Source organism: Candoia aspera, chromosome 6, assembly GCF_035149785.1.
Source record: "Candoia aspera isolate rCanAsp1 chromosome 6, rCanAsp1.hap2, whole genome shotgun sequence".
Lineage (NCBI taxonomy): Eukaryota > Metazoa > Chordata > Lepidosauria > Squamata > Boidae > Candoia > Candoia aspera.
Window position 1 is genome coordinate 38214454 of NC_086158.1, and position 416682 is coordinate 38631135.

The following is a 416682-nucleotide window of genomic DNA, read 5'->3' on the forward strand; positions in this document are numbered from 1 at the left end:
GGGTGACATGGACTCTGTGGGATTTTAAACACCACCTCCATAAAAATGGGACCTGGAAGCTTTTTCAGGCAGGAAGCAGTGAGAAGTGGAGGCAGAATATGGCAGAGAAAAGCTCTCACACTTTTTTCCTCTACCAGTCTTAATAAAATGGCTATTACTGCCCGTTTTCTGAGGACATGGCTATGAGGCACTCCTACACTCAAGAGACAGTACAGTAATGTTGCCTTCAAGCAGGCTGGGGTCATACATGATTACCCATGGTTTACTCGCAAATTACTTCAAAGTGGTAAGCTAGTTTATGGGTCGGTGTAGCACAGAAGCTTTGCTTTCATATCCTCTTAGTGAGGCCTGCAGCATAAAGTCACTCTGACTTTTTGGAGCAATGACTTCAAAAGGATGCCAGATGATAACGAACCCTTGTGTCTTACTATAGAAGAAAAGAGTGCCAAGTGGCATACAGTCCTAGATTTTCTTTAGGAAACTCACTAGGAAGTGTCGCCGAAGAATGCGACACGGCGAATCTTGAAGAAACTTGCCTGCCTGCCACGCACTCCACCGCTGCTTCGCGAGTCAAATCCTTAGCTTTCCCCGTTGGATCTTCATAGCGCTTTAAGAGAAAGCTGATCCTTCTGACCCCGCCCCTAAGCTCCCCGGCCGCCTCCTTCAGATCCCATCCCAATTGGCTGACTAGGACATGAATATGTATGTCCTGACCTGTGTGAATGAGGCGCTGTGCCCTCCCTCACCGCCGCACAGAGAGGCGTAGGGAGCGCGTGGGACCTCGCTGAGCAGTTGCTCTTCTTGTCGCTCGCCGGCCGTGTCTCGCGGCTCTGGAGCCGGCGTGGTCCTGCCGCAGAGCCCAGGGAGCTCCTCGCCTCTTCGGTGCCGCTGCCACCGTCTTCCTCCTGCCAGGCACGCTGCTTCTCAGCCGGCCCCGTCTCCACGCTCCTGCTTGCGACGCCTGCCGAGGAGATGCGGGGCCTGTCCGGATGGATGGTGCTGCTGGTGCTCGGCAGCTGGTTCCGTCTGCGAGCGAAGGGCGCCGTGCCGCTGGCTGGCTTTTACCCCTTCGGGCCGGCGCAGGGGGATGCGGCCACCCCTCAGCAAGACGACGGCGGTTCTGGGCTCCGGCCCATCGCCGTCAAGTTCCCCTTCTTCGGCGCGACTCACACTGCACTCTACGTGAGTAGTCGTCCCGTCGGTGCTAAGGAAAGTGCGGGCACCGCACGCGCGGGACTTTGCTCATCTCTACGGTTCTTTAATGAAAAGTACTGTAGTATGCTTAGTGTGGAGTAGTAATGCATTGACTACATGCATCACCCCTAGCCCGGGGTCGTCCTTTCTAAAACATGTTTTTAGTTCTGAATATTTACTACCTGCCATGCTTGTCTTTGGGGAACTTGTTCCCATGATGTGGCACCTGCCAACCAGGTTGCACTACTATGTCAGATATTTGCTTAATGCTCCAAGATGCTCTGTCTTCAGAGCATTGGGGCCCAATCCTAAGTGTCCTTATAAATAGATATACCTGAATGCAACAGATCTTACTATTAAGTATAGTGCTTCGGACCTCAGCCTTCGAACCACTGAACTGGGCCCAAAGCAAAGTCAGATCTTAATTTGCTTCCTAAAGGTTAGGGCTGGAGGCTGACAATAAAGTTTAAATATCATATTTAAACTGTGCACCTCTTCTCCAAGCTCATCTCCCACCGAAGAGGGTGCTAGAAAGATAATGGGGTCTTATGAAAGGCTATCTTCCCTGATTTGCTGATTAATGATCATGAAAGGTATAGTATAACACACTGGAAAAGAAAACAAGTTAGGGAAGCTGCTGAATTCACACACAATCATGCTTATCAGCAGCTAGTATTTTGACTAACATTTTTTAAGACTGCTCAGCCCAGCTAGGTGGTGACACATAGCTGAATTTGGCTGATCTTGAAAAACTGAGTTGGGCCAAGTCTGGTTAGTACTTGGGTGGGAGATCAGTAGGAAATCTTAGGGCTGAAAGTTGAACTGGGATTTTTCTATTTTTTTTAAAAAAAAGTCCTGGGAAAAGACAATGGGAAACCTCTTCTATAATGATACCAAGAAAATTACACAGATGTGTCCATGAAGCCACCAATACTCAAGCTTGACTTGAGGGAGACTTTGTATGTATCGGATGACTTGGACAGAAAGGTGGTTTCACTTAATATGACTGTCATTTAATATGACAACCTACCTACAAGGTATATAGTAAACATTTACTGTATAATGAATTGTTCATAGTAAGGTTCTCTTTTGATAGAATGTGTCGGACAGCACTAAAAAAAGCCAGCAATGGTTGCAGGGAGGGGAGAGACAAACAGGAAAAGCTGGCTTCAGGTCATATTTTGTATTGGGCAGTGCTCATCCTAGAGGGCAATATGTTTTGTTTTAATGTAACTTATTTCGGTAACCCAGTTTGAAAATCTACTCTTTGAATGATTTCATTTTTGGTGTTCTAGATTAAGACACATGAAGATTCTTTGCTCCTAAGGGAGGTCACTGCTCTAGATCTAGTCTGACATATTAAAACAACTCCTAGAACCTGTTTTTTCCTTTGCTCTTATGGGCGTTTTCTAATCAGGAGACTAACCAAAAGGGTTAGAATGTAATGGTTGTAAATAAAAAACTGGTCAACCTGGTCCCCTCCAGATATTTTGGAAAGCATCTCTAATCAGCTGAGATGTTATAGTTAGAACTGGTGAGAGTTGTGGTCCAAAACTTGTAGAGGACACCAGCTTGGCCCAGGCTAGGCAAGGTGATGCTACAGAATCATTAGGGAGTATTTTAGCTTTGTTTTTCTAAGAGATAACAAGAGAGGCAACATATTTGTCGTCTTGGCATCTTAGATATTTGTCATGTTGTCATGCCTTTTCAGCCATCCAATAATTGTGGAAATTAAACTAGAATTCCTCTTCTTCCCATACTTCAAAACAGATTTGCAGAATCTTAATGAATAGATGTACTACTGACTGCCTTGTAAACAATATAGTTGACAACAGGAGGTTGTGCAATCAACAAAAATCAATTGAAATCATAGCTAACCAAATAATGGGCACAGCTTAGTATTTAGGTTGATTTCTACAAATTGGCATCCTTCAAATGTGTTGGAATGTTGCTGGGTGGAATTTGTAGCCCCTATACAAATAGAAAGCTACTTTAAACTTTGAGATTATTAGGAATAGAATGTGAACTAATGCATCCTTCACACTAACCTTGTTTTCTAAAATCATTTAGTATTAATCATCATCAGATAGAAAGGCTATGATAGTCAATGATCTAATCCAGCCTGCTGGTAACAACAGTACTATGGTTTATTTAGTACCTTCCTATAGTCAAAACATTTCACAAACAACCCAGAAGATGATGTTCATAACTTGGCCTGGGACATGGGTACACCTGGTCATGCAAGGAGCCATGCCCCAAAAAGCAGTTGGTAAGTCCAGGACTAAAATTGAATTCGATTTTATTCCTTTTAAATATAAATTAATTGCAATACAATGTAGTTAATATGATCTCCAGACAGATATTAAAACATTTTGCCTTTTTTTAAAAAAGTGAATACACCTTTTGGAGGTCTGCAGGAGCTGCATTTATGGCTGTATGTTACCTGGGGCCTCTGGTGCATAATCTAATCACAATATCATACAGAATACAGTGCAACAATATTATTATTCCCATAATGCAGATCTGGAACAACAGGGTGAAATAGAGGGGAGGAAGAAACAGTGGCTGGTAAGATTACCACTGTTTCTTCCTCCCCTTTATTTCACCCTGTTATTCCAGATCTGAGATTTGAATGGAGACTCCCAGCTTTTTATTTAGGTCTTCTGCCATCTTCTTCCAGGAAAATGGGTATTCAGCTACAGTGATTTAGATCCCAAGATAGATTGAATTTAAAGAAGTTCACAGAAAGAATGTTTTATGATTCCTGTATTCTCCTTTTCCCTTCATTATTCCCCACCCCACTTTGTTGAAAGACAGACCATGTAATCAGAAGCTTTTTGAGGCTTATGGAAGGATGGATGTGGGAAAGAAAATAATCCTTCCGTAAATGTCCTTAATGTAACTTATCCTACGATCAGTATCTCCAGGATCCATTGGTTCTTATGCTTCAGATTTATGGCTTTTAAATCAAAGGCTGGTATTGGCCTCTACAATCTCCCTGAAAACTCTTGAAGGATAGGGGATCCCTACCCCTATTCCGTAAGAACTCCAGAACTCCAGTCTCTAGTGTTAGAAATAAATAGCTTTGCCTGCCTGCTAAGATTTTTGTCTCTGCCTTTTTTTGTTGTAAAGTCATTTATATTATTCCAAAACCATCTGGATTTACTTGGGGACAGTCAAACAGTCTAATTTAATTTAAGGCATCAAAGCTGTAACAGGATGTTGAGAATCGGAGTGTCTTTGCTGTATTAGGCAATTACACTCTGCAGCCAAGGCGGCATAATGGCCCAAATATTTTGGGTTCAAGGAAAATCATAACATAGTCTTTCCAAATTCTTCTGCTGTCCAGATTCATGGGCTGATGTAACTTGAGATTCTGTAAATTTGGAGATGTTTTGCACTCAGTGTGATACCTTAGGATTGTCACTTTCTCTGCTTTTTCCTCATTGAAACTGGTTCCAATTGTACTTATAATACTTCCTTTTTTAGGAACTTGTACCCCTTTTGAGCTCCTTTTCCCATTAGTTTCTTCTGCCATGGAATGCTACTTATTGCTCTGGGAATATTAGAATTTAGTTTCTTGAAGTCTAAGACACTGTACACATTTGTCTGTACTAAGCTTAACATTCCTTAACATTAAGTATTCCATCATTACATGATCACATCCACCAATGTTCCTGCTATTTCCACCACCTAAGTAAGCCATCCCTGATTTTCATATCAGTGCTTCCCTATTTGGGTAGGATCAAATCAAGGATAGTTAATCTTATTGTCTTCATTGTCTGTTTTCTTTTACCTGCCACATGGTAGGAAATAGGAAATTCTTTTGTGGTGCTGATCAAGCAAAACTTAATTTCCTGGACAAAATAATGAATGTTAACATTACCTCTGCTGAATCTGTTACTGCAGCAATAGCTGAGTAGCCTCAAGAGATGTCTCTCGCTTTGTCAGGAAACAGGTCAGTGAAAGAGATTCCTTTGGAGAAGTCAACCCAAAACCTCAGCTCTTGGGTTCATTATGATGCTTTACATTTGTCAGTCTGCCAACAGATACTGTTTTTGTCTTGATTTTGTGATATGTGCCATAATCACATATAACAAGCAAATTTATTTATTTCTTGTTGTATTTGCATGTACATACAGCAGGAAGTATCCCCATCAATGACACCTATCAGGGGTACATGAAATTTGCATGCATTTAAAAGTCTACAAGAAATGCATTGTTCATTCATTCTCCTACATGGAACTAATAAGTGTATTCAAAATATATTTTTGTAATGCTCTATTCACAGTTGTAGCATTGTAAAATGTACTGAAATGCAGTATCCTCAGGCCATTGTGGATTACCAACTTGTTGGCATTTCCTTTATAAATATGTTACTTATAAGGATAATTTTTGAAAAAGCTCCTGCTTGAACGATGGTTTCAACTAGAAACTTTCTCAATTGACCCTCTTCTTATGCTCATTAAAACATGGCAACATATTGAGTATTTGTATTGTAAGGTTGGTTCAGAAATAGCTTATACTCTTATATGAGGCTGATGTTCAATTAATTTTGGGTGCCAAACAGGAATGTTTGGTCTTGTCCTTAGCCCTTGTGCTGAATCTTTGGAAGACAGCATGAGACCATGAACAAACTAAGGCACTTTTTCTAGTCCTCTCCCTACTCAAAACCAGAGATGAGTGATAGAGAAATGCTGACATACTCTGACAGGTGACTGGCAGTTAAGTCAGCAAGTACAGAAGCACCCATGGCCGAGAAAGGCATAGGAGCATCCCTCTTTTTCATTCTGTAATGAGAGAGAGGAAGTAATTTCCTGAGAGCAATGGTTTATTTTGCTTGATCCATTTTGGTTTCAGCTTCTCTGATCTCTGTTGTAGTGGTTTTGGGGTAGCATTGCGAGTAGATCAAGCAGAATAAACCAGCACATAAAGGGGGAAAAGTTGTTATCACTGATTGTTCTAGATAACCCCTTACTAATTTGAATTTGGCAATTCCAAAGAGCTGCTGCTTATCTCAATTTTCCAAACAGTTTCAGAGCTTTATCTGTAATATTCCACCTATATGTGGGCATTCCCAAAGATGATAGCATTATTAGTTTGCTTCAGGAGTCCTGATAATGCACCACATATTCATTTTAAAAAACGTAGAGATGGAAGCATCCAAGAAGGGAGGAGGAGAAGTTATAAATAAAGCACTCTTTCCCTTCTCAGAGTCTTAGTATTTTAAGATGGTAGAATTATTTGCTAGAATAACTGTAGATAAGAGCTTATGATTTTTAAATATTTTCCTACATTAAAAAATTCAGTTGCAGTTGGGAAGCTACCTGTTCCATGGTTTTAAAATGTGGCAGAGCATTCAGAAGTTTCATCACCTTTATCTATAATCTGAAATGGAACTACATTTTATAATTTCAGTTTTCCACCAGATTCTTTACTAAGATTTCCAAAATTCAGAGATGAGTGGACAGCCTTTAGATAACCAAAACACCAACAGACTTGGGGGGCCCCAGGGGTTGCAAAAGGACCAAAAAAAAAAAAGCAGGAAGCAGTTTGATTCTAAATTGATAGCTGGCACACTGACTATTACCAAGGAAGAGCTCATTAATAGTATTCATAGGGGTCACACAAATTCATTGATTTTTTTTTAGGAGGTCACAGCACCATGGAATTTGAGACGCTCTGGTTTAATGCAATATGTAAACCCTGTCATTCCTTCTACTAAGAATGTACGTCATTGCTTTGCACACAATTTGGGAAAAACTGCCCCACTCAAACTGGTTAAAAAGTTTTTTGTAAGATAATAAAGCAAGTTCAATAAATAGCTGTTTTCAGCTACCAATTCTTCAGCAGGACTCTTAGACGAAGCTTTATCATTTAGCAGATTCTACACAGAAGAGCTAGTAAAAGGATTAGAGTAATTGCCCCAAATCAGGTGTTCTTTGAAGTGTTGGAACTATAACCCCAAAATTGCATGCTGAGAGTTATGGACTAGATGTATCTGGATAACATCTGGTTGAGGACATCTGGGTTAGGATGTCAGAACTGGACCCAAAGAAGAGTTGAGCTCAAATGCATAAACAGCAGGTGTTAAGTTATGAGGTTGGAATTTTAAACTAAGATGGGGAAATGCAACTTCAAATCTATACTTGTATGTGATGCTTATTGGGTGATCTTGAGAGAGTGGCTTTTTCAAATCCTAACCTATCTTGCAGGGGGTGGTGGGGATAAAGCGCAGAAACTCCTTGGAGGCAAAGTGGGATTGGAAAGCAATTAAGTAAACACAATGCATGCCCAAATGCATACTCTAGGAGAATTAAGATACTACAGTTTGGTTCTGGCAACTTGAGGAGAAATTTAAAAAATGGGGCACTTTTTTTCAAGTTTTTCAAGTTAGCATTATTTTGTAGATCCTGTCATAAAGCACGTATCATTGTCACTAACCTTGGGAAAACGTGATTGAATCATATCAAAAGGTGGGAAGAAGAAAGTCACTGGTTTAGTATTTGATCTGGGAAGCAAATATATGTATTGATCGAGATGGTTATATTTAATTTGAATATAATTAGCACACATCTCAATATAATTGAAGAAAAACTTGGTCCAGAGTATGGAGTTCAGTCTGGAAAAATGTTGCCCAGCTGAAAGGAAGTTGAAAAAGAGCAGTGATGATAATGAATCTGCAGGGTGACCTAAAGAGAGACCACAGGAATGGTTCTGCTTCTCTTTAGAGACAGTGTGTCATGAGTAAGGATGGCGAGCGGGGGGCTCCCATCCAGACTGTTAAGCGCATGCGTAGCACTGAGGAATTGGGCAGCCATTCAAAGAGACACAGATCGGGACCGCCTTAACCTTTGGGGTTTATATGGATGGGTTTTTCCCACGCTTCTTCAGTTTGTTAGGATTTCTGTTATGTACAAGCAATAAAACATTAGAGACCAGTTCCTTGTCTCAGTGTGGTTCCTGGCTGTTAGGACACAGTGGTTCAGAGGATTAGTTGGGTGGCAGGCAGAAGGATGGATTAATTTGTCTCTTACATGTTAAGAAAATGTCACAAGAAAGGTAAAGATGTTTTGAGAAGGTTAAGAGACACACTGACTTTACATAAAGGGAGGTTGTAATAAAATACTGTGAATATCTTTGGAATCTCTTTTCCTGAGGAGCTCAAGAAAAATATGGCCATTCTGCATTTCCCTCACAAAGGGGGGGACACCATCCTCATTTTATTCATAAAATTCTCAGATTTTTATGGGCTATACTTGACCCAAAGAAATCCATTAAATTTCATAATCAAGTAGGCATTTGAATGTTTGTTTTCCATAGCCTGTGGTTCTTATGAGGTTGAGAAACTATTTCTGGATTATATCACTCTAGATTGGCAGGATTTTAAAAATTAACTGTTCCTGCATTTAAGTAAAGAAAATTATTTCTGCACTGAAAACTAGCATGGCAAGGAGAAAGCTGAGCTAGAACTTTCCACTGTAACATCTAATTCTCTAGGAGTATGGAATTTTTCTCTTTTCCTCTCCTCAGGCTGGATTCCCTTACTGTGCTAAACTAAGAATTGTTTAACCATAGATTACTGAATTGACTGATTCTCACAATATACTAAGCCATAAACTCTGGTTGATTAATTGCTTTGTGAAGTAGTTCTCAATCGTTCCTTTCATGTGGATCATTATATTTGCATTGCAAGCTTTTGAGAAACTTATTTTTGTTTGTTTTTCCTATATTGGTACTACATTTAGGTATAAGTATAGGACACTATAAATAAAACTATTGCTACTTCTACTAATTTCACATAAACTGGTGTTCAGCTGCACAGCATCTGCAGGCATCACAGCTTACTTGACCCTGTGATAGCATTCATAGGATCCTTGAATTAAATAAAAACCCTTTTTTAAAAATTGTGAAAATATCATAATTTTAAATAGAGAAACTTCCAGATCAAAAAGGTGGAGACATCATGAACTTTTATTATTATAAAAGGACATCAAACTGCAGTCTTATCAGGAGCTACAGAGTTTCTTCCAAATCAACTTAACTTCTGATGTTTCTTTATTCACAGTATGCTATGAAAGGGATTATGAGGGGATTGTTTATCTCTCTGGCATCTAATAGAAAGAAAGCAATGCAGAAATGGAAGGACACATCCTTAAATGACCTGAAATAACTAATTTGGGTTTCTCATTACCTAAAATCTTAATATTTCAGTTGTTAAGTTACTTAGTTACTAAGACTTAGACCAGACTTTTAGCAGTATGGATAGAATTCATTATAGTTTACCATTTCATTTTATGATTCAGTCTGTACTGTGTTCGCCATGGTTCCTGACATTTATATTCTGTTTAGAGTTTAACGGTGATTTTCAGGTTTTTAAAAAATAATATATACTTAATTATCTACAATCAACTAATGATGTACTAAAAAAATAAATTTCTATGATATGTAAATCCCTTGGGGTTTTTTTTTGCACCTGTATCTTATACTTCTACCCCTTTGTTGTTGTTCTTTCTTTCTGTGTATATTTGGGGGGGTTTGTATATTTTTTTCTTAAAATGTTCAATAAAATATATTTAAAAGAGACCAGTTAGAGGCTTCTCTGCCTCCCTGCTACACTCTAGTGGTGTCGGGATTTTTGCAGCTCTGATACAGTGCGTATTCTATAGCATTTTGTCTAAAGCTCGCTGGGAGAAACTCACAGCTGGAAGTAATTCAGGATTGCTTGCAAATCTGTGCAGTTGTCACTCACCTTGGGAATAAAGCTCTCCAGAACAGCAGCTCCAAAACTTGTGGGCAGGACAGGCTTCATGCACAGTTTAGGAATGGCAGGGATTGTACAACATCTGGTAGAAAGCTCTCTGTACATCTATGGTGTAGCAGCCTACATAACCTTGAATCCTGGCTACCCAACAATTTTTTAAAAAATCATAATAGTCACCTGAATCTTTCAAGGTTTTGAGAGAATATCTAAATTTTGCAAGATCTCAAGGAAGATTGCCAAAATCTTGAGAAATAGTCTTATCTGCCAACATGTTGGTATTGAAAAAAACATTTTTATGTGATGCCTGCACCACGGTCTAACTTCAGTACCCTTGTGTTCCCAAACCACACATTGAGATCCATTGGCATAATGAAAATGTAGTCTACATTTCTAGGTATCTAATCTACGGTCATAATTTGACTATGTGCCAGTGAAGATGTAGAATGGTGTTTTCTCTTTCCCAACACAGCCTCTTTGGATTCTAGGATGCTTTCACATTCCCTTTTTCATTAGGGTTCCATATGCAGATGCAAATTAGCAGTCTGTTAAAACTTTGAAGCACTGGGCTCAAAATATTCACAGATTAGTGTAATGTGATGAGAGCCAGTTTGGTGTAATGGTTAAGGCACTGGGCTAGAAACCAGGAGACTGGAAGTTCTAGTCCCGCCTTAGGCACAAAGCCAACTGGGTGACCCTCAGCCAGTCACTCTGTCTTAGCCCTAGGAGGGAGGCAATGGCAAACCACTTCTGAAAAACCTGCCAAGAAAACTGCAGGGACTTGTCCAGGCAGTCACCAGAAGTCAAGACTGACTCAAAGGCACCAAAAACAAAACAAACAACAAAAAAGAGTATAATGTGATACTAGTGCTGTGTTCCAGGTTGCATGGATTCCTATGCATTAATATTTGTCACTCTATTTTTAAAATCTCAGTTGCCTCTCATGCAGCCAAATCCTATTCTTACAGAGACCCAAATGATTGATTTGCTTGCACGCTTGCTTGATTTTTTTCCCCTAAAAGCTAATTTCCATCACTCAGGTGTATACATTCTGCAGAGGGGCTAAAGGTGACACAGTCTCCCCCCACTCCTGCCATTCCTTTTTAAAATGCCATTGGTTCTCATAGAGCTTGAGAACTCTTTATTTGGGAAATTCAGAAATCCACCACCACCCCATTTCTCTCATCTTATGTCTTTGTTTCACTAATTTGATCCTTTTGTTTTCCTGATGCAGCTTTTTGCAGCCTAGTGCCCCAGAGATGTGCTGTAATTGAACTTTCATAATTCACAGCTAGATATCATACCAATCTGCTGGTTGAAAGAGTTGAATTCCAAAACATCTAGAGAGCAGTGTTCAGAACAGTGGCCCCAATATGTTGAGATGAAAGTTTTGTACCTTCCAAAACTATTGTGTGATACTTTTATAATCCATCTGAGAACCTGCCCACCATTTTTTTTCTTTGTGGAGAACCAATGCTGAGGTTGTATATTCTTTTTCTCTTTCACTGCTTCTTTTGTCAGAGATTTCTTTTTCCAAGAAAAAGATAAAAGAGTAAGATTGCACATCCTTCTTGCATCACTCAGTTCAACCCTGCCCCATCTAGATTACACTGGCTCAGCTCAAAATTTACATAGAATAGTTGTCAAATGCTCCTATTCTTTGTAACAGAGCCAGATTTTTAGTGGCTTGCCTTTGGCTGTGCTGTAAAAGGCAACATCAAGTGCAGCGGCAAAGATGAATCAGGCTAAGAAATCTTGTGCTAAATAGATTTTTGTGGAGTCATGGTAAAGTCTTTTCTTCCTCATGGAACATGAAAGCATCTCTCTGAGGGGCCCTCCTTCCTATGCTGTAGCCGTGCAGGCCTCACAGCTAGTCCCAACACCCAATTACAGCTGTTGTCCTTTTTCACAAGAGACAATGAAACAACTCCTTCAATACTGTCATGCATGTATCCTATAACTATGGTACCTCAGACTACTTCTGCTTGTGTTCAGTGCAAGGTGGGATGGAGTGGTGTCCCCTTAAAAAAAAATGCTTGCAATATGTGGAAGGAATTAATATAAAATTTAAATCCTTATATTTCCCAAATCCAAACTCTTTTGGCCCCACATTATAGATTATAGGCAGAAATTATAAGTATTATGGGGTGGTGGTTGTTGTTTTTGAGTACTCATCAGAGTAGAAAAGCAGAACGTACATTGAATAAATGTTTGCGCAGGGACTGTATCTTAGTAATAGTTCATCTGCTTTGTATAAAAATGCATAAAACATATAGCATAACGCTTCATAAAGCATAATCATCATCATCATCTACAATAAAGTAAAAGATTATTCTCCAAATGCTCTCTTGAAAAGCTCTCTTTTAAACAGTTTCTGCAGTGCCATCAGGATGGGTGCCAGTTTAACTTCATGAGGGAAACTATTCCATAAAATAGGGACCATCACCAAAAACACTGCTTTGTGCCTACTTCCCTCACCCATTGAAGTGGGGAACTACTAATAGGGTTCTCCTAGGAAGAATGTATTAGGTGGATTGATTCAGGTTTGACAAGTCCGTCTAGAGAATCTGGGAGCCAACACATGTAGAAGTTTATAGGTTAAAACTAGCACTATGAATTGCACCACAGTCTACTGGAAGCCAGTGCAGGGATCGTAGCACAGATGCTACAGGCCAACAACAGGTCTCATTCACCAAAAGATGGACTGCTGTATTTTGCACCAACTACAATCTCTGAGTGGTATTAAAAGGCACAATAGGGTGCATTGCACTAGTCTAGCCATGTGGTGATAAGGGTATGAGTTGCTATAGTTAGGTCCTCTTGCTCCAGATAGGGCTACAACTGGTGCATCAGTGAAAGCTGGGCTAAGGCCCCCATGGTCAGTTCATCTACCTGCCCATCCATCAGTAGCTGTGAGTCCAGGAGGTCCCCAAGTCATTGACCTGCTCTTTCAGGGGGAGTGTCTTCCTGTCCAGGGTTAACACTGGAACTGATGGCCTTTCTGAACAAACATTATTTCTACCTTGTCAGGATTCAACACCAACAGCCTCCAGACATCAGGACCACCATTTTATTTTATTAATCTAATAAAGTGACTCTGGGCAGCATACCATAGCATCTCCAGTCCAGTCTAAGGTTAAGATATATAATTAAGTTATCACCAGTGTATTGATGATACTCATCCCAAACTGATGGATATCTCTCCTAGCAGTTTCAAGTACATTTTTAAAGGTAGAGGGAGACAACCAAGCTATAGGCATCCTTGTTGATCAGACACACAGTCTCAGTGTACAATCCATAGGCCTCCATCCTTGGCCACTTCATTGCCCCAGCTTCAGTCTCTTAATCACCCATCTAGAAATGGCAGCTGCCATTTTATCTCCTTAGCTCCCTTTGGCTGTAGTTAGGAGAATCCAGCAACCTCTGCTGCCGTTTTCACCCTGCCATCACAGTCTGAAGCCAAATCTTCTAAAGATGAGATTCCTTCAGACCCTGCTTTCCTTTGGCCCAATCTCATTTTGCCATCAAAATCTGCTTCTCCTTTTCTACTTTATTCACAGCAATCCTACATCCAGGATTATCCACTCCTTCCACTATCCCACCATCTTTCCCAACTACCACCATAACATCTTTACTCCTTCTATCCACCAGTCCAACTGTTCTTCTAGAATCTAACCAGATCACTGCCACAAAACAACAGAATCTCTAAGAGGCATGTGTAAATAGCTTGTGCCATCACAGTTAGTGTAATTGCAGGCGAACTGAACCTCTTGTAAGGAGATTGACTTAAGTTTGTGGCTAGCTGGGTTTTGCATGTTATTGGAAAAGAACCCTTGTATTTCAGAGTCTTCCTGTCCTGCAAAAGCTGCTTGACTCTGCCTACCTCTTCCATCCATAGAGGCATGGATTCCTGCAAAGGATCTTATTGTTCATTCTACCTTCATAACTTCAGCTTATGCTTGCATTTAGGACTTTCTCCAAGCTGAAGGCTGACCCATGTTTGAACAGCCTGTCAGGGGCCATGCTTTTTATGCAGTGGGGCTACATAAAAAGATTTAAAAAGTAGGTGAGGTGCCTATAAAATAAATGGTAACATTATTTTAAATGTATTTCATCAATTTAAATTTCAGCATGCATATAGTGTTCTCTATCCTTTTACATCTTTATATTAAAGAAACAAATCATTTCTCCCTGTGTGTGTGTCTCACACACACAGGGAGAAATGATGTCTCACACACACACACACAAACACAGGTTTCATGTAAAACAGCTAGGCTCAGTGTGGAAGTGTGTTGGGCTACAGCATCTGGGGGGAATAGAGAGGTCTGCGTGTGTGTCTGGTAGTCAGCAGCATCTACTGTATAGGACCACAGGTGCCTCCAGACCACAGGTTATAACAGGTTATAATCCAGTTAACACATTAGGCCCATTTATTTATTAATTTCCCCTTACAGTATTTATTTAATTTTCCATTCAAAAGTTATGATTCAGCACAACTTTGAGAGGGCTTTGGGGGCTGCAGTCAAGGCCTGGGGGGCCATGTGAGGCCAGAAACTTGTCAATTCCGCACCCCTGTTCTAATTATTTTTAGTTGTTGTTTTTTTTAGCAATTCTAAAAGCTATAGTGCATGGGAGAATAAAAGCCTACCATAGTCATGGGAAATGCTACCCTGCTTTTTCCATTTTTAAGTTAAGAGGGATTACCTAAAAATATACACTGATGGCACCTGGTACTTATGACGTTTCATAATTTCATTTGTTTGACATGTGCAAGCAGATAACTGGCTGTTTTAAGAGTTCCACAGTCTGGGAGATTCTTGATTCCTATGCCATTACAAGGTAGAGTAAGCATATCTTTAACTTGTAGATGAAAAGGAGACAAATCATCAAAATTTTGGAAAAGCTGAAATTTGTTCGGTCTAGCCTCTTGTATCTCAGAACTTTATCAGAATACCAGATTAACAAGTGATGCTGAACAGACTAGAAACAAGGGGTACTGTGCAAAGCCATTTCTCCTGCTGCAGAAGGTGAATATTCTTCTCCCATTTTCACTAGTATTAAGAACAGAAAGTTTAAGCTTTAGCTTCCATTTGCGTATGATTTCAGACCTGACCCCTCTGGTCTGCATTACATATGTTCTCCTTAGCAATGTTTTATTTGGCAGCAATCACACGGGGATGACTTGAGGGAAGTAAGACGCACTAAAATGAAATAGTTTGATGCATGTCTCCTTTGGGAAGTGAGGGGTGTAACTTTAAAGGAGGATTTTTTTTACCTCATTAACATACTGAACTCTGGCTTCCACTGACAGCTGTAGTGGGAGTAGCTAAGTAGAAGGTTGGCCGAGGCTCCCTTTCCACACACGCATCAAAAGCAGATGTATATGGAAACTTGCCTGGATTTTTCTGATGGGCACTGTTGATGGCCTTGCATTGTGCTCTAAAAGGCAGAATTGATGGTACAAGTGAGAGACCAGAGGAGCCAATGTATGATCTGAGATGGCCAGTGTCTCTCTCCACTCTCAAACTTGCTACTTAGGTTCTGTACAACAATGATTATTGTGCAATGGGAGTAAGATAGAAAAATCCTTCCTGGCATGTCTTCTAGCTTCCCTGGAAAGTGCTTCTGAGATAAAACATGCCATCCTGGAAGATCTGCTTTCCCAGTCCTGCAAATTGGCAGAAAGAAGAAAGATGACTCAGGACTGACTCCAAATGTGGCAGGAGCATTAAGGTTTTAATGGTAAACTCTTGAAGCTCCAGTTTCTTCCACTGTGATAGGTATAAATGAGCTACCCTCTATGGAAGTATGTACATGTAGAGGTATAAAAGGAGATAAGTGATTGCTATAATCATTATGTACAGGAATCTGTCTTCCTAGAATAAATAAATCTATTCTGGGTTCTCTGCTCTGGAACAATAAAAAAAGTCTTGACTTTCTGTATATTTTTAGATATTTCTCAAGTGCTATCATATCCCCACATTAACCTCTTCTTCTCAAGGATAAACACTTCCAGTTCCTTCAATCTATCTTCAGAGATTTTGTTTATAATCCCCTTGTCATTCACACTGCCCTTTTCTGAACCTGTTCCAAATTATCTAAATTAATTTTAAAGTATGCTTCTAGAATTGGACAGAATATTGGAAGTGGGGATCCGATCAGTGCAGAATATTACAATGAATTTCCTTTTTTTTTCTTGCCATCATATCCTATAACTGATTCATATTTGGCCTGTAACCAACTAGTATTTCAAGACTGTTTTACAACTAATGTTACCAAGTCAGGTATTCCCCATCCTTCACCTATGTTGGGGAGAGAATTCCACTAAGCGTCGTGTCCCTGGGGTTAAAAAAATATCAGTCCTTGTGGTGCACTATTTACCCGTTTATTTACAGAAAAATGTGCAAAGAACAATAACACGCATAGCACTCTAGAAGTTGTTGGTATATAAAGGATACAAATTCCATAGAGAAACCAATGTCCATAATCCAATAAACATAGTCCAGTGTACAGTAAATCCAATATCCAAATACAGCAGTTAAATTGTCAAACCGGCAGAGTAACAGGAAGACTTTTCACAAATGAGGGAGAGAATGCCTATGCTTTGCTTCCATATTTATGTGGCTGCTAGCCAATCAAATGTCACCTTTCATCAGCCTGCTCTGTCATTGTCTTGTGACTGTCTTGTGCTGGACATTGCATCAGACATTGCTGGACATTGCATCAGACCATTAGACAGCACTTTTTCTCTGCCTTGCATTCTTACATTTCCCAGACTGGTTTGCCATGGAAATAACATCCCTGACAACCTATATTTCCTAAAGAAGTAACTTTGCATTGTCTTTATTAAATATGGTTATGTTGGTTGGTTGGGTCCAAGCGATGGTAAATACATCCTTGAGGGAGGGGGTGTTCCCGGTCCCCTTTAAGGAGGCACTGGTGCGCCCCCTCCTCAAGATGCCATCTCTGGACCCAACTGTGCTGGACAATTTTCGTCCAGTCTCCCACCTCCCCTTTTTAGGGAAGGTGGTTGAGAAGGTGGTGGTGTTACAACTCCAGAGGGTCCTGGAGGAAAGGGATTATCTGGACCCCTTTCAGTCAGGTTTCAGGCCAGGATATGGGACAGAAATGGCATTGGTCGCACTTATGATCTCTGGTGGGAGCAGGATGGAGGCAGTGCATCCATCCTTGCTCTCCTTGACCTCTCAGCGGCTTTCAATACCATCAGCCATGGTATCCTTTTGGGACGGCTCAGGGAGTTGGGAGTGGGCGGTGTAGTTCTGTGCTGGTTCACCTCCTTCCTCCAGGGCCGGTCTCAGTCGGTGGTGATAGGAGAGGAGAGATCTGACCCTCGACCCCTCCATTGTGGGGTGCCGCAGGGTTCGGTTCTCTCTCCTCTCTTGTTTAACATCTACATGAAACCACTGGGTGAGATCATCCGTCACCACGGGTTGAGGTATCATCAGTAAGCTGATGATACCCAATTATACATCCCTATCACGGGTGAGGTAAGTGATGCAGTGACTGCCCTTTCTCAGTGCCTGGGGGCTGTGGGGGTCTGGATGGGGAACAACAGGCTTCAGCTGAACCCTGGTAAGACGGAGTGGCTGTGGGTTGATGGGGCTTCAACTTCCAGGAAACTGTCATCTTTAGTTCTGGATGGGGTGGCACTGCCTCAGACTGACTCAGTGCGTAATCTGGGGGTTCTCCTGGACTCACGACTCCTGCTCAAAGAGCAGGTGGCAGTCGTGGCCAGGAGGGCCTTTGCGCAACTTCGGGTTGTGCACCATTTACGCCCGTTCCTGAATCATGAAGCCCTCCGAACAGTCACTCACGGCTCGCACCCTAGTGTCCCTCCCACCGGCCTGGATTTTACATTTCTCTTGGATTTTATTTATTTATTGGGTTTTATTATAATTGTTGTATGTGATTTTAATGTTTATGTTTTATGTGGAATTTTATTGTAAACCGCCCAGAGTCCCTCTTCTGGGGGAGATGGGCGGTGGCTAAATATGAGAAATAAATAAATAAATAAATATTATGTTCAGCTTATTTTTCTACCTGATTTTTATGGCCAATTTTTAGCAGCATGATTTTTCTCCCCCCCGCCCCCCAAAAATAAAAGTAGGATGGGCAATGATAAGCTCCAGGAGGCAGTCAACTCCCAGTTCCACCCCAAAAATGTCCCAAAATCATACTATTCAAGGTAGCCAAGTTTGCCATCAAATTTTAGCAGTATAATTTTGCGCTGTTTTTAATGAATGGGTGGCTTCTAACCTAGAGGCCTACTATTCCAAATCTCAGCCTTAAAAGCCTCAAAACATACTGTCAAAACATGGCATAGGCCTGGTTACTTGAGGGACTGTCTGTCTCCCATAGTCTGTCTCCCTGGCCAATCTGATCTGGCAGGGTTGGTGTCTTCCTGGTTCCTTCGATTAAACCAATGTGTCCCAAACTTTTTCCTTCATTACCCAAAACTGCTTATCAAAAAGATGTTTTTACCCAATGTAGGTAAAACACTCTAAATCAGTGTGATGGGTTCGTGTGTCGTTAAGGTAAAGGTAAAGGTTTCCCTTGATGTTAAGTCCAGTCGTGTCCGACTCTAGGGGGCGGTGCTCATCTCCATTTCAAAACCGAAGAGCCGGCGTTTGTCCGTAGACACTTCCGTGGTCATGTGGCCGGCATGACTAAACGGAACGCCAATACTTGCCTGCCGAAGCAGTACCTATTTATCTACTGACATTTGCATGTTTTTGAACTGCTAGGTTGGCAGGAGCTGGGACTAGCAACGGGTGCTCACCCCGTCACGCGGATTCGAACCGCCGACGTTCCGATCGGCAAGCTCAGCAGCTCAGTGGTTTAACCCGCAGTGCCACCGTGCCCCTTTTGTGTGTCGTTACCCAAAGAAAAACCACTTCTACCCAATTTTGGGTCATTTACCCAGGATTCAGAAGCACTGGATTACACAGTGCCATCTATCAGGACTCCAGAAGCATGCCTTCTCAGTAGCAGCGCCTGGCCTCTGGAATGGGGTTCGCCCCCACTCCAAGTTTCCAACAGCCTCCACCCCACGGGTATTTTGAAGGGCCGTGAAGACCTGGCCCTTCACCCAGGCCTTTGACAAGGATGCTTGATGCCCTTCTTCTTTTCCTTGTTCCCATCTAGGTTAGTTATCTTTGCCATCTTTGCTCTTTTTTGTTTTATGTTGTTTTCTTGTTTTTTTTTTAAATTGTAAACCAGCCAGAGTCTCTGGGCGTTGGGCAGCAAATAAATAAATCAGCAATGCAACAACAAAAAGGCTATTTATGGCTACAGTGACCATACATCCTATATTATAAATGACAGTCCCTTATTTCAGAAAGCTGTCCTTTAGATTTATTTAATTTAATTACTTATTTTCTTGGTATTGCTCTTGAATTTTCCTTTGTAAAGCAAAGTTATAAACATAAACAATTGTTTTTTAATCCTTTTGAACCTTTCAGATTTGCCCCTTTTTCAGGTTTGTCCTTTTATTTTTTCCAAGAAAATACGTATGGTCACTGTATTTATGCCTCTTCTGGAAATGTCACTACATTACTGGACAGCTTTCTGTGGCCCTTCCACTGATGGGGGAGTTAATTGTGGCCTCCAACCCACAGAAATTTCCCATTCCTGATTTCATATAATGGCATGTGTGAACCCAGCATTTGTGGCTTATAAATAATGGGTTATTTATTTATTTAAAAGATTTATATGGCCACCCAACTCAAACAGCTGCAAATTAAAATCACTAACTATATTGCCTAGTGCATTATGTATCCAGATAGTGGCTTAGCATATGTTAACCTAACCTCAGTCTGAGCATTCCCCCCCAAAAATGTAATAGTATTTGGTTTGTTACTTTTCTACTAAAAACCCTTGGAATCTTGTGGGAGAATTTCATATGGATTCTGTATTTCATTTGTTTGTGCTATTGAAGCAATTGTTTGGTGTGTGTTTTTTTAACGTCAGCCACTAGAGAAGGGCACCATATGTTTCCCAACGTGGTAAATTGATGTTTACTCTCTTTTTCATTTATCTTTCCCCCACCCCATTGTGAGCATTAATAAGCTGCAGGGTTCACCCAGAAGATTGTACTGTTCTTTGCACCACTTCTTTTCATGAAGCTTGGGAATATTCTGTTTTTACCCCTGAAGCCATTGGTCTGGATGTGACCAAAGCTCATCTGGAATAAGTAAAGAGGTACATTCACTTGTGGAATTGTAACTTTTCCAGATAGAGAAAGCTTATAGCTCTCAATGGAGGAGGCTTATTGCTCTGTAACAATACTAGCTGCCATTTTGCTGAGATGGATTTTGTTTCTTGCATGAGTTACATGGGTGGTGCCTGGATTGGCCTGTGTATTGCTGGATCTCTTTTCTAGAAGTTCGGCTTGACTTGGCTTGAGAATATTTTTCCCTCTATGACGTTTCTGGGTTTAATTTAGATTCTCTCTCAGCACACACGCACATGCGTACACACACATTGTTCTGCTTTTATAGGTTGTATTTATCATTCTCCTGGTTAGTTTCTTTACAGATTCTGAAAAGAGTTTCTGCATGAAGGCACCATCCATGGCACATGTAATCAGCAGGTGGTTCTCTGGAGTCCTGACAAATGGCAATGATTAGAAATGGGGGCTTCTCTAGGGAAAGCCTGTGACCCCATTCCTGATGTGGTTTCTTGGAATATGTACAAAGTGTGGATTTTGTGATTCATATACCTCTACTTTGTGCATTCATGGAATGCATCTGCATTTAATTTGAAAGTGCATTTTTAGCTAAATGCATGGACTTTCAGAAATGGTTATTTATAAACTAGAAATCACATCTTAAAAGCTTTGTTTAAAATTGTATACTGCTATTCAGCCCGTTCTAATAGAACATAAATGATAAGACCATCCACTACGCAACTTTCTCTGAGTCTCACTTTAGAGGCAATTATATTGTGGCCTGGAATATGTGTGTTGTTGACTCAGTAGGGAATGCAGATATCTTTGAAAGTAAGGTTTATACTGGGCAAGGGAAGAGAAATAAATCTGAGGCTTTATATCATGTTCAGTTCTTCACTAGCATCTTATATTAATTTCTATGAACAAGTGAAGTTGTTGAGTGACATAGGTTAATATTCTGACAGCATATAGGGTTGTGACAGGGTTCACACATTGTGCTAAGACATAGTTCTAACCAAAGTTTATTGAATACATCACAACTGGATAAGTTTATTCAACACATTAAGTCATAAATCATCCACAGATCAATGGTTAGATTCATATAGAACTCTAAGCCACAAACAAACAATCTTATTGGCTTAACACACTGAATCCATTCTGCACATCAAGAAACTCATGGGATTATAAATGAGAACATAGTAAACTTTAGTGATCCTGGTTTGGATTCCCGAACCTATGCATTAAAATAAGTATTTATTATTTGCTTGTATTTTTTTCTTTATATCCAGACTTTCTTCCAAGTTCTCAGGGCAGTTTACACGGGGAATCTCCCTCTCTTTTACTCCCACAAAGTATCTCCGTAGGGTAGATTGGGCTGAGAGTGAGTAACAGGTCCAAAGTCATACAGTGAGTTTCTGTAGCTAAGGCTAGATTTGAACCTGGATCTTTCCAGCCCTAATCCAGCACTTTAATCACTATATCCAGTAGTTATAATTGGGAAATTGATCTTGGTTTGCCATTTGAAGTTGTCAAGAATGAAGAAGTATTGTTGACTTGGTTTCACTTCTGTGTTATGACTGTATATTATGAAAGTAGTCTCTCAGATTCTCCAAAGTGTATACATTTTCTAAGATATCTGCACATCCCTATTGAGAATTCATGAATATATTAAGGATACATTTATTTGATATGAAGTGGCAAAACTCTTTTCTGTGCTATATTTTACACAGTAAGATATATGAGAGAACTTTAACAGCTTTTAACATGCAAAGTAAACATTACTAAACCATACACTTAACTATTGCTTGTTAGAAGTAAATAGCTGGATTTACTTCCATGTAAATATGCTCAAGCTTGCAGTGACTGCTTGCCATGATCCCTTGTTTATTCTATAGATATGGTGATAGCATCTAAATAACCTGAGTTGCTTTGAAAATCCAAACTAGTTTGAGGCAGCTATTCAAAAAAAATCTTGGCTTCTGCTTCGTCCCATATTTCTTTAATAATAGGAAGAATGTTCCCATGTGGACATTAAAAGGTTACTAAGAATTTATGAAACAGTAATCTTATTCCCCTTAGTCATGGCAATAACTCAACATATGTTTACACAGAAGGGTTTGCCTCATGCAAAATGCTGACCTGGGGGGTTACTATACCAAATTCTTCAGGAATATGTTGGGTAAGCAATGGACTTAATGTCCACAGCATGTATAAGTTTTGTTTTGTTGTGTTGTGTTGCATTTTGTTCACCCGCCCCAAGCTAGGAAGCAAGATGACAACAAATAGCAATATGTTAAAAGTATATTGGTCTTGAAATCTTTGTTAGAAAAAGTGTGTAGCATAGGGTTCCATCTGGGTAACAATGTCAAGAGGGCTCACAAGCAGAATTAATTTCCTGAAATTATTTTGTAATTTATTCTCTGGTAGAATAAAGATCTATTGTATTAAGTAGACCTTTGGTTATGTACTGTGAAGTTCCTTATTTTTAGCTATCTGAATTCAGGGCCCATTTATACTGCAGAAGCTATGTTGGGTTCAAAGAATTGCTAAAAAAGGCTGGCACTGTGAATATTTCTCAGTAGAACCCAATGGAAATCACTTAAGAAAACTTCTGATGATTCAGACTTCCAGGGAAGAAATGGCAAACTGAAAACAGCTCCACTAAAAGCAGAGCCGACAACTGCAGCAGAATGAAGAACTGGCAAGTAGACCGACTCTTTGTAATTCCTCTTTGGACAAGGAGAGGACTTGAGATTGCACACAAGAGCTCCAGATAGTTGCTCCTCATAAGGAAACCACAAGACAGCAGTCTCTGGTAGATTTAAAGCTCTGGGAGACAAGGGAATAACCATCTTGCTGAAACTGCAGTTGGTGCCATCAGAAAGAACACTGGATTCGCATATTTCTTTTTTTAATGACTTTTGGATGTTGCTTGTTAACTGCTTTCCAGCTATTAGGAACCTTTGGATTGACAAGTTTTACAGCACCAGGTAAGTTTCCTTCAATCCTTAGCGAAAGAAGTTTTAAATACAATTTTTTTCTTTTGGAATAAACAGCAAAAGGGTGATCAGAACTTTGATTCTGAAAAGTTACAAATGGACTAAAGGTACAGATGGACTTGAAATAAGGTTATGGAATTAATCATAAGAATCCTTCCCATAGGAAAATGCTTTTGTTTTGAATTCTCTTTAAAAAAAACATGATAGGATAAGACTGTGAAGGATGGACTCTAGAGGGAACCAGAAGGAACTAAAGATTACAATTAAAGGATAAAAACACTTAAATTTGACTTGCTGATACAGAATGAAGCAAAATATTTTAACATTGGACATACTGAAGGATATTTTTGAACAATGGACTGAGAAGTTAATTTTAAGAGTGACTGCCTCTATAGTTGGCTTATTGATCAAGGTTAAAATAGATATGTTGTTATCTCTGCTAACCCTTAATGGACTTTTGCTGACATCAGGACTGAAATGACGAGGCTTTACGGATTTGTTTATAGATAAGAGATGGGATATGGGAAGAAGAGATCATTTGGGGTATTTTAAGAGAAGGTGATAAGTTACTAAAATCGTTTATACTTATTGTGATGAAGGGGAAGTCATTTCTTTATATATTTCTTTTCTTTTTCTTTATTATTTTTCTTTTTTCTTTTTCATTCTTTTTTCTTTTCTGCACTTTCTATTTTTTTCTTTTCTGCACTTTCTATTTTTTTCTTTTCTGCACTTTCCATTTTTTCTTTTTCTTTTAATGTTTTTAGTTTCTATTAGTTTTTATTTTTTAATTGTAATTTTTAATAAAATTACTATTTAAAAAAGAAAACTTCTGATGATTCAGTTCAATTAGTTTATTGATTAGTTATTTTACTATATCAAGAAGCTATAAAAATAATATAAAGAAGAATGACATACCCATAATATATTGTTACCCCCGCAATTAACCCCAATCTGTTTTAAGTGGTCCATCGTCTTCTGGATGGCCAAGAAAATTTGGTTGCCAATATAATGTCTTCTCCTGTTTATCCTCACAGCACAGAGATCTTGCTTTCCCTCCATTCTCCTTTTTTTTTTCTTTTTTTTTACTGAAAATACTGTATCTCTGTAGGCTTGGTATTTCCTTAACTGATTGATTAAATATTATCAGATTGTCAAATATTATTTAGACTAAGAAAACAGAGCAATGCTAAATATTCTAAAAGACCTACAACCTAAATACATTTGAGGCAGACTTAGATCTGTCTTTCTATCTTTATTTTTAAATTACTATCAGATGGAACGATACTCTGCCATTTACATAATAATATTCTTGACTGCAGCCAAATAATAAGTCATTAGCTGACAGTAGATGACCACAGTCATTTGATGGGAATCCTAATCTTATATAAAAGGTAAGAAAGAAGAGTATTAACATTCCCTTCTGATTCCCATTATTTAGAACAAAAAGGGAATGCTGAGACAAAATAACTAACCCCCATGTAATCCTCTGCGCTATCCTGTGTCAAGCCTTTGGTTTAACTTACTGCAAATGCTACTAAGGAGGGGAGCAAGTAGGGGGATGTGTGCAAGGAATAGGTAGGTATTTAGCCTTCCTTCAAATAAAGCAAAGATCATGATGAGCCTATTGTGTACAAGGAGGCTGTTAATCCTGACTTCATAGGCCAGTCTTCACAGATTACATGCCTTCAAGATGCGTGGCCCAATTCTCTGCAATGATCTTATTGGCTGGAGATTCTTGGAAATAGAAGTCCACCGATCTCAGGATGAGGACAGCTGCTACTGACAGAAAAAGCTGTAGGATGTAGAGTGAGATTTGAATATTCTAGTTTGGAAGTGGAGAGTTGGGATGATAAAAGATGGGTGGGTGCCAATGAGAAAACTGCTAAAAAGTCTATAGAATTGGAAATGTCTTTTGTAATGCATTCAATTTAACTTATTTTTAGTAGAAGTTCTCTGGAGTAAATTATTCTTAGGTCCTTAATGGTGCATATTAGGCAGAATTCCAGAGAGGAACAATTTAAATTCCATATACAAACATATAAAAGTATATTTGATTGGGATGTTAAAAGCATAGTGTCTGATTATAGATAACATGCTACATTCGTAGTGGTATTGTTGAAGCTGTTTTATGTACTTTGCAAGATGTAGAGAGGCATAGCTGCAATGGGCAGTAATCAGCAAAGAAACCAGGCACCATTAGGGCATTGCGGGGTCAGTTAAACAGACAAATGATACATGGAATAATAAGGTCAAAAAACTCTGCTTTCCTTGAAAACGGATCTTCTTCTTCAGCTAAATCCCTGCCCACTGTTCACCCTCCACCCTTCTGCCCACCACTAATTCTTTCTCTAATACAAACAACAAAAGTCTATTGGCTGTTGGTCCTTGTAGAATTTGTTTCCAGCTGTAAATCTGAAGTGCCAGTCTGAAAGTGGATTAATCCTAGAGGGATGTTAATTTTTAAAGGCGTAGAGTGTTGTTCTAAATCTGCCCAGTTAATGTCCTTGAACAATGCCAGAAATTATATTGGGCTTTTTCTGTGCCAGTTATTTTCCTTGGGTCAAGTAGACTTCTTCTTGCAGCATTTGATAAAGTCTGGCATGATTTTCTAGGCAAATGAGGTTTTGTCTCAAACATCTATCTCTTCTTTTTCTTCTTCATCAGACCAAGTCAAGTCCATACTCTGGCACAATGAAAAATATTGTTTTGTTTTTATATGTTCCTATGCAGCCTAGTTATAGTTTCATCTATAATATTGTTTGGCATCCAAAGCCAATTAGTGGTTTGTGAGGAGAAAAATACATCACTCACTGGCAGTTCTGAGTAAATATGCAAAGGATCATAGACTTTATCAAATAATCAATTAGCTTAACAGATTAACCTTTAAAAACCCAATTATTTCAAGTAAAGTTTGTGTCCAATTAACTAGGCAGTATGTTTTCTCTCATATAAATGTGATGTTCACAAGTGACTAAAAACAATGTTTCTGGCTTCAGAGCTTGTTATTTCACCCAGCTTTTCCTCAGTCTCATGCCTTGCTAAAGTGATGAGATTGTAATTCCCAGCCAAGACACTCTTTGACAATGTTTCAGGGAATTCTGAGAGCTCAAATCCCTGAACACATCTGAAAAGAGCCATGCCTGTACTGTATTCAAGTTTTGTTTTAAAATCCGTTCAGTTGTGTCTGATTCTTGGAGGCTGCCTGAACAAATCCCTGCAGTTTTCTTGGCAAGGTTTTGCAGAAGTGGTTTGCCATTGTCTGCTTCCTAGGGCTGAGAGAAAGTGACTGGCCCAAGGTCACCCAGCTGGCTTTGTGCCTAAGGCAAGACTAGAACTCACAGTCTCCCAGTTTCTAACCTGATGCCTTAACCACTACACAAAACTGGCTCAAGCAACTGTACAAGTTTAATCATAATTGTTTAAAACTCTTTTAACTAAGAAAGTTTTTTTTTCTAATAGGTTGATAGTTGTAATAGGTGATCGTGTGAAGGCTGCAACTGACTCTGACTGCTTCTGTTGGTTATATGAATTCTTTGTTTGAGACCTATATCTTCCAAAGTAAAAGGCACACACTCCTAATATTGCCTGGTTAATCTGTGTCTTTCATCTGTTTTACATCTACATAGGGTTTGGATCCTACCTTTACTTTGCCCTGTTCAATCTCACAATGATGACATTCTCAGGCTTTACTGAGATTCCAAGCCCATGACTGGTCACTTTGCGCACACACAGCATTTTTTGACTACTGAGTTTGCTTACCAGAGTGAAACAACCTCCTCCCCCAACAAATGTCGCACCTGCATCTCAGACCACATTCCTTCTATGCACAAAGGCTCAGCTTCTTTCCCCAGCAGAATTTTTTCCTGCTATTTTATGCACAGGCTAGAGTTCAGAGGTTTTGTGGTTTCTTCTCATTCCAGAGAATTGAGTGATCTTTGTGTACGCATGGAACATGAAAGAGTCACCAAGTCAGAGGGGGCTTCCTAGAGGGCAATGGCCTAACTTGGGCTGCTTTATCCTATAAAGGCACTACTTGCAAAATATTAACATGTAAGACATTGGTGTTCACTGAATAACACCTTGCTTTTGTCTCGTACAAATATCCTTTTCATTGTTAGTGGGTCTTCATTGCTTGATTAGTACAACAAACATATACCATGGTATGCTTGAATTACCACATCTTTAACCAAAACAGCAATATGTGAGGCAGTGCCAAAAGCAATCCAAACTAGTAATACTGTAAATTGGACTTCAATGGATATCCTGAAATTCAAAAGGTACCCTCTCCAGCCTTTGCGGTAAGGCAAAACTCCATCCACTCCAATTTTCCACAAGTCCCATGTGACTGATTACAGTCATGCTATTAAAGCTATTAGGAAGATAACTAGATCAGACATAGTAAGTCATTGGTCTTATTTTTTTCATCCCTAAGTACCTAACCAGCATTTCATATAGATTTCTGTACTAACCACTGCCCGAAGTTGCACAAGACAGAGGCAAGCTGGCAGCTGCTCCCACAGGCTTAGAGGTCTAACAACAGAGAATATTATCTAGTGCTGCTAGATGAAAAACCTTCTACTTACCATACCCTGTGGTTGGGCCTTCAAGCTTGTGTGTAGATCTGCCTGCCTGCCTGCCAGACTCTCCTTCTCACAATGGAGGTTGCATGTATATAATTTCAGTTTAATGGACCATTTGTGGAGAAGGGGCTTCTGTTATATATGAATGTCCATTGCAACCAAATTTACATCATTTGTATAATTATGTAATTGATATTTGACATTTGTATCAGTTTTGCAGATGATATAGATTGACACAAATAACAATCATTGATATAATTAGGCACCTAATGTAATTTAATTCAAATGACATTCAGTTTATCAGCTGCCTGGACTACTTTGGACACAATGGATTTTGCCCATTGTTTGGAAGTGAAGTCTGAAGTGAATTTTTGTCCATTGTATCCAAAATCCACTGAATAGGGATCCAAAGAATCAAGGTTTTACTCTATTTGTATATGGCCTCCAAAAAATTCTCTCCAAAGCGTGAGGTTCTTGGTTGGTGGAAGAAAGATTGCTTCTGCTCTACTTGATGTAGGAAGTTATCTAGCATGAAGAACAGGAAACTTCATTCCTGCTGGAAGAACTCTTTTCAGCCCAATTATGATAGTCAGATAATTGGGACATGAGCAAAATCCATATAATATGACCCAGCCTATGAACCCTGGAAAATAACATAGTACAGACTGTACCACTTACTTCTGTAGACCTGAATGCTTCTCTGTATCAGCAACTATCTGCCCATCGGCAACTATCTGCCCCAACTAATTAGGGCAGGGTTTCTCAACATTTGACCTTGCAGGAGCCCTTGGAATATTTCTCAGGCCTCAGGGAACCCCTGCACATTCAGGCTCTAATATAGTCCAGAAGTTACATTATTAGATTCATTTCATGTGTAGGCCTGTATATACAGGTAGTCCTTGCTTAACAACCACAATTGGGACCGGAATTTTGGTTGCTAAGCACATCAATTGAGCACCAGATCTACTACTGTGGACAAGAGGACCACAGAAGAAATGGAGTAGCCTTCATAATTAATAGTAAAGTGGCTAAAGCAGTGCTTGGATACAACCCAAAAAACGATAGAACGATCTCAATTCGAATTCAGGGCAAGCCATCTAACATCACAGTGATCCAAATATACGGCCCAACCACAGATGCTGAAGAAGCTGAAGTAGAGCAGTTCTATGAGGATCTGCAGCACCTACTGGACGCCACGCCTAAAAGAGATGTTATTTTCATCACAGGAGACTGGAATGCTAAGGTGGGCAGTCAAATGACTCCTGGAATTACAAGTAAGCATGGCCTGGGAGAACAAAACGAAGCAGGGCGTAGGCTAATAGAATTTTGCCAAGACAACTCACTCTGCATAACAAACACTCTCTTCCAGCAACCTAAGAGACGGCTTTATACATGGACTTCACCAGATGGACAACACCAAAATCAGACTGACTACATCCTTTGCAGCCAAAGGTGGCGGACATCTATACAATTGGTAAAAACAAGACCCGGAGCTGACTGTAGTTCAGATCACGAACTTCTTATTGCACAATTTAGGATCAGGCTAAAGAGATTAGGGAAGACCCACAGATCAGCTAGATATGAGCTCACTAATATTCCTAAGGAATATGCAGTGGAGGTGAAGAATAGATTTAAGGGACTGGACTTGGTAGATAGGGTCCCGGAAGAACTATGGACAGAGGTTCGCAACATTGTTCAGGAGGCGGCAACAAAATACATCCCAAAGAAAGAGAAAACCAAGAAGGCAAAATGGCTGTCTGCTGAGACACTAGACGTAGCCCAAGAAAGAAGGAAAGCAAAAGGCAACAGTGATAGGGGGAGATATGCCCAATTAAATGCAAAATTCTAGAGGTTAGCCAGAAGAGAAAAGGAATTATTTTTAAACAAGCAATGTGTGGAAGTGGAAGAAGACAATAGAATAGGAAGGACAAGATACCTCTTCCAGAAAATTAGTAACATTGGAGGTAAATTCCAGGCAAAAATGGGTATGATCAAAAACAAAGATGGCAAGGACCTAACAGAAGAAAAGATCAAGAAAAGGTGGCAAGAATATACAGAAGACCTGTATAGGAAGGATAACAGTATCAGGGATAGCTTTGATGGTGTGGTCAGTGAGTTAGAGCCAGACAGAACACCTATTTCTGTTTTATTGACTATTCTAAAGCCTTTGACTGTGTGGATCATAACAAATTGTGGCAAGCTCTTAGCAGTATAAGGATACCAAGTCATCTTGTCTGCCTCCTGAGGAATCTGTATAACGACCAAGTAGCAACAGTCAGAACAGACCACGGAACAACGGACTGGTTTAAGATTGGGAAAGGAGTACGGCAGGGCTGTATACTCTCACCCTACCTATTCAACTTGTATGCAGAACACATTATGCGACATGCTGGGCTTGAGGAATCCAAGGCTGGAGTTAAAATCGCTGGAAGAAACATTAACAATCTCAGATATGCAGATGATACCACTTTGATGGCTGAAAGCGAAGAGGAACTGAGGAGCCTTATGATGAAGGTGAAAGAAGGAAGTACAAAAGCTGGCTTGCAGCTAAACCTCAGAAAAACCAAGATTATGGCAACCAGTTTGATTGATAACTGGCAAATAGAGGGAGAAAACGTAGAGGCAGTGAAAGACTTTGTATTTCTAGGTGCAAAGATTACTGCAGATGCTGACTGCAGTCAGGAAATCAGAAGACGTTTAATTCTTGGGAGAAGAGCAATGACAAATCTTGATAAAATAGTTAAGAGCAGAGACATCACACTGACAACAAAGTTCCACATAGTTAAAGCAATGGTGTTCCCCATAGTAACATATGGCTGAGAGAGCTAGACCATAGGGAAGGCTGAGTGAAGGAAGGTAGATGCTTTTGAACTGTGGTGTTGGAGGAAAATTCTGAGAGTGCCTTGGACTGCAAGAAGATCAAACCAGTCCATCCTCCAGGAAATAAAGCCAGACTGCTCACTTGAGGGAATGATATTAAAGGCCAAACTGAAATACTTTGGCCACATAATGAGAAGACAGGACACCCTGGAGAAGATGCTGATGCTAGGGAGAGTGGAAGGCAAAAGGAAGAGGGGCTGACCAAGGGCAAGATGGATGGATGATATTCTAGAGGTGACGGACTCATCCTTGGGGGAGCTGGGGGTGTTGATGACTGACAGGAAGCTCTGGCGTGGGCTGGTCCATGAAGTCACGAAAAGTCAGAAGCAACTGAACAAATAAATAAACAACAACAAAAAAAGCAAAGCAGTCATTAAGTGAATCTGACCTGATTTTACAACCTATTTTGCAGTGGTCATTAAGCAAATCACTGTGGGCATTAAGCAAACCATGTGGTTGTTAAGCGAATCATGTGAGTCCCCAGTAGTTTTGCTTGCCAGAAGCTGGCCAGGAAGGTCGAAAATGGCAATCACATGACCATGGGACATTGTGATGGTCATGAATGTGAACTGGTTGTCAAGCACCCAAATTGTGATCACATGACCATGGGGGAATGCTGTGATGGTTGTAAGTGTGGAAACTAGTCATAAGTCAGTTTTTTTCAGCACCGTTGTAAGTCTGAACCATCACTAAACAAATGGTTGTTAAACAAGGACTACTTCTATGCATTAAAAATGTTCTTAAACTAAAAATAAAGAATGAAACTTACCTCTTTAATGTGAAGTTGCTAGAATTTGAAATACATTTTTAAATAAATCATGATCTCCCAGGGAACCTCTTGTGACCCTTCACGGAACCCTGGTTGAGAAATGCTGGATTAGGGAATATGATGGCATTTCAGTCTTCTCGCTAATATGTTATTTCTGTACATGTAGAGAGTGTTTTCTGTAGAGGAAAAACATAACGGTTTGTAGGACAGCATAAGATAGACTAAAATTTTGATGGCATAAGATAGACTAAAATTCACTTCATTGATGTGTCTTCCATAATGTGATTTTTCTAAATGAGTTATTTTAATTCCTTTACAAGGAATCATATTTGTGATAATTGATACATTGCCATAATATAATTCTTTTACTTCTTTCTCTGTTGCTGAAATTGCTATTGCTAAAAATCTAGTAAATAATATTCAACAACAGCAATAAGTATCAATGGGATGAAACTGTGTAGAATAGTAAGAAGTGAAAGTGCGTGTCAAAACAGAAACATCTCTGGCCGCAAGGGGTTAGCTTCTAAATGGGTGGTGTGGTTTGCCCCTTGATTTCATGGGTCTGCTTGTGTGTTCACCCCAGCAATGCTGCTTTGACCGAAGAGTCTCACCTGTCTTCAAAAATTGCTGTTTGTCTCTGAGCACCTTCAAAATATACTTTTCTGCCTTTTTAAATCATGGGAGGAAATGCAGAGTTTGAGTGCATTCAAAGGTGAGACTGGCCCAAATGAACTGCACCTTGTTTGTTCAGATCACTGTGGCTGCTGCAGTTTTCTCAGCTGTTCCTTCTTCCTCTGGCCCATCTCCGGCAGGAGAACAGGGCATGGTTTGTTCTGCCTGCCTTCTTAGATCCTTGGGTGATGGCTTTCCAGCCCTATTATGCAGTGAGCAAGTGGAGAGTGTGGTAAGAGGAATCTCTGAAGGCAGAAGCAGATCTCTGGCTATTTGTATGCACACTTTTGGGGGCGGGGGTCTAAAAGCCTGGAGAATGGCATGCTTGTATTTCAAAGGTATGTTAGAAGGAGCACATATTTAATTTCAAGACATAGTTTCTATAACAAATATTGAGGCTTGTATTGCAGTGTACATCCTTCCTGGATTTTTATGTGGTTTCTGCTGTCTTTCTGGTGGAAGGTCAAGTAAGACAAGGGGGGTTGTTTTATTCCTAGTCTCTGATGGCTGAGACTATGTTTCTTAATCAAGTCTAACTTGTGTTTTTTTCTGCCTAGGTAAACAACAATGGAATCATCTCCTTTTTGAAAGAGGTATCTCAGTTCACCCCTGTGGCTTTCCCCATCTCCAATGACCGGCGCGTTGTTGCTGCATTCTGGGCTGATGTTGATAACCGGCGTTCAGGGCAAGTGTATTACCGGGAAACCACAGATCAAGCTGTTTTGGAGAGAGCCACTAAGGATATCTCACAGTATTTCCCAGAATTCCCAGAGTTCTCAGCCCAGTGGGTATTCATAGCAACTTGGAACAAGGTCACCTTCTTTGGAGGAAACTTGTTTTCTCCAGTAAGTATCAGGACCAGAATATTGATTGATTGGTCATAAGAATAAGAAGTTTTTTTTCTCCCAGAGTATATATGACCATGATTAAGCTTGGGCAGAACAGAAAGTGTAGTAAGTTGTTGACTTACCAGCGGAGTAATCTGTATTTCAGACACCTATCTTTCCTACAGTCTGAGAGATCAGAAGATAAAATACAATACTCATTGCATTTACAGAAGAAAGAAAAAAATACAAATTAAAACATTCTAAAAAAGGAATCAGGGCACACAAGGTAGCAGAACAATAAAAAGGTTCAATATCCTTACCATGAATCAGTGCTTAAAAATGCATCTCAGACTTCTGCCTCTCTTGTAACCAAGCAGCTCTTCAGGACTCAAATGGGCTCAAGAAGTGTTGATTGAGACCTTCCTGAGAAGGTTTTACTCTGGTATTAACTAATACTGCAACTTTCTGGACATTGCTTACTGCCTTAGTACTCTCTGTGTGTGGTTTTTTGTTTTTTGTTTGTTTTTTGTAGGTAAATACCTTCCAGATAGTCCTCATCACTGATGGCCTGCTTTCCTTCACTATCTTCAACTATGAGTCAATCACCTGGACCACTGGCATGCATGCCAGCAGCGGAGGAAATTTAGCAGGCCTGGGAGGCATAGCAGCCCAGGTAGACTACATAATCACATTCAAGCAAGTCTTCTTTTTAGTACATGGCGTACATTCTTGGAGGTAGCTGAGGATGATGATGATGATGATGATCTTGATATGACCATAAAATACCAAGATAATCCTCGGCCCCAACTTCTTATATAATAAACCTATTTTTATCCATCCCTTCGGAGCTAAGACTATATAGGACTTTATTATAGGAAACTGCAGCTCTTTACTTTGGCCAGTGCTTCTGAGTTCCTCCCCTTCATTAGCACTGACTTTTTAAAACAACCATCCAGCAATGACTGTAACAAGTACAGCTGTCCCCTGGCATTTATATTTCATCCTGATGTGTTGCTTGCTTTCTTTTAATGGGTGGCTGTTCAGATGTGTGGATTTACCATTAATTGATCTATGCTTGGCCAGCTACTGGCACTCATCTGAGTTGTCTCCAGTAAGCAGGAAATTGCAGGTGTAAAGGAAATTAATCTGTTTTCAGTCCCAGAAATTCAGGAGTGTAGACTTTTATGATTGTAAACAGAGCAGTAACCACATGCTTTGGATACTGTACAGTGCTTCAGGAACACCCTGCCCTGGCTCAGCCAAAGAGGGAGAGAGAGGAAGTTGAAAAGTTTTTCACCAGGCACTGGCTTTTGATCAAATTTGTGAGAACTTGCTGCTGTAACTCACAAGACGATGGAGTGGCTCGGCACAAGCACCTCGCAGCTCAGCATGGCAGAGGCTGCTGCTTGGCTTGAGATAGAAGAGCTGTGCTCATTTTGTGGAAAGCAGCAAGAGAGTCCAAGATTCTCTTGGATTCACCCTGTGCAGATGAATGGGGATGAAAATAGGCTCAGTATTTTGTGTGCTTTCCAGCTGGTGAGTCATGGATGTGTGGGGATTGCTGGGGCCAAAAGCCATTTGGGAGAAGAGTTGCAATAAGTAGACCATCTGAACTCCCTCGTTCCCTCCCACCTCCTTTTTTCCTTTTAATGCTGACAGTTTAGCATGTGTTGTAGCCAAAGTCTTTAATCACAGATGACATTCAAAACAGTAGGGGATGGCTTCTAGCTATCGGCTGCTTATTTTCTAATGGTCTATCCTGAAGCAGCTGGAACTGGGGTCCAAATAAATGGTTGCCCTAGAGAAGAAATGCTTGTCTCAACATATCCTTGCAAGTAAGCCTCCAGATGTTAGTGGCCCACAAAAATGTTTGCTAATTGTGAACCAGTTTAGTCATTTATGGACTGATGACTGTAGAATTGCCAAGACAGAATTCTTCTCCCAGGATTGCAGGCTCCTAGCTTACAAGGAGACTCAGAAAGCTACATTCTGGTTATATTTATTACACTCATCCCATTTTTCCCTTTGGAAATCAAAGTGATATATGCTGGGTTTCCATGAGGTCTTCCATCTAGGCGTTGACAAGACCAAGAACCTCTAAGTTCATGCAACATGTTTCATCAGAATCTAGCCCTGGGAATTGAATGTTTAAAAAATCCAGAAACTGAAGATAATCTAGGAACAGATGAAGCTCCCATATATCAAATGAGATCATTGATCCCTCTTGCTGAGTTTTGTTAACACTGGCAGTAGCACTTCGGGATTCCAGACCAGAGCCCTTCCCAGCCCAATCGGTAGATTCAGGGGACCCTCCATATACAAAACGTGTGATCTACCACTGAGCTACATGACTTCTCCTTGGAAGAAATTTGTCAAAGGAAAACTTTTAGAAGAGCAAACTATTATCTCCATTAAGGGATCAGAGGAGTTTTATTGCTTGGGTTGCTAATGTCTCCTGTGCAAAACAGTAGCTATTTAGATGGGAAGCAGTAAATATGAAGCAACATTCAGGGAAATTGGATGCTTCCCTTCCTTATGTTCTTGCAGTCCATTCCTCTGCAGGGCACTGGGCATGGTGGAAGAGAGAAGTCCCTTGCATTTCCCCACAGCTGCCCTGCTTTCCCCAGCGAGAGGTTTCAGTCTCTGCCCTTGTCTTCCTAGGCAGGTTTCAATGCCGGTGATGGAAAACGGTATTTTAACATCCCCGGATCCCGCACTGATGACATTGTCGATGTGGAGATGACGACAAATGTGGGTATCCCCGGGCGCTGGGTATTCAGAATCGATGATGCCCAGGTGCAAGTGGGGGGCTGCAACAACACAAGTAAGAGGACAGCAGTTAGGTTTATTTAATGAAACCAATTCTTCCAGCCCTTCTCTTTGTCCCTGTGAAAATTCTAGTTCTGTGAAAGGCAGCAGCCATGCAATAGGAGCAGTTTGTGGGGGCACATGAACTTCTGAATACTCTGCTAAGTTGTTACATGAATGCAGTCTAATAAATGTGGTTAGCTAGACATGGGATGCACTGATGCAGAACCTCTGTGCAAGTTATAAATTTTGGGGTTATGGCTCTGCTACTCAGACTGAATCCCTTGGTGGCTGTAGATCTCTTCTGGTTGATTAACAGCTCTTTAATTATTTCTGAAGATGAAACAAGTGAAATTAAGACATAAATAGAATACATCTGAGAAAAGCAGGACTCACATGAAAGGAAGACAACCCTGAAATTAAGATGATTCTACCTTTCCCCACAAAAGGCAGAATGAGAGAACAAACTCATCTGTCTCTTTACTGTGTTCTCAGCTAATCCTAAATGATTCTCTTATTTTAACACTGCATTATTTGGGAGGTGGGGGGAAGCTAGTTTCTTTTTAGTCAATACTCTGTTTATTTGTTACACTTCATGCTGTGGCATTCATCTCAACCATGAGCTAAAAGTGGCATCTATAGTGCTTTCTTCTCCTGCTATGCTGAGAGAGAGCAATTGGCAACAAATTACCTAGTGAACTTCATGGTGATTAGAACCCAAGTCTTCTCATTAGTCATTACATCCCAAAGCTATTAGTGTGTAGAAAAAGACTTAAGACTCTTAACCTGTAAATTAATTTCATATAGAGATTACAAGCATAAATCCATAATGCTTTCTTAAGTTAATTCAATCATGTTTGGTGGGACTCAGGCCCAGATGTATACCAGCTTTCCCCAATCTGATGTCCCAAATCTCATATGACTGCAGCTCTCAGATTATCCAGCAAGTTTAATTAGCCTTCCTAGATAGCTGGAATTCTGGAAATTGCAATCCCAGCGCTCCAGGAAGGTGCCAAATGGATGTATTAGATTGCATCCCAGGTTTAATTGCAAACTTTTATTATGTGGGGCTCTGAGGTCCCTAGTAGATACGTTTGCAAATCTGTATGGGAAGTAAAATTAAACCTCCCCTAGGGATTGGCAAAGACCATCACTTAGAGCTATCCATCATGCCAGGTCTTACTCTCCTATATTCCTGAAGTTTGTTCAAAAATTGAAACTTCCCAGCATTCCGTGGCCATTAGTTTTGTATCGTCTGCATGATTTCCAAATAAAAACATGCATTCAGACTTGGCTCCTTAGAGTTAGATGAATTCTCTTCTGACTCTTCATCCATAATTTAAATTTATCTGGCCATCCTGTGTTATATACTTCTCTGGAGCTCCCTAGGCTATCATTCCTTCTTTCTTCTCCCACCCCCTGATTTCCAAGCTCAGCAGTTCTAGAGATTTAGTAGCTGATTTTTCCTGCCTCTCTTTTTTCCTTGAAGACATACTTCAATTAAAAAGTATAACACTGTTGGCAAAATTCTTTGATAATGGAATTTTGTTGGTACTGATGCAGTTCTTAACTCTTGGGATTGTCATAAAAATGTTGCAGTATAACAAAAGGCAAAGAGATGCCAGGTAGAAGCATGAAGATTATAGAATTGATCAAAACTATTTTTCTGTAAAGATGATTTAATAAGATTCTTACTAAATTTTCACTTTATAAAAGACTGAACATTGATCTGTCAAGGATATTAATTTCATAATCTTGAGTTTCTGTCTAGTATAAGTCCTAGACAGATCAATAAAACTACTGACATGGACAACTGGGGCAGGGGCAGCAGTGGCAACCAACTTTCTGTATTTAAACTAATTTTTAAATAATACGTCTATTTATTGTAAATTCCAATTCAATTTAAATGTGGATGAAGTACATCACATTGTGTGGTTTTAAAACAAATGTGACGCTTCTGTACATTGGTCACCTGAGTTAAATATAGAGAATAAGCCACAAGGACAAAGGAAGTTGGATTGATCTGCTGCTCTTGTTGCTGCACTAACAGCTCTCTGACCGTTCTACCAGCTACTAAATAGGGGGTTTATTTCTTTATGCAGCTTCAGTGTGTTTGACACTTCGCCCTTGCTTGAATGGAGGAAAATGTATTGAGGACTGCATCACAGGGAATCCTTCATATACTTGCTCTTGTCTCGCTGGCTTCACTGGAAAACGATGCCAAATTGGTGAGTCTTGTTTGTCTGTTGTGCACAGTTGTACGGAAGAGCTGCATACAACTGAACAACTGAATTAGACCCCACATAGCTATTTGGTTTATTCCACATGGCAATCTATAGATTTTTCCCCCCCTAGGGACAGGGGAATTGAATATCTGAGCATATCCTAATCCATAACATCTCTCATTTTCTCTTCCAGATGTGGATGAGTGCGCTTCCAATCCATGTCGTAATAAAGCATCTTGTATCAGTGGCATCAACAGCTTCAGCTGTTGGTGTCCACCAGGATTTAAAGGAGCTACATGTGAAATTGGTGAGAAATACTGTGTAAGAGCAGAGACAAAATCCAATAACAAATCTAAGCAGAAAGTGTGATTATGATTTTACTATTGATAGTATTTAGCATTAATTTTTTTATTGTGTTTTAAAAAATTTTTGAGTGCTTGTTTGAGCAGAAAATCAGGTTAATTAGACACAAACAAAGATAGAGCTGTAGCAGAACTTCGTTGCAATTACTTTAATTTTAGGAAAGAATATGCTTTACTGACATGGTATCTCCAGAGGTGTTGGATTACCCTTCCCAGAATTCCCAGTGCCCCAGATAAGGTACTTGGGCATGGCTACCTTGGAACTTGGAATTTCCCTTCCATATAATATATCATTACAATCTACTTAACTTCCATTAAACAAGGAACAATGCTAATGGCTGGTCTATGTGCATATTCAGAAGCTGGGAGATTCTATAGTTTATATGGTTTTGTCAATGGAACAGCAATATCTTAATGTCCTAATTTAATTCTTTCTTTTGCTGAAATATAATAGAGGAGTCTCCATGTGAATCCAAAGAATGCCAGAATGGTGGAGAGTGCCAAATAGCAAACAGAACAGCTGTCTGCCTTTGCCAGTCAGGTTATACTGGAGAAGATTGTGAAATAGGTGGGCTAAAAATAAGTATTTGTAGTTGATGTAATCACCTTTTAATCCCCTGTTCTTCTGGTGGCAACTGCATTGTTTATTTCTATGCTATGTGAACAAGTATTTCCATTTATTTAATCAGTTAATTACCTATTTATGAATAACAGCTCTTATAGTCCTTGTGCAGTATGGTTTTATACATAATGAAGACTGCAGTCTCTTTTCAGACTTAATATTTTTGTTCTCTTTCTTTTCTCTGCAGAAATAAATGAATGTGAGTCCAGCCCATGTCTGAATGGTGGGCATTGTATGGACCTTGTGAACAACTTTACTTGTGTCTGTGCAACACCTTTTACTGGACAGCGCTGTGAAATAGGTGCTCTGATTTCATAACTGCGTGGTGGCATCCTTCTTCCCACAAAGTCAATCTCTCTTCTTCTTTCTCTTTCTTTGCTACTTTCAGCCCCTCAGCTTAGACCCATCCTTGTATGTGTTACATCCAGTTATTCAGCTGCATTGAGCTATACTGAGGCTCCCTCCTGTTCTTCATTCTAGATCCTTCAGCCTGTGAGGGCAGGAACTGCAGGAACCGGCAGATGTGCAACTATATCCGCCCAGGGCGCTATGTCTGCACATGCTCACCAGGCTACTATGGGAACAACTGCCAATATGGTGAGTATATTTGTCTCCAAAGGGGAAAAGTGTAGTTCAGCTGTGCCCCTGAACATCTGCTCATGTAGAATGCTCTCCACTAATTTATTTAATCCAATGACTGGTTGTGTTTGACATTCAAGTTGTTCAGCTTCTTTACTCTGGGAAATAGCAGTTGTGTTCCATCATCCAACTTCTCCTGCTTATTCATTAAACAGTATTGCTCAAGGATAGAGAGCTTGTTTTGATCAGAGGGTCAAGCTGACTGGGGCTAAGTGACTATCAGCAGTGGTTAATCCACTCAAAATGTACTTGCTTGGATCCATGCTTAGACTGAACTAGTCACTTTACTTAAACTTTGCATAAAAGAATTCATTGCCCTTACCTCCAGCTCCTAGTTTTTAATGAAGCATTGAAGTAGCCTTAAATGACATCAGTACAACGTGAGCTATTTTAAGATCTCATTGTCTATGGAAGTGTGTATTGGAGACGAGTCTCCCTATGTATGCTTACTGTACATCACTCCTGATGTTCATAGTCCTCTTTGAACTTGTGTTATTTGATCATTTTAAAAAGAATTTTTATCAGGACTGAGAAACCTGTCATCCTCCAGATGTTACTGAGCTACCAGCAGTCCTTGCCACCGTGGCTGGTGGTAAAGAACACTGGCATCCAGACTATAACTTTCTTATTTCAGCGCTTAAAAGCTTAAAAATATATAATTCCAATTAACATTACACTAGAAAGCATTTAGGTACAAAACCATTAAAACACCATCAATCAATCAAATATATAAAAGGGCAAAATATTTAAAACAGAACAATTAAACCATACTAAGTAGTTGAGTGCTATGATCTGGTTATGACAACTGAGAAGGTTACTTCTGGGGGAAAAATGGCAAACTGAGGACGGCTCTGTGAAAAGCAGAGCCAATGACCACGACAGAATGAAGAGCCAGCGAGTAGACTGGCTCTTCGTAATTCCTCTCTGGACAAGGAAAGGACTTGAGATCACCCACAAGTGCTCCTCATGAGGAGACTGCAAGACAGTGGTCTCAGCTGGGTTTAGAGCTCTGGGAGATGAGGGAATAGCCATCTTGCTCAAACCGCAGTTGGAGTCTTTGAAAGGACATTGGGTTTGCATACTTCCTTTTTTAATCACTTTTGGAAATTACTTGTTAACTGCTTTTTAGCTATTAGGAACCTTTGGATCAACATGTTTTGCAGCACAGGGTGAGTTTCCTTCAATCTTTAGCAAAATAATTTTTAAATACAAGTTTAAGGACTTAATTTTTTTTTCTGGAATAAAAAGCAAAAGGGTGATAAAAACTTTGATATTAGAAAGTTACAAATTTGAAATAAGATTTTGGAATTAATTATAAAGAATCCTTCCTGTGGGAAAATGCTTTTGTTTTGAATTCTTTAAAAAAAACCATAATAAGGTAAGACTTTAAAAATTGGACACTAGAAGGATCTAAAGATTACAATTAAAGGAGAACACCACTCAAATTCAACTTACTAATATAGAATGAAGCAAAATATTTTAGCACTGGACATATTAAAGGATTTTTTTGGACAATGGACTCAGAAGTTAATTTTAGGAGTGTCTGCCTCTATAGATAAACTGTGTTTAAAAGGTGCTATGGAAGAGGAACAAGTATTACCTGACATGATTGAGACTGATCTGAAAGTGGATTTAAAAATGATAGGCTACAAGAATGACGTGGAAAAAGATATTACACTGGACATACAAAAGAAACCGGCTGATGTCTTAATAATTAAAAGGGATATAAACATAACAAACCAAGAGAGTGACCTGGATAATCTTCTTATATTAGATTTACAAAAGAGACTTTTTAAAGCTTTGAAGAATTTTGTGGGAAGGGACAAAGGAAAAAATGAAAAGAAATCAAGTTCTAGGACAATAGAACCTGATAGAAATCAAGTTCTATTTGAAGGAACTGAAGATCACAATTGTTAAAAGTAAAAGGAAGGAATATGAAGTTGGTTTATTTGATCAACGTTCAAATAGATAAGTTGTTATCTCTGCTAACCTTAAATGGACTTTTGCTGACATCAGGACTGAAATGGACTGAAATGATGAGGTTTTATGGATTTGTTTATACATAAGAGATGGGATATAGGAAGAAGAGATCATTTGTTGTATTTTAAGAGAAGGTGATAAGTTACTAAAATTATTTATACTTGTTATGATGAAGGGGGAAGTCACTTCTGTATATATTTCTTTTTCTTTACTATATTCTTGTTTTTTTTCAATTTTTTTCTCTCTCTCTCTTTTCTGTGCCTTCTATTTTTTCAAGCCCCAATACATAACATTCCAAATAACAACTTATCCCAAACACACATTCCATATCTCTACTTCCACATTTCACTAGTATAAAGTAATCCCAGTATTCTAATATAGACAAAGAGCTAAATTAACATAACAGAGAGAAATAATTTATCCTTTAAAAAAACAAAATCTCCAAACGTCTATGTTGAATAAACAGTTAAATATAAAACCAGTTTAAGAATTATTAAGGTTACATAAAACAACTATAGAGGAAAAAAACTTTTATATCATATTCAGTGTAGGCAAATCCAGTACACTCCATTTTCTATTTAAGATATCAATAAATCCAGAAAGAGCCACTCAGAATAACAACATATCCCACTTTATCCCTAATCAAATCAACTTTATAGCCTTTTTTCCTTCTATACAAAGCAGTCTTTCTCTGTAATCCATTCAAATGATTGCTGATCCTTGTTACAAATTTCTTTAGCACTTTAAACAGTCTCTTTTGTAAATCCAACAAAGAGAAATTATTCCAACTGTTCTTTGTGATTAACATTTTTAGTTCCTTCTTAATTTTTAGAACCTCTTCCATTTTTCTGTCTGTATCTGGTGGCAGATTCTTATTCAAAATTTCATTCATATTTTCCTCAAGTAAAGTTTGCTGCATATCTTGTTCTGTAACACTTTCATTTGGGAACAAAATGTTTTCAAGAAGACAAAACACAGCTATTTCCTGATGCAGTTCTTCAAAAATGTCTCTAAACGCCATTACAACTTATAACTCCAATCTCAAAAACAATTTTTTTCCCACACGCATATGTTTATTTTTATTTCTTCCAACTTCCGGGGAAGATGGCGGACTGATGACAGCACCACTGACAATGCTGATATTTGCAGCATTTTACAAGGGAGCCTCTCTGGATCAAAGAGAGAGACATGAGATTGCCCAAGCTGTTTGTCCTTACAGTTGCTCCTTTTCCTCACGAAGAGGAAAGACAGCAATCTCAAGTGGGGGGGAAATCGGGAGACGGGGGAATTCACCATATTTGCTCAAGCTGCAAATGGAGCTTCCCAAAGACACTAAGTTCGTGCACTTCCCTTGCTAATTTTATTTATTTAATTTATTTATTCAATTTCTATAGCTGCTGTTCTCAGCAAGTGACTCAGAGCAGCTTACAACAATAAAAACTATAAAACAATTAAAACAATTTCAATTAAAACAATTAAATTACAGAATAAATATACATGGCCACCAAGTAAGCAGTGCATAGATGTTAATATAACCAAGAAACAGGACCATTCACACATTCGGGGCCCCAGACCTGGGTACATAACCAGGTCTTCACAGCCTTACGAAAAGCCAACAGGGTCGGGGACATTCTAATCTCTGTAGGGAGGATATTCCAGAGGGCAGGCACTACGCCTGAGAAGGCACACCTTCTAGCCCCCCCGGGACCCGCAGCATGCCCAACCTACCAGATCGAATTGGATGGGCAGAAACAACTGGGAGAAGACAGTATCCCAGTCCCAAGCCATGAAGGGCTTTAAAGGCGACAACCAGCACCTTGAATTGCACCCGGAAGCACACTGGCAACCAATGCAGCTCAGGTAGCAGTGGTGTTATGTGAGTTGAATACCCGACTCCATTTTCTACCCATGCAGCTGCATTCTGCACCAGCTGAAGCTTCCGAATGCTCTTCAAGGGCAGCCCTGTGTAGAGCGCATTGTTTTTGGAAAATGCCTCTTAATGAGTTAAGGAAGTTAGACACCTGCAGAGTGACACGGCTGGAAACACTGGGTGAGTGTAGCTCTTTCATCCTCAATATAAGAATATGAAGATCTACTTTTATAATTTTTAAGAACTTAAACAGCAGAAAATAAGACAAGATTTTGTCTTACTTTCTGCTGTTTAAGGCTACAGAAACTTTTAAGGGCTTAGAAAACATTGGCATTTTGGACTTTGAATATTAAGACTTTGAAATTAAGTTTTATTTTTTTATTTTGTATTCATTTTTATTGTTAAAAATTGTAATCTTTAATAAAGTTACAATTAAAACAACAACAAAAGGTCTTATCTTTTTCCCAGCCAGCCATATCTCCAACCGTAGCAGAATACAGGGAAAGTCAGTAATAATACAGTAATAATAATCACTGCAGAAGCTGGTTCATAGATTGTGATTGAAACTCCATTTAGGAATTATTCTGTTGATTACGTTTGTGAAAATAAAATTCTTGGCATCAAACTAGATTCATTTCAGATATTTTTAGCATTGTGGCTGAATTGTTTGAGGTGGTCCTTTTCTAAGAAGATAGAATCAGCCTCTTGGGCAGTAGTTTCCATCCATTATCTTGTCCACAGTAAAGCATAAAGTCCTCTGTGCTTACTCTGCATGTGTCTTCTGTATAGACATCAAGAGAAGTGGGTCTGATTGATTGATTGATTTTTTAAGCAGTCCAACTCCCAGCAACTCTGGGTGGTTCACAGATAATAACACAGAGAACAAGAAAATAATACAGTAATAAAAATAAAGACAAAAATATGGCACAAACCAGGCAACTACCAAGCAAGCCCACTTACCCAGAAGGGGACTCCAATCACTCTTGCCAAAAGCTTGGGTGAAGAGCGAGGCCTTCAAGGCTGTCCAAAATACCAGCGGGGGGGGGGGGGCATCTGAATCTCAAGGGGAACCTCATTCCAGGAGGCAGATGCTGCAGCAGAGAAGGTACATTTATAGGATCATGATAGATGGCATTGTTTAATCAAAGGAACATGGAGCACATCAATCCTGCCAGATTGAATCAGCTGGGCAGATACTATGAGAGATAGGTGGTCCCTCAAGTAACCAGGCCCTATGTCATATAGGGCTTTATAGGTAAAGACTAGCTCAAATATCTGATACTAAGGTGTTCTCATTTTCTTTTTTTATGCTACAGAAATGTAGCTCTCTCTATATGTGATCATGATTCCTTCACTGATGTTTTATAGGTGGTCCCAGAATGTCTAATGCCTGTAGCTCCAACCCATGCCAGAATGAGGGCACATGCCTTGAAAGCAGTCAAGGTTATATGTGTGAATGTGCAGAGGGATACACAGGCACTGATTGCAGTGATAGTAAGTATTGGAGTCAAACACACTAAACAATATATTTGTGTTCTCCATGAGCTTCATGCATGTGTACATTTATTTCCAGATTAGCCATGGGGAGCTGCAGTCTGGGTGGGCAGTGCACAGAGAACAAATGATTTTTCATTTGTTTTCTTTTCCAAAGTGATTCTGTCTGAGCTGGTTTTAGCTCTGTGGAAAAATTACTACCATCTTCTCCAACCACATTAAATTTCCAGTTGTTTTAGATTTATCAATACTAACAATAAGATTCTGTTAAGAACTTGCAAAGGATGACATTGACATAACTTAGCAAAATAAAAACAGGATTGATGTGGGCATTTGCATGGGAGATAGTGACACCACCTCAAAGTTAGATGTGTGGCACAGTAACTACTATTTTAAGTGTGTGTCATGGCCATCATACCTCCTTGCCTGAACTCTATGCTCACAGTTTTCAGAATAAAGAGGTTTGTAATGTTTTTCCAGTGTCAAATTTATTTCAAAAGATTTGCAAATTTGTGGTGTTAATCATTTCAAAATGGGAATTAAAAGCCAAATGTGAGAACAGCATAAAACCAGAAGAAACCCTGATCTTCGTACATTCCGTGTACTGCAAGCATTTAGAGCAGTGTTTCTCAATATGAGCAACTTTAAGACCTGTGGACTTCAAATCCCAGTAGTTGAAATTCACAAGTCTTGGAGTCCCTGAGATTGAGAAACACTGATTTAAAGGATTCCAGCAAGTTTTGGTAGCCAGACCTGGCACAGGGGACAGGGCAGTGATGAAAGGCTGTCTGTATGAAGTGATTAACACCACACATTTACAAATCTTTTGAAATAAAATTTACACTGGAAAAACATTACAAACCTCTTTATTCTGAAAATTGTGAGCATGTAGTTCAAGCAAGGAATTAATGATGGCCATGACACATACTTAAAACAGTAGTTAGGCAGGATTGCAACTTTTCACTGATGTTGTATTTGGGGGGAATTTGAGGTTTTTCTTTAACTATGTAAAGTCTATTTTAAGCCTTAAACTTTTTTTCCCCTGCATTTCTGCCTAAAAATGTTAGAAAATTGTTCACTGATTCTCAACAATGGCAATATTAAAATCGATGGTGCAGTTCGAGGGAACTCTGGATGATGTAAATAAGGGCTTTCAGCACCACACAGGGCTGCCTGTCATTGTTACACTAAGAACAGAATTGGCTCCCATCAATGTGTTGTTAAGCTTTAATATGCTAATACTTCTAGGCGACTTTAATGTATATTACCCCTTGCCATTTTTTTTCTTCAGTTTCTGGAGAATTACTGTTTCCTTCATCTTCCCACTGTATCTCCTGTTCACCCCATTTATCCCCATTAAGCTTTCCCCACTCTTAAACTTACAGGCAGTTAATACTGGCTCCTATCATCCTCTAGGAAAAGAATAGGAATATTGTTTAAGGTACCATCTTCAAAAAAAAAAAAGCAATAAGGCTCATTAGAGTTGTTGAACCAAGGACAGATATCACCACAAGGGAGCATTTAATAGGTGAAGTGTGATGACTCCAGCAGGGAGCACAGCTGGTTTGTAATTTGCCATTGCCTAGGTATTAATTAAGGAAAATAACTGATGTTACAAGAAAAGGAAGCAAAAGTTCTTCACCACAACATTTGTAGCCAAACCGGATTCTGATCTTTCCTCACAAGAGGCTGAACCATGCTGCTTTGGTTACGGAATGGGTGTATATTAATGAAGGTCTCAGATTTGCCGGCTCAGATAAGACTAATTAGTCCTGCTCAACGTTCCCTCTCCCTCTCTCCTTTGACTTTTTGCAGAACTCTCAGAAGACTGTGAGTGTCGAAATGGAGGAAAGTGTCTGGATGGAAATGTCACCATGTGCCATTGTCCACCTGGATATTTTGGACTTCTCTGTGAATTTGGTAAGAGAAAGGTTTTCTGATCTATGCAAATCTTTTATTACCTTCTTTAAATTCTTGCTGCATGTGTGATAAAATGATGTAGTATATTGTGATACCTCAAAGCGTAACCCATTTATTTTTATGCTAATTTGCAACTAGCAAGTCTTTAAGGTGTCACCAGACTCTGTTCTTTCTGCTGTGAAAGATTTTCTCTCTAAAAACTTACAATATAATATGATGCAATATTATTATTATTGTTATTAGATGTTTTAAATCTTGCATACACACACACACACACAGTTTGGCCTGAAATTATCTAACTTTGTGGTTAATTACATTTATATCCTTAACTTCCTACCATGGCATACAAGGTAGCATGCATGATTTCTCTACACAGAAGCATGCATACACACTCCTATTTTATCCATATATCCATAGTGGATTTGACTATGGATGGCCTGGTTCAAGGTCACCTAATTTTCTTCATTAATGAATCAGGACCTATGGCTCTTCAGTACCTCACCACTCAAATAACAAGACTGCACTGGATCCGAAAGCAAGTAGTATACTAGTTGCCCATTTAAATTCTATTATTTGCCTTTTTTAGTGATCTTGCATGTCTTCATGTTGATCCCACCTCATCTGTTTGCCACAGCTTCTTAACTGTTTTGCCTAAAATTATGACTGACATTTCCATTTTATAAACATGGGCAGATAAACTGTTTTATATAACTGGCCAACTAATATTTTGATTCCTTCAGAGCCCCTCCCTGGCATATGATTGCTGAAAGCACCAAGAACCAAGCTAACAGTCCAGATTTTTGTTGGGCACTAGTAATGATCTGAATCTGTATCTGTAACTGATACCCTCCAGGTAGTTGGAGATCACATCAAGCCAGTGATTGACAGTCTGACCAGGCCGATGGGTTAGTTTAGGGAAGACAGGCTTACAGTATATACCATGCAGCATTGTTCCTTCTTTTGTGTGTCCTATATCTTCTAGTTTTGTAAGTAAACTAGATGATTTTCTGTCTGCTGGATAATTGATCCTGCTGACTATGTAATGGGTAACATTTCTCATCATTATAAAGCTCATCTGTACAGTACTCAGCTGTGTAATAGTGAAGCACCCTGTATGTGCTCTTTTCCTACTGCAGAAGTGACTACTACACCTTGCAATATGAACACCCAGTGCCCTGATGGGGGTTACTGTATGGAGTATGGTGGCAGTTACCTTTGCGTGTGCCATACAGATTATGGCACTAACCACAGTAAGTAAGAAAAGGGGATTAGAGGGTGCTCTGACTGTGAGGACCATGATGGGGGAAAGGAGAATTTCATGTAATGATGCCAACCCAGAATTACCCTGCTTAGTGAAGATTAAGGGGTAGGTTTAAAAGTGAAGGAGGGAGAAATGCAATCTTGGGAAATGCAATATAATTCACACCATGTTTGGTTTGAATACAAGGGACATGCAGGTGACATGGTAGCATGGGAAAATAATGTGCAAGCAACTTGTGCCATCTTTGTTGCTGTTTATGCTTCTCATGCAAGTTATAAAATTGGTGAAAATATCAGGTGGGCTGTTAAGTATGGGGTTTGTAAATAGTATGAAGGACAATCTGCTATATCTTTCTGCATTCTAAAAAAAATTCCTCCTCTGAAACTGGCATTTACTTATATCAGTGAGGGATTTCCTTTACAGTGCATATTAACATCAGAATAGAGGTTTTTTTAGCCATGCAGTTAGGGAAGAAAGAGTTAATTTTCCTCTCCTGCTGGTTGTAGTTCTGACAATGATTAGCCATCACTCCCTAGAGTACTGCAAAACATCCAACCACACCTCCAACTTGACCCTGTGTATATTTAAGATGATGTCAAAATGCTGTTCCTGTGTCTGCAACCCCAAACTTGGATTTCTTTTTCTTGTATGGATGCATGGCTTAGAATATCCCTGGGCATCTGAATTCAAAGAGATGTGTCCTCTTTTTCCATGTCATTTAATTGAGCACCTTTCCATGGGGCAGGTGGGTTTTTCATTTAGCATCAGCCCATGTGAGGCCATGTCTGCTTTTGCAGCTGAGCCACCCTCTCCATGTGACTCAGAGCCCTGCCTGAATGGTGGATCTTGCGATGCTCATGAAGACTCCTACACCTGTGACTGTCCCCGAGGCTTCACTGGAAAATATTGTGAGAAAGGTACTTGCCAATCCTGAGGTAGTTGAACAGAATCTACATTCCCAATCCTGCTTTGATGAGAGACAACTCCCCCACTTCCCCAGAACAGGATTGGGTGAGAAATTGGTTGCAGAGATTGTTTTTTTCTCTCTCATATGACTGAACCAGTGCACGGTTCATCCTGTGGCCAGCCAGATTCGGGTGAGACCACTGAAGACGTATTCTGCCTTTAGAACATCCGTTATAGGATCCTCTGTGTTTCTGTACCAAAAAGCACCCAGTGCATTGGCCATTGGAAAGTATTACATCTTGGGACGTGGTGTGTCTTAACACCTAATCTAAGAAGGAAATATCTAGGGAGTGTTCAATTGGATGAGGAAAAGCATGGTTTTATGAGGCAATCTGTATGGGAAGAGGGAAAGATAATTTGGAGCATGCATGGGCACATGCAGAGTACTGTTGGCAACTCCTTAAATCAAACACTTTTTTTCCTGGGATCAGCAGGCAGCCACACAAGACGCCACTGCTTCTTTAAGGAGCTGCTGACAGTTATTATCCATGGGGACTTTTCCTCTTTGCATCTGGATTGCTGTGCAGCCTTTGTTTCCTATTTATCCTTTTTATGTCACTAGTAGTGACTTTTTCCAGTAATCGTTGTTCACAGTGTTATAAAAAGCAAAACGTGGTTGTGAAACGTGGCATACAAATTTAAAAAAAGAAGTTGAAAAAGATCTTTGAATTGAGGGCCCACAATGTTTAGGCGTTAAACTACTGTAGTTCCAAGCTATTATAACACAATTTTTATTGTTTGTCTCCTTTAACTGTATTAGTTGCACTACAAAGGTAGATTATATAGAGCCCAAAAGATCAAATCAAAAGTACATTTAGTGCAGCATTCCTAGCACTTACGCTTTTAGGAACAGTCTGGGGCATGGAGGAATTCTCCTGGTTTTTCACCTGCTGTTAGTTGTATTTTAGCTCTCATTTTGAGGTCCATTAATAAAAGACTAATTTAAAAGTTTAATTTAATTTAATATTAATTTGTTTTAAATTTAATTAATTTAATTTAATAATAGACTGACTTAAAACAGACTGATGGACAGTGATGGACAAATTCCTTTTCAAAGTCATCTAACTGAGGGGCAATTTCCATAGTGGTTTGGTTCTGTGCATAATAGAAAGGCATAACCTAGTTTGTTTTGGATTTAGCATGATGTACAACAGTGGTTTCTTTCTTGGCAGCAAACCTCAATTTGAGGGAATGGTTTACTGTTGGGTAATGAATCCTTTCTAGTTTTAACTATTGTTAGCCATTGTATCTGAAGCCAGATTTGTGGCTTATTTAAGGCTTGTGCTTGTACTCAGCTCAAAATGTGGATATTGCCAAAATAAATAAAGGAAAAACAATACCAGGTATTGGTCAAATAATTCATTATTTGTTTGCCAGCAAGTCTAATGCCAATTTAACAAACCATTCTTAAAACACAGCTTGGCTAAGCAATATTTGTGAATAATATTATACGTAGCAGAAATTGATTTTGGTGAAGTATTTGGTTTTCTATCTTGAATTTATTCATAATCCATATCTGTGGATTGGCTGCTGAAAGTAGGAATCAGTTTAATGTGACAAATGGACTAGACAAGCAGTGAACAGACTACTCCTTTCATCCCATTTATATGGTGTGGAAGGTTTATTTTCAAAGGATATATAGCGAGTATTGTTACTTTTCTCTTGCCAGCAAGACCCAAATTGTGCAGCTCTGGACCCTGCCGCAATGGAGGGACCTGTAAGGAATCAGATGGGGAATACCACTGCACCTGTCCCTACCGCTTTACAGGGAAGCACTGTGAGATAGGTACTCGATGGCATGCCATTGTCCCTTTGAAAATGTTTTGGAATTGTACACTATATAACTTATATCTTTTGTTCTCGTAGGTAAACCTGATCCTTGTACCTCAGGGCCTTGTCATAATGGGGGCACCTGCTTCCATTATATTGGCAAGTACAAATGTGACTGCCTCCCTGGATACACTGGACGGCACTGTGAGATAGGTATTGGAATAGGAGGGATCTTTGTCCACTGGAGCATAATTGTGAACCAAGAGATTTTACCTGTAGCCTTTGGCCTGGACGAGAGGTTTGGGGTTGGTTTCTTTCACTCATTAAGCAGCAGGTGTTTTCTGCCCCTAAGAATAAACCCCAAAGAATAAACCTAAACCTAAATACTTGGCATTAGTATTTAAAATAATTACCAACTCTCTCCCATGAGAAGATATTTTTAAATGGGCATTTATTGTGAATTTTAGAAAAATGTGACACGCCTTTGATAACAATTTATCTCTTCTTAATCAAGAGGTTAGTGTATGTTCCTCCAGCTGTTGCTAAACTATAGCTCCCAACATCCTTCACCTTTGGCTTCTAGGAGTTCAAATTCCACATTGGAAAGACCACACAGTCTCCATCTGTATCCTAATCCCCTGAAAGTTTCATAAAAATAAAAGCACACATGAAAAAGGGAGGGAAAGGTCATGTTCAAAAGCTGCTTTAGCTTTCTTGTTGCTTGTGTAAAACTGCAAAGGTATAGGCTAATAACTCATACTTACTGTATGTGATAAACTTCTTTAGTAACTTCTTCTGATAAAGTAATGACATCTGTACAGAAGAGAGGAAAGATATAGAACAAGTTGATGCTTGGCTAATGTAAATCTGTATTCACCTCTTAATATGTTTTTAAGGTAGGGTAATCTGTGGGCCTTAATCTTTTGAATCTTACATCTGTCAAACAACCAGGGTCCTACTTCAAAACAAAAAGTTCACTTTTTCCAAGAAGGAAATAAATATGCTATATAGACATTCTGTTATATTGATTCTTTCATCATCAATGTCATGATCATTATCATCATCATGAAAGCAGCACAGGAAGGTTTCAGCCATGTACACACTTTTTGGGCCATGAGTCCCATTTAACTCAGCTGGATTTAAGTTCTGAGTAGGCTTCAGCTGGAACTTGATTGGCACTCCAAGACTCTCCCCACCTTACATGTGTTTGCCAGAAAATAACTTGACAGACTTTTGCTTGAACGGGGTGGAGAGTGAAAAGGAGATGTTAGATCTACCCCATAAGTGCCCAGTGACAGATGTCATCATACTTCCAAGACTGAAAAAGGGAGTAATGCTGGATACACCAAGGTACCAGCACTACCACTTTCTTTGACTTTTCCCGCTCCACCTGGACACTGGCTCTTAGTTTCCTTGATCACCTTGCATGGGTAGTGAGTGCTTGCTCACCCTGGCAGGCTCAGTTGTCACCTCTGGCTCCTGGAGACAGAGCCTAGGAAGGAGGTGGCTGGTGGACCAAATAGTTCAGACAAAGGAAGCAAAGTGGATGGAGAGCGAAAACAGAGCTAGTTCAACTGCTGTTGCCTGGCCTGAACAGCTGCAGTGTATGAACAGAAAGACTACAAGGAGGTTCATATATGTTGGGAAGCACAACTTGCAGGGGAGTTTATGAGCTTGCCCTGTGTTCCACCTAGACTGCTTCTGTGTACTATCAATAGCACACATACCACTGGTTAAGAAACACTGGTTTAAATAATGGGTCAGTATATCCATAATAACTTGGTGAATGCACATAACCAGAATATTGTTTATTCTGCAGCTTACTTCTTCCAAAAAGGGGCTACTTTCTGCACAGATAATTAACATCAGCTTGTTGAATCCCCAAGGTTATAATATCAATTTAGATTCCAGGAAATTTTAAATTACTGCTTTGCTTTGCAAATTTGAGCAAAGACTAAGCTATATTAATGATTAAGGTGTTGGACTGAGACTGAGAGACCCAAATGCAAATCTCCACTTGATCATGGGGCATTGGGTGATTTAACCCAGCACTTCATAGTATCTTTGTAGTGGGAGAGAGTAAGGGGAGCCTCACCATGTACTGCATATTGAGCTGTCAGAGAAAAGGGAGATATAAATGAAATAATAACAAAAATTACATAAAGAGTACGTATTTGGCTGCAGTCTTTTGTGATATCTCCAATGGACATATGATACAGCCCCTTCTCTTTTGGGGGAGATGAGCAGTAATAAAATTTGAATAATAAAAATTAATAAATAAAATAAATATTATTGGAAAGGGTCAGACTCATGCCTCTTTACCAGACAGCCCCTCCCTTCCCTGTTTTCATGCCCTGAGATGCCCAGGCAAATCTAATGTGAGTGTTCCATGTCTTTTCTTGCACTGAGAAAATGTTTCAACAGCTAGAGCCTCCATCTAGCCTCCAATTCCACCATTAGTGAGATTGCATTAGTAATCACTTATGTTAAGGTCCTGCATAGATATTTTTGTAAGCTCTGTTTTGAATAGGGAATGGAACAGTGTACCATGTTGGAATGGAATCTGTTTTACAGCTCCTTCTCCTTGTTTCCTGCATCCATGTAAAAATGGGGCCACTTGTGAGGATCTTGGCAACAGCTATGTCTGCATATGCTCTGCAGGTTACACAGGAAGACACTGCCAATCAGGTAACATTAGAAAAGCATAATACACCCTAGAGAAGAGAAGTTTCCTCATTGGAAAAGATAATAATTGTCACCATGAGACAGTTGCCAAGAAAGAGGGCAGTGCCTACATTTTTATTAAACAAAGCACTGGATTTCTTTTTTGAATAAAAATCAGCAGTGTTCTAGAATATTCTAGTTCACACTTTTTTTTTTTTTTTTCACGGGGGGAAAGTGTTTAGGGACTGGCAGCCCAGCCAGGCTAAGGCATGCTGGAATTCACAGCCCAGAGCTTTGCAAAGAATTTGCTTTTCCCTCAGAGACCAGAGAACTAGAGTTTGTATCCATATTGATTAAAAGTTGTGCCAAATCTTGCATTCATAACATTCTTTAAATAAGCATGCAGGTATGGTTGCATTCTTTTGGATGCCAGTAGCTGAAAGCCTTCCTGATGGCAAGCTACAATAAGATACCTTTTCTAAAATAACTCTGCACTCACGCATGAATGTGCCTTTATATTTACAGATGGTCACCCACGAGGCTCCTCGCTGTGAGGCCTCTATTTATGCAACTCAAAGGCTATAATGGCATCCATTGCTTTCTAGTCTTTCTCCTGCTACAGACCTCACTGTCTTTCTCTCTGTGTGTCTCTCTCTATTTTTTTTTAACTTTAGAAATTGACTGCAGTATTCCCAGTGAAGTGAAGCATGCTCAGGTAGCATTTAACTCCACTAAGATGGGCTCCTTGGCAATATATCACTGTGCTCTTGGTTATATTCTGAGTTCCCAAAACAACCCTCGCCTTTGTATGGCACAAGGTGTCTGGAGTGACCCACCAGAGTGTAATGGTAATTTAATTCAGAGTGTGTATGTGTGTGTGAAAGAGAGAGAGAGAGAGAAAGAACAGTTCTCTCTCAACTTCAAACAACCATTTCTCTTGACTTCCATGTTTCAGCACAACCATACTACTCTGTAACAATTAAATTGAACATATTAATCTTGGGAGAATGATTGAATGAAATCAGTCCTCCTTTTGATTTCTATAAATATTCTTTTGTTATTCTAAAAAAAAAGCTTGGAGACTGCTGTACTTCTAACTACCCTAATTCAGTAACCTCCAGATTCATTGGACTAATGATTAGTCTGGCTAGGGATTAAGAGGACTGAAGTCTAGAACGTCTGGAGAGTCCTGGATTGGAGAATCTATTAGTTAATAATTGGTGGGAGAATAAAAGGTCATATCATTATCTGTAGCATCAGGGTTACCTCAAACTTGCAGGTGTTTTGAAAGCTGGTATCTTGATTTATTTCCATGTCTGTCAATATATGATATACATGTATGAATATACATATATGAAATAGCTTCCTTGCATTAAAAATGATTGCCTTGCCAATTCTGTACCTCAAGATGAAGGTAGAGAAATGAAAGACTTTTCAGTATAGAACTTTCTTCTCATGCATCTCCCCAATTTTGTACCTGCTTTTTACTGTTAAAATGTAATATCCTAAATATGGGAGACTTGTTATAAAGTTGCTAGGACAGGAGGTTATCAAGGACCAGGAGCAGGCAATGTGGTACTCTACATTTTTTTGGACTAGAGCTCCCCCAGCCTGTTGCCATGAGCCATGCTGGCCAGGTCTGATGAGAGTTAAAGTCCAAATTGTTTGCAGAGTATCAGTTTGTGTACTCCCGTTTTAGGCAGTTTACTCTGGACAATGCTAATGATTTCAGTCCTGCATTATGTCCAGCAACATAGCACATGTGAACTCAAGAAAATTATTGTGTGGATAATTCTTGACAGAAGAATAAGAAGTAAGAAAATGCTGATATGGCTGCAAGACATAAAGATTGAATGGGTAGGGTTTATTGTGAAGGAGAAGCAACTTCCTTCATCATCCTGTGCACATAATAGGAAACTTCTGTTATCTACTGTAACTACTGGCACCTACAGGTTACTGGTGTAATATCCTTAATTTTCAAGAATCATTAAACTATGTAAAGCAAAATTTCTGGGCTTGCCACTGTATGAGGCACAGCTTTGTGTTTATAAGAATGCCTCTACCTTAGAAGCTGTTTAGTCTAAATTTCTTAAAGCCACACTTTGTGTCCCTCATTCAAATGCCCTTGTTCAGTTAGAGCATGGCTGCATTTCTTTGGGGCTGGCCTGACACTTTGCCATCTCAGTTTTGGGCTGAAGCAGGGGTTTTTTTTTGGGGGGGGCGTGAATGGGTGGGTGGTTTTTTGGTTCTCCACATCCTACTGAATAGGTTTTCCTCATCCCCGAAGAAACAATTTGACTCCAATCTGGTATACTATGGCTTCTCACTCCTGGCAGTATTGTTGCTTGGCCCAGATAAATTGAATTTAAACAGAGAATTTGGGATTTAGACCTACAAAATGATAGGGTTAAAATCATGCACCCTTATTATGGAGTAATTGCAGATTCTTCATGGACAATTTCTAGTTACCTCTATAACATCTTACATGCTCCACATAGGGGATTTTTTAAAATCTTGGCTCAAAATGGCGTACTACCTAATATACTAATCTCCTGTACAATAACCATATGTGTGTTTACTCTGATTCAGAGGTTGAATCAGTAACCCATGTATTGTTACACTGCCCATTGTACCACCCATGATGTCTGGCACTCATTAACCTGATTGTCAGAAATTTTAGTTGTATCTCTGATCAAGAAATTACAATCTTCCTTCCGCAAGATTATAAAGGTTGTCAGGTTTCTAGCAGTGGCTGTGGCTTGCAGAAGTCAGTATCTTCTTTTCATTATTAATTGTTTCAGGTTTAGTTTTTCTGTATTTTAAATGTCATACCTGTGTTTTATTGGTGTAGGGCAAGGGAGGGGCGGAGGGAGGCATCAACCACATTTCCATAAGAAGCTTCCGCTCACTGTTATCTACACATAATAACCAACACTGATTCCTCCCCATAGTAAAACATTGCTAGTAAAATTGCCAAAGAGAGGTAATTCTTCTTAAAGAAGGGATGAAGCATTCACTCCCTATTGTGTGTGCTTCAAGTATACTAAAACATCAGATCTGTCACAGAACTTAGGAAGCTTCCTTCTACAGTGACACTGTATTTACAGATATAAGATCCATAATTTACTGTGGTCACTTGTACTGACTTGTAGCAGTTCTCCAGTATTTTGGATGGCATATTTCCTACTTCTACTTTGGGGTGTCAGGGTTTGAATCTAGAAACTTTTGCATATAAAGCATGGCTCTTCCCATCCCTATGAAATGTGTTTTGGGGAGAAGGGCAGACACTGCAATTGTTTTCTCCTTTTTGTCTATTTAGCTGCCCCTCTCAGAAATCAAAATTCCCTGTGTTCTGATGGTTGGAAGGGTTGTTTTTAAAATGCACAATTTCTGATGTTCTAGCTAATGATACCCCTATATCTCTCTACTTATGGTTTCGGAATCAGGAATGTAGCAGTTTCTTTCCAGATGCTTTCTAGACATCAGATTTTCCATTGCAGATGGGTGATGGCTGCTTCTTCTACCCTCTCTTACAGAAATTGATGAGTGCAGATCTCAACCCTGTCTGAATGGGGGGTTGTGCAAAGATCTAATTGCCAATTTCCTTTGCTTGTGCAAAGCTGGTTATACAGGAAACAACTGTGAGTTGGGTAAGAGAACATGAAAATATGTTTGCCAGGAAATTGTTTAATGTCATAGTTTATTAGTACAATATATTGCTCATTGGGTCACAACTCTATAATGCTTTGGAGTCTCGTTGCATATACGATCTCAAATGTAGGGGTACCGCATATGGGGTGCCAAAATCAAAATGACCACTAGGAGATGACAGAGAGATTCACAAAACCCTGAACCTTTCCTACCATCTCATCCAATTTTTGCAGCCCATATGTGGGAGCCATACCTGAAAGCTTTCCACATAACAGCATACCACAGAAAACATGTGGTAACAACTTGACAAAAGGCTATGAAGAATGGGCAAAATAAAAATTTGTATGGAAGTTCTTAGGAAATTTTTATTAGTTTGTCTATCACATCCCACTGCAATCAAAAGGCTCTTGGCATTTTCCATGCAAAAAATTAATCAAAACATCCACAGAACAATTCAGAGTAAACATTTTAAAATTGACATCTAAAATCATTACCCAATAAATCATCCACAACAATCACAAAAACAAAAAGGCAGAAAAAACAAAAAATGAAAGAATAGGAGATGATCCCACCACACACTGAACTGAAACACTCTCCTAAAAGGCTCAAACCTCTGTTTAAAAGTCACCGGGGTGGGGGTGGCGAGTTAGTCTGATTTTCCTTAGGAGACTATTCTGAATACCAGGACTGCCACTGAAAAGCAGCATCTCTTGGCTTTAGTTCCCTGTCAACACCAGCACTTTTAAGTTATACTCAGAAACCAACCAACAATTAGTGCAGGGTTCAGCAGTATTGATGTTATATGTTCCCAATATTGGGTACCAGTTAACACACAGTCCACTACCTTCTGGTCCAGCTGTAGTTTCTGAGTGGTTATTGAAGGGAGCCCTATTTATAGCACATTGTAGTAGTCTGAGGGTGTAATTTGCTGTAGCCAGGTCTTCCTGCACTAGGTAAGACCACATTGGGTGCACCAGCTGAAACTGGACAAAGGCCCTTCTAGTCACAGCTTCCACTTACTTTTGAAGCAGAGCCATGAGTCCAGAAGGGCTCCTAAATTGCAAAAAGCAAAACCAGAGTGTCATTTATGACTGTGGAAGAATGTCTGCCTCATATGCCTTGTCCTTAAGTGTCTGTAACCATAATACAACCATGTCTTGACAACTTCAGTTCCCCACTTTGCCTCACAATGTTGTTCTTGTCATGTTCCCAGTCTATGAATGAGACTTCCTTAAGTTGCCATAAATTGTACTGGTATAAAGGTATTATTTTTCCCTGTATCCTTACAATGTCCAATGTGTAATCAGAGGTTGTTTTGAGAATGTTGGGAGGTGTGAGTACATCTCCTCCCTCTGGTTACTAGTCAGTCTTCATGGCAGACATTTCTCTCCCAGCATTTGCTTCCCTCCTTTAGTATTGTGTTTCTTGCTTTTTGGAGACTCCTAGGAATTCTGTTGTTACAATTATTTGTCAGTGCAAAGTTGCAATTAAGTAGGCTGTACTCACATTTTTGGAGATGTCTATCATCCTAAAGATGTCTATCATCCTAAAGCATATCCTCAGCTACAGCAAAGAGAAGTATCTGTCTGAGCCACTTCCAAGTGTTCTGTGTCTCTTGTGGGCTTTTTACACCTCACTGCCCTGGCAAGGATCTTGCATGTCTCTGTCAAGGTCATCTTCCTTACTCCCTACAGTGTAGTATTAATTATAAAGCACCTTTGGCAAACTTTTATATATGTTGAGTTTCACATTGTCCTGCTCTCCCTTTACTTGCACAAATAATCGTTAATTCTTGTTTATTTTTGCACTATCCAGTCCTTAGTGACAATTCATCGCAATTCTAAAACTTTGCAGAGCTGCTATGACTATAAAGTATGAAAGTTATTTTGCAACTTTGCAGAAGTAAAACTCTTTTATCACAGTAGGGTTTAATTGAAATGGAAGGTAAGACAATTCACTTTAGACTTCATGAAAAAATTTTCCATGGATGTCCAATGCTGCTGGTTTTCTGGCACATCATATCACTGGGTTGATCAACTCAGTGTAATTTTTAATTTTTCTTTCACATCTGCAGAAATTAATGAATGTCAGTCTAGTCCATGCAAAAATGGTGGAATCTGCAAAGACCAGCCAGGATCATTTATCTGTCATTGTTCTGAAGGCTTCATTGGAACACAGTGTGAAATGGGTAAATAATGAATGAATGGATATTGTTCTTAGAATGTTACTTAATAACAATGGAAGATAAACACCTTTATGTTTTTTGATCTGTCATTCTTATGTTTTATTCAGTATAAATGTTAATTTAACCATTACAGTAAAAAATCATAGTTACTTAAAGAGATTATTCCTTCTGACATTGGAAAGCAGGGTTTTTCTCCTATAACCAGTTCAGCTGCTGTAGGTTGTATAAGCCTTGTAGCCCATCTGCGTACAGCAGCATAAATTAGAACATATCATTGCTTCTATTCTTAGAAAAAGCTATTTGGAGATTAAGAGACTTTATACTTTCTGATAGAGATTTTAGATGGCATGAAGTCATCTAATCATCTCTCTGAGGATGATGGTCATCTGCAGTGACTAGCTATGTTGAGCCAGCTGTGATGTATTCCTATTATTTTCAGACTTTTTATACATCTCTCCTGTCATGAGGCCATTCATTATAGACAGTCAGATTGTCATTTCAGATAGTCATCTGAGTATCAGATAGTCACCTGATGTATTTCTTAATGAAATTGAAAACCCCTGAAAAGGTTCCTAAAAACCAAATATGAAATTGCAGAGTCACCTGGGCCCTATAAGTACCTTTGTCCTTGGGCTTTCTTGAATAGAAAGAGCTATTCATCTGACATGAATATCCCCCACCAATTTCATGCTTAGTAAGGAGATTATCTGGATCCAGGCAGGGTGGGTTTTCAGTTTATTCACTGCACTGCAGCAGGATCTTTGCAAGGGGCTATCCACCAGAAGAAGAGTCATCTTCTTAATTCCATGTGACACCTCCTACAGATATCTGAGTGAGTGTATTTATGCTCCCCAGAAGTGGATGCCTGTAAATCAAACCCGTGTCGGAATCGAGGAAGTTGTGAAAATCACAGTGGTTCTTACCTGTGTGTCTGCCCAGAGGGCTTCTTTGGCTACCATTGTGAGTCAGGTAAGGTAACATGAAATGCAGGGGCCTTCGTAAACTCAAAGGTTCTTACTAACTTTCCAAGAAAGTAAATGGAATGGATAAATACAGGATCATTTTAATGAAGAAGTTCAATCTTCCCTTGACAAACATTTTTACTTTCATCTGTATGAACTGTGGTTCTCAAGGGATTGTTTTGCTCTTCTTTCCTAGTTAGTGATCCCTGTTTCTTCAACCCATGTGGAAATAGAGGCTACTGTCTACCCAGTAATGAATCTCACATCTGCACCTGCAAAGTGGGCTACACTGGCAGGAATTGTGAGAAAGGTAATTAAACTAAAAAGCTGAATCTACTATTAGTCATACTCATACTAGAAAGTAGTAATTGTATGAATTAAATACTTTTTTCTCCTCCTCTTTTCTTCACTTGGGATGAACAAAATCTCCTTCCTAGCTTCATCTCAACAATTTCATTTGCTGGATGGAATTTCATTAGGAAAGCGTCACCAATTTTAGTATAGATGCTGTAATTGTAAAAACATCTTCTCATAATGTTTTTATAGATTCTTCTGAGGTAGCTGAATTATATGAACTTCCTTTCCCAGTTTTCCTTCCAGGTATATTGTAATGTTGGCCAAGGTATTATGGGGATGAAAACCTTTATATTGGGAGGGCACGGTGATGTTTGGTGAGGGGTGTTAAAAAAGTCAAAATGGTCACAGCAGCACAAAGACCCATCCCTTTGTATATACATGTGATGCTGATGTGCATACAAAACGACTGGGACTTTGATTGCATTGCTGCAACTGCTATTGTGACTTTTTATACACACATACCAGATGCTCCTAGAATGGCAGTAAATTGAAGCAGTCTGTTATAAAATATAACAAATGGCTGTTCCCAATCTTGGGTGCCTCCAATATGGCTAGGAATTGTGGAAGTTGTCATCTGAAAGGTACCAGGCAGTGGAAAGCTAAACTACTATGTAACTGCTGCCAGTGGGAGAACATATTTGATCATGGAGAGGGGAGGAAAAGAATTACATCATTTAAATGAGTTATATATTCTTCATTCTTTTTGTTGGCACTGACACCACGAAGAGCTGCTGCCACCAATGTCATTAAAGGTGGAAAAAGTGGAGGAGAATGGGTTGTCAATCTCTTGGCGCCCGCCCAAGGACCAGGCCGCCAAGCATATGATTGATGGCTACGCCGTGACGTACGTATCCTTCGACGGCTCTTACCGCTGGACTGATTATGTGGACCGAAGTCGTGCTGCCCACCATTTGCGGGCACTAGCCTCCGGCAAAGCCTACAATATTTCTGTCTTTTCAGTCAAACGCAAATCGAATAACAAGAATGATATCAGCAGGCCCATCATGCTCGTCACTCGTACTAGTGAGTAGCTCCTTTAGAGGAATAGAGTTGTGGGTACAGAAATGCCTGGCTGCAGTAGCTAGGATGCCATGTAAGCAGCAGTCAAGGATCCTCAAAGCATATTGCAAGATCCTTAGCATACGTAACAGCCTTCCAGAACCTGGCTATTCTCCCTGTGTCTTAGAGCTCCATAATCTACAACTAGCATGGACAAAGGGCACTTGGTTGGGGAAAACTGAAAATTAAGAATAGTGGAGTGCCATGTCTTTGGTTCATAGTAGAAATTTCCTCTATACCAGTCTAGCATCAGTAAATTTAGACATGCTGCTTATCACAAGAATGCTGATCTATAACTAGTGGGAAATGAACCAAGCAACATGGGAACAAAACGAAAAATGCTGCATTAGTCTTCTCTTGTTCTCCAAATATTTATTCTCTTATAGCCATAATCTGTAAAAGTCAAATTTGCAGCAAATAATTTGCAGTGGAAGTTAACAAAACTATTATTTCATCAGCCCCCCAAATTGTAAATATTTTTTCTATATGTGTACTGATATAATTTAGGCTGGATTAGTCCAGGCTGTGTTTTCAGACAGTGCTTAAAATGCTCCCCGCAAGGATTCAACTGGCTGCTTCTTGCTAGCTTGTGATAGGTTTCTTTAATTGTAATTTAAAAAATTAAGAGAAAAGACCTTGAATTATCATGCTTGATAACTTATTAGTGTCCTTTGGATACAGAAAGTAAATTAATTTTGATTATTAATTTAAAAGTTATAGAATGCATGGAGGATCTATTTACAAAGCTTATATGTGCTTCACTGTTTCATATTTGTCTTTGACAGTGATATTTGGGATTATTTTTTTCAAAGAAGAGTCCTGGACGAATAGCACTGGGACTGGGGGAGAGAATTCCAGATAATATTAATGAGTAGAATTCCATATAATAATAGAGAATAGAATGGTTTAAAGTGTTTTTAATTGGGAAGACAAAATAGATGTGAGCAAAATGACAAATGCCCTTTAAGAGAATCTGCTATTTTCCCCTCTTCCATCCTGGTCTTTAGCAATATAATGTTTCAGGATAAATTAAGTGCAGTTGAAAGACAGCATACTGATGAAAGAAAAACATATCATACCCTTATAAAACAAGAGCACAGGTGAAGCAGTAGACAGTGAAAGGCCCTAGGCAATGCTGCTGAACTTGATATTCTTTCTTTAGTCTAGGAAAACAAGAGGAAAGTATTTCTTTCTCAAGGATATGAACTGATAAATTCTGAAAAGAACTACTCTGAGGGATGACTGATTGTATTTGTTATTATTTTGCAATGGTATTATTACTAATGTTCACAATTAAAGACTCTTGCTGTGACCTCTTCTTCTAAGAATTTGTTGCCGCCTGCAGTCTGGGGTAGAACGCCTTGATATTGAACACATGTGACACTTAATTAACTCTTGCAGGACCATGCATATGTTTCTTAAAATGTTGAAGGAGCTGGGAGCTTAAGAGAGAAGACAAATGTCATTCTGCAGTATTATTTCCTCTAAAAATACTTTCACCCTCAAACAGCTCTGTTGGAATTGGATTGAGCTCTAATGACAGTTAATGTGGGCAAGTCTTTATTTGCATTGTTCATAATCTCACTAACTTGTATCGATCTTTTACTTAAAACATTTTACAGGCAAAGGCTTTTTCAAGTGTTATCTGTGCTGCTTTATAGCCATAATGATACAGATTTTTTTCTGATCTACACTACACTGATCTACACTTTGCTACTCCAAAAAGCAGAGTATGAACCAGTTGGATCAGTAAAGTTGCTATACCAATGAAATATTTGGGTGATGTTTATGGGTGATAGAGCTAAAGTTTGACTATTTTTCTGTAGGCGTTTGACTTCTGCTGGAATATGAATGCATAAAACGTATGAAAGTCCCATGCCAGTTAGTGCATTTGTTCTGGGAACTTCCCTGCTAATGTCAGTTACAGACCCATAGCACTAAATTAACTCTGCAGAAAGTTGCTGAATTGATGGCACTATAGTTCATGGATTTAAGCTTTCTGTGCTCTTATGCTCTTGGCTGATCAATGAGAGCAGCTTTCCCCATTGGTCCCCTCCAGAAGTTTGGAAATTACAATTCTCAGAAAGTCAGGAATACTAGTCCCAATGCATAGCACCAGGTTGGGGGCAGTAGAACTAGAGCATGTTTTTTAAAAGAATAATTGTATGTATTCATGAAGTATCTTGCTGCTGGTCTCAAGTACAAGCCCCAACCTGAGGTTTTCCTGAAAATGTGTATAAACTGTGGGTTCATCCTTTCTATGCTACTCACTTTAACTTTTTCACTAAGCATCTTTTGATGAGAGGCTGAAAGACCTAGCCAAGAGAACCTTGAATTTCTTGGCTCTAGTAGACTTTAGTGAATATGAGGCATGAATGATTTTTCCCATGTGCAGGACCTCTGGAGCCCTGTGAAGTATAGGAGGGGTCTTACTACTGAATCTTTTGGCCGTGATGAAATGGATGGAGTCCTTGGAGCTGTGAGTTCAGCCATCTGTGTTTTAGATCCAGGATCCTCCTGGTTGATTAAGGTCTCCCAGGAGGTAAACTGTGGCTGAATCAATGCAATGGTGAATGCTTCTCTGCAGGGGGAGGGGAGGGTGATTCCACCTGCCTTGAAAGAGGCAGTTGTCTATCACCTCTTTTGTCCAGTCTTCAGCCTTCCCTTTTTAGGGAAGGTAGTTGAGAAGGTGGTTGGCCTTCAACTCCAGAGGGAAGGAGGAAGCAGATTAACTGGAACTCTTTCAATCGAAGTTCAGGACTGATTATAGTTCTAAAACAGCATAGATCATACTTGTCTATGACTTTTGGCTGACTCACATGGAGGTAGTGCATCCATCCTGATCCTCTTTGATCTCTCAGTGGTCTTCAGTACCATCCATCATGGTATCCTTCTGGGCCAATTCAGAAGTGGGGGGTAGATATTGAGCCCCAGACCCCTGCTTTATGGGATGTCTCAGTGCTTCACTGTCTCCCCACTCCTTTTTAACATCTACGTGAAACTGCTGGGTCAGGTCATCTGTTGACACAGGTTATTTATCTATTTAGTTTTACCAGGTGATGCCATCAAGGTTCTTGCCCAATGCCTGGAGACTCTGGGAGTTTGAATGGGGGAGATAGGCAGACATATAAATCAAATAAATAAATACTTGATAATTGACTGTGTCACAGCCTCTTGAGGGAGACCCTTTACTATAGAATAAAATGCCTTCTCTCCAGTATAGTCGCAAGATGCCATGTAGTGTACTCCCAGAAAGGGAGGGTGCGTTCTGTTGCAGAAGTCCTGTCAAAATCCCAGAGCAACCTTTGTCTTCTGTAGAAAACTACTGAAATAGGAAGGAGGCTTCTGGTAGGACTGTACTTCTTGGGAAAGATCAAGTGGGTGTGTTGTCAATTACAGTGAGTTGTAACAACCTCTTGCACTTCCCTTCTCTCATCCTAACAGGACCTCACCCAGTAGAAGGATTTGAAATAGCCAATGTGACTGCCACTACCATTACTGTGCAATGGGCTCTTCATAAGCTCAAACATGCCACAGTCAGCAAGGTGCGCCTCTCCATACGGCAGCCAGAGGATGTGGAGGATCGTGCTGTAGAATTAAACAATACTGTGACCAAATACACATTTTGGTGAGCAAGAAGTGAAAGATGTACTGGGATGGAAGAAGGGAGTTGATGGTGAATAAACAAATGTAGTCCAGAGAGGATTTTTTGTGATTTAGTTAATCAACTGGCTTGATTGAGCAGCAAAGATTAGGCCTGTGCAAATCATTTAATTAGCAAAGCACCTCTCTCGATCCACTCCTCAAAGCCCCAGAGTAGCAACTTGAAAATTGGCATAGCTGTTTTAAAGACCTCCTGAGCTTATTGGGGCATTATCAGATTGTTTCCATAGGCCTAGCCAAGGTTAGAGATTAAGCAGTTGTATTTCTTGCTTAGATATTTTTTCTGCAGTTTAGGAACTACAGTGTATGAACTCTTTATCAAGAAAGTATCTCTAAAATTAGCTGTAGAATTCCATAATAGAGATGCCCAAGAAAAAGACAGATCAACAAGACCAAGCTGCAAAAAAAATTAGGACAATTTCAGTGGACACCCTAATCCTATCTAAATCTACCTTTATTTATTTCCATCAAATTAAATATGAAAACTTCTCAAATTATAAAGACAATTGAAGCATGGACGTGGCAGAAAGTTGGAATTGGCATTGATTCAGGTATTTATTTTATATTCAACAGTGTGTGCATATGTCTGGGTAGTTTATCTAAGTTTCTAACTCATCAGTGGTCAATAAGGAATAGCATGTTTTTAATTCCAAAATTGTACCATCTGATTGAGATTTATTCATCATATCTAATTCTCCTTCCATTAGGGACCTTCAACCAGGACAGAAGTATCTTATCCACATGTGGACCTTGAGTGGCCTTAGTAGTGATGATCGTCCCACAGAGAGCTTTGCTACAGCTCCATTCTACGTCTGGACCCGTGAGTTTGACTGAACATTTCCTGCTTGCTTCTTGCTTCTTGCTTTGCCATCTTTGTTATTTATAAACCAATTAAAATAACAGAGCAAAACCAGTACTCCTACAGTAATTTAACTGTTTGTAGTGCCCTTGCTGGTACCATGGGAGAGTATCTGACCAATCTTTCCTCTGATTCTGATTTGGATGATCATTTATTTATAAGGAAGGAAGGAAAGAGATGTATTTTTTCATCTCTAGTACCTGAGGAGGCATTTCTTTTCCTTGTCCTTACATGTAAAAAACTGAACAAACTTTTGTCCTATACTGTTTCTTCTCCTCATAGTCACACACTATATTTATACAGACAGCATGCTGTAGTTTAATAGATGGCATTAGCTCCATAGTACTGCTGAAAAGAAAACAACTCCTAATTGCTGAAGTCACAATTTGAAAAACATTGAACTCTGTTCTGCATGCAACTTCCTCCAAAGTTAGAGTCTGAAAACTAAAGAAAAGAGTGACTTATCTTGCAGATCAATGGTACTCAGCTGGAATGAACCCTTACCATTCAGTGTCCTGATTTCCTGCTTTATTTTACATCATCAAATTAGATGATGCAGAAGGATTGTTCAGATATTTCTTGCCTCCACAATTCCATCTGGAGTGAGTTAAAAATCTGTCTCTAGCTTAAACTATTTTGAATGTTGCTCCTCCTCTATTCTTCTGGTTATGAAGAGCAACAACTAAATAAATGCAGTGCTTTTCATAGTGCATGTGTAACACTTTCTTTCCTATGAATGGAATGAAGTTGGGGGAGGGAAGAGGATACAATGCAAGAGAGGGCACAAATGTAATAGAATCCCGGGAGCCTGCTAACTAATGTAATTCCAGAAGCTGCTTGCTCATTTGGGAAAGCAAGAGAAGCAAGCATAGTGCTAATCTTGAGGGTTTCCCCCATTTTCACAACTATTTATTTGATAGGCAGCTGAAAAGAATTCCAGTCAAATTTCCTTCTTCTCTCTGAACAGGACCTCTTTCTCCTAGAAACCTCACTGCATCCAGAGTTGCGGCCACCTCTGTCCAGATGGCATGGGAACAACCCCTTGTGGGCACAGTGGAAGGTTATATCATCAATGTCAGTACCAGCCAGAGTGTAAAGAGCCGCTATGTCCCCAATGGAAAACTGTCTTCCTATACAGTGCGTGATCTGAACCCAGGTCAAAGGTATCGCTTATCTGTGATGGCTGTTCAAAATACTGATCAAGGACAAGTGATGAGTGAGCCTGCCCATCTTTATATTACAGCCTGTAAGTGTAGATCACACATTATTCTCCATACTGCTGTTGTTTTCCTTCCTCATTAAGGATGAGGAAGGTAATCTTAGAGGTAGAAGTATGCTTGTATCTGTCTACTGTATATCCTTCATGCATTCAATGATCACCCACTTCTATTCTCTGTGATAAAAGCAAGATGAATTTTCTTTAGCAAAAGCTGAGAATCGGTGTTTGCATCCTGCTTCCTTGGGTGTGTGAATGAACAGGAAAAGCTCAGATATCTTGCTTATCCTTTTGATTTAAAGCAAAATCATCCAGATTCTAAAGAAGCAGAACAGTTGTTGGAAATCAATTACTGAATATCTCATTTTTTAAAAACAAGTAATTGGGAGGGAAATGGAATAAATCTGGTTCTGATTGCAGCTCCGAGGAAAGTTAACACATCTGTCCAACACCATTTTTCTGATGAGGAATGCCTCCCTTGCTGAATCTGTTCTATTCTGGGAGGCAGATTTTTATTGGGAAAATGGCCTAAAAAGTAAAGGTTTAACTCTACCATCTGCACAACATCACAGTTACAATAAAATTCACCAGCATACTTTCCTTGAATTTCCTTTTTCTAAGATACTGGTAGACTCGGCCGAAGAGGAGACAGTTCTTGGGGTACCCAGATTCTTACCCAGCTTTTTACAGTACATTGCATTCACCCAGTTCTGTAATCATGTCTTATATTTAGTACAGAAAGATAGCACCTCTGAAGGACGCTGGAGCCAAACTGGGCATCCACGGGTGCTGAGAAACAGAGTGCCCCCAGCTTTCCTGCCAGAATTGCATGTGCTTGCTGATCACACTGTCCCCGAGGAACCCTCACTGGCACCCAGGTAAAGAATGAAGCTCGGTTACCAAACAAAATAAATACAGATGCATGAGGTGCTCAGTCTGAGCACGTCATTTCAGCTTTGCAAACGGGAATGTCCTAGTATTTCTCTTTTAAAAGATTTACAGAACTAGTGGATGGCAGAGGGAGGATCACCACTAAAATCAGCAGCTCCTCAAGTCGATCTGTCACTATGAGAACACGTATGTGCTGTTCACCCTCCCTCCTTGGGTTTCTGCTCTCTAACATAGCACAAGCTTTCTGATTTAAAAAAAGTTATTCTTGACTGCTTCTTCTAGAACCAGAGGCTCCCATGAAAGTTGAAGAAAATATGGAGGAATCAGCCAGTCAGGTCAAACTGGCATTGCAACTGTCAGAACCTGAGAGTACCAAGAGAGAAAGTATGTTTGAAGTGAGGAGATAGAGATGATCCAAGATTACCCCTTGCGTCTCCAGTCTTAAATAATGTTTGATCATCTAAAAATAGCCAGAATATCTCACTCTTTCCTTTGCATTATCAGGTGAGAGGCAGAATTGTTCCATAAACTTCTGCAAAAATGGTGGGACCTGTGTTGCTGGCTTAGAGTCTTACAGTTGTGACTGTACTCCTGGATTCAAAGGCAGATTATGTGAACTAGGTGAGTTAAGAGGAACGTGTGCTTTTCTGAACTTTTCTGCCACATGGTACTAAGAGAGAGAGAAAGAAAAGAAAAGAGGGTAATAGGAAACTGCCTGGACAATCAGAATCAATGCAGGTGTTGCTTCTCTTTTTAAAAGGGATGAAAAATTTACACACAGAATTAGAAATGGTGTTTAGCAGTGCAGGATAAAAATAGCACAGAAATTTGTTCACAGGCTGGAAGGATATCCTTCAGAGTTGAGTTATAAATCTGCAGTGGGAAATAGGGGAAGAGATTGATATATAGGCTATAGGAAATACATACTACAGTATTGACAAAACTCACTCTGGACCAAGGAAGACATGTGGACATACCCCCCATAGTAAATGTAATGTTCATCTGGCTTTGGGAGCTGATAAATCCATAATGTAGGCAACTAACCCTTGCAAAGTATTGTTCATATGTCAGTCTGTAATATGGCTTCTTTTCTTCCATGAACTGGAAAAAAAAAGATTATTTATTCTTGGAAGAGGAAGTAAGTCTTGTAGGAATGTTTATCATATGAGATTGTAATGCTCACATGAGTAAACCTCTCCTCTCTCTCTGAATATATGCTCCTGAGAATCTGACTACATGATTGCTACAAATGCATAAAAGAAAAACTCAGTGGCTTAAAAAACCCACTGTCTTTGGAAGGTGAATTTTCAGGGAGAAATATGTGAATATGTGTATGCATGTGCGTGCCTGCACTTTCCATATTGTTCTGGTTCAGAAAGTATTTATTTTGTAAGCTGTATTTTATTATTAAATCTATTTCTGGTCTATAAATGAACATTAAAAACCATACAAGGGGAATACCAGTGTGGGGAACGATTTGAAAAGTAATAGTAGATATCGAAAAGATGAAGCAAGATTTGCACATTGACTTACAACAAATCTTGTCTCTTCTCTAACAATTATTCCCCAACTCTGCCCTTCCCTTTGTGTTTTCATAATTGTTTATACATCTGTTTAATTAAATTGTACCACCAAGAGTAGTCTAGAGAAGGGGTTTATATTTAAACTAGATATAATAAACATCAAGCAATATATACCCTTAGAGTAAGTCACAGTGAATTAAGGAGGATACTGTGAAGACTATGCAAGTGTTCCAGTCTGATGCAGGTTGAAATTACTCCTATTTTTACAAAAAGTAGTTGTTGCCCATATCTTGGTACCCTACAGACACCTTCTTTGCTGGAAAAAAATAGACACAGCTACTGGTTTTCATAATTAAGACACATAGATATATGGATAGAAATTGAACAAAGAGTGAATTGCTGCAGGCTTGCTTTATGGAGCGGAGTTGCCATTTCAGTATGAAATTAGCACTTGTGGAAATAGGAAATATGTCTGCATAGCATGATGTGTTTTTGTAATTGTGTATTTGTGGGTAGAACTATAACTGGCGGAGAGGTTGATGTTCTCATTGACTAAGGTAGTGCATAATTATGATGCTGAGCTTTATTTATTAAAATGTCTAACCTACTTTTTCATTCCTAAAACTATCCTATAGCAAAGTAAAATTCACTATAACCAAACAAAAAATTACAGTAAGGTAAAGCAGAATTAAAACAAAAATAAGGCTGTGGAAAGCACCAAAATTCTTTTGTTTTGAGAAGCAGATGTCACTAACATGCTTTACAAAAGCTGTTCTTCTCTTGTTGGCTACAGGAGTTATGAGCTGACCCTACACAACCCCCCTTGGTGCAGCATATTTTATTATCTGAGAACAAACTGCATCAACATAATTATCAAATTGTATTGTGTCTCTTCTATAATTGGTATATTTCCCTTCCCCTCTTCCAATCTCTTTGAAGACACTTATTTCCCACATAAGAACAGTTTAAATTTCTTGGCACTGCTCTAAATCAATTTGCCCTGATTTGTACAAAGAAAATTAGATCCAAATATTTATCTCTATTTATTGAAATGTCCTCAGTACACAATTTTTTCCCCTTCAGCTTGTAAAAAAGTGCCCCAATCTTGTACTCGGCTTTACTCCGAAACAAAATCTTTTCCAGTCTGGGAAGGAGGTATCTGCCATTATCTGTAAGTACTGTCTTGACCATATTTTTTTCTTCAAGTATCAAACTTCAAATTTCAGCGTGCTGTCCATGATACTGTCTGCTTTTTATTCCAAGCTGCCAGTTCATTTTTTCCCAATTTTTCCAGAGGAGGCTGGCGGGGGGAAGATGTCTTTTTAACTGAATTAAGGCTGTTTTAGATTTATACAACAAATATCATTTGTTTTCTGCCTTAGATGGCAAGATACAGGTAGTCTTCACTTAATGACCACAACTGAGCCCAGATTTTCGACTGTAAGTCATAACAGTTGTTAAGTGAGTCCAGACTCATTTTTACAACCTTTTTTAACCACGGTTGTTAAGCAAGTCACAGCGGTCATTAAGTGACTCAAGATAGGGGCTTGTGGCTTCCTTCGATTATTAAGTGAACGTGCGGTTGTTAAGCAAACCAGGAGTTACTTTGCAGTACAGGGGGGTGGGGACAGAGTGTGATAGTCATGTTTTCCACCAAAACATGACTATGGAAATGCTTCTGTGGCTAGAGTAATATTATTTTCAGTTAATATTACTGTTATTTTCAGCTAATGTTACTGGTTATTACTTACTGTAAAGTCTTCATTGGAATCTTTGTTCTACAGTACAGTACTAAACAGGTTTAAAGGTACTGTACAGTACTGTAACTTTTCTTTCCTGCTGTAGTTAACTCTGCTGCTTTTGTTACTGTACAGTACTGTATATAAATCTGATTTTTATAAAACAACTGTTTTAAAAACAGTAAACCAGCATACAGTATTGTTAAATGTAATTAAAATTTAGACAGGCAGAGGACGGAACATGCATGCCACCATACAAATCTCTACTTAAGTTAAACAAAAACTGGGACAAAATTAAAGGCAAGTATAAGTCAATGCAGTACTGTATGGAAAAAGTACATCATTCCTGTACAGCAAGGCACACACAAAGTTCCCTTTGCCGGCTGCTAAATCACAGGAAGTAGTGCAGCCACATGACCAGGCCTGCTGCCTCAGAAATCCAGTGTGTAGGCCTGGAGGACTTCCTGGTACCAAACAGCAGTCATGTGACCTAAAATGGCCACCACCTCCAGGATGGCCGAATCCAGGTCACATGAGGGTCATAATTTCAGGCCCCAGTCGGAAATCTACTTTTGGGGTACCATAACAACTTCGAATGGCCTTTAAGTGGCCAGTCAGTAAGTGATGACTACCTGTACTGTCACCAACTTTCACCAGTTGCACCACCAAGAATTGGCAGTATGGATTTGGGGAGACTGCAGGTTGCCTAACTCTGCTGAGGGTTTTGGGGAATTGTGGATAATGTCTTTCTGCCAGTGGCCTGGGATTTTTGTTTATTAAGACATTGGGGGATCTTTAAGGCCCCTCTTGCGAAGTAAGAGATCCAAGAGATTTAAGCTCTGGGGTTTAACTCACAACCCACACTATACCTCTTTATGGTTAACTTTCCCATCATTCATTCTTTGATGTGTTTGTTTTTATATCAGATACAAGAGGGTCTACAAAGTGCACCAGGACATTTGCTATAAGGAGAGCTGTGAGAGTACTGTAACAAATAAGGCACTCAGCAGGTAAAACAAATGTATTAGTTTTTACAATAAGCCTTCATTTGGGGAGAAATCCTAAGGATGCCTAACCTCCAATTTCTCATAATACTGATTACAGTATTTAACAGTATAGTGGACACCATACAATGTGGATGTTAATTTCTGGGGAGTTCAGCCAATTTGGATATTGTAAATATGTGATGACTTAACAGAGATCCTGAATATTAAGGATCTTAATATCTTAAAGAGTCAATATTACTTGCTCTTTCTTTTTTCCTGCTTTTGCCAAACACACTGTTGGAATTAAGCAGCATCAGAATAATGAAGTCCTTAGAAGTAAACTCTATGTTGCAGTATAAGAGAAATTATCATATATTAAAACTTCTCTTATTTCAGAAAACAAATCAACAGGCACTGAAACCACAGTAAGTATTTTTATTGGGCAGTGGATGGGAATGAGCGTTCCATTAACTGATACACTAGATAAATCATGGAGTTTAGACACTTGGTGTATCAGTGAGTTCCTTGGACGGGAAGTGTCCTGATACCTGATCCTTGCAGTGGGCTCATTTTATAATTCCCCATAGCTTAAACAATGGGTAATGCATCACTGATGAGCAAATATTTACATCCTCTTTTTAAGGAACCTCTAAAATATTGATAGTCTGCCAAACATCAGAAGAAAACTATAGCTACATTCACTGAATGCCACAAAACATTTTGTGAATGGAATTAGCAAGACATGCAAATAATGCCTGACTTTTTAATTGCAAATACATGATCGACACCTCTAGTATTAAAAAATCAGGCATAACAATTAGAAAATTCATGAGAAGATAGCCAGTATTTATATAAAATTCATACACACACACACAAATCCGTTCAATCATGTCTGATTCTCAGAGACTGCCTGGACAAGTCCTGCAGTTTTCTTGGCAAGGGTTTTTTTTTTCCCTCCCAGAAGTGGTTTGCCTTTGCCTCCTTCCTAGGGCTGAGAGAGTTACTGGCCCAAGGTCACCCAGCTGGCTTTGTGCCCGAGGTGGGACTAGAACTCATGGTCTCCTGGTTTCTAGCCTGATGCCTTACCACTACACCAAACTGGCTCTCTATAATAATATTATATATTACATTTATATTTCTGTATCTTACAGGGCTAAGCAAAGCTTTCAAAAGAGATTCTTCATAACACATAGGAATGTGTCTTTTCGAATAATTAGAGCAGCCAGATTATTTTCAAGATTCATGCAGTTACTTTGGAAGTTGCTCCTAGCTGCATGCATGTACATGTGGAGACAGCCAGTAACACCTTCAAAGTAGCCATGTGAGCCTTGCAAATGATACATCAGTTTTAACTGTTTGAAAATAGGTGCTTTGTATGTGTTCTCGTATGTTGCAATGCACCTTTTTCAAGGTTTTACTCAGCCACAGTATGCCTCACCTTTTTTATATAATGATGTTATATCTGCTTTTTCTTTCTGCTTCCCTATAAAGAAATGAAATGTCAGGGCTTATTTGATAATGGCTGATGGAAAATAGTTTCTCATTTTAAGGTTCTGTCTTAATCCTTAAATGGAAGAGGAAGATTCCCTCCATTAATTCTTCTACTGATGAGTGCCAGAGTTATACCAACAGAATTCCTCACCATGATCCTACTTGCTTTTGGAGTACCAAGGAACTGCTCACTACAGGAACTTTGAATTACACTGATTTGCTACAGATTTTAATTGTAACATGAATAGAGAACAAATCCATTTATTACTTTGCAATCAAAATACTAATATTTTGGCATGAAATTGAGAATTATTACATCAGTATCTGCATAACTGAACAATCTAGATTGTCTTCAGCTCCACTTCATCCCAAGGATACAACAGCTTCATCATTTCAGTTAACTGGATTTTTTTTAGAGGGGGGGTGGGATTTAGCTAGCAAGAACAATGGAGCTTCTCCCTTTGTCTTGTTCAAGAGATGTTCACCAAATAGCACTTTCTCTTCTGCAAGATTATAACAACTCACTTTCATTTTCAGCTTCTTTTCATCATAGGATCTAATTTCTTTATACAAGTTGAGTAAAAGTCCTTTTGCAAGCTACTTGCAGAACAATCTTCAAGTTTACTAGTAATTGAGATTAGGACGTATAATCTGATTTGTAGACTGCCTTAAACAAACATGAGTCCTGGAAAAAAGTGTTCTCTCTATAACCAAAAAGCAAATCTTAATTGCCTCAGAAATTGATTCTCAAACACAATCGTCTAAAAACACACAAACACGCCCTTGATTTTTTTCTTTTTGTACCTTGTTTGCAAAATTAGCTGCTAACGAAAAATTATCCAATTTTCCATCCAGCTTTTCTCAATGCCTTACTATTGCTAACAAATTCCTAGCATTTCAGAAGAATAGTGAAGAAAAAACTGGCAGCGGCAGCAATAGGAGACTCTAGCTTCCTTTGAAAAATCAAACTGACTTTTAGTTGTTCAGTCTCTGAATGCCGTTTATGAAGGTTTTTATGCCTTCATAAAGAAAGTTACTGAAAACCTTAATTTTTAATAGGTAAAGTATCTCCTTTGATATTCTTAGACAAAATTGTGATGCCAATGGAGAAAAAAGGCTTCCACCCACATTTCCTGGTGTTTATTTTGCAAAATACTAGGATGACTAGCCTTCTAGCCTTTGAGAGTTGTGTGACTAGTTAAAAAATAAGGTTGTGTTAATAGACATATACTGTATATTTTATAAAGCAATACAACCAGAGAGTCATAGTTTTAAATTACTATTCTGGCAGGTATTTGATTATTGCAGAAAAGGCACGCCTGTTCCCTGAAACGTAATTCATGGCAAATTTTAAGAGCTGTAAATATTGTTTATTTAGCATAGAGGAGCACATTGCAAAGGGGATATTTTTCTAATTGGAAAGACAATAATCCTTGCTATTGCCAGAAATAGCACAAAGTGGTTCCAAAGTTCCTTCATCCTAGATGTGATCAAGAGATGCTTAGCTGCATTCCTATGTACTGTTATTTACATATGCCGTGAGGAATGGATGATACTGTCTAAATAATGTGATTTTTTTTTCCCCTGGTGGGGTATACAGCATTTCTCAGTACATCGTACTAAAGAGGATGAGAAGAAAGATAGTAACTTTTGGAATAAGACTGCTGAAAAGAAGTGCATTTTCTCATAATTTAGAACATCTGGTAGCCTTTCTGTGCAAAAAAGGTAGAAACTTGCAGTTCCCATTTAGAAGAATATTTTTTTAAAGAGCAAAATTAGGAAAGGATTTTTTTCTTAAACAGAAGTGACTCAACTTGAATTAGTTTGGAATGGCACAACACTATAGGGCCACAGACTGCATTAGAAAAAATGTAAAATTATAATTTCTGAAAACCCAATATTCTTCTGCCACAGTCAATTAATGTAGCCATCAGAAATACTGCATGTTCATTTACATTACCTGGTTGAACCGGTGTATTGTTCCTTCTACTTCTGATGTTTAGATGGCTGCACAGGGCACTGTGCCCTACAATAACACAACCTGCACATGAGAGCCAGCACTAGGCTTAGGGGAATTACTGCATAAAAACTTAAGGTTGTGGCAGAATCTGGAAAAAGTAAACAAACAAATGATAACTGAGCATGGTCAGCAGAAAATGTGTGGTGATCGTTGGGAAGACTATGTGAAGAGGAAGAAAGGAGTAAAATCCCTGGAATTTTGAACTATATCAGCACTACAATTACGCTACATAATTGACTTACAGGAACCATCTCACCATTAAAACTAGAACATTAAAGCTTCCAAGAACAAAGAGGATGAAGAATGGGTAGTAACATGATCACCAAATATTACATTTTTCAAAATCCAAAGTAAACTTTTAAAACAGTATCTGCAGATGACAAAGGCCATGAAAGATCTTTATTGCCTGTTTTTTTGTCTGTCACAGTTTTCCCCAGAGACTGTCTTAAGGCAGAAGAGGACTTTTATCAATCCAGTACTCTGTAGTCAGATCAAGGTATATGTAATGTACCAATAAACTAAAAAGATTTTATTTTATTATTTATTTATTTTCTATCCCATCTTTATTATTTTTATAAATAACTCAAGGCAGCGAACATACCTAATACTCCTTCCTCCTCCTGTTTTCCCCACAACAGCAACCCTGTGAGGTGAGTTGGGCTGAGAGAAAGTGACTGGACCAAAGTCACCCAGCTGCCTTTCATGCCTAAGGCGAGACTAGAAATCACAGACTCCTGGTTACTAGCCCAGAACCTTAACCACTAGACCAAACTGGCTCTTAAACTGGCTCTTAAAGTTACTTTGTTTTTCATTTTAGATTAAATACATAATTTATTTAAAAGTCATTTTGCTTCCTTTAAGAATGAGATGATTCCTGGAATTAGTTATAAAACTAGCATTTTTAAAAACACACAACTTCTGCCCAAATAAGGAACTTTATCTAATATTATTTTATCTTTATCTGATTTTATCTTTATCTATCTTTATCTGATATTATGAATTTGATTTCACAACCTGCCCATTTTTCTTAATAACCCATTTAAAAAATATTCACAAATATTAGAATTCTCTATTATCAGAAGTATCCATCAGCTCCCTCTTCCTTTAGAAAAAAAGTTTTATAAGTATATTATTTATAAAATGAAGTACTCCCACTTCTTATTTATTCTATAAAACTATACATGTGCAGATGTTCTAAGCAAATTAGTAGTAGTAATAGTAATAGAGAAAAAAATAGGAAGAACATTAATTCCCCTTATACAGTTACTAGGGATTAATTCCAAATTTCATCATTTCTTGGAGCCACCTCATCGTCATTTCGTGTTCATTCCCTAAGAAAGCTGACTGAATAGTTGAGCAGCTTCTACTCGTACCAGACAGTTGAAACTTTTAATTGCTGAATTATTCAGAATCAGCCCATTCATCATTCTCTGAATCTGATAATGCTTCCATTGCTTCTTCCTGTTTCCTCCTCTGCTCTTCTTCGCAGACCAGCAACTTTTTAAAGATCTCGTACTCTTCCGCTGAGGAGCAGGCTATTTCAGTCACAAAATCCTGTTCAGAAGCTCTGATAATACTTTTCAGTTTGGGATTGACAACTTGAGTCTGTCCTTTCTTATCAGGAGTTTGGTAGCGTCCCAAGCGCTCCAAAAAAATTATTCGTTTGTTTATTTCGGCCAGTGGTGCTTGGAAGAAACCAGACTGCACTATTTCTCCATGTTTAATTCCCATCCTGAAATAGGCAAACTAAAAAACAGAGATTATTAAGCAAAAGAATAAACATTTAACATTCTACTGCAAATAATGTATGTCTAAGACACAGTCCAGCACAATGTACACATAATTGTGACTATTAGTTTCAAGAGGCTTGTGCCCTTAATACATATGGGCACAATTTGCAGCCTGCAAGAAAAATCTGGTGAAATTTCCTACATCCCATCTATACTAAACTCTAAAGAGGAGACTCTGACATGTTTCTTTAGGCAGGCAAGGTATGTATACAAGAACATGACACTTGGGGGATATTTTCACTCACATACTTTTATTTTAAATCTGAGAATCAATTGGGCTGTGAAGGAATAGGGACTGCTATACAGTATGTCTTAAAATTCAACATTAAAAATTACAAATAATGCTAATAATTAATTTTAATCCCTCAACTACTTCTTAAAATCTTTGTGACCTTCCTGCAGAGATAGACATCCTGATTTCCAACAAATGATCTGCATTATGGTCCCCACAATCACTTCCCATTAGTAATAGCTGGTGCTGATGGGAATTGAAATCTAAGTAACCAATCCCTACGATGGTAGATTATGGATCAAAGAGTGAGAGGAATGCTTTATTAGTTAATTGCTAGGTTCCTTTATCTGCACTTTTCTACTATTCCTTAGTATTCCTTACTATTTTCTCTATTTTGCCTCTCTACAGGAAAATCAAGCAGATGACTAGCCTACCAACACCCAGGGCATTAGAGTGTTTAAAGATGGAAAAGGATTTGGAGATTTTAATACAAAAAAATGGTTATGAAAATAGACATGTAGGCAGAATAAGCCATCCATGGGAAATTGGCTTATTGTGAAACTTCACAGAATCAACAAATCAGAGTCGGAAGCAATCTGAGAACTCATATGATCCAACCCCCTTCTCAGTGGAGGATCTGCTAAAACATTTTAGGCAGATGGTAATCTAGTCTCTGTTTGAAGATCTTCAATAGAGAGAAATATTCCACTTCATGAGCAACTAGTTCCACTAATATAAGGTCTGACCAAGGCAGAGTAGAGTGGGACAATTACTTCCTGTGATCTGGACTTTTTGATTTGTGTATCATTTTCAGTAATTATTACAATAAAAAGGCATAACAATGGAAGGTTTGTGATTTAAAAAAAAATTGACAGCAGGAGGAAAATATAGTTAAAGATCAGTGAAATCAAAACATTAGGACACAAGCTTCTCTGAAATAAGATATGAGGCCAAGGTCTTCATAATTGTATCTTGAAAAGCAAGTAATATCATAAGGTAGATTAAAAAGTCAGATATCTCCCAGGATCCATATAATAGATTTTAACAAGCAAGAAACAAAATGCATAGAAACAAAGTTTTCCAACAATTATATTATTAGAGGCAGTATTTGAGGGGGTGAGAAATGCAGCTTTTTAAAAAATCACATTCTGAAAGCCTAGGAGATATATGAAATTGCTTAAAGCAAATTTTTGATATCTAACATCTGATAATAGAAACTGTTAAAATCTCAGGCAATTGCTCAAGTTCAGCAATGGAAAAGTGTACCACACTGTGTGGAATCTGACTTTAGATAATCACATCAAAAAGGTTTTCTGAAAATATATAATACCTGGAACTTGTATTCCACATCATTTAAGTCTTCTAGTAGCAGTTGTGGACATGTTCGTAGAATTTTTGATACCTGTGCCATTGTGAAGAGACACTTTTCCTTAAGGAAAAGCTCTAGGGCTTTGATTTTCTTGTGTGGCAATGTAAAGATACTTGGAAAATGAACTGCCACATGGTTAAGGCTTCCTGTTAAAACAAGAGGAAACAGATAAGATAGCCGCCCAGAGTCGTCATTAAACAAGATTGGGCAGTGGATAGATTAAATAAATAAAATAAAATAAAATAAATAAGATAGTATTGGCTAAAATCCTCTATTCTTTCCCATGTATTCCTAGTAATATTGTATTAAGGGCAAACTAGTATGTTTTTAAGATATGATAATTTTTCCCAAGGTGTTTCTCAAAATGCCTAAGCATGTTCTCTCTAAATAATGTGTTTTGACTGTTTCCAAGTCTACTATTACATGTGGTACATTAGTCCCCAAGGAGAGATATAAAATATAAATAAATAAATAAATAAATTTACTGCCCTTCAGTGCAAAAACATTTCCACACTGGCCATTGCTTGCATTTCCTTATTTATTTAGTATAAATGTTCTGCAAATATATATAAAAATATTATACACATAAATATATATACATATATATACTGTGTGTGTGTGTGTGTCAGTACAAACAACCAAAAAATGGGCTGTCCTTGATTATCCCATTAAAAGAAAAAAAAGCCTGAATGAGAATGGCTTGAAACATGAATGATGCTTTTTCTACTTAATTTTAAACAGATTTTACTGAGCAAACATTTTGAAGATTCAATTCGTTATTTTAGTGACTTGATTACCTTTCCCTTTTTTATAACACATGCCATGATAGGCATTTGAAAAAGTTAATAATTTTACTCTGACTTTTCAAATAAAACCAGTAAACAAATTGGATTCACCAAATATCCTTTTTCCCCTCTGGCCCCTGGATACTGCCCCCAATCTTTGCACCACTGAATTTCAGCAACGTAATTTCAAAAAACAGTAAAAATAGCAAAAGTTTTAAGCATAACAGAAGCTTAAAGCACTTATTTTGTTCAACCCAACCCCAGCATCTCCCCCCAGAACTGTGTGCATATATATAGTAAAATTATCCACTTTTTGTCCAGTGATAGCACTACTGTATGCCCTTCAGTCCTTTGAGACCCTCATCATAACCCCCAAATGTTTCTTCTAGCAGCAAAAAGGTTACCTATGCTGAAATAAAAGATGTTGGGTGAAATATTCTAATACTCTCTTTTGGCAAGCAACTCACAGCCATATATAAGAAACTCAGTATAAATTAAGGAATTGATCTAGAAGCATATATTTCTGAAGAATATCAAATGACTGTATGTATGAATGATTAACTGAATATGCACACTTCCCTAAATATAAGAGACTGAAAAACTGAATGTATTGTTGACAAAATCTAAACAAATTAAAACTGAATACAGGTAGTCCTTGCTTAATGACCACAATTAAGACTGGAATTTCAGCTGCTAAGCAAAGCATTAAGCAAATCTGACCCAATTTTATGACTGTTTTTGCAAATCAATCATTAAGCAAATCACATGGTCATTAAGCAGATCATGAGGTTCCCCATTGATTTTACTTGCCAGAAGCCAGCCAGGAAGGTCAAAAATGGCAATCATGTGACCACAGGATACTGCGACAGCCATAAATGCGAACCGGTTGCCAAACACCCAAATCGTGATTACATGACCATGGGGGACACTGTGATGGTCGTGTGAGCACCAGTTCTAAGTTGGTTTTTTCAGCACCGTTGTAAGTCTGAACTGCCACTAAACAAATGGTCATTAAGTGAGAACTACCTGTAATCCACTCGATTCACTGCATAAATTCAGCAACTGCACAGCACAGGGACAGCATTACCTGCATCTAAGCCAAGTCTCCTCAGAAGATCAGCACGTTCCTTCAAATGTTTTGGTGACATCTGCAGCAGTTCAGGTTTTTTTTCTAGTGTCTTCAGTATTGTGTTAGTGCTTAAACCCAATAGGAGTAACTCTGAAATTGCAGTCAACTTTGACTGAAATGGTACATCCAGCTGCAAGCTGAATAGCTGTGTTATCTGAGTAGGACTGAATCCCAGGTTAACATATGAATTTGTGTCCTCCCCTAGCTTCAAATGGCCCATATCAGTTGCTGTTACTTTTTCTGCTGGTGTAGTAATTAAAGTTTCTTGGGGCTTTCGAGAGCATTCATAGTTAGACCTATGAGGTGGCAAGCCTGTTTTGCTTTGCACAAAAGACCTGGTAGCAATCAATCTGCAATCTAGGTGTTGAGACCACCAAAAGGCAACGGGTAATACATTGAGAGAAGGTAAATGGATACAGTCATAGGCAAGGGGGGAAAAACTGTGCTTCTGAAAGACCTACAAAAATAGATTAGAAAAGCAAACATATTATACATAATTGTATTTTAAAGGAAAGAACAAGCATAGTTGCCAGCAGATCAAGAAGCTTGCCTAAACTAAACTGAAACCACTGTCACAGCCAGATAAATTATGACTTAAGAGACAATCTGGTTTACACATTATTTAAAAAAAAAACTAAATTCTCCCACTTGGATTTTATATTTATTTATTATTTTAGTATTTTGGATGTTGACTTTATATGTTGAGGTTTTAAAAGGATAATTTTATTGTAAACCGCCCAGAGTCCCCCTCTTTGGGGGGAGATGGGCAGTAATAGAAATTTGAATAAAGAATGAATGAATGAATGCATGCATGCATGCATGCATGCTAAAATACAGTGGCCCCATTTTAGCCAAGTCTAGCATGTTGTGTGAACACAACCTACAGTGGCCAAAGAATATATGTAAATATAAAAGCTCAAGTCCTCTAATATATACTTCAAGCTGAATAAGAATTTTAAACTATGTTTGCTCTGTTAAAAAAGAATAATTTCAGACTAAATCTGCAATTCTGTGTACATTTACACAAGAAACATTTTGCTTTGAATTTGTAAATATGTGTATGTATATACAGGGTGTACCAAAATTTAATCTCCATAGACAATGTATTATATAAATTCCATTAAATGTTTGAACTGGTTGCCAATTTCTTCTAAACACTACACACACACACACACACCCATACATACATATGTGTAAATATACTTTTTAATATACTTAAAATCTCCACACATTGTCACAGCCAAATAAATTATAACTTAAGTGACAATCTGGTTTACACATTATTTAAAAATCCCTGTTTAGCACCAACCTTTCCCTTCTTCCCTTTATGGAAGCCATCCTCCTCTGCCCCTAACCAAGTACCCAGTGGATGAAGTTGTAGTCAGCAGGGCGGAAAGCATTAGAATGGAAATTAGAGAGCCTTGAGCATGCTTCCCTCCCACCCATCCATAAAAAGGAAACAGCATTATCCGACCGATATGTAAGGTTGAAGGATTACTTGAAGCACTCATACGACTGAAAGGACCTGAGTGAACGCTACTCAGGGCATGTAGCTGCTCTGATCAAGACAGGGACGAGGGGAAACGGGAGTGAACAAACCACAATGTCTGATTATCTCAGCGGGACTATAGGCAGAGAAGACGTCTTCAGCGTCGGTTTCCTGCCACAACGGGGTCAACACAAAAGCCGAGTGGGATCTTAAATCGTGCTAAGCGATTATTGTCCGATGGGCCACAACTGGCTTGATTCATGTATATCACTGTCGAAAACCATGGTTTACAAATTACAGTTTTTGCGTTCACACAAGAAACGGAGAGCTGTATGTAAACTCACCAAGTACCTTTTCCTGCGTCTGCCTATAACCCATGAAAATATAGTAGCAATTCGCGTTTCTGATAGTGCGAAGCATACTCACACGCCAACAGCGGGTTCCCAATTTCATACTCCGCATCTCTCAGCTTTCGGTGCTGTGATAAGAGAAAACGTAAGCGGAAGGTGTTCATGTGAACACTTTCCTTCCGAAACGGAAGCTGGAAAAAACGTTCTGTAGGGCAACCGAAAGGCGATGGAAATACCTTGAGGTGGTTGTTGAAGGCAAATTGGAAAATGCGAATAGCTCCATTATCTTCCCCGAGAGCACTTAACGGTGTATCACACGTGACATTTATAAATGGTCCCACTTGAGTAAAAGTCCGATTCTTATGGATGCACAGGGTTTTTATGTAGGATCTACCCGAACGGATCATTACATCTCCACAGAACGAGTCGTAACGGTCACTCTTTTTGACACTACAGCAGAAAAATTACAAATCGTGTTTTGTGCTACAGTTCCTTATAGATACTTCAATTTTAGTTGGAAGCAACAGTCGTAGATCAACATCCATCTGCATAAACCAGCCAGTATGATCACAGAACTGTTTTGATATTACCATAGCACAAAAATGCACAGAAATGATGATGCCTCAGATCCAATTTTACACTAAAGGAGTTTTTAAAAATCATAGGATTTATGACTGTTATGGCAGACAAATGTGACCTGTAAGACTCCATGAATATCTATAGCAGGGTTTCTCAACCTCAGCAACTTTAAGATGTGTGGACTTCAACCTCCAGAATTCCCCAGCCTGATGTATAGCTTGGATCCACATTTTTGGGGACCATGGCAACACCAAAAAGCATCAGCACATCTCTAAGCATTTCAGTATGCAGGGAAAACGTTAATAATGGACTAGGATCAGAGAAACCTAGGTTCAAATGTCCAATCATGTACGTCATTGGGATGGTTCCTATTTTTTTTAGAATGGGATGAAGGTAAATTAAATTGGGACTTCATAGTATCTTGAATCAATTTATCCCCATTTACATAATTTGTAAAACTTTTGATGTATGTTATGCTGAGTTTTATTTACCTGTCTTTTTTATTCAGGTATTTCTGATTTAACCTTTTTGATTCTGATCCTTATAACTTCCTAAATTCTGTCTCTATTAAGATTTGTGGATCTTTCATTAAATGTGCCTAATCAATTTTAAACTGAAACCAGTATCAATATAAAAGTGATACTAATCATTTATGTGACATTTGAAATGAGTTTGAATGTCCTATTCTAAAGTTCAAAATGTGGTTATCAATAGATTTTTTTCAAATATTGTACGTCTTAAAGAATGTTAAAATGATTACAATTTTTTTGTGAATTAATTTGGAAGTATGAAACGATAATAGCTAATTTATGATTGGGATTTGTCCTCCCATTACTACATTTTGGTCTAAAATGTAATATAATTTTGTGATAGTTACCTGTTAAGAATGTGCATGTGTTTCTAGGCTTTATTCATGGAACATATCAACTTATTAAAATTTATATTCTTTTAATGGTTGTTGTAAAGAGAATTACTGTACAGGATTAACAGACCTATACTTGTTTGTGTACAGTCTACAGATACTCTTTGCCAACATTTGAATTTTTCAATTGCTTTATTCTTGAGCTAGTTAGTATGTAAAATAATCAGTGTTCCCCCTTTTCTTTTTAAAATGTATATTTCTAATTTTTATTTAATAAATTGGGCTGTGCTGTTTTATAGGATTTCATTATGCTTAATTGAAATTATAATTTAAAAATAAAGTGTATTGGATGACTTGGGATACTTTCTTTGTCCAGCAAGCTCTCAGTCTATCCTTCCTCACAGGTTGTTGTGATGATAAAATGTTTGTTGTTAGAAGAATCATGCTCTCATACCTGAATTAATAAGTACACTGAACAGGAAAAAAAAATATATCCTGGGTGAAAAATGTTATTCCATATTCTTTAAGCAGGTCTACAGAAACGAAGAATCCGTTTTCAGTGTTTTATCTCTTTCAAAGGGAAACAGACATATAACAGCAATACTGATGGACATAAAAATGAATAAACATCTTAAAAAGTGTAGCAGGCAGTCTATCAAATTCTGTCAACTGAAAATATTTACACATTTTAACCAGAGCATTTTGATGTCATTCTCCTCAAAGAATGTCCCTCCTGACACTTTCCCTGTTTTGATCAAATGATGCTAGAGATGACATCCCTAACAAATCTAGTTACGATATTCCTGACTCTCCTTTAGTTGGCAGGCTCATGAACGTAACTTTTGATCAATAACTTCACTGAGTGATTTTGGATAAGTCATTCTCAGTTGAATCGATTTTATAAAAGTAAGTTGGTATTGGAAAGGGAGAGAGAAAGGAGTCAAGTATTAAACCTTGAGCTCCCTGAAAAACAGCAGGATAAAAATAGTACAGTATATATCCCTATTTTTTTCCTGTAAATAATGGGAAAGGTGCAGAGCAAAAAAAAAAAGGATGAACGGCACAAAAGAGAACAAGACTGGACTACTGCTCTTCATGAAAAGAAACTAATGTGAGACATGCATTAAAATACTACTGTATATTTTGTTCATTTCAGCAAATGATTTAACACAATTAAGTTTAAAGTTACAGCAAATATAATTCATATTCTATAGAGTTCTCATAGTCAAAAATACAGTGTATATTGAAAATTCAAGACACAAGATAGATCTGATTATTATGGTTGTACAAAACAAGTGAATGAGGTGCTTCACAAAATACGTTAGCTAAAAGCACCTCTTTTCCTTGAAGCATTAAAGTAGCCAGCTCCTCTGGAATGTTCATAAGGTTATTTTGAAGGTAATTTTGGATTTTCTGTGCATGCATGAATGAATGTTTCCATTAGAACTGCCGGCAAAACAACTATCCATGTACATACATGTGAAGATAACCAGGAACAGCCTTTGAAAGAAAACAGGTACCAGTTGCAAAGCACCTTTTTCACATGTCTGCACAGCCCTATTTGTGATTTAGTTTATCCTACAAATCTAGGCTTTATGCCCAAGTGGGACAGCTTCTAGCAAGGCCTTCTCTTGGATTAGTTTTCAATTGCATCCTTCTGTAATAATGTCATTGTATGCATTTCTTTAGCAAACTGGCTAACATGGAATCATGTCAAAAATTCTGTGCAGTAAACACTGTCCCCATACTACTATGAAACACATACCAGGATAGAGAGAACAGTGGACATCAAGGGACAGAATACATTAAATAGATTATTGATTTGGCAGTAGTTGTTGCAAGCTATTGATGTCCTATTCTGTACTACATACATACATACACACACATTCCTAGCAGAACACTTCCAAATATTTTCTCCTCTGTGTAGATTGGGCAATAGCTTCCTTCACAAGAAGGAGAGGAAGGCACAACCTTGTAATATAACCAAAATAGCATTGAAAATGTGTTCCACTGAAGCAACCTTTAAACTGAACCCTAGTAAAGTAAAATTCAAACTGTCAGTAGTATTAAGGATAGTTGTACTACTGAAGGAAATACTCCTTAGGAGAATTACAGCCAAATACAGATGTTCATCTATCTAGTTATGAAGCAATACAATCAATAAAGAGAAGTAATTATTTGCCATGCTAAACTAATTTGAAAAAATGCATTGTTCCTAAACAGTTAAAAAAATAACTATAAAATGTTCAATTGCCAATTTATAATCCAAGGAATCTATATAAAATATCTTTTTTAAAGGAAAATGAATTGGCCAAGTCAATTGAACTTTCTGGTGACTATTTCTTTCAGCACAACCAAGGTTTTTAAGCAAAACTCACTGTCAGAAATGTCTGGCTAGGGTCCTTTGTTGGAAAATGGTCCTTTTTTTTTCTTGTCTTGATATGTAAGAAAATATTGACCTCCCATTTAAACCTAATATGTGCAAAATGTTTCCTCTATTGTGGGAGGATTTCTCTAAAGCAAGAACATCCACAAAGCCAAAACACAGGATATTATAAACTCATATTGATTATCCCTTCGGTTATGTATCAGATAAAATTTATAAGATGATCTCTACTGGGAAGCTAAAATATGTGGCCATCAGAAACTTTACCCTTTTACCAGGAGAGCCATCAGGTAATTCACTTAAAGAAAATCTCAAATGATGTCCTTATGTTCCAATGTATGATGTTTCTTATGTTTCAGTAAGAAAAATGTGAAAGATACTGCTTCTTGTTTTCTTTCGAGGAAAATCAAACGTATGTGGCATTTTTAAAAAACTAAAAAGATGAAGATCAATGCTATCTTTCTGCAGTCTAAGCAAAGGTTCTGTTATGATTGGTAATTACAAACAAATTATCATTAATGGAAAACAGATAACCAAAATGAACTAATGGAAATACAGACTGTGGTTGCCTATCCACTATGGAGATTTACTGTCTAGTCTTTCTCCAAAACTACTGAATGTCCATTTGCTGGTACCATTTTTACAATGTCAGTGGATGAAAAGTCAAATATGCAGATTTAAATTGTGCAGTTGAGCCCTAGATGTTATGTTATATATCTGTCATCCTAACTTGACTGTAATTACACTGGAGTTTTGTAATTAGGCACTATGAAAACTAAATCCCTATATGTGGAAATTAAAGAATCATATCAGACGCGCTCACAGGAGGCATAGAGAACTTGTAATTTTGCTGCTTCACCTCATGTAGCCATTATGCTCATCACATTGGTGTCCTTGTGGCATTTTTTTCAGTTCCCAGGGAAGAGCAAGAGTGTGTCCAAAGTTAAGATTTCAGTTATTCTGGCACTGGGAAGAGGTTGATGGCTCTTGTTCTGCAGAAGAGATCATTCCAGCTAGCTGGGAATTTGCCAGCTCATGCTTATTGACCTCATCATTTAAACTCTGCATACTCTCCAGGCTCGGGATTGCCCAGATACCACCGTGACTGCAGCCAGTGGAGTAAATTTTGAAACTGTTGTTTTCTAAAAATAAAATATTAACATTAATAAACATGGAATTGCAGATACTATTAACCAGCCATTGCATACTTTAGTGTAATTCTGTATATATAACCGAAGTGTCTCTGAACAGAACAAGACGTACTGATGAGCAAAACACGAACAAATCTGTACTGCAGAGAAATTTATTTCAAACACATCCCTTGTGTGCTGAGGCCTTGAACCAACTGTGTCAAATGGAAAATATTCCTTTTATAGAATTCTTTGTAGATCTTATTCATCTGAGTATTCATGGTAAGCTAGGAATGCTGCTTTCAGAATTCTATCTCATACCTGGTTTGCCACAAGTAAATACTTTCTCCCACGCATAGTTCATCAAGTTTACAGGTTGTATCACCCAAGGATCCCCTATGACCGTTTCTAGAGTTGTCCGATCCTGTGGAAAAGGCTTCAAGAGCCCAGACAGGAGACCCATCAGATCTGAGAAAAGAAAGGAGGAACAACATCAGTAACTTTTCTATTAGCGTTCAGCTTGCCTTTCAGTTATTCTGCTTTCATTGAATATGGTTATAAGATGAATAATTTTTACAAATTGAAATCCAGCACATTTCAAAGATTCTATATTCCTTATCACCTTTCCCAGCTTCATTTTTAATTACTTTCTTCTCTGAAGATGGCTTCTATTCAGTAGTGAAAACTACTGCAATAGAGTCAAGCTTTCAGGATTATCTGCTTTGGATAAGGCATACTGTACCCATGCACATGCTGTATAATTTCCAAAGACTTCTTGTTTTAAGATATTGCAATTCATTATTTGACCCAAAGGTCACATGAGAATAAAACAATGCAGGCCAAAAGCCACGCAAATTAGTACCACGGGAATGGCATGTGTTCATAATAGAAACCACAGTGGATTTTTTTTCCTCACAGGAAAGTCAGCTATGGCATGGAAATTCAGAACAAAGGATTAGCAGGGAAATTAGAGTTAAATGCCTTTTATCTTACACTTTTTATATATTCCACATCATCCTCCTGAAGCTATCTATAGGAAGAGGTCAGCAAGCCTTTGTGACACATGACAGTTTGCAAAGTGTAATTAGAACCTGACAGTCTCAAGAAAATGTAGTAATTAAGGTAAAGGTAAAGGTTTCCCTTGACGTAAAGTCCAGTCGTGTCCGACTCTAGGGGGTGGTGCTCATCTCCGTTTCAAAGCCTTGGAGCCGGCGTTGTCCATAGGACACTTCCGGGTCATGTGGCCAGCATGACTCACGGAACGCCGTTAGTAATTACGTAGTAATTACATTGATCTATTTATATATACACACACACCTTTACTTTATGCCACCTCCTCCAGAGTTTCTAGGCAGCTCACATTTCAGATAAATCATAAGTATGTATTAAAATACACAATATAAAATACATCATGAGTCACCTAATCCTGAGCAGTCGGCCCCCAATTAAGTGACACCAGCCAAAAGCTTGTTGGAAGAGAATGCTTTTCATTTCTTTCCAAAATGTTAGCAAGAAAGTGGCCATTCTAACCGTGGCAATCTATTCCAGAGCAAGGGGGCTGCTGCCAAGGGGGTTTATTTCCAAGCACACTCTCTCCTAACATCTCAGAGAGTCAGATTTCTATTCTATCATCTCAGCCAGGTCAAAATGGGCAGGCAGATTCTATTGAGATCAGACAGTTCTAAAGGTAACAAGAACCCAAGTCATAATCAGCCCCTTGAATTGGATCTAAATGCCAAATGACAAGAGTGCACCTCCTGTGGTATTGGTGTTACTCTGCTATACGGGAGCTGACCAATCAGGAAGTGGCAGCTGATTTTTTTTAATCAGAGATTGCTTCCAAATCTCCATATAGAAAGACTTAGGCCTGACCATGCAAAAGCAAGCTAATGCAAATAATAATAGATACAGAACATCAGGAACTTGTCTGTTGGTAGGTGTTCAACCCTTCAGTTTCATCCTGACTGGGTATCTGGGACAGACTGAAATAGCTAAATAGAAGATGAGCTATGATGCTGACAAAATTTAATGTTTTACCTTCTGCTGTCTTGGAAAGGAAATGTAAGAAAATTCCTTATAATGAACAGCCTGGCCCATGTAGTATGAGTAATATTGAGACCATTGCTCATTTTTTTCTGTACTGTCCCTCCTGCAGGGATGGATATTTATGCATGCTATTTTACACTGCTATTAACGAATTGTCCAGGGCAGCCAGGCTCATTTTATCTTTGGTATTTACCATCTGATAGAAGTAATACATCTCCTCCAGTGTCTCTAAATACTGCTAAATTACTTGCAGATATAAAAAGGGGATAAATGCTTAATTGTCTGCAAAAGTACAGAATCTGTGCCCTGGTATTTTATACTTATTAGATGTTCAGATATTAGATATTATAGTTTACACGTTATATCTTATTCCTACAAATGTTTGTGGAAATAGCATGGGTCCTCCACTCCATAATGAAGTGCCTAAAAACACAATCCTTTCCTCCTTCACTAACAGCAACTGCAACTGCCCACTCAAGGAGTATCAGAACCACTGAAGAGCAGTGCTTCAATCTAACTATCATAGGCAATCCAAAAACATGACTGATGGCACTGAACACTGCTTAGAGATTAAGAAGAACAAAGAGGAATGCACTCCATCCATCTAAAACTAACAAGTCATCCACAAGGATGACCAATGCTATTTCCATCCCATGCGCAGACTGGAAAGGATCAAGATAATCCACTTCATCCAAGGCCCTCTGTAACACTAACCTGATGTCTCCAATGGAAGTTCTAGAAACCTCTGGGAGCACTACTTCTTGAAATGTATGGCAGGTACAGGTTAAGCAGCAAGGATTCCCTCCTCTCATGAATAATAAAGACCCAATGTACCGATAAGAAAAGTGCAGTATATCAACAATTAACAGCTCAGAGAAACAGACATGGAAAGACAAAAGTTTGCTCATGGAGAAGTCGTACCTAACAAAATCAATAAATTATCAATTCCATTGGCAAAGTTCAGGGTTCTAGTAATATAGAAGTTCTAATTAAAAACCTAGGCATCATTACAGCTCCAAAATGCCTATGTTTTTTGGACATGCCAGATGGAGGGCCAGTCTTTCTATAAACTGTATTGCACAAAAAACCTAGCTGAAAAACTATTTTATTTTTCCTTGGTTTATAATTTGAAAACACCTTAGTGAACTACCTACCAATTGACACACTGTAAGGAGGTCGCAGTACAGCATCCATTGTTTCTTCAAGCTCACAAAAAGGATTTTCTCCAAAGACTATGGTGTAAAGGGTGATACCTAGTGACCACATTTCCAGTTCTGGTCCTGAGTATCTATAGAGAATTAAATAGTTAAGCTCATTGGGTTTACAGACAAAATCATGCAAAATAGAAATGCAAACTAAAGAAATCTATACTTAAAAAGTAGTACTCAGAAACAAAAATGTATCCAGAGATACAAGTAGTCCTCGCTTAACAACCATTCATTTAGTGACAGTTCTGACTTATGACCGATTTACGACCTGCCCTCACCCTTACAGCCATCACAGCATGATCACGTCCCCGTGGTCACATGATCACGATTCAGGCGTTTGGCAACCGGTTTGCATTTATGACCACTGTAATGTCCCACGGCCATGAGATTGCCATTTTCAACCTTCCTAGCCAGCTTCTGGCAAGCAAAATCAATGGGTAACCGGATGATTCACTTAACGACCATGTGGTTCGCTTAACATTTGTGGTGATTCACTTAACAACCACTGCAAAAAAGTTCATAAAATTGGGTCTGATTTGCTTAATGACTGCTTTGCTTAGCAACAAAATTTCAATCCTAATTGTGTTCATTAAGCGAGGACTACCTGTAATTCATTCTTCCGACCAAACAACATGTTGTTCTGTCCTTACTGGTATTTTTTCCCTGAAGCTTTCTATATTACTGAGAAGAGATCTGGTTGGGGGAATGGATTATGTATATTTCCCAATAGAGAGGGAGGCCTCAAAATTAGAGAGAAATGTTATATTTCAATAATCATATTTTAATTTAATAGGCACGCTGGGTATAACCAAGAAATCACAAATTTTCATGTTCTTCAGACCAGGAAATTATAATTAACAGCATCAGAATAAACCAATATATTAAACACATTTTAAATCATGGATTAATATTTGCTATAATTTCCCAGTTTGACCAAACCTGAACATCATAAAAATTTCCTAGATTTTTACTCAGCTTGCTACATACACAGCCCAAAAGTACAGTCATAGTTTTATTGATTCTAAATATGATAAAACTCTTCCATGGTCTTTCTCTACATGATTTTTGGAGTTATTGTACAGTCTCCCCCCTAAACCAGACTAATGTACTGCTGTTGAAACATAAACTTTATTTCAAAATCATACATACGGATTGCCTGACAGCACTTCTGGAGAGCAATACTCAATTGTCCCACAAAAAGTATAGAACATTTTGCCAGGTTCCAGATAAGCAGCTGAGCCAAAGTCTATTAGCTTGATAGTGAAATCTTGAGCAATTATGATGTTCTCATCTTTTATGTCTCTGTGAAGAATGTTCCTACAGCGAAGATAGTTCACTGCAGATACAAGCTGATGCACAAATAGGATGAGATCAGAATGGCACCCGTTCCAGATAATACACTCACAAATTGAATGAATGAATGAATAAATAAATAAATATTTCACTATTTGTAGCCAAACAAATAATTACATGTCCTGCTTAAAATCTTATTATTAGCTTTTTGCCTTGAAAAAGGCATGTTATTAAGAGAATATACAAATCCACATTTCATTTTAATCCTGCTTCTATAGTGATTATAACTCAAAATGTCATTGCTGTATTATATATTACTAGAAGCATTATTTCATAGTCTTTATTTTGTTTGCTAAAATGTTCGTTAAAACAATTCCATGAGGAAGATGAGCTGTTTGAGACCATCAGAACTTATAATGATCATATTCAGAGTTCTGTGACTTTGGCTATACACCCATTCATTTATTGTTAATAGATCTTTTTATCCCATCTTTTTTATATATTTTGTTCAACTCAAGACAATGAACATACCTAATACAATGAACATACCTAATACTCTTATTTTCCGCACAACAACAACACTGTGAGGTGGGTTGGGATGAGAGAGAGCAGCTGGCCCAAAGTTACCCAGCTGGCTTTCATGCCCAAGGGAGGCCTACAACTCCTGATCTCTAGGCCAGCACCTTAACCACTACACCCAACTGGTTCTCTCTTCCCTGGTATTAAATATTTTAAGATACGTACTGTAATCCACAAACGCAGACCTCATTATATCTGTTCTGCCCATAGGCGGAAAAATATTAAATGAGAGCAATTACTGCCTCTGGTTTTGGCCTAGGTAGCCTTAGGTCTAAAAGCAAGCAAGAATAGGAAATAGCATTTTTGCTTAGTTCTACCTATGGAGAAAAGTACACAACAGAAGTTAGTTCTTTACCCAAGAGAGAGACTACTGGGTCCTAGATAAAGAGGTTGTAGCAAATAGATAGCAAGAGTAGCAACAAATATCTTCTTATGCTATATTTGAAAAAAAAAAAAAAAAAGCTTCAACTCCCCCGCCCAATTTATATATACGTTTCTTGCTCTTTCATCTAATCTTTTTTTCCTTGTCAATATGACACCTAGATCATAATCTGTCAACAGCATTATGGATAACTAAGGTACAAAATTACAGATTTCCTAGATACGACTTTTATTCTAATGTTACCACCTTCTCTTATTATGAGTCATTCAGCAATACTATAATTAAGCATAGTACATTAGCACAGATATATTCCTGATTCCAAAAAAACATCCTATAATATTTACAGAAAAACTTACTGCAGGATGTCATAGTGAAACATTTTTTTGTTCAAATTTGATATGCAAATATATATAGCGTTCACCTTGAGCATTCATTCCTTTAGTTTTCCACGAATAAGGTTACAAGTCAGAGCAAATTCAGAATATACTCTGGAATACTGAACAGACCAAAAGACACATATACAAGAAATAACATTTTGTGATGTTGCTTTATAGAGTAAAATATCACAGATTCCTCAGATCAAGACTAGGACTGCTTAACCCCTTTGCCTCTGCCTCAATTTAGATTCAAACCTGCAATCTGTGCCTGGATAATTTTTTTTCACCATTTTATCAGCTTTTACTGCAGATTTTACTTTAACTAAATCTCACCTGCCGGAATATGTAACTCGCCAAAGGTTCATCCAAATCAGGTTGGTTATCAATGAATGTGAATAGATCTAGACCGGTCCCATGCTTCTCCATCACTAGCTGAAAGAACTGCTGGTTCTCAAATATATCTAGTACCTAGTGTCAGAGAATGTAGTGTGAACAATTTTCAAAACAACTCCACAAATTTTGTATCCCACTGGACCCTTCTGACTTCAAAAGGAATAAACAAGCTACTTTTATTTATTTACTAGATATTTATTTATTTGTTGGACTGATACCCTGCTGTACTCAATAAACTCAGCAGCTTACAATGAATACAGTAAAATGACAATTTAAATAATCACACAGAATGCCAATGTAAGTGATAATAAATAAGAGAGTGAAATAATAAAAGTGGCATAAGAAACTAAGTTACAAGATCATGAAAATGCTAAGCAGGCTAGGGTGTATCAGACACATGGATAGGAGTTTTTCTCATTGATCTGGAGAGGAATATTATGATTTTATTCTAGAGTTAACAGTATAATTTTCAAACGTTTTCATCTCAAAATTATGGGAGAGTGCAGCTCTATACCTTATGCTGTCTACTCCTTAGAGAAAAAAGTTCAGATATTTCCATCTTACATTTTAGGCAAACTACTATAAAATGACCTTAGTAACCTTAGGTCTTAGCGACTACCAACCTTAGTAGTCACAGTTTAAAGATAAACCAAATCAAGAACAAATAACAGAAGTGATGGTAGAGCCAATACTTGAGTTTCCACGTATGGCAATTTGCTGTATTCCAACAGTATCTTCCATTGAGACCAAACAAAATGGTTTCAGGTACACTAGTGCAAACATAAAAGGGGCTTAATTCCTGAAACTATATTTTATATATCTGCTTAAAGGATCTACTATACCTTGATAATATTGGGATGCTGAAGTTTTCTCAGAATAGCAATCTCCTGAGTAACTGTTCCTAGCTCAGGATCCTCTACCCAGCAGTAATCTAATACCCTTCCTTTCCAAATGAACTTCACTACAACCTGTGAATGAAAAAATGCAAAGGAATAATTAGACAAAATTTAGATGGGAGGGAGTAGGAAGAAGCTTAATTTACGTTTTTTAATCTATATCTATTAATATAAAAATAAAGCAAATGTAAAAAAATATTTTATGTTTAAGCTGCACAATGGCAGCTCAAACATCATATGTTTTATATTTACTCTTTTGCTTAAAGAACTCTAAACTTTTCTTCTGTGAGTAGCACTGTGAGAATCTCATTCATATCATGATGGCATCGGAAGGGCACTTGTACTTGCATTTCTTCTTCCTCTCAATGATTTAGTGACTTAGCAGAAATTGTCAGCTGAATTTGACTGCCTTTTGTTAAAAAGATAAACAATACTATATGAGTAGGAATTTACTATTTCATGTTTCTACTTCACAATTTAGACACATTGAATATTTAGGTTGAAATCAGTGTTTCCCAATCTTGGCAACTTCCTGATGTGTAGCCTTCAGTACCCAGAATTCCCTAGCCAACATGGCCATTGCTGAGAATTCTGGGCATTGAAGTCCATAGATAAATTGCCAAGGTTGGGAAACACTGCTTTAAATCAATGTAAGATTCATCACCTGAGATTCTGCAGACACTGCAGCTTATGAGTTCTAGCACTTAATACATTATTAAACTCAGTGATCCAAATACTAATGCAGTCACTCTTGATATTGTGCTTCCTCTTTAGCCCAAATATGTGCTATACCATATACTATTCCTAAAGCCTAGGAACTACAACTGATATTTGTACTTTGGACATTTTAGACAAGTATAAGAAAACTGAAGATGCCACATATTTCTAAAGAGCTACCCTTCTGAATATTTCCCAATATTGCTCACCTTTCTTTTCAAGGTAAGATATTGCTTTCATAAATATAATTATTTCTACTTCTTTTTAAAAAATATGCTGTTTGTTCAAATTGCAAAAGTTTTATGTTCTTTTAATTTCATTTTGGATTTTTATGTTATTGGTTTCCAATCCCCACAGATACACTACTTCAATCAGACAGCATTTATTATTCTTTTTCATTTTTCTTTTTAATGAGTCTGCAATGGAAGCTTTTCGGGCTATCTGAGGTCCAAGCTTAGGTTGCAAATAACATGCTCAGAAGTGATACTAATCCAGGGCATTATTGGAAAGAGACAGAAAAAATAAATCAGTTCTGCTCACAGAGAAATGCATTCAAATCTGCAGAGTTTATGGGGGGAAAACTTTTCTTCTATGAGTAGCACTGTGTAGTTGCTACTTAAAGCATATCTTTATACAACCATCAGAATCAAATACCATAATTATCAGATTATCCCATATGCAAAGTTCCAGAATATATCTGGTTGATCACTGTGTAACAAAAAATGCTGGGCTAATTATACCTTGGATCTGATTAGTATGGCTCCCAAAGTTCATCACTAGAATCAGATTCACAAGAGTGGCTCATGAAGACAGTTATCCTTTTTAGAATGAAGAAAAGTGATCCCTCTTAGCATACACTTAGCCTAAGAATTTCTTTCCATGAAGCTCTCAGTCATTTCATACATAAAGTTTCTCCTACCTTCCACTCAAAAAGTAAAGAATAGAATGGACTAATTAAAAAAGAAAAGGCTTTTTACTGTTATTATTAAACAATTTGGAATCATAAATCTCTTGCTCTACTCTAAGTAGATGAGATTCATCCACCACTACTTATCTCCTAAAGAGGAAAATACTGTTTTCCATCCTAGAGAATGTTTCAATCAGAACAGGTCAAATTACGTGTCTGCCTGTTGGCTAATGCTCTAAAATAAAAACAAAACAAAGGACGATACTTTTTCTTCTTTCTGCAGACAAAATACAGGTAGGCCTCGCTTAACGGCCACTTGTTCAGCAACCATTCAAAGTTATGATAGTGATGGAAAAATAACCTTACAACCAATTTATGACTATTTACAACCTTTGCAGCATCCCTCAGTCACATGATCGCCATTAACAGTCAGTATGTGTCCTTTGTCTGACCTGTTGTTTTTTGCCCCCTTGCAGAGCAGAGAGATTGGAGAAGGGATTAGAAGAAAGTAAGCATCACACAATGGGGAATACACATTGAAAGCAATGTGCTGGCGCTGGTAGCTGCAAGCATGCTCAGCAAACAGTCGGTGTATTCCCCATTATGTGCCTGTTTACTCTCTTCTAATCCCTTCATCTCCAATCTCTCTACTTTTTCTCCTCCCACCACCCCAGCCTCTCTCAAAGTGGAGAGATCTCCAGGGGGATGATGTCCAAAACTGAGGCGTTGCCTTCTACCCAGGGACCCACCTCCTGGGCTGGCCAGAAGGGCTTCCTCGTGGCCTCTTCGCAATCCCCTCCTTTCAGTCAAACTTTTCGTCGCAGCAAAGCAGCCACGCTGCAAGGGCTCCATCCTGCCCCACCAAAACAGAAAAAACTGCCGGAGTCCTGAGCTGGCACGACCTAAGCCAGCCAGCCAACCCAACCACAAGCGCCTCCCTTTTGCATGCTGGGGTGGAGACGTGGAATGTCAAATGGGGCCAGGATGGTGCCCTTTTTGGTTCCTTTGGATCCAGGGACAGCTGGGAGGAGAGGCGCAGGAGCTGACAGGTGTTTTTCCAAGGCAGACATCCAGTCTCCCCCATGGCCAAGCAGAAGTAAAGGTCCTGGACAGGAGCAACGGATGGGGGAAGCTGCCTCACCACTCTGCTCCACTTGGGGACTGCATGCAACAGGGCCCTCAGCAAAGCCCCATCCTTCATCGCTTCCCCCCCCCCGCCTTTCAGCACCCATATTAGGCTAGGGGTACATCCCTCTGCAATATGCATGACTGGAAGCCCCCCTTTCCAAACGCAATGTCCCCAACTAGGTCTGCAAAGCAAGAGAGGAAAAACCTGTGCTCCTCTCTCTCCACTGCCCCTCCAATGCCCAAGCTGCTCTGGAGCTTCCCTGCCCTCCTGCCCCTTCCATGTGCCAATCACAGCCCCTCTTCTCCCCTCAACCCCCAAAAAGAAGGGCCCCATCAAGTGATTTTTGTGGGCAATTTCTCCTCTGCCCACCCCCTTGCAGAGCAGAGAGATTGCAGATGAAGGGATTAGAAGAGAGTAAGCAGGCACACAATGGGGAATACACCAACTGTTTGCCAAGCGCACTCGCAGCTGCCGGTGCCTGCACATTGCTTTCAATGTGTATTCCCCATTCCCTTCTTCTCCAATCTCTTCGCTCTGCAAAGGGGGGAAAAAAAGAAAAACCAGTCAAGCACAAGGCAATGCATACCGACTGTAATGGCAACCATGTGACTGAGGGACAGTGCAAAGGTTGTAAATGGCCATAAAATTATTTTTTCAGTACTGTCATAACTTCAGTCGTTGAACAAGTGGTTGGTAAGCAAGGACTACCTGTATTCATCCAGAATATAAAAGTTATTTCTTAATAATGCATAGCACACATAAAACAGAAAGCATAATGACAAGCAGCTAATAGTAACATGACTAATTTTAAGTAAATAAGTGTTTTTTTACCTCTTCCTGATTCATTTTACATCTTGCTGTCCAGACAAACCCAAAAGCTCCTTTCCCAATGAAAGTGACAGTATCATATTTCTTTCCATAGCCTCCCTCACAAGCTTTCAGTCTTTCTAATTCTTCAGCTCTCCGTGAATTCTCAAATAAGGGTGTGTTTTTGATTAGCTGCAGCAAAAAAGAATTGATGCACATTATAACATTTTAGTGAACTAATTAATGTATATAAACAAAAGAAGAGGAAAGGAAGGAAATAACATGGGAAATATATTAAAAACAGGTAAATATTCAATTTGTAGCTGTCCTCAAATTACCCTGTTGATTTCCATTGGGCTATTTCTGTATTTGAAGTCACTAATTAATTTTGAATAAATTCAGTATTAATCTAAACCCAAGAAGATGCTCATGAGAATTAGCCTAAAGCAGGGCATAACTCTAATAAATAAATAAGGAATGTAGATGCTTTTTAAAAACCATCCAAAGATTAACCAAACTCGCTCAAATTTTACCAGATGTACTTGTAACCAGGTACCTAGTAATCCTGCAAATTTGGCAGTTCCAGTTATTAGTTAAAGTGGCAACACCCTGTATCTGTCAAAATTGCCATCAAATTCTGGCTGCTCTTTGTTAGAAAGATTTCTTACTAATTGCTCAGAACAGCCAAGAAATGCCTAGAATATTGATGAAATTAGTGTCCTGAGCGCATCTTCTTCCACTCAGGTAAGAATTATAGGTACATAAATATACATATATTGGGGAGGGGTGCAGGGAGAGAGAATTGAAAATGGGGGGGGGGGTGAATACAATCAGTGGATCTTATACAGATAATGGGAAGAGAGAGCTAATTTTGAATTCAGTACTGTAAGGCACTTTTGAGGGTTGCAACTGTGGGAATCTGATGCGAACAAAGGATATATAGCATTCCAGGAAGGTTAGACTGCCTGCATCTACTATGCAGAATGGTATCTTTGCAAATGAACCAGAACATTACATAAATGCTCTGAGTTCCCTATGATTTTTCCTTCCAAAGGGAACTAAATTCATCCCCAAAAATCAGTAGATAGGGAAGTGGAAATACATGATAATATATCTGCTGCAGCAGACAACTTCTCTGAAACTTTTCTAAGAAGAAAATTGTGTTGTGTTCTCGTTTTAAAGCAAAAGTAGTTGGCATTGATCCTTTGACAACATCGCCAGGGCTGGTGGCCAGATCTCAAGAGACCATTGTGTTCTATAGCCGTGAGGGCGCTCCTGCAGCCATTATAACATACCTCACTTACAGAAAGGCTGTCTTCAACTTGCTGAGATACTGAACAGCTAAAAATTGCAGTTTGCTTTAGTTTTTTTCAAACAAATAAATTAATCCTCCAAACAAAAACTTGGGACCAGAGCCTAATAAGAAGATCTTAACAGTTTAACAGATGTGATAGTTAATTGGATTATCAGTGGATTGAAGGAAGTTAAGCAATCACTGTCACATTAAGCAGGGAGAATTCCCGGGTTTCCACTGCCATCTGGTGGCCTGAATTTCATCTTTTTAAATGCTCTTATTTTGGTCAAAACCCAGAGTGGTCAAATTAAAAACACTGCCCTCTTACTGCAGTGCACTCCCATTCAGATTTATCTTAAGTGGAAAGTAGAGGATCCTTACATGACTGCAGTTGTTGTTTTATTGCTTACCATGGTACCAGTGGCATACATGTACATATCATTAGAAGGGTAACGACCTAATGCTATACATAACAGTGGAATCCTTGGTGGTTTCTGAGCTTGGTTGTCTGCTTGCAGACATTTTGTTGCCCGAAACATCTTCAGTGCTAGAAGGGTTGTACCAACTCAGACAAACAATCAAGCAGTAAAGAGCAGCCTAATCAAGGAACTACAAGGAGAGAACACCACCTCCACCAACAGTGTCAGGGGAAGCTACTGTATATAAACAGGGCAAACCCCACTCCCTTCTAGCACTGAAGATGTTGCCTAGTCGGGCAAAGAAACGTCTGCAAGCAAACAACCAAGCTCAGAGAGCACCAAGGACTCCACAGTTCAACCCTGAGCTACAGATATTCTCTTCTATTGGTTCTATACATAACAGTCAGGACAGTTTGCTTTTTGCTATTTACAACACAAAAGGCTACTTTGCTGGTCAATTCACTTTTTTGTCCACAGACTCAAACATGGCTCATTTTCCATTAGAACAATGAATAGAGCAAGAAAAACTCTTTAAAAAAAAAAGAAAGAAAAATTGTCAATAGAGGAGCAGGAGATTTTTAGGAGCCATAAGCTAAGAATTAGAGTGTAAAGGGAGCAGCTAAAATAACTGAGATCTATTCTGGGCAATGCCAGGGAAGGTCTTTCAGCACGACTACTAGCATTAAAATGTAGTCACAAGGTCTCTTCCCTTTCTAGGATATAGGAGGGAATAACTTCTTATTGGATGATTTCATCCCACCTAGTTGAGAATAAGGATCAGCAGCTTTATTTCTACTATAGGGTAAACAAGGACTCATTGTAATGAACTAGTGTTCCTTTTTATTTCCTGCATGATGAGTGTTTTTGGCCAGAAGCAATAATTTTGTCATTGAATTTACTAATCACAAGCATCATCTGCCTGCCAAAATCAGCAGATGTAGGGAATAGTATTACCTGCCATTCATGTCTTAAGATGCAGCAAATATTATATCTGTCGCATTTTATTTGCATTTGTTAGAAGGCTGGAGCAGCTCCCCTGTGAGGGTACCCTACAGTAATTTGGATTATTTAGCTTGGAAAAAAAGGAAGAGAAAGGAAAATATAACAGGGTGTATAAAATCATTTGCAGCACTGATGATGTAGAAAGAGGCTTTTTATGATTCTTAAAATACCAGAATTCAAAGACATTCATTAAAACTAAATGCAAAGAAATTCAGGACCAGCAAAAGGAGGTATTTAAATATTTGTTTGTTCTGTGAGGTAGATTGGGCTGAGACAGAATGACTGACCTAAAGTCATCCATTGAATTTTCATGGCTAAGCTGGTCTTGAACTTGGGTTTTTCCCAGACATAATTCAAAAACCTTAACCACTTTGTATATTCGTTTAGTCGCTTCCGACTCTTCGTGACTTCATGGACCAGCCCACGCCAGAACTTCCTGTCGGTCAACACCCCCAGCTCCCCCAGGGACGAGTCCGTCACCTCTAGAATATCATCCATCCACCTTGCCCTTGGTCGGCCCCTCTTCCTTTTGCCCTCCACTCTCCCTAGCATCAGCATCTTCTCCAGGGTGTCCTGTCTTCTCATTATGTGGCCAAAGCATTTCAGTTTGGCCTTTAATATCATTCCCTCAAGTGAGCAGTCTGGCTTTATTTCCTGGAGGATGGACTGGTTTGATCTTCTTGCAGTCCAAGGCACTCTCAGAATTTTCCTCCAACACCACAGTTCAAAAGCATCTATCTTCCTTCTCTCAGTCTTCCTTATGGTCCAGCTCTTGCAGCCATATGTTACTACAGGGAACACCATTGCTTTAACTATGCGGACCTTTGTTGTCAGTGTGATGTCTCTGCTCTTAACTATTTTATCGAGATTTGTCATTGCTCTTCTCCCAAGGATTAAGCGTCTTCTGATTTCCTGACTGCAGTCAGCATCTGCAGTAATCTTTGCACCTAGAAATACAAAGTCTTTCACTGCTTCTACGTTTTCTCCCTCTATTTGCCAGTTATCAATCAAGCTGGTTGCCATAATCTTGGTTTTTCTGAGGTTTAGCTGCAAGCCAGCTTTTGCACTTCCTTCTTTCACCTTCATCATAAGGCTCCTCAGTTCCTCTTCGCTTTCAGCCATCAAAGTGGTATCATCTGCATATCTGAGATTGTTAATATTACTTCCAGCGATTTTAACTCCAGCCTTGGATTCCTCAAGCCCAGCATGTCGCATGATGTGTTCTGCGTACAAGTTGAATAGGTAGGGTGAGAGTATACACCCCTGCCATACTCCTTTCCCAATCTTAAACCAGTCCGTTGTTCCGTGGTCTGTTCTTACTGTTGCTACTTGGTCGTTATACAGATTCTTCAGGAGGCGTACAAGACGACTTGGTATCCCCATACTGCTAAGAACTTGCCACAATTTGTTATGGTCCACACAGTCAAAGGCTTTAGAATAGTCAATAAAACAGAAATAGATGTTTTTCTGAAACTCCCTGGCTTTTCCCATTATCCAGCGGATATTGGCAATTTGGTCCCTAGTTCCTCTGCCTTTTCTAAACCCAGCTTGTACATCTGGCAATTCTCGCTCCATGAATTGCTATCTTCTGTTAGATCCTTGCCATCTTTGTTTTTGATCATACCCATTTTTGCCTGGAATTTACCTCCAATGTTACTAATTTTCTGGAAGAGGTCTCTTGTCCTTCCTATCCTATTGTCTTCTTCCACTTCCGCGCATTGTTTGTTTAAAAATAATTCCTTATCTCTTCTGGCTAGCCTATGGAATTTTGCATTTAATTGGGCATATCTCCCCCTATCACTGTTGCCTTTTGCTTTCCTTCTTTCTTGGGCTACTTCTAGTGTCTCAGCAGACAGCCATTTTGCCTTCTTGGTTTTCTCTTTCTTTGGGATGTATTTTGTTGCCGCCTCCTGAACAATGTTGCAAACTTCTGTCCATAGTTCTTCCGGGACCCTATCTACTAAGTCCAGTCCCTTAAATCTATTCTTCACCTCCACTGCATATTCCTTAGGAATATTAGTGAGCTCATATCTAGCTGATCTGTGGGTCTTCCCTAATCTCTTTAGTCTGATCCTAAATTGTGCAATAAGAAGTTCGTGATCGGAACTACAGTCAGCTCCAGGTCTTGTTTTTACCGACTGTATAGATGCTGCCACCTTTGGCTGCAAAGGATGTAGTCGATCTGATTTCGGTGTTGTCCATCTGGTGAAGTCCATGTATAAAGCCGTCTCTTAGGTTGTTGGAAGAGAGTGTTTGTTATGCAGAGTGAGTTGTCTTGGCAGAATTCTATCAACCTATGTCCTGCTTCGTTTTGTTCTCCCAGGCCATGCTTACTTGTAATTCCAGGAGTCATTTGACTGCCCACCTTAGCATTCCAGTCTCCCGTGATGAAAATAACATCTCTTTTAGGCGTGTTGTCCAGTAGGTGCTGCAGATCCTTATAGAACTGCTCTACTTCAGCTTCTTCAGCATCTGTGGTTGGGGCTTATATTTGTATCACTGTGATGTTAGATGGCTTGCCCTGAATTTGAATTGAGATCATTCTATCATTTTTTGGGTTGTATCCAAGCACTGCTTTAGCCACTTTACTATTAATTATGAAGGCTACTCCATTTCTTCTGTGGTCCTCTTGTCCACAGTAGTAGATCTGGTGGTCATTTGATGTGAAGTGGCCCATTCCAGTCTATTTCAGTTCACTGACGTCCAAGATGTCTATCTTCAATCTTGACAGCTCATCAATAACCACATCCAATTTGCCCTGGCTCATAGATCTTACGTTCCAGGTTCCAATGGTGTGTTCATCCTTAGAACATCGGATTTGCCGTTCACCACCAGCACCGTCGGCCGCTAGCCGTCCTTTCAGCTTTGAGTTAGCTGTGTCATCTCCTCTGGGGCTAGTTGAACTCATCCTCTGTTCCTCCCCAGTAGCATTTTGACCATCTTCCGACTTGGGGGTCTCATCTTCCGATGGTATACTGACATATCTCTGGTTGTACTGATCCATTTAGTTTTCACGGCAAGAATACTGGGGTGGGTTGCCATTACCTTCCCCAGGGATCGCATTTAGTCTGACCTCTCTGTCATGACCTTCCCATCTTGGGTGGCCCTTCACGGTTTAGCTCATGGCATCATTGAGGTGCTCAAGCTCCAGCACCACGACAAGGTAACGATCCAGTAAAAAAGAAAAAAAATACACCGTGGAATTTGTTTCCAGCAGTCGTAATGGCAGCCAATTTGGATGGTTTTAAAAGAGTAATGAACAGGTTCATGGAGGATCAGGCTATCACTGGCTATTAATATTAATTGTTTACTACCAATTGAATCATAGGCAGCATGTTTTAAATACTGATTTTTGGGAAGTGGCAGTGGACGAGGGTAATAATCCTTCAGTCGTTTCCCAAATGCATCCAGTTGTGATACAGAAGACTGAACTAGATAAGCCAATAGCCTGATCCAACAGGACTCTTACGTTACCATATTCATTTTTGCATTCTTTTAAAGAGGGGCAATTATTCCTTAAAATTATAGTGCACTTTACTTTTTTAAAAAATATAAAATATGTTAAACAATTAAAAAGGGAACATACAGTATTGGGTGGGAAATTTTGCAAAATGCTAGGCCCTTTTGATGAGTTTAAGCTTTTGCACTGAAAAAAAGCAGGAAATAATTCACATGACAGATAAAAGGATAGAACATAGGCTACAGCAGTTGACCATGTTAATATCAGTAACACCCTATCAGCTACTATTTGCTCACAATTATTGTAACCCAGTAGACCAGTGTTTCTCAGCCTCGGCAACTTTAAGATATGTGGACTTCAACTCCCAGAATTCCCCATCCAGCTGGGAGTTAAAGTCTACACATCTTAAAGTTGCCGAGGTTGAGAAACACTGCAACAGACAATGTCTATGATGTAGATAGGAACCAGTATACTTACTTCTGCCAAACTAATGGCTGAGACTTCATCTAGGGTTTCGCAGGAACTGGCCAAGCTAGAAAGAAGTAATTGTGTCTTTGCTGCTGCTTGTTTCTGGCTTTGGAAAAGGTCTCTCATAACCCAAATACAAAAAAGAGCAGCAGGATCATGCAATTCCACACGCTTCACTTCAAAGTGTATGCCTGCAAAATTATTAACCAAGATAAAAATATTAACCAACACATAAAATGAGATCAAGAAAAGAAGTACAATACCTATCCCAGAGTGAGATTATGAAGCCCATAAATATATTGTGGATTAAGGTTTTAATACTTCAGCTAACCTCTTTAATTCAGAAATGTATAAACAGAACCAATATGGGTAAACTAAGAACAAATTGAACAATGAAAAAAAAGCTTTATTACTGGCCTTTTTTCACTAGAGGAGTATGGAAAATTTCCAGTAGAATTTTAAGTGGTATGTTAATGAAATTCATACCTAACAATATCATTCTTAAACAATTTATGTCAGAACACTATGGCTTTGATCAGCCTTTTTGAGTACTGCATCCTCCAGAATTGCTGGGCCAGTAACTGCCAGAATTCTCAATGCATGTTGGAGACTACCTGGCAGGAAGAGCTGACTACGACTTTCAAAGTATCTTGAGATTAGCTTCATTCTTTGAATCAAGACCTTTGATAACTAACCAGCCCAAAACATTAAAGCTTAAGCATAAATTTCTTCAATGAAAAATAAGGCAAAACTGGAATTTTGCCTAAAAGATTAGGCAGATAGCTGAATTCTTCCAAAAGTTTTCTCCAACAACATCCCCCAGTTTCCCCACCCCCCAGGATCTTGAGTTTTCAAAAAGCTATAAAGACCTGACTGTTTTAGCATGCACAGGCCCTTGATATGTTACTTTGTTCCTACTGACAAAAGAAAAACTATAGCTGAATTGTTGTTAACTGTAGTTAGGGTTTTTAGATAACATCTTTTTATGTATTGTTCTTAATTCAACTGCAGTATCTGGTAGGTATGGCACTCAAAGTATGCTATAACTGGAGTGGTCTACTACCAACCAAGAGAGATTAATAAAATCAGATTAACATTCAGTTTGGTTAGTGTATCCATAGATTTTTCCTTGGCATTCAATACCCATCACATTCATAAAACTCCCATTTCCTGTAACTTTCTAAACAATATTTATTAAAAGATCAGAGGGAGAGCAGTAACTACTGCTTCCAACTTACTGAGTCGGGAACCATCTCGATGATAGCAGTTACCAGAATAGCTGCCTTCCAGTATCTCAGTGTTCAAAACAGTTGCTGAAGAAAGCACATTTTCTAGTTTTACAGGAGTTGATGTTACTTGTGTCATGTGCTGCTGCTTTAATGTCAAAAAGTCTTCTTGAGATCGAACATTGTTTTTTAGTGAATTAATTTCTAGAATATCCGTCAAAGTCTCTGCAGCACTTTCAAGTTCTGAAGTACAAAGTATAGAGAAATCATTGTCAAAGTACTGAGAAGGTTTATTAGAGAACAAGTTCTTTTGACTGCCTGCTGGAGAGCTACCATTCAAGAGAAGCTCCAATTGATCACTTGCAATATTATTTGCCTGGTCCAGGGACTGGACAAGATCTTCCGCATCTAACAAGGAAAGTTTAATTGGTCCAAAGGCAGCACATGAGTCAGATCTCACCTCTTCATTAATCCTCAGGTTCATCAGTCCACAGCAAACAGAATTGACCTTGCCACCCACTTTCTCACCTCCCATAATTACAGAGGCATCATAAAGGTTTGATGATCCTGTGTGTACAGGAAGACTATTGCTCCTTTTTGCAGGCAGAAAAGCTGAAGAATCATTAGTTGAACTTTCTAAGGAATTATTCTCAAAAGTTAAGCTGATGGTACTACTCATTAGAGTTCTATGTGGAATTTCATGGCTTTGCCTTGGGTTAGATGCTATGTTGTCTGTTGGCTCATCCATTCTTGGTGTTCCAAATGACCCATTCACAGCTTCACAAGGCACATTTGTCTCAAGTTCTAATTCAGCTTTTAATAAACTTTTATCAAATATCTCACCGCCCAGGAGACAACCTTTTATTCCCCTACCTATAGTGGAAGGTTGGTACTTCATAATTTCTTGTGGTGAAGTAGAATTGTGTATATCCAGATTGTCATTTTCTTCCTGAATTAGGTCACAAGTACTTCTGGAAAGGTGACTATTTAGTTTAGTTCTATCGTCTAATACATTTGATTCTGAATGAGACTGTTTTAGAGAATGTAATTCATACTGCTGACAAGTGGTAGATTTCCTAGTCTCTTTTTCAGTACCATCTTCATAATGTAGATTTTCAGAAGATAGGGCTTTATTAGTAGCTAGCACATTCTTGCTATGCATTTGGTTTCTGTGTAAAAAAAAAAACAAAGATTGTTTTTGTTATGTTTAAGAACACAGTATCTTTCTCACCATGTTCTCCACTCCTCCATAATTTAATACAGTTTAATATTTGTATTCCTTATTTAGAATGCAAGGACAGTGTATAAATGCATTAATAAAACTATTCACATAGCACAATTAAATAAAACAATGACATTGAAAACAATGCCGTGATTACTAAGAGCCAACCTGACTTTGTTAAAAAGGGATCACGTGAAACAAATCTTGTCTCCTTTGATAAAGTAACTACTCTAGTGACAAGAGAAATGCTGTGGATGTAATCTACTTTATTTCAGCAAAGTTTCTGAAAAGGTTTCATGGGGCATTCTCACTGACAAGCTGTTAAAGTGTAGTTTGCATAGCACTACAGTAAGTGTAGCTAACTGTACTCCGAGAGTTAGCATTAATAGCTCAACACTGTATTGGAAAATAATAACCAATGGGGGGTTGCGGAGATCTGTTTTAGGACCAGTATTATTCAATTCAAGTATCATTTTTATTAATGACCTAGAAGATAGGATTGATGGGTTGATTATCAAATTTGTAAATGACACAAAATTGGGAGACCTGACCAACACCCAGGATGACAGAAGGAGATTGCAATATAATCTGGAAAGGTTGCAAGAGTGGGCTGGGAAACGCTACATCTGAAAAGGACTGGAATGTGGTCATTGGCAAGCTCAACATGATTCAGCTGTGTGAGACAGCAGCTAGATGGGTGAACATAGTTTTGGACTGCATTAGAAGAAGCATCCTTCAGCAAAGGATCGTTACCTTATCATGGTGCTGGAGCCTGAGCACCTCAATGACACCATGAGCTAAACCATGAAGGGCCACCCAAGATGGGAAGGTAATGACAGAGAGGTCAGACTAAATGCGATCCCTGGGGAAGGTAATGACAATCCACCCCAGTATTCTTGCCATGAAAACTAAATGGATCAGTACAACCAGAGATATGTCAGTATACCATCGGAAGATGAGACCCCCAGGTCGGAAGATGGTCAAAATGCTACTGGGGAGGAACAGAGGATGAGTTCAACTAGCCCCAGAGGAGATGACACAGCTAACTTAAAGACGAAAGGACGGCTAGCGGCCGACGGTGCTGGTGGTGAACGGCGAATCCGATGTTCTAAGGATCAACACACCATTGGAACCTGGAACGTAAGATCTATGAGCCAGGGCAAATTGGATGTGGTTACTGGTGAGATGTCAAGATTAAAGATAGACATTTTGGGCGTCAGTGAACTGAAATGGACTGGAATGGGCCACTTCACATCAAATGACCACCAGATCTACTACTGTGGACAAGAGGACCACAGAAGAAATGGAGTAGCCTTCATAATTAACAGTAAAGTGGCTAAAGCAGTGCTTGGATACAATCCAAAAAATGATAGAATGATCTCAATTCGAATTCAGGGCAAGCCATCTAACATCATAGTGATCCAAATATATGCCCCAACCACAGATGCTGAAGAAGCTGAAATAGGGCAGTTCTATGAGGATCTGCAGCACTTACTGGACAATATGCCTAAAAGAGACATTGTTTTCATCACAGGAGACTGGAATGCTAAGGTGGGCAGTCAGATGACACCTGGAATTACAGGTAAGCATGGCCTGGGAGAACAAAATGAAGCAGGACATAGGTTGATAGAATTCTGCCAAGACAACTCACTCTGCATAACAAACACTCTCTTCCAGCAACCTAAGAGACGGCTTTATACATGGACTTCACCAGATGGACAACACCTAAATCAGATTGACTACATCCTTTGCAGCCAAAGGTGGCAGCATCTATACAGTCAGTAAAAACAAGACCTGGAGCTGACTGTAGTTCCGATCACGAACTTCTTATTGCACAATTTAGGATCAGACTAAAGAGATTAGGGAAGACCCACAGATCAGCTAGATATGAGCTCACTAATATTCCTAAGGAATATGCAGTGGAGGTGAAGAATAGATTTAAGGGACTGGACTTAGTAGATAGGGTCCCGGAAGAACTATGGACAGAAATTCGCAACATTGTTCAGGAGGCAGCAACAAAATACATCCCAAAGAAAGAGAAAACCAAGAAGGCAAAATGGCTGTCTGCTGAGACACTAGAAGTAGCCCAAGAAAGAAGGAAAGCAAAAGGCAGCAGTGATAGGGGGAGATATGCCCAAAATTCCATAGGCTAGCCAGAAGAGATAAGGAATTATTTTTAAACAAGCAATGCGCAGAAGTGGAAGGAGACAATAGAATAGGAAGGACAAGAGACCTCTTCCAGAAAATTAGAAACATCGGAGGTAAATTCCATGCAAAAATGGGTATGATCAAAAACAGATGGCAAGGGCCTAACAGAAGAAAAAGAGATAAAGAAAAGGTGGCAAAAATATACGGAAGATCTGTATAGGAAGGATAGTAATATTGGGGATAGCTTTGACGGTGTGGTCAGTGAGCTAGAGCCAGACATCCTGAAGAGTGAGGTTGAATGGGCCTTGAGAAGCATTGCTAATAACAAGGCAGCAGGAGACTATGGTATCCCAGCTGAACTGTTTAAAATCTTGCAAGATGATGCTGTCAAGGTAATGCATGCCATATGCCAGCAAATTTGGAAAACACAAGAATGGCTATCAGATTGGAAAAAATCAACTTATATCCCCATACCAAAAAAGGGAAACACTAAGGAATGTTCAAACTATCAAACAGTGGCACTTATTTCACATGCCAGTAAGGTAATGCTCAAGATCCTGCAAGGTAGACTTCAGCAATTCATGGAGCGAGAATTGCCAGATGTACAAGCTGGGTTTAGAAAAGGCAGAGGAATTAGGGACCAAATTGCCAATATCCGCTGGATAATGGAAAAAGCCAGGGAGTTTCAGAAAAACATCTATTTCTGTTTTATTGTCTATTCTAAAGCCTTTGACTGTGTGGACCATAACAAATTGTGGCAGGTTCTTAGCGGTATTGGGATACCAAGTCATCTTGTCTGCCTCCTGAGGAATCCGTATAACGACCAAGTAGCAACAGTAAGAACAGACCACGGAACAACGGACTGGTTTAAGATTGGGAAAGGAGTATGGCAGGGGTGTATACTCTCACCCTACCTATTCAACTTGTACACAGAACACATCATGCGATGTGCTGGGCTTGAGGAATCCAAGGCTGGAGTTAAAATCACTGGAAGAAACATCAACAATCTCAGATAAGCAGATGATACCACTTTGATGGCTGAAAGCAAAGAGGAACTGAGGAGCCTTATGATGAAGGTGAAAGAAGGAAGTGCAAAAGCTGGCTTGCAGCTAAACCTCACAAAAACCAAGATTATGGCAACCAGCTTGATTGATAACTGGCAAATAGAGGGAGAAAACGTAGAAGCAGTGAAAGACTTTGTATTTCTAGGTGCAAAGATTACTGCAGATGCTGACTGCAGTCAGGAAATCAGAAGACGCTTAATCCTTGGGAGAAGAGCAATGACAAATCTTGATAAAATAGTTAAGAGCAGAGACATCACACTGACAACAAAGGTCCGCATAGTTAAAGCAATGGTGTTCCCTGTAGTAACATATGGCTGCAAGAGCTGGACCATAAGGAAGGCTGAGAAAAGGAAGATCAATGCTTTTGAACTGTGGTGCTGGAGGAAAATTCTGAGAGTGCCTTGGACTGCAAGAAGATCAAACCAGTCCATCCTCCAGGAAATAAAGCCAGACTGCTCACTTGAGGGAATGATATTAAAGGCCAAACTGAAATGCTTTGGCCACATAATGAGAAGACAGGATACCCTGGAGAAGATGCTGATGCTAGGGAAAGTGGAAGGCAAAAGGAAGAGGGGCCGACCAAGGGCAAGATGGATAGATGATATTCTAGAGGTGATGGACTCGTCCCTGGGGGAGCTGGGGGTGTTGACGACCGACAGGAAGCTCTGGCGTGGGCTGGTCCATGAAGTGACGAAGAGTCGGAAGCGACTGAACGAATAATCAACAAAACAACAGAAGAAGCATCATATCAAAGACACAAAGTCATTATTCCTCTCTGCTCAGCAGCGGTGAAGCCACACCTGGAGTATTATGTATGATTTATTTATTATTTTTTAAAATGCTGCCCAACTTCCAGTGACTGGCAGTTCAGGGATATAAACACATGAACAGTAAAATAATACGATAAAAACAAAGAACAAAAGATGGCACAAACCAGACAAGAACCAAAGAAAACGCACAGTGGCAGAGAAGGCCTGCTTCCAGGGTCCCAATAAATGACATTGTTTAATTAAAGGAACCTGGAGTGCACCAACCCTGCCAGATGGAATTGGCTGGGCAGATATTAAGGGAAATAGTAATTTCAAGTAACCAAGAGGCCCTAGTCTTTACAGGTAACCACCAGCACCTTGAATAACACCTGGAAGCAAACTGTCAACCAGTACAGCTCATGGAGCAGAGGTTTCATATGGGCATACCAAGGCATGCCCACCACTGCCCACACCGCTGCATTCTGAACCAACTGAAGCTTCTGGGTTGTCTTCAAGGGCAGCCCTATGTAGAGCATGTTGCAGTAGTCAAGCTGCAAGGTGGCCAGGGCATAACTGACTGTCTGAAGGGCTTATCAGTCTAGGAGAGGGCACAACTGGCACACTAGATGAAGCTGGGCAAAGGCCTCCCTGGCCACAGCTGCCACCTGCTCATTGAGAAGGAGCTGTGAGTTCAAGAAGACCCCAGATTGTGCACCACTCTTGAATAAGGAAGTGCTACCCCATCCAAGGTTAAAGGTGGAACATCCCCGGATCTGGGTGGCCCAAACACCCACAGCCACTTGGTCTTGGTAGGATTAAGTCAGAGACATTTCCTTCCCATTGAAACCTGCATAGCCTACAGGCACTGGGACAGAACCTTGATAGCTTCACTCGGCTAGCCCAGAGTCAAAAGATGTAATTGGGTGTCATCAGCATACTGATCATACTGAACTCCAAACCAGCAGATGACCTCACCCAGTGTTTTAATATGTTGAAGGGGTGTGGGGGGAGAGGGTAGAACCCTGCAGCATCCCACAAAGAAGGAGCCTAGGGAGCAATCTCCCCCCCCCCCCCAACCAACACAGACTGAAACTGGCCCTGGAGAAGGGAAGAGTGCTCCCTATCCCCAGCCCACGGAGCCGGCTCAGGAGACTATAGTCAAAGGTACTGAATGCTGCTGAGAGACCAAGGAACACAAGGTTAAATACACCACTTCTATACTAGCTCTGCCACAGGTCATCTATAAGTATGACAGCCTGCTTAGTACTAAACCCCAACCTGAAATGTGATTGAAATGGGTCTAGATCAGGCCTGCACAACATACCACCTCCTACTTTAGGACAGTCCACAGTCTTTTTTTTTTAATTTGTTATGTTGTGCTTTTCGCAATTTTATCTTTGTGGTGTTTTCAGATTTTCCTGAGATGCCTGTTTTAGCCACAGTTGTTTGTAACTGATTGCTTCTCTAATTTTTTAATTTGATTTTTAAGTACATCACTGTAAAGGTTATTAACCTTAAGATACACAAAAGTCTTAGAAATCAACTGAATTACTTTATGACTGACAAATTAATGTTTCAGTTACCTCCACTAAAAGTTGTTGAGATAATAAGAGATTGAAAACCCATGTAAATGAAATTTCATTTGCCAACAGTTTCACCCAACCTGTTACAATTATTCACTGATTCAGATTCCTATTTAGAAGCAAATCTAACTCAAATAAACAGGATGTAGATTAACTACAGAGATGTTTATTTATAATGAAAACTATACAATCCTGATTCTAAACACATCTATTTAAAGAAGTCCCATTGGTTCCTAACCATACACAAATGTTCAGTTTAGAAAGTAATCAAAATCTATTGACATTACTGGAACATTTCTGTGCAGAATTTCTCAATCAAAACTCTCTGGCCACTCAACTACTTTTGTAAAGATGGTAGAATAGAGGTGGGTGTGGAAAAGACCTAAAACATTTTTTCTAGTTGCAGCTGAAACATTTGCTTCTTTAGATTTATTCATTGTTGGGTGCATGTTCCATCTGTTGTCCTATCAGATGGAATAGCACAACATTAAAGCATTAATCATTAATGTAAAAAAGACATCACAAGGAAATTCATTAATTTTATTAAACCTACAGCATTGTTTATCTAGTTTCCAATGAGGTAAAACAAATACTGAATCACAGAAGCTAAATTTACATTAAAAATCATGGGTAACTGCACACATTACAGGCCTGATACCATTAATATTCCAAGAGAATTATGACAAACCTACTTTTAAAGCAACTGTAGAGATAGCAGGGAAAGGACTGAGGTGCAGCTTGGAGGACAATTTAAAGCAAAAAACAAAATTTGGGAAAGAGTTCAAAACTTCCTATCCAGTTATCATTCTTAGTGCAGGGGTGAGGCCAATTGCTCTAATGTATATACAGTATCTGTACATCAGGTGCAATTAGTCTGTTTGCCTTTTAAGAAAATTCTTTTCAAATGAGTTAAAGTGAAGTATATGGTGCTGCTCCATCCAAGTGAAATACAACATGAGAGGTTTTAACAAACTGTCATATGCTTCAAAATATTCTCATGCATGAAACTATCCATTCACTGGTGCAGATGCCTCTAGAGTAAAAGGAATACATAAGGCAGAGTACCTTTCCTCTCCAGCTGATAGTTCTGCTTCATTACTTTTGCTGTAATGATGAGCTGGCACCTTACAATTTTGTCCTTTTTAAATTACATTTGACCTTGGCAGGATCTTTATCTTGTGGTTTAGTTCTACCTTTTAAAATACATGGCTCTGAATAAAACAATTTTGGACAATGTGTTTCACACTGCAAAAAAGTGGTGGGTTTTATCTTCAGTTTCAATGCACCCTCTATTGTGTATTCCCAGAAAACTAAACTTCATTACAGCCTTGTACCATTGCTGCTAGACATACAGCTTTTCTGGTAAAATTAAAGTCACGACTTACATTAATTAAAGAGACAGAATCTTCCACTCCTTCCATCTCATGATATAACATCAGCAGCAACAACAGAACATACTGCATATGAAACCTACCTATTTAGTGATGTAGACAGTAGAGCACAGGACCCATTTCCCAAACTTTCCAGCTGGATTTCCTTCTTAGTTGGGAGCTCTGCTCCATCCCTCCCTAATTCCTGTTGTTCCTTCAGATCTGGCAAAGTCATGTCCCCAACAAACAATGAGCTGGTGACTGTATGGAAAGAAAACAGTGTGTGCAACAATCCTTTCAGCAAGATATGCCCTGAGGGGTTCTAATGCCACTTTACATATGAAATATGGCTATATGGCTCTTTATAGCATTTTTATACTGTACTGAAGATATCATTTTTTGAAGAAAGAATGATGCATGATTATAACCTTGCAAATTTGGCAGGTATCTATAACATCTACATCTCTAACATTGATGCAACCCTCAAATATCTACATTATAATTAGCTAGTTACAGATGTGTCCTTTTAACTGAAAAAGTATATATAATAGTAAATCCAAGAAAACAATAAATGAATAGTCCATAATTAATAGGGGCAAGTAATTCTATTATTGTCACTTAGTCAATAAGAATAGGAAATGCTGCTGAAAATATATTAATGGGTAGGAAATGCAAATGACTGCAGATCTGTAAAAAACTAGCATGGATATCTTTGAAGATTTCCTTGGGAGAAGTTGCTTGCCTGGTGAATTTTAACATCTTTTAATACAAACAGTGCTTCTTCCTTTGCTTTCTTTCCATTCCCACTACATGTAGCTTTTCCTCCTTTTCTTTCTCTAGCTTGGATTTTTTTTATCTTTTTGTTATTATTGCTGGAAAAGGGAGAATGATGTTTGCCAATGATAGTGGGTTATATTTATGAGGCAGAATAGTTAATATATTCAAATGGGAGAAATCATTTAATTTTATAAATGGATGCTTAGCTTTGATATGCATCAGTAGCTATTAATTATTATCAATATTTTTGTTCCAGCTTTGCCTTTTGGAACGTGGATTTTGGAAGGTATATATGCACAATATAGGCACATATTTTAGGGAATAGAAAATCTACAAGATTGGTTTCAGCAGGAATTCTCAACTTTAGATCCACAAAGCGGGGAAGTTGAGAACTGCACAAGATTTTTGTGTTTCTATTTTTTTTCCCCATCTACTCTTCCTTTTGTGGCAGAATTGTCTAAAATTCATGGTCATTTTCCTTTCAGGGTACATATGGTAGTTTTGTAAATTGATATCACCTTTGGAACTGAGATAAAATATACTTACTGAAGCACAAAAAGACAATGTTAGTACGGATTTTTACATTTATTTTATTACTTTAATTTACATGCCAGTCAGTTTTCAGAGACTCTGGGTAGCTTATATTATTAATGCATTGATTAAAAACAAAAACCAATAAAATAATAATGAATCAATCAATCCAATGCACCATATTTGAGGGTAGCTTGATCTTACTTGTTCCCAAATGCCTTTATGAAGAGACATGTTTTTACAGTTCTTTAAAAGTATAGAAACGGGGGTAGTCTGGAAATTCAAGGGTAAGAATGAATAATGACAATAAATTAAAAGCAATATTTCCAGATAAATTAGCTCAAACAGGTCTTTCTAATTAAATATGGGTCTCTGTTAATAGAGGTATCTGTCAATTCAAACTGTTTATTTTACTTGGGACTGAAAGTGAAGGCTCCCTTGAAGAAAGGACAAGTACAATAAACTATAGCTATGTTCTGGGTTCTTTTTTAAAACAATGTGAGATTTTGAATCTATTAACCATGAGAAAGTAAACTAATTTTATCTTCAATCAGGAAGACTTCCAAGAATTACCAAAAAAAAAAAACCCAGTGTTGATAGTGACAAAGCTGAACACTTACAGTATTTTTAATGCAATTTAAATTTGAAGAGGAAGTTTGAAAGCTATTCAAACGCATGCATTCCAACTTGGTTAAATAATTTCCCAAGAAAATCTTATTTTTAAGCCCAATAAGGTAGCTATGCATGTTGCCTAAAACCTCTTCCAATTTAAATAAAGATTCATGGAGGAAATGTAGGTTTAGAAATGTTGAAGCTATGTGGTAGATGAGCTGATTTATATTTGTTTACCTTACAGCTAAAACTCTGAAAACTAGTAAATGTAAAACCAGCATTACTTTATGTCAACTTTTTCTAATTAAGTCCAGATATACAATTCCCAGAATTCCTAGCACTGGACATGCTGACTAGGAATTCTATGAGTTATAGTTCTAACACTCCTGCATATAAAGTAGTAAATGTACTACTTTACAGTATATTTACAAGATTCTGGATTCTCAGGTAAAAAAAATATATCCTTCACATTTTTCCATAATTCATTGTCAATTTAAACACTGATTATTAAAGTGGCAACAGCAGTTAGATTAACACTGTCTTGGGACTAAAAGGGATGAATTCCCAGTATTCATGATGGGGGAGGGAAAGGGAAGGTTGGTTTATCACTATCCTCAGATGAACACCTATATTCCCACAGGATGGAAGCTTCTCCCTCATTGCTCTCTGCAGTCTGGTTTTGGGGATGTAAATTTTAAAAAAATCCTTCTTTGTAATCTATGTAATGATGCTGAACCATATATTTTCCATCAGAATTGTCTTTTAATGCAGCTAGAGCTTATTTATAAGCACCCTGCACGATATAAAGATATACTCTGATTCTAGACAGCCAGTTTGGTGTAGTGGTTAAGACACCAGGTTAGAAACTGGGAGACTGTGAGTTCTAGTCCCGCACAAAGCCAGCTGGGTGACCTTGGGCCAGTCATCTTCTGTCAGCCCTAGGAAGGAAGCAATGGCAAACCACTGCTGAAAAACCTTGCCAAGAAAACTGCAGGGATTTGTCCAGGCAGTCTCCAAGAATTGGACAAGATTGAACAGCTAAAAAAAAAAAAAAAACTTTGATTCTAATAGTGAGGCCAGTTCCCAATATCAAGGGTGCAATTACAAGTCAGCCTCTATATGAAAAAAAATTTTTTTTTTTATTTTTATAAATGGATATGCCTCAGAGAAGTAAAAACAAAAGCTAGGAGGCTGAATTGGGTTTATTCATGTTTAGATTAGATGACCTGAAGTCAATAGAACTTAGCCATGACTAACTTAAATCCCACTGCTTTTAATTAGTATATTCTGAATATCAACCTTACATCATTATAAAATCAAATGCCCATCACAATCCATTAAAAACAAAACATCAGTTTGGGTGTCCAATTTACCCTTATGGATAAACTTTACCTTTCCCAATAGCACAGCCATCCCTCTGCATTCCTTTAAAGTTATCAAAGGAATTCATGTTTTCTGCATTCACACAACTTTCTCTAGATTGTGGGAGTTGCAAAGAGGAGTCAGTCTTATCCATGTTCTTGTAAAAACCAGGAATCAAGAATGTGATATTCTACAATTGAAAATGAGAAATTATAAAATTTATCCCTTTCCCCTTATTGTGTGGCAATTAATAGTAACTTTTTTTGAATTTAAAAAAAGATGTACATAAAGAAATAATACTATTGTAAAATGTAGCTTGTTGCTGGAAACTTAAAAGTGAAGTTTTCCCATCCTTTGATTGAAATAAATGAAATATTTCTGGTAATTAATTAACAATATCCTGGTACCAAGATCAGTCTTTCTTAATCCTGAATACCTATAGCTGTTGTCGTCTCTGGCCATGGCTGTAATCAAAAATTTGAGTACCCCAGAATGTGAAAGGCTGCTCTAGATTAAAGGCCTGTCCAAATCTCCAACATTTAGCAGCACTAATCAGCTTTCCCAATTTGATGGCCATCAAATGGATTGGACTCTAATTCCTGGAAATTCCAAACAGCATGGGATTGGGTAATGGATAACCTGAGACTAGAAATCTGGTAATTGAAGCTGAATACATTTTTGAGAAAGGACATAATTCTAGGAAAGACTGGACTATACAAAGTCTTTTTCTGTAGAGAATTATAATAAGATTTTTACCTTGCCTAATAGTTCTTTCTTCTCATAACCAAATAGCATTAGGGAAAATGTATTGTTAATTCCATAAATTGTGCCATCTGCCTGAATGGTTACTAGTCCGCTGATAGTGGTGAACACCCAGATGGTAGCACAGAAGCAACAATTTATTGGTAAAGATGTGCTATTTTCCAAAGCATCACCATCCATGGCTGGTCGAGGATCATCTGATACTGAAATAACTTCATCAACAGGAAGATTTACTTTCAGTTTCAAGCTGAGAGGGAATGTTGTTCCTTCCCTTGCTCTGCCAACAGATCTCTGAATTTTGATACTCTGAAAGAAGAAAGCTATAATCACATGATAATGCAAATCTAAGCTACTAAAATTTTCACTGACAAAGACTAGAAAATCAAGAGTAAAGGTTTCAAATTACTATCATATAGTTGGAGTTAACCACAAGTATCATTCTATGTAAAAAAATATTATTCATTGATTTCAGACAATTGTAATAAACTTAATGGTACCTTTGGAATTTTTCTCCCAGGTGCAGGAAGTTGGATAGAAGGAATCAAATCTTTTATATAGTGACCAACGACATCTTCTGATGATGAATATCCATGAAGGTGAGCAAAAAGGGGATCACAGGAAGTAATCTCTCCCTTAATTTGAGAGTTCAACATAACTTATGTTATAAATGCTAGGCATTCAGTTCTAAAGCACTGATTTTATAGCAGTATTAAAGTGGCCATAATACACACATAATGGGCAATAATAATAATCTTAGCTGTTGATTCAGGGAACAAAGCCTAGGAAAAAAATCACTGTAAGACAGATGAACTTCCACGCTGAGTCTATATCCTGCATTGTCTAATTTTTTACAGTAATTTTATTTAAAGTATTTATATTATGCCTTTCTATAAGGGGGCAACAATAACATTTAAAGAAAAAAGGCTAATTCACTTCCATGAATCACAGACTATTCTTTGCAACCCCTTTACATCTACAAACATCAAGATAGCTTTATAGCTATCAAATCATTTACTTAAAGAATTCCAGTTCCACTGTATTATTTCAAGAACAATGTTGTTCGTGTACAATTACAAAAGAAAACAACCAAGGAGCATTCATGTTTCTTTTCTTTGATAAAGTTGGCTAACATTAGGTTTGACATCCATGACAAGAAGCAAACATGTTTCTGTAATTGCCATACAATTTACATTATTTTGCTGGTTTACTCACATTGCTTTTGAAGAAAACAGAAGCAGAGAGTCTTTCCACAGGCTCCAAAACAACAACACAGTACTGACTGCAATGTGTTTTAATTTTTCTTGTCCATATAGAGACAGGAATCTTCTCATTATTTTGGGAAATAACATCTACCTGTTAATAAAATACACTGTTAAGATTTCTAAATTGCAAATGTAGACAGACAGCCTGGAAACACTGTCTTTTAGAATGAGTTTCTATATTTCATCCTTTTTTAATGATAATGAATAAATGCATTGATATTTGTGAGTATGAATTTTCATTAATTATATCAAAATTACTTTAGGTTTTATCAAAATAGTTTTACCTCCAGATGACTCCACCATAATTAAATTCATACAGAATTTTGCCATGATTACCCAAGAATTTCAGATGCTTGATTTATGAAATTTATATTCTGTAGATGATTTAAGACATACTATCCTGCAAGGAATTTTATCATAATTTTGCATATTTGCATAGCAGTTTTTGAGTATTTTAAGATACATAGTATCTCAATAATTATCACTACAGATCTACGAATTAAGTTCATCAGTAATATTATCCCTCTTAAAATTTGTCAGAGAAGCAAGTGTTAATGCAAATTAAAAGAGGTCAGGTGCAAGCAGGAACAATTAGGAACATTCAGATTAGATCTTCAACTCTTTCAAAGTTTAAGAATAATTTGTATAGAATCCAGGGGAATTTACTTCTCAGTAAGCTTGTGCAGGATTGAACAGCAATATTTTAGGCATATTAGCTGGCATAAAATAGGGCAGAGACTTCCAAATTGACCAGCCGGTTTCTATTATATCTTTTACTGCATACAGTACACAAGTCATAGAGAGTAATTCCTCTTACTGCTAAAAGCTTATGCAATAAGTGTGTCCTTTAAGGTGCCACAAGAATCTTTATTGACTTTGTAGGACACAGTTCACATCCTACATTTCTGTTTAAGTAATATATCAAAGCAAAAGTAACTACTGTATGTATGTGTATGTGAAGTTCTCAATAGAGTAGCCAGCTTTTTAACTGGCATGGTAGCACTATCTTTAAAAGCAATTTGGTCTGCTATAGAATAACTAGGGAATTTAGTGTTGCACTGTGAAATGCATAGAAACACAACAGGCCAATTTTGTCTGATTGTCATCAGTAGTTTGAAAAGGATTAAAAAGGTCTGTTTTTCTTATGAACTACTCATGCTTCGTTATCAAAATAGACTACATTTTTTGAAAACAATAATTTAATATAGCTAATTCTGAGGCTATTTATCTATATACTACTAAAACTCTGTCTGTTTGATACTTTGTAACCTTTATCTAGGTGAAACAGAGCATCATAGGGCAACAATTTTTGAACCAAAATACCTCAAATGGGCTAACTTACAGAAAGTGTCCAAAATCTGGGACCCATGACTCCCATGGAATAGAAATTTGGCAAATTTTATAAAACATTTTATGACATAACACAAAATGTCATAAAACATTTCCTGTGGTCACCTCCTGATATTTGACTGGGCTAAACAGTTTCAAGGCATCTCTCCCTGAATTTATAAGACCTTTTCTAATGAAGGTCAGTACATTAGAAGCTCTACCATTGTTGAAGGCACTGAGGTATCTGATAAGGAAATATCTCTGAAACGATAACCCAATGGGTCACAGGTTGTCTAGTATTTGTTAAAAGCCTAGATGAATATTAATCACAAATAGACATATCTGCTCCTGAATTAGCCTATTTGAGGTCTGGTAATAGTTAAATTTCAGTATCACATTGCACATAAATACAGTACATGATCTCATATGTAGATTTAAACACATTCTGACCTTTCTACCACTGCACAGAAATACTAAACAAAAGCAAATTATCTTTACTACATACCTTATGTAATTATAAACTAAATACGTTGTTTTACTTCTGCTATTACAGCTTTAGAAGTTTAAATAATTTATAAATAATTTATAAATACTTCCTCAATCTGAACAAAGACAAACCTATATTGAAAGAAATAGGATTCCCATAGATCCCTAGGCAGTTCTTCTGTGACAGGAAAGTAATTTAAAATACAAGACTGAAATACTGATAAACATATTTCTGCTATAAGACATTTAATTGAAGAATCACACACCACTGTTCCAGGAACTACTGGTCCATGTTCTTCAACATCAGTATGTTCCTCTTTCAGAGCTTCCATAATATCCCAATTGGATTTTGAAATCATTTGAGATAATTTCTGGCCAATCATTTCCTGAGTACTATATCCCAGAATCTTGCAGGCTTTATCATTTGCAACTAGAATCTAAAAAAGAACAAGACAGCTCAGTAAATCTCTTCTGCTGGACTTTGAAGTTATTCATAGTTGAGCTTTCTTCTTATTTGGATGGGAGACCACCAAGGAATACTAGTGCTATAGATTAGTTTGAGAAATTGCAAAACAATTCCAGAAGATAATGGCAAATTATTTCCATGTTTTGTGAAGAAAACTAAACAGATGTGTCTTTATAGTTGATAGGAGTCAAATTGATTTGAAGACTTCTTGACTTGATTCTATAGCAAGTGATAGGCACAAACAAAAAGCTAGTGTCCTGGGATTGAATTTCAATGTGTTCTAATAGCACACAAGTATTTATATGTATGTATGTATATGTATATATATTCCAAAGACTCATTAAAAAAATGTGATACTAAATATATCATGAGCATCTGTAATTGTTTTTTTTTAAATAGCAACCACATTTTAGTTTAGACTGTTGCATCAGCCTTCTTTTAGTTTATGGTTTGTTTAGTTTATGGTCCAGTGTTTCATGTGAATTGGGCTGAATAAATCACTGTTAACTATGAATAATCAATATAACCTAAATATTTTCTAGACAGAGCACAAGGTAGATCACAAGGTGAACTTCAGTAATTATTGCTTAATCATTTACACTCCGTTTGGGTTCATTCATCACACTAAATCTGGTTTGTTTATTGAACAAATAATAACTGTCTGGATTTGTTCAATACATTAAGCCCAAGTCAATTATATTGTTGCATAGCATAATATGTGAACCAAGTCACTGCCTTTTTTTAGCCTCCTCTATTTTGCTCAGATGGTTTATTTATAAAGTTAAAAGTCAGTACCTCATTAACAATGTTTACAAAAACATGTCTTCAGTAGGTGCTACAAGCTTAAATAACCAGCAAATGCTAACAAATGAGTAATCAGAAAACTACAATTTTATGGGTGTTAAATCCAGGCAGTAGTCTCTTGTTAAAAGAATACTTAATTGGCTCTTAACAATGAAGTGGCATGCCAAGTACAGTTATTACCAAAATAAATCCAGCCCCATTTTGGTTTTCAGTTTTCATACAGAGCCAGCTACAGCTGCTACCAGTGAAGACTCTGTGACACCACTTACCCCAAAACACCTATTAGACAAGGAATAAAAAATGACATGGATCCTATTCCATTTTCAAAATGGACTTGTAACAGATCCTCTTTTCCAAAATTAAAAGTTAATAAATGAAATCTTCTCTAGCCGTGCTTTTCCAGAGAGAACTTTCTAAAGTCTTGTCTAATGTTTGTGGGATTATACTTAATACACTTAGAAAAAAAATGATCCTTGGTATATAGTATCTTGTATATCAAAGAAATCTACAAGATTGACAAAGCATCCTTTGGAAAGTATGAAATAAGAGCTGAGGTTTTCTGCCTCTAAGCAGGATAATTAAATTAATATTGTACAATGAGGCCATAAAAGATGTGTTCTTGTTTTAATATTTTCCCACAAATTTTATCCCAATAAAAATTATTCAAATAACTGATTGCAATATATTCTGTAAATACAAGAGAATTTCATATCCAGTGAACCTTTATATACACACCGGCGGCATGCTATAAATGGAAATGCCAATATTATGCAAAATCCATTTAGTACCTCAGTGGTTCTGACATCCACAGTGAAGATGGCTTTGTTAGGGTTACGGATACTACTTGGCAGTGCCTGAATGGATTCTCCCAAAGCCAAGGCATTTAAGAGAGAACAAGAAGAGGTGCTACATATTGAACAACAAAGGGAAGCAGTTTCCAAATGATCCCAAGAGCTATGAAGTTTGCTGGTACAGATATTCCGAGCAGCTAATGAAGATAAGCAATAGGAATTCCATCCATTTTCTAAGAACAAAAAGGAAAAAAAAGCATAGAAGAAGAAATACTGGAATTAAAGCTTTCAAGACAACCAGTTAATTCTGCAAAGTACCAACAAGTTATTAAAGATACATTGATGGGACAACACAAAATTGGCCAGACATACACTAAGTAGAAACAGTTTAAGAAATTTTTGCCTCACTTACTAACTTAGAGAGGCAAAATTCACAAGGCTGCCAAAAAGTACAATGTACCTGTCAATAATATCAATTGTTACATGAAGGTATTTTACATGTGCAGAGAAAAAAAACTGAACAGTAATAACAAGATGCCGTAAGTGTAGTTAGCAAAGGTTGGCACCTACCAAGAGATCCCAGCAAGTCTATAAACACATTTATTACTCAAAGATAATTGTGATCTATTTATACCCAATTTCTTATATTCTCTGTATTTCCCATTCCTTTGAAGTGCTTTAGACAAGGCAATTAATGCATAACTGAACTGTACTACTATTCATGGAGGTTTAGAAGGAATCCAGAAGACTGTCATCTATTTATAATCCTCCAGTCTTTTCTTCTCCACTCTGTTATTTTCTTTCTTCAGAAAATCCGCTAAGAAAGAATGTCTTCTGTTGAGTAGTTACTACTCTCCTTAATTAACAAATGCATTATATTCCTTGCCAGGCAAGGTAATCACCTGACAAAGATGTTTTCTTCCTACAGAGCCTTGAAAGCCAGCTCTTCCTTTTCTTATTTGTCCAGGGAAAAGATTTGCTCAGGTCTTCACAGATCCCAGGATCAGTCACAGTGGCAGATGAGCCTGAAATGATTTCTTTAGAAACAATAAACTCCTTAGCTGCCTCCTTAGAAACAATAAACTCCTTAGCTGCCATGGTTGTAGATGAACTGGAGAAGTTCTTCACAGAAACTCCAGGCTCTGAAACAAAACAGCATGTTAGATCTAGGACTGAACATATCCTTTCAAATCAGCAGGATTCTGAGATATTAATAAAAAGGAGACAAGCAGTAGAGTTAAATTGTCAAATAGCAAGCAAATATGGTGCTTCTGAGACCACTTTGCAGGAAAAGGAAGTGAGAAAAATAGCTAAGTACAACAGAATAAAAATCCACAGGAAAAGAAGAATTAAGATACGCTTAGAGATGTCATTCATTAGATTTTTTAAAAAAAATTTATCCTACCTTTATTATTTTTATAAATAACTCAAGGCAGGGAACATATCTAATACTCCTTCCTCCTCCTATTTTCTCCACAACATTTAAAAATTTTAAAATGTCAGAGGACAAAGAAGGCATGTGCTCTGGTTACTACCAACTAAACATAAAATTCATTACTAATTTTGAATTGATTTTCTAAGCTGTTTGGCATTTCCTAGCCAGGAATGTGTAGTGGGGCATGGACCTCAAGGGTGGTTAGTCTGGAAGAGATGGAGGAACAGAGAAACAAAGGGAAAGCATCACGACTGGACTCTACTAACCTGACAGTGTAACACAGTGAAGCCCCCGAGTACCAATTGGACACCTTCCGTCACTAAAACGCCAACGCAACTGGAACTGCTTTCAAGTGAAACAGGTGGTTAGTCACACCAGGAGGCTCCCCGACAAGCGCAGTGGATGGGAGCGTGTCTCCTGTTACGGCTACTGGTGGCTACTAAACTAAGAAGGATTAGCTCGCTACACATGCTCAGAGGGTTCCTTTCATTTTATCATACGAGGTCGTCTTTGATGCTGAAAACAAACCCTAGAAGAGCTTTCCACCCGAGTCATCGGAAAGTCTCTACCCCTTCGAAATAACATACCCAACTGTCTGCCCGACCGGAGATGTGTAGAGCTCGAACCAAGTAGGCGGAGAATGACTACGCAGTTGCATCGGGAGCCAAAGAAACCCGAAGGAACAAGAAACCGACAGTTCGATAATCCAACCACTTTTGAGGGGTGGAGCTTCCCCAACGTTCAAAGACAAAAAGATCCCGCGCAAATTGTTGCTAGGGTCACGCCAAACAGGTTCTCTTTGGTAGGGCAAGGAGGAAACTCATCCACTAAATCCTGCCCGCAAATTTCATCTCTTACCCAGGAAAGGGGGGGGCGGTGTTCTTAACTATCCTTAGAGGTTGGTTTTTAACCTGTTGCAGTGTAAATAACAGTCTTGTGACATTTTATAGTCTAAAAAATTCTAGCATAAACTATCCTGGACCCTAATCCACTTCCTCTAATCAACTTCATCAGATTTTTTCCTAAGGAATCATTTCAAACTTTTCAAAATCTTACATGAATTTTCTAGCCTTTCCAAGACCCCAGATGTAATTGAGAAATTTTAACCAGAACTTTTCTTCCATTAATAAATACTTCAAAAGAGCAAAGGCTTCCATAAAAAAAAAAAAAAGCCTCCTAGTCAAACTCATCTCCTGGTGATTTTGTGGGCACATCATACAGTTTTCTTGGCAATAGTAAGCAAGTAGCTTGCCATTACCTTCTTCCAGGAAGTTTTTTGTCTTCCAAATTTAGCCTACAGCCCTGTACCTGATTATCTTTCATCCAAATACACACTAGGCCCAACACTGCTTAGTTTTGAACTCAGCAAAGTGAATAAAGTATTATCAGCTGGCAAAAAATGCTCCAGTGTGAAATTCCAGGGAACCACTTCCAGAAAACATTACAGTAGCTGGATCAAATGTCTGATTTAATACAAGGCAGCTTCTATGTTTCTATTAATCCAGTACTGAATCATACTGGAACTTCTGATGCAGTGGAAAGACTGATTAGTATTATTTTGTTGAATTGAATCTTAATTATTTAAAAATCCAGATAAATTAATTTTTGTACATAATATGACATGGCTATTTTTTTGTTTTTTCCTTTTTTGCATAGAAAAAATACATTTTTAAAAAGTATTAAAAACAAATTTAAATGCATGTAAGAATTAGTTACAGATTGTCACACATTTCCAATGTTTATTTTTATATATTATTCAAAACATACCTTAATGTTCATAAATGGATTGCTTGATTAAAACCTCAGAAACAGCACAGATTTGCAATAAGGGTTTATATCGTCTAGCCAAATGGTTTTTTTGATAAAATACAGGGGTGGTTTTCCATTGCCTTCTCCTGTGCAGTATGAAATGATGCCTTTGCTGTTGTCACTCAAGAGATCATCTGCTTCAAGCATTTTCCTGTATTCTTGTTGCCCAGTACAGGAGCCTCTTGCTTTAGCTGAGCAGTTGGGATGCTTTCACCTCTACTGGGATTACTGTATATACTTGTAGGATACACTTCCATGGTTCTTCATTCATTCCTCCCAGGAACACCCTCTTGCCACAATGAGGCTGCACAGCAGGGCTGAAGGACCAGGTTGGGGACAGATCATCCTGGAGAAAATCTATCTCTGCTGTTGTGATGAGTCCCACCAACCTGAGGAGTCCCACCAACTTGAAGGCACATAATCATCACCAATCAATAAGGGTTTGAAAACAAATAAACTCCCATTTTTCCACCATACTGGAAACCAGGCATTTTCTCTATATCTTACCCTAACCCTTACTGATATGTATTTCAAGATGCTTCTTTTCCATTTCACACTCCAGCTAAAATTCCCCCTTCAAATGGGGCTAGCACAGTCATAAAGGCTGATTTGTAAGCTGCCTTTGGTAGCTGTCATATCAGAGTGACTGTCATATCAAAAGCAAAATGCAACTTTTGGATTTTAAGTTCTTTCCTACATGATTAAATTAACTCCTTCATCAAGATGATCTGCCTTCCCCAGCATGTAGAAAACCATTGTACTTATTTATTAGCTTTTCACCACTGACAGTACAGTCCTACCACTAGTTTCATACATCACACTAATTCATTATGTGATTATTTTATTTTTGCTCAGTGTGTTATGGAAATTGTACTTAGCCAATTGTGACTTTACTACAAAACATGAAATCAGTCATAATGTCTAGACTAGGGAAAGGGATCTATTGTTGTAGTATCATTTTTTTTTAGATTTTTTATCCTGACTTTATTATTTTTATAAATAACTCAAGGCGGGGAACATACCTAATACTCCTTCCTCCTCCTATTTTCTCCACAACAACAATGCTAAAAAGGTAAATACTCAAGTCAAACACAAGTTCTGATAACTACATGATCATGTCCATATAGTTTTTGGGCTGAGGTGTTTTGCCGTTGCCTTCTTCCAGGCTGATTTTTATTTATTTTTTTCACTTCTAAAAAAACAGTCTACAGATTTGTTGATGGTTACCCATCCAGGTACTAATTAGGTCTGTCTCTAGTTTTATCTTTAGATTCTGGCTTTAGAATACCAGTCACTGTCTAGCACCAAAAAAAAACGTAAAAAGAAATGACAAATGTCATTGTCAATTTTGAAAAACTAATTATTAAGCATTAACAGGAAGAAGGTAGAATAACTTATTTTAACTTTTTCAAAAAGATTGATGTAACAGATTTATAAAATGTTAAAGTACATTGTTTAGATTTTTTTTCTGCCATCATAATATCTGGGGCATTAAAATCAATAGCTATCACTATAGCAATGATGAATGGTATTAATTAATCATGTACTGCATGAGGTACTTGCTTTTTTAATACCTCAGAATATGTTAGTTGCTGGGGAACAGCAGTCACAAAGGTCAATTTCCCCTTCTTTTGCAGAGGATTGCCTGGAAGCATGAGGCTAGATCTTCCAGTGGATACAGCAAGATTCTTCAAATATATTTAAATAACAAACATTTAGAAAGAAAAACACTGCAAAAATAATATTTTTAAAAAGGATGCATCTGCAGTGGACAACAAAAATAGACAATCCACCAGAACCCAATTATCTGGCATAGGAAAAGCAAGCAGTAGCTTTCCACTAAAGCAGTCCAAGGATGGACCAATGACATAAAAAGATACAGCTTTTTTCCTTTATCGTTCTATTTTATTATTACCCCTCTCTTTTTTTGTCTACTAGATTCTTTCAGAATTACAAACAGCTGGTCTTTAAATTCAATTAAGTAGCGAGAAGTGCAGTACATCCACACCACTGTTAGAAACGCCAAGCAAACATTATTAATTTCGACCACGACCCACGCAGCTTTCCTGAGATTCTTCTGCTCGTTTCCTTGGCAGGTTAACAACGTCTCCGAGAAAAACTATATTTCCCAAGAGCCTACGGGGCTAGGCGCAGGCGCATGGTATCTCATTGGAACATCTGCGGCGAAGCTGATTCTATGATTGGCTGGAGGAGGTCCCGATCCTGTTATTCATTGGCTATTCTTGTGCCATGTCCGATGCCGGAAGGAGGAGGGAGCGCGAAGCGTTATGGCGACGGCGACGGCGACGGCGACGACAGAGACAGAGACAGAGAGTGGGGAGGGCGCTCAAGAGATGATGGAGGGTGAGAGGCCGGATTGTAGCGCGCGATGTCCGAATCTAGGCTAGGGTTGGCTCGGTTCCGCTATAATGAATATAGGGAAATAGGGGGCGGCTGTGGTTCGAGAGTACTGGCCTTAATGTAGGAGAGGGGAATGCTGAGATATATAGGGGGTGGTGACCACAGTGGACAGTGGGAGGAATCTCTGGGGAAGCGTTTCGGGAGAGGGATGTGGTGAGAAAAAGCTGGGGCTGTTTCCCGGAGTCAGAATTGCTGTAGGGTCTTGTCATCTCCACCGCCACGCTAATTCACCAATTAAATCAGCTCTTTTTACTTTCCTGCAGATTGCCAGGTCTCGCCCTTTCCCACTTTAAGATCTGGTTTTTGACTTTTGTTACGCTACTGGCATGGCATATAAAACAAACACACGTTGTTATTATCATCTGTGAGATGAAGATGCTGGAATAAGAGACTGATCATTTTGAGTAAGAAGTATTTTCTAACCCTGCCTTCCGGCAGCTCAGATGTCACCACTGAGTCGGTGCAGGAATTCTTGACGTTGGCAGTTTAATCTGCCACTGACTCATCAAACTTCATTTAAATTCCACCTTTTATTCTCGTCAAGATTTCACAACTTCCATATTGTTCACTCATGCCTTAACTTCAATGATTTCCTACTAAGTATTATCTTGAAAAGAGAATGAACATGTGATAGCAGTGATAGCAGTGTAGGGTGTGTTTGCAACATGAATTATTGTTATAAATCTACTGTAGTGGGAATGGTTATATCTCACTGCCTGATGTGGAGCTGAGTAGAGTTTGGGGCAACCTATTCTAGGGTTATCCACAACAAGAGGGTTTTATTTGTATCTTTCAGGAGGTACATCCAACTTCAGGAATGGGAGTAGCTGTGTTGCAGGTTTTATTTTGTTGCTGCTTACAGATTAAATTTATCCAAGCCATTTTACACTGCCTCTTTTCAGTATTCAGACTGTAGCTCCCCCAGATTTGAAGGAAGATATGTGGCACTTACATTAGTGTCATTTACTAAAGGAGACTATCCCTTAGCTCCTGTTGGATGTTTCCTAGACATCACTGATAATAAGCTGAAAGTGCTTCACATACTATTTCAGTAATCATTATAACAACTCTGTAAAGTCAGTTATTACCCTGTTCTTATAAAATGAGAGTTTATGCTGAGGGAATGGTTAAACGAAAGATGCCCATACATTTAACAATAGATGGTTGTCATTCCTTGATATAATGCAATAAATGAATAATTGAGGAATCTTTTCCTTATAGAGGGGAAATTAAACACTTTCCATGTAAGTGCATGTATCTAAATTTATTTATTTATTATTCAAATTTTGCTACCACCCATCTCCCCCAAAAGAGGGACTCTGGGCGGTTTACAACAAAATTAAGACTACAATAATAAACAATCAAGATCTTATAAAAACAATTTACAAATATAAAATACAATATAAATAAGTATAAAATCCAAGAGGTTAAAAATTCTGATCAGGTGGGAGGGGGTCTAAGGCATGAGCCAACCCCATGAATGGTTGCCCACCTTCCCGCCCCATGCAAGATGGCAAAACCAGGTTTTCAGGGCCCTCCTGAAGGTGGGAAGTGAAGGCGCCTGCGTCACCTCTGGGGGCAAGATGTTCCAAAGGGCGGGGGCAACTGCAGAGAAGGCCCGCTTCCTGGACCCTGCCAGGTGGAATTCTCTTATCGACGGGGTCCGTAACATGCCCTCTCTGCCTGGCCGGGTGGGGCGGGTCGATGTTGTGGGGCTGAGATGGTCCCTCAGGTAGCCTGGCCCCATGCCATGTAGGGCTTTAAAGGTGATAACCAACACCTTGAATTGGACCCGGAAGCAAACTGGCACCCAGTGCAGCTCGCGCAGTAAAGGTGTTATATGTGCCGATCTAGGGGCACCAAAAATAACCCGCGCAGCTGCATTCTGGACCAGCTTCCAGATACTCTTCAAGGGTAGCCCCATGTAGAGCACATTGCAGTAATCGATATGGGAGATGACGAGGGCATGAGTGACCAGAGGGCCTCTTGCTCCAGGAACGGGCATAACTGGCGTACAACCCGAAGGTGAGCAAAGGCCCTCCTAGCCATGACTGCCACCTGCTCTGCGAGCAGGAGTCGTGAGTCCAGAAGAACCCCCAGATTACGCACCGGGTCTGTCTGGAGTGCCACCCCATCCAGAACTAAAGACAATTTCCCAGAAACCAAGGAGCCGTCAACCCACAGCTACTCCATCTTACCAGGGTTCAGCTGAAGCCTGTTATTCCCCATCCAGGCCCCCACAGTCCCAGGCACTGAGACAGGGCAATCACCGCATCACTTACCTCATCCAGGATGGAGATGTATAATTGGGTATCATCAGCATACTGATGATACCTCATCCTATGGTGATGGATGACTCACCCAGTGGTTTCATGTAGATGTTAAATAAGAGAGGAGAGAGAACCGAACCCTGTGGCACCGCACAATGGAAGGGGCGAGGGTCGGATCTCTCTCTCCCAATCACCACCAATTGGGAACAGCCCTGTAGGAAGGAGGTGAACCAGCACAGAACCAACTCCCTGAGCCGTCCCAAAAGGATACCATGGTCGATGGTATCGAAAGCTGCTGAGAGGTCAAGAAGAGCCAGGATGGATGCACTACCTCCATCCCGCTCCTGCCAGAGATCATCTATAAGTGCGACCAATGCCATTTCTGTCCCATATCCTGGCCTGAAACCTGACTGAAAGGGATCCAGATAATCCGTTTCATCCAGAATCCTCTGGAGTTGCAACGCCATCACCTTCTCAACCACCTTCCCTAGAAAGGGGAGGTGGGAGACTGAACGAAAATTGTCCAGCACAGTTGGGTCCAGCAATGGCTTCTTGAGGAGGGGTTGCAGCAGCACCTCCTTAAAGGCAGCCGGAAACACCCCCTCTCCCAAAGATGTATTAACCATCACTTGGACCCAACCACATGTCACCTCCCAGGCTGCCTTCACCAGCCAGGAGGGACATGGATCTAGATGACAGGTGGTGGCATTCACAATACGGAGGATCCTGTCCACTTCCTCAGGTCCAGCAGGATCAAACTGTTCCCAGATAAATGGGCAAGAACGTTCCCTCGGCATCTCCACAGATCCTGCTTCACACTTGGGGTCCAACTTGGAGCAATCTGAGCGATTTTATCCTGCAGATGCTCAGAAAACTCTTCCGTACGGCCCTGTAGGTGGACCACTGGGCCCATCTTCCCCAAAAGGGTACATGTGATCTTGAACAGGGCAGTGGGGCGGTATTCTGCGGATGCAATAAGAGCAGAGAAACACTTCTTGAGCTAGAAGTTCTAGCAGATATCTGTTAGGTCTTTGAGATGCTGGGTGTGTACAGCAAATTTAAATGGTTTGAATGGGGCTCATATAGAAAAGTGTGCTTTGCGTAGTAATACATAGTATCTGAAACATTCTTAGAATCTTAGACATATTGAGAGTGTTGCCACAGATGCAGATTTGCATTATAACTGATTGAAGAATGAAGCTCTATCTTGTGACTTTACCACCAAGTAAATGGGCTTACCATTCCTGAGTGTGGTTGTTAACATTGCTAGGGTACTACCCATCATTGTTGAACTAAGGTTAAGCTGTCAATCGGATTGACTTTATACTGAAAAGGAAGTTTTCAAAGGAGATGAAAATATTCTTGGCTGGTCTGACAAGGCTTTTGTGCCATGCTTTTTACTTTGTATCTGAGTAAAGTACACAAACTGTACCAGAACTGGTACAGTTGGGCGTCTGGTAAGAAGAATTCTTCCAGGCTTCTTTGTGACCCAATCCTTTTTTGGGCCAAGAACTGAGATGAATATATATTTGGCATAATATGCACAAAAAAACCCCTATGAAAACAGACAAATATGACTAATCTCCTTGGAGCAGCTTAGAATATAAGGTCATGATTTAAAGATCTCTTGATAACTTGGCACATTTAGTGTAATTACCCAACCATCCCTGTGACACTCCGTAGAAGCGAAAGTTGGATTTTAAAGAAGCAGGATAGGAAGAGTATTGATACCTTTGAACTTTGGTGTTGGAGAAGACTCCTAAGAATACCATGGACAGCCAAGAAGACAATCAATGGCTCATCAAACAAATCAACCCACAAATGACCAGGCTCAAATTATCCTACTTTAGACACATTATGCAAAGACCTAGCTTCTTGAGAAGGTTCTAATGCTAGAAAGGGTGGAAGGAAAAGGAAGAAGAGGATGACTATCAGCAAGGTAGATGGATTCAGTTACAGTGGCACCATTGGGAGACTTGAAAGAACAGGTTAGAGATTGGCATAGAGAAAATCTATCTGTATGGTTGCTAGGAGTCGAAAACAACTTGATGGTACATACTCAATCACCCAACCATCATTTCCAGTTCAGGTGTAAAGGAAAACTGACCTGCCTGCTTGATTGCTCATACTTGTAAGGAAAAAAGGAAAGTGATTGTATGCCATGACAAAGGATTTTCATATTTTAGCACAATAAGCCAAGATGGGATGTTCAAATGCATATTTGTTCAAAAACAATGATTATATATCTTAAACATATGGTGCTATTCTGTGATCCCATCTGGGGTGTATATATGTATGCATACATGTAATGGACAATACACATACAGCCAAGTGAATTGCAGCCCCAAAGGTTTGCACAGTATGTTTATTAGTGTTTAATGTGCTACAAGGTATTTGTATTGATTGATTGATTGTATTTTTACACCGCCTATCTTGAAAATGGCTTGTTGTAAAAGCCTATCATGATTACCCCTCTGAAAAATTATCAGATGTTACTTAGTGCCAGCCTGGCCTTCATAGTATCTGCAAGTTAACATTTGCTGTAACTTGGATATGTTGTACGTTTGGCTTTCCAATTAGCTCTTTCCTTAGATCTTGTTACTTGGGAGTAAATCTATCTTTGAGGGCTTGCTTCTAAATAATCATGCCTCTTCCTGTGAAAATATAGAAACTCTATCCTTATTAGTTTGTGTTTAGAGGGTTAGGTCTGTTAAATTGTTGTAGCAAAAGTAAGTCATGTGTCATAACAGATTTATTATAGCATAAGCATTCACAGGGTCTGCTGTAATCCATAAAAGTATATGCCCTAATAATTGTTTTTCTACAAGATGCCACAAGATTCTTTGTAGCTTATACAGTATCTCTTTTGTTCTTTGCCTTTATACTTTACTCATCCTAAAATAAATTTAATTATTATATTTTCTGTTCTTCAGTTGACAAAAGGATTGAATCAGAAGAATCTGGAGATGATGAAGGCAAGAAGCAAGCAGTTTGCATAGTAACAGACCTCAGTCAACAAAGTCTAAGAGAAGAGCAGAATGGAGAGAATTTAACAGGTAAACTGTTACTTGGAGGATACCATTTGTAATATGACTGATGTAGAATTGGGCTTACCGAAGCCCACCTCTTTGAATCTGTAGAATGCAACTAAATATGTTTGTGTTCTGCTTCCCCACTACATATAACTAGTGTTTTTGCATATTCAATGTGTATTCATGTGTATTCATCCCCCGACCTTTCAGAGGGGAAACTTACATAGATGAACTTACAGATTACAGACTATGCCAATATAGTTTTTTCTTCCCCATTAATTTTTTGTTCATAGAAACCAGAGACACCAGTAGATCAAGCAAAGCTATAATACTTTAATATCTTATTATTCACTCATTCTAGCTAAATTCAATCACATATCTCATTTATTATGCAACTGTAGGCATTCTTGGCCCTTTAGGACTTCTTTCTTTTCTAACACAGTGAAATTATTTCCAGAGAATTTCAAAATCAGATGGATTTGAATACGAGCAAAATTATTGATGAACTCTACCCAAATACTGAATGTACCCATGTCCATTTTGACAACCTTTAAACTTCGTAGGAAAAATCCTTAGATTTTGCAAGTATTTTGTTTGCACTAAGAAGTCTAAGAGCAGACTATTCAGGATTAAGATTTTTGCATGTTCTTCTGTTATGTATACTTTTAAGCTTTTCAAATGAAGTCAGGTTCGGATATTTATGGCAATCACCTACCAGTCAGTGTGAGAAGGAGCAGGGTCCCTGTTTGCTACAGCAACAGAAATACCTTTAAGCAGTTTGCAGACTTATTTAAGAACAAAAGGAGCAAAAGAAAAAAAAGGAATCCAAATACCCTGAATTCAAAAACATCTTTAAAATGTTCATTGCACATTCCATGCATACACATTTGTGCACCTTCTGTTCATCCAATATCTTGCTGTATTTACTGAATCATTTACCCTTATATATTTAATCCAAAAAGTTGGCATGCCGCATTCAGATTAAGCCTCAAAACTGTGTTTTTAGTCTAAATGAAACATTTCTCTTCCAGCTTGTTTGCCACCACTTTGAACCATTGTAGCTTGTTTAGGCCACCTTCAAAAAGTTGTTTTGAAAGTTGTTTAGCAGACTTTAGTGCTAGTGAGAGCTACAGAAACAAATTACCATAAAGAATGAATGAGTCTGAATATAAATGCAATATCTGAGACATCTTTTGGTACTTGACTGAACTGCTGCTTTTGGTACTGGTACATCATTAAAAAGTCTGTTTTACATCACTTGTCCCCTGATTTTTTTTTCAAATTCTACAGTATCCTGAAAATTGATAATCTATCATGTAAAGGCTCAAGACACCCACTACTTCTAGTGGAGTTTGGGATTAGGATCTGCAGCCTGTATTTCATCACTTGTACATGTGCAGTGTATAATGACAAATTGAGCTCCTTAATTGTATTTTGCCTATGTACTTGCAGAAGTTGTTTTCAACCTTTACTGTATGGTGATAAAGTTATCAGTTGACTTCCAAATAGGTTGTGACCATAGCTTTAATTATGAATGTATGCAGCATAAAAATTAGCAAGAGGTCAAGCAGATGCTTTGAATGGATCCATTTTATTAGCAGAACAACTCCTCAGGCTGAATCTCACTAGCTGCTTTCTCCTCCAGAGTTGAGAGTTTCATAGTGTTCCCCCTTAAAAAGTAATATGGTTTACTTTGTTGGGTAACTGAAGGTGGTAGATGGGGCAATCAGAGTTTGGAATAATAGAAATGATTATTTAATTAAACGGTTATTTGTATTCACACTTAATTGAAATATATAAGTAGTAAAAAAACGTATCAAAGTTAAGCATGTCTATGGACATTTTTAAAAAGTTCAGATAGCAAAATAAATAGATGATTGCTTTATGCCACTTTTCTTTTCCTCAGTCCTGGTCTCTCCTTTTTCTCTACAATTTAGGATCCTTGGCTCTGTGTTCCATCTCCATTATCCCACATTTCTCTATCCTTTCAGTTCTGTTCAGCTGTAATTGTGCCTGTACTTACATTAACTCTAGTTATGCTGTATTCCTGCTTTTGACATACTAAAAACATACTCATCATGGCATGCAATAAAACAACCCTTAGTATAAATCATACATATTAATAGAATGCAGTGGAGTGCAATGTACAAATGACTCAGACAATACAAAATAGTGGAAGAGGAAAGAACAAGTGAATGGGAAAATGGTATAAGGGAATACAAAATTCCTTATCACTGTAGGGTAACACTGATGATTCTAAATAGATGGTAGCATCTAACCAACTGTGGCTGATCTCACAAAGCTAAGCAAGGTCAATCCTGGTTGATTCTTGAGTGGAAGACTGGAAACCCCAGAGCTATAGGCTAGACTGGGAACATTAAAAAAAAAAATCTGGAAGACAAAAATGGCAAACCATTTCCATATTGTGTGCCAAGAAAACTACATGGATATGTCATGGAGTCTTCAAGAATCTGGCTTGACTCAACATAATCTTTAGCTTAAAAAGGGCCTGTGTGGTAAACTAGTTAAGGTGTTGGAAATACAAGTGGGGAGACCCAGGATGGGAGTCCGCCCTCAGCCGCAGAAGCTGTCTGTGTGACTTTGGGTCAGAAACACTCAGCCCAACATATGTCTCAGGGTGGTTGTTGTGAGGAAAAATAGGAGGGTGCACTGTGAACACTGCCTTGAGCTCCCATAGAAAAGACAGGATATAAATCTAATAAAATAGGAGACTGGCAAATGTTTAGCAGTTGGGGACACACTTTATTTTTATGAGGGGTTGAGCTACATTGAATGAACAGTAATGCAAAGGTATGTTCATTATGCATGTGAGCAGGAACAGGATTTTCTGTGCAGTTGGGTTGATAAGTACTTTTTAAAAAAATCTTTGTTTAGCCTACTTACTTTATGTGCTCTTGCCTCAGTATTATGGGAAACCAAAACATTAAGTAGTGAATAAAGGGGGCATATGAGTATAAACAGTTTCTGGTCCCTGGTTGCCCATTTCTGTTCTTAAATGTCCTCTTCAAGGAAGCTATTTGAAAAGAAATCCCATCTCTGGTCACTGCTTATCTGTCAAAGGCAAAGAGTCAAGAGAAGAACTTCTGCTGAAAATGTGTGCACTTGTGAGTTATACCAACCGAATTGGGGAATGTGTATGGAAATAATGACTTAGAGATGGATGAATGTTTTCATAAGGAACAAAATTTAGTCCCTGCTTGTTCTTCAATCAAAATTGTAAACAGTGTGGCCCTTGTCCTGTACTTCAGTGCCTGGCAGTATCTCTCTTAATTGTTATTGCTGCTTTATATGCATACTTGTCACCCTTTACTTCTAGGCTCACCAGACATAATCATCTCTCTGCATTGGTTGCTCAGTATGCCAATTAATGTGAAGCTTGAACCACCTTGTCTAAAGCCCCAGTTCCAGCTAAAGAAAAGCAGCCCCAAAGCATCATGCAGCCACCACCATGCTTCACTGTGGGTATGGTGTACTTTTGGTGATGCACAGTGTTGTTTTTGCACCAAACATACTTTGTGGAATTATGGCCAAAAAGTTCAACCTTGGTCTCATCAGACCATAACACTTTTTCCCACATGCCTTTGTCAGACTTGATGTAGGTTTTTGCAAAATGTAGCTGCTGGATGTTTTTCTTTGTAAGAAAAGGCTTCTGTCTTGCTACCCTACCCCACAGCCCAGACATATGAAGAATATGGGAGATTGCTGCCACATGTAGTACACAACCAGTACTTGCCAGAAATTCTTGCAGCTCCTTTAATGTTTCTGTGGGCCTCTTGGCAGCCTCTTGGACCAGTTTTCTCATTTTTTTTCCTCAATTTTAGAGGGACATCCAGTTCTTGGTAATGTCACTGTTGTGCCATATTTTCTCCACTTGTTGATGACTGTCTTCACTGTGTTCTATGGTATATCCAATGCCTTGGAAATTTTTTTGTACACTTCTCCTGACTGATACCTTCCAACAATGAGATCCCTTTGATGCTTTGTAAGCTCTTTGAAGACCATGGCTTTTGCTGTAAGAGGCAACTAAGTAAATGTCAGAAAAATCCTACTAGAACAGCTGAACTTGGGCTTGATCAGAGTCACTTTAATTGATGGCATGTGTGTAGTGACTATTTAACATCAGTTTGAATGTGATTGGTTAATTCTGAACACAGCCACATCCCTACTTATAAGAGGGTGTGTACATTTATGCAACCACATTATTCTAGTTTTTTATTTATATTTTTTTCCCTAAAAGATTTCAGTTTGTTTTTCAACTGAATTGTACAGCTTATATATTATATTAAAGGTAGAAAAAATTCTGAAGTGATTTCTCTTGGTCTGATTTTTTTACGTCTCAAAAACCTGGCATTTTAACAAGGGTGTGTAGACTTTTTATACCCACTGTAAATAAGAATATGAAAAGGAATATAAAGCATACAGTTTAAGAGAACAAGAGACTTCTTAATGAGTTGTTCAGTAGATATCTGCAGATTTTTTGCAGAATACATAACTAAATACATGGAAAGAGGTAGTTAAACTTATGACTTGCTGATGAATAAACTCTTCCAGTGGGCTTGCTGAACAAATCCTAGTAGCTCTTCTGTTGTTGAGGTTTTGTTTATATTTTTTGTTACCGTGTCCCGTGAATCAGTGTGTATGTGCATGTTGCTCATTCACTGATAAGCCAGTGTTTTGAATAACACTGGCCTACTGCTTTATAATGCTTCGTACTGCTTTATTTTGCTGGAAAAAATATGTAACAGAGCAAGTCCACCCAGCTTGCCAAATGAGAGCATGCATGAATTATTTAGCAGAAATCCCTGAGTTTATCTTCACTCAAGCACTTTGAGAAAGAGAGTGTTTGCAAGGATCTTTCTGTTTCCAGAACAGGAAAAGTTTTCTTCAAATTGCTGATAATACTTAACCCATTCTATACAGGACTTCTGATACGGTCTTTGTTTAGGAAGAACATGTATGCTGTACCAGGCTATTCCAGGAGAACAAGTGTTTTTTGTCACACTGCAAAACTGAAAAGCTAACCAGAATGCAAGCGTAATTTAAAATTTGTGATATTTATTGTTTGCTTTGTTAGCTGTTAAGTCACTTGAGTTAGTACTTGCTTCCCAGTGAAATGCAGTGTAGATAATTCACATTTTCCATGAGTGTGTTGGTATTTCTTCCCCTACATATTTGGATTTAGCCAAAGTGATCATTAGTTTGGAAGGACTTGTATGAGTTTTGCATTGCAGCAGTAAAATCTAAACCCATTAGCTTTCCCTTTGCCAGAAGGCTTAGTTTCTCTTGAAGAAGAGACTTTGCACATTTGTTTTTGGTTGGTGAACAGCATGGGCTTATGCAGGGTGTGCTTGTTATTTTGCAGGTGAAGCAGAGACCCCAGTGGATATGGAAACTATTAGCCTGGATCCAGAGGCTGAGGTATTATAAATGTCATTTTCATATTGTAACAATACATGGATACTACACACAGCCATCCTCATGTGAAAAGCTTTGGGGAAACATCTCTGAACTTTAGGCAAACATTAATTCCTGAGTCGTTATTTTTTGGGATGCTGTTCTCCATATAATTTTTTATTAAGAATTTTGATCACAACAGTAACAACTAATACAAACTTTCTGTTAAAGAAAGAGAAAAGAATAGTAAGAAGGAATAAAAAGTGCAAGGAAAAAGAGAAAAGAAAGAATATGATAAAGAAAAAGAAAAGAAATAAGTGACTTCCAAATACTTAATTACAACATGTATAGACAAATTTAGTAACTCTTTATCCCCTATAAGATTAGAGACAGGTATCTCTTCATCCCATAACTCATCCCTTATCTATAAGCAAATCCATAAAGTATCAACTTTTCGATCCTGGTGTCAGCAAAAAGTTCATAAAGGGTTGCCAGAACTTTGCAAATAAATGTCTTACTTTAACCTTGATCAGATAAACCAACTTTATATTCCTTCCTTTTATTTCTAACCATCTTAATCTTTAGTTTATTCAAATATTGTCATAGGATTTGATTTCTCTTCAATTCTTCTTCATCCCATTGCACAGACTTCTTCAAGGGTTTAATAAGCCTCTTTTATTGATCCAGTAAGAAAACATTTTCCAGGTCATTCTCCTGGTTTGTCATTTGTATTTCCCCTTTAATTTTTTAAATTTCAGCCAGTTTCTTTTATATATCCAAATCATTCTCTTGACCTGTCATTTGTAGTTTTACTTTCAGCACTTTCTCTGTCTTGTCAGATAAAATTTGCTCCATGTCTGTCATTTCCTCATTGACATCTTCTGGACATAATCTATCCATAGAATCAGACATCATTACTGACACTGTTGTTATTGCAGTTACTAATTTCTGGCTCCATTCTTCAAAGATCTTTAATATTTCCAATGTTATGACATTTTGTGTCATTCTGTAAGTCCTAGTAGCTAACACCAAAAGCTGGCTTGTAATTTTTTTTCCCTTCTACTTAGAACTTTAGTCCTCTCTAGTGTCCAGTTTCTAAAATCATACAGTTGCTTATCTTTGTTATGAACCAAAATAGCCAAAATAACTCTGGTTCCCACAAGAAACTGTTCATTTTTTATAGTTAATTCCAAAATCTTATAGTAAAAGTCAATATTCCAAATTTAACCAGACCCTTAATCCATTTGTAACTTTCTTAGATCAAAATCTTATTTAGCTTTTTCCTCTTTATTTCAAATTCTTCAACTCCTCTCCTTATCCAGAGAGGTTCCAAAGAACCAGTCTACTCAGTGTACTCAGATGTCTTCAGTTCAACATGTCTCCCCTGGAAAAAAAAATTTAGGAAGCTGTTCTGAGTATGTCAGAGATATACGTAATTAAGAGATACTTTGTATGCAAGAAAGTGGAGAGATCAAAAGCTTCAAAGGAAAAAAAGTAATCAGACTAAAAAAAATGCTTTGAAAAATATGCATTTGCAAAACAATCTAAAATCTGTTGAAATCATGAGCAGCCCTAATATACCAGAACTCATGAAACTCCATCTGTAGGGTATTTAACATAAAAAAGAGTTAAATAACTGACTCCATATTATGTGTGCTCACGCATTCATATACACAGGTATACCTCCCACCCAAAATGGGAAAGCAGCATACTGTACATGGGGTGTTTATAGGTATTATGTTGCAGAGCAACTTAATGCAAGCAGCAGATTCCCCATGAAATTTTCAAATCAAACTAAGGTACGTAACATTGAGTAACAACTGGGTTTGTTACATTAAGGAGAATATAGAGCTTGCATTATGAAAAAATAGAATATTGAAGTTTACTGGGATGTCACCAAAAATGTTGAAGCATTGAACACTTTTGCTAATTCTAACAACTTTATTCAGTCCTCCCTCTACCTTCGCAGCCCCTTTTTCTTTAGTTTATTTTCCCTGCAGCAGTCAGTCCCATTTTGTGGCCACTAAATATGTTCTTCATAATATGAGAATTGAAGGTTTCATAATAGCTTAATTGAATGGGAGGTTCAGGACACATACAACTAAAGAATTTAATTCTGTAAGACACAGTGAATTTCTTTAAATTCATTAAGAAGAAGGGAATCACTGGCTCCCAGCAGCGATGGCTGTATATTGTATCAGGCCTGAAAAATAATGTTCTTCACTGTCCATTTTATGCCGAACACTCTTGTGTACTGTTTCTGTGCTTCTGTGAGTGGACATCTTGATGGCTTCTGTGGCCACAGAAGGTTGGATTGGGAGGAAAAGCTATGCAGAATTACAAATCTCAGTAATATCAATAAGTTATTCACTGGCAGTATGTGTAACATCTGTGATGAGATTGTAAATAAACAATAAAAAAGGGAAACTGGGCTGGATGGTAGAACAGGCAGTCTGCATGATAGATTAGGACGTAACAAGCTCTCATTTTAAATTAAAATTGAAATCAATGTTTATAGATTTTGTTCCTTCAAGAAGTTTGGTAGAAACTAGACTTGCTTTGGGACACAGTGGCGCTGCGGGTTAAACCGCTGAGCTGCCGATCGGAAGGTCGGCGGTTCGAAACCGCGCGGCGGGGTGAGCTCCCGTTGCTAGTCCCAGCTCCTGCTCACCTAGCAGTTCGAAAACATGCAAATGTGAGTAGATCAATAGGTACCGCTTCGGCGGGAAGGTAACGGCGTTCCGTGTCGTCATGCTGGCCACATGACCCGGAAGTGTCTACGGACAACGCCGGCTCTAACGGCTTAGAAATGGAAATGAGCACCGCCCCCTAGAGTCGGACACGACTGGACTTTACGTCAAGGGAAACCTTTACCTTTACCTAGACTTGCTTCACAAATCAGGAAAAGTGCAAATCCAGATTTTAAAATAGATTTGTACATACCATTAACTCTTCTTTAAATGCTGAAAGAAATGGGAATTCTAGAACAGGTGCTCTTTATTTAGATTAAACATCTTAAATTCTGCACAGCACATGAATGACAAAGATTGATTCATTTTGTGTGTGTGGAAAGACTTTTGGCTGAAAATATTTTCGTTACTACATAATAAATGTATCTCTTCTGTTCACACCTCCTATAAAATTTATTTTCAGAGAATTCCTTGACATATGTATATTGATAAGTCTCCGTATCTTCCTGATTTAGACGTAAAATTGATTTTATGTTCTTCCATTTTTTCTGCCTTTTAGGATGTCGATCTGAATCATTTCCGAATTGGCAAGATAGAAGGGTTTGAGGTGCTCAAGAAAGCGAAGGTGAGATGCTTATGGAGGCCGTCGCACCACAGGCATGACCCAGTTGCTATTGCATTGGTCTTTATGGCAGCTCACTGAATTATATATATTCTTCTAGCTGGTGGACATAGCATAACGCTGAAACTGTTAAGAGAAGAGGCCATCCAATATAATAAGGCAGCTAGGAATAGATCTCAAGCCAAAGTTGAAGACCCCAACTCTGCAGACTGGCACAGGATGGAAACAGTGGCTAAACAGGCTGGGTGTGACCACTTGGGCAGGCTTACCAGGGCTTCAGCTACTTACTGTGGCAGATTTATTGTTTTTCAGAGGTATTGGAAAGTTGCAGAATTTTAAAACTAGAACTCTAGTTCAGAACTGTTTTCCATGTGAATCTTGAGGAAAGAAGCTTTACGTATTGTTCTCTCTCTTTATTTCCTCCTCACCCTTTAGACTCTTTGTCTTCGACAGAACTTGATTAAGTGCATTGAGAACCTGGAACAGCTTCAGACTCTCAAAGAGTTGGATCTTTATGACAATCAGATTCGAAAGATTGAGAACTTGGAGGCCTTGACAGGTCTTGAGTAAGTATCTGGATGAACAGTGAGTAGCTATCTGAGTGGTTGGTGGGAAACTGGCTTGTTCATTTCATAATGGTTGCCAAAATCGTTTTTATTTAAAAAATAGTGTTGGTTTACTTAGATATTGCTCTTCATGGAGCTTGTTTGGTAATTTACTAAAACAAGAAAAATGCACCAATAGGTTTTAAGAGAGTTATGCATATGTTTGAAGAAATGAAACATCTTTGCCTAGTACCAACTAGGAGAAAGTCAGGCAAGTAGAGAACCACAGTTATTATTATTATTATTTATTTTATTTATTTCCTATCCTGCCTTTATTATTTTTTTTATAAATAACTCAAGGCAGTGAACATACCAAATACTCCTTCCTCCTCCTATTTTCCCCACAACAACCCTGTGAGATTGAGACGACCCCCCTCCCAGTTGCGCTCTCTTGCCCTGCTTTATTTCTTGTCTTTCTCGGGTAGGTGGTTCCAGTTCCAAACAATGCAATAGAATGCAGTCACCCACCATATTTTTATTTTCTAAGAATACTTTCAGGACCTCTGTGGGACCCAAAGTTATTTCTGGAAGAAAAAGATTGGCACTTTTTCAATGTCCACCTTGTCAATTATTGTTTTTTAATTATAGTAATTTTTAAGCCAGATGGGGACATATGCATAGATCTGTGAGAAAGAATGCAGTAAAATATGATAGATGCTGTCTGGTTTTGCTTTTTGAGGTAATTTTCTTTGTTTCCTATTAGGATCCTAGATATTTCATTTAATGTTCTACGACACATTGAAGGTTTGGATCAGCTTAGCCAGTTAAAGAAACTCTTCCTGGTCAACAACAAAATCAGCAAAATTGAGAACCTAAGCAACTTACAGCAATTGCAGATGTTAGAGCTAGGATCTAATCGAATCAGGGTAAGATCTGCTTCTCTCTAAACAGTACAGTAAGCCAACTAATATCCAGGCAGTGCTTTCAAAAATAAATATCTGTACTGGAATATTAAGAGCAAACTCCATGTCATGTTAATTATACACAGGGAAACAAGGAAAATATGAGCAGATCCTATCTGTAAAACAACAACAATTTGTAGGCCACTTTCAGATGCAGACATTTTTACACAGCATGGTTTTGACTCCTTTCAGGAAAAGAGCACTTGTCTAAAAATAATAGATTGATATGAACTGTGCTGCTAGACATAATAATAGTGAAAGTTTTTTGTGACAAAGCAAATTCTATAAAGATTCAGTGCAGAAAAATATCAGCAAATTCTTTATGAAGTCTCTTTGTGAGTAAACATTAGCAGAATGTAGACTTGAAACATGAAGGCTGCTATTTTCCATCCCTTTCCTATAGCTTAATTGCTTGCTATGTCCATTGAGTTTGTTTGGCTGATAGAAAGTACAAATAGTCTGTCATATTGCATGATATTGTTCAGCTTTGAACAATCTCACAAACATCTTACGTGCACATAATCATGATAAAAAGGACAAGGAAGGCAATCTGGGTTTGCTAGCTACGCTGTAGTCTATTTACTGGCTATTATGTTGGAGGTTAGTGACATGCTTGCAGGAGTCAAAAATCGGAATCTTGTTCAATGTGGTTGTTTTACAGGCAATTCAGAATATTGATACCTTGACTAATCTGGATAGCCTATTTCTGGGAAAAAACAAAATCACCAAGTTGCAGAACCTGGATGCACTGACAAACTTGACAGTGCTTAGCATACAGGTACCAGTCCTGTGCTTTCTATTTTTGATTGTTCATAATATAATTTAAATTATTTGACTTTCCTCTCTGCATAATTTCTAACTAAAGTTAAAATTACAATTGCTCTGATCAGTTTGAATTTAAATACTTATTAAAATGATTATTTTTCAGACCTTCATTAAATTATCATTTAAATTGTGACCTTTTTCTTTTGCGCATAGTAATAGCTGTCTGGTATATATATTTCTTCCTATGCTAGAAATACAGCAATTATGCGATAGAATAGTCTGTTAAAGTATGTACTTAATGTTTCCAAAACGTTGGTAGAGAATCTTATCACATTTAAGTTTCAGAGCAACCAGAGAATATCACTGAAATGCACAGATCAAAAGCAGTATGTTTTTCTTTAATAGAACCATAAATGTGCTTTCTGGAAGAATAACTATTGCATTTCCTCTGGCTAATTCAGTGTTAGAAAGTTGTGCATAGTTCTGACCAGAAAAGATTTGGATAGATTTAGCTTAGTGCTGGCTATCCAGTTTCTTTTGAAAGACATAAATACAGTTTGGAATTGAGCTAATGGGTCAAAGTATTAATGAAAGTGAAAAGAGGGAAGTAATACATATTTGGGCCAAAGAGTTTATATCTGTCTTCCAAGTGTGATGTTTTTTTACTTCTGGGATGACGCCAGAATGATTCTTACATAACATGCAAATGAGTCTTCCGTGGAATTTGTTCAGTCAAGAGTTGTGTACAATTTGTACCCAAGAAGTCCAGTTCTGTCATTTTAACCCAAATTTTATGCATATTCCAGAGCAATCGGCTGACAAAGATTGAAGGACTACAGAATCTGGTAAACCTGCGAGAGCTGTACCTTAGCCATAATGGCATAGAAGTTATTGAGGGACTGGAGAATAATGTGAGCTATCATTTATTATTTGTTTATCTAGTGCTACCCTTGGACATGGCATTTCTTAAAGAATGGGTGGATGTATTTCTACATCAGAGGTTTACCATGTAGAAAAAGATACAGCAGAGATGAGAGAGGAAGGCCAGGGAAACGTAGACATTTGAGAAGAGGAAGAAGAGGCATAAAAATAATGTAACTTAGTTACAGAAGCAGGTGTAGGTGATGTCTGGGTATCAGTGTGCCCGCATATACTTTCTTCAGGGCTAGTCATTCTTATGAAATAAAAGTTATATGTTTTGGGGAATGCATCCTTGCCCAGGAAGAAAAAATAGCAAATGTGAAGCAATAAAAAGCATCCTGAATGCTGGAGGATGCTCTCTAGTGTTCCTTCTTATGAGCTGTATTTTCTTATTAACTGTGCCTTCAGTTAGCCATTTTATAAAAGTGCCTGCCACATGTTACATTTTCTGAAAATTCCAAATGCACAGACAGATCCCAGAAGGGTACCATACCCCATGACAAGGTATTGTGGCTAGGGGATTGTACTATGGGCTTTGTAAGAAAGGTATGTTTTGAGGATGGACTTGAAGGAGGAGTCATTATTAAAGAGAGTCTGGGGACGAAAGAGAAAGAACAGAGTCATTTGAAGGAGCAGAAGAACGTCGTAATGCTGAGGTGAAAGCTATAAACCGAGATGCACTGGCTGCTGCTGGAATGGAGAATTAAAAGTGGGTCTCATATGGATCTCCAGTTTTGCTCTCCTGGCTTAAGTAGTAAGGGTTAATGTGGTTTTTTTTAACAGAAAGATTAAATTTATGTTACTTATTTTTTTTAGTTTTATCCCGCCTTTATTATTTTTATAAATAACTCAAGGCAGCGAACATACCTAATACTCCTTCCTCCTGCTATTTTCCCCACAACAACAACCCTGTAAGGTGAGTTGGGCTGAGAGAGGGGGACTGACCCAAGGTCACCCAGCCAGCTTTCATGCCTAAGGCGGGACTAGAACTCACAGTCTCCTGGTTTCTAGCCTGTTGCCTTAACCACTAGACCAAACTGGCTCTTATGCTTTATGCTTTCCTAGTGTTCATATACCTTTTGTGGAAAGAAGAAATGTATTTTAAAATGTTGATATAACTTATGTAAAAGTTTCTTAAGTTTAATCCTCTTCTTGAAGAACAACATCTTTGATTTGGTTCTTCATGATTTAAATATATCTCTTTTATTACCTGGTTCCTTTATTCTCCTTGCCTAGAGTAAATGTCATAAGAACATAAATATTTTAATCACATTTCAAGCAATGAAGCAATATGGAGAGAGTCCCAACCCATCAGTATTACCTTAGTAGAATTATGTCCAAACTGTTTTGTTTCTTAGGTTGGTTGCCATCACGGGGAAAAAATGTTTTGCCTTTTCTGTAGTTGGATACCAACAATCAAGTATGTTTATATTTGGGGAAGACAACTAAATATGTAAAGTTGCTGAACTCTTAAGTATATTGCTGCATGGCATGTCCTTTATCTTCTAATAATGGTCTATGCAAGGGTATAAAATATGCAAAAAAATAACGTTAAGTTTCTATTCACTTGTTTTAGAATAAACTTACAATGCTGGACATTGCAGCCAACAGAATCAAAAAGATTGAAAATATCACCCACTTAACAGAACTCCAGGAATTTTGGGTAAGTCTGCAGTCTTAAACCTGCAGTCACTTTAGCCGACAATATCCTCCCCTATTCTTTCTGTCTGCAGCAGGCTGGTAAAACACCATTACATGCTTCTCAGTCTGGTGATGGTGATGGTGATGGTGATGGTGATGGTGGGATTCATTCCCCTGTACTTCAGATGGGCTTTAAGTGGTCTCCTCATACTATTCTAGAGTGCTGTGATCTCCTTCAACATGAATCCTTCCAGTGCTGTCATGTCACTTCAAGAAAACTTTGCTCATGTGGGACAAGCCTATACTATAACCTCTCATTTTTCTGTCCTTCCATAAAACTATGAGCGGTTGATGTTATGTCATAATATGGGCAACTCCCACCTGGCCCCAAGATTCTTGAATTAGCTTGGTGGCATAGGAAGGAGCTGAGTTGAGATAGTTTCCACATAGCAAGTAAAATGCAAACATACAGCAGCCTTCCACATGCTAGTGCCACCTAAATACATTAGGAATATATCTTCCAGAATTTCTGATCGTGCTTACTGGGAATTCTGGAAGATACATTCCCATCATACCTGGAGGGCATCAGAATGAAGAAGCCTGGAATAGGCCCTTGTGTGCTTTTACAAATGGTAGGAAGAGTTGCAATCAGAGGCTTCGAACAGAGCGAAGGCTGCCATAATCTTCAGGACCTGTACCCCGAACAGAAAAAACAAAAATGATCTGGCTTAGCATGAATAGAAATTGCTGATGTTGAATGATCCTTGCTTTCTGTGTTGCAGCATGATTTATCTGATTTCTTCCTTTTGTGCCACAGATAAGAAATTTTAGAATAGAGATACCATTTTTTAAAATCCATATTGAATCTTTCAATTATAATATGTTATAATATTGTGAGCTCCTGGCAGATAACATCTTATAAGGGATTAATTCATTCTCACTATTATTTTGTATCTACTATGAAAAATGGGCTTCAGAGCATGCATGAGCTCACACATTATATGAATAAATAATGCATAGGACTCCAGTTTCATAACCAAAATATTACGCTGAGGCAGAATATGCTTCACCTTTTCAAGGTTTTCTCTTTTGCAGTAGAAGGAGCATGAGATAATGATGACAGCTGTGAATAGTTACTAACTTGTGTCTTAAACGTCTAGCAATCTTTATTTTCTGTATGCTTCCCAGATGAATGATAATCTCATTGAATGCTGGAGTGACTTAGATGAGCTGAAAGGAGCCAAGAAGTTGGAAACAGTCTATCTAGAGCGAAACCCTCTCCAGAAAGATCCCCAGTACCGTCGTAAAATCATGCTGGCTCTTCCATCTGTCCGGCAAATAGATGCTACCTTTGTCCGGTTCTGAACCTTCTCTGGCCCTTTTCCTTTGCCTTTCTTCCTTTCAGAGTGTCACAACTGGGATTTTTATCCACACACTGTACCCTCTGTCTTCAGCCTGCTGACACTTACAGAGCAAATGGCCAACCAGAAGCACTGATATCAAACCTTGCATATGATGCACACACTCTTGTTGTTTTTGATTATTATTATTATTATTATTAAATCCTAACGTGTGAAATTTCCTGGTCATAATGGTGTCTGTCTGAATTAGGCAATCTAGCCACAATTTCAGAGAAATATTCTAAATCTTGACCATCTTAAGTCTATAAATGTGTACATCTGATATTTAAAAATTGCCAAATAATTTGCCCTCTAAATTTTTTCAGTGCTCTGGCAGCCTGCGTAGAGTTGAATAGCCTGAGACAGATGTTAATGCATTGAAATATAACACTTTCATTATGTTTTCTTTCTTAAGGTGAAAATAGAAAATAGAATCATCCAGTGAGCGCAGAGGCAACCAGATGTATAGAGCAAATTGTGTTGCCCAATTATTTGCTTCCACCTATCTACATTTACGTCACCATGCATTGCTGGACTTGCCCTTGTCAATATGTACACATCCTGGTTTTCCTCACTATACAAGCATGGATATATACAGTATGCCTTTATTTACTTTTCTCATCACCTGATCTGCAGAGCATCATGCTTTTGAGATGCTGTCCTATACCATTTTACTAAGTTTAACATGAGGTAGCCTGCATTCTGCAAAAGATGGTAGAGCAAGCTACATAATCAACACAAAATGGATTTCAAACACTAATTACTAGAGAAAGAAGGCACAATCCTATAAATGATTGATTTGTGTCTAAACTTGCCAAATAACTAAAGGTAGGCTAGAATGGCATAAGTGGAATATAAACATCTTTTGGGGCCAACAGTATCTGTTAGGCAGAAAAACAATGTTGATTACAGGAGTAACTGATTTTTGGAGCCAAGTGTTGAAGCCATGATTGGTTTTCACAGAAAGCCTTTAGGTATGCCATTCTTGTGAAGATGCCGGCAGTAAAGGAGTATGATTCTCTGTGTTAACAATTCACATGATAAACAACTCTGAACGAAACCACAGCAAATAGCCATAAATTGTTTGCATATCTTTCCAAGGAAGAGAGGCCACTGTATGGTGAATCAGTCACTCTCAGCCCAACCAAGCTCACAGGGTGGTGGTTGTGAGGAAAATAGGAGGAGGAAGGAGTATTTGGTATGTTTGCCGCCTTGAGTTATTTATAAAAAATAATAAAGGCGGGATAGAAAACAAATAAATAATACAGCTGAGCCTAGATCAATGCTTCAAATGCTTTGTATAGAAAAAATCTGATCACACCAAATATAATCATTCAAGAATAGTCAATGGTATGTCTTCAGATATTTTGAACTTCCAGTTTCCATCTCTAACTAGCATGGCAAACAGTAAGGTTAGTCCAATACATCCGGAAGCCACCAGATTGCCTACCTAGGGTAACTGTTGATAATGCATTGGCTTTAAGTATAAAAAAATTCACCTCTGACCTCTTTGTACTAATAGATATTGAAAACATTATTGATTGAAATCTCTGGCCACTCCAGACAAATAGTTCTGAAATCTCTTTGAACCCCACATTGGTATTAATAAAAGGACAGAAGAAAAATAGATTTCAGCTTTAGAAATGTAGATTTCCCTGATGCCTACATTAAGATGCTTTAGTTTGAAGATCCTGAGACCTCTATATCAGTGTCACCAATTTCACTGAATACTTCAGGATCTCCATAGATTTGTTGAATGTATGTCCATTAAAAAAAAATATCTTGAAATAAAGCATTCTTTTCTTTGGAGCATTATTAATTATAATACACTGCTGATACCTTTAATTTAAGGAAATTAACTGGGCTCCTTTTAAATGTTTTTCAGTTATCTGAAGATGAGCTCTAAACTTGTTTTGCTGGCTTTAGAGCTGATATAGTCGTCCAATGCCAAGCACTCCATCACTCTTCAGTTATGATCTCATAAATGATGGCATTAGAACTCTTACCTCAGTAGCAGAAGGTGAGGCTTTAACACCTCTATAGGACGGAGCTATCTAGGTAGTTAAGGTGCAGTTTGCAATCTGAAAATAATAATTTAAATGTGTTGATTTGCCTTAGGATTTCTGACAGGTTTTAGTCAAATCACTGATTTCTGCTCCAAATTTTTCATCTTTTTATTAGTGATGTATGCTTCTGAACTTCAGACAGACAAAAGGGCTCGGGAGATGCACTAAATAAAGCTGATTAGGCTGTTTGTAACACTGGGTAGACTTCTAGCGTTTTATGTCCTTGGTTTGGGAGCTTTACATGCAAGAGCCAATGACATCTCTCAGATTTAAAATAAACTAGGATTACAATTTTGTGCACTCCCTCAGCAAAAACAGTCCCTTGAAATACATAAAAGGAAATCAGGCAGTAAATATTTTAACAGTGCCAGAAACCCTGAGACTTTTGCGTATGTTTCCTGACCAAGAGAATGTAGCCCTTTTATTCAGTTATCTTTTAGATTTTAAATGTAGTTTTCCCCTTGCCAAGTGTCAGTAATATAATACATTGCCTGAGCTGCTTTCTTGCCCTACACTTTACAACTCTCTTCCAGTGGATGCCTTTTTTGAAAGCATATGGAGAATTTAAACTATCCCTTACAATTCACAGCCATAAATGATTTTAAATTATTCTGTTCTGCTGATTATTGTAAACATGAATATTCTCAGCATTTTGCCACGTTGTTAATTAATTTTCATTCATTTTAACATCTTAGAAGCTGCTGCTATCTGCCTGCTTTCTTGCTTTTTTTTTAATTGTGCACATACACACACAAGCATAACATACATGTATGCATTATGGTTATGATTATGATTAAATTTATACACCACCATTTCACTATAAAAGGTTTCAGCAGAACGGCTTAGAATAACGGTGAGATGAGAAACTAGGGGAGCCATTAATACACTGCCCCCAAATAGGATGATTACAATAATAGCTAAATGCAAACATGATGCAAATCTGTACATATAAATATGAATAGAAGTTCTACAATTTAGGTAGGAATACAGCTTTCTGTTGAATCTACAATGACCTCCGCACCCTCTGCCCAGATGTTCTCAATAGGAACTTAAAAACTTGCTCCTTACCCTTGTTTGGGATGTTTACTATTTACTAGACATTTAATTAGAGAACAGTTCTATGTTACTTATTTTTAATTGTACTGAAGCTCAACAATGAAGTGCTTTTTAAAAACTCCAAGTGAGGTCAGCCTTTTCTACGGATTTATAGTCTAATAAAATATATATTAGGGAGGAGGAAGTGAAGAGAGAGGCTAGTCAAGGCTTCTCGGTATCTTCAGTTGTTACATCATTCTCATTTTTTTCTCCCTACATCTTTTCCTTTACACTGGTCGCAGCAGAAAAAATGCTTGAGATATGAAAGCTATCCCTCCTCTCCCTTTTTTATACATGCCTTTTTTCTTTATATATTTCCCTTAAGGAAAACTTTGATAAAATGTGGCTGCTTACGTTTATGCACGGATCTGCAAATCCACACCCTCATATCAAACAAAGGCAAGGTCTGCTAAAAGCTATTAAACAGGAATGCTCTGGGGAAACTGCCTGCAAGTTTGAGATTACTCCACCTTATGCATACACCCAGGTATTAACCAAAGCAGGAATCTGCTGGTGAACAGCATCAGAGAGGCATTGCTGAACAGTGGGATTTCTATGTCTTCTAAAGTAAAGACAAACGAAGATAACGGCAGGAAACAAGCAACACAATATATTTAGCATCCTTTGCATTTCCTTGGAATCTCTCAGGGATCCGTGAAATGGATTTGTCAGCTGATAGCCATTCAACCAAGAGAAGGAGGGTACGGATGCAATAAGCCCATCATCAACACCAGGTACTTTATCAGCAAGAATGTCTGTAATACAGGATGCATAACTTGCAATGATGCAGTGCAAAGAAGTGCATACAGGGCTGCTTCATTTCTTGTTATGATCTTGTTATGTTTAAGAACCTATATTTTATCCCCACTCCTATTTCCAAAGTTTCTGCATTATCCTCCCATCCCTGTCTCTAGCTGAAGATTTGTTAATACGTGGAAAGCCCAAAGGCATTCTTCTAGTCATCTTTCTTATGTGATGTAATGTAATATAGGATCCTGGACTTAGTATGCCACTGTGGAAAAGCAACTATACCACAGTAGAATATCCAGTTAGTATCTTTCCCCCAAAATTGCAAGTGAGCCATCCCATTAAGTGCAAGGGAAGGTAAAATATTTCCCAGGTGGCTTGCTAAAATAAAAATTCCATAGTGGAAATGGGGGAATTCAGATCTGATTACCCATATCCAGAATGTGTGATTACCAACAGGCTGAACAGTTTTGAAAAGTTGCTTAACTAGCCCAGCTCTGCAGTGCTTTCACTGAGAGTAAGCAAGTCTTTTATTGTATATTTAATTTCGTATGTTTGTGTATTTATTTCAATCCCTCGTTTCTCAACACTTCTAGTGTTAGGCTTGGGGGAGGAGTTATCTGGTTGGGAGAGGAAAAGGAAGAATCATTACCCAGAAAAAATTGCGACATTACAAAATTACAAAAGATTTTCCCTTACATTTCTCTGGACTGTCATCTGGTAAGTCAGCCTATTCTGTAGATTCCCTCAGTTTAATATAAAATAGTCCCTGGCCTGCGACAAAGTGAGTAGCTGGAGGCAGGGAACAAGAGGTGAGGGAAGACGAAGCTTTGTGTGTCCTGCCATGTGCATTAGCATCTTTGAAATAGGCCTTCTGTCATCAGGTGTGCTGTGCCATTGCCAGGTTTGAAATAAGATTTTGTAGGAATTGACATTTGATAGATGGGATGAAGACCGTATTGGGCTAATCTTTTAGTTTCGATTTATATAATACACCAGGGTAAATAGTAATTGTCCTACTTTCTGCCTTAAAGTATTGTACAAATCCAGGTCAGGTGAGGACAGTGTGCTCTGTGGCCCCAGGCTACTGGATTAATTCAGTAAACCAATGGAGAAACTAGATTGTGCCAGCACAATATTTGTCAGAAGAGACAGATACTCCTAGACATCTGGTAGAAGTCACAATGACCTTATGCATGTCATGGTATCATTGTACAAATGATACAAATGGTCTGTGTGATGATAACGATGCTCATGGCATCACTTGCTCCCTCCTCTAGCCTCCCCGTGGACACCTAGGCAGAAACTCCAACTTCTTGGCTCACGTCCTGTTGTATCAAAATTGAATTCAAAGTATTCAACTATTGCTAAATAGTCTGCCTTCTAAAGTGAAAATAGCACAGTGTAAGAATTAAGACCCTTTCAAATATTAATTAAAGCTTACAAAGTATTTACAAACTTTTCACCATACATCAACTGGATACAGAGCTTTTTACCTGCTAGTAAGAGAATTCAGTAAATGTGGCCCTAGCTACCCTCCTTTCGGCATCCAGCAGAATTCTCTCTTGGAATCTTGAAAGAAATGCTCCCACATGATAATGTTCCTGTAATCTTATTCTTTTACTCTTCTCATGACTAAACTTACATGCATATGAGTTTGTGAATTGTGGCATTTATTTTATTTATTTATTAAGAACATATTTATATAGCCTCAGTGACATGACTGTGGTTAAAACAATCCCTAGAGAACACATTCCCCTCCCCCCAACAAACATCCTGTTATAAAATAGTTAAGGTACTTAAGGTGGGTGTAAACATGAAACACCGTTTAAAAAGAAAAGTTTTGAGTGATCTCCTAAACTGTTGGAATGAGGAAGCAGCATATTGTCAGAGCCACCATAGGCAAGGCCTGCCTTCTGGTTCACAGCCATCTCTCATGGAGGTGGACCCTTGAACAGACTCTGTAAATGTTCTGACAGGGTGGGCAGAATCATCTTGGACAAGGCAGTCCCTAATGAAATACATTGCTGTACCATCTAGAGCTTTATAGATAATAACTGGAAACTTGAAATAGTCCTGGAAGCTTACTGGTAACCTGTGCAGTGAATGCAAAATAGGTGCTACCTGTCCTAACAGCCAGGAACCACGCTGAGACAAGGAATAGGTCTCTAGTGTTTTATTACTGCTACATTAGACAGAAAATCCTAACAAACTGAAGAAACGTGGGAAAAACCCAGACAGATAAACCCCAAAAGCTAAGGTGGGTCTGATCTGTGTCTCTTTGAATGGCTGCTTAACTCCTCAGTACTACGCATGTGTTTTCCCCCCTGGATAGGGCCCCCTCCTGCTCACCATCAGTACCCATGACATCACCTTCTAATAGTGGGTTTCCCCTCCTAGCAGTCTTGTAAGTTGTAGTCTGTACCAGTTTTTGTAATTTCCAAGTCATCTTCAAAGGGAGCCTACATAGAGCATGTTGCAGGAGTCCAAACATGTAATTATGGCCTAAGCCATTGTCACTAAGGCTTCCTGTTACAGATAGGGTTCTCACTACTGTACCAGCCAAAGCTGGGCAAAAGCCTCCCCAACCACAACCTCTACCTGATGTTCAAGCAGGAGGTGTGAGAACTCAGCCCCATCTACAGTTAATACTGGAACCAATGTTTCTGGAAAACCAAGACGTTTATGGACAAACAGTAACTCTGTCTTGCTATGCTTTAATCTGAGTTAGTTTTTCCCAACCAGATCCTAACAGCTTCTAAATATTGACTCAAGACTTTTATGGCTTGTGGTAGAGATACTGTATGCTGATGATATCCCATCTCAAACTGATGGATAGCCCCTCTCATTAGTTTTATAAATAACATGGGGAAAAGGACACTGGAGTAGTCATGGGCTTACTCACCCTCCCCCCACAGCTACCAACTGGAAATGCCCACTCAGGAATGGAATACTTGTAAAACAGTTCCTCCAATCCCCTCCCTCGAGGTAATTTATAAGAATACCACAATTAATGACATCAAACATCACTGACATCCAGTAGAACAAGGAGGCTTCCAGCTACTGGCAAAGGCCCTTAACCAAAGTGGCCAGTGTTATTTCCATCCCAAGTCTAGGCCTAAATCCCAACTGAAAAGGATCTATCTAATCTGCTTCCTCTTGGATTCTCTCTAGCTGATTTTCCACCATCATCAACAATCTTTCCTTAAAAGAGGAAGTTGGTGTCTGGGTGGTAGTTGTTCAATATAGCTGGAATAAGAGATGGTCTCTTCAAGAGACTGCCTCTTCATATCACTGCCTCTTTCGAGGTAGACCAAACCTCATCCTCCCAGATGATTATCACCTGTGAATCTACCTGACCATACACACCCATAGCTGCCTGATGCGAGTCAGGTTGGACATGGGTCCTTCCCACAGGTGACAGAGGTAATAGAATAGAACCCCTTATACACTTCCCCAGATTCCAGAAACTCAGAAGAAACACAGGTAACTGCAAGACATTGCCCCACTCACTGACATGACTGCCCAGTTGACATCTAAACCATGAGCAAATTTGACTAATATGAGTAACTTTCTTCAAAGAAACTCACAAAAGCATCACAATGAACTGTAATCATTTTATCCTTTCCCTCCCTCCCAAAATGTTTTGGATTATTTTGAACAGAGCTGTCAGGCAGGAATCTGCAGTTGCAATGAGTGGAGAATTACAGATGCTTTGTTGCTCTTGTTGCCCTGTGTAGACCTGAAGCTGACATGTAGCAGTGCTCAGTTGTATTCACTTTTGATTTTATGCCATAGTCTTTCTAGGTGTCTTTTCACTCACTTCAGCTCCTATAGCTCCTCTGAGAACCAGGGGGCTAGTCAGGATTGGTGATTGGAAAGAGGCCTCACAGAGGCAATCTCATCCTGAACTAATCCCATCCAGAGCTACAGTTATCTTCTTATACCAGAGGTCAACCAGGCTCAAGGTAGAGGTACTGGCAGAATGTCAGGGAATTTCCCAGGTGCCCTCAGAAAACTTTCATGATTCATCAAGCAACCATTGTGGACCATCCTAATTGGCCCACGGCCCTCAGAGAACCATGGTGCTCACAATCTACATCTTGACCAGAAAGTGATCTCACCACAGCAAAGGACAGATGCAGTGTCCTCCATCTCCAGATCAAGTCTCCCCTGCTCCAAAATAAAAATCAGATCTTGTATGAGACTCCCCTCAAGATTTGAGGCAAGATTATCTGAGACAAGCTTATGGTCACCATGGAGGTTATGAAATTTGGGGGCTCACAGATTCAACCCAAAAGGCATGAAGTTTGAAGTCACTGATTAATAAAGGCCTGGGCAACTCCAATTCCACTCCAGCAAGGAGGTTGAGGAGCTCCAGAAGCACCATTGCTGAACAGGAGAGCAGCCAGCATGACAGCAGCATCCCAAGCTGTCCCTATTTTCCACATCCATTTATCTCTGGGGCAGCACTACTAGTCACTGCCACGATCACATGAATTACCACAACCACCCCCTTTCCTGAGCCTCAGCCTTATAGCTGCTGCAGGGCCTGAAACCCAGGCAAGCAGATCTCAGGTAGGAGTGTATCCCCTTCACTGCGCAACTAGACTTCAGTAATATGCGTGAAGTCTGTACATTCATCTGTTTATTTTTTTTAAAAAAACACTAAACTCCAGTTCAATCCCCCAAAAAAAACTTGAAAAAAAAAAGTCGTGTGGACAGATTAGGTATTTACTCTGTATAGATCTGGCATTTACCAGAGGCAGCTTAAATCCAAGGTACCCAAGAATTAAACCTCCCAGTCCCCTGGCTGGGGCTACTGGGTTAGGAAAAGGAACCTGCGCCAATGTAAAGGTTCCCCCTCTCCTATAACAGCATGCCCCCTGCCCTCTGCCATATCTTCCTTTGCCCAACACTCCTGTTGTGTGGTCCTTGACCTCCTCACCCCTGAGCCACTGCCCCATCTCACCCCTTTCTGGCATCTCATGCAGCCTCTCTCAGCACTGTTCATCTTTAATTGACCCTCCATTTCCCAGTACTATGCAGTAATAAGTTATATCAGGGACTGCCTTACTAACATGAATCTTCCCTTGCTATCCAGACATCTAGAAAGAGTTTGGCCTAAGTAAATCTATTTAAAATGTATAATGGTAGGCCCTGAGCATTAAAAGACATTGATATGGAAATATATATATATATATATTCAATTGTTCGAATATAATATACAATATACATCTCCATTTTAGATGTCAAGAAAACCTTAGAAATAGTCTTATAGCTGATTTCCTTTTAAAAACGTAAGCAATTCCATCCTCTCAGAATTTATCCTCAGATCCTTTTCAAAAGGAAAGAGAAAACAGAGAAGCCCTCTTTTGGTATTGCAAAAATTAAATTAGTTAATTTAATAAAATTAAATTCAAAATTAAAGATTAAAGATTCAGGGAGCTGTCAGGGAGCTGAAGTCTGATTTGAATTTCTCCATTGCTAACCAGGCTCTTGATTTGAATTTCAAAACCAAGATGTAAAAGAGGAGCACTGGACTGCATATGTTTTTTTGTTTTTGTGTCCTTAAATGTTATATAGTACACTTTACATTTTGTACATGGAGAAAATAGTCTGGCAAGATTTAGACACAAATTCATCTACTGAATTGAATAGCATTATTAGGACATGTCAAGAAAACCATTTGTCCAGTGGCTGTATAACCAAATCCTGTGAAATAGCATTCTGTTTTCGAGCTGCAAAGAATTTATCTACCATGTTCCTTCTTGGAGAAAGCCAACCTGGCCACTATTATCCATATGCTGGTTATCTCCCAGACTGTGGTAATGAACTCTATCAGGAATGCCCTTAAAAAAAACCAGAAATAACTGCAGGTCCAGAATGTAGCAGCCAGACCTCTGTGGGGTGTTTCCCAATGGGAGCACGTGCAAAGTTGCACTGGCTCACATAGATTTCCAGGTTAAATTCAAAGTGTGTGCATATAATACAGAGATTGATAACATATAAGTCTCTAGGCAGCTTGGGCCGGCCTACCTAAAGCAACAGCTTCACCCCGCCCCCATCTTATGAAAATGGTGCTCCAATCGTCTTTGAAGGGTTTTTTAAAATCATGTTTGTGTGAGCGTGTGAATGCCAGTAAGTGCAAATAGGAGTTAAGGTTCTATGTGGAAAATGATTGTCACCAGGTTTTTTAACCTAGACCCTGACATTTGAAAGTCAAATCTATAATGAGCTCAGTAGTTTGCCTTGCCATTACCCTAAAGGAGTTTGTGGCATTGACTCTTTTGTCAATGACACTGGGCTATTTTCTTCATTCCTGCTCTCCAAAATACATTCACATAAAGTGAAATTTTCAGCAAGTGGGTGGTTGACTGAGGTTATTATTACAATGACATCTGATTTAGATGTGAATTGAGAAGACTGCGTCTATTTCTGCTTTTCTCAGAGAAGAGGACTTAAGCTCAAGTACTGACCATTGACCTGCACTATATTTCCCTCCTTTGTGGGTTATGAATTTACAGGGAAGTTCTACTGCCTTTGTAAGTGGCAAGACTGGTTAGACAGGATCAGTTTGTGAACATTAATAGTATCCAAGTAGGACCAGAAACAGTACTAGGTGATGGGGAGGGAAGAAATGAGGTTGTTCCTTTTGCAGTGCGCAATGCTACAGCTTCTCTGTGCTACACGGCAAATTCAGTTTGTTGCTACTTACCTCCCAGACATCCAGAAGATTTCTTCTTGTCAGTGGCATGAAGAATAAAGATGCAACGGAGAAAGACCAGAGAAGATGACAACTTAATTACAGAAGAACATGATCTCAAAGAAACCAATTATGGGAGCTTAAAGAAGAATCCTGAGCCAAAAGTAAAGGAGTACATTTATGAAACCCTGGCCTTTGGTTCTGACAAGAATGTGAAGTTGTCCAGTTACGAAAGCCTAGGTGGCAACTCTGAGCAGCACTCAAAGGATGCTAACCAGTCCAAGAGGAAGAATAGAGAGAGTGACAGATATGGGAGGCTATCCATGAGCATCCTTAAGGTCCCACAGGTAGGCAAATGGTAGATGAATCCATGTTCATTTCATTTTACAGTAGCTGTTTTTACATGATGGGATTTGGGGGAAAAATGAAATCAGGAAATAACTGAACAGTACAGCAAGACTTTCAATCACACATTGAACTGAGACTGTTAATACTGTAGAAGAGAATAATTAAATTCATGCCTACAATACAATCAATCAATTTTATTTCGGTTGTAGACCAGCATAGTACCTACAATATAAAAAATCTTTGAAAAGTAATAGCACAGCAAGATCCAGTGAAAATAATGTTTGTATTTGAGTCAGACTGTGAGTAGGAACTATAGCATTTTCTAGCAAGGTTGTATCTTGGAAAGGAGAGTTGTAGAAAAGAGGATTGCTTAGGTTTTGAGAAGAGATGGGGAAAACATCTTAAAGGCTGAATTGTTAAGTCTTATGGGAAGAACTTGCAGAAAATTTTTGGTTGAGTTTCAGAAAAATTTGCCAATGTTGGGTTTCTGCAAAAAACTTAGGGAAAAAAACAAACAGGGAAGAATTGTTTTATAAATGAGTAGTTGTGTCAAAAAACATACCAGTTGCTGCTTGCTTTGATTCATTTTAAACAGCCCTAGCTTCAGTAAAAAGGAGAGAGAAAGAAAATAGAGGGTGTGTCACTTTAGCAGCAAGCTCGAGTGTTCCTTCTGGATGGCTAAAATATTCTCCCCAGTAGAAGCCTTTTCATTTCTTCATCAGGAGAGTTCATAGATTTTATTTTATTTTTTTCTAAAAAGCAACATTCTCACTTCTGGAAACTGCTTTTTTGCCCCTTCTTCCTGGGCTGAAAGGAGGGGAAGAATGAGGAGTTATTTAGTTCTGATGCAATTTATTCCATTTCGGTCGGGAAGAGGCAGGATCTGTTAGAAAGGCTTTTCTGATGTGACAACATTTAGAGACATCAGCAGGATGAAACTAGCCTGAATTTTGGAATGACAGTATTCCAGTATTTCATGATTTAAATATCATGATTCATGATGCTGACTTCTTAAAAGTCCACATGTATATGGAAAATATAGAACTTGTGTCTCTGTACATACATGATGAAAGGTCCCCTGTGCAAGCACCGAGTCATGTCTGACCCTTTGGAGGGATGCCGCTTTCACGACGTTTTCTTGGCAGACTGTAGTGGGGTGGTTTGCCATTGCACATACATACATACATGTTCATATATACAGTAAAAGTAACATTACCTATCCTTTCCTTTTACTTTAAGTAGGAAAGTTAAAATCAGCATAGATATTACTTGGTGACTACTTTTGTGGTTACTGTGAGAAACAGGGTAGTAGGATACCTTCAGACGTTAGGAAAGAAGTCCCAGAAGAAGGTAATGGCAAGCCACTTCTCTACTGTTGCCATGAAAATTGCCATGAAAATGGCTGGATTCATAAAATCACCAGGAGCTGAGCTCAGCTCAGAGGAGACTTTACTTATCTTTTATTCATATTGTTTCCTGCAGTGTTTCTCAACCTTGGCAGCTTGAAGATGTGTGGACTTCAACTCCCAGAATTCCCTACTGAGCATAGCATAGGGGAATTCTGGGAGTTGAAGTCCACACAACTTCAAGCTGCCAAGGCTGAGAGACACTGGTTTCCTGCCTCAAAATGGTAAGAAGCAATTCCACCAATTTTTGCAATAGTGGTCAGAGGAAACAGCGGGAGCTGCAGAGAAAGGGCTGAAGGTCAACTGGTTGCCTACCCTGCTCTAATACACCTGTGTAATGCCTCTGTAAGAGAAAATACTCAGGGACAGAGTAATAAATCACCCTAAGCCTATCACATAGTCTCACAAAGAACAACTTGCTGCTGCTGCAAAAATGCTTTCAGACTTAGAAGCCAGGAACAACCTACTAATCAGTAAGCTGAGCAATGATGGCACTCTAATCTCCTTTTGCCGTTGGTTCAGCTGCAGTGGGAAATCTGAGCTTACCTGCTTTTCCATTGATCTGTAACATTTTTTTTCCAGAGCAATAAGGGATGCCTTGTAAAAAGCACAGCAAACTTCTTCAGTGATGAAAAAACCAGGATAGGTAAGTAAAGAGACAGTCACCTCAAAGCACAAAATACCAATATGTTTCTTTTCAAGGGATGCCTTTTACCTGATGCTTCTTTTCTTTCCTGCCCCTTTCCATTACCTGAAGTAGTCATCAATTGTCTTGTACCTTTTGGTCAAATGTCTAAGTCTTAATCTATCATTTGTCCTGTTCCTGCAGAAATCTTGATTTATGTTCAAGTTGGCTAGGAGAATGTTTTAAAAATGTGATTGGAAACTGGGTTTATATAGAATTATCTCTATGCCAAAAAGCACTTAATGAACAATGTAGACCCAAAACAGACATTGCGACGAAATGCAGGATCTCAAATCCCATATTTTATTTGCAAAACACATTAAAGTGATGAGTTAGCAGATGCTATTGTGTGCTTAGCACTTTCCCAATCCACAGATTCTCTTTGAAAATCCCTCTCTGCCTTAGTTACTTTCAATACTTTTCCTCCAGGCACAATATTTTTCCTCCTTTCATACAAATGCACCTTGTGGGAAAAAAGATAATTACAGGGGATGGCATTTTCAGTGGAAAGCGACATAATGAAAACATATTGATCCTGTGCGCACTTCTCCTGTCCTATTATCTCACCAAATGTAAAGCATTAAGTGGCCATGAGACTGCAACGGAAACTACTTATTATTTTCTGGGAGTTTTCCTCTAATTGGGACTAGAAAGATGCTCTGCAGTTGGATTCTATCTCAGACTCTTAGGTTCTAATGATGACTATTTTATATCTGATATAAAACACTTGCCATGTGAAATGCAACATATTTTGGGCCCTCCATTCCTTTCCTCTTGTACTTTTCCTTAGGAGTTAAATTGTTGCTGTTGTTTTCCTGGTGATTTTATATTGCTTGATTGGCCAACAAAAAGAGAGACTTGTTGTTTTTTTTAACCTTTCATGAGGCAACTTAACGATCTTGGGTTTCCCTTTGTCCACTCCATGTAATTCTCCATTCTTATGAATATTTATCAGATTATTACGGTGTCTGATTATCTTTTTACTTTATTTACTACTGAAAAACATCTAATGGAATATTTCTACTGTGTATGTGTTTTGCCTCAGACTTTATCCTTGTATGGGAATCAGAGTGCGAGAATCTGGAGGGCCAAAATGAAGAGAATGATAGTACAAAATCCAGACAAAAGAGATCGATTGAAATGCACAAAGACTGGCGGGAGAAATTTCTGCATAAACTCCAGATGGCAGGGATCAGAATGGAAAAGGCACGCAAATGGAGACTGTATTGCTGGCAACAATCCATATGAATGCAGCTCCCATTTATTTCTGATCCTCTCTCTTCTCGTTTTACTACCCATATTTCTGAAGTAACCCATTCCCATTGTATCTGACTTATTTTCAAATTTATCCTGACATAACCATGATCATATCCATATAACAATGTAGGCAGTAGCATGTTCTTATATCTTTTACTCTTTCTTACATTCATTCCTCGGTGTCCTGCTGAAGAGCAAAAATCTGGTCTGCACACCCTCTGCCTGGTATAAAGCCATTACTGCACTCACCAAATTGTGTTCCCTTCCACCTTTGATAATCTTGCAGCCAGCAGTCTGTCAAACACTATCCTAGGCACATTTCACAAACATCCCTGTAGAAGTTTGGCATTCATTCTTTCTACTTTAGTTATGTATAGGTGAACTATCACAACATATTCTGATTGTAAGGCAAAAATGCCACCTTTACATGCATATTAAACAAGTCACACAGCCATAAGCAAACTACATCCATTTTTAAACATTAGTCCAATTACATCATTTACATGAAAAGCCTTTCAACCTTCTCATGGCTTTTATTACTTATTTATTTACTATTTATTTATTTATTTATTTAGTTAGTTAGTTAGTTAGTTACTAGTGGTTTTGACACATTTTGGCCAGTATGCCACAAGTGCAACCAAAGCCCAGTTATTATCCAAGCATGATCAAGTATCAGACACAGAAATTCACTGGGTAAATTCGGGCCAGTTACTCTCTCTCAGCCCACCTACAATGCATGGTGGTTGCTGCAGAGAAAAGAGGAGGATGGAGTACCATACATGCCACTTTGAGGTCCTGAATGAAAGCTGGGATAGAAATCTAATAAACTGATACATATAAGTAAATAACAAAGCAAAACCTTGGCTGGAAACCTGTATGTGTCTTGCAATTGTTAGCATGTACTTCTTTCTAAAAACTTTACACTAGTATCAAATCTGGCTTCAGCTGATTCTGTAAACTGCTATTCCCATATTCATTTCCATGTTTGTCATTATAATGAGCTGCAGTTTTTCTTTTCTTTCTTTCTTTCTTTCTTTCTCTAAAAGTCCTATTTCATCCAATTAATTAAGAGATGTAAATACCTTGTACATCATAGTACCATGTGGTATTTATTTATATTCAGCTCCATGAGATGATTTAGGGAATGTTAAACTTCAACAGCCAGATACATTAATCTGTTAAATGTTATCAATTTTATGCTGAAAATTCTATAATCAGTGTGTACAAATTTTTCTAGCCCAGTTTAATAAGCACTGTAATCTGGGTTAACTGATTTTAGTAAACCCCATAAGATACCACAGTATTTAGCATCAGTATTTCTAGTCTGAGGAAGTTCTGTGTATGTCCCAGGTGATTGGAATAGAAAGTGAAAAGTGCATTTTTTTCTTTATTTGTAAAATTTTTATTCCATTTTTCATAATTTTTTTAAAAAGTCCCAAGTGGAAAAATATTGCTAGGGCTCAAACATAGGGCAATGCATAGATATTAGTATTCTATGTTCAAACGTTCCCCTGATAAATTGTAACTGGAAATACACCTGATGATGCTGTATGTAGTATGTCATATATTAGTATTTATGGTAGATAGGGATACAGCACACACAGAAAAGAGAAAAACACATAATAAAAAAGACAATCCCTATTATAGATGGAAACCAAGGAAGAATTAGTGTGATTTAAAGAAACACAATACCATATTAGGGTAGCGAAGCCTGTTCCTGCTCTGTATGGCATCCAATTTCTAGAGCAGTGTTTTTCAAACTTGGCAATTTTAAGATGTGTGGACTTCAACTCCCAGCATGCTGGCTGGGGAATTCTGGGAGTTGAAGACCACACATCTTAAAGTTGCCAAGTTTGAAAAACACTGCTCTAGAGCTTTCTCTAATGGTTCTTTAAGCCAGAACTGAACCAGCAGCTCTTCAAATGGAATATGTCTTGACATAGATTGTGCTTTGTATAGGAGGTACATAATGAAGCTAGGAAAATGAAATGCTATTTTATATTCTATTTTGAATGCCCTGCTTGCATAGATCTCTCTCCTAGTAATCTGGGACTGATAATACATTTCTGAGATCAGAACTTTGGTGCTTAAATTGGGCTGAAAAAGGGTTGAGAATCATTTCAGTCCAATATAGCTATTAGTAATAATTGGGGTCAGGTAGGGCTAGTAACACAAGCAGTTAAACTTACTGTGCTCATGAGTGCTTTGGAAAAGAAATATTTGCCTCCCCAGTTGAATACATTTTTCCAAGGGATTCTAGAATATAAAATTTTGATGTAGCTGATTGATTCTAATGGTCTGCTTTTGCAGCATGTAGCCCAATATACGAAGAAGCTTGTCCACTTTATATTGCTGAATGCTCCCTGGAGTGTGCTGTGTTATTATGCTGAAGATCTCAGGCTGAGAGTTCCCTTGCAGGTGAGGATGCTGTGAAATCTAACACCCCTGGATCAAACTTTGCTCCCAGCTAAAATAATTCATTGTATTCTGATCTCAAGAAAAAACAGGTTGGAGGCTTTAGCTGTTTGTTGGCTATGTTACATCAGACTGCAACATTACTCCATAAAAAACTGTCTCCATGTGGAAACCACATGGTTGACAGAAAGGTAGTCCATATCCCTCTTCTGTGATATCTTCCTTTTGTGCACAGTGATTTTAAATGTTTGTTTGTTTGTCTTTGGAAGCTGGGCAGTAATAGAAGTTTCTGTAAGTAAGTAAATAAATGAAGGAGAAAATATGGGAAAAGGTTTAACCTATCCATCTGTGGACTATGTTGTCTTTTATCTGACCATTCCCTAGGCAGTGTCTCTGGGCCCAGTCTCCCAAGGTCATTCCCACATATCATTACATAATTCTACACAGATATTTTTATAGTAGAACAGAACATATTAAATGCATTCACACACTTAACTGTGAGCACCTTATAATGTTTGACTCCCAAGTCATGTTGTAGACATTGTAGGAGGAGAGCTGTTTTAGTCTATGGTAGCAAAAAATAAGAAGCATTCTGGCAGCACCTTTTCTAATAGGTTTTATTAAAAAAACATAAGCTTTCATTAGCCAGATTTTACACAACGACTGCATTTGTTTTGGCCCACTTCACAGAGATACTCAACTGATGGAATTAAAACAAGTATTCACAGGACCGAACTACCCACCCAATGAGATCAATAGACAAATCAATAGTGCCAGACCAGTTCCCAGGGGGAATTATTAAAAGACAGACCACAAAAACAGAACAACAGAAAGCCACCGGTTTTTACCTACAGCTCACAGCTCGTCACTCAAATGCATTATTAATAAGCTACAGCCCATCCTGTAAAATGACACTGCGCTTACTCAGGCACTGGGTGGCAGGCCCCTCCTTGCATACAGACAAGCACCCAACCTGAACAGTCTCACAAGCAACAACAGTAGGATAATAATGCCAACATGGAACCAGACTCTACAACAAACCCAGATGTCTACCTTGCTCCCATATCTCTATCAATAGCCTCATCATAAGACTCATGTGCTGTTCCTCCAATTGGTTATCTACCAGCAGCACTGCCCATCTGGATTCTATGTAGGACAAACAGGACAAGCTTTACAGTGTTATAACTTATAGAAATAACGTTTATTGTGGTTTGAATTAGAGGAAGAGATTAATGTATTATGTATCTGTATTTGTATCTGTACTGGAGAAGGTTGGAAATCATTCTTTTTGTATTTCTTTTTTCTTTCAATTCTTTCCTAAATCATCTCTATATTTTGTATTTTATCTGTACTTTGAAACTTCAGTAAAGTCTTATATATATAAAAAAGGACAAGCTTTACAAAAAAGAAATAATGGATAAACGTTTGACAGGATACAAAAGAAGGACAAAGTAGTATCAGAGCATTTCAACCTTTCAGGACACTCCATAGCGATTTTGGAAAAACAAGACTCTAACAGCACCACTGTGCAAGGACTGCTGAACTTACATATATCAAAATGTTTCAGAGTATCTCAAAAGGTGACATATTAAAAACCCATAAAAACATTATGGGTTTTTAATACAATTGGTGATTCATAAGGTGCTTATAATCTGTCTTATATGTAGCCTGCATCTGCATTATCAACCTTCCCCACCCCCGACCTCATCCCAATTTAAATCCTACATCAGTCTAGCCACTCGGTGCATATGAAGTGAGTGGCCTCTCACAAAATCTTAAATCCTTTAATGGAGTCAGAAAAGGTGCTACCAGACTTTCTGGTTCTTTGCAAGTCACATGTATTTTGTTTTAGATGATAGGATAGCATTGACTTGCAGCACTTTTTCTATTCCAATTGAGGTAGTAACAGCTTGTACAGTATATGAATACTGAATTCAACAAATAGGGATACCGAAACAACTATAAAAATTGGAGGAAACAAGGAAGAGAAAGAAAGGAACCAAGTTCCCTTGTCCCTTTTCTGTTTCTCTTTCTCTTTCTCTTCACCCCACCTCTCCCCATCTCTCTTTTAATTTTTCTAGCAATAGATAGTTTTATCATCAAGTATTTCTTCTGAGAGAAACATACTGTTGATAACATGGAGCTCTCCACCAATCTCTAATGCTCAATTTCTGTGATCCATGTATTATACATGTCTGGGGGTGGGGGTGTAAAAATAGTTTATATATTTTGAAAGGTTGAGATGGAATGAAGGGAGCTATATCATAAAATCTCCCTTCTTTTATGTGTTATGCTTTTCCTCATGACTTTAATAATTTTGGTTTTCAGTCTCGCTCTCTATCTCTGCATGCATGTGATGGAGGCTACTGGCAATGGGTCCTCTTGCTTAATATATTTCTCTTTTATTGAATCCCAGGCTGTGCCCAATGAACCTGAAACTAACTGGTCTCACAGGATTCTGATGAAACTGGGCATCCCTAATTTACTTTATGATGAGGTTCCTGACATTCCGTTGGATTACTACACCTGTCATTTTAAAGCAAACAAGCTCCCCTGGTAAGATTTTGGTATGAGTTTTCTTTCTTCAATCTCTCCTCTTGTCAAACTATACTTATTTTTCCTAGCTTACAATTACCATCCCCTATCTCATTACAATTAGATTACAATAGTAACATTGCATAACTCTAATATCACAACATTGGCTCTTTTCTCAAAAGAAAGTCTGCAACCAAATTTGTTGAGCTTCAATCTGGTTATGTTAAGAAAAAAACAACCTGTCTCTTGCAAATCATTTTACTATTATTAGTGTTGCCCACATAATAGTGTTGTATGCTGCCCAGAGTTCCCTCTGTGAGATAGGTGGCCATATAAATGTGAGCAATAAATAAATAAAATTATTAGAAAAAGCTGCATTTTGTGCTTCCTCCTTTTTCAGATACTGGCAGCATTCTGCAAAGACCAAGGATTTTTCAGATACACCACTGCAAAAACCTCCACAATTCATGGGTTCTTCTCTGCTGGGTCAGAGTTCTTTACTAAGAAGTACATCTGTGCTGTTACATTTCTGTCTCTCACTTTAAGAATAATTAGTCTTTGGCTCACCCACATGGCCTGCTAACCAGGGCACAAAGATCCCTTGATAAACCATTTAAAATGCATGACTCCATGATGCTGCCGCCATATCTCTTCCCCAACACACTGTGAAAGCAGCTTACATTCTTATTGGGCTATTCTTGTTTAACAGTAACGTTTTCCTTCTTCTCCCAACACAAGTTATGACATGGACATGATCTACAGTGCTTCATCACAATGCTGGTGATGACAGATTGAGTGGATGGAATCTCCCCAGCACTTATATTAATGACACTTAGGCTGGTGCAGGCATTCCCTTCCCCTCTGGTCACTCAAAGCTGCCCTTGATGGCAATTGTGGTTTGGGTTTTGGGAGAGAGTAAACACTAGGCCTCTGCAGAGGCATCTGCCTGCATAAGGCCTGGCTAATGCTTTCTGAAGTGTTTGTCAGTGTCATGCAGGCTCCTTATCAACCCATGTTTACCAATCTTTTGAAAGAGGGATAGTTCTTTAAAAAACAGGACTCGTGCTCTTTTGGATATTTTTGGCATTCGTATGTTAGCAAATCAAAAAATGGACAAAAGCTGCTGTGTTTAGCTTGGTGGCAGGAATGCCATCCCGAGCCAACCTTTCTCCCTCAGTCCCTAAGCCTAATAAATTAGAAATCTAAACTCTCTAAAGATCTTCCCTTCCCCAGCAAAAATCTATCTGTGAACTGCTTATCACTTAGCATGATGTATGAACCCATCCCAAGAAAGAAGCTATCTTTAATTTTTTTGCACTAAGCTGTACTTTAGAACCACAACTTAGTGGTTTATGAACCTAGACTGATTTAACCGTCGCATTGCCTTCTGAACAAATCCAGAGCCATGGATTTTCCTAGTTTGTTTCTGTTCTCAGCTCATAAATTTGGACACTGGCAGAAGAAATGGAGAGGAAATAGACTATTTTATTCATCAGTATTCATCATACTTTGTACCAAGCCATAAGACAATATGTTTTGATACAGCAGCATGTGAACAATCCATATAGTTATACATGGCTTTATAGTTTAACATTATGTGAGGTGCTATTAACCATGGTTAAGGCAAATACTGGCTTCACGTTAGGTGTCAGTAGAACCAGTAAGTGGGTATATGGGAATAATAGCTGGGATATCACAATCTCCCTTTTATATAGCCTCTGTTTTATGTCTAGCAGTTTCTCAGTGAAATTTTCTTCCCAGGTTCCTTGGGAGCGATCACCACGAGACCTTCTTCAGCAGCACACAACGGCATAGAATAGTAAGCCTGGAGTGAGACAAATGCAGGGTAACATGTGTGAATATATAGCTAATCATAGTGCTGCATGTTAATGTTAAGAAGTACAATGGAGGGCTACTATTGGAGCTTTATCTTATGTTCAGACCTTAATATTTGTAATGTGGGTGATGGTTGCTGCTAACTGTGGAAATCAAAGTACAGCTTCCCTTAACTCCTCTTTGCTTTTCTTCAGCTGTATGAGATCCTGTCCACTACATCATATGGCAACCCAAAGGCAGGTCAGGTTGGAATAGACAGGCTGTTGACTGAGGAAGTCTTCACAGCTGCATTTCCACTACATGATGTAAGTTTGCAAAAGCATTTGTCCCAATCCACTTTCAGATCGGGAAAGTGACAGCACTGAGTTGAAGGTGGCTTTAATGTTACAGTACACATAAAATCTCAACTTAGATTAGGAAATGAGAATGGGGAAAATCTAAATGGTATCAAATAGACTTCAAATGTGGAAAGGTGTTACAATGATACAATTGGGTCCTAAAATCACATATCTCCACATGCTAATTTGCTGCAGATGAAAGAACCTGAACTTATAATGAAATTATTTGAAAGTATTCATATAGGATTTTTGTTCAGAAGCACCCTCTGGGCAACATGGGATATCATGGAGAACGTAGAAATTGAGGAATCAGTTGAAAGGTAGTTACCAGAATTACAGAAGACTTTTGAAGTGTTCCCAGAATCTCTTTTCTGGCTTGACCAAGTTTGTTATGCAGGAAGATACTTGAATTGGATGGAACAAAATTAAGGAGACCACCAAAAAAACAACTTAGGCAAGTTGTGTTTTTCACCAATGGAAACAATATAGCTCCCATGTGTAATGTATCAATTACAGTATGGGAATAATGTTATTCTAATACCTTTAATTGTCCTAACAAATCTAACATACTCAGGTTTCCCATACAACTTATTCTATGTATTAAACTTATGCATTTGAGAAATCAAAAAAAGGAGACAGTTTGCAGTCTAACATAGCAGTTAGTGGTTTTGGAGAGTTTTATATGTTCAGTTTAATGAGACAAAGCTGGTGGGTGTTGAAAGAAAGACAAGAAAAGGCAGAGAATTTCAGGAGGTCATTTACTTCAACAGTATGTGCAGAATTCATCTAGAGACAGAGAAAGCGGAGACGAGGGGGAAATGGCTTAAAGATTAACCAGTAAGACTTCTTGCTAGATCAAAAAGCAAGAGATGTATAATTAAGCTTCTTGCTACAGTAAAGAAAGTGAGCAGTTTAAAGGAGTAGCATTTTCATGCACTGGTGTTTTCATGGAGACAACTTAGTTTGATAATAGTGAATAAAAGAAAAGAGGGAAGAAGGGAAAGGGTTTCTGAGTCAAGAAACAAGAGGTGGGGGTCAAAGGGTATGGTCAAAAATGTTGATACACATAAAAAAATAGGCTGACTCTGATTGCATGGTTGTGACTGCCATTTTGACTTTTTTCTTTTTAAACCATACCCTGTGGACCCTGTTGAATGAGAGAAAGGGAGAAGGATTCCCCTTTCCTGGTGGTGCTGGGCTCCCCTACCTTGCTTTGCTACTTTGTTATGAAAGCTTGCTTAGCCTTTTTTGAATAAATTCCCACACCAGATTAGAGGCACCTTCACATGCTGTTCTTCCAATGTGATATATGCCATCACCTGCCAGCAATATCCCTCTGGATTCAAGGTAGGAGAAATGGGATAAATTTTGTGCAAAAGAATTGATACAAGTTTGACACCAGGACTCAGAACAAGGACAAAGTAATATCAGAGCAGTTCATCCTTTCAGGTCACTCCATAGCAGACCTCATATAATTTATATTTTTAAATTTATAAAACTTACAATGTATGCATGTAAGTATTATATAATATATAATTATGATTATATAATTTTAACTATTTCTGGCTGCTCATATTAATTATTGTGTTTTATAAAATATTTACAAAGTGTACAAGAAAGTTCATGTAAAATGCAACATACCCTACACAGATTTGTATCTTATGTGGATAATATCACTCTCTGCCAAAGGGCCCATACAAGATGTCATCAGAGGAAGAGCCCACTATTCTGTTTAATCAGAGGCAGATTCTTTTCCATTACTGGGCCCAGTGGAGTAAGTGGAAGAAATACCAGCCTTTGAATCACATCCGCAGGTACTTTGGAGAGAAGATTGCTCTCTACTTTGCCTGGCTTGGTGAGTACATGCTCCTTCAATGCGTCCCCAGCTTCCTGACTTCTGAAGTCATGTGGTGCTCTGCTTCTTTCCCTCTGTGGATAAGGTTATCCTTAGATGTGTTACCCCCTTTACTTGCTCCACAGGCAGAGTCATGTCAATCAGTGAACATAGTATATTATGCAAATTGGTAAAAAACAAAGTCACATTAGGAAACCGGTAACCTCCAAGGATGAGCAGAACATTGGGGTATATTAGCACTGCAAAATGTAACCGAGTTTGCAATCATTGTTGCTTTCTAAGAAACCATGGCAATTGAAGTTGCTTATAACTAAGTCTGAATGCTGAAATCATTTATTTCTATGTTAAAGGATAGTGTTATCTTAGAGTTATAACATGCCAAAATACATAGAGAGCAATCTAAAATGTTTATGCTGCTCAAACCATTTCATACTTGCTCCTGTTTTATAGCCTTTTCGGCCACATGTCTGACTATGAGGAGCAGAATACACCAGAACCATTTGTCTTTAATGTGACAGTATGGTAAGATGGGTCATAGCTCAGCAGCAGAGCTTATTTAGCATGTGGAAGATGCTGGTTCAGTTTGATCCTGGCATCTCCTGTTGCTGAAGATTTTTCAGTGAAGTCTTGAAGAAACTGCTGCTGCTTGTAACCGATGGATCAAATAGATCCTGTGAATTGATAGCACACAGCAGCTTTATATATTTGATGCTGTGCCCAATATTCCACTTTAGCATATGTTTAATGACATTTATAAATTTATTTATTTATACATATATAAAGGTAGGTAAAGGTTTCCCTTGATGTTAAGTCCAGTCGTGTCCGACTCTGGGGGGCAGTGCTCATCTCCATTTCAAAGCCGAAGAGCCGGCGTTTGTCCGTAGACACTTCCGTGGTAATGTGGCTGGCATGACTAAATGGAACGCCGTTACCTGCCCGCCGAAGCGGTACCTATTAATCTACTCACATTTGCATGTTTTTGAACTGCTAGGTTGGCAGGAGCTGGGACAAGCAACGGGAGCTCACCCCGTCACGCGGATTCGAACTGCCAACCTTCCGATCGGCAAGCTCAGCAGCTCAGTGGTTTAACCCTCAGTGCCACCGCATCCCTATACATACATACAATTTATAGGCTACCTGACTCCCAATTACTCTGGGCAGATTATAATTAAAAGTAAAAGCAATACACAAAAAAGAATTATGAACCACCCCAGAGTCCACTGGAGTTGGGCGGCCAATAAATTTATAATAATAATAATAATACAGAAAGTCCATCCAACGGGCTCAATCTTTGCTCTGCCCCAGAGCCTGTGAGAATAACCAGGTTTAAGAGCTTCCTGAACCTCATCAGGGTAGATCCAGATCTTGGGGGGGGTATCATTCCAGAGAGCAGGTGCCATGACAGAGAAGACATATTTCATGGCTCCACAAGAAAATGCTGCTGACCCAGACCACATCCACTATCCCTGTTCGCATTGGACAGGCAGAAACAACTGGAGACAGATGGTCCAAATAACCAGACCCTATGCCATGAAGGGCTTTATAGGTGATAACTGCACTTGGTAACTAGTGCAGCTTTTCGAATAGTAGGATCACACAGGCATAATGAGGCATGCCCAACATAGCCTGTGCTGCTGCATTCTGGACCAGCTGTAGCTTCCAAGTTGACTTCAGGGGTGGTGCCATGTAGAGTGCATTACAGTAATCCATTTGTAAGGTGACATGAGTTACTATCCTAAAAGCTGAACAGATTGAATATGACTACCTTGTTTGCACAAAAGAGCCAGATAGGGTATGGGTCTAGCCGACAGGTGGTGGAACTCATACTACATAACACTCTATCCACTTCTGTTCATTTCTTTTTCTTTATGGTAATCAAGTGTGATTGCCAAATCTAAGTATCTCTGGTTGGATCCCAGTCATATGGCTTTGAAATAGTACTGTTCCTGGTGAAATAGAAAGAACCAAGGATAAACTGATAAAAACACACAGACCCAGTTAGTCATAGTAGACTAAATGTAGCCAGTCATATTGTTTCTGTTGTGAAATGGACACATGATATTTGTCTTATTCTGTCCTATACAGTCCATGCTTTATTGGTGCTTTAAAGTCCTGATACGTTGACTAAAACCCTTTCCCTGCTATCCTCTCAGCCTTAGGTTGGCAAAGAACTATACCAGCACAAAATTTGCTGCCCCCATGTCTATACTGACTTTATTGCCTCCATTCTGACTCATTGCGGAATGGTGCTGTCCTGATTATACATATGCAGCACGAGATTGATTAAATCCCCCAGCTTTGCTATCCTCATTCTTCTGCAATTATCACTTTGCAGGAAAAATATCCTCCAGTTACATCATTGAAACAGAAATGGGGCAGATCTGCCTGCAGACTCCTTCCTGTGGTCTTCTTCTAGACTCCATTCTGTTGCAACTCAAGCTGAATAAAGTTAAAACAGCAAAGTTTGGAATCATGAAGGTTGATGAGACACAAGCATCATTTCTCTTCCTTTGCTTCCTTTCCTTTCTTTTCCTTTGTATTGGCAACAAATGCCAATTTCCAGATTGCTTTGTGCTTGGAGAGATGTTGGTCCTGTCATTTCAGTTGTTAAACTCTTTCAGTCATTATGCCATTCCACTGTTCTGACATATCAGCCTTGCACCAAACCAGTAAGGATCATAGAGTTGAAGCACTTACAGTATTGCTTGCTGAGCCATCTAGTGCTATTGTACAATTCTGATAGGCCATCAGCACAGTTCTGCTGTGTCAGCTCTTTAGGGAGACAATGACAGAGAAGTGGCCTCAAGGCTGATCAGGGACCAGAGGGGAGATGGTGTGCCCACATCATCTGAAGTGTCCAATAAGCGCTGCTTTGATCCCACCCATTACTAGTCACCATCCTTTGTTTCCAATATAATGGGTGGCTTCTTGATACAGCTCTTGGATAGTGTCAGGGAAGTGAAAAAACACTACTTTAATATTGGTAGAATAAGAATGACACTAGGTGAGGGATATGACAGAAAACATGTTGTCCTGGCATGCTTATGCTGTTTAGGGCAATTGGGAAAAGATCCTAAAATACAAGCAATAAAAAATCTGTTTTGCCAGTCTAGATGAACACTGAAGCATTTGCATTTTCACATTTTAAATTCATTTAAGTCACTTATGACTACAAGAATAAGTAGAGTTTCTTTTCACTGCCCTGATGTTAAGCATATTTACTTCACAATAAGAACTATTTTTTTAAAAAAGGGGGGGATAATAAAATGATTGTGTTTAGATCTACAGTCACATGTATCCTGTCACTTGTCCCCTGACATTAAAATGGTTTTAAAAATAAAGAAAAAGCAAGGCTGCCTTAGTGAACATTGATGCCAGACTGGTTTGCCACGACTCCTATCACTTGCTATATTCTGGATTGCCCCAAGAGACCCAATTACCCTGGGCTCCAGATTTGGTCCTGAGATCCTGCCATTGCTGCCTGTGGTTTTAGAAGAGAACTCCTGCCTCTGGGGGCATATCCCAGTGACAGCAATTAATCAGTCACACCTCAAGGATTATTTTGTGACCTGTTTCTTAATATTGGATATGTTCCAGGTAGGAGATTATGATAACACAGTAAAAACCTAACTGATATTATTTCCCTCTCTTATGAGACATTTATTCTGTATTGATGCTAGGAATGGGTTGTCAGAAACTTGTCCAATAACGTGCTATGAACAAGCAGCCCCTGGTGGTACCATCCTGCTACATGTTGTTCTATTTTTGCTCCTCTGCAAAATATCACAAGCTGGGCTCAGACTTTCTGGAGAGCAGGCTGATGGTCTCAGTCACAGTGGGGAGGGCAGCATGGGTTCTGCCGAGCATGAATTAACTGCCCAGGGTCCCCCATGTGGGGAGATGGGCGGTGATAAAAATATGATAAATAAATAAAAGAAAAGAAATGAATATGCTGTTGCCTCGCTTCCTTTAGGTTTCTACACAGCATGGCTTCTTCCAGCGGCTGTAGTGGGGACACTGGTCTTCATAATTGGCATTTTTATGATGTTTCATGACATTCCAACGTAAGTAGCAAACTTCCCTTGCTCCTCCTTCCTTTATTCTGTTCTTAGGAGATCTTCAGACAACTTTTATAGCAGCTTTTTCCATCAGCCAGCATGACTGACTAATTAGTTATCCTTTGTTAAATTTATAAAGTTTTTTGGAAATACATTCCTCAATAAGTAGATGACAGATGTATTGATTTACAACATTTTTCATCCTGTTTTTCCACCCAAAAATTTTTCAACAGCAGATTAGAGTCCAAGAACTACACACACACACACACACCTACCTAAGGGACATGAAACACAAAGCAGAAATGAAAGAGAAGGGGGTGTTGGAATCTGGTGCCATGCTAATTTTTTTTCTCCCACTTTTTTTCCCTCTCTTCTGAACTAGACAGGAGATTTGTACCAGTGGTGACAAATACAAGATGTGCCCACTTTGCAAAGTCTGCCCTTATTGGAATCTGTCTACCGTCTGCCCTATGTTTCAGGTAGGGTCATAATATTATGACTTTATCATACACTTTAAATCAATGAATACATAATCAACTTCCTTTTTGACATTCTTATATTTCTCATTGACCTAGTAAGGAACAAAAATCTGGTCTGCACACCCCTCCCTTGGATAGAAGCACATTGCAATTCCCATATTTTGATCATTGTCATCTATTTACCTTTCAGTCAGAACTCTGCCACACTTAAGAAACTAAACCTTCTGTAGTTTTTGCATTCACTGTTGCTGTTTTTCTGTTTGTAAGGGGGACCAATAATCCTACTATCCCATTCAGGCAGAGATACAATTTTCACATATACTTCAAAATCATATAGCCACTCCATAAACAAACCTGTATGCCTTTCCCTCCTCATCTTCTCACTGAGGGCTCACATGAATGTTGCTAATGTGAGGTTGGTTTAAACAGCCTTTCCTAACCTGGTTCCCTCCTAATATGTTAGATTTCAGATATGCTTGAAGTTAAGTTAAGCTATATCCTTGTGGATCACTCTGTTTTTTTCAGTCACCCTTCTTTGAATATGATTGGCCATTTGTAGATGGGAGAAAATTATCACAAGCCTGTGCTTTTAGCTATCACTTCCAAAACAATATAATTTAGGTTCCATCCATTTAGCACTTTTAACATATGCATCAACACTGGCAATTTGCAAACTGTTTTTGCTGCATAAGGCAACATAGCTTACTTGTAGCTTTGGAGGCCCAAATACAAACAGCTGTAGGCCCATTTCTGTAATCCATGTACACTGAGTGTGTATGATATAAAGAACAGAAGGAACACAGGTATGTGGTAGTTTGGGAAGACACTAACTGGATTCAATCAACTAAGCCATAACTTGGTAGTTTGGTTTGGACTTAGCATACTGTGTAAGCCTGTTATGGTGTGTGGGAATGACCTTGGGAGACGGGGAGGGAGAGAGATAGGAACAATCAGATAATCTCTACCTGCATGACAGGTAGAGAAAGAAACTCAGAAAGGAACCTCCCTAACTTCTCAGGCTGTAAAAGAGATGGCAGGAGATTTGTACTATCAGACTTGCAAGATTCTGTTAATGTCGCCTTACAATAAAGTAGAATTAGCTCATCTGGTCATGTTTCCTGTCTGATCTACTTGAGAATGCTGACAAAACCTAACCATTGTATAAGAAGTTTAATAATTTAGTGTGTTGACCACAGCTATTCAGCAAGCATTTGGTTAAAACATGAGTTTGGCATAATGTGTGAGTCCAGCCACTGCATTCAAGCACTTTGCTCACTTGACTTACATGACTCACTTCTCTTTCCCAGTCTGGGTATCTTGTCACATGCATAACAGCAATCCTTCCCTTTTTCTTGTAGGCTGGCCGTCTCTTTGATCATGGTGGCACTGTGTTCTTCAGCATCTTCATGTCTCTGTGGGCAGTCACATTTCTTGAGTACTGGAAGCGAATGAATGCTACCCTGACATATCGCTGGGACTGTTCAGACTTTGAGGATATTGAGGTACTGAATTTGGAGAACTTCTGGTATAACTCAAAATCCAAACTGGCATAGAATATTCATGTTCTTCCGGTTGTAGGAACGTCCACGACCCCAATTCACTGCCATGGCTCCCATGACAACTGTAAATCCAATTACTGGAGAGGAGGAGGCCTATTTCCCAAAGTGGAATCGATTCAATAGAATCATCACTGGATCAATGGTCGTCATCATGATGGTGAGGGAACCCGAGTAGGCTAAATCTTGAGATGTGAGCTCTTTCTCCTTCTGCTGTGCCAGTTGAATCATAATTTATTTTGCAGAGCAATCTTCTTTCAGGCAAGGGACCTATGGAAATAAAATATGCAGCTTGTGGGGGCAACCATTATCTGAAAAATACATGCCAGAGAATTAATATAAACCTTAGAGGGCTAGCAGTTGTTCCTGTTCTCTTGAGCTACTGTAGTCAAAGGAAGTATCTGAGGCATGATCTGGGGATAAAGTGCTATTATCCTAGCTGCCCCACTTGATTTTTATGTATTTTATAGGATGCGGTGGCGCTGCGGGTTAAACCGCTGAACTGTCGATCGGAAGGTCGGCAGTTCGAAACCGCGCAGCGGGGTGAGCTCCCGCTGTTAATCCCAGCTCCTGCTCACCTAGCAGTTCGAAAACATGCAAATGTGAGTAGATCAATAGGTACCGCTTCGGCGGGAAGGTAATGGCGTTCCGTGTCGTCATGCTGGCCACATGACCCGGAAGTGTCTATGACAACGCCGGCTCTAAGGCTTAGAAACGGAGATGAGCACCGCCCCCTAGAGTCGGACACGACTGGACTTTACGTCAAGGGAAACCTTTACCTTTACTATAGGAGCATTGAAGGAAATGGAAATGTCCAACTCCCATTCTTCTAAATGACCACCCAGGGTATTCTTCAAGCTGTGAATCTATTTAAGTGATAAAAACCTATTTGGTTATATTTAGTGTGGAATATCTCCCTGCTAGAAAGTTTTACCAGTTGTTATTTACAGTTTTGCTAGTTGCTATGAATGCCATTAATTATGGTTAAGAAAATATATGGACAAGTGAACAGTTCTACTTTCCCAATTTAAGTTATTTAAGTTTCTTCATCTTCATCCAATTATACATCATGGAACACTAAAATGTGATTTGGCTGGTTTGGACTTAGCATAGGTATAAACATGATTTAAAGCTTAGTGTTACTTGTGAAGCCAACCACTACGGTTTATTCAACAATCCATGGTTAAAATTAACCTTGGCTTAGTGAATGTAAGTACCAAGCCATAAATTGTTGATGCATAATGCTAAGCCATGATGTTAACCATGGCTTATTGAACAAACCACAATGGCTTGATTTGCACATAATGCTAAGCCATAATATGTGTGTGTGCAATCACACTAAGCTAAATACAAATCTGTTACGGCTTAATATTATGTGTTCACATCTTGGATCTACAGAGACAGATGAATTGCCTATTTAGAGGGAACATCTATGGATGTTAAGAAACATCAGCATTTTTGTTCCAAATCCAAGTCTAGCCTTCCCCAACCTGACACTCATCCATCAACCACACCACACTTCATTAGCTGTGGGTGGTGGGAATTATAGTCCAACACATCTGAAGAATGCTAGACTGGGGCAAGTTGATCCAACTGGCCACAGCTACAGTGAGTGCAATAGTGCAATAATGAGACAACAAACACACATTACTACTACTTCTTCTGCCTGTCTCTGTCTGCAGATTGCAGTGGTAATTATGTTCCTGATTTCCATTATCCTTTACCGGGCCATCATAGCCGTAGTTGTATCCAAGTCTGGAAACTTCCTAATTGTAGCTTCGGTAAGGGACCTCTATGCCTCTATCCCTTTTGGTCTGGTTTTGCTGTTGGACTTTATTTGAACTTCCTTCTTAACTCCCTTTTTCCTCCTAGGCTTCTCGTATTGCCAGCCTGACAGGCTCAGTAGTAAATCTCATTTTCATCCTCCTCCTCTCAAAAATTTACATTGCTCTGGCACTTTTTCTTACGAAGTGGGGTAAGTAGACCATATTGGATATTCAAGCAAGACATCAGCTTCAAGCCCCATCTTTTTGGTCCTAGAACATAAAACTAGTCTTTGGATTATAGGAAGAAGGTAGCTGAGGAGATTTAATGAACATTAGGACATTTTCTTCTGCTCCCCTATAATCCGAGTCCAGCATTAAATGCATTTATTACCAACAGATGTAAAGCAAAAAGAAAAAAAGTTCCTATAATGGAGTAAATTTCCAGTTTGACAAAGGTGTCTAAGAACTGTAACATACCTCCAAGAATTCCACTATCCTTCATTCAGCGGCATCAGAATTGCCCAATGATTTGTTAGAAATGTACACACAATTTCTAGAGACTCCAAAGCGTTTGTAGTTCTGCTAGTGGTGGTTTCATTTGCTGTCAACCAGGGAAAGTTTATAGGGTTTTTTGGGGGGGGGGTTGTTTTTGTTTTTGCATTATCTAGCCTCCTCTAATCTATTTCCTGGAGTGTGTGGAAAACAAGCTAGTATGGCTGCCAGATCCAAGCTGCAAAAATCCAGATTACCTCAAGATATTAGCCTCTAATGGCCATCTGGATTTTTGCAACCTAGATTTGTTAGTCCTTGTGTTAGAAAGTATAATTTGCAGCAAAACTTTTTTTTCTCTGTGCAGTGAATTCTTAGATAAATATTATCTCCACACTAGATTCTTAATTCATTATACATAACATACATTTTGCCCATATAAATATTGTAGCAACATGCAGGTACTTCCTTGCTCAGAACTAATGCAGTGCAACCTCTCATACATAGGTGCTTCATCTGGGAACTTTAGGCTAGGACCCTCGCGTCTACTTGTAAATAGGTATCTCTTGAAAGATATCTGCCTTCAACTTACATACATCGAAGGAATGTTCCACCCCCTGCCCCAAAATGTTAGACTTAAGCTTTGGAGAAATATTTTTTAAAAAGCTTTAATCAGAACTTATTCCAACTTGTTTTGCCATCTCAGCCATAATCTAGAATAACATGAAAGAAAGTGTTTTTCAATGCACAACATACCTTAATGTTCTGTGATGTGAAGACTGATAATGATAGCTGACGACAGTGAGGAATCATTCAGAATCTTGGTTCAGAGAAACGTGAAGGATGAATGCTACTCTAAATGACACATTCATTTTTTTGCCACAGAGATGCACCGCACCCAGACTATGTTTGAAGATGCCTTCACTTTTAAAGTCTTTGTCTTTGAATTCATCAATTTCTATTCCTCTCCCATCTACATTGCCTTCTTTAAGGGCAGGTAAATTCTTCTGGGAATTTTCCTAATCCATAGTGGAAACAATTTTCTTTGCAGTGGTCAGTCTTGAAAGATGTATTTGTATAACAGAAATATGTCCCAGCTTCCTACTTTCATTTATGCAATGCTTTTCCTCCTTTTAAATCTTATTTTATAGCATTTTTTCTGCATGTAGTAGAGGAAACTTTCTGTACCTGACCTGGGTTACAACATCCGTCATCCCAGGTAGCACAAGACAGCAGGATGCTAAGTTTATAGGTGCTGTAGTTCAACACATCCTGGTAACATTGTTGGAGAAGAATGTAGAATAACTTTTACTATGATGGAGGGAAGGAAGTTTTATTTAATTTTAAAAAGAGCATGCTGGATAGGTATTTTTTCCAGGGCAGGAAGGGATGCAATAATTAAAATTACATCTTTCATATGTTGGAAATAACCATATGAATTGTTTGTTTGTATGTATTTATGTACATTATGCTGTATTTATAGCCCATGCTAATCCTGACACTCTGCCTAGATACAAAGAGTTTTTATAACACAGACATATACATACATACATACATACATACTAAAAATCTACAGTAAAACACACGTAAGTACATCAAAGGTGCCATTAATTTAACCTAGCCATACACCTGTTGAAATAATGCTGCTTTGACCTTCTCAAAATATATTATAGGGGCCATATTTACCTGGGGCAAGGAGGAGAGTATTCCATTAAATGGGGGCCACCACTGAAAAGGCTTGTCATGTGGCTTATGCTCCATGAACCTCATGAGAAGAAGGACACACAACAGGTCCTCTCTAAATGACCAGACCAGGCAGGCAGATTCAATTTTGGCAAGGAGTTGGCTGATATATCCTGGTGCTGCACTGTAAAGGGCTTTAAAGGTGATAACCAGCACTTAGATTAAAGTGAGGAGGCTTCGCCTCTATCATTGCCTTCTGGCAGGATTGCAAAGGGTGGGGAGATAGGTTGGAAGCTTAGGCCTCCCCTGTCCTAGCAGTTCTGAGCCCCTCCATGAGAAAAATGCACTTGTCTCCCCTCCAGCATTCCCATTCCTGCCAGCCAGCTGATCATTCTGATCACGGAGCTGGTGGGAAAAGTGGAGCACATCCTGCAGTATGCTGCTGGACCATTGGGAGGTTCTCAAACCTACAGATGGTGCAGGCAGGATCTCCATAAATTTCTGTGCAAATATAGATTTGGTCTTGTCCCACACATCTCAGCTTGCTCCTTGAGTGGAAACCTGAGGTTTTGTTGACCTGGAAGACAAACACTGTTTAAATATGTCAGAACTGTAATTCAATAGGGATCTACATACTAGTGGTAGAAAGATAGGAAAAAGTGAAGAACTGCTGCCATCTATTGTTCAGAAACAGTATAATACTGTAAACCTTGAATGAGTGCTACAAGACAGGCTGCCTCTAACAAATATATTAGCATCTGGTATCAATATAATGAACAATTAAAAGCAATAGATCTCAATCACTACAGGGATTCAAGCTGAGAAAGGTGATGCCTTTGGCCCTGGTTGAATATTACACTGAAGCAGCAGTAAATCAATTTGTGTGTCTGTGTGTTTTCAAGTCAGTGTCGATTCCTGGTGACTGCCTGGACAAGTCCCTGCAGTTTTCTTGGCAAGATTTCGGCAGTGTCTTGCCATTGCCTCCTTCCTAGGGCTGAGAGAGGGGGACTGGCCCAAGGTCATCCAGCTGGCTTTGTGCCTAAGGCAGCACTAGAAATCACAGTCTCCTAGTTTCTAGCCTGGTGCCTTAACCACTGCGGCAAACTGGCTCTCAATAAACAAACAATTGCTTGGAGGAGTGGGGAATAGGAGTTTAATCTAGCAGCTTAAAAAAGCCAGAGTCAGATTTTTCATTTCCTGCCCTTGTGCTTTTTCTTCTTCCCCTTCAGGTTTGTTGGTTATCCAGGCCACTATGACAAATTACTGGGCATTCGCAATGAGGATGTGAGTATCTCAGAAGAGATGAGAGAAAGAGATGAGTTCTTGAAAGAACAAATGTGTAGGGATGTTCTGGAGCAGCAGATTCCTAGGCAACCCATGCAAAATAGGTTGGATTGCAAGGTGGCTCTACAAATAAGCAAACAAACAAACAAAGAGTTGTTAGGGAATAGAGTCCAGCTGATCCCAACCATTCCAAGAAAGATAAATGGGAAGACTGTATTAGCCTCAGACTGAGGAATCAAATAGGTGTCTTCTTTAGAGTTTAAAATAATTACCTATATCCACAACATAGCATATGTTTGTAAACTTGTTGGAAGGGCCCTACAACATTCTGGGTTTCACCAGATCCATCTGGGAAGCTCACATGGACAAGAGGGAGGTAATTCTTTTGCCTGTGAATTCTGCCTGCATACAGCCATAAAAAAAATGGGCTAGTTAGTCACTGTATCTGATAGTCATGAATTCCACTAATTAGTTACGTATTGTGTGAAGTACTGCTTTTTTCCAACCTAACTCTCTTTGCCACATCAGGAATGGTTTACATACTTCTACCATGTTTTGCCTTCATTCTAAGCAAAAAGCTCCAAACTATAAGTTTTCCTCTATCATTCTGGTTGCCATTTTATGGCCCTTACAGTTCTGTGGTGACCTGAACTGTAAACGGCCTTTCAAGTATGAACTCACCATAGATTTACCTATATATAAGAGCCTTACTATAGCAGTATATTCACTGTTAGTTCTCTTCCTAATAACTACTTGCTTATTTGTTTATAAAATTTGTAAGAGAACTCCCCTTTCTTTGTGATCATCCCATGATGGTAGTATGTGGTATTTCCTGAGTTAATGAGGGAACTCAGTCTAGTTCCCAATAGCAACAGAAGAAGTGGTAACCTTGGGGCACTGCAGGTAGGGAACCACATGGCTGAATGCTGCTCAATGACAAATAGTCTCTTTATATAGAACTTGTAGACCTTGAGGAAAAGCATTCAAGCTTTCTGTGTTTGTGGAAGTTTTCCTTCCTGGTAGATATATTCCATCAAGGAAGCCTTTCTTCTCCACCTCCAGTAATGTTGCATGATGCTTTGGTACCTGGAATTGAGTGATTGATAATGGATGCCTACTTCATGCTATATATGAAACTTTCTAGATCAATCATTCAATATTTATTAGGCAACCAACCATACCCAAAAGTCTCTGTCTATTTTGTCCAGTGTGGTCCAGGTGGCTGCCTCATTGAACTTGCTCAGGAGCTCCTTGTCATCATGGTGGGAAAGCAAATAATTAACAACATTCAAGAAATCCTCATCCCGTGAGTGCATGGTATTTTTGCTATCTATTCATTCCAATCGATGTGCTTGTACAAAGCAGGGGTTGGCAAACTGGGGCTGCAATTAACATGGAGAGAGTGGAGGCCAGAGCATTACAATATATTGGTGCTGCATTACTGCACATTTTGTGGAGGATGGGTTTTCATTTCCATTAAAAAAAAAAAAATCAATTCCTTCCTTATATAACCACAGGACTTCTATGGGTTCTGGGAAGCTGAAGCAATTAACTATTGGCTCAACTCCTGCTCCATAAGGAACATTGCAAAGATTTCCTCAGAACAATGGAGCAGGCAATTTTCTGCTGACAAGATTTCCTGCCTCATCCAGCTTCCCAATTCTGAGGATTTCCCATTCATTCCTATGGTCAAAGTACAGTGGTATCTTGTCACTATCCAGTTGTTCTGAGAGATGGCTTTGCCAGTCCCCCTGCACAGTGGCTGGTTGAACAGGACCTGTTTTTTTAACCCACTCTAAAAAACAAACCAGCAAGAGAAGAATGAGGATAGAGTTGCCATTTTTTGCAGCTGTCTGGCTTGATCAAAGGAGGAGCATAGTATTAAGAAAACTTGCCTGATAGTGCAAAACTACTGCAGTGGGTCTGAGGACAAGGCTGGTGATTGTATGGAAATGCTCTCTGTTAAGCCTGCTTTAGACTTACCCTACACATTTTGTATTATTTCCTGCCTTAAAATGTCAAGAAACTCCACCCCTGATTTTTGGCAATCATGCCATTGAAACACAGAGATGTAGTTGGAGAGGGATATGGGAGATATAAAAAGAGGTCTGGAGATTGCCTGCAGTCATAAACCCTGTAAAAACCAGCAAACTCATTTTGGTAGAAATGCAAGAGTGTGGGAAAAGAGAGAGGCCACTCCCTAGTTATTTTGACAATTACAGTTGCTTCACAAAACAGTATTTTGCATTTATGCCAAGACGTAATAATTTTGAATACATGCAAACATTGACAAACACAATCTGTGAACAGGGCAAACACTGGTATGAGTAGTAGCAAGTGTTCCTGATGTCTACCACATCCACCAATGGAGAATAAAACGTACTTTTGTTGGTTTTGGTTCAGCTTTATAGGTGAGCCAGAGCAGTATGTTTGTTCCTGTTGGCTTAGCCTGGGGAAAATTTGGGCTGCTTATATGTACACAAAAATTACTGCATGAGATGGTCGTCAGCATTCCAAGGGCTGCCTCCTTACCAGAATCTGTAATTTTGTCAATCAGAAAGGGCGCAGCGAAGAGATGTCTGAATTTAATATTCATAAGGGAATATATTCCTCTGTATGGAAGAGGAATGATCAAATGAATATACAGTAGAGTAGCAGCATTCCACAGTATTCCTGGGGCTTCAGAGAACTTGGTTCCCTAAAGAGTTAAATTCTCAATTCTGTGAGAACGGAGCACAATTCTGTGACCGTAGGAAAAAATACTGTGAGATGTTACATTGCTCAAGATGCACTAGCTTCTTCTTACAGAACCTTCCTACAGCAGAGATGTGCAAAATATTTGTTCTTAGAACACTTTTGGAATTGTCAGAAGGGTGTCAAAACACTTCTGGTCACGTCAGGAGGTTTGAAATGTTTTGCACCCCTTTAGTTGGGCTAGAAGTGGTAGAGACTGCCATTTGTATAGAGTTGTCTCCAGCTATTGAACAAGGAATGGAAAACTGAATCTAATGCAGGGAGAGTGCAGAGCAGAGGTGAGTGCCGGAAGGGTTTTTGCTAGAAGGAAATGCGCTTGCAGAGATTTCCTAAAAGAGGAGGTTCCACTTTAGAAGATAAAAGCCAATAGAAAAATACCACCACCACATTTCCAGTATCTGCTATCAGAAAAATAGTATAAGGAAAGAGAAAAAAATGACAAAACAAAAGATGTATTAAGGTAATATACTACTTTTCTTTTAAGGCTGCTCTCAGAGTAGCATTGGATCCCTGCCTTCTAGCCAGATTTGGCAGCCAGGCTGCTGTGCAATAAACTTCCCTCTCCCTGACCAATAGAGTGCCAGTGCAGACTGCTCCCTTTTGCATCCTGCAACTATTGTTGCAACATGTCTCATTTCTAACTGAGACAGGTAATAGGAGCCTGGATGAGTGACTCAGACTGCCCCCTGAGCTATCTGATAGAGATTTATAGATTCCATTTACCAAATATGTTACAGCAGTGTTCCAAGGTCTAGTACTCTCTCATTCATCTCAAAGTACAATTCATTGTTTTACTGAAGATGCGGAGACCCAGCAATAAACGTTAGCATCTGTTTTGGGTACCAAGTGGCTTTAAGCCTAGCATTTCTGCTGGTTTAGCTGATCCAGATGAAGGAGGATTCTGCCTGGGAGAATGTACCCATCCTCACAGGCCCTTAACATAGAGGCAGTCCTCGCTTAATGACCACAATTGGGACCGGAATTTTGGTTGCTAAGCAAAGCAGTCATTAAGCAAATCCAACCCGATTTTACAACCTTTTTTGTGGTGGTGGTTAAGCAAATCACAGAGGGCATTAAGCAAACCATGTGGTTGTTAAGTGAATCATGTGGTTCCCCATTGAGTTTGCTTGCCAGAAGCTGGCCAGAAGCATTGAAAATGGTGATCACATGACCACAGGATGCTGCGATGGTCATAAAAGTGAACTGGTTGCCAAGTGCCCAAATTGTGATCACATGACTGTGGGGATGCTGTGACAGTCTTAAGTGTGAGGACCAGTTGAAAGTTGGTTTTCTCAGCACTGTCGTAAGTCTGAACTCACTAAACAAATTGTTGTTAAGCGAGGACTACCTGTAATGTAATCAAGATGCCTATATTGTGCTAGACATCATATTCAGCTCTTGTCAGTATTTTAGATGACACCCCCCCATCTTCACTCTCAGTTTTGGATGTATCTCTTTCTGGTCCAAGTATTTCTGTTGCCACCTTAGCATTGCCAGCAGCTTGCAGCAGTTCCAGCACTGACTGAAGGATTGTTCCATTTGCATCAGTTCCAGCGCATTACGTTTCTTCTGTTCGGTTCAGTTGAGCTGTACCTACTCCTTGTGACTCTATGGATAAGAGCTATCCTATCTCTTGCCACATCATGCAATACTGCTAGGTGCATCACTTTAGTTTCCAATACTCTATCTAGCCACCTCACATACTCTTGGCCTCTTCTTTTTCCATTCACCTTGCCCAGCATTACCAGCTTTTCCATAGATGCATCAGCCTTTCTGATTCCAATGCTACCACACAATAATTACAGTATCGCTAAAAAAATGTCATTTCCATGATGTGTCAGCTACATTATTGCTGCCAGGTCATGATGAAAAGGTACTGTGGAGACTCTATGTGGAAAAGGCAGGAGAAAGTTGTACCCACCTTCATTAGATCTGAGAGGGTGCTGCTATCGCTATTGTTTTTCTGTTGTTCATTTGTTCTGAGCCCGAGATCACGAGTGTACTCAGTCATAACCAACCACCCTGATATTGTCCTAACCAAGCATGGCCACAACTCCCATTTGGTGGTGCTGCTAGATCTGGATCCTGTCAGAGATTCAAGACCCAACAGAGGCTCTAAGATAGGTGCTGAAGGTGGCAAGTCCATGGTAGAAAGAAAGAAAATGAGCCAGTTGGGTGAGCAAGACTTGTGGGTCAACTCCTTGGAATACACTTGTCCAGGCCACCACTAAAGCTGAAGCACCACTGCTAACATTAGCCCAAATGGGAAAGACCATGTTGGCTGGAGGTGATGAGAGTTACGATCTAATGCTCAGAGGATGCCAGGCTCAAAAAAAGCTATCCTGTGGCTCAGTAATGGGGCACAAATGAAAATATGCCTTATCTAGATGCATCCAGGTATGATATAATTATCCCTCCATGCCTGAAAAAGGAGATTACCCTAGAGGTTCTAGTAACTATTCTTTTGTTCTCCATAGGAAGCTGAAAACATGGTGGCATAAGCAAGATCTCTCTAAAAGCAGTAAGGCAGGCCAAGAAAACTTCACAAAGCTACTCTGGGAGAGTGATTATAAACTGCTGCCCTATGATGGGCTCTTCGATGAATACTTGGAAATGGGTATGAACCATCTGGGGAAATGGGAAACTAAGAATAGTTCTCTGAAAATCCCTAATGCTGTTGCCTGATAATGGAAGGGGGATGAGTATGCATATTCTTGGAGGGGTTGAAAGATAGCAAGGATTAGAAGGGAAGAACAGCGAGAAGAAAAAAAAGCCCTGGGTTAAAGGGAGAAATTAAAGAGTGGTTAGTTTCATTTTACCAGAGGAACACAGCATATCCCAGCAGCACTGAAGCTATATTCAGCTAAGGCTCGTGTACAACTACTCTTTGGTGCTCAGCTAGGACCTTATATTTCCTTTACTCCTCTGGCAAGGGTTCAATCCAAATTCCTAAGGGCTATATTCCTGCATTCCAAATGTAGTATTAAGGAGGGAGGCAGGGTTGTCTAAAGTCAAAACAGGTGCATGGACTTGTATTATAGCACATTGGTTGAAATTACTGTTCTTTCCCACAGGTTTGAGTTCTTTCCTTATTGAGGACAATTATAAATCAGTATGGTTCAGGACTATTCCACAAAAACTGCACCATCTTGGCTTCTCCAAGGAGGTGTTCCTAATAATGGGCTATGAGCATGCACTTAGTGCATTTAAACAACATATCAAAGATCTGGAAGTCCAACAGGACCAGTCTGCTCTACCTAAGAATGTTTTCCTGAGCAGTCAAATCCATTTCTATAAACCATCAAGATACTTACATTATATAACTGTCTCCATATTCCAAAGGGCATTGACTCTAGCACATCACAATGCTCTTCGAACAGCAGTTTTAGAGGGCTGATACAAAAAAGTTCCATATGAGCTGAGATTGTGTCCCTGTGGACAAGGGGCTGTTGAAATTACAGCTCATGTCCTGCTATACTGTATCTTCTATAAGGACTCACTGACCCATTTTATAACTGTGGAGTCCTTGGTGCTCTCTGAGTCTTGTTGTTTTCTTGCAGACGTTTCATTGCCAGACTAGGCAACATCTGGCACTGAAGATGTTGCCTAGTCTGGTAATGAAACATCTGCAAGAAAACAACAAGGCTCAGAGAGCACCAAGGACTCCACAGTTCAACCCTAAGCTACAAATATTTGCTTCGATTGGTACCGCGTATGGGCGTCAAACGCTCCAGAAAGCACACAAATGGGAGAAACCTGCATTTTATAACTCCCTATTTGATAAAATACCCGGGAAATTCTGATCTTTTTAGGTACAGTTCTGCTATCTGATCAGTATGTTTCTTTGAACGTAGCTAAATTTTGTTACAGTGTCTGTAAAATTAGGCAGACTTTGATTGCCCACTGATGATCCCACCATTAATATGTTTTGTTTTATTTCATTTTAATGCATTTTTTGTATTTGTACAAATGTGTATTTTATTTGTAATTCTGGTCTGTGACCATAATAAAATATTGATTGATAGGCAGTGGAGTGTGAGGACATCTTTCCAAAGTCTCATGAATCCCCCTCAATATTCATATAGTAAGACCTGGAACTTTTAGTCACCTAAATGGTGGAATATAATTCCAACAAATGGAAAAGTGGTGTGGGAGACTGTGACAAGCTGTATGAGATAGTTTCACCAATATTTTCAAGCAATAAATGTGAATATTCCAGTCAGTGTGTGGAATTTCTTTGAGTTGAACACCTCTCTATTAATAGGTTAACCAATCATCTTAAAATATGTGAGATTAAAGGCCATTTTATCCAAATTAAAGTGTGTGAGTTCTAGTGAAAAAATAACAATTGCTATCCAGGGCTTCAAAAAAAAAAACATTTTCAGCCCTGCTTCTGGCTGAATTCTCATCCTGGACGCCTCCAAATTACTTCTTGGGTGAGGTTTCTTCCTACAATCTCTGGGAATTAAAATGTTTTATTCCCTTTCAGTTCTGCAATTTGGCTTCATTACTATCTTTGTTGCTGCCTGCCCACTGGCCCCTCTTTTTGCTTTACTGAACAACTGGGTGGAAATTCGTTTGGATGCTCAGAAGTTTGTTTGTGAATATCGACGCCCAGTTGCAGAGCGGGCCCAAGGCATTGGCATCTGGTTTCATATCCTGGAGGTCATAACACACTTAGCAGTTATTAGCAATGTGAGTAATACTGGTGTATCGGGTAAGCAATCAACAGACTGTTGTACAAGCACAGTAGCTCCATCCCAGAAATACTGTAATTGGATTACACTGAATTTACAGTTCAAGGATGCTTAGAGCGACTTAAGTTTACTTTATTGTTTCCCGTTCCCAAAGCAGATGAGGATTTAAGGTGAACTCAAAATGACCCAGTTCTTTGGTGACAAAATTCGATTAGAGTTTCAAATAAGAGTTATTGAATACCAATAGTAAAGGGAAGATGCTGCAGCTTACTGATAGAATATATCACTATGGAGTGGGCTGGTTGGTTGCTGGAGTAAGGTGGAGTAGGGCTAGCTGGTGTCTTGGAGAGGGGATGTGTGCCAAGAGTGAGATGCAAGAGTTGTGTGTGTCACTTAAGCAATTCTTAAAAACCCAACTAAACTTGTTCTTCTTTCAGGCCTTCATGATTGCCTTCACTTCTGACTTTCTTCCTCGGCTCTATTACCAGTACACTCGCGCTAGCAATCTACAGGGCTACATTGACTTCACCCTGGCCTATGCTCCTAAATCTTTTGCCTTGGAGCACAATGTCACATGCAGGTGGGATCTCCCACTCTTGTAGCTAATGAGGGTAGCTGTTTAAAAATGATTAGTGAGGGTGGACCTCAGAAACAACCTATTGGAACAAAATTGCCTGTTTAAAGTTCAAAGTAAGCTCCCTCAAAATATAAGACGGTGTGGGAATTTGAGTATGTTTTTTCTCCTGGTGCATATTGACTGACATATTTGTGTGCAAAGCAGTAGTATACACCAACTTAAGCTTTACTCTGGAGTTGACAAACTTACAAAAATATCTGTATTTACTTTAAAGGAAGCCCCAAGTGTGTTAACTGCAATTTATTCCTAGAAAAGTTTGCACAGCAGTGCAACCATGCAAATGCAGTTCTTTGGCTGACTCTTTTGTTGCTCATAATCAAGTAGACAGGAGACTGCCTTATATTAATTCACAAAATAGCAGGCAGAACTCACTGCATTACGTTTCACCTGGGTTAGTTCAGCTAAAGAGACTTTGGTGACGTAGAAAGTGGCAGCAAGAGACATCAGAAATTAGTCTGGAAAATTTGTGATTGCTAAGCTGATCACTGGATTGCTACTTAGCATGGATTTTGAAGCTCTTATCTCCACAGGTACCGAGCTTACAGAGAACAAAATGGCAGGTATTCACTACCTTATTGGAATCTACTGGCAATCCGACTTGGCTTCATAATTGTGTTTGAGGTACATTGCACTTCTAATGAGCTCAGGATGCTACTTTCCATATACTTGTTTCTTAGAGACCTTATACTGGCCGTTACGAAGTTTAGCACATTTAAAAATCCTGTTTGTAGCATTATTTCTTCCTTTTGTTGGCATTGGTGTGTTAAAAATGAGTCATATAGCATAGCTTAAATTGCTCAGAGGAAAATCCTGCTGTTCTGAAACTGAAGAAATTATTTGGACATAAAATACATCTAAATTATGGTACAAGTTATGCTATTGGAAGGGAATTAGAACTAAAGTTGTTTTACTGATAAAGGTACAAGTTCTTGAATGCCAGAAATTCTGTAATTTTGTGGAAGGCAAACTGGTGATAACTGAGAGAATGCACATCCACTACATCATGTTCTCACATTAAAAAAGAACCATCACCAACAATTGCCAAACTAATAAACAAACAGGCAATACAAAGCTCACAGTTCTTTTCTAGGGAGATCCCTATCAATTTTGATATTCCCTGGCTTAATGGAAAATCAAAAACAGTATCATGTCTAATTGGGGTCATCCCGATTCTATATGCATGAGGTTTCCATTTATTTTCTGCCCAACCTGCTGTCCACTCACAATACATTCCTCCGACTTACTTTTACCTCTTTTCCCAGCATGTGGTTTTCTTCATTGCACGTATGATTGATATGATGGTACCTGATATCCCAAAAGCAGTGGCGATAAAGGTGAAGCGAGAACAGTATCTTGCTAAACAAGCCCTGGCTGAGAATAAGGTAAATCCTCCGTTATGATGAAAAAGAAAATGAATTTGGACCTTTTCTTTGGAATGGCAGAAACATTAAGGAACAATTTGGGTGTCATGAGTGTTGTTAAAATACCCATGTTGTCCAATAAAATCCACCCTCACCCAACCCAGATAAGTATCAGCTGTATCAATTTTTAGAATAGAAAATGCAAAGCCTGGAACATACATTTACATTCCTGTGCTAAGGCACAACCATCCTTTCCATTTGCTTTACTGAATGACCATGTATTACTACACTTAATAAACACTCTCTCCTAGTAGTTTTCTTGAGTATTGGCTGTCAATCATCTATTTGTGAGATGTTCCTTTTTATAGGTAACATTTCCGACAAATAAGTCCTTTAAAGCCCTTTTTGGTACAAAATGGGAATAAGTTTTGAAAAGTGAGGCATAAACTAAAGGCTCCTCGGATGACTTGCTACTGAACGGATTACTGTACTACAGTAACTATTTTAGTTTATTTTTTGCCCTGCTTTTCTATTCTAGCAAGTATTCAGAGTTGTTAGATACCTTATATTCTGTGTTGTTGCATATGTATATGTTTTTCAATTACCAAGAGTACAAAACTAAATCAAGGCATGCCATCCTAGTGCTCAATCACTAGTTTTCAGACTACAGCACTTGGATCAAGATACTGGTCTTATTAATTATATTTAGTCTTAATTACAAGTTAGTATTTTTGGAAGATAATTTGAGTCATGTTTCCTGCATTCTATGTTTCCAACGTGGAAAATTAATCATAGTTTGTTCACGATGAGGTCTACCAACAGAACACTTAGGATAGATAGCATTATTTTAAATGTCTGAAGACCAAGGCTTCAATCCTAGCCTGTTTTTTTCCTTCAGTCTCTCCATTATGAACACTACCGTTTTTGTCCCAAAATTGAATTACTATCCAGCCTGAAGAATAATGTTGGAGAATTCAACTTTGGTGACACTTTGTCACCATAAATTGAATACAGGAATAGGGAACACCACTTCTGCTTGAAGTGCAAATTCTAAAGCCTCTATGTATCTCATATGCAGGTATATTGAGGTGCAACTGAATAAGCAATTTATATGTGACAAGCTAAAAAGACAATGGTGGTTGAACTGAGATTGGATCCTGTCAGATATGCAGATCAAGCTGGTATAAAATAGAACTTGAATAATAGACTTTGTTTTGTGTTTATTATAATGGTCACTGATTTGTGATTAAATTATTCAACAGTATGTTTCTTTGGTAACCTCCCTCAGCTACATTTTCTTTGATGGAAAAATGCATTATAAACTTACAATTTCTTCTTCCTTTTTGGGACAGGCCCTCATTGAAGTGATAGATGTTGTCAATCCAACCCCCCTCGGGGAGAAAGTATCAAAATAAACATCTCAAGATCTGGAAGGATTTGGTCAAGATCAGATTATCAAGCTTCCACAAGAGTAAACTTCATGGAGGAAGCACCATGTAAGCTGGCACAGCATGGTCATGGAGCTGTTGTATCATATTGCAGATGTAGAATGTGCCTCATATCTTTAAAGCCTCAGGAATTTCATCTATATTTACCAATGTAGCTATTATATGGTTCTTGGAGAGAAACAGTACACAGAAAATTACAAGACATACAAGAATTTTCAATCTGTTTCTCCCCTACCACAAAGGTGACTTCAAAATGTAATGAAATTCAGCAGTTGGCTACTACTATGCTCAGCTGCTGCTTACAATAGTATAAGAGTCTCTGGGTTTAGATGCATTTTCCAAATAGTAAGAATCTGTAACACTCGAATGGCTCATACTGGCTTTCTTTCTTTACTGTTCTGGAAATTGTACTTAAGGCAAATAAGTCATATGCTAAAGATTCCTGCCGTATATGAGGACAATTATGAAAAAAAACCTTATTATTGGCTATCCAAAGGGTTGTTTTGTCTACAAAAGCAATATAGGATTGTAATCATCTTCTTCACATCCATGTCTGTTTCACCTGGAATATATTTCAACAATATGCATGTACCATGAACCTGTAACCTTAACCATGCTTAAATCAATAACCTGCTGAGAAAAATTGAAAAAGCAGCTGAAATAGGCATAGGTTTGCTAATTACAATTTGGAACAATCTAGAGGAGCAAGAGTTGGTATATATTTCATTTAAAAAGCAGGTAGGAATTTTGGAGTGACTTTTTTCAAATAAAGAACACACAAAGCTATTTCAGGTTTTATTTTTTAGAATTTATAAAATTCCAGTGTCATCCATACTCATGAGCCTTTATACATGTTTGCATATAATCTCCAAATTCCAAAGTTAAGGCCAAGGGATCATTGCCATGGAAACATAATATGGAAGACATTAAGAGGACATGGAGCACAACTCCACAGATCAACTGCTGCACACTATATGGGACAGAAGAGTGAAGTATTTTCAACAATTTGAACAGATGGCAGCGTAAGAGCCAAGCTCAATGGCAGTTAAGCCCAAAACACATGTGCAAGTGATGTGTGACATTCAAACACCAGGTCCCACTGGCAAGGCATTAACACTTCTACCCTGTTTTAGACTCCTGCTCAGATAGTGATAGGGCTTCTCCTGTCCCAAGTGGAATCACCACAGAGAAACAATTTCTCCCCCTTTCACTTAGGTTCATGTAAACTGAGAGGATTTTTCCTTTCTATTGGGCTAAAAAGCTAGAAGCTTTATACACCATCTCTCAGCATATATTCTGGGACACAAAGAACCCTGGGGATAAGATACAAATGGCTCAGAAAAGCTCTTCAGAAGAGAGCAGGAAAGACAGAGAGCAGAGTTGGCAACAGACCCAGCACTGCCACCAGCACCTTCGGCAGAAAAGAGAATTGTGGCTAGAAGAGCAGCTTTAAAATACAAGCAGCCTTGCATCAGTTTATGGTATAGCAGCTAGAGTGCAGCAACTACTGGTGTGAAGACAACAGGACAACACACTTGTTGCCAACTACAGAAGGCTTTTGCTGAATATAGGTCTAATCTCCCACCCCTACCACTGGCCATCAAAGAAAGGCTTCATCTTTAAGACTGAACTGCAATCAAATTCTTCAATTTAAGTGAGAGCTACTCCTCACTTGCCTCCCTCCAAGGCTTAAGCTCTGTTGCAAGACTAGAGGCCAAATTATGTGGCAACAGTTAAGACCATCTTTGTCAGAGGAGAAACTAACTGCCACATACCTAGCTAAAGCCACACATGTACATTCCTCTTCTCACAGAGGAACAATAATCATGATATCAGGAAGCAGAAGGAGCTATCTGAAGAAGCAGGCCACTGTCATACTGGCTTGAGGTAGAAAGAAGGCAATAGTAAAAAGCAAAAGACACACCTTAACCCTGGTACTTAAATGCCATCACTATCAAGCTAGGGTGAAAAGGGCAATGCACTCTTTTAACACTGCACTAGTCACCCAACATCCTTTGTGACATGCTAACATGGCACTTTTGGTTGAACCATGTTTTCTTAGATCCAATAATACTGTCAGTTTTCCGGCTCTGTTTAGCCATACTACGGTTGGGAAGGAAGGATAATGCAAAAAATGTGATGAGGAAAAAAACTGATGATGAGCTGCAATTCAGTACTCACCCCAGTGAAGGAAGGATGTTTGTGCACTTAGTGCTGCAGATTAGCACAAGGATTGTGACCCTATTAGTGCTTTCTGGGGTCTCAAACTCCAGGACTGATCATCTCTCTCCACCCACCCATTCTGGCCAGTTCCCTCATCAATAGTGAAATTAGATGGGCAGTTTGGGGGGAAGAGAAAAGGTTGGCAGTGAAAAGGGAAAACTGATTGCACACTACAAAGGTAAGGCCTTGGAGAAGCGGCACGAAGGGGAAGAGCAAATATTTTGGCTTTTAGAAAGTCAAGGAAATGTGTTTCCTGAGGTTGAGAGACAGAAAGTATATTCCTAGGTGCAGTAAGGTGATCTCCTAATGGAGGTTAGAGTGCTTTGTATAATGTACTTGGGAGGCTTGGTTACAACACAATGACCCACATGATAGGCTGAAATTTGAAAGAAAAAATGTATGTATTTTAGGTTGGAATTAATGTGGAAAGTTTTGTTCCAGGTCAAGGGGAAGAAAAAATGTCAAACAGAAGCATAGTGAGGCCTGAGCATAAGGATAACAGAGGGAGTAAGCACTCTAGTTTCATTAAGAGACCCCTCTTTGACAATCTGCACTAGATCCAGCCAGTGGGGCAGAATTCAGGAAAGAAATTTTGTTGCAAATGGCTGGATAAGATTGCTGTTTTCATGTTATTATCGCTTGGGACCCCATGGCAGAGTCTTGGGAGCCACTTGAGCTCCAAAACTTGGGAAATCTTCAGAACTGCTCATATCAGGGGCCTGCAGGGAAACAAAAAGAAAGGACGTAATTTGTACAGGTACTATTGTTTGATTAATAACTGTAAGAGTAATTTCACTTTTCCAGAAATCAAACCACCAGTAACTTTGAAAAGACATCAGTAATTCAGTTACTATGTTGCTATTATGAATGATGCAGCTGTTCCAATGTAATTCCAACTGCTAAAAACTTTAAAAATAAAAAAAAATTCTCACTGGACTTCAAAAATATATTCTGTCAAGACTGTATCCCACGTATATTACAAAGGGCCAAAAAGAGAATCATGCTTCACAATTTTCTACCTTAGTACTGAGATTGCAATATTCCAGATGCTCTTGAGTGCAGGACAGAAGAAAAAAAATGCAGCCCATGTACTGCAGCAGCTGAAAATATGTAGCTTATTCTCTCACCTACTGGTGCAAAATCTCCTTAAACTGGGGAAAGGAAGAAGGAAGAAGCAAGCACTTTCTAATAAAGGGGAAATGGGATTAATAGGCTACCTAAAGAGAGTTTATTTTTTCCAAAGTTGAAGTGATTTTTTTTTCAGGTGTCAGATATGAATTTCATGCCCATAGTCCATTGTGTTTTCATGTTCACCCCACACTGGTCTTAAGTATTGAACCAACATTTTTAGTAATAATATCTCTATTAGTCACTGACCAGCATTTTATACAATTTTTTTAAGAGGTTATGAGACTCAAAATTAAAATATATAAATATTTTTGAAAGATTAAGAAAAGTAAATAAAATCCAGACTACAAAAATACAAAGAAAAAATACTAAAAAATCTGAATACTCAAAAGTAATTGACTAAATTACTAAACTACTAAGAATATATGTGTGGGTGTGTATAATTTTATTATGGTCAGTGACAATAAAACATAAAACATAAAATATAGAAATGCTTATATATTAGTGAGGTCCTAAAATTAGAGGAGTATTTTTCTGCATAAAGCAATGGCAGATGAAAGAAATTGGGAAATGTTAGGGTTAGAGTTAACAAATTACCTGTCCTATGACAAGAAACATGGGGGAAGAGGATTCTCTCTCACCACCTCATCTTGCCTTGGCAGGAAGCTTTCATAGAGGATGGAATCTAAATGAACGACTCAGGTGAGTCCCAATGTCTTCTCCTGACCAAGAGAAGTTTACCAGGTGTACCAGCTCCTACCTTCTCAGTATTGCCTGCTGTCCATGGGGCGTCTCTCACCACAAATCCCTTTGATGCAGCCTTAGCTTCTTCATGTGCAGGTGGTTTCATGTAGACTTGCATTGCCTCATTATCTACTACATCAGCCAGCTGCAACGCCAAACAAGAAAGCATAGCACAGTTAGAAGAGTGTATACACAAACACAGGAGGCTAATGCTGCATGGAATAATCCTCCTCTCTCTAAAATTTTGAACCCAGGTAATTAAGTAGTACACATACATATTCCTCTTCCAGATTCAAGATATGATCAATGGCTTCCTCCACATTGTCAGGGAGTCCAGTCACAGTCACGCAGTTGGGATCAGCAGCTCCACTCTGAGGAAAACGGATATCCACCTAAAGTGACAAAAATTATCTGAGATATGTTGGCCTGATATATTCGCCACTCTTTTTCCCATTTCCCTTGAAGTTGTGTACCCAAAAAAGGTTGTGTGACTAAGAGTAATATGGTAACAGAATGCAAGGAATAACTGAATTTGTTTGGTTTCTCAAAGAAAGGATTATTCATACTTGCAGTTGCTCAAATCAACAAATAATGCCACATTTATAGGGAATCTGTGTGGTGTGTGTGAATCATCAGAACCATGCCTGCCATGCTTTGAATAGTATTCAGACCACATTCACAGTTATTCCGAAAAGTGAGGGTGGAAGGATATAACATAGTAGTTCCTTGTATAGCACACAGGTCAGTTTATGATCTTGCTTTTCTTTATATAAGTAACTTCTTCTTTCTCTTTGCACTGATTTCTCATGTGTGATCATCTGCTGAAGCAAGAAATCCAAACAACTTGGCTACTGCTATTGACAAACTGATTTCCAAACTTTTACCAGATGGCACAATGTTTTACTTGCCTTGAATTCGTCCATAATTTTGCGGATAGCTTTCCCACGTGCTCCAATAATGCGGGCATGAACACGATGGTCTAGGGTGATGTCTTCAGATACCATCTGCTCCAGTTCACCAACAATCTTCATGATGGCATCTCGGGCAGATTCAGTATTTTTCTCATAGCCTGTTATGATAATCTGATCCTGGGCCTGAGGGAGGAGATCTTGATAGTTATTGCTAGGCTCTTCAAGTTGGTAGCAAACAACACAAGCAAAATGTCTGAAAAAGGCTACTACAGAGACAGCAATGGGAATAGAAAGGGTAACACAAATATATTTGTGCTCTGTTAAACAAAACAAAAAACCCACTCCATATTTTTTGACAGTCTCCCATCCTTTTTTCCACACCCAGTTCTTCACCTGAGATTCATCATCCTTGTCTGGGAATTGTATAGTCACATCATGTTCTGTGCGGATTTGAGTGATCACTGCCCCTTTTCTGCCAATGATTTTAGGGTGGTATCTGGGGTCCACAGCAACAGTTAACTTAAAGTTTCGCAAAGCCTAGAATAAAGAAATTTGGAGTTTAGACATTTGCTGCCTCTAATCAAGCAATTTTACAACTACTCTGGCAACTACAGTAACAAGAGAGTTATCAAAATAATAATATGCCTGTATTATATGAACTTCCCTCCAAGTCATGGAGGTTCTGCTTATATGCCTACTCTTAACAGACTTTTACACTGCTGATCATAAGACACTGAGCCTTTTCTGTGACGGCCTCAATTTTCAGAATATCTTACTACAGGAAGACTGCATGGTTTGTTCCTTGAGCGTTTATAATAGGTCTTAAAGATCCTGCTGTTCTAATCTCTAAAATGAATAGATAAAGTTATTCATTTTAAAATTGTTTTGCTGTTATTATTTTACTAAATTGTATATTATTGCTTTATTATTTGATCTTGTAACCTTGCTCTCCCCAATTGATATCCTACTAAACTCAGCAAAGACACTGGTAATTTTAGGAGTTTTAATAGAACTTGATATACCAGGTTGGAAAGGCTGTTGCTAAAAACCATATTAAGGAGCTTTTACTTGGAAAGAGTATAAAAATAATCTTGCCACCTAGTGCAACCTCCTCCAATATGCTGCCCTTCAGATGGGTTGAACTACACCTTGTATCATAATCATCAAACATTGTCTTTGGCTAGATTTGTTACTCTTGATGGGATTTGTAATATATCACAGCTTAATGAGCTCCAGACAACCAATTTAGAGAGAGAATACTTTTCCTAAGGTGACACCAAAATATTTCATTCTCTAGTCTCCAGTCATATTATCTAAAATCCTTTCAAAAATAGCAGCTAGTTTTGCTAAAAATGACATCTTTACTTTTACTCATTGCATTAAAAATGTTTTTGAGAAATCTCTTCCAGTATTATTTTGCCCCAACTTGCCTCTGTGTAATTTGAGACACCAACACACAGCAAAACTGCAATCTAATTAATTCTCCTAAACTTTTGTTCAAACTTAGACAGTGTTACGGCAACAATAAGGTCTGCAAAGCACTTCACTTATCCAAAATAATCTATTTCCCTATATTCTTGCCCAGTATCAGACCCTCAGATATTACCTGCAATGGTTCTTAAACCAGGTGGTGGTGGTTGTGGTTAATTTGGGCATATCCTGGGAGTAATGGAGCAATTTGTAATTGTTTATTAGTCAAGGATCCAGTTTGGGACTACTGCTGCTGAAACATTTGTTTGTTTGTTTTGGCTACTTAATCCTTGAGAATCACTTTACAATTTTATTTTAAAAAAATTAAAAGGAAGATTAAAAATTAAAACTAATATAAAATAAGATAAATCAAAGATAAATAAATAAATAAATAAATAAATCAAAGAGAAAGCTAAAAGTGCAAGGAAGGGGGGAAGAAAGTAAAAGAAAAATAGAAAAGAAAGAAAAAAGATACAAAGAAGTGCCTTCTGATCTTTACCGCAGTTATAAGTACAATTATAAATTTACCTCTTACTCTTATGGTTACAACATGACTCTCTTCTTTCTATAATCTATCCTATCTAATCATCAAAACCACAGATCATAAGTTGATTTTTTTATGTTTTATGCAAAAAGTCCACTAAGGGGTTTCTAGTCAGCAATAAACATACTGTAGATATTGTATTTCTCTATCAAAGAAATCAATTTAGCCATCTTGCTGAGATGGGTCACTCGCTGAGATGGGCAGCTATAGAAATCAAATAAATAAATAAATCTCAGCAACTTCCATCATCTTCGCCAACTGTTCCTCTATTGTGGGTAATGCCGAATCTCTCCATCTTTGTGCATACAATAATCCTGCTGCAGTTATCATATACAAAAACAAAGTTCCATAACTTTTTCCAACTGCTTGTCCATCAATCCCAAAAGAAAAAACTTTAATCTCAACTGTATTTTAATCTTTAAAATCCTCTGAATCACTGTGTGTATTTGAATGCAAATTTTTCTAGTTTTTTTACATGTCCACCAATCATGATAAAATGTCCCTTCTTCTTGTTCACATCTCCAACATAAATTTGAAGTGCCTTTATATATTCTAGACAATTTCCTCTGGTGACAGATACCAACATCATTTTATAAACATTCTCTTTAAGATTATAACACAGTTTAAATTTCAGTCTTTACAACCATGTATTTTCCCATTGTTTCATCTACATATTATAACCAAAAATTTTAGCCCATTTTATCATACATTCTCACTTCTGTTTCAAATTTCAATAAAAGTTTATACATTTTAGCAATTACATGTTCATCATTTGTACACAACTCTATTTCAATCACCTTACAATGTTCAAAACCATAAACTCTCTTGTCTACTTTAAATCTTTCTAATAACTGTAGATAAGAAAGCCATTGACAACTATATTCCTCTGCCACCAGTTCTTCTCTGCTTCTCTTCTTCTAGTCCAACCCACTGCAGGGGGTTGGACCAGAAGACCTCCAAAGTCCCTTCCAACACTATGATTCTGTGAGTCTATGGTTCTTGATTTTATTTTATATTCCCCTTGACAAAATTCTAGTTATCTCATGATAAGTTAGCCATTTGTGTTGCTATTATTTCTTGTCTATAAAATACTTCTTGTGCTGAGAGCCACAAAGGTGTTTTTGGGCACAACCTGGGTTTGTATCTATTCCACTTTGTTGTACCACAAATACCCATGACACCCACATTCATGTCCTCCTAACTCCAAGAGCCTTCTATTTCTCAGCAGCACCCACTCTTTCATCCAAACCAAACAGCAAGTTGCAAAATACAATTTCAAATCAGGTAGACCTCCTTTTTCCTTTGCATCTTGTAACACCTTATATTTAACTTGTGGTTTTTCCCCCTGCCACACTAATTTATATATATCCTTCTGCCACTGTTTAAATAGTGCATCAGTTGTCAAAACAAGTATTGTCTGAAATAAAATCATCATTCTAGGCAAGACATTCATTTTTATCACAGAAATTCTCCCCAGCAATGAAAATTGTAATTTCTCCCATCTTAGCATGTCTTTTTTAACTTCATTCCATTTCTTAACATAGTTATTTTGAAATAACATATAGCTCATATCTGTCATAGTGATACTCAGATATTTTACTTTCTTCTCAATCTTAAAATCCATTTTATTCATCAATTTTGTTTGATCCTATTTTCATGTCTTTTGTTAACATCTTTGTCTTCTGTTTATTAATCTTGAAACCTGTTAATGCACCAAATTCTTTTAATTTGCCCATTAATGCTTCAATTTCCTTTCAAGGATCTTCCAAAACCAACACCAAGTCATCTGCAAAAGCCCTTAACTTCTCCCACAATCCTCTCATCTTGTCTTACATCTCTATTCAGTATTTCAAGAACCAAAATAAACAAGAGAGGAGACAATGGGCATCCCTGTCTTGTTCCTTTTTGTATCTCACAGGGTTTTGTTAGATCCCCATTAACAATTATTTGTGCTTTCTGTAAAGTATAAATCGATCTTATCCATTTTATAAAATTTTCTCCAAAATTCCTATCTTCCAAAACCTTGAACGAGAAAGCCCAGTTCAAATTATCAAAGGACTTCTCTGCATCTAAGAAAATCAATGCAGCTTGTTTTTCATTATGTTGCTCCAAATATTCGAAAATGTCCAACACATTTCTAACATTGTCCTTTAACTGTCTTTTAGGTAAGAAGCCACACTGATCCTCATGAATAAAATCTTGCAAAATTATTTTCAGTCTATCAGCTAGAATCGTTGTAAACAACTTGTAGTCATTATTCAAAAATGATATTGGCCTACGGATTCTTGTTAAAGTCAACCCTTGTCCCTCTTTGGGTATTAGTGCTATATTGGCCTCTTTCCAACTCTCTGGCATCTTTTCTCGCTGTGAGATAGAATTCATTGTGTTTTGTAAAGGTTGTAAAAGTTCATCCTCAAAACATTTATAATAAGAACCTGATAATCCATCTGATCCAAGCACCTTTCCTAGTTTAATCTTTTTTATAGCTTCAGAAACTTCCTTTATTGTTATAGGTCCATTCATAATCTGTCTCTGTTCCTCTGTAATCCTCTGTAAATTTTGTTTCCTTAGTCATCTATTTTCTCCAGCAAGATGTTACTTGTTGGAATAATACTGATGAAATGCTTTTTGTATAGTCACATTATCCATTAATACAATATCTCCCTCTTGTAATTTCAATATTATTCTCTTTTCCTTTTCTTTGCATAATTTATATGTCAACCACTTCCCTGGTTTATTTGCAAACACAAAATTTTTTTGCCTTACAAAGTTCATTTTTATTTCCATTTCTCTTACTGTTCACATAGATAACTATTGTTGTAAAAGCTGAATTTGTTGAGAAATATTTATCTTCTCTGGAAATTTCTTTAGTTCTTTCCTCTTTATCTCATCCAAAATAGCTTGTGCTTTCTCTTGACTCTTCTTTTTAAGTTCACTATTATATTGTATAAAATAACCTCTAATGAAAGTTTTACTTATATTTGAAACCATTCTTAAATCAGTACATCTAAATTATTTTCAAAAAATTCTTTTAATTTCTTTTTACAATCCTCCACTATTGCTTCTTACTGTAGCAACATTTCATTTAGTTTCCATCTAAAAGAACTAGACTTCCTTTTATAAACTAAGCTCACAGGATTATGATCCAAAAACATCTTTGGTAATATCTCTACTTTAGAAACCTTAGTAGCCAAATTCTTTGAAATCCAAATTGTATCTATTCTCGAAAAGGATCTGTGTCTTTCAGAAAAGTAGGTGTACTCTCTTGAATTGCCATTTTTCTGTCTCCATATATCAACCAACCCTAAATTGTCCATCAAATAAAAAAAAGTTTGGTAATTTGCTTTGAATAATTTTAATATTTTTCTCAGAAGTTCTATCCAGTTGTGGGAGACCACTCCATTCCAATTCCCTATCAAACACTAATCTGCTGCCGAGATACTTGTGTAAAACAAGAGAGTGTGTGTGTGTGGTGGTGGTGGTGGGGTAATGACATTATTCAAGACCAGAAAAGGGGGTAAATGACATTATTCAAGACTGGAAAAAAGAGTAACTGTGTCAAACAGTTTAAGAACCATTGCCTTAAGGCTTCTGTTAAGCCTTTTCTTTATAAAAGCATCCTTAATTAAAGCATTTTTAATATAATTATTTTTAAACTTTAACAAAGTAAGCAACTGGGAGACATTAACAAAAGCACTATAATTACTGTCCAGCACATACCCGATCTTCTTGCTCAGCTTGTAGTTCCTTCACCCTCTCTAAAAGTCTGGCCTTAGCACGATCAAGATTAGCAGCAAGCCCACTTATAGAGATGATGTCAGATTGAAGTTCTGGAGCAGGAACTTGGATGTTTACCTAACAAATGCAGGCAAGAAATTGATATCTTATCATAAACGAGCATTTTTACAAATGTACTCAACCTTTAAAAACATAACTATTCAATGAGTTGGATCTCCCAGATTCTTAAGTTAACACAGTATTATTAAATATTTTCATGGCAGGGTTCAGATTTCACAACATGAAATATTAGGGGAAAAAAACTTAATAGTGCTAATCAGTTGTACTTTCAGGCACCTCAGACAAATCTGTGACCACATGGTAAGACACTTGTTTTTTAATTCTTAACTTTTGCAACATACTGGAACACAATACAGAATTCTTACTATAGTTCCAGAAAATTATTAAACAAGGCTTATATTGACTTTTCCTGCAAGCAAAAGAGAAACGATCAACCAGTTGGTTTTCTAAAAATTAAAAGAAGGGATTCAACAAAGACTTTACTCACCTCAAACTCATCCATCATTTTCCGGATTCCAACACCCTTCTGACCAATGATAAAACGATGAAGGTCAAAGGGAACTTCTACTTCAATTGTAACTGGGACCAAAGCCTGAACAAACATGGAAATTATGTGAAGTAAGTAATTTATGACAAAAAGGTTCTGTGGTAGCATAGCAGAACCCATAGTGTGGTAGCCTGGAGATCCCAAACCTCCTCTTCCAATAATCTTCTGGGTCTTCATACCCTGGCTCTGCCTTCTTCCCTTTTGGGGTAGGGCCTTAGTAGTTCACCCTGCCATTACTTTCTTCCAGGGAGCACCTCACCTAGTATTCTCCCCCTACCCCTGGTGACCTGACCTGTCTTACTGGCAATTAAAATAAATAAAAATGGGGCAAATTAAATAATTTATATAATGTAATCACCAGACTGTGTAGCATACTGGCTTATATCTAGTTTGAGTTTGTTTAATTTAATATATGTACAACAAAAGATTCTAAATAAAATTAGTAACATCCTACTCAGTCTAAAGTAAGGATGAATGAAATATGACATTAAGCATTCAACTCCACTGAAGTTGGGCGACCAATAAATTGAAAGCAAGCAAACAAGAAAATTTAATTTAATTTTAAAAATTTCCTATACTCAGCCAGAAAAATAAAGATACTTAGCAATATAGATACAAAAGAAAACCAAGAACCCTAATGTATTTTCTAGGTAGGTATTCACCTAGTTCTACAAAGGTAAGACTTTTGAAACAGCTATTCCTTCTGCTTCAATTTACCTAGAAATTCCTTTTCCCTGGGAAGTTCGCTTTCAAAAGTTGGAGGAAACTGCTCCTACCTCACTTCTGTTGCCATTTCTGATACATATCTTGTTATTTTGTACCCTTTGGAATTTCTTTGTTTTAAAACCACTCAAAGTTTCTCTCTCTAGTTGAGGGACAGTTTGGGAGTATCTCTGTGCCTACATGACAGAATATCAATCCCCCATGAAACCGTTGATTCTATGTCTGGCACACAGCCTGTGCATATCTAAGATTCTGGCTTGACCTTCACAACAGATCAGTTTGCTCGATCATTGCTGTTTAATTCAAACTGGAAAACATCAAATACATTCTAAAAAAAAACCACAGGAATCTGGGATATTAAATGCTTATACCCCATAACGTAAGTCACAACTTATTAGAAGTTATTTCACTACACTTTTAATTTACTACTCTGTTTCTGCAAGCGGTTAATGCGCTCTACATGCTGTCAATAAAGCAGTGTCTCTAGAAGACACTAGATCTTGCACAATTAATAGCCCCTTGAGATTTAATATGACGATCACTTTACAGTGCCTGTAAACAAAGCTGATTATGCCCCTCTGTTTAGACATGGCAGGCCTCTAAGATAACACAGATATCCAATCTCACTTACCTGGAGGGCCTCTTTTGCTGCCTCACATTTCTCTCGACGGCCAGAGATTATGATAGTATCACATTTCTTTGGAGAGCCAGGATCTGTTTCTTTGTACTCTTTCCCTTCATTATTCTCTTTGTCATTCTCATGTGCCACTACATCTGCAATGGAAGCTGTGTTCATAGGAATAAAAATAGTAATTTAGTTACTATGTATGGATTACACTGTAAAAATGTTCATTAGAACTTTCCTTCCTGTAAATTAAATCCATGATTTTGTACTATAATCCCACTATTCCATACTGTCTCATAAACTCAAGCTAGCAGCTTGAGATCCCATTGGGATCGTTTACATACTGTTAGGGTATTAACAAAAATAAGTGGAAGGTCATCACAAGCAGCAGAGAAGTTGGACTTTGTTTCATGAGGCATGTGAAAACAAATTAGCTTTCCCTTTTTCTTTTTTTTTTCAGGAGAGCCTAGACAACAGTCTTTAGAAGATATAGAGACATGGGCAAGGAGGTAAGTACTGTGATGACCTGCACAAAGTTCAAACTCATTGTGTTGCTGGAGGAGAAAGTGGGGGTCTGGAGGCAATGTCTGGCAACTCTGAGACTCACCAGGGAAGATGAAAAGCTTCTGGACAAGGCAAAAGGATGTTTACAAAAAGATCATAGGAAAGAAGAGACTGCTACAAAGAAAAAGACACCCATAGGAGGAAGGCTAGCAGTTTTTAACCTGGAGGACCAAGAGAACCAAGAGACTCCTATAGAGCTGTGCAATCAATTTCAGGTCCTCCCCCTGAGGAGTGAGTCACAGACTTCTAGAGAACTCATCCAATGGTTCAGGGGCAGGAAGGAGAAAAGTCCAGGCTTCCTTGGAGGTAAGGAATCCAAGGAGGAAAAGGTATATGGTAGTGATGGGTGATTTGCTGCTGAGAGGAATGGAGTCAGCAATCTGAAGGCCAGATATGGTATCAAGAGAAGTGTGCTGTCTCCCAGATATGACGATCTGTGACGTAATGGAGAGGATGACTCAACTAATCAAAGCTACTGATTGCTATCCCTTTCTTCTGTTTCATGTTGAAACAAATGAAACTGCCAGAAAAAGCTTGGAAAGAATATTGAAGGACTATGAGGACCAATACAGGAAGGCAAGAGTTTCATGCATACGTGGTGTTTTTGTATTTATCTATTAAATGAATTTATATGGCCACCCAACTCACACACGGTGACTCCAGGCAGCTTACAGAATTAAAAGCCCATAATACAAAAAAACAGTAAACCCCCCACCCCCAGTTGAACGTCATGGCCTAAGGAAGGAACAGAGAACTCTGGAGTGAACTGCTGGGTTAAAGAATAGTGATGTTCAGAAAATTTTGGATTCCTGTACCATGGTCTACACCATCTATAAGATTTGGTGAGAGATGAACACAAAGAGGAGAAGAATGTGTTTGGAAGACATCTTGTTCTAGTCATCTGGAAAGGAAGGGAAACCAATATGACATTATTTGAATTACTGAAACCTGGTGGGATGGAACTCAAGATTGGAATATAGTACTGCAAGGATATAATTTGTTCAGAAGAAAAAGACCCAACAAAAGAGAAGGGGAGGTGTCGCATTGGACAGAGAGAATGAATACACCTATATGGAAATTCATAGCACCAAGTGTGAAAACTTTACTGAAAGTGACAGAATGGATTTAAAGAGAAAAAGAAACAACAATGACATTGTTATGGGTTTATACTACAGGCCACCCAACCAAGCAGGATATATAGGTGAAATCTTTGAAAATTGATGGCCAAGGTATCTAGAAAACACACCACTGCAGTAATGGAGGATTTCAACTACCCCAATATCAACTGGGACTCAAACTCTGCAGCAAGTGAAGATCCAACAGGTTCTTGATGTGCCTTGCAGACTTCATTGTCCAAAAGTGCAGGAAGCAACTAGGGGGATCAGTCATACTGGACTTAATACTTATTAACAGGAAAGAAATGGTTGAGAAGTGGATGTTGTTGGAACCTTGGAAGAGAGTGACCATGTAATCCTAGAATTTACCATACTGCAGGCAGGGAGACTTGAAAGTAGTCAGATTATTGTTCTAGATTTCAAGAGAGTTGACTTTAATATGCTAAGAGAAAATAGTAGGAAGGATTCCATGGATGGAAATCCTGAAGAGAAAAACAGTTCAGGAGGGTTGGGAAAATCTAAAATATGAAATAATTAAGACTCAAAGATAAAGAAAAATGGGAGACAGCTGATGAGACCAGCATGCCTGCATAAAGAACATTATTATTGTTGTTGTTGTTGTTGTTAAACTTGTATGCCACCCAACTCTCAGTGACTCTGGGTGGCTCACAACAAACTGATAAAAAAAAGGACAAATTTTAAAAAATGGAAAAGGGGGCATATTAAAAAAAAAAGCAGAATATCAGGAAATAGCTCAAATCCATAAGGATGACCTGAGGCTTGCAAGGAATACCAAAAATAACAAAAAAGTATTTGGATTGTGCAGAACAAGAGAAAAGTCAAGGAAATGGTGGTTCTGCTAGTCAGAGAAGATGGTAAAATAATGACAGACAACAGGGGGAAGGCTGAACTGCTTAATTATTATTTTGAATCTGTCTTTTTGCAAAAGACAAAAGTGGTCCAACCTGTCAGAAGGTGCACCATGGGGGTTAGAAGAGACATGCAGGTCAAAACAGGCAAGGAAGAAGTGAGAGAAATTTAGTTGTTTTGAATGAATTCAAGTTAATATGCCAGCTGGATTACATCCCATGGTACTAAGGGAACTGGCAGCTGTTATCTCAGAACCATTAACTCTAATCTTTGAAAACTCCTGGAGTACAGAGGAAGTGCCTGACGATAGAGAAGAGCTAATATTCCAATATTTTAAAAAAAGGAAAAAGTGGACCCAGGAAACTACAGACCAATCAGCTTGTCATTAATACCTGGGAAAATCCTAGAAAAAGATAATCAAGCAGTGGATTTAAAGCACTTAGAAAGGAAAAAGACAATCACTGGAAGCTAGCATGGGTTTGCTCAAAGCATAGGGTGGTTGTTCTTTTTACGAAGTGAATAGATTAGTAGTTCAAGGGAATGCTGTGGATATGATGTACCTGGACTTCAGTATGGCATTTGTTCCATTTTATCAAGAAGGAGGCTATGGTCAATGTGGGATGGATGGTCCCTTCACCAGATGGATTCACAGTTTGTTGAACCCAGTTCACAGCCCTTAATGGATCCATGTTTATATTGGAAGAGGTATGCAGTGAGGTACATCACAGTTTTCTCCTGTTCCCAGAGCTCTTCAATGTTTCTATAAATGGCTTTGATGAGGGGGCAGAAGGGATGCTCAGCACATCTGCTGATGGCAGTAAGCCTCAGAAGACAGGATCAGGGTCCAAAGGGATCTTGATAACACTTGATCATTAGGCCTTTTCCAACAAAATGCAATTCAGTTATGAGAAATGTAGGGTTCTGTGTTTTTTGTGAGGGAAAGGGAAGACATGATAGCAGCCTTCCAATACTTGGAGGGCTGTCACAGGGAAGAATATGTGAAATCATCATGTGATTTTGTTTTCTTAATTGAAGAACTCTGAATTAGCCTTTAATAAATTGTATTCTGCTATTTTCACCACTTCTCTAATCCATCAAGATCTGCAAATTTGAGAAGTGTTCCATCTTTCTATTGAAGAATATAAGGCTTAGAGTCAAATTTAAGAGTAAGAGTTGGGATAATTTAAATGATTAGCTTAGAGTCAAACTTAGAGTAACAGTTAAATGATTATCAAGCCCAATTCCATACAGTGCAGAAATCCAAACTAAAGCATCTCCAACAAATGACTGTCCTTGTGGCTCTCCATATGAGTCCTTACTTCAGATGATGAGGAACTGTTGATGAGAATTCCTTCAGTGCCAATGCAGCTGTGGATTAATTTAATAGACATGACATCCAGCCCGTATGTAATTATCTTGGTAATCAGAATGCTGCGGTGCACTTTGTCAAATGCTTTGTTAAAACCAAGATATGTCATGTCCACAGCATTCCTACACCCAAACTAAAAGAATATCGTAATCTTAATCTAACAAGATTTAACAAATCCACGTGACTTCCAGTAATCGCTGCATTGTTTTTTAGATGTTTACAAATCAATCACTTTATATTTTCTTTAATCTTCCCAGGTATTAATGTCAAACTGATTGGTCTGTTATTCTCCACGTCCTCCTTTTCTACCTCTTTGAAAACATTGCCCTCTTCTAGTTATCTGATACTTCACGTACAGAGTTTTGGTCAGACAATTAACAAGTTCCTTGAATACCTTAGGACACAAGCCTCCTGATCCTGCAGATTTAAACTTGTCAAGGTCAGTGGGTATCTCCTGATACGTTTCTATCAATCTTAAGCCTTACCTTGCTATTTCAATCAACTCTTCATAACTTTTCAGTCTAGTGCATATTCTCTTTGCAGAAATAACTGAGCCAAAATAAGGTTTCAGTAGACTTTCTCATTATCTGCTTTTTAAGTACATTTTTACTGAGATGGTATACTGCTTTTCCTTTTATTTTAAACATATCTAAAGAATGTTTGGGTTTTTCTTAGCATAACTTGCTAATCTCAGCTCATCCTGAATTTACTTTCTTGATACTATCTCTACAGTTCTGGCCTACCTGTATATACTCTTCCACAGTGACAGTTTATCTTTCCACTTCTGTGTGTTCATTCTGACTTTCCCTAAAATGTGCAGCTACCTTGGCTTCTGCTATCTTCCTCTTTTTCTTTGTTGGATCTATTTGCAGCTGTGCTTCTAGTATCTCACTCTTTTAGGAACTTGCTGTTTTGACTTCATTTCCCCATTAGCTTATCATTATTCTTAGGCTTCTTAAAAAATCTTCTGTCTTGAAGTTCAAGATATGCATTTGACTACACTCAGCTTTTGTGTTCCCTACAGTTCCCAGTCTATTCATTAGTACAGCACCAAGAACAGCTGACACTCTTATGCCTCTCTGTAGTCTCTAAAAGAGAAAGGTATCACCAAGATTTGCTTGTAGAAAATACTGGCATTTGGGGTTAGAAGCCATGGCCACCAAGAAAGGTTGCAACATTTATTCTTCCTTCCACTTATTTTATTTCACATGCTCTTAATAGTATCACTACGTTCATTTTCTTGGATTTTTGAACATATATATTTTTAGCATACAACTCCCCATCCTCTATTATAAGTTGAAGTGTTGCCATTTCCTGGTCCAATCTTCTTTTTCCTTAAGCTGTGCTTTGGGTTTGCCTTTGCTTCATATGTATGGCTTGCTGTTTTCAGGGAAGAACATAAGCATGCCAGGTCCTGTCTGCAGAATCATCTCCATAGATTTTATCTTCTATGTCTTGCACTATCAATTTTGAAGGAAGATTTCTAGTGACCTGCCTCTTAAACTCTGCCAAATTCCTATTAATTCATCTTGTTCATCTACTCAGGAAGCCCTCTCTTCCGTAATGCAAGAATAAGCAGTTCAAGTGTGTCCGGCTTTGCATATCAATATCTGCCTCATTTATTCACATCCTATGTGTATATAATAGAGTTAATTACTGGCAAGCAGCAAGTGAAAATCAATAGCTAAATAACAGATTACAATGTGCAACAGAAGTCCAATATTTTATGAGGCAAGGAAGCAGTGAGGGTTTGCCACACCATTTCTACTTAGAGTAACTGGTTATTCCAATTCTTCAGCTTGCTGCTCTTTAGACAGTAATACTGTTTTTGGACCACCCCTAGACAACACATCAAATTATTTTTATGCTGATAAAAATCTAAAGATAATAATTTTGCTGAAAACTTCCATGAATAGCCATTTTATATAGCTCCCTTTTCAAAAAGTTACTGTTATAGGATTATGAGATTATATTGTTCAGTGTCCCAAAGGTATTCCTCATAAGGGCAAGCTTGTGAGTTACTGTACCTGCACTTTCCTCTCGGTCTGGAAATTTGATCTGAACACCATAGTCACGAGTAATCTGTTGGATCCTAGAACCTTTAGGGCCCATAATAGAACGATGGTACTTCTGAGCAATAGTGCATTCTATTGTCACCTGGGCTTCCTGTGAGAGAAGAATGTCTTACAATATGATTTACAGATTAGGTTATCCGTCTGAAAATATAATTCCAAGGGGAACATAGGAAGATCCCAAAAATGTATATGTAGCTGTGAAAGGAGCCAGTGAAAGAAACCAAGCTAGACCTATCAATCTGCCAGGCAATCTTGTTTTAATATAAAAACCTGTGAGCTACATCTTGACTTAATAAATTCTACCCTTCATTTTATATGTTTTAAAGAAGCAAAGACAACACTAATTCAGCAAAGATGTACCTTTTGTAAAACTATTACTTTATTTCCAAGATTAGGAAACATATACATAGAATGACAATAGGAGTCACTAAGTGGGCTGGAGTCATTAAAGGCTATAGGAGGATCCCAAGGTTCAGTTCCAGGCCAAAAAAGAAATGTAGTGCTGAAAGAGATTTCCCCCAATCACACATATACATATCCTACACATTTGTAAAAGAATTTGAAATTTTATCATTCAGGCATGAAGAAAAGCTAGAATGAACACCAGCTTTCCTTTTCTGTTCCAATAACATGAACTAAGGGCGTAAGAGACAAGGACACACATTGTCTTGATTTTCCATGGTCAATTCAAGATGGATACTTACCAAATCTCGCTTTGATTGGTACTTACCAAATCATCAATGATTTCGAGGATGCGTTTCTTTGCTGCTTCCACACAATCCTTTGCTCCTTTAAGAGTGACCTTGTCACTCTGTGTACCAGGGCGTGGAAAACTGACCATCACACCCCCGTATTCCTCTGCAATGATCCGCAGTACCTGCCCTTTCCGAATGACAAAGTACCGGTGATGCTTTGGATCCACGGTCATGGAATCTTCAACGACATTATCCTATAAACACGTAAGACATATAATGGATTGCCAGATCTAACAACAGTGTTTGTAAATCCATGTCAGTGTGAAAATGCAGTTCCAATATAAATAAGAAAAGTATGATGCTTTCCTTACCAGGTTCTTAATGAGCACCTCCAGCTCTTTCTGGGCCTCCTTGACAGCTTCTTCTGTTCCCATGATAGTAATCAGTTCCTGATCTTTGTCCTCTGAAGTAGGAAAGATAATCCGAGCACCAGTATTATCCCGCACCTTGCGAATATTTCCGCCACCTTTGCCAATCAGGAACTTATGATATTCTGGTTTGGCACGCAAGTCCACAGTATAACTCTTGGTTTGCTACATGGAAGAAAGAAATGGAAGAAATGGAAGCTGTTAGTCCAAATCCCCTTTGTTTTTGCTAGAAAAAATGAACATGCCAACATATCTGTGAAGATTAACAACTGGATTCCAGATGATTTGAGTAAGTCAGGTTAAAAATCTAATTTTAGAATATACAAAGGAAGCATCTACAAGAATAAAGCTATATGCAAGAAAAGCCAAATTAAGTATCTGTACAAATCATGCAAAACTTAAATAACATTTATATTGTTTCATTTGCCTTGAGTAGATTCCCAACATTCATGAGCTCAGACTAAGGGAGATCATGTTGTAAGTATATGTGCATATTATCAGTTTTCAGAGAATCACTGAACTATCGTGGAACACAAAAAGTTGCCAGTGACCCATGAAATTCAGTACTGTATACAGTACATGCTGTATGCAATACATGGATAGGCAGCAGGACTCTGGATTTTTTCTCAGCCTACCTGGAAATCTCAGCTATAGAACTCATGATGCTTTACCTGGGAAGCATAATCTCCACTGAGTTGCAGCCTTTTTTAATAGGGTGGTATAAGAGAGTCTAAACTGGACTTGGATCAGGAAAACCTGCTTGGCTGTGAACCTCAGTTCATCTATGACCTTGGGCAAAGTACCTTCTTTCAAGGTACGTTCATGTACTCTGTACTCTCAGTTTAATTTACAATGAAAAATTGTAGTAAGAATGCCAAAGAAAGCATGGTTTGAGCTCCTGAAATGCATGACACTGCCTTTTGGTATTTTTAAAATTTATCATCAAGACTGGTTACCTACCTTGAGGAAACAAAAAGGCAGGATTAAAATAGTTTAATGGATCATTACAATAATCATACTCCAAATGTTATTAAGAATTCAGGTTTCTAACAAAAGTATAATATACAACAACACACTTTATAAACTCCTGATATAAGCTAATTAGTAACACGATAATAAAAAATAACATTAGGGAGGAATGGAGGCAAGCAAAAATGCAGACACCTGAAAGCTAGCAAGGAAGGAGCAAGGCAACAATTCTCAGAAGTTCTACAGTTTTGATCCACTATTAAAAAGACTGTGTCTGCTTTTGGCACATAGTTTATTTCAAGCAATAAGGGCTTAAGTAGCAGCCGGTCAGAAGATTTGCAACTTCCATTCACCGTGAAGCAGGCAATCTTTAAGATATACTTGGCTCAGGCCTTAAAACAAATAAACCCAGCCACATTCACGAAAGAAAGAAAGAAAGGGAGGGAGGGAATGTGCATCTATTTTTCCAAAGTCATATTATCACCTTTTCTTCTGCCAATTGCAAGAGTTGTTTCTTTGCCTTTTCAACATCTTGAGCAGGGCCCCTGATGGTGACCGTATCACTACCTGAGCCTTCAGTAGGGAAGTGAATGTGAACTCCACCGCATTCTTCCATGATGGAGCGGATGAAACGACCTTTGGCACCAATGAGTGAGTTGTGTAGCTTGGAAGGGATGGAGACCTCCACCTCTGTGATGTTAGCCTAGGAGGAGAAGTATTGTCATGTTCACTGTTTCAATGTGCACTGTACATCGTAACGTTTCACATGCCATGGCGCTGATGTGCGTTTCTGTTTGGGAGGGAGTTGCTGTGAAACCTTGTACCAAGCTCTGTATCTCTGTTCATTACAATGGAATGTGTTTGGGTTATGTGCTCTGCTCAAGGACTTTTCCCGCGGACCATCAGAAGCCGTTAGGAGCACCTGGGATTATGAACTTGGGAAGATTCTACGGGGGGAGGGATCTCATTTGCACCAAGGGTTTTTAGTTTGCATTTGGCGCACTTTTATCATTCTCAGCTTTCTTTGTGATCCTGCATACTATTCTTTAATAAATCAGATATCTTTGAATTCCTGCTCATGAGTCTGAGAGTGTTTTAGAATAGGCATTCATTACAAGTATTTTAAAAATCTCCCTCATACATAAAAATAGTAGGAAGGTACAAAGAGTTCTTCTCTCCGAGAATGAACTTAGGAAGTTTCTCATTCATTTTTACTTAGAACTGAAGGTGAATGGAGAAATGAGCCAAATATCGAATAACAGTCCCCAACCGTACCAGGCATTACTACTATTTCTATTTTGTGTCAATTCTACTGGGCTGTCCTTTTCACAATAAAATGGAACAACAGTAATAAGTTAGAAATACCACGCAGTTAAAGAACTAACGGAGATAAAATATACACGGAATTTTCAATTCCTTATAGATAGTTTACCAAATTTAATTTAGTGTTTAATTCACTGTATAATGAGCATACAGGTAGTCATCGGTTAACAACCACTCATTCAACAACTGTTCAAAGCTATGATGGCACTAAACAAGTGGTGGTTACAACTGGTCCTTGAAGTTCCAGCCGTCCCAGCACCCCTGCAGTCACGTGATCACGATTTGTGACCTTCCTCACCGGTTTCCTACAAGCAAAGTCAATGGGAAAGCCAGCAGGGAAGGTCGCCAGTTGCTCGGGTAAGTCTCCCCCAGCCCCTCTGCACTCATGCTGCACCTCACTGGCCACCTGCACACTCTCGAGCCTCACTGCACTTGTGCCATGCCTCCTTGGCCACTTGCACATCCTCCCCAGCCACTCGCGCATCCTCATGCACACTCTCCCACCTGGCAACAGCCACCCCAAGCCTCACTGCGCCTCCCCCACCACTTGCGCACTTTCATGCACCCTCTCGCAACTGATAAGACCCACCGTACTAATGCAGCACCCCCCACCACTTGCACACCTGGCAGCAGCCACCCCAAGCCCTGCCATGCTTGCACCAGTGCATCCCTGACCACCTGCGCACCTCCTCACTCCCCCTCCCACCCAGCAGCAGCCACTTACCTGCCTGCCAGCCTGCTTGCAAGCTGCCTGGGACTTGCAGCTTCCTGCCGGCTTCCCCACTGACTTTGGTTGTTGAAAGCTGGCAGGAAGTTGAGGTGCTCACTTAATGACCCACAATCCTTGTTTAATGACAGCAACAGGGACTGCAGGGATTGCCATTACTAAGCGATGCGGTCATGTGACACCCCACTTTATGACCACGATTCCAATTCCAATTACCATTGTAATTTGAGGACTACCTGTACAAAATAGCCTGTTTTGACCTTTTTTCCCATTGTCTATAAAAGATGTAGAAAGAATCTAGGGAAGGAAGATCATTGAAATTCAATGTTTCAATAATAATATCTACCATACTTGGTGATGGTTTTCCATAACTTTAAAAAGATTTTTCCATACTTTAAACCCCCCCCCACCAAAAATGCCTTCTTTTCAGTAATGTTTCACACAAGCATTATCATCTTCAGCACGTGACATGGGGGAAAAGTTCTTAGGTTGGCATTGATTGTATATATCTACTTAAATAATTAAATTAAACACATCAAATTACTTTATGAGGAAAAACATTTCCAAATCAAAAGTTGTCCACCTTGTTTTTGAAAATTTTAGCATTGTTATTAGCAATCCTAAAAATCAGTAACTGGCACAAGTTTTATACAATGCTATCATCACACTTTTCTCTGACAAACAGAGGTCTATAATTTCTCAGAGCAGCTAACTTTTCAAGCAGGTTGTTGGCAATTCCTCTCCAAGTACGGAATTCCTCCTCCAAATTTGAAATTCTTCTCTATATAAATTGTCCCTTTACCACCTGTGATTAAACAGATGCAGTTAAGGATCTTAATCCTACAATGCAACTGGGGCTTTAACTTTATAGTTGGAATGAGAAGAAAATATCTAAGATACGCATTCCTGTTTCTGATTTCTTGATTAACGAATCCACCTTTCAAGAAATTAGAATCAATCTACAGGAAACTGGTTTCTTTAAGGAAATTGGAGTTAACCTGTACACTTGGGCGTTGTTTTAATTACTTAAATTCATACTGCAAGTACAGTGGTAGAATATACAGGTAGTCCTTGTTTAGTGACCACAATTGGGAATACCAACTTGGTTGTTAAGTGAAGTGGTCACTAAGTGAAACCACAACTTTGCTTACAATTTTGCTTCAGCTTTCCTTTGCTTTACAGACCTGCGGTCATAAATATGAGGATTGGTCACAAAGTTACTTTTTCATTGCTGTCGTAAGTGCAAATGGTTGCTAAAGAAGGCAGTTGCTAAATGAGGACTACCTATAACCCTTAACCCTTGTTTCTCCTACCAATTCTTTCTGGATGGAGAGAATCCTATGGCGAGCAGCTTCACAGTTGGCTCGTTTTCCTGTGATGACAATTGTTTCTGAATTACTGTTCTCTGCTGGTAGATCTATCTTAGTGTTGCATTCTTCACGGATCTACAGTGAAAGTTAAAAAAAAGTTAAGAGGACAGGCATAGTTTGCTTTCTAAGCAAAATGATGTATTTTTTTGCTGTGAAAGTGAAGCATCATCAGTATCAGTAGGAGATGGTATAAATACTCAGGAGCAATGAAAAACCAATGGTTTCAAGTAGAATCCAAGTAATCGTACCTTTTTAATATTTGCACCTCCTTTGCCAATGATGTTCTTGTGGAATTGTTTGAAGATGGGAACAGAAATAGAATAGCTATTCTCAACCTTATAAGAAAGGAAGGTTACGATCAATAAATCATGGACATAGAAAAATATCAGCAAATACCACACCATTTGTATTTTACTGATCACTGTTAATTTCCATAAGCCATCCTTATTTAATATAAATAATATTAGAAATCAATGAAGTATCTTAAAGAATATTAAGTATGATTATATTTTTTTTAAGATTAAGATGAGACTAATTCAGCAAAAGATTGTTTTTTACATCTACTGGACATACCAGACAATGTTTAACAAAATGTTTCATTATGTTAGAATTGTAAAATGAGTGAGGTGATATGAAACTCATATTATATGAGCTTGTTCCACTATTGCCCCATTTTGGTTTGATATCTGTAAGTTTGTTGGTATGATGTTACAACAATCAATATGGTTAAAAATGTGAATGTACTTTTAAATCATATAAGAAAAACTTCAAAATGCATCATTATATGGATGTATCAAGCATGGAAGAAGCAAAAAGTTTTCAAGGTTGGAAAGGTGGCCCCAGATATAAAATATTTTTTTGTTAACGAGCTGTCTCCCTTCCGATGTAATGGTAAAAGACTAATCAATATTGCTTTGTGTGGTCAAAATTTAATCATGTGCTCAAAAATTACGCTGAACCATGTCTTATATATTTCAGTTTCCTCTTGTGTTTTTTCCTTTTTATTTTTGGGATGGAGGGAAGGAAGGATAATAAAACCATAAATAATGTGAATGAAATGGAGAAAAGTCTTATTTCTGCTTCTTTTACACTGGAACTCACTAAAACATACTAACAGTAGAATCAGGTCAGGTAAAAGAAATCCCTTCATGTATTCACAGTTAAAGCACCCCTAGCTGCCATATAATATGTGCCGTAATCAGCTGGCCTAGATGATTTTAAAATGGAATTGGACATATTCATGGAGGATAAAATTATCTATAGCTATTAGCCCTTAGAGCTAAACATAAACTCCAAGTTCAAATTAGGTACAATAGCAAATTGTAATCTTCTAAATGCCAATTGCATATTATATTCCATACTTCCTGCTTATCTGGTTGATCAGCCCAATGACTTGTTCCCAAACATATGAATACATTTAAGATACTAATGTTACAAAGGATAGCAAAGTATCTCAACTACTTAAAAAACATTGATTTCTTAAGGTTAGCAACAGTTCTGATGCAGTTACAGTGGGGAAAAAAAGTAAAAATCTCTTACCAAATCCGCCACCATTTTCTGCATGTACTTTGTGCATTTTTCCACCTCATTCTTGGGTCCTCTAAGTTGGACAATATCACTCTTGTGTGATGGATCTGGGAAGTTGATAATAACCTGCAAGAAAGTCTCAATTTAAATAGTTCAGTTGTACAGACAACTGAATTTACTTATTCATTTGGGAGATTTCACAGGCTATTTGTGTATTGTGGAATCCATATTTCATCCTGCTTTTCTGTGGCTCTTCTAGCTCTGTGCTGCTTATTGCTATACATGACACATCATTCACATTTGTTAAGACTGGATGTAAAGGAGGCGGACTGAAAAAACCTGTAAAATCTGTTTCAGCTTCAGTTCAGCCTATGGGACCACAAATAGGCTGAATGTCAGGGACAATTTTATGTCTGCCACTATTAAAGCACTTTCTAGAACGGAATGATCAACAACAGTACAAATATATATTTACATACATTTTTGTGAATGCATGTGTGCATTTTAAAAAAAAAAATGTGTAATTTATGGATACATTTTTAAAAAAAATCAATATATACATATAAACACACAGGTATATATTTTGGTACCTCTGGAAATTTATCCCGGGTATCCCGAATCCGTTCACCTTTCTGTCCAATGATAGTTCTATGAAATTTCTGGTCAATGATCAAGTCCTTTGTGCGTTCATTTTCCTTGGGGGTGGGGGTAACAGAAAGAAAAATTTTGTTATGAGCTTATGCTACAGGAAGAAAATACATATCATCCATTATTTATCCCAAAACTAGTTTATTTGATCTGCCAATTAATCAAAGCACAGTAAACTCTTGGTTTAACAGAACTTCATTTTGCAAAACTTTAGATACAATGGACAAATATTTCATTTGGATTTGTCTTTTCAATTGAGTTTATCTGTTTAATGATAGTGTTAATGTAAGAACACCATGGTTTAATGGGCATCCCATCCCCATGATCAGTTAAACTGAGGCTTTACTATACTTTGTTTAGACAACTTACACAATGCACTTTAGCCCATTGAATTTACCTATTTCCTGGGTACCAATAATACAATAAATCCTCCAAATAACCAAAACATTAACCCAAAAAACCAAATCAAGGTTAACACAGATAGTTAGCATGCTGTGTGAATGCAGTTGCTAGGGGTTCATCTGACCTGGTTAAGCATGCTCTATGAACAGAACTTATATGTGCTGAATACTGACAGAAATCCTCAATAATAGTTAACTTTCTCTTCCTTCCAGTCACAGCCTAGCCCTCCATGGCTCACCATACGTGATGCAAGATCCAGCAGCTCTCTCTTGGCCTCTTGAACTCCCTGAGGGTCTCCTTCAATCCTGATGAGGTTACTTTTGTCATTGTCTGGAGGGATCCGCACAGATACTTTATACTGATCCTTAATTCTGTTGACTGCAAATTAAACAAAAGCCAGTAGCACCACTTTCTATTGCATATATGTTACACCCAAGATTTCTGAGTTTTAAACTCAGGGCTTCAAAAAACCAGGGGCTTTTAAGTGTTACTTTGATTCTAAGGCAATACATATTCATAGAGAATAAGAAGAGTAGAATTTTGAGTTTAATGTTTAATAAACACAGAGGTTTTTAAAGACTATTGGAAAAGAACTGTGTATATAGAAGAAAATAACTGAGAAGGGGAAAGAAAGATGTTTCTAAAATACCTTTTCCCAAAATACACTTATGTAGAGCCTACATTCTCTGAATCAAATTATTGTAATTACAAATAAATTGCTGCTTTATAAAGGACTCCCATTGTCACAGTCGCCAAATATATGATTAATTCTCTAGGACAGCTCAGTTCTAGAGACCCAAATAACATTTAACTCACTATTGGCTCCACTCTTTCCAATGAGATGTCTGTGGAATTTGTGATCTATATTGATTTCTGCATAGTCCATCCGATTAATCTACAAAAGCACAGTTAAATCAAAATTAGGGACATCGTGCTTCTCTACTCCAAAGAAAAACAAAAGAAACATGGTAGCAATATCAACCTATACAGTTAATTAGTCATAATTACATCCACATGTTCAACTAAGCTAGTTGACTCAAACATGAGTACATAACAAAGTTGCTCAAAAAAGTATGATATCAGCTTACTCAGAATATGATCTCATACAGCCCTTTGGTTTCCTTTCAGCCACTGCACTGAAAAGTTTAACAGTCACCTTTTGTCTCCAGGACTGCTGTCCTAAGCACATATACCACCAGTTGTAAATCCCACTGAACACAGTGATCTTACTTTGCTACAATATTCAAAATTGCATCTTTATTCCTAAGAGGAATATTTTTTTCCAAGCTGTACTGATAGTTTTTAATATTCTCCATTTGATAAAGTATTTCTTTATTTATTCAATTTCTATAGCCGCCCATCTCAACCAGTGACTGGGCGGCTCACAACAATAAAAACTATAAAACAATAACAATTAAAACAATTACAATAAAAAATAAATATACATGGCTGCCAAGTAAACAATGTAAAATGTAAATACAACCAAGAAACTGGACCATTACCACACTCGGTAGCTTGACAAAGTAGCTTGACAAAGTCAGAAGTTATGGCTTCCCAACTCACCAGATCTTTGACCATGCTTTCAATCTGATCTTGAGCTACATTCACATCTTCCGTGGGTCCTTCCAGAGTGATTTTATCTTCCCCTTCAGTGAATTCTATATGAACCTTTTAATAATAAACACAATTCAGCATCAAAAAGAAAGAAGGATCAGTTAATAACAGACAAATTGATCTGTCCTTTTTTCTTCTCCTAACCTGCAACCAGAAACACTTAAAAGGCATTTGTTGTCATTTTTAAATATGGTAATTCAAGTAGCCTCTCAGACAAAATAGTATATAACCACCAACTGAAAATGAATGAAATTTAAGCAACTACCTAAAAGTTAAGGCATTAAGACCCCATCTACTGTAGATACCCATGCTTTCAGATGTCATGAGTACCGTTGAGCTGAAGGCATCAGCACAACGGCACACATGACAATACCTAGGAAGCAGAGGAAGGGATTTAAGATAAGCAAAGCACGCACAACAACAGACACAGACCCTGAGGAGAAGGGAATGACCCCGGCCGGATGACCCAGCCATCAGGACACAAAAGAGGAAGAAGGAAAGACAAAGACAGGGCGGATCACGAGGCACACCTGAAGCTGTCAGCAAAGCGCAACGGAGATCGCCCAGCTGACAGCAATCACCGGCCGGAGAAAGAAACCGATTATGGGCGAAGCCCGGGGCACCAGCAGGGGCCCTGCAACCCTTCACCTACCGGCACGGAAGCATGCAGGACTGGGGGGGGATGACACAACCCAAGGTGGGGGGGGGCGCTGACCGGCGCGGGCTATTTAAACCCCGCACCGGCGCGCTCCCTTCACTCTCAGCTTTTTTCTCGTCTAGCACTACGCTGAAATAAACCTGAACCTGCTCTTCCCTGAATCAGTGTCTGTGTTTCACTCAGTGGTAGGCAGCGCATGACATAAAGCTGAGAGTCATAAACTCAGCCTCGCCAAGCCCCACCGGACAACAACGAGCCGCGGGAGGAACAGACGGCGAGAAGAACACGAGCGGAGGGCGATGGAGCCGACGCGTCGCGGCCAGGACGGGCGAGCCACACGGCGAGAAGCGGAGGAGGACCGACCGAGGCCAGAGACAACGCGGACCCCAGGAGCCACGGACACCCTCCCGGCCCACCCCGAGCCTCAGCTCCAACCCCGGAGGGAAGCGGAGGCGTCCCGGCCACGGGAGGGAACAACATACCTCCCGAGACCCACGGAGCCCTCCCCGCCCCACATCGCACCCCAGCCACAGGTGTGGAGCTTCAGCCCAACTGCAGCAAGCGCGGTGGAGGACGGAGAGGCAAACCAGCCGATTCACTTCCAAATCGAGGAAGCTGACCAGCGGACGGGAACGCCTGAACCCCACCGGTGGCTCAACCTTGCGGAAACACCGACAGGTCCAACCACAGCTGCGGCGCGGATCTCGGACCGAGAAACGCAAGCCAGACTCGCGGCCATGGAGGCCCAACTAAGGGACCTCGGGACCATGCTGCAGTCGCTGATGTCCTCCAGGCCTCACAACTACGTTCCCGTGCAGGTACACACCCCGATCCAAACCCCGAGCGGGTCTTGGCACCCCCATAGGCCAAATGCTAACCAGCAAGCGTCCCAGGTGGACGAAGCCGTGGGTCGGGAAGCGAGAAGAGGGGACTCACCGAACACCCGGGCCCCAAAGGACTTCCCCATTTTCTTCGACGGGAACCCCGCGAAACTGTCGCTTTTCATCACAAATGCCAGGGAGTTCATGGGGCGGCACGGACACTCCTTTAACTCAGAAGCGGACAAGATCGCAGCCGTGGCGATCAAACTACAAGACAGGGTGGCGGACTGGTACGTCCAAATGTACGAGTCCAACTCCCCCGCCCTCTCTGACTTCCACGCCTTCATCACTGAGATGAAGCACTACTTTGAGGACCCGCTAGCCAAGGAGAGGGTTAAAAGCGCGCTCCAAGGCCTCAAACAGGGCGCACGAACTGTCCTGGACTACGCCCTCGAATTTAAAGCCCTCGCAGGGAAGATCAACGACTGGTCCAAGACTACCCTGCTAAAAATGTTCAAAAGGGGCCTCAACCGCGAGGTACTCCAATGGGCACTCTACCGGGACAACCCGGAGACTCTGCAAGGCTGGATCCACCTCGCGGGGAGAGCGGAACACGCGCACCGCACTTTCCTAATGGCGACGACAGAGGACAAAACAAACACCAGCCCAAAGGTACCCGCGCCACACTTGGGGCCAGCCGGTCCCACGTATCAAACGAAGAAGTTTACTCGCGGGCCCTGAGGGAAGTGCGGAAAAATGGGGCACAAAACGGCAGATTGCTTCTCCAACCGAACACTAACTAGCGCTCCCAAACCTGCACTGAAAACGACGCTCAAACCAACCAACCCACCGCCGCCCCCCCACCGCCGGATGACCGGAGCCACAGCGACACCGGACGAAGGCTGGGACGCTTACTTGGGGGGGGAGGACGCCGAAGGCCCAGACCAGCCGGCGGGAAATGCTCCCCGCCTGCCTTAAAACGCGCCGCGAGGCAGGTGGTGGGACAGGGGCGCGAAACACATAGACAGAGCGACGAAAGCCCCATAATAATGGGGGCAATCAGGCTCTCCGTTGGCAACAGAGCCACCATGGCCGCGGCACTAGTGGACTCGGGGTGCTCCAAGAACCTGATCCACCCCGACATAGTTGCCAAGCTCGACCTACCTTGCCTCCCCCTCCCCACGCCGCTGGCATTCCACCAGCTGGACGGCTCAACAGCGGGAGGGAAACCAGCCACAATGCAGACCGAGCCGGTCACCCTACAAATGGGCACCCACACCGAACGAACATCGTTTGTGGTAACCCACATAGGGTGGCCCATCGTAGTCTTGGGAATACCATGGCTCGCGACTAACAACCCACGCATTAACTGGAAGACCCGCACCTTCCAATTCGACGACGGCGCGTACCGGGCGCCAGTTCCGGCGGGCAGGATCAACCCCACAGTGGGACGGGCAGAGGCGGCAGCCCAGGACAACATAGCTACCCCAGAAGACCTACCTGAGCAATACGCTGACTTCTCAGAGGTCTTCGGAGAAGCGGAGGCAGATCAACTACCCCCCCACCGCAAGACGGACTGTAGGATTGAGCTGCTTCCCGATGTCCCCTTACCCAGGCCGAAGATTTACTCGATGACCCCGAAGGAGATGACAACCCTCCGGGAGTTCATCGATAAAAACCTGGATAGGGGTTTCATAGAGCCGGCATGCTCACCGGTCGGAGCGCCCGTCTTATTCCGGGAGAAAAAAGACGGCACCCTACGGCTCTGCACCGACTACCGGGGCCTCAACGCAGCGTCCCTATCCAATAAATACCCCCTACCCCTCGTGAAAGACATGCTCGCCCACCTGTCCACGGGTAGAGTATTCTCCAAGCTGGACCTTCGCGAGGCGTACTACCGAATCCGAATCAGGGAGGGGGACGAATGGAAAACCGCGTTCAACTGCCCCCTAGGCGCCTTTCAGTACAAAGTGCTGCCATTCGGACTAGCAGGGGCCCTGGGAGTGTTCATGCAGCTCATCAATGAGGTACTGCATGAACACCTGTTCAAAGGAGTCCTGGTCTACATAGATGACGTCCTCATCTACACCCAGACGCACGAGGAACACGTAACCCTAGTCAGACAAGTCCTCGAGAAGCTAAAAAGGGCGAAACTCTATGCCAAACCCTCAAAGTGCGAATTCCATAAAGCACGCCTAGACTACCTGGGGTACCGAATCTCCGGGGAAGGCATAGAAATGGACCCTGCAAAAGTCGAGGCGGTGGTGAATTGGGAACGCCCACGTAACAGGCGCCAACTCCAAAGCTTCCTGAATTTCTACAGGTCATTCGCACGGGGGTTCGCGGAGATAGCCCTCCCCCTAACAGACCTCCTCAAAACTAAAGGAGTGGGGGACACACGGCGCGCCAAGAACCCAGGGACAGTACTAAATTGGACTCCCGCGTGCCAAACAGCATTCAACAGGCTGAAAGCGCTGTTCACCACAGAGCCAATCCTCGCGCATCCGGACCCAGAACGGCCATTCGTGGTCCAAGCTGACGCCTCAGACTTCTCCCTGGGGGCCATACTACTCCAAAAAGACCCCACAGGAATCCTGAAGCCATGCGCCTACCTGTCGAGGAAATTCTCGGAGACGGAAAGACGCTGGCACATGTGGGAGAAGGAAGCGTTCGCAGTAAAATCGGCGCTAGAAACATGGAGGCATCTACTGGAAGGAGCCACCCAACCATTCGAGGTCTGGACAGACCACCGGAACCTCGAGGCCCTCTGGACGCCCAGACGCCTCAGCCCGAAACAGGTCAGATGGGCCCAATTCTTCAGCCGCTTTAACTTTCAACTGAAGTTCATGCCGGGCAAAAAGAACTTCCTGGCTGACGCCCTCTCCCGACTGCCCCAAAATGAAGAGCCCGTCCCAGATATGATCGGGACGGTCCTATCCGCCTCCCAGCTGGGGATGGCTGTGACCACCCGGAGCGGCGCTCAGAAGCAGCCCAACCCCACGTCGCAACCGACGGCAGGCCAACCAGCGACCAGACGGCGCCACCCGCGACTGCCAGGAGATATACGCGCGGACCTCACCGCCGCCCTCAAAACCGACCCCTGGCTACTAGCAAACCCCGACAAGGTGACGATGGCACAGGACCTAGCATGGGGGGAAGGCAGAATATATGTCCCGGACTCGCAACGCCAGGCGATCTTGCGCAGATCACACGACATCAAGCAAGCGGGACACTTCGGGTTCCTAAAGACCCTGCATCTAACACGACGACAATTCTGGTGGCCCGCGCTGAGACGGGACATGAAGGCCTATGTAGCATCCTGCTCGACATGCGCCATGGCCAAACGGGCACCAGGTAAGCCCCCGGGACTTCTACAAACGGTGGCGGAGCCCTCCCGCCCATGGGAGGAAATCTCCATGGATTTTATAGTAGATCTCCCACCCAGCCAGAAGAAAACGACCATTTGGGTGGTGAAAGACTACTTTTCGAAACAGGCCCACTTCATCCCCTGCTCATCGGTCCCGTCCGCCCAGCAACTGGCCAAACTCTTCCTTATACACGTGTACAGGTTACACGGATGTCCCGCACGCGTGGTGACCGACAGGGGCACACAATTCACCTCGAAATTCTGGCGGGCCTTCCTAAAACTGACTGGGACCCAACAAGCCCTATCCACGGCCTGGCATCCCCAGACGGACGGAGCCACAGAGATCCTCAATGCCACCCTGGAACAATTCATACGCTCATACACCAACTACCACCAAGACGACTGGGTCGAACTGCTTCCGTTCGCAGAAGTCACATACAATAACGCCGTCCACACGAGCACAGGGAAAACCCCGTTCGAAGTAGTCTCTGGGCGCGACTTCGTACCCATACCGGAGCTACCGCGACCCCCGGGACCCCAAGTGGACGCTAGTGACTGGGGACGGAAGATAGCGGAATCGTGGCCAATAATCACGGCAGCGCTGAAGGAAGCACAGGCGGCCTACAAAGAACAGGCCGACAAGCACCGGTGCCAGCAACTGACGTTCCAGGCAGGGGATATGGTCTACCTATCCACCAAATTCATGAAATCACCTCAACCCTCGAAGAAACTGGGGCCTAAGTATATCGGGCCGCTTCGAGTGACACAGATAGTGAACCCGGTGGCAGTACGCCTGGACCTGCCGCACAATCTAAGGAGACTCCACCCGGTATTTCACAGCAGCCTCCTGAAACCTGCAACCACCTCTCGATGGCACCCAAGCACGCCGTTGCCCTCCCCAGTGATGATCGACGGCCAACAACATTTCGAAGTAAGAGAAATACTCGACTCTCGCTGTCAACGGGGAACACTACACTACCTAGTGAGGTGGAAACACTTCCCCCACCCAGAATGGGTGGCGGCGCAACACGTCAAGGCGCCAGACCTGACCCGGGCATTCCACAGGACGTACCCCGACAAGCCAAAGGGGCGCCAAGTCGAACCGGCCCCTTGAACACCCTTCCCCCCTCGGGCCTCCCCCCCCACCCGCCGCACCCCCAGGGGAAAGGGCCCCCCAAGCCCGCGACTTGAGTAGACCTCCTCCCCCCCGGGACTCACCCTCCCCCCGCCCCGGGCCCACTAGGGAGAGATGATTGGTCACAAGTGCATCGCCAGGGGGCAAACGCCCAGGATGCACACATGACAATGACGAACGCACAATACAAAAATATAAGGTTCCTACCTGGAGCTGAAAAGCACCTGACCAGCCACGCCTCTACCCACGATGAACTGAGCACGAACAAGCAGGGTGTGGTTGGGGCATGCGCACTCCCAGGGTGTGGTCGAGGCATGCGCACTCAGAACACACCCAAAAGATGGACACGAGGTAGAGGGCGGAGCAGGGGGAGGGGCGAAAACACTCCGGCGGGGGGGGGGAAATTTTGACAGCTCTCCCGGGGAAAACCGGAATGCTGGGGGGGGGGGGCTACTATTCGAACGGGGGGCAGTATGTCATGAGTACCGTTGAGCTGAAGGCATCAGCACAACGGCACACATGACAATACCTAGGAAGCAGAGGAAGGGATTTAAGATAAGCAAAGCACGCACAACAACAGACACAGACCCTGAGGAGAAGGGAATGACCCCAGCCGGATGACCCAGCCATCAGGACACAAAAGAGGAAGAAGGAAAGACAAAGACAGGGCGGATCACGAGGCACACCTGAAGCTGTCAGCAAAGCGCAACGGAGATCGCCCAGCTGACAGCAATCACCGGCCAGAGAAAGAAACCGATTATGGGCGAAGCCCGGGGCACCAGCAGGGGCCCTGCAACCCTTCACCTACCGGCACGGAAGCATGCAGGACTGGGGGGGGATGACACAACCCAAAGTGGGGGGGGGGCGCTGACCGGCGCGGGCTATTTAAACCCCGCACCAGCGCGCTCCCTTCACTCTCAGCTTTTTTCTCGTCTAGCACTACGCTGAAATAAACCTGAACCTGCTCTTCCCTGAATCAGTGTCTGTGTTTCACTCAGTGGTAGGCAGCGCATGACATCAGAGGAGAAATGAGAGGCCACCTGGAACAGAACTTTCTTGATGGTAGCATTCTCTCTGTGGAATTCCCTCCCTAATTGAAATGTAAGTATTAGCTAAAAATTCACATTTTTCACTGAGAATTAGCTTGTCTTAACTGCTATTTCATTAACTGCAATTTGGTTTTGTTGAAGTACTTTAATTTTTAAAATGCCTGTGTTTTTGAAAATCTACCCTTATTGAAAATGAAAGGTGTAACAAAAGGAACCTATTTTCTCATTTTCAGACTTGCTGTCAACTTCTCTCTCTACTACTCACCCCTATTTCACAAAACTATAATTATGGGATTTCAAGCATCAGACAACTTAAGGGCGCTGTAAAAAATCATTTCCAAAGCTTTCCAGTTCAACTCATTTTTCTCTATTCTGCTGGGGGTGGATATTTTTTAAGTATTTTCTCAATAAATCTGGTATCAGCTGTATGGAATATATGTATATACGCATCTTGAGCTACTTGTTCCAGCAATTCCTCAAATCCAATATTAATGTAAAAATCCACTTTTATGAACTCATACCTTTGGCATTTGTTGTGTTATTTTGGCCAAGTTTTGCCCCTTCTTGCCAATGATGAAACGATGAAGCCAAGAGGGGGCTGAGACAGAGGAGACTGTGAAACTGTTGGCCTAGAAAAGACATTGGTTGTATGAAGAGATTTAGCATTCCACGAGCAGTACATATTTCCTACACTGTACTGATGCCAACAATCCCAATTCCTATCCCACTGCAATATCCTTGACTGCAGGATTCTGAAACTCACTCCAAACATGATACTGTAGTCTTCACAGGTCACAGTAACATTCTAAAACTATCACACAATTGGGCAGTGTTGGGTTTCAGGGCTTACTGACTGCAGTCTAGACAACAGATTTCCTGACGTTTCGCTGGCAACTATGGCTGGCATCTTCAGAAGTGAGGTGATCTGCTATGCAGGCCACAGGAATTCATCACACAACTGATTTTGACTACCATCCTATATTTTGTACAGGGCTTGGGGAAATTTGTATTATTGCTGAACACATTATTTGCATTCTGAACACTTACAGTATGTTAGCAATTTATTTCTTATAAAAGCTTAACTAGTCATATGTTAAATCAGTTGTCTGTAAAAAAAAAAAAGCCTTGCTGAGTGACATCCTCAATACCTTGGCATAGACTTCAGTCAATGCCTGTCCAAGCTTTTCAGGTTCACCACGCAGTATCACAGTCTCTGAGCTGCTGTCAGTGGGGGGGATCTCAACCGAGACTCCAGTTTTCTCCAAGATCTCCTGCAGGGAGTTCCCTTTGGGGCCGATGACATACTTGTGCTGGGACTTCTTTACCTCCACAGCAATGGTGGTAGTCTTCTTTTTCTGTGGGGAAATAACAGCCAAGAAATGACAAATTACTGGAAAAGGTGATAAAATGAGGGAGTTACAGTTCAAAAAGAAGAGAATCAAATTTTGCCCAAACAGGATCAGAATAGGGCAAGTACCCTACAAGCCTTTGACTTATGTATGCTCTACAAATGAGAAGCTACAGTCTACCATAGGAGGGCAAGATTTTTTTTTTGGTGCTGGAGCTGCACTGTCTGTTGGGGCTGCAGGGTTGTGGCCAATCATTTCAGAATGGGCATACCAAAAAGTTTGGACTCTCTTTTTGCATGTACTTTAGGGGCCTATGTTTGGTGGTTGCATCAGCCATTTTGAATGAAAGTCAGACCCCAAGCTACAGCCCACCACATCCTCCTCAGTCACTCATTTATCCCATCCTGATGCAACAACTATTCTCCCTTACACCACCATCTTGATCTTTGCATTGTTGTCTCTTGCTCATCAGTGTCCCAAACAGCTGGGGAAAGGAATAGTCTCATGTTGTCACTTCTCACTTGTAGCCCCAGTGTTTGAAGTTAATTAAAATGAAACATACAGCCTTGTACAAACACCATGACAGACCATACCTTCTCCTCATAGATCTTTTTAACACGAGCCACTGCTTGGGCCAGCTGCTCCTTCTCTCCAGTGAAGACTATCTCAGTTCTGTTGATGCTGGGTGGTGGGATATTTATGCGCGTCCCAGTCTCCTGCATGATCTCACTCACCAGCTTGTTGAAAGGACCAGCAATAAAAGGATGGTATACTTTCTCCACCTCAAGCCTCTCTACTGCACGCTTATCCTGGAAAATAAAATCACATTTTTATACATACATACAAACTCACACACACTACAGTATTGCAAGAAAAGAATATAGGGCTTTTGCATATGCCTCCTACTTCAGTAGATCCTCATTCTGAAACTTTATTACCCTTTATCACATGGTATCTGTGCTGGGAAAGACTGGGGGCTGGGTGGAGGAGGTTGGATGAGTAACCTTGTTAAACTTGTCAGAAGTGCTAAGGAGAAATGACCTTCAAGGCAGAAGGAATTAAGAACAAAGAGTCCAGGAGAAGAAGTAGAATGAAACTGAGGTGAAAAATGATGCAATAAAGTCAGCTAATTTCATATATTTTAACAAGTGTTCAAATTTAACAATCCATGTGAACCAAAAATTTTGTGATTATGTAGGAAATTTAGATTGGATTACGATACTTCATTAACAACATTGCCTGCCACATTGTGATAACTGCAGAAATTGAAATTACCACTGTGATCGTCATCGTGAAAATGGTGTAAATGCATGCATGCATAAAAATTAACTATCTCTCATTAGAAAAAACTAAGGAGCCAAAGGGGAACTATACCTACTACAGGAAACAGCAGTAGTCATCAATATATAAAAGCAGAAGCAGCAGTCATCAATATATAAAGAAGCCTAGAAGGCAAGTGGCCAGGTTTTCAGAGTGACTTTTTATACTGTTTTCCCTTACAAAAGAAATATTATATAGCTTATTATATACTTTGATTCTACACAATGATTCACATACAAACTTTGTATGTGACTCATCTAGGAACTTTACTCTTCAACAGGTGTATCAGAAATAATTCTGATGGATTTTAACAGAACTTGATTTTAATTATAGTCAGAGGATTATAACTTGTCATGAACATTAAAACAGCAATCCGCTTGTAACATGCCGTATCTTCATAAAACAATTAAATTTGAGAAGTACTTTTCAGGCAATTCATTGCTCTACATAGCTTTGGATGAGGTCCAGCTTGGCCTGCAGAATGCTCCCTTAGAAAAAGGATTATTTGATCTAGTGTTTCCAGAATCACTTCAGCATTTCCAGAACCAAAAATGTAGTTTACCTGCTCAGCAGAAATCAAAAGGATCTCATGTCGAGCTTTCTCAATCCCTTCCTTGGTGCCAGTGATCTTGATCTGGTTGCTGGGGTCATCCGGGCGGGGGATCTGGATTTTTGTGGCAGTTTTGAGCTCAAGGTCCTGTAACTTCTCTCCATTTTTTCCGATGACAAAGCGATGATGCTCTTTGGGAATAGCAACTGTTGCTGAAGCCTATAGAAAAGAGCATGTACTAGAATGAAACCACACTTTAACTCAACAATACAGATGCATTTTCATCAACTAATTTAGTACAGAATTTTGCTGTTAAATGTGTTAAGAGAGGAGGAAATCTTTCCTATGATATTATAGAGTAGCATTGGAAAAGAGTATTTGTCAAATTTCACCACTGCAAACCAGTATTAGGGATATAAGGTTTGCCCATATATTACACAGAAGCAAATTGAGACACTTCAGGTAAGTGGGAGGGGAGCTGCATGTTGTACTGCTTCCCCCAATTTAAATAAATCCTGCCCTGTCCTCTCATGTATACATCCTGTTCACTGACTTTTATTCAACTGTATTCAGGATAACCCTAATTCTGGCATAACAATCTATCCATCCACCCATCCTCCATTCTCAAAGTGATAAACTCCAGCATAAGCTTTATTGCTGCATATACGAACAAGATGAATGGAAGTCAGTCCAATGGAGGAATACCATTTATTTGGTCACTGCACTAGTTACCTACTGGTTTCCAGGTACAACTCAAAGTGCTGGTTACCACCTATTACCTATAATGCCCTTTATGGCTTGGATCCCACCTACTTTTGAGACTCTCTTTTCCAAGCTGAATTTGCCCATCCTGTATATTTCAGTCAGGAGAGCATACTGGGGATTCCCACCCTCCATGAGGCTAGGACCCTGGGACCCCTGAAAAGAGACCTTTTCCATGGTTAGCCCAGCCTTATGAAACAGCTTTCCCTCCAAAGTTAGGATACCTCCTCCCCCATTAACTTGCTTTTAGCATTTTTCTGCTTGTTATTATTTATTAATTTATATGGCCATCTATCCCAAGCATATGTCTCTAGGTGGCTAATAGAAAATAAAAACAATAAAAAAACAAATATGGGAGCTGTGATAAAACCAACCAACCTCATCACTATAACCAAGATATGGGCTAACTACAGAACCCAGGTTTATTTCTGTAAAGTACCCAAACTCTTATGACAGAGATAGTTTATTATTAAATAATAATAAATGACAGATTGCTTATTATTAAATAAACAGACTGGTAGGTCTATGATCTATGTTCATATTTTAACACATGTTTAAGCAAAAGCCTCTTTTAGTTTCTTTTTGTACCTTTTTAAAATGAGCTACTAAAACTGGCCATTGTTCGATAATACAATAAAGAGCTTTCAATTACCCGAAAGCGTTATGGAATTAACCAAAGTACTCAAGGTCTTCATGATAAAGCCCTGAACAAACCCCACATGCTGTCACAAAAGTAGATAGGCTAATATTTATCCCAGACAATAGGAACTTTCATAATGCTGAAAGTGCTCTGTTCAAATGATTGTCACAAAAGAGCTGACAAAATGGCTACCACTGTGGGTACGAGACATCATTTATTTTTAAGAACATTTTAAAAAGAGTATTCTGACCAAGAATCTAAAAGCAAGGCAAAGGCTGAGTTTGAGGTCACAAAAATAGAAACGCTTATTTGAATCTGAGCTAATTCTGAGCTGGATTTTCTAGTATGATCTCTTCTCCAATTTGAACATTTGCAATTAATTAATTCTCTGGTTTTGATTTTGAGATGTGGGTAAAACCCTGAAAATTAACTCAGCTGTTTGAACAAACACTATTCTGTTTTAAAAACATGTCCATACGACAACATTCTCATTTTCAAAGTCACTGCTAAAACAAGGAATAAAAATGTGACAAAAGAATCATCTGCAAATTTGAGGCATCTTGTTTACTTGTAAATTACTTTAAGAATCTTCAGTTAAAATAAATTTAATGTGGGTCTAAGGTAACTGATCAAACCTTAAAACCCTTGCCTCTAGATTATACTACTTTATAAGAACACAAGTACATCCATGCCAGCTTTGTTTCCAATAGTTAGTAATACTGCAAGATTTAGTATCTCTGCATATGGAATTTTCATTTAACCAACAAACCTATTTTTGTAAATTGGCCTAATCCTTTCTTTAAAATGAGATAGCCATTAGATTGTATTTTGTAAGAGGAAATACTGCAACACTACTCTGTAGAGGCCCCCGCCCTCTGGAACATCTTGCCCGCAGAGGTGAGGCAGGCCCCTTCACTCCTGACCTTCCGGAAGGCCCTGAAGACCTGGTTTTGCCATCTCGCCTGGGGCGGGAAAGTGAATAACCATTCTTGGGGGTGGCTCGCACCCTAGAGTCCCTCCCACCAGCCTGGATTTTATACCTTTCTTGGATTCTATATTTATTTACCGTATTTTATAATAATTGTTTTTATGAGATTTTAATGTTTATGTTTGGAGCCTGATTTTATTGTAAACTGCCCAGAGTCCCTCTTTTGGGGGAGATGGGCGGTGGCTAAATTTGAATAATGAATAAATAAGTAAGTAAGTTATTTATGTATTCTGTGTACTATCTAATACAGTCTTGCATCCGTTCTGAATATCTCTCACTAAGTGACCCCTAGGATTCTGAGGGAAGAGGAACAGAAGGAATTTCCTTTTCCATACCATTCTTGGATTTTTATCAACTTGTATCATATGGCTATTTCCTTGCCTTGCTACTTCCTTTCCTAAACAACAACAACAACAAAAGCCTGAATACTTGTAACTACCTTTACGAATGATTAAATAATTTAGTAACGCACAATAAATTTAAATGTTTCAAGGTATATTCTGCCTCCATTTTGGCAATCTTTTAGGGCAAAATCTCCAAGAAGCAGATTGTGTATAGTATGAAACACGTCTTCTGAAATGGCATCTATAACAGAAGCAATATCTTTCCCAAGGCAATGCGGAGAATCTGATCCTACCTTTCACTTGCAAGAGTAAAAGAATGCTGTATATAGTTCTGTCTATTGCTGAAATCTTTTCCTCTTAAATTAGACAGAAGCAATATGTTTTGCCAACTTTGCCAAAAAAAGACAGGAATCTCCTCTTTTTTCTATCAGAGCACTAATTTTCAGAAGGGGAAAAGTATGCACCCCCAAAGGATCAGGTTTTAATGCAAGGTATATGGGAAGGTATATGGGAAGGCATATGGGAAGGCCAGAAATAAAGCTGTGGACTGAAAAATGCATCTGAACTTTATTTTATGGGAAGTCTGGCATTCTTTCAGCCTACTTTTTGCGCTCTTCAGATGCAGTACATATGAGTTGGTTCTCAAAATAAACTAGCCTTGCCTCTATGGGCACCACGCCTTGAAATCTCCACTACAGAATAACATATAAGGAGAATTAAATCACTCACCTGGGTCTGAAGCCGAGCTACAATCTCCTTTCGAGCCTTCATCACTGCTTCAAGCTTGCCAGAGACCATTATTGATAGTCCCTGATCTTTTGCAAGAGATAGCTCCAGGTGAGCCCCTGTCTTCTGCATGATATCTAAGCAGATTTTGGCTTGCTCTCCTTCCCCAAACTGGTTCATATCCTTGTACTTCCTCTCTTCTAGTGGCACATGGAATACCTGTTCATGTGAAACAAATGTTTGTTCAACTTGGAACTTCTAAAAAGATACCTTCCCTCTCTCAGTTCTGCAGTCAGTTCTACTACAAATAATTTTGCTGCAATCTTAAACCTACTTATTTGGGAGCGAATTCTAGCGAACTCACTTAAATTTACAGGACAGAATTTCAAGGAACAAAATGTTGCATAAATACAGGAACTTACCATTCCATCCCAAGAAAATACATTTAACTTTTCAGTTTAAGTTATTTTATGAGGCTAGCTGTTCTACATATTTTAATACATTAGCACAAGAGTAACGCTGTAGAATCTCATTTCAAAGACACAATGTCATTCACTAAATGGGACCAATACACAGAAGATGCCTCACTGTACAACTACAGAATTCTCCACAACTGCACAACAGCTATAAGCTGGCCTCTCCCAAGGAAAGGCCTTAGTCAGTTCTGCTTACATTTTCCCTCCCACAATACCATGCTAGCGAGAGAGGTGACTAAAAAAATCCTAAAGGACTTTCTTTCTAAATGCCTGAACAGGGCTTCACACTGAAGAAGACGAGAAAACACTCTTTGTACTGACCTGAGTGATAACAGAAGCCTTGATTGGTCGGATTTTACTCCAGGCACCAGCAGGTTCCTGGGCTGGCTCCAAACATGCTTTCTCAGGGAGAGGAGGGAAGGCATCTTTGTATGTTGGAGGATCATTCTCTTCTTCAGCATTTAAAGCTGTAACTACAGTGGAGAAAGCAAGGAAACAAAGAATGATTTTATAGACAATGGTCAACAATTATACTAACTCTTCCTCCACCTTCTGATAGTTAACATACTCTTAATTTGTTGGTTAAAAATACAGACCTCAATACATTATTCAGAAACACCAAATTGAAATCAAGCTGCTTTCTTTTTATTAATCCATCAACGATATTTTCTGTCTATCAGAAGATAAGGAGAACTACATGTTTCACAGATAAGCAGAGTTTATCCCATCAAGAGAAATCTATACATATGACTAACAACCCTTGACACTGCATGTAATTCTTAGTGTGGGCTGATGGTATCTTGGCATGCAGGTTCATTATAAAGAATGACCAAATCAATGTCCTATAATATCAAAACTGCCATACATGAGAATTAATTCCAAACTACTAACACTTAAGCTGTTCTATAGCAGGCCTCAGATTGTTACTGAACTTGCAAAAGGACCAGCAGCTAAACATTTTAGGTTAACATTTTCTCTTACTTGAGTTGTTGATATTTTACATCAGTAATAGGATATTCTTCATTACTCCCACTTTTGTATTAATCTGTTCTACATCAGCCATAGGATCATCTGATATTTATTTAGAATTGTGAGTGAACTGAGATTCCATGGATCAATTGTTTAAATTAATCACAATTCTTAAATTCAATGTTATTTTATTTACATATTCCTATAATTTAGGCTATACCATTATAATGTCACAGGTTTTAACACCTTTTTATTCTCTGGATAATAACTGATGTTATTGTACTAAAGAACAATTAAATATAATAATGATGTTAGGCAGGTTTTGGCCTATGTTATGCCTTCCTGAACTCAGTACTATGAAGGCCAGATATACAGTAAGTATCTGTGAATGGCAACATGATAATGCCTGAAGATAATTTTGGCAAATGCCTTCCTCAAAATGAGGGTCTCTATCCATTAATCTTGCCTCAAGTTATATCGTCTTTAGAACCCCTCCTTAGCTTGGTCTCTCCAGCTGACATTGGTCATACTAGCAGGATGGCAGATGGTGGGAGCTGTAGTCTAGCATCTGGAGACTATTATCTGGGAAAGAATGGTCTATTATATATCAAATATGCTATATAGAAAGAAAATGAATGAAGAATATAATGCACAGAGATGTCTCTAAAACTTAGCAAAATTGAAAAAATGGGTAGCTATAGTTTATATAACCTATGCTCCAAGAGCTTCTTAATGCCCTCATATTTTTATTAATCTAATTACTGATTTTACTGTCCCTCCAAGAATCAAAGAACAAGAAATCTTAACAATCCTCCTGCAAGAAACAAAGCAATTAAACGGCAGCAAGTTACTATTTCTGTGTAGCTGTTATCACATGGGATTTTGCAATAACCTTGTTTTGCTGTTTTACCTTTCACTTGCTGCTGAGCAAGGCCACTGCGATGTTCAGCAAAACTTTCCTGGGTCAAAACTGCCACGGAGCTCATGGTTGATTTCCCACCCACACACAATCCGGGTATGCCACTGACGGTAGGAAAGAAGAGAAACTGTCATTATAACTCCCAGTATGGAGCCATTAAAAAAAGGAAACAAAAAATAGGAAACTATATTATAACAGAAGGATCATTTTTAGCCACTTCTTTGGAAGATGTACAATTGACCTTGGTCAAGCAGACAAGGGAGATCTTTTCCAAGCCACAACACTCTCAGGGTACAATTTGTCTATACTGTAGTAGCTTTCCTAGTTTATTTAGTAAAAGACTGATACAATGAAATAGTTTGTTTCTCTTTTATTAGTCTTCAAATAGATGAAATGTTTTTGCAACAACATCACAGCACTTATTCTTATTTTAGTAATGGACATGAAGTGCTATCATTATCTCTTCCTACTGGGTTAAAGATCCAGGACACAGAGCTGCAATAAGATTTGCAATTGTTTTTATGTTTAAGAATATTGGGATTTTTAGCTTTACAAAATATGAAATGAAAAATGACACCTCAAAAACATACACCTCAGAAACGTGAGGCTTGAAACTAAATAGAAGACAAGGCTGCACACACAAATTCTCTCATCATCCTTTACACAGAAAACAATGTCCTGGATTACACAGAGAGGTTTCCTCTCATTTAAGTGAACATTAGTATAGCTCCCCTTCTGACTTTCCAACTAAATGGGTGGTGATCTGGGAAAGTAAGGGGCAGTTTCTATGTAGTTTCAAGCCCTTGCACATTCAGATAAATACGTGAAGATGACTTAAATCATTACCTTAAATCAGTATCAGTATCCAGAGCCAGTTTGGTCTAGTGGTTAAGGCAACGGGCTAGAAACCAAGAGACAGAGTTCTAGTCCCGCCTTAGGCATGAAAGTTGGCTGAGCAACCCTGGGCCAGTCACTCTCTCTCAGCCCAACTCACCACACAGGGTTGTTGTTGTGGCGAAAATAGGAGGAGGAAGGAGTGTTAGGTATGTTCACCGCCTTGAGTTATTTATAAAAAATAATAAAGGCAGGATAGAAAATAAAATAAATAAAATAAAATCTCTTTGGAATATCTATCAAAATTAGTACCTTCCCACCCTGGGCACCTTCCAAATATGTGTACTTTTAACTTCCAGAATTCTCAGTGATAAAATTGGCCAGGGAATCCACACATCTAGAGAGTGATCAGGCTAGGAAAGACCATAGAAAAGTACTATAGATCCAACCATACTATACAGTACCTCACACAAACAGCCTTTGTATACTGGAATGCCTAATTTTTCTGGTTTATTTTGAGAGAATGTCATAGTATTATTCCTGGACATGGGTGAGTCCTGCCCATTCAAAAAGCCAGACCCAAGGCAACAAAGCTAGGTGGAGCATTAATTCCAGAAGTAGAGCATAAGAATGGACTTTGGCCTAAAATGTCCCTTCTGAAATATTAAATCTGGGTATAGATATGTATGTGCATAAGTACCAGTTCACATGTCAGACTGTAGGGAGAGAAGAGGCCTACATGAGCCAAAAACTCATTCATACAACTATTTTATATATGAGAAATCTATGTGGGAAACCTTAAACTTTAATAGCTAACAAAATTCCTTGCCTTCTAGATTGGGGCATTTTCCTATCAAAGACACTATAAAGCTTCTCCCATGAGCTTTCCAATTCATGATCAGCACTGCTGTATATGAAACAATATTTTGAATTAAGTAACATTTCATCACTGAAGCTCTGTATTAAAGAAAAAGACTTTGCTAGCTCATCAGCCAGACTAATATATCTGGAATAGCCAGTTCTAGATACATTAGAATATAGTTGTCCAATTTCTAATAAACAGTAATGCAATCAACATTCACTTCCTGTTTATGGCAACAGGAATTAAAGAGTACCTCAAGGCACTGAGGTAATAGGCTATACAGATAAATTCTACCTAGCACTACTTTGAATCCAATTAGACAAAGTTAGCATTCATAAACCTCATGGAGTGGGGATAATTATGTGCTGTTTGAAAGGTACTTTTAAAAAACTTTGCTGCCTATTAATTATAAGAATTAGGCAACACCCAAATATGAGAAAGGATACATAATACCTTCCCACTTTCACTGAACTATATATGCATCTTTTCAGTTCTTTTTAATTACCTTCTTTATGAGCTAGTCCAGATATGATTTTTCTCTTTAATCATATTATTACATTTGTTGTGCACCTGAATGCTTGAGACCAGCAAACTCCTAAAACTTTGGCTTTTATAGAGGGGGTCACACTTGCTGATGATCAATTAATCAAGGGCATTTCATTTGCAGCGCCTGGCTGCTACTTAGCCTCTAAATACCTATGGAAGCAGTGAGGGTGTACTTAGTTTTTCACACACGGCTTCTCCATTTTGGCTTTACTTTTGTAAAATAAATAATAACACAGTGTAACATGTCACGTGTTGTTGTTCATCTGAGGTTGTATTTACCTAATTTTAAGACCTGCTAAGGACCAGATGACTTTTACTATGTTCTGATACGTAAAACCATAGAACTCAAAAAGGGTGTACTTTCTTTTTCACATGACTGTAGCTAATAACTATTTGCAAAGTTGTGTAGGCTTTTATAGCTATGGGCTGTAATCCCAGGCTTTTTTGGTATTTACCAAAAATTAATCATTTTATATATATTGAAGAAGCTAGATTTCAAACAGTTTTTTAAAAAATCAAAATTCTTGTCCATATTGCACAAATAGGATGGGGGGCTTTTTTGCTACAGTGTTTCACATTTGACTAAGTTTTTCCAGTTCTGTAAAGGTGAGATGTGATGCATAAATGCAAATTTTATTAGTCTGAACATAACAAAGATGCACTAAATATCCTACTTTAAAACCACTCTGTGATGCTGGTAATTGGCAGATTACATATATCTTGTGGACTCCATTAACAATTGATGGGCACTATTAAGGCCAAGTGTTGAAAGGGATCTCAGGCCAAAGTCTGGCAGACGTTTTACCACACAGATCTGTAAACTTACCAGCTAAATGGTCAGTAGCCAGAAAGTCCGTCCTGTGAACTGCCTGTTTTTCAGCCTGCCAGCTTCTGTTACAGAGAACAAAGGTACTCAGCTTTGGCAATATTATTACATATACAATAACACAATCTAATTGGCCTGAAAATCAGTTAACTAAAGTTAAGACAGACTAACACAAACTGTACATTATTTTTTCGGTATCTGTGATCTGTTTTTCAAACAAGAGTAATTCTGAAGTACAAGAAGACAAGGTGCCATATCTGTTCATTATCATTTCAATGCTCCACAGTTCAAAAGTCCTGGCAAAAGTTTAGTTTTTTAGAGTTCATTTAAACAAGCCTATACTGTGAAACTTGGATGTGGGGCAGGTTGAACAACTGTAACAGAAGGATGTTTGTAAATAGTTTTGAATCATCTTTAAGAGAAGTATCAAATAGGATTCCTCAGGTTTCCATCCTCAGCCGAGTGCTATTCAACAACTTTAAAAATGACCTAGAGGATGGAACGGAAGAGATGCTTGAAATTCACAGATGACTCTAGGGTAGGAATATTGGCTAATACTTTAGAGGACAAAAAGTCACAATTCAAAATGACCTCAGCAGAACATTGGGCCAAATCCAACAGAACGATGTTCAGCAATGACAAAACATTGGATCTAGGAGTACTAGTAGACCACCATTTGAACATGAGCAAGCAGTGTGATGCAGAAGTTTAAAAAGTCAAAGCAAAGTTGGCTGGCAATTACAGAAGAAAATCACATGAGGTGATAGTCCCATTATTCTCTGTGCTTGTTAAACCACATTTGAAATAAAATGTCCAGTTCTAACAGATTGTAATTAAAAGAAGAGAGAGTCGAGCTTAATATTAGGAAGATTTTTTTGACAGTAAGTGCTGTTAAACAGCAGAACAGTCCACCCAAAGCAGTGATAGACATTCCTTCATCTGGAGATTTACAAATGTGGGCTGGATGATCACTTTTGGAGAATAATTTAATAGATTCCTGCTCTATGCAAAGGTTTGGACTAGATGATCTATATAATCTCTCCCAATTCAAACAATGTACAATTCATTTGTAAAGTAATTCTACAAGTGAAGCAAAACAGAAAATACACTAAAAAAAAGAAATTCAACTTTTCACTAAAGTTAGTCAGCTGAAGAGATACAATAAACCTAACATTAGAAAAAAATAATAATCTTTTGTCTTTTCACAAAGTCACTATAATTTATTAAGGATAATCATAAAATCAACCAAAAAGTAGACCATATTGAGTTGTGAAGGGATCTCTTCAGCAAGATTTTTCTAAAATGGACCCACTTCAAACTTGAATGTTCTCAGAATTGTATTACTGATTCAAAAGGACACATAACCTGATGCACTGATTCCCTAACTGAAACACATACTGTATATTTTATGTTTTGGCCCATGCATGGAATGTAATGGGGTTGTTCTGATGGGGAAAGGACAAAAGGCCAAGGCAGCTGAGGAGAGAAAGGGAAGGTGTCATGTTCCCCCTTTCAATGTTCTGTTAACATTGTAACGTTTCACATGTCAAGCCGTTTTTCGTGTATACCCGCCTGGCTCATTTCGGGGTTTTTCCATTCCTGCGCTCTGCTTTGTTTTGAAATTTTGGAATGTATGTTTGGGTTTGCAATCCTATTCAAGGTTACTTTCCCAGGCGCGTGTAACGGTTCCTAGCACCTGGGAGGGGGTGCGTGCTGACGGGTGCTTGGGGCGGGACCGGACTGAAGGCAAGGCTTTTAAGTTTGTATTTGGCGCGCTTTTGCTCATTCTCAGCTTTCTCTGTATTTGCATACTATTCCTTTAATAAATCAGTTATCTTTAAGCCCGAGCTTGTGAGACTGAGTATTTGGGATTAGGCAACCATTACATAAAGCTGAGAATCGTTTATATCCTTTCCGCTAGCCCCATCCAAAGTTGGGTAGAGAGGAGCGCTAGCGATGATCGAACCTCCGCTTCGCGAGAGTGAAGGGAGCGAAGAAGAGCCGGACTCGACGAAGACTCTGATAGCTCCAACTTCGAGAGCGCAAAGGGCAGCACGTCGGAAGAGGCGAGATGTCCAACTGGATGATCTATTGTTAGCAGTGCAGGGTGCTACAGGGGGTGTACTCCAGCCCCAACCCGAGGTGGGAGCAGCACCGGGGAGGGGATCTCCACAGCCATCCTGGGAACCTGAAATCCCCTTATCACCGAGGGTGGTGGTAACCAATAGACCCTTAGAAGAGCCTGTCACCCCTGCCCGCATGAAAGCCATAGAGGACAAAATGGAAATGATAGTGACCCTCATCAAAGATGCCACCAGAGGCTCGGGGTCCCTACAGGAAGACTGGGAAGAGGACCCCTCTCAGCTGTTTCCCCCCCGACGGAGTTCCCTGTCATTCAGGGAAAGAAGTAAGACTCGAGCTCCCCGGCAATTGGGGGGAAGGGAGTCGAGGGCGTCCAGAGATCGGCCACCACTGGCGGCTCGACGCACGTTGTTTGCGGAGCCACCACAGCCAGTGGAGCCGGTAAGGACCTTCCCGCCCTTTGAGGTGAAGTTTGATGGGGACCCTACCACGCTTTCCTTCTTCATTACAAATGCTAGACATTATATGGAGGATTGGGGTCGAAATTTTCGCTCTGAACAAGGCAAGATTAATTTCATTGCCAACAAGCTGAAGGGGAGGGCAGCTGATTGGTACGTACAGCTGTGCCAAGCTGAGGCCACGGAGTTAGAGGACTTTGATGAGTTTCTGTGGGCGCTGAAACAGCACTTTGAAGACCCATTGGCCCAAGAGAGAGTGAAGAACGCCCTAAGAAAACTTTACCAAGGAACCCTCTCTGTCGCAGACTACGCTTTAGAATTTAAAGCCCTGGTGGGGAAGGTGGAAGACTGGTCCCAGTCGACTTTGGTGGAAATGTTCAAGCAAGGGCTGGAGACGGAAATCTTCCGTTGGGCTTTGTGTAGGGACGATCCCAAAACGTTATACGGCTGGATACAGTTGGCAGGCAGTGCGGAAAGCGCTCTACAAATGTATGTCCAGAGCAAGGAGCTGAGACAAACCCGAGCCGCAAAGGGGGCTCGTGCTGCTGGATATTCGAGTCGCCCTAAACCAAAACCCTGGGAGGAAGAAAGGGAACGACGATTGGCGAAAGGGCAGTGTTTAAGATGCGGGAAAGATGGGCATCGTGCTACTTCGTGCCCAAGACGCCCACCAGAGGAACGGCCCGGGAAAGCGCCGGGAAAATCGCCATCCCTGCCGCGCAAGATGAAGGCTGCCTGTGCCGAACTCGACCCTCCAGACCTCCCATTCGGGGATGAGGAAGAGGAATTACAATTTGACCAGCCGGCGGGAAACGCCTTCCACCTGTCCTAAAGGGCACCGTTGGGCAGGTGGAAGAAACCGGGCGCGACCACGATTCGGTGAGTGGGAACTTCCCTACAATGACTGTCAAAGTAAAATTGGGTTCTAAAACCAGGACTGTTGAAGTCTGGGCCATGCTGGACTCGGGTTGTTCTCGTTCGCTGATGCATCCTGATGTCGTAGCTGCCCTAGAACTGCCCACGTTCCCTCTGCCACGGCCCATGATCTTCACGCAATTGGATGGGACCATGGCGGGAGGGAAAGCAGTCACTCACTCTACAGGACTGGTGGCTTTACAGATGGGCACCCATTGGGAGAAATTGCCTTTTGTCATAGCTCCGGTGGGGGGCCCTTTGGTGATTTTGGGAATGCCTTGGTTTGTGCAACAAAACCCTTTTATCAATTGGCTGCATAGAACTGTAACGTTTGCTGATGGATTTTATAAAGTACCTGAAAAGGACTTGCTAGAGGACATGGAGGGAGGACGGGTGGCTAACACTACAGTACAAACTCTTTCGCCACTAGAAGGGCTGCCCAGCCAATACCAAGATCTGGCTGATGTATTTGGGGAGAAGGAAGCAGATCGCTTGCCACCTCACCGGAAAACAGACTGTGCCATTGAGTTTTTACCTAATGTAAAGTTACCTCACCCAAAGATTTATCCCATGTCCCCCAAAGAGCTAACTACGCTGAGGGAATTCATTGACAAAAACCTGGCTAGGGGTTTCATTGAGCCGGCAAACTCCCTGGTGGGGGCCCCTGTCCTCTTTAGACCAAAAAAGGATGGCTCATTGAGGCTCTGTACCGATTTCCGCGGGCTCAATGCAGTCTCAATATTAAATAAATATCCTTTGCCCCTTATCAAAGACATGTTATCACATCTGGCCAGAGGCAAAATCTTCTCAAAATTGGATCTGAGAGAAGCCTATTTTCGCATTTGCATAAGGGAAGGGGACGAGTGGAAAACAGCATTTAACTGTCCTCTTGGGGCTTTCCAATACAAAGTCTTACCCTTTGGGTTATCGGGGGCACCTGGGGTTTTTATGCAACTTATCAATGAGGTCTTGCACGACCACCTATTTAAGGGAGTACTGGTGTATTTGGATGATGTATTGATTTATACTGAAACCATGTCAGAACATATTCACTTGGTGCGTCAAGTGCTTACTAAATTGAGAAAAGCTGAGTTGTATGCTAAACTGTCCAAGTGTGCTTTCCATCAATCACAAATCGATTATCTAGGATACAGAATTTCCGCTAAGGGCATTGAAATGGACCCTGCCAAGGTGGAAGCGATTGTGGCATGGGAGCCTCCACGTACCAGGAGACAATTACAAAGTTTCCTTGGATTCGCCAATTTCTATCGGGCATTTGCCCAAAATTTTGCTGAAATCGCCCTCCCCCTTACTGAACTGTTGAAAACTAAAGCGCAGGGGGATACGCGGCGCTCTAAAAACCCAGGAGCGCTCCTTAAATGGACTCCAACCTGTCAACAGGCATTCGAAGCGCTCAAACAAATCTTCACTACCGAACCCATTTTGCAGCATCCAGACCCCACCAAGCCTTTCGTAGTACAGGTGGATGCCTCCGATTTCTCCGTTGGGGCGCTACTGCTCCAGTCAGACCAGTCTGGCACCTTAAAACCCTGTGCTTACCTATCTCGCAAGTTCACCGAAACAGAGAGACGGTGGCATGTTTGGGAAAAGGAGGCTTTTGCTGTAAAAACTGCTTTAGAAACTTGGCGCCACTTATTAGAAGGGGCTTCAAACCCTTTTGAAGTTTGGACTGACCATAAGAACCTGGAAGCATTAAGCACCAGTCGAAAACTCAGCCCCAAACAGCTTCGCTGGGCTGAGTTTTTCAGCCGTTTTGACTTCACCCTCAAATTCATACCAGGCAAGAAAAACTTTTTAGCTGATGCGCTCTCTCGCAGACCCCAAGATGCTGGCCCAGGGCCAACCGTTCAAGGTACTGTCTGGACAGAAAAACAACTGAGTCTGGCAGCGGTGACACGCAGCCAAGCGCGAGCGCAACAAACTCAGCCTCAAGCCGCTCTGCCTCCCTCCCGGTCACCGCGCTTGCCAATTCCATCAGATTTGCAACAACAGTTGCTACTCCACCTTAAAAATGATACTTGGTTGCAAGCCAACCTACACACTGTAACTTTCACTGACGATTTTGCCTGGCGCAACGATCGTCTCTATGTGCCTGACGCTTTGCGGAAAACGATCCTTCAGCGTTGCCACGACGACAAGTTAGCTGGACATTTCGGATATTTAAAAACACTTCACCTAGTTCGGCGTCAATTCTGGTGGCCAACTTTGCTAAAAGACCTTAAAGCCTATGTCACTGCATGCCCTGTCTGTGCGGCTACAAAGCGCAAGACAGGCAAGCCTCAAGGTCTCCTCCAACCAGTTGCCACCCCGTCCTTCCCATGGCAGGACATCTCCATGGACTTTATTGTCGACCTACCCCCCAGTCAACGAAAAACTGTCATTTGGGTGGTGAAAGATTTTTTTTCTAAACAAGCGCATTTCATCCCATGCGCCTCTATCCCCACCACACAACTGGCAAGCCTCTTCCTCGTTCACGTGTACCGCCTTCACGGTATCCCCGCCCGTTTGGTGAGTGACAGAGGCACACAATTTACGTCACAATTTTGGCGGGCATTTTTAAAACTGCTTGGCACCAAGCAAGCCCTATCCATCGCTTGGCATCCGGAAATGGATGGATCTACTGAGGCAGTTAATTCTACCCTTGAGCAATACCTTCGGGCTTTTGTCAATTACCAACAGGACAACTGGGTGGACTTGCTCCCATTTGCTGAAGTCACTTATAACAACGCCGTGCATCAACGCACTGGTCAAGTTCCCTTTAAGGCTGTCTTCGGGCGGGAGTTCGTCCCGATCCCTGAACTCCCGCACCCGCAGCCCCTACCAGCCTCTCTCACTGACTGGGCTGACACTCTCAAAGACTCGTGGTTAAACATTCAACAAGCTCTGCACCATGCCCAAGCCACCTACAAACATCATGCCGATGCTAAACGCTCCCGCGAACCTACTTTTGCTGTGGGGGATAAAGTCTACTTATCCACCAAATTCATCAAGTCACCACAACCCTCAAGGAAACTTGGCCCGAAATTTGTGGGTCCTTTTCCAATTGTTGCACAAATTAACCCTGTTACTTTTAAACTGGATTTACCCCATAAACTCAAACGTTTACATCCTGTTTTCCATTGCAGTTTACTCAAGCCCTACCTGCAGTCGGACCGCTGGCATCCCCAACTGGCTCCACCACCTCCTATCATGATTGATAACCAGCAACACTTCGAGGTTACTGAAATCCTTGACTCCCGCTGCCAGCGTTCCACTTTGCAGTACCTCATTTGCTGGAAACATTTCCCTCATCCTGAATGGGTTTCTGCTCCCGATGTACGCTCACCCCGCCTAGTTGCTCGTTTTCACTCTACCTACCCTGACAAACCGGCTCCTTAGCATTGTTTTGGAGGGGGGGGCGATATGTCATGTTCCTCCTTTCAATGTTCTGTTAACATTGTAACGTTTCACATGTCAAGCCGTTTTTCGTGTATACCCGCCTGGCTCATTTCAGGGTTTTTCCATTCCTGCGCTCTGCTTTGTTTTGAAATTTTGGAATGTATGTTTGGGTTTGCAATCCTATTCAAGGTTACTTTCCCAGGCGCGTGTAACAGTTCCTAGCACCTGGGAGGGGGTGCGTGCTGACGAGTGCTTGGGGCGGGACCGGACTGAAGGCAAGGCTTTTAAGTTTGTATTTGGCGCGCTTTTGCTCATTCTCAGCTTTCTCTGTATTTGCATACTATTCCTTTAATAAATCAGTTATCTTTAAGCCCGAGCTTGTGAGACTGAGTATTTGGGATTAGGCAACCATTACAGAAGGGAAGGCATTGGGATATGTTGAGCTGAGATATTGGTGACAGCTATAGGAAGAGAGAAAAGGTGTTGGGAAGACTGGGGGCAAGTCAGGACAGTGAGATATGCCAACACTAAGACAGCAGGAGAAGGAAGGGAAAATGTTAGGAAGATGGGGGCAAATGGAGCAGCAATAAATGCTCCCTAGGATTTGTTGAAAGGAGAGAGGATGCCGTGGACCAGCCTTACCCTACTCACCTTTCCAGATTATGTTTCATTCCAAATAGAGAATAACCAAACCATTCCAGATTTCAGTTCTAACAAATTGAGGCTAATTTGAAACAGTCTGGCAAATCCACCAGTTTGAGCAAAAACACAATGGTTTGTTCTGAGTTCAGAACAAAACATTTATCCTTTGTGCACACACCTCCAGTTGCTAATCAAAGTAAATGGTTTAGTTAGGGCTCTCTAACCAAAACATTTAGATACTGCTGCACTGTTAAGTGTTCTGTGACAATCCCCTTTCTAAGAGCAGGATAAAACAAAATATTTTGGTGGAATCTATGGGACTTAAGAGGGGGATAGCACTGAATGTTTGTCTGGAAAATACTGGATATTCAAGCTTTTCAGCCTCTGCTTATTCTAATTCAATTGCCCAATCCTGTGACAGAAAGTAACCATACTAACAAAGTCTTAAACTATTTTCCAATCATCATAACTAATTAAAACCTTCATATCCTTTTCAATTTTTGCAGGCTTCCTAACCAGGATTAATACTGTACAGTGTGTTATCTACACAAATAATCTCCAACAGCAGGATACACATTTCTCTTTGAAAAACATTATTTAGGAAGGCCACTATTTCAGAAAATCCTAAATCTAGTCATTTAGTTGAAAAGTTTGAACTTAAAAAAAAGGTGTCTACTGCCCTAGTGCAATCCCACATTTATTGACACATACTTGTCTAAGAAGTTTGCATTTCATCCCCACATAAAATACCATTCCACAAATGTCACCCAATTTTGTGAAAGAAATACAAAACTAAGCCTACTGATTTTCAATTACTCTTAATGGAAGATAAAGATTTGGATGTGAACCTTAGACCGAACAGACAGAGAATCTGTAAATCAATTTGAAATAAACAAAACTACTTTTTGAATAATTTAAATGGAGTCCAAATTAATTCTTGTGGTTATGGATGTATCTGTATGTGTATGTATGTATATATGTGTTTTGAAATTTCAAAATAGTAAAATCTCCACATCTCCAATTGTGTGACTTGGAGAAATTAACAAATAAAAGAGCTATTTTCTTAAAATCAGATACTGAAAAAATGCACAGCTTTATGGACTTAAATACATTACACATCATGTAACAAAGATGAATTTATGCTCTTTGTGTACTCAGTATCTTGAAAAATGTGCTACTATAAGTCACAAGAACTCCCACCTAATCAGAGAGAATTTTGTAGTAAACAAATAGTTGATAGATTTTCTGTTGTTAGATGTTTAACTACAATTACCTGTGCCACTGGGAAAACCTGCTCAAACCAGTTTACATAAAGCAGTAGCAAAGGAGTCTGATCGGTGTTTACGGGCATGGCTACTCCTGGTTTTGAACACTGGGTTAAAGTTACACGATAGCCAGATTTCTGTTAACGTTGGGCTTAATGCTGACAATAAAACTAGAAAAATCTATATGGTGAGAAGATATATAGATGACTACAGTAATTGGTTCACTGTGAACAAACCTGGAATAAACTATGTTCTCCCCCACAAAAACAAGTCAGGATAAACTAGAAAATTATGTATTCTGCTACAGTCAGTACTAAATATTTATGGCTCATTCATACCTGTCGCTACCTCAAACAGGCTTCAGTAGGAAATCAATGTAGCATCTACATTATTGAAGACGTACTGCTGTTGGTGCATTTGTCTTTGCTCAGGTTTACAGAATAATCTGCCCTATAACCCTGAGTAGGATAATACCATCAGGCTCAGAATATTATCTGCTTCTCAATTCATTTTAAGCAAACTCTTTAGAACTCCAGGAAAAAATACTAGGACTTCAAATTTAGCCATGATCAACTGGCAAAGCCGCAAAATAGGTACTGGGTGTTCTTTAATATGCATTTACAGGTAGTCCTCGCTTAACGTCTGTTCATTCAGGGACTGTTTGAAGTTGCAACAGCACTGGAGAAAATAGGCTTACAAACAGTCTGTGAAGTTCTGGCCATCACAGCGCCCATATGGTCACATGCACAAAATTTGAGCCTGTCTGCATTTATGACCGCCACCCCTAGCTGACCTTTGTCATCTTCACCTGCCTCCCCTCTGCTGGGCTCACCATCCTGGCCATGCAAGGGGGAGGCACTGTGAAAACATCCCACAGGCCGGCGGATGAGAGCTGTGGGGAGGCAGGTGCCCCAGGAGGGCACTACAGAGCACGGGCAGGTTTGTGCCACACACTGCTACCGGCCAGGACCTTCTTTCACGCCACCCTTTTTCAAAGCGGTGTGGCCAGGGCCTTCTTTCACACACCAGCCGGGGCCTTCTTTCATGCCGGGGCAGCTGGGGCTTTCTTTCATATGCTGACTACTGTAGGTCCTTCGTTTGCAAAAGGACACGGACAACGCACAAAACAAGGACCCGGCTGGTGCAAAAGAAGGCCAGCGGAAACAAGGCCCCAGTCAGCAGTGGCCCAAGGCATGGTGGGCACAGTGGAAGGCAGCAGGGGGCCAAAAGGGGAGAGATGGGGGGAGATAGGTGGATGGGGAGAGGCAAAGTGAAGGCAGCCTCTTACCTTCTTCCAAGAATGGCTTGGATCCAGGTGGGTCCTCGCCTAACAACGGAATGGGATTCACTCAACGACAGCAACTGGGACTGCTGGTATTGCCATCACTAAGCAGGGCGGTAACGTGACTTTTCGCTCAAAGACCACATTGCTTAGTGACAGAGTTGCCAGTCCCAATTAGGGTCATTAAATGAGGACTACCAGTATTAATACGATCTGCTGAATACCAATGTACAACCTATCACATATATTTTGCCTTTTTCTAGTTCTAACATTTTCCTCAGAATTTTGAACAGCCAGGTATTAGTTTAGTGGTCTATGTTCTAAGTCAGACCAAATTAAATTCAAGGTATTTCAGTGCTGTAACTTATGATTTGCCCAACAGGAATGTAACCTTGTAGCATAGCTCTTGTCCTCAGAAAAACTGACAATTAACACCAGAAACTTAAATGAATGTATTTACAAAGAAAATTAAAATTCCTGATGTCCTCAGAATCCATCCTAAATAAAAAAAAGTCTAAAATTACCTATCCTTTGATATGTTAACTTAATCTAGTCACTTAAAACATTTTTAGATTAAAATTTTAAGAGACAACACACATCATTGACAGCTACTATTAACTATCAGAAGTGGTGAAGTGGGATGAATAAAGACAGGTGTACAAGAAAACATAAACAATGTATACAAATGCTTTCAATAAGACAGGGATAGTAATTTAAGTCAACCTGGGACACCAAAGAATTAGGTAAGGCTGGGCCTTCTGAACTCATAATACTCCAAAAGGAAAGGTACAGAAAGATCATTGAGATCTGATGCAATCTTGATTCTTTCTAGTTTCGGATATTATTTGACTATATTGAGGTGTACAGAAAAATGAAAAATGAACCTGAGTAATTGTCTAACAAAAGTTTAGGAAGCCTTGTTTGACGGTTCAGATAAAGCCCTTCTTATAAAGAGTCCTTCTTTTGCAGGAGATGGGCAGCAGCAAAATTTGAATAATAAATAATTCAAAAACGTAACAGAAAAAGGAAAGTCCTATTCTATAATGAAATAAATTAACCATTTATTTATGGGGATGTTCACCACAAGGACTAATACAAGCATGTGCAATAGAAAAAGGAAAGGATGACATGAAATGTATTTTCATTATACTTATATGACACTATTCAGAGCAAAGCTTTTCCATAGACATTTTACAAAAGGCAACTCATTATATATTCCAGCAGGATGAATTTACTATGATGTTTCTCAAGTAAAATCCACTTCTGGTGCTTTTTTCCATAGAAGACTTTGGACAATGAACCAAATTATCAATATAAGGAAAGAACATGGATAATTGAGAAAGCAAAGAAAAAAAATGAGTTGAATATTACAATGACAAAAAACCCCCCAAATTTCCATATAAATGAAAACTATTAGAAACACAAAATGCCAAGTAAAAGAAAGAAATTTATACTTAAATAAATAAATTTGGCCAAAAAAGCTCTGCTCTGTAAGAATTTAAGGCGAGGAAAAAAATTGTAAAACAAAGGAGAGAGGAGAGAGGAGAGAGAAGGGAAGGACTGGAGCTCAGATGAAAGGGCTGCAAATCAATCAATTAGAAACTTGAAACTCCAAGGACACATCTGAGAGCTACATAGATATAGGCTATTCATGTAAAATGCATATAATGAAACTGAGATAATGTGCAAAGACACAACTATTAATGTGAGAAACAAATCAATGGCAAATCTCACTAGAGTTAGCCAGTTGTACATGTCAAATGAATACCTAGCCAATCCAGTATTCTAAACATCCGAATTTTCAGTCGTTTTTCTCTCATTTCCATGTATGAATCCTACATACACGAAGGGGGAATAACCATACCTTCCACTTTCTACAGTTCTAGAAAATATGGGGCGGTTGCTAAGTTTTTCTCAAACAAATTAAAGTGTTCGAGAAATAAGGAAGTCCCAAAGTAAGAAAAAATATTAAAGAAGGAATTTGGATTCAGTGAGGGAAAGTAATTACTTGGGTGAGATATTATAAAGGGATACTCACATGTCTTCAAACAAAGATTCTACTGTATTCCATTCAGAAAGGGTGGACAACTTATTTAAGCACTGGGGGCCACAATTAGAATATAATATAAGCTCATGTGCAAATCTTAATTAAGCTAATTGTAAAGCAACATTAATATAGTGGAATTTAGGCCACAAAGAACAGAAATACTGTCTTCAGTTATGCTACTTCCCCCACTAAAGGGCCAAATAAAAATGTAACTGTTTTTATTGACCAGGTTATCAAAAATGACAAATGAAAAAATGTTTTCAACTGTATGCAAGTGCTATCAATGGAGTAACAAATTTTTGGGGGCCAGGGACAAATTATATTTATTTATTTATCTACTTATACCCATACAAGTATACTGAGCCAGTATGGTGTAGTGGTTAAGGCATCAGACTAGAAAACAGGAGACTGTGAGTTCTAGTCCCACCTTGGTCATGAAGCCAGCTGGGTGATCTTGGGCTGGTCGCTCTTTCTCAGCCCTAGGAAGCAGGCAGCGGCAAACCACTTCTGAAAAACCTCGCCAAGAAAACTGCAGGGGCTTGTCCAGGCAGTCTCCAATAATTGGATACAACTGAACAGATTACAAAAAAAGGCTACCCATCTCGTGAAGCACAACTCTGGGCAGCTCACAACAATAATAAAACCAAAAAACAGTAAAACCAAAAGCTGGCACCTCAACCAATATTTTCTAGTACATCCAACAATACCATCCCTGGCCTCCAACTTCACCCTATCCCAGCACTTGGGAGGGAAATCAGCTCTTTATGGCTTTCCAGAAACAGTGTGGGAGCCAACAGGGGAGGGTATTCCACAGGGCAGGGGCTGCTACTGAAAAGATGTACTTCCTAGATCCTAGATTCAATTATTGATTTAAAGCAGGTTTCCCACGTGGAGAGAGAGATATATACATATTCCTAACAAGCAGGCATACTACATTATATTTACTGATCAACCAAAACCTAGTAACATACTACTGATCTTTTATAGAGCCAAAGAGAATACAGGTAGTCCTCACTTAACAACCACTTGTTTAGTGACAGTTCAGACTCACAACTTGCTGGAAAAAACAACTTATGATCGGAACTTGCACTTATAACCCTTGCAGTGTCTCCATGGTCACATGATCACGATTTGGGCACTTGGCAACCAGTTCATGTTTATGACTGTCACAGCCTCCCATGGTCACGTGATTGCCATTTTTGACCTTCCTGGCCGGCTTCTGGCAAGCAAAATCAATGGGGAACTGCGTGATTTGCTTAACAGTCACGTGGTTTGCTTAATGCCCGTGGTGATCCACTTAACGACTGCTGCAAAAAAGATCCTAAAATCCGGTCAGATTTGCTTAGCAGCTGAAATTCTGGGCTCATTTATGATTGTTAAGCAAGGACAACCTGTAATGCAAAACGTTGGACATACAGCTCACCAAATACTGGATAATTTCATCTGCTTATTTTCTCTATATACGAAAGGATACCAATTCATCTTACTGCTAAAATTACAATCTATGGCTTACTTATTTGAAAGCAGTATTTCTGGAATAAAGTCATTTCCTGAGATACACTGGATTGGCACGCATTTACAAATTTTCCATAAACAAGAAAGTGTTCTAGATGACCATAGGCCAGTCACTCTCAGCCCAGCTCACCTCACAGGGTTGTTGTTGTAGGGAAAATAGGAGGAGGAAGGAGTATTAAATATGTTCGCTGCCTTGAGCTATTTATAAAAATAATAAAGGTGGGAAAGAAAATTAAATAAATTTTATTATCCTACATTAAAAGTAAATGGCCATACATCATAAACATTTACAATTTGGAGTAAACACACTGGAAAGCTCAAGTAAGTCAAACAGCAAAGAACAAGTGCATACCACAAACTCTGGATCTTCTTGGTTTTTCTTGGTGACGTATAGAAAGGCATTGTAATGGTTGCCTAATCCCAAATACTCAGTCTCACAAGCTCGGGCTTAAAGATAACTGATTTATTAAAGGAATAGTATGCAAATACAGAGAAAGCTGAGAATGAGCAAAAGCGCGCCAAATACAAACTTAAAAGCCTTGCCTTCAATCCAGTCCCGCCCCAAGCACTCGTCAGCACGCACCCCCTCCCAGGTGCTAGGAACCGTTACACGCGCCTGGGAAAGTAACCTTGAATAGAATTGCAAACCCAAACATACATTCCAAAGATGCAAAACATAGCAGAGCGCAGGAATGGAAAAACCCAGAAATGAGCCAGGCGGGAATACACGGAAAACGGCTTGACATGTGAAACGTTACAATGTTAACAGAACATTGAAAAGGGGAAACATGACAGGCATCATCTTGGTTTTGAGCTAGATCCTAGGTACGTTACATGTTTTGTGACCCTTCTTGTCCCAAACTGTGGATCCTACTCCTCTTATTATTTTATGGATAGCAAATAAGATTTGCTATGCATAATAGGTCATGATAGTTATGTATTAACATGCATTTAACATTCTAATTTCCTTTGAACATTTTTTTTAATCTGTTCAATCATGTCTGATTCTTGGAGACTGCCTGGACAAGTTGCTGCAGTTTTCCTGGCAGGTTTTTCAGAAGTTGTTTGCCATTGCCTTCTTCCTAAGGGTGAGAGAAAGTGACCGGCTTTATGCCTGTAGTGGGACTAGAACTCACAGTCTCCCAGTTTCTAGCCTGATGCCTTAACCACTACACCAACTGGTTCTCAAACAGAATTTACATTAATGTAAATTAAGAAAATAAGTCAACATATAAAATAATTGTAGTTGGAATATATTTCAAGTTGTACTGATACATTTCTGAAAGATTCTGAGATATAATACTTTATTTTGACCAGTATGGCAGGTGAAATACCTTCACATTTTGAAATCCTCATAAGACATAGCAATCAGTCAATCATAGATAGCATTACTTAACTGAGATGCTCATTTAATGCAACTTCTGCAATAATATTATGTTACCTATGACTCTGCAATTTGGCATATCTTTTATTTTGGTAAAGGTACTTGATTTCTGTGCAACAAGCCTTTTTCCCCACAACAACCCCACTTTTCAAACAGTTATGATTACCAAAAGCCCTGGATGTTAAAACTGGCAGAAACAGCTAAAAAGTCTTGACATTTCACCCTTACCCTTCTCTCACTCTTAACTTGTTACGCACAAACTACCGTCTACCTTTATTTTGGTATTATGGATATATGAATTTAGCAATAAAAAAAGTTATAGGAAAATTAATTTAAAACAAACATTGCAGGGATTCATATCTCCCATCTCACTGTATTATACTGTATAGAGTAGAAGCTAGATACCCATATAAACTGGGCAATTTTTTTTATTTTATATACATATCAGAGTGGAATATGGATTTTGTTCGTTTACATTAATCAGCAGGAAAGGAACTACTCAGAGGGTCAGAAATTGAGATTATGTCATCAGATGGCTGGTCAGACTTCTGGGATTACATAGCTCCAAAACAACATACATTGCTCACTTATTTTCCATGTTTGTCCAAATAGAGAGCAAGTATTAGAAAGTTAGATACTAAAGGTACCGTTAATTATAATATTCTTTTATGCAACTCCTACTGAGACAAGTATCATAAAAGTAAAAAGGGATGTGCTACAAAATATCCTAGTGGATTATATCCTTTGTCTCCTTCATAGCAGATGAGAAAAGAAACTTAACATAACCTTACTTTTTCCTGATTTACAGAACCAGCTCCACAAAATATGGGACACAAATAATCCTTATGAAGATTGGTAACTTTAATGGTGAAAGATGGAAAAAGGCACTGAATTTGAAGCAGTCATTATATGCAATCTTCAAACGTATTGGATTTTCTGTATCATAAGTCTAAAACAGCACCAGGAAAACATTACAGAACAGCAAGTTCAAGAGATAGGATATGGGTTTTTTCCCAACCTGATTTGTTTCAGGGTGTTTTGAATTACAACTCTCATCTATCTTAAGCAGCATGATAAGTGGTCAAAGATGATGGGCATGGTAGCCTGAAAAACCCAGAGGGATACCAGATTGTAGGAGACTGAACCAATAAAGAGTATTAAAGAGGTGAGTAATTGGGCATTAGACTGCAAAAGTCTCACAGGAAGCTGGAAGATTTATGCACTGGACCCCTTGAAAAATGTGAAAAGCTGCTACAACCAGCTTACAATGTAGCAATTCTAAAGAAAATAAATAAATAACCCACACATAAAGATATTACTATGCTGTTTAGCAATGACCTCTACCAAGTGAGAGGCTTCTATTATTTTAGTAGGAATGATTTGTGCTCAAAACACAAAACTATGCATACACATCTAAGCATTATTTAGATTTTTAACAGGGTCAGCATTTTCAAAGAGCAAGGACAAATTATGTGCTATTTTATTTTAAATGGTTAGTGTAGTATTACATATAATTAAATGCACTACAAAAAAGCTGAAACAGTATACAGCTATACTTTGAAGCTTTGCTGATTACTACAAGATCAAACGGAACAATGATCCACATATTCTACAAAACCAAAATATCCAAGAAATACATAACACATTTCTCCAAAAGACCTTAGGTTAAGTCACAAAGACCACAATCTCACACTTTCAAGGAAGCAAGCACTGTTGAACACAGTGGGATTTCCTTTGGAACAAACATTTATAAGAAATATAATACTCTCTAGACTTCAAATAGGGTAGGTTTTATTAAATACATTTTAAAAGGTATTGAATACATTTTTTAAGAAACAGAGCTATACTCCACAAAACAAGTTTTGTAACGGGACCATGGTGTGTTTTACTCCCTCATCCTCTATTTCTGCTATTAATAATTTTTTTGACGCCCCTTTTCACATAAAATGTGTTCTACCACTATAAACTCAACAAAGAACCTTTCACTGAAAAAAAATCCGGGCACTGAGTTAGCTCTTATATATTTTCAGCATTCCTTCTTTAAAGCTTAACATATCTATTTAGGATGATCAGAGCAAAATTCCCAAACATTTAAGATAAAAAGTAGTACATTAAGATTCAGTTTACATTACAAAAATCTGTAGGCATAATCTGTCTTTTCCAAGAAATTATTTTCTAAAATAATGATCAAAAGAACAATGGTTAAAAATGAACAGAAAAGCAGGTGTGGCTCTCTCCCTGGATAAAATCATCTTCATTCAAGGAAGAAAGGTGTTTCTGGTTTAGTTCTCATAAACAGTAGATGAGGTACTTAAACTATATTCAGACTATCTTCACGATCCAAGTCATGCCTGCATATTAGAATGCCAACAACATACTTACAAACAAGCTCTTCCTGGCATTATCCCAAATGTATGAGCACTGAATTCATCTCAGGTCAAAATTCATACTAAGGTTTACTTGGTTTAGTTTAGTGTATGAAACTGGACCCTGTGGTCTATAAACTATGTTTGTGGCTTAGTATTGTATGAATTCAGCCAACCTGACAGGACTAAGACTGTTTTAATCTTATTTTATTTTCTATGCGACTGTGCTGTGCACTGCCCAGAACCTGTTCCAATTGAGCATGTCAGAAATTTTGCTAAATAAACAAACAGTTGTTTATTCAACTACCTTGATAAAACTCACTAGGGATTAACATAATGTCCAATAGAAGACAAAACTACACATACCTGACCTCTCCCCATTATACCCACCTCCTCAATCACTACCCTTAACAGAAGGTTTCTATTCTTGTTTGAACATGAACAGAATTCTATTACAGTTCTAGATCCTAATGGGTCCAGAGCATTCTTCAAAGAAAAGGATAAAGATGGGGCAGTCATGAGTCAGCTGCCCAATTCAGTTTATATTATATGTGGATGTGCCCACAGCATTTGCCAATTCCACCATTTGAAAAATTAACCAAGTAATGTGAATAATGAATGACCACATTAGTAGGGCTATTCTACATATCATAGCCTATTGATATCCAGTATTTAATAAATTATATCAGTGAGATGAGTGAATTCAATAATTAAGCAAGGCAATACCTGTGCTTCAACTGTGAGATAAACTTGAGGAACAATAATGGACTGTACAACAGAAAGACACAGCTCCCTTTTCTAAAGCATCAACTTCCACCTCCCCAAAGTCTAGTACTTTCAATAGCCTCCTCTGATACTATATGAGCTTCTTCCAGCTCACAAATATCAATATGGTTAGATGCCAACTCAACATTGCTCTCAAAGGGCTAATAGTACTTATGTGTGCATAGAATTAGATTGTAGGCCTTTTTGTCCTTCTAATAAAATAGCTGCTTTTCCTACCCTTATCCAAGCTTGCTAATCCCTATTTTAGCTTTCATGAATGCATAAAAAGGAGAAAACTCATAACAAGATTCTATGAAGATGGGGGTTGGATTATGCCAAAACGATGCTAATCATTAACAATAGACATAGGCTCTGCAATTTTCACTCATTTTCCCTTACTCTCCATAAAATGTCAGAGTATAACATGGCTTCAGAGGGTGCTGGAGGAAACAGCTAATTATGGTGAAAGATAGAGAACTAGAAATGGGCTTACATACATGTAGGTATATTCCATCCTCCATAATATTTGGACATAAACTCATCAGAAAAAAACAAGACAAACTTCCTTTGGAATGTCATCATTTCACAACTCTGTGTTTTACTGAAGAAGAAAATGATAAAATTGATCTCATTATTATATATGTCTCATATTTATGTATGAAAAATTGTAACATGTAATATAATTGAGTGGATATTCAAACTCCAGGACGCACACAACAAACAGGAAAGAAGTCAAAATTCAAATTACAAATGGCTTCCCACAAAACTTTGCAAATGATCCAAGTTTTTAAAGGACATTTAAAGGACATTTCAATCACATCTGCAAGAAAAGATATATTTGTTTATGGAAATAAGCTTTTTATTACATCATAAACAGTAATATTTAATGAACAGTCAAATAAGGAAGGATAGGAAGTAATAATTCTGATTTGAAACATTAAAAACAAAAATCCCTCTCCAATCCTGAGTCTTTTTAAAATTTTGGCTCATTTTCTCCTCTCCCACAAACAATTAAAAATCAATACATGTTCAAATATGTTTGGAAGAAATTAGACATACAGCCGTATCACTTCAGAGCGTCCTACAGAGTATAAGTATCATCAGAGAACCAAGTGTAATTTTCACAAATGCCACCTCAGCACTGCCTGTACCAGCGACCATTCACAGCCTTTGAGGGGGAAGGGAAATCATCTTAAAGAGCCAGTAACTCTCCATGAAGAACAAGGAATTATGAGTCAACCAAATGTAAAATAATGATGGGGAACAGCAAACATTGTTGGTCTGTTGCTCTTCATTAACTTTTAGAAAAGGCTAACTTTTACACTGGTTTGCCAGAGATTTGTTGACTGGTTCCTAAAAGGTGCCAATTCCAATCGGCAAACCTTAAAAATAATACCATTTCTACATCTGCACATTACTGAAACATTTTTCTAAATTATGTATCATGGATAAATGTTTTATAACTGAGAAAAATTTGCAATATTAAATCTGTACCCAGCAAAGATAGCAATATTGCCTATGGAAATCTTGTTTTACAACCAAAACCCAGAAATACTTAGCAACATTAGTATTACATGAAGAAATGGACTTGTCATACAATTAATGAAATATAACAGCTTACATTTTAATGTCACAGGTGACTTTTATGTGAGACTTTCAGATTAGCAATAGTTATCAACATGAAGAATATGTTCTAGACTTCAAAGAAAATAAAATTATGCTTTGCTACATTTGTCTTTTAAATAATTCTACAGGCCAGAAAAATCAAACAGTTCTTATGCAGCTTTTTCAGACAGAAACAATAATGCTGGTGTTCTCAAGAGCAGTTATTTCTTTCGTAATTTGCATCTATAGCATATTTCTTTAGTGATCTGTATCTATAGCAGACTAAAGTAATTAGGATTATATAGATCCTGACCTATATTAAGCCTTCAAAACTGCTGGAATTATGTAAAGAGGAAAAAAGATGCTGAGAAATAACTTCAAAAATGAAAATATACCCAAATATAAAATTGTTATGGTTATACAGTACTGTTCTTTAGCATACCATGAAACAAAAAGATACAAACAACTTCTATCACAAATTATTAGTTCACCCAACATTTATTTATTTATGTACTTATAGGACTTATATAGCTGCCTATCTCATACAATGACTCTAGGCAGTTCACAACAATCCATAAAAAATACTTTAAAAAAAAGGTACCCTTCCCCCCAGGTGCCAGACCAAACATCCTCACAGCTCAACACCCATCCTAGCCCATGCTTAGGGAAAGAGCCAGGTCTTTGCAGCCCTCCAGAAGACTAAAAAGGTAAGGATCCCTCTGATCTCAGATGGGAAGATGTTCCAAAGGGCTGGGGCAGTCACCGAAAAGGTATGCCTCCGAGGTCCCATCAGATGGCAACATTTAAGGTAGGGGACCTGGAGCACGCGCACCTTATCTAACCTAGTAGGACAGGTAGATACCCTCAGGGAGAGGTGGTCTCACAAGTAACATGTGCCATGTAGAGCTTTAAAGGTGATAACCAGCACCTTGAATTGCACCCAGAAAGCAACTGGAAGCCAGTGCAGCTCACACAGCACTGATGTTATTCGGGTGAACCATGGGGCACCCAAAACTGCATGTACCGCTGCATTCTCGACCAGTTGCAGCTTCTGGATGGTCTTCAAGGGCAGCCTCATGTAGAGTACATTGCAGTAATCCAAACGGGAGTTGACTAAGGCATAAACTCTCAATTACCAAACACCTACCACTGGTCTCTATCTGGTGATGTCTGAAACCTTAACAACAATTCCAATGCTTTAAAAAGGGGGAAAGTCATGAAAGAAAAAAAACATAGCTTCCCATGCTCAGATCAGGATGACATTAAAGAAGTGGAGAGCTGCCAAATCAGCAAAATCATAAATATGCTTTCAGATATGACATCAACCCACTTACAAATCTGTGGACATCCACAAATACATTCAACACCCTGCAAGATCAGGAACATACCTTCCCCCACATCCAATTCACATGCTACTCTAACTTTTTATTGCCACACACAGAGGTATACACACCCTTGCGCGACAACACCTAGTCCAAGAACATCAAAAGCACAGCAAAGCATCTATATTATAGACTTCAACACTACTTTTGCATGTGAACCACTTTTTAAAGCAAGGACTTACTCTGTGAGCCAACCACTCTCATTCTTAGGCCACTAAGTAGCAGGATACAGATTGTGTAATATGTATTCCCCGTTTCCTTAGATTTTTGTACACAATTCTTATGTATCTGCTGGGAAAAAAGTTCAAGACATATAATTAAACTTGTAAAAACCCACTTATGGAACTATACTTTTGCCAAGAAGGCACTGGTGCTTTGCAAGATGACTAAGGACTTTCAAGAAAACGTATTTCAATGACCATAAAAAAAATGAAATTTCATAAATTCTGGGAGCATGTGTGTTTTGAATGATTCAAAATTCTTGGCATTTCTAGAGTAACTTGCAATAATCCCTGGAAAACTACCCATATAAACTTAAGGGCAACAGACAGTCCACACAAAATGAATTTGTTCATTACAGGGCAGGCCTGTTTGTGTGGGATCCGAAGTTTGCCAACAGGTATAGAAGCTCAAATTAAAGGAAACAGAACCAAAGCCATCCAAGCTCCCAGTACCCTCATCTTAAAATGTGGCCCAAAGCTTCAGGAGGGCCCACCAACACCAAACCTAATGAGCAGCTGCTTATATGTCCCATCACTAAGCTTGGATATGGTTGCACAGAACTGCTACTACCTCCAATTACTCAACTGCCCTCTCAGTTTAGAAGATGAAGTACAGTGTTGCCCAGAAACCACACATCGGCATGGGTATCATCACACCTGCCTATTCACCTCCTCTTTCATGAAAGGACAGCAGAGAATTTGAATCAACAGGATTTTTCCAAGCATGGAAATCAGACTTGCACCTCTCTAGTCAGCAGGAAAAACTGGACTCTGAGACATTACCAAAATACCACATGCATATAGCTAGGGCATAGACAGAAAAACTATAGGCCTCCGCAACTTTCAGTAATCCCAGCTGGCACGGCCTATGGTAAGAACTGCTGGAAGCTATAATTCAGAATACTTGGGGGACACAAATTCTATCCTCCTGCCCTCAATGCCTTTGCCTACTGCAAAAAGATTTGCTTCTATAGGGCCTATCCTCTTCTTGCAGTACCTAGAGGGAGAGTAAAGATTCAGGAACAGGAACTGCATATTCCTGCTTGCTGTTTTGCTTTTTCCCTTCTGTGTGGCACAGTCATGGTCAACTGGAACCAATGTGGTATTTTTTTTTTTTTAAAAAACTGACCTAGGTACCAAGCTAAACTGGTCAGGCAAAGACACTTGCAACTGTGTCCAATTCTTATTCAACTTTCCATGTTTCTGTTTTTTGGCTAGGAGAGTCGGAGAAGGGGAAAGCATTGCCAATTAGCTCTGCATGACCAAGACTCTTCAGCACCTTGTGCACACAGCTGCGAAACAACTCCTGGCTTATTTCTCAATGTTGGAGGGAGGTGCAGAGATTGTCACAAAACATGATACAGATGCATGTCCACCCATCTAAATACTTCAAAGTTGTTTGGAAGTTGACTACTGATCATACTCATCAGATAGCAGTGCCATACATGCTGTAGTTAGTGTGGCAAATGCAACCAGGCCTAAGGATTAGGCCCAGCACAGCTGGCCAAATACAAGAAGAGAAACTGCTCTCACCTTGCTGCCCCCATTCTCTGATTCTGGCAATGCAGAATAAATAGACTCATAGGCTCAATTCCTACTCCTATTCTGACTGGAGGGAGAATGCAGGCGATCATATTAGTGAAAGAGGTGGCAGCTCTTTGTGCAAGCAATCACTTCTGCCTACTTGAATGCCAATGCTGACCTTATGAATATCATAGTGTTGAAGACAGCAAACAACTCCCTCATGAATTCTGCACAATACCATGGAGGACATTTTCCACTACCACCATGCCAGAGTCCAATTCTACTTGCCACTTGCCACATCTCCAAGGGGAGGGGGGAGCCTGAAGGGTATTCCCTAATGGATGCTTCCAAGTCTGCACTATACCCTGGAACCAACAGTGGAAACAGCCACGGGACTAACTGGCATGATGGCTACTCCAATCTTCCAGAAGATGATTATGAAAGCTGCCAGGGGCCCAGCTCCAAAGTAACTCGAATGGGAAAGAGAGAGAGTGCAAACAAGCCAAGTCCCATTTCGCGCTCACCCCTCCCTTTCTCCTAACTTAACAGCAGAAACTGAAGCCAGATAGGTTTACTTTTCCCTCCACGTCTCCTCAGAGAATCAAGCAAAACTAGCCAGGAAAGTTAGTGTAAAAGTTTTGCGGCTGAGTCGGGAGGGGGAGAAGATCCGGCTCGTGCGCGCCTATGACACGTAGTCCGATCCGTCTCCCCGCCCCCCTCTCCTCTTCAAGAGAGCGGCCAGAGGCGAAGAGCGTGCCCGGCTCGGATTAGCTTCTGACTACCAAGAAAATAAGGGAGAGAACGAGGGGCAGCTATACTGGAGGACACAGAGAGGGCACCCAGTGCCAGCACCTTCTCTCCACCTCCACGTCGGCAATCCCGTCCGACCCCATTCTTCTTTCTCGGGCATCGAGCAGGCTCTGTATTTCCCACAGCCGCGGCGATCGACTCCCGGTTTACTTCCCCCCAACGATTCGACCCCCTTCCCTTTGGCCCACCCGATTGCCCCCTACGTGGCACTCACTCCGGCCCGTGCCTGCTAAGCTTGCTCTGCTTGAGAAGCCCCGAAGCGCTCCCGGGAAAGCGGCGAGGCACCTTCTTGTCGGCTATATGAGAGAGAAATTGCCAATCCCAAACTCACACGTCAGAAAAGCCGAGCCCCTTCCCTTTCCTTTCCTGGGAAGGCCCAGCCCAGCTGCGAGCAACCGCAAAGCTTCGGTGAGGATGGAAGCAATGCTTCGTAACGCTACACCACTACCCGAACGTGTCCGCTGGTCCGGTTCTCCGGCTGCCCAGAAGAGCACGCCGAAGCAAGAGTAGGAAGATGTAAGCAAGCAGATCGGGCCAAGACGTAATATATGGAGACGCCAATAAGCGACTAGAGCGAACCCTCTTCCGATAACAAATTACTTGATCTTGTATATGGTTAAATCAGAAGTAAGCCACAGGAATAAGTTATACGGGATTCGCAAGACCGACTTATTAGCAAACATGTAGAAATGCTGGAGTAGATTTTAAGAACATTCTAATTTTCAACGATTTTTCTTGTACATCAACTAATGGAGCTACAGTATTATTTATTCAATTTATAGGGCATCCTAATAAATACTCAAAGGTTGTTGAAAAAATCACCCCACCCCTCCAAAACAATAAAGAACCAAACACAATAATAACACCATGTTGTGGGAATACACAATTCAATCAGCAATCATTTAAAAAATTGCTTTCCCCAACATGGCACTGTTCAAATCTGTTGGCTACAACTCTCAACATAGCAAGCTAGGACACCCAAGGGGAGCTGCTTTTGCCAAATCCTACAAGCTGAACTTTTTCATATTTCTGTACTTCAGAGCTTGAAATGTTGCTCTGAGATTCAGTGTACAGAGCTGCCTTCTTCACTCTGATTTTAATAATCTGCTAAGAACTGCATCAGAATTTTCAGTTCTCTGTTCTGTACAGTCATTCTTGAATCCATTTTTGAATGTTTGCTGGCACTCATCTGCTAAATTGCCATTAATAGTTTATATGCCCCACTAAATTATGATATGGTTTATTTATGGATAGCTTATAGTATAAACAACTATATTCTTGTCATTTGTAAACTATGGCTTATTGTATTATACAAACCAGGTATTGTAGTTTACTCAATAAGTCATATTCAGCAAACCATGGCTTAGTATATGTGAATCATGGCAGTCTGCATTTAGACTCCTCAAAGCTTCATAATCTAGGATGCCACCAAGAACTTAATAAAGTGTTCTTTCCTAACCTCTTATCATGCATTTACTAGGTACAAGCATTCTGGTTCATATATCAGAATTTTTATTCCTGAATAGAGTATAATCATGAAGTCTGTGATTTTTGTGCCCAAGTCACAGTATGTTACAGACAGAAGGAAAATCTTAAGGGAGCAGCCCTGGGCCTAAACCTGTTCCCCATTACATCAAACATGAACTCTGGAGCAATTTTCAAAATGAGACTACTATAATTCCTTGCAAAATTTTCAGTAAACATGTACAATACTCTACAAGGAAAACCATATAGTCCATTACCCTATATTGTCTAAAGATTAGCAAGTAGCAGATCAAATCTGTCACAGTATAACAGACCACATGAAATTCTTCTCTGCTTGTATGGAAGGCACTTCTGAAATGTAAGCAAACATTTTATATTCAACAAAATATATGACTCAGGAGTGGACATGAGACTGAGTGGGCCACCAACTTCATGCCATTGTTGCTATTCCTAAAAATGTCTGCTTGTGTGAACGTATCATAGCATGCTTTTGGTAATAATCATTTTTCAATGGAATAACTTGTCATTACTTGGAACTTTCTATATACATCAACTTCAGATACAACTGGTAGAATAAAATGGAATAATGTGTAGGAGAGGCAAGAAGTTTTTCCTTGCTTACTCTTGCTCTGTTCAAGAAAGAATCACTTGTCATTGTTTACTTGACTGTTCTTCTCACAGGAAAATGTGTTTATACCATATTCTTGCCACTCTCCAATGATCAGAATGACCAAAATAAATTTTGAAAGACAGATTCTCCTGTGTATGAGATATAATCAGACTAAATGATCATGTTCAAAAGAGGATGGTAACATATCCTGGCATTGGTTGCTTGCACTGAACAGATCTATCAACAAGGCATTTCAAAGCCATTGAACTGTGTATCAAAACTATTCCAAGATGCATGTAAAGGAAAAGGAAAATTTCCAAATGGAGAATTTAAGGTTTGCTTTGGTCATGAGAATAATCAGCCATGTTCAAATGATCACATTTTTACTTAATAATCTGCTAGGTGTTTGCACTTGCAGGTTTGCCGCCTTTCCTTTCACAGGATGAGCAATCTTAACTAATAATAATTATTCCCTATTTCATCCACATCAGAAAAATACAATTAATCAAGGATAGCAATGTCAGTTCCACTGATTCAATTAGTCCAGTTTTTAATGAATTATGTTGTGCCAAATAAAAGAAAAGCATACATTTTATAACAGTTAATGAAATCAAACATATTCCAACTTAAAAATACATAACTTTTTTAAAAAAGGGAAAAAGACAAAAAGAGGTTGGTAAATATATTACAACAGGAAAAATCTATCTATGCAGTCGCTAAGAGTCGCCGACTTGATGGCATGTAATCAAAAATATATTACAAACAAAACAACTTCAAGAACTCTGACAATATAGTTCAAAGTCTTCTTATCAGGAAAAAAAGCTGATTCAAGTATTGATAGACAACACACATCAACAATCCATTGCTGCAGATCAGGTACAAGTTTCTCCTTCCAGAGTGACATAATTTTTGTTAACTAGCTCCCATGCTGGGGAATCCAGTTACTGATACTGCGATATATTACAGATACTGAAAATTTATAACAAGTAAATAAGCATCTAACACACTGTGGTTGTCTAAACTCATATTAATAATCCTGTTGGTGTCAATCCAAATGTTACAATAATAGGACAAGAACCAACCATATGAGTTAATGTTCCAATCACTGGAACACAGCCCAGCATTGTTAACTGCACTTTTTCAGGTAAAGGATGTCCTCTACCATAGAGTTATGACTGCACCATTTCAGTGAGGATTTACCATCTGATTTTATTCTAAGCTGTAAAGCACACACTTTCTTGGATTTGGCAAAACAGGAAACTGTTTAATTGATATCTCTTGTGATTACCTATAATATGAAACCACAATCAATAAAACAGTTCAAAATAGAACAGCATAATCACTGAACTAAAACTGGCATGAAAGATAGCAGCCACAACATATGATGCCATGACCCAAAGGCTCAATAGAAGATTGATGCTTTAACCAATTTCTGAAAAATTAAGAGAGAAGAGGCTATGTGACCTTGGGGCCAAGTTCTTCCATAGGCAACTTTGCTGCCTTTCTCATATAGCATGTTGGAACAGTTTAAAAATGTAATTCTATTAGATGGCTTGAATGGATGAGTGGGACTGAAAAAGTATTTAAAAAGTTACTGGGTCATTAAGAGACCCAAGAAAAAATTACACTTTATAGTCAGTATCTGCTAAGAAAAAGATCTGTTTTGAATATGTGGATTAAACATGTCTATTCCTGTGCATGCATAGCAAAGGAATGAATCTGAAAGCAGGACTCATTGTTTATGATGAAAGATTGAGAGAATTAATGAAGGATACTTGGGTGATGACAGGTTCTGAATCTGGGGCAGAGGACAATTTGGTAATATCAAGAGTGAATCTTGGGGGGAAAATGGACATAGAAGAAAAGTGAAAATAACTAACAGTAGAATGAGTGCAGGAAGTACAAATATAAGTTTTGTAAGAAAAAGTATTAAAAAGAAGGATTAATCACCCCACAGAATATATGGACAATGGACAAAAGGAAGGAAAATATGAAAGTTGCTTGGAACAGAGTGAAAAGAATTACATTACAAAGTGTCACAAAGGTGTATGGAGTTACACCAATAATGCCAAGAATGAAAAAAGACACTTCAAGGTATAATGAAGTAAATGAATTTGTGAATTAGAAAAGGCATATAAGAAAATAATTACCGCAAGGAAGTGTAATATGGCTTTACATCCTGTACAAGGTACACAAGCCAGAATTTTCCTTTTCACCAAATAATTCAGAAATGAATGAATGTGGGAAAGAAAGTTTACTTCACATCGTTTATTTAGACAAAGTGTATGATACAGTGAATAGGCTTGAATTATGCAATACTTTCGGTGACTGTGGAGTAGAAGATTGGTTGCTGAATATGATTACATCAATACTGTATATAATGGAAATACAGCATCTGTGAAAATAAATGGAGCGTATAACAAATGATTGCTTTTTGAACAGAGAGCAAGAATGTGTGATGCCCCTTTGATTAATAGATTTATGAATAAATGTAAATAGAATGTGTGTGGTGAAGTTAGAGGTCTATTGGTTAGGGACCTTGAAGCTGTACATGGTTTTGCATGCAAATGACATCAAGGTGTTGGCTGAGAAGCTGAATGATGCAATCAGGAGTATATATCTGAAAATTAATGTAAAAGAATGAAATAGGCATATTTCCCAGGAAAAAATAAAGTGAACAAGTGTAAGTGATATATAAATGGCAAAAAAAAAGTAAAGCAAACAGAGGTATTTGTCTACCTTGGTAGAATGTTTACTAAAAGTGGGAGGAATATATAGACAAATTTTAAGTAATGCAATTGCTGGTAGACAAGAAGTCTACATTTTTATATCCCCATGAAATACTATTGATTAAATAAAAAAATTATAGGCACAATTAGAAAGCAATAGTGTGATTCCTCTGATATCATGGTAGGGGCATGGCTCCACTTTTAGCCCTGGTTCTATTGTATTTGCTGAATTAAAGACTGCAAAGCTCATTTGGAATATGTTGGGACAAAACTATAATTCTGCCCTTCATTCATCTGACAAATAAACATTTGGGATAATCCCAATTTGAAAATTGCAAATCAACCTTTTTCTTTCTTTTTACTTCATGAGACAAATGGGGTTTTATTATGTTAGATCAATAAATATCAACTTTATTGTTAATAAAGTCTTTAAACCATAGCAAGAGTAGTAATAGTATGTATTTATTCGGTCAATGACCAGCACCACAGCAAGAGGGATTTGGATCACCTAAAATTGCAAAATGGCAATTTAATTAGTTAAATAAATTTCATGATTTGGCCACCTGAGTGTTAGATCCTGGATTCAACAATGCATCCATTGCCACAAAAGACATAAGTGCACTTTTGAATTCTATGACAAAACCCTGGAAATAATTATTAAGATTTATTGATTTTTGAACACAAATTACAACAAAAAAGATTGCTCTCAGACAATGAGATGCCAAACTTACCATCTTGGGTCACTGATGTGTGTTCGCTTTTTGTGTATGAGTTGTCTATCGATGTAATGTAATGGAAGGACTAATGAGTATAATTCCTTATGGTCCAGGTTTAATATGTAACATGTTTTAAAAAGTAGGCAGAATATTTCTTATACGTAAAATGATTTTGTTGTAGCCTATTTTTTCTTTTCCTTTTTTCTTTCTTTTTTAATAGTAAAATAAAAATAAATGAGTGATAAATGAATACTGGCTGGATACAAAAATAAATAACCAGAACAAAAGAAGTATTTTGTGGTGGTTTTATAATACAGACACAGTGAGGACTGAATCACAAAACAAATGTATGAAGGGTGAACGGGCTGAGAAGAAAGGGAAGATTAAGAAAGTTGGGGTTGAATAACGATCCTCAAAAAGAAAGAGATAAGAATTTTGAAAACCAAAATTTGATTTAATTTAATTTGATTACATGACATCAAGTTGCTGTAAACTCTTAGTGACCATATACTGTAGATAGATTTTCTCCATGATGATCTGTCCCTACCCTGGCCCTTCAGCTTTTCCAATGGTGCACTCATCACTGATATAACTGAGTCTATCCACTTTGCTGCTGGTTGTCCTCTTCTTTCCTTCTACCTTTCCCAATATTAGAGCCATCTCCAGAGGGCTAGGTCTTCACGTAATGCGTCTAAAGTAGGATAATTTGGACTTGGCTGTTCGTGCCTCAAGTGAGAACTGCAGGTTGATTTGTTCAATGATCCATTTGTTCGCTTTCTTGGCTGTCCATGGTTTTCTCAGGAGTCTTCTTCAACACCAAAGTTCAAAAGCATCAATACTCTTTCTAACTGGTTGGTTAAAGTCGAACTTTCGCTTCCATAGAGTATCTATGGCTGCACAATTCTAATCTTTGTAGGCACAGTCAGATCATAATATCTGAATAGCTTTTCCAAAGCCTTCATTGCTACTCTGCCAAATGCTAGTCTGCAAGCCTATTTCTTGACTGCTGGTTCCTTTACTATTGACAGTAAATCCTAAAAGGCAGAAGCAATCCAGCACCTCAATATCTTCATTGTCAATTCTAGGGCTGGTTGCTATACCTGTTGCGATTAGTTTGGTCTTCTTTATATTTAATCTTTTGTTTTGTTTGTTTTTGTCTGTTCTGTTTTTGTCCCTTTGAGTCAGTCTTGACTCCTGGTAACTGCCTGGACTGCAGTTTTCTTGGCAAGACTTTCGGAAGTGGTTTGCCATTGCCTTCTTCCTAGGGCTGAGAGTGACTGGTCCAAGGTCACCCAGCTGGCTTTGTGCCCAAGGCAGGACTACAACTCACAGTGTCCCAATTTCTAGCCTGGGGCTCCTTGACTTTCAATGTGCTTGTTGACTTTCATTACTAGAGCTTGCAGGCCATTTGCATTTTCAGCCATTAGAGTAGTGTCATCAGCATAATACAGATTACTGTGTTTCTTCCTCTAATGTTAAAGCCACACTTACTTTCTTCCAATCCAACCTCCCTCAATGTATACTCCACATATAGGTTGAATAAAAAAGGACAAAGTATACAGTCTAGACTCAGAGCTACTCTATTTTTCCTGACCAAGAGCTACTCTATTTTGCCATGTACCGGAGAACTAGACTGTGGCTTCTTGACCTGTATATAAATGTTGTATGAGGACAATGAGATGTTCTGGGATTACCATTTTCCTAAGCACATTTCACAATCTGACATGGTCAACATAACTGAAGACCTCTCTCTAATCAACAAAGTACACACTGACTTCTTTTTGTTATTTGTTTGCTTTCTCAACTATCTAGCATTCATTAGCAATAACGTCTCATGTTCCTCAGCCTTTTCTAAAGCCAGCTTGAACATCCAGCATTTCCTTTTCCACGTAGGGCTCTAATCTGCATTGGATAATCCTAAACCTAATTTTGCTAACATGTGAAATTAAGAATACTCTGTCAATCTAAATGACCTTGCCTACTCTGTCGTTCTCCAGATTTGCTGGCATAGTTTGGTCAGAAGCTTTACAGGTTCTTCTTCATTTGCTTCTTCTATTGATATTCCATACATTTCTGTAGCTGTCTGCTTTGGTAATAACCAGACTGCTGATTTAACTTCAACCTATAATACTACAGTTTCTTGTAAGTAAGGAGTATCTTGTAAGTATTTTGAATATTGACATTTCTACTGTACAGAATTTCAGTATAATTTCTTCTTTGATCTTCTTTGAATCAATTACTATCTGTTCATTGGCAAACTTCAGCACACCAATTCGAGGTTGGAACCTTCTTCTGAGATCTCATTTTTGTCTGCTTCCATCTTCAATGCCATTAAAGATATTTTTGTAATACTGTTTCTTGTCTGTTTTAACAGCTCTCTGATATTCTCCTGTCCTGAGATTTTTGTCATTCTTGGCTTTGGTTTCTCTTCTCTTCTTTGAAATTTCTACCATTTGTTCTGACATCCAGTTTGCTTTCTTCTTTGGTCTTTGGCAGTCCCTTTTCACATTTATCCTTAACAGCTTCCTTCATTTCATTCCACAGTTCATTGGCTTCCTTATCAAGGAGGCTCAGGATGTCAAAGCAAATCCTGATTTACTCCTTGAAAATAGTGAGTATATGCTCAAGATCATATTGTGGAAACTTAGAACTTGCACATGAGCAGTTCATGATCTGTTCCACAATCAATGCCTACCCATGTCTTTGCTGTTATAACTGAGCTTTACAGTAAGTCATTCTCCTGTTTTATTTTGGTTTCCTAAGTCATACAGTCCAACTACATTTTCCTCCTCAATATTTCTAACTTTGGTATTCCAGTCTTCAACCACAAACAGCACATCTTGCTTGCACATTCTGTCAATTTCAGATTGAACTTGACCATAAAACTCATCAATCTCCTCTTCTGCTGCATCAGAAGATGCAGCATAAACTTGACCAACATTGTTCCTTGCTTTTTGTGACCTGAGTGGTAAACATTATGATCTTCTGACTGTAAGCGTCCATTTCCAGCCCACTTCAATTCACTGATGCCTAAAAATGTCAACATGTAGAGGCTTCATTTCATATTTCACTGTGTTGACCATTCTAACATTCATGCTTCTTACATTCAACATTCCCACTGCAATTCTGTCTTTGCAGTTTTGGATTTTCTTTTCCTGTAATGACAACATCAGCATCTAGATGTCTGGAAGCTTTAATCTAGCTACATCATAAATAACATTGGTATACCAAAAGCTCCTCGGCATCTCCTAGTAGCATGTTGAGTGCCATCTGACCTGAGGGGCCCATCATCCAGCTCTGTATTGTCAATCACTTCATATTGTCTATCCATGTGGTTTTCTCATGTAAAGTACAGAAGTGGTTTACTGGTGACTTCTTCTGTGCAATATGAAATGATGCCTTTGCCAATATCACTAAAGTGAATATACACCACCAGCATTTTCCTATATTGCTCCTACCCAATAGAGATGACTGCTTGCTTTAGCTGGTCAGCTGGGATTACCTTCACTACCTTGAGTGCCCTGCTGGGAGTATATACTTTGGGCATACACTTCTAGCTTGCTTCACTCATCCTTCTCAGGATCACTACCCCTGCCACAATAAGGCAGCAAAGCAGGACTATAGCCTTCTCAAAGATTTTGTTATTATTATCCCAAGGACTCATTCAATATAATTCTGTTTAGTGTATATTTATTTATTTATTTATTTTCTATCCCACCTTTATTATTTTATAAGTAACTCAAGGTGGTGAACATACCTTCCTCCTATTTTTGCCAGAACAACCCTGTGAAGTGAGTTGGGCTGAGAGAGACCCCAAGGTCATCCAGGCAGCTTTCATGCATAAGGCCAGACTAGAACTCTCAATCTCCTGGTTTCTAGCCCAGTGCCTTAACCACTAGACCAAACTGGCTCTCTGGTTTAGATTTTTTTATGGATTTTTGTTTTGTTTTGTTTTTTGGTGCCTTCAAGTCAGTGTTGACTCCTGGTGACTGCCTGGACAAGTCCCTGCAGTTTTCTTGGCAAGGTTTTTTTTTAAGTGGTTTGCCTCCTTCCTAGGGCTGAGAGTGAATGACTCACCCAAGATCACTCAGCTGGCTTTGTGCCTAAGGCAGGACAACAACTCATGATCTCCTGGTTTCTAACCCAGTGCCTTAACCACTACACCAAACTGGCTCATATGGTTTAGACTTAGAAAGTTTTCAAAGAATTGTTTCAAATGTGAAACTGGCTGTTTGGACCATTTTTGAGGTTGGCACTAGTTTAAGCTTAAAATCTTGTCAAAATGATTAAAACAGCAGATTTTGAATATAAAACAATTGTTTCAAACTTGAAATTGGGGGTTAAAATTGAAATTTTTCACACTAGTAAAAATATTACTTTTAATATTTATTTGCATATTGTTTTGAACAACATTGAAATAAATGTGTAAAGCTAGATTTGTTTTCCCAGCACCCAGTTTCCAAATTTTCCATTTCGAGCTTTTCATATCTGTTGAAAGAATAAAACCAATATAGACTGCATTTTACCTACCAGGACTCTTGTTTCAGCAGTGCCTCATTTCTCAGACTTCCTATAGCAGAGGCAGGCAGCTGAACCTCTCTTAAGAGAAAAGCTAGAGTTGGCAAAAGCTACACACAAGCGATCAGCAAATGCCTATAGGCAAGAGGGCCCAGAAATTGCAATGGGAGATTTGATGCAGCTTTCAGCACAGCCCTTCAAGAAGGTGAACTCAAAGTTTATTAGCCCCTTTCCAGTTCTGCAACAAATTAACCCAATGGCCTCTCATCTGCACTTCCTTGCATTGATGAAGATTCATCCTATCTTCTATAGACAACTACTTGTCCAGGAAAAACCCTGCAACTTATGTTCAAAGACAGTTCCACCTCTCCCCATTCTGGTGCATAGGGAAGAAGAGGACAAAGTAGCAGGTATTCCAGACTCAAGGTACAAAGAGAAACTGTTGGAATACCTGATTCACTGGAAGGGCTTTTCAGAATTGGAGAGGTCATGGGAAAGTGCAACTCATGTCCCCCATCTAATATACCAGTTTCATCTACAATATTCAGGAAAACCCCATCCAGTGAACTTCCAGGGCTAACTATAGGTCCCAGGATGAAGACGACTTTGTGTTGACCACTGTAACGTGCTTCAACAAACAAAGGTGCAGCCTGGGGGGAGGGAAGACTTTCCAGTTCCACCTACCTCTGGGCTGCAGGACTTCCTGGGTAGGACAAGAGACCTGCCACAATGGGATGGAGACACTCGATCTAGACAACAGCAGGAAGAAGAGGGGGAAAGGGCCACTCCTTTTAACTCTACATTGCAGGACTTTTCTAGTGATCTTGGGGAGCTGCTAATGGAGGAATCGAGGCACCTGTTCCCATGCCTCTGTCTCAGTGTTTTCTGTGCACATGGGAGGGGGAACTGAAGCTAATGGGGGAGGTGGTATTGAGAACCATGGAAACAGCCTTGAAGTGAATGTTTAGAAGCCATTACAGAAACAAGGGCATAAGCATTTCCTTAAACCCTAGGAAAGGGGATACTAAGTAGGATGAGGCTCAGGTTGGCTTCTCTCTGACTCAGTGGGAGTATAACAGGGAGGGAAGGTAAAATACAAGCAGAAGTGCAAGATTCTGTTACTATAGCCTAACTCAATATAGTTACAGCCTTGCTGTGGAGTCAGTTTCTTGATCTGGTCTACCCGCAGGCTGGCAGGTCTTGATGGGGAGGAACAGTCTTAAACACAACCAGACAAGACTGAGACAAGCTATGGATACATGATTCTTCCAGTGCTGATGATTCTCCATCTTAGGTTCTGAATGGGGTGACACTTTCCCATACAGAACTGGCTTGTAATTTGAGGGTCCTCCCAGACTCACAGCTCCTGTTCAAAGAGCAGATGACAGCTATGGCCAAGAGGGCATGCTAATGTCATCCTTTCCTAGAACAGGAGTCCCTTCTCATGCTCTCACCACACATGTGGATTATTACAATATATTCTGCATGGAGTTCTCCTTGAAGTCCAATCAAAAACTACAGCTGGTCTAGAATGCAGCAACACAAGCAATTATGAGTGCATCTCTGTCTTGTTATCCTTTGCTATGTGAATTGCACTGGTTAACAGTGAACTTCCAGTGCAATTCAAGGTGCTGGTTATCATCTATAAAACCCTACAGGGCATAGAGCCAGGTTATCTGAGAGGCTGCCTCTCTTCCATCAATTCTATCCACCCCTTAAGATCTGACAGAAAAGAACTAAGATGATTCTTTAACACCACATAGATGTACACATATCTAGAAAATAAAACAAGTGTTAAATTCTCCACTTTAGGAGATTCCAAATGTAGAGCAATCAGTTAGAAAAAAATTATGTGTCCATAACAACTGACTGAACGGTATTTTCAAAAACTGTTTTGCTAGGTGGTATGCAGAAGTGAAAAAAGCTATAGTGCCTTCTTTTATGTAACCTGTAAAAGTATGAAAGCTGGCTGGGTGGCCTTGGGCCTGTCACTCTCTCTCAGCCCAACTCACTTCATAGGGTTGCTGTTGTGGGGAAATAGGAGGAGGAAAGAGTATTTGGTATGTTCGCCGCCTTGAGTTATTTATAAAAATAATGAAGGCGGGATATAAAATAAAACAAAAAAATATCCGGGCCTAACTTCCTTTGCGTCTGAGCATCATATATCAGAAAAAGTTACAAGATATATTTGTTTCTACACAGCTGTTAAAGGAAAGGCCAAAATTCTCTGTCATTTCCACACCTTTTGGTGAACTACATTCAAAGGCAAAATAGGTAAGATTCGCATCTTCCACGAATTGCCACTAATAATACATTTACCTAAACCTCTCTACCGTGCAGGATGAGAATACCGCGAGAGACATCACGTGCCCCTCAGAAGCCAATTGAAGTTAAAGATACCATAGAGTTACAATTGAGGTTTACCAAAGAGTTCCCGCGCTTAAAGGCCTATTCACTAATTCGACCTCACAACGATCTTTTATAAAAGCAGTGACCACATAACAATTCTTCCATCAGCCTCCTACTAGTTCATTTCTTCTATTGTGCTCGGAATGTGAAAAGCATACGAACCTACCTCGCACGGGCTCGCAACACTCCTACGCCGAATACGAAAGGCTTGCCGCCATCTTGGTAAAGGAAAGAAGCTATCAGTCACCCGCTAAGATCACAGGGGGAAACTCCTCCTCCATCATTGCCCTTTTTTATCACTATAGCAACCGGAAGAGGAGGCGTGTTGGGAGGAAGATAGCGCACGCGCTTTTGTTACCAGCAGCCTTGACGTTTTTGTCGCGTGCGAAGCCGTGAAAGCTTTACAGGGGGAGGGGGAATGGTTTGCCTCTCGCGCTGAGTAGAGATGCATTTGTGAAGTGAGTCATCATGCGCATGCGTTGCGGGACCCTGTGAAGCGGTTGGGCGGGTTCGGAGATTGCGGCGGCGGCGGCGATTTAGGAAGGACTTTGGGGCGGCTCCCAGGTGAGGCGCCTCCTGTGGTGCGGTTCCTCTCGTACTGGGTAACCTGCAGGGACTGATGGTGGTTACGGTGGCTGCAATTTTTTATTTGGAGAGGAACGGGGAGCGCGGACCGTTCCTGTTTTTTCTAAGCAAAAGCCTTGTTTCGGGCGGGATGATCCGTCTTTCCCACTCCCTAGTTTGCATTCCGCCGCCCCCCTTCTCTAAGCCGCTGGGTCTCGCCGTGGCTTGGGCGTGCAATAGAGGAAAAGTGGTGGAGGGAGGGGGGCTGGGGAAAATCGGGTGGGGAGGGCGTGGTGCAACGGGCGTTATTCCATTTACCAAATCCAAGAGGTTAGCGAGTCAGCAGTGCACTCTGGAGTCTTCAGGGCACGATTAGGAAGCGGATCCCGCCTCTCAAAAAATAAAATAGAAGAAAGTCACGGAGTGAGGGGAACGCTTTGAATATATTTTGCTCCAAAACAAACCTGCTCCATCTTGGGCTCCAGCAAAGTGTGTTCAAGAGGGGTTAAAAGAAAAAAATATATATTTCTGGGCTGTGTGGCTGGAGGATCACGCGCACACACCGGCCCCATCTTAAGAAATGTAAAGGACTTCTGTGAATCTGATTTGAACTGTTGTTCTCGTCGCCCTCTGCCAGAACGAGAATAGTTTTGATTCCATACATCTAAAAGTCACCCGGGTGCAGGAGGGATTGTTAGAAGTCCTCGACTGTTAACGTGGAAAATAGTCAGAGGCTGTAGAAAACTTCGAAATGCTACTGGAGTGGAGAGGAGAGGAAGCAAAAGTTGTCCCGTATAAGTGACATTTCCGGCTAAAGGTTCGGGAACCTACCTGTTGGAGGAGGGGAGAGATACTGGCTCTCGTTCCTAGATTGGAGATGTTGATACTTGCCTATGTCACTACTATGGGCAGAAATCGTAATTATATTTATTTTCCAACTTAGGGCATCTTTCTTTTCCAGCGTTTAAAAACATCACGCCATCCCTATAGACAATGCAAAATTGTCCTCTGCGATAATAGTACTGTGTCACAATTTTCTTTGTTCTCCATTTACTACTTCTGTACTGAGTGCCCTGGCAGTTGAGAAAAATTCTCTGTAGTAGGCTATAGTTTCTATACCCAGCATTGGACTATGTTGTTTCCTGTATTCCAGACTTTTTAAGGAAGAAAATCACTCCTCAGAGGCTGCCTTTGTCCATTCTGTTATATAGGAACACTTTGTTAGATGATGCTATTTCTCTCGTTGTAAAGAAATCTGTAAAGACTGATTGTATTCAAACTGATTTTCGCAAAGCCTCATACCTTAATTTTACTCCCTCAATTATTTTTATATTAAGTACTTCTGTTTTGAACAATTAGTAATGGTAGATTTGCCATTTAAGGACATATATTAAAAATCTGACTATTTAATTGCTGCCATCTTTTTTGTTCTTTGTTCTCAGTGTGTTTTTCAGCTTAAAGAACCAACATGTAATATTCAGATTTCACAAATTGTGACTATATAATTATTACGTTATCCTGATCATAAAATCTAACATTCACTGTAACATTTAGGTTTTATTTCTATCAAAATTGGTCTGCATCTGCTATGCCTTTTGTAATCCTGTTTTTGCTCTCTGACTACATTCCTTGAAATTAACCTTCTCTCTCTCTCTCTCTCTCTCTGTGTATAATGCACTATATTTTCTTCACCCTATTTTTTTCTAGCAATCATATGTATTTTTCTCATCCAGAACCTTCATCATGACACCCAACATCATTTTTAATACTTAACATTAACTTAACTCCATGTGTTTCTGTAACACTTCGCAACATACAGTAATTTATTCTGTTCTAGGCAGGTACCAAGTCATCTTTCATTATATCTTTTTTCATTCATTCTACTAGGTGATTAATCTGCCTTCTAGTTTTTAATATAGTAAATACTTCTTTTGCTGTAGTTCTGTCTGCACTCTTCACTTTCCTTTCATGTCCTTTCTTTCTCAAGATCCACCCTTGACCCTAAAAGAAATGGTCTGTTTAGAAACTCTAATCACCCTTATTATTTCACTAATTCATTCAGTTTTTCATAGTTAAAAAATAAATCAGTAATGATTTAAGATATATACTAATTTCTTTCCTGTAAGTATACCTGAATAGACTTATGTTCTATGTATTCAAAATAAATCTTCTGTGCAGATATTCACCAAATAGTCACAGTTCTCATTCACTCTTTGATTACTGAATGGCCCAATCATTTTTTCTGTACTCTTTCATCTCATTCCCCCTGCCCCACATCCTTTTTTGTCACCTAACAAAATTACTGTTTCCCCTATATAATGTAAAATAAAAAATTCACCTCTGGTTCTTCCATTATCATCATTAACTGGAACATAACATGCAAATACCACCAGTGGATTCCTGCATTAATAGGCATCGAGAACAATGCAGATGACATCATTAAATACTTCTCTAGCATATGTTGCAGTCCTTTCATCCATAATTAAACTTACCTCTTCCCTTGCATGCTGGCTTCATTATCTTTACTGCATCAGATCAGACCACCTTCATTCGGCTCTATTGCATCCTTCCTTTTTCTTATTTTGACAGTCATGGGACAGATACATGTTCTTTACTATTTACTCTTCTTACATTCAAAGCTGTTTTTTTGTCTTCACATCCTGCCCCAACACCTGCTTTGGGATAGCAGTTTGAAAGTTAACTGCTAGCATCCTGGGGATGCCTCACTTGGCATTCTTCACCTAGCCTTCATTGTGAGAGAGAGAGGGCTCTCACTCCCATGTCACTAGAGCATTCATCTCTTTCTTGGGAGATAGACCAGTCTTACAAGATAAAATGAAGCTTAATGTAAAACATGGGGAGAGCTGGCTTATGGAATCTCCAAGGGTTGAATACGACTGAATGGATAATTCAATTCGAATGTAAAACATGAACAAAAATACTTACTCTTTAAATATTCAAAATGCAGAGTTTCAATATGGAAGGTGTTCAAGTACAGAGCTGTTCAGAAAAGATCTGTAGCTTGACTTTTAAAAAGTTTACAAAAGAAAATGTAATGCTACCAGCAGATCACAAGATGTCACAGGTCTATTACAAATAGCTCATTACTGCTCCAAAAAGAAAAAAGAAATGAGACAAGGAGTTATGAGGATAGTAAAGAAAGAGAATTATCTTCATGCAGACCTTGAGATATGCTCCAAGTCTCAAATAAAACACAATTTTCTAATTTTTACAGAGTAATAAATACAATTTATACCACACAGGAAAAAAAAATAACACAATTGCTGCTAGACTTTTTTTCCCCCTGAAATAATGCTACCTGAAGCATTATTTCTTCTGCTTCAATTTTCCTGGACTTCCTGGGGATTTCATTAAGCTAATTCTAGGTTTGCTGCGGAGATGGAAAGTTTCCCAGCCTCAGTTCATACCTTCTGCAGTTCTGCTCAGAGATTTAAAACCAGGTTTTTTCCTGTATTCAAGAGAGGGATGGGCTGGAATAAACTGATTTGTATATTTTATATGCTTACTAACAAACGAAACCCTTTGAATTCACTAGGACTTACTTCCAGATAAGTATATGTATGTGTGTATGATTGCTGTACAAACATAACTTGATCATAAGATGTACAATAGGATCTGTTCTAACAAACAATAAAATATTGGTGTTTGTTTGTTTGTTTTTTTACAGTTTGAGTGAATCGACATAAACATGTCTAAGGTAAGGAGTGTTAATGAGTATTTGTTGATTTCTACATATAATGGGTACACAAATTGTAACTGATACTCTCTATTTTATAATTTCATTAGTTTAGAGCATTTGAATTGTGTTAGTATGAACAGATGTAGATCTCTATTTTAATTAATATTTATGCAATAAAATATTTTGGGAAACTAATTGCTCGTCTCATGGCTACTCGTGTTCATGTATCATTTTTTTATGTTACTACAGCCTACACTAATTTGTTATATTAGGCAGGCAATAAAAGAAATACATTTGCTAATGTGATAAAGGAAAATCTTCTAGTTTAAGGAACACAAGTCTTTTAAATTAATTAGCTTTGCAAGTGATATATTTTTAAAAAGAATGTTATTGGTATTACACTAATGAAGATATTTAGTAATAGTTGAATTCCTTAGGGAGATGATTGTTAGGAGATAAAAATCAGAAAATAAATCCTTTCCTCCCCATCTTTTTGTGTGTGATATTTTTGATGCAGTTCCAAATAAAATATTTTTTACATTGAATCTGCATTGTGAAGCAGTTAAACCGACCATTAATTTTAGGAGCTCTTTTTTCATTAAGAATAAATTCAGCATTTTTTGTATCCCTGTATTTAATACTTAATTTGGTTATATTGTATAATAAAAAAGATATATCTCATTTTGAGACTCATTTCAGAAATCTCAAGACAATCTATTTTTTACCAAGCTAATCAATATCTACAGTCATGTCTCTGTATGATTTCTAGGACATGATTCACAGTATATTCTATTTTCAGAAACCAATGTGAAATAAATGGAACATGAGATTTCTTCTAATAGCTTGTTATTGATAACTAATTCTAAACAATGTATTGAACTAGGCTTTTCAAATAACAGCAAATCACTTTAAGTTTAGTAGATATAAGAAAATCTCTAACTTCACCAATTTCCTCAATAACCTTTCAAAAAATAATTATACAACTTTATTTAAATTTAGTATTTATTTCTTTTCAGCAACAGCCTGCTGAAAAGTTTACAAATCCAGAAACTCCTGGTTATGTTGGATTTGCAAACCTTCCAAACCAGGTTCATCGGAAGTCTGTGAAAAAAGGCTTTGAATTTACCCTTATGGTAGTTGGTAAGATTACAATTTTTTAAACTAAAGTGTACACTATTAGTCTTCAAGGTGCCAGTCCAGTTGTTGTAGTAAAATGTATTCAAATGTGTAAAAATTGGTTGCTGTATATGATTCTATATAATTCATCAATATTTCAGAATGATCAATTTTTCACGGTAGTGATAGGACTGAGTCATAGAGCCTGTTATATAAAGAATTCATCGTATGGTCTATAATTTATAGTTGATGGTTCAGAAATTTAGAATCATAACAAAAAAAGGTATGTTAGTGTTAAAATTCCTAAGTCCATTTAAAGCATGAGCTGTGTAAACCTGAACAACACTAAATATTGGCTTATGTACATAATTTCAATAACAGCCCATCCAAAATAATTAAAGTAATTTATTTAAGTTTATGATTAAGCTTGTTTCTAATTACATTTTCGTATTGTTCAATAGGTGAGTCTGGATTGGGAAAATCTACTCTAATAAACAGCTTGTTCTTAACAGATCTCTACCCAGAAAGGATAATCCCAGGAGCAGCTGGTAAGATTAACTTTGTCCTTTCAGTACAGTCTTGATCTTTCTGGATCCTAACATTGCCATGGAAAAATTGAATGGATTCTAACGAACAGTTTTGTACATATTGTGGGAGAGCTAGCTTTCGGACATGACTTGGCCGTTGAGTTTTTATTATTTAAATGTTCTCTTTACAATCACAAATGTGTTCATTGTAAACCACTTTTTCTTCAATCCCTGTAAAGTCTTCATGATTCTTTAAAGCACAGAAATCAGAATAAATTGCAATAATTCTGGTGAAATGTGGCACTTGATCTACATTTTGCAGTTAGTTTTTCTTCCAGCACAAATCTTGATCTTTTTGCTGTTTCAGTTGTAGGAATTTTTTCCTTTATCAGCTAGATGTATTTGATTATTAGAAAATTGCTCAGCTCAAACCATGCTCCTGCCAAAATCAGATAGGTTCATCAACTGTGGGGTAAAGTCCATACTTTTGACCTAGACAGTCTTGGAACTGTTCAGCTTTGTAATTTGACAACATAATTTATAACTGAAAATACGTACTGGGTTGCTGCATAAGAATTGGTTTGTCAGTGAGGTATATCTTAATCAGGTACGCACTGAGAGTAATTGTTAATTCCTGGTCTCGTCACAAAGGCTCAGTTTCAGCAGTCTTCTGAAATCCAGTTTTGTTCCCTTTCTAGAAAAAATTGAAAGAACTGTACAGATTGAGGCCTCAACAGTTGAAATTGAGGAAAGGGGGGTAAAGCTTCGTCTGACTGTAGTAGATACACCAGGATATGGTGATGCTATCAATTGTCGGGATTGGTATGTATTCAGTGGATGTTTTAAATTATTTAGAGAGAATATGACAATATAAACAGAATTATATTGTTTATAATTCTTAGCTTTAGTGTTAAGAATTGCTAAAATTTAATTACATTTTTTCATATCTTTTGATGTAAAGCACTGGAAGAAAGAGTCAGTTTTTTCTGAAGCCTATTCCCTTCCTCTGGGAGTAGTGTTTTGGTGTTGCATATTGCAGCATGTTCTGAGTAAATAGATCCTACTTCTGTTTTGTTTTGTCAGTTCCAATCCTGGCCTGTGGGTTCTTTGTAAGAACTCTTCTACCGCACAATTGAATATGCAGTTCTCACATTCTTTAGCTTTTTTGTGTATGGATGCATAGTCTCCTTAGATAAGTGATGATTGAACAATAACTGCAGTCCCATCAAAGGAACATATTGTATTCCAGTATCTATTGCTGCTTGTATTCATTGCCTCAAGGAGTAATGGAATATGAAAAAAGAAATTACCCAGAGGAGATTTATTTGTTGTTTGTTTCCAAAATCTCTGTATCTCCACAACTGCACATCAAGTAAAACCATAAAAACCATAAATAAAATAATATGTAGTACTTCAGGTGCTGGCCTAGAAACCAGGAGACTGTGAGTTCTAGGCCTCCCTTAGGCATGAAAGCTGGCTGGGTGACCTTGGGCCAGTCACTCTTCCTCCCAACCCACCTCACAGGGTTGTTGTTGTGAGGAAGATAGGCAGGAGTATTAGGTATGTTTGCTGTTTTGAATAGATGATGATGTTGATGTTGATGTTGCAAGTACACCAGACAGTTGAGGAGGAAAAGGGCATTGGAAGAATATCTGAAGGACAGTGAAGAAGATGCACTGAAGCTAGTACACCATGAAGGCTTACTGAATACGGAAGAGACCAAACTGGCCTACAAGAAACACCAAATGAAGAATAGAAAAGAAACATGGCAAGGCAAAGTATTACATGGCCAGTACACAAAAAAACTAGCAGGCAAAGCAGATAACAAGAAGATCTGGCAATGTATAAGAGCAGGAAAGTTGAAGAAAGAGACAGGGGACTAATTCTGGCTGCACAATATCAAGCCTTAAGAACACATGCATATAAAGGCAAAATTGAGAAGACAGCATGATCACATTGCTTTCGATGTATAGAAGAGCAAACAGCTTACTTTCCTGAAATCCCTCTCCAATCTTTCTGCACTGCAGGGTGGGGGAAGGGTCAGGCAAAGGAGATATTGCCTACAGAAATGGCTTTTTCCTCCCTCCCCCCCCCCGCCCCCGCAGAGCAGAGAGATTGAAGAGAAAGAGATTTCACGAAAGTAAGCTGTTGGCTCTTCTGCACATCAAGAGCAATGAGATTGCACTGGCAGCAGGAAAAGATCAGGCAAAGGACAGATTTTTTTTTAGATTTTTTATTTTTATTTTTTATAAATAACTCAAGGTGGGGAACATACCTAATACTCCTTCTTCCTCCTATTTTCCCTACAACAACCCTGTGAGGTGAGTTGGGGTGAGAGAGAGTGTCTGGCCCAAGGTTACCCAGCCAGTTTTCATGCCTGAGGCAGGACTAGAACTCACAGTCACCTGGTTTCCAGCCTGGAGCCTTAACCACTAGACGAAAATCACATTGCATTCGATGTGTGCAAGACAGTAAGCAGGCAGTCAAGCATTCCAAAAGGTGGTGGAATGGTAGGAGGCAAACAAAAGCTGAATGTCTGTGAAACTGACTAGTTTTGACTCTTTCCAGTAGGAAAGCACAGTCGCGGTCATATTATTTCGCACTTAACAACTGCTTCGCTTAGTGGCACAGTTGCTGGTTCTAATTAGGGTTGTTAAGTGAGGACTACCTGTAGATGATAGATCTCAGGATCAGCTTGCATCCATCCGTCAGTAGGCTGCTGTAATTTGCACCAATTGCAGTTGGTGGTTTGCAGTTGAAAGAAACTGAAGGTGCTTTGTGTTGTTGTCAAAGAGTGAGTGATGTTCTCACATTATACACAGCATTGGTTCGACAGTGATGCACATCTGTGGTTTGTTTTTATTAATGCACCTGTTCCACAGTTAAAAATAGTTAAAAGTTACTATATTGGAGGTGAAGCTATTAATGAATTTATTTGATCTATCAAAAGAAAAGTCCTACTTTTTAGGTAGAATTCTAAAATTTTTGTGCAGCAGAAATTATATAGAAGAACATTGATATGGTTATTTTTGTTCTGCTGCTCTATGTAGTCAAAGAGACCTTACTCCATACTTGTTTTGATAAGGTAGAAAGTGCTTGCTAGAAATAAGATGTTTGGTGGCATTAATTCTGTAAAGTTGGTTTAAAGAATGGTGTGGGAGTGTGTGTGTGCATATCTGTAATAAACTGTCTTGGAGTATCTATGGGTTATGATCAGTTACATTAAGAAGAACAAAAATACTCTCACTAAGTTTCAAAGGTTTAGATGAATAGCCAGGTCTTCAGTTGGTATTAAAATGAAACTATTGCTAGCATCAAATATGATCACTAATTTGTCACATAACATTTGGCAGCAAGTGCAGTTGCTTCAAAAATATGAAATATGATTTTTAATGAAGTTTTGGCCAACAACCAATTGGTACATACTTAAGGGGAATCTTGCAGGATGTGCATTGTAATTATCTAAAAGGGAAGTTTCAATACTTGAATTAAATATCCTTTTTAAGGAAGAGTACAGTTCCATCCAGGGCAGAACAAAATACAGTATGTGAGAATCCCCAATCCACAGTCTCCAGATTAATGGGATATATGTGATATCAGAATCCATTTCATGGATGAAAAGTTAACACACAAAATTCCCTAGAAAAGAGCAGAAAGTCTTGTAATGTGTTGGGATTTGGATTGTTTTAAAACATTTTTAATGCCTGCTTTCTGTGTTATGCATACATAATATGAAGGTATTTATTCCTGTCCATTCCTTTCTTAAGGTTTTGATAACAATTCCCAGTTTTTAAATGCAGCAACAACTCCAGTTAGTTTTGGACTTGTTATCTTTAAACATCATTACTTGCTTAGGTTTAAACAATGATTATAAAGCATCTCAGATAATGAATATTTAAATAATCCTACTTCATATTTAATTCAACAGTTTCAGGACCATTATTTCCTACATTGATGAGCAGTTTGAACGTTATCTTCATGATGAGAGTGGCCTGAACAGACGGCATATTGTGGATAATCGAGTTCATTGCTGCTTCTATTTCATTTCACCATTTGGTCATGGGTGAGTACTATGACTGAGCAGTGCTTTAGATTCAATTCCAAAAGGTGCTTTGTAAAAGACTAATGTATTCATGCCAGAAAATATTTATATTGAACAATTTAAGTTCTAAATTTGTAAAGTGGTTTGTTTGCTTGCAAAAAGTACATACAAACATACCTAATATGCTATTCTCTTTCAGGAAAAGTGATGCTAGTGCAGAAAAGGATTAAAAAATAGGAAGTCAAAGGAAATTAAGGCATGAGATCAAAAAGAAATATAGCTAAATCTTCTTTACATGAAACCATTTACTATACTTCTCTCTACCTTTCCACCTTTACAAATCATCCTTCTACAATGCCCATACATGACTTTATACATTTTGCATGTGTGCATGTAAGTACACAATATGTATCTCCTAGCTGGTGGGATACAGGCAACAATGTATCTGCTTACAAGTTGTCTCTGGCTTAGAAACCTTAATCTGCATATAGCAGAATGAGTGTGTTTGGTATAAAATTGGGCTTTGGTTGCATCTGTGGTACCCTGGACAGAATATGCCAAAACCAGTTGGTACTATCCATACCATTAGCAGGAGATGCCCATGTGGCATGGGTATACTTGAGGTGGTAACCAAGACCACAATTTCTCTATTTTATAGTGTTACATTAAAAAATGAGTTAAATTATATTTTCCAGTAATAATGCATATTGCTTCCTTGAAGTAAGTCAAAAGCTAGAAACAAAGCAGTAATTTGATCTAAGAATCTGAATGTTTTAGAAATGTTGTTAACTGTTTCTGTCTGTTTTTAGTTTGTGAAAGAAATAGGAGTCTAAATGCTAGGAAGTCATAATCTGTATTTTTAGTCTCAAGCCCTTGGATGTTGAGTTCATGAAAGCTATACACAACAAAGTGAATATTGTGCCTGTGATTGCAAAAGCTGATACCCTTACACTGAAAGAGCGGGAAAGACTGAAGAAAAGGGTGAGGTTTTTTCCTTTAATTTAAGCATGGCATAAAGAAAAACAGATGATATGATTTTTATATATTGTGCATGGTTCTGTGGGCCTTTGTGCAGTACTTAATGAACACTGTGAACTTTTAGGTAGTGTGTATAGTTTTAACTTTCTGAAGTGAATAATAGCTGGCTTCTGCAATTGCAACACTTTGTACCATGTGTAATCCTAGAGGGATGGTTTCCTGGCATTCAGAAGCTGCTTGTGTGTAGGAGAATAAAAACAGATATAAAAAGCAGGCAAAAAATCCCTGTTGCTTTTGCAGATGTTGAATCTTAGCCCATATACCATTTATATCTTACTGTCTCTTTGGGTCAGATTCTGGACGAAATTGAAGAACATAGCATCAAGATTTATCATTTGCCTGATGCAGAATCAGATGAAGATGAGGATTTTAAAGAACAGACCAGACTTTTGAAAGTAAGGACAATTTATTAAGTCAGAAATAGCAGTGCATCCTTTTCTCTTAGTGAACAATTCTCAGTTATTTTCCAGAATATTGTCTTTGCCTTGTTATTACTGCTTATCAAAGCCGATGTTTTTAATCTATCTCTAATCTCAGAAGGAAAGGAGTCCTCCACATCAGAAGGAATTTTGATTTTAGGGGACTGGAAAATGCTTTGTCATTCAAATTTGATTGCAGAAAGATTTTCTGAATAGTATGCATTCAGAATGAGGGAGCATGGAGTAGGAATTTGTAGCAAGAGTTCCTGTATCAGCACTGGAGGGCCTGCATAGAGGGATATAAGGTCACGGTTCTGGTGAAAACGAGAGCACTGAATAGGATATTCATTTTTGGCAGTGTATATTATAGCAGTTGTGAGTATGGAATGGAAATGCAGGGGGCTATAGCAGAAAATTAGATGGGGTTAACAGAGGCATCAGAGATAGATGAGGGCAACAGAAGATAGTGGGGTATAACCAGCAGTTACTTTTTATCAGATATAGTGAAGAAAGGATGAAAGACGTAAGGTTGGGCAAGAGATTTTTAACTGGAAAGTGTAGGATCCAAGAGGTTAATGTACCTTGAGAGCACTGGTGGGGTCTTATTAAGTAGGAAAAAGAATACTATGGATGGTTCAGCAAAAATGTCTGCCAAGTGTGCAGGTGTTACGATAAACACAATTCACCAATGATTATTAGGAAAGGAACTGAAAATAAATGTTGTAAGGCTTTGTGATGTACCTGTGTTTGGAATACAAGTAGTCCTCGCCTAAGAACCATTCATTCAGCGACTGTTTGAAGTTACAGCAGCACTGAACAAATGCTAGCTATGGCTGGTCCTCAAAGTTACGACCATTGCAGCATGTGCGCGTCCCAGTCACGTGATCAGAATTTGGCAGCCTGCCTGCATTTATGGCTGCAGTGTGCGCTTGAAACTCCCCCCACCTGCCTATCTCCCCCCATCTCTGCCCGTTTGGCTGCCCTGCACTCTGCTGCCTCCACCACCTACCCTGCCAGTCTCAGCTGACCTTTGCTGTCTTCCTCCATCCGCTGTTGATGAGGCACACTTGGCTGGGGCAGCGGCTGGCCCTTCACAAGGCCTCCCTGACAGGCCAGCAGCTGCCTCATCTGGGTGTGCCTCATCAGCAGCAGGAGGAAGAAGGGTGAAGGACAGCTGGGTCCAGGCCAGAGGCAGCTGGTGTCAGAGTGCAGGGCTGTCAAAAGGGCAGAGATAAGGAGATAGGCAGGTAGGAGGAGTTGAAGCAAAGGTGAGTGTGACAGGACAGGAGAAGTGTGAGGTCCTCGCCTAATGAAAGCAACTGGGCATCAGGAAGGCCACATGTGGCTAGCAGCTGCTTTGCAAGGGGGATGGCTGGGCGCGCTTCAGCGGGAGGAAGAAGAAGATGGCGAAGGTCAGTGGAGGGTGGTGGAGTGCAGGGCAGTGGGGGAGAAGGGCAGAGAGCAGGGCAACCAAAAGGGCACTCACTGATGGAGGAAGAAAGGCATGTGGGGGGAGTTGAAGCGGAGGCGTTGCAAGGCGGGAGAAGCATGAGGTTCTTGCCTAACGATGGTGCAATCCTGGCCTAACAACCAGAGCTGTAGGAACTGCCATCGCTAAGCAATGTGGTCATGTGATGTTTTTCCTAATGGCTGCTTTGCTTTGCATCAGAAATTCTGGTCCCAATTAGGGTCATTAAGCAAGGACTACCTGTAGTATGTGCAGACCTGATCAAAAATGACGTTGTACAAATGGAAGGGATGCAGAAAAGGAAACCAAATGATCAAGCAGTTATAGTAATTATTCTATGAGGAAAATATAGGTCTTTTTAGCTTAGAAGGAAAGTAAAACAAATATCAAATTTTGTAAAATTATTATTGATATGAAGATAGTAAATAGGGAATTTTTCTTCTCTTTTCATAATAGTAGAACCCTGGTATATTCAGTGAGCCTGAGTAGTGGAATATTGAGAACAGATTATAAGAGAATGGGACACTGGAATTATTTTAAAGGGTCCATTTGTACAGTAGACGAAAGTATCCTGAAAATTGGGTTGCTCCTCCTATTTGTAGGCAAGTCAATTTGCAACAGTTCCAGGACTGAGAGAGACTACTACCTCCCTTCTAGTTACGTTATGAAAAGCAATAGGAACTCCAAAGAGAATTCAAGAGAAAAACTAAACAGAATAAAAAATGCAATAGGAAAATTGTCTTTCCTCATGGTGAAACTCTTATTTTACCAAGAGAGCTAAGCGCAGAAAAATGCCTGAGAGAAATGCCTACTCATAGAATGAAGCCTGAGTTCCTCCAGAGCAACAGCAGCTGAAATTGTATGAGTCTGGAAAATAGGGCCTAGATCCACCTTGGTAATATTGGCTTTGGAAATTTTATGTTGTAAGGTGACTTGTTGAAAATAAATAGTCATAAAAAGAAAATATCTTTTCTGTATCCAATCTATACCATACCTTGCTGAGAATAGTTAAAGCTTAGGGCAAACAATGGTAGAGGTAACTCTAGAAAAGGTAAAATACCATCAAGCTAAGACTAAAAACTGAAAGGATGTAAGAGTGACTGCCTAACAGTGAACTAAAAAAAGATACACTCTGTAAGTGAAAGAATTACAGGTTTTTTGCTGAATAGACAGAAAGACTGGGGAGAGCACTGTATTGGGGAAAAGGCCACAGGTATACAAGGGGGAACAACTATACTCAATTCAGCCATACAAATGACAATTTTGGAAACTGGAGAGGAGAGCCAAGAGATCCACCCACGAGGATGGCTACACTTCCTAAACCTGCTAGCAGTCAGGAAATTAAACCCCAGTGATACTGCTTCCCATTTTGAGATAAATCCTTCAAAATGTTTTTATGTCTGTGGCTTTTTTCCATGGAGTGAGAACGTATGGGTAATCCAGCACTCTAATATCCATATGTTCCCATCCAGTGGAGAAAATCAGTAGAAGAGAAGGAAAGGTTGAAAAAGCAACACAGTGCTCGGCAACCAATTGCACACTAGAACAGTGAAGGAATGTATCTGGAAAGTATGTGCTCTCCCCTATTCTAAGGATTGTTGTGTAACCTTCAGATAGCCTGGTCACCTCATGGCTTGAGTACTGCAATGCGCTGTACATGAGGCTGCCCTTGAGGAACACCTGGAAGCTTCAACTGGTCCAGAACGCAGTGGTGCAAGCAGTGATGGACTTGTCTTGTATGCCCATGTAACACCTCTGTTTCATTTTTTTTATTTAAGTTTTTTATTTTTCAAAGTATAATTAAAATACAAAACATAGAACATATAAAAGAGTACAGAACTAAAGAAAAAAGAATAAATCATAAGAGTGCAAGATTAGACAGAAAGCAGAAAAAGAAGGTGACGTCCAACCTTCTCCAATACAGATATAAATGCCTTTACAAATGTAATCTCTTATCATTAGTTAAATCTTAGTAACATTATTTCTATAAAATGAAACCGTTTAATCATCAAAACCCAAAATCAAACCGTTTAATCATCAAAACCCAAACCCCCCAGAGTCCCTCTTTTGGGAGAGATGGGCAGTAATAGAAATTTGAAAAATAATAAATAAATAAAATCAAAGCTTCATTTTTTTCTGACACGCAAATAGTCTAAAAGTGGTTGCCAAATAGAAGCAAATCCAGACATGGTACTTTCTCTTATCAACGCTGTTAACTTGGCCATTTAGGCCAGTTCCAGCAGTTTAATCATCCGTTCTTCGACTGTAGGGATTTGTGGATCTTTCTGTCTTTGTGCATATAAAAGTCTTGCTGCTGTAAGCATGTATAAAAGCAAAGTCCCATGTTGTTTCTCAGGCTGTTTCTCCATCAGTCCCAAGAGAAACAGTTCAGGCTTTTTTTGTAAGTCCACTTTGAGGATCTTTTGGATATTAACACATATTTGATCCCAGAAATGTTTAGCCTTCTCACAAGTCTGCCAAAGATGATAAAAAGTTCCTTCACCAAGAGAACATTTCCAACAAACATTTATTACTCCATTATACATTTTTTACATAACACCTCTGTTTTATGAGCTGCACTGATTGCCAGTTTGCTTCCAGGTGCTGGTTGTCACCAATAAAGCCCAACATGACATAGGGCCCAGTTACTTGAGGGACTGTTTATCTTCCATAGTATCTGCCCAACCAATTTGATCTGGCAGGGTGGCACACTCCGGATTCCTTCAATAAAGCAATGCCATTTATTGAGGCCTTGGAACTGTCACAGTGCCTGTCCTATGGACTGAGGTTCCCCCCAAGATCTGAACACCTCCCACCCTGCTGTTGTTTCGAAGGGGCCTGAAGACTTGGCTCTTTACCCAGGTCTATGGTGGGGATGACTGAAGCCTCCATTTAACTTAGGTTAGTTTTTTTCCTACCCTTTTTTTTTTCATTGTTTTTACTGTCATGTTTTTCATGTTTTAAATCATTTGTAAAATGCCCAGAGTTGCAGGGAGTCCAGTAGAATATACTGTAAATGTAATAAATAAATAAAATAAACATTTAGTTTTATCTACTGAAGGAAGTGGGAGGAGAACCCAGTTTTATGATATTATGGGAATTTAGCTGGCCATTATGGGAATTTTGTTGGCCATTATGAAAACATACTGTACTAGATAAGTCTTTGATTTGATCCAGCATGGCTCATTTTTATTTTATTTTTAATAATTAATAATAATTGTTATTAAATATTTTTAAAGGAAGATAAAAACTAATACAAACTAATATAAAGTAAGAAAAAGAAAAAGGGAAAGCTAAAAGTGCAAGAAAGGGGGGAAAAGTAATAGAAAAATAGAAAAAAAAGAAAAAAGATACAAAGTAGCTTCCAATCTTCTTTACAGCAGTTATAAGTACAATTATAAATTTACCTCTTCCCCTATGGTTACAACATAACTCTCTTCTTTCTATAATCTGTCCTGTCTAATCATCAAAACCATAAATCATAAGTTCATTTTTTTCTTTTATGCAAAAAATCCATACAGGGTTTCCAATCAGTGTCATGGCTCATGTTTTTAATAAAGTAGCTGACTTGCTTTTCAGAGATTTAAGGTAGTGGTGATTGTTATCAAACTTCTGACCTTAAAGTATGACATTACAACATTTTTTTGTCTTCAATTCCAGACCAGCATTCCATTTTGTGTTGTGGGATCCAATCAATTAATTGAAGCTAAGGGTAAAAAAGTTAGAGGTCGTCTTTATCCTTGGGGTGTTGTTGAAGTGGAAAATCCAGAGCATAATGACTTCTTGAAACTAAGAACCATGCTGATGTAAGCACAATGCATTTATACTGTGCTTTGGTCATTATTTGTTCATCTCATTTTCTCTGCCACATAATATAAAGCTAAATCACTATTGTTTGTTGAACTGTTAAACAGGAGATATATTGTTTCCTAATAGTAAACATGAAAAAAATCATAATAAAGGACAAGACTATTCCAAACCTAAGCTGGAGTAGACATTTGGGGTACTTGATTGGCAGATTGTCTGGACATACAAGATTTTTGAAATTTTTAATTCTTGTTGCATATGAAGTTATGTTATACATAACTATTAAAGGGCTTGTGTAGCAGACTCAGTAACGAAGTAGGATATATGCAGTTTAGAGCATTTTTAACACACTATCTTAGCCAAATGCTATATCCTGTTTTCCATCCCCACTGCTGCACATGTATAATTTTTAATTTCAGGACTAAAATGGTATTAGTTGTGCTACATTAAATAATTACTACACTACAGTTTTTTGTCATTCTAGCACTCACATGCAGGATCTTCAGGAAGTGACTCAAGACCTTCACTATGAGAACTTCCGTTCTGAAAGGCTTAAAAAAGGTGGCAGGTGAGTATCTCATATTAAATGGTCTATTACGTTTCAGGGTATTTTGCTGTGTTTTGACTGCTACCATTTTGAATATATGGAGATTAGCTCCCAACAAGAAAATAAAGTATCTTGTTCACTAGCTTTTCAGGTATCATGTTTGAAATAAAGTTATATGAATATTATTTATATAGTTTATTTCAGTATGGCTTAATATTTAATATATTTAATATTTAACATTACCTATTCAATAATGTCAGATTTCTGCATGTCATTCATAGTTCTGAATTCAACAATCAGCATGTCCATTCTCAAATCAGTGACTTTTATTATCAGATCTCCATTGGTGAACAAACTTACAAGTGTTTATATGTGTAGCGGGATCGTGGTTAGATCTGTTTTATATTAACACCATTCAGCATGCTTCTTTGTACCTTACTCTCCTTTGCAAACCATCTTTGCTTCCACTGCATCCATACATCAGCTGAAACATTGCCTTTTGTCCTTTATAATTCTCACCTCTTTCTTTTGTGGATCTCATAAAGTCCATACAACCTAACTTCTGCCTTCCTCTTGACCATTCACCATTCAACAGCAACAGCACTCTTCTAGTCATTAGGCACAGATGCAAACTTCACACACACACACACACACTTATTTATTTATTATCCCGCTGTTATTTGTATAAATAACCCAAGGCTTGAACATACCTAATACTCCTTCCCTCCTCCTATTTTCCCCACAACAACCCTGTGAGGTGACATTCTCATTTAACTAATGACTTCCTTTCCATCAGTTTTCCTCAGACGTTAACATTCAAGGCATTTGTTTCAGTTCCACTTTTCAACATGTCACTATCTTTCCCACACAAATCTATAAAATGTTCCTTCCAGCATTCCTTCATTTATTTCAGCCCAAACCATGTCATTTTTATACTTCATTCAGTTCATTCTGCTGGAGATTCTTTGTTTACCCCTTTTCACTTGGTTTCAAAACAATATTTTATTTGCATCAAAATCACTGTGCATTTTCTATTCCACTTTTAACTGTTCCTTGTTCTCATTTACTACATTCTTTGCAACTCTTTCTCTCTATATATACATTGCCCAGGATTTTTCAGCTTTATTTTTTTTTCAATTATTTTATTATATTCAGTTTTTATATGCTTCTATTCTACCAATCATCCTTTTTCATATTCATTCTGTGGCACTTTGTAACAGTTGTTTTCACTGTTTCTTGCAGCTGCTATCTCTTAATATTTTTTTCATAAAGGTTTTAAACTTTTGCTTCTTGTAATCATTCTATGTTAATTTGAATTTTTTTTATTACTTTTCCTCCATGTCTATATTTTTCCTAAGATCAATTCTTGACCCTAGCAAATAGTGATCCTCATTGTGGACCTCTAATCAGTCTTGTGTCCTTCACTCACTCTGTTTATCTTACCTTATATCGTAAACAATTAAATTAGCCATGCTTTTAGAATCATTCCTTTGCTGTGTATTTATGTGAATAGACTTATGCTTAAACCACATACTCAAAACAGACCTTTTTTTAAACAGATACTGTCCAAACAATAACTAGTCTCTTTCATTTTGGGGTCTCTGAATGCTCCAGTAACTTTTGCTGCATTCTCCCATCTTATTCCCACCTATCTATTTGTATCACTTAATAGAACAACTTTTTTCCCCTGGATCACGTTCCTATGCAAATCTCATATCTGGTTCTTTCATTATCACTACTCACTGCATGTATGCTTGTACCTGAAGCATATTTAGAGAGTAAAATGTAGCTTTTATTATCATATTAATTTCTATTTCCATAATCTAAACAATATCATTTTGTATTTTCTGAAATACATTGTAATCCTTTCATTAATTATTAAACCTACACCTTCACTTCCATCATTCATGCATGTATTCATCAATTCTACTCCACAAGATCAGTCCACCTTCATTGAGATCTATAACATTCTTCTCCTTTCTCTTAGTTTTATAAATAGTCACCTATGTTTCATTCATGAATTCACGCTCTTTATTTACTCCTCTTCCTTTCCAAGTTGCAGTCTTCCCATGTTCATCGCAGATGGCCCTTAAAGGTTACCAGCCTTAATCATACCCAGGCCATGTCAGTATTTCCTGCTAACAATAGAGATACAATTCCAGTCAGTTTTGATACAGCCATAGCACTGTTTTACCCTAAGCATTCCCATGCTAATCTGTGCAGGCCAGGATCTCTAGAGACTTCATTGTAAACTGACATGCTTTTGCCAAAATTCCACCACCTAGGAAATACATACAGTATAGTGATAACTACCCAAGTAATTTTTCTTTTTCCTTTTTTTTACTGCCATTGTTTCTGCATTTTAAAAATACAGATAGTTCATTGATAGATAAATACTATCAGATGCAAAAATGTGTTTCACTAGAACTATATGTATGTATTAAAACATAAATTACTTTGTAAGGAGATGCTGTTTTGTAAGGAGATATTGCTATATATTTTTATGCCTTCTTTTTTTCCTCCTAAATGTAGAAAAGTCGAAGATGAAGAAGTTAATAAAGATCAAATCTTGCTTGAAAAGGAAGCAGAAGTAAGGACTTCATTTTTGTTTGGATCTTGAAATCATGTGTTCATGAACAGCCTATCTGAATCCCCATCCATAGGCATAGAATATTAATATAGAAGGTGTGTGATACTCTTAGAAAAGTGGGGCCTCAAACTCCAGGTAACAATGATATGCATCAGATTTAGCTGAATTTGGAACCAAATTCTGCTAATTCAAAAGATGACCAAATTGAAACATTCTCCTCGAAAGCTTTGAATCTGAGCCATTTTGTCACAATAGTGATTTGTAAGCAAACACTGTGTCTGCAGTATACGATAAATTTCTTTCATGTAAAGGAAACAGAAGAGTGAGGAGAGGGAGATGTAATGTGGTAGTTCCTTTAAATAACTTGTCTGCAACCCATGGTTTTATCAGAGGTTTCCAATCATAAGTTTTGAATACATTAAAGTAATATATATTGTAATATTATTCCGGTATTTATTGTTCTTTGATAATTTTCTCTCTTCCAGTCACAGTAAGAGAGAAAAGTAAATTGTTTTTGGAAAGACAGTTCTTGTTAATAAACCTCTGGTCCTTTTGTTCCATTAGCCTTGTTTGATGTACTCAAAAGGGCAAGTATGCCTGCAATTATTTCCAATTTTGCCAAGAAATTACAAAGTTATTATTTAGCTTTTCTAAAGAAAGTTTAAAATATTAAAGGCATCTAGCACAAACGTCTGGGCCTATTTCTCTGAAAGGTATCCTTCTACAGAGCCCATAAATCTTAGTCAGTTCTGATAGTAGGAAAAAATGGTTACAGCCATTCATTGATTTTCATTTATAATTAGTGAGAAAGGAGAGGCAAATGGACCTGTATGGCTGAATCCAGATTCAAAGGTGGGCCCTAATTTGATTTGATCTACTATAAATCTGGCTGTTTTTCAAACTGGAGTATAAACTGAATTTATATATTCACTCAGATTATCTTGAATACTCTATTCTATACTTGGATTTATATAGCAGCAATGGAAAAGTAAGCTCTTGTGCAAATATATAATTAAACATATGTTTTAAAGAAAATTTATAATCATTTGGTAGCTCTTCTGTTATACAAAAATGTGGAATTTTTAATTGATACTGGCCATTTAAAATAACTTCAGCTTATTTCAGCCTTTCAGTTCAAAAGAGATTTCACTCCCAGTTTTTAAATAACCAAATAATAAAGGGACTATTCACTCTTTATCTGGATTTAGATGTCATGCTGTGCTGCTTTAATAATGAATTTTGTAATGCAAACTATGGTTTACTATTGCCTATTAACACAATTGATCTGATTCATATCTATTACCCTTGTATAATGCTAAATAAAATCTTAACTCATGATGGCCTTAATTTTAATTCATGTGAGTGAATCCATTGAACTCAATATGATTTGTTTGAGCATCAGACTAGACATGTAAAAACTGCATCAGAAATTTGAAAACGTGCAGCCTCAATTGCTGAATTGCAGTTCTCAGCATCTCCATCCAGTATCTCCAATGGGAGGGAGGGGGGGTGATGGTATCTGCAATTCAAAAAGATCTGGAGAGGTTTCTTATCCATACTATGGTTCAGTTGTGGAGGGCAGGGGACAGAAGTGGGGAAAAATATGGCATCATTATACCATTATCACATACTACAAAAGGATCATAGTTTTAGATGAAAATTGTAAAATCTGATTTTTTAAAATTGGTGATGTAACTCTGGTTTTGTTTTTGTTGTAAGCTGCCAAGGCACTCTGCTAGTAGGAGGAATGGATGGATGAGTAGATAATCTAAAAACAATACTCTTTTGCTTTAGCTTCGTCGCATGCAGGAAATGATTGCAAGGATGCAGGCGCAGATGCAGATGCAGAGGCAGGGAGGTGAAGGAGATAGCAGTGCAACTCATGGGTACAAAGTTTAAATTATTTGGTAAGGACACTTTTTATACTGAAACTAGTATGCATAAAATATTGCTATGCAAATTACAGTGCTACAAACCTGGTCTTTTTATCCTGATTTTGACTTTTGGATAAATAACTTTAAAAGTGTTGTAAATACTTTATGCTGAAACACAAAATGCTTCCGTTTATTTAATTATTTGTTTGTTCATTCAATTGCCATGGCTGCCCACTTGCAATGAGGCTTAAAATTAAGAAAATTAAAAAAATTAAAAATATATTAATTTATAGACTGAGGAAGTAATTCTCAATCACCTTTGCAAACATTTGGGTAGCATGCTATTGCTTATTGTGTGCTGTATTCTATTCTTCAGGGGAAGAGTAGCTTTTATGATCAAGAAAAATTAGGTACTATGTGTCATGAGTACAGATGGTGAGCAGGAGGAGGCCCCTATCCAGGGGGGAAAACACATGCATCATTTAGAGACTTTGAGCTGTCATTCAAAGAAACCCAGAACAGTCCCACCTTGAGTTTTGGGATTTATCTGTCAGGGTTTTCCCACACTCCTTCAGTTTGGTAGGATTTTCTGTCTACTATAGCAGTTAAATAAAACACTAGAGACTTTCTCCTCATCTCGGCGTGGTCTTTGCTTAAGCCAGGAAACTGTGTCATCCATTTTCCATGCTTCCTCAGCTACCATACCAGCACATGATATTGTTTGGCTTCCCTTCCTCGGTTCTAAAGGACCAAACCAAAAAAATGGAATGATACAGAAAAGAGAGCAGGATAGGCTTTTTTTCCTAAATGGTCAAACAAGTAATGAATTGCAACTCTTAACACAGCATAATGTACATATGGTATGCAACAACATTCTGAAACAATGCAATGTTACCACTATGATAGCCAAAAAAAATGGAGGCAGTGCGTGCATAAGTAAGCTGGGATATTTCCTTTTCTTTTACAAGGTATTGCAAAGAAAGGGGGAGGGAGTTAACTTGGGCTAACAAAAAAGAGAGAGAGAGAGAAGAAAATTTTTAGGAAAAGTAGCTAGAATGAGATACTCTTTGGTGGTTCCCTGTACTTTTATGCTGTAAGCTTTCTTTATAATACTGTATGTATGTATGAGATTGTGCCACTGCTATTTTACAAGTAAAATTTGTAGGAGGAATCTATGGGTGTTGCTGCTTCCCAGATTGGTAACTGAAAAATTTGGTTATCATTGTTGCTATATAAATTAATATCTGCATTACAGCTCATTTTAAAAATGTAAGCATAAGTCATCTGGCCATTCAACCTGTCAATATTCTCTTTTCTTTATTGCAGATAACTTCATTAATTGGAGTCATTTAAGATTTAGGACACAGAGCTTATTTTGTAGGGAGAGTTATTCCTTATCCTGCTGTGACTTGGAAGGTCTGTTCACATTCAGCAAACAAATATATAGTTGTTGTAATCTCTATTTTGTAAACAAATAAGATTTCTTTAATCTTTTTAATGTTTTAATACAATATGATTTTATTGATGTTTACTAATCTTTTACTGAGCTGATTTTATTTTGCAGACTACACAAATGTGTAGATTTTCCCTAGTATATTGTTCATCTGATAGTATGGATTAATGCCACTATTATGAGTTTCTTTTTTGCACTGGATGATTTTAACCACATTATATTTATGATCTGAATTATCCTTAATTTTCCCTGATTCCTTTTTACAACTGACATAATTGTATGAAAATCCCTTTAAATCACCTTCCTTATAAATGTCATGTATTGCTTACTTCTTTGAAATATCATTGTAAAGGTTTTCAAGGGAAAGACTAAAGAAAGTCTTAAATGAACATTCATCTCTTGGGATAGAGACCTTTGCATGTAGACTGACCAACAAGAAAATAAGTGATCGCATTTGCAAGTCTTCAGTGTTACTCTTTTTTTATATGAAGTAACATATAGGTCTTCGTGCCTATTCTGGACTGCTGTACTTTTCCAGTGCTGTACAGTTAAATGTTTCAAATAATTTCCATGCATGTAGCATTTTTTACTTATGTAGGTTTAAAAGGGGTAGAATAACATTCAATTGTATCTTAAGTGACTTTTTTAGATGTATTCCTTTAGGGTTTTTTGTTTTTATTTTTGAAGAAAGCAAGGTAAAACTGCACCTCAGGCATGTGTTTTTATATAACAAAGGAAGATTAGAAGTAACCATTGTGGGGGAAACTAGCTGCTCCTTGTTGAGCCCAGTATACCTGTGTATAGACATACATACTGTGCTTGGAAGTACTGGAAAGTGACTTAATCTAATGTCCTTCAGGCTTCCAACATAAAAAAAAATTAGGATGACATTTTCATCTTGATCATTATCACATAAAGATTATCAGAAAACTGATGTGCTTCATATTTTAGTCTATATTTTTATTGTTCAAAAAATAACCAAATTAATTATATTTCTTTAAGTCTGCAAGGAATGACATATAGACATAGTAAAAGATTTACTGCCATTTATTAATCCAGTATTTCCATTTTAAAAAGATCACAGAAAGCTTTCACTTGGATTTTGTAATTTGTTTGGAAAATACTGTAATACTAATATGAAGAGTTCCCACTAATAGTATTTTTTCCTTAGAAAGAGGATAATTGTTCAACATCTTTCCTACTCGGAAGTAACACCTACAATCTTTTTGTGCCCTATATAGATTATATTACTGGGGTTAAATTATGCTACTTGATTTGAACACACTTGTTTACCTAGAATGTTTTAGACCAGTGCTGATTTCAGTATTTTTTGTATGGAGTTGTAATTATAATGAACTAAACAGCATGGAGAAAATTTCCTAGTATTTTTGAATAGCTGTGAAAATGTGAATGTGTGTGCCAAATAACTAGTATAAACTTAACCCTATTGTATATTAGTTTTCATTAAGTAACTTTAAAAAACTCTTCAATGTTTTCAGACATATTCTATTCATCTGCATGTATTGATTGTTGTAATTAGACCTTCATTATATGTCCTTACTTGTGGTGCTGTATTTTAAGAATTTTGGCTTTTTATAATCACTTATAAAATCCATACTGCTAAAATTTAGTTCCTGAACAGTTGTAAATCACTAATTTGAATTGTACTTTTTAAGTAAGGTTAAATGTTTTTTAAAGGAGTGAATTTCCATGAGGCTGAATAATGTTTCCCAGTCTGTGCCTGGTATAGTTATAACAAAATATCTGTATCTATTTCTGTGAAGTAAGCTACATTTGAATATTCAGACTAGAATAAAAACTGAATTTCTTAAGGTTTTTGTAACCAGAAAAATGGTAAGCATCACAAATGGTCTCTGTTTTTGAACTAACATGGTTGCATATTTAGGAGTATATTGTTAGATTCTTTAACACTTTTACTGGATTTTTATATTTGGGGTATTCAAAGGGCTATTTTTTGTATAAGACAGCATTAACCTATAATTGATTTCCTGTACCTTAATTTTAGCCCAGATTATTAGTAAACCCAATAAACTTATATATAAATTTGCTGAAGTATGTGATTATATTAAAAATGATGCAGGTGGTACGGTAGCTAACTAAAGATGGTTTCTTGCAAAAAATGGTCATGATGATAGGGCTTAAAATAATACATTCCATTACACAAAAACATTCACATCAAAGGGTTGTTTTGCTGAGGACCTATATTATCCAAATGTTGATGTTTTGAACATTCACTTTAAAAAATAAACTATTCATGGAAGTTGGGTGAGATATACATGATATCATTTGGACACTGTGCTGCTTATGGGAACAGAATTTCCCATCATCCTATTTCCCTAGAACTCTACATGTTTCCCTCTCCCCCTCCCCCCCAAGTGTTCTTCAAAGCAGTTTTGATGGTAAGTAGAGAAATCTGTTCAGCTGATGGATGTTGTCCTCCTTGTGGAAGGACCTCATAAATATGCTCCCTGTACAGTATTAACTGCAACCAATTTGAATATTTCTATTTCTAGAGTCAATTTGAATAATTCTATTTCTAGAGCAGGTTTCTTAAACTGTTCGACCCAATTACCACTTTTCCCAATCTTGGATAATGTCATTACCCCCCCCCACACACACACACACAACACAGACTGTTGTTTTACAGAAGTCTGTAGACAGCCAGGCAATCCCAAACAAGCTCACAAACAAGCAGTTGCTCCATTACCTCCAGGACATGCCCAAATTACTCCCTTGGGTAATTACTGTGAGTTTAGGAACTACTGTTCTAGAGTCGTCTTTTGGTATGTAGTCTTCAAGATTTGCACCTCAAACATTCTGACATTTCTGTTGATCTTCAGTAAGATTCTTTAACATTATTTCATGAACTTCACTGACAATCGATAAACTTAAAACCACTGTTTTAAAGATGCAGTTCCAATGCAAACATCACTTTATTTATATAATTTACTATCAAGTAACCATATTCTGAATTGCAGGCTAAGTAAATCCACTGATAATCCAGTGTTTTCTGGATAAATACCTACAACTGACCTATAAAATGTAACTTGAACACCTGAATAGACAACTCTGTGTTTGCACTTACAGATATATTACTACATGTGGATAGAACCTTTAAATAGCAGCATATCAATATTTTTCAGAAATATCTCATCTTTATCAGTGGCATGTATGTTTCTAGATATCTCTTCTACTGAACTCAGATTTCTTCATGCAAAGTAATTCTCCATTTTTTAGAACATGCAACCAGGGCCGCAACTAGGATCTGTGTCACCTGGGGCAAACATGGATTCCAGGCCCATTTTGGCACCCCACCAGCATGGCACCTGAGGCACATGCCCCGGTTGCCCCCCCTAGTTGCAGCCCTGCATGCAGCTAAAGTATATAACCTTATACACAAACAAATATCCTAATGTTACATAATGTTTCCTCTTTTGTAAGTGGAAAGTGAGCTATACAATTAGTTATTTGGTGTATTTGTGAGTGTGTGATCAATTTTTTACTTTTCAGTTGCATTTAGGTTGCAAAATGTTTTCCATTCATAGGAGTAGCCTGAATGGATGCACTTCAGTAAAAAAAACCTGATCATTTATTGCATTGTTTTCTTAGCTTCATTAAACCGTTCCTGCAGGAGCAACAACTGGTTTGAACTGATGAAAGAGAAGTGGTAAAGCTGTGTGAATCTGCACCTAAAATATCCTGAACAGTCCCATCTTTTTCTTGTAAAAATTAGTTGAAACCACAAATTTCATATAGGTAAACTGTATGAAAACATATGCATTAGATTGCAATATTGATACTAATTATTTAAGCAACAGTATACCAATCCAGTGCTACCTACTGAATTATTAGAGAGTTAAATAGGCTGCTCCTTAGTGCTGACCCAGAACAAATTTTGAGGAAGTCTGAATGAGTTCTCTGCTCTGAAACTCAAGGCAAAGAAAAAATGCTATATATTTCTTATCACCACATACTTCAAGAACATCTATTTCTACATTAAGTCATGATTAAAAGAATCATAGTCAAGGTGGGGCCATACATTATACCATATGTAGCTCTGATTTGTATATATTTTCTGTGTGTGTGAGAGAGAGAGAGAGATTGGAAAATTGTCATTCAAGCTTACCACATAATGTTAACTTTAGTATTTAAAAAATACTATGTTCTCTAAGTTTACAAAGTTACATTGGTTCATGTGGACAGGAGCCCAAGTGCAGTTTGCAAACAGTGCAAATGAAGGGTTTTAATACTATGGTGGGATAAAAGAGCCAAAAAAGACTTCATTTCTGGCAACCAAAAAGCCATTTTATTTTCAGACATCATGATGATAACAGAGCCTAAATTCAGGATAATTTTTTTTTTTGCCCTGCAATGGGGCCAGTATAGACCATGTCAAATGTGTATGCTTGCATGACAAATACAAGAAATAAAAAAATGGATCCTTTTGACTACAGTGTGTATGATTTTGTATAGGTAATGTTAACAGTTTCTGCTGCTGCTTTGATAAACTGCATGATTGTTTAGCTATGCCACTTTATTAGAATAATGGAGTTGGAAGAAGTCATAAGACATAGAGTCCAACCCCTTGTTCATTATAACTACCCAAATTAAAGCTAAATGTTCAGTCTCTTCTTGAATACTTCTAGTGAAGGAGAGCCTACCATCTTCCTACATAATTGATTCCAGTAATCCTAACTGACATTTTATTTACTGCACTGTTATATAAAAATAATTTAATTATTTTTCATAATGCTGTTAAACACACAATAAATATTCTTATGAGTATTAGCAATACACAGAAATCAGAAAATATATTTTGTTTTCAGTCTGAAACAAATACATCATGTTCTGCAAGTTCTGAACTTCTTTAGATCAGTCACAGTTCAGTAATGAAAAACCCCAAACGTTTTTGTTGCCCTGAGCTTGAACAACCTGAAGTGATCCTGGGTGATTTTATGGAGCAAGTGGAGCAAAGCCAGAATGCTTGACCCTGTCTCTCCTCCTTCAGACACAAAGATGATGCCACTCACATCTCTTCCCAATGGCCTGCTTATGTGTTTTTGAGTGGTCTCAGCAGCTCCAAACACAATATATCCAACTGGCCGCCCACCCACTGGTCGCAAAACCTTTCCTACCTTCCCTTCTTTCCCTCAGCCACCACTACTGATGTCCCAACATACCATATACCCCCAGCCCACCCATACCAATTTTCTCAGTACCTTCCCTTCCATCTCTCCCCCCTCTGGAATGATTCATGCACAAATTATTTTGTGCATCCCCAGAATATATTAGAAAAGTAATTGCCTCTGTGGTAGCACTGAACTAGCTTGGCTGTTTAGAAAGCTAAGTAGAGTTGGCTCCAGTTCTTGAATGGGAGAACCACATGAGCATTCCAAGACTGGGTTATACGGGGAAGGTGAAAAAACATCTTAGGAAAAGACAATAACACACAATTTCCTTACTGTTAAGAAAATGACATGCATATCTCCATAAAGCAGTCTTGAATCTGTAACGACAATTATGCAGGATACATTAATACTAATTTTGTATCTGGAATTCATCTTCATTTTTTAAATAGCTTAAATGACTTAATGGTCTCTGATGGATAATGTAACCAGACTCGGATAGTCCACTCATTAGTATTAATTCATGGCTTCATACCTGGTTTCTCTACACCCTCTTGTTTTAAAATAGTGTTCCATAGCAGAATTTTGGGGCGAATCTTCTCTGGTATAAGTTAATGTGCTCCAATTAATGCAGTTCTAACTTAAACTTCAATCTTTAGTTATAAGCCTAAAACATGTCTAAATAAGCAGGGACCAAATTGTTTTTGAACTCCCTTACTATTGTATAGTAGTATGTGGAAATAAATGAGCATGTTCCTTCCCTAAGTTAATTCTTTGATGAGAATTCCTGCCATTTATCATTCCACTAGTGTGGAGTTTACCCTTTCTATTGCTTCTGTTTTTTCTACTACTTACTGTGAGTCTTCTTGTTTCCCTACTCCCACACTTCAATACTGCTTTAAGGCAGTATTTAAACTCTATTGAAAACTGAAATTTGCTTATGTGTCTGGAACATTGTGCAAAAGGTTGTGCTGAATTTGCCCTTGCTTAAATGCTGAATGCATCCATAAGGTTATGTGCTATGGCTTACTAGCTCTCCAGTTCTTGCTGCCTACTGTACATTGGTTGTTAGAAGTTAGGGTCTGAGGTAGCAACTATAGTTGGCAATTATTGTTAGCATTTGAAAGTTATGCTATGGTTGGGTCACTCTGGGTTAACCCTAGAGTTCTTTGCTATGACCCCACACTGCAGAGAGGAAGGACCTATTTGATTGGTCCATGCCAGGCATCTGGTGGGCTCTCCGGGGTTTCAAAAGCAGCTTGGGGTTGGTCCGGCAGCTCTGATGCATGCTTCAGAAGGGACAGCCATAGCCTTAGATAAAATTGTGCCTGTGCAGTGTCTGTGGATCTCCCAGAATTCCCTGGTTCTCTGAGAAGCTCCGGAAGGTGAAACAGCAAAAGAAACACCTAGAGGGCCACTAAAAAGAAGGAGTGAATCTAATCGAACCCATATAAGCGTCCTTCTTGACAGCCAGTTTGGTGTAGCTTGCCCTGACAGCGTGGATGGGGATGTTGTACGAACTAGCAAGGAGAGAACACCACCTCCACCAACAGTGTCAGGGGAAGCTACTGTATATAAACAGAGCAAACCCCACTCCCTTCTAGCACTGAAGATGTTGCCTAGTCGGGCAAAGAAACGTCTGCAAGCAAACAACCAAGCTCAGAGAGCACCAAGGACTCCACATAATAAAAGCTGAAAATAACACGTTTCACGGACTGTCATGCTTATTAATTTGAGGAGACTTCTCTTCCGCCTTCTGTTCACATATTCTTCATTAACAGCGATGGATATCACGCCCAGCCGTGTAAGGTCCTGAATGCCACTTGGGATAACGCCATTAGTTTCTTGTCGCCACGCATTTTCTGAGCTGTTCCCATAATCAGGGGAACAGCCCCCGCGTGTTACTCCATGCAGACTCCTCCCTCCTCCCAGGTTGCTGACTGCGGGCTCTTGGAGCAAGGCGACTGAAGCCCCGCCCCGGGAAGTCTGCGGGGGCCAATGGAAGCACGTATCGGGCGAAAGGGGAGGCAGTGATGGCGCTGGCCTTCCGAAGCGGGGACGGGGTAAAGCTGGGAAGGCGCGAGCGGGCGAAGGAGTGACCGAGCGGCAGCGGTGGCAGCGCTCGGCGTTTTTCTTGGCGGCGGTTTAAGGTGAGGGTGCGACCGAGGAGAGGGCAGAATGAGTGAAAAAGGGGTGGATGTCTGAAACGGAGATCCGTGGCAAGTCTGCTGGGGTCACTCTTTCAGAGCCGTGTTGAAAGGGGGCCTGTAGACGAAGCCCCTTCGCTTTTCGCTATTGTCATCCCTGCGGGTCCTGGGATTCGTGGCCCGAGGATTTATGATACGGTGGTGGCGCGAGGTCGGACCTGTTGTGGATTAGCAGCCTTTTCCTGGAATATATAAAAGCACGGCCGTTTCTTTGGCCCCTCACCACTCCCTTTGACAGGGCGGGGCAAGCAGCAGTGATTCCCATACCAGATGGGTATCAAATGGGATTTCTGTGACTTCTGGCCGGGAACTGGGTTGCGACAATCTGGCCGCCTACTAAATTTTGCAGCCAGGATTTGATAGCTGTGCTAAATCTTGGCGATTGCTCCGAAGTATGCTATACAACTTGGAACTTTGTAGAGAGGTTTGTTTTAAACTGCTTTTCATTAGAGTTAGGTTCTCTTTTATCCTGATTCCCTGCTAGCTGCTGAAATCGGTTGTGTACTTAAATAACTTTGTAATAACACATTGATTATTCTTCACGAATTGCGTTTTAAAAGCTGGCTCATGCTGCTATCATTATGGTAGATTTAATGCAAGAACGTCAGTTTTTCCAAGACGTTGGTTTTAAACAGCCTACTTTATTTTGTTTTTCTTCTAGAAAGTTTGCCGAACTCTGCTCTATGTTTGAAGGTTGTAATTATAAGTACAAACCATTATTCCCAAAAGATTTCTGCGTCTATTTTTTCTAATTTGGTTTAGCTGTTGCAAGAAACTTGGTTATATTACTCTGTTTCTTGCGTTTTCACAAGGTTTGTGTATGTGTTTCTCTGTATATTGTAAGGGCCACATCACAAATTACAAGTTTGCTGCAAGGAAAATACTTTCTTTTAGGAACTGATTATGTGTCATCTATAGATAGATAGATGACAGTATGAAGTTATGATCAATTTGTGCACATGTAAAGTAGTCTGTACTATATGTAGTCCTCATGATTTTTTTCATGCAGAACATTTGAAGTATCCTGGAAATGTTTTCTAAATTGTAGATTCCTCTTTTTCTAGGTTCATATTGTAGTGTTAAACTGAAATTAATAGGAAAAGTGTAACGAAAACTATTAGAAATTAAATTATTATTCCAGCTGCTTAGAGAATGATATGCTGTATATAGTATACCAAAACTCAGCCCCTCATAGACAGCTTATTATATAAAATTACATTAAATGTTTGAAGTGGTTGCCATTTTCTTCTAAACACTTCCTTACTTGTTTGATGCATGACCTTTGAACAGTCCTTAGTATAGTAACATTTTCCTCTGGAAAAAAATTAATAAAATATATTGTGATTGGTCTATCCAGCCTGACTTTTGGTATACCATGTATATACCCTGTGTGTGTGTGTATTATCCATTACAATTCTGTTTTAGAATAGTGGGAGTCATAACAATGAATTTGTTGTTTGATTTCAAATGTCAGTTATTTTTCTGAGTTACTCTAGTAAAAGTAAATTTGCATAAAATACCTGTTGCCTCTTATTTCCAATGATCATTCATTTTTACTAAATTTAAAGTTGCTTCTGTTTCATACATGTTTGAATTAAATTATATCCTATTTTATCCTTTAACGTCTTAGTGGGTTCTAAGCATAGTTCAACAAAATAATAGTAATTTATTTTAAAAGGTTAAAAACTTCATTAGGGTTGTGCATTGCCTTGGAAATAATTCAGAAGCACAAACAGAGAAAATAGGAGGAGGAAGGAGTATTAGGTATGTTCACTGCCTTGAGTCATTTATGAAAATAATGAAGGCAGGATTTTGTTGTTTATTCGTTTAGTCGCTTCCGACTCTTCGTGACTTCATGGACCAGCCCACGCCAGAGCTTCCTGTCGGTCGTCAACACCCCCAGCTCCCCCAGGGACGAGTCCGTCACCTCTAGAATATCATCCATCCATCTTGCCCTTGGTCGGCCCCTCTTCCTTTTGCCTTCCACTCTCCCTAGCATCAGCATCTTCTCCAGGGTGTCCTGTCTTCTCATTATGTGGCCAAAGTATTTCAGTTTTGCCTTTAATATCATTCCCTCAAGTGAGCAGTCTGGCTTTATTTCCTGGAGGATGGACTGGTTGGATCTTCTTGCAGTCCAAGGCACTCTCAGAATTTTCCTCCAACACCACAGTTCAAAAGCATCTATCTTCCTTCGCTCAGCCTTCCTTATGGTCCAGCTCTCGCAGCCATATGTTACTACAGGGAACACCATTGCTTTAACTATGCGGGCCTTTGTTGTCAGTGTGATGTCTCTGATCTTAACTATTTTATCGAGATTTGTCATTGCTCTTCTCCCAAGGATAGTAAATAAATAAATCAGCCTGTAGTTCTTCAAAACTACTGCATCATTTCCTGCAAACACAGGGCTGCCCTCTGTAACTCCTGGGGAAATAGTGGCTATTTTTACAAGTTGTAGGTGGATGCTACATTGGCATTCTGAAGCACCTTTTTAGAATTAAATCTGAAATATTGCTCAGCCCTAAAACTTACATATAGTCTTGATTCCAGTTCTAGTTATACATTACATGACTAAGCTTGACTGGATTTGTAGCTCATATGTAGACAGCCCAAACTCAATTCAGATAAGATAGGACGCAAAAGTTGTTACTGCATCTCAAACTAAGAAATAATTAAGTACTATAACCTCTATAGAACTCCACTTTTCCCTGAAGAAGCAGATTTACAGATTGTGGATACTGCAGTAGTGTATCCACCTTTGTTGCTTGACTGCCGGTCCCAGAATGTTGCCTTCATTTTCACTCAATGTACCTATTGCATCACCTCCTTAATGAGCCTTATGTTATTTGCCATAAAATACAGTATTTCTTTATTTTGGGTCCAATCAAAGGACTAACCTTGACCTTTTAAATTTCATCATGGACTAGTTCCATTCTGTCTAAATAAAATAAATGCCTGCTTTCATATAGCTCTCATCCTATACATTGAGATCAGCAGAGGAAGTGTTCTTGGAAATGCCCAGTGTGTATTTCTTGCAGGGTACAGTGCTGTCTTAATAGTGGTGCATAGCTGTGGAACTCTGGATAAGAATTAACTCTACAGGTTAAATAAAAACCTTTTTACCTGAAAGTACTCTTAACTTTGGCTAGCTGCAGCCTTTCATCTTTTATTCATTACTGGTTTTAGCTGTGTATTACATTTAGCATTTTAATTGTATACTGCTCAGAACCTTACTGAGTGAAACCTACATCTAATAAACATAAATACAATTCAATTAGACACCCATGTTTTCTTACATGAATGCATTCCATTACACTGGCAACTTTAATCAGATCTTTCTTGCAAGACTGGCAGTGTAATAGAAGTTGCATGTAATTGTTTATGAGTCCATCTTTTAATCTATTGTATGCAGAATGTTTTATAGCAGTGGTAGCTGTTATAAGTGATAGGAAACATCTTCATTACTGTTAGTTTTCTGAACTTCCATTTAAATTAAAACTCAAACTACCATTTACAATAAAACTCAACAACTGTTGGGTAGTGGATCTATCTCCATATAAGTATCATGAATAAGAAATCTTTAATTGTCAGAAGTGGGTTTTGGTGAATTGAACTTCGTTAATACATATATAACAATCTCTTCCAACAGTAAGAGTATTTATTGACAATATAAAGCACATGGAATTAAAGTATTGAAATAAATTCTTTGGTGAGTAACAAAAATAAAATAAATTCTAAATAAAGCCTCCAAATAACTCTTAGCTGTGCTGATTGGTTATCTCAAATTTTAGTCTGCACTAGACCATCAAGAATGAAGAACAGAGTTGGCTTGAGGATTGACTCGAGGCAGAATCGGAGGTGGAACAGAATAAAATTAGGGCATAGAGGTAAAAATAATCCTGAAAGCGAAGTTGAAAAGAAGAGTTCTCATTGAAAGCTTTTCCCTGCTGTCAGCCAGTGTTTGGCAGAAAAAAGCAAGATTATGTTCAGGTCGGTTGAGAGAGGGGAAAGGCTCTAGTCTGGAGACTGCAGTCTTCTCTGGAGGCAGAAGAGAAGGTTCAAAAGGAAGATTACCTTTCCTAAGAGTCTCATTGGACCTGTTTAAAAAAGTAGCTGGACAGCAGAAGTGGCCTGGATTCAGACCGCAAAATAATAAAAAGTTCTCAAATACAATGACCCCATCATTGCAGATCCTCTTTCCTATCCTTTGACAGGGATCTTGCTGCTGTAACATACCTTTGTGTTGTAGCCCTTGAAAAACTTTTGACTGTATCCTAGCAGTGTTGCTTAGTCCTCCAGGGAAGAGGCCCGAAGGCTTGACCTTTTGAAGTAAGAGATAGTTGTGACCCTATCTAGGAAAAATAGAAATTTCTCTCTGGCCTATAGGAATCTTCCATTGGTGGGGTGTCTTTCTGTTGTATAATAATCAACTTTTTCTCTGGAGAAGTTGGGAAAGAGATGTACAGAGATTTGAGATTCTCGCTTCTGCTTGGTTATGCTAACTGGTGGTATTGTCCGAACAGTGTACTTGGGTACATGTCAAGTTGGTGGGGTTGGGAGACTTTAATTATTGAATTATTAGACAGAGGAAACAAAAGCATGTCTTGACTGGTGTTAACCCATTGAAACAAAAAGGCATAATGGAAGGATGATGCTATTGTGTGTCAGGCTTCACTGGCCACAGTAATAAATCTTGACTCTCCAAACATTGAACCATGTATTGAGGAAGTTGCTTGTGGTAGAAATTTCAAAATTACAACATGGCTGAATAAGCTGGTTTATTGCAGCAAGAAATGTCACATACATAGATCTATATATTGCGGAAAACAGATATCAAACCCTATATGTTTGCTCTGGGGTTAAAATTCTAGCGTTGTCCTCCTGCCTTTTTAAATCAATGGACTTTTGGCTGTTTTTCCCCAAGACAAGAGTCAGCAATATTTACTGAGTGTTTACATAATGATTCTGTCTAGCCTGAGAAATGCTGGATCCTAGCCAGTTATTTATTTATTTATTTATTTATTTGTCTATCTAATTTATCCCCGCCCATCTCCTCCCGTCGGGGGACTCTGGGCGGTTTACAACAATCGATTAAAAACCATAACCATAAATACACAGAATAAAATACAGTAATAAATAATATAAATAGAGGTAAAAATAAAGAATCCAGTTTTAGCCCTTACCTGGTGAGATAGTGGTGGGAAAAAAGTTTATCATTCAACATTTCTTGACTTTAGCTTTATTTATTTATTTGTCACATTTGTCACCACCCATCTCCTCCCACCGGAGAGACTCTGGGCTGTTTACAACAAAATAATCAAAAGACAATAAATATATAATAAAATTCCAATACAGAACTGCACTATAAAACAATTTCACATAGCTACTAAATATAAATAAAATCCAGATGGCTGTGGTCTCATTCAGTCCTTGTATAGGAGGGGCACTTCAAGGTACTAGCCAACCCCAAGTATGACTATTCTCCTCCCTGCCCCAAGCCCTACCTTGATTGACCTCTTAGCTGGGAAACTAATCTTGTTGGTATTGGCCCATCAGCAGGGGTATAGGTATGTAATAACACAATAATAATTCAGTAGATTGAATTAAGGTCCAGGTTCATTGTTTTATTTTCCAAAACAAACATACAAACCTTTTCTTTAGAAATAACCAGAACTGGACTGTTCCATAAAGCACATCTCTTGACTACTAGAATTCAGTCAAAGCAAAGTTTTTACTTTTTTATTGCCCTTTTTCAGAATCATGGTGGGAGAAATTTCTTTTAAAATTTAAAACGGACTTAATCTAATTCAAATAGTAAAATTTATTGTTAATAAAAGATCAGTGTCATTCAAAAGATGGATATTATGGATGAACAGTTAGGCAGCTCTTGGACTTTTTTCTATAAGGACTGAACTTGGTTAATTCTTGCTTCTTTTTATGAGAAGCGTTTTACTGAGAAAGCTGTTTGAGCTCAGACCTCTGAAACTTCTCTTCAGCAAATGTGGTTATTTATTTCTCAAATTTATATGGACACACATCTCACATGAAGTGAATCTGGGTGGCATACAATAAAATCTACTATTAAAACATACTACAAAACTAATTAAAACAATTAAAACAATAAACACAGATAAAAACAAGACCATGAGAAAGAATGGTCTCCTGTGTGGGGGAGATGGGCGGTGATAAAAATATGATTGATTGATTGATAGATAGATAGATAGATAGATAGATAGATAGATAAATAAATAAAATTACAGTGCATATAATACAGCCAACACGTGGGCTCCCTATTACTAGGGGATCCTCAGGCTTGCTGAAAAAAAGGGCTTTCCAGAAGGCCACAAGGGTTAGGCCTAACCTTACCTTGGGGAGGATGATGTTCCACAGGGCAGGTGCCATGGCAGAAAAGGCTTGCCTCCTAGGTCCCATCAGATGAAACTCTTTTGCAGATGGGACAGGTAGATGTAATCATGAAGAGGTGGTCCCTCAGATAACCTGGCCCCATGCCATGTAGGGCTTTAAAGGTCAAAACCAACACCTTGAATTGACTTCTAAATGTGCTCAAGTAGCTTTGTTTCAGTAGTGCATTACAATCTGTTCTATACCTTTCCTTGAAAATGGATGTAGCCTTCAAACCTGAACTACAGAGTGGTAACTTTAGACATCATGCCACTGACATAAAGATTAAGACATTAGTAATTAAAATAGGAACTGGTAGCCTTTTTAAAAATAGATTCTAAATGAATGATTGACATTCATTCCAAGTTCTACTGACTGAGTGGACTCTGCAAACTCATGTGTGGCCATTGGCTAAGCATTATGAGAGTTGCCAACACATCTGAAGGGTACCAGGTTGGGGAAGGCTCCACAATGACTGATTTTATCCAGTGAGGCTGCCAAGATTCCTTTTCCTTTTTTTTAAATGCCACTGAGAACTATGGGCAAAGGTTCAGAGATTCAGTGGGCTATAAATGGAAGGGTTATGAAATTATTCTCCTATGCTTGTACTATTTTAATTGAGCTGAATTATTTAATTGAACTAAACTATTGAAGTAAAGTGTTCACTAAACTAAAGGTGACCTTGATTTTTTAAAAATGTTTTCTCCCTATATAATGGCTGCTATGTTTTAATGACATGAATATAAATTTACATGCTGTATTAGTTTTTATTTACTTCAAGTATTGGAAAAAATGTTTTTGGGTCTGTTGTTTTGCAGTAACACCAAAGTTTTATCCAACTGGATTTTTAAAGCATTATTTGTAAAGCATGTGAACATGCATAGAATTACTATGTCAAGAAACATATAAAGGCAGAAAACTGTGTGGGCATGCATATGAGAGAGAGAGACTATCAGAAATTTTTACTGGTATGAAATACACATTCCTTGAACCAAAACATGCCTCAGTTTACCTTCCTTTGAAATTGAAATACTGTAGTGCTTTTTTTTTTTGTTAGCTGTCATACCTTACTCTGAAGACATCATCTTGCCACCCACAGTGTATAAAAGTCTCCAATTGTCCGTTTACTTACTTACTTACTTACTTACTTACTTACTTACTTACTTACTTACTAACAATACTTATAGGCCACCCCAATCCATGTTTGAACTGATGCTCCATCTACCCACAGTTGGCAAGTGAAACTAAATCCCCAGTCTTTGCTTCAAGCAAATTGCACTGCTCTCTGATTTCTTCTGAACATGCCTGGAGATTGAGTTGGTGTTGAAACTTGAAATATGTGCAGTGTATCCTGAATGTGTATGGCACTTCATTTTAATATCCCAAATGTAGTTACTGTACATTGTTACAAACCTTTAACCAGATGAATGATGCACAGGTGTAATTAAAGAATATTTGTTGATTTGGCTACTGAATGTCCAAGATACATTACAGGACTGGTAGTTTGTGAATCTCATTTTTTTTCCCTTTTATTTCTTCCAGAAAGCTGTCTAACTTGCTGCAAAGCTAAAATTTAGCTTCCCATCATTCTGAGGTGGTAATACACACAACTGTAGTATAAACCAAAAGTTACCTTAAAAGCCTTAAAGTAGTACAAAAGTAGCTTTAAAAGCCCAGAGAAAAAGTCACATTCTCTCCTTAAAAGTCCAGAAGAAAAACCAGAAAATTCTGGCCAAGCTGTTGTATATAACATAGCCTCACCCATTTTGTGTCATTGTTTTACACACTAGCAATCCTCCTCCTCCCTGGTGTGACAGCTAGCCCTAAAAGACTGATTATTCCTACCATATGATCTCTTAATTATTTAATTACTGTACAAACTTTTCCAAGACTGGAAACAAGCACTATTTTTCTTATTAATTTTTAAGTACTTGTATTAAAACCTAATCTTTATGTTTCACTTTAGGTTATTTGGGTTATTGCCTGATGTGAAAAATGGGAGACATAGAAGGCACTTACAGAGTATTGCAAACTCCAGGTTCTCGTTTGGGAGTGCAGAAAAATTCTGGAGTGAGTACTCTGGAACCAGGACAGAATATTTCTTCTGCCATGGCTTCAACATCTACTAGAATATATGAGAGATCTATACAGATCAAAGTCAAGCTTTTGGATAACACTCAGGAGGTACTTGATATTGAGGTAAGCTTTCAGTAAAGCTATTATGTCCAAATGTTTAAACTACTGTTTGGAAAATGAATTCATTTGAGTGAGAATATATTGTTTAGGAATCTTAGACTCATGGATTACTTCATTATCATTTATCTATAACTCCATTAACATTGGAATTAAACAGTAATGGATACTTTGTTTAAGGTGTATATACACATACTGTATATCTTGGAAAGAGTTCTCTAAATTGTAGGAGGGAAAATGTCCTATGTGGTGTTGTTCTGGGATGCTAGAGCTGGGAATCCAAAGAAAGATGGAGGTTGTATGTAATTATTATTAAGGAAGTGACATGGCCTCACTTCCCTTGCAGTGAATTTTTATATACGTAAAATAGTATTATATTCCTTAACTGCAACCAGGCAATAGATTCCTTAGTTGAACCAGTTAATTTTCTCCCTGCTTCTCCTTTCAGAGTTGCCATGGACGTGCTGATATTGATAGATTATTAGGTATTTTTGTGGGCAATTTTCTGATTTTTTTGGATAATTTTTTTTTTTCAGAAATCTTGACAAATATCCATTATGAATAAGTGATATAGTTCCCTTTATCATAAAGACCACTGTACTGCTAATATGAATTTCTTTATATTTTAAGAAAATAGTAGAAGCTACAATTTGGTTTTGCAACCGTAGAAGTATTGATTTTATCTTGTATGACTTTTATAAATAGAAGCTTCCCAAATGTGTTTAGGCAATTATTAAATGTGTCATTTCGTTTAGGCTATTGTATTGTCTGTGATGCTAAAAAACACTGTATCAATAGTTGATACAGATCAGTTAACTACATTTTTAGCATTGTTGAAGATAAAGCATTGCTTATTTGTCTTCAGAGTGGCAATTTTTATGAAGTATATTGCTCTTACCAACTCTTCCTGAATTCAGTGCCAATATGTATCATCATTTCTGTCTCTGATTATAATAAAAACAAAATTATATTCCTAAAAACAACTGTCTTTGGATACTAATGTTTTATGCACAAAGCCACTTGTGGAGCACATTTCTCAGTAATACAAAGGATTCCTACCTTCTCTTACGTTTTGGGTAGTATAGCTGTTTTTCTTGGCTATCGTATTCTCTCATAACTGTCAGAATAATTTTAGGTCCTTATGTTTTTATAGAGAGAAGGGGAGAAGAGTGAGGTGGCCATTATTTACCATTCCCAGCACAATTTCTCACATTATTTCAGAGAGGCTCTCAATTCTACAGAATATTGTGGTGGACTTTGTACTATGTGAAGGAAAAGATTGTTAGTGCCCCACCTCTTTGACCACTAGCAGTAGAACTTTGCTGGATTCAGGTCATTATTACAGAGTTTAATAATCACAAAATATTTGTCTATTTTTCCTGACATGTCATGAGAAATTCTCTGAATCCAAAAAGACAAACGGTTTGCTGTTCAAAGCAAATATTAGTTATTACCTCCCAACTTTGTTCATTTAGCTTGGAATATCTACGTGGGTTTTGTGCAGCTTTAATAGGCAGAGTGTAAAAATTATGTACCCTTACTTAACTGTCTTATCAATCAGTATTTAGCTATTTATTTGAAGTCTCTGTGTGGTTGAACATGATTTACCACATTCTGAGAATTCCGAGAACTCAAATCAAGAACTACTTTTGGACTTTGCAACATCTTTTTATTGAGCTATACAAGAGGTAATCTGAATGTTTTTGCACTAGGCTGTGATTTTCTGTGAATTTTACAGAAAAATAGAACTTCCAATTATAGAAAGATATAAAAGACTTGATACACAACCAAAATAGGATATCTAAGCAGAAATTAGTTTTGCTGCTGAAAAACTTGTGGGGAGAAAAACTCTGGAATCTCTTTTGAGAATCAGTTATAATGGAAAGTTACAGAATGGCAGTCTCTACATATTACTGCACTTGTAGCAACTTTTGGGACAGTTTGGTAAATGCCCAGTGTTTTTAATGCTCCAAAGAAAGAAAAGTAGAAAGAAAACTAACTTCTTTTTTCTAGCAGAGACAGATTCTGATTCTTCTTTTGGATATTTCTTTATAAAACATAAAATTTATTTCTTGAAACAACTTCTATACAATGGAAAAGTGTGATCAGCTTTAGAAAGACAGGGTGTGGGAGGATTAACTCTTTCAAATCCTGTTAACTATTGTTCTTCAGCAGTTTAAATAGTTTAGCATAGTCTGTATCTTGCTGCCTGTCAGAAAAAAAAAAGACTAAATTCCAGAAAGAATTATTGCCAGATGTTTGTCATGACTCTGAATATTCTAAATTTGGCCAGTACACTGCCTTAAGCATATTTTTATCTGCCCTCAAAAGAGAGTTAGTAATTCATGGCCGAGGATATTACAGGTTGTTTCTGCAAAAGCAATTTAGGCTTTGTGTTGTCCCTGTTATTTGGTCTGAAATTTGGTAAAACCTGTTATTTTGTTAACAGACTGACTTTCCTTTGAAGAAGTTTTTGAGAACAGTTTTATCTCTCATTAACTACTAGTGAAGTCAAACAGGATTTGGGGTTCAACTAGTGCATGATCTAAGAAATAGGGTGCTTATTCTTGATAAAGGAACACACTAATTTTAGTGGTACTGATTTTCCAGTTCTTTTGAGAATTGGAGAGTATCCAAATCTGAAGGGTCATATATTGGCCATTCTTGCTATAAAGTTTGGGGAGAGTGACAGTACAGTATCTTATTTTGGAATCAGCTGGTAGCCTTTTGCCTATAAATACCTGTTCAGTTTTCGCAATTGTAGTTACTTGTCCTAATTTATCCAGGTCATCTTGGGTTCTCTGAAAATGAAAGATCTTAGTACAACATTGAAGAACTCTATAAGGAAACGTTTTTTAAACTACATGAAGTTATTTACTTTTATTTACATTCTTGAAAAACTAAATTAAATTACATCTCCATATTGTTTTCTCCTCCAGTAAGATTTTTTTTTTTTTGGTGCCTTCAAATCAGTCTTGACTCCTGGTGACTACCTGGACAAGTCCCTGCAGTTTTCTTGGCAAGATTTCAGAAGTGGTTTGCCATTGCCTGCTTCCTTGGGCTGAGAGAAAATGACTGGCCCAAGGTCACCCAGCTGGCTTCATGCCTAAGGCAGAACTAGAACTCACTGATCTCCTGGTTTTTAGTCTGGTGCCTTAACCACTATGCCAAACTGGCTTTCAAGAAAACTTCAGTGGATAGTATTTTTCTAATAATCCTACTACCCTGTCTTTATGCTATGATTTTCTGCAGTCTACTTATAGATAACAGAGCAAATTATCTTAGACCAGATTAAATTATAGAGTTATGTAGTTTAGTATTCCTATGCTGATTGGCAGAGGTTATAATAAATAGGGATGCCAGAGATTAAACATGGGATCTGTTAACACATAATGTGTTGAACTATGATCCTTCCTAAATAATATGGTACACTCTGTATTTTTAGTATTTCAATGCTACAGTGTGATAATCTGACTTCATGCCATCCTGCTTCCCTTCAGGAGTCTTCATGTGGATATCATAGAGGAATGGAGACCTTTAAATACAAATCAAAGGGTTGGTGACCATGTCTTGGTGACAAAGGGTTCTGTTTCTTAGATTGTTACAGTAATCTCCATATTGCTAAATTGTGAGTCATAGAATCATAGAAATGGAAAGAGCCATTAATTCCAATCTTCTCTTATACATACCTACATTTCCATCATCCCATTTTCTTTTGGGGCAAACTTCATTATACAAGATTCAGAAAATTGGTATGTTACAGTTAACAGAAGATACTAAAGGCAAGAGATGTAATTAATACACACGTCATTATATTTCTCCATACTTTCTATCCTTGCAAATCATCCTTGTTTTCACCACATCCATGCACTATTTTGTGCATTGGCTTTTCTTCTCTAAACTTCTAACCTTTCTCTTTTTGAGGATTATATCAATTCTATCCAAGCATGATTTTCTTAGTGCCTTTCTTCTAAACCTATTCATTCTTCCTTCATACATTTGTTTTGTGATTCAGTCACCATTCATTCTGTCTATATTACCAAATTGCCACAACATACTTCTTTTTTCCTGGTAATTCACTTTTGCATTCAGTCTATATTGTTTCATTACTCATTCATATTTGATCCTGTCTCTTTTTTTTTCTGCACCCACTTAAATAACCCATTCCCACTGTTTTCATTTAGAGTTCTCACTTCCATATAACAAATCAGGCAGAAGCACACTCTTTTTACATGGTCATTTTTGCTTCCTTCAGCCATTCCTCTCAACTAGCTTTCTATCATTATTTGCAAGTCTTAAGTCTCCATGGAGTTTCCCTCTTTAGTAAACATTGTGCCACAACTTTATCTATTTTTATCATTTACACATAACCTGCAATGATTTCTTGTAAAACATGCTACCTTGATCTTCAATGCATTGGTGAAATCAAGTTACAATAAGTCATCAACATTCCCCATCATGTATTAAGCAATTCACCCAAGCAAAAAATTAGATAAGGTTGACATAAGTTGTAATTGACAAATCCAGGCTGAACTTCTGGTAGTCACTGCATAGTTTTCAAGTGGCTTAAAAATCATATTATGGCCAGTTCCAGAATCTTTCCATTATTGATGTCAGACTGATTGGTATGTTATTTTCTAGAGTTTTATTATAACTCTTTATGGATGGGAACAGCATTTGGCTTCCTACATTTTTCTGGCAGTTCCTTCTTTAGGGTTTCTCAAAAATAAATAAGATGTGAAGATTTGGCTTCACTGTCACTGTGTTTCTTCAAGACCATAGTATACATCCATCTGGTTCAGGAAATCAAACTAATTCAAAGTAAAGAGTTATTCTCTAACTATGGACTAGTAATATGAGCACAGTCCTGCCACATGGTCTTTGTAATTGCCTGGTAGAACATACACTGTTTTCTTAGGAAAGGCTAAGCCAAAATAAGAGTTGAGTACTGTAATTTCACTTTTTTTATTACCTGTGAATATTATGCCATTTTCATTAGCAACAGATATAATGATACTTTTCATTCTTTTATTTTAGCATATCTGAAGAAATCTCTTTGTTTCTCTTAGCAACTTTACCCACAGTTAATTCAAACAATTAGCTATCCTAACACCATCTGTACAACCACCTGCATGTAGTCCTTCATGGTGACCTGTCCCTCTCTCAATCTCCTATAAAATAACATTGCGACCTTTTGTCATGAAGGCCCTTTCAATAACTCTTTCTCTTGGAGATTTCATGGGAATTCAAGGATTCAACTTAAACAGATACTTTGTTAAACATACAGGTTGTCCTCATTTAGCAACCGCATTTGGGACCAGCAACTTGGTTAAGCGAAGCGGTCACTAAGTGAAAATCATGTGAACATAATAATGCTTACTATTTTATTTCAGCTTTCCTTTGCTTTACAGAATCAGAAGGATATGTCCCTTTTGGGAGATGGGCAGTGATAAATTTGATTAATAAATAAGAAAGAAAGACAGATAGACAGGCAGACAGACAGACAGACCCCAAACAGCCAGGTGAGCCCAAATGGCAGGGAAACTTGACTTACGAGGAAGCTGGGTAAAAGGGCAAATCCTGTAGCCCGTTTTCCCCACTCCCCCGCCCTTTATTTAATTTATTTATCTAATTGATCCCCGCCCATATAATCCTTTCTGTTCAACTAATGAGTAAATAGTAAGACTGTGTAAAATCATTTGCACACCTAGGGCTGTGGAAGACTAGTTTGATGCACCCCTTTGAATCACAGTTTGAACTGTCAAAGTACCACATCCTCTGAAAGGCTTACCTAAGCCACTTTGAAGGCCTCTCTACACCTTCTGAACATACATGTGCATGCGGAGATGATGATTCTAACAGGATTACATTGTAGCTCCAGAGGATTCTAGATGAAACGGATTATCTAGACCTCTTTCAGTCAGGTTTCAGGCCCCATTATGGGACGGAAACGGCATCGGTCACACTTATGGATGATCTCTGGCGGGAGCGGGATGGGGGCAGTGCATCCATCCTGGCTCTTCTTGACCTCTCAGTGGCTTTTGATACCATCGACCATGGTATCCTTTTGGGGCGGCTCAGGGAGTTGGGGGTGGGCGGCATAGTTCTGCACTGATTCACCTCCTTCCTCCAGGGCCGGTCCCAATTGGTGTTGATAGGGAGCAAGAGATCCAGCCTGCGGCCCCTTCTTTGTGGGATGCCGCTGGGCTCGATACTCTCTCCACCCCTTTTTAACATCTACATGAAACCACTGGGCGAGATCATCTATCACCATGGGATGAAGTATCATCAATATGCTGATGATACTCAATTATACATCTCCATCCCAGGCGAAGTAAGCGATGCTGTGACCACCCTTTCCAAGTTCCTGGGGGCTGTGTGGGCCTGGATGGGGAACAACAGATTTCAGCTGAACCCTGGCTCCTCGGGATCTGGGAAATCGTCATCTTTAGTTCTGGATGGGATTGCGCTGTCCCAGACAGACCCGGTGTGTAACTTGGGGGTCTTCTTGGACTCACGACTCCTTCTCAAAGAGCAGGTGGCAGTCCTGGCCAGCAACTCCCTGTTGTGTGCCCGTTATGTCCTTTCCTGGACTGACAAGCCCTTCGAACGGTCACTCATAACCCTGGTCATCTCCCATACAGACTACTGTAATGCGTCCTATGTGGGGCTACCCTTGAAGAGTATCTGGAAGCTACAGCTGGTACAGAATGCGGCCGCATGGGCAGTTATTGGTGCCCCAAGATCTGCACATGTGCCACCACAGCTGCACTGGGTGCTGGTTTGCTTCAGGGTCCAATTCAAGGTGTTGGTTATGACCTTTAAAGCCCTACATGGCATGGGGCCAGGTTACCTGAGGGACCATCTCATCCCCATCACATTGACCCGTCCCACCTGGTCATGCAGAGAGGGCATGTTACAGACCTCATCTGTAAAAGAATCCCATCTGTAAAAAAATTCCATCTGGCGGGGTCCAGGAAATGGGCCTTCTCTGCAGTGGCTCCCTCCCTCTGGAATATTCTTCCCCCAGAGTTGAGACAAGCCCCCTCTCTCCTGGACTTTCGAAAAAAACTAAAAACCTGGTTCTGCCAGCATGCCTGGAGCGGGAAGGGGAATAGTTATTCCTGGGGATGGCTAGCCCCCTAGAATGGCCCTTTAGACTCATGAATTGATACAGAGTTTCTCAGTCCATCTGGATTTTATCATATTTTATTTTTTTATTTTTTATTTATATTTATTGTTTTTATAATTGTATCGAATTTTAACTTTGTTTTTATTGTAAACCACCCAGAGTCCCTCCTTTGGGGGGAGATGGGCGGTGATAAAAATTTAACAAACAAACAAATAAATTGCTTCTGGAATGCTTTGGCATGGCACTTTTCTTCAATGGCATCCTGGTGGAAATATTTCCTGCATGAATAAGCATGTTTGGACAACAAGCTCTTGAAGAGGCCATATCAGGCTTTTAAGTTGACATGATGCTTCAGTACTTAAAGCAACAGATTTTAGGGTTTTAAAAAACTGAATGTTGTTGTTTCTAATTAGAAAATAATGCAAGTAGATAAAAGATAATCTACCCTACAAAACCAGCATTTCCAGTCTTTCTGGGCAGCATGAAGTTAATGCTAGGTACTATTTTCTTTGTTAAAATTAAAGTAAGATTGAAATATTCTTAGATGCAGCACTGTAAAGATGTCATAAGTCTAATCTTACAAAAGTAATAGAGTGTAAACAATACTCAGCAATATAAGATTAGAAAATAGGCCAAAATAGAACATTCCTACTGCAACTTTACGAACTTTAAAGAATCTTATGGAATTTCAGCATTGTCATCAAGATTGCGACCATGTGAGAATAATGTATGAGACTTTTAGTTTATATATCTTGAATATAAATAAATAAGGTCTTAAGATGGAGTATAAAGTACATTCCAGTTTTCTGAATGGATAGAAACCCTTTACATGAGTTAATTGTATCTTGACAGTTAAAATGAAAAATAATTAAAAATATAGTAAATAGCTTGAAGGCCTGGTTGAAATTGCTGGCTGGAAAACATTACCATTATTTTGGAGAATACTAAAACATCATGGAGAACCAGTTTGGTGTAGTGGTTAAAGACTACTGGGCTAGAAGTTGAGAGATTGTGAGTTCTACTACTATCTTAGGCACAAAGTCAGCTGGGCGACTTTGGGCCAGTCATATTCTATCAGCCCTAAGAAGAAGGCAGTGACAAATTACTTCTGAATATGTTGCCAAGAAACCTGCATAGATGTGTCCATGTGGTTCCCAGGAATCAATACTGACTCAAAGACACAAAACAGAACAAAAAAATCCAAACAAAAAAAATCATGACCAATATGGATTTAATTCTATGCTTCATAAATATGAGTTTTGAGGATCCATTTTATCTTCTTTAAGAAATTGGAGCTATTCTTTAAAGATTGAAAACCTAAATAATTGGGGCAGTGGCTATCCAGTTGACTATGGAAAGATAGAAGCAAGGTACTAGCACAACACCTTTCCCCTGTTTGGGTTCCCTAGTAGCTGTAGTTTTCATGGTTAACATTCTTTTAACAGCCTTGACCTCCAAGAATATATATTTAAATAAAAGTGATGGCCTGGTTCACACATGCTAACCATGATATGCTTAACTATATGTTTAACTATGCTTAACAAGTAAGTTTAACTATAAGCTATAATTGGCTGGATTCATACCACACACTAAGCCAACTTAATATACGAAGACAGTGTAATTAAATGTCTAACTATCTACATTTTTTGACATACTTGGTAGGAGTGTAAGAAAGTAAATTGTTCTGTAAAATCATCTATGTCAGATATATTGCTTACTTTAGGTTTGTGAAATTCACTGACATATAATTATTCAGCAATAATAAGTAAAATGTAAAGGCTCTTTCAAGACGTACTCAACTTGTGGTGACTACAAAGACAGCTCCATGTAGTTTTCTATGCCAACAATTCAGTAATGGCTTGTGATTGCCTTTTCTCAGAATGTTGCTTAAGTTATAATTTTTTATATCACATTATGAGTTTCAAGATTTACCAATTATTTTTAGAAAGTATATTTTTGGCTGTCTGTTAAAATATTGAGTCATAAAGGCAGGGAAGGGGAAATTAAGGAATCTAAACTCTTCTGAAGAAGGATTTGGAAAATATGATGGAGATTTATTTTAATTTGCAGTATGCAGTACAGATATTGGAAGTTTTGTATATGTTTTTTCTTTTCTCCAAATGCTTTCTCAAGCAAGTAAAATAAATTTGGTATCTCAGATATGCATGGTAGTTAAATATAATTTTCTTTTAAAATCTGAACTCAAAACATGCTGATTAACCAATCATTATTTCATATTTATTTATTTATTTATATTTCAAATTTCATCACTGCCCATCTCACATGAAGATTAAATGCATGTTAGCATTTAATAAACGTATATATCAAGGAATACTAGGATTATAGGCAAAATTGGGAAATCAAAAAATATCCCAGAAAAAGGTAGTGGCAAACCATTTCTTATTGTTCTTATTGTTATATTCTTATTGTTGTAAGCTGCCCAGAGTCACTTGCTGAGATGGGCGGCTATAGAAATCAATCAATCAAATAAATTAATAAATAAATAAAATTTCCCAGGCCAAGATAACTGCATGGAGTTGCCCAGGTAATCACCAGGAGTCAAGCTTGAATTGAGGATGTCTTTACCTTTACTAAAAAAATTTAATGATTGACAAGAAGATACTTAACAGTTTCTGGTTCACTGTGAGGCATAGGAAACGATCTGGTAATAACATAATATTGCCATGTGACCTGGAATTAATTGATTTTTATTAGAATATAGTACTAGTTTCTGCCCTTCTTGTATGATTGGACAGGGTGGGCATGCTTGGGTCCTGTTTAAATAATTCCACCTGATGGGACCCAAGAAGCAGACTTTGTCTGTCACAGTGCATTCTCCTCAGAGATCTGTATGGTCTCCACACTATTTAAAAAATCTTTGAAAACTTGGCTTTTTCCCCAGGCCTTGGGCTACGGTGGATGATGAATCTATTTTTGAATTTTATATGTTAGCTTGATTTTTTTTTCCTGACATAACTTTTTTTCTTTTCTCTTTTGGCTCTTGCCAGATTTTAATGGCTCTTGCCAGATTTTAATGTTCTGAGTCGCCCAGAGTCTTTGTGAAGTTGAGTATCCCTCTAAATTGGATAAATAAATGTTGCAGGATGCTCTTTAAAACCTCAGTTCCCTGCATAATCCTTGAAAGCTATGGTAGTAGTGCCCTTTGTGTTTTATCATAGTAGGGAGTTCTGTAAAACAGTTTAAAACCCAACAAGCCACAAGAAATAAGCCATTGATACAGCAATCCTAAGTATATTTACATAGATCATAATATATGTTAAGTAGTACCTGATGAATTGTATTCATGATATCTGGCAACTTCAGCTCAGTGAATAATTCCTTTCCTGAACTGATACTGTATAGATTGTTTTCTTTTTTTTTTAAAGGTACCTGCTGATTCATGAAGTCACAAAGAGTCGGAAGCGACTGAACGAATAAACAACAAAATCTGCTATAAAGATGAACATATGCTTCCAGACTTTTACTTAATGTTTAAAGAGTATTAGGCATACAAATCTAAGAGTACTTAATATGTATGCTAACAAATTTGTTTTTATAAACCATAGTTAAAATAGTATACCTTTTATACTAATAAATTAAAGTTTAGATTTTGAATGTAAAAATACTAAACTAAAAGATTCCTTACTATGTTATTGGGGAAGCACATTAATCTGTAGCTCATCCATGTTTATTTATAAAACACTGAATCACCTTATCTCGGAAGTGATTAATTTGAAAGATCTATTTCATTTGTGATTCAAAGGTGAGGGGATTGACTGATAGATTGATTGCTCATTCATCCTTCTAGGGTAGCTGTTTGAATTGTATGAGAACAGCATGACCTTACAGTGCCTTCCAGAAAATTTGTTTATTCGTTTAGTCGCTTCCGACTCTTCATGACTTCATGGACCAGCCCACGCCAGAGCTTCCTGTCGGTCGTCAACAGCCCCAGCTCCCCCAGGGATGAGTCCGTCACCTCTAGAATATCACTTCCAGAAAATAGGACTCTATAATTTCTGCTGCACACTTACTATTTGGACTCCCATGGATTTTCATTATTTTTGCCATGCTTTTTAGTATCTATGTTTAACTGCTAAGAGTGGCCATTTGGAATTTTGGATTGTAATTTTATTAATATGTAGATAGTATATAATTCTCTTTTTCTTTCTCTTCTAATTCAAATGACGTTGGGATGGAGTTTTGATGAATGCCTGAATGCAGTAATGAATTCCATGTGTTCAGAATCTGAGCAAGACCTCATTAGAAGGTGTTTCCAAATGAATGATATATAAATACTAGAGAGTTGAATTCATAATCTGGTGTTACTTATTAGTAACTCAGATAGTTTACAACTATGATTCAATGTTGATGTGGATATTCTGGCTAAAGTGATTTATGCTCAGAGAATTTCTTTGGGACAGCTTTTGAGACTATTTCAGAAACTTCAGCTGATACAATATATGATAGTAAGACTTTTCCTAGTTCGAGGAGCTGTGAACATATGCCAGAACTTTTTTGGATTCACATCTTTTTGATTTGTTCCTACACTCAGTTTGCAATCTTAGGTTGTGAGCTTAGTCCCTAATTTACCCACTAAAGATGGAGCTATCTTAATCATCTTAGGTGCTATGCTTTGCTTCTGCAGGGCTGAAATTTTATCACTTAAATCTATTCCAAATAGGAAAAATCTGTCTGATTTATGGGAGTTTAGGAGTTTTTAAAGGATGCAAGGATAAGGCAGCTGTTAATTCTCTCCCCCAACCTCTCCCAAAAATTTTAGTCTTGGAGGATGAGAAGCTCTTGGTCTGCAAAAGGAATGATGAAGTTGCCCAGCCTGACAAGATAATCAGTTTATGCCCTACATCTTGAGTATGGAGGTTAGCAATAAGAAGATGGCCTTTTCTGTACTGATGGTTCTGTATTATGGAACACTTCCTCTAGAGATGCATGTGATATCTTTTGGCCTTTCTTCATACATCTAGGATGATGTTTAACTTTTCCTAGATTTAGCCTTTGTAAAGCTATAGATTGTCTTGATCAAAGAAGCTTTACCTACTTGTTGGCCTCTTATGTTATTAAAGATATTCAACTTTCCAAACCAGAAAATCCTTTTATATAGTTTTACCTTATTTTTAGTTAACATTTTTCTGGGTCTCATATTCTGATCTGAAAGGTGACCAGTTTTTATAATTTATCTCTGCAACCCCTATATTTCCCTGAATATATGCATTGTCCCTGACTGGTGAGCAGAAAGGGCAACTGTTTTGCTCCTTTTTTAACTCCTTCATAAATTGAACTGTCATAATATGATTATTTGGTTTGGGATTAACTTTACATAAGCTCTGTCATGTCATGATTTATGATTTAGTGTGTTATGTTATGTGTGTTATGTAAACTTAGCCAATTGAGACTTATTCTGTAAATTGAATCATGGTATCTGATACCTACCTGCAGACTTTAATTTATTAGAGAGGTTCTGACTTCTATCAATGACAGTTCTTTTTTCTTAGAGTAAGGGCTGTAACTTCATCTAACTGATGTTGATATTCCTTATACATGAAATACCATAGCACCACATACAAGGGTTTTTTAGGCTGTTGAGCGGAACAGTAGCATTCCATTTACATGGCTGCATTATACTGTTACAACATCAATATATCCAGAATTTCTGCAGTTTTCTGTATCCCTTGTGTTCTGGAGTAAGCAATTCACTGAGGTATAGTACTCCAAAGAATATTTTTCTTTCTACTCATCCCATCCAGATATTTCAACAGCTTTCTAGTAGAGCTAGAAAATGTACTCAAGAGCTTTCTTATCAAAGTTCCTTGGTCTCATACAGAAAAAAATAGTAAATGTGCTAGAACTATTAGCAAAGGCTAAGATATTTTGTGCCTTCGACAACTTTCTCAACAAAGTTATCCAAATTTACAACAGACAGCATGGCCCTTACAAACTGTGGGACAAGCATTGGAGACAGTCTCATATCTTGCTATTTCTGACACTATATTTTTGAAAGCTTTGTGGTTTTTTACATAGAGTAATCTGAGCAGAGAGCGCTGAATTCCCATAAGTGGGCAATGGACATACTATTTTGTCTATTTTTCTCTTTGGTTGATGTCTTCACAACTCACAGTGATAGATGATGCAGACTGCACTGCAGCAGTGGTTTGGGAGGACTTGTATGGTGGTCCATTTCTGTACATATTTTCTCTGTTCCCACATCTCATGTTAAGAATGCTTGGAGTTGAGAACACAGCATGCTATTTATTGCACAGTATATTGATATAACTCTCTGACACCAGGGCAGGATCCTTAACTTTGCAATTTTTATTTGGCTACATGGTGGCTTCTTCAGCACTGTAATACTTTTTGGAGGCTGGGCCGAATATGTTTGTGAAGGCTGCTTCAGAGACAAATGTGACAATCCTGGGGATAACTTCTCATTTGGGGCATGCTTTGCCAATCATAACTGAATTGATAAGTTTTGCTTTATGTTCACCTATAAATTTATTAACCGTTCAGAGATAATTGTTTCTTAGTTCATTTCGTGTCTTGAGTGCTGTTAGAAAATTCCAAGATCCAGTCCAATATCAGTACAACTCCCTGTACCTCTTTGAATGATTGCAAATGATGAAGGATGATAAGAGTTGTAGCTGAATATCATCTAGCCACTGCCAGATTATAAAAAAAATCGTCCTTCTGCATATCATCATCATCTAATTTTAATTTCCTTCCAGTCTAATCGAAAACCTAAAGTTTAATTTAAAGTAGCTTTCATTATGTAAACCAGATGATTCCATAAAACCAGATGAGCTGTCTAAATATACACAATGTACATAAAGCTTTTAAGATGTTTAGTATATTATGAAATGGGAGGAAAATAAAGTGCTTCTGACATATTTTGTTGGAATTCATGCCACCTGAAAATGGTAAAAGCATAAAGAAATCTTACACGTATTGATGTACTGTACATACATACAGAAATAATTTTTCTTGATATGAACAGTTTGAACCTTTTGATTTTTTTAATATAAAGCTTTGAAATTAGCATCAGCATTACAGTACTTTTCAAGATTTAATATACTTTATTCCTTGATTATCATAAAAGTTAATTTAAATTTTTTATTTTTCCAGTCAAAATGTTATGGCCAGAAACTACTGACAGAGATATTTAATCGTCTGAATTTGATTGAGTCTGACTACTTTGGAATTGAGTTCCAAAACATGCAATCATATTGGGTATGTAGCATGTTTTTGTACTTCATTCTTTGTTGTTTTTGTTTATTTGTTTGTTTAAAGAAGTCTGTGGTTAAAATTAAATAAAGCATTTATTTTAACGTGATTACAGAATGCCCTGTTACAAGTAAGAAATGTTGCACCATGGTAGCTTAGAAGTTCTGTCAAGTCATACCCCTGCAGTTCTGTTGATTGTTCCCTTATGCCTCTTCTGTCTTGGGAACAGGCATAATTCACTTTACAGAAAGATGGTATTCCTTTCCATTTCATACATGGCATAAACTGGACATAAGTAGGATCCTTAGAATTTACTTAAAACACACAGAGTCAGATAACTATTTGTCTCTTACAAACCAGGAGATCAATGAATGAGGGTTTCTTGTTCCACCATTAGATACTGGGTCAGAGAATTCATTGTATTGGCCCAGTCTCCTGGCGGTTCATAGCCCACTTAGTGAGGAAAGCAGCAACATGTCCCTGGAATCAAAAGAGTCCCTGGCATACATCTGCAAGGCAACTATTGGGACCAGTGTTCCCACATTCAATAGACACTATAAGATAGACAAATTTAACTCTGCAGCCTTTGACTGTACAGTTCTGCAGAGTGCTCCACAGATTGACAGAATGTGCCTGCTGTAGGGGATACTGTACTAGTATATCCCTTTCTGAATGGCTCCATCATTCCAGTGACCAGAATTGGTAGTTGAATTTACTGTGAGGTATCAACAAACCATGGACACAACCACCATGTCCAAGGAAACAAGTACACTGAACCTACCAGATACACATGACACTATCTAGTTGTACATCTATCATATTCTGTTTTTTGGGGGTATATCTTTTTTGTGTGTACTATTGTACTGGTTTGGACTGATTGGTTACAAGTAATGAATAATGTAATCTATACAGCTGAAGTTAATATATTGCAATTCCTTATGCCATCTTTTTCACTGTATTTCTGAAAAGTATATTAATAGATTTTTTTTTATTTAACAGATTAATCTTAGCTTAATTAGTTTTAAAGTAAGTGGGAGATGCAAGCAGATAACATTTTACAATTGTTAGAATTAATTTAGTTGTCTGATGTTGTTTGCCCATTTATTTGTCTTTTTTTTAAATTCAGATTTGGTTGGAGCCAATGAAACCTATCATAAAACAAATAAGAAGTAAGTGTGTATATTTCTAATCAATGTTTCTTTCCAGAATTCAACTGAAACAAACTTAAAAAAAGATGCTGCTCATGTTCTGGAGTTTATATTTTAGAAACTTGATAGCTCCCCCATTCCCAAAGGCTGAAGCTGTTTTAAAGCAATGATTAACCATTAGCTCATTTGATGCTATTCTTTAAATTACTTGTTATAGTGAAAATAGAAATTTAACAAAATAAAACAAATGTTGATATTTTTATTTATTATATTATATTTTCACTCTTCTTTATAGGCTAGTATCTGCTTTTCTCAGATGGCAGCAGCCAGAACTTAAGTCCCTTTTAACAAGCCTCAAATCCCCTTTTAGTTGTTTCATGTTGTCTTCTGCTCAGTGGTCCATATAACCTCTCTTTAATTTTGTTGCATTTCTCTCTCTCTCTCTCTCTTTGTCTCAATATCTTTAATACCGTTTCTCTAAGGTTGTAAAAAACATTTCCTTTTTAAATATTTCAAGTGTGATATATTGTGAAGTATCTCATTTTGAATGGAAAACTGCTGTTTCAAGTACGAGATAGGCTGCTTTGAGCACTTTGGAAGCACTGTGCTTTGAGGTTCAGAGACCTCACTGTTAAGTCTGGAATACTTCTGAAATACACAAAACAATGCATCTTGCACTCACACTCCAAAATAAAATGTTTCACATGCCAAACCTTTCTTTTAGTAGTTTTCAGAAGGCACTTTCACCATGGCAGTTACATTCCTTCCTGTATTTCTTCATGTAGCCTAAAGAATGTGCTGGGAGATGATAATATATAGTATGTCTTGCTGCCTATAATGATGGCATTCAATGGTTGTGTATTATATATATTGTAACCATGTTTTTGGGATTGAAGCAGATTCTTCACAATCAAGAACTTGATTTCTGAAAAATGGAAGTTAAATGTGGTTTTTTTATCTCCAATTCCTGGCAAATTTTTATAATCGGCCAATACTAAAGAAGTTTGTTCTTTACATATTTTATTTTTCCCTTTAAATATTTGTTCTATTCACTTTTGCTTTTTACAATTTTAGCATGGCATTTGATTATTGTTATATATATATTTATTGAGAAGTTAAAAGGGGTTCTTAGTCAGTGAATGGATTACTCTACAAAGGATTAATTTTGATTATCTAGCCTAGTAACGAAATGTCTGCAAGAAAGCAACCAAGCTCAGTGAACATCAAGAACCTAACAGTTCAACCCTGAGATACCCATATTTTCTACTATTGGATTTATTGGGAGATATACAAAGAATGAGCCAGTTTGATGTAGTGGTTAAGGCACCAGGCTAGAAAGCGGGAGACCATGAGTTCTAGTCCTGCCTTAGGCATGAAGCCAGCTGCGTGACCTGGGCCAGTCACCTTCTCTCAGCCCTAGGAAGCTGACAATGGCAAACCAGTTCTGAAAAACTTGCCAAGAAAACTGCAGGGACTTGTTCAGGCAGTTGCCAGGAGTCAACATTGACTCGAAGGCAGGGGAAAAAACCAAAAACTAAGAACAGTCAGTTTAAGTTGTCTAAGAGACAAGTCCTCAATTTCACAATAACATTGATTCTAAATCCTACATATTTTCTTAATTTTAACTGGAAAAAAATGGTTAGTCTCAGATTTTTGCTGTTGTAGGCTATGATGAAATAACAGTGAATAATCAATTATGAAAGTTTTCCTATGCTTTTTTATCATTGTTTTAGGGAAATTATTTCATTTTCATGTACAGTAAGTTACAATGGATAAGCAAATATTTGCAATATGAAGTCTCACATACTTTCAAATGTGAGGGTTGGGGTAGGGCCCGAGTTTTCAGGACAGCAGTATCAGTTATGTAAATGTGCAACAATCACTTGGCTTCAAGGCGACCAAGCGCTGCAAAAAGAATCAATTAAATTTGTGGAAAGAGCAAAAAACCCAGTGAATTTAAACTGTTACAGATATGAGTCATTTGTGCTAGTGATATGCAGCTATTTAGATCTGAAGTGAAAAAAAGGGCTTCAGAAGAGATGTGGGTGTGTTCCCTGTTTGTCTTTAAAGAAGTCATGGCTTATCCTGGGCTTGCATGGCAGCTGCACAGTCCCAGGAAAGTTTGAGTTAAGAAGGGAACATTAGGGTGCAACAAGGTTGTTGTGCCCTGTTGCCACCTCTTTAACACCCTCTTAATTCAAATACATACTATATGAGCCCAGGAAAAGGTGCTGTTTAATTAGATGCCAACAGATATAGTGACTATACCTACATTCCCTCCAGAGTATGTTTCAGCTTTGGATGAAATGGCTGCACCATCCCCCTTATTTGTACTGTCTCACTGACAATGGGAAGTCATCTGTTTGGTATGACTTCATTCTTATCTACTATAAAAAAGTTTATGTGGCTGAGCTGTTTCTGTGAAACTTCTGCCAAGTCTAGCTGATGAATCAAACTAAGCTATAAAGTGTCAGGAGATCCGTGATTTTCTGCCAAGGCCTGGTCCATATTGGCTGAAAAGCCCTAATTTTGTACTAAAAATAATTTAAGTCCTGGTATTTGTATTCAGTAATAGTACAGTATACCATTATTTTTATTGTTCCAACCTATCTTTATTTTGATGTAGTATGAATATTTTTTAACCAATATCTGTATATTAATAGTCTATAAAACCATTCATGTTGTTCGAAATTCCCTTAGTTCTTGCGTGGAATATTAGAGGGTTTTTTTTCCCGTTTGGAGTTCTCAGCCCAAAGCAGACAATATTATTTAAAGTTCAGATATCTCTATTCACTCTCAACTTTTTTGAACACAGTATGTTAATCAAAAACAACAAATGTATAACACATGGATACACTGTATTAGTGTGTCTATAATCCTGTTTTTTTTCCCCCAAACGGTGTATATGTCAGAATATTCCTAATCCACGTAGTTAAAAGTATGGTTAGTAATCATTCTCCATTTCAAAGAATGTATATAAGAATCTGCACTTTGTACATCTCTTGGTTCATGTCTGGTTGGCTTCCCACATAAACTCAGATTGTTGTTGTCATGATAGGTTAGATATTCACTGCTTATTTGAGAGTCTAGAGTTCAGTGGACAATCTTCCTGTTAATAAATTAGATCTTCGCACTGGTTATTGCTCTGTCATTGAAAAGTATATGGTTTATACCAAATAAGTTTGTTTTAAGGATAGTCTCTGCTCTATGGGATTCTCTTCCAGAGAGGTGTACAGCTGCTTCCACCTGTTAATTTAAAGATTTCAAGTAGATTTTAAGCAAGGGCATGGGGGGATTGGCTCTCAGTTGACAGGTTTCATTATATGTTTCTTTCATTACTTGTTCTTGTGTTTAAAATTCTGACTTTATCAAATTTTTAAATTGATGAAATTGTTTTAATTTTTAAAGGTGTTTTGGAAAGACTGTAGTTTTGAAAATGACTAAGAAATGTATTAAATACTAATTAAAATAAACTATTTGATCCTGCCTTCTCCCCCCTCAATAAATTTAATTTGATATTTTGTGTGTAATACCTCATAATGTGTTTTTTTGAAGTGTTGTGTACTAGTCTTGTTATTCATTTGGGAACCCTCCCAAACTTTGAGAAATAGCATAAGGGCAGTAGGTCACTAAGTCAATGGCAATCTATTGACCAAGGTGTAATTCCATGATTCGAGTTTTAAAATTTATTTATAACAATTAAAGGCATAAAACATACAACTACAATAACAGAATAAGATTTGTGAGTTGATTGTCACATTTTAATGATCTATTGGCTTTCTGTAGGACCAAAGAATGCAGTGCTTCGTCTAGCTGTAAAGTTCTTTCCTCCAGATCCCGGTCAATTGCAAGAGGAGTATACCAGGTAAACACTTTCTCTATTCCATACAAACACAAATAAGAGAGAAAGTTTAGTTTTTATTAGTTGCTTTATTATATCAGACTAATTAACAGTAGTGTACATGTAACAGAACTTACAATATAATGTAACTTTATAATTAATAACCAAGATAATAAAAGGAAAAAAAGGAAAAGGGGAAAAAAACCCTGTAAAGTCTTCTTCCTTGACCATTTGTTGAAAAAAAGGAAAAACAGAAAAGAAAACCTAACTCAAATGTTGACAAACAACACATACAATTAGTGCTGCAGATCAGTTTTGTAATAATTTTTTAAGCCAGGAGAGAAAGTAAAATACTTTTAGAAGGAAAAGACTTGGCAGATTCATCCAGATTGTTTTGCCATCTATAACGTAATTGCTACTAGATTAGTTTAGGAAGAATTTTATGTTAATTTAGCTGTATGAAAAGAGAACTTGTGTATTAAAATAGGGTCAAAATGTGTAACATTATAAAGTCCTACTGCCTGCTACAGTCTTCAGACACCATAATTTATCTTCTGCTTATGGCTATGGCTATGGCTATGGCTATAGCCAGACTGTGTACTTCTTTCCAGAATATGTAATATTCTATGGTTCAAATGACCAAACATGTTACTGATTCTTTTCTTTTTAGATATCTATTTGCACTGCAAATGAAGAGAGATCTAGCAGAAGAACATCTTACCTGTAATGACAGTACAGCAGCACTCCTCATATCTCATCTTCTACAATGTTAGTATGTAATGTTGCTTATAGATAAGAATGCATCAGCTTAGTACTTCAGAAATATTGACAAATGAAGAGATTACATTGGAATTACATTGGTAGAATCTGACTATGTATATGATTCAGCAAACTTGGTCAACTGAAGCAAGTTTTGTATTCAAGCACCCTAATCTGTGCTTAAATACAAAATAATATACAGGGTATACCAAAGGTCAGTGCCCCATTGGCCAGCTGCAATATATTTTATTAATTTTTTAGAGAAATGTTGTTATACTTAGGAATTATTTATTTTATCCCACTTTTATTTTATTTACACACACATATATATGTATGTATGTCAATTCAATGTTCAAAGGTTATGTGTCAAACGAGTAAGAAACTATTTAGAAGAAAATGGCAACCACTTCAGACATTTAATGTAATTTATATAATAAATTGTCAATGGGGCCTGACTTTTGGTACATTCTGTATAACTTAAATACAGTAAATATAAAGCATCAAAACTTACTGCTCTGTTCAAACAAGGGTCATTTTATTCATAGAAGAGTCTCTGAATTCAGACACTGAATACATTTAATTTCCTTTTACCTGCAAAGAAGTCCGCTGTGATCCAACTGAGGGTTTCAGCTAATAGGGTGGTTGCCATTGTGTTGGTCTGATTGGCACTTTGTTTCTTTTGTTTACTGACATATATGCAGAAGTGTTTTTTGCTTATAATACAGCTTTGTCATTTGACTGCACTGTCCTGACTCAATGCAGTATTTTTGGACAAAAGATTTTTGGGGTTCAACTACATAAAGTTTACTGTTGTATTAGTTGTATCTATATCAGCCATAAATGATGAGGCATGCATTTCCTTTCCAAAAGCTCTGTTAACCTTTAGTGATGCTTGCTCTTAAGTACCTGTGTCTGAACCTTTTTGACAATTTAACTACTCACATTGAATTCAGCAACCTTGTAGTCATTGTTCCAGCATAGCAGCATTTATGATATGCGTTAGATCCTGAACATCACTCAGGATTAAGTCAAGGTTATTTCCTTTCTGGTTGGTTCCATGATAAATGAGTTTACCTAGAAAAGTTAATTGCATTTGTATATCTTCTGTGTATCTCACAATTTAAATATCAGTTGAAGTGAGCATGTTGGAAGAACTGATAAACTGCCTATTTGAACCCTTGAACAAATCAGAATCACACCTATAATGTTAGCCTACAAAAATCCTGTCAGAAAGCAAATAATCAAATTTTTAGGATGAAAATTAGATAATTAACAGTCTTTTTTTTGAGAAAAGCCAGCACATAAAGAGCTAATCTAAGAAACTGATTATATATCAATGGAAATTTATTGTCCTGATTACCAGGAAACACACTGAGACAATGACTTGGTCTCTAATATTTATTAGTAGTACTTAACAAGAATCCTAACAAACTGAGGAAGCGTGGGAAAAACCCAGCCATATAAACCCCAAAGGTTAAGGCGGTCCCGATCTGTGTCTCTTTGAATGGCTGAACAGTTCCTCAGTGCTACGCATGCGCTTGACAGTCTGGGTGGGAGCCCCCTGCTCGCCATCCTTACTCATGACATCTATAATTGAAAATACTTTAAAAGAATTATTTGCTAAGATTTTGAAACAATTGCAATCTGAAATATTGAAGTATTTTCTTTGAAATACATTTTCTCTTATGCCACAGCGGAGATTGGAGATTTTGATGAATCATGTGATGAAGAACATCTTAAAAACAACCAGTACTTTCCAAACCAGGAAAGACTGCAAGAAAAAATATTTGCATTTCACAGGAAGCATGTGTAAGTAAAATTATTTACTGATTCTTGTATCCAATGTAACACTATACTGAAAAAATAACTTTGCACTAATGCTTGAAGAATGGTTTTGTTGCATGGTTCAGTTGTTTCTTTTTTGTGCTTCAAGGCAATTTGTCTGCAGTATGAAGTTTGGCATGGGGTGTCTTCTTTATTGAGTGGTACGATCTGGCCAAATTTTAGGCAAAATTTTTGACAAATGGCTTTTACTAGCCTGAGCAGTATACCATGGAAGCCAATATGTGGAGGAATGGTAGCTCATGTCTGTGAGAGGTGATGTTTTACTTCAGCTAGTTCAGTGTAGACACCTCATTACATTATCCACTGTGCAGTTACAGGGGGAAAGCATGAGGTTGCATCTACTAACCTTATAGTCCTTCCTCTGACATGATTTGGTGTTCTAATGATTGGGTGCTCTAACTGAGTGGACACTACCTCTAATAGACCCCAACTGATAGCCCCATTATATAACATGCATGGAGCAGACTTCCTTCTGTAGATGTATCTCCAAATTTGTAATGGTTAGTGTTTTATTTGTTTGTTTGTTTGTTTATATGCTGCCCAACTCACAACTGTAGGCAGGTGGGTTTTTTTAGATTTTTTTTATCCAACCTTTATTATTTTTTATAAATAACTCACGGTGGGGAACATACCTAACACTCCTTCTTCCTTCTATTTTTCCCACAACAACAGCCCTGTGAGGTGAGTTCAGCTAAGAGAGAGTAGCCCAAAGTCACCCAGCCAGCTTTCATGGCTAAGGCGGGACTAGAACTCACAGTCTCCTGGTTTCTAGCCTGGAGCCTTAACCACTACACCAAACTGGCACACACAGTTCACAAATAAAAACATTAAAAACAAGAAAAAGCACAGTAGCAGACAAAAATGAAGAATAAAAGATGGCAAAGATGACAAAAAAAACAGGAGCAAAAAAATGAACCCACATAATTCAAGGGGGGCTTCACTCACTGTCACCGATGCCTGGGTGAAGAGCCAGGTCTTCAAGGCCCTTTGAAATACCAGCAGAGTGGGGACCATCTGGATCTTGGGGAAAACCTTATTCCAGAGGGCAGGTGCTATTACAGAGAAAGTGCTATAGATAGTATTGTGTATGTAGGAATGACCTTGGGAGACAGGAGAAAGAACCACAGCCTAGACAATGGTCTGATAAACAAAATCTGAGTCCAAAAGAGGGTGCAGTGAAGAAAGCACCTCAGAAGGAACCTTCCCTAGTTCTCCCTTCCCAAAAGTAAAAGTAAGGGAGGGCAGAGGTACTTTTAGACTTGCAAGATTCTGTTACTGTAACTTTACAATACAGGTAGTGTTACCATTCATGGTTGGTGCTTCTTGTCTGGACTACTTCAAAGGGCTGACACATTGTTTAATCAAAGGAACCCGCAGCACACCAATCATGCCCAATAAAATCGGCTGGGCATATACTATGGGAGACAGGCAGTCCCTCAAGTAGCCAGGCCCTATGCCATGTAGGGCTTTATAGATAACAACCAGCACCTTGAAACACACCCAGGAGCAAACTGTCTACTAGTGCATCTTGCAAAACAGAGGTGTTATATGGCCATAGTGAGGCATGCCCATCACTGCCTTCACTGCTGCGTTCTGGAACAATTGAAGCTTCTGGGTGGTCTTCAAGGGCAGCCTCATGAAGAGCATGTTGTAGTAGTCAAGCTGTGAGGTGACCAGAGTGTGAGTGACTGTCTAAAGGGCTTCCTGATCTAGGAGAGGGTACAACTGGTGCACCAGATAGGACTGTGCAAAAGATTGGATAATAGAAATAGTTGTTAAAATATTGACCATCACAAAATTGATAATATTTTGCTTTTTAAACAATTAAATATATAAATTATTCAACATAACTATCCAATTAGCTCTGGCAAACTAAAGCTATATTGTATTCAAAGAAAAGTATTACTGGCTTTCAGCTTAATTGTGACTTCAGTTTAAATAAGATTTCCCCACCTGGTTGCCCTCCAGATGCTTGAACTACACATTCTCAGATTTTTATAGCCAGAATGGCCATTGCTGAGAATTCTGGGAGCTAATCCAAATATACGGAGAACAAGGTTAGAGAAGGTTGGCTTGGATTATCCTAGTGGTGGAACAGAAAGCAAGCACATGTTGGCTTCTGGTATTGTCCAGGGGACTAAAGGCTTCTGGGAAATTGCTCACCTGCCTCTAAGTAATAACTTAATAACAAAGAGAAAGAAAGTAGCTGTTCACCACTGCTTTTTGCACTGATTGGTAAAGGGCTTATTGTCATTTGCTCCTGAAATGAGCCTTGAGACAAATCTCATGGGACAAATCTATAACATTTTGAGGAAAAATTCCTCATGCCCATGCAGACTGGAGCCCTGCAATTGAGTAACATTTACATGCTTTCTATATATGATCACTTTATTTTTTTCTCTTCTCCACTGAGCACAAAGCTTGATTTGATGGCTCCCTTCAACTCTGTTTGCCAAGTTTTTATCCTGAAAAAGAACTGGACCATCCAATTAACACATCTTTTTAAGAGGCAAAGTGTTTGGGAGGGTACGCCTGTCTAGCTGCAGTTGCTCTTGGAAGAGTCCAGTTACCTTTATTGTTTTCAATCAGAGCTCAAGCCTAGTTTTGAGGCAAAATCAGTCTTGATCACCCTGATAGATGACACTTTATAAGAGAACATAGAGAGTATAGAGGTAGGACTAGTATGTTGTCCCTGCTTGATCTTTCAGCAGGTTTTAATACCACTGGTCATGGTATTTTCCTGCAAAATAAAAAATTCTTCTATGAGTTACTAAGTTGTGTGAGTATTATGCATTAGCCTCAGTCAGGTTCTTCACCAGCTGATTGTAAGTTGATTGAAATCCAGGTATTAAATAAAATTAATTAATGTGTCTCATTTTCAAGTTATTTTTATATGCTGCTGTTTGGTTGGTTCCCCCTTTTGACCTGACAAAGTAAGTTCATGTGGCTGCTTGCAGGGTTGGAATATTTCACCATGGCTCCCTTAAATCACCACATTTGCATATATTTTCAGAGTGTCAGAAATTCATCAGTAGCTTCTGCATTTTTATTCTTATTACTACAGGGGCGAAACCCCTGCTGAATCAGACTTCCAGGTGCTTGAAATAGCTCGGAAATTGGAGATGTATGGCATGAGATTTCACTTGGCATCTGATCGTGAAGGGACAAAAATTAATCTGGCTGTTTCACACATGGGTGTATTGGTTTTCCAGGTAAGAAAGTAATTTTAAACATACCTCTTGCAACTTATTCTAAGTTTAATCTTTTGTTACATCAAGAGTTCTTGTTTGCCTTCCTTCCTGAATGAGAAATCAGAGCTCACTTTTACAAGTCTTGCTAACATTCTGATGCAGATTAAACCTTTGCTTTTCAGATAAATAGATATGAATGTTTAATCATATTCTTTGCAAAGAGTTCTTTGGAGTTATTGGAGTCTGTATAGCTCTTTTCCCCATCAGTTTACCCATACTGGTGGTTTCAAGTTGAAGTAGCACTATGGCCTGTACTAGCTATTATGCATGTTCAAAAAAGTAAAACTTTTTTAAAAAAATTTGATTATGATGATATAACCAGTATAATTAAAATGCACCTAGTTTGGTCTGATTCAAGAGGGTTCAGAATAACCTTTAGCATCTCACCCATATCTCTGCCTTGAGTCTTTCTACCAAAGCCGTATAGAATCTTGCTCTCAGTATCCAGGAGAGAGTGGTAAACAATTTGTTTGGACAGTTATAGCTAAAAAAAATAATCTGATAGTGTATGTTTGTACATATTGTGTTTAAATCCTGTATTATGTATATTTCTTCACTTGTTACATACTGCATTTAACACAGGGCAATGTAAAAATCAATACTTTCAACTGGTCCAAAGTCCGAAAAATAAGCTTCAAGAGAAAACGATTTCTTATCAAGCTTCATCCAGAAGTTCATGTATGTACTGTCATAATATCCTTTCTATAATTTTATACTGAGTTTAAGTATGAGCAGAAATGCATACAGACTTATGCAAATGAATCTGTTATTCCTGTGGCATTATGTTCAGGGTTGTTATTCAATTATATAATGATGGGTTCCACTTATAAACTGAGAACACAACCAGAAATGTTTGTGCATGCTGATATTCTAGAACCAGTGCAGTCATGTCCGGTGTACACATAGGATGCATTCCTACAAGAGTCAATACACTGGTTGCCACCTGTCATAGCCCTTTTCTGTGGTTGTCCCTCTACTATGAAACATGCTTCCTCCTGAAAGCTTAAGCAACACCCTCCCTTCTAATATTCTGAAAAATTGTTATTCCTATTTCATCAGGTTTTTAGCTCCATTTCATCTGGAATACTGAAATGACAAATATGGAATCAGATCTATCTAATGGGAAAGAAAATGAAATTACTGTAATTTATGTATTATGCTGTGTGCTGTTTCAGGTTTAAATGTGACATCTTGCCATTAAAAATACTTGAGAAAAAAATAATTGAGGAATTTTATATCTGTCCTCAGCATTTACTTCTTCTTGTGCAAGGGTGTTATCTACTTACAGTGTTCGTACCTAATTTAATAACAGAATTTCTTGTAGTTTTCTTCAAAGGGTGTTTTTTAGTTCATGTATCAATTATTAATGTGCATGGAAAAAATGTTGCTCAGTGGTAAAGCAGTGTGATTGAAGTAATGAACATTTGACTTATGGTTATATTACTGGCACTTGGAAGAACATTATTTCAAAGATTGTTCCTTCAGTTGATGCTAAATATCCATTAGCTGTATCACCTGAAACAGCTAAGAATTATCGTGTTGAAGCATTTATAAAGTGAAAGTGTCTTCTTCCCCAAGGATGTCATTCTGCCACAAATGCCAAACATGACTGTACAGGAGTTTGTAGGCAAATAAAAATGGCTGTATATGTTATATTAGCTACTGACCAATAGGAGACACTGGTTTCATCCTTATTGGGATTATTCAAGTTTAGGTATCCTCCATGCTAAATGTTCTATGTTTAACCCTTTCACAGGGCTGTTAAGCTCTGTTAGCATGGCTCCTAAAAATGCTGTGACCTGTTGCTTTTGTAAACCTATTTTTAAGACTTAGAAACAACTTTATTTTACTCCTGCTGGCATTTGTTCATATTGATGAATGATTGTCTCCAGGTGAATTTTGTTTCACTTTTTTGTTCAAATAGTGCAGTCCAAATAGTGTCTACTTTTCCATCTAAATCAGGATAGCATAGAATTAGAGAAAGGTTATCCGGTAGCTTATTCTAGCAAGAACTGTTTAAATTATTCTGCTTTCTTCCCATAATGACAAATTAATGAGTACTTTGGTGTAAATCCTTTAGATCTGCATTGAAATATCTGCCTGACTGGATGAGAATTGAAATAGTGTGCTTGAGCCTTGTTTATTTTGTAATTTTAGGGTCCATATCAGGATACTCTGGAATTTCTTTTGGGAGGTAGAGATGAGTGCAAGAACTTCTGGAAAATATGTGTTGAGTATCATACTTTCTTTAGGTTATCTGATCAACCAAAACCAAAATCAAAACCAGTCTTCTTCAGCAGGGGATCATCTTTCAGATACAGGTATAATATAACTCATCTTCTTTTGTTCCAAGAAAATGCATTCAATAAAGCTTTTTTTCTCTTTTTAACCTAAAAATTTAGCATCTTATTACTTACAGAAATTAAAAGCACAGAATTAAATACAGTTCTCACAAAGTTTTTTTTTAACATTTACACTTATTGTGTTGCAGTGGGCGAACACAAAAACAATTGGTGGATTATGTTAAAGAAAGTGGGTTGAAGAAAATTCCATATGAAAGGTAATAAGCTACTTTATAAATGAATAAAACTGTTACTATTTTGGAATTTGTCTTGTGTGTTCCTTAGTCTTTATTCTAAAATAATAGCACTCTACTGCATTTAGAATAAGTTTTTTGCTGTACAACTAATTTGATTTTCTTTCCTAATAATTTTAAATTGTAGTTTTCATTGTTTGTAGCAACAGAGTTGGTCTTTTTGAATTCAAGATTCACTAAATTTTATGACATTCTTTTGATAGTTGATTTTTAGGCAGAATGGAACTGCATTTATTTGTCTGTTTGTTTATTTTTTGGATTTGTATAGCCGCCCATCTCACAAACAAGCAACTCTGGGCGGCATACAAAGAGGTAAAAACAAATAATAAAGACATTAAAGATATTTAAAAACCAACTAAAACAAAGAATAGAAGACAAAGGAATGTTAAAAGTAAGGGAGCCACCTCACTAGTTCACCTGTCCCCTGGGGTCCCTAGGCCTGCTGGCTTAATCAGGTCTTGAGGGACCTGGGGAAGCTCAACAGTGATGAAGCCAACCTCACCTCGGGAGAAGATTCCACAATGCAGGGGCCACAGCAGAAAAGGCCTGCCACCAAAGACCCGCCAAATGTAGCCCCTAGGCAGTGGAACCTGTAACATACCCTCTCTGCTGGATCTGATGGGACAGGCAGATGAAATTGGGGAGAGGCAGCCCCTCAGATAACCTGGTCCCATGTCATGAAGGGCTTTAAAGGTCGACACCAGCACCTTGAATTGGACCTGGAAACAAAACTGGTAACCCATGCAGCTCGCGAAGCAGAAGTGTAACATGTGTTCTACCAGAAGCATACATAACTGCTCGCACTGCTGCATTTGACAGTTTTTAATCTTCTGAGGCCCTGTCGCGTATTCAGCCACCAACAGAGTTAGATTGATGGGAAAATGAGATAAGATCTTTTATGCAAAAGATCCCAGTTTATGAATGCTCTCTAAACAAGTCAGATTAGCCCCATTTTTGCTTAATTATATTTGGGATTCAGTTTTTCTTAAGCAATGTTATTTTAGATGTTTTAATGATGGGTTTAGTTTATGTAAAAGTTATGGGAACTTTTATATTTGTATATTTTATATTTTGAATATTACAGTTCTAATTTGTAAATAAAGAATTGTTTCTAATAAATGAAATTATGAATGTAGAAAGAGAATGTTCTGAGTTTCATATTTCTACAAAGTAAGTTAGCTTGAGTGATACTGTCTTTTGTAAAATCACCCACTTTTTAAACTACTGTACAGCAGAAAAAGAGCTTGGATTATTTCTCAGTTGCATGTATCAACTTCTTTGTTTACAGGAGGCATAGCAAAACTAGAATGTCTGCTCACACCTTGAGTATTGATGCACCCAAACAGGTTAGTCTTGAAATTAACCTGTTTTAAGTACAGTATCATGTTTACAAAGATTATGAAAATCACTTGTTACTTCTTAAATTTAAAATATATATTGTCTTTTTTCACTTCTGGTAATTGTATTAGAAAGTTATGTATTAAGTATCTGATAACACTGTATTATCGTACTATATATCAATGTGTACTATGTTAATTAAAAATGTACTTTCTGCAAGCCTACAAAATAGGATTGTCTTGGCAACGTGTAGGTTAGATTTTTTTTTCTCCCGCTTAGATCCCCCATGCTAAATGCCATATGCCCCCTGCCATAACTAGCTCTTAATTTCAGGTTTCTTATGTGGAATTGGGAGAGGGTGTACTATCAGCAAAAACCTCATTTAGGCAGTTGGAACAAGTTCTTGTACTAATTATTGGATAGTATCTCTTCTCAGTGAGGAATTTAATTAATGATGGGCAGGTATTACCAGTATAAATTTTTTTAAAAAACACCTTGTGTAATAACTACACTTTTCAGTAAGTGTAGTTTCTGATAGGAATGAAGATCTGTGTGACTGCTGCGTTATAATTATCACAGTCATATAATTACTGATCTTAGTCATCTCCCCAGTTCAGGATTCTGAGCCAGCATAGTTTTCCAGCTAGGCCTTGAGTGGAAGAACTGGAGTTGTTAACTTGGAACAGCTGCTGATTTTCAGTAGAGAACCTCGCATAGGTACAGGCCACTCTGACCACCGTCATTACTTTAAAGCAGCAGCATTAAAACTGGATGAATTCCTTTAATCATACAACAAGGAGATCCTTCGCCTCCCAGTCATACGATAAATGTAATCATCTGCCTTTTACTCTTTAATAAAATCCAAATAAGGTAATGTCTGTACAAAAGAATCAATTAACGAACACGTCAGACACTTAAAATATACAAAATCCATAAAAAATAGCTGGGGCATAACCTTATCAAATTTATCAAACACAAAAAATATTGTATGCAAGCTGTTAATTTATCCAACTGTGTTCTTCGGACAGATACTTCAATAAACCAGGGAGTGGTGAAAAAAGTCAGACAAAAAATTAGGCTAGATGTTTAAAACCATGAGGCTTGCAATGTCAACTTTATCCTAAGATGGACTGAAAAAAGGCAGTTTAGGTTTTATAGGTATCATATTATATCCAGTTGTAAGAGAAAAAGGAAATAACAGCTGTGCCCAGATCTGAAAATATATCACCTGTCAATGGTGACACACGTAAGTGCCCTGGCTTGGCATAGCAAAAGCACTAAGTAATCCGTACAATCCTATTTGCCTCCGAGCCTTAACAATGTTGCATGTTTTAAGTAAGAATTTCTGGGTATTTCTCAATAAAATGACTATCCTTGCTTGGTGTGAAAATGGCATCATTGATTGTGCATGTGCACATACATACACTCACATGCATATTTATTACACACACACACACATCCTTCAGAAATGCAGATCATGTAGGAAAACTACTTGCAAATCAGGTATTACTATCCTAATAGTAACCCTATTCTATTACCCTATACAATTACTTGATTTGCAATCTGTTTGACCTTGATCTCTCTTACTGTATTTGTCAATATATAGGCATTTATCAGGAAGTTGATGGAGCAGAATAATGTGGGTTCAAAGGAATGCTGTTTTACATTGTTCTGTAGATCAGGCTTCATCACAACCTTGAGTTTTTTCTGCCTGCTTTTGATGATGATTTTTCTTCCGCCTGCTCCACCAACTATCTTTCTCTTTGCCCGGTTTATTCCCATAAGCACTGCCACTAGTGTAATCTTACAGTTAAAATACAGAAGTTACCCACATCTATATATGATATAAAAAAACTAGGAGAACATCCATTTACTAAAGTTACAAAAACAACACTGTATGTCATAAAATGCATGCCTATACTCAGCACAATTAAGATGAAATGTGTTTAGATTTGGAATATTTATTTATTTATATCAATTTTTATGGCCATCTGTCTCATTAATGTGACTCTGGGTGGCTGACAAAATTTTTAAAATATAATATAAATACTACCTAAAAATACATTTCATAACCAACTAAAATACCAAGTGGCTATCAAATATACCATACACCAGCAATATGGGCTCAATTACTCTTCCAACCCTCATGCCCAGGAAAATACCCAAGTCTTCAAGACTTTCTGAAATAATGCAGCATCTCTTTGTGTGTGTGTGTGTGTTGTTGTTGTTGTTGCTTTGATAATTACATCAAGAAATTTGGAAGGGCAAGCTGTCATATATAAACAATCAACAAACTTCACTCTATCACGCACTGATAATGTTACCTGGTCTGTCTGCAGAGAAACAACCAGGCTCAGAGAACACTAAGAAGAACCCAAAGATTTGGCTGTATTGCCATTTGGATACAAATGTAAAAGTCACATATTTTTTCTAGTTACAGGAAACATGCAAGCTTTTATATTTCTATACATTGTAACAAAAGAATATGGGCCGCTAAGGCCTGGAAATGGAGCAAGGATAAAAATTAAATTTTTGCTATCAAGTTACACATGTTATTCTGGTTTCATGATCTTAGGGACTAAGTACCTAAGCTAGTTTATATATATTATGTTTGATCTTCTTAGATTCATGGTGAAATAATTGATCTAATAATAACTTTTCTTTTCTCTCCAGAGTATCTCATTTACAGAAGGGTTAAGAACCCCTGCACCTAATGCATGCACATATGCCTCCTTCCATATGGATAATATATTATCTTCAAACTTTGCCAGCTTGTCCTCTTTCACAGAAAGCAACTCTTTCTTTTTGGAACCCAGAATGTCACATGGAGGGAGCTTGTCAGCAGAAGGAAATAGTGCAATATCAGAAGAAATTGGGAAGAAAGTGGTACAACAGCCTGGATCACCAAAACTCCAGTCATTCCAAGGTGTTGGGATTTGTAATGTTGCAGAAAACTGCAGCCCCATTTGTTCTGGTATTGAGAATAGCTGTGCCTTAGAAATAGCAATAGACAAGTATGGCAAAGAAGGCAGGATAACTTGTAACAATGACAATGATGAGGATGATGATTTTACCACAAGCATGGTCATTGCTGGTAAACAGCATCAACTTCAAGGTAGGGATGCCCCTCTTGTAAAACTAGTTAGTTCTCAGCTTCAAGTTTCAGAGGAGTTCATTGATGATGATCCAGCAGAAATCTCCTTTTTTGCTGGAGGCTCTGAAGCTTTTTCTTATTTGTATGATGGCCTAGATTTAAAGGACTCAAATCTATCTAAGTGTCTCTCAGATTCACCTATTTTAACTAAAGAAATTTTGCAACAGAATATAGTATCTTCTCACTCAAGTCCTGACAGATATTCAATTGAAGCAGTGGATATGAATGTGGACGATGAATTTGATTTTGAAAGAGATAGTGATTTCAATGGAAATCAGCAGCCATCAGATACTTCAGAATTATTTGAAGTTAAAGCACAGGCAAGCAGAATGCAAAGTCTTCTGAGTCCTTCTGAAACTAGTTCACTGATTAATAACCAGTCTGAAAGTAGCTCTCTCAACAATTTAACATTAAATGGCACACCATATATGCACACTTACAGCTCTGCTAATCAGTCTGAAGCTAGCTCTATGGTGAATTTTCCAGCATATTCAGTTCGTTCTGAATCAAGCTCAGCTCTTCAGTTCACTGACATTATTGACCAGCTAGAACAGCTGAGTTACCCACCTACCACTACAGAAGACTCTAGTAGTTCTGATGATTCATGGGATTCAGAATCTGCACCTCCATTAGATATAAACCTCTTTTTCAGCAATCCTTTTGCTCAGGCTACAGTAGAGAATTTCTCTCTTGACTTTCAGAATAATCTGAAAAATCTCACTAAAGAAGATAAATCAGAAAACACATGCACAAACCATTAATATTTGGGGTGATGCGGCACATTAATTTATGCTGATTAGAATCAGGTTTTCAAAGAGAACCTGAATGTCATTTTTTCCTGATGATTATTTCCAGTAATTGGAATATAAATTTGTAGACTATAGATCACTTTTGTTGATTCTCATCATTCTAATTTTTTTAAGGCATCAAGAACAAGTTATATTGCAGTGAGGGCATCATTAGTAAATACAAGGCACTGTGATATATATTCATCTACTAAACATTTTAAACTTTTTGTTATAAAAGTACCATATGTGGTGTGTGTGGGTGTGTATGTGGGTGTGCATGTGTGTTTCTATATATAACATTACTCAGAACATGTTGGGATTGTCTGGTAAATATAGCATATAACATTTAGTGCATCTGGCCTTGTTAAACTACCTGGCACACGGTATTCAACTGTTGTCTCTCATATTCATGGCAGTAACATAAGAGTTAATTTTCAACTGTCTGAAATAGTTGTCCTGCAGACTAGCAGTGCTTAGAATAAAAATGGATATAAGTTGAATGGAAGCCATTTGGATATACAGGAAGTCCATATAGAATAATAATAAATTCCAATAATCAAAATTATTTGACAGACCTTTCATGCATGTACCCATTGCATGTAGAGGACCCCTATGATTGCTGAACTGCTACACATTTTCTTAATATCAAACAATTTAATACACAAGAAATAAATGAACTGTTTAGTCTGAAAGGACTGAATCTCCACATCATTAAACTTATATGTCTTTGGTTTAATTTCCTAATTATAAAAGGGAAGATACAGCAGTATAATTCTTCAGTTTTCCTTCAAAATCAGTGTTGCTGATTGGTTTATCCTCTGATAATTATTTTAATGTCCATTCTGGATTTCTATTTTTAGGAATGAATACATACACAGATGGAGTAATTTTATGAAAGTTCAGCTTGCATTTCAAAGATTGCATTTGGGCTTCCTTTTAGCTGCTTTTAGTTTTTCAATGATTTAGTTTTGTAGTTCTGACAACTACAAATTTAACTGTAAAGAAGATAGCACTAGCAAGAATTACAAATTTGGGGCAGTGGTGGTTTACATAATAATCCAGTGGTGGTTTGCATAGTGCAAAATACACTCTTCGAACACAATCATTTCTTTAAATTTGGTATCCTTTGAGAAAGCTACTTTCTCACAGAGAAACAGGAAGTCTCTATGGGACCAGGCTGGGTGTGGGGACTTCAGAAGGAGGAAATAACATAATATAACGTATGCATGGTTATCTATTGTCTTTATCAGTGTTTCTCAATCTTGGCAACTTTCAGTGGCTGGCTGGGGAATTCTGGGAGTTGAAGTCCACACATCTGAAAGTTGCCAAGGTCGAGAAAAGCTGGTTTGTATTGACTTGGTAGTGTCATGGAAATGGTGTTTTCTTATTATTGGATGAATTCTTTTTATCCAAAATAGTATTTATCCAATAAATACTTTTTATCCAATAAAAAGTTTTATTATGAATATTCGTAACTTTAGTGATACAGTTTAGGAATTACTCAAGATGCTGGATATAATCCAGTAGGTTTGGTGATGCATGCCTAGCTCCTAGAAATAATTTCTATTGTAAAATGGCAATATGAGAAGATTGAATTTCTTCTAACTAGGAAAACCAGTATTCCAATTCGTATTTGAATTATTTGCTTAAGAGATGTTTGCCTGTAATTTTAAAGGTTTTATTGTCATTCAGTTTAATTGCTAGCTTGAATGAAATCCCATTTCCATTTGGAGTATTGAATGGCATCCATGTTTATTCAAAAATATTAGGATGACTCGCAGAGATCCTAAGTTACGTTTTCCAGAAGGAAAATATTACACTCTAAAAATATTACACTTTGCCCATTTTTTCAGTAACTTTTCTAATTGTTGCTGAGGTTAACTCTATTATCTTTTAAAAAGAAGCATGATTTTCAGGATAGGAATGAAAATTGAGGCCCATCTGCAGTTTTTAAAAGTAAGCTATTTATAGGAACTTGTGTAATACTTATCATTCTTGCTCTTTGTATTTCTAGAATTTACAAAGACATGCTTTTTAAAAAAAATACAATTATTTTTTTATTAATATATCACATTGCCTGCATTTTCAGTATGAAATAGAAACTAGTTCTTGTATTTTCAAGTATTAGGAGTATGTGATGTTATTGGTACGTTTTACAGTAACATGATTAAAAGTGCTTTTTCACAACACTTTATCCAAGTTCTATAAGATCTCCAGGCTGTGAATGTATGTATCATACAGTATTCTTGGTCAAAGCTTAAACTGAACATGCTGGACAAACTAGTTTCTTCACTAGCTTTTTTTTTTTTTTTTTTTGTAATCAGGATGTGGGCAGTATAGTATTGCAATGAAATGCTGATCTGGATATTGAAAGAAACTAGAGGTTTATTCATTCAATAGAAATCTGCATGGAAAACGTTGAAGTTGTATGAATAAGTGTCCCATTCATTCTGTTCTTTAAAAAGGACAGTTTTCCTTATTTTCATGATGCTTATCTTTCTTCTAACAAAGTTACAGTTCAAGAGCTGTTTGCTCATTTTTAAACCATCTATGCTGCAGAAGTTTTTTTTTTTTTGATCTTGCAATAATCTGAATTCTTCAAAGCTTTTAAGTTTTAAAACTGGTTTTCCTTGGCAGGTTTTTTTGTATAAACCCAGTTTTTTATAGAAAAAAATATGTCGACTTAATAAATAGAGGCTGATCCTGTAAGGGCCAACAATCAGGCAGGGAAACATTCATAGTGGAGTTTTTTTTCCCCCAGACAGGAATATTGAAGGTCTACACAAAATAAGTGTTTGTTCAGATATTTGCAGCAGCCATATGAATTTGTATAGTTCCATTATATACTGTTAAGGAATTTGATTGAAATGTATGACACATGATAAGATTAGGTATATACTGTATCAGATACATTCATTTTGTCTATTATTATAGAGATGTATTCATTCTATATTTAATAGTTATTTTGATCAGTTTAAAACATTGTAAGAAGAAATATTGGATAGGCAGTGTTGTGTAGCTAAAGAGCCACACACATTTGAGCTATGGTGGAATATTATTTGTGGTAATGTATGGGTATCATAGCAAGTGGCAGAGCTGATGGATTGCATGAGTTTGCAAAACTTAAGTAGAGTCAGACCTGGTTAGTACTTGAATAGAAGATCATCAGGAAATCCCAAGAATGTAGACTAGGTCAAGAAGTTTTTTAAAAAATCTGAAAGGCAATGGCAAACCATTTTACAAAACCCCAACATGGACATGTGTGGTCACCAGGTGTCAAGTTTTAACCTGAGATATATTTTATGGTTGTTTTTGTAGAATCAAATATTTCAGTCATAACCTCATTTTTAGTCATTATTGTTATCTCTTGATTAAGTAACATGATGCTTACTTAGCAGTCTGGTTCACATAAATGAGATGTCACTTATACTAATCATAAATTCCCTATCATATAATACTGTAAGGTATAATACATATGTTCAGTATTTCTTTAGAGAGGGCATTAGTTAAAAATCTGTTCACATTGATTCTCACTTTTTCATTTTGTGAATTTTTAAGTATTACATGGAATGATTAGATTTTTATAACTCTTAATTTTGACTATTGATTACTTACTCATTTATGTTAAACTTCCCTCCCAATGAATGTTGGATGTTAGTGTGCCAAGGTGACTAAATGAATACTGTGGACTTTTACAGTTCTTTATACTAACCTTAAGGAATAAATGATATTGGTAAAATTTACGTGTAGCATATTAGGAGACTCAACCACTAAATAATGAAAAAAACATTCCTAGGTACAGTTGTGTGAGAAGCTGCCATACAAAGAATGAGGGCAGTCCTTCACTAGGTGGGGTATATTAAAAAACACATTATATCTCCATTGGTGACAAAGTGTGACAGGTTGCCTTCACAATATATTGTAATTACTTTTATTAAATGTTTTATGATGCAAATTATTTGTGCCTTGGTATAAGCAGTTATTTCATGTTATTGGTGCTTACATATTAGGAAAAAATACTCTTAGACTGGAAAATCTTACAGTATTATCATGATGATTTACATAATATAAATGCATTATACATCTTTGTTTCTGTTGAAATTATTTGTATTTGATAATTTTGAAATTGCATATCCAATAAAATTAGAAGGTATTCAATATAAATAACAACACATGTTTTAGCTTTTATTTTTTTCTTGTTCTTCTCAAAAGAGAATCATTACTGATTTTCTCGGGCTGTCTTTCCTGATTTGCTGTCTGATGTTTACAGTAGGAGTAAAATTTTAAGCAGACTAATATGAAATATAACAAATATTTTTTTCTGAAGCCATTTTGCTGTGTTATGATTATATTTAGAACAAGTCACTATTTTGGTGTTATCTACTCTCACTCAAAGTTAAAATCTACTTTATTCATGCAATTAGGTCTTTGTTGATTGGGTACCAAAAAGAAAAGAGGCCTAAATAAGCTATGCCAGTTACTGTATCAGTGAAATATTTTGCATATCCATATTTTCATAGTCTCTTGAATTTAAATTTATTTATTATTTGCTGTAATTGATTTCTATTTCTATATTTTTGATTTACATGGCCACCAGCTAACAATTAAATTTCCTTTCTTATCAGCAAATCTCTAGAATCAAAAGTCCTTAAAATTTCCCATGGCAAAAATGTAGAGTTTTTAAACTTCAAGCACATTTGACATTTTCTATTCTTACTCTTGACTGTCATCGTATTTTGTATCACATTTCAGGTGATACATAAAAGTAGGAAAAGATGCAGCAGGGAAGTGCCCATAATACATGTTCAAACTCTGTGAGTATCCTATGCCCACATGCCTCACCCACCCATGTTTTCCATTCAAGTAGAAGACTACTCTGAGCCTCTACATAGCTTTATTGGCTACATTTAGGTAACATGTTTTAGTGATTAAATCGTACTCCTTTCCAACATTCCTAGGTTTTCATAGCCATTCAGATTCAGCCACGTGATCTTAACTGAGGGCAACAGTTAATGAGAAACCTGAATCTTCAGACTAAATTAACTTTGTTCCTTTCAGTGATGACATCGCCAATTTAAATGTAGCTACTGTTTTTCTAGTTTAAGAGTATAATCATTGTAATAGTTTAAACTTAATGTAAAAATGTGGTAGTGCTTCTGTTTTTTCAAGGAGACTTTGCAATGCTGCTCACAAGTTATTTTTAGGAATAACACTGATGCCACAGTAATACAGTCACTTACAGAAACACTTATATCTTTAGAGAACTTTAAATAACATTAACCCCCTCCCTAAATAACTCTGAACATTTGCAATTGATTGGGAAATTACTCATCCTCAGTACTTCTTAAAATATTAAATTCCCCTTAAACATGTTATTTTAGTCAGGACGTATTTTAATATTATTGGCATTGTTGAACAGTGTTAGAGAACTATATTTTGTGAATATGGATATACAGAAACAGATCTTGAGGAATTACCATTTCAAGTAAGTAAAATATTTTCCTTAAGGATGTTAATCTATACCTTCTTTTTATTTCCATGTACAGTACTATTGTATGAATATATGCCATACAATGGGAAGGAAGTTTTTGGCTTTTTTAAAGTGAGCAAGATGAGGATTCCCCCCCCCCCCTTGAATTGCACTCAACTTTATTCTGATAGTTGGTGATACGCTGTTATGACTAGTATTTATGGATTAGTTATTTGTGATAGATTTGTAGAAGACAAAATGATAATGGTAATTACATTTTTCCAGCCCTCAGTGTACTTTAATAACTGAACAGTTGTAAGCAATTTTGCAAATGTAATGTTACTTAAGAGCGTTGGTTAAAAGATTTCACTAGACAATAAAACACATGCACACAGAGAGAGGCTTCAATCTGCTTTTGATGCTTTTGTGGAAAGTAAAGATACATTTTAGTATTTGGAGTTTTGACTGATAAATCATTTATATTCCTTTACTCAGTCAGATACAGTATAGTAGCAGTGTCATTGCTTAATATTTATACAGTTCTATGTGGTCTCAGAGCATTTTCTTTAACCCTTTGATATCTTATAAGATATCCTATAAGTTTGCCAGTATTTGTTTGAGGAATGGGGGCTGAGGCTGATAGAAATTATCACTCAATAAATTTCATAGCTGAGTTCAGCTTTTAAGCAGAAACTTGTTTTTCTAGAATATGTTATTAACCAACGTACTGCATCAGAATTTTAATTAGTTGTGCATTTTAGTTAAACTTTGGACAAAACATTGGTCCTCACTAAAGATCCCAAAAAATGGCCCACAAGGCTGATTTTCACATTCAACCTTCTTGGAACTCTTTTGCATAATAAACTTTCTCAAGAACTGGATGTGTTAGGCAGAGTGATTAAGGATTGTTCCCATACTAGGAATCCTAACATTAAAAACCTAGTACTCTTGCTGAAGAATAAGAATTATTCTCAATAATTCTTGTCAAAATATGGGAAGTGGAAGGGATGGATAAATTTTAGAAAATGCATTTCTATTCAAAATTTATGGGAAAAGGACCGTGCAAATAGGACACTTTAGCTCTTTTAGAGGGAACTCGTTTCTGTAACTTTTAGTTTTTGGTATTAAGCCATATGTGGGCCTGGAATGTGACCTTTTGTGTATGTCTGTGTGTGTTTCTTTTTTCTTGGAAAGATGAAATCATATACAATAAACAGTTGCCAAGTCCTGTTTTTCAGGGGCAATAAAAATAGAGACCTTGTTTTAATATTCTCATAGGGCAGTATTTTCATAAATGAACTGCTTTTGCTCAGTTCTAAATAGATTAAATTCAGAGGGAATGAGAGCTGAAGCTATTGGAAGTCTGAATGGAGATTAATACTGGAATAGATTCCTCCTTTCCCCAAATGTTCCCAAGTGTGCGAACATTGAACAAGTGTATAAAATAAATAAAGCACATTTGGAGTAGAAGAGGAAGGACAGCCCTGCAGTGCAAGGAAGAGACCATTTTTGAAACTTCAGATGTAGTTATAATATGCACGTCAAGTTTCCAGAGTAGTAACCTATTTGTTATTGAAAAAAAATAGAGTATTGTGGTAATGTTGACACCTAACAGACACATTCTATATGCATGCTGAAACCAAGAACTTTTTATAGACTGAAAGAATAGTTCAAACTAGGCTTTACTATTTATTGTACTGTATTTCAGCATTAGTTAACTTCTTCCAAGTATTTTACTGGTGAAAATGCTTATTGAAATACAGTTAATTAAAGGACAGTTAAAACTTCCGGATCTGTTTTCTTTTAATTGTTAACAGGTATGTGTTAGATTGAAGATGTAATCCTGCATCATTTTGGTATATCTGTGTTCCTGCTTCTTTGGCGAATAATTTCTATTTGTATTTTAAACAAATTGCTGCTGAAAACCTTAGTCTCACTTCGTTGTCAAAATGCAGTCAGAAAAACTGCATTCACAAAAACTGGATTTACTGGCAACAGAAGACATGTTTCTTACACGCTCAGAATATTTCATCCACAGATACAAGGTCTCAGAGAATTGTGAGGCAGGGTATTGAAACTTCAGGACAAGATGCTAGACTGTAATAGTCCTCCTAGGCCTGCACTTAAACCACTGGCTTTGCTCAGGTTTTGGGTCTTTCTGCAAAAGGACTTATGTACATGTTTAAATTAGACACTGATATCCCATCTAAACTATCCTACTCACTTAATGTTGTCTCAAAAATACTTCTATCAATTAACTTTTTTTGTAATAAAAACATTTTGCAGAAACTGACCAATTCTGAGAGCCTACATTTTAATTTACATAAACATTCATGGCATTCTACACTCCCTGAAAATTGTAAATAAAAATATTTTCTTCTCGAAAAGGAACCATAAACTTTGGACTGGTTGCAAACTGCATGACAGACATTAATTCATTTTCTCCTTTCCTTTAGGTTTAATTGCTTGTACTTTAAAACAGTTTTCCAGTGAATGGTTTCCCCTGCAAAGAACAAATGTCAGTAATTTTTATCATTGTGGATCTTACAGATACTAACAAGGCAGAAGGGGAAAGTATTAGATGAGCTAATGTATGGAGCAGATACGCAGTGGTTTGGCAAAGACTGTTAATAGTTAACTTCTTCCCTGAATCTCTTCCAGGTGACTAAGTGTAACATTATTTAGCTTCCTGAGTTTGACTGTGCAAATACTTGCACTGAAACTTCCTTTCCTTCTCATACTGCCTCCCCCTTGCTCCATTCATGACTTTTAAACAGCTTTACTTCCCGAGTCAAAAGACCAGCAGCCAGTATTGTAGCAGAAAGCTTGCAGCTGGCTCTTTACCAACTTTGTAATCTACTCTGAAAGAAAGCCTTGAAAAGCTTTGCGTGTCTGTTTATTTGTATCATCACTCTACATTGACATTTTTGGACAGTTTGGCATGACTTTAAAGAAAATCCTACAATTAAGAATAAACGTCTTCTAGAGCAGAAAGGCGCATGTTGTTTTCTGAGAATGCTCAGGATGGAATTTGGAGTGGGAGTGGCAAAGTATCTGAAAGCATTCCCTTGGATCAGCATCAGCGTAGGAGACTCTTGTGGTAGGGCCCGCTGCAAAGCAGTTCTGTCATGGGAAACCAAGCAATATATTTCCTAGTTATAACATAAAAAATGTCAGCCAAACTGAAGTTTTAAATGGTGATAATTTGTTCTCTGAGTAATAAACAGCAATGCTATGGCACCAAATGTATTTAAAAATCTGCCACTAGATTCTTGCATTGTGTAAAACTGTATATGAAACTGAGCAGGGCAGTTGCTTGCAGAAGGAAAACTCTGGGCGTCACTACTGATTTTCTGTGCATAGGGCTTGATACTGTGTTGTGCCAAGTCTGAGAGGAAAGCTAGAAAAATTGGAATACATATTTTAGCTGAGAATCTGTAATTATGTAAATGTTTTTTGACAATTTCGTTGCCTCTCTACTTGCGTGTCCCTATTGCCTGAGCCTCTTTTCCTGGCAATTATCTTCTTTTGTGGTTGATCCTTCTTCAAATGCTGATTGGTAACTGAAAATTCTCTGTATAATTAATGATGCAATGTGGGTTTAAGGCTATGGAAAAAATTATATATAGTGTCAATAGTTAGCATAAGTTTCCTGCAGAGAGTTTGAGGGGAATGTACTCCATGGTCTGTTTCTCCTGAAACCACATTTCCTGTCTCTGCAAACACAGCTGCTCAGATTAGTTGTACTGTACTCTGAAATGATGAAATATGCACCCATTTATGTTTTCTTCTCATTTCTACTTTTCCAAAGGCATTGTGATTAGCATGTTATGGATGTGATTTATCCAAAGGAGCATGTTAACTCAGTGTAGTGTGACTTTGCTGTGTTTAAACAGATGAATTGCTGGTGGTGGAGGGGATTGACTTAATTTTTTTTTCTCAAGAATCCAAATCTTTAGCTAATACTGGTTTGAACTGGAACAAATCATAACTTTTATTTTCATGGACTACTTAAAATATATGAGGGCTTACTAATTTATTTTGAAGTTAGAGGAGGCAAGAATTGCTTTTAAGTACAGTATAGATTTATGCCCATTTTGGTATTTTAAAAAAAGAGACATCTTTTAACTTTCTTCTTTCCCCCTCCTTTCTTACGGGATGCTTAGGTCCTCAGCTATCTTCTTTTAAAGTGAAGAGTCCAGCGACCTTGAATCCCCCATTGCAGGTGACTACAAGCCAGGGGTCATTTTCTCTGTTGAGCCCTGTCCTGAGCGATGTTGGTGGAGTCCAGTTTGAAGAAGAGGATGAAATGAGACATAAGGTAAGAGCAGTTGACAACAAGTGGTTCCATTTCCATTCCTACTTACTGCATTATTCCCAGCTTTGCTGGTCATTTTCTTTATTGCATATCAATATTATTTGTGCAGGTTTGCCTATGTCTGTATAGTAGTCCTATTGCAAAGGATGCAGTATCTTAGGGTCACTTCACACGTGGTACCTTTGTTGTGTGGCTTTCCACCCAAAAATTTTCAGGACAAATAAATACACTACCAGTTACCAAAAACAATAAATGCTCTTACTTTTCATAGCCAGGAATCAGTGAAAGCCTATTCTTATCCCATGAGCACATGTCATTTTTACCTTGAAGATAATAATTTGTAAATGAAATGCAATTGTGAAGTCCATTCAACCGCCATTCCTTTTCAAAACTAGACTCTTAAAACTCATAGTTATGGGCAAAGTAAGGGGTTACACAAGATTTTAATGCTTATTTTGCAAACTCAGTGGAATTCTTAGGTGATTTACCTTAATTAACAACATTAGTAATTACATAATCATCATGGGAATGTGCAGTTCTCAAGAACAAAGACAAAGTCCTAAAGTAGATCTAAACAGGTGAAATACTAACATTAAAATTAGAAGCCGTATTCCCCTTCAGACACATGCACACGCATACGTAGACGTACAAATGGAAATGTCCATACCTTGAGTTGAAAGAGTATAGTCAATTATTTTGCCTTGTGTAAAAGTTTGTTGCTGAAAATCATGCAGAAAGATGTAAAAGATTGGAATCTAGTACCTAATTGGAGAATTAATTACATATTGAAAAATCTCCAGTATTCATGTTTAGATATAGTATGACTAGAAAACTATTCAGTGCAGTTTGATTTTGTACAGTACTGGGCTCACGCAGACACCTTCCTTATCCCAATGTCAAGATGGTCTACTAACCATATGTTGAAGACATCTCCCCATCTCCTTCACCTTTGTGCTAACCTGCTAAGGCAGGCTGAAGCCAAATCAAAATGATCCAGCAGAAAGTTGTGTTTTCCACTGGAAAATGCAATACAAACTCCTAAGTGAACCTTCTGATTCACTCGGAAGAAAACCCTGAAGGGGGTTATCAAGTGCCAGGCTCAGTTTGGCCTGCTGTAGGGCCACTCCCTTCAATCTAGCTTCTGGGCTTGGTGCCTTCATGGCTGCCAAAATGAACAGAGTCTGCCAGGTAATCAAAGTTTGTTCTCTCTCTCATTCATTTTTTTAAAGACTTGGATAGGAATAGTGACCTTGTGGAAAGTATTCCACAAGTTTGCCATTCCTATTGAAAATCTTTCTATTTTTTTTTCTTCTCCAATAGGCCTCAGCAATTTCTAGGAGAACAACTAAGGAAGACAGATCCTTCACCCTCCCTGCTTCTCTCCCTTTTGCTACACTTGCCCTTACCTCCACACTTCCCTCACAGCTGCCTCCAAGAGCTGCAGTCTTGCCATATATATATATTTCTTTGCCGCCCGTCTCGTAATGACGACTCTGGGCAGTTTACAACAGTTAAAAATAGAGAAATAACATATTATTAAAATAAAACAATATACATATACATATAAATATAAATATATAAGTGAGGGTAGCAATTTTTTGGCCTTGTTTTGGAAGTGCAGCAAGAAGACATTGTGGGAGCAATGGTTTTTTGAAGTGGCTCCTGTCTTGAGGTCAGGATGAAGGCACATTGCTGAGGTGTGGAGAAAAGCCCACTGACTAGCACTGCTTCCACTGCTGCTAGGAAGGGAGGGATTATCCTGGTATCTTACCCCATAAAGTGCCATTCAAGAAACAAAGGGACTGGGGGAAATTGTACCTGCTAGTTTGCCAAACTGGATCAGGATTCCTTTACTTAAATATCAAATGGATGAACTTTGGATGCACATCCAGATGTAGTTCAAGCAGTGTGATTCCCTTGGACATGCAATCCGAGTTAGAGTGCCCATTCCCATCAGCCTTAACTCCCATTAGTATTGCATTTGTGAATTAGGGCCATTACAGACAAAATCACTTGTATTTCTTGGTTGCAGGTAAAATGTGTTGAAAGCAGCTAGTTTTGGATCTGGACTAATGTGTAATTTGATAAAATATATTTTCATTGCTGAGGTCCAGTAATTCGTTGCCCAAACAATACATTTGGGCTTATTTGTCTCAATTTTTTTTTTTTGAAATGTTAAAGCAATTTTCAATATTGCTGCATGTTTCATGTAGTATTTCTTTTTCATTTACTGGGGATTTGTTTGCTTCTTTCAGAAATGCCCAGCAGACCAAGCATATTTCATTGCAAAGGAAATCCTTGCTACTGAACGAACATACCTAAAAGACCTGGAAGTTCTAACTCTAGTAAATCATTTAAGCCTACACTTACGAACTACTTCCTCTCTCCTGAAGAATTATTTAAATAATTATATATGGAAGGATATCTTTGAATCAGTTATGGTTTTATTTAATCTGCCTCTGCTACTCATGCAAAATCCTGTAGCCGTCGTTCAATCTTCCATCTTCCCAATGTTCTCATATGTTTTAATTAATTTTCTTTGTTGCCCTGCACTTTAGGGATTTTAGGACTGCGCATCACTTCAGGTTTGAAGGTAAAAGGTGCTTCTGAGTGAATGCGGCACTCGTCTAATACTAGTCTGCAGATTTTACTCATAATAGGAATTCGATGTGTACAATTTCATTTTTAAGATATTTTATAAATGTCCCTATATGCTTTTCCTGGATTTTCATATTAGATGATCACACAGTTAGTTGTAAAAGAAATATTTGATCATGCTTCCAATGGAAGATTTGTTTTTAGAGACCTATGGTATAGAAAGAAAGTAAATAAATAAAATTTAAAAATCCAAGCATCTACTACTTCTTTATTTTTTTCTTCTGCAGTGGTTCCGCAGTGCAGTCGTCAAGGAGAATGCAATGCCTGAAGGTCTCATGACCTTATTCTTCTCCAACATAGACCCTATCTATGAGTTTCACAGAGGTCTTTTGAAGGAGCTTGAGCAGAGACTAGCACTCTGGTAAGCATTATTGGTCATGTGATTATGAAAATTGGGTTTCTAGAATTCTGTGATACCTGACAGAACTCCTTTCCTACGATGTTGCATGAATGCACATTTGAATGGTGTTTGTTCCATGAAATCATCCCTCAATTTTCTGAATTGCACTGATTTGTATACCAATTGTATGATATAAGGTCTCTAAATGTTCAGTGAGTGCACAGTCATTCCAGTGAGCAAATGATTGTTTTATTTATGGGATAAACTTTTATCTGGATGTATTTAAAAAGAGTATGGAATTCAACAGTTGTGGTATATTTTCTTTGAATATGCTATATTTTAATTGGTCAAAAATGGTCCCAAAAGAAAATCTAAGATTTTTGGCATTCCTGTAAAAATATATGCTGTTGAAGGAAATTGTACTAGTTTAAATTTCAGTTTCTTTTCCTGTGCTGTATATCATAAGCGTTACAATATGTAAGTAAAAATATATGTATCTCTCTCACTGATCCATATTAAGGAGAATCTTTTGTTTTCATGACTTTCTAGTTTCTGGTGTGAATTCTTTTCCCTTCTTTCACTTTGTGCTCTTAAAAGCATGTTGCACCTAAAATGCAATAAGCTCAGTGGCTAATGTGGTGGAGGGTAGAATAGGTTTAAACCTTTGGTATGTCTGCCAATTATTTAACATGGATTACAGAATGGATTGTATCTCCTTATGGTCTTACTACCTCTGTGCAAGGGGCAGGACTTCCAGACTGTCTGCAGAAGTATCCCTGGACTGATACAAACAGAAACAATTTATAGAAGATCATATAAAAATAAGTAATGCACTTAATATCTTGGATAAATGCAGGAAAAAAAATAAGCTGACACATTCCCCCTCTTGCTTTGTTATTAAATGTTTATTTTTATGAAGAGGAAAACACAAATTTGTTCAGTGGAGAAATAATGATTTGTTTAGATGGCAAGATCTGATACGATATGGATGAAATCTTTTGAGACTCTTAATTCACAATGGATTAATTCATCAGAGGGGCTTCAAAAAATCAGAAGGCGTCTGATAGATACTGGTTTTAGTATCTTCGCATGAATAGCGTAGTATCAAAAAAAATTGCAGAAACAAAAGGGGGAATGCTTAGAAACCTGACTGAATTTGAAAAACTAACAACATGGAACTTGAAGCATCTGCTGGACCTTATTTATAAACTGCTAACAAAGTAGGATTCAGAAACTGAACAAGTCAAAGATTGCATGCTCAAATGGATATAGAATTCGTATGTAGTATAGATATGCAACAGTGGGAATTTACTGAAAGAACCCTGTCAGATTCACCCCAAATATTATACTTTATTCATTTGTTCGTTTGTATTTTATTCTTTTATCCCTTTTCCTGTTTCTTTTTCTTGTTTGCTTATATATCTTCTTCAAAATGTTTATTGAGTTTAGTTGATAACATATTATGTTAACAATTTGCTCTGTTTCCTTTTTTGTTTTTGTTTTATGATTACATCTTAAAATTCCAATGTGAGGTATAAAAGAAGATAAGGCATCATGTGAAACATTAAATATGAAAAGAGGGCTCCTAAAGTGCTAGAAAAAATATTTCTTTTTGAGCTTGGATAATGCAAGATGCCTAATGCGTTTCAGAGAGAAACTCTTTGCTCAGGGGTAGTTACTTTTTATTCAGTTCAGAGACATGCTCCCATTTTCTGAATGGGAAAGTAGACTATTCCTCCTTTCCAGAAGTGTCCAAATGAAATTATCACTGAAGAAGGAGCTGCTCTCCAAAATACATTGCAATATCTAGGGGGGGGGGGGTTGCCTTTCTGGGAGATTGTCTTTCTTGCTCACATGTTCAGCTTGAACTACAAAACAAGAAGAATGATTAACCTGCTGAGAAATAACTAAAAACAAGTTGCGTTGTTTCTTTCAAAGTTACTGTGGTATCTTACTAGTTTTGGAAAAATAGTGGTTACATTTATTGGTTGGCTCTGAAAAATAATTTTAGGCTCAGTTTTTCCTAGGGCTGACTTTTTCACTCTCTCAACTGAAGGGAGGGACATTCCAATTCTAGGAAAGGAGATTATCAGCGGATTGGAGATGTCATGCTGAGAAATGTGCATGTGCTGAAGGTATGGAAGTATACATCACTCTGAGGAGCCTGTGTGTTCTTTTATTTTCAGTCATCCTCATTGATACAGTGCTTATGTGTTTTAATGATAAAGATGGCAAATTCTATGTGGGAAATTTAGATAGTTTCTTTACAATAGAAAAATGGCTATATAATTATCAGGCTTCATCTAAAAAATTAATCTGCATGCTACCACATATAAAGATAAAATATAGATAGATTTTATATATGTTACTATAGTATCTATTTGTCTTCTTCCTTTGAAAATTAAATATACATCATAGTGAATACTGTATCTAAGATGTAGCAAATGCTCATGTTCTCAGGTGAATTTTATGCTGTTGAAATGTCCATCATTCATTCATATATTTGTTGAGATTCTAAAACTTTCACAAAATTTGTCTAACATTACATTTTGTGTGAACATAGAGTATCACATTTTTAAACTTTCATTGTAACACATACAGTTGTTGCAGACTGGTTAAAATTCTTTTTCTAAAGAAGAATTATTCTTTTTTCTTCAGTAATTGACTGATATTCCAGGTAAAGAAATTGCATGATTTTATGAAATCCTTATGGTTGCATCTTCTGTGACCCCATAGGAATTTATCAGCTATCTGCAGAAACATGATGAAGTCTTGATGGAACTTGAGAAAGCAACTAAGCGTATTAAGAAACTGGAAATAGTTTATAAGGAATTTGAACTCCAAAAGGTTTGCTATTTGCCCCTCAACACTTTCCTGCTCAAACCCATCCAGCGGTTAATGTACTACAAGCTGATCCTGGGAAGACTTTGCAAACACTATCCAGCAGATCATCAAGACTACACTGATTCCAGGAGTGAGTGATAGATTAGGCAAAAGGTTACAAAGCATCTAGTTGACATTTTTTGTTTTCTTATTTTATGTTGCTGATGGACACTGAAGTAGTGAAATAATATGGCTGCAGAATTAGTTCAATTTTTTTCACCTCGAGTCTCTGACAAAAAAAATAAAACAAGCTGGGTAGAGTTCTTCTAAAAACTCTACCCCAGAAACACGAGTAACTGTTAGAGCTGTACAAATCATTCAAAAGGGGTGCTTTGTAAAGCAAGCTGGCCCAGCAGATCATCCCACTTTGAAGAGTTAAAGCAGACATGTGCTCCTGAAGGCTTTCACAACTGAGGAAAGCCTTCAAATCAGTCATACCAACCCAGCTGAAAGATGCAGCTGCTTTAATCCTTTGAGGAGGGAGCGCTTCACTTGTAGTTATGTAGTTTCGAAGCGAATATTTCTAGCTCAGGGTTGAACTGTGGAGTCCTTGGTGCTCTCTGAGCCTTGTTGATGTTTCATTGCCAGACTAGGCAACATCTTCAGTGTGAACATCTTTGCATTAAAGATGTTGCCTAGTCTGGCAATGAAATATCTGCAAGAAAACAACAAGGCTCAGAGAGCACCAAGGACTCCACAGTTACATACTTTGCAAAGTCTACCATTGAAATGTTTGCACAGTCCTACAAAATATCCTGAGGAGAACAACATGTGGTCCTTCAGAAATTACTGAACAACAACTCCCAGCATCCCTTGCTGTGGTGGTTGGTGCTGCCCTTACCTCTGTGATTCCCCCAAAGGAACCTCCACCACATCCAGTCTAAGCCAGTAGCAGCCAGTAGCAGCGGTGCAACTCTAATTGCACTGGTCAAAACACTGAAAAAGAGACCAATTGACACAGACATGAGTGCCTAATTCCAGTCTCAAAACAAAACTCTTTTATTTTGAAGTTGGAACACTTGAAACTGTCATTGTAATACAAATGTTTCCAAATTAAAATATTTTACAGATCCCTGTTTTTAGAGTGCCATAGTAATAGATAGCATCTATTTGACTTTGGCTGTTCTCAAAAAATCTGTATAGAATTGGGTCTTATTAGTATTTAGATGGAACATAATGTGGATATCCCAGAGATTTAGGTAAGATTGGGAAATTGAAAAAAAAATCCAGAAAAGTGGCAATTTCAAGTCATTTCCATGTTGCTTCTAAGAAAACCAGAAGCCACACTTGACTCAAAGGAAGCTTTACTTGTATTTTAAAGTGATTATGGGAGCTTACTCTCTCTAAGTATAAAAGTAATTGCTAAGCTACCAAGCTTATTTATTCTTATTGTAGCTGGTTTACGTCATATAAGAGAGCCAGTTTGGTCTAGTGATTAAGGCAATGGGCTAGAAACCAGGAGACTGAGAGTTCTAGTCCTGCCTTAGGCATGAAAGCCGGCTGGATGACCTTGGGCCAGTCACTCTCTCTCAGCCCAGCCCAGCTCACCTCACAGGGTTGTTGTTGTGGGGAAAGTAGGAGGAGGAAGGAGTAATAGGGATGTTCGCTGCCTTGAGTTATTTATAAAAATAATAAAGGCGGGATAGTAAATAAATAAATAAAATATAAAATGTTTGCCATACAGCATTGCATTAGTATGGATATAGAGTTGTAAATTTGTCCATTCTCAAAAGCCTGTCTTAAACTTTCAAGAAAATATGTCATCAAGCAACTCACAGGACTAAGGCCTTGCTCATAGTCACCCATGTCTTAGTCACCTACCATTTGGATAACTGTAATGCTCTCTATGGAGAAGATGCAGATGCTAGGGAGAGTGGAGGGCAAAAGGAAGAGGGGCCGACCAAGGGCAAGGTGGATGGATGATATTCTAGAGGTGACGGACTCGTCCCTGGGGGAGCTGGGGGTGTTGACGACTGACAGGAAGCTCTGGCGTGGGCTGGTCCATGAAGTCACGAGTCGGAAGTGACTAAACAAATAACACAAAATGCTCTCTATATGATGATCTCCTTGAAGACTATCAGGAAGCTGCAACTGGTCCAGAATGCAGTGGCACGTGCAGTTTTGGGTGCCCCACGGTTCACCCAAATAACACCACTGCTGTGTGAACTGCACTGGCTTCCAGTTGGTTTCTGGGTACAATTCAAGGTGCTGGTTATCACCTTTAAAGCCCTACATGGCACAGGCACAGGTTAGTTGTGGGACCACCTCTCCCTGAGGGTATCTGCCCATCCTACTATTAGGTAAGGTGGGTGTGCTCCAGATCCCCTCCCTTAAATGTTGCCATCTGATGGGACCTTGGAGGCATGCCTTCTCAGTGGCTGTCCCAGCCCTTTGGAACAGCCTCCCAAATGATATCCTTACTCTTTTAGCCTTCCGGAGGGCTGTGAAGACCTGGCTCCTTCCCCAAGCATTGGGCTAGGATGAGAGCTTAGCTGTGAGGATGTTTGGTCTGGCACCTGGGGGGAATGGTACCTTTGTTTTTAACTAAGTTTTATTGATTGTTGTGAGCCACCTAGAGTCGTTGTATGAGATAGGTGGCCATAAAAGTCCCATAAACAAAGAAACAAACTCACTTTGGATATGCGGGTAGTAATAATTAAGTAGCTAAATTATACAACATCTCAGAATTATGTTTCTCATTAATTCTAACATGCTTTATAAGTTTGTATGAGTTTAATTCAGAGATAAAATCTGAATTCTTTAAATAGATCTCCTAATGATATCTTAAAGTCTGCAGTAGCTTCATCCTTGATGTTCTGATTGTTTGCCCCTGTGTGGGGCATTTTTGGGTAATTCTGTAGATGCACTGAAGGAAATCACAGAAATGACATCGCAACTTCAAAACAGTTTGATCCGGTTGGAAAATTTCCAGAAGCTAATAGAGCTACAGCATGACCTTCTTGGCATTGACAACCTTGTAGTACCTGGAAGGGTAATCAGTTATCTTGTGTGTTAAAGTCATCATTGTTTTTATACAGTATTTTAAACTGGTTTGCTGCTTGCTTGTATCCTATATAGAATGCTTGCTTTAGGTATTTGTTGTGTTACTTTAGAGTTGGTGAAAGTGTGAAAGGTGAAAGGTCCCCTGTGCAAGCACCGAGTCATGTCTGACCCTTTGGGGGGACGCCGCTTTTGCGACATTTTCTTGGCAGACTATAGCGGGGTGGTTTGCCATTGCCTTCCCCAGTCATCACCTTCCCCAGCAAGCTGGGTGCTCATTTTACCAACCTCGGAAGGATGGAAGGCTGAGTTGACCTGAACCGGCTACCTGAGAATCCAGCTTCCTCTGGGATCGAACTCGGGTCGTGGGGAGAGTTTCAGTTGCAATACTGCTGTGTATTACTCTGCGCCACACGAGGCTTTAGAGTTAGCTTAGGCTAAAGTGCTGCTGCTTAAAGTCGAACTTACCATTTTGAAATTATACTTACACGTACCTCCTAAAATAGGTTTCTAAAATATTTTTAACCTTATTCTGAGAAAGGCTCATTGAAAAGCTCATGCTGGAGATATCAAGAACATTGTTTTAATATTCTGTTCCATGTTAGTCTGCAGAGGCACTAAGCATTGGTGTGTCCATCATTCCATCTTCATCCTGGCATTCCATACAGTGAGCCAGTGTGGTATAGTGGAAAGACCCAGATTCTCATTCATCCTCAGCCACAGAAACTCACTGGGTGATTTTGGGCCAGCCATTCTCTCTCAGCTCTACTTACTTCACAGGGTTGCTGTTGTAGAGAAAAATAGGAAGCAGGAGTGCTGTGCATGCTGCTTTGGACTCCTGAGTGAAAGAAGACATATAAACCTACATAAATAAATCTTCTTGCCAGTCAAACAACCATACCAGAATGGCCACCCATAAATGGAAACTGTATCCATCAGAGATGGCTCTCAACAAACCCTGATCAGTCTGATTACCTCACAGGAAACTAAGCAATCCCAAACATTTTGCAGCAGTGGTAGAAAAGATCCTCGGTCCCTTTGTGATGCCTTCCTTTTTTCTTGGAACAAACCCCCCTGTTTTACATGTTTCCATCTGTTTTTCTGCTGACTAGAGTCTTTGCAAAGAACAATAGGGTCTCAACCAATCACTCTCATCATACCTTCACGGCACTTGTGATCACATGATCGCAGGGGTGCTGGAACAGCCAGAACTTCGAGGATTGGTTATAACCACCACTTGTTCAGCACCGTCGTAACTTCAAACAGTCATTGAACAAGTGATCATTAACTGAGGACTGCCTGTAACCCATTTTTCTTGTTCAATTTTTCTACAGGAATTTATTCGAGAGGGTTGTTTGTACAAGCTTACCAAAAAGGGTTTACAGCAAAGGATGTTCTTTTTGGTGAGTTGATATCTTTGCTCAAGGCTGTCACAAAACACAGCTGTAATCAGAGGTTGTTTTTAAAAGATTGGAAGGTTTGACAAAAAGATTTCTTGCCTCAGTTTTCAGATATCTTGCTGTATACAAGTAAAGGTGTAACAGGGACCAATCAGTTCAAAATACGAGGACACCTCCCTCTGCATGGGATGCTGGTAAGTAGCTCTACATACAGCAGCCAAGCATTAAGATAATATGATCTTTCTTCTCTTAATTTATACTTTTTCGTTATAATTGTTAAAATTGGTTATTCCTATTGGCTCTGGAATTTTTTTCAGATATTAATATAATTTCATAATGACATGGAAGAGCAAACTCAGCCCTTCCAGGTAAATCAGACAGGAGACATGACTAGATGAACTAATTCTACTTTATTGTAAGGCTACACTAACAGAATCTTACAAGTCTGAAAGTACAAATCTCCTGCCCTCCGTATCCATTGCTGGAGTGTTCAGGGAGGGCCTTTCCTAAGTTTCTTCTTTAGACCATTGCCCTCTCATGGACTTCCTATCCTTTTATCTGATCGTTCCCCAGGCAGCATCTCTTCCCTCTGTTTTCCAAGGTCGCCCTCACATTCCATCACATAGACCTTGTCAATTATCTGGCATCAGAATAATTAAGAAACTAAGGATGAACTTACCATGATGCTGTCCTTTGTAAACGTATATGGATGTTGCAGTTGCTGTTACTCCCACACCTGGACATTGCATGCTCTTTTACTCCTCAGTGAAACTTTTTTCTATGTTTATGTTTGATTTTCAGCTGATAGTTCTGGATCCTCCGGTAAGTGATAAGCAAGTGGAATATGACCACTGTGTTTAGACCTATTAAAGTGGCAATGTAATTGTAGCTAATAGTTTTATCCTCTAGAACAGAGGTCTCAAACTTTGGGCCACAGGCCATGTATATTCATTTTGCATGGCTCATGCAATGCAAAATGTTCATTTTCAGTTCAGTTCATTTTCCATGGCTCATGCCTTGTTCACATACAGCAGGAGAATGAGAGCCAGAAGTAGGTCAGCAACTTACCAATCCTCCCTTAGGCTAACGAAGGTGCATACTGTACATGGGACTCATATTCACAGCTCTGGGCAAGCCAGGCCAAGGGGTGACAGCCTGGGACTGGCTGTAGTAGGAGCAAGGGAGGAAGGCGCCTTTGCTGCTCCTTAGTGCAAGAGCCAGATGTCTCTTGTCAAGATGTCCAGATCCAGTATCAGTTTAAACCTCCTCCTGTTCCTGTGCAGCCCTTATCTCAGTTGCTTAGGGTTTATTACTGTGCACATGCAGCTGTTCTGTCACATCACACCTTTCACATCTTGTTGGTTACCAGGAAAACAATCAGGTTCTGCTGTCATCAGCTGATGTTAGCGCCACTACTTGGAAAGGTATCAGACCATGTTGTTGCCCAATGTATTAATTAGTCAGCAGTAGCAATAACACTGAAAAGCAACAGATATAGGGGTGTGTAGTTTTGTAATTCTCTGCAGCACTCTCTTTGATGCTGCTTAGAGACTTTTGTATCAATGTAGGAAAAGGTTTCCTTGTTGTGGATGTCAGGCTAATGAACTAGTCCTCATGAAGCACCATGATGATATGAGTTTGGGTCAGCCTTAGTAGGTAGACTAGACAGGAAACACGACCAGATGAGCTAATTCTACATTATTGTAAGGTTATTTTAACAGAATCTTGGAAGTTTGAAAGTACTTTTCTCCCGCATTCCCTTAACAGCTCAAGAAACTAGGGAGGGTCTCTTCTGAGCCTCTTGCCCCGCCCACATTGCTGCTGTGGGCTAAGCTGCCTTTTATCTAACCGTTCCCGTGGCTGCGTCTCTTTGCCCTGTCTCCTGAGGTCATTCCCACATGTCATTACAGTTTGAGACTCCTTAATTAGAAGGTAAATAGACGTGAAATTAACAGTGCTTTTAAAAAATAGGTGATAGGTAGGTTGTTGCAATTTTTATGCAATTTCTTTTAATTCACAACACACACCATTCTTCACCGAGTGATGAGGCAAGTTTCTGTTGTTACAGGTGGAAGAGAGCGAAAATGAATGGTCTGTCCCTCATTGCTTCACAATCTATTCAGCTCAAAAAACGGTAGTAGTGGCAGCAAGGTAAGGAGCTGCTCAGTACATTGTTGGTGCCAAGGGAGGGATCTCTGTTCTGATGGTTCCAAATGACTGTGTATGCATGTACAGCAAATACAGGCATACCATCCCAACTCTGCTCCAGATTATGCAAAGGAGGCTCGGATTTCATGCTTCTCCAAGTCATTGCAGGGCGGCTGCAATGAGACAAAGTTTCTACCTGGAAGAACAGCAAGAGAGATAAATCGCATCCTGCACCTAAGTGTTGAGATTTGCTAATATGAATGTTGTTTCCGTTCATCCTTTTGTTACCTCAGATTTCAGAAAAATTGGAAAAAATATTGAGATGTGGTGTTTCAAAGTAGAATTTTGAATACTTATATTTGAATATAGAATGGTTGAGGCAAGATTCTGGAGTGGTCAGAATGTTAGCACCAATTGCAGACTTTTCTATTCCAGTGGAAATCTATAAAAAGGCATGAAATAGTTCTATATATTGGATAAGCAGTGTTTCTTTTAAATGTAAAATACATTACAATTTATCTCTGAACACATTGCACTTAATGTTGTCTCTATGCTTCTCAGCACTCATCTGGAAATGGGGAAATGGTTGGAGGATTTAAATATGGCAATTGAAATGGCCAAGAAAACTGTTGAGAAATCAGGCATGTTTCTCGAAAATTCTCTATCCAGTCGTTCTAACAGTAAGTAACATGTTTGTGATTTATGATTCACAGTTGTGCACACTGTCTGCTTTCTTAGGACAGAAATAATATGGCTACAGTGATAACAACTAAAAACATTTTGGCTAAGTAAACTCTATACCCTCTCAGGTGCTCCTGATAACATCAGTCTTGGCAAATAAGAACCTCCAGCTGTTAAATAATAGTAATGAATTTTGTGGTATGTGATCTTTTTCCTGCCACTATTTGTATTGAAAGTATCCACCCTTTGAACCCAGTTCTACAGTAGCCACTGAATATATTTTTAAGAGTTGTGTACGCCTGATTGGCTTATTTTATTGGTAGGAGATCCCACAAGGCACCTCAAGCACTAGGGCATTGTTAAGGGATTCTTGTCACTATCATTATTCACATACCACAGTCTCTTAAATGTTTGCTCCCTTCTCCTCCTTCAGGATCCTCAGATGAGGTTTCTCTAGAGCAGGAGTCCGAAGAGGACATTAATTCTTCTCGTAGCTCCCTGGACAGGCAGAGCCACCACCGTGCCAACACTACCATGCATGTCTGCTGGTACCGCAATACCAGTGTCTCCATGACCGATCACAGTGTGGCCGTCGAGGTACCCAGCAGCAGCTCGTGCATCACTTCCACTTATCAGTCTGTCTTGGTTGCTGGTTTCTCTAACTCTATACATGCCTGTGCTTTTAACCTTCATCCCCTTCATTGCCTTCAGTAATTTCAGTGGCCATATGAAACAATAAATGATTGCAATATGATTTTTATGGTGTGTGTACATCTGCATGCTCTTTCATGGAAGAAACTCACAGTGGGAAACAGAACAGTCTTCTACAGCCCCTCCTTCCCAAACAGATGTTGATGAAAGGGAAAGGAATCTCTGTCTATATATGCGTCAGTTTTCAGTAAAAGATAAGTGAATGCAGCAGTATGAACAAAGGTAGATTCAGGGATAGTGTCCAGACTTAAAGCATTGCTTATGACTTAGGATGTTCTTATACAACATTGAGTTGGCTTTGTAGCTTTAATGGAATAACTACAGTGGGATGAGATGATAATTGGCTGACGGCATTAACTCAAGAATGATAAGAATATAAATAGCGCTGAATGTAGAACAGTGTTTTTCAACCTTGGCAACTGTAAGATGTGTGGACTTCAACTCCCAGAATTCCCCAGCCAGCATGAATGAGTAGGTAAATTAGTTGCTTTAGCCTTCACTGCCCACTGTGAAGGAAATCTGCTTTCAGACTGTGGAACCATGATCACGTTCACGCACTAATTCTGACAGGTCTTTTGCCTTCGGTAAATGCATTAATCTTCTTTTCTCATTAAAGCCTTGTGATCCCTTTGCACTGCTGATTTTAAGACCCGCCATCATGAGCCTCACACATCTTCAAATCATTTATTTTTATTTTTTACCTTTCATGCTATTTCTTTTAACAATCTTTTCAGGTACTGCCCTTACTTATTCTAATTTTTTTTCTTCCTTTTTCTGCCTTGCATCTCCTTCCTCTGCTCAGTTTGCTGCTCTGTTGCTGTTTCTCCAGAGCTTCCTCCTCGCTATTTGCTGGGCCAGACTCAGCGGCATAACACTATCACCCACGTTTGCTGGTATCGGAACCAGAGCCTATCCCTGTCTGATTATCTGTGCATGATTCAGGTAAAACTGCTTCTTTCAATCTTAGTAGGTGGATATATTTTTTACACCATCACTATTCTTTCATTCTCTTAAACACTCTTCTAGTATGCAGCAGCAAAAGATCTAGCGTATTCAGCCAATGGTAGGAAATAATTTGTTTTGTGAAAACCAGACCAATTAATCTGTTTTGTTGATTGAATGCACACTTACACACTTGCTCAGGTGCCATGCCATGTTTTTACCCTTTCCCTGCAGCCCTCTAGATGTTAAATTATACCTTTCACCAGCATGGTACGTTGGATACTGGCAGTTCTAATTCAGCAATACCAGATTCCCCAAAACTGCTTTAGATGCATTGAATTTACACTGTAATTTTGTTTCACAACAAAATTCTTGTCCAGTGGTGCTTTGGGGAATGGTGTAATTGCTCTGCATAGCTTGTCTTCTACTTCTTTTATCCTATGCTTTTTTCCCCCAGTCTGTTTACCATATTGTCTTCTTAACCAGATTGAAACTATCTCCTTAGCATTTTGCATGATGTGGGAACTAGGTGACGGGGGAAAAGGAGATTTAACTGGACAGACTAGGGTTGGAGATAGTTTGAATGACTTGAACAGTGATTACTCTGTTGGGGAATGTCATTGGTTATTATCTATCCTGACTAAGGAGGAAATGCAGATACATGCAGGTATTTAGAAGGTATATTATCTTCTTTTAAAAAGTGAATAAAGAAGATATATAGATTACAGTAATATACTTTACAGCATTCTTTCCCAACTTGACACCCTCCAGTTTTGTTTAATACAACAAGATGTTGGACTACAGTAAGATGGCTGGGAATTCTGAGATCTCTAGTTCAGTACATCCATAGGAATAAAGTTGGGGAAGACAGACTCAGTCTGTTTTATCACTCTTCAAAGTTAGACTCAAACTGCATTTTATTTTTTATGCATTTCTCCCTATTCCACTTTCCCACTTTCACCATCAGAAGTTAAGAGATGCAGACAGGAAAGAAGCAGCCTTGCTAATGAGAAAATTGATGATATAAAAGTCAGTTGTGCACAATGAATGCTATGTAGCATTTCTCAGCTTAGGGGAGTCAGGCCTCAGGAATAGCAATTTGTTTTTAAAATACTATAAGCAACATCAATAGATTTTTGTTGTGCTACCTCACAATATTATTTCCCCCTCTCCTATATAGAACCAATTATCAGGGTATCTGCTGAGGAAGTTCAAAAATAGTAATGGTTGGCAGAAACTATGGGTTGTTTTTACAAACTTCTGTCTGTTCTTCTACAAAACACACCAGGTAAGATAAAAGTTGCACATTTTCAAGATGAGATTAAATGTTCACAGGAATACTAGAGAGGGGACTTGGCTACCCATGGTGCCATTATCCACATTTTTGTCTATTCACAGTTGATCATTATAGACCAATAAACAATTTTGCATGCCTGCAGTTTTTGACAAGGAGTTCTGATCCATGTGCCATTTAAGAGTACTCATCCAGCCACTACCTCGATTTCTTAGCCATCTGCAGTGTTTTGTGGCCATCGATTTCCTGCACATTACTTCCCCCAGAGTAAATTTTACTTATGTAGCAGTGACTCTGGGCAGTGCACAAAAGTTTAAAACCAACACCAAAACCTAATGTACCAAATAGAAATAATAATGATGATAATAATAACAACAACAACCCAGTTCTAAAAAGATTCCAGATTTATTCCATATAGACCAAGTGCACAGCAGAGAGCAGTTGATTGTATTTTATTCAGTTCAATTTCTGTGCTGCCCAAAATAACTCTGAAGTTTTGCAGGGAATGGCAAATGTTTGCCCAGAGTGTGGCCTTTGTAGTGTTGGTCCTTTTCTGGAGTTGTGGAATTTAACACACCCATGCCCACACACACACACACCACATGGCATAAAATACTCTCCATGGCTGTCTGCTGGACTGTAACCCCCATGAATAATGAGGTCTTATTGTACAATATGTGGATATGTCTTTTGAATATAACTAGTGATTGTTAATTTCATTGCCTCAAAGTTTAATATAACACCTTGGGCCTATCCAAGGAATTGGGGTTTCCAACTTAATTAAACTGGCATTTCCAAATATGGTACAAAATGCAAACCTTGTGATTACAATAGCTTACTTAATTTTTGTACTGCTCTGTTTTTCTTCCACCTAATGTAGTCTGGATGGGCAATGTGGCCTTCCAAATGATGCTAAACTTTGATTACCATCAGCTACAGGCAGCTTGGCCAATGGCGAGGTATGATGGCAGTTAACAATGTGGAATCACACATTATCTCCTGATTTAGCATGATGGCAAGTTCTGAAAACTGTTGGATATTGCACAATTGTATATTTGGTGGGGTTTTTTCCCATGGACCAATTTGGTTATCTGTATTTATATTTAGACAGAGATTGAGATACAACTTTCATATCCATTTTTAAATGATGCAGCATTGTCTTTTTTTATAACTTCGTAAATTATTCTGTAAGTCTTCGTTGTCTGTAAGTCTTTGTTGAAGAATAGCATAGAACGTCCTGAATATTTCCTATAAATTTCCTATTCTCCAGGATGATTATCCACTGGCCAGTTTACCACTTATTGGTTACACAATCAACATGCCCATGGAGGCAGATGGCATTCAGAAAGATGATGTCTTCAAGCTGCAGTTTAAATCCCATGTCTATTTCTTCAGGGCTGAAAGCAAGTATACCTTTGAAAGGTAAGTGTCTGTCTTAATCCCAATCTATAAAGGTAAAGGTTCCCGTTTAGTCGTGTCTGACACTAGGGAGCAGCTTTCATGGCCGAAGAGCCAGCGTTTTCCAAAGACACTTCCGCAGTCATGTGGCCAGCATGACAGTCACGGAACGCTGTTACCTTCCCACTGAAGCGGTACCTATTTATCTACTCGCATTTGCATGCTTTTGAATTGCTAGGTTGGCAAGAGGTGGGGCGAGTGCAGGAGCTCGCTCCGTCACACAGTGCTCAGGTCTCGAACCGCTGAACTTGCACCCTTACAAGGAACTAATTACCCCAAGTTGTTCTTTTAGGAGTGCTTTCCTAGGTATTGGCCTGGTGACCCAATAAGGAATCCATTTGCCTTTAAGAAATGGCGTCCTGCTTTATGCAGCTGTTTTGACAGTCACTGAAGAGAAAAATACAGTAGTTGCCAGATTCCACTGGCACAAAATTGGTCTGAATCCAGTCAGTGCTGAAGTTTTCTGTACGGAGATAGAAATTGAACAAGTGTGGACATTGTCAAAATACTTAGGAGCAATTTACTCCTACAACCCAGATAAAGTAACTATAAGAGGAAAGTCCTCCTAAAATGTTAAGGGGACTGGTATGGGGGTGGAAGGAACTTTTAAATATATTTTTTCCATGTTTTCATGTGAAAAACTGAATTAGTGTATGCAATACACATGTGCAACTTAATTATTTTTAAAATAAATCTAAAGCTTTTACATTCAATGTAGCAGCTATATGATTTTATATGCTAAATTTTACATAATGCATGTTACAGATATATAAAATAAATATACAAGAACGTAAGTACTTCAAGTTTTTTAAAATGTTAAGTTTATTTCAGTAAAACTTGGGGGGGAAATTTGGCAGGAACCAGGAGTGGGCTGCTCTTGGGGAACATGAACTTGGTGTTTAGTGCCAGTTCCATGCTCTAGGCCCCTGGACCGTGCCCCTTTGTCACGTCATCAGACCTTGGCGGCTGTAGTCTCTGGCTGCTGCTGTTAAATGCCTGATCAACCTATAAGGTCTATTTCATCCATGGATGAGAGGATTGACCTTCATATATCACTGAGATCTGGCTGGGCCCTGGGGGCGGTGTCCTTCTCAGGTCAGTAGCAAACCTTGAAAACATTTTTTTTTGCTCTGTTTAGGTTAGAGGCAGATAAATGTACAACCCTACAGTTCTTGCCAATTACTAAGGAAATACTTTCATCAGTTGATCCATCTAGTTGAGCTGTGCAGAGATCCAGATTCAAAGGGCAAAAGGTATTACAGAGCACTTATGGATGTGCACGTGGAGCCCGGTCAGGAACACATTAAGCTATACATGGCTTTTCCCAAGAATACACATCAGATGTAGAGGACAGCTCTGCAAGCCCAGGAAAAGACAGTCACTTTACAGTGTTCCCCACAGGTGCTACATGCACACCCATAAGTGCTCCAGATTTCATTTTTCCTTTAAAACCTGGATCTCTGCAACAGACAGCTTACCATCTAACCTCTGTAGAAAAGCCCTCTCATCGAAATTGATGAGTCATTTGGTATAAATAGAGAATTGTGTAGATTTATTAAAGAGTGATATATTTATTCAGTGCTATCTTTACTCTCTGGGTGGTATGTAGTTAATAGTAAACTTTATTACAGTTTTTGACAAACATCCTGTATGTACATGTATGTATGTATGTATACATAAAATTCTACATAGTTGATAAAAATAACAATTAAAAGAAATTAAAAGAGTTAAAAAGGAAAAGGTAGGGAAGAGGATAAAATTTTGAAGGTATCAAAGAAAAGCAATTTTAGTAGACTATATTTGCTGGGTGATATGAAATGGTAAAAGCATTCAGAGCCAATACAAAAATCAGATTAATTTTTAAAAATAGTCCCTGTGTGGAACTCAATCTTGTGTCCCCCTTTTAAAAATGATTTGTTATGGACTTCACAGTGGCATAAGTGGCTATTATTAATCCCTTTGTTCATACAGAATACTGCCCTTAATATTAATCCTGGTATTCACTGCATGCCGCTCTGCCCCAGAACTGAGCAGCAGCTATAATACTGCCGTAGCTCTTCTTTTCAATAAGGCTCTTAACTTCAAGAAGGTAAACATTAAAGAGTAATATATTATTTTACTTAAAATTTCAGTAAAAAAGGGAATCTAACATTTTAATAGCCCTGTCAAAAGCTACTAGATAGCATGAGAGTCAAAACCCCATGGCCTTCAAATGCTAGTTAAAGCTTTGGATGTTGCTTTTCTCATCAGGTGGGTGGAAGTGATAAAGAGAGCCACGAGTTCTCCTGGAAGATCCAGCCTTCTCACCGCAAAGGATGAAGAGGGAAATAGCACAAACTGAAAGAGGCGGAGCTGGTCTCTGTTGTGAATTGTGCGTGGCAGTCTGGCTGGAGGAGAGGAACCTGAATTTGTTAACAATCAAAGGAGAAGACATCTCTTACCTGCTGTGGAAGGTGGTGAATTTTGCTGTAGTATGAAACACAGGGACCAAAATCCCACTGAGCTCAAATCCAAAGAGAAAACGTGGCTGCTGCTTTTATATATGGCTCAGTGTTGTTGTTTCTACTTAGATGAGTAGAATTATTGGAGGTGTTTGGCTGGTCTCAAATCTTGTGATCTTGAATTGATTTCTAGAACCTGTTAATGTTTAGTCTGGTTAAATAATCTTTGTGCAACTTGCCCACCAGCCAGGCACCCCCCACATCTTGCAAGCCACATTCACATTGTTTATATGGTGTTTCTACTTGCAGTAAAAGGGAGAGTTCAGAAAATTGCCAGCAACTTAAATTTTCTTTTCCCAAACTGACATGATGCTTTTTCTTTTGTAGAGTAAGTGAGAGAATTGGCTGGAAATTTTGCTAAGAGAATGCAGTTTATTCTGATATAAAGAAAATAATGTCTGTATCACTGCAGTTAATATTTTGAGTTCCCCGTGTCCTGATATTGTTCCCACTGGTTTCCTGTATCTATGTGCTTCTCATGGCTTTTGAATAATGTTCCTCTACTCTCTTTCTCTCTCTCTGAGTTATAAATATGGACACAACCTGGAGGAATAGAAAGGTCAGTTTAAAAAATAGCCTGTTTCCTTTGAAACAAAAATAAATGCCTACTGCTGCATGTATGTACAATGAACAGAATTTAAAAAATAAATTTGAAGCAGCAGTAGAAGGTTGAGTGTTTATGTATCATTAACTGTAGAGAAATAATCAGGTACTAATGATTTTTTGTACAAAGGAATAAATAAATGCCAAGGATTTACAAAGTAAAAACTGGCACAGGCGTAACTTTCAAAATATATATTCTGTTATTAAGATAGCCCATTAAATTTAGATACCACACAGCTGCAAGTTAACAAATAACAGATATCCTATTCACAACTGTCTCCTGTAACTTAGCGCCATTGTCCTATACCATGGAAGCAGAATCTGTGGTGTCTGTCTGTATGTTTCAATGAAGATGAAAAAACTACCCTGGCAAGAAGGCTCTGTGCTTCTTACATGGCACAGATCCACATACTGTCCTTGGATAGCAGTGCAAAGTAGCTTGCTGGTTTGAAGAGGCCGGATCTTAATGCAACTATATTTGTTAGTTTAAGCAACAATGTGGTGACGGGTGGTGTACTTAAGGGAAACAGTGTGGGGTGAAATGTTACCTTAAACGCTATTTTGAAGTGTGGGAGACTGGAAGAGGGACTTGACAAAACTTCGGATTCAGTTCATTACTCATGGAATTGATTCAAAAGTTACATAGGTTTAGGGTTTATTTCCCATGGAGAGCAGAGGGAAAATTCTGACATCTTTCTTGAGGAGGAGCAAATTCCTAAAGATTTATTTAATATAATGGCCATTTATTATGCCTTCTGTCTTAATTTATTAGTCTGTTTTTGGAAATAAACTATCATAGATCTCTAAATATAGTTCACTCGTAATCTATCATACTTAATCTGGAATCTGGGGCATCCTGAGGGTTCATAGGATTTCATGAATGCCACATGGCAACAGCAACTCCTTTGGCAGGGGTGTTACATTTTTATTTATTTATTAAGAAAACACATCAAAATGTATAAGCTACTTTCAAATTCACCATATTCCCTAAGCTTTAGCAAGGATTACTTACTGCTAGACAAGACAAAGTCATCTTCTCTCCCTCTCCCCCCTAACCATTCAGTGGTTTAAAATTGAAAAGACATTGTAACAACTTTTTTTCCTGTGCTTGTGAATATCAGAACCTAAGGTTTCTCTAACTGCATATATGCTTGCAAGCTGTAATGCTGCACTGGGTGTTTGTAATTATGCTGCTCTCTACATCCTTTTTTAAAGATAAGGAAAGGGCTAAGAACATATTGTCTAGTGTCCTTTCTCTCAGATTGAGACAGGCTTCCTCCTTCTGCCCCAGTTGATACCTGAGATACCATCTGCATTAAAAAAAAAAAAACTCCTATGGCATATCCTCCTCTTGCCTTTGGCAGTTTTCCAGGTGGGATCCTCCATTTCAGATGATTTCCCCCTTCCCAGGAAAAAAAGACAAAGCTTCACTATGTAACAGTACCCAACCGATTTTTAAGTTTGCCAGTCACCATTACTCTTTATTAAAACCATCAACAAAACTTCAGCACTGTTAACATTGTCTAGATTCATCTTAATTTGCCAACCATTATACCTTCCCTGTTCCTGTTCTTCTTCTTAGTAAGACTCCATGTCTGATGCCAGCCCAATAGCCCTTCCTCCTCCAAGGGGAATATTTTCCTATGAGAAACAAATTCCTATTTTCAGCTTCTTTTAGCTACCTAATGCAAAGCATTACCTGGTGTCTGTTTGAATACATAAACAACCAGCAGGAAGCTATGGGCAAATACAGATTGTAGCAAATACATTTTCTGACAAGGAATATTCACTATTTTTAAAAGCTCCAGTTTGAGCCCCTTTAAATACCCTTTGCTTTATGTTGCTGATAGGGTTACAACATAGAAACAGTTGCCTATAAAATCAGGTGGCTAATTCCTCTAACTTACCTAAGGCCAAGATTGACCTTCAAAAAAACAACAACAACAACAACCCAGTATGCATGTAAGCTCTGACCCTAAATTAGCATCTGCTTGAAACCTTGCCTCCATTTGGTCACACCAATAGCAGCTGCTATCTTCAACTGGGAAGATCTAGGTTCAAGTCTACCCTCTGGCATGGAAGCTCACTGGATAACAGAGCAATTCACTTACATTCAGCCCAGCCTACCACACTGGGTTGTTTTGTGGAGAAAATTAGAAGAGTAGGTACTTGCAGGCCTGCAACTAGGGTCTCTGTCATCCGGGGCAAACATGGATTCCACACCCATTTTGGCGCCCCCCCAGTGCTCATTTTGGCGCCTCCCCAGCGTGGTGCCTGGGGCACACGCCCCGTTTGCCCCTCCCTAGTTGCGGCCCTGGGTACTTGAGCTCGTGGAAGAAAGGCAAGACAGAAATCTAATAAAGAAGCAAAGTCACACTGCTTTACAAGTTAATTTTATTGGAAGTGGCAGATCCATCTTGCTGCTTTTTTGAATACCAGTACATTGTTACTTTGAATATTGGAGACACTCTGGGGAGCATTCTGGTGATATCATGTGGACTAGCATAAAGTACCTTTTATGAACAGCACAAAGTAGAAGCTTCCTGTTTTCCATTGGTATATTTCCATATGTTGTATAAGCAATTTGGACAAATAATTTATGGTAAAGAAATTGGATTCATCAGCTCTCTATCGTTTTTAGTTGGCTATCCATAAGCGTGGCTGAAATACAACTGCCCCAGCTATTTCTTAAGAGCATTATGTTCCAGCATAATATCTGAATACTGTATCATCAACAGAGCATTTTCCAGGGAATATAAACAGAACTGGAAGATCCACTTCCACCCACAACTGTAATTATTAAGCAGTAACATGTCTTTCTCAAGAAAGTCATCCATGGCACTATCAGTGACGTGCTACATATTTAGAAAATGATACTTGAAGACCACCCACTTCCATTTTTAATACTGCTATAGATCTGCTAGCTTCCTACTCAAGAGTCTCAGATTGCTCAGAAAATGATAGGATACTTCCTAAAACTATTTGGGACCAACATAGAGTGAACAGTTAAAGAGACAGAACAAAGAACACGTTTCAGGAACGTCACCTAGAATATTCTTCACTGGTTGGCACCACACTTTATTTCAATTTAACAAAAAAAATTAGCCACATTTCACAAACAAAGCTCTAAACATGTGGAAACTTGGGACTCTGTTGCTTCCCTAACCTGTAGGAGTAGTTAGTGTCTCTCCTCAGTAAGTCCAGAATACTTTGCCTGCCAAAATTATTGAATCAGATATGAGTCAAGAGTAATGAATACTGTGTAGCAGCAGAAGGGCTTGCCACACTACAAGTATATCAGCTTTGAGCTGTTGTCACTGAAACGTGGCCAAGGGCAGATTACAGCAGCAGACAAGCCTGCCTCGCAAAAGGGGCAAGCAGACTGAGGAGGAAAATATCACCTGTATAACTAACTGAGAAAATCTAAAGAAAATTCTCTTGAGTAACAGCCACCTATACTGTCTAGCTGACTGGCAAGAGATCATCCATGTGCTTAAGTAAACTTTGCCTCTGGCCAGAGGAGAAACCCACCAGTGTCTCCTTCCTCCTTGGAATGTGTTTGTCTAGGAATCTCGATTTTCCAGCAGTCAGGATTTTGCTTTGAAACAAGGTCTGACCTGAGCAAAATTGGTTATTGTTTAAAAACCTCCATGAAATGCATTGTAGAAATTACCCTCCCAGTTCTGCAAAGTAGTCCATGATCATTTGCGTTACAAATCCCATCTTGGGCGGTCATGACACATACACACACAAAGGCTCTGAAATGTCTGGGAATTCATAGCACAATGTTAACATCCAATAGCAGGTAATGAATTCAAGATGCAGTTCTTATGGAGCTGGTGGGGTTGGGGGGAGTCACCCTTTTCATGAGTAATAAAGGGCAGACTCATCAACGTGCTGAAGTCAGGTGGTTCCTACTGTGCGAGAACCTGAGGATGAACAAGAGAAATCTGTCAGGCTTCTCACCGTAAGTTGTTAAGCCAAGAGTGGGTAGCATCACAGGCATGTAGGTTGGGTGAGGGGGATTTCCTTTTTTGGGTAAGTTGCAGTGTGTGTGTGTGTGGTACTTTTTCATATGTTCTGTGCCTCAAAATAGTGGGAAGCTGAAATTCAACAGCACAAATGAGGGGAACTTTGCATGTCACTTGTGGCCCTGAGGATGCAGATGGCCCACCTTCACCTTACAGATACAGTATATAGAAGGAGTATTTTATTTGTTCGTTTGTTTGTTTTCTACTATAGCCTGTCTTCAAATTCAATAACAAACAAGTAGAACATTGTTTCGGGCTAAATATTCAAAGTCATGCTTAGCCAAAATTGGTGTGGATTAGTACCAGGATGGATTTTCACTATCCTGTCCAGATACCATTCAAAGAACTAAGTTCAAGATAGTAGACTTCAGGAGGGAATCCACTTTAGGAGGGAATCCACAATCTACAACATATATCTAAATACCATGGGCACAAACAAAAAGCAGCATAAATTAGGAGTAGATAATTGTTGCTTATCTACCACTAGTAAGTTTGATCAGGCTAGCCCTTGCTGATTTTACCTTTGCACTCGCTCCACCATATATGCAATTAGTTTATCTGAGATTCCTGGGCAAGATTCTTCAGCTAAGCTAAAAGCATTTTCAAGTTCTTCCATGGCGCCTACATTTCCTCCGGTCTGCTTGTGCTTGTCTTTGAGCTGCCAAGAAAGTTGTTTAGAATAGTCAGAAGATCTGTTTCTAAATTTTCATGTTATGTCAGAGATGATAGTATATATTCCATAGCTAATAGATGAGAGCCAGTTTGCCCTAGTGGTTAAGATGCTGGGCTAGAGACCAGGAGTCTGTGAGTTCTAGTCCCGCCTTAGGCATGAAAGCCGGCTGGGTAACCTTGGGCCAGTCACTCTCTCTCAGCCCAACTCGGTGCAATGTAGACTAGCCTCCTTGTGGTGCACCCTGGGCAACGTGACTTATCACGGTTAAATAGTCTACACATCTGGCTGCTGGACCTCACAAGGATTTCCCAGCAAGAAGAAAAAGCAGCGTGAACACCGAACTGCTAGCCATATGATAAAAAAAAGAGCTAATACATCACAACTTTAATATGTAAGCTGATTACTCTCTACCCACATTTAAAAGGGTGCTATATAGTATATTTCTTTGCTGATTTTTGTTAGATACATTTTACATCCAAATGTTTAGGCAACTCTTGATTCCAGCATGAAAGAATTTAGGCCAGAACTTGAGCCCAGCTCATACATAAAACTATGAACACTATATATGTTAGGCAATATAATATGGAACACTCTTGTTCCATTAAAAATATCCTGCTCATCCACCACCCAGTAAAAAGGTTTTTAGTGTGGCTTTCCATTTCTCCATATAGTACAATCCCTGGAATCTCCTATTTAAGTTTCAGTAGACTTGGCATTTAGATTGCAGAAAAATCTTTGCTCTGGTCAGATTGAACTATAAGAATTTCTCCAGAAATTGAATAGCTAGCTGTGAAGCAAAACTGAAAGCAAAAAGTATCAGGACAAGACCAATAATTCAATAACCAAAAGCTTGTCTGGCTCAGTATCTCTCCCCTTCAATTATCAGCATGGCTTAGATAGCTGTGACCTGTCCCAAAGAGATCCTGACCTAGGCCAGTCATCCTTTGCTAAGTGCCTCCCACATAATCAGGATTCAAAGCAGGGCAAAGCTGCGTACTGGCAGTGTGGAATTAGAGGAGCAGTGTGCATTACTCCCACTGGTGAAAGAAAATGCCTCTTGCTAGAACACACTAAGCAGACTCCAGACTGACACCAAATAAGCAATCAGCCTACAGATTTCAAACAGATACTGTTAAGTTTTAGTGCATTATTACCAACTGCTTATTTTGGATTTGAGTATTTTTGCCTTGCAAGAATTACTCTGAGCTGGACTGGATGTGTCATAACCAGAAGGACCATGCAGTTCATCTGCATGCTATACTTGACAGCTACTAACATTTTTGGTATTATGAACCACCATAGATAACTTGCTATTTAAATATAAAAATGACCCCCCCCCAAAAAAAAACTACACATGACCAAATAGTACTGGTAAAAAGTACTCAGAAGCCTTTGTCAGTATTGGATTTAGACACATAAGTAGAAACTGTACCTCGTTTCTCACCTAAAGAATCATCTCCTGACATGCGCTTGCTTTTCAGAATTCCTATCCACTTCAGAGATCCTCACCTACTTATCCAAGCCCTTTACATGTTACAAACAAGTTTACAAAAACGGGTCAGAATGTGCCAGAGACTCACCTCTCTGAAGACAGGGCGGACGAGAGTAGAGAGACACTGGGACCGGGGCTGCCTCTTAATAGGTTCAGAAGCCTGGAAAGAGGAAAAGCAAGGTTGCCAGCTAGCATTTCCCTAAGTAAGCCTTCCAACCTGTTAGATCAAGGGCAGGCAACCTTGTATATTCTAGGACTGGTTCACACATTATGCTAAGCCGGGGTTTGCTTTAATCAAGGTTTTGTTGAAAAGGCCACATGGCCTGCTTCATAATGCTAAGTGCACATGATGGTCTACAAACCAAAATGTCTGTGTGCCTACATCATGCTAAGTCAAAATCAACACCTTTACAGCCTAATGTAATGTACGAACCCAGTCTGGATGTTTTGGATTACAAATTCCATAATCCCTGGCCACTTGGGCTGATGGGGGTTGAAATCTGGAGTGCACCAGGTTGCCTACCTCTACTTATATTTGCTCTTTGTCCACAAAAATGCAGTGTATTGCCAAGCATCATGAATCTATACTGTTATGAAAGAAACAGAGGAAAACAGAGACAGGTATCATTAACAGCTTTCTATTTCTCCCTGCAGACTCAGCAGATCCCACTCTGATTCCAGGAAGAGCCTAAGGCTGGAATGACATCTTATATACCAGGAGCATTTATACCACTTCCCAGTAGCAGATTAAGAATAGCAGCAACATTTCTGACAAACAGCTGGTATTAATGAGTTGCTAAAAATGAAAAGCAGCCAAAGCAAACTAATGCTCTAATACTGTTGTCTCACGTCATGAGAGAAACATTACAGTCCCCCAGACCTACTAACAGTGGTTTGGTTCTTCTCAGCTGCAACCAACACCAAACTGACCTTTTGGGACCCATGATGAGACATCCCTTTATGCAACTTGTTCAGGGAACTGGGACGAATAGTTGGAGGGAAAGTCCAGATGGGCCCTTGATCCCTCTCATCTGCATCTCTATCACTACGAAATAAAAAAATAATACTTGTATCCAAGAAATGTGTTGAACTGGATAAATTACATACAGATCAAAAATTTACTTACTTACTTACTTATTTATCAAATTTTGCCACCGCCCATCTCCCCTCAAAGGGGGGACTCTGCGCGGTTTACAACCAGGATAAAACATTAAAGTACCCTAAAAACATTAATACAAATATAATATTCAAATAGATACAGTATGAAATTCAGATGACGAGGCTAGTTGGAAAATTGCTCACATATATCTAAGAGGCCATTTAGGGTGCTAACCATCTCCAGGAGTGATTACTCCCCCTCCTGTCCCAAGCGAGGTGGCAAAACCAGGTTTTTAGTTGTTTACGAAAAGCCACAAGAGGTGGAATCTGCCTTACCTCTGGAGGAAGAATGTTCCAAAGGGCGGGAGCCACTGCAGAGAAGGCACACTTCCTGGACCCTGCCAGATGGAACTCTCTGCGGACGGCATCCCTAACATGGCCTCTCTTCAAAGTGCTTCCCCAATGGGGAAAGCCCCACTGGCCTGACAATTAGTGTGGGGTATCAGGGGGCTAACATTTGATGTGAGAGCAAATACACTAATTTTTCTGGAAGGTTTCCAACTCACTGAACCAGGATTGGGTATTCATGTATTCCATTTGCCTCCATTTTGTAAATGGAAGCATCTAGCATTAAAATAATATATGTTGTTCCTTTCCCATCCACACCCAAAAAGCCACATCAATTATATCCATGTTAAAATCTACAAAAGATTGTTTGCCAAGAGGCAAAATTTATACTGTTCAGACTCCTCTCACTAACATCTGACTGTGAATTATTCTTATCTGGGAATGGGGCAAGAGAAAGGGAATATACATACATGTCAGAGTCATCTGAGCTGGAATCCTCACCATGCCCCTCTGATTTCCACCGTTTGTACCGGTCAATGAGTTCCATGAGAAATGATGTTTTCTTTGTGTAACGTGTAATAAATTTGTGCTTTAGCAATTCCTTTGCAGTGGGCCTCTGTGCAAACAAAGGAGACAAAACAAGGAGTTTTAGCTAGCAGAAGCCTAAATAAGAAGGCAGATGGCACTTTTGGCTTTCTGAAGAACGTTTTCATTTGGAAAGTGACTCTGGCAGACTTATTTTTTAATTAACCTTACATTTACATTTCCTTCAGAAGCTCAAAGCAGTTTCCCACCAACAATTTTGTAGGAGAGATTGGGCTGAAAAGCTGAGAGCACGACTGGCCCAAAGTTACCCAGCGATCTTCTGTGGCTGAGGGTAAACCTGAACCTGAGTCTCCCTAGTCCCAGTACACATGGCTCATCTCCAAAGGTCAAGTATTACATTCTTTTAATAGCTTTTGCCAGATATTCTAATTCAGGAGAACTAGTTCCCTATAGGCGCTGTTTACAAAGACAGGCAAAGAAAAAAACACTTACAAATCTGGGGTCCTTGTTAAGGCAGGCTTCCACAAATTCCTTAAAGGGCTTACTGTGGTGCCCCTCTAACGTTGGAGGGTTGTTCTTGGGAATCAGGAAGAGAACTCTCATTGGATGCAGGTCAGAATTTGGAGGCTCTCCTTTCGCCAGTTCAATAGCAGTAATGCCAAGGGACCAAATGTCTGCCTGTAAGAAGAACAAAAGTGCATGAACTCAGAATATTCCACCTTAATTTGGGAGATGGAAACCAACACTGTGTGCTCAAAGGCTTCGATTCCCATTTCCAAAATACAATAATTCATTTCACCTTCCAGAATGATCCTGTGTGTGTGTGTGTGTGTGTGTGTGTGCGCGCACCTTCAAGTCAAGGTTGACTCCTGGCAACTGCCTGGACAAGTCCCTGCAGTTTTCTTGGCAAGATTTTGGAAGTGGTTTGCCATTGCCTGCTTCCTGGGGCTGACAGGAATTCCTGTGTGAATGGGTGTGAAATGTGTTTTCAACATGTGGGTGTCTCCCTTTGTCTAAATGAAGTAATCTCTAAAGAAAAATTATTTATGACCGACAGTTTCATAAGATTTTGTACAGGTGGCTGTGTCAAAAAAATGTTCACTAAGTATGGATTTACTAAAAGTGAAAATGATCATAACAGTCAAAATGGTAGTCATTGGTCATGGCCCCCAAGAAGACTGCAAGAATGGTTTTATGTTTCTTTTTATTTCCTGTAATTACAGATCTCTTGTATCTGAAGTTTTGCAACATAAAAATATCTGTCAACGTTCTTCATTTTTCAAACATGGACATGTTAGTGAGATATGGGTGATGCAGAATTTCAAAGAGATCAACTTTGATAAAAATTCAGTAAAAATTGCTTCTTTGAATAGGAGCAATACTCTGCTAGTATGCTCAACCATTACTGTGGGCAAAGGATGTGGATATGACATAAATCTTCTATTTTTTCTAACATACTGTACTATCCTGATGAGATAATACATTGGTGGTCTTTTTACTTCCGGTTGCTCCTCTCAGCTCACCTTGAAGTCATAGGCTGACTGCTTGATGACTTCGGGTGCCATCCAAAAAGGAGTCCCAACAAAGGTGTTTCTCTTGATTTGAGTGTCTGTCAGTTGGCCAGCCACACCAAAGTCAGCTAGTTTCACATCCCCTTGCTCCGAAAGTAACACATTGGCAGCTGTTTATACAAAAAGTTATATAAGCACCATAATCAAAGGAGGTTCTCTCTCTTGGGGAAAGATAGTATCCTTTGAAGGTTTGGCATACAGTTTTCAGTTATTTTTCAAGATAGCAGAGAGGAAGACAAATGGTTCTTTAAAGAACTGTACTGAGAAGGCAAAAGACATCCAGAAAGTTGGTTCAATCCTTAGGTCTGCTTCTCAGTCCACTTCCTTATACGTTCACAAGCCAGACAATGGAATTACATTGTTGTCCTACCTGAAACAATTAACTCTGTTCTCCATTCTTTGTCCTTCCCATGTTTTCCATCTTTCCTTTCTATATTCCGTTGGAAAGGCCATTGTAACTACCCTAACCGTACCTTATATTCTGGCATTAAAAAAAAAAATCACTATCCAGAAGTACTATACTGAACACAGATTGAGAGTAACTGCACAATTTATATACACAGCATAAATCTCATCAAAAACCATTATTAATAAGAATATACTAACACCATCCTTTTATGAAGAGAAGTCAGTTGTTTCAGTACACTTTACTAAAGCAAATGGATTCAAAATTGTTACATGGACTTTTATATAGATTTCAAATTATTTCCATTTATTAGTAGTATATTTTCAAAAGCCCCTGTAATTTCATCATAAACATTGGGGTTTGGCAGAGTAAAATAATATGCTTTCTGCTTAATAATGTGTTATTGCCACCCCAGGTGCAGACATTAGTCTCATTTCAGCTGCTTTCATCCCCTCTTCTCATTTTCAAAATCATGAAACATTTCCCTCTTTAAAAAAAAATAATTTTCATTAGTCTGTTGAAAAGATTTATGGCAGAATCCAGACTCCTTTGTTTAATGCATGATCACAGAAACGTATATACTTAGGCTAGATTTTTCTTTCCAGGATATTAGTGCAAACAAGCAACAAACATGGATTCATTGGTCTCAATAAAGAAGTGCCAGGAATGAACACAGTGTATATTCTGTGTGACTTACCTTTTATGTCTCTGTGGATTTTCCTCTCAGAGTGAAGGTAATCCAGACCTTTTAGAATTTCACGCAGGATTGTGGCAATGTAGGTCTCCTCTAAGGGACCAGGCTTGAGCTGAAAGAAAAGGGCAGAAATATGTCCATGAAATCTATGAAATGACTCTGGCTATGAAGATTTGCAAAAAAATATTTTTTAGTCACCTCTATTTTATAAAGTTTCAATCTCGAATAGTGTAGGAGATTGGAGATATTTTCAATAGTTAATTCTAGAGCAGAATCACAACACATCCTGAACAGAAACCGGCTTCCCAACTGCTGAATAATTTCACTCATAAAGCATTTAGTTCATCTGTGCTTCATTAAACAATGCAAAGAGTGCATAGAGTGGCAATTTTAAATATACCTGTTCACACTACATGTTTAATTAGGTCAAGAGAGTGTGACTTAGCAAACAGCACTGGCGTTAGAAAGATAGCCTTCTGAACTCCAGTGCTGTTTGCTAAGCCACACTCTCTTGATCTAATTAAACATGTAGTGTGAACAGGTATATTTAAAATTGCCACTCTATGCACTCTTTGCATTGTTTAACCTCAGATAGCCTACTTTAGCCTCAGATAGCTAAACTAACTTGCTCTACCCCCTGAGGTGTTCACTAACTTCCCTCAATCAGTGGTGTCATCCGAACATGTACAAGCCCCATGAAGGCAATATCTTAGTATGGCCTTGCAAAAATGGGCTTCTCTGGGAAGTCCATTTACCTTTCTGTTTTACTTTTTACTTCCCAGTGAGCATACAGAGGTGGGGGAAAGTGTGAGAAAGGGGGTGGAGTTGGTACCTCTATGCTGGGCCTCTATGGATTTTTTTTTAATTTTCTAAAAAAATTAGATAATGGCAGGGAATGACAGCTACTTGAAAGGCTTCCCACTTCCCTTCTGACTGGGACACCTGTGATTACACACAGCTGCTGCATGATAGTGTTTACCCCAAAGGAACAGTGGACTGTGTCATATGAACAAGGCCAGTGAGGACTTATGATTGTACTTCTTGGAACCAAGGGCTGAATTACGGTGTATTCTAACTACTCATTTGATTTATAACCCACTTTTTTGTATATATGAGCACAAGGTGACTAACACAATTAAAAAACATAACAAAAAAAAATTAAAAACCATTTAACAATTGAAACAATTAGTGAAATATTGCCTTTACAACTTCCCTAAAAGCTGTGATTCCATAATCATAAGAATGACACAGAAGACCCCACATACATACAAGATCTCAGTACATCAGGGTTGCTGAGGTTACATCCTTATGACCTGCCCAATACTGGCATCCAACTCAAAGCCTAACCCAATCAGCTTTATCATAAAGCATGATACAACTATCTCACAGCCTGCCTTCAATATTCTAGGTCTCTGCACCATCCTTAGAACAATACTATGAGGAGAAAACACCTCACAGTATGGAAGTACAGCGCGAGTGTACTCTGGGTGGATGCCATGGAGACAGAACAATAAGCTCCTGCCTCTGCTGTCCTAGAACCTCATTCTGCTTAATCCAGCACCATCCATGGAGGGAAAAGGGAAGGTCAGATAGAGAAAAGCATGCTATGGTGATGCAAGCCCTGCCCCATTTCTACATGCATCGTGATGTTACCTCCATGCCCCAAGGGATGCAGCTTCTGGCATGACACTGCAATGCTGCTTTCATTACTCTGATGGAAGCAGAGTGATCCTGTAGACACTGCTGGCTGGCTCTGTCTGATCTATCTGAAAAGTTTCTCTGCTTACATTCATGTTATCACTCAAATGTCAACTTGGAGTGCATGGCCAATGCCAAATGATGAGAGAAGTCAGACTTTTACACTCCAAAATTGTGAAGTACATTGCAACAGTGACTAAAGGAAATGTCACACACCAGTGTCAAGAAAAAACTGGTAAAGGAAACCAAACTAAATGTTCACACACTCAGTTTGCTTAGCAATTATACAATTTCAGGGAAAATAGAAAGCAGCAAGGCAAAAACCTGCAAACAGGCACTATTCCTTGGAGTAGCGAAACCTAATAATATGGTTGTTAATGGTGTCCCAGTGAACGGTAAGTTGAACCAAAAGATTTGCTCCAAAGAGGCGAGCAGACAGTTGAGGGCATGGCTTAAACGAGACATAGAACTGTTAGGTGGTATGTAGCATGATGTGGTGAAGGTAGAAGAATGGCCGTTTGTAGAAAGTGTTTAGGAATTATAGTGCTAACCACTCAAGCTATCTTCTTATTTCACAGGTTAGCTAAGGCTTCAATATATTTCCACAATCAGAATATTTATTTATTTAAAAGACTGTATGGCTGCCCATCTTAAAACACAACTCTAGGCGGCTCACAACAGCAATAAAACAAACAAACAAAAACTATTAAACTATAAAAACAAAAACCCAGCATCTCAGCCATTCATAGGCTTCCATCTCACCCTATCGCAGCACCTGAGGGAAGAGTCAGCTCTTTACAACATTCTGGAAGGCGAAAGGGGTGGGGGCCGGCAGGATCTCGAGAGGATGGGCATTCCATAGGGCAGGGGCCACTACAGAAAAGGCCTGCTTCCTAGGTCCTGCTAGATGGCAATGTTTAAGGGAAAGGACCTGGAGCGTGCTCATTCTGATGACCTGGTGGGTCGGGCAGATACTCTCAGGGAGAGACGATCCTGCAAATAACCTGGCCCTATGCCATGTAAGACTTTAAAGATGATAACCAGCACTTTGAGTTGCATCTGAAAAGAAACTGGGAGCTCATGCAACAGAGGTATAATATGGACAAACTGACAGGAGCTCAGTACTGTCCACGCCACCGCATTCTGGACCAGTTGTAACTTACAGTGAACTTCAAGGGCAGTCCCATGTAGAGCACATTCCAATAGTCCCACCAGGAAGTGACCAAAGCATGAGTGACAGTGAGCAAGGCCTCCCAGAATGGGCACAATTAGTGCACAAAATGAGTCTGTGCAAAGGCACCCCTGCTCACAACTGACTTTGCAAAGCAGTTTCATGTATATGTTAAAGAGAAGGAGTGAAAGACCTGAGCCCTGAGACACACGACATTGCAGGGGTCTAGGGCTGGACCTCTCCCCCACAACTGGAACCGGCCACACAGGGAGGAGGAGAACCACTGCAAAACAGTGTCTCCTATTCACAATCCTTGGAGTCAGTCCAAGATACCATGGTCAGTGATATTGAAAGCCGCCAGGAGGAGGGCCAGGACAGTTGCAGCACCTCCATCCCAAGCCCTCCAGAGGTCATCCACAAATGTGACCAATGCCGTTTCAGTACTGTACCTCGGCCTGAACCCAGACTGAAAAGGGTCCAGATAATCTGCTTCATCCAGGGCCAGAATACCAAATCTGTTGGCTGTACGGAGCCAAATACCAGTTGGGTTAGATAGATGGTCATAACTGATTATATGAAATCCTGAGCTGCTCTTGGGTGGGCAAATTCTGGCAAGGTAATAAACAAAATAACAAAGATACTTACTAGATCCAGAGCTGAGCCACCTCCCAAATACTCCATGATTATCCACAGTTTGGTGCCCTGCAAATTAAACCAAGCAGATGTGACACCAATGGCAGTATTATGTTTAGTTAAGTCCATCTAGTTTCCTATTAGAACTTTAAATAGGCTGCTCTGCATCTCTTGTATAGTTTCTTAGTACCAGAATAAGACCTAATTGTCTCACTGACATTATATAACATGTTTATGGTGATATTATTTTTGATGCTTTTAAGAAATTAATTATATAAGCAGTATCATGGTAACCAGTTTAATACAGGAGTGTTAGGGTAAGGAAATACAAGGACAACTTTATCTTTGCTACACACAAATGATACTCTCATAGTAACCCCTTTAGAGAAAAGATTCAGAAGCAAAGTTCGTTATCCATAATCAAGCACCTTCAATTATTTATTTGTTTATTTTTCGAATTTCTATTACTGTCCATCTCTCCTAAAAGGAGTACTCTGGGTGGTTTACAATAAAATCAAAAATTAAAAGCATATAAATTACAATATACCAACCAATAAATAAAGATAAAATAGATATAAAATCCAAGAGGCAAAGATCTTAATCGTTGGGGAGAGATCTATGATACTAGCCACCCCCAAGAAGAACTGATTAAGAAATGAAGCTTGGTTGCCTCAAGAAGAACGTTCCAGACTACACACCAACCAACTACAAACTCAGTAAAATGATTAAAAAAGCCTAATTTAGAATCAGCAAATGTAGGAAGGGAACACTTTGCATATATTTCTCATTCACTCTATTGATTACTGAGACGGAATTTCATTCAAATTATTAGATCTCTGGAAGACTAAATATTTATTCTATTGATCATGAGTATTTTTATTTGAACACTTCATGTATAACAGAAAAAGGACTTTGAAGGAAAACCTTCTTCCCATGCTCACTGACATTTATCCACTCATACCACAAGATTTTTTGCTGCTATTTGGTGAAGAAATATAGACAATTCTTGGAAAAAACAGAGGGCCTGCCTATAAAAGGAGCCATTTCGCTGTGCTTGGAGACAGAATGATTTGTACAGTAGTTGGTTTTTGTTTCCTATTCCTCCAGTTTTGTAGATAAATTGCAAAGTTACCAGCTTGCAATAAAAACACTGCAATCCAGGCTACTTTTCTAGCTTCAGTTACCTTCAAGTAGGAGCCATAGTATCGGGTGATATATGGACTGTCACACTGACTGAGAACTGTTATCTCCTGCTGGATGTCTTCAATCTCATCCTCTGCCTCTTCCAGGTCAATTATTTTGATAGCTACTACCTCCTTGGTACGGTTGTCAATTCCTTTGTACACTTCCCCAAATGATCCTTTACCAATCCTTTCCAGCTTGGTGAACAGTTCCTCTGGATCAACCCGAGAATGCTAAGTTGGATAAAATATATTGAGGAGGTGAAGAAGAGGTGAGAGAGAAAGGCAACACATTAAGAAAAACTATTCAGAACTCTAAAAAGCAGAAAAACAAAGGTTAGCTATTATTATTAGCTATTATAACAATTCTAAGTGAACTTACTATAGTACAGTGACAATATTGGCTTACTATTAGAATAGAAGAAGAATATATATGAGGTTCCATGAATACCAAAAGCTATATTTTAACTTAACATTGATTATTTTCTACAGGGATTGTCATGACAGTCAATTTCAGCAAAAATAATGAGACACTTCTGTCTACCAGAGCTTACCATCAGATGCAAGAAATAGGTCAGACCAAGGAAGTTACATCATGAAAGCCTTTTATGTGTTGCAAGACTCTTTATATGGTTTTATTATATCTACACACACACACACACACTGTGTGTCAATGTATAATAGTTAATAGATGAATGATTAACCATACAATTTAAATGTGAAAAGAGAAACTGTATGCTTTAAATAGAACAAAACATGGATGATTTTCCCCTGGTTTGCATGTCACAAGTTTTATGACTTACTACAGCATAGCCTTTCCCAACCTAGTGCCTTTCAGTTATGTTAAAAATGCAAATCCTAGAAGTTCCAGCTAACTCTCAGACATGAGCTGGAATGAACTCAAACAAGCCTTTAATTTGCCCAACCCTCTTCACATTCCATGCAGGAGATTGTCAGCAGGATCTACTTTACATTTCCTGTAACTTTGGCTTATTGTTGTCAATCTGGTCAAGTCAATCCAAGAAAACATCAAGTTCAAGGGACATTTTTTAAAAAGGTATTTTAATCTAACTGGTATAATATAGCTCATAGCTACATTATATTCAGCAGAAGACCAAGCATCTCATCAATCCAAAGGAGAGGACTAGGAAGACTATAATATGAATACTTTCTCCAGTAGTCCTATATTGAAGCAAAGCATTTCATCATGATTTTTAGACTAATCTATCAGGTGGCAATATTTGGCTGACCTTTTCCCCGCTTGTCAACTAATTTGGGTACAGGGAATTCCAGGACTATAAGATAGACTGGGAAGTTGAAAAATATCCTGAAAAAGGCAAGGGCAATGAGACTATGAAGTCACCAGAGTCAAGCTCAACTCAGAACCTTTACATTTTTTTTCAGAATAAGCCAGTGGCCTGATTCACACATAATGATAAAGCATGAATTTGGAATCACAATGACAGTAAGTCCAAACCAAGCAAGCCAGATTACTTAGTGTGATATATGAGCCAGGAATGTGATTAATTCAGAAAACTGGCTTAGCAGAATGCCAATGAATCAGGGAGGAATATCTATTACATGCATTTAAACAGACAGCAGTAAGCAGACCAACCAAATATAAGATTTCTGTAACAGATTAAGTATGAATTTAGGAATTGAACTGGTAAGTCAGTGTTAGGTTTGCAAATAAATGTACCAACAGAAATATCTCAGTATAGTAGTAACTCAGTAGAGCAGAGCTATTTTTTCCATATTTTCTTCTAAGATTAACTTGTTCAACATGGATCTGCCTTTTTCCCACATAAAGTATTTTTATCTAAAGGAGAAAAAATAAAACTATGAAAATATTAGAGTATCTGGCTGTAAATATCAGAATTGTGTTCAACCTGTTGAACAACTTCCTTAGAATGTCAGAGTTCTACTAATATTGTAGCTATTTAGATAAGAGATTGTATTAATTTAACATCCTAGAAAGAGCCTCCACTGACACATAAATCTATAGGACAGCACTGTGAACAGCAATCTGTTTAATCATTATCTATCTGTCAATACATCAGTTATTTCTAATACAATATTGGATAAATGTCTCCTCTATCCTAGAGATTAATTTCTTTTATATAAAACATGCAAAATGTGAGTAGATTAATAGGTACTGCTTCAGCGGGCAGGTAACGGCGTTCTGTGTAGTCATGCCGGTCACATGACCACGGAACTGTCTATGGACAAACGCCGGCTCTTTGGCTTTGAAACGGAGATGAGCACCGCCCCCTAGAGTCGGACACGACTGGACTTAATGTCAAGGGAAACCTTTACCTTTACTTAACCTTTTATTAAAGTTTCTTCCATCTTGAGAATTAACTATAGTGCTTGAAATATTGAAGAAAAGTTGAAATTGTTCATTTCTATCCTGAGTGATTTTGAGGGAGGGGCAGAATTAGATCTGAAAAGTGTGCAAATCCTAGATCTACGATGAAAGAATGTCAGCTTAAAAGGTTTTTATGGGTTTAAGTATTAAATTTAAGAAGAATTTAAGATTAAGAAGAGAAGTAATTAATGGAGTTATAAAGTTTGTGAATGTAATCTCAAATGCTGCAGAATTCAGTCTTAGCTTTCATATTCTAACAAGGTTTCTGGAGCTATTTCCATTTGATCTGCTATAGCTCCTGTACATATGACAGTAACAGTGGGAACATCAGAAAGTTGGGAAGATATCTAAGAGCCATGTACATTTCTTGCAGCTGACCAATATAAAAAGAATAGACATGAGGTGCACTCTGTATCTATTTTGTGAGAGAAGCTCCATCCTGAAGTGGCAGTTCCATTCAGGTAGTAGAAAGCACACTAGTATGGAAAATGGATGGATGAGTGAGTATTAATTATTTTTCCTAAAATTGCCAATAGACCACCCTATTAAAATAGTAATAAAATCCACAGATATCCATTATTATTATGTGTTAATATATGGTCCAAGATCAAACTAGCAAACATTATTCATGTGTGTGTGTGTGTGTGTGTGTGTGTGTATTCTCATATATAAATTACATAAAAGCAAAAAAAAAAAAAATTAAAGCTGCGAGGAAGACACCAGTCACCTCCTTTAAGCTAAAGCTACAGATAAAGTCAGTACCTTTACTAGAGTTAATTAAAATAGTATAAAGTGTGCAAGCATTCAAGTACAGGCCAACATGACTAGAAATGCTTTCCATAAGAATAATAACAGAAGCAGTAGAAATTCCAGACAGCTAGGAGCTGAAATATTATGACTACTTTACCACCTCTTTAACCCCATCAAGATAACTTATTGCAGACCATGCCACAGAGATAATTTGAGCTAAAAGCTGGGAACAAATGTTTAAAAGAACAATAATCAAACCAGAAATATACACGTTCAACATATTTTATACTGCTTTACCTTTTCTTAGTGCAGTTTTATTATTTTGAAGCCAGATTATACCGCCTTCCCACTTATATTATTTTCATACCTGGTGTGGGTGGGTGTGCCTGTCACTTTGAGAAGATATGGTACAGACTCACCCATAAATGAATCACCAGCAAGGGTTGTACCAGTTTCAGTTTCTGTTCTAAGGCTTTTGAGTTATAGGCATTTGGCTCTTACTGTTAATAATGCAATTATGTAAATCCCACTAAGAAACTCTTGGACAAGTTGCAAGATGCAAGCAGCTTCTCATATGATGACACAAAGTCTATGCATATGCTCAAAAAGCAAGTCTCACGCTTGATTTCTGCTTTCACCTATCAACAAATACACACTAGAAATATAAAAAGATAAAATGTAAGCAAGAGAGGGGGAATAGAGAAAGCATCAGGACAGAAAGTCAGCCAATCCCTCATAAACCTGAGAAAAGATCAATTTTCACAATTTATCTTTTCACAGGTTTATGAGGGATTGGCTGACTTTCTGGCACATATAAAGCGATATCCAGCATGATGCCATCTAGCAAAATGATAGGATAAAGTATCCAGAGAAGCTGGCCTGGTTCATGTAACATGGCAAACTGGACCACGCACATTCAAGATGCAATCTTGGGTCTTTGCAACAACAAACCTAAAGCAATGAGTCTGAATTCAATGAGTCTGAAATCCTAGGTACAGTGCCGTGAAGTAAGAATTAAAAATGGTGACACTCATGTTCGTTTGTCAGAATGTAATGCAAATATGGCCACATGCAGAAGTTTAGATATTTCAATTTCAGGTAAATTGATTGAGAAATAGCCTCAAGTTCTCACTCACCTGATTGGCAAATTCTCTCAGATGAGCCATGGCTGAAGACTGTCACAACACTCATATACTAATTCTTGCACAGCAATGAAAAGTATGTTACCTTCTATTGATCACTTTGCTACAAAAAGAGAAAAAGTGCAGCCAATTAAAATGGTATGATACAAAATGCTCACACTTTACCACAGACTCAGGAATGATAACAATTTCAACAGGCGGCCTACCTCTACTAATATCTTAATCAGCTCAGAATAAGCAACTCAGAACCTGATATTCTTTCTTAGTCTATCAACTTACAAGTGTGCAGGGAGTCGGGGAGAGTTCGCCTGCATCCAGATACACCATCCAGAATTCTTTAAAAAGGCTGGAGTAAACACCTACTTGTTTGACTGATTGATTGATTAATTAATTAATATGCTCTCTTTTTAGTAACTGTATGATAAACCACAGATTTAACAGTGTGTTGCTTTGAGAATGAAGACAACTTTGCCACCAGGAGTCCAGCTTAAAGCACAATAAGAAGTTGAACTTCATGACTAAGCCCAGTATGAATAATTTCCTATTCCATCCACTCTTGTGGGTGTTAGGATTCCAATTATGTTGGATGATGGGAACGGTAATCCAAGACATACAGAGTACATCAGATCCAGGGAAGGTTAACAACAGAAAATCAAACCAAGCCCTACAGATATACATAGTCGCTTTCTCAGAGGTGCTAAATCGGCACCTCTCATTCCCCTGTCCGGAGGAAATGTTTATCAAGCGTGACAGGGCTGCACAAAGGGGAATGTTAGGGTGGACTGCAACGAGAAAGAGAAAAAGCATCTAAAGAAACGCCTTTCCTACCACATGTGTAAAAAAACCTAGCGGGGTGGGGATTAGCTCGGAGAAGACCTTCTGTGTATTATTTCCATCAGGTATTTCCAGATGTGCAGCCAACCGGAGATGGATAAAGGCCAAAATTCTCCCTGCCCTACTGCCCCCAGAGAGAACAGCTCCTCCCAGCCTCTAGATACACCTGCCATGGCAACGGTTGCCGCCGCCAGTCTTATTCCCGAACAGCTCGCCCCGCCTCTATTACCAGGCGTGTCTGAAGCCCTTCGCCCTCACCTGCATCCCGAGGGTCCCTCCTGCCCAGTTGCCCCATTGTAGCTTAGCGCGCGCCAGTCCAGGCTAGCGAATTCGGTGATAGTAACTGCAGGGGAGGCAGGGAACAAGACGAAAACAATCATGCGCAGGAATCTGACTTGCTGCGGAGGCTACTGGGAAGACTAGTTCTTGCCTCAAGCAATTCGCTCGAGAATGCTAGGAGCAGAGACTGCAATACCTATAATACATTTCAGGAGGGCAGGGTAGGCCACTCGGAAAGCGAGGGTTTCTGGGAAAGGTAGTTTACTAGGCTTCGTTTTCGGCTGCTAGGAGGAAATAAAGGCTGAAGTTCCTTCTGTCTGCGGCGCTTTGATTCCTTCTGGTGGTCGAGTTGAGCAGTACAATTTTTGCATAAAGCAAAATGTCACACGAACTCCTTTGCTAAACCGATGTGACCAGATTTCAGTCTTTCACGCAAATGTCTTGTGGATTTTTTTTTTAAATCAACCTTCCATGGTAATTATGAAGCTAGAATAAGAGAATTATACAGCGTCACTTTAATAAGGAGCAGAATGTTCACAATGCAGTTAAAATAACTTTTGTTTTTGTTGCAAGGTAAAAATCCTAGCTGATCTCTTTCAAACTGAAGGAATCATTTCATGTGATCATTTAAGATTTCATTTTATTTTAAATTTTTATATTTCATTGACTTTTTCATCTTATACAGAAACATATTTCAAGCAAATTTTAGAACTGTACAAATTGGAAGATGATTAATAATAAAACCTTACAAAAAGCTACACAACATGGGGGCAGGGGGAATGGGGACTTAGCCCCAAATAACTGTTATGCATTGCACCATAATAGATGAAGATGTTTGGTCAGTAACATCTAGGGGGCAAATTATTGTTGGAGATTTCAAATCAAGATACTCTTAAGACGTTTTAGGTATCTAAAATCACCTTCGGAATATATGTTGGAAAAATAGCTTTGTTTCCTTGATACCAAAGCAATTTTGGGATGATCACTTGATACAATGCAAAATGCAAGTGTCAGTTACAAAATAAGAGTATTGAGAGAACTTTAAGCAGCTGTTACCTAAAAAGCTTACTCTCTGGAAGTCTGGAAACATTTGCAAAACAATTTAAAATAGTTCAGTTCAAACACATTTAAACATAAAGTTCCAACATATTTGCTTGGAAGTTGTATTCTTAATTAAATTTACAGGCTGTAATTAAAAAGGTACTTGGGAGTAAACCCTCACTGAATATAGCTGGATGCTCATACAGATATTTGCATAATAAATTGTTAGAAGTTAATATGCTGTATTTGCATGAATCAAATGAAATACATTGGACTGAATTGTCTAACCAGCAATTTAAGAGTGTACTGGTAAGCATTTTAATTACGCAAGCTAAAGTGTCTAGCCTCAAAAGATAACGCTCAGTTTGGTTTAAATAAAACTTAATGGGGAGGTATAACTGCTTTGGCCGGTCTTGTTGGTTCCCAATTCATGGCGGGATGGGGTGGTGTCAGATTTTTTATGTGAAAGGTGGTAACTGAATTAATTTTCCAAGGGGCTCAAACTTATGTTAATCTACTTAGATGGCAATACTACTGTATTTGTATTGAATTCCACAGTTGTCTCCTGTCTATTCATTGTTCCTGCCCACTGCATCAGAAGTTACCTGATTCTTGCATCTGAGTCTGAAGGTAGAGTATAAACTATGTTTAGCATAACATGGCTGTTAGATTTATGGGGTAGGAATTATAGTTCATAAATAAGTCCTTTCTTAGATATAGACACTCCATTTCAGTACAGAATTTATTCCTGGCAATAACCATTTGAATGCTAGTCTTTTTTTGATCCCATCCATTCCTTCTAGTAATCCATTCCAGGATTACATCAGGATATGTAAGATGTGATGGCTTTCTATCAGATGAAACTGACCAAGCATAGATGTGGATCGGAGGAAGAAGTGAGCTGCCAAAAAGGAGTTAATGTGGACATCGTTTTGGTAGACAATTGTAAATTTTCTGGTGATCCACAGACAGAAACTTTAATTTATCCTACTTTTAGAATGGGACCATGTAGCCTCTGGATGGGAGATTTCAGCTCCCATCTCCTCCTGCCACATGGGTTTACAAGAGCTACATTCAAAGCATGAGGAAGGCACCAGTTTTCCTTCCCCTTTTCTGGAAAGTGCTGAACATTCTACAAGCATTGTTCAGTAACTTGAGAAATATTTTCTATATTATGGTTTTCAGGCCAACATCTTTTATATTACAGCTTTATTCAAGTTTTGTTAGTATAAAAAACTATCTAGTTTATCTCTACTTCTATTTTTCACTTACTAAGGAATATGTTTTGCCTATGGATGGTGACCATTCCAAGTAATAGTTTGGATTCTGTAGTTTGAAAAGTGTGGGATCAACCATTGGCTCTTTGCTTTTTCAGTCCAGTCACTCAGGAATCTTGGGGCTCATCCTCACATTCTGCTAAACATTTTCACAGTACATATCTTTGTGATGAAGCCTTTCTTCCCTCCAGTCATTGACCTCTGCCTTCCACGGTCATTTTGACTCAGGCTCAAGGAGATACTGGATACCTGATTTCTGTGGAGGGATCTGCCTATGTAATACCTGACCCATGCTTTGCAACACACCATTCAGGTCTTCTGGAAGACTGCTCAATCTGTTATTAAACATACATGCAGCAATATTTCAAAAGAACAGTAGACCTGTTTGTAAAAGAAGGCTACTGATTGATTTAAATTGGGAGATGCTTGTTTTGTCTCATATCAGTGCACTACAGAGTTTTTATTACTTCTGCCAACAAAAGGTTTCATGTGGTCATGCTTCTTGTTGTTTACATTACTTGGGAGGGGAGCTGCCATTTTGCCTACTCCAATGCCATTTTGCGTATCCCATGGGATAAACTTCTAAGTGCTGCTGAACATAACCACTTGCTGCCAGTACTGCCCTTCCCTTGCAGCACTTATCAGGTGAGATGTTTGGAAGTTGGGATGAACTTGATGAGAGCTCTGCCTGTTAAGCAAGTGAAAGGATGATCTAAACCTGTGTCCAAAAATAATCCATCTGACAGTTAATGGTGTGGAGGATGGACCTGGGAGGGAATGGGAAGGAATGCTTTCAGTGCACTGAGATACCATGGAAGTTTCAACCCACTTCCTCTCACACCCCTCCTTCATCCACCTACCTGTCGGGCTATTTTTGGACAATCTGAAAGTATCCCAGTGCCTAGTTGAATCTAATTTGAATCCCTGTGCAACCTCCTCCTCCATTTCATGTTGACTATGACTAAATGCAGACTGCTTTTTTATTCTAAATATATGTGTGATATATTTATAAGCAGAAGAAACTCCACTCAGTATAATAAAATTTACTCCCAAGCAGGTGGTCTTCAACAGTCATCATCTACATTTTTAGCACATTTTTCAAAAACAATCCATTAATCAGCAGGCAAAATTATTTGGAAGATTCTTTGTAATTTGAAACACACACAAAGACACCCTTTTATATGTTTTTATGTGTGGTATAAATACCTGTCTAGTCTCTGGAGAATTCTGGACCTTGCACTAGAGCCACCCCTTCTTGGTACTCTCCATCTGTGCCTTCCTTTATAAGATGAATTGGAGAAAGTTGTCCTAGATTCTCCCTGGGGCCCAACAGCATTCCATTCATTTCTATTCATAGTCTCTACTCCTTAATTATATAGTAAGAAATGTCAACTATCAGTTGCAATACAAATTCTTCGTTCTCATGTTTCAGGAAAGACAACTGAGATAAGTGTCTTAAGCATGGTACTTTTCTTAACCATGCAGAAGTTCATGGATTATGTATAGTATAGTTCAACATTACAGAAGCCAAGTGTTTTCCATCAGATTCTGGCAACACACTTACATAAGTCACTTTAGATAGCATGCTATTAGAAAATGTGACCACTGCACTCAACCTCATCAAGCATGTGTAGTTGTGTGGTGAATAGGAAGTGTTATATTCCAATCCACAAGCAGCAGCATGGAGACTATGACTGAGTTCATTAAACTGCCAAGTCCAGCATGTTCTTTGTTATCTTGCAAGTCTTTGGTTGGCCAGGTCCTTTTCCTTTGTAAGACTGGGACTGGATTCAGACATTACCCTTATGTCATAATTAGCTTAATCCCAGTTTATGAATACGATATGTTTGGTTTCAAATACTGTGTTTAGTCATGGTTTGCATAATCATGGTTTATTAAATTATAGTTGCCTTGCAAGGAAGGAGGAGCTTGGCAACTTCTGACTTTAAGCTCAAACTTTCCCTTAGCCAGAATTTCTAGAAAAAGCAACTTCCAAGGAATCAGCTTCACATTCTTTTTTTTTTTTAAAGAATTTTGTTAAGTTTCAAGACAAGGATAAAAGCTACAAAAAAAAACAAAAAACTACAAAAAAGAACTAAAAAGGTGTGAAAACACAAGAGATTTTTTTTTCAAAGTTACAGAAAGATGTGACTTCTGACATTTAACAGCAAGCATATACAAAAATTTCCATAATCAATCTCCTACTCTATATTAGACCAAAACCACATTATTTCTATAAATCGTTCCACTTTAGCATATTATAAAAATCACTAAGTACAGTTACTCCCTCCTTATATTAAAATAAAGAAAAAAAATTCATATAGACCTCCTAAACAACTTTCCCCCCAAAAGATAACATTTATTTAATTATTCCCTTCCTACTACTATTCTATACATTTCTGTCTACTATAATGAAAATCAAACTAAAAAGTACGTAAATTGTCTGCCATTATACTTAATAGTACAACAGTTTTAATGTCTTAATAAACCCAAAAGACAAAAACAGTTCAAAATAGTAGCCTTAAATCGAATCCTTAAAACCACCCAAATAAACATTTTTATAAACTGTTAATCCAAATCCTTAAAAGCAAATAACACCAGCCCTTAAAGCAATCCAGATAAACATTCTTTAACCCTTATCCCACTTCAAAATAAACCAGAGCATTTACATATCCCCACAATATGCACAGAGCTTTTCTCTTGAAAAAATCAAACAGCCCAACTGCCCCCCTCAAAAATTCCAGCTTCTCTTCAAAAAACCTCCCATACATAATGACCTCTTCTTTTTCATGGCATTCCACCAGAAAGTCAATTTCACTTACTGCTTGCAGATATCTCTCTCCCCTAAATTTCTCCTACTCCACTAGCCGATCTTCATCCAGCATCTCAATAGAAATCCCAATCTCACTCTTAGAAGAAACATTTCTATCGCTGTTGAATTCCTCAATTTCATCCACCACATCCCCAACCTAATGGCACATTTTAGACCTCATATTTTCCACAATATCCTGAATAGCTTGCATAAAAGCTTGGTAGAAGTCAGAAGAAATCTGTTTAAAATCTTGGTGGAAGTCAGAAAAAAATCTGTTTGAAATCCTTCATGTCTCAAGCAGTAGATTATGGCACCCCCTAGGAGCTTAACCAGCGAAAGTTGAAGATATGGAAAAGTTCCGGAATGTATTTACACAAGCAGGACCTGTGAATTTATTAAGGAAATCTCTCTCTAGTTGATTTGAGTGTGATGAATGGCTATTCTAAAATTTCCCCAACTTAGAACCTGTCAAATCTGTTGGATCATCTCCTGTTAGCTATGCTTGTTGGGCATTATAGCATTTGAAACTTAACATGTCCAGAGGCATCAGGTTGAGAAAAGCTGGACAAGACTTTGTTTTTGGATTTCCTATCCACCCCCACCCCCCTTGACATAATTTATTGGTGGCTATTGTTGTCAGCTCAAGATGAATTGCTGATCCAACTTCCTTCCCCACAAATATTTTAGTGGATGTAGGCTTGCCAGGAAACATTCTTGCCTATAATGTGAAAAATACATTATAGATACAGGTTGGTTTGAATAGCCTATTCAGCCATGGTGTAGTGCTTTTTTTTTTTAATTATTATTTTTGGTTTTTTCTTTTGGATTAATATATTCTGTGAACTCCAACATTGTAGTTTATAAACTATGGTTTATGGTTTAGAATGTTGTGCAAACCCAACAAACTACAGCTTAGTATATTATGGGAAAATAATCTGTTCCGTATTAGAGCTTGTTTGCACAAAATAGTTACTTATGAATAACTTAACCATTGTTTACTCCAATTTTCTATATTTATGTAAGGCAAGGAACCATAAACTGCACAATATGATAGGCTACTGTGCCATTAATAGTTTGTGGTTTACTGTGTCATACTTACAAAGAAACATCTGAGCTGATCCCAAATATGTACAGAATAGCCACTGGCTCTTCTCTCATGGGAAGTCGCCCTTTCAAGTTGACCCTTGAATAAAATACTAATATCGAGTACTTTAGTGTGCTAAATATTTCTCAGCATTTTTTGCTTCTGGTGCCAGCTTTCACTTTGGATCCTGATTATTCCTCAGTCCTGCCCACCTCTTCTTGGCTTTAATTCCAGCCCGTTGCCCAGGGTCTATGAGACAAATAACAGGATCAATTTTTCATCTTTCAGATTCCAGATATGAAGTCCAGTCTCCTAATTTCTAGGAAGCCTAAAATGACTTGACTGGTTGCTATAGCAACTCATTAACTTCCCATACTCTACTGTGTATCATAAATTTTCCCCCTTAGACCGAACCTCTCTTCTGACAGAAATTAAAAACAATACATTTTCTTAAAGTTAGTACAGATAAGATATTGTTCATAATTTGAATATTTGACAAGTTTTATAACATAGCTCCCACCTCACCCCATGCTGAGTCAAGTCTATAGTGACATCATTTGATAGAAGATTTTAATAGAATATACATACACACACATAAATTTCTATGAGAGCCAGTTTGGTGTAGTGATTAAGGTACTGGGCTAGCAACCAGGAGGCTGGGAGTTCTAGTTCCACCTTAAGCCCAAAGCCAGCTGGGTGACCTTTGGCCAGTCACTCTCTCTCAGCCCTGGGAAGGAGGCAATGGCAAACCACTCTGAAAAATCTTGCCAAGAAAATTGTAGGGACTTGTCCAGGCAGTCACCACAAGTCAACATTGACTCAAAAGCCTACACACCTACACACACACACACACCATCCTACTTCTAGCAATTGTACTGGCATAATTACTTCCAAAGGAAGATAATGCTACCAAAGCTAGGGGGTTCTGTATCTCTTGGCTGCCATCTAATGGTCATATAGGGTTTTGCAACCCAATCTAGTAGCCCTTCCAATTGATTGATTATGTGCTGTCAAGTTGCTATCAACTCTTGTGATCATATTGTTAGATTTTCTCCAGGATGATGTCTCCCTGCCCTGGTCCTTCAGGTCTTCCAACTGTGCACTCATCACCACAGTAACTGAGTTCATCCACCTTGCTGCTGGTTGTCCTCTTCTCTTTCCTTTCATCTTTCCCAGAATTAGAGACTTCTCCAGGGAACTTGGTCTTCACATAATGTGTCCAAGGTAGGATAATCTGAGAATGGTCGTTTGTGCCTTGAGTGAGAACTTTGGGTTGATTTGTTCAGTGATCCATTTGTTTGTTTTCTTGGCTGTCCATGGTATTCTCAAGAGTTTTCTCTAGCACCAAAGTTCAAAAGCATCAATACTCTTTCTATCCTGCTTCTTTAAAGTCCAACTTTCGCTTCCATAGAGTGTCCCAGGGAATGGCTTGCACAATTCTGATCTTTATAGGTATAGACACTTCACAGCATTTGAATATCTTTTCCAAGGCCTTCATGTCTGCTGTACAAAGTGCTAGTCTGTGGCGTATTTCTTGACTGTTTGTTCCTTTACTGTTGATGATTGATCCTAAAAGGCAAAAGCTATCCACCACTTTGATATCTTCATTGTCAATTCTTAGGCTGGTTGTTCTACCTCTTATCATTATTTTTTCTTTGTATTTAATCTTAGTCCCATTTTTTCACTGTCCTCTCTGACTTTTATTAGTAGAGCCTGCAAATCATTTGCATTTTCAGCTATCAGGCCCTTCTATTTAGGAATTACAAAAATGTAAACTTCACTTAGTAAACAGCACATCAAAACAAGGGCTAATCTTGAGGTTAAACTTCAAAGGCATATTGAGGGCCATACTCCAAAAGTAAACAGGGTCAGGATCCAAAAGGGACCTGAAGGAAGTTGGCTTAAGGAATGTAACAAGTACCAATCCTTTGAGAGACTTAAGACAGGCAAACTTTTTTGGACGGGGGGGAATCCATTTCAAGGGGATTCTGGGATTGCAAAAGTGGTGCTGATGAACCATGTGCAGCCTAAGGGTCACACTTTTTGTATTCTTGTTATGTGAAGAATGAGCACAGTTGTGTATTTTCTTTTATTGCCACGAGAGGGCAGTAATTGCTCACCAACACCATCCCAATTCTGTGACACTTCTGTTTTGTGTTTGTCAGAGCTGAAGTGCTATTCACCCATCCTTGACTTGGCAAAAAAGCATGACATTTGCTGAGTTCAATCCTGTTAGTGTTGCCTCTGTTTCAAATCACTCCAATTACCTGACTTCCTTCCAAGACGATGGGTGACAAATCATAGCAGATTTTATACATCTGGAGGCTATCCCTTGGATGTGTCAGAATAAGGGGGAAACCCTACTTTCACCCTAGAACAGCTTAAGATGGCTTAAGGGTGTTTCTCTCATGGGCATGAGTCATTCATCAATCAAAGTGTTCTGAACAGCAGTACTATAGTGCATGCTTTTCTTGAGATGTTAGAGATGTTCAGTAAGGATTCCTATAGAATACCAACCTTTGGGGCTTAATGGGCCGTTTGAAATGTTGAGAACATGTTGGGGATGCTCTTGCCAAATGGCTGCTGCAAGAGGGCTTCATCATTCACAAAATGGCTGCTGTGAGCAATACAACCACCTACAAAGTATTCATTTACCAGAATTACTGCCAGCTGCTCTTTCTGTCTTTACATGCCTGGACTTTCAAATCTCAGCTGCAAAGATCCAGAGGACCACTAGATGGAAGCAAGGGTTAGAGTTTTCTGTATCACTTTGCTGTCATCTAGTGGTCCTCTAGATTTGTGGAGCCCAACCACTTATAAACAAATTGGGCTGCAGCCAGTCAAGTTTATGAGTGCTCTTTGGGCTCAAAGTCATTCTCGAGAAATAGAGATTATACAGGAGTCATGTTGAAATTCCAGCCCTAGAAAATGTCCTCTATATAACACTCAGCTAATGGAAGCAATTCAATAATATGGTAGTTCAGATAATGTGATAAATGTGTGGAATGGAACCAAGCTGAGTTTCTTCTCATGATAATGACCTGTGCTGATGGCTATACTTTTCTGGGGTAGTAATTGCTAGAGATTATACACTCAGCGTTAGGCAGTGTATGTTTTGAAGTCTTCAGATTGCTTATGCAATAAACAAGCATTTTCCAACCTGACGTCCTCCAGACAGGATGAGCAGTATTTTATCAGTTACACTTACGCTAGCTGTAATATCTAGGAACTATAGTCTAGCGTATTTCAAAGGCACCAGACTGGGGAAAGTTGTAATAAGCTGTGGCATTTACCTACTATTCTAAATTCATCTATTTGTACATCGACTGGTTTCATACTGAATCCCTGAGTGCCCAGATGCACATCTATGCAAAAGACCTTTCAAAAATATTCATGTGTGCTTGTTAGCACAGTCTCTTCAGGTAGGCAGAAAAAAAAAACCCAGCCACCAGAACTACCTGATTCCAAGGAGCCAGAATATCCAGTTAGGAAAGCTGCTGTCTCCGCTGCCTCTCCTCTCCCTGAGGCTGCTGCCCATACAGGCCTTGGTTCCTCATTCTTAAAATGGTTTTACTATTTATTTCTCTCTGCATAGGAGCCAGCAAAATGGAGGAAAGCCCTTTCAAAAGAAAAGCACAATGCATTTTTGGCTTAAGTGACATATTAAGTTTAATGTGAGTTGTTAGCACTTTTAATGTCCTACCTTTTAACCTGTAATTTACATAAGGCAATGTACATAAGATTAAAACAAATTTTTACACATCAGCAATCAAAATGTGTTAATCCACAGAAGCAGTCCTTAGCAGCCTGTTTATGTCTAAGTGCAAATATCAAAACAGTCAGTGCAGAGTAGGGCTCGGTGTGCTAGACTTGGGGCCTTTCCCCACTAGAGTACATACTTGAATGCTCTCCACCCACGCTTGACACAGCAGAAAAAGTATACCAGCATGACATTTGCTGTCCCCTTTGCAACCCCTATCCTTTCTCTATAGCGTCTCTTCCTAATCACTGCAGTCCTCTGACTCCCCTTCAAGATAATAGATAGTAAAGATTTTACACATCTTTGAGGTTGCCCTTCCATAGGTTAGAATATGGGGGAATAATTTAATCTGACATTAAATTATTTTTGAATACAGGTCTATTAGCCTTTTGGAAAACCAATAAACCTTTGCCCAAAAATAGCTAGAATATGGGCCCAGGAGGAAGTGAAGGAAACTCTCTTGATACCACGTAAGTTGCCTCCCATTTAACTGCCTCCCTTCTTTACCCCATCAACCTGTCAACTAGGTTATTTTTGGACATGGGTTTATTGGATGGTCTTAGAGAAGACTGGTAGACCAATTGTTGAGCCCAAGTGATAGGCTACTGGTGTGTAGTACCTCTGTGATAATGGTTACTTGGACAACTTGAAAGGTGGCTAAAGCCTTCATCCCAATCATCCACTTATGGTCTCTGAAGTTCATCTCACTGACCATTAACAAGAGCAGTTCGTGGTGGTTTTTCTGCTGGCTGGTGATGGTAGGTAGAAAGGGACATAAAGCTAAGGGAATCCACCAATTGCTGCCCTTCAATTGTCCTATATTAAAGTTGTAAGGAGGCCACTCACAAGCCTCATTCCTTAGGCAGATTAGAATTTAGCTTTAAGGGCAGTATAAATTATGGCAGCATACTTTTCTACCTACTCAAGGACTGGAAGAATGCACATTAATGCAGCTGTGAAGATGTAATGACATCTTTCAGTAATTAGTCAGTCTGTTTTATTTTCCTTCTTAATAGGAGTCATTCATTTAATGAGAAAGATCTAGATTAGAAGTGCAGTTCTTCAAACTTATGGATGTTCACCAGCACTTCTCTTTGGTATGTTTGGGGGAAAACATTATTTGTGATGTTTGCACTGATGCTCTGCACCTTTTCTTCTCTCAGCACTTGCAGTTGTTCTGAGCATGTGTGACATTGGTTAGGCAGCATGGTAAACAGTGAGGTCAGACTGAAATGAATACAGAATGCATAGATAGCAATAGTTATGTAATTAACACTGGCCATTCACAAAATAATTTGTAATTATTATAAAGTATCATTGCACTGATTAGAAGATATACTGTAGCATAATAAAAAGCCTTTGTTCCTCTTAAATTCACAGGGGCATCAGTTCACCAATAGAAAAATGACTGGGTTATCACCCAATAACTATTTTATCTATCTATCTATCTATGTAATTTGTCACCGCCCATCTCCTCCCACCAGAGGGACTCTGAGTGGTTTACAATAAAAGTAGTCAATTAAAACAATAGACATAAAATATAAATACAATATATAAAATGTAATTAAAATTAACAATAAATATAAAAATAAAATCCAAGTGCCAGAAGATCTAATTCAGTCCATGTGTGTGAGGAGCGCTCTAAGGCACTAGCCATCCCCATGAGTAACTACTCCCCTCCCTGCCCCAAGCAAGATGGCAGAGTCAAGTCTTCAGGTTCCTCCAGAAGGCCAGGTGTGATGGGGCTAACCTCACCTCCGGGGGCAGAATGTTCCAGAGGGTAGGAGCTACTGCAGAGAAGGCCAGCTTCCTGAACCCTGCCAAATGGAATTCTCTTACTGATGGGAACTGCAACTTACCTGCTCTGCCTGATCGGGTGGGATGGGTTGATGTAATGGGGAAGAGGCGGTCCCTCAGGTAACCTGGCCCCATGTCATGTAGGGCTTTAAAGGTGATAACCAACACCTTGAATTGGACCCTGAAGCAAACTGGTACCCAATGCAGCTTGCGCAGTAGGGGCATTATATGTGCCGATCTAGTGGCACCAAAGATAACCTGCGTGGCTGCATTCTAGACCAGCTGTAGCTTCCGGATACTCTTCAAGGGTAGCCCCATGTAGAGCACATTGCAGTAGTCTATATGGGAGATAACAAGGGCATGAGTGACTGTTCAAAGGGCTTCCCGATCCAGGAAAGGGCGTAACTGGCACACAACACGAAACTGCGCAAACGCCCTCCTGGCCACTACTGCCATCTGCTCTTTGAGCAGGAGCCGTGAGTCCAGGAGGACCCTCAAGTTATGAGCCGGGTCTGTCTGGGGCAGTGCAACCCCATCCAGAACCAAAGATGACAAAGTCCCGGATATGGAAAAGCCATTAACCCACCGCCACTCTGTCTTACCAGGGTTCAGCTGAAGCCTGTTCCCATCCAGACCCCCACAGCCCCCAGGCACCGGGAGAGGGCAGTCACAGCATCACTTACCTCAGCCAGGATGGAGATGTATAATTGAGTATCATCCCATGGTGACAGATGATCTCACCCAGTGGTTTCATGTAGATGTTGAAAAGGAGTGGAGAGAGAACTGAACCCTGCAGCACTCCACAGAGGGGCCACGGGTTGGATCTCTTGCTCCCTGTCAACACAATTGGGACTGGCCCTGGAGGAAGGAGGTGAACCAGTGCAAAACTACGCCACCCACCCCCAACTCCCTGAGCCACCCCAAAAGGATACCATGGTCGATGGTATCAAAAGCTGCTGAGAGGTCAAGAAGAGCAAGGATGGATTCACTGCCCCCATCCTGCTCCCACCAGAGATCATCCATAAGTGTGACCAATGCCATTTCTGTCCCATATCCAGGCCTGAAACCTGACTGAAAGGGGTCTAGATAATCTGTTTCACACAGAATCCTCTGGAGCTGCAACGCCACTTTTTCAACCACTTTCTCCAAAAAGGGGAGGTGGGAGACTGGATGAAAATTGTCCAGCACAATAGAGTCCAGCGATGGTTTCTTGAGGAGGGGGTGTACCAACAGCTCCTTAAAGGCAGCCGGAAACACCCCCTCTCTCAAGGATGTATTAACCATCGCCTGGACCCAACCACATGTCACCTCCCAAGCTGCTTTCACCAGTCAGGAGAGGCATGGATCTAAATGACAAGTGATGGCATTTACTGTCTGTAGGATTCTGTCCACTTCCTCAGGTCCAACAGGATCAAACTGTTCCCAGATAACTGGGTAAATACATTCCCTTGGTATCTCCACAGACCATGCCTCATGCTTGGAGTCTAACTTGGAGTGGATCCAAGCAATTTTATCCTGCAGATGCTCAGCAAACTCCTCTGCACAGCCCTGTAGGTGGGTCACTGGGCCCACCTTCCCCAAAAGGGATTGAGTGATTTTAAACTCAGTGGCCCTCAGGTGGCATTCTGCGGATGCGATAAGAGCAGAGAAGTATTGACACTTCAATGGGACAAGAGAGGTCGCATAGGCGCCATCCTGTCCAAGGATCCAGCCACCTCTCTATTCCAGGCAGCGGCCAGGGCCTCCACTGGACCGTGCAGCAGAGCTTCGGGTATAACTCCCAGCTCCCTCTGAAACCCTGCTGGGTCCCATCAGTCACTGGGGGCAGACCAAATCAAATGGGTCCTGCCTCCCTGCAGAGGGGAGCAGCATAAGAGAATCCCAGGGCCACCAGGGCGTGATCTGACCATGACAAGGGGGACAGATGCAACTGTCCCCTCAGATCACATTGCCACTGCTCTGACAAGAAAACCAAGTTCGGGGTGAGGCCACTGCCTCAAGTCAGGTCCCAAATAATCTGGGACAGGCCCATGGCTGCCATGGTGGCCATGAACTCCTGAGCCACCTTTGAGGCATGCCCCAGGGATGGCAGGTTGAAGTCCCCCAGAACTATAAGCCTGGGGAACTCCACCAGCAACCCCAAGACGGCCTCCAGCAGCTCAGGCAGGGAGGCTGGTACAGTAGCAACACTCCCAACTGTTCTTGGGAGCCCAACTTAAAAAACAGGGT

General features: G+C 38.7%; 9 protein-coding genes across 18 annotated transcripts; 5 read left to right on the plus strand and 4 right to left on the minus strand.

The window, feature by feature from the left end:
* Positions 1 to 773: 773 nt before the first annotated feature.
* SNED1 (sushi, nidogen and EGF like domains 1) lies at positions 774 to 74336 on the plus strand. The gene is made up of 33 exons (XM_063306742.1): positions 774 to 1182; positions 32602 to 32889; positions 33404 to 33544; positions 35533 to 35695; positions 37782 to 37907; positions 38098 to 38211; positions 38721 to 38834; positions 39076 to 39189; positions 39369 to 39485; positions 44746 to 44871; positions 46687 to 46791; positions 47928 to 48041; positions 48850 to 48969; positions 50688 to 50804; positions 50885 to 51001; positions 53363 to 53476; positions 54127 to 54300; positions 56989 to 57102; positions 59178 to 59291; positions 60144 to 60257; positions 60447 to 60560; positions 61334 to 61630; positions 65111 to 65294; positions 66037 to 66149; positions 67156 to 67434; positions 68138 to 68282; positions 68399 to 68481; positions 68578 to 68679; positions 68800 to 68916; positions 70902 to 70989; positions 72484 to 72567; positions 72940 to 72968; positions 74080 to 74336. Exons 1-32 carry the CDS (start codon positions 973 to 975, stop codon positions 72959 to 72961), a joined length of 4344 nt encoding a protein of 1447 aa, XP_063162812.1. The 5' UTR covers positions 774 to 972; the 3' UTR covers positions 72962 to 72968; positions 74080 to 74336.
* Positions 74280 to 83333, minus strand: MTERF4 (mitochondrial transcription termination factor 4). The gene is made up of 4 exons (XM_063306741.1): positions 83275 to 83333; positions 81318 to 81816; positions 79407 to 79591; positions 74280 to 77800 (listed from the first exon to the last, which is right to left on the minus strand). Exons 1-4 carry the CDS (start codon positions 83308 to 83310, stop codon positions 77456 to 77458), a joined length of 1065 nt encoding a protein of 354 aa, XP_063162811.1. The 5' UTR covers positions 83311 to 83333; the 3' UTR covers positions 74280 to 77455.
* A 2425-nt stretch (positions 83334 to 85758) lies between these two features.
* On the minus strand, positions 85759 to 125174 carry PASK (PAS domain containing serine/threonine kinase). The gene is made up of 17 exons (XM_063307788.1): positions 124979 to 125174; positions 124074 to 124309; positions 122282 to 122452; positions 120151 to 120291; positions 119436 to 119570; positions 118933 to 119244; positions 118207 to 118366; positions 114999 to 115155; positions 106771 to 107927; positions 105542 to 105723; positions 98914 to 99081; positions 95276 to 95401; positions 94374 to 94508; positions 92559 to 92758; positions 91356 to 91489; positions 88477 to 88623; positions 85759 to 88167 (listed from the first exon to the last, which is right to left on the minus strand). Exons 1-17 carry the CDS (start codon positions 125172 to 125174, stop codon positions 87977 to 87979), a joined length of 3948 nt encoding a protein of 1315 aa, XP_063163858.1. The 3' UTR covers positions 85759 to 87976.
* Positions 125175 to 129567: 4393 nt separating this feature from the next.
* On the plus strand, positions 129568 to 150182 carry PPP1R7 (protein phosphatase 1 regulatory subunit 7). 2 transcript variants are annotated; one of them, XM_063306749.1, is made up of 10 exons: positions 129568 to 129684; positions 134945 to 135067; positions 140427 to 140482; positions 143708 to 143773; positions 144206 to 144336; positions 145079 to 145241; positions 145939 to 146055; positions 146849 to 146953; positions 148540 to 148626; positions 149793 to 150182. In XM_063306749.1, exons 1-10 carry the CDS (start codon positions 129609 to 129611, stop codon positions 149967 to 149969), a joined length of 1101 nt encoding a protein of 366 aa, XP_063162819.1. In that variant the 5' UTR covers positions 129568 to 129608; the 3' UTR covers positions 149970 to 150182. The 2 variants fall into 2 exon arrangements, with proteins under 2 accessions (XP_063162819.1, XP_063162820.1); XM_063306750.1 differs by having other exon boundaries at positions 146849 to 146887.
* A 3594-nt stretch (positions 150183 to 153776) lies between these two features.
* Positions 153777 to 196291, plus strand: ANO7 (anoctamin 7). The gene is made up of 24 exons (XM_063306755.1): positions 153777 to 153899; positions 160638 to 160965; positions 162955 to 163018; positions 164103 to 164263; positions 166625 to 166732; positions 169146 to 169285; positions 171026 to 171083; positions 171295 to 171405; positions 173128 to 173293; positions 177267 to 177357; positions 177734 to 177830; positions 179189 to 179332; positions 179409 to 179546; positions 181069 to 181167; positions 181259 to 181361; positions 182527 to 182638; positions 184554 to 184608; positions 185817 to 185914; positions 189840 to 189979; positions 191852 to 192057; positions 192497 to 192639; positions 193227 to 193317; positions 193959 to 194078; positions 195410 to 196291. Exons 2-24 carry the CDS (start codon positions 160681 to 160683, stop codon positions 195470 to 195472), a joined length of 2793 nt encoding a protein of 930 aa, XP_063162825.1. The 5' UTR covers positions 153777 to 153899; positions 160638 to 160680; the 3' UTR covers positions 195473 to 196291.
* Positions 196288 to 279476, minus strand: HDLBP (high density lipoprotein binding protein). Of its 3 annotated transcripts, none has more exons than XM_063306746.1 (28): positions 279351 to 279476; positions 243056 to 243120; positions 239979 to 240091; positions 238421 to 238572; positions 237627 to 237842; positions 234176 to 234382; positions 232887 to 233102; positions 232093 to 232299; positions 231466 to 231573; positions 223864 to 223968; positions 223117 to 223195; positions 222539 to 222678; positions 221841 to 221945; positions 221263 to 221376; positions 219972 to 220058; positions 219667 to 219798; positions 216788 to 217006; positions 215278 to 215499; positions 214942 to 215160; positions 214164 to 214302; positions 208225 to 208379; positions 206811 to 206915; positions 206246 to 206380; positions 200905 to 201048; positions 200509 to 200694; positions 199876 to 199992; positions 199617 to 199745; positions 196288 to 198447 (listed from the first exon to the last, which is right to left on the minus strand). In XM_063306746.1, exons 3-28 carry the CDS (start codon positions 240052 to 240054, stop codon positions 198361 to 198363), a joined length of 3801 nt encoding a protein of 1266 aa, XP_063162816.1. In that variant the 5' UTR covers positions 240055 to 240091; positions 243056 to 243120; positions 279351 to 279476; the 3' UTR covers positions 196288 to 198360. The 3 variants fall into 3 exon arrangements, with proteins under 3 accessions (XP_063162816.1, XP_063162818.1, XP_063162817.1); XM_063306748.1 differs by having other exon boundaries at positions 208225 to 208355; positions 214155 to 214302; XM_063306747.1 differs by lacking the exon at positions 279351 to 279476 and adding an exon at positions 266932 to 267030.
* Positions 279477 to 279648: 172 nt separating this feature from the next.
* Positions 279649 to 304391, plus strand: SEPTIN2 (septin 2). Of its 3 annotated transcripts, none has more exons than XM_063306751.1 (13): positions 279649 to 279748; positions 283437 to 283466; positions 284465 to 284588; positions 285026 to 285112; positions 285790 to 285913; positions 289020 to 289154; positions 289997 to 290114; positions 290465 to 290566; positions 295719 to 295864; positions 296350 to 296433; positions 298945 to 299002; positions 300797 to 300909; positions 302203 to 304391. In XM_063306751.1, exons 2-12 carry the CDS (start codon positions 283458 to 283460, stop codon positions 300899 to 300901), a joined length of 1092 nt encoding a protein of 363 aa, XP_063162821.1. In that variant the 5' UTR covers positions 279649 to 279748; positions 283437 to 283457; the 3' UTR covers positions 300902 to 300909; positions 302203 to 304391. The 3 variants fall into 3 exon arrangements, with proteins under 3 accessions (XP_063162821.1, XP_063162823.1, XP_063162822.1); XM_063306753.1 differs by lacking the exon at positions 279649 to 279748 and adding an exon at positions 279770 to 279786; XM_063306752.1 differs by lacking the exon at positions 279649 to 279748 and adding an exon at positions 279795 to 279815.
* Positions 304392 to 309469: 5078 nt separating this feature from the next.
* Positions 309470 to 382575, plus strand: FARP2 (FERM, ARH/RhoGEF and pleckstrin domain protein 2). Of its 5 annotated transcripts, none has more exons than XM_063306758.1 (27): positions 309473 to 309626; positions 318049 to 318281; positions 332542 to 332646; positions 333767 to 333809; positions 337575 to 337653; positions 338300 to 338397; positions 340083 to 340197; positions 343298 to 343445; positions 344067 to 344162; positions 345642 to 345805; positions 345976 to 346044; positions 347369 to 347426; positions 350092 to 350344; positions 360997 to 361151; positions 363404 to 363493; positions 364034 to 364167; positions 366203 to 366281; positions 366883 to 367120; positions 369891 to 370036; positions 371364 to 371432; positions 371534 to 371623; positions 373498 to 373580; positions 374139 to 374257; positions 375772 to 375911; positions 377092 to 377199; positions 378476 to 378627; positions 380914 to 382575. In XM_063306758.1, the coding sequence occupies exons 2-27, from the start codon at positions 318078 to 318080 to the stop codon at positions 381002 to 381004; spliced, it is 3126 nt and encodes a 1041-aa protein (XP_063162828.1). In that variant the 5' UTR covers positions 309473 to 309626; positions 318049 to 318077; the 3' UTR covers positions 381005 to 382575. The 5 variants fall into 5 exon arrangements, 4 of the variants coding, with proteins under 4 accessions (XP_063162829.1, XP_063162828.1, XP_063162826.1 ...); XM_063306756.1 differs by lacking the exon at positions 375772 to 375911 and adding an exon at positions 374692 to 374855 and having other exon boundaries at positions 309474 to 309626; XM_063306757.1 differs by lacking the exon at positions 375772 to 375911 and adding an exon at positions 374692 to 374855 and having other exon boundaries at positions 309475 to 309626; positions 369891 to 370021.
* Positions 382576 to 384144: 1569 nt separating this feature from the next.
* Positions 384145 to 402773, minus strand: STK25 (serine/threonine kinase 25). Its single transcript, XM_063306760.1, has 12 exons — positions 402662 to 402773; positions 401564 to 401672; positions 397313 to 397543; positions 396141 to 396197; positions 392630 to 392738; positions 391479 to 391636; positions 390448 to 390633; positions 389880 to 390025; positions 388894 to 389008; positions 388052 to 388123; positions 386320 to 386456; positions 384145 to 385696 (listed from the first exon to the last, which is right to left on the minus strand). Exons 2-12 carry the CDS (start codon positions 401591 to 401593, stop codon positions 385657 to 385659), a joined length of 1281 nt encoding a protein of 426 aa, XP_063162830.1. The 5' UTR covers positions 401594 to 401672; positions 402662 to 402773; the 3' UTR covers positions 384145 to 385656.
* Between the last annotated feature and the right edge of the window lie 13909 nt (positions 402774 to 416682).

Excerpts from the sequence above, each read along its gene's own strand:
- SNED1 (XM_063306742.1), top strand. The coding sequence starts at position 973 with ATGCGGGGCCTGTCCGGATGGATGGTGCTGCTGGTGCTCGGCAGCTGG. Across the intron at positions 46,792-47,927 it reads TGGACTTCTCTGTGAATTTG|AAGTGACTACTACACCTTGC; the intron begins GTAAGAGAAAGG and ends TTCCTACTGCAG. Across the intron at positions 60,561-61,333 it reads TGGCAGGAATTGTGAGAAAG|AGCTGCTGCCACCAATGTCA; the intron begins GTAATTAAACTA and ends GACACCACGAAG.
- MTERF4 (XM_063306741.1), bottom strand. The coding sequence starts at position 83,310 with ATGCGGAGTATGAAATTGGGAACCCGCTGTTGGCGT. Across the intron at positions 79,592-81,317 it reads GAGACTTGGCTTAGATGCAG|GAAGCCTTAACCATGTGGCA; the intron begins GTAATGCTGTCC and ends TTGTTTTAACAG. Across the intron at positions 77,801-79,406 it reads ATGTGGAATACAAGTTCCAG|TTTGCCTATTTCAGGATGGG; the intron begins GTATTATATATT and ends TCTGTTTTTTAG.
- PASK (XM_063307788.1), bottom strand. The coding sequence starts at position 125,174 with ATGGCAGCTAAGGAGTTTATTGTTTCTAAGGAGGCAGCTAAGGAGTTT. Across the intron at positions 119,571-120,150 it reads CTGTTTTCTTCAAAAGCAAT|GGAGAGATTACTTCCTGTGA; the intron begins GTGAGTAAACCA and ends TCTCAAATTAAG. Across the intron at positions 88,624-91,355 it reads TCCTTACAGTGTGTCAATTG|ATCTGATGGGTCTCCTGTCT; the intron begins GTAGGTAGTTCA and ends TTCTTTTCTCAG.
- PPP1R7 (XM_063306749.1), top strand. The coding sequence starts at position 129,609 with ATGGCGACGGCGACGGCGACGGCGACGACAGAGACAGAGACAGAGAGT. Across the intron at positions 145,242-145,938 it reads TAGGATCTAATCGAATCAGG|GCAATTCAGAATATTGATAC; the intron begins GTAAGATCTGCT and ends GTTGTTTTACAG. Across the intron at positions 146,954-148,539 it reads TTGAGGGACTGGAGAATAAT|AATAAACTTACAATGCTGGA; the intron begins GTGAGCTATCAT and ends CACTTGTTTTAG.
- ANO7 (XM_063306755.1), top strand. The coding sequence starts at position 160,681 with ATGCAACGGAGAAAGACCAGAGAAGATGACAACTTAATTACAGAAGAA. Across the intron at positions 163,019-164,102 it reads TGATGAAAAAACCAGGATAG|ACTTTATCCTTGTATGGGAA; the intron begins GTAAGTAAAGAG and ends GTTTTGCCTCAG. Across the intron at positions 193,318-193,958 it reads GCTTCATAATTGTGTTTGAG|CATGTGGTTTTCTTCATTGC; the intron begins GTACATTGCACT and ends CTCTTTTCCCAG.
- HDLBP (XM_063306746.1), bottom strand. The coding sequence starts at position 240,054 with ATGAGCTCCGTGGCAGTTTTGACCCAGGAAAGTTTTGCTGAACATCGC. Across the intron at positions 233,103-234,175 it reads TTTTGATTTCTGCTGAGCAG|GATAAGCGTGCAGTAGAGAG; the intron begins GTAAACTACATT and ends TTTATTTTCCAG. Across the intron at positions 215,500-216,787 it reads TGCAATTGGCAGAAGAAAAG|CAAACCAAGAGTTATACTGT; the intron begins GTGATAATATGA and ends TCTTCCATGTAG.
- SEPTIN2 (XM_063306751.1), top strand. Across the intron at positions 285,113-285,789 it reads GATAATCCCAGGAGCAGCTG|AAAAAATTGAAAGAACTGTA; the intron begins GTAAGATTAACT and ends TTCCCTTTCTAG. Across the intron at positions 285,914-289,019 it reads GCTATCAATTGTCGGGATTG|TTTCAGGACCATTATTTCCT; the intron begins GTATGTATTCAG and ends TTAATTCAACAG.
- FARP2 (XM_063306756.1), top strand. The coding sequence starts at position 318,078 with ATGGGAGACATAGAAGGCACTTACAGAGTATTGCAAACTCCAGGTTCT. Across the intron at positions 318,282-332,541 it reads AGGAGGTACTTGATATTGAG|TCAAAATGTTATGGCCAGAA; the intron begins GTAAGCTTTCAG and ends TTATTTTTCCAG. Across the intron at positions 340,198-343,297 it reads GCATTTCACAGGAAGCATGT|GGGCGAAACCCCTGCTGAAT; the intron begins GTAAGTAAAATT and ends TTATTACTACAG.
- STK25 (XM_063306760.1), bottom strand. The coding sequence starts at position 401,593 with ATGGCTCATCTGAGAGAATTTGCCAATCAG. Across the intron at positions 396,198-397,312 it reads ACTATGGCTCCTACTTGAAG|GGCACCAAACTGTGGATAAT; the intron begins GTAACTGAAGCT and ends TTTAATTTGCAG. Across the intron at positions 392,739-396,140 it reads GTGGCTCAGCTCTGGATCTA|CTCAAGCCTGGTCCCTTAGA; the intron begins GTAAGTATCTTT and ends CTTTTCTTTCAG.